The sequence below is a fragment of the Sciurus carolinensis genome, chromosome X (assembly GCF_902686445.1).
Source record: "Sciurus carolinensis chromosome X, mSciCar1.2, whole genome shotgun sequence".
Classification (NCBI taxonomy): Eukaryota; Metazoa; Chordata; class Mammalia; order Rodentia; family Sciuridae; genus Sciurus; species Sciurus carolinensis.
This window is the reverse complement of record NC_062232.1, coordinates 5,238,469-5,815,184: the sequence shown is the minus strand read 5'-3', so window position 1 is coordinate 5,815,184 and position 576,716 is coordinate 5,238,469. Positions and strand designations below refer to the sequence as shown.

The following is a 576,716-nucleotide window of genomic DNA, read 5'->3' as shown; positions in this document are numbered from 1 at the left end:
AAATGTCATTTAGGACATCATCTCAGGGTGGGAACTTTCACAAAACGAGCAGCTCAACTTACAAATCTGCTGACTTAAAATATATATTTAAAAACTTTAAAAAAAGATTCTCTGGAGATTATGGTATAAAACTGAACTATAAGAAACTGCACTCTCTGTACCCTAAAGTGACCATCTTTTACAGTCAGATGGCCCTCAGATGGGACCTAAGATGTGGCCAGTTTGAGCAGTATATGAAATAATAACAGGAAAAACTAATGTAGGGTATCTGACAAGTCAGTTAGACCAGGTCCTGGACCTCTTAAGTAAGGACTCTTGGGAGGTCAACATTTTGCCTTGGAACAATACCGACTAGGCCCCAAGCAGTAGGCATTAATGTTATAATTTTCTATAATTGCCTAATAAGAGAGCCTGAAGGGCCCAGGAATATCAGGGATACACTAATTCCTTTTGTTTTATTTGGACTCAGGAAGCTATCTTAAAGCCTTCAGGATTCTGACTTAAACTTTAAGTTTCCTCAAAACAAAAACTCCCTGCCTTTCCTTCGAGAATGATACCAACGATGAGGAGGGAGGAGAATCTGAGCCAGCTTCAGTGACTGGTAAACGGACTCCTCTTACTGTCCTATTTACTGTGATGGTTTAACACTGCCATTCTTTACTCCTTTCCTTTGTCACAGTCTTAGCCTTAGTTCTCACTGTAGGCTTAACAACAACTACTCCAGCAGGTTGGTGTTAGATTGAAAAACTTCATTAGCAGTCTTAACTCCTTTTGACAGGATGTTAATTACTATTGGTTGTGTTTAATCTAGCTCCTGTTTATGGACTTACTCTTCTCACCTTGTGACCCTTATTGTCTTATGACTCAATCAGGCCAGGGTATTACCACAACCCTATTTTGTCATGCCCAGTTCTCCTACCAGGGAACTAGCTCAGAAACCTACAGGTTGGATGAAAAGGTCACCTACATCCCAGTCCAGACCTGAAAAGGGTGGAACCCCAGGAGATTATTTTGAAGATTAATTTGAAGTTTTGGGGAAATTCCAAAGTCTTATAAGTATTGTTGCTTTGCAGACGGGGTTGTGCCTTCCTGCCTTGCCTCTTATCCCTGGTTATAAAATTTATTTCTAGTTTTATAGGTGCTCTGGTTAAAAGGAAAATCACCTCTCATGTCATGAGCTTATAGAAATATATAAACCATGAACTTATAGAAATATATAAAACCAGAATAATGCTCTTTGACACTAAAAGGGTCAAAGCATTTTTGTAGTGAATTATTTTTATTAATTTATAAATATTGAATCAATCTCTGAAATAAATCCATTTTGATTGTGGTGTATGATCTCTTCTTACTGTGTTTTTTTAAAGTTCTTTGCTAATATTTTATTATTTTATTAAGGATCATTTTGTCTATGTTATCATGGTATTGCTCTGTAGTTTTCTTTCCTTGATGTGTCTTTTTCTGGTTTTGATATGAAGGTTATACTGACTTTATACACATTTTTAAAAGTGTTTCATCCCTATTTCATAGAGTAATTTGAGAGGATTGACATTTTTTCTTCTTTAAAAAGTCTGGTAGAATTAGTGGAGAATCCATCTGGTATGGGCTTTTCTTTGTTGAAAGGATTTTTTTTTTTTTTTTTTTTTTTTTTTTTTTTTTGGTGGTGGTGCTGGAGATTGAACCCACCAGGGCCTTGTGCACATAAGGCAACCACTTTACCAACTGAGCTATATCCCCAGTCCCAGGATTTTTTATTACTGCTCCAATTTTGTTCCTTTATATTGTTCTGTTTACATTTTCTTTGTCCTTTTGTTTCAAATTGGGTAGGTCAATATGTATCAGGAAATTTATGAATATTTTTTAGATTTTCCAATTTATTGCAATACAAGATTTCAAAATAGTTCGTAATAATCTTCTGGATTTTAGAAAAGCCTGTGATGATTTTTTTTAATATCTACTTTTATTTATTTGGATCTTTACTACTTTTGGTAAGTTTGGCTAAGGACTTGTCAATTTTGTTTATATTTTCAAAGAATCAACTCTTACATTGATTTTTTTTTATATTTTTAAAAAATCATCTATTCATAATTTCAACTCTGATCTTTTTTGTTGTTGTTCTAATTGGTTATGCATGACTACAGAATGCATTTTGACTCATTGTACACAAATGGAGTACAACTTTTCATTTCTCTGGTTGTACACAATGCAGTCATACTAATCATGCAATCATAGATGTACATAGGGTAATAATGTCATCTCATCTACCATCTTTTCCACCCTCATACCTCCTCCCCTCACTCCCTTTTACCCAATCCAAAGTTCTTCCATTCTTCCCTTATCTCCCTACCCCGCTTATGGATCAGTGTTCACTTCTCAGAGAAAACATTTGGCTTTTGGTTTTTTGGGGACTGCCTTACTTCACTTATTCTCCAACTCCATTCATTTACCTGCAAATACCATAAAATTTCATTCTTCTTTAAGGTTTAGTAATACTCCATTGTGTATACATACTACAGTTTCTATGTTTTTTGTTTTTCCATTCATCTATTGAAGGGTGTCTAGATTGATCCCACTGTTTAGCTATTGTGAATTGAGCTGCTGAAAACATTGATGTGGATGCCAATGTAGTGTGCTGATTTTTAAGCCCTTTGGGTATAGACCAAGGAGTGGGTTAGTTGAGTCAAATGGTGGTTCTGTTCCAAGTTTTCTGAGTAATCTCCATACTGCTTTCCAGAGTGGTTGCACCAATTTGCATTTCCACTAGCGATGAATGAGTGACCTTTTTCCCTACATCCTCACCAACACTTATTATTGCTTGTATTCTTGATAATTGCCATTCTAATTGAAGTGAGATGGAAGTTTAGAGTGGTTTTGATTTGCATTTCTCTAATTGCTAGAGATGATGTACATTTTTTTCACATATTTGTTGATTGTGAAGTGTCTGTTCAGTTCCTTTCAACTCTGATCTTAATTTCTGACTTTTTCTGGTTTGGAAATTAGTTTGTTCCTTCTTTTCTAGGAATTTGAGATGTAATATCAGAATGTTTATTTGGGATCTTTCTTTTTTTTTTTTTTAATATAGGCACTGAATGCTGTGAACTTTCCTCTTAATACCATCATTATAATGTCCCAGAGATTTTGGTATGTTTTATCACTATTTTTCTTTAATTCTATGCTTTTTTTTTTTTAACTAGGGATTGAACTCAGAGGAACTGGACCACTGAGCCGCATGCCCAGTCTTATTTTGTATTTTACTTAGAGACAGGGTTTCACTGAGTTGCTTAGCATCTCACTTTTGCTGAGGCTGGCTTTGAACTTAAGATCCTTCCAAGCTGCTGGGATTACGAGCGTAATTACATGCACAGTTGATTCTATAAAATTTAAAATTTCTCATGCAATTTCTTTTATGATTCACTTCTCACTTAGAAGTGGTTTGTATAACTTTTCTTGCTGTGATTTAGAATATTCCATTATTCTCTGATAAAATACATGGGATTATATCAATTTTCTAAATATTTGCTAAGACTTGCTTTGTGACCTAAATATTTTTAAATCTTTAAATCTGCTTCTTAGACAGTTCTATGAGCTGCTGAGAAGAAAGTGTCATTTATTTATTTATTATTATTATTATTATTTTTTTTTTTTTTTGGTAATGGGGATTGAACCCAGGGGTGCTTAACCACAGAACCACATCCCAGCCTTTTCATAAAATTATTTTGTTTAGACACAGGGTCTCCCTGAATTGCTTAATATTTCCTCTAAGTTGCTGAGGCAAGCTTTGAACTTGTAATCCTCCTGCCTTAGCCTTCCAAGTAATTGAAATTACAGGGGTGAATCCCAAGTTTCAGCCTATTTATAGTATTTTTAGGTCAAAAGTATTAGGCCAGATGTTAGGGGCAGTTTGGGAAATATTAGTTGGTTTCTTTGGGAGTGAGCGAAGACGCAGAAGAGCAAGAGGCAGGAGTTTAACCCAGTCGAGGTAAAGTTCTAAAGAAAGCTTGGTTAAAACATTTTTAAGAGTTCGGTTTGCTCTTTCTAATTTGCCTGATGATTTTGGGTGAAAAGGAATGTGGAAATGCCAAGGGACCCCGGGAGACTTGGCAAGTTGTTGGGTGACTTGGGAAATGAATTCAGGTCCATTATCTGACTGGAAGGAAGTAGGTACTCCAAAGCGAGGGATGATTTCATGAAGGATGAAGGTAGAGACAGTTATTGCCCTTTTGTTGGAGGTGGGGATGGCTTCAATCCATCCTGAGAAGGTGTCTATCATAACCAATAAGTATTTGGACTTTCTTACTGTGGGCATGTGAGTGAAGTCAAGCTGCCAGTCTACCCCTGGAATGGTGCCACGGGCTTGGTGAGTCGGAAAAATGGGGGGCCTGACAGCTGTAGGATTTGTTCGCAGGCAGACTTCACATGAGGAAGAGAGTCCCTTTAGAAATGAGATATCAGAGGAGGACAGTTGCAGATGAGTTTTAGCAAATTGTAAGAGTGAAGAAAGGTTGGGGTGAAACAGACGATGGAGATAGGACAGTATTTCCCTGTTGGGGGGTGGTGAAGGCAAAGGATTATGAGGAGCCATAATAGGGGCTGGCCTGGACGAGAGGGCAGCCCTTTTAGCCTCCTCATCTGCCTTGTTATTACCTGAAGAGATGAATGATTGATGTGTTTGATGGACTCTGCAATGTACAAGGCCTATAGTTGCTGGGAGGTGAACAGCCTCAAGGAGGTTTAGAATGTAACTAGAGTTGGTGATGGAGTTTCCTCTTGTAGTAAGAAGGCCTCTCTCTTTCCAGATAGCAGCATGAGAGAGGATAATGTGAAAAGCATATTTGGAGTCGGAGTAGACTGTGAGGGATTGTCCCTTTGCGAGGGTGGATGCGCAGGTAAGGGCAATTAGTTCCGCCTGTTGATTGGTAGTGTTGTTGAGTAGTGGTCCTGACTCTCTTACCTTTTTAAGAGAGACAATGGCATATCCAGCTTGACGGATTCCTTTATGGAGAAATGAGCTTCCATCAGTGAACCATATGAAAGTAGGGTTGCGTAGAGCTCCTTCCTGGACGTTAGAAGGGTAGGGAAGTAACTCTTCCAGGGTCTCAAGGCAACTGTGGGTTGCAGAAGCATGTATATTGGAAGGTAGGGGTAAGAGGGTGGCTGGATTTAAAGGAGAGCAGGTCTTGAAGGAAATGGAAGAGTCCTCAATAAGAGCGGTTTGTAAGGTTAACACCCGACAGGGTGGTAGCATTTGCAGACCTTTATAAGTAAGAATCTTAGACAGATGATGAGGTGAGAGTACTTCCATGGGAGCCCCAAAAGAGAGTTTTTTTGATTCCTGAATTAAGACAAATGCTACTGCTAATACTCTAAGACATGGCGCCCAGCCCCTTATAGTGGGGTCTAACCTCTGACAGGTATGCTATTGGTCCAAAGGTGGGACCAAACATATGTCCTAAGACCCCCAGGGCGAATCCACTTTTCTCAGAGACAAACAGGTAGAATAGTTTGGTTAAGTCAGGGAGATGTAGGGCTGGGGCTTGAAGAAGGGCTTTCCTTAAGGTCTGGAAAGGGGCTTTCACTGTGTTGAGGAGAGGGTTCAGTGGAAGTACCCTTTGAAGCCTCATATAGGGGAGCTGCCAGGATGGAAAAATTGGGGATCCAGGATTGTAAATATCCTGCTAATCCCAAAAAGGAAAGGATTTCTTCTTTGGTGGATGGAGTGGGCATGTCCTGTATTAATGCTTTTCTCTCTACAGCGATGGCTTTAAATCCAGGTGAGAGGCTGACACCTAAGTAAACAACTTGAGGCTGGGAAAGTTGCACTTTTGCTGGAGAAACTCTATAACCCCTGTCAGCCAGAAAGTTTAAAAGCTTAATTGTGTCCCTTTGGGAGTCCTCAAGAGAGGGGCTACATAGAAGAAGATCACCAACATACTGTAAGAGAAAAGAGGAAATTAATATGAGAGACGCAAGATCCTGAGATAGTGTTTGGCCAAAGAGATGAGGACTGTCTTGGAAACCCTGTGGGAGAACTGTCCAGGTCAACTGAGAAGAAACTCGAGTGAAAGAGTCAGTCCAAGTAAAAGCAAAGAGATCCTGTGAATCAGGGTGAAGTGGGACAGTAAAAAATGCATCCTTTAAATCTAGCACTGAAAAGTATGTGGTGGAAGAAGGGATAGAAGAAAGTAGGATGTAAGGATTGGATACAATGGGAAAGATGGGGACCACTGCTGAGTTAATGATGTGGAGGTCTTGCACTGGACGGTAAGATCCATTAGATTTCTTAACAACCAGGATGGGAGTGTTATAAGGCGAGTTGGCAGGGCACAGGAAGCCTTTCTGCCTTAAATCCTGGATGATTGGCTGAAGTCCTATAAGGCTTCTTTTGGGAAGGGGATATTGGGCCTGGGCTGGGTAGGATGTTGGGTCCTTTAGATGAATGAGTACAGGTGAGCATTTAGCTACAGAGGGTGTATGAGTGTCCCAGACCTTGGGGTCAACCAGGGCGGGAGGAAGGGGATCTGAGGACTCTGTTTGAGCTGTATATTCCTGTAGAGTCATAAGGAGAGGAATAGCAGAGGAGTCTTGGCTAAGGCACATAGTAGGTGAGAAGGAAATAGAGGCACCCGATTTGGTTAGGATGTCCCTTCCCAGAAGGGGAATGGGACATGAAGGAATTATTAAAAAGGAATGAGTAAAGCCAATTTGCCCTATATGGCAGCTTATTGGAGGGGTTTGCAGGGGTTTATATGGTTTTCCCTCTACCCTGACAATAGAGGATTTGGCAGGGGAAGTGGGTCCCCAAAACTCCTGCAGCACTGAGAAGGTGGCTCCAGTGTCTATTAGGAAAGGGATCTGCCTGCCTGCCACCGTAAGGGTCACCCAGGGCTCCTGAGCAGTGATGGTTGTTGGGTGCAGAAGTCCCGGGCCCCTTCAGTCATCCATTGCCAATCCCAGCAAGTCACCAGAGGGAGGGGCCAAGGTTGACCTGGCACTTCTCTGAGCACCAGGGCAATCCATTGCCCAATGTCCTAGTTGGTGGCATTTTGGACAAGGACCTGGGGGCTGCCGGGGTTGGGTCAGGCTTGTGCCCAGTGCTCTCTTGCCTGCCCTTGAGGCGTGAGCTTGGAGGTCTCTGGGAGCTTGGGCGCCCCTAGCAGTGGACAGTTGGGCAGGTCTAGCTGGCTGAAAGGCTTTGGCCAGCATTTGGTATTTTAATTTTTTTTTTTCCTTCCCTTCCATTATAAACCTTGAATGCCACTGCTAGAACTTCTGGCTGTGGGGTAAGGGGCCCCCTATCCAACTGCCTCAATTTCATCTTTATGTCAGGGTAACTTTGGGAAAAATAATAAGTCATAAGTAGCTGCCGTCCCTCTGGGGTTTCAGGATCCTGGTTAGTGTACCTGAGCATGGCCTCTGTAAGGTGGCTTAGAAATGCTGATGGGTTTTCATCTTTGTCCTGTATTACTTCCTGAAGTTTGTCATAGTTAATGGGTTTAATAGTAGCTTTTCGTAGACCTACAAGATGCAAGTTTGAAACCTATCTCGCTGTAGACACCCAGCCTCAGTATTATAGTCCCATAGGGACTCTCTATTTGGTATGGCTTCAGCCCCAATGGGATGGGTTGGAGTCGATTGATGAATGTCATCTGCATAATTGCCCGCCTGTTCCCAGACTCTTCTGTGTTCCTCAGGGGTTAGGGTGTTGGACATGATCATGTAAATGGCATGCCAGGGTAAGGTTATAAGACTGGGTAAGGTACTGAAATTCCTTAATGAAGGTTGCAGGGTTGGAGGTGAAGGAACCTAGTCGCTTCTCTATTTGAGACAGATCAGACAGTGAAAAGGGGACATGGACTCTGATTACTCCCTCCACGCCAGCCACCTCCCGTAAAGGGGCTAAGATATGTGCACGGGACCGTGTGGTGAGGGGACTTGGTGGGCTGAATGGAGGAGCGGAAGGAGAAACAGAATGAGGCAAAGAAGAATGGGTAAAGGCTTCTGCAGTAGAAGGCTTGTAAGGAGATGACTCATCGGTTGGATCGAACTCAGAAGGGAAAGAAGGGTTAAAAGGTGGGGGAGAAGCCAAGAAAAGAGGTTCAGGTTTTTGGGGAGAGCAGAGATTAGGTTTAGCCTGAAAGAAAGAAAAAACACAAAGGGGAAAAGTTCCTTTCCATTCACCAGGTTGCCCACATATGTATTTAATTATAACTAATACAATTAGGCATACAATTATACCTAGTACAAAGCTAGAATTTAGGGTGTCATAAATAGACCATTCTGACTTACTATCTAAAGGACAATTTAGCTCTGATTCAGGGAATAGGTGAAGGGGTTTGAGATGATTTAATAAGCATCTCAGGGGCCAGTTTGCTGGGCTGGATGTCCCGAATCCCATGGTAAGCTGAGACCCACCTGGCTAGTGGATTTGGCGTCCCAAGAACCACAATGCCAGGCAACGAGAGGTTAGAACAAAGGTTTGGTCGTCACCTGAAACCAATGTTTAACTGGGCAAATAGCCGAGAGAATTTGAAGACCTGGCCAGGATTTTGAGCGAGATGCAGCGGGAAATAAGAGAGCAAGCTTCAAACCCTGAGAAAGAATCTCAGCACCATAAAATTCAGGCATCCACCCAAAAACTAAGACCAACTATGGAGGCCAAGGAGGTACCCCCACACCTCGGCAGTTGAGCGGTGGGAGCCTCGAGGGGGAAGCCGTGGGGCGGCGAGAGGGAGTCATGAGGCGAGCAGCGGAAGGCCGTGAGAGGGAAGCGCGGGCGAGCGGCGAGAGCTGCAAGCCAGTGGAGGGAACCGTGGGGATGGCCGCTTCTCAAATAAGGGGGGGGGGCTGCGGTGGGAGCTGCAGGTGGCCGAGATGTGTTTAAGTGGTCAGGGGCCTGCCTAAGGGGAACTCACCAATTTTGGAGTCCAGTGTTGTATGCAGAAAACTGGGCATCCAGGTAAATGGAAGGTGAGCCTGAATCTGCGGGCGCAGGAGCCATCGGATTGGATTCCGCTTGCTTAGTCAGTGGAAAAAAAACCCATCCCGGGTCTTTTGGCACCAGATGTTAGGGGCAGTTTTGGTTCGTGGATAACTCCCAGGAAAACGCTCTGCAGACACAGGTCCCACACAAGGAACTTTATTTTATGCGGACAAATTGCGCCCGCTCGGGGAAAAGGGGAAAGGAAAAGAAGAAGATGGCGCAGGGTTTCTCCTCAGTTATCAGAATTTCGCGGGCTGGGAGGAACCAATCGCGGAGGAGAATTATTACAAACTGACTGATGGACCAATGACATATTAGAATGTAATGTGGGAGGCAGGAAGATTACGGTGACATAAGCCGGAAATTCCTGTAACGGGAGAGGCGGGTGTAGGAGGCCGGGTTCCTGTAACGGGAGAGGCGGGCGTAAGGCAGATTGACATGTGGTTCCTGTAGCGGGAGAGAAAGGTGGCTTTATACCTTACAAAAAGTACCTTTATTAATTTTTATGTTTAAATGAACTTTATTGGTGAGAAGGACATGTTGAAATCACCCAAGAATGTAAAAACGCTTAGCCAAACTTAGAAAAAGAGAATCAAAATTATATTTCAGGTCCTGAGTGGCTTTTCAAATATGCATACCCTTGATAGCCTTAAAGGAAAACCAGGGCTGGTCTTAAAGTGAATATGAAGATTTGAACTTTCTGATTTGCATGATTTTGAGGTTTTTCTAGGTCAAGAGAATAGCATATGATTTTCACAGATCATCTTAGGCTGCTTAAAGGAAGATGAAGCTGATTTCCTAAATCTTTAATAACTTTTTCATCAAAGCTCATTAGGGATATTACTTTATAGCTTTTTCCTTGGTGTGTTCTTAGAACTCAGTTGAGAATCTGGCCCCAGGCATTTTTTTGTTGGATTTTTTTTTTTCACTACTTTTAACTCATTACTTGGTATTGGTCTGTTTAAGGTTTCTATACCCTTTAGTTTCAAATTGGATACATTATTTGTGCCTAGAACTGTATTCATTTCACAAGATTTTACAATTGACCAGAATAAAAGTTTTCAAAATAGTCCCAATTGAGTCTCTGGATTTCTGTATTGCCTATGGTAATTTCTCCTTTTTCACCTTTAATTTTTATTAACATCTCTTTTCTTCTTTTAGTTAGTTTGGCTAAAGTTTTATCAATCTTTTTATTTTTTTCAAAGAACTACTACTTCATTTCATTTATGCCTTCTGTTCTGTGTTCATTCGGAGAATTGATTTGCTCTTGTTTCTATAGGCTCTTGAGATGCTTCATTAGCTTGTTTATCTGGGATTTTTCCTTCATAGCTCTAAATTTTCCGCTTAGAAGTGCTTTCATCGTGTCCCAAGGATTCTGGTAGTTGTTATCTCTATTCTCTTTTGGTTCTAAGAGTTTTAAATTTTTTCCCCTGATTTCTTCTATCTCTTATTCTTAATTCAAAGGTGTATATTTTAGTCTCCATGTTTTTACATATTTTCTGTAGTATTGGTTTGTGATGTGGTTGTTGATTTCTAATTTCATTCCATTATGAATTGCATCAGAAAAGATGCAAGGAATTGCTTTGTGGTCTACAATATGGCCTAATAAGATTCCATGAGCAACTGAGAAAAAAAAAAAAGTGCATTCAACTCTGTTTGATGAACTAGTCCATAAATATCTGGTAAATCTACTTGATTTATTATTTTTTTATGTCTGAGAATTCTTTTTTTTTTTTTTTGCGATACTGGAGATCGAACTCAGGGCCTTGTGTTTGCAAGGCAAGCACTCTATCAACTGAGCTATCTCCCCAGCCCTGAGAATTCTTTACTGAGTTTTTGTCTGGATGATCTATCTGTTGGTGAGAAAGATATGTTGAAATCACCCAACATTATTGTACTGGATATTATCTGAGTTTTTAAGGAATGTTCATTTTATGTAATTAGGTACACTGACATTTGGAGGATAAATATTTACCATCATATCTTATTGTTTTATTGTTCCCTTTACCTGTATGAAGTGACCTTTTTTGTCTCTTTGGATTGATTTTGACTTTGTCAGATATTCAAGGAATAACTCCCTCTTGTTTTCAGTCTCCATTGGTATAGTATGTTAGTTTCCATAACATATGGAAAGAAGATATATTTGGGTCTTGTTTCTTAATTCATTCTGCCAGTCTTTGTATTGTAACTGAAGAGTGGAGATCATTTATTTTATTATACAACAATTTTTATTAATTCCTGTCATTTTGATTTTTGCTAATGTCCATATTCTCATTTTCTTAGCAACTTTTCAAATGAGATTTGTCCATTTAATGCAGTTTGCTTTTCATTCTGTATGTAGAATTTATTTTAAAGTACTTTCTGTAGTGCTGTCTTAATAGTCATGAATTTTTTTTAGTTTCTGTTTATATTGGTAAGTTTATACTTTACTTTTGATTCTGAAGGATAATTTGACTAGATAGAGCAACCTTTTTTTTTTTTTTTTTTTTCAGAATTTAGGACACATCATTCCAAGAGTTCAGAATTATAGAGTTTGTGCTGAGTAATCAGAAGACTTTTATTTATTTATTTTTATGTGGTGCTCAGGATCAAACCTTGGGCCTCACACATGCTAGGTGAGTTCTCTACCACTGAACCACAACCCCAGCCCTCTCTTGAGGTTTTTAAAGTTATATCCTTGCATGCACAAGGCCCTGGGTTCAATCCCCAGCACCACACACACACACACACACACACACACACACACACACACAAAATAGATAAAAAAAATAAAATAAAAATTTATGATTGATCTGTATGTTAGACATTTTAAATGTAATGTGTCATGAAGAGGTTCTTTTATTATCTTGTCTATTTGGAGACCCCTGATCTTGTTAACTGCTCTCCCAGTCCTCCCAATCCTCCATTACTGCCCTCAACACTCATGTCCTGAGATTTTTTTGTGAGACTGAATTCAAAGGGGATATACTAATTCATCTGGGGGAGGAAATTTCAAGGTAGTGTACAGTATTTGGGCTGTGGTATGGATATTGCTGGAAGATTTTAGTTAATTTTTTTTGTGATAATCAGGAGTAGAAAGCAAAAAAAAAAAGATTTGAAAATTTTGCAGTTTGACCAGAAATACGCAAATAAAACTGGGCTAAAGAAGTTGTGGTAATTAAAGAGATTATAGTCAATAAAGAAATGGTAAATACTTCACCCTGAAACAATAGGCAAGGTGACTTGAAGGCACTTTAGGAATTTGTTAAAATACACCCTTCTTGGGTTTAAGGGAATAAAAGTAAAAATTCCTTCAGAAGAGACCCCGGAAGTACTCTGCTTATAGGGGTATCTAAGAAGTTTTTTCATTATGTTCAGCTGCCCAAACACTCAGATTCCTGCAGCCAGGGTCCCAAGAGGTTTGGCTGATACTAGAGATGGTGGCAGACCTTGGTATTAACCATGTGGTGCTGTTTCTGTAGAAATGCATAAAGTTGGAGTTAGGGTATTATGGAGGCTTCCACTGAGATTTCAGAGGAAGCCCTGGAGGCTGGGCAAAGTATAGTAGAATCAGAGTCCCTGCTGAAAGCACCTAACAAGAGCAATAGGTAGGGATGTGAGAACGAAGCTGAAGCCACAATGGAGAGCCCTACAATTAAGAGATGCCAGTAATTTGTAATGTAGGACATCTACTAAGGAAATCTGCAGGAATTGAACAGACACAACCTAAGAGGCCATGTGAGTTGCAACCAGCAACACCTTAGGGGTGAAGTTACTAAACCCTTTTGGAAAGAACATAAAGTCATTTACACCAAATTCTGGAATGTTGTTTATACAACTTATTTGCCAAGTTGAACTTTGGTATAGCTTTGTTCCTGTACCTCTTTTCTGTGTCTCTGTTTCTATGTTTGTTTCCATCTTTGTGGGATGGAAATGTTTACTTGGTTCCATTATGTATTGGATGTATGTACACATTATATGTATGTACACATTATATATTGGATGTGCACATACATCAAATGCTCTGAGACTTGCTTTGAGTCTCAAAGGTGGCTCATGCTCTGAGTTTGCCTTGAGTCGCAAAGGAGACTTTGGACTTGGATTTTTTGTTCAGGTCTTGCTGCCAGTCATGGCTCCTCCTCCTTCTCCATCTTCTTTTTCTTTTTTTTAAATATTTTTTTAGTTGTCAATGGACATTTATTTTTATTTATTTATATGTGGAGCTGAGAATTGAACCCAGTGCCTCACATGTTAGGGAAGCGCTCTACTACTGAGTCACAAACCCAGTGTCATGGCTCATTGTTGCCTTCCAAGTGACTGCCTGAAAATTTCCAGAATATAATTCTTAATCAGAGGTCAAAACAGTCAAAACCAACAGGGGCAAAGTTAAATAATACAAATTTGGGTTAGCATTTATTAGGATCTGAGTTCAATTCACAGTAAAATACATGTGCATGCAAGCACACCCCCACACACACACACACATGCAAACAAAACAAAAAAACAAAACACATAAAACTGAAATTAGTACCCATCTTGAAATAGTAGGGCCTGTTCTTGCTGGGAGTGGAGTTCCAGTTGTAGGCAATTTAAGGCTAATTAATAAGCTGGGAAAGATATGTTTGGTAGTCAATCATATCTCTCAGGAATTCAGATGGATAAAGACCATGATCCAACAAATTAAAGTGAACATTAATGTTGGAAAAAAGAAACATAATGATTCATCATGAAGCTTTTGATTCCCTCTTTACCCAAGTTGGGGGCCTCTGTATAGTTTTGAAAGGAAGTTAATTCTGAACTTATCTTTCTCATGATTTTGATGTTACAGAAAAAAATGTGGTTGGTAGCTGTCATTTTTCTGTACATAGCTACCAGAAGCAACGAGGAAACTATCCAAGGGCAAAAAAAAAAAAAAAAAAAGATGGTTTTGTGGGAACAGGTAGCAACTAGTTTGCAGACATCCTGAATAGGGGATATCAAATTTATCTATTCCAAAATTTTCTAAAACTTAATTTTTTTTTGGTTTTCCAAATCACTATGACTTATGTCACATGACTGCAAATTAAATACTATTTTGCAGGATACTATGGTCCTTGATTGCTAAATATTCTACAAACAAGGTATATGATAAATAGGACTTAAATACTGGTTAACTATTCTTAATGACTCAACTTTGAAATGTTTAATTTTAATTTGTTTGATTCACGATGACTGCTGTTAAAAGTGTATTTCATTGTCCTGGTACTATGTTATACTTACTTAAAAGTTCTAGATATTTTATACAATAATCCTTTGTACTTAAAATTGAATGAAATTTGAATAAAAAATGTGAAACATAAGCCATCTAATCAAACAAATTCATTGTGATGGTGGCAGAAGAAGATGGCATTACCCATGCCTATGGTCCTGGTCAAGCTTTCTTAGGTGAGGGTATGACCCAAAAGGATAGTGTTGTTAAATTCAATTAGTTTTGGCCTAAATCTGTGTTTGGAACTGTGGCTGAGAGTGGTCTCTTATCTGGGGAACTATAAATTAACTTGATGTGGAAATGAATTGAACCTGTTACAATAAGTACAAAAAGATAAAAGATAACAAGTGTTGAGAAGGATGTTCAAAAAAGAGACTCCTTGTACAATGTTGCTTGAAATTTAAATTTGTAGTGCAACCAGGCACAGTAGTGTAGAACTATAATTCTGGTGAATGAGGAGGCTAACCTCAGCAATTTAGCAAGGCCCTGTTGGAAAGTAAAATTTAAAAAAATGAAAAGGAGTTGTAGTGCAGGGGTAAAGTACCCCTGAGCTCAATTCACAATACTTAAACAAACAAAAAGTGTAATACATATCCCAATAGAATCAGTCTGTTTAAAAAAAGTGAAAATTTTCTTTCATTGCATTAACATAAATATAATTGAAGAACATTATGTTATGGAAATAAGCAAAGAAAGACAATGCTGTATGCTCTAATTTGAATGTGGATTTTTAAAAAGTTGAACTCATAAAAGCAGGGATTTAGATGATAATCACTAGAAACTGGACGGGTAGGTGATAGTGTAAAGGGAGATTCTGGTCAAAAAGTACAAAGTTTTAGTTAGACTTTAGACAGAAGGGATATGTTTTGCAATTTTGTACAGTCTAATGACTATAATTATAATAGTGTGTATTTCAAAGTTGATAAAAAGTAAATTTTTTTGTTCTTACCACATGGAACATGAAATTATCTGTATTCATGAAAACTAATATACAACCAGATTACATGCCTGGATATCTACCTATGTCTATCTCCAAAGCAAAATATATTCTAGGTTTATACAATTTATTTTCTCATTATTTTCTCTTTTGACCTACAGTAAGATGTGCTGGTTAAATTTTTTTTTTTTTTTTTTTTTTTTTTTTTTTTGTGGTGCTGGGAAAATGAACCCATGACCTTCTGCTTGCAAGGCAAGCACTTTACTGACTGAGCTATCTCCCCAGCCCCTGTGATGGTTAATTTTATATGTTACTGTGGTTGGATCTCAGTGATCAGATATGTGGTCAAACATTCTGGGTATTTCTGTGTGATTGTCAGTGTGAATAAAGAAGATTGCCCACCAAACATATACAACTAAAATATTCTTTTTAATATTTTGGTGGTTGTCAATGGACCTTTATTTTATTTATTTATATGTGGTGCTGAGAATCGAACCCAGTGCCTCACACATGCTAGGCAAGTACTCTACCACTGAGTCACAACCCCCACCTCCCTAGACTGTTCAATTCTCCTGTCTCAGGCTCCCTAGTAACTGATTACAGGCATGTGCCACCATGCTTGATTTAAGGATGAATTTGTTTTTTTGTCTGTTTGGTACAGAGAATTGAACCTAGAGGCACTAAACCTTGAACCACATCCCAACCCTTTTTATGTATTTTATTTTGAGACAGGACTCACTGAATTGCTTAGAGCCTTGCTAAATTGCTGAAGTGGACTTTAAACTTGCAATCCTTCTGCCTCAGCCTCCTGAGTCACTGGGATTACAGGTATGTGCCACAGTGCCCAGTTTAAGGATGAATTTTAAATACTGGTTCTGAGTTTATGAAATTGAGTATCTTAATTAAAAGCACTGTGATTCTTTTCATAGTAAAGAAAACATCAATAGTTGGGTTGGGGTTGGGGCTCTGGTAAAGCACTTTTCGGGCATATGTGAGACACTGGATTCGATCCTCAGCATCACAAAAAATAAATAAAAAAGGTATCATGTTGATCTACAACTAAAAAATATCAAAAAGAAAAAAGAAAACACCATTAGGGCTGGAGTTGTGGCTCCATGGTAAAGCACTTTCTTAGCATGTGTGAGGCCCTGGGTTCAATCCTCAGCACCACAAAAAAATAAAAATAAAATAAATGTATTGTGTCCACCTACAGCTAAAATAAAAAAATAAAAAAGAAGAAAACACCAATAATACCTAACGGTGTGGCAATAGAGATATTTAATTATGACTATTGGATGCTTCAACAAATACTTACAAGAAGTAAGACTTTAGCTAGCTAGCCATGGCCATCCAAACTCAGGAGGCTGAGGCAGGAAGATTCAAAGCTAGCCTCAGCAACTTTGCAAGCCACTAAGCAACTTAGAGAGAACCTGTCTCAAAATAGAATGTCTCTCAGTAGTGGTGTGTCCCTGGGTTCAATCCCCAGTTACCACCCCCCATGCAAAAAACAAACAAAACAAAACAAAACAAAAACAAAAAACAAAAAACCCAAATAACAAAACAACAACAACAACAAAAACAACATGGAAGACAGAAAAGAAACAAGGATCTGGGTAATTGGGTATGCTACAAATTCTAACATTTTTGTCAAACGAATGTAACAAGATTGATTGCTTGTTTCTATGTCATTGGACAAATCTAATTTCCAGTTCAGCTTCTATGTCTGCCCTCAAGGGCCTTTATGTTCACAGAACTGGGTTTGCTAAAAATCCCCAAAAGGGATTTAAAAGGCTCAAACAGCAATACAAAACCACATGGATCATGAAGGATCAGGCAAAAACAATATCACCAATGAAAAATAATAAATCTCCAGTATCTAACCCTAAAGAAATGACATTTTTGACAAATAATTCAAAATGATAGTTTTATATAAGCTTAATTGACTCTAAGGATATACAGGCATACAATTAGCAAAGTAAAAACATAAATGTGTAAAATTCACCGATAATGGTAAGTTTATAGTCATATTTTGGTGCATAAATCATTTTTAACTTCAGCATAAAAGGCAAAAAATATAAAAAATAAACAATAATTTGTTCATAGATATTTTGTGATTACCAGTAGCATAAAATGTGGAGAGAAGAAGAAAAATTAAAATTTTATTTGTAAAGTTAAATTGTTAGGAACTTTAAAAATGTTGTAACTATCATGGATTCAAGATTTATGATAAAAATATGGTACATATGCAAAGAAAAGAGAAACTAATCAAAATAAATCACTACAAGAAAAAAAAATTACAAAGGAAACCAGCAAACAAGAAAGAAAAGACAAAAGAACTACATAAGACAATTATCAAAGCAGAAACAAAAATATTCAACATCTTTTGCAACTAGGAAATACTAATCAAAATTATACTGAGAGCCTGGTGTCGTGTAATTTACTGGAAATACCGGGGAGACTAAGGCAGGAAGATCAAAAGTTGCCAGCCTCAGCAACTTAGCAAGACCCTGCCCAAAAATAAAAATAGAAAAAGGGATGGGAATGTGCCTCAATGGTAAAGTGCTCCTGGATTCAATCCCAGGAACAATAAAGCAAAAAACACTGAGAATTTATTTCACTTCTATTGACTCCATTTACCTCATTATTTCCCTTTTTATTTTCCCCCTGCCCCTCCCCCTTTTCTTAAAATGGCATCCAACAGGCTTCTCTTCCTGAAAGTCTGCTTCCTGCCAGCACATTTAGTCACCCAATTAGGTATCAACACCCCCACCCTGGGCCCTATCCGAACTATAGGCAAATGCCTCACTGGCAATATGCAGATAGCATAGTTAGTTCCCTTCTGAGACTGTATATAAGGCAACAAACTTTTCTAATAAAGAATCCCCCCCACCTCCTGGCAGCAAGTCTCCGGTAGTTCTTTCTTTGGTGCCGAAACCAGGGACAGGGTCCCCTTCTACATTGAAGGCCCCTGTTCCCTTTTGCTGTCCGGAGACCCCCTGCCCCGTTGGCCCTTTCAGATGCTGGCTCCCACACTCACCACCGGCCATCACCTAGGTAAGCCCCCATGCAAGCATCAACCTCATTGGAGCTATTGTGGGACTCTTGACCGTGATCATCTGGCAAAGTCCTGACGCTCCTCTGGGGCGGGGGACCGCACCCCACCACAATCTCTATGGTCTCAGTGGTGGACCCTCCGACGACTTGCTATTCTCATCTGCCTTGGGGTGTGAGGAGTCTATGATAGGTGAAGACTTTCATTTTTTTCCCGTTCTTTCCTTTCACTCTGCCCTTCCCTTCTCCTCCTAACCAGAAAATCCTAGTACTAGGTTCCCTGTGGCCCCCGGCACTTCGCCTCTGGCTCTCAGCCAAAAGGATCTAGTGTACGGGTGACGACCCATACCCACTGCTTTTTCCTGACTCCCTACTAGGAGTCACACAGTCTCGGGGATCTTTGGAGGACGCTCCTTAGATTTCCCCTGATTGTTTCCAGTCCGGGATTTTTCTCCTCCTCGTCTGTCCTCCTCCTCACTCTCCCCTTTCCCTCCTCTCAACATGGGAGCTTCTTCATCTCTTCCGGACACCTCACCCCTCAAATGCCTCCTCCAGAACCTCGCTTTACTCTCCCTCACACCAGACATTATTAAGCCCAAACTTTTGATCAAATTTTCCACTCAAGATTGGCTTACCTATCCCTTAGATAATGGAAGCCATTGGACCCCAGAGGGCTCCTTGGACCCAAATTTAATTTGGGACCTTTTCAACTATTGCCAGTGACTGAAAAAGTAGAGAGAGATTCCCTATGTCAAGGCTTTTAGATTTTTTTTTGTCAAGGTGCTTAGACAACACCCCAGTCGCTGCTTCTCCTGCCCCACTGCTCAGGTTCTCCTTGCCTGCAAAGCACCCCCTGCCACCACCCCTCTCCCCACTCCCTGCCCCTCTGACTCTTCTGCCTCTTTTGATCCGGCCCACGAACCGCCCTTCAGACTTCCCCCTTCTTCGGCTCCTGCTCCCCTTCCCTCCCCCTTCTGCCCCGCAGCCACAGCCCTCCCCTCAGGGACTCCCCCTCCTTCTGATTCTTTCAGTCCCTCCATTACTTGATCTAGGGGCCCTCCTCCTACCCTCCTTATGGTGGCGCCCCTCCACGAAGTGACTGGAGCTGAAGGTGTGGTTAGGGTTCATGTGCCCTTTTCCGATCTAACCCAATTAGAAAAAAGACTAGGCTCCTTCACCACCAATCCTACTACCTACATTAAGGAATTCCAGTGGGTGCTCCAAGCATATAGCCTAACACACCCTGATATCTTCATGCTCCTAGCCAACACACTTCTCCCCGAGGAACGCCACAGGGTCTGGGACGCTGCCCAAACCCATGCCAATGATACCCACCCTATAGATCCCAACCACCCACCTGGCCCACATGCAGTCCCTGAACAAGACCCAAATTGGGATTACAATACAGCTCAAGGAATCCAGGCCCTAGACCACTTTGCCTCTTGTCTGGTAGTTGGCCTTAAAAAGGCTGCTGGCAAAGTTGTTAATTTTCAAAGGATTCAGGAAATAATTCAGAGGGGGCTGGGGAGATAGCTCAGCTGGTAGAGTGCTTGCCTCACAAGTACAAGGCCCTGAGTTCAATCCCCAGTGCCGCAAAAAAAAAAAAAATAATAATAATAATTCAGAGGACCCAAGCCCTCCTGCAGTATACCAATTTAGACCCCACCTCAGATGATGGCCGGAATGTCCTTATGACATATTTTTTGGCCCAATCCTACCCTGACATTAAAGCCAAATTAAGGAAGCTGGAGCAAGGCTCCGCCACCCCACAAACTGAGATTTTATCAGTGGCTTTCAAAGTCATCCATAACCGTGAGGAGGAAAAGGAACCCAGAAACAGAGGGCTGATCAAACCAACTTTCAAATGTTGGCCCAGATCATGAAACCCTCCCCTGGGCATTCTCCTATTTCATCTAACCCCAAACCTCCACCGGGGGCCTGCTTCAAATGTGGCAAGGAAGGACATTGGTCAAAGTCTTGCACCTCTCCTAGGCAACCCACCACGCCATGTCCGAAATGCCAAAAGAGGGGACATTGGGGCTCTGATTGCCCACTCACCCGAAGGAGTGGATGGTCAAACAACCCTCAGACACCCAAAACAGGGCAACCATCTGTGGTGGGACTGGCTGAAGAGGATTGACGGGGGCCTGGGTCCTTCCCAACCATGCCTATAACTAATCAGGAACCCAGGGTAACCATAACTGTGGACAGTCACCCCATTTCCTTCCTCCTGGACACTGGAGCCACTTTTTCAGTCTTGAGGGAGTTTGGGGCCCCACCAAACCCAGCACCTGTCCTATAGTCGGGGTAGGAGGAAAACAAATCTTTCTCCAAAGGACTCCCCCCTTAACTTCTTATATCCAAGATGCCCACCTCCCTTTGTCCCACTCCTTTTTAGTCATGCTCCAATGTCCTATTCTGTTATTAGGGAGAGATATCCTCTCCCTATTGAATGTTTCTATCACCATGCCCCCCTCCCTGTCACCCACGACCTCCTTTCTTCTGGCTCTTATTTCGGCAGATCACAATTCTACGGGTCACAATTCTATACCAGAGACCTCCTTTCCCATTTTAACACACCCTGTTAATGACGCAGTATGGGACATCACCAGCCCTTCCGCTGCCCATTGCCCACCAATATCCATAAGGCTGAAGGATCTCTCTAAATTTGTACATCAGGCCCAATATCCCCTGACTACCACCGCCCTCCTCGGGCTTCAACCTATCATTGAGGACCTTTACCAAAAGGGATATCTCCGCCATACACACTCACCCTTCAACACCCCCATCCTAGCAGTCAAAAAGGCAAATGGAACGTATCGCCTAGTTCAAGACCTTCGCATGATCAATTCTGCTGTTGTTCCCATTCATCCCTTAGTCCCCAACCCCTATACTTTGTTATCCCAGGTCCCAGCTTCCTCTACGCACTTTTTGGTCTTAGATCTGAAGGATGCCTTTTTTCCATCCCTCTTGACCCTTCTTTCCAGGACATTTTTGCTTTCACTTGGACTGACCCCCACACGCGACACTCTGAGGAGCTTACTTGGACTGTCCTCCCTCAGGGGTTCCGTGATAGCCCCCACATTTTTGGACAAACCCTAGCCCAGGACCTTAAGGTCTTCCATACATCGCACCCCAAATCTATTCTCCTGCAATATGTAGATGACCTTTTACTTTGCAGCCCCTCCTGGGAACAATCCCAAACAGATACCGCCTCACTCCTCAATTTCCTGGCTGACAGGGGGTATCACGAATCCCCTTCCAAAGCTCAAATCTCCCTCATAACCGTGACATATTTAGGCTTTCAATTATCTCCACAGAGGAAGGCAATAACCTTAGACAGGAAACACCTCCTACTTTCCCTGCCTGGATTCCAAACTTTTCTTTGCTAGCTCGACTCCTCTATGAATTGACTAGGGGAGAACCCGGAAAGCCTCTATCCTCCTCACCCTGTCGCCCCTTCCTCAGGCTCTGACAGACCCTAGTCGAAGCTCCAGCACTTCACCTCCCTGACCTCACCAGACGCTTTTCTCTCTATGTCCATGAAAATGGTGGACAAGCTTTAGAGGTCTTAAGACAAACCTATGGCCCCTCTTTCATCCCTGTGACAAACTTATCCAAACAGCTAGATCCCACTGTACAGGGATGGGCCCCCTGCTTGAGAGCCCTATTAGCTGGACACTTATTGCAGAAGGAAGCCTATAAACTAACGTTTGGGGTACCACTCACCATCCTTTCACCCCATCACCTTAAGGACCTACTCACTATAAAGCCCTTCAATCCCTGCCACCATCTAGAATCTTAGCTTTTCTATCTTCTTTCCTAGAAAATCCTACTATTTCCTTTCTCCTTTGTCCACCCTTAAACCCCACCACTCTACAACCAATACCGTATTCTCCCAACACACCACTTCACCACTGCCTGGAAGCCCTCCAAAACTTCATACCCTGTCACTCTTCCATTTCTGAAGGCCCCCTTCCACATGCCAACCTCACCTGGTTTACAGACAGATCCTCTTTCTGGGAGGACTGAACACACTATGCAGGTTATGCAGTGATCTCCCTCAAATCAATCATAGAAGCCCAACCATTACCGGAGGGAACCACCAACCAGCAGGCTGAACTCATAGCTGCTAGCTGGGCCTGTACCCTCACTGAAGGGAAAATTCTTAACCTATACACAGACTCTAAATATGTTTTCCATATCCTCCTGTCCCATGCGGCCATATGGAAAGAACAAGGGTTACTCAATACAAAAGGAAATAATGTAACAAATTCAGCATCAATTACCAAACTGCTGGAGGCTTCTCAGTTGCCTCAATGGTTAGGGGTCACCCACTGCAAAGCCCATCAGAAAGATAATTCCCAATAACCCAGGGTAACCACAAGGCGAATCTTGCCACATGAGCAGCAGCTGTTGCAACGGGCCCCCTGAACCCTGGGCCCACCTGTGACTCTCTTCTTCCCGTCCTAACACCCGAATTGGAGACCTCCCAAAACACCCCACAAGCAGGCTCTCACTCCCCTCTTCCCGATGATAAATGCCCCCTTTTTCACCTTCTTCATGACTTGTTCCACTCAAACCCCCACTCTCCCACTTCTTGCAAACCTTTTTTCCACTAACCCCATCAGACAAAGCCCTATTACAAAACCTTTCCCTTACTTGCACCATTTGCCAGTGCACCAATCCCAACACCCGCCTCAAACCAAACCCTATCCTTCTCATCAGGCTAGGGGAATTACCCCTGCAGCTGATTGGCAAATTGACTTCACTAACATGCCTCCTGTTGGGCGTTTTAAGTATCTCCTAGTCTTTGTTGATACTTTCTCGGGTTGGGTGGAGGAGTTCCCAACATCTAACAAAAAGGCCTCCACTGTGGCCTCCACCCTCCTTTCCCAGATCATCCCGAGGTTTGGGATGCCCACATCCATCCAGTCAGATAATGGTACAGAATTCACTGCTCAAATAATACAGAGGGTATCTCAATCACTCTCCCTCTCCTGGCACCTACATTGTCCCTATCGGCCACAGGCATCAGGAAAGGTGGAGAGAGCCAATAGAACTTTAAAGAACATTTTAACTAAACTATCTCTGGAATTACACCTTGATTGGACCCGTCTCCTGCCCCTTGCTCTGCTTAGGGTCAGGGCCCTTCCAAAGAAACCCACCAACCTTTCCCTGTTCGAAATCTTGTTCAGTAGTCCTCTCCTACCTCCTGGTATTACGGCTACCCAGGGACCTATACCATCTACTATAGCTTTATCTTTACTCTCTCACCTCCATGCTGAATTATGGAGATACCAGGACTGGCTACTTCCAGACCCATCTGTCTTACAGAACAATCTATCGCTGCACCTGGGCCAATTGGTGTTCTATAATCCTCCTGAACCCAGGACTTCTCTGACTCCAAAATGGGAAGGACCATATCCTGTAATTTTGTGTACCCCAACTGCTACAAAACTCTCAATGTCTGATAATCGCCTTACCCCTTGGATTCATATTTCCAGGTTGAAACCAGCGGAACTTGCTGACACCGCCTCTGCCTCCACCCCAGAGTCCTCTACCCCTTCATATACCTGCATCCCTTCACCTTCTAACCCCTTACACCTCCGCATCTTGCGTACACCATTACTCTCTCCTACTACTGAACATGATTCCTCCACGCCATAAACCCTTTCCACCTCTCAAACCCCTTCCACCTATCATTCTGTCACTACTTCCCCTGAGCCTTGTAACTTATAACCCTAAACCTTCTCCGGCTACCATGTACAAATTCACGGTTCAGGAAAAGTACACCACAGCCTTTGGGGTCTCAAGCGTTCGCATGGTTACTGAGAGCTCCTGCTTTATCCACAACTGCTCCACCATCTCCCTTGATATCTCCTGTCTCCATTGCAAACTTCTTAATCCTGCCAATGCTGCAAACCCTTTCATCTGCTTTCCCAAAGACCAAAAGGCTGACTACTGCCATCGCTGGGAAGATATTTATGGGGGATGCCCCTACTGGACTTGTAACATTTACTACTCGAATGGGAAGCAGGGACAAAATAAGTTCCCCACTTTTAGACTTAAATTTCATAGATGTGTCCAGCCCAGCACGTCCGCAACTTCCACAAATACGTGGGGCGGATACCCCGCAGGGTGCTATGTTTATACCATTCACATTAACAATCCCAGAGATTCCTTTTGGAATGATCTCATCGATATTGCGGTCTATGCACAAGATTATGCTTCCAAACCCATGGAATTTATGTCCCTCACTCGCTCCCTGGTGAGCCCTCCCAAAGCCAAAACCAAGGTAATTGAGTATGTCCAGAAATTGGAGATGCAACTTAACAAACTCATTGATGAAGCTGGTACGAATAAAGCTGCCCCTCTTATCTGACTCAGCCTGCTAAATCAGACTTTACACCTCCAAAATCTTTTGAACTCAACCACCATCTCCATCCCCACCTCTCAATGCTTTCTTTGTGCATCCCTAGCTCGTCCCCTCCTTGCAGCGGTGCCACTCATGGTGGACAACTCCACTCCCTCCACTTACAACTGTCCCTCCTCTGGTCAACCCGTGTTCATCCCTCATCTCCCTCTCCAAGAGACTTTCCTCTCAAATGACACCTCCTTCCCCTCATCTGCCTGTCCCTGTCCGGCACCTCTTCCCCCTCCCTCTGCGCCACTACCTACCCTATACCAACAACACCCACATTTTTTCAACGAGGGCACTTCCTCTGGTGCAATGGCTCTCTGTTCTCCTCCACTGCCAGTGTTACTGGTACTTGCTTCCTAGTCACAGTAATCCCTCAGCTCTCCTTATACTCCTCTGAACTTCAACAGCTCCTTCCTCACCCTCGCATCTGTCAGGCTATTTTCCTGCAGGTTCTTATTGGCTTCACCCTCATGACTTCAGTAGTGGGAATGGGTCTCTCAGGAAAGCATTGGGTCACTCCCTTTGGGCATCCAAAGACCTCCAAGAGAAACTGCATTCGGCTCTGGACACCACGGCAGAGTCCTTAAGTTCACTCCAGCAGCAAGTAACCTCCATTGCTCAGGTAAAAACAGACGGGCTATCGACCTCCTCACCGCAGAAAAGGGAGGAACTTACCTCTTCCTGAAGGAAGAATGTTGCTACTACATTAATGAATCTGGCCTTATCGAGCAGAATGTTGTTAAACTACAGGATCTTTCTGCTAAACTAACAAAGTCACCTGCTGCTAGTCCTTTATCAGACTTCTTCTCATCACCCTTCCTCATCTATGTCCTCCCATTTTTAGGGCCCTTCCTCAGACTTCTCCTCTTTTGCTCCTTCCTGCCCTGTATCATAAGGTTCCTTCAAGACCAGCTCCAAAAAATCACTAATCAAACTTTCAACCAGTTTCTCTTAAAGGAATATCACCCCCTCCCTTCTGAAGATGTCTCCAGCTCTAGATTCAACCCTCTCCATCTATAATCAGTGGAAGTACTTCCTGACAGAGCTCCATGCGGACGCCTGGCTCATACCTCCTGTACGCTCCCACCTAGACTGGTCCGAGGCAATACAAATGCTACTCCTGCAAGGGATGTTCCCTAATCTGACGCCCGACACCCTCGCATGCTTTGCAGCCCTTTTCTGGGAAATATGCAGTCAACTCTTCCTCCCTACCCCCACGTCACCCCCACTCAGCAGGAAGCAGCCAGAGAGACCGGCGGCCCCCCTCATAAAAAAACAAAAAGGGAGGAATATTGACTCCATTTACCTCATTATTTCCCTTTCTATTTTTCCCCCACCCCTCCCCCTTTTCTTAAAATGGCATCCAACAGGCTTCTCTTCCTGAAAGTCTGCTTCCTGCCAGCGCATTTAGCCACCCAATTAGGTATCAACACCCCCACCCTGGGCCCTATCCGAACTATAGGCAAATGCCTCACTGGCAATAGGCAGATAGCATAGTTAGTTCCCTTCTATGTATATATAAGGCAACACATTTTTCTAATAAAGAATCCCCCTCCCTCTCCTGGTAGCAACTTCAGTTGAATGGCAGCCATCAAGAATACAAATAATAGGTCTGGAATTGTGGTTCAGGGGTAGAGCACTTGGTGTGAGGCACTGGGTTTGATTCTCAGCACTACATATAAATAAAGATCCACTGTCAATTAAAAAATATATTAAAAAATAATACAAATAAATGTGTCAAGGATGTGGGGGAAAAGGAATACTGTTGGTCGGAATGAAAATTACTATAATTACTGTGCAGGTTCCTCACAAGACTAGGAATGAAACCACCATATGACCCTGCTACATTAGTCCTTGGTTTTTATCCAAAAGAATTAAAGTGAGCACATCTGGTCATGGTAGCCTGTAATTGGTAGCTTGTGAGGCTGAGGCAGGAGGATCACAAGTTCAAAGTCAGGTTCAGTAACTTAGTTAGGCTCTACAAAACTTAGAAAGGCTTTGTGTCAATATTTTAAAGCGCTGGGGATGTGCTCAGTGGTTAAGCACACCTGGATTCAATTCCCAGTACCAGCCCCTTCCAAAAGAAAAGAAAAAAAGCATACTACAGCAGATTGTGCACAATGTACAATAACTAAACTGTGGGGTGAGTCTAAGTGTCTGTCAATGGATGAATGAATACATAAAACATGGTATGTATACACAACAGAGTCTTATTCAGTCATAAAGATGAATGAAATTGGGCTGGGGTTGTGGCTCAATAGTAGAGCACTTGCCTGGCATATGTGAGGCCTTGTGTTCCATCCTCAGCACCACATAAAAATAAAGGTATTGTGTCCACCTACAACTAAAACAAAATATAAAAAAATATATAATTGAAATCATATCCTTGGCAGGAAAATAGATGGAACTTGAGAGCATTGTGTTAAGTGAAATAAGTCAAATTCAGAAAGTCAATGGTTATGTTCCTTTCCTACGTAGAAGTTAGAGAGGAAAAAGGATAAGATGGGAGTGGAGGAGGATGAAATGGGATAGCAAGTTTGTGGTCAGTCTCAGCAACTAGCTGAGATCCTGTCACAAACAAACAAATACTATGGGGATGTAATTCAATGGTTAAGTACCCCTGGGTTCAATACACAGTAAACCCCCCACCCCTCAAAATGTATACCTTTAATCCATAAAATCTATTTGTCAATTTTTGATAAAGGTCAGTAAAACTAAGAAAAAATTATGAAAAAAAAGAAAGAATGTTTCAATTTGGGGACATGATAATGATTCCTTTGAATTAGAAAAGTTAAGTAACTCACCTTTTAAAGAAGAAGGATCTAAATTATTTGGTACCTAAAATGTTTAAGCTGGCTCAGTAGCACATGGCTATAATCCTGGAGACAAGAGATCACAAATTGGAGACCAACCTGGTTAACTTAGTGAGACCCTGTCTCAAATATAAAGGACTGGGCTGGGGAGATAGCTCAGCTGGTAGAGGGCTTGCCTTGCAAGCACAAGGCCCTGAGTTTGATCCCCAGTACCCACCCCCCCCAAAAAAAAAAAGAAAAAAAAATATATATGTAAAGCACTGGAGCTCTAGGTAAATGATCTAGTGTCCTAGGTTCAATCTCCAGTACTGAAAAAAAAAAAAAAAAAAAGAACCCACAGATTTTTTAAAACATGAAAAATAATTAGCATTTTGTAAAGTTAAAAAAAGGTAAGGATTGAGTACAATTAAATAAGAATTTAATGTTATTTTTTTAACTTTTATAGATCGATACACTGGAAGAAAATTCTTCAAGTTTGTATCTTGTTTAGATATGATTTGTTTTATGGTAATTGATTTTAATTAATTTTATCACTTTCATGGCATATATATTTCATATCTTACATAATAAACTAATTTGTGGTATTATATAAAAGTATAAGGAGGATGGATTCAAACTAAAAAGCTTTCTCTCAGCATTACTATCAGTAATGTGAAGAAAGAGCCTACAGAGTGGGAGGATATCTTTGCCACTAATACTTCAGATAGAGCACTAATTTTCAGAATATATAAAGAATTCAAAAAACTCTACACCAAGAATACAAATAATCCAATCAACAAATGGGCTAAGGAAATGAACAGACACTTCACAGAAGAAGATCTACAAGCAATAAACAGATATATGAAAAAATGTTCAACATCTCTAGTAATAAGAGAAATGCAAATCAAAACTACCCTAAGATTCCATCTCACCCCAATTAGAATGGCAATTATCAAGAACACAAGCAAAGATAGGTGTTGGTGAGGATGTGGGGAAAAAGGTACACTCATACATTGCTGGTGGGGTTGCAAATTAGTGCAGCCACTCTGGAAAGCAGTGTGGAGACTCCTTAGAAAACTTGGAATGGAACCACCATTTAACCCAGCTATCCCACTCCTTGGCCTATACCCAACGGACTTAAAATCAGCATACTACAGAGATACAACCACATCAATGTTCATAGCTGCTCAGTTCACAATAGCCAGATTGTGGAACCAACCTAGATGTCCTTCAACTGATGAATGGATAACGAATCTGTGGTATATATATATACAATGGAATATTACTCTGCCATAAAGGATAATAAAATTATGGCATTTGCAGGCAAATGGATGAAACTGGAGAATATCATGCTAAGTGAGATAAGCCAATCTCAAAAAAACGAAAGGACGAATGATCTCGCTGATAAGCAGATGATGACACATATTGGGGGATGGGAGGGGTTAGTGTTAGGTTTAGGGTTAGGTTTAGGGTTAGGGTTAGGGAGGGGGGCAAGAATGGAGGAAGGAAGGACTGCATAGAGGGAAAAGGAGTGGGAGGGGTGGGGGGAAGGGAAAAAAATAACAGAATGAATCAAACAACATTACCTTATGTAAATTTACGATTACACAAATGGTATGCCTTACTCCATGTATAGAGAAACAACATGTATCCCATTTGTTTACAATAAAAAAAAAATTATAAGGAATATTAGCAAAATGTCCCTACCCAAAAACAAAATAGGCATTGTCTTCAAGTTTTAGGGATCCAATATTGCTTTTCTTTCTTTTTAAACATTTTTTGCTATTGAGGATTGAACCCAGGGGTGCTCTGCTACTGAACTACATTCCTAACCCTTTTTATTTTTTATTTTGAGACAGGAACTTGCTAAATTTCTGAGGCTGGTCTTGAACTTGTGATTTTCCTGCCTCACTCTTGAATTGCTGAGATTACAAGTGCACCACTTCTTTATACTTTTTTAAACTTTTGGGGATCTAATATAAATATAAAGGCTACAAATAATTTAAAGGATAAAATATGTGCAAAATGTCGAGGTTTAATGAGTACGTATTCAAACACTGATGTTAAATTCCTTGGTTTGAAGTCCTAATTCTATTTCATGATTGCAGGAAACTTTTTTTTTTTTTTTTTTTTTTTTTTTGCAGTGCTGGGAATTGAACCCAAGGCCTTGTGCTTGCAAGGCAAGCACTCTACCAACTGAGCTATATCCCCAGCCCAGGAAACTTTTTTATAGTGAATTTCATAGGAATATACTGTTTATTTTATGAAATTTCTTCTTTTATTACTAATTTATAATTGATATGTTTTGATAGTTATGCTTATAGAATCTTAATTTTAGTCTATTATTGTCCAATTTCAGAGTGAATACTACCTCTTAATTTTATAAAATTAAAAATTTGTACCTGTTGAAATTCATTTCTAGTTCACAATCATACTGAATATTTTTAGCTTTGTGTTATTTCATATATATTTAATGATCAACCTGTGCAAGTTCCATGACAACTTCTATTTTGACTAAAAGTAAAATGAATTAAGCAGAATGGCTATGTGTAGTGGTTCACCTAAAATAGTTCTAATTTATCCTGTTGTTTTAAAATTATTTCTAAAAATGGTCCTTTTCAGTCTTTTGAGGCTTTTGTTTGTTGTTGTTTGTTTTTGTTTTGGTACCTGGGATTAAATCCTGCGATGCTTAACTACTGAGCCACATCCACAGTCCTCTTGCTGAGTTCCTTAGGGCTTCTTTAAGTTGCTGAGGCTGGCTTCAAATGTGCAATACTCCTACTTCAATCTCCCAAACCTCTGGGATTATAGGGGTGTACCACCACACCTGCCTCTTTTTGGTCTTAAAATATTTTTACATTTTATTGATCTTAAAATATTTTAACATCTTTATCTTCTTTTTCTCTAGGAGAAATGTATACCTTCGTTGCTTTCATTTTTACATTATTTCTATAGAGTTTTATATTTTATCCCCAAATATATTTCCTACCTTTTGTTCTATTAATTTTTAGATATCTTGCCATTATTTTGCACTGAAAATAATTGTTTTTAAGTATTTTCTAATTGTCCTTTGTAAATAATAGACAATAGACTTTTTAAATACTCAGTTTTTATATTCAGAAGTCTTTTAATTCATTAGTCTCAAAAGTTTCTCTGAGGGGTTGGGGAGATAGCCCAGCTGGTACAGTGCTTGCCTTGCAAGCACAAGGCCCTGGGTTCGATCCCCAGCACCCTGAAAAAAAAAAAAAGTTTCTCTGAAATATGTTTGAATTTTTAGGTACATCATAGATGATCATATTGCCTGACACTAATTTTTTTTTAACTTTTTAAATTTCTTCCTTGTCTTTCTGATAGACCCAAGACCTCTATTATAACTGACTGAAATGATGAATTAACATGTTATTTATTTCCTTCTTTTTTATTACTATGACTTGAGGTACTGAAGATTGAACCCAGTAGTGCTCTACCACCAAACTACATCCCAGCCCTTTTTTAGTTTTTATTTTGACACAAGGGTAACATTTAATCACAAGTGACAAGGTTGACCTTAAACTTGTGATCCTCCTGTCTCAGCTTCCTTAGTATCTAAATTATAGGCACTGGGATTAAAGCATGTGGCACTGGGAGGACCGCTTTTGTCTCATTTTTAAAGGCAAAATTTTTTTTGTATTAAATAAGATTTTTGTGGGTTTAAACTCTTCCCTCATGAAGTATTTTTTGGGGGGCAGGCACTAGGGGGCCCTGAACCACTGAGCCACATCCCTAGCCCCTTTTTTTTTTTTTTTTTTTTTTTTTTTTTTTTTTTTTGGGTGCTGGGGATCAAACCCAGAGCCTTGTGCTTACAAGGCAAGCACTCTACTGACTGAGCTATCTCCCCAGGCCCCCTTTTTTATATTTTATTTAGAGACCAGGTCTTGCTGAGTTGCTAAGTGCTTCACTAATCTGCTGAGGCAGTCTTTGAACTCATGATCCTTTGCCACCACACCCAGCTCATTACATATTTTCCTAGCGGGCAAATAATTTTGGTTAGTGTTCAATTTTCTTAGTCTTTGAAATATCTTTTTTTTTTTTTTTTTTTAATTCTCTCTTGAGAGGGATAGTTTAGCTATGTTAGCAATCTTTATATTCCCCCCTATTTTCTGTAGACATTTTTTCTCCTTCCACATTTCTTAGTGGCACATTAAAGTTGTTCATGTTGATGGGATTTTGTTGTTAAATATTCCTATGCACAATATAACAATATAATTTGTCCAACATCACTTCCCAATTTCTTATCCCTTAGTTCCTTTTCTCTACTGATCTCCTTTTGATTTTCATGAGAACTTGTCCACTTCCTTTTCCTTCTTCCTCTTTAGTTTCACATTTCTTAGTATTTTAGAATTGTCACCTGAGGTTGTGTTTGTCCTTGCTATGAAGTTGCTATTTCCCCTATTTTGGTATTTAGGCCTTGAAATGAAATCACACATTGCAGCTCATAAAATATGCTCTACTTCCTTGAGAAGAGTATTTAAATAAATTTACATAAATTTTTCTGCATAGAAGATTTATGTATTCTTTAATCTTTCATTTGTTTATACTTACATGAAACCATGCATATTTATTTTATGCCTTAAATTGTTTGAACTTTGGGTGTTCCTATCCCTCCTCCTCCTCCTTCTTTTTGCACTTCCTTATTTTTTCTACTATTAATGAGCTCAAAGCTCATCTCATCATCTTGGATATTTTCTGTCACAGTCTTGGACTCATACTTCACCAAAGAGATTTATTTATTTATTTTTTTAATTAGAAAATGGTGTCAGAGACCTAAATTTGGTAGTTGTTGTGATTGTTGTTAATATAGGGTGGTGGTGTCTCTGATCCCTCTCAGTTGATAGAGGCAGGAGAATATATGTACAGCTTAACTAAAGAACAAATACATATATGTGAAAATAAAGTCATTTATACACATGTCAATAAGTTCTTAGATCCTCACTAAATTGCTGAGACTGGTCTCGAACTCCTGTCTCAGTCTCCCAAGTGCCTGGGATTATAGGCATGAACTACCATTCCAGCCTATTAGATTCCTTTGTTAAAATATGACTTCTGGGGCTGGGGACATAGCTCAGTCGGTAGAGTGCTTGCCTTGTAAGCACAAGGTCCTGAGTTCGATCCCCAGCACCCAAAAAAAAAAAAAAAAAAAAAAGAAACCAAAATATGACTTCTGTGCAGTCTTTTCTGGTCCTCTGTGTGTCTGTGGTACAATACAGACAGTTTCTGTTGGACAAATGCATACAGAATCATATACCTCTTAAAAATTTCCCCATGGTTTTCCTATTTAACTTTGATCCAAATTCTGGGGCCATTGATAACAAAGTTTTGGCATACCCAAAAAGTCCTGTCATATAACACACAATCATACATGTTGCCTTTTCATTCTGAATTACTTAACAATGTAAAATTAAATTAAGATTTAACCAAGTCCACATGGCTGGATAACTATCCATTCTATTGCTGAATAATGTAAACCCTGAATGGATGTACCAGTGTTTATTCATTCATTATGCACAGGACATGTTGTTTGACTTTTTTTTTTTTTTTTTTTTGGTTCTGGGGATTGAACCCAGGACCTTGTGCTTGCAAGGCAAGCACTCTACCAACTGAGCTAAATACCAACTGAGCTAAATCCCCAACCCTGATTTTTGTTTTTATAAATAAGTAATTATAAGTAAGACTACGGTAAACATTCACATGTGAGTTATTGCATCAACTGGTTTGGTGCTTACAGACAAGATTGCCAGATTTCATGATATGAAGCCATGCTTAGCTTTTGCATTCTATCAGCAATGAATGAAATTTCCGACTGCTCTGCAACCTCACCAACAATTGGCTATCAGTTTTAAAATTTTCAACTATTTCAATAGTTGTGAGTGGTGTTTTTAATTTCCTTTATTTACTAAATAAAATTACGTTTTATTTACTATCTTCGTATCTTCTTTGTGTCTTTTCAGATTATTTCTGCCCATTTTTGAAAATGAATTATTTTATTACTGTTTTTTTTGGGGGTAGCATGTATTAAATCCAGGGGCCACTGAGTCACATTCACAGCCCTTTTTATTTTTTGGAGACAGGGTCTCATTACTTAGTTTACGGGCTTACTGAATTGCTGAGGCTGGCTTTAAACTTGCCATCCTCCTTTCTCAACCTTCTGAGTCACTGCGCTATTGAGTTTTGAGAATATATACTTTAGGCACAAATTCTTTATCTGATACACACTTGCAAACATTTTTACCCCCAGTTGTGGCTTCTTTTTTCATTTTCTTGATAGTATCTTTCTCAGAGCATAATTTTTTTTGGGGAGTGGGGCATCGGGGATCGAACTCAAGGGCACTCAACCACTGAGCCACATCCCAAGCCCTATTCTATATTTTATTTAGAGACAGGGTCTCACTGAGTTGCTTAGTGCCAGCTGTTGCTGAGGTTGACTTTGAACTAGCGATCCTCCAGCCTCCCAAACCTTTGGGATTTTAGGCCGCACCACCGTGCCCCGGCTCCAGCCTCTTCTGGGACCCGGTCTTGCTAAATTGCCTAGGCTGGTATCAAATTCCGATCATCCTGCCTCCAGATTCCTGGGATTACTTGCGTGTACCACGCCAAACCCAGTATTTGTATTTTGCTTGTGTAACTGATAATGTACGAAAACCTCTTCAGTCTTGTAGTTCACCATTTATTATAATTAGTATGCTTACGTCAATGTAGCTATTGAAAATAATCAGATCTCTGTACACATTTAAAGTGGAGTGAGTAAAATCAGACCTGTTTCAGATAAAATAATGAACTACAGTACATAAAATTAGCACTAAAATTTGACATTAAAGAAGAATCAAGAGGCTCAGCACAGTGACGCAAGTGCGACACCAGAGACTGAGGTCAGCTTCAGTAATAAAAAGAAAAAAGACTGTGAATGTAGCTAGGTGGTAAAACGCCCTTGAGTTTGTTTAAACCCTAGGACTCCCTCGCTTCCCCTCGCCAAAACAACAAACAGAACAGAACAAAACAAAACCCCGTCAGAATTTTGGATATATGGATTTAAGGGCAGCGAACTAGCATCTACGGGAAACGAGCAGTTAAGGAACAGGACTTTCAAGCGTTGTTACCAGGCAGATGAGTGAAAAGGTAGGGAGCCCAAGTCAGCATGCAGAGGTGACAAGTTATAGGAACCTGCAGTCACTTAGCAGGAAGACCCTTATATCCTGTAAAATTTGTCTTGTGGACCTTAGGGTCTGACTTGTTTCCCGCAACGTGATCCTCTTAAGATCTGAGGCGACCCTACATCCAAGAGGCATGGAACGGCTTCGGATCTCTGGGATCTCCCAGGTGGACTCATGCAGGTAAAAAAGTCCTCGAGCCACATTCCAGTTCAACGCAGATGTTTTATGTCGCACCTTCCACCGTCCCCTTTTTCCTCGCGAGACCTCCGCGGCTACCAAAATACACCACCCGGAACTTCCATTCTCTGTAAATTTAACTCGCACAACCTAAACATTATTACACATTCCGATGACTACACTTTTAACTACAGATGTGACCATCAACCACCTATCCCAACAGAGTTAGTGTGTGTCCTGTTCCCTAGATCTTACTATTCCTGAACGACTGAGTTCGGCAACTAGCAAGTTTAGTGGCGCCATCGCTGACGTAAATCAACAAAAGTCATGTGACACAAACCAATTAGCTCTATTGGTGAGCCTGGCTGGTTGCGGGGAGAGGTCACGACAGTTGCGTGGGATTTACCCTGTGACACTATTAAAACAACTTTGTGTTGGTACTGGCTAAGTTTGTAATGCTAAGAATTTCTCCCGGGCTGTGCAACATCGTGAGCTCAGTCTTTTGCCGGGTACCACCTGCCTCGTGACGTGATCTGGTAGCCGAGCCTTGTAGCCTCTGCATCCACAGCTTTCAGTCTTGCTTTGGAGTTTTCAGTCGCCACCGCCTGCGGCCACGATAAAGTTGCTGTCCTAATATCGAGCTGTGTTTGAGAACATCATTTGAAGCTCTAGACTGGGGGTGGGGTGTTAGTGGGCGTCGACGTGGGAGTTGTAATTTGCAGTGTTTCCATGAAAGCCTGTAGATTGTCTCTCGCTACTGCCGCGGCAGCATTCAGTGATGAGGAGAAGAAAATGGCGGCGGAAAAAGCGAGCTGCGAAAGCGAAGAGGGGTCCCTCGCCTTGACAGTGGAGGAAAGGGAGACGCTTGGTGGATTGGACAGGTACGGACTGTCGTCACCAGCAGGTTGATTACTGATCTGTTGGTGCCACTCCAAAAGAGCCCAAATGCAGCTTGTCGCTGGTGGCGACGGGCGGTCGCCTTGGCTTGGCGTTCACCAAGCCCTTGCTGCTGCCGGGGCCTAGGTTTCGGGAAGGGTTGGGTCAGTGGTTTTCCGCGAGCCTTAACAAGACACGTGTGTTTCTTCCTACAGTCGCCTCTTTGGGTTCCTGAATATTCGCGAAGATGGCGCCAGGATGAAGACCCTACTGGGCAAGGTAGGGCAGCTACGCGAACAGAACTGTTTACACGATCTTTTTGGCTTGCGCCTTGCTGGTTCTGGTAATTGCGTCCCGCGCTGTCTTTCATTGTAGACAACAGCAATGGCCAAGGAGCATTTGAGAAACTTCCTCACTTTTGCTATCCTCTTGCCCCGACATAATATTGCTCTCATGCTGGCCAAAATCTTTGCAGCCTGTGACTACGCTTTGGGGCCCTGGGTTAATAGACTCGTTAGTATTGCCGGCTGTTTTTAGCTTTTTGGTTAAACCAATAATTCCTGAATTTTAGCATCATAGTTCGTCAGTATTTACAGAGTTTTAGAATTTAAGACTTACCTACCGCCTCTTCTTTTTGTTTTTTTAAATCCCCTTTTGATTGCTAGTTTTTTATGTCTAATTTAACCAGGCGCTTTAGACTTTCTTGTATTACTTGTCTCTTAAGGATTAAATTCACATAATTTTTTGCGTTTAAGAGTTTGCATTAGGTATTAAACCTATCCTGATTGGCATATTTGACTGCAAGTTAAATGATTTGTTTACTTTTTTTAGAATTTAGCCAGCACAGAAGTAGTGCTGAGATAGTTATCTGTGTGTGTGTGTGTGTGTGTGTGAGAGTGTGTGTGTGTGTGTGTGTGTGTGTGTGTGTGTTTTGGCCTAGGAGTCTTGATGCTTGAGTGTTAGAGACAGAGAATGTGTTTCCTTATTTGTGTGAAAAGTTGGCACTGTCATTTAGTTAATGGCTGCTCCTATCAGCCAAGATGGCGGGAAATAGTGGGAGGGGAAATGAAGAGGGGATTGTTTTCGTGGAGAGGAAAGAAGAGAGGAGATAGAAAAAGAAAAATCTTTGGGAGAAGATCTTTTAAATCCCCTGACACAGCTCCGTTATTTGAAAGGGGAATTATCGTGTTTACTCAAAGTGACATTCTTAACTACTATATGTTTATCATTTGTAGCACATTTAGTTACTTGGTAAACTGTTGCTTAAAGGCTCTGGAACCTTACTTTTCAAGCCATTTTATGACCTGATCAAACTTTTATTTAAAATTATATTTTTATCTTGTCACTTGATGGGATGAAAGGACTTTGCAATAACTGCTGCATCCATTGCATTTTTCTCTTTAGTAGAAATCAGTAACTGAACTTGACAGCTTGTTGCTGCAAATGAAATACTAGTTCCTTGTTTTTTTTTTTTTTGGGGGGGGGGTGCTGGCTTGCTAGGGGATGTTGAACCTAGAACCTTATGCTATATTTATTCTTAAAGTAAGGATTTTTTTTTTTTTTTTTTTTTTTTTAAATGAGGATTGAACCCAGTGGTGCTTAACCACAGAACTACAACCCAGCCCTTTTTTGTATTTTGTTTAGAGACAGTGTCTCACTAAGTTGCTTAGGGCCTTGCTAAATTGTGGAGACTGGCTTTGAACTCAGGGCCCACCTGTCTCAGCCTCCAGAGTAGCTGGGATTATTGAGTATGTCACAGTTTCCAGCTTAATACAAGTTTTTTTTTTTTTTTTTTTTTTTTTTAAAGATTTGTAAGCACTGGTAAATACTCTAAAGTTGTACATATTAGGGGTACCATGTAATATTTAACACATGTATTCATTCATTGGTTAATTTTTAAGTCAAGTTAACATATCTGTATCCTCAAAAATTTATCATTTCTTAATGGTGAAACTTTCAAAGTTCTGACTTTTTGAAATGTAAAGTAATTACCTTTTTCTGTAATCATAATACCTTGTAATTGTGTGTGGAGCTTCTTGCTCCTAGGTGACTGTAACAGTAATCAATCTTTCCCCATACCTTTTGGGGCCTTTCTGTCCCAGGTCTCTAGTAACTCAGTTTACTTTCAACTTTGTTGGATTCCACATAAGTGAGTCATGTCCATATATTTCTGGGTCTGATTTATTTCACTAAGTGTAATGATCTGTATACTGCTGCAAATCATTTCTTCCTTGTTTATGGTTGAGTAGTATCCCATTTGTACCACCATTTTTTAAAATGATGTTTTAACATCCATGGTCTTTAATAATATCATTAGGTTTATCACAGTCTTCAAGTTCTTTTATCTATAATCTGTTTTTAAATTTTTGTTTTGATTGCAAATAATGACCAGAAATAAGTGATTTAATACATTTTCCCGGGCTGGGGAGATCGCTCAGTTGGTAGAGTGCTTGCCTTGCAAGCACAAGGCCCTGGGTTCAATCCCCAGTACTGCAAAAAAAAAAAACAAAAACTTTTTCCCTATAAATCCATTCCAGTTAATTGTTGAATATGATTATTAAATATTATGTAAGTGAAAACTGCTCCATGAAAATTGTGAACAGCTTTTTTTTTATATATGATACAGATGATAAAGTATTTTGGAGGGGAGAGTGAAATCTTTATTTTTTATTCGGTGCTGAGGATTGAACCCAGTGCCTCACATGTGCAAGGCAAGTGCTCTGCCACTGAACTATAGCCCCAGCCCTGTGACCAGCTTTAATATTCTTTAAGCTACAGTGATTTTTTTTTTTTTTTTTTTTAGGTCTCTTGCCTTTATTGAAAAGAAAAAAAAATTATTCTGGAAACTGGGGGGTTGAGGCAAGAGGACCACAAGTTTGAGGCTAGCCTGGGCAATTTACTGAGATTATCTCAAAAGACAGTAAAAAGGTCTGGGTCTGGGGTTGTAGCCCAGTAATAGAGTCATTGCCTAACATGTGTGAGGCCCTGGGTTTGCTGTTTAGTACTGCAAAAAAAGAGTAAGGGTGTTTCTTCATATAGTTACTTTACCTCTTTTGATTCCTAAGGCTTCACAAAGATGACTGCTTCTAATTTAATTTGGAGTGTATTTTGGGGTCATTATTTCTAATTTAACTTGGAGTTTATGAAGTAGCTTGCATTGATAGTGTTTGAAAAAGATGGGAGAAAAATGTCTTAACATACATATTAATGAACCGTACTTCAAAATAAACACTAGTTATGAATGTTTCCATGTGATTAATATTTACTTTATAACATTAGGAGTTTTAAATTATATGTTAGTAATATGTAATGATTTTTTAATTTTTTTCTTTCTAGTACTGGAGATTGAACCCAGGCCCTCTAAACCACTGAGTCACATCTCCAGCCCCTTTTTGTATTTTATTTAGAGACAGGGTCTCACTGAGTTGCTTAGTTCCTCACTAATTTACCTCACGAAAATCATCTCCCAAGCTGCTAGGATATTACAGGCATTTGCCTCTATGCCTGGCCATTTGTAATGATTTTTAAAGATTTAAAAAATAAGATAAGTGGACAGAGATTGCTTAATCAGATATTTAAAATTGCATATGATCTTAAATACTTGGAAATTTATGCTTTATGTAGCTTTTTCTTATTTATGTTCGAGCAGTTAAGTGAAAAATTTTGAGAGCAGTGTTCTTTTTTTAAAACATTGAATTGAATTTCTTTTAGGAGCCAAATGTTAGTTTTTCATATTGATTCTGTATCTTATGTAAATCTCTCTTCTTTGTAATAATAATGAGTTGCTGAAGTTGTTGAGATAACATACAGATATAATGAAAATCAGTATGAAATTTACTCAGAAGACTCAGAATGGGAAATATCATATAACCTGGTTACACTTCTCCTTGGCATATATCCAAAAGAACCAAAATCAGCATACTCTGGTGATATGTGTGTACCTATAATATAACAATACAATTTATAATTGCCAGTTTATGGAACTAGCCTAATTCATCTATTGATTGTCAATAGATGAATGGATAGAGAAAATGTGGTATATGTATTCTGTTCAGCCGTAAAGAAAAATGAAATTGTGTCACTTACAGGAAAATAGATGGAATTTGAGAACATTTTGTCAAGTGAGGTAAGCCAAACTCAAGAAAGTCACTGGTTGTATCTTTTCTTTCCTTTGTGGAAGCTAGAGAGGAGAAAGGAAAAGAAAGGTAGGGGTGGGGAAATCTTATTAAAATCAAAGCAGGGATATCAATAGAGTAGAGGTTAGAGGTCAGGGACCAAGGTAAGGCAGTGTGAAGGGAAAGGGAAATAATGGGGAACAGTGCTGACCAAATTATATTGTTACATCCTGTGCATGTATTAGTATGTAATAATGAATCTCACTATTACATGTAATTATAATATACTAATCAAACATGGGAAAAATTAATTAAAAATAAAATTATGATTTTGTGCAGGGGGAAATGAAGGAGAATATAAATCATGGTAGGTATGCCATTTGATGACTCCTTGGTAGTTTTTATCCATTCATGTTGTTTGTTCTTTTTTTTGCGGGGGAGGTACCGGAGGATCAAACCCAGGGCCATGTGCTTGCAAGGCAAGTACTCTATCAACTGAGCTATCTACCCATCCCATGTTGTTTGTTCTTGATAGTCATAGAGATCCTGGTCCTGTGATACACCTGGTCTCTGTAGCTGATAAGATTGTTTAAGGTGGGTGGGTAAGACTCAAGCCTCAGAAAGTATGAATTAAGGTGGGAGAGCAGAGAGGAGAAAAAAGCAAGCCACTGTAATTTACTGGCTGTCGGGCTATGGGTTGAGACTCAGGAATGCATTTGTTCTTTGTCCCTTTGGATTGTCTTTGTTTTGGTAATATAATTATTGGTAGAAAGGTAAATAGAGAAATTATAGTTGTTTACTATTCAACAGCATAACAGGGCATGCATTTTTTTTTTTTTTTTTTGGGTGCTGGGGATCAAACTCAGGGTCTTGTGCTTACAAGGCAAGCACTCTACCGACTGAGCTATCTCCCCAGCCCCTGCATGTATTTTTTAGAGTGTAAAAACTTTGGGGTAATAGAACTTTAAATTTATTAAAACATGAATTTTTCAGGCATTGCTCATGTAAATGATAGGAGAAAACAAAATGATTTCAAAAGTGTTTTATTTTTGTTCTGAAATATATAGATGGTGATTTTTTTTTAAATTATATTTCTTTTTATTTTTTACAGACTGCATTTTGATTCATTGTACACAAATGGGGTACAACTTTTCATTTCTATGGTTGTACACAATATAGATTCACACAGTTGTGAATGATGATATTTAAGGTGATTTACATTGTATCTGTTTTCTAATTGTCAGTCTTTACCAGATATATTCATTTTCAGTTCTAAGAATATTTTTTTTTTTTTTGCGGTGCTGGGGATTGAACCCAGGGCTTTGTGCTTGTGAGGCAAGCACTCTACCAACTGAGCTATCTCCCCAGCCCTCATTTTCAGTTCTAAAGGAGATGGATATTTGTATTAAAGAAGCAACCATTGAAAGAGTGTCATCTGTTGTTACTTAGAAATTAGGGAACTTTTATTTGATACATTAAAAATAATATTTTCTGGGCAAGAAGCTGTCTTTAACAATTATGTATGTATGATACCAAAAAAGTGTTTAAAAATTTATTTATATATGTGTGTGTGTGTGTATATATATATATATATATATATATATACATATATATATATATAAAACCGTATATATATGTGTGTGTGTGTGTGTATTTATTAGTTGTCAATGGATCTTTTATTTAATTTATTTTTATGTGGTACCGACTATTGAACCCAGGGCCTCCCACATGCCAGGCAAGTGCTTGCTTTACCACTGAGCCACAACTCCAGCCCCTCAAAAAGTCTTAAATGGGCATTAATTAGAAGTATTACTTTAAAATTTTGCCACATTGGTTATATAAATCTGAAGACAGGCAGTATTCAAAACTGCATTTAGACAGGCAGTTTTCTAGTTGGGGTACTTTTTCATAAGCTCTCAGCTCTTTTTGCAGTTAAATGGACTGCCATTATTCAAAACTAGTAAAATTGTTTTGTCTGAAATGACTTTGTAACTCAGGTGATAAAACTTATTTGTAGGACTCACAAGGAATACCAAAATGAAGTTTGCAGGTTTTTTTTTTTTTTTTTTTTTTTTTAATATCAGTTCATTGTAATGCTTTGGTTCTTTGAGACTGATATTAACGAATGACACTGGTTTGTGCGTGTGTGCCTGTGTGTGTTTCATGCACAATAGGGATTAAACTCAGGGATGCTCTTCTATTGAGCTACATCCCTAGTACTTTTTTAATTTTTTTTTTTTTTTTTTTTTGGTACTGGGGATTGAACTCAGGGCCTTGTGTTTGCGAGGCAAGCACTCTACCAGCTGAGCTATCTCCCCAGCCCTTAAATTTTTTTTTAATAAAAATTTTTTGCTTGAGTATTCCAAGGCAATATTATGCAATTTGTTGACTTTCTAAACAAAAGTTTCTGTGTTCAGCTAATTAATAAACATCATAAAACAAGATTTATATCAACCTAATTTGGCTCTATGTTTGTAACTCTATGCGTTAAACAGAAGGTAAAGTAATTGATTATTCAGTGACGTGTGATAGTTTTTCCTGTCTTCAATTTCTATTTCATTTTGATTTCTTTGGGGTATATTTTTTATATTTCAGAGAGGGTCTCGCTAAGTTGCTGAGCCTGATACCAAATTTGTAGCCCTCGTATGTCAGCCTCCTGAGTAGCTAGGATTATAGACTTGTGAAACTATGATAGACTAACAATTCCAATTAAAAAAAAAAATCTCTATGATTTTGGTTACTCTTAGTACTTTAAGTGGAATTGTAGGATTTGTCTTCTTTATTACTGGTTTATTTCACTTAGTATCAGGTCCTCGATGTTCAATTATATTGTAGCATAAGTCAGATTTCCCCTTTTGATAGTGAATCATACTTTATTGTATATAATTACCACATTTTGTTTGTTTATTCCTTTGTAAATGATACTTGATTGCTCCTGGGTATTTGAGGTTGTGACTATTGCTGTGATGAACATGGATGTATAAATACATCTTCCAGTCCATGCTTTCAATTTTGGGGGTGTACAACCAGAAGTGTAGTTGCTAATGAAAAGACAATTCTATTTTTCTAATGTTAAAAAATGTTTTTTTATGTAGGATTGAAACCAGGGTCTCTTTTTTCTATAGAAGTGTTCTAACACTGAGCTCCATTTATTGTTCTTTTCAGGGTTTTGCTGCATTGCCCAGGCTACCTTGAAATTTTGATACCTCACCTTACCCTGTAGTTTGGATGACAGGCTTGTACCACCAGGATTGGCTACTCTTTCTAAATTTTTTTTAAATTTATTTTTTGTTTTTTAGTTGTTGGTGGACACAACACTTCTATTTTACTTATTTTTTTACTGTGGTGCCTGGGATCGAACCCAGGACCTCATGTGTGCTAGGCAAGTGTGCTACCATTGAGCCACAACCCCAAACCCCTTTATAAATTTTTGAGGAACTGCCATACTATTTTCCTTGGAAAATATGTTATTTTATACCCCCATAAAAAATGCATAAGAATTCCAGTTTACCTCCAATAATACTGTTTTTTTCTTTGATACAAGCTATTGTAATGGGTGCGAGTGTTATCTTGTAGTCTTCATTTGATGTTGTAGAGTTTTGATATGTATTTCCTTAATAACTAGTGATACTGAATAGTTTTTATGTGTCCATTTGTATGTCATCTTTGAGAAATGTTTAAGTACTTTTGGTGTTTTTGAGTTGTAGAAGTTTCTTCTATTTTCTAGATACTGGTTCCTTAATTTATATCTGGTTTACAATTAATTTCTCCAGTATTTTAGATTGTGTGTTCACTCAGTTGAATTTTTTTGAAGTCTAGATGTTTTTAAGGTTTTTTTTTTTTTTTTTTTTTTTTTTTTTTTTTAATAATACTGGGACTTGAACCAAGTGATGTTTTATCAATGAGCTGCATCCCCAGTCCTTCTTATTTTATTTTGTATGGGATAGGGTCTTACAATGTTGTTGAGGTTCTCTTTTAAGTTTTTCGGTCTGACCTTGAATTTGTGATCCTTGCTTCATCCTGTTGAGTACTGGGAGGAGAGGGTTGTACCACCATGCTTGGTGAAGCCATAAATTTAATGTAGTCCTGTTTATTTGTTTACTTATTTCTTAAGTTTTAAAGGATAGGACTTATTCAGGTGAAGGGGAAAAAAAAGAGAGAGAATTTCCACAGAAAGGGGACCTGATAGGGATTGCCTCCATTTGTCTATTTTTTTATTTTGTTGCTGATATGCATCTGCTTTCATATCAGTAAATCATTATCAAATCCAGTATCTCCTGTGCTTTCTTGTTGGATTTTATTAGATCTTGGTCTTATAGTTAGGTTTTTAATTCATTTTGAGTAAATTTAAAAAAAAAAAGTTTGTTTGTTTATATACAACACTCTGCTGCTGAGCTACAATCCCAGTGCTCCAGTAATTTTTTGTGTTTGTAATTAAGACTTCAACTTCTTTCTTTGGTATTTATTTACTTAATTAAAAATATTTTTATTAGTTGTTGATGAATCTGTGTTTATTTGTATGTGGTGCTGAGAATCAAACTCAGTGCCTCACACACGCTAGGCAAGTAAGTACTCTACCGTTGAGCCACAATCCTAGCCCCCTTTCTTTGGCATTTAGATAGCCAAATTTTTTTCCAATATGAGTTGTTGAAGATTCTCTTCATTTTCCATTATGTACTGTTAGTACCCTTGTTGAAAATAATTTGGCCACACATGCAAGATTCATTTCTATGTTTTGTTGTAGTTGTCTTTTTCCCAGTACCATATTATTATTATTATTGTTATGATTATTATTATGAATTTATTTTTGGGGGGTGGTACCAGGGATTGAACTCAGGAGCATTCAAACTCTAGTCACTTCCCCAACCCTGTTTTGTATTTTAGAGACAGGCTCTCACTGAGTTGCCTAGCGCTTTGTAGTGGCTGAGGCTGGCTTTGAACTCCTGATACTACCACTTCAGCCTCCAGAGCTTCTGGGGTTACAGGTGTGTGCCCCTGAGCCCAGCTCATATTATTATTAATCATTGTTGTTAGGTAGTATATTTCAAAATGATGGCATAGTAGTCCTCTAACTTTATTCTTATTTTTCAAGATTCTTTGGTTTTTGAGTTCCTTAAGATTGTATACTATTTCTTCTAAAGTGCTACTGTAATATATATAGGGATTTCATTGAAATCTATAGATCACTGTGGATTTTATGAACATTTTAGCAAAACAGAAGCACAGACTGTCTTTCCGTTCATTGATGTCTTTTTTGATCTCTTTTAGTATAGTAGTATTTTGTGGTTTTCAGTATACAAGCCCCCCACACCTTGGTTACGTTTGTTCTCAAGTATTTCATCTTTTTGGCTATAATAAATAGAATTTTTCTTTCTTTCTTCGTGTGTGTGTGTGTGTGTGAGAGAGAGAGAGAGAGAGAGAGAGAGAGAGAGAGAGAGAGGGAGAGAGAGAGAGAAAGAATTACTAGGGACTGAACCCAGGGCCAGTGATCTGTCGCTGTACCACTGAGCTACTTCCCTAGCCCCTGGATTTATTTTCTTACCTTCTATTTTAGATTGGTCATCGATAGTGTCTAGTAACATGTGATTATCTGCTGAGAATTTTGCTAAATTAATTCTAATAGACTTTTTTTGGGTGGATTTTGGACTTTAGTACATATAAGAGTATGTCATCTGTGAACAGATAATTTCACTTCTATTATTTGAGTGCCTTTTATTTCTTTTTCTTAACTAATTACTCTAGGTAGGATTTAAAATACTACAGTTGACATTGAACATCCTTGATTCTTAGCGAGGAAAAATTTTCAGTTCTTCATTGATTATTGGATTAACTATGGGATATTGAATTTTGTCAAATGCTTCTTCTGCATTAGTTTAAATGATAATATGGAATTTGTCATTTTTTAAAGTAGTATAATAATTGGTAGATGTTCATATTTTAAACTGTTCTCACATTAAAGGATAAATCTGTTATGTGATCTCATTGATATGCTGTTGATTTTAGTTTGCTATTATTTTGCCAAGAATTTTTTTAATTAATATAAATCAGGGATATTGAATGTATATAGTTTTAATTTTTTTTCTTTTTGGACTTGGTTTTGGTAAAAATCTAATGCTTGCTTCCATAGAATGGGTTTGGAAATATGTCTTCTTTTTCAATCCCTTGAAAGAATTTGAGGATTGTGGTTATTACGGTTTATTTTCTGAGCTTTAGGAATTTAACTGAGGAAGTCTGTGCCTGCTCTTTTATGTTAGAGTGTTGATCCTATAGTTTCTGCTGTCAGTTGCAAAGTTTTTGTTCTAGTTCCTAGGTCTAAAAGTGATGGGTTATATTTTATTTTATTTTATTTATTTATTTTGTGGGTTTAGTCCTTTTTTTTTTTGAGAGTTAGACATTTTAGATAGATACTTCAGCAACTTTGCAGGGATGACATTAGCTGCCTGAACTTAAAAACTGTAAAATTTTGCCTTAAGATTGTTAGCTCAGTATTGAAAACAAAAATTCTTGGATTTTTCACATGTAACTTTCATGAATGATCTCATGATTTGAATAAAAATTTTGTTTAGATTCTGAAAACCCATGAGGTGTTTTTTCTTTGTCAGCAGGTCTAATGTGTGGTTTTTGGATACTTATTAAAACCCATAGATTAGGACTGGGAATGAAACTCAGTTGTTAGAGTGCTTACTTTACAAGGGCAAGTCCCTGGGTTCAATCCCCAGCACTGCAAAAAAAAAAACACGAAACAAACAAACAAAACCCCCCCCAAAAAACCCCATAGATTTCAGTTCGTGTTCTTTGCTTAGATTAGATTGTCTAGCCATTTGTTATATGTGCATTTTGCTAATACTGTTTGGTATTGAAGGATAAATCCGAATGCCCCAAAGTGTGTTAGAAGTAGCCAAATAATCCCTATGTTAGTTTTTAGGAAGAACTATCTTCCTCTGTTAATATACATCTTGGAGTTTGGGGTAGGCCTGAATTTAGTCACTGAAGTGCTAAAGTGGAGGAGGAAGGTTGAGGGGAAGGGCTCTTTGCTAGTGCTTCCCTATCTAGAAGACAGTTTTAGATGATAAATCCATATGTGCAGTTTTGGTAAAGCACTTGTGTTTATTGTGCACAAAGTTCATTTTTTATGTCATAACTTCTGAGCTTTATAGATGACCTGAGGTGACAGTGTATCATGAAAAGTAGAGATAGTGAATTATAAATAAATTTCTTATTATTTTATAAATATCTTATATAACTTATAAATATCTTACTTATATAACTTATAAATATCTTACTATTGTTGTTATGACATCTTGTACATGAAATGTGTTATGCCTATGGGCAACTATTAGCAGAGGGACAGAAGGAAGCACACAGGGAAAGATGGATCAAGTGCTTAAGGATTTAAGTTTTGATGTGAGCCATTGATGTGTGTGCATCTTCTGGTTGTACTATAGTAATACTACTGGGAACATGCTTTCTTGCTAAAACTTTAGTAGTAGAAATCTGATAATCCTTTTAGAAATGTTATTGTTGGTATACTCTGTTGCTTTATGTCTCATTTTAAATTGGCCATAAGGAGTATGTTATTTTATTTATTTATTTAAAACAATTTTTTAGTTGGATATGGACACACTATCTTTATTTATTTATTTTTTATGTGATGCTGAGGATTGAACCCAGTGCCTTACATGTGGTAGGTACTCTACTACTGAGCTACCTTACTCCAGCTGGGAGTATGTTATTTTAGTTGTAACTGTGATAACATGTCTGTCTAGAAGCTATTGCCATTTCTGTTGTCAGTGAAATTTTTGTCCTCAAGAAAGGCAGGATTAACTGTTTTTTCTAACAGGTCAAATTGGTGTTGTATATTCTTGATTATCAAAATACTCCCATAGATTTGTGAGATTGAATTGGTTCTTATTAATGATATGTGGGAAAGATGATATGCACTGCATTTTTTTTTTTTTTTTTTTGGAGGGGTGCTGGGGATCGAACCCAGGGCCTTGTGCTTATAAGGCAAGCACTCTACCGACTGAGCCATCTCCTCAGCCCCTGCACCACTACATTCTTATTCACACAAAATGGAATGCTGTGTAGGTGTATGCAGGACATAGATAGATTATGTCCAATTGAGTAGCTTATGACTTGGTGACTTTGTTGTTTGCTTGTGTTTTTCTGTTTCCACAATGCTTGTATTCACTTTTAAAAAACAAAAACCATTTCAACAACCTGAGAAAAACAAAACAAAACAGAACAAAACAAAACCAAAAAACTGAAAAAACCCTCCACACTTCTTAACCATATTTCTTGTTTTCCTTCTTTTTACTATGTTGCTTTTGTACATGCACAGTTTCTCAGCCAGGTAAGGAAGGGAGTGAATAGTTTACCTTGACCTTATTTTTCTTATTTCCATGAACTCTAACATATCTGATTAGTTTATTAGTTTGCTCAGCCCACATTGGGCCTGCAAATCAGGCTAGTAAAGCTAAGGACTTTACGTTCCCAAAAAATTTGTCACATTTTCTGTGTACAATTAGATGTTTTTTACCAGTCTCCCGAATCTCATCAATTTCTCTGGCAGCAAAGCTGCTGATTTCTGACATTCTCCAAATTCTGCTATTGGAGCTGTAGAGAGAGAGAAAGAGGAATCTACTTTCTGTGAATTGACTATCCTTACATGTACTGAGATTTTGTGGGATTTTTCTATTTTTTATTTAAGTGGTACTTATCACTTACTTTTACTGGGTAGAGTACTTGGTAAGTGTGAATTTTTTTTTTTTTTTTTTTTTTTTTTTTTTTACTGTTTGTATGAATTTTATAAAGTAGATTGTCTTTTAAGTCTTTCACAATCTTTTCTTTTTAAAAATTTCTTTCTGTCAATCATTGAGAAAGGGGCCATATAATTGTTAGTTCTTTTCATCTCCCCATCTGTCACCTTTTGTTTCATGTATTTGGATAGTTAAGGTTTTTATTTATTTATTTAAAATTTTGATCTTTTTAGCATTACTAAATTATTGTCATCCTGGTTGTTATTTTTTTGGAATTAACTTTAATATTAAAATAGATAATCCTCAATACTTTGCTTTTACTTTTTTTCCCTTGTTTTAGTGATTGGGATTGAACCCTAAAAGAACAAATATCATTTTTGTAGTGTTACATCTTAGCTTTTGAGATACATCTTTAATGCTATATGAATTTTGCCATTTTGCTAACACTGGTATGCTTCTTGCATCCACCATTCTGCTGGAATTATTTATTCCATTCATATTAATTTTTGTTACAAATCTAACTGATAGAGGAGCTTCTGGGTATTTAGGTCCACATTCTACTTTCAGGCTATATATTCTGTTTTCATAATAATCTTCCTCATCTTCAAGTCCCCAGCTAATAACCATGTCATCACTTACTCCTTTTTGTCCTTCTTCAGGTTCTTCCAACAAGAGAAAATTATGAGGAACTTTTAACTCTGTGGAGATCGCCATCCTCTCTAATTACGTGTTTATTAAAAAATTGGATAGTTTGTGCTTTACTATAGTGCCTTTTTTTTTTTGTACTGAGAATTTAACCCAGGGTTGCTTAGGCTAGCCTGGCACTTGTGTTTCTTCTGCCTCACTATCCTGAGCTGATGGTATCACAGGAGTCACCACTGTAGCCTGCTAATAGTTACATTTGATGTGATTATTGACACAGTGATCTTTTAGTTGCCTTACTGTTTATTTTATACTTGTTCTCTTTCCCCCTTTTTCTTTTTCTGCTTTCTTATGGATTTTGTATTTTTATGTTTTAAATTTGTTTCTTTCCTGGTCTGGTTAGCTTTTTGTTATTTTGTTAGTGTTTGATTTTTTTTTTTTTTTTTTTGAATTTCCACAATCCAACAGTGCCGGGGACTCGAACCTGGGTCTCGAGCTTGAGAGGCAAGCACTCTACGTGATGGGCTATATCGCCAGCACTGTTAGTGTTTGATTTATAGATATAATTTTATATTACATACTCAGATACAGTGCTTGAGCAGTAGTTGATCTTTTTTTTTTAAATTTTTTTAGTTGTTAATGAACCTTTATTTATTTATATGTGATGCTGAGAATCAAACCCAGTGTCTCACACTTGCTAGGCAAGTACTCTACCCTGAGTGAGAGCCCCAGCCCAGTAGTTGAACTTTAGGAGGATCTTTCTTTCTTTCTTTCTTTTTTTTTTTTTTTTTTTTTTTGTGCTGGGAATTGAACCCAGGGCCTTCAAGCACTCTACCTACTGAGCTATCTCCCCAGCCCAGGAGGATTTTTCATTTGATAGGTAGTCTTTTGTCACTTTATGTTAGTATAAGACTCTTTCATTAGCGTATTTCCATATCTTTCTGTCTTTTGATTATTGATCTTATGCATTTTATATTTGTCATAAATGTTTTAATGTTTTTATTTGTTTTAAAAAACCTTTTACCATTTTTGTTTGTTTTGTTTTTGTTTTTGTTTTGGTGCTAGGGATTGAATCCAGGGCCTATCCTATGTGTGCTAAGTGTGCGCTTCATCACTGAACCTCAGCTCCAGCCTTTTTTTTTTTTTTTTTTTAGGAAATTTAGATAATAAGAACAATATTTACATTTACAGAGTTACTCGTTTTTGGGGGGTAGCTACTAGGGATTGAATTCAGGGACACTCAATCCCTGAGCCACATTCCCAGTCCTATTTTGTATTTTATATAGAGATAGGGTCTCACTGAGCTGCTTAGTGCCTCACTTTTGCTGAGGCTGGTTTTCAATTCTCAGTCCCCCTGTCTCAGCCTCCTAAGTATTTGTGATTACAAGTGCGCCACGGTGCCCAGCCAGAGTTACTCTTTCCAGTGTGTTTCATTCCTTGTTCAGGGTTGGATTTTTTTTTAAATTTTTTTATTTTTGTAGTACTGGGAATTGAATTGGGTCCAGATCACCTGGTCTCTCCTTCAATGTGTATGCGGGTAGAGGAGGACTCCTCAATATATGTTTCAGGGCGTGTTTGTTTGTAATGCATCCTTCAACATTTGTTTGACTGAAAAGTTTTTTTCTGGGTATAGGATATGGATGGAACCCAGGGATATTTTACCATTGAGCTACATTCCCAGAGAGCATGCCAAATAAAAATAAAAAGGCGCTATCTACCAAAACCCTGTCCAAAATTAAAAAAACAAAACAAAACAAAACAAAAAAACTGTCATTTTATTTTGGACAAGATCTTGGTTGATTAGAGAAACTGTCCTTGAACTGGTGAGTCCCTGCCTCAGCCTCCTGATTTCCTGAGGATTATAAGCATGCCACATGGTCCCTGGATAATCTTTGTTGTTTTGTTTCATTTTGTTTTTTTTGGTACCAGGGATGGAACTCGGGTGCTTAACCACCAAACCACATCCCCGGCTGTTTTTTTTTTTTTTTTTTTTGTATTTTATTTAGAGACAGGGTCTTGCTGAGTTGCTCAGAGTCTCAATAAATTGCTGAGGCTGATTTTGAACTTATGATTATTGTGCATCAGCGTCCTGAGCTGCTGGGATTATAGGTTTGTGTACCACTGTGCCTGGTTAGACTGTTTTAAAAATTTTTTTTGCTTTTAAAGTGTTTATTTTTCTGTTAGGTTTTATTCATTTGGTTTTTAAAATTTTACATTGTGAAATTTGGGGAAACAAAAGCAAATGAATACTTTGTGACTCTCAAAAATTGCATCACATTTAAAACTTCATTTTTGCTAGGTGGAATGGTGCATGCCTCTAATCTCAACAATTTGGGAGGCTGAGGTAGGAGGGAATTGCAAGTTTGCGGTTAGCCTCAACAACTCTGTGAGACCCTCAGCTACTTAGTGAGATGCTGTCTCCAAGTTAAAAAAAAAATAGCTAGGCACAGTGGTGCCTGCCTATAATCCCAGTTAGCTTTTTTTTTTTTTTTTTTAAATTTAAAAAATTTGTTCTAATTTGTTTTATGCCTTTTTAAAATTTATTTTTTATTAAAAATATTTTTTAGTTGTAGATGGACATAACCTGTATTTTATTAATTTTATTTATTTATGTGGTGATCAAACCCAATACCCCATGAATCTGAGGAAAGTGCTCTATCACTGAGCCACAACCCCAACGTTGACACGTTTGTTTTTAAAAGAGATTTTCTTTTTTTGGGGGGTGCTGGGGATTGAACCCAGGGCCTTGTGCTTACAAGGCAAGCGCTCTACCGACTGAGCTATCTCCCCAGCCTCAAAAAGAGATTTTTAAAAGTTTAAAACTAGTATGAAATCATATTCACTTTCCTATTTTATTAGTGTCTTTGAGAACCTTCTATTATTACATGGAGAGGTGTTCCTTTTTCTTCTTAAAGGTTATATAGTATTCTTTTTAAATTCAGTTTAAATAGTATTCAGTTTAAATAGTCTTTGAGAAACCTTACAGTTTTTATTTTTCTCTTTAAAGAATTTTCTTAAACAGAATTTGATACATGAAAATCATTAGGAGTGCAGTAATGAAACCAAGAGATATATGCATTGCCTTGCTTTATTTCACACTTTGTATCAGTTTGTATCCTTGTAGTGAGACCCCCACCTCCAAGGAAGATTTTTAATTTAACTTCTCCAGGCACCCTCAGCATAATTGTTCTTAATAACAGAATATGAGCAAAAAATTCTGCAAAGAACACATTGTGAGGACTAAGTTACACTGTCTTGCATAAACTAAATTTGTCCCCTAACTTAATGGTGTACGTCTGCTTTCTGTGGTAAAGAGTGGTGAAACCTTTGTGTAGTCTAAAAAATTGGAACAAAAGCACTTTTTATGTAAACCTTCAAACCCCTCCTCCCATTGTGGGTATAAAGTTCAAAGAATTTCCAGGCTCAGGGTCCAGAAATTTTTAGACTATAGCTGCTTGGATTGCTGCAGCTAATAAATCTGTTTCCTGCCAATTCCTCAGGTGTCCAACCTCATCTGTCCTATATCATCCTCAGTAAGAATAGATGAGAGTAATCATAGTTACCTCTTATTTGTGTTAGTTTTGTTATTAGAAACAGGCCATTTTTTGCCTCTTAGAATTTGCTTTTCTCGTATGAATGCAGTTGAACTTTTTTTTTTTAAGGCATAGAAGAGCCTTGTGTCCTTTTACTCTGTATTATTACATCTTTCTCCCCTGTTTTTTTTTTTTTTTTTTTGCATAACTTTGTTTTGTTTTGTTTATTGTGTTGCTGTGGATCAACTCCCAAAACCACTGAGCTATATCCCCAGACACTTTTTTTTTTTTTTTTTAACTCAGGGGCAGTTTATCACTGAGCTGTATCCACAACCTTTTTTTTTAGCTTTTACTTTGTGACGTGGTCTCTCCAAGTTGTTTAGGGTCTTGCCAAGTTGCTGAGGCTGCCTTCCAAGTGGTGAACCTTGGCTCAGCTTCCTGAGTTGCAGGGATTATAGGATTGTGCTACTATACCTATCTTGCATAGTTTTTTAACTAATCCCTTAACTGTTCTTTCTTTATCCTACCAAGAAAAGACTTGCATTAATTTTAGTCTTTGTTATGTTGTGGGGCGCAACTTAAGAACAGACTCATGACCCCTGAACAGTCCAAATTTGAGAGTCTTTATTAGCCAGTCAGCTGTCTGTCTCACACAACCCCCAAAATGGCTCTTGGGAAGATAGCCCCCAGCGTAGGATTGCAGGAGTTTTTACATCATTAGTAAAGCATGTTGGTATGTTAATCATAAGTGGCTCTTGCTATGATTTAAAACTACAGTTTAACATCGTTAGATCTAAAATCATAAACAGAAGGGGAAATGGGTCAAAACATCCTTAGTCGGGTACAAGTTAAAAAATGGTTAACTAACATCTAGACAGTCATTCACTTGACAGGGTACATTGTCCAGGAAAAGTAGGAACCAAAAAGAGAACAATTTTACATTATATAAGAATTGCCATTTTTGTTACCAAAAGTGTTGATGGGTACAGAAGTGGGTGTTCCCACGGGAGAAGCATTTCGTACATGACATGGAGTTTCAGGGTAACTCACCCATAATAGTTATTTGTTATTACTTTGTCTTCTAGAGTTTTGGGCAAAAAAAGGCATTGAACTTAATATTTATTAATAACCCAAGACTGATAAGAAAAATTTGAGATTACTTGAAAGAAGTTTATGTAAAACAGTGGTTTTCATTTTTATTTCTGATATATCCAAGGAATTTGTCATGATATTGTTAGTAAATATGTATTATTGTGATAATTTGGGAAAAGAAAAGGTTGCTTGAAGTGTGTGAATTTCAGACTGTCACTCATTTATTTCTGAGGCCTTCCCCTACAACTGCATAGGAACAGAGAGGATTACTAGTCTTGAGGATGTGTTCATTTGTTAGAACAACCATAGTAGATTTTATATGTCTAAATTATTTAAAAGTAAATTCAACCTCTTAACTATTTTCAGTGATTGTGATTTGGTACTAAATATGCTTTGGTACTAAATATAAGTAGATAGATAAGAGGTAAAAAGGGATTGAAAACAGTCTTAATGGAATTTATATTTTTGTGATGGGGTACTCTCTAATGTTGTGCAAGCTGTCTTTAAACTTGACTCAAGTGATCCTTCTACCGTAGCTTCCTGATTATCTGACCTGCAGACCCCATATCACCATACTTTTTAAAAACAATTTTTACTTAATTTTATTCTTTTAGTTGTACCTTTATTTATTTGTTTGTTTTTATGTAGTGTTGAGGACAGTGCTAGGCAAGCACTCTACCACTGAGCTACAACCCCAGCCTAGCTCAGTTTCTTTTTAAATTTAAATTTTACTACAAGGATAGTTGAGTCTTCCAGGACACAGAGGGTCTTTAAACTTATTGAGTAATTATTTATGTGTATTAGTTACTTATATTTTTGCTTTTTATTTAAAATGTCTTTTTTATTCAAAGGAGGAAAACGTGAAGGCATTTTATATGGGAGCTCTACCCAACAACCTATTTTCTTATCTCAGTAGACTCTTCTGAGGAAACTGAAGTATTTGGATAGTAATGGGATATTATCTTAATTCCTTTTGGGATAATTTTTCTTAGATGCTTTTTCAGAGGCACCATAGCTGGGCGTGTTTCTTAGAGTATGCTCAGATTTAAGAAATCATGTATTTTCCATATTAGTAATCCCTTTAAAGATAAATTTGTTTGTTTTGTGAAAGTTACTTGGAAATTTGGGGAAAATCTTCAAGAAATTAAGAGTTTTTTTTTTTTTTTTTTTTTTTTTTGCTATTGGGATATACCTACCTTTTCTGATTAGAAATTGTTTTGTATCACTTGAGTGTTAAGGGAGGTTGGGAGAGGTTAAACTTTTAAAGGTTTGTGTCTGTATCTGCACACTTTTCCTGTATGTTAGTGTGATCTTCATTTCATTGAATGTTTTCAAATATAACCACCAAAATATTTCATCAAAATCATTTCTTGATTTACTGAAAATTAATGATGTTTATCTGAATATTAAATATTTACCCATTTTATCATCTTACTGTTATTTTGGTTAACTTTTTAAAAAATAACTTACAAGGGACTGGGATTGTGGCTCAGTGGTAGAGCACTCATCTAGCACATGTGAGGCCCTGGGTTGGATCTGCAGCATCACACAAGAATAAAATAAAGGTATTGTGTCCACCTACAACAACAACAACAACATCAACAATAAGAAAAAAAAAAAGGAAAAAGAAAAAGTAATATAAATATTAAAAAACTGACAAAAATTTTATAAAATACTTTTTTTTTCCTTTTTGCAAACTCTTGAATTTATTTATTTATTTATTTTTTGCAGTGCTGGGGATTGAACCTAGGGCCTTGTGCTTGCGAGGCAAGCACTCTACCAACTGAGCTATATCCCCAACCCAAACTCTTGAATTTAAACAGAGAACATGTGGTTTTTTAAATGTTACTTTTCTCTGTTAAAGTTTAAGAGAATGTATACCTTTGTGTGTTGGAGTTTGAAATAAATGAAAAGAAAAAGGTATTAAAATAGAAATAAAGTTGTTACTCTAGGAGGTGATAAAGTTTCTACCAAATTATAGTTGATGAATACAAATGGTAGTTGTTATTACTCTTCAACAACTCTGAGAATAGGACATTGAAAATCACAAATGTGAGTTATATTTGCAATTTAAAATTTTATAAATATTTTAATATGATTAGCAAAATTATTGAGTCTTTTTTGTTTGAAATCTTTGGAATATTTGTATAAAGTTTTACTTATAGTTCATTTCAATTTGTATTCACCACATTTCAAATATTTGAAATCTTACATATTGCTAGTGGCTACTGAATTTTTAGTAAAGTTATCTCGTCCTCTGAATGTAGTTTTGCTATATGAAGAAGGACTTAAGTAACAATTTAAATTTGCAACTTTTATATAAAGGTATTTAGGTGTCAAATTATTTTATTGGACAACTTTGTTAGATTGGAAGGTACTTATTACATTGTGACTTCTAGCTTCATTAATACTGGAAAAGCTATTTCTTGTCAGGAGTACTCTGTACATTGAATCCAATGTTTTTGGAAGAAAATGACATGGAAGTTTATTGATTGTGTTGATTTCTTTAGTAGTTGTAATATATATACTTTCTTTTAGGAAGGAAATACTTTCTAGGGTTTTATTGTTTTAAAATGTTTATATTTTTCATTTCTAGGCTGTTCACTGCTACGAATCTTTAATATTAAAAGCTGAAGGAAAAGTGGAATCTGATTTCTTTTGTCAGTTAGGTCACTTCAACCTCTTATTGGAAGATTATTCAAAAGGTAATGTTATTTTTTTCTCTTTCATTTTCTGTTTGATTTATACTTGCATTGTGTAATTGTAATGGTTTTGTTGTTTTAACCAAGGCCACTTCCTACTGTCTTTTTACTTTGTTCTAAGCAGCTCATAACTTAAGCAATGAGAAAGAAAACGTAGACGGAAATGTGAAAACTTTGTGTAACTCAAGGTAATTTAAATAAATCTGATGATTCAGCAAAACTCAATATCATATGCTTCATGTCTTTTTGTTTGCCTGCATGAAAATTTATGTTTTTTTATCACAGTAGGAAGAAACAAAATCCTCAGCTCTTTTTTTTTTTTTTTTTTTTTTCAATTTTAAGGTAGGGTCTCTCTATGTTGCCCAAACTGACTTGTGATCCTCCTTTTTCAGCCTTCTGAGTAACTAGGATTCAAATGTGTATCATGGGTGCCTGACCAGTTGTTCATTTAGGAAGTTAAAACCACTTCAGACATTTTCTCTTTCTTACCAATATCCCTTGTAAACAAACAAACAAACGTAGAAAACTATCTTATAAGCAGAGATGTTTTATAAATTTTTTTGTTTTTTTTGGTACCAAGGATTGAACCTAGGGGTGCTCAACCACTGAGATATACTCAGCCCTATTTTGCATTTTATTTAGGTACATGGCCATAGCTTGCTTAGAGCCTCATTAAGTTGCTGAGGCTGCCTTTGAACTTGTGATCCTACTGCCTCTGCCCGCTCCCCCCCACCTCGATGCTGGGATTACAGGCATGCACCACTGTGCCTAGCTTAATATTTTATAACTTTTTGATGGAAATAAACATCTTTTTGGTAATGTTAGGACTTTAGCAAATGTGATTTGTGGGAAGAGAAATTGACTATTATAGGATTAGAGTTGTGGCTAGGGATGTAGCTCTGTAGTAGCATGCTTACCTAGCATGCTCAAGCTCCTGGATTCCATTACTAGTACCACATAAGGAAAAAACAAAAACTTAATATTTCCATCACAGTTCTATGGTACAACCAAAAAAGAAACAAGAAATGGTAAACAAAATGAAACAAAACCCAAAGAGGGGGGCTGGGGAGTTAGCTCAGCTGGTCGAGTACTTGCTTCGCAAGCACGAGGCCCTGAGTTCCATCCCCAGTACCGCCAAAAAAAAAAAAAAAAAAAAAAAAAAAAAAAAGAACTTCTCCCAAAACCCAAAGAGGGTGTGCCTTATGGAGAAAATTACTTGTAATATTAAATTTCTTAAGTTATAGTTCTATGACCATGAGAGTTCAGTGATAATGAATCAACATTATATATGTATGCATATATAATTTACATTAGTAAGAATTTAAAACCAGAAACACATAAAACAAGATTATATATTAATCTGGTAATAAAATCATTGTAGCAGAGACTAACAGGAATTTAATCCTGTATTTCTTTTGAGGAGTAATGGTTGTAGTGTTTGCTATAATATAGTAATAACATGAAAATGAAGAATTATGAAGGTGAAGGATGCTAGTTTGTTTGAACTTGTGCTATATTGTTCTTTTTTTCAACCTTGCTAAATAGTATTTTCTAATTAAAATTTTCCTTTAGAAAGCTTATACTATGTTAAGGTCATTATTCTTCTTAATTCTATCTTGACCCTGTCTACTTTCTCAAGGAATTTCTCTAGAATTCTGTTTTCAAATTTCTTGTAATGAATAATTTTTTCAGTCTTCAATCACTTTTTACTAAAATCTTACTAAAAGTGGGTCACAGTGATGTGCACCTGTAATCTCAGATAACTAGGGAGGCTGAGACAGAATAATTGAGAGTTTGATCCCAGGCTGGGCAACAGAGTGAGATCTTATTTAAAAAGACAAAACAAAACAACAGAAAACTTACTTTTAATTTTGGTTGGAACTTGTGAGGAAGAATTAGGAACTTTATGACATAGTCAATATAGTGAGGCCAGATTTAGACTCTGAATTAATCTGACTTCACAATCACTTCATTTCTATTGTTTTTTGTTCCCTCATTCACATTATTGATCTTACATTTTTCAATCTAAAACACCTTTATTTTAACATAACACAAATATGTTTATTGCTTAAAAGAAATCAAAATATGGAGTAAAAAAATTAAATAGTCTGAGAGGTCTTGCTGTATGTTTTGGTAACATCTATATTTCCCTGTATTGAGCTTTGTGACTGTTTTTTTTTTTTTTTTTTTTTTTTTAAATATATTTTTTAGTTGTAGGTGAACACAATTCCTTATTTATTTTATTTTTATGTGATGCTAAGGACTGAGCCCAGGGTCTCAAACATCATAGGTGAGCAAGCATTTTGATAAAAATCCTACAAGACTATTCTGCAGTATAAAATTTTTCTGCAATAAAAATTGGAGTTTACTTTGTTTCTACTGGTGTTTTATAAGTTCTTTTTAAAAGATTCATTGGAGAGGCTGGGTTCTTGGCTTCTTGGTAGAGTGCATGCTTAGCTTGTATGAGGCCCTGGGTTTGATCCTCAGCATCACATATAAATAAATTAAATAAAGGTTCATCAACAACTAAAAAAAAAAAAAAAGACTCATTGGAGCATTTTTTTTTTTTTTTTTTTTTAAATTTTTTAGTTGTAGGTGAACACAATATATTTATTTATGTGGTGCTGGGGATCGAACTCAGTGCGCCTCTACCACTGAGCTCCAGACCCAGCCTGGAGCATAATCTATATATATATATATATATATTTTTTTTTTTTTTTGGTGCTGGGGATTGAACCCAGGGCCTTGTGCTTACAAGACAAGCACTCTTATCGACTGAGCTATCTCTCCAGCCCCACATAATAATCTTTTTATGTTAAAATGCTTCATATTTAGAGTCTACATTTATAATTCCTATATATTATTCTATTATTTATGCAAAGCATTAATTGAGCATTTTGATTATTTTTTCTGTGTATGCTGTTAAGATCACAATATTGACATACCTAGCTAAGTTTTTCCTCATATGCATAATTATTTTCATATCTTCAAGTGCTACTGGCATTGTATCTAGTATTTGTATCAGCTTTTTAATACATAATGTGGAACTGTTCTCTGGAAAGATTTTGGTTACATATATGTTGTGAAATTGTTAAATCAAACTAATTAACATTTATATCAACTACATATCTAACAGTTTTTTTATGTGGTGAGTTTGAGAACCCTTGAAGTCTACTCTCTTATCAGTTTCCAAGAAAGTAATATGTTTGTAATTATCATATTAGTCACTATGTTGTATAGATTTCTTGAATTTATTCCCATATCCCTGAAATTTTATATTGTTTGGCCAAAATATTCCCAGTTTTCCTTATTTGAAAAAGACATGGTAAGATTTTGAGGTTAAAGAACAAATAACTCTATGTATAGTGCCTTCCTCAATTTCTTTTTAATTGTTTTCTTTTATTACTTCTACTTTTAAAAGATCAAAATACAATGAGGGAATAGAACCTTTAGACTATTTTAGTAATACTTGTATTTAACTTGATTTTGATGATTTTCTTTTGAATTTATTTTTTCAGAATTGCTCATTATAAATACATTGCTTATTTTTACAATAATTTTAATATTTAAGAAGTATTATGTTTATTTAATCTGTTTCTAGCACACAAGTTTAATGTGTGGTTTTATAGAAAGTTAATTTTAGGTACATTGGGATATTTCCCCCCCATTGTGATACTTTTAATGAAAATAGGGATGTAAGCTTATACAAACCAAAATAGAAGTAAAAGAGAAGTATTTTTAAAAAGCAGAAAAGTTGGAACTGGGGTTGTGGCTCAGTGGTAGAGTGCTTGCCTAGCATGTGTGAGGCACTGGGTTCCATTCTCAGCACCACATATAAATAATAAAATAAAGGTCCATCAACATCTAAAAATATATTTAAAAAAAAAAGCAGAAAGTTGTTTAAAACTCAAAATTGGTTTCAAGGATTAATAAAACTGAAGCTTTGAGTGTTCATCATTATTATAATACTGGCTAGGTTATTTAGGAGACATAAAATATGTTGAGATTTTTCTGAAAAGGTGCCAGGACTGATGGAGTAGCACATTGTATTCTTGAGATTTTGTGTAATTGAATTAAAAGATAATAGATAAGCTTAAGTTTATGACATGATGCCTTAGGTGTTAAAAAGCTTGAAATCTTTTGATAAATTGTGAGTTATGAATTTTTAACTGTTGATTGAGAATAGAGTCTTACCACAGTAACCTCTTAGTGACTTTATCTAGGAGCATCTTTTAATTAATCAGTATCATAATACTTTTACTTCATGTATGTATGGTTAAATGTACACTGATTTTATTTTATCAGGTTTTTTAGTTTTTATAAAGTAGATACTCATTTTCCCTTATTAGCATCTTAACATTAGAATTCACTCCCAGTATTATGAAACTATTGATATATTATTAACTAAAGCCTCTTCATATTTTCCTTTATTTTTACATATTGTTCTTTTTCTACTCCAGAATCCCATCCAGGATAACTAATTACATTTCATTGTCATGTTTATTTATGTTCTTCTTGGCTGTTGACATTCTCTTAAAGTTCCCTTACTTTTGATGATGTTCATAATTTTGAGCAATGCTGATTAGGTATTTTGTGGAGTGTCTCTTGTTTGAGATCATCTGATGGTTTTTTCATGATTGATCTGGGGTTAGGAGTTTTTAGGGGGAAAATCGTACAGGTAAATTGTAATTTCATCACTTCATGTTAGAGCTGTGTGCTGTCAGTATGATTTACCAGTGTTTGTGTTAATCTTAATCACTGGCTGAGTTGGAGTTTGTCACGTTTTTCAATTGTAAAATTATTCATTTTTGCTTTTTTCCTTACTGTGTTCTTGAGGAATAATACAACCGCAAGGGAGCTAATGCTCTGCCTCTTTGAAGGCAGAATATCTGCATACATTATTTGGAATTATTCTGCATCAGAAATGGGCCTTTTCTCCTCCAATTATTATTCTTTAGTCAGTGGGAATTTATGGATAATCATTTGGAGTTATAATCCTTCTATATTATAGGATTTTCTTGATGAAATTGTTCTATCTTTGACCACGAAAAGTTGTTTCAGTTGTCTTCTGTCCTTTTGTAATCACTGAGGGGTTTTGAGCCTTTTTTTGGGGTGTGTACTCCAAAATGCTTCTATGACTTGTTGGGTAATTCCTGCCCAAAATTAGAATCAGCCATTTCTTCAAGGAACTGCAGTTCTTTTTTTTGAGAAAATTTTATAAAAAACCATAATCTGAATCCTAGGTATTCTTGTTAGTATTTGTTTTTTCCTAGACTTTCTGACAGAAAAAGGAAATACTTGTGTATGTATCAACCCACATGTTGTATACATTCTTAAAAATGTTGACATTTACATATATACCTTGTAATATTTTTATGGGTAACCATCTCTTATTGGGGTAAATATGAGTTTTTTTTGTTTTGTTTTGTTTGGTGTGCAGGTTTGAACCCAAAGATACTTATCTTTTTATATTTTTATTTAGAGACAGAGTCTCATTGAGTTATGTAGGGCCTGGCTAAATTACCAAGTCTTGCTGTGAACCTCGGGTTCTCCTGCCTCAACCTCCGAAGCTGCTGGGATTACAAGTGTGAGCCACCACACCGGGTTACAATTTCTTAATAAAAATTTTATTCTTCTCAATTGCTTATTTCTAACCTCTTACTTCAGTACTAAGAAAACTGGCTCCCACCACTGCTGTTCATGTATTTAATTTTGTTAAATTTCTACCCATATAATGTATAGCATTATATGAATTGTTAACATATATTTCTGTGGGAAGCAGCTTTATCACAGTTTCTTTCTTACTACAGACCCTTTGATTTTTAGTCTTAAAAACTGCATTAATTTTGTTATTCAGGTAAGTACTTTTTCTCCAACCATTTAAAATAATTTTTTTTTGGTAGTATTGGAATTTAGCCTAGTGGTGCTCTACCACTGAGGTATATTCCCAGCCATATGTATTTTTTCTTTTGTGATGGAGTCTCACTAAATTGCCCAGGCTGCCCTCTAACTGGCATTTCTCCTACATAGCCTCCTAAGTAGTTGTCATTACAAGTATAGACCACCACATTCAGCTCAGTGAACTTGTATTATACATTTATAATACAATGAAATTCTTTTGCCTTCTGTAAATTTTAACTAACTCAGTTATATCTTTAAAAAATTAGCATAAATTAAGTTCTGCTTTTCTGACAAAGTTCTAAGGGTTTCTGTAAATGTACACTGCTGTGTCTCTCACTATACTATCAGAATAATTTCACCACCCTAATGATCCTTGTATATCACCCATTACCTATCTTCCCTTCCTTTGAACTTTTGGCAAACATCCATCTCCTTGCAATCTGTATGGCTTTGTCTCATCGAGAATGCCATATATATGGAATTTATTTATTTTTCAGACAGGCTTGTTTAGTTAACAGCTTTTATGTGATTTGTTAATTCATTTCTATCAACTGATATAGTATTTCATTATATGGATGTTTGCACATTGTTTATTATGTTATTATGTAAGTACTAAACATGTACTATTAAATTTAAGACCCAGTTATATCCTTTTGTACTTTTTTATTTTTTTTTAAATTTATTTTATTTTCATGTGATGCTGAGGATTGAACCCAGTGCCTTACGAGTGCCAGGTGAGCACTCTACCACTGAGCCACAACCCCTGCCCCCTTTTGTACTTATTCGTGGAAAAAATGATAAGGCATTTAAGCAAAAAATACTACCTAAAAAGTAACAATTAAAAGAAGCCTACTGGGCTCTGGCACACGCCTATAATCCAGTGGCTCAGGAGGCTGAGGCAGGAGGATAGAGTTGAAAGTCAGCCTCAGTAACAGCCAGGTGCTAAGAAACCCAGTGAGACCCGATTTCTAAATAAAATACAGAATAGGGCTGGGTGTGTGGCTCAGTAGTTGAGTGCTCCTGTATTCATGAGTTCAATCCTTAGTACCTCCATCCCCTGCTCCCTCCCTCCCCAAAAAGAAGAAGAAATGTAGCAAATGAATTATGTATGCATTTAGGGGGAAAAATACCACAAAGTTTACGTATCCATAAAAGCTACAGAGAAATGACTTTTTGCATTACACTTTAGAGGTGAAGTAGGATTTTCACAACCACAAATACAAAATTAATATAATTTTATTATATTAATTATTGAAAAATTATTGAATATTTTGGGGGAAGTTTAGTTATGATCTCAGCTATATTTTGAAGAACTAAATTAGGCAATGGTGTATTAGTTGAGTAATTAGCTGTGAAAGTAATAGTCTGAAAGAAGGGTAATTATGAATTTCAACAAGTTATGAATTTCAACAAGGGAGGCAAAAAAAATACCAAGGATGGAATTTGTATGAGCATATCTATGATATGTTACTATGATGTAATGAGGAATCTGAAATGACTGTGTATAATATGATGATTCTAACAGTGAGTCAGAAAATACTTTGGTGAATGGAGGGAAGAATGGATTATTAAACATTTTGCTCTCCATATTCAGAATGACTGGTTTTCCTTTTATTGTGAATATATTTCATGTATTATCTTAACTTCTAGTTGTCTCAGGACCTAAGTTTCTTTGTGCAGTACTTTCACAGAATTCTATGAGAGAGCTCTTTGTGAATTGAATTGCTGCTTATTTACCAAGTAGAAATAGCCAATTGGAACTTTGACTTTTTAAAAAAAAAAATTTATTTTAGTTGATGATTCATTTACTTATATGTGGTGCTGAGGATGAAACCTAGTGCCTTGCACATATTAGGCAAATGTTCTACCAGTGAGCCATAACCCCAGCCTCTGGAGCCTTAGATTAAAAAAATAATTAAAAAAATATATATTTTTACTATTTTTCTTATTTGTCTTATTTGTCTATTTTTGTTTCCTATAGACTTATTCTTTAGCATGTGGATTATTTAGATGTGTTTTGTTTCATTTTAAAATGGTTAGAAGTTTCCTTAAAATTTACATATTTCTGGTTTGATTTCATGATGGTCAGAGATCATGTTTGTATGATTTAAGTTCTTTTAAATTTATAGAGATTTTATTATTGTCCAGAATTTGGCTTATTTTGCAAATATACCACAGCCTTTTAGAAAAAAATGTTATGAAATTGATGATGCTTATTCCAGAAAAAAAATGGTCCTAGCATATGAGAACTGGCTACAAGATGCTGTGAGACTAAAGAAAGGCAGATAGATTTAGATTTGCATAGACTTCAGTTTATTAGGGAATTAGGGATAGAAGCATTGTCCTTGGTAGCAGCAATATCAATGGATCCTGGCAGTTTGGGTCAGAAGAAGGGAACTTAAATAATGGTCAGAACAAAAGCTATTTCATCAAAGCTGGAGTGCACTTGGTGTATACACATCTTGATCTGAAACCAGGTAGTAAAGCTCCACATACCATTTAAATAGTTTTGTGTATTTCTGGTATACTGTGAAACTATGCAGAGAAAACCATCTGGGGTACTTACATAATCATGTCAGTGAAGATCAAGATGGTTGGCTGCTAGTTTTGTTGTTTTTCCCACAGTGTTTTTTGGTCTAAAAACTAATGTCAATTATGTTGCCTTGTTAACTAGCTTTTAGACATTTAAGTATGATGAATCTCATGTGGACTTTGTTAGTATGTTCTCTTTAGGTTTAGTCAACTGTTTTTATTTTTTGGTTTTTGACTTCCCTGCAACCCCAAGTGGGCTCTGTTTGTATTGTTCAGGCTGGCCTTGAACTCCTGGGCTTATGCCTCAGCCTTCTGACTGGGTAACTGGTATATACCTGAATCAACGTTCAAAACTAAGTTTGTATTTTTTATTTTAACTAAATATGAGACTTTCCTCCATTGAATTCTTGTTTCTTCACTGAATTGTCTTTTCACCTTTTGAATATCAGTTAACCATAAAAATGTGTTCTCTGTTTCTATATTATCCTTTTGTTATTTGATCCATACGTCTATACTGTTGGATCCTGTCTTGATTAGTGTAATCTCCAAAATCAGTCTTCCAACTTTTGTTCTGGTTTTGTAGAAGAAAAAGAAGACTTTAATTTAGTATCTTTCCATTTTCATTAAGGTTTATAGAATTAACTTGTGTGTATAAAACTCCAACTAAAAGGTTTACTGGGTGCTGAGTTCATGAAACAACTCTGGAAAAAGTTTTACAATTTTAATTGGCACATAATAATTTTACCAAGTTACAGGATGCAATATATTTTCATACTTGTGTGTATTGTGTGTTTTCTACTTCTCTGAGATCAATTTTTTTTACTACATTATTTTGGGGGACTAGGGTTTGAACTGAGGGATACTCATCCACGAAGTCCCCAGCCCTATTTTGTACTTTATTTAGAGACAGGGTCTCATAGAGTTGTTTAGAACCTGGCTTTTGCTGAGACTGGCTTTTAACTCTTGTACCTTAGCCTTCTGCCTTAGCCTCCCGAGTTGCTGGGATTACAGGAGTGCATCACTCTACCCGACTATATTACATATACGGAGTGGGTTCATGCAGTATTTTATGTGCATGCTGTATCTTTTATGATACTCTTCCATGCTCTTTCTTCTTGTCACATTGACATGATTTCCTTCTTTGTTGTGGCTGAATAGTATTCTCTTGTGTACGTATTTCACATTTTTTTTACTATATATGTTGATAGGTCTATTCTAAATCTTGACTTTTGTGACTTGTGCTGAATGAATATGAGTGTCTTTTCAACGAACTGATTTTTTCCTTTGTGTATATACCTACTGGTGATTGCCATATGATACAGTAGTTCTATTTTTAATATTTTCAAGAACCTCCATATCATTTACCTTAATGGCTATTTTAATTTACATTCTCACCAACAGTATCTTCACTTGTTGTCTTTTGTCTGTTGATAAACATATATTCTAACAGGAGTGAGGTGATATCTCATTGTGAATTTCATTTGCATTTCCCCGATGATTAGTAATGTTAAGCTTTGTTTTCATATACTTGTTGAATGTTTACGTGTCTTTTTTTGAGAAATGTCTATTGAGGACTTTTACCCATTTAAAAAAATTTTATCTACATTTTTATTTGTTGATGGATGTTTATTTTATTTATTTATATGTGGTGCTGAGAATTGAACCCAGTGCCCCACACATGCTAGGCAATTGCTCTACCATTGAGTCACAACACCATTTTAAAATTGATTTTTAATTTTTGCTGTGGAGTTGAGTTCCGTATGAATATTAAACCCTTATTTGAGGTACAGTTTGCAGATTTTTTTTTTCCATTGTGTAGGTTGTCTCTTCAAGTTGTTTGTTTCCTTTGTGTAAAGAATTTTTAGTGTGATGTATTCTCATTTGTTCATTTTGCTTTTGTTGCTTTGCTTTTCAGTTTAAATAAAAAACCCATGCCTTATCTAATGACCTTAAGTATTCCTTTGGTTTTCTTTCAGTAGTTTCATAATTTTAGGTCTTACATTTAAGACCGTAATCCAAAGTATGTGATTTTTAATTTTGCTTGTGCAGTATGGTCAGTAGAACTAAGAGGACTTAGGCAAGCATTTTAGGTTTTTTTTTTTTTTTTTTTCCTGGTGTTGTGTAGGGAGAATTTTTTTTAATCTTAGTCATATTAAATCTTCAGTCCATATATTAAGGAGCTATTTCTAATATTCCCAGTAAAACTCTGGATTCTTCTGAAACAAAAGAAAAAGGATTTATTCTGACTGGGGCTGGGGAAGCAGAGAGCAAACAGTTCTGCAGTCTCCAACATCTGCATGGGGGATTGAATGTCACTTAAAAACTGGAAAACCACAAAGAAAGGGGGTAAGGGAGGTGGTGTTTACAACCCTAAGTTTCTCAGAAGTCATCAGTTACAAGGGCTGGGGTTGCAACTCAGTGGTAGAGCTAGTGATATTTGCCTAGCAAGTGTGAGTAACTGAGTTCAATTCTTAACACCACATATAAATGAATAAAATAAATCCAGGTTCATCAATAGTGAAAAAAGAAAAAGAAATCATCAGTTCATGTTCAGAAGGGCAAGCTTACTCTGGAAGTCAAGGATATAGTGGTCAGGTTGCAAGTGGGGGAGCCTGGAGGTGTTAGCTTCTATGCAAGTGGGCTCATGAAGAAAAGGGGGACTGATTTTACACAGGATTAGGTGTCGAAACTTATGGGGGTTAACATAGCTTAATTTTCAAAGCAGCCCATAGCACACTCTCCATTTTATTTTGGTCTTTTCTAGTATCTTTGTCTTTTTAGCATGATATTTTGTGCACATATTTTATTAGATGTGTCTTATAGTAGACCTAAGTATTTCAGTTTTTGGTGAATATTTTTATTTCTTTTTGTGTTTGTTCATTTGTAGTATTGTTAGCACCAGTTGAGTTTTCTAATTTGACCTTGTATCATGAGATCTTACTAAACTCACATTAGTTTTAGGAGCTCTTTTTATAATTCTTTGGGAATTTTTTTCCCTGTTGTCACTTATGAATGACTGGATATTGTTTTTGTTTAAAAAACTGAATAGTCAACACAAAATTGACTTTTAGAAGGAAATTTTTAAGCAGGAAAAGTAAACAAGAATCTGGGGCTAGAGCTGGCTGAGTTAAGTTCCATGACTGTTTACATGAACTTTTACTGAAGAAGTATTTTGGATAAATTTTTAGTGAATTCCAGGTAACACACTAAGTAGAATTAAAGTTTCAGGCTAATTCTAATGTTTTTGAGATGCCAGACATTTAGCTGAAAATATGACCTTGAGATCATTCAGTTTGTACTGTGTGGAGAATAGAAACTTTACTAAAAGGCTGTTTGTTAATTTATATATATGTGTTTATGGTACTGGGGATTGAACACAGGTGTGCTTTACCAGTGAGCTATATCCTTAGACCTTTATTTTATTTTTTTATTTTGAAACAGGGTCTTGCTTAGTTGCTGACGCCCTGCTAAATTGCTGAGGCTGACCTTGAATTTGAATACTTGTGCCTTAGCCTTCATAGTTGTTAGAATTACAGGCACGTGCCACCATACTTTCTATATATTCTATTTTATTTTGTTTTTTAATTTGTGTGTTTGTGTGTGGTACTGGGGGTGTGTGGTACTGGGGATTGAACCCAGTGGTACTGTACCACTGAGCTACATCCTCAGTTCTTTTTTGTTTTGAATATGTTTATTTTGGTTATTTATTTTTCAGGTGTACCTGAGGACTGAACCCAGTACCTCACATGTGCTAGGCAAGTGCTCTATACTGAGCCACAACCCCAGCCCCCTTTTTTTTGTTGTTGTTATTTTTTGAGACAGGGTCTCATTAAGTTGTTAAGGATCTCACTAAATTGCTAAGACTGCCCTCAAATTGTGATCCTCTTGCCTCAACCTCTTGATTTACTGGGATTATAGACCTGTATCACTATAACTGGCTATTTTTATTTTTAAATTTTATTTATTTATTTTTTTGTGATGCTGGGGATTGAGCCCAGGGTCTTGTCCTTACAAGGCAAACTACCAGCTGTGCTATAACGCCAGCCCCTATTTTTGTTTTTTAAAGGGGGTGCACAGGTAAAATTCTAAGCCAGGCTTCCTTGGATATTGGATAGTCTGTTTTAATTTAAGAAGTTCAAGTGGCGAGCAGATGTTCTTAGACTTCACTATGTCAAAATAATCTTATATAGTCATATTTCTTAATTTTTTCTGGGGTGTTTTACCTTTTGGGAATTTGTTTTCATGATGTTGACTTTTTTGCTTCCTATGCCATAAATACATATAATAAGCATGTATAAGTACATATATGCCCCTCTTTTACTTCTTGAACTAAATTGACAGTCTGAATATTTAAATCTAGGTTGGAAATGTTTTCTTGAGATTTTGAAACTAACTCTCCATTATCTTATTTCTGGAATTATTGTTGGGAAATATGAGGCTACTTGATTAAAAAATAATTTTTTTTTCATTTGTCTTGCTTTTTTGCTTTACCTGTGTTGTGCTCCTTTATTGTAAGAGAGGGAATTTTTTTTTTTTTTTTTTTGGTGGGAATCAGTAAGTTTAGATTGCTCTAACATGGTTGTGAAAATTGTTCTAGGAGACTGGTCAAGAATGTTTCTAATAACTTTTTTTTTTCTTGTAGTACTAGGGATTGAATCCAGGGATGCTCTGCAACTGAACTACATTCCCAGGCCTTTTTATCTTTTATTTTGCAATATGGTCTTAAGAGTTGCCAACCAAGATCGGCCTCAAATTGGCCGTTCTCCTGCTTCAGTCTCCTGAATAATTGGGATTACAGGTGTTCCTGTCCATGCCCAGCTTTTAATAATGTCTTTTTCAAAGCCAAGAATTTTACTTTTTTCCCCTCTGTATTGATGCATTATAGTTGTACATATTGGTAGGATATTTTGTTACATATTTGTACATGCCCATAATGTAACAATATACTTTGGCCATTATCATTCCTCATTATTTTCTTTTTCATTCTCCTGGCCTCTGTGCTCTACTGACCTTCCTTTCTTTTTCATAAGATCTGCCCCCCACACTTTTCTTTTCCTTTTTCTTCTTTAGCTGCCACATATGAGAGAGACTATATGCAACCCTTGATCATCTGAGTTTGACTTATTTCAGTTAACATAATGACCTCAAGTTGCATCCAGTTTCCTGCAAATGACTTAACTTCAAATTTATTTACAGATGAATAGAACTCCATTGTGTGTACACCACATTTTCTTTGTCCTTTGGTGGGTCACCTATGTTGATTCCATAGTTTGGTTATTGTGAATTGTGCTGCTGTGACACACATGTATGACATGCTTGTATCTCTATTGTATGATGACTATAATTCTTAAGAGTAAATACTGACAGGTAGTATAGCTGGATCATATATTTCCTATCTGGTGTTTGAGTAGCCTCCTTACTGATTTCCATAGTGTTTGTACTAATTTACCATCCCACCAATAGTGTAAAAGTGTTCCCTTTTTCTCTGTATCCTCTTCTGAATATATTATTATTTGTGTTCTTGATGACTGGCATTCTGACTAGAGTGAGATGCACTCTCAACGTAGTTTTGATTTGCATTTCCCCAGTTGTAATGATGCAGTACTTTTTTTTTTTTTTTTTTTTTTCATTTATTTGTTGGCCATTTGTGTTTCTTTTGACAATTGTCTGTTTAATCATTTGTGCATTTGGTACTTGGTTTTTCTTTAAATTTCTGGTGTTTTTGGAGTGCTTAATATATTCTAAATACTAATCCTCTGTCAGAAGAATAGCTAGCAAATATTTCTTTCATTCTGTAGATTCCTTTCCTTACTGTCTTGTTTCTTTTGCTGTGTGCAGAATCTTGGTGTCATACTGTTTTTTAACTCTTGGCATTATTTCCTGAGCTTCATTTATTCCTATTGAGAAAGTTGTTTCCTGTGCCTATATGCTGGAGTGTTGACCATATGTTTTCTTCTAGGAGTTGCATAGTTTCTGGTTTAATTCTTAGGTCTTTGATCCATTTTAAACTGATTTTTGTGCAAGTTGAGAGGTAAGAGTCTGGTTTCTTCTTCTACACATGAATATCCAGTCTTACCAGTAACCAGTTATTAAAAAAGTTGTCTTTCCTTTCTCAGGAATCAGGTGACTGTAGATGTGTGAGTTCGTCTCTGGGGCTTCTGTTCTGTACCAGTGATCTATGTGTCTGTTTTTATGTCAGTTTCATGCAGTTTTGTTGTATAACACTGTAGTGTAATTGTGATTTTCCAGTATTGATTTTTGGCTTGGAATGCTTTGACTATTTGGGATCTTCTATTCTTCCCAATGAATTTTAGAACTTCTTTTCTTTTTAAAATTTTTTTGAAAAATGTCATTGATATTTTGATGGGATTTCATTGAATCTGTATATTGCTTTTGATAGTATGGTCATTTTAACAATATCAGTTCTGTCTAGTGTTGAACCTGGGAGTCTCTCCATCTTATGAGGTCTTCAATTTCTTTTCTTCAGTATTCTATAATTTTCATTGTAGAGGTCCTTCAGTTCCATGGTCATATTTATTCCTAGGTTTTTAATTTACTCTTTTTTGAAGCTATTGTGAATTCATTATGTTCCTGAATTCTTTGTCAACAGGTTTATCATTAGTGTATAGAAAAGCTATTGAGTTTGTGTGTTGATTTTTCAACCTGATTCTTTGCTATAGCAGTCTTTTGGTGGAACTTTTTGTGTTATTTCAGTACAAAATCATATTATCTACAAACAGTGATAATTTGCTTCCTTTTCTATTGAATATTATTATTTCCTTCTCTTGTTTGTTTGCTCTGGCTAGAATTTCTAGTAATGTATTAAATAGGAGTGGTAACGGTAGACATCCTTGTCTTGTTCCAGATTTTAGAGGCTGTCCTTTTGATTTTTGCCCGTTCAGTATGATGTTGGCTTTGAGTTTGAGTTTGTTGGCCTTTCTGACGTTAAGGTCAGTTTCTTCTGACTCTTATTTCTTAAATGTTTTTATCAGGAGTGGGAGCTAAAGGCTTTGTCTGTATCGGTTGAGATGACTAAGTGATTTTTGTCCTTAACTATTAATGGGTTAAATTACATATGTTAAATTGCGTATGCTTTTCTAGTATCCCATTACGCCTGGGATAAAACTAAATTGGTCATGAAGCACAATCTTGTTAATATATTATTGAATATGATTTGCTAATATTTTAATAAGAATTTTTGCCTCTTAAGTTCATCAGGGATGTTTATCAGTGGTTTTTTTTTCCTTGATGTATCCTTATCCAGTTTTGGTATGAGTGTTGATACTGGCTTCATAGAATGAATTTGGAAGTGTTTCTCCCTTTCTATTTTATGGAATAATTTGAGGAACACTGACCTTAATTTTTCTTTAAAGAACTGGTAGAGGGGGATTTCAAGATGATGGAATAGAACAGGCCACTTTCCTGGGTGTTCTGTGATGTGAAACTCTAAGAAAGCAGAAAGGCATCTTCTTAGCAAGGTGGGTGAATGAAATTTACTGGAATTTAATATTGGGCACTGAAAGCAGATTGGGAACTCAGCAGGTCAGATATCATAAAATAAGGAAGAAATCTCCAGCACTCTAATTGGTGCTGTGGCTGGAGGAACCAGCCAGAGTGATCCCTCCAGGAGCACAGTGGAGGGATAGGGGAAGTAAAGAAACCTGAATTTTTAGGAGGACTGAGATGTGTCTGGGTACAGAGAGTTTAGAGGTCAAAGACATTGCCCAACTAAACTGAAAGGTGTGCTGTACAATACCCTTGTATGGGAAAGAAACTGCCATCTCTTAGTGGTACATGAAGGAACTGCTTTGCAGCTGTAGTGCAGGGACTGGCAGTTGAGGAAGCTAAGTCCTGGGAAACCTGAGTCTAGCCCTGGCAACTGCACTGCATGACATAGAGTGATCAGGAGAAAATTAAATGTGGAGAGAAGTTTTCACAGGGGACAACTGTGGAAACCCACCTGGCTCTCCCACTTCCCCTGTAATTTGACTGCTTGCCAGACTGACTGGGTCCTGGAGGTGTGCTGATTTAGAATCTCTAGACTAATGGCCATCTAGCAAAGAGCCTGAAGGCTACCTAAGCCTAAATACCCTTCCAGGAGTTCTGCCTGCAATTTACCTCTCACCCTATCAACCCCACCCTGAGAGTGGAGAAAGCATCATATTCCAGACCACCCCACTTAACTGCTGAGAAGGGGAACTGAGAATCTTTTGAACACTGATGGAAAGGAATTATTCTTTAACTTTTCAAGATTAAAAAAAAAAAAAAAATATATATATATATATATATGGATTTTTGTCAATTATCTTTTTATAAAAATATTTTTAATTGTACTTGTCTATCTTTATTTAATTAATTAATTTTTAATGCTGTGCTGAGAATCAAACCAACTGCCTTGCACATGCTAGGCAAGCACTCTACCACTGATCCACAATTCCAGCCCCATCAAGTATCTTTTAATGTAAAATTTTATGTTTTACTTAATTGGTAAATCAGATTTGCAAATGCTAAGCAATCATTCCCATGATTTGCTAGATTTGTGGTCAGTTTTTCATTATCTTTTTTAAAAAATATTTAATATCAGTGGACCCTTTAATTATTTGTATGTGGTGCTGAGAATTGAACCTAGTGCCTCACACATGCTAGGCAAGTGCTCTACTATTGAGCCACAACCACAGCCCTAACTTTTCAAGATTTAAAAAAAATTTTCTTACTTTATACATTTTTTCTTTCACTTATCTGTTTCCTTGAATGTTTATCTTTTCTGCTAATAGTCAATCTCTATTGTTCTTTCACTCTTTCAATATTTTACTTCTGTCATCTCTCTTCTTTCCTCATAATCATCACATCCTGTATCACTTCTGTTCTCTCCCTGTCCATCATTGGAAATTGTAAACCATTTTATAAACTTAATGTTTTTATATTCTTGGCAATAACTGATCATATAATTTGTTCATTACTATAAATTATTGCTAGAATTTTGTAGACAACATAGCAGGAACTTTTTTTTTAAGTTGTCTATGGACCTTTATTTTACTTATTTATACGTGGTGCTGAGATGTGAACTCAGTGCCTCATACATGCTAGGCAAGTGCTTTACCACTGCACTACAACCCCAGCCCAGGAATTTTTTTTATTTAATGCTGGATATTGTTTGCATTGGTTGTTGTTATTATTCATCTTCTACAAACAGTGAGTTACTGGAAACGTACAGGGACACTATTAAGTCTACAGGGTAGAAATTCAACTGCCTCACATCTATGCTGTTAGAAGGGTAGACTCACAAACAACATGAAAAAACGAACACATTGTCAAAACAAACCAGGATACATCAATAACATAATCCTTTGTCACCACAGTGGAAGACCTTTCAGAGAAGGAGTTTAGAATATGCATGGTTAAATTAATCTGCAAGGTGAAAGGATGATGTAACGAGTGATATGCCGAGAAAAGATACAGGAAAGGTAAGGTAAACCAAATTAAAAATTCAAATGGAAAGTATCATCAACAGTCTAGACCATTTGGAAGAAGGATTTTCAGGCAGTGAAGACATAATATATAATCTTGGAAATAAAGTTGACCATGGAGAAAAGATAGAGACCATACTAGAACTTCCAAGAAATATGGGATGAACTAAAAAGACCAGATTTAAGATTTGATGGGATCAGAAATACAAACCAAAGGAATGCACAATTTTTTCAATGATATAATATTCGAAAATTTCCCAGATCTAAAGAATGAAATGGAAAATTAGAGGAACAGACCCACACCAAGGCGCATTATGAAGAAAAAAATCTAACAAATAATAAGGATAGACTTTTACAGACTGCCAGAGAAAAACCAAAAAGTCACATTTAGAGAGAAAGTATTCTAGATTGCTACTTTCTCAATTCAGACCCTAAAAGCTCTGACCAGTATATATCAAACTGTGAAAGAAAATGGATGCTAATTGAGAATATTAAAACTCAGAAAATTAAGCTTCAGAATTGATGATTAATTTATACCTTTCTTGATAAACATAAGTTGAAAGAATTCATGACTATAAAACCTATTCAGCAAAACATACTCAATAAAATATTCCATGAGGAAGAAATGAAAAATAAAAGTGAAAACTAACAAAGGGAGGAACTACACTACAAGAATGCTCAATCCAAAGAAAAAGTAATTAATATTAAAAACCAGAAATAAAATAATAGGGAATAAAATATTATATCTCAGTAATAACATTTAATGTAAATGGCCTGAACTAATCAATCAATATAGACTGGCAGATAGATTAAAAAACAAGATCCAACAATATGGTGTCTCCAAGAGACAGTCTGTGGAAGAAACATCCATAGACCGAAGAGAAAGAATGGGAAAAACATATGATTCTCATGGATCTTGTAAAGAAGCAGGGGTTTCTAGTCTCAAATTGTACATCAAGCTGGAGTTCATCAGATGAAATAAAGGACATTCCATACTGCTTAAGGGAATTATTATTAATATTATTATTATTATTATTATTATTATTTTGGTCCTAGGGGATTTGAACCCAGGACCTCATGCATGCCAGGCAAGCACTTTACCACTGAGCCACATTCCCAGCCCCAAGGAATTATGTATCAACAAGACATAACAATCATGAATGTTTATGCCCCAAACAATGGAGCATCTACATCCATCCAACAAACCCTTCTGAACGTCAAGAATCAAATAGACCACAACAGAGTAATACTGGTGACTTTAACACACTTCTGTAACTACTCGATAGATCCTTCAGTCAAAAACTAAAGAAGCTACAGAACTAAATACAATTAATAATTCAGACTTAACAGACATGTATGGAATATTTCATCCATCTTCGAGTGAATACACTTTGCTTAGCAGCACATGGATCCTTCTCTAAAATAGACCATATCTTAGGACACAAAGCAACTCTTAGCAAATGAAAAGAAAAAAAAAAAAACCCCAAAAACTAAAACAGATAATACGTTGCATTCCATCAGATCATAATTGAATGAAATTAGAAATCAATGATAAAATAAAAAGTAGAAGGTACTCTAAAACTTGGAGACTAAATAATATAATGAATGACCAATGGATAGGAGGAGAAATCAGTGAGGAAATTAAAAAATACTTACAAGTAAATGAGAATAGGGAATACAACATATCAAAGTCTCTGGGGCACTGTGAAGGCAGTGCTAAGAGGAAAGTTCATTGCATTCAACTCATTCATTGGTAGAATAGAAAGCTACCTAATAAATATCTTAGCATTACATCTCAAAGCCCTAGAAAAAGACAAACAAATCAACACCAAGAGTAGAAGATAGGAAATAATTAAAATCAGAGCTGAAATCAATGAAAGTGAAACAAAAGAAACAATTCAAAAATATGGTTCTTTGAGAAAAATAAATAAAATTGATAAACTCTCAGCCAAAATAATGAAGAGAGAGAGAAAACTGAAATTACTAAAATTTGTAGGTGAAAAAGGAAATATTGCAGTGGACACCACTTAAATACAGATAACGAGAAACTGTTTTGAAAATTTATATCCAAAGAAAATAGAAAATCTTGACTTATTTCATTTAGCATGATATTCTCTGGTTTCATCTATTTACCTGCAAATCTCATAATTTCATTCTTTCATTGTGTATTTGTACCACATTTTCTTTATCCATTCATCTTTTGAAGGTTCAGTATTTTAACTACTGTGAATTGAGCTGCTATGAATATGGATATGGTTTCGTCATTGCAGTATGCTGATTTTAAATCCTTTGAGTGTGAACTAAGGAGTGGAATAACTGAGTCAAATGGTGTTTCCATTCTAAGTTTTCTGAGGATTCTCCACACTGCTTTCCATAGTGGTTGCACCAATCTGCAGTTCCACCAGCAGTGTATGAGTGTACCTTTCACTACATGTCCTCATCAACCTTTGACGGTGCTTGTATTCTTGATAATTGCCATTCTGACTAGAGTGAGATGAAATCTTAAGTTTTGTTTTGCATTTCTTTAATTGCTAGAGACATTTTTTCATATGTTTGTTAATTGATTGTATTTTTTCTTCTGTGAAGTGTGTCTGTCCTTAGTTCATTTATTGATTGGGTTATTTAGTTTTTTTGCTTGTGGCTTAGTGGTAGAGTGCTTGCCTGGCATGTGTGAGGCCCTGGGTTTGATACCCAGCACCACATATAAAAAATAAGTAAAATAAAAGATCCATTGACAACTTAAAATATTAAAAAAAAAAAAAAAAAAAAAAAAGAAAAAGCTTTTTGAGTTCTTTATATATATCCTGGAAATTAGTGCTCTGAGGTGTGTGTGGTACTCCCAATCCGTAGGCTCTCTCTTAATGTTATTGATTTGTTTCTTGTGCTGAGAAAAAGCTTTTTAGTTTGAATCCATCCCATTTATTCTTTTATAATTTATTTATTTTTTTATTTTTACAGATTGCATTTTGATTTATTGTACACAAATGGGGTACAATTTTTTGTTTCTGTGGTTTTGCATGATGTAGATTCACACCATTTGTATAATCAAATGCGTACATAGGGTAATGATGTCTGTCTCATTCCACTGTCTTTCATACCCCCACCCCCTCCTTCCTCTCATTTCCCTCTGTTGCCGCCCACAGCAACAATCCTGCAGGAATTTATCAGAGGTGGGCTGGGAATGAACTACTTTTATTATCCTTATCTGGACTACTTCCTTGCTTGCTTGCTTATTCGCTAGTTTATAGAGGAAGAGAGGCTTTAAGAGGAAGAGAGGCTTTGCTTAGAGAAGAGAGGTGAGGGCTTTGCTTAATTTTAGAGGTGCTATGCTTTCAGAGAGGCTACACTTCTCAAAGGTCTACTGCTTCTTAAAGGTGGGTCTCTTCTTGGGGGTGCGGGGTGCGGCGTAAGGCATATAGCCTGCAGCCTGCAGCTTGCAGCCTGCTTCCTGCAACCTGCAACCCCTGCCCAGGTGAAGAGAATGTCTTATATACCTAAGGCAGCCAGTCAGCTTAAGATTAGCACAATTGAAGCATGCCCCAGGGTACCAATCAAGAAAGAATGAGGAACATCTGTTGACCACTAGCACAAAGGAGACATTAGCTAATTAGGTAAAAGGTCATAAGAAATCTCACCGTATTAACACTAATTATGCGCCACCTCTTGGCTTGACACCAGCCACCATTTTAGAGCTGCTTAAACATGTCTCTGCATCCCTCTCCATAATCTAAAGTCTCTCACCCAAATGTTACTTGCATAATGTATAATCATCCACTTATCAGGGAAAACATTTAGCCTTTGGTTTTTTGGGCTTGGCTTATTCACTTAGCATGAAATTCTCCATTTCCATCCATTTATCTGCAAATGCCATAATGTTATTATCCTTTATGGCTGTTAATATTCCATTGTGTATATATACACCATGGTTTCTTTATCCATTCATCTGTTAAAGGGCATCTAGGTTGGTTCCACAGTCTAGCTTTTGTGAATGGAGCTGCTATAAATATTGAAGTGACTGTGTTGGTAGTATGCTAATTTTATGTCCTTTGGGTATAAACTGAGGAATGTGATAACTGGGTCAAATAGTGGGTCCATTCTAGGTTTTTTTTTTTTTTTTCCTTTGCTTGGTACTGGGGGATTGAACCCAGGGCCTTGTGCATGTGAAGTAAGCACTCTACCAACTGAGCTATCTCCCCAGGCCCCGTTGCAGATTTTTGGAGGAATCTCCATTCTGCTTTCCAGAGTGGCTGCACTTTGCAACTCTACCAGCAATGTTTGAATATGCCTTTTCCCCCACATCCATGCCAACAACTTTTATTGTTTATGGTTTTGATAATGACCATTCTAATTGCAGTAAGATGAAATTTTTGAGTTGTTTTAATTTGAATTTCTTGAGTTATTAGAGATTTTGAATACTTTTTCATGTATTTATTAATCACCTGTATATTTTCTTCTGAAAAGTGTCCAGTTCCTTGGACCATTTGTCAGTTGGGTTCTTTGTATTTTTAAAGTTGCATAAATTCTTTGTGAATTTTGGAGATGAGTGCTCTATCTGAAGTGCATATGGAAAAAATTTTCTCCCACTTGTAGGCTCTCTTTTCACATTATTGATTGTATGTTTTGCTGAGCAAAAGCTTTTTAGTTTGGGTCCATTTCTTTTATTGATTCTTATTTTGATTTCTTGTGCTTTTGAAGTCTTGTTAAGGAAGTCTGGTCCTAAGCCAACTTGATGAAGATTCAGGCCTACTTTTTCTTCTATTTGGTGCAGGGTCTGTGGTCTAATTTCTAAGTCCTTGATCCATTTTGAGTTGAGTATTGTGCAGGGTGAGAGATGGAGGCTTAATTTAATTTTACTGCATATGGATTTCCAATTTCCTGACACTGTTTGTTGAAGAGGCTATCTTTTCTCCATTTAAGTTTTTGCTCTTTTGTCTAGGATGAGGTTATTGTGTTTATGTGGATTTGTCTCTGTGTCTTCTGTACCATTGGCCTACCTGTCTATTTTGATGCCAATACCATGCTGTTTTTGTTACTATTGCTCTATAGTATAGTTTAAGGTCTGGTATTTTAATACCTCCTTGCTTCTCTCTCTCTGCTCGGTTTGCTTTGGCTATTTGAGGTCTCTTATTCTTCCAGATGAATTTCATGATTGCTTTCTCTGTTTCTATGTGGAATGTCATTGGGATTTTACCTGGAATTACATTGAATCTGTATAGCGCCTTTGGTAGAATGACCGTTTTGACAATATTAATTCTGCCTGTCCAAGAACATGGGAGATCTTTCCATCTTTGAAGGTTTTCTTCAACTTCTTTCTTTAATGTTCTGTAGTTTTCATTGTAGAGATCTTTCACCTCTTTTTTTAGATTAATTCCCAAGTTTTTTTTTTTTTTTTTTTTTGAGGCTATTGTGAATATAGTGGTTTTCCTAATTTCTCTTTCTGAGGATTATTAATCACTTAGGAATAGAAATGCATTAAATTTATGCATATTGATTTTTATATACTACTTTGGGGATTCATTTGAGTTCTTAAAGTTTTATGGTGGAATTTTTGAATGTTTTAAATATAGAATCATATTGGCAAATAGGGATAGTTTGATTCTCCTTTTCCTGTTCATAGCCGTTTAATTTCTTTCTTCTGTTTGATTGCTGTGGCTAAAGTTTCAATGAAAAGTTGAATAGAAGTGGTAAAAGAGGGCATCCTTGTCTTTTTCCAGTTTTTAGAGGGAATACTTTCAGTTTTTCTGTATTAAGAATGATTTTGGCCATGGGCTTAGCATAGATAGCCTTTACAGTGTTGTTATGTTCCTACTGTTCCTATTTTTTCTAGTGTTTTGAGCATGAAGGGGTGCTCTGTTTTATCAAATGCTTTTTCTGCATCTATTGAAATAATCATATGAAGAGATTATAATGGAATGAATGCAATTAGAAATCAATTATAAAATATAAAACCAAAAACAATTCAAACACTTGGAGACTAAATAATATGCTATTGAATGATACAATGATAACAGAAGACATCAGGGAGGAAATAAAAAATTCTTAAAGGAGAACAACGATTCAACATTTCAAAATTTCTGGGACTCTCTGAAAGCAGTACTATAAGGAAAGTTCATTGCATTGAGCTCATACATTGAAAGAATGGAGGCAACAACTAAATGACCTCACATTATATCTCAAAGCCTGACAAAAGAAGAACAGATCAACACCAAAAGTAGTAGAAGATAGAAAATAAAGTCAGAACTGAAATCAAGAGAAACTATTGAAACAAGAGAAACAATTCAAAAATTGTAAAAACAAAAAGTTGGCTCTTTAAAAAAGTAAACAAAATTGATAAGCCCTTAACCACACTAATGAAGAAGAGAGGGAAAATTCAATTTAGTAGTATTCATTATGAAAAGGGAAAGATCATGACAGACAACATTGAAACACATAACATGATTAGAAGCTACTTTGAAAATCTATACTCCAACAAAATTGAAAATATCTAAGACATTGACAAATTTTTAGAGACACATGATCATCCCAAACTGAAAATGGAGGACATACACAATTTAAGCAGATCAATTTCAAGCAAATAGAATTTCAACCAAATAGAAGAAATCATCACAAGCCTACCAACCAAGAAAAGCCCAGGACTAGTCGGATTCTCAGCTGAATTCTACAGTTCTTTTAAAGAAGATCTAATATCAATACTCCTCAAAGTATTCCAGGAAATAGAAAAAGAGGGCCCTTCCAGTCTTATTCTACAAAGTTAGTATACCAAAAACAAACGAAGACACATCAACGAAAGAAAACTTTAGACCAATATCCCCAGTGAACGTGGATACAAAAATCCTTAACAAAATTCTGGAAAATTCCATACAAAAATACAAAAGTGCATCATGATCAAGTTGTGTTTATCTATGGATGTAAGTTTGATTCAACATCTGGAAATCAATAAACGTTGTGAATTTTTTTGTTGAAAATTACCTATTTTAGATATGTTTTGTACCACTTTTGATTGATTACCCTGGAGTTTCTTCGCATTGGTTTGTTCAATGAAAGAACTATTTCAGTCCTATACTATATATCATTTTATGTTACTTATTAATTAGAATCTTCCTGGGTTTATAGGGGATCTCTTATCTGTCTTTTTCACTGATGTCTTTGTTAAGTTTCTAGCCAATCTGTATTGAATGTCACTCATTCATTAATATCACCATTTGCTGCTGGCCTATGGTTTTATTTTTATTTTTGATGATAGCTTTGTGTATAAATTGCCTTAGTTTCCTAAAATTAAATTCAGATCCTCTTGTGTATGAGACTGGTTAAACCTGTTTGAATCCCAGAGAATTCTCTGAAGGATCTCTCTGTTTCTCTTTCTCGTTTATTCTTCTAGTCAGTGTACAGTTTTGATACTTGCTAGAACAGAGCTCCCTAATTAATTAATTTATTGTTTAAAAAAAAAAAAAGAAACTCCATATTTTCAGTGACACTCTTTGGCCTGAAAATGTACAGGTTCTTTTCACACAAATTCAAGTGACTTTATATTAGCCACTTTCCACTTTCCACCAGTGTAGAACTTCTGCTTTTTGAGGACTGGAGCCCAGAATATTAACTGTTTTTTTTTTTTTTTTTTTTGGGAGGGGGGGATAATCCTCTCCTCTGCTTTAGGAGTATAGTCTTGGTCTTCTCTGTTTGCTTCCCCCAGTGTGGAATCTCCCTCTCTGAGTTATGTGGATTAAGAGTGGATATGTTTTTGCTCTGCTACAACTTAGTTTAGTTTTAACTATGTAAATGTGAGTGTATAGATCAAAGCAATACCATTGTCATTTGCTCTTGCTTGGGATATAGTTTCTGCAGTACAGAACCATGTAGGGAAGATAAATATTGATTGCCTCTTGGAGTTTAGGCTCAAAGGCACTTGAACAAGTAGAACTCTATTTTATTTTATTTTATTTTTTTTTTTAGTTATAGATGGACACAATATAAGTATGTGTTTCCTTTGGTTATTTTTCTTTTTTTTCTTTTTTTTTTTTTTTTTCTCGGTGCTGGGGATTGAACCCAGGGCCTTGTGCTTGCGAGTCAGGCACTCTACCAACTGAACCATATCCCTTGCCCCTGGTTATTGTTCTTAAGACAATTACCAGAGACTTTGATAGTTTAGAAATAATTTTTACCAGTTGTTTGCTTTGCTTGGGGAAGGGTCTATGGATTTCTTCTGGCTATCTTTTCAAAGTCATTTCCTTCTATGTTTTTGTTTTTAGTCATAAAATTCTCAGACTTGAAAGGTAATCTAAATCATGGATGACTCTTCCATATAGTGCTCTCTCTTGAACATGGAAACTAACAAAAAAGTATTTTTCATTAGACTTTTGAAAAAAATACAACGCTTTTGTCATTAAATTTTGAAAGGATTTCAGATAATATTTACAGTTCTGTTATAAAGAGATCTGAAGTTCATCAGAATGTTTGTGGAAGATATACAAATCCACAGCATACTACAATACGTCCACTCTACTGTTCCCTTAGTGTCTGCTGTATTTATTTATTTATTTATTTATTTATTTATTTATTTATTTAACTTTAAGGTTATTTTCAGCTTAAAGTTAACCTCCAGTTTTCCCAGCATCATTTCTTTAAGAGGTTTATCTTTTCTCCATTGTATGTTTTGGTACCTTTGTCTAGTATGAGATAACTGTATTTATGTGGTTATGTCTTTTTGTCTTCTGTCCTGTATCATTGGTGTAACTGTCTATTTTGGTGCCAATACCATGCTGTTTTGTTGCTATTGCTCTATAGTATAGTTTAAGGTCTGGTATTGTGTTACCTGCTGCATTACTCTTCTGTCCACAATCCCCACTTTTTTTTTTTTACTGATTCCATAAGTGTGGTAGGTTTTTTCGCATCCTTTCACCTTTAGTCTGTGGATGTCCTTTTCTATTAGATTAGTCTCTTCAAGGCAGCATATTGTTGGTCTTTCTTTTCAATTAAGTCTGCCAGTCTATGTCTTTTGATTGATGAGTTTAGGCCATTAACATTCAGGGTTATTCTTGAAATATGAGTTGTATTCCTATGCAGTTTGGGCTTATTTTTGGTTTTTAACTTGACTTTGATTGGTATTTCCTTTAAGGTAGTTCCTCCCTTTGCTGACCTACATTGCTGTTTTTTATTTCCTCCTCATGAAATATTTTGCTGAAAATATTCTGTAGCAGGCTTTCTATTTGTAAATTCTTTTAACTTTTGTTTATCATGGAAAGATTTTATTTCATTGTCAAATCTGAAGGTTAATTTTGCTGGATATGGGATTCTTGGTTGGCAACCATGTTCTTTCAGAGCTCAAAATATGTTGTTCCAGGCCCTTTTAACTTTTAATGTCTGGGCTGAGAAATCTGATGATATCCATATTGGTTTCCCCTTATATGTAGTCTGATGCTTTTCTCTTGCAGCCTTCAAAATCTATCTTTATTTTGTATGTTAGGCATTTTCATTATAATGTGCCTTGGTGTGGATCTCTTGTGATTTTGTGCATTTGGTTTTCTGTAAGACTGTTGTACTTGATTTTCCATTTCATTCTTTAGGTTCGGGAAATTTTTTTATATTATTTCATTGAATAGGTTGTTCATTCCTTTGGTTTGTATCTCTGTGCCTTCCTCAATCCTGATAATACTTAAATTTGGTCATTTCATAATGTCCCATCGTTCTTGGAGATTTTGTTCAGATTTCTTACCATCGTCTCTGTTTGGTCAACTTTATTTTTAAGATTAAATATTTTGTCTTCATTTTCTGAGGTTGTGTCTTCCAAGTGGTCTAGTCTCTTGGTGATGCTTTCCATTGAGTTTTTATTTGTCTTATTGTTTCCTTCATTTCAAGGATCATTTGCTTCCTACTGTTACTCTTTAGCTACTTATTGGTGTGATCATTCATTGCCTGCATTTGCTCTCTTATCTCATCCTTTTGCTTCACTAATCATTTTAATTATGTATATTCTGAACTCTTTTTCTACATTTCTTCTACCATGCTGTCACTGTTTGGAACATTTTCTTCCCTTGTTTTTTCATGTTGTTCACATATCTTCCCCTCCCGCAGTGCATATCTGGGTTATTGCAGTTTCCCCCCTATAGTCTTATAGTGACCCTACAGGTTTTCAAAACCTCTTTTTTAAGGGGGAGATCAATATTAGCAGCACCCGGTACAATTTGTAGCCCTAAACCAAATAGCTCCTATGAAGATGCTAATGACAGTGTCATAATAAACAGAGGACAAATTTCAATTATTATCTACAGTATAACAAATAGATTTGTAATAAAGTCTGCGGTTTCTAATGGAGGACAAAGAGGATGGGGAGGGGTGCAGGATGTAACTGTTACTGAGATAAGAAAAGAGTATATAGAAGTTCTTGATGCTAAAAAGAGTGAAAGTGTAATCAAAAAGTTGGTTGTTAGCATTGGAAAAGGTAAACAGAAGAAGGAAAATAGAGCAAGAAAAATAAAGAAATAAAAACAAAAATCTTCAAAAAGGAGAGAAAAAAATCTACACTATGACAGTCATATAGTATTCAATCCTCTTTAGTCTTCATTTGCCTGAGAGGTACCTGACAGTGAACTTCTAGTCTCCAACAGGCATCTTAGGATGTGATTTGCCCCACCTAAATGGGGACTTCCAATTCCAGGATAATCTACCTTGACTGCAGTGGCTTCCAAACCTGTTGGTAAATGGGGAGCTGCAGCTTGGGGCATGGGTGTGGTCAGGCCAGGGGTCCTGGAGGCAGGGTGTGTTTGGTCTGGTTGGAGGATTTGTAGGTGGAGCACTCAGTTGGGTGGAGATCTAACATGTCCTGGCTGTTGTCTCAAAATGGCGGCAGCCATGTGTAACCAAACCTGTGTGTATTGTTCAGTGGATTTCCAGGTAACAGTGGGTAAAAGACGATCCGCTGGTGATCTTCAGGTGGTCAGTCTGCAGGCTACCGGTGGATGATCTGCAGGTGGACCTTGGGTGGTTGGTGATGAAAGATGGGTAGGTGAAAAGTAGGCGATGGGTAGGCAAGAGGCAAACAAATGGAAAAATGGAGAATCATAGGCGGCAGTCAGTGAGCAGTCTGCACTCAAATAGTAGTCCATATGCTGGCAGACTGCAGGTGATCGCAGTGAACAAATGGGGTAAACAGCAGGGGATTGATAAGCAACCAAAATTGCCTCACAGAGAAACAGATTTTCTCTCAAATGCCTAGATTTTATGTGTTTTCAAGGGCATTAGTGGGATTTTGACATGTTTCTATATCCTGAATCAGTTGTTGGGCCATAAGATTTGTATTATTTGGTATTTGTGTCAGTTTGGTGAGAGATGAGCAATCTTACCTGCTTCTGTTAAAGTATTTCTTAATAGCTAATTGTAGATTTTCAAATGTGACATAATTTGATTAATTATTATTTTTTTTTTTTTTCAGCATTATCTGCATATCAGAAATACTACAGTTTACAGGCTGACTACTGGAAGGTTGGTACAAATTTGAATTCCAATTTTGCTTTCCATTTAGGGACAAATTATTAGTATAAAATATCTCATACCCCTCTCCCCTCCTCCTTTCCCACTTCTACGTCTACTATACTGATCTTTCTTTGACTCTTTATTTATTTTTCATTGGTACTTTCTACATATATGTAAAAGTAAAATTTCCTGTGGTACATTTGCATATGCATATAATATGATTTTGGTAAATTTATTTCTTATTTCCTTTTCTGTCCTTCTCTTTTCTTCTTGATGTTCTTCTACTCCTCTGATCTTCCCTATATATTTATGATATTCAAACTCCCTTTTTCTTTCCCCTATTTTGCTCCATCTTTCACATATGAGAGAAAATATTTGACTTTTGATTTTCTGAACCTTACTTATTTCATTTAGCTTGATATTCTCTCATTTCTGTTGGTTCACTGGCAAATGCCATACATTCTCTTATTTATAGCTGAATAAATCTCAGTGTGTGTGTATATACCACATTTTATTGATCCAAGTTTACTGACAAGTTTTGGACTGGCTTTTGAGAATTGTGCTGCTGTAGTATGCTGATTTGATTTCTTTTACCAAGAAGTTATAGTTGGATCATATGGTATTTCCAATCCTAGTCTTTTAGAAAACTCTGTACTACTTTCCAGATTGGTTGCACTAATTTTCTGTCTCACCAACAATGTATGAGCATATCTTTTTCTCAATATCCTTGCCAGCATTTATTATTGTGTATCTTCTTGATAATTGCCATTCTTACTGGAGTGATATGAAATCTTAGTATAGTTTTGGTTAGCATTTTCCTGCTGTTAAAGATGTTGAACATATTTATAAATTAAAGCTCTATAGTTATACATAGTACTAGTAGTTGGGCTCATCCCAACAAACTCATACATGCATGGAAATTGATTTCAGTTCATGATTTCTGCTTTTTTCTCTTCCATTATCCTATCTATTCTCCCTCCCCTCTCCCATTCTCCTTTCTCTACTCAACTAGACTTCCTTTTGCTCATCTATTAATTTATATTTGAGTGACTTTTTTAGAAAATGTTTTTCTATTCCCTCCCTCTTTTCTTTATTTTACTCCCAACTTCCAAACATAGAGAAACATTTAAGTTTTAAATTTTGGTTTTTGTATTTCATTTAGCATGGTATTCTCCATTTCCATCTATTAATGGACACATGCCAAAATTTCATTCTTTTTTGTTACGGCTAGTAGCACTCCATTGTGTGTGTGTATAAATTTTCCTCTTCAAAGTGCTTTCATACTGTCCCATATATTTTAATATATTGTATCTCTGTTCTCATTTGTTTCTAAGAATTTATTGATTTCTTCTGTAATCCATTCTATATTTAGAAGAGTAAATATAATAAAAATAAATGTAGTTGAATCTCCTTGTGTTTGTTTTCCAGTATGTTTCTTACTGCTGATTTCTAATTTTGTTCCTTTATGATCTGATAGGATACTTGGAATGATATCAATATTTTGTTTTTGTTAAGACTTACATTATGTCCTAGAATGTTGTCTGTTTTTGAAAACGTTCCATTAGCTGCTGAAAAAAACGTAAATTCAACTTTTTATGGTAAATATTCTCTAGAGGTCTATTAGGTCCAGTCGATTTGTATTATTATTTAAGTAATAATCTTTATTGATTTTATGTTTGAATGACCTATTGATGATACAGGTGGGTTGAAATCATCCAGTATTATTTTATCGAGGTCTTTCTGGAATTTCATGTCAAGAATGAGTCTTCAAAAATGTTTTTTAGAGTAGTTTGGTTTGTAGCTCAGTGGTGGAGTGCTTGCCTAGCACATGTGAGGCACTGGGTTCAATTCTTAGTACCACATAAAAATCAATAGTAAATAAAACAAACAAATAAATAAGTAAATAAATAGTAAATAAAATTATATTTATTTGGGGGACTTTCAGGGTTGTTTTTATAATCCACTTTGCAACATACATTTAAGTATTAGTGCTGATTTGGTGATCATGAATTCTTTATTTTTGTCATGAAAAGCTCTTGTTTTCTTACTGCATTTTAAAAGAGAACTTTTACTGGATATAGCATTCTTGACTGCCTATTTTTTATTAGAGCTTTGAATATCTCATTCCAGCCCTCCTTTATTTTAAAGTCTGAGAAGTCAGAGATGAGCCTTATTTGTTTGCCTCTTAATGTGAACCTGACATATTTTCTTTCAACTTTTAATATTCTTTACTTGTTCTTGTCTATTTGGGGTCCTGTATGCTTCCTGTAGGTTGATTTCTACCTCATCTCTGATATGGGGAAGTTTTCTATTACTATCTCATTGAAAGTGTTCTTTTCAGTCTAAGTGACTCTGAGGCTCTCTTGATGCTATCCCAGAGTTTTTGGCTACTCTGATCATGTTTTTTTGTTTTGTTTTTATTGCATACTGAGTATTCAGGTTTGTATCTTCTGTCTTCAAGTCCTATCCAATCTAATCTGTTGATAATACTTTCAGGTAAACTTCAAATTTTAATCCTTATGTCTTTCATTTCTAGGAATTCCTTTTAGTTTCTTTCCAGTTTCTTTGTTTCTTTATTGAAATGATCTTTCATCTGCTGTATTTGCTCTCTTAATTCATTCTGTAGATCTTATTTTACTTCATTGAACATTTTAATAATTTTAAAATAATCTTTCTTTGGAATTTCATGTACTTCCAAAACCTGTGGAATTTGGGTGATTGTGAATTTTAAAGTGAGTTTTGTTTGCATGATTCCTGATATTTTCAGAGGGTTTAGACATGCTCATGAATTGATGTGAATTCTCCTTCCTTTTTTATATGTACATCCTTTGTTCGTAACTCTCTTTTTTTGTTCTGGGACTTCTCTCTGTTTTTGATACATGAGTAAATGTCCAAGGATGCAACCTGAGGATCCTTCCTCCTGGTTGTTCCTTCTTAGGACCTGGTTGTTGGTGTCTGGGTTTCTATTTTCCCAGTTTTGTATGTTGAAGTAATGTTGAGGTTCAGGTGGAATTAGATTGTATATGAAGTGACTTATATGACTGAGTTGTGGATATTGCTTTCCAATGGGATCTCTAATCTGTGAACTTCAAGTGTCCCAATCATTTTCTAGCTCCTCTTTGGGAAAGGGGGAGCCAGAAATAGCACTAATATTAGCAACAGATGTACAGTCTTAAGATAAATGTCTGTTGTCTGTTTTGACATCTATAACACTAGTTGCCACCTATCTGGGATTGGTGTGGTAGCATTTAACAGCTGACCAACAGTAAAAAACAGAACCATGGGGCATTAGGTAGCAGGTGTCTACTACATCATTCACTGTACTGATAAAGCACAATAGCATGAATGGGGTAGAAATTCTATAAACTATCTAATTCTATTACTTAGTGGAATCTCAGTTTCTTATTTGAAGAAATAGAGTAGGAGGACAAGAGAAAGTTTGAATTAGTTTTAAAAATGAGTATATGGGAAGGCATAAAATTGGTAGGAAATAACTATAAAGAAAGAGGATCAAAAAGTTAACAAAAATAATTAAAAAAAAAAAAGAGTGAGGGAACAGGAAAATCTGGCCATTAGTAAGGAAGAGATTGCATAAGAGTCATTAAGCTTAAGGGACAAAATCCAAGGTACATACAGGGACTCAAACGTTCATATGCATATATAATTTATACTCCACCAATGTCAGACCAAGACTGAATAATAATATGCTTGGAGGAAAGCAATTAAAGTGAAAGTAAAATTTTATAAATCTGTATTTTCGAACCTTATCTACACTGTAAGAATAACACCCCCCACCCATATACATACCCACAAAATTTTGCAGAATGGAAGTAAGTAGCAAAATAGTATAATACAATGAAATAATGTTTGAAAAATTTTAAAAGGTTAAAATTTTAAAATAGAGAAGTAAGGACTGGATTTGTGTCAGTGGTAGAGTGCTTCCAAGCACATATGAAGCACTGGGTTTGATCCTCAGCACCACATTTAACAATAAATAAATAAATAAAAGAATAAATAAATTAAATAAAGGTATTATGTCCATCTACAGCTAAAAATATTTGTTTAAAAAGAGTAAACCAGGCATGGTGGTGCAGTACTTGTTATTCCAGCAGTTTGGGAGGCTGAGGCAAGGAGGATCGAGAGTTCAAAGCCAGCCTCAACAACAGCAGGTGCTAAGCAACTCAGTGAGACACTGTCTCTAAATAAAACAATAGGGCTGGGGATGTATCTCAGTGGTTACATACCCCTGAGTTCAATCCCAGGTACAAAAAAAAAAAAAAAAAAAAAAAGTAAAAAATAAAAAACAATAAAAATGATAAACAGAGGGAAAAAAGAGGGAAAAAGATCTTAAAAGAAGAAAGAGAAAACAATCTTAATGAGAAATAAATGATTTGTTTCCACTGAGATCATAACTGTTGACAGAGTAGATTTGCATTCTTTATATATAATTTTTGACTTTGAAACTTTTGAGTCAAGGTCTGGAGGTTGTTAATCCATTGCCTTTGTGTCCTTCCTTAACTTAGCTGCCAGCTGTTGTAGTAGATGGCTGTAATAAATCTAAACTTCCAGTCTCCCAGTATAATAAAGTAGGGTAGTCCTGGGAGGCAGGTTGCCAACAAACTGTGTATTTCTGTAGTGGCGGTGCAGCAGAATTCTGAATTGGAAGTTCCAATAGTTGGAGTTTAGTCTTGATTGACCTTTGGAGTTCTGTCAGTAGGTAGGTATTTGAGTTTTGATCCATAAGCCCTAATACTGGGGAGATGCCAATTTCTGGAGGATGTCTGAATCTCTCGGACCTTCAGTAAAATCCACTTGTAGGGCTTAGGGACTAAATCTCCTCAGGTTTCACCTTCATCTCTCTGTGTGCAAATACCAATATGAATATGAAAACCAAGTATCTACCCCATTGTGCAGATGCTCTGGTGTGGTTGGTATAGGTATCTTTCCAATACATCTTATGAGATACCATCTACAAAGGAAGTTTCTCCCTTGATAGAGCCTATAAAATTTGTACCTACTCCTGTCTCTGCTCAAAGCTGCACAGTGCTTATAAATGATTCCTATACCACAAGGTGGAGGTGGGAGGACCAGTTTCTTCCTCCCCTGTGGAGTATTTTTCATGCCCTTGAAACGTGCATCAGTTATCTCCACTTCTGGTGAAACTACCCACCTCTGGGGTAAACATCTTAGGTGAGCAATTTTGGGGTTTGCTTTCACTGAACTGCTTCCTTTACCAACTCTATGCCCATTAAATCAGTCTTTTTCTTGAATCCACAGTCTCTTCAAGCTTTTTTTTTTTTTTTTTTTTTTTTTTTTTTTTTTCATTTTAACAAATTTCTTTATCCCCTGGTCAGGCTGTCATCTTTGTCTCTCTGCATTCTCCCTATCCTTAGTTGCCCCTACTGTTGCTGGCACTTTTCCAATGTGTTATTTCTTGTATTATCTTCAAATTCATGAGTTTCTCTGACTTTGTGGTTTCTTTTACAGGCCAGCAGTTAAGTTTCAATGAATGCCCTAAATCATCCACCTCACTGAGGGGCAGTATTCTTGCTTTGTAAATTTGTTGCCAAGAAATCCTGAGAAGTGTATCTTCTTCTAACCTGCCATCTTCTCTTCCCCTTTCATTATTTTTTATAGCCAAGTGAATTTCCATGCATTGGGTATTCATGTATTTTCAACATTCTAGTTAAATATACATTCAGATTGCTTTTTTCTATCATCCATTTGTAGACTCTTGTTGCTTGTGTCTATCTATTGAATGTTAGGAAAAATGCTGAAGTGAAAAATCTTTTTGTTGTTGTTCAAACATATGTTTTTATGTTCCTGGGAATGGAATTGTTTGGCAAGATGGAAACGTAACTTTTAGAGGACTATTGTTTCCAAAGTAGATGCACTTGAAAAAGTGCATTCTCCTCCACAATGTTTGAAGATCTCATTATGTCTTCAGAATTTCTTTTCAGTGTAGTAACCTCTGCTTTTGACTGTGCTTTTTGCCTGAAATTCACTATCTTCTTTTGCAAATGCAGTCAGTGTTCTAGGTGCTTCTGGAATTGTCTCATTTTGGACTATTTCTTACTGCAAAATCTCCAAACCCTTGTTTTTGTTTGGGAATGCAAAGGCAGGCTTTGTTTTGTTTTTTTGTTTTCTTGGTAAACAGGGATTGAGGTTCTAGTATTTGAAAAATTTAATTAATAATTATTTGAATTATTCTTGTGCTTATGTCCATGACACAAAAGACTTCTCTGCATCATCCACTTGGAGTTCCACCTCTGCAGTTCGTAGTTATTTTACCTATTCTTGTAAGGTAACATAGCCTTTAATTGGAAAACTGAGCAAAGGAAGCCTGCCCTCTTTTGAAATGAAGTTTCTATCATAATAAGCTGAGAGGCTGGAGGGAGTCTAGGTGTTCAGATATCTAAGCTACTTTTAGTATATTTTCTTCAACATGTGTTCTACATTGTTATGTAATCTGGGAACCACTTCCAGATATTTTATATGCTATTTTTAAAAAATATTCACTATATTTTCTGAAAGTAGGTCCATGGTACAGAGCTTCTCACTTTGTTATGCTAGAAATCAAATTATCATATGATTTTCAATCAGTCTTTTTATATTTACCAATTTTTTTTGGTATTAACAAGGATTTATACCTTTGTAAATATTACAGTTGTAGTTAACTGTGCTGGGCTTTTAAATGAATGACTGTTAGGTTTATTTGGTTATTAGTTGGTCAAAACTTTTGTTGTTTTACTTGGGATTGAATCCATGGTGTTCTCACTGAGCTACATCTTTAGTTGTTTTTTTTTTAATGGTGCTGGGGATTGAACCTAGGGCCTTGTGCTTGCAAGGCAAGCACTCTGCCAGCTGAGCTGTATCCCCAGCCCCATCCTCAATTCTTTAAAAAAATATTTTGAGACAGGTTTTCATCAGGTTGCCTAGAAGGGCCTTGAATTTGCAATCTCCCTTCCTCAGCCTCTAATTAATTGGGATTACAGGTGTGTGCCACTAAGCCTGGCTAGTCAGATTTTATATATCTTTATTTTCTTTTTAAACTTTAGTTAGGTCAGTTGGGAAGAAAAGGGTGCTGAAAATCACCAAATGTATTTGCATATGTGTCTGTAGAATGCTTCAGTTTGTATTTTCTCACATTCTAAAGCTCCAAATAAAGATATATGTGTTTTACTAATGAATTAATTTCTGTCATTGGAAAGATCTTTTTTCATCTGCTTAATGTTAAGTCTACTAAATATTAGTCTTTGTTATGCTTAATATTTACACACAGCAGATTTTTTATCCTTTTATTATAATTTTTTCTTATTTAAACTTTTCTGTTTTCAGTATAAAATTGGGCATTTTTAAAAAAATTCTAATTTATGGTTATTGATTAAAATGCTGATTTACTTTTCTTTTTTTAAAAATTTTTTTTTTTATTATTGTACACAAATGGGATACGTGTTGTTTCTCTATGTGTACATGGTGTAAAGGCATACCATTTGTGTAATCATAAATTTACATAGGGTAATGTTTGATTCATTCTGTTATTTTTTTCCCTTCCCCCCACCCCTCCCACCCCTCTTTTCCCTCTATACAGTCCTTCCTTCCTCCATTCTTGCCCCCCTCCCTAAATCTAACTCTAATCCTAACACTAACTCTTCCCACCCCCCATTATGTGTCCTCATCCACTTATTAGCGATATCATTCTTCCTTTTGTTTTTTGAGATTGGCTTATCTCACTTAGCATGATATTCTCCAGTTTCATCCATTTGCCTGCAAATGCCATAATTTTATCATTCTTTGTGGCAGAGTAATATTCCATTGTATATATATACCACAGTTTCTTTATCCATTCATCAGTTGAAGGCATCTAGGTTGGTTCCACAATCTGGCTATTGTGAACTGAGCAGCTATGAACATTGATGTGGCTGTATCTCTGTAATATGCTGATTTTAAGTCCTTTGGGTATAGGCCAAGGAGTGGGATAGCTGGGTCAAATGGTGGTTCCATTCCAAGTTTTCTAAGGAGTCTCCATACTGCATTCCAGAGTGGCTGCACTAATTTGCAGCCCCACCAGCAATGTATGAGTGTACCTTTCACCCCACATCCTGGCCAACACCTGTTGTTGCTTGTATTCTTGATAATCGCCATTCTAATTGGGGTGAGATGGAATCTTAGGGTGGTTTTGATTTGCATTTCTCTTATTACTAGAGAACATAGTATGAACATATGAACATTTTTCCATATGTTTGTTGATTCCTTGTAGATCTTCTTCTGTGAAGTGTCTGTTCATTTCCTTAGCCCATTTATTGATTGGGTTATTTGTATTCTTGGTGTAGAGTTTTTTGAGTTCTTTATAGATTCTGGAGATTAGTGCTCTATCTGAAGTATGATTGGCAAAGATTTTCTCCCACTCTGTAGGCTCTTTCTTTGCACTGCTGATAGTTTCCTTTGCTGAGAGAAAGCTTTTTAGTTAGAATCTATCCCAGTTATTAATTCTTGCTTTTATTTCTTGTGCTATTGGAGTCCTGTTGAGGAAGTCTGGTCCTAAGCCGACATGTTGAAGCTCTGGACCTACTTTTTCTTCTATAAGATGCAAGGTCTCTGGTCTGATTCCGAGATCCTTAATCCATTTTGAGTTTAGTTTCGTGCATGGTGAGAGATATGGGTTTAGTTTCATTCTGTTGCATATGGATTTCCAATTCTCCCAGCACCATTTGTTGAAGAGGCTATCTTTTCTCCATTGCATATTTTTGGCCCCTTTGTCTAGTATGAGAAAATTGTATTTATTTGGGTTTGTGTCCGTGTCCTCTATTCTGTACCATTGATCCACCTTTCTATTTTGGTACCAATACCATGCTGTTTTTGTTACTATTGCTTTGTAGTAGAGTTGAAGATCTGGTATTGCGATACCCCCTGCTTCACTCTTTCTGCCAAGGATTGCTTTAGCTATTCTGGGTTTTTTATTTTTCCAGATGAATTTCATAATTGCTTGCTCTATTTCTGTAAGGCACATCATAGGGATTTTAATTGGGATTGTATTGAATCTGTATAGCACTTTTAGTAGTATGGCCATTTTGACAATATTAATTCTTCCTATCCAAGAACATGGGAGATCTTTCCATCTTCTGAGGTTTTCTTTAATTTCTTTCTTTAGTGTTCTGTAGTTTTCTTTGTAGAGGTCTTTCACCTCTTTTGTGAGATTGATTCCCAAGTATTTTATTTTTTTCGAAGCTATTGTGAATGGGGTAGTTTTCCTAATTTCTCTTTCTGAAGATTCATCGCTCATGTATAGAAATGCCTTAGATTTATGTGCATTGATCTTATATCCCGCTACTTTACTGAATTCACTTATGAGATCTAACAGTTTTCTGGTGGAATTTCCTAGTTCCTCTAAGTATACAATCATATCATCAGCAAATAGGGATAGTTTGAGTTCTTCTTTGCCTATTCGTATCCCTTTAATTTCTTTGGTCTGTCTAATTGCTCTGGCTAGAGTTTCAAGGACGATATTGAATAGAAGTGGTGAAAGAGGGCATCCCTGCCTTGTTCCAGTTTTTAGAGGGAATGCTTTCAGTTTTTCACCATTTAGAATAATATTAGCCATGGGCTTAGCGTAGATGGCCTTTACAATGTTAAGGAATGTTCCCACTATGCCTCTTTTTTCTAGTGTTTTGAGCATGAAGGGATGCTGTATTGTATCAAATGCTTTTTCTGCATCTATCGAAATAATCATGTGATTCTTGACTTTAAGTCTATTGATATGGTGAATTACATTTGTTGATTTCCTGATGTTGAACCAACCTTGCATCCCTGGGATGAAACCCACTTGATCGTGGTGCACTATCTTTTTAATAAGTTTTTGTATGCGATTTGCTAAAATTTTGTTGAGAATTTTTGCGTTGATGTTCATTAAGGATATTGGTCTGAAATTTTCTTTCCTCAATGTGTCTCTATCTGGTTTAGGTATCAGGGTAATATTGGCTTCATAGAATGAGTTTGGGAGGGTTCCTCCTCTTCTATTTTATGGAATACTTTGAGAAGTATTGGAATGAGCTCTTCTTTAAAAGTTTTGTAGAACTCGGCTGAGAACCCATCTGGTCCTGGACTTTTCTTTGTTGGTAGGCTTTTGATGACTTCTTCTATTTCATTACTTGAAATTGGTCTCTTTAAATTGTGTATGTCCTCCTCGTTCAGTTTAGGCAATTCATATGTCTCTAGAAACCTGTTGATGTCTTTGAAATTTTCTATTTTGTTGGAGTATAGATTTTCAAAATAGCTTTTCTAATTATGTTTTGTATTTCAGTCGTGTCTGTTGTGATATTTCCTTGTTCATTCCGAATTTTAGTGATTTGGGTTTTCTCTCGTCTTCTCTTTGTTAGTGTGGCTAAAGGTTTATCAATTTTGTTTATTTTTTCGAAGAACCAACTATTTATTTTGTCAATTTTTTGTATTGTTTCTTTTGTTTCAATTTCGTTGATTTCAGCTCTGAGTTTGACTATTTCCTGTCTTCTACTACTTTTGGTGTTGGTTTGTTCTTCTTTTTCTAGGGCTTTGAGCTGTAGTGTCAGGTTGTTTATTTTTTGAGTTTTACTTCTTTTATTAAATGCGCTCCATGAAATAAATCTTCCTCTAAGTACTGCTTTCATAGTGTCCCAGAGATTTTGATATGATGTTTCTTTGTTCTCGTTTACCTCTAAGAATTTTTAATTTCCTTCCTAATATCTTTTGTTATCCATTCATCATATAATAGCATATTGTTTAATCTCCAGGTGTTGGAGTAGTTTCTGTTTTTTACTCTTTCATTTATTTCTAACTTCAATCCATTATGATCTGATAGAATACAAGGTAGTGTCTCTATCTTCTTGTATTTGTTCACAGTAGCTTTGTGGCATAATATATGGTCTATTTTAGAGAAGGATCCATGTGCTGCTGAGAAGAAAGTGTATTCGCTCTTGGTTGTATGGTAAATTCTATAAATGTCTGTTAAGTCTAAATTATTGATTGTGTTATTGAGATCTATGGATTCTTTGTTCAATTTTTGTTTGATCTGTCCAGTGGTGAGAGAGGCATGTTAAAATCACCTAGTATTATTGTGTTATGGTCTATTTGGTTTCTAAAATTGAGACGGATTTGTTTAACATACATGGATGAGCCACTGTTTGGGGCATAGATGTTTATTATTGTTATATCTTGCTGATTTATGCTTCCCTTAAGCAGTATGAAATGTCCTTCCTTATCCCTTCTGACTAACATTGGCTTGAAGTCCACATTATCTGAAATGAGGATGGATACTCCAGCTTTTTTGCTGAGTCCATGTGCATGGTATGTTTTTCCCCATCCTTTCACCTTTAGTCTATGGGTATCTCTTTCTATGAGGTGAGTCTCTTGCAAGCAACATATTGTTGGATCTTTCTTTTTAATCCAATCCGCCAGTCTATGTCTTTTGATTGATGAATTCAGGCCATTAACATTCAGGGTTATTATTGAGATATGATTTGTATTCCCGGTCATTTGGTTCATTTTTAAAATTTTATTTATTTATTTCTTTTTTGACACATCTTGGTTCCTCCTTTATTTGACAGTTCCTTTAGGATAATTCCTCCCTTTGCTGATTTGCTTCTTTGTTTTTTATCTCTTCCTCATGAAATATTTTGCTGAGAATGTTCTGTAATGCTGGCTTTCTTTTTGTAAATTCTTTTAGCTTTTGTTTATCATGGAAAGATTTTATTTCATCGTCAAATTTGAAGATAAGCTTTGCTGGGTATAAGATTCTTGGTTGGCATCCATTTTCTTTCAGAGCTTGAAAAATGTTGTTCCAGGCCCTTCTAGCTTTTAGGGTCTGGATTGAAAAATCTGCTGATATCCGTATTGGTTTCCCCCTGAATGTAATTTGGTTCTTTTCTCTCACAGCCTTTAAAATTCTGTCTTTATTTTGTATGTTAGGTATTTTCGTTATAATGTGCCTTGGTGTGGGTCTGTTGTAATTTTGTGTATTTGGAGTCCTATAAGCCTCTTGAACTTGATTTTCCATTTCATTCTTCAGAGTTGGGAAATTTTCTGATATTATTTCATTGAATAGATTAGTCATTCCTTTGGTTTGTTTCTCTAAGCCTTCCTCAATCCCAATAATTCTCAAATTTGGCCTTTTCATGATATCCCATAGTTCTTGCAGATTCTGTTCATGATTTCTTACCATCTTCTCTGTTCAACTTTGTTTTTGAGGTTAAATATTTTGTCTTCAATATCTGAAGTTCTGTCTTTCAGGTGTTCTATCCTAATGGTTATGCTTTCTATGGAGTTCTTAATTTGGTTTATTGTTTCCTTCATTTCAAGGATTTCTGTTTGTTTTTTTTTTCAATATCTCTAACTCTTTATTGAAATGATCTTTTGCTTCCTGAATTTGCTCTGTTAACTGTCGATTGGTGCGATCATTCAGTGCCTGCATTTGCTCTTTCATCTCATCATTCAATGCCTGCATTTGCTCTTTCATCTCATCGTTTGCTTCCCTGATCATTTTAATTATGTACATTCTGAACTCCCTTTCTGTCATTTCTTCAGCCATGCTGTTGGATTTTATTGATGTAACATTTAGATTTGTTTGGGGCATTTTCTTCCCTTGTTTTCTCATATTGTTCAGAAATCAGCAGGTCATTAAGATATTGCAGATTTCCTCTATCGACTTATAATGTCCCTGAAGATTCCTAGTATATCCCCTCTTATCCTTCAGTAGCCTGAAGTCTTGGAGGAAGTTGATAATGCGGAGCTCCACGAAGAAGCTGCCTCTCTAGGGTGGTGACCCTCAGGTGGGGTATATTCCCTGCTAGTGGTCAGAGGTGTGTCTCCACTTGTTGACCAATGGTCATCCAACGGGGAACTAGGCTGCGGGCTGAGGCAAGTCCTGTTTGTGCCTGTGTCTCTGGTTTTACCGTCCCTGTGGGAAAACCTCTCCCGGTAGGGAAGACTCACTCGTTGGGAACGTCTCGCTGGTCAGTTCCCCTCCTAGAGGTTCCCCTCAATCTACAACTACCGCCTGTGCTGGGCTGTCTTCCTCTGCAACGTTCCCAGGGGCCCTGACCTACGTCCTGGGCCTGGGAGCCTCACCCTCCGCAGGTGAGTCTCCTTAGGCTGCATCTCCTCAGAGAATCTGCCCACAGTCCTGGAAACTTCGCTCCGCCCCTAGGCGTGTCTCTGTGCGGCTCTTCCAGCAAGAAGCCACCTAGCTCCTGGGACCCTGCTCTGCACCTAATCGCCTGGCTATGCGGCCCCTCCTCTGAGCCACCACCCGGAGCCCCGTACAATAGCTCCGATACCCAGAGACCCGCCACACACCTCCTCCACTGGACGGCAGCCCGGTTTCCGACGCAGTCACTAGGAGTCCAAGCAACTCACTTCGTGTCTCCTCCACCTGCCAACCTCCCGTAGCCCTAGGTAGTCACTCCAAGCCCAAGTGACCAGCCCTGTTCCTCCTCCTCCTCCTCGGGATAGCCCCCCGGTGTTCAGGGGCGGTGGCTCCGAGACCAAGTGACCCACCGTGCTCCTCCTCCAGGCAGGCCACCGGTGTTCAGGAGCGGTCGCTTTTAGTCCAATCAACTCACCACTCGCCTCCTCCTCTGGCAACCGCCTGTGGCTCTGATGCAGTCACTCCTAGACCAAGCGACCCGCCGCGCTCCTCCTCTTCCTCCGGGCAACCCCCCGGTGTTCAGAAGCGGTCGTTCTGGGTCTAAACAGCTCGCCACGCAGCTCCTCCTCAGGCAGTCGCCCGGAGCCCCAGTGGTTGCTCCGAGTCCAAGCGCTCTATGATGATCCCAGTTGTCTGTGTTTACCGGTCCAGCGGGGGGAGGGGCGTCTTGCCGAGCAACTCCACTTCACAAATTCCCTGCGTTCCGGGGCTACCGCCCCATCTGGGACGCCTCCCCAACGGGAGAGACTCTCACCCGGTGGCTTTGAGTTGGTCCCAAGTCTCTCACTATCTCCTCTTTTGAATCCTGCATCCTGGAGCAACGTGAAATGCAGCCGCCCTCTAGGCCGCCATCTTGAAACTCCGGCCTGATTTACTTTTCATTTCATATAATTATTGATATAGTGTGCTTGAAATTCTTAAATCATTTATTCTATTTGTGCTTGTTATTTTGCTTTTCTTTTCCTGCCTTCTGTGTGTATCTGAAAGTTTTTATTGTTCTGCTGTGTTCTCAGCTCTTGTTCCTGGTTTGTTTTGTTTGTCATGTAAATTAAAATTTTCAATCTTGGCACTGTTAACACTTGGGGAGATAATTTCTGTTAGATATTTAGCAGCATCCCTGGCTTCAACCTACTAAATGCTGGGATTGCTACCCATTTACTGATGTGACAGAAATGTCTGTAGCTGGGCACAGTGCTTATAATACCATTTTGAAACTGAGGCAAGAGGATCACAAATTTGAAGACAAACTGGGCAACTCATTTATTTTCTCGAAATGAAAAATATTCCTAATAGTGTTAAAAAAAAGAGGGGGGGGAGAACAAGAGAGACATGGAGGGAGGGAAGGATGAAGAGGAAGGGAATGAGCAATATAAAAATATCTCTTAATGTCCCTTAGAAATACTGCTATGATTGAGACTCATTGCTTTACATTTTTTCACTATGCATATTTGCGATATGCTGAATATTAAAAATTACTTCTTAATTTTCTCTGTAAAACCTTTTAAACATGAACTGGTATTGTGGCTCAGTGGTAGAGTGCTTGCGTAGCATGTGTGAGGCACCAGATTCAATTCTCAGCATACTAATAAATGAATAAAATAAAGGTCTATCAACATTTTTTAAAAAAAATTTAAAATATTAAAGGAAATTTTTAAACAATATGACTTAATTTCATTTCATTATTCATATTTCTTTTGAATTTCATTTTATTTGAATTTCAGTTAATTTCCTTTTTTTTTTTTTTTTGGGTGCTGTGGTTTGAACCCAGGGCCTTGTGCTTGCAAGGAAAGCACTCTACCGACTGAGCTATCTCCCCAGCCCCCTCAGTTCATTTCCTATTTCCTCAGTCCTGGCCAGTCTGGGATTGTAGGCAGATTGCCTTTTGGCAAATGAAAGCATGTGGGGAAATAGTAGAGTAAGCTTGTTTTATAGAATTATTCTCTGTACCTTGTGTTCCCACCATCCTCATCTGTTTGTCCCTTAACAGTAGCAGGTCGGGGTTTGGGGAGGTGGTACACAGTTGGAGTGCACAGTAGATCAAAGCTGCTCCACTCAACCTGGAGGTAGAAAAAGAGCTGAAAAGGAAGACACCAGGACCCCACAATCTGTCTTGGGGCTATATCCCAATAACACCAAGGTGGAAACTAAGCCTTAAACACATTGTCCTTTAGGGGACATTGCATATATAAATTACAATAGTTAGCAGTATGTTTACTGAAACTCTGCTATTAAGACTGATGTTACTCAAGGAACAATGGGCCTGGCTTATGAGTTTCTTGGTAGTGGTGACTGGATTAATGCTATTTCAGACTGTAGTGAAGTCTACAGGGTGTCAAAACTGTAGAAGAGTCGCTGGGTGGTTTGCTACTTGAGCAGGGTGTTTTTTCTCAAAACAGCATTCTAAGATTTTGGATTTCCTTGGGGATTTTGAAATCTCCCTAAATTCCAGAGTTCCCACAAAAGCACTTTTTTGTTGAGTGGTTCCCAAGTTATTGTTGCTTCAGGATTGTTTGTCTTCTTATACTATCAAAATTATTTTGGGTCTGCATTTCTCCTGTAGGTAACAGGTAGTTTGCTGAAGAATGTGACATATCCTGTCCATTTAAGCAAGGCAGGCTGCAGGTAAATTTCTTCTTGGAAAACAAAGCTGTGTGATCAGCACAGTGGGCCCAGATTATAGTTCATAGTTCATATCTTTTAACCTTATTTTCCACCATCCTCATCTGTTTGTCCCCTAACGTTATCCCCCTTATTTTCTACCCTCTCCTCCATCCCTCTAGTCGTTTATTCTTAGACTGCTTTCAGTTTTCATAAAAAAGCAAACTCCTGCCAACCCCACCATAGATCCATTTTTTTTTTCCTCCTCCTTTTTCTTTAAATTCCAACTACAAGAGAAAACACATTTGACTTTCAGAGTTTGATGCCTACTGCTTTCAAATTCCCAGCCATTGTATGGTTATTGATTGTACTTTTCCTTCTTGAGATATCTTTGTTTTTAGTATAAAATTGTAATACTTAATAGATTGAATTGGGGAATGTTCTTTTTGGGGAAAAGAGTTTGTAAAAGAGTTGTACTCATACTTCAAATGATTTCTTGTAACATATATTAATGAAGCCATTTGTGCTAGAATTTTCTTTGGCGGGAGAAATAAGTAGAGAGAGAAGTGAGTCTTTTCAGTTGTTACAGATTTATTCAGATTGTTGATTTCTATTTATGTTACTTTTGGTAGTTTGTGTCTTCCTGGGGATTAATTAATTTCACCTTAGATTTTTTTATTGACATATAGTTGTTAATTTTAATACTTTACAGTCCTTTTTATTTTGGGGTGGACATTAGCATTATCCTGTCTTTTGAAATTTTGTTTTAATTTATTTTTCTCTATTTTCTAGATGATGGCATGAGTTTTTGCTTCCCTACATAATCCTTTTTTTCCTTGCTTTGGGCTTAGTTTCCTTTTTTAATTTAAAATTTATTTCTGCCAGTGTTTTAATGTGGTTAATCAGGATAATAATGTATTTCTTCTTTGTAAACACTGATATTTCTAGCTGTAAGTTGTCTTTGTAGTATTGTAGTTGCTTCCATCAATTTTGGTAGGCCGCATTTTTGTTTTCATTATCAAAGTACTTTCTAATTTCTCTTTGTTCTTTAATCTGTTGGAGATTTGTAATATATGCATATTTTTCACATATTTATTTTTCACTTCTTAGATTACAAATGTGTTCCATTGTGGTTATAAGAGATAGATGTTCTGAATTTAATAGTGTAAAAACTGTCTTTTGTTTTGTAGCCTATCACATGGTCTACTGTCCCCAAAAATGTTGAGAAGAATGTGTATTCTGTTGCTGAGTGGAGTGTGTAGATTTTTGTTAGGTTTGTTTGGCTTACAGTATTTTTCAATCTTCTGTGTTCATAATGCTTTTCTACTTAGTTGTTCTGTTCATGAAAGTGGGATAACATTTGGGAAGAGTTTGTGTGATTAGTAGTAGTAGAATTCTTAATTTTTAAAAATAATTCAGTGAAGTTATGTGGAAGCATTTTATTATTGTTGGTTTGTCCAATTCACACTGTAGTTTTATAAGTTCTATCATTTTGGAGATATTTAAGTGATAAAACCTTATTTGTCAGTGTATATTTAGCCTCTTCATTTTTGTGTTTGTTCAGATTTCCGTTTTGCATTATTTTCACATAATTGTGAATTTCTTATATTTGATGTGCAATATTTAAGTTACTATACTCTTTTTTACATGGGTCTTTGGGGCCTTTGGATAGAGGTAACAGACTTTTTCTCTCTACTTCTCTTACAACTCTCCATCTTCCCATGGCCTGACTTGAAATTGTTGTGAGGGCCCTTCCTAAAAGGCAATAAGGGAAGTTAGGGAACTCTCCTGAGTGACTTGCCTTGAGTTTCAGGGTCCCTGGATATTTCCACTTTAAATGGTGCCTTTTGAATTATCAGGAAATTCGTGAATGATGTTCAGTCCTAGTAGTGTTAATTATTCTGTACTACTTTGGTGAAATCTTGAATTTATTGTTCTTTGAGATTAGTCATGGATCTTTTGTTGTTTGGATATTGCTATCATAGTTATTGCTGTGTCCAATGGTCCTCAGTTTTGGTTCTCTTTTTTTAATTTTTCTTGTGTCACAGTTTAGAAACGTTCAAGGTGTCAGGATGATCATAGAGCTTGTTTCTACCACTTAGTGATTGTTCTACAACTACTATTGCATGACTTAATTAATCTATTTTTTAAATTTTTTATTTCTTACCCCCTTTGTTTTTGTTTGGAAGATCTATCTAGTGGTGACAGCGGTGCATTAAAGTCACCCAGAATTATTGTGTTGTGGTCTATGTGATTCCTGAAATTGAGAAGGATTTGTTTGATGTACAGGGATGCACCATTGTTTGGGGCATAAATATTTACTATTGTTATGTCTTCCTGATTTATGGTTTCCTTAAGCAGTATGAAATGTCCTTCCTTATCCCTTCTGACTAACTTTTGCTTGAAGTCCACTTTATCTGATAGAAGGATGAAAACCCCCGCTTTTTTACTGAGTCCATGTGTGTGGTAGGTTTTTTCCCATCCTTTCACCTTTAGTCTGTGGATGTCTTTTTCTATGAGATGAGTCTCTTGCAGGCAGCATATTGTTGGGTCTTTCTTTTTAATCCATTCTGCCAGTCTATGTCTTTTGATTGATGAGTTTAGGCCATTAATGTTCAGGGTTATTATTGAGATATGATTTTTATTCCCAGTCATTTGGCTTATTTTTGGTTTTCAAGTTGGCTTGGTTTCTACTTTGAGTAGTTTTTCTCTAAGGTTGTTCCTCCCTTTGCTGACCTCCATTGTTGTTTTTCATTTCCTCCTCATGGAATATTTTGTTGAGAACATTCTGTAGCGCAGGCTTTCTATTTGTAAGTTCTTTTAACTTTTGTTTATCGTGGAAGGATTTTATTTCATCTTCAAATCTGAAGGTTAGTTTTGCTGGGTATAGGATTCTGGGTGTAGGAACATGGCAACCATGTTCTTTCAGAGCTTGAAATACGTTGTTCCAGGCCCTTCTAGCTTTTAGAGTCTGGGTTGAGAAGTCGGCTGCTATCCGTATTGGTCTCCCCCTATGTGTAATCTGATTCTTTTCTCTCGCAGCCTTCAAAATCCTATCTTTATTTTGAATGTTAGGCATTTTCATTATAATGTGCCTTGGTGTGGATCTGTTGTGATTTTGTGCATTTGGTGTTCTGTAAGCTTCTTGTATTTGATTTTCCATTTCATTCTTCAGGCTTGGGAAATTTTCTGATATTATTTCTTTGAATAGGTTGTTCATTCCTTTGGTTTGTATCTGTGTGCCTTCCTCATTCCCAATAATTCTTAAATTTGGTCATTTCATGATGTCCCATAGTTCTTGGAGGTTCTGTTCATGATTTCTTACCATCTTCTCTGTTTGGGCAACTTTATTTTCAAGATTAAATATTTGTCTTTTTTTAAATTTCTATAAGTTTATTCAGTTCCTTCTTTTTTTAAATTTATTTTTACTGTAAACAAATGGGATACATGTCATTTCTGTTTGTACATGGGGTAACAACATATCCTTTGCATATTCATACATTTACATAGAGTAATGATGTTTGATTCATTCCGTTATTTTTTTCCTTTCCCCCCACCCCAAATATTTTGTCTTCATTGTCTGAGGTTCTGTCTTCCAGGTGATCTAGTCTTTTGGTGTTGCTTTCCATTGAGTTTTTTATCTGGTTTATTGTTTCCTTCATTTCAAGGATTTCCGTTTGGTTTTTTTTTTTGAGAATCTGTATCTCTTTGTTGAAATGATCTTTTGCTTCCTGCAGTTGCTCTTTCAGCTTATTGGTGTGATCATTCATTTCCTGCATTTGCTCTCTTATCTCATCCTTTGCTTCGCGAATCATCTTAATCATGTACCATCCGAAGTCCTTTTCTGACATTTCTTCTAACATACTGTCATTGGATCCTATTAATACAGAATCTAGATTTGTTTGGATCATTTTCTTCCCTTGTTTTTTCATGTTGTTCATGTATCTTCCCCTCTAGCAGTGCAGATCTGGGGTATTACAGATTTCCCCCTGTCATAATAAACAGATTGGGTTCAAAGATTATCTTCAGTAAAACAAACAGATTTGCAATAAGGTGTGCAGTTTCTAATGGAGGACAAAGAGGATGCAGAGGGATGTAGTAAGAAAGAGTTGAGAGGATGGAAGGTTGGGAGCCTCTGAATTGGTGTCGTTTGTTTGTTTGTTATTTCTGTAATCTTAAGAGTGCTGGGTACTCGAGCATGCGAGGCAGGCACTGTGCATATGGGCTATATCGCCAGCATACCCCTTTTGTTTTTAACATGTTAATTTATTTTTGGTGATTGAATGTATGGTGCTCTGCCAGTGAATGTCATTATTAAAACTTAAGAAAAAAAAAAAAATTTGAGATCCTGTCTTGCTTAGTTTCCCAGGTGTCTTGAATTTATGCTTCTCCTGCACCCAGCCTCCTGAGTATCTGAAGTTTCAGGCACTTCTCTTGTACTTGACTTTACTTTAGGTCTTAAACTCATACCTAGAGAAACAAAGTTAGATTTTAGTATTTTCAATTTCCTTCTACTATATCAATGATCACTATCTTTCTGTTTACCACATGAGATAATGGTTTTCTGTAAGACATTAAGATAATTGGTTTTAGAAAAATGTCTTTAATTATTATAAATATTAACATACAAATTAATTGACTTAATAAAAATATTAAGCAAATTATAATAATCTGAATTTTGGATACTTTAAAATGTGTGTTTTTAAAATATGTAGTTGAATATTAAGTTTGGAAGATGGAATTAGGAAGAGATAGAAAACATTTTAGGCAAAACTATTTTAGTAAGCAGAGACCTAATTTATTTATTTTAAAAATTTGTTCTAATGGGTTATACATCACAGTAGAATGCATTTTGACACCTTGTACACAAATGGAGTATAAATAACATCTCATTCCTCTGGCTGTACATGATGCTGAGTCACACCATAAGTGTGGTCATACATGTATATAGGTAATAATGTCTGTCTTATTCTATTGTCCTTCCCATCCACACTGCCCTACCCCTTTCTTCTTTCCCCTGTATATAATCCAAAGTTCCTTCATTCTTCCCTCTCCATCCCCCTTGTGGATCAGCATATGCTTATCAGAGCAAGCATTGGTCCTTTGGTTCTTTGGAATTGACTTCTTTCACTTAGCATGCTATTCTCCAGCTCCATCCATTACAAATGCCATAATTTCATTCTTCTTTAAAGCAGAACAATATTCCATTGAGTAAATATACCACGTTTTCTCTATCCATTCAATTTTTGAAAGTCATCTGAGTTCACCATTGTTTACTAAGTGGAATAATTAGATGTATTTTTATATTTTAAAATTAAAAAATTTTTATTTTTATTTTATTTTTTAAAAATGTAGTAAATACTATTGGTGCTTTGCCCATATCTCCCCCCGCCCCCCCCCTTTTTTTTTCCAGTTCTGGACTTTGTGAGCATTGAGCATCTGAGAACTGTCTTTGAAAGCAGCAAGTACAGGGTAATTACCGTCACCTCCTCTTCCCTTAAGGAGGATCAAAAGATGGTTGTCACTTCTGGGATGAATAGTCTCTAGCTTCCTAGATATAGGGTTACTACATTAGGGTTTCTGAGTAGTATTTCATATTGTTACATAAGGTCCCCAGAAAATAGAGCAGTACAGCTCAATAGTGAACTCCGTTGGGCTCAATTCCTTCAATGTCTGATGACAGTATAAAAAAAATACTATCCTGATCTACTGTAAAAAATTTTAAAATCTTCTAAGTAGAAATCAAGGCTTAAAAAATTATCATAGTAGGAACTAAATAAATTTTTTTATTTAATGTTCTCAGTGAATGATTTGACCATGTTTGGAATTGTGGTGTTTTTCTCTTATTTGGTCTTTTTTTTTTTTTTTTTCCTGACCTGTAACTCTCAAACCTGCTTGCAGCATTCCCATGAAGTCAGTTGGGCAGGAGGACATATTCTCACTATTGAGTCTTTTTAGGAGCTAGAGATTCAAGGATAAAACTCCTGGTTCCTTATTCTCTCAACCACTCCCTTGAGTCTGAGCTGTCAAGAGTCTGACAACTTCCTTACTCTTGTGTTTCTTTTTCTTCGTTTCCTGGAAGAATTCATCATGGGATCAGGTTTCTCAAATTCTGTTGACTTTGTCCCTTCTTTCTCCTCTTCTTCCTCAGGTATCAGAATATTTGCACCTGTCTGATTGCATGAAGCAATCTTTTGCAAAGTGACTTTTATAGCCACACTTTTTGCAGGCCTCAAGGGTGTTCATCTGTCCAGTGTAATCCTGGAAGAATTGCCTCTGCCTCTCTTCTTGCTCACTGATAACCTTATTGGGATCAATGTCTTTCCCTGTCCTTTGGCTCACAACTTGCATGGAGAGGGATACTTTTATCCTATCATTTTTCATCTCTCAGCCAATCAGTTCACCCACACTTTGTCTCTGACGTCTGTTTCAGAATTCTTGTCCACCCAGCAGGAGGACATTTGAGTTTGATGGAGCAGACCTTGCTTTTCACAGCCTGGGATTTTGATAAAGCGTCCGTAGTCTGTCACTACGGCAGCCTTTCTTTGGAAGATAGCGTAGAGAACAGGCAGGCTTTTCATGATCTCAGATCTTCCTGAATTATCCTTAATGTTCTATGGCTCTCCATTTCTCTTCTGCTAACGCTAACACAAGTGTCTTAGCATCAGCTCCTGGTCTTCCACCTGCTGTACTACCTGAAATGCCAGACCCTCATATTTGGTCTGAAACCAAATATATGGTGACTGACTGCATAGTCTGTTCTAATAGTAGTCCAGGAAAGGTGCTTGTAGATACCTACATTGTGCCATTTGTAGGATACTTACTTTATTCTGATGGATAGCCTTTTACATGGTGTTTGACTCATAACCAGTTGACCTTGTAACAGAAAAATTATTTATAATGGTGATGTACTTCTGACTTTTGTCTGATCTGTGTCTAGTTTATTTCTACCAAGTTAGTTGTTCTCTAAGAGATCCTTTACCAGGAGAGTTAGGCTTCAACTTACATGTCAGGTGAGAGACAGGAGGCCACATGAAAGAACAGAAGCAGCTTATTACTTACTGATTCCAGAGAAAAGAAGGCAGAATATTTGTCAGGGCAAACAGGAAGAAGGGAGCCATCTGAGACACATGTACTCAACCAGCAAGGTGAAGAGTAAGTGAGAGCCATCAAGAGTGAAGGAACCAGGGCCAAAGCCTGTTGGGGATCAGACCTTGCCCAAGTAGGTTTCCTGAGGAGAAGTCTAATTAATAGGTTACAGAAAAAAGGCAAGAGTTCTGAAAGGTCATTCTATAAAAAGATTTTCATATGTCACATGTAAGATTATGTGGAGTTTAAGGAAAGTTTGGGTGAATCAACTCAGTTCTATCTAGCACTCCCTTAGGGAAGTGATCACCAGGAGGTTATTTAAGGCAGATCATTCACCTTCAAAACCTGTGAGGAGGTGGAAAACTGGAAACTATCAGGGGTGGCTAAACCCTACTTTTGGCATGAGAAAGTTTAATGTATTAAAAGTGGATAGTAGTGAAATACAGTAATTTAGTGCAGTAAATCTATATGTGGACCATTTAATACTGTGAAAAGAATTAGCGATTTTTGAAAAACCTCCTATGTGACTTTTGGGACTTAAATATTTTGTTTTTAATTCTAAAGTTTTTGTAAAGTAACTGTGTATCTTTTATATTCTAACCTCTTTTTTTATAACATTGAACAGAAAATTGATTTCGATTTAAAAAGTATAGATACTCAGAGAAAGGTGGAGAGACAGTAGGGAAGTATAATCTGAAAATTTTCTTACTCCTAATTTTTTATTTTATTAACTTCAGAGATAATTTTTGTTATTGTTTTTTAATTTGAAAATGTGCTGTTAGAAAAGAAACCTAAATACTTTTTCCAGTTGCTTTACTTCATTGTCATCTCTTTGATTCAATGTTACTTTTTAAGCATATTGTAGTATATGATAGACTATTCAGAATTTAAATCATCCAGTGTTCTTGAGTTTTTAATATGTGGTAGACACAAAAATTTTTAATAAAAAGTTCCTTTTTCTTAACAGAATGCTGCCTTTTTGTATGGTCTTGGTTTGGTCTACTTCTACTACAATGCATTTCACTGGTAAGTTGATTTATTCCAGGTTTTCCAAATAAATTTTGGTATGTGTAATGATACAAAATATTTTAATATCCATAAGAATAGTTTCAGAAGAATCACTTTTACCTTTCTGGCCTTCTAATGAAGTTTGATCTCCCTTCCTTGTACCTGCTTATATAGGTAGATATGTTAGACAAGAACTGGTAAGTAAATTATAAATTCTTACTGGCAACCTAATTATAAACTTTCAAAATCCTACTGGTAGTAACAATTCAGTATTAAGAATTAGCTGTTATCATAATTATGTAAGATGTTAGAAAGTATATGCTTTCCCAAACTTCTGCTTCTTAGAGCTGTTCAAAGGAAAATAAAGATTTCAAAGGAAAATAAAATAGTATATGGCCAAGAATTGCAAACAAGTTGTGTAGGTAACCCTGTATTATTTGTAACATAGTTCTTAAATATGTATTAACAACTGTTTGATAAAACCTACAAAAGGTAAATATTTAATTTAGGTAGTTTCTATTTATTTGTCGTCTTCCCCTATTTTTGGGTGATTTTATTATTTAATTGTGTCAGCTCTTTAGAGATACTTTAGAGATACTTAGGTATTGAATTACTTGTTAAAAAATTTGTGGATTATAGCTACTTCTGATTTTTTTCCCATGAATTAACATTGCTTTAAGTGATGGTAAACTTAAACTATCTACTTCTTATGTAGTTAGCCATATTTAAAACCAAGAGTAGTTGGGACTAATTTCAGGTTTCTGTTGATTCTTTTTTTTTTTTTTTTTTGCGGTGCTGGGGATCAAACCCAGGGCCTTGTGCTTACAAGGCAAGCACTCTACCAACTGAGCCATCTCCTTAGCCCTCTGTTGATTCTTAAAGATCTTATTCATAGAATTCACAATTCTGAACATTTAGAACAACATGAGATCTTAGTTCTATTACTTAGTTTTGGAATGGGGAAAATGGGTGTTAGTTTTTACTTAGTGTTATTTAGACAATTATTTGGTAGCTCATACAGGTCTTGGGTTTAGATTACAATGTGAACATGAGTCTTTGATTCATGACAAAGTTGATACATTATTTTGTTGTAACACTAGGCAGGAAACCTGTCTTGGGTGACTGAGTCAGTCAACCCTTTTCTATATCATACCTACTTAAAATACCCTCTAAGTGGATTAAAAATGAAAATGTGAAAAGCCTTCCTCTCCCCAAAAATCTTAGAAAAGTATAATTACATGGAACAAATAGAACCAATGTTAACATCCTCACTGTCTCACCTTTTCAAGTTTTTCAATGCCTCTTTCTGTTACACTGAAATTTTTACTGGAACATTTAAAGTATTGTCAAATAATTGGGATATTGAACTTCTCATTTTCTAAATTTTTTATAGTATTCATTCATAATTGTTTTTATAAAATTGGTATGTCCATTAAAATTAGGCAGCCCTAAGGAACTGAGCAGACTTCACAGAAGATATACAATTGATCAACAGATATATAAAAGAAATGTTCAACATCTCTAGTAATTAGAGAAATGAAAATCAAGACTACTTTAGGATATCATCTCACTCCAATTAGAATGGCAGTTGTCAAGAATACAAGTAACAATAAGTGTTGGGAGAAAAGGCACACTCATACATTGCTGCTGGGACTGCAGATTAGAAAACTTGGAATGGAACCTCCTTTGACCCAGCTATCCATCCCACTCTTTGGCTTATACCTAAAAGACTTAAAATCTTCATGCTGCAGTGATGCAGCCACATCAATGTTTATAGCAACTCAATTCACAATAGCTAAGCTTTGGAATCAACCTGGATGCCCTTCAATAGATGAATGAATCTAGAAACTGTGGCATATATACACAATGGAATACTACTCAGCCTTAAAGGAGAATAAATTTGCAGGTAAATGGATGTGACTGGAGAATATCATGTTAAGTGAAATAAGCCAGTCCCCCAAAACCAAAGGCCAAATGTTTTCTCTTATAGGTGAATGCTCTTCGATAATGGGAGTAGGGAGATGAATGGAGGAACTTTGGATTGGGAGGGGAGAGAAAGGGACAGAGGGTGGGAAAGATGGTAGAGTGAGACTGACAACATTAACCTAAGTCCTTTTATGTTTGCCTGAATGGCATGAACTCTACTTTATATACAGCCAGAGAAATGAATAGTTGTGTTCTATTCATGTACAGTGATTCAGTGAATTCTGCTGTCATATATAACTAATTAGAACAAATAAAAATTAAAAAAAATATATAAAATATTCTAATAAAAAATTAGGTAGCCATCATCTTTACTATACATACTAAAAACTCAATTTCTTGTATCTGTATATTTTTCAGGGCAATTAAAGCATTTCAGGATGTGCTTTATGTAGACCCTAGCTTTTGTCGGGCTAAGGAAATTCATTTACGACTTGGACTTATGTTCAAAGTGAACACAGATTATGAATCTAGTTTAAAGGTAGGTGATGTGAGATTTTCCTCAAATAAATTTTTTTTTTTTATGACTGTGTGTAGAAAACGTTGAAATTTATGATAGCACTATAAAAAACTTGAAAATATAACATGTGAACTAAAAGATAAGAAAGTTTGGGTTTTGGGATACAAAATAATTGCTGAGACTTGCAAGATAATTTGTATGTTAAGATTCTTAAATCTAACAATTTTTGTTTTCACTTTTTAAATGTTTGAGTCAGGAGATGGTTGCAGGTATTGATTTCATTTCAATAGAAAACATGATTTTCTTGTAAATAATTACCACCATTGAGAAGAAAATGAATTTATTAGTGATTCTGCATTAATCATTGACTTCTGTTTTGTGTGAGGCTCATTAGGAAGCTACCTTTCTTTAATAGTGGCACAAATGTCATAGCAAATTTATATAACAGATTTTTCTCTGTGAGGTCTTTGGACTGTCAGCTAATGAGTATGAAGTCATTGGAAAAATAGTACATTATTGTCCAAATGTGTTAATTCTAACACAAGTTTGGTTTTTCAAAAAAAAATTATTTTCTTGGCTTACGCAGTGTTTTTGTCTTAAGGCTTTTTGTGAAACTACAGCTTACCTGAAAATAAATTTATTGCTTTTGGAAAGATTTAGAGCACCTGGAGGAAAGCGTGTTTTGTGAATGTGTAACTATTAAGAATGTTTGCCCTTTTCCGGATGTAGATCTTTTGTTGATTATCTAGATTTTAAAGGTAGGGTGTGTGTGTGTATTTTTATAGTAAGATTTGCTTTGTATTCAGTAACATGAAAATGCTTAATAAATGCTTTTTTTAGGTATTCCAATAAAATTTATTTAAAAATATTTTTATTAAATATATATTAATTTTACATATTAAGGGGGGTTCAGTGTACTTCCATACATGCATGTAGTGTACACTGATGAAGTTCACCCAATATCTTTCCACCATACTTGCACTGTTTCCCAATCTCTAGTATCACTGTTCTACGTCAAGGTTGATTTTTTTTTTTTTTTTTTTTAAAGTTGCTATATTTGTGCAAGAGCATGAGTACTTGTTTTTGGTTTAATTTTACTTGGCATAGTGTCTTGTGGTTCCAATATTTTGCTGCAAATGACAATATTTCATTCTTTATGGTTGATAAATATTTTATTGTTTATAATACCACATTTTCTTTTTATCCATTCATCTGTTGATGGACATGTAGGCTAATTCCATATTATACCTTATAAATGCCTAAATAAATGCTTTTAAGAAACTGTCATGGTTGTATACTCTGAAGGATTTTCAAGTTCAGTGATTTGTTAGAAAGATTCAGATAAGTCAGGTTATAGTTTTTATAGTTTTCTATTAGAGCTTTATGGTTATACATAGTAGTGGGGTTCATCCCAACAAATCCATATGTGCATGAATTTGATTTCAGTTCATGATCCCCTTTTTTTTCCTCTTTTTCCCTCTTGTCCTCCCTCCCCTCTCCTATTCTCCTTCCTCTGTTCTAGTAGGTTTCTTTTTGCTTCTCTACTTATTTATATATATATATATATATATATATATATAATTTTTAAAATTTATTTTTATTGTAAACAAATGGGATACATGTTATTTCTGATTGTACATGGAGTAACAGCATACCATTTGCATAATCATACATTTACATAGGGTAATGATGTTTGATTCATTCTGTTATTTTTTCCTTCCCCCCACCCTTCCCACACCTCTTTTCCCTCTTTACAGTCCCTCCTTCCTCCATTCTTGCCCCCTCCCATCCCCCATTATGTGTCATCATCTGCTTATCAGCGAGATCATTCCTCCTTTCGTTTTTTGAGATTGGCTTATCTCAGATGATATTCTCCAATTTCATCCATTTGCTTACAAATGCCATAATTTTATTATTCTTTATAGCTGAGTAATATTCTATTGTATATATATACCACAGTTTCTTTATCCATTCATCAATTGAAGGACATCTAGATTGGTTCCACAGTCTGGCTATTATGAATTGAGAAGCTATGAACATTGATGTGGCTGTATCTCTGTAGTATGCTGATTTTAGTATGCTGTATCCTTTGGGTATAGGCCAAGGACTGGGATAGCTGGGTCATGGTGGTTCCAATCCAAGTTTTCTAAGGAATCTTCATATTGCTATCCAGAGTGACTGCACTAATTTGCAACCCCACCAGCAATGTATGAGTGTACCTTTTCCCCCACATCGTCTCCAACACCTATTGTTGCTTGTATTCTTGATAATCACCATTCTAATTGGGGTGAGATGGAATCTTAGGGTAGTTTTGATTTGCATTTCTCTTATTACTAAAGATGGTGAACATTTTTTCATATTTTTGTTGATTGCTTGTAGATCTTCTCTGAAGTGTCTGTTATTATCCTTAGTCCATTTGTTGATTGGGTTATTTGTATTCTTCATGTTGAGTTTTTTGAGATCTTTATATATTCTGGAAATTAGTGCTCTATCTGAAGTATGAGTGGCAAAGATATTCTCCGACTCTGTAGGCTCTCTCTTCACATTACTGATAGTTTCCTTTGCTGAGAGAAAGCTATTTAGTTTGAATCTATCCCAGTCGTTGATTCTTGCTTTTTTTTCTGTGCTGTGAGAGTCCTGTTAAGGAAGTCTGATCCTAAGACAACAAGGTGAAGATTTGGACCTACTTTTTCTTCTATAAGATGCAAGGTTTCTGGTCTGATTCTGAGGTCCTTTGATCCATTTTGAGTTGATTTCTTTGCAGGGTGAGAGATAGGGGTTTAGTTTCATTCTGCTGCATATGGATTTCCAGTTTTCCCAGCACCATTTGTTGAAGAGGCTATCTTTTCTCCATTGCATATTTTTGGCACCTTTGTCTAGTATTAGAAAATTGTATTTATTTGGGTATGTGTCTGTGTCCTCTATTCTGCATCATTGATCTACCTGTCTATTTTGGTGACAATACCATGCTGTTTTTGTTACTATTGCTTTGGAGTATGGTTGAAGTTCTGGTATTGCGATACCCCCTGCTTCATTCTTCCTGCTAAGGATTGTTTTAGCTATTCTGGGTTTCTTATTCTTCCAGATGAATTTCATGATTGCTTGCTCTATTTCTGTAAGGTACATAATTGGGATTTTAATTGGGATTGCATTGAATCTGTATAGCACTTTTGGTAGTATGGTCATTCTGACAATATTAATTTTGCCTATCCAAGAACATGGGAGATCTTTCCATCTTCTAAGGTCTTCCTCAGTTTCTTTCTTCAATGTTTTGTAGTTTTCACTGTAGAGATCTTTTACCTCTTTGGTTAGATTGATGCCCAAGTATTTAATTTTTTTGAGGCTATTGCAAATGGAGTTGTTTTCCTCATTTCCCTTTCACCTGTTTTGTCGCTTGCGTATAAAAATGCTTTAGATTTATGTGTGTTGATTTTATAGCCTGCTATTTTGCTGAATTCATTGATGAGGTCTAGAAGTTTTCTGGAGAAGTTATTTGGATCCTCTAAATATAGAATCATGTCATCAGCAAACAGTGACAGCTTAAGTTCCTCTTTTCCTATTTGTATCCCTTTAATTTCTTTAGTCTGCTTAATTACTCTGGCTAGAGTTTCAAGGACAATGTTGAATAGAACTGGAGAAAGAGGACATCCCTTTCTTGTTCTCGTTTTTAAAGGGAATGGTTTCAGTTTTTCTCCATTAAGAATGATGTTGGCCATGGGCTTAGCATAAATAGCCTTTGCAATGTTCAGGTATGTTACTACTATCCCTATTTTTTTCTAGGTTTTCAGCATGAAGGGATGTTGTATTTTGTCAAATGCTTTTTCTGCGTCAATTGATATAACCATATGATTCTTATCCTTAAGTCTATTGACATGATGGATTACGTTTATTGATTTACGGATGTTAAACCATCCTTGCATTCCAGGGATGAACCCTACTTGATCGTGGTGCACAATTTTCTTAATATGCTTTTGGATACGGTTTGCCAATATTTTGTTAAGGATCTTTGCATCATATTCATCAAGAATATTGGTCTAAAATTTTCTTTCCTTGATGTGTCTTTTCCTGGTTTGGTATGAGGGTGATATTAGCTTCATAAAATGAGATCGGTAGGGTACCCTCCTTTTCTATTTCCTGGAATACTTTGAGAAGTATTGGAATGAGTTCTTCTTTGAAGGTCTTGTAGAACTCGGCTGAGAATCCATCTGGTCCTGGGCTTTTCTTGGATGGTAGATTTTTAATGACTTCTTCTGTTTCATTGCTTGATATTGATCTGTTTAAATTGTGTTTGTCCTCCTGTTTCAGTTTGGGAGGAGCATATGTCTCTAGAAATTTGTCAATGTCTTCAGTAGTTTCTATTTTGTTGGAATACAGATTTTCAAAGTAGCTTCTCATTATGTTCTGTATCTCAGTGGTGTCTGTCGTGATATTTCCTTTTGCATCATGTATTTTAGTTATTTGAGTCTTCTCTCTCCTCTTTGTTAGTGTGGCTAAGGGTTTGTGTATTTTGTTTACTTTCTGAAAGAATCAAATTTTGTCAATTTTTTGGATTGTTTTTTTTTTCAATTTCATTGATTTCAGTTCTGATTTTAATTATTTCCTGTCTTCTACTACTTTTGCTGTTATTCTCTTCTTCTTTTTCTAGGGCTTTCAGCTGTAATGTTAGGTCATTAGTTGTTGACTTTTCATTCTTTTCTCGAATGCGCTCCATGCAATGAATTTTCCTCTTAGTACTGCTTTCATAGTGTCCCAGAGATTTTGATATGCTGTATTGTCGTTCTCATTGACCTCTAAGAATTTTTTAATCTCCTCCCTGATGTTTTTGTTATCCATGTTTCATTCAGTAGCATATTATTTAGTCTCCAGGTGTTGGAGTAATTTCTCTTTTTTATTTTGTCATTGATTTCTACTCTTAATCCATTATGATCTGATAGAACACAAGGCAGTATCTCTATTTTTTGCATTTCCTAAGGGCTACTTTGTGGCATAACATATGGTCTATTTTGGAGAAGGTTCCATGTGCTGCTGAGAAGAAAGTGAATCGGCTCATTGATGGATGGAATATTCTTCATATGTCTATTAAGTCTAGGTTATTGATTGTGTTATTGAGTTCTATGGTTTCTTTGGTTGGATTTTGTTTGGAAGATCTATCTAGTGGTGACAGCAGTGCATTAAAGTCACCCAGAATTATTGTGTTGTGGTCTGTGTAATTCCTGAAATTGAGAAGGATTTGTTTGATGTACAGGGATGCACCATTGTTTGGGGCATAAATATTTACTATCATTATGTCTTCCTGATTTATGGTTCCCTTAAGCAGTATGAAATGTCCTTCTTTATCCCTTCTGACTAAGTTTGGCTTGAAGTCCACTTTATCTGATAGAAGGATGGAAACCCCCACTTTTTTACTGAGTCCATGTGCGTGGTAGGTTTTTTCCCATTCTTTCACCTTTAGTCTGTGGATGTCTTTTTCTATGAGGATGAGTCTCTTGCAGGCAGCATATTGTTGGGTCTTTCTTTTTAATCCATTCTGCCAGTCTATGTCTTTTGATTGATGAGTTTAGGCCATTAATGTTCAGGGTTATTATTGAGATATGATTTTTATTCCCAGTCATTTGGCTTATTTTTGGTTTTCAAGTTGGCTTGGTTTCTACTTTGAGTAGTTTTTCTCTAAGGTTGTTCCTCCCTTTGCTGACCTCCATTGTTGTTTTTCATTTCCTCCTCATGGAATATTTTGTTGAGAACATTCTGTAGCGCAGGCTTTCTATTTGTAAGTTCTTTTAACTTTTGTTTATCGTGGAAGGATTTTATTTCATCTTCAAATCTGAAGGTTAGTTTTGCTGGGTATAGGATTCTGGGTGTAGGAACATGGCAACTATCGCGCTCCCCGCCCGCAGAGAGACACGAAACCGGATCGGAGTAAGTTCTTTATTTTCTGCTATCTGTAACTTCTGGCTGGCCGCGGCGGCGGGCCGCTCTTGCAAGGGCCTTACATTACATACAACAACCAATCAGCTTATAGATCACGAGGGGAAAGCATGGACAGTAATGGAGCATAATAGTGTGCATATAGCAAGCATGCAGTGTCCACGAGGACCCATGGCCAATCACATTAACTTCCTCAAATAACGCCACTTGTTGCATAGAGAATTAGTCTGCTGGAGGTACCTGGTTTTGTTCTCAGCACTTCCTTGGCACCTTGCCAGGCACCATCTTGGCCACACCATAGGACTGGGGTCCGCGGTACCCCAACAGGCAACCATGTTCTTTCAGAGCTTGAAATACGTTGTTCCAGGCCCTTCTAGCTTTTAGAGTCTGGGTTGAGAAGTCGGCTGCTATCCGTATTGGTCTCCCCCTATGTGTAATCTGATTCTTTTCTCTCGCAGCCTTCAAAATCCTATCTTTATTTTGAATGTTAGGCATTTTCATTATAATGTGCCTTGGTGTGGATCTGTTGTGATTTTGTGCATTTGGTGTTCTGTAAGCTTCTTGTATTTGATTTTCCATTTCATTCTTCAGGCTTGGGAAATTTTCTGATATTATTTCTTTGAATAGGTTGTTCATTCCTTTGGTTTGTATCTGTGTGCCTTCCTCATTCCCAATAATTCTTAAATTTGGTCATTTCATGATGTCCCATAGTTCTTGGAGATTCTGTTCATGATTTCTTACCATCTTCTCTGTTTGGGCAACTTTATTTTCAAGATTAAATATTTGTCTTTTTTTAAATTTCTATAAGTTTATTCAGTTCCTTCTTTTTTTAAATTTATTTTTACTGTAAACAAATGGGATACATGTCATTTCTGTTTGTACATGGGGTAACAACATATCCTTTGCATATTCATACATTTACATAGAGTAATGATGTTTGATTCATTCCGTTATTTTTTTCCTTTCCCCCCACCCCAAATATTTTGTCTTCATTGTCTGAGGTTCTGTCTTCCAGGTGATCTAGTCTTTTGGTGTTGCTTTCCATTGAGTTTTTTATCTGGTTTATTGTTTCCTTCATTTCAAGGATTTCCGTTTGGTTTTTTTTTTGAGAATCTCTATCTCTTTGTTGAAATGATCTTTTGCTTCCTGCAGTTGCTCTTTCAGCTTATTGGTGTGATCATTCATTTCCTGCATTTGCTCTCTTATCTCATCCTTTGCTTCGCGAATCATCTTAATCATGTACCATCCGAAGTCCTTTTCTGACATTTCTTCTAACACACTGTCATTGGATCCTATTAATACAGAATCTAGATTTGTTTGGATCATTTTCTTCCCTTGTTTTTTCATGTTGTTCATGTATCTTCCCCTCTAGCAGTGCAGATCTGGGGTATTACAGATTTCACCTATAGGCTTATTGTGGCTCTATAGGTTTCCAAAACCCTTTCTTTAAGGGGATATCAATATTAGCAGTGCCCAATTCACACACTATGCAGTCTAGACCAAATAGCCCCTATGAGGACAATAACAAAACTGTCATAATAAACAGATTGGGTTCAAAGATTATCTTCAGTAAAACAAACAGATTTGCAATAACGTGTGCAGTTTCTAATGGAGGACAAAGAGGATGCAGAGGGATGTAGAATGTGGCTGTTAATGGAATAAGAAAAGAAAATACAGAAGTCCTAGCTAATAGAAAGTTGAGAGTGTATTCAAAAGAAATTGGATGTTAGCATGTAAAAAAGGGAGAAAGAGACTCTGAGGGTAAAAGGAAAAGAGATCAAGAAAAGTAAAGAAGTAAAAACTTAAATGTTTTCTATAAGGAGAAAAAAGAAAATCTACAGTATAACAGTCATATAGTAATGAAACCTCCCAGAGTTCAGTACACAATGAGCTTCAAGCCTCCAGCAGGCATCTCAGGATGGAATTTGCTCCACCTAAAGATGGGAGCTATGGCTTCCAGTATTATCCACGATGGCCGCTCTGGCTTCTAAATGTGTTGGCAAATGGGGAGCTGCAGCTCAGGGTGTTGACGTGGTCAGGTGGAGGTTTTGGAGGCAGGATGGGGTTGGTCAGGCAGGGGTCATGGAGGGCAGATGTGTTTGGTGGTGTTGTCGGATCCTGGAGGCTGGGCGCAGTCAGTTGGTCTGGGGGTCCTGGCGGCAGGGAGCAGTCAGTTGATGTGAAGACCCCAGAGGCAGGGAGTGATCGGTCAGACTGAGGGATCCTGGAGACGGGGCTCAGTCAGTCTGGCCTGGGGTCTTACAGGGCCTGGCTGTTGTCTCAAAATGGTGGTAGTCACATGTAATCAAACCTGCAGTTACTGTATCAGTGAACTTCCAGGCATCAGCAGGCAGCTGGTGCTCAACTGGTGGTCGGCCATCAGTTTGCTGACTGTTGTCTGACAGTCGGGAGGTGAACCTCGTGTGTTGGGTGATGAATAAGTGTAAGGCAGGCATGGACAGGCGAAAGGCAGGCAAATGGCGGATGATAGGCACCTGACAGTGAGCAATCAACCTTTAGCTTCTCATCCTGGGGGAAGGGCATGTTGGTAGCATCCTGGAAGCATGTTGGTAGCAGTGAGCACTGTCCGGGAGTCCTCCAGCACCAGGCAGAGCAGGACGTGGGGGACAGGGTGGACCCGCAGCACCTTGGCGTGAAGCTCCGTTCAAGGGTCTACTGGGCTGCACAGCACAGTCACCCACCTCTCTACTTATTTATATTTGATTGGTTCTTTCTACCTATGCATAAGGGTGAAATACCCTGCATTTTATTTATATATGCACATAACATGATTTTTTAAAGAATGCATTCTGTATTGATCCCCCTTGCCCATCTGTCCACTCTGTCTCTCCATCTCCTTAGATAAGCCTTTCTGTGTTATTGATCTTTCTTTATGTTGTCCTATCCTTCCTTCTCCTTTCCTTTATTTTACTACAGCTTCCACATTTGAGAGAAAATATATGACCTTTGAATTTCTGGGTTTGGCTTATCTCACTTAGTATGATATTCTCCATTTCCATTCATTTCCTGGCAAATGCTGTAGAACAACATTGTGTGATTTATAGCACATCCATCTGTATATCATATAATAGACGAATGAATAAGTAAGTGATCGTGATATACATGTAAATATGTATTGCACATATGTGTATATCTCAATTTCTTATTTCATCCGTCTTGGGTTGATTCCATAATTTAGTTATTGTGAATTGTGTTGCTATAAATATCAAGGTGACTATATTACTGTAGTGTTCCAATTTTACATCTTATGGGAAAATAAGATGAGAGTGGGAGAGCTAGATCATATGGTGGTTCCAAACTGTTTTTTGAGGTATCGTCATTGCTTTCCAGAGTGATTGTACTACAGTCCCACCAACAGTGTTTAGTTTTACCATTTCCCTCCCAACCTCACCAGTATGTATTGTTGTTTGTATTCTTGATCATTGCCATTCTGACTGAAGTAAGATGTAGTTTTGATTTGCATTTTCTTGATTGCTAGATATGTTGGCTACATATTTGTTAAAGATTGTGTATGTCTAAAAAACAGAAAAGGTTTATTGCCCAGATCTTCACAAGTGTTATACTTAAAGACACTATGAATCAACTCTCTTCTTTGGACTTAAAGTATCTTTCTTTCCGGTCATTGACATAATAATTTTGTTTCATATGAGAGTAATTTCACCTTGATCTCATATGAGAACAATTTCACTCTTTTGTCAGGTAAGAAACTCCTTGCCCTCTACTGCATTTCTTTTCTTTGCTATTTTCTTCCTCCACTGTATTTCATATTTTCATCTAGTATTTTTGGGTAGGAAATTATCATCTTAAATACTTTCACTTAGTCACTGGAAGAGGGTCCTGAGGAGGTCATGGAAATGTGTTGGGACTTGACTTGGCAAGATTTTTAGCATGCATCAGTAGGCAGAGGCAGAGACATTTATTTAGGGAAGCCAAGAATTCAAAGAAAATTCAGGGCATCTCAAGAGTGAGAGCAGAAACCCCTTAGTTTGGGATGTTAATATTTATAGAGGGACAATAGCTAAGGACTGGACTAGAGGTGGAGTCAGGGAAGAATTACATGATTTCTTGCCAGTTTTACTGATGCTTGATCTTTGCTCTTATCATTTGTGCCTATGACTTAGGTAGGTTCAGTTTCTAATAGAAAGGTTCAGGCTGGGTTACTCAGTATTTGATTCTTTTGCGTTTTGAAAGTTCAAATGTTTATAGGCATATCCTGCATTCCAAGGTTAATGTGTGCTTGTCTTTTGAGTCTTTTGAGCTTTTCTTTCTTTTTCTGTGTTCCCAAATGCTATCTCATTTTACACTAATTAGATGTTCTGTAGTATCAATTAAAATTTTTTTGAAGTTTGTTATGTGTGTGATATTTATATAGATCTATATCTTAAGTTTATATGCACATATGTGCGTGTGTACCTGGGCTTCCTTTTAATTACAATAGAAATTTATAAAAAAATAGAATGTTTAGAAAAGCAAAATTAAAAAGTAGGAATAGCATCACCTAATTTTTATTATAATATATGTTTGATATAAAATTCAATTTTAATTGCTAGATACATCTGATACGAACATAAATCTGATAATCTGATACTTAGCACATTATAGATAAAAAGAGAATTGAAAAGTTTATAAATTATACCTTGAAGATCTATGCTTAGCCAATCATTGTTTCTTTAAAAATTTTTTTTTCATTTTAATTTAAATGAACATAATTATTTTATTGTTTTGTTTTATTTTATTTTTATTATTTAATTTAATTTAATTTATTCTTATGTGGTACTGTGGATTGAACCCAGTGCCTTAGTTGTGATAGGCAAGCACTCTACCACCGAGCCACAACCCGAGTCTCTAAAATGATAGTTTCTATACAGATACTTTTTCTGTAATTATAATTCCTAGTGCTGATCACACAAGGCAGTTTTATCAAAAGTCTTATAGTTCATTACAAAATTATAGAGAAAGCAATTGCGTGCATGCACACACACACACAAATAGTCTAATGGGAATGAAGAAGAGATTGTGAAACATTTAATATTATTCTAAGATACAGCAAGTGGTACTATCATTCCAAATGAAGTTTTTATTTACCAGTTCCAAACATTTTTTCTATATAGTAATAATTAAACTACCTTAGAATGAAGAAATGAATTCAGGATCTCTTTTGATCCACTATTATGAATATTCTCTTATTGGGAATAGAATTTAAAACTATATCAATTTTGTCTGGTGTTAAATGAAAACTTTTACATTTATGAAATATCGCTATCATCTAGTTTGCTTTTACATTGTAGAATCAAAACAGACTGACATCAGAGAAAAAAATAGCTCTGATAATCTGTTTTGAAGAACTATGAGGAAGTGTTTCCTATTCATAAAACAGTTCATTTTTGTGGATAAAATGGTATTACTAGAACATTCCTTTGACTCATATAATAGCAAATTTCTGATGCTATTTATAGTATAGTCATTCCTAAACATAGGGACCCTCTGAACATACCATGTTTTTTTTTTGTTTTTTGTTTTTTGTTTTTGTTTTTTAATTTTTTTGTGTGATACTGGGGATCGAACTCAGGGCCTTATGCTTGTGAGGCAAGCACTCTATCAGCTGAGCTATCTTCCCAGCCCAATACCGTGGAATTTTTATAACCTCGTTAAAGTTTGAATATGAGGTGTCCCCCTAAAACTCTTATGTTAATACAAGAATGTTTGAAAGTAAAGTGATTGAATTGTAAGAGCCATAAAATGATCAGTCCATCCTTGTTTGGATGACTAACTTGAATGAACACTGTGGGTAGAGGCATTGCTATTACTAACTTGACAATGTGGTTTAGAAGCATTTGGAGCTCGATTGTGGGAGGAATTTGGAAAAATTTAAAGATGCAGACTCAAAAATCTTTACATGTTGCAAGCAGACCTTAATGAATGATACTAGGGAGAGCTCAGATGACAAGAATACTGATGGGAATGCTTACTGCACTCATGAGATTTTAGAGGGAGAAGAGTACACTCTTGGGAATTGAACTAGGGATCTCACATATTATATTCTAGCAAAGAACTTGTGTGCATTTTGCCCATGTCCTAAGACTTGGTTGTGAGGCTGAACTTAAATGTGAGGGACTTGAGCAAATTTCAAGATAGGACAGCATTCAGTAAGTGGCATATGCCAGCTTTTTAGCCAGGTGTACTATGAGAATCAGAAGATAACAGAGTTGAAGGATTTTAAAAACTTGCAGTTTGGCCAGGAAAGTGCATGTAAAACTGAGAAATGGAAGATGTTGTTTTTAAAGAGATGTTAGCCCCTGTAAGAGATTCTAAGTACTTTTCAGAGGAACAGTAAGAAAGATGACTTAAAGACTATCAGGAATTTGCAAAATGAACATCCATTGCAGATTTAGGGATATAAAAGGGAAAATTCCTTTCAGACAAGACTGTTAAGGTGTTCTGTATGCATACCAGGGACCAGGAAGTGTTTCACTGGGCTCAACTACCCAGGCCCAAAAGTCTGCTGCAGTAGTCATTCCAGTGGGCTCAGCTACTGCTTGAGCTGGCAGAAGACCTTGGCATCATCTATTTGGTGCTGTTGCTGCAGAAATGCAGGATGGTAGTTAAGATGTATTAGAGGCTTCCTCTGAAATTTTACAGGAAGACTTGAGAGGATAGGCAAAGTATAACTGAGTTGGAGTCCCTGTGGGTTGTCCCTGAAGGGGAGATGCCTGAAGTGGTGAAGGTTAAGCTGAAACTGGAATAGAGACTCCAGGAATTAAAGGAGATCAGTAACATGGATTGTCTGCCAAGAAAAGCTTCTGACTGTGGAGAGAGCCAGGTGAAAAGAGAGGGTGTACACAAATGCAACAACAAGGCCAAAATGGGTGGGGAAATTCATTTGGGAATAAAATCTTGTAGCCATGTGTACTGGATGGCTCTATGAGGAATTATGGATGGAATACCAGTCAGTACCTGTTTACTTGACTGGGGTGGGGGTGTTTTGGTGTTTCTTTGTTTCATACTTTTTTTTGCTCTATTCTTCCCCTTGGAATGGGAGTGTTTATGCTACTATATATATGTAACTTGCTTTTGATTTTTACAGGGGCTTCACCTAAGAGTTTGCCTTGAGTGTCAGATGAGATTTTGGAATTGGACTTTTGGGCAGTGCTGAAATTTAAGACTATGGGACTTTTGCAGATGGACCAAATGCATTTTATATTATGAGATGGATTTGAGATCAGGGGCTTACAGATGTTCCCCACGAGCTCATGTGTTAATGTTGGAATGTTTTGAGGTAAAGTGATTTGATTTAGATCTATAACCTCTTCCATCCTAGTTTGAGTGAATTGATTAGATGATAATGTAGGCAAATAGGGCAAGTCTGAACCAGGTGAGTAATGGTGTTGTGCTCTAGAAGGGTGCATCTGCCCTGTGATCCTTCTCTGCCTGTCTTTGTGCTCCCTGACACTTGCCATGAGTTCAGCAGCTTTCCACCATTAGGCCCTTCCCCCACAATGTGTCTGGTATTTTGTTTACAGTGTTGTAAAAGTTGACTAAAACCTTCAAACATTTTTTCTTATATTTTAAATTATTTTTAATTCACTTTTAGTACTTTATGCAGTGAACAGCAGATCCCAAATATTTGGGGTGAAAATAATATCTGTACTGAATACATACAGATTTATTTGTGTCCCACTTATCAGATTTTGATACATGAGTTCTGGAAGCAATTCTGCCTGCATACAATGTACAGTGTAAGTGCAGTGTAAATAGTTGTGTTGAATTGTTCATGGAACAATTACAGAAAAAAGGTGTGTATATGTTCAATTCAGATGGTTTGTTGTTTCAGAGTATTTTTTGGTTTTCAGTTGTTTAAATCTGAATTTTTTTAGAGGAATGTGACTGCATTTCATAATAGGATAATAATCTAAAATTTAGCACATTAACAGTTTTGTAGTTCATCAGTAATAACATTTGTTTATGTGCTTGTTGATGGGTTTTTAAACTTTTTTTTTTGTAGTAAGGTTTTTTTGATAGAGAAAGTTTGTATTGATTTATATTCTGAAGCAAGGTCATTCAGAAGGCAGTAGGATCACAAGTTTGAGACAGTTTAATGAAACTGTATCTCAAAAAAAAAGATAAAAGGAGATATCTCAATACTAGAGCATCCCTGGGTTCAATCCTCAGTTTCCCATCCCCTTAAAAAAATTGCTTGATCTTCTGTATTTTGGAATTCCTCTTATGGTCTTATGTCATTGTAAGCGCAAAAGGACCAATGCAGACCTCAATGAATTCAGAGAAGCCTTTTAATTCATTGGCAGACTGGGGCACCATCGGATGCAAAAATTATCATCAGTTACAGAGGGGATTTTGGTTTTAAAGGATAAAATGAGGATGGTTTAATCATTGGCAACCTTGCACTTGCAGTTTGGGCAATTAGGGGCTGGTTGTACAGGTTAAAACGTTAACTTAGGAGGGCAGCTGTGAAAAGGTTGAAACTCGTTGTGTGGGGAGACAGAAGTCCAGATCCTGAGGTATGAGTACTCAGATCTTGCCCATTGTTTTACTTTCTCTGGGACCCATTGTTTTCCAGAGTTTCAGTATTTTCTGTGCCTCCATTTAGGACTAAGTTGTCATGGAGGAAGGTCAAAGTCCAGTGCCCAGCATTCAGTATTTGTCCATTGATATTAGGAAAAGTTTTGCTGGGAGGTTAATCCTTGGCTAGTTTCCCCTTCTGCCTCCCAAGCTGCTCCTCTCTTCTTTTATCTTTGGGGGCTATCTTGCAGGAATATTATTTTCCATAACCCTTCAATCATTATTTAGTTTGTTCTTTGACTTTTCTTAAAGTTAATTTATGAACAAAAAAATCCTGAAAATTGTGTTATGCTGTCATTGGTTTTGGATAAAAAATAAATTTCACTTTCCTAATATAATTGATATGGTAAACTAAAAAACAGGATCTAATAAAATTAAATGATTATAAAATAAATATATCAGTAATTAAGCTTTTTTAATATTTGTATTTTTGTAGTACAGCTTATAAAATTAACATTAAGAATATCGTTAAGTTATAATGTGGATCTATTGTGTACATAGACAGTCTTTATATACTTACATATTTATATGTATACTTTTTTATTATAATATAGACTTGTGTCAGTTATTTTGCACAATAGTAAGCTACTGAGCATGTTTAAGGTAGACTTGGTTAAGGTGTGATGATGTAAGTTTGTAGGGGTTGTAATTTTATGGTATGGTATATATAGAGTTTCTGTATCTAGTGATCTAGATGCTCATGACACATTTGGATCATAATGTGGTTTAATAACAGTACCTGTCTGCTATGTAATTTGTTCATTGAGACATGGTCATGTGCCATATAGTTGGACCTTACTGCAGTGTCAAATGAATTAAAAAATTCTTAACTCTTTCTTCTCTTCATCATGGATTCGTGCCCCCAACAAGCATGTGTTAGAAAGTTAATCTTCAGAGCAATAGTGTTGGGTGGTAAGACCCATGGAAGCTGGTTAGGAGTACTGCTGATTTATAAAGCTTGACGCTGCAAACTCTTACTGTGTGATATAATACCTTCTACCACTTTAAGCCAAAGAAGGACTTTACTAGGGCAGTCCTTCAGTGTATGTCCCATTCTTCAGAATTATGAACCAAGTAAATTTCTCTTCATTACAAATTACACAGTATGTAATAGTTTGAAGATAATAGTAAGTATATAGTAAATTCACCATGATCCTCACTCTGTGCTTTTATAACTGAAAACTTGGTCCTTGTCCCCGATGCCAATTCATTAACAAGGACACAATTGTGAGAAAAAGGAAAAAGAAACTTTATTGCTTTGCTAGCAAAGGAGAAGCACAGGGAACTCCTGTTCCAGAGACTCTGATTTTGCCCATCAGGAGGAACAGGGAGGTTTTAAAGAAGCTAAAGGCCAGGTTTCAGGTGTGCCCTGACAGGAGGTCCCAGTGTACCCTGTTGGTGTATTAAGATTCACTTGTTAATTTGGGAAATATTCATTTCCTAGATCCTTTGGCAGATATATTCTTCCAGTTGAGCACAGATAAATCAGATTAATCGTGTTCCCTGCTCCCAGGTTAGTCTTTATTTTTTGTGTGTAGCATTTTGAGAAAAGCTCATAGGTGGGTTTTTAATACTGTTACACTTATAGTATGACAAGAATTTAAATGAAATAATTTCACATATAAGTGGTAAAGCACAGTGGAAGTTACTACATTAATTCTTAAGTATTTGAAAACCATTGCATAATAATGATATACAAAATTCCCAGTTTTTAAGTGTTGATAGATTAGAAGCACTTTGATATATGAATCCATATGTTTTTGTGGTCTACTTCACTTTTTGAATATAGCCTTGAGGCTTATTTTTTTAAAGGGACTTGTTTTCCTTTTCCTCTTCTCCCTTCTCCCCCTCCCTAATCTGAAGGTGAGGAACAAGTTATTTGTGAGGCCACAGAGGATCCAAAAAGTGAGTATCTCCCAAAAAACAAGTGAATGCTAACACACCTTCATATGCCCTGGGACAGCCTGTCAGGGCACACTTGGAATGTAGCCTTTGAATAACTCCTTTAAAATCCAGGTTCCTCCTGAAGGGCAGAATCACAACCATAGTGACCTGAGTCCCCTGTGTTTTTTCGTTGCCAACAAAGCAATAAAACTTTTTTCCTTTTTCTCAAAACCGTGTCCTCATTAGTAAGTTGGCATTAATTGACATTGGGGACAAAGACTGAGCTTTTGGTTACATTTGGAGTATTTAGTCTTGGGTCTTTATCATTCATTATCCCTTTGTGTTAGGCATATATCCCTTTCTTTTGTGTTCTAATTAAAATGTGATGAAATCTGTTATCCAGTCACATATCAGTGAACATGATGTAAGAGAGGTATATATGGATCTTTCCAAGAGACTGGCATTTTAATCTGTTTTTCTCACTTTGAGGAGTCAGTATCTCTTAAAATCTATTTGAGTCATAAGATAATTAGCATTAATAAAAAAGTGATTGCCTTTTCATTATAATCTTAGTTACTTGGTACAAATATGTTAAGTCCTAAAAGTGTTGCAGAGAAGTTTTAATTACCATATTTTATGGAGATATTTGAATTAATTCATTTTTATAATTATATCAGCAGGGTGATTGCTATTGAAGTTTTAGTCATCCCAATTTTCTCAACATCAATTTTGGATTGTCATTAACTTATTTTGTAACTCAAAGCTGAGCATTTTTGTTTACTTCACATTTTGATTATCTGAATTTTTAGTAACATTAGTGTTGGTGGACTTCTGCTAAATAGGTATGAAGTCATGTTATAGAATACTGGAGATGTTGAAGATACAGTTTGTGTTTTGTAGAGATATTAAGTCATATAGCTGGACATAATAGGTAAATAAATAGACATAAATTTATAAGGACAATAGTGGCCCAGGCTTGACTGGTGGTGAGGCAAATAGAATAGTTAATTTTAATGAATTGGTAATTTTTTTTTTTTTAATCTTTCCACTCCCTTTTTAGGGGAACTATAATAATTTCTTCTGTGTGTGCACATGCTTATGCACTTTGCTAGGTACTGAATCCTGGGCCTTACATATGTTAGGCAAATTCTGTTTCACTGTGTCACATTCCTGGTGCTGTTATTAGAAATTTTGAATGATCAATTTTCTTGGTGTGACTTCAATACCAAATTTCTATTTTAAATTAATATTGACATCTTTTTTGCTGTCCTGAGAAGGAAGTTAATTTGATTAACTAACTGATTGAACTTTATGAATCTCCAGATAGTGCCTGTACCTTGAGGGATAGGAACCCAGGATTCTTTATAAAATCTTGAGTGGTGTAAAACATGAAGCATGAAGGGAACTTTGCAATTCATAATGACTGATCTGTACCTTTCAACATTTCCATTGACCTTTCCTCCCACCCTCCTTCCCTCTCTTCCTTCCTATTGAACCCAGGGGCTTAACCATCAAACCACATTCCCAGCCCTTTTTATTTTTTACTTTAATATTCCTAAATTGCTTAGGGTCTTATTGTTTAGCCAAGAGTGATCTGGAACTTGGAATTGCCCTGCCTCAGCTTCCTGAGTTACTAGGATTACAGGCTGCACCACCACCTGTTTTGTTCAAGTTTCCTAACTCACATTTCAGTAAATATTTTGGCAAAACTTCAATCCATTTTCTTTGTAGTATTCACAGCAAATTAGTTGAGATAAACTAGATTATATAGGCAAACCTTGGAGATATTCCAAGTTTTGAATAACCATAAGTGAATGTCTCAATTAAGTGAAACACTATTTTTTTGTTTCCCAGTATATATGAAAATTATGTTTATACTGTACTATAGTTTTAAGTTTGCAATGACATTATGTCAAAATTATATGTATAGGGGCTGGGGAGATAGCTCAATTGGTAAAGTGCTTTCTTTGCATGCATAAGGCCCTGGGTTTGATCCCCCGCCCTACAAAAAAAAAAAAATTATATGTATACTTTAAAATAGAAATACTTCATTGCTCATAAAGGTTGATAGTATATGAGATTTCACCAAGTTGTAATCTCTTTCCTTGTGAAAGGTTTTACCTTGATTTTGAATGTTGTGACTGACAAGAGTGATAGTTGGAGTGGCTGTGGAAATTTCTTAGAAAAGACAACTGTGTAACTTGCCATATCAATAAACTTTTCCCAGGTTGAGATTGTATAGTTCAGTGGTAGAGCACATATGAGAACTTGGGTTTGATTCCTAGCACCATGTGTACATACTAAAAATGAACTCTTGCTGGAAGATTTTTCTGAAGCATGCAGTGCTGTTAGATAGGACTATACTCAGAGTAGACCTTCTTTCAGAATTGGAGTCTTTCCTAATTCTGTGACTGTTTTATCAATTAAGTTTATGTGTCCTAAATCCTTTGTTATTTCAACAGTGTTCATAGCATTGCATCTCAAGGAATCATACTCATTCCCACCAAATTTTTGTTGTTATTATTGGTTATTGAACCTAGGGGCACTTTATCACTGAGCTACAACCCGTCTTATATTTTTTTAAATTTTATTTTGAAAGAGGGTTTCACTAAAGTGCTGAGTCTGGCACTTTAACGTAAAACTTCTGCCTCAGCTGAAGACTACTTTCTTTGCTCATCTGTAGGAGGCATCTCCTCACCTGTTTAGTTTGTACCATGAAATTGGAGCATTTCAGTTATATTTTTAAGCATCACTTCTTGTTTTAGTTCTTTTATTTCTACAACATGTTCATTCACTTTCTCCACAGAAATGCTGAATCTCTGAATCTAAACTGAGGTTTAGAATCAGCTTCTTCCAAACTCCTGTTAGGGATCAGGAATGTTCTTAATAGCATAATATGTTCTGGAATGTTTTCAGTTTACTTTGCCCAGATCCATTAAAGGAATCACTGTCTGTGACAACTAAAACCTTAGGAGGCTTTTTTTGAAACACATTTGAGAGTAAGAGTTTCTTCTTGATCTACAGAATGAATATTAACAGGCAATAAACAAAATTAATTTTCTTATACATCTCCATCATAGCTTTGTGTTATCAGTAAGCAAATATATTTTGAAAGTTTTCTTCCTTCTCAGAAACAGATCTGAAGAGCAAACTTAAAATATTTAGTAAGTCATGTTGTAAATAGAAGAGTTGTTATTTTCTAGTCATTTTTGTTCAATTTATAAAGCAAAGGCAGAGTAGATTTAATATAATTATTTAGGGATCTAGGGTTCTGGAATGAATACAGGCCTTACCTAAATTGATCCCTAAAAAGAGTGTCATTGTCACTCTCTTCATGGAAAGTTTAAGCTAGACATTGACTTCTCTTTTCACTGGCTTTCAAAGTCTTAGATGGTATCTTCCAATGTAAGGCTGTTTTGTCAACACTGAAAATCTATATTTAATGTAGTCACTTTTTTCATTAATCATAGTTAGATTTGCAGATATCTTTTTGCATCAGCAACTGCTTTTTCTTTTATTTTTATGTTTCTGGAGATAGTTTTTTTCCTTAATTCTCATGAACTGTTTGCATGAGGACTTGGCTGCTTCCCCTAATTTTTTTACCTTTATTTTATTTTTATGTGGTGCTGAGGTTCGAACCCAGGGCCTCACCCATGCTGGGTGAGCTCTTTACCACTGAGCCACAACTTCAGCCCCTTCACCTAATAACTCCATCCATCATTTACCACAAATGCCAGAATTTTATTCTTCTTTAAAGCTGAGTAATATTTCATCATGTATCTACACCACATTTTCTTTACTCATTCATCAGTTTAAGGGCACCTAGGTTGGTTCCATAGTTTAGCTATTGTGAGATGAGCTGCTATCAACATGGATGTGACTATGTCACTGTAGTGTGCTGATTTTAAGTCCTTTGGGTATAAACCAAGGAGTGGAATATCTGGGTTGAGTGGTGGTTCCATTCCAAGTTTTCTGAGGAATCACCATACTTCTTTCTATAATGGTTACACCATTTTGCATTCCTACCAGCAATGTAAGAGTGTACCTTCCCCCCACATCCTTGCCAGCATTTATTGTTGCTTGTGTTCTTGATAATTGCCATCCTGATTGGATTGAGATGAAATCTTAGAGTAGTTTTGATTTGCATTTCTCTAATTACTAGAGATATTAAACATTTTCATATATTCGTTGATTGATTATATATCTTTGGTCAAGTGTCTGTTCAGTTCCACAGCCCATTTGTTGATTGGATTAGTGTGTGTGTGTGTGTGTGTGTGTGTGTGTGTGTGTGTGTGTGTGTTAAGTATTTTGGGTTCTTTATATATCTTAGAGATTAATGATTTATCTCAGGTGCATGTGGTAAAGATTTTCTCTTAATCTGTAGGCTCTCTATTCACATTACTGATTGTTTCTTTTTGTGAAAAGAAGCTTCTTAATTTGAGTCTATCCTGTTTATTGATTCTTGATTTAACTTCTTGCACTTTAGGTGTCTTGTTAAGGAAATCAGGTCCTAGGCCAATATGGTGAAGATTTGGGCCTACTTTTTCTTCTAGTAGTTGCAGGTTCTCTGTTGTAGTGCCTGCATGTTTGATCCACAGTGAGTTGAGTTTCATGCAGGGTGAGAGATGAGGGTTTAATTTTAATCGTTACATGTGACTTTCCATTTTCTCCAGCACAAGTTTTTGAATAGGCTATCTTTTCTCCTGTGAATGATTTTGGCACCTTTGTCTATTATGAGATAACTGTATTTATGTGGATTTGTCTCTGTGTCTTCTATTCTGTACCATTGGTCTACATGTCTGTTTTGATGCTGATACCAAGCTGTTTTTATTACTATAGTTCTCTAGTATAGTTTGAGGTTTGGTATTGTGATGCCTCCTGCTTCACTTTTCTTGCTGAAAATTGATTGCTTTGTCTATTCTGGGTCTCTTAATTTTTCCAAATGAATTTCATTATTGCTTTTTCTAGTTCTATGAAAAATGTTACTGGGATTTTAATAGGAATTGCATTAAATTCGTTTAACATTTTTGGTAGTATGTCTGTTTTGACAATATTAATTTCGCCTATCCAGGAGCTTGGGTGGTCTTTCCATCTTCCAAGGTCATCTTCAATTTCTTTCTTTAGTGTTCTGTAGTTTTCATTGTAGAGGTCTTTCTTGTCTTTTGTTAGATTGATTCCCAAGTTTTTTCTTTTCTTTCTTTTTCTTTTTTTTTTTTTTTTTTTTTTTTGAGATGATTGTGAATGGGGTAGTGTTCTTTTTGTCTCTTTCAGTGAATTCATTACTGATACAAAGAATGCATTTGATTTATGGGTATTGATTTATATTCTACTACTTTGTTGTATTCATTTATTAGTTCCAGTAGATTTTTCATGGAATTTTTTGGATCTTCTAAGTTTTGAATCATGTCATCAGCAAATAGTGATAGTTGAGTTCTGCTTCACCTATTGGTATACCTTAATTTCTTTCTTCTGTCTGATTGCTCTGGCTAGAGCTTCAAGGACAGTGTTGAATAAAAGTGGTGAAAGAGGGCATCCTTGTTTTTTTGCTTTTTTCAGAGGGAATGCTTTAAATTTTTCTCCATTTAGAATTATGTTGGGGGCTGGGTATATTGCTAAATTGATTTTAGAGAGAGTATAGCTCGTTGCATGCACTTGGTCCTGGGTACAATCCCTAGCACCATAAAAAAACAAACAAACAAAAAACTGGCTAAGTTTGAAATTCATGCCTAAATCAAAATTGTTTGGGCAACCGGGCAAATGACAGCAATTAAGATGCAAAATATAAAAATAAACCTTGATCATTAGAATTATGTTGACCTTGGGTTTAGCATATCTGGCTTTTATGATGTTGAGGTATATTCCTGCTACCCTAGTTTTTCTAGTGTTTTAAACATGAAATGGTGCTACACTTTGTTACATGCTTTTTCTGCATCATTGAGATGATTGTATGATTCTTGTTTTTAAGTCTGATGATATGATGGATTATGTTTATTGATTTCCAGATGTTGAACCAACTCCAGTATTATTGTGTTGTGGTCTGTTTGATTCTTGAAATTGAGAAGGATTTGTTTGACGTACATAGATGCTCCATTGTTTGTAGTTTAAATACTTAAAATCATTATGTCTTACTGCTGTATAAATCCCTTCAGTAGAATGAATTGACCTTCTTTGTCCCTCCTGATTACCTTTGGCTTAAAGTCCACTCCAACTGCCCCCCCGCCCCCCCATGATAGAACCCAGGGCCCTGCACTTGCAAGGCAAGCACTTTACCAAATGCAAGGCAAGCACTTTACCAACTGAGCTATCTCCCTAGCCCTTAAAGTCTACTTTATCTGACACGAGGATGGAAATCTCTGCTTGTTTTCGTGCAGTCCAAATGAGTAATACGTTTTTTCCCGTTCTTTCAATTTAATCTCCGAATGTCTTTGCCCATAAGGTGAGTCTTCTGGAAATAGCATATTGTTGGGTCTTGTTTTTAATCCAATCTGCAAATCTATGGGTTTTGATTGATGAGTTATTCCATTAATATTAAAGGTTATTGCTGAGTTATGACTTGTATTCCTGGTCATTTTGGTTTATTTCTGGCTTTTAATTTGATTTAGTTTCTCTTTTGAATAGTTCTTTAGTGTAGTTCTTCCCTTTGCTGGTTTTCACTTTTTTTCCCTCACTTCATTCTCATGGAATATTTTGTTGAGGATGCTCTGTAGTTCAGGCTTTCTAGTTATGAATTCTTTTAATTTGTTTACACTGGAAATTTTTTGTTTCATCTTCAAATCTGAAACTTAATTCTGTTGGATATAGGATTCTTGGTTGGCATCCATTTTCTTTCAAAGCTTGAAATATGTTGTTCCATGATCTCCTAGCTTTGAGTGTCTGGGTTGAGAAATCAGTTGAGATATGCATTAGTTTTCCCCTATACGTACTTTGCCTTTTTTCTCTCATGACCTTTAAGATTTTTTTCCTTATTTTTTGTTTTAGCCATTTTCTTTATAAGGTGTCCTGGTGTGGGTCTGCTGTAGTTTTGTATATTTAAGGTCCTGTAAGCCTCCTGTATTTGATTTTCCATTTCATTCTTTAGGTTTGGGAAATTTTCTGATATTTTGCCATTGTAAAGATTGTGCATTCCTTTGGTTTGTATCTGTGCTTCTTGTTCTATCCTGATAAGTCTTAAATTTGATCTTTTCATACTTCTTGTAAGTTCTGTTCATGGATTCTTACTATCTTCTCTGCATAGTTAACTTTATTTTCAGTATTAAATATTTTGTCTTCATTGTCTGAGGTTCTGTCTTTTAAATGGTCTAATCTGTTGGTGATGCTTTCCATTGAATTTATAATTTGATTTATTGATTCCTTTGTTTTTAGGATTTCTACTTGTTTTTTTCTCACAATCTCTTTTTTGATGTGATCTTTCACTTCCTGTATTTGCTTTTTGATTTCTCTTTATACTTCCTTTACTTTGCAGGTCAGATTAACTATGTGCATTCTAAACTCCTTCTCGAACATTTCTACTACTGTGTTACCAGTGGCTTATCTTCTTGGGGCATCTTGGTTTTTTTGGGGTGCTTTGTTCCCTTGTTTTTTCTTGTTGTTTGTCTGTTCTCCCATTTAGTTATATGGATATGAGGCAATACAGATTCTACCCTGTAGATTTATGTTGCCTCTGAAGATTTTCAGTATCTCATCTTGTTGTGGGGCGCAACTTAAGAATAGACCGATCACCACTGAGAAGTCCAAATTTGAGAGTCTTTATTAAGATGGCCGACTGACTGTCTCACACAATGCCCCCAAAAATGGTTATTGGGAGAACAGCCCCGGCCACAGGGTTGCAGGGTTCTTATACCAAAAATTACATTAATCATAAGTGTCTGTTGCTATGATTTGAAATTACACATTAACATCATGAGATCATCGACAGAGGGGGAAGTGGGTCAAAATGACCCTTACCTAGGTACAAACTAAAGAATGGTTACTAACATCCACACAATCACTGTTCACATGGTACATTGATTAGTAGCAATAGGAATCAAAAGAGAGCAATTCTTCACTACATAGGAGTTGCCATTGTATATTATTAAACATGTCACACCAAGTAACTGATGATGGGCACAGAGGCGGGGTGTTCCCATGGGAGAAGCTTATTTCCTACATAACAAGGAGTCTCAGAGCAAAATGGAGTCTGTATAGTCAATTCCCTTAGAGTCTGGCCTATAACATTCTCGTGGAGTCATATCTGTCAGCCCATCACAATCTTCAAAAGGGAGACCACTGTCAACATCACCAGTGCAAACAACATACAGCCTCAAATCTAATAGCTCCCAGGAAGGTGTCCAGTGCCCTCTTGCTATAAATAGCAATGATGGGTTCAATCACTGTTCACAGTAAAAACAGAAAATTTACTAAAAGGGTGTACAGTTTCAAATAGTGGGCAAAGAAAGAATAGAAACAGTGCAGGACATGGTGTTCATGAAGGAGAAAGTGAGAAACCAGAAACAGAAGTTCACAGGAAGAGTTGAAGAGGAACCAACACAGATTGGCTGTTAGGTGGAGAAAAGTTATAAAGGGAGTCTAGGAAGACAGACAAGTGAGAGGAAGAACACATACAAAGAAAAAAAGAATTAAAAATAATATATAGCAGAACTGCAAAACACCATGAATATATCACCATTTTCAGCTAGCTTATGCACCAAAAAAACAAACAAAAAAACCCCACCCTGTTCCCAATATGATGACGATTACAGAGAAGAAAAAAAATAAAATAAATCTCTGTGGAAAATTGAACAACTGTCTCTGCCACCAGGAAAAGCTTCTCAGCCTTGTCTCTTACTTCCCACCAAATATTGTTGCCCAGACAAGCCCTGGCAGACCCAGTCACTGTCTTACCAATCTGGGCTCAGATGTCCTGGGTTTGGTCACATTGCAATCCCAAGATCTTAATGCCACTGGAATTTGCGGAGAGACCAACAGGCATGAGCAATCCTGAGAGACAGTAACTAGATGGCAGCAACCTGCACTCCCAGGAGGAAGAACCCGGGTGCAACCAGACATTTAGGCACCACTACACTGAACCTCCAGGTACTGGCTGGTGTTCCCAGTTTGGGGCAGCTGCACCACAAGATGGCAGCAACAGCAAACCCACCGGTACCCCAAACAAACTCCAGGCTCTGGCTGGCATCTCGAAATGGATGTGGCTGCGTACAACCAAACCTGGAGTCTCCCTGGCAGTGGACTACTATGCAGTGGCGGAAGTGGCAGAATTGCTGGCAGAGGCATGGTGTCACCAGCAGTTGCAGACTTTGGTGGCATTGGCAGCTGGTGGAGGGACTGCAGCAGCAGAAGCAGAGGCAACTGTGGCAGTTGTGGCTGCAGGGTCAGCAACTCCCAGAGAGAAGACCTCTAGGTGACCTCTAGGGGAGCAGCAGTGGCTTTGGCAGCAGCAGTGGTGTTGGTAGTATTAGCAATGGCAGCAAGAGTGTAGGTGGCAGCCTAGCATCAAAGGCAGCTTTGAGGGCAGCAGACCTCTAGGAGGCAACAGCGACTCTAACAGCATCAACAGCAGCAACAACCCTTGGAGAAAAGACCTCCAGGCACCTGCAACAGCAGCTTCAGGGGCAGCTATGTCCCAAGAGAAAACCTCTGGGTGATAGCAGCAGTGACTGCAGCAGTAGTGCTCATGGAAAAGATCTCCATTGCTCTATAGTGGTGTGAGCAGCAGTGGACCCAGATAATACACCTCCGGGCATCTGGGGCATTGGTCTCAGGGGTAGCTGTGCCCCACTCTCTAGCAAAGACCTCTGGGCAGTGGTGGCCTCTCTGGTGGTGTGGGCAACTGAGGCACCTGGGGAGAAAACACTTGGGGCACATGGGTTCTTTGTGTTTTGAGCACACTCTATACTGATTTTGAAATTAATTTATATTCCCACCCATAGTGTATAAGGATTCCTTTCCTCCTGCATCCTCATCATAGTTTTTTGTTTTCTTGATGATACTGAGATATAACAAGCGCAGTGGTCCATTTTCAGAATACAGTATTTAGTCTTCAGTGTAAAATTGAATGTAAGAAAGGCTTCCCAGAGGGTCAATAGAACAGAAGGGAAAGTTATACAACAAGCATCATAGCCCATGGATGTGTCAGATTCAAAGTCCATGCACCTGAACAGTTCCTTGTCAAAGGAGGTGGGGCAAGGTGTCAGCCCATTTAACAAAGACAGAAATTTCTCTGTTAAGAAATAGTAATTTAAGGGGCCAGGGTTGTAGGTCACTGGTAGAGTGCTTGTCTAGCATGTATGAGGCACTGGGTTGGATTCTCAGCACCACATAATTAAATAAAGGCATTGTGTCCATCTATAAATTATTAAAAAAAAAAAGAAATAGTAATTTAAAGGACTGGGGTTGTAAATCAGGTGGTAGAGTGCTTGCATAGCATGTGAGAAGCCCTGGGTTTGATTCTCAGCACCATATATAAATAAAGACCCATGAACAATCTAAAAAATATTTTAAAGGAAAGACATAAGAGTTGCATATGCATCAGAATGCATGTACCCCTCAGATAACTTTCCTGTCTCAAGAGAAAAGGGACGTGGGGATCACTAAAGGTATATTTTTAAAAATAACCTACTATGAGACACTAAAACCTAGGCAACGTTTAGGAAGATTTTGTATTTATAGTACTTAACCATTGAAGATCTGGGAAAGAACCTGTGCACCAGAGGAGAAATGCTGATTGTACTTACTCTGGGAGTTCTTGACCACAAACATTTGATCTTGCAAGACTGTCATTAAAGTCTTTTACTTTAAAAAAAAAAAAAAAAAAAAAATTTTTTTGCTGTGTCTTCTATTTCCTAGCCCATTCTTTGGGTTTGGATAGGTGAATGTGTTACACATCACTTTGTTTCTCAAAATTCTCACAGTACCCATTTTGATGGGTATGAGATGGAATCTCAGTGTAGTTTCAATTTGCATTTCTCTGATGGCCAGAGATATTAGACATTTAAAATATATATATATTGGCCATTTGTATCTCCTCTTGGAAAAGTCTGTTGAGATCATTTGTCTTTAATTGATTTGATTCCTTGTTCTTTTGGCCTTGAGATTTTTTTGAGTACTTAATATAGCCTAGTTATTAATCCTCTGTCCTATGAACATCTGGCAATTATTTTCTCCCACCCTGTAAACTGTTTCTTCACTCTGCTGATTGTTTCCTTCATTGTACTGAAGCTTTTTAATTTGAGATAATCCCAGTTTGTCAATTCTTTATTTCCTGAGCTATTGGAGTTCTCTTGAGGAAATTGTTGCCTATACCAATATCTTGAAACATTTCTATAATTTTTTCCTATAGTACTTAGGTCTTACTAAGGTTTTTGATCCATTTTGTGTTGATTTTTGTACAGGGTGAGAGGGATCCTTGGTCCATTTTGCAATAAAGCTTTTGTTTTGCAGAAACTGGTGCCATGATATTGATCAGGATCTCAGCTCAAATCTGTGCCTATTTATAGCAGAGAATTTGTAGGAAGGAAGGAGAGGGGAGAATTTGCTTGTTGACTGGATGGTAAGAGATGAAAGTTTTAGCCTTTTTTTTTTTTTTAACTGGTAGGAGTGGTTATCTTACCTCTTGAAAGGTCACCTTTTTTTTCTTTGGGGAATTACCATGTTTTGCACAGAGGAGTTTGGCCTGTGATGTCAAAAATTTATCAACCAGACGAGGTAGCTTCATTTGTGCTTGTCCATTCTGGAAAGGTTTTCAAACTGTTCTTAAGTGAATTGTAAAGACTTTTCCCGAAACACAACTTAAAATACTTTGTGATTTATAGAATATATGTTTGTGCCTGTCTAGTCCTTAAGCAGTTTGAGATATGTGATCTGCAAATATTTTCTCACAATCTTGTAGGTTTGCTGGTAAGTCTCTTAACAGTATCCTTTCATGCACAGAAGCTTGACTTTTTTTTTTTTTGCGCGGTACTGGGGATCGAACCCAGGGCCTTGTGCTTGCAAGGCAAGCACTCTACTGACTGAGCTATCTCCCCAGCCCAGAAACTTATTTTTACGAAGACTATTCAGTTTTTTTCTGTGGTTGCCTGTCCAAATCATTGCCAAATCCAGAGTCTCAAAGATTTAGGTTTAAGGGTTTTATAGTTTTAGCCCTTAAGATAATGTTTCTGAAACATTTTGAGTTAACTTTTGCATAAAATATAATTCTTTTTTCATATGGATATTTGTTTTTCTAATCACTACTTACTGAAAATAATTAAATATTATGAATGCATGTAACAGTTCTTTTTATAGCACTTATAATCTTAATACCAATTGTGTTGTTACTGGAATTGGTCAAAGTCTGGCTCTGGGGTTTCAACTGACCAGGACCTGCCTCCTAAATCAAAGGGCACTGAGATGAATGGTGGGGAAGGAAGGATTTTCTTTTCTTTTTTTTTTTTTAATATTTTTTTAGTTGTTGATGGACTTTTATTTTATTTATTTATACGTGGTGCCGAGAATTGAACCCAGTGCCTCACAGAAGCTTGGCAGGCACCCTTCCACTGAGCTACAACCCCAGCTGAGGAGTTCCTTCTCAATGTGGGTACCCACACTGAGGTTCTAACACAAGTCATGGGGTTATGTGGGAAAGGAGCAAAGGCAAGGATTGGGGGCCTGCAGATTGCTAGCAGTCCTGGTCAGGCCAGGAGCTGGTTGAACATTATCTCAGAATCTGTCAAGTGAAGACTTGGTGGTGATAAGAAAGTGGCTGCTGCCTGGAAGTATTTTAGCTATAGTCATCAGAGATTTATCCACCAGACATGTTTCCCCTGGGATCCAAGATGACTACAGGAAGGAATGACTTCTAAAAACAATGAGGCAGAAAATCAAGATAGAATTAGGTCGGTGGTGATTATGATGATGAGGAGGAGGAGGATGATGATGATGATGATGATGATGATTTTTGCTGTCCTGGGGTTTGAACCCAGGGCTCCCTGTTTGTGAGGCAAGCACTTTACCAACTGAGCTATATCCCCATCCCCAGTTTGGTGACTGAGTATCCTTTATCCTTCAGGTTTAGGGCAATGAGCAGAAACTTAGAAGCCACTCCCAGTGGCCAGGATCAGGATGTTTGTAAGAACTAGCAGCTGACCATATGTAAATTATGAAAATATCTTAGTTACTCCCATCTGACGTCTTCCAGCATTGAAGGAGGAGAATAGAAATTAAATTTAGTGCTGATAGGAACACTCCTGGCGTGATGAACATGTCTATGTACAGAGCCCAGCAGAAACCTGGCCCAAAGTTTAAAGTAGCAAAAGAAGACAGAGCTGTATGAAAAGAGATGGCAGGTATAATCCTGTTTTGAGTTACCCATTACACCTATGCAGGTCCAGTGAAGAGCTGGTGCTTGTAGTAAAAACAGCCTCAAAATCCCTCTTATAATGCTTATTTGTAACCATTCTTGGTTGTGATGTTGAGCAGCAGACATTAGTTTTTGAGAATTCCAGTTGTTGTTTTTGTTATGGGGCGCAACTTAAGAACAGACCGATCACCACTGAGAAGTCCAAATTTGAGAGTCTTTATTAAGCTGGCCAGCTGACTGTCTCACACAATGACCCAAAAAATGGTTATTGGGAGAAGAGTCCCAGCCACATGGTTGTAGGGGTTCTTATATCAAAAATCACATTAATCATAAGTGTCTGTTGCTATGAGTCAAAATTACACATTAACATCATGAGATCATTGACAGGGGGAAGTGGGTCAAAATGACCCTTACCTAGGTACAAACTAAAGAATGGTTACTAACATCCACACAATCACTGTTCACATGGTACATTGATTAGTAGCAATAGGAATCAAAAGAGAGCAATTCTTCACTACATAGGAGTTGCCATTGTATATTATTAAACATGTCACACCAAGTAACTGATGATGGGCACAGAGGCGGGGTGTTCCCATGGGAGAAGCTTATTTCCTACATAACAAGGAGTCTCAGAGCAAAATGGAGTCTGTATAGTCAATTCCCTTAGAGTCTGGCCTATAACATTCTCGTGGAGTCAGATCTGTCAGCCCATCAGAATTATTTTTGTGTTCTCAATGATTCTACATTGACTTTCTTTTGCAACTTAATTCTTAAACTTTTTAGCAAGCAACCTAGCATTGGGAATATGTTTATTACCCATCGTTTAAAATAATGGATGTCAAATGTTTTGCAAAATTAAGAATATTTGCATTCTAGATAGTTCTTTTTGTGGTTTCATTTAAAATAGATTGTCCTTTTTTAATGGCATCCTAGTTTACTATTTTAATTATAAAAATTAATGGGGACTTTGATTTGTGGGAATAGTTTGAAGAACATTTCAGAGAGACTTAATTGGTATTTAAATTAAAAGAATGCTAATGCAATTTTTTTCTGAACAGTTTATAAATACAGATGTACCAAATGTTACGCTGTTTTTAGTCATAACTTAGGTTTTTAATGTTTCAGTGTCTTAATGTTTCCCTTTGTTTTTAGAAGTTATTTGTAGACAGAGTTTTCAGTGGTATACATTTGGACTTTATTAATAATTCTACATATTTTTACTCACATAATTTACAAATATTGTGAAAAATAAGTATTTCATATATGAATTTGAACATGGATTATTTGATACATACATAGGGTTACAGGTTTGAAGTGTCTTAGAGTTTAGTGACATTGAAGAATCAGTACAAGCAGACATGTTTTATTTATGTAAATTTCTCATAGTATTATTATCTAATTTATAATGGTTACATCTTATTTTAACATAAGTTTTGATGTTCTAGGAAATACTATACCTCTAAACTTTCAAAAATGAATTGGTGCCTATGCCCATTTAAACATTTTATAATTTAATATTGTATTTACTTGAAATTCATGTTTTTTATGTACTAAAACCTATGTTTTCCTTTTTGTCTTCACTTGTTACTATCTCATGAAAATAACTGACGGCAGTTCAGATTTAAGCAATAAATTTTGAATGATAGCGGTTTTATTTGAGTCCTACATTTTAACTGTGTAGCCATTATGTTGTTATAGACCTTAGAAGACTAAAAGAGAAAAAAATATATTTTTTCTAAACCCTAACTTTAAGCATTAATCTTTTCACTTTCCTCTTGCAGCATTTTCAGTTAGCTTTGATTGACTGTAATCCCTGTACTTTATCCAGTGCAGAAAGTAAGTATTTTTTAAGTATGATACCTGTTTTTGTCTTTTGAGCAAGAGCATTTCAAATTCATGACCCTAAGTACATATTTATATTTACTATATCTCTGGTTTTGTTGGTAATTGAGAGGATGAGTGAGAGGACATGTGCCTGATTCAAAGACTCTTAAGACTTTTTCAGTTCACTTGGGTAGTACTTTTCTTTCTTTTATTTTTTTAACTTAAGAAAAATTAATGTGATCATTTGGTAACTATAGGAAGGTCTGAGTTCTCACAGATCACTAATAGAGAATGATTGCCAGCTTGTTAACCAGATATTATCAGATATATTAGATATTTCCTTTTGTATCCCTTTTAAAATAAAAACATAAGTTCTTCCTTTTATTGTCTTAGGACTGGCACATTCCTTGTGTTTTGGCTGTCTTTGTAACTGCACAAATCACAAATTTTCAAAAAATAAATTGATGTGAAACTTAATATTATAGTATTATTGGGATAAAAATCATTATTCTAGAATTCTAAACTAACTATTTTGTATTAAAGTTTAATTTTAAGACCTATTTTAATGTATTTGCGCATTTTGGTATATAATCAAAAATTGGAGTTGTCAACATTTTCCTAGTTGTACAACTTGTGCTTCTCTTTTAAAATGTATTTAAGAGGTGGGCCCCATGGCACATGCCTCTAATCCCAGTGGTTTGGGAGACCAAGGAGCCTTGAGAATTCAAAGCCAACCTTAGAAATTTAACAACGCAAACTTAGCGACTTGATAAGACCTTGCCTCAAATAAAAATTAAAAATAAGAGTCTGGGGATATAGCTCAGTGGTTAAGTGTCCCTCGGTTCATTTCCTGGTTAAAAAAATTATGTGTGTGTGTGTGTGTGTGTGTGTGTAAATGAAAGCATTAAAACTGGAGATTTTTACCTTATAAAAAATGACACTGTCTTATGGGATGGTGAGGCCAGAGTAGTGAGCCCTGAGACTAATTCTAGATTGGTTTCTGATGGTATAAAGATGCCAATTATTATTGTTCTTTCCTTCCTTATAACCCTCAACAGATGGTAAAAGTACAGGGGAAATGGGGCCCTAACTTTTTATTTTTCCTTTTTCTTAACATATATTCTATTGTCCTCCAATAATAAAATAAGGTGAAATTTTTATTAACTGGACTTACTTGTTGGAAAAATAATTGATGAGGAGGAAAATCTCAAACTTTGTGGGTAAAAGGGTATTAAACATACATATAGAATTCTTGTGTGTGTGTATGGTATATTATTTTGTGATATTTTTTCTCTAATAAATAGTATTTATTTTATGTGGCAGCTATTTAACTGTGGTATTTACCTGTAAAGCCATAATGTTGTCCTACAAGGTTGGTTGAATTTGGAGAGATAATTATAAAAGTATTTTCTCTTGTATGGAAAGAAATCTGTAATTATCTAATACAGAGTTCTCCAGTATGCCAGTAGGAAACTTTTACTAGCAAGTTGAAGAGGAATTCTTCAGACCTTTACAAAGTTTCACTTATTCAGAATCTCTTAAGCTCAGTGTTTAGTGATTGGTTTTATTGAGCTTCCTTTGAATTTCATCTTTACAACACTGAAGGGGAATGTGAGTAAGGAGTAAAGAAGGAGAATACAGAAGAGGGGAGAAAAAAGGCTGTTTTGAGAATTCAATAATTTTGTGTGACTTCTCTTTAAAAAGAGTTGTCCACCTGCTGAGGTTGTGGCTCGTGATCAAGTGCTCACCTAACATGTGAGGTACTGGGTTGAATCCTTAGCACCACATAAAAAAGTAAGTAAATAAATAAATATATCGTGTCCATAAGTATTCTGCATATAATTTTGTAAGATTCTCCTAAGTAGATTTCTAAAATAAACTAAGAGTTTTATCATTGATAGGTAAACCAATAAGTCAGACATCTAGACTTTAGTTGTAACTATCCATTAGAATTTAGTTATGTTGATCATTAATGTTGTTGAACCATTCATGCTTGTTATAATTCTGCTCTTTAGGTTGTTAACACCTCCTTTGTTTTTTAATCTTTAAATAACATGTCTTTTGAAGAGTCAAAAGAAAATTCTTTTCCTGTGTTACTAGTATTCTGGTCTGTGACTTTTTTTTTTTAAATGGGGGGCAAGGAGGCAGGTGATGTAACAGGTATTGAATCAGGGACACTTGATCACTGAGCCACATCCCCAGCCCAATTTTGTATTTTATGTAGAGACAGGGTCTCACTGAGTTGTGTAGTGCCTTGCTTTTCCTGAGGCTTACTTTGAACTCCCTGTCCTCATACCTCAGTCTCCTAGGCTGCTGGGATTACAAGCATGCACCACCACACCTGGAAGATCTGATTTTTTAAGGAAGATTATTTAATATAAAAGGAAGACATATGCCTTGAATAGCATGTCTTTATTCTATAGTAACATTACTAAACCGTAGAAGTTTTTCAGCACCACACATAAACTTAAAGAAATTGTATTGCTAGTGTTTTTCATGTGAACCTTTTATTAAGTATACTTGCTATTGCTATAGATTTTTCAGGGCTGTACCTTATTACCTTAAATGTGACTGTATTGAAATTGATCTTTTTCCATGATCCATTACAGTTCAGTTTCATATTGCCCACTTGTATGAAACCCAGGTAAGTGTTTTAATTTACCTTTCTTAAAAACAGTACTAACATAAATCAGAATCCTCACCTGTGCTTTCAGAGTAAAATATACAAGAAAAATCTCATGCTTTAAACAAAATGAATGTATCAGATGATTTTATATTTATATTTAGTGCTTTATCCTTTTATTTTGAAATTTTGTTTAGTGATGAAATTATTTAAGACAAAAGAATTTGAGACTTACTCAATATATGTGTAATATTTGTGGTAACTGTCTTAAACACAAACTCTTAATTCATTTCCAAAATATAAAAGTTGGTATATAGTTAGTATTGTTATCTAACATGATTTGCACCTATCGCTACGCCATAAAAAGCTGTCTCCAATTTTTATGTGTGATGTTTAGTTTTCTTTTTAAGATACCTATGAATGGTTACAATTAAGGATTACTGTAGATGTTTCTTTTCTCTTAAGACTTTTTTTCTCTTAAGACTGTGAAGTTTCTTTCATCTTACCATTTGAAATGTCCAATAGTGTTACACTGCTTTTAGATTGTTTTATTTTTAGAAAATTTCAGTTAGGTAGGTTTTTTTTTTTTAAACCATGGAAAATATAAAATTATAGTCTGTAGTGGGAACTAGGAAAGAAATTGGTAGATTCTAAAGCAATAGTGTGTGTTGTTAATATGAGTATCTAAACATTTTAAGTTCAAATTATGATATATATCTAATACTTGATAAGAGCATGTCAGGAAGAAACATTTTATGTATGTGAATAATTTATGAGAGTTATCCCTTTCCTCCTCCCAAGTATAAAATGAAGTGATAAAAGTAGATGTGATGTAAGATTATTCCACATCAGGAAAGATGCTCGTATCTCCCAATATTCATATCACTAGGAGACCCAGTAAGATACAGATCATTTAAGTGGTGATGTAAGAGCTGTTATAGGTTTTTTTGTTTTGTTTGTTTGTTTGTTTTTAAGTCATAATCTGGTTTTTCTACTTTATCTCTTCATACTTTTCCTAATACCTACACACATGTGTGCACACACACATATACACTAAACCATTGACCCAGATTCACTAAGATTTGATATGCCCTCAGGGATAATTTGCTAATTAGAGACTACATAAAATAAAATGCATTTTGGGATTTAATACCCCTCTTACTTGAATGTCATAGACAATAATTTTTAACCTGCTAATCATAATTTTGAGGTATCTAAAGTATATAAAATATATTTTCTGTTTAGAAAATATTTTAAGCCTTGGGTGTGTAAGGAAAGCAATTTAAAATGCATTTTTAAAATCCATTTTGATGATTTGTGCCTGTTAGGATTCTATAATTATCTAAATTTATGTGAAAAATTTAAAGCAAGAAAAATGAATATTATACTTGAGTAGCCACTGCAGAATATTCCTCTTTCAATCTTTAGAAATGAGAGCATATCTGTGTTCTAAATGCCAGAATAATAGAATGGTAGACTGAAGTCTAAATTTCTACGGTGTTTTTTTAAAATTAGAAATGTGGGTATTTTATTTTCATATGATAAATCCAGCCTAGGGAATATTTTCATTGCATTTCTTTATCTTGGTGTATATATCTTTTGCATGTTTATCCAGGAATTTCCTTTTAATTAAAGAAAAAAAAATGTAGTAGGTATACAAGTCCTCTTATAATAAGTAGACTAAAACATTAAAAGTAATTTTCTAGGGATAGATATGCAGGTATTTTTAAATTATTTTCCATTTTATTTTGCTTTTAAACTAAAGTTCTTAACACAAAAATTTTTTTTTCCATTTCTTGACAGAGTCATTGTCTTACCTCTGGATAATTACATTTTTAGCTTTGATAGGATTTTAAAAATCATGAATAGTAAACAAAATAGCACCTGTAACTCTTTTAGTGAATATAGTGTTACACATTCTGTTATTGAAATGGATTACATTGGTTCTTAAAATAAACGTATAAACCCAACAAAATATCAGTAAAAGTAACACAGGCAATAGAAATAAACATGAGAGGAAGAGGGAAGGAGGAGGAAGCAATCTAAATTCAGTAATACAAAAAAGAATCACCATGCTCAAGTGGGATATATGCCTGGGAAATTATGGAAAAAAAAAGGTTCATCAACAACTGAAAAAAATACTTAAAACACAGATATACACTAATCAATAAGTGTGGTACATTATGTTAGCAGCTTGGGCAAAATTATATGATAATCTGAATAAATGGAGAAAAAGCATTGGATAAAAAATGCAGTATATTTTCATGTAAAAATTCTCAAAAAATCGGGTAAAGAATGAATGTATCTCAGTACAATTAAAGCTGTAAATCAAAAGCCCACAACTGACAATATACTCAACTGAGAAAAGTTGAAAGCTCTTCCTCTAATATCAGGGAAAAAAGTATATTGCCCACTCTGATCAGATCCATTCAGCTGAGTACTTTAAGTCTTAAAACATTAAGCAAAGCAAAGGAATAAGACATCCTACCTAGCATGGTAGCTTCTGCCTGTAATGTCAGCTCATGAGTAGGTGAGGTAGGAGAATAGCAAGCTCGAGGTTGGCATGGGCAACTTAATGAAATCCTTTCTTAAAAAATAAAATGAAAAAGGAGTGGGGATGTAGCTCAGTGGTAGGTGGCTCCTGGATTCAGTTCCTAGTAACACAAAAGAAAAAAACAAAATCCCACAGTCAACTGCCATTTCACCTCTGTTAATATGTGTTATCAAAAAGTTAAAGAAACTGTTACTGAGGATGTAGGGAAAATAGAAACTTTATGTACTACTAGTGGGTATGTAACTTGGTTCAATCATGGATTGAGATACCTTAAAAATAGAACTGCCACATGATTTAACTATTCTACTTCTTGATATATATCCAGAGAAAGTATGATTAACATCTTAAAGAGGTATCTGTACTATCATGTTCATTGCAGAACTATTGATAATAGTCAAGATGTGGAAACTAATGATTTGTCCTTTGACATGATTTTAAAAAGAATGTATGAGTGTGTACAATTATACACAATGGGATATTATTTAGCCTTTAGTGCGTGTAGCAAAGTGTTTAAGGACAATGTGTAAAAGATATTCTTAAACATGTTCCTGGCATGTAACACAAGCAGTAGAATGTTTAAATAAACATTGTTTTCTGTTGGGCATTATAATGATTGACAACCATTCCTTTTACATGATTTTACTTAATGAGATAACTGGGGTATTTAACCATTTCATATTACCTTTTTTTTTTGTTACTTAGATTTGGTGTCAATTACATAGTCCTTAATATAAAAAAGTACATCTTATTTGAGTCCTATTATATTTTTCTTAATGTGTTAATCTTAATGAAATGAGTAATTTTTTGTTTTGTTTTTTCTTTTAGTAATAATCTTAATAAACTAAAAGTTGAATGTTTGAAAACAACCAAATGAATATGTTTAAAATGATAAAGTGTTTAGTTATGTTAGAGAAAATTGATAACCAAAAAGAGCTTAATGAAAGATATTTAAGAACTATTCAATGAAATTATAAAGAACTTTGAAAATGTAGAAGAAATATTTCCTAGCAGAATTTAAAGGATGAAATTTATCTCACTCGTTAGTGAGAACTGATGGCAGCACTTCCAGGACTCTACATTGACAGGCAGGGAATTGAGATTCTTCTATAATGGAAGTAATTCCAAGGCTCATGAGTTTTATTTAGAGAGGCAGGTAACAGGTTCTGTGATGGCAGTACTTGTAGTGTTGCTGACTGTAGATGGGGAATGAGAGAATTAGGGTTCTTTTGATGGCTTAGCTGGGCTGGGCTGCTGAATTTTATGTGGGCTATATTTGGAGAGCCAGAGATTTGGGATTATATTGGTAACAGGACTCACACAGCTGCTGAGGTCATTGTGGAAAGTCAGGCAACTGAAGTTATGTTGATGGGAGGATTTGTAAGCCTTCTGGGCTCTTGGTGGAGAGTGGAGGAACAGTGTTTCTATGACAACAAGGTATGCATTACTGCAGGGCTCTATGTGAATAAATGAGGAATTGTTCCTCTTATTAATGCATATCAAAACATATAAAATTTTAAAAAGAAAAAGACATTGTTGTCTTAACTATTCTTTCAAGTTTAGAGAGAAATGATGTTTTTCCAGCTGACTGGTACTTAAATGGTACTTACTGGTACTTAAATGGTACTTACTGGTACTTAAATGGATTAAACAAATTGAAAGGGCATCAGGAGTTATATATTTTCTTCCTTTACTTTTTCTGCAGCTATACTTTTCCTCCAAAGTAGCTTCAGTGTCAGTAGTTCTTTGAGTATTCTTCATAAAAACTCCTTCACTGTGCAGAAAAATTCACACTAGTTGAGTATTCTTCAAAAAACTCACTGTGCAGAAAAATTCATATATTATTTGCATGCTGTAAAAAATATTTTAAAAATTCAAATTGTAGTCCATTGTGCACATTCTCTTTTGATCCTTTTTTTATTTTGTTTAGATTTGTGTCTTTTAAATCACTCTATATCAGTATAAATAGAACTGTTGTTCTACTCTTTTGTTAATGCCAACTACCTACTTTGACAGTTTCATAATTAGGAATAATTAGTAATAGTGTTGCTATAAATAATCCATTAAAGCTATTTAAAAAATGACTTCATTTCTTAAATTTTTCAGTCAACATAGGATTAAAATTTCTAATATAAAAAATTGACAGATTTCAGTCATATAGACTGGTATAGAAATTCCAAGTTAAAAGTAAGTTAAAGTAAGCCAACTCCAGTTTTTAGGGCAAAGATGATAATATCATGAGTAAATATTTTTATTCTATGAATTTAAGGACAAATAAACATAAAGATATTATAGGAAAAGTTTTCAAGATGGCTCTTAAATAAAATAAAAAGTAACAATGTAGAAATTTTGAAAAAAGTACTCTTTTAACAGTATTTTTTCCTGAGTGAAAAGTAGACATAGTTTTGATATAATTTCATTAAGAAAGAAAGAGAAGCAGCATACATATAAAAATAAGAACTGACATAGGGTAAAATAATCATTAGATTTAAAGTCATGAAAATTTTTTACATGAAAATCGTGTACTCTGGGAAAAAAGGTAGATATCTTAAAAAATGGTGCTGTCACATCTGACTGGTCATTTGGAAAAAATAAAATTGATCCCATATTTCACAACATACTCAAGAATATATTGCCAATGTATTAAAAATTACTTTGTAAAAAATGAAATCATCTAAATCTCATTTGAAAATGATTGTAAATTCTTCTGTAGTAAATATCTAATAAGTAATTATGACTAAAATTCTACAGGTAATAAAAAAACAGGTTAAGTTTAGTATATATAGATTTTAAAAATGTGTAGTGCAAGACAGATCATGTGATAATACAAATGACAACCTGAAAATAACAAGTGACAAATAAAAAGTGCTACTTTTCTATTATGTTAAAAATAGTTGTTAAGAATTGGTGGTTAAAAACTAGGACCTTAGGCTAATGAGAAAAAGAGCAGAAAGCATCGTCACCTAATTTATTTATATAATTCTCCATCAAGGGTGATCCTCTCTTTAAGTGTGAGCTGTGAATAGTTGATGTCCTTCCAGTGATTATATTGGAAAGAGATAGCTGATGATGTTAGTGGAAACATCTGATAAACAGCATGTCAGCTAAGTCAACAAGGTTACTATCACCACTACTAGGTCATATTGATTTTATATGAGAAGAATATCTAGCCTCTGGTTTTCTTTCTCAGAACTCATGTTTTTAGTCCATAGGTGAGAAAACCATTATACAGCTCCAGCTGAATGACTTCCCCAGTAAGCTGATAAAAATCAATGTCTTAAAAACTGTCATTCTTGAGATGAACCCGAGGAGATAAGAAAACAAAATGTAGTATAACATCCTTCATGGGATCCTGGAACAGTAAAATGAACTTTAGATAAAACTTGGGAACATTGAATCAGTCAAATACTGACTTTAGTAATGGTGATGACGATAATAATAATAATAATAATAATAATAATAATAATAGTGTACATGAGCCAGAAAAGGAAAAAAAATGAAGTAAAATTTTTAACCCATAAATAATAAAAATATGCACATCTTAACTGTCTTCAAAATAGTAGTAATAATATTTTGAGGATGCAGAAAAATAAAATGATATAACAAAGTTAGAAATAATTTTTTAGAAGGTATTGGTGTATTAGAAGTATTGCAGTATTCTTTGAAGATGGACTTAGATTTGTTAAGAATGTATGTTGTAAATTTCATGGTTTTCATTTAAAAAGTGTAAGGAGAACTATAATTGACATTTCAGTGCATGAAATAAGATGGGATCATACAAGGCTCAATTAAAATGAAGGCAAGGATACCCCCACACCCCTATAAAATTGAAAAGTAAAAAGGAGAAGGAAAAAGAGGAGGAGCAGAAGGAGGTTTCAGAGACTAGTTTACTAGTCATGCAGATTTGAGTTCAACCTTGTTACTGATTATACACAAACTAAATTGTATACATGGTTGTTGAAAATGAACTGTTCAAAAAAATATAATAAACATCATTACCCTATGTAAACGTAAAAAAAAATAAATAAATAAAAAAAAAAAAAAAAGAAAATGAACTGTTCACAAGCTATCCACTTAAAATACAGAGACACAACTTTACATGTATTTACCTAATAGCTGAACCTCAAAATTCATCAGACAAAACTGACATTCCTGATAAAAGAAATAGATGGATCCATTATCATTAGTGAAGTTTTCCCTCACCCAATAATTAAGTAATTAAAGCAAAATAAAATAAGTAAAGATAGTAAAGATAGTATGATTAGTAAGGATAAAGATAATTTAAATATATATCAGTCAACTAGTCAACCTAAATAACAGTACTATCAATCAAATTGTGAATTCAGTTGACCCATATACAGCACACTACCAGAGCAGATCAAATAGTTCTTACTTGCACATTGTTATTGTAAACACTTTCAGACCCGTTGAAAACAAACACTTGAAAGTTTTAAAAGTACACAAAATGTACAAGTTTGTTGTCAGACCATAGTGTAATTATAAGACAATAATGGTAAGATAACTAGAAATATAAATAAGTAAAATTTTGGAAATTGAACAGTGCAGATCTACAGCATGAGACTAAAAGGAGTCATGACAAATATTAAATTTTTTTGGAATTGAAAGCTAAGATATAAACTCAATTTCTGGGAGAGAATTGCTTACTGAGAAATGTTTGGTGTAAGTAAATGGTTTCATGCAAAGAAGAGTGCATAAAAATGTATGTGTGTGTATGTGTGTATGAATGTAGAGTGTGTGTGGATCCTAGTGATGGTCTTTATAGAAATGAAAAAATATATAATTCCAATAATCTTACCTTTAACCTTGGGGGAAATGGAGACCTTAGAAAACCTAACATAGACAAATGGAAGGAAATTAGTAAAGTCATGAATAGTAATCAGTGACATTGAAAAGAAAAAACAATAAAATTTAATACTGCTTCTGTGAAAAACCAGCAGTGTTGGCAAACCTTGGTCCTAACTAATCAAGACAAAATTACTGTTACCAAGAGTGGAAAACCGTTTGTTGTTTCTTGCTCTACATTTTACTAATACACTGAGGAAATAACTACACTGAGGTGTGATATATCACACCTACCATAGTACCCTGAGGAAATTATATCACAACTACCTGAAGTTTTTTGCTAACTTAGATGAAAGAGACTGATTCATGAAAGACATAAAAGTCACTAAAGGAGCATAAGTCAACCCAACGAACTCTTGTCATCTGTTCATGCAACGAATTAATACATGAAAATACTTGAGAAAAGTAAGTATCAAACTTAGGTTATTTCACAGGTGAAATTTTCCTCAGAATATTTCGGGAGAAACGATACCACTTCTAAACAAGGTCTTTTGGAAAAAGAGCAGAGGAAGGAATATTTTTTACCTCAGTAGGGTAGTGATAGATACTGTAATGTCTAGACAAGTCAAAACAGAAGAAATGAACAAAAGTATGTAACAAAATATTACATAAAAAGTGCAGTTAATCATGACCAAGTGAAATTTATTTCAGGAATGTGAAATTGGTGTAACATTTGCATAATAATTAATAAAATTCATATATTCATAATTCTAGAAAATTTATGTGATCTTATGAATAAATGCAAAACAAGTTTTTTTTTACAGTTTACATTGATTTTTTAAAAAAATTAATCTCAAAAACAACGCTTTTATAAAAGGAAACTTCCTTAGCTTAGAAAAGGGTATCTGTTAAAATCTTTAGTGAATGTCCTACTTAATCATGGAAGCCCTCTTTAAGATTGAGATCAATGAAAGGAAGTCTCATCTTTCCTAGAAATATTAAGTTCATATATTACAAAAAATCTAAAACCCTAGGAAGTAATGTAAGATAAGTGAATTAAAAAGTATATGAGTAATGGAAAAAGTATTTTCAGTCAGCATAATTGTCTGTGTAACAATGTTCTAGAATCTACAAGTGAAAAGGAACAAATCCTAAATTTAGCAGTAAATCCTGAAATTAGCAGTAAAGTTAGTTAGTAGAAAGTCAAAGGATATATCAGTAGGCTAACAAGTCAAATCCTTTTCTCTATATGATCTGTACATACTTAGAAGTGCTTGAGTAAAGGAAGACATTGATTTTTGTACATAACGTTTTGTAAATAACACTTAGAATTTGAAATTTGAAATAAAATTTATCCCAACAACCCTGAAAAGCAAGTATCTATTTATGAACATAAAAAAATGCACAGGATTTTTATATGGAAAACTCCAAACACTGATGAAAACTATTCTCAAAGATCTCTGTAAATGGAGATGGAAAACATTTGTTGGACTGGAAGACAATAGAATTAAGATATCACTTTTTATCAGTTTATCCATAGCATCTACAAGATCCCAGTCACAATACCACCTTTTTTTGTGTTTGTTTTTAGGTGTTGACAAGGCAAACACAGCAGTTCTAGGAAGAGGCACATGGATATTCAGTTATGAGTCATTGAAAAGACTACTTTTTTCCCCCCATGAACAGCTTTGGTACTTGTCTGAAACAATGTCAGAGGACACATGAGTTGGCAAAAGATATATACTTGTATTTATGAAGACTCTTCACTTTTGTTCCTTTTTTTTAAATGTGTCTATTTTTTGTCCAGGTATAACTGTTTGAATTAGTAAAACTTCATCGGTAGTTCTGAAATTGGGAATTTCATCTTCATTCTTCATTTTTGAAGACTGTTTTTGGTATTCCAGACCCCAAGAAGATCCATATGAATTTAAAAATTTTATTTCTGCAGGAAATGACAGTTAGGTTGCTTGTGTTTGTGGATCACTTTGGGTAGTATGGTCCTCTCAAAAATATTAACTCCTCCAGTCTATAAGATAGTATGTTTTTCCAATTCTTTAGGTATTTTACTTCCTTTTCTTGGTGTATAATTTTAAATCTGTTATTTTATCAGATATTTCATTCTTCTGGATATTATCATAAATGATTTATTTTTGGCAGCCTTGTTGAGAATCAGCTGCCCTGAATATGCACAAATTTCTTTCTGGTTCCTCTATTCTGTCTCATAGGTCTGCAAGTCTGCTTATATGCCAACATCTTTCTGCCTTTGTTACTATTGATCTGTATATATGTTGAAATCAGATATTGCTCTTTTGCTTAGAATTGTTTTGGCTACTTGGGGTCTTTCGTATTTCTATATGAATTGTTTTTTAATTTTAAAACTTGCTGTAATTACTTACACATGACAGTAGAATGCATTTATTATGCATTTTCATAAATCATGCATAAATGGAGTAAAATTTCTCCTTTTTCTGATCGTACGTATCATAGAATGACATCAACCATGCAGTCATAAGTGTACATGAGGTAATGATTTCTGTTTCATTATACTGTCCTTCCTGTCCCCATACCTAATCCTCTCCCTTCACTCCTTCATACCTAATCTAGAGTAACTGTTCTTTAGAGACTCCCCTTCTTATTGTGAATTAGCATCCACATATCAGAGAAAACATTCAGTCTTTGTTTTTTTGGGTTTGGCTTATTTTACTTAGCATGGTTTTCTAGGATTTTTTTTCTAGTTCAGTGAAAGATGTTATTCATATTTTGATAAGGATTCCATTGAAACTGTTGGTTACTTCCAGTAGTATAGTGAAAAATATTTTCTGCCCAGTCCATAAACATTGGCAGTCTATCCCCTTTCTAGGATTTTCTTCCATTTCTTTCTTTAATTTTTGTGTAATTTTCTTTGTAGAGGTCTTCCACATTCTTGGATTTATTCTTAGATATCTTATTTACACACTCACTTATTCGTTTATTCTGCCACCCCTTTCTATGTATGTGCTTGTTAGTTCTCTTTTCTGATTGCATTGGCTAGTTTTCTTGAAAAAATTCTTAAATTTATTCTACTTAGTTATATGACAGTAGAATGCACTTTGACACATCTTACATAATTGGGGTATAACTTTTCATTCTTCTAACTGTACATGATGTACCATGTTGCACAGGTTGTATAGGATAATAATGTCTGAATCATTCTACTATCATTCCTATTCCTAGATTCCCCTCTAGGCTTCTTTCACTCCCCTGTGACTAATCCAAAGTACTATATTTTTCCCTAACGCCGTCTTTATTATGCATTAACATCTGCATATCAGAGAAAACATTCAGCCTTTGATTTTTTGGGATTGGCTTATTTTACTTAGCATGATAGTGTACAGATCTATCCATTTACTAGCAAATGCCATAATTTTACTCTTCTTTAAGACTGTGTGAAAGGAAAGTGAAACACACACAAGCAGCACAGAAACCAGGAAGGAAGAGAGATCCATAGTTAAGTTTTATTTGTCAGTCGGGGTCTAACAGAGGCCATCACTCAGAAGAAAGTGAGTGAGGCAGGCAGGACTTAACTTTGGGGTATTTTATAGGGCAGGTTTGGGTGGCTTGTGGAAGGTGGTATGACCTGCTTGCATAGAAACTTGTGGTTGGATTGTGGTGGGCCATTTCTACAAACTGCCTGTGTAAAGCTTTGTGGTGGGCTCTTAGAGTAACAGAGAGAAATTTTAGTTAAGTTGGTTAACAGGTGGTGAGGGGGACGGGCAACTATCTGCTAACTTTTGTTTTCTTTGTAAGTACGTCTCTGGGACAGAAAAGTGACTTATTTTAAGCTTTGGACCTAATACTGAGTAATATTCTACTGTGTATATACACCACATTTTCTTATCTGTTCATCTGTTGAAGTGCACCTAGGTTGGTTCCATAGTTTGGCTATTGTGAGTTGAGCTGCTATACACATTGATGTGGCTGTGTCACTGTAATATGCTCATTTTAAGTTCTTTGGGTATAAATTGAGGAGTGGGGATAGCTGGATCAAATGGTGGTTCTATTCGAAGTTTTCTGAGCAGTGTCCATATTGCTTTCAATAATGGTTGCACCAGTTTGCATTCCCACCATCAGTGTATGAGTGTACCTTAAATCCAGCATCCTTGCCAACATTTATTGTTGTTTGTATTTTTTTTTTTTCAGTATTTTTTAGTTGTAGGTGGACACAATACCTTTATTTTATTTTTATGTGGTGCTGAGGACTGAATCTGGTGCCTCACATGTGCTAGGCAGGTGCTCTACCATTAAGCTATAACCCCAGCCCATTGTTGTTTATGTTCTTGGTAATTGCCATTCTGATTGGAGTGAGATGAAATCTTAGAGTAGTTTTGATTTGCATTTCTGTATTTGCTAGAGACGTTGAATATTTTTTCACATATTTCTTGATCAATTGTATTTCTTCTGTGAAGTGTCTGTTCAGATCATTAGCTCATTTTTTAATTGGGTTATTTGTTTTTTGGTGTTAAGGTTTTTGAGTTCTTCATATATCCTGGAGATTAATGCTGTATCTGAGGTGCATGTGGTAAAGATTTTCTCCCATTCTGTAGGCTCTTTCTTCATGTTATTGTATTTTTTGCTGTGAAACAGCTTTTTAGTTTGATTCCATCCCATTTATTGATTTTTGATTTTACTTCTTGCACTGTTGGTTCCTAAGCCAACATGATGAAGCAACACCCATTTGTTGAAGAGTCTGTCTTTTCTCCAGATGTTTGTTTTGGGTGACTTTGTCAATCATGAGATAACGGTATTTATGTGGTTTGTCTCTGTGTCTTTTATTTTGTACCAATGATCTCTGGTCCAGAATTTTGCTGGTGTGACTAAATGACCCAACCAGCACAACTGTAAAGGATGGAAGGTCTATTTGAGGGCTCATGGTTTCAGAGATCCTAGTCCATACAAGGCAGCTTCATTCCTCAGGGGTCAAGGTGAGGCTGAACATCATAGTGGATGAGTGTGTTAGAGGGAAGCAGCTCACATCATCAGGAAGCAGAGAGAGAGACAGTGACTGAGACTTCACTCTCTAGACACAAAATATATATCCCATAACCACACCCCCAATGAACCACTCCCTCCAACCACACCCAACCTGCCTCCAATTACCACTGGTTAATCCCATCAGGGATCAGTTCACTGATTAGGTTAATACTCTCAAAATCCAGTCATTTCTCCTCCGAATCTTCTTGCATTGTCTCGCATATGAACTTTTGTGGGTACGTATCATATCCAAACCATAACATTCTCCATATCTGTTTTGGTGCAGTACCATGCTGTTTTGTTACTATGACTCTGTAGTATAATTTGAATTCTGGTATTGTAATGTCTCACGCTTCACACTTCTTGCTAAGGATTTTTTTGGCTATATTGGGTCTTGTACTTTTCAAAATGAATTTCATTATTGCTTATTCTAATTCTATGAGGAATGTGTTTGGAATTTTAAATGGAATTGTATTAAATCTGTATAGTGCTTTGGTAGTCTGGCCATATGGTAGTGTTCATTCTTCCTATCCAAGAGCATGAGAGATCTTTCCATTTTCTAAGGTCTTCTTTAAATTTCTTTCTGTAGTTTTCATTGTAGAGATCTTTCACCACTTTTGTTAGATTTATTCCCCCACCCCACCTCCTTCTTTTAGGCTATTGTGAATGGAATAGTTTTCCTAATTTCTCTTACAGTGGATACATCACTTATTTATAGGAACACATTTAATTTATGGGAGTTAATTTTATATCCTGTTTGCTGAATTCATTTTCGAATTCTAGAAGTTTTATGGTGTAATTTTTGAAGCTTCTAAATATAGAATCATGTCATTGACAAATAATGACTGTTTGAGTTCTTTTCTTTTCGTATCCCTTTAATTCCTTTAATTTCTTTCTTTTGTCTAATTGCTCTGGCTAGTTTCCAGGACTGTTGAATAAAAGTGGTGATAGAGGGCTGGGGTTGTGGCTCAGTGGTAGAGTGCTTGCCTAGCATGTGTGAGGCACTGGGTTCAATTCTCAGCACCATATATCAATAAATGAATAAAATAAAGTTCTGTCAACATCTTAAAAAATACTGTAAAAACCAAAAGTGGTGATAGAGGGCATCCTTGTCTTGCTGCAGTTCTAAGAGGCAATGCTTTCCAGTTTTTCTCCATTTAGTATGATGTTGGCCTTGGGCTTAGCATTGATAACTTTTATAATATTGAGGTATGTTCCTACTGTCCCTAGTTTTCTAGTGTTTTGAACATGAAGTGGTGCTGTACTTTGTCAAATGCTTATTCTGCATCTGTTGAGATGACTATATGATTCACAGCATTATGGCTATTGATTGATGCCTGGAATGAACCCCAGTTGATTGTGGTACACTATCTTTTTAATATGTTTTTGAGTGCAATTTGCCAGTGTTTTGTTACATTTTTTGCATCTATGTTCATCAGGGATATTCATCTGAAGTTTTCTTTCCTTGATTTGTCTTTGTTACGTTTTGATATGAGGGTTAGTTTTATAGGATGTTTGAAAGAGTTCTCACCTTTTCTATTTCATGGAATAATTTGAGAAGAATTGGTGTTAATTCTTCCTTGAAGGTCTTGTAGAATTCTGCAGTGAATCCATCTGGTCCTGGACTTTTCTTAGTTGGCAGACTTTTGATGGCATCTTCCAGTTCATTGATTGTAATTGATCTCTTTCAGTTTGTATGTCCTTCGGATTCAGTTTGGGCAGGTCATATGTCTCCAGTAATTTGTTGATGACTTCAAGATTTTAAAGAACCATCTTTTTGTTTTGTTGACTTTTTGAATTGTTTCTTTTGTTTCTGTTTTCTTTGACTTCAGCTCTGATTTTAATTATTTCCTGTCTTCAGCTCTTGATGTTGATTTGTTCTTCTTTTTCCAGGGCTTTGCAATACACTATTAGGTCATTTGCTAGTTTACTTTGTCTTCCTTTAATGATTGAGCCCAATGCAGTGAACTTTTCCTCTTAGCACTGCCTTCATGGTGTCCCAGAGATTTTGATATGTTGTATTGGTATTCTTACTTACCTCTAAGTCTTTTTAAAATTTCCTTCCTGATTTCTTCTGCTATCCATTGTTCATTCAGTAGCATATTATTTAGTCTCCAGCTGTTAGAGTAGCTTCTATTTTTTATTTTGTTGTTGATTTATAATTTTATTCCATTATGATCTGATAAAATGCAAGGTATTATCTGTCTTTTGTATTTACTAAGAATTGCTTTGTGATATAAGATATGGTCTGTTTTAGAGAATGATCTGTGTGCTGCTGAGATTAAAGTTTATTCATTCATTGATGGATGAAATATTCTGTATATGTCCATTAAGTCTAAACCATTGATCATATTATTTAGTTCTTTAGTTTCTTTGTTAAGTTTTTGTTTGGAAGTTCTATCCGTAGTGAAAGAGGTGTGTTAATGTCACCCAGTATTGTTGGATTATGCTCTATTTGATTCCTGAAATTCAGAAGGGATTTTAATGTACATAGATGCTCTATAATTGGGGGCATCAATATTATGATTTTTATGACCTGCTGTTGTATAACTACCTTTTTTGTCCCTTCTGCTTAACTTTGGCTTAAAGTCCACTTTATCTGATACGAGGATGGGAAACCCTTGCTTGTTTATGCAGTCCTTGGGAGTGATATGCTTTTTAAGTCAACTTCAGTCTGTGAGCATCTTTCCCTTGAGGTGAGTCTCTTGGAGACAGGATATTATTCTCTTGCATTTCTCTCACACTTTCAAAATTCTAGCCTTATTTTGTATGCTAGGCATTTTCATTATAATATGCCTTGATATGGGTCTCTTGAAATTTGGAAAATTTGGTGTCCTGTAAGTCTGGTTTTTTAATCTAATGTGCTAGTCTACAGTGTATGTCTTTTTATTGATGAATTTAGGCTATTAACATTCAAGGTTTTATTGACATATAATTTGTATTCCCACTTATTCTTACTTCTAGTTTTTAATTTGAATTAGTTTCTCATTTGATTGACTATTCCTTTAGTGTAGTTCCTTTGTTTGCTGCACCCCCTCCCCCTGTTTTCTTCCCATTTCAGCTTCATGAAATATTTTGTTGAGAATATTCTGAAGGGCAGGCTTTCTGGTTGTGAATTCTTTTAACTTTCATTTTTCATGGAAGTTTTTTATTTCATCTTCAAATCTGAAGCTTAATTTTGCTGGATATAGGATTCTTGGTTGACATCCATTTTTTTTTTCAGAGCTTTCTGTATGTTATGCCAGGACCTCCTAGCATTGGATTGAGAAATTAGCTTAGATCTGTATTGGTTTCTTCCTATGCATAATCTGATATTTTCTCTCACACTTTCAAAATTCTAGCCTTATTTTGTATGCTCGGCATTTTCATTATAATATGCCTTGATGTGGGTCTCTTGTAATTTTGCACATTTGGTGTCCTGTAAGTCTCTTGTATTTGATTTTCCATCTATCCTGATAAATCTTAAATTTGGTCTTTTTGTGTTATCTCATAATCCTTAGAAGTTCTGTTCATGGTTTCTTACCAACTTCTCTCTCTATTCAATTCTATTTTCTTTCTTTTTTTTTTTTTTTTTTTTTGCGGTACTGGGGATTTGAACCCAGGGCCTTATGCTTGCAAGGCAAGCACTCTACCAACTGAGCTATATCCCCAGTCCTCAACTCTATTTTCAAGATTATATATTTTGTCTTTATTACCGGAAGTTCAGTCTTCAGTTTTGGTCTAGTCTGTTGATGATGCTTTCCATTGAATTTATAATTTGGTTTTTGTTTCCTTCATTTCGAGGACTTCTGCTCCTCCCCTTCCCCCAGTATCTCTGTCTCTTTATTGAACCAATCTTTTGCTTCCTGTGTTTTGTCTTTGGTTTCATTCCTTATACCATCCTTTACTTCACAGATCAGTTTAACTATGTACATTCTAAACTCTTTCTCTGCCATTTATTCCACTGTAGTGTATATAGATTGAGTTATTAGAGTGTCTTGGTTTGCTTGGTGATTTATTCTCTTTCTTTTTCATATTGTTTGTGTGCCTACCTACCAAGTGGTATGGATATGAGACAGTAGAGTTTCTACCCTGTGGACTTACGGTGTCCCTGAAGGTTTCCATTACCTTACTGTTTAGCAATGTAAATGGGAGACAAATAACAATGATAACCAAAGCTAGCAATATACAGCATTAAAGATATAGTCCTACTATGATGTCTAAAATGTTAATTATCACAATAAACAGAAGTGATATGATTATTTATTGCCTATAATAAAAACAGCAAGTTTGCAAAAGGGTTTACAATTTCAAATGGTGAACAGGAGAGAACAGAAGTGATACAGGATCTGATGAATATGAGGGAGTAAAGAGAGAAGTAAAAGGTTAAAGGAAAATGAAAGAACAATAGAGATTGGCTATTATAAAAAGAAAAGAAAATCAAGGTAACAGGTAGAAGAAGAAATGTAAGTATACATATGCACATATATATTTAAAGTAAAATATTTAAAAATTAAAAAATAAAAATAAAAGAATACAAAACAAAACTAAAGTATATTAATGAAACATCCCAGTTCACAAAAAACTAATCCATGAGAATAACTGGCTTCAGAAATGCTAGAATTGAGGACTTGGTTTATGGCTCAGTGATAAAGTGCTTGGCACTTGTGAGGCACTGGGTTCAATTCTCAGCTCCACGTGAAAGTAAATAAGTAGAAAGAAAATATTGTGTCCATCTACAACTAAAAAAATTTTTTTTTAGGTCTGGGGATACAGCTCAGCTGGTAGAGTGCTTGCCTCACGAGCACAAGGCCCTGGGTTAATCACCAGAACTGCCAAAAAAAATTTTAATCCTAGAAATGAGAAAAAAAAATTAAAATGTACTAAATGTTCAGGTACCATCAAGGTCACAATTAAACAGTGAAAAAGAATTTAGAAAAGGAATAAAAATCTTGGTGAAATATTAAAGATTTCTGTTTTTTTGGAGTTCAAAGTATTGTAAACTTTGCATCTGAGCAGTTTTAGATAGGGTCATCTGGAACATGATGCTCTACCCTCTACCCTCTGAATGACTGGAGTGAGAGGTAATCTTATAGATGGAATTCCTAGATGCAGGGTTTAGGCTTAGGTAGGCGCCAGGCTTTTTCCTGAATGCCAGTTGGTCTGGAGATTTGAAATCAGAGCTCCTCCAGCACCTAATACTTGCTGGTTCATGCTGGATTTCACCAGGGATAATGGTGTGGTTGGGGGCCAAATTCTTAAGCTCCTTCCCTTCCTATTTCCCAGCCAAATGAGTCTCTCCCAGCAAGTTTTTGCAAGCATTTGAATTGGAGGGGTACAGCTGGGTGGGTTTATGCAAAAAGTTGTCCCCTGTGTTAACCTCTGTCCACATTTGATTTTTCTCCTGGTCACTTAAGCACACTGTGTCATGCAATGTATGTTTACGGGGCCTGTATTTTGGGCCAAACTCAGGTTTGCAGGAATCAGCTTACTTAGCTGGCAGTCCCTGCACTATGGCTGCAAAATATTTCCTTCCTTTGTCCTTCATATGCCACCTGGAGAGTTAGTGTCTTCTTTCCCTGCACACGGATATTAATGCAGCGATTCTTTCAGGTTTGTTGAGCAATGCCCTTGGTCTCTAAACGCTCCGTACCCAGACTTGCCTTGGGCCTCCCAAAAATGTGGACTTCTTTAATTCCATTATCCCTCCACTGTGCTCATGGAGGGACAACTCTGGCTGGTGCTTTCCCTTTTCTCCCCATAAGTAGGATACTGATGATGGGTTTGTCCCTGTATAGTCTTTATTATGCTGAGGTATGATCTATCTGTACATAATCTGTACAGGACTTTAGAATGAAGGTGTGTTAAATTTTTAAAAAATATTTTTTAGTTGTCATTGGACCTTTGTTTTACTTATTTATATGTGGTGCTGAGAATCGCACATGCTAGGCCCGCACTCTACCACTGAGCCACAACCATCTGAGATGTTAAATTTTATCAGATCCTTTTTCTGCATTTGTTGAGATGGTCATGTAATTTTTATCCCTGGCTGTATTTATTTGCTATATTACATTTATCGTTTTGTATGTCTTTGACCATTCCTTGCATCCTTGGAATAAAACCAATTTGATCATGATGTATGGTTTTTTAAAATGTGCTACTGAATTCAATTTGCAAATATTTTGTGAAAGTTTTTTTCATCTGTGTTCATTGGTAATCTTGGTTTATAGATTTGTTTGTTGTTTTTCTTTTTTTCTTTTCCTTTCTTCTTTTATTTGTTGTTGTGTCCTTATCAGGCTTTGGCAGGAAGGTAAAACTGGCTTTATAGAATGAGTTTTCTATGTTATTTGGTGGGATAGTTTGAGAAGCATTGTTATTAGTTCTTGAAAAGTGTGGTAAAATTCAAAAGTGAATCCATGTGGTCCTGGCTTTTTTCTTTTATTGTTGAGAAACTTTATTGCTGCTTCAATTTCATTCCTTTTTATTTTTATTTTTTAAATCTTTACAGGTTTTTTTTTTTTTTTTTTAATATCCTTTTGGTTCCATTTTTGGTAGCTCATATGCATCTAAAAATTTGTCCATTTTGGGTTTAGATCTTCCAATGGATTGAAATACTACTTTTCAAAATATTCTCTAGGATTATGTGGATTTCTGTTGCATTTGTTCTAATTGTCCCTTAGAATTTTTTTTTTTCATTTTAGAAGGACACAATATCTTTATTCTATTGATTTAACTTATTTATTTATTATGTGGTGGTGCTGAGGATCAAACCCAGTGCCTCACACATTCGAGGCAAGCACTTTACCACCAAGCTTCAGTCTGAGCCCCTAATTGTCCCTTTTTACTTCTAAATTTATTATTAGGTCTATTCTCTCTTTGGGTTAATTTGGCTGGAGATTTGTCAGTCTTGTGTTACTGATTTTTTTGAAAATAATATCTTTAATGATAAAAATTCTTAACAAACTAGGTATTGAAGGAATACATCTCAACACAATAAAGACTATGTGTACTAAATCTGCAGCTACCATCATACTGAATAATGAAAAACTGAGTTCTTTTTGAATAATCAGAAACATGACAAGAATGCAGACTATATTCTAGTTACCGAGAAGAATAAGGGAAGAAAAAAAAAAATACAGCTATCTAATTTAGAAAGGAAGAAAGAAAAAATTGTTTGCAGGTGACATGATTTTTTTTTTTTCTTTACAGACTGATTTTGATTCTTTGTACACAAATGGGGTACAACTTTTCCTTTCTATAGTTGTACATGATGTAGAGTCTCACACTACTTATATAATTATACATGTGCATAGGGTAATGCTGTCTCATTCCACCATCTTTCATAACTCCACCCCATACCCCCTCTCATTTCCCTCTACATAATCCAGAGTTCCTCCATTCTTTTCTTACCCTCCCCCATTATTTATCATCATCCACTTATCAGGGAAAACATTTGACTTTGGTTTTTTGTGATTGACTTATTTCACTTAGCATGATTCTCCAATTCCATCCATTCACCTGCAGATGCCATAGTTTTATTCTTCTTTATGACTGAGTAATATTCCATTGTGCATATATACCACAGTTTCTTTATCCAGTAGTCATTAAAGAGCATCTAGGTTGGTTCCACAATGTAGCTATTGTGAATTGAGCTGCTTGTAAACATTGATGTGGCTGCTTTACTGTTGTATGCTGATTTTAAGTCCTCAAAGAGCTTATTATTTCATTAATTCTTTGAATCTTCACTTTGTTCCTATCCTTCAGTGGAACTTAGTAATACTGTGTGCTTTGTGGTCATCCTTCCAGACAACCTCTTTTATTGTGGGTTTGCTGATACTTTGCTGTTTCATGGTGGGTTCATTTTGATATTTGTGTTTCTCTTACAAATATTTTGATGTCACAGTGTATCATAGTATTGTATCATAGTGTCCTCATAATGCTTTTCAGTTTTGTGAGGTCAGTCCTTATATCTCTCACTTTAATTTGTGATCATTTCCTTTTCCTTTTCTTTTTTTCTTTTGGTCATTCGCCTTAGATTTGTAAACTTTACTGATCAAATTTAGTTTCAAAGTCTCAAGTTTAGTTTCCTTGATACTGTTATTTTCTGACTGTTTCAATTTTCTCTATTGTAATATTTGCTGCTTCTGGCTTTGTATTTAGTGTTTTCCAAATTTTTTTTTTTGTTTTGTTTTTTATTTTTATCTTTGGCAATGTAAAGTTAAGGCATTTGAGTCTTCTGTTCATTCTTATTTATGTTGTATTTTTTATTTCATTTATCTGTTTTCTAATTTGGCTTTTGCTTTGAGTTATTACTCATTAAGTGTGAATTGTTTAATTTGCACTTATTTGTAATTTTCTTACAGTTCTCTATTACTGACTTCATTGTGGGTGGCAAAGATAATCTGTATTATTTTAATGTTTTAAAATTCATTGGATGAACTGTATTCTAGGGACTATTTCATGTGTAGTTGGAGGGAAATGTATCCTACTTTTGTAACCATTGGTGTAGTTGTGTTTATATTTTTCAAGTTCTGAAATACTCATTATTGAAAATGGGATTTGATGTCTTCACCTATGATTATAAGACATTTTCTCCTTTTGTTTTGTCATGTTGTCATCTATCTTGGGATTTTTGTTTGATATGTGTATGTTTATGATATGTAATTTTTTAAACATTCATGAATTGACTCGTTTAAAATTAGTCTTATGATGTCCTTTTTTACCTTTTTTTTAACTTAAAGTTAATTTTCTTTTATACTGATGATGTTGTTACTCTTTTTGTTCCTTTTAATGTGGAGTGTTTTTTCCCCTTTCCCTTTGTATTTTCTCTCTATTCGTGTCTTTACACTTGAACTGTCTTTTGTAGACAGCATAAAATTAGAACTTGTTTTTATCCTTCCTTCTAACTGTCTTTGAGTGGATAATTTAGTCCTCTTACCTTTAAAATAATAAGAAAGGGGCATCCTTCTATTTTGCTGTTTGTTTTCTTATCTCTTCATACTTTTTTTGGTCTCTTATTTCTCTTCAGTTTTTGTTTTTGTGTTTGATATTTTGTAGTGTTTATTTTGATTCCACCCTGTCCTTTTCTTTTTTTGTTGTATTGGGATGGCTTTAGCATGATCCTGAGGTTTTTTTTTTTTTAACAACAGTTTGAATTGGTACAAACTTAAGAGGCATAGATAATTTTTCTTTGTAGATTTATTCTTCTTTATGTCATTATTATCTTTAAATATTTGTTAGCATGTTTATAATTATTGTTTTGCATATTTCTCTTCAATTATATAGGGAGGAAAAAAGAGTCACAAACCAAAAATAGCTAATACTGGCATTTTAATTTTCTGTTTAGCTGCTTTCTTTAGATTACATTCTTTGTTCACAGAACTTTGAGTTCCTCTGTAGTGTCCTTTCATTCAGTCTGAAGGATTTGTTATACCTTTGCTCATAGACCACATCTACTTTATCTTGATAGTTCTAAATGTCTCCCTTACGTTTTTTTTTTGTTTTTTTTTTTTTTGGCACCAGAAATCATCCTAATTCTTGAAGGATAGTTTTGCCACTTGTAGAATTCTTGTCTTACTGTGTTTATTTTTTATTTGCACCATTTAAAATATGACATTACATTGTTTTCTATACTTCATAGTTTCTAATGAGCAGCATAGTTATGCTGCCTTTAATATTCTTTTTGTTCTTCATTATTAAGATACCTTATGTGTCTTAAAATATTATCTTGTTGCTTGTCCTTCTTTGGATGGAACTTTTAAAATATAGAGATTGCATCTCATCACATTTTTAAATTTGCCTTTTTAAAAACATGTCCTTATTAAATGCAGTATCATCTTACATAGGGAAATTCATTTTGATATAATTGTACAAGCGTGTAATATAATTTGATCCATGTCAATCCCAAGTGCTTCCTCTTTTCCTTTTCTCTTTCCTTCCTCTGTTTTGCTTCTTTACTCTACTGGTCTTCCTTCTATTCATTTTGTTTTTTTCTTATTTGATATTTTATAAATATACATCAATGTGGAATTCACTGTAGTATATTCATGTTTTCAGCCTGATTAGTTACCATTTTTTTATTCTCATGTTTTCAGTCTGTTGTTAAATTTGAAATGAGTTGTTTATAAATGGTATTTGATGGGGGTCATGTGTTATTGTATTTTCATTCTCTTTTTCTTTCTTCTTCTTTTTTTTTTTTTTTTTTTGTGGGAAGCGGGGGTAATCACTGGGTCACATCCCAACCCTCTTTTATATTTTATTTAGAGACAGGGTCTTGCTAAGTTGCTTAGAGCCTTGCTGAATAGCTGAGGCTAGCTTTGAACTTATAGTCCTCCTGCCTCAGCCTCCATAGCTGCTGGGATTATAGGTATGGGCCACCTTGTTCGACTTCATTCTGTTTTCTTTTTACATTTGACATGTTTATTGATTGGCGTATTGGGTTTGTGTTTGACTTTTTTTTTTAAACCCTGTCATCATTTTGTGTTCTTGCCTGCCTTAGCTAATTTAGCATTTTAAAAATTGTATATTAATGCATTAATTGTAAAATTAGATTTTTTTACAGCTTTGCAATTTCCTTTGTTCTTCAGTGGCCTTAGGTACCTTATTTGAAATTTTCTTTCATAAGTTTTATGATTAATTAAATTTTTATTTGCACATTAATTTTACAAAATTTAAGACTTTTTCCTTTCACCTTTACTGTTGATTTTAGGGTGTGTGAGTATGCGTGTAGTTGAGATGTATTCATCACCATGTAAGTGGAAGTTGTGAATGTTGAAGATTGTGTCTTTGTTTAGATTGTGGCATGCTTGGGTGACTTTGTGAGAGACATAAAAACAGTTTTATGTACTGCTCTACTTCTTTACTTGTCAGGTGTTATTTAGTCTTTTTACTCAATGGCCTAGTACAATTTATACAGCATTGATTTAATCAAATTGTTCAACCATTTAAAACAATCATGAGTTGACCTTGAAATGATACTTTCTTCCCATTATTGTCCTTTAAAAAAATGTCTAAGCTGCTTAGGTAAATAAAGCCATCATAAGACATTGTTAAGTTTATTTTAAAGATAATACTTCATTTTTCTTAGCTTCTGATGAGAACAAAAATGATTTTCGTTTTATTAGTAGTTTTTGAGGAAGATGAATGACAAAGGGATTCACTTTGAAATTTTCTAAAACCTTAAACATTATAAACATTGTTATATTCTATCAGTGGCTTTAAAGTAACTCATTCATAAACATTTTGGAAGAATATTCCCTAGAACTGTATAGTTTAAAATTGAATTCAGATTCTGCTACTTTTGTTCTCCTCCAAGACTTTGTAAAGGATAGTGACATTTGCTTTATTGCTTAATAAATTAATTATCCTTGTCTTTGAAAGTGTTTCTAGGGTAATTAAGGCATTTTCAGGTACTGTAATCTAGAAATAATATAAAGTATATGAGAGGATATGCATCAGCTATATGCATACTACACCATTTTATGTAAAGAGACTTGAGCATCTCCCAGTTTTTGTATCCATGGATATCCTAGATCCAGTTCTTTGTGGGATACCACGGGATGATTTTATATTGCTTTAGTTTTCATTCTGCTTAATTGCTTAAAAAGTTAGCAAAGTTATTGTTGTTTGTGCATTGTTTAAAATCAAGAATATTTCACTTAAAGACTTTGTCATTCTGATTTTTTCTAAATATTCCTTTTCTCTCTTACTCTTCAGAGGAAGTATCACTCTGCAAAAGAAGCCTATGAACAACTCTTGAAGACAGAAAACCTTCCTGCACAAGTTAAAGCAACTGTATTGCAACAGTTAGGTACATAAAAACTTATTTTTTATTACCCTTTACGTTAATTTAAAGATGTTCTTTTGCCTTAGGGAGGAGTTTTTATCCTTCTGCTTAGAAGTTCATTCACTAAAATCTTATATTTTAGGATTAAATGTGTCATGTATTATGTTGTGATGAATTTAATGAGTACCTTAATTATTTCTTTTATAAATGTGTTGTTGTTTTTTCTTCTTTTTTCCAGTATTATTATGTTTTTACCTGCATTACATCCAAATGTAATGCAGCTGGTTCTTTTATTTCTCCATATTATCTTTTAATATTGGACCAGGGAAGGTTGAGGTTTAAGTACCTCTGTATGCTTGGCTTTTATGAAGCTATTTTAATTAAGACAATTTATACAGCTTAGTAAGTACTGAACTCCCTTTAATAATTTCGTTGATAATAGAATTGATAGGAACATTTCATCTATGTATTAGAGAATATCTCATTCTGTATTTCCTTGAAGAGAGTTCTTTTTTTTTTTTTTGAAGAGAGTTCTTACATTCTTATAATTAAAATGAAGACATCAAGTGTTTGAAAGTAATATGAAATAAAATATTGTAAGTTTAAAAATAATGAGGATTCTCTCCAGTAGTTATTTAAATAAGGCTCATCTGTATTGTCTGTGACATTTGATATTTGGTTTGTGGTTTGTTTGGTTTTATTTTCACTGTTTATATTTGGTCTGAACAAATTTCTGTTTTAATAAAGCTTGGAGTAATATGAATGCTTTTGTATGTTACTATTTTTTATATAATTTCAGTATCAAAAAGGATAATTTTGCTTAGATAATATATTTGCAAAGAAAATTTTGTACACTTCAGTTGAGACAAAACTGAAACACTTCTGTTTATTATATATTGTCCCATGATGTAATCTTTCAATTGTCTGTGTAGCTATGGTTTTAAATCCAGTTACTAAGTTAGCATTTGTGGTACATACTCTGTACCATTCTCACCGCTCTTTCAACTTACTTTTCACTGTGCTTTTCCATACAGTCTTGAAGTTTGTTGTTGTTTTGTTTAGTTGTTCCATCAAATACTGTCATGGTTAGAATGTTCTTGTAAGTAATCAATGTTAGTAAGGTGCTGGGCCTTTTGTAAGGTTTCAGAAGTTGAAATTAAAGAATTTATCTTTCATTATATAACCTTGCATTTATTCTTTGGTAATAAAGATAGGATGAATAGATCATTCTTAAAATTCTTTTGGTATATTGTGACTTTCAAAGGAAAAGTAAATGTATCATCTTTAACTGCATCATCTCTGAATTTTTTTCAAAACTAAATTTAGAGAAGGAGAATTTCTGACAAATAAACTCTTGCAAACCTAGTGCCCCACATCACTTATTTATTTTCTGTGTATGATACAGATTATCTTACACCTATATTCAGTGGTTTCCAGTTTGGGTAAAGATTATTTTAATTTGTTTCCTATGCGGTATTTTTAATGCTAAAATAGTAGTTGAATGATGGGTAAATACTTGTAACTTTTTTGTTCTTGTTATAGGTTGGATGCATCATACTATGGATCTAGCAGGAGACAAAACCACAAAGGAAAGCTATGCTATTCAATATCTCCAAAAATCACTGGAGGCAGATCCTAATTCTGGCCAATCTTGGTATTTCCTTGGAAGGTGAGACTGGACACTTAGACTGCCTGGAGTTAATACACTGTTTTAGTTTATGTGATGTAGTCTGGTAAGAGACATTTTTTGTCTTTAATATAATAAAGATTCCTGGGAGGTGAAGCTGGAAACTATGAATTTGATTACTCTAATTGAGTTATTCTTATTTTGCTTATTAAATTTTGTTTTTATATTATCTTAATTGGAATTAAATTTTTAGTTCTTAAACAATCTTAGTTTTTATCAAATAGCAGTCACCAGTAGTTTTTAATTCAGTGTGAAAGTTTTGCCTCTAATTTCTCACATTTTTTTCATGTTTATTTAACATAACAGAAAATTCTTTTACTTTTAAGCAGACTTTTTTTACCATATGAGTTTTACATTTAAGAACTATTTTTTCTACCTAGATTTCTGTTCAATCAAGAATGAGATTTGTAGCATATTATATCAAAGCACTGTGGGTGTTTGTAGTGCCAGAGGTTCATGTTATTGTAGTTACTGTTGTAAAGACATAGACTGAAACATACTCTTGAAAGTACAAGTTTTGCACAAGTGTGGTACTTTTCCATCTCTGAGTGAGGATAGCCATATTAACAGAGGTTTTCCTTAGTGAATCAGGATTTAAAGCATGGAAGTGCTTTTTATATTTTAACCTTTTAGGGATAAAATTTTCCAAATGAACAGAACACTTTCTTGACTTCTCACATAGAAGATGTTAACCTGTTTTAGGTTCAGGATTATTGTTTTAGGTATTAATTAGCTTTAATTTATTTAAAAAAATTTTTTAAATTTTACTTTTCCTACCTTCTTCCATATATTCTTTCTAATCTGCTTTGTTGCTTGGGGGGAAACAAACAAGTTTGTGAAAATTGTATTTTAAAACTTTTAAAAGTTCTGCATGAAGACCTTTGGTGTTACTAAAAGATTGTAATTTGATGACAGTAATTCTTCTGAGATATTTGTACATTATCTCTGTGTTTAGTACTGTGTTGAAAATTGAGCTCACTGGGATATATACATAGGAGTGAAAAGGGGTTGGGTAATACATTTATACTACCATTAGCTCCTGACTGTAATAATGGCTTCCCAGAATTGTATAATGTTAGATTTGGGTTGGAGCAGGGAGCAACTTAGTTTATTGTCTCATTTTGAGGCAGGAATGTAGATTTCTCATAGGCAGATAGGATCAGGGCATTTGGAGAACAAGAGTGGGGTGGGTCATCATGCTAACCTGAAAAGAGACAGTGAGTCTGAAAGACATCCTGTGAGTTGATGCTCCCTGCCAGGGTTAACAACAGTGAACTCAGACAGAATACTTGTTTCTGTTGCTTACAGCTTCAACCATAGCAGCCCTTCTTTAGTTGCCCTTGCTTTTTCCTCTAGTGACAGACTAACACAAGCAGACTCCTACCTGAAATGCTTCCTCTTTTCTGCAGATATATCAAACCACAGTGTTGGACATATCTTCTTAATTCTGTAAGAAGGGATTAAAATTATACACTCCTGATTATCTTCATAAGTCCAAATCAGTGGATTTGATTGATTCATACCAGCATTCTCATTAGCATCATCCCTCTTTAATGCCCTCTGCAGAAGTCGTATATAAATCCTTAAAAACTCCATGCAAAGAACATCTAACAGTACTCCCCCTAGTAGTCCCTGCCATTCTCTAAGAGTCTCCTCTTTTCTGCTTGAAATAAAACTTATTACTCTCTGCTTGTCTGTGGATTTCATTCCTTAAATTCATGAGGCCAAGTACCCAACTACCTAGATCCACTGTTACAATTTCATAGTTGTGGGAAAACAATCTAGAGGAATAATTGTTTTCCCTAAAGTTACATAGTAATTGGTTTCAGAGAAGGAGCATAGGTTCAACCTTGTTTTTGTTGTTGTTTTAATTACTCAAAAGACTACCTTAATGGAATCTAGACAAGCTGTATTACAGGAAAAATGGTTTGTCAGTAGACTCAGACATCTGTGCTTGGGCTTGTCAGTTTCAAATAAAGCCCAAATACAGAAGCTTTTGTTCAGGCATGAAAAATAGAATTGGTGCCAGACACAGTGGCACATCCTTGTGAACCCAGACAGTTGGGAGCCTGAGGCAGAAGGATGACAAGTTCAAAGCCATCCTCAGCAAATTTGTGAGACCCCAAATAACTCAAATAAAAGAGGCTGGTGATGTGACTCAGTGGGCAATTGCCTTTGGTATAACCCCGCCTCAAAAATAAAAAAAGGAGGGCTAGGGATGTAGAGTACTTGCCTCACAAGCACAAGGCCCTGGGTTCAAATCCCCAGCACCACAAAAAAATAATAAATAAATAAATAAAGGAATAGAATTGCAGTGTAGGATACACATGCACAGACTCGGGTAGCAGTATGTACGGAGAACAAAGGAAAGGCTGGAGTTTTATTGAGAGAAAGAAATATATACAAGGAATTGTGAAAAGAAAATTTATTGTCACTTTCAGCATTTGAGGGAACTGACAAGTTCTGATTACCAAGTGTCAGAAATAACTGTATAAAACTAGTCTTAAGGTCAGAATTCTACCATGGCTTGCAGAGTGTTACTGCTTTAAACATAGGGTAATTTGTTTTGTTCTGTGAGATGATTCCTGGAGGAACCTTCTGTAACTCGTTTTCCTTTCTCTTGGCCCATCAACTCCATGTTAGTGGAGTGTAATAGGTATGATTCCATTTGCATAAATAAATTTTCACAGGTATACTGCTTCAATTTTCTCTTTTTAGGAATGGACTGTGAAATTTTGCTTATTTCTTATGGTATTTATGAAGAGTTGTCTGATAATCTGAAGTTCAGTTCATTTTAAGAAAAAAATATGTCTTATTCTTTCTTAACATTCACATTCTTTCTGGTTTCTGATTGTTTACATTGTTGCTTTCTTCTGAAATTTTCCCATTCTCCATGTCCTTCTACACAGGTTGTAAGTACTCTCTGAAATGCCTTCTTTTGCTCATTTTCTGGCACCACTTATGTTTTCCAACTCCTACAGATTAGCCATTTTTAAGGCTTTTTTATATCCCTCTTTTGTATACATCCTATGTTCTTTAGTCTTATGTGAGTGAATTCCAAATTAAGGTCTCTAAATTTAAAGATCTCTTAAACTTCAATACTACATCTCACTCTTTTTAGTACACATATCCAAAGTCTGTACTTTGACATGTTTTAAAACTTTTTCATAATGTTCTTTCTCAAACTAATTATTTGTGTTTTTTTAAAATTGTGTTTTTAGTTTTAGATGGACACAATACCTTATTTAGATATTAATTTTATTTATACGTGGTGCTGAGGATCAAACCCAGTGCCTCACATGTGCTAGGCAAGTCCTTTACCATTGAGCTATAGCCCCAGCCACTAGTTACTGGATTTTATCACAGAAATTCTGCTGATTTTTAGGGGCTGGGGAGATAACTCAGTCAGTAGAGTGCTTGCCTTGTAAGCACAAGGCCCTGGGTTCAATCCCCAGCACCCCCCCCCCCCAAAAAAAAAAAAAAAAAAAAAAGAAATTCTGCTGATTTTTAGCTAAACTATGTTTAAAAAGAGATTTATTATCCTACTTGAATCATTGTTTTTAAAAACCAATGATTAGGGTTATTCTTTTCCCACTTTTTCTTATTTGCCCCTTCATTAATTTGCCTATACTCTGGGACAGTGTATATTCACCTTCTGTCATTTCAAATTTATGTCCGTAGAGACTGTTGAGTCTACACATTGTGAGTATATTAATTTTTCTTTACTTTTCTCATGCTACTTGCCTGTAAAGAAAAATCACAGAATAGGTTAAAATTTTCCATTTTAGTCTAATTTTTGCACATGTGAGATGCCTTCTATATGAAATGTCTTTAAACTAATATGAAATTGTCTGCTTATATTTTCCTCTTTAATTTGTGCTTCCCAGGCATTTGGCATATGCAAATTAGAAAGATTTCAATGAGTAAGTACAGCAGTCAACATAGGGTGCTTGTTTCATTAAAGATAATAAAACACGTGTTGTTTTATATCTTCATTGTCATCATAAGTGAAATCATACAGATAGTTTCTTGAAGAACACCCATGTGTGCAGACACCTTTATACATACTTGCACACAGGCATGCATATATGCACACATGATGAGGTTGTGGGTGAGGGGAAATATTCCTACACTGTAAAAATATAGAGTTATAGAGTCATGTGTTGAAAATGTACATTAATTTTCCTTTCCTAACGAATAATTCAAAATGACAAGGAATGATTGCTCTATTATCAGTTGGGGAAGGAAAATTAAATTCAGCATAGAAATCATTACCAACAGATTGTGGGTTTTTTCTTTGTTTTTCACTCTCTACTCTTTGATGCAAGAAACCTGAATTTAAACTATGTAATTTGGTTCTGTGTGTTTAACACTCAGTATCAAAGCATTGAAGAAATTTAGAGACTAATAGTTTTAGTAGAGCTAGTTCATTAATATAACATGCACTAGTATTTATTAAGCAGTTCCTAGTATTACAAAACATTATAATATAATGGAGATTAAAATTATGTATGTCTATATACCTGTAATCTCTTTCTTTCTCATACACACATGCACACACACACACATTCCTTGTTTACTCCTTCTTCCTTCTTAAATATACAGTCTCCCATTTTATGTTATCTGTTAATGGACTTTTGTTTATTCATGGGTATATTTTCTCCTTTTAGGTGTTATTCAAGTATTGGGAAAGTCCAGGATGCCTTTATATCCTATAGGCAATCTATTGATAAATCAGAAGCAAGTGCAGATACCTGGTGTTCAATAGGGTAAGACTGTATAAAATAATTTTTGTGTATTTGTATTTTATTATTCATATTCATATTAAACATTCATGTTTGTTATTTATCATTATATGTAAAAATAATAGTATCTTAATCAATGCCCAACATCCTTGAAAGATGTATAGTTATATTATAAAACTAATCAGTTTTGAAAACTCATTATTTCTGTTTCCAGTGTGCTCTATCAACAGCAAAACCAGCCTATGGATGCTTTGCAGGCCTATATTTGTGCTGTACAATTGGACCATGGGCATGCAGCTGCTTGGATGGACCTAGGCACTCTCTATGAATCCTGCAACCAGCCTCAGGATGCCATTAAATGCTACTTAAATGCAACTAGAAGCAAAACTTGTAGTAGTACTTCTACACTTGCAGCACGAATTAAGTTTTTACAGGTAAAAATTTAAAATAACGTATTTTAAAAGACACACATCCCCCCTTATGATAAGTAGCAGGAAATTTTGTCTGTGTTTTTATGCCAACTTGTTTCCATACTTACAGTATTTCGTTAGGTTACTTCCCTTGTCATTTGAAGCACAATATGTGGTATTCAAAATATATGCTTTTGCACATGTTCTTTGTTGATGCATATTAATTTATGTGCTCTGCATTAATATGCATGAACATTTTCAGTGTGCTATCTTCATTTTTAAGTTGTCATAGCATTTTAGAGAAAAGAACACAGACATTATTTTTCACATTTGAAATTTTCTAAGAAGTACCTGTGAGAACTCTGAAAATTAGAGCATAGCTTTGCTCTGATCCTCCCAAGTATATCCTAGTTGCCCTCTTTATACTTAACATCTATCTACAATCCCAAATTGAGACTATATTTCTATAAAAAGTAACTACTTATAGCACTGAGGAAGATTTAGTGGACTTGCTCTTACTCAAATAGGCTTGTGTTAAATTTGCTTTTTACATAATTTTTCCTAGGCTCAGTTGTGTAACCTTCCACAAGGTAGTCTACAGAATAAAACTAAATTACTTCCTAGTATTGAGGAGGCATGGAGCCTACCAATCCCCGCAGAGCTTACCTCCAGGCAGGGTGCCATGAACTCAGCACAGCAGGTGAGAAGTTGGGTTATCTTCTGTAGGTGCCCAGCTTTAAGGGTTCTTTCCAATCTATAGTAATCAAACCTTTTTTAATGAATGTAGGATTGACTTTTTAAATGTAAAAAATCCCTTTAACTATAAAAAGTCCTTTTTAATTTAATTTCAAAGGGATTTTAGGTCAAAAATAAAACTCCCTCTGATGGGAAGGAACTTGGGGTATCAGTTAAAAATCTTTTTATGTTCTCATGACTTGAAAGGGATTTCTTAAGTAACTATGCTACATTGGATTATTGAATTAAAATCTTTTTTTCCAAAAGCTGAGTCCATTGAACACTTGATTTTGATTTTCAGTATTTAAATTAGTGATGTCCACATAACTTTTAAAAGTACACAGCTTATAATATTTATAATTTGAAGGAATGAATTAAGAATGTGCAGACCTTATTTTTGTCTTACTTCTGTGAACCTTATAAAGCTTGTGGTCCAAATACTGAACCTCTTTAGACCTCAGTCAAACACTATTTCACAGCAATCCTTGTCAGTACACTTGATTATTTCTAGTCAAGTAGAAGGCCTGCCCAATCCTGCCAAGAGAAAAAGAACACTTAGTCCAGCGAAGCTATAGCAAGCACATAGTTATGTATTGGGTCTCTTCATATATATGTCTCCAGAAAAAAGTGGTCAAACTGTTTCAGTTCATCCAGTACAGCAACAAGTTCATTCATGGTGTTTGACACTACAGAAACTACAGGTATGAAATATTCTTTTAACATTTTTTTTCTATGTATGTATATACATACACAGATACAACACATATTTATGAGATAAAGAAAAATCTCAATAAAAAATGAAGCCCCAGCTCTTCTGAAATTGTACCTGTCATATATTTTTAAACTTGTGGACATCAGGGATTAAAGTATTTCTATCCCATAATCTCTACATCATATTGTATGCAGAAAGAAGGGATAAGTTTATGTTCATCAGTCATTTCATTCATTTCATTGCTTTTATCATTTTAACAGTTTTTTACCATGCCTCTGTTCTGATATTGAAATAAATTGAAATGTGGTTATAGTGGACAGTCTTTCTAGCTCTTTGAGAAATGATTTAGGTGTTAGCCTTTCACCTAAATCTGTACGTTTACAAAGTGGTGCCTTTTAGACTATTTAAAACCTAATTTCTATATGTATATGAATGAATATTTCAATTCTTAGTCATTTGTGTCTCACTAGTCATAGCTATTACTATAGGAATTTAACCAAATATTCCTAAAATCAATTTTTCTCAGAATGGTTCTGATAACTGGAATAGTGGCCAAACTATTTCACTTCATCCAGTACAGCAACAAACTCATTCATGGGGTTTGACACCACAGAAATTACAGGTATGAAATATTTTTTTCTGTTTTAAAGTAGAAGTAATTTAGGATTCAGTCAATTTTAAGTTATTATTTACATTTTTCAAAGTTATAGAAATCATAATCAGTTTTGGTGGTTGGGGCAAAAGAGTAGAAATATTAGATAGTGTGAAAGCTCTTTTGTTCTCTCTATCCTTCAGCCACCAAGTTTTCTTTTCTCACAGACAGGTAATTTTTTTTTTTTTTTTTTTTTTTTTTTAGATAAAATTTGCAAGTACATATATGTCTATCTCATACATTTCCCTTTTTGCATTTTTAAAATAGAAATGCAGAGCTTTACATACACAGATGTTTATCTCTCTCTCTCTCTCTCTCTCTCTCTCTCTTTTTTTTTTTTTTTTTTGGTGCTGGGATTTGAACCCAGGGCCTTGTGCACATGAGGCAAACACTGTACCAGCTGAGCTATATACCCAACCCCTCTTTATTTTTTAAAAAATATACATGGGGGATTTTCCCATGTCTTTATACTGTTTATTTTTTTATGGTGATATAATGTTCCAGTTGAGGCTTCCTGAGGTTTACATTTCATTTAACCAAATCCCTATTATTGTTTTTTTAGGTCATTTCCTGCTATTTTAAGGACACAAAAGTGTTAAAATAGTTTTCTCTCTGAAATTTCATTTACCTTAATATATTTCATTCAAAACTCACAAAATAACTTTCTTCAGATGAATCTTTAGATCTATGCCTTTCTTACACATCTTAAAATTTTCATTTTGGGATTGGTTACTATTGGTTAGAGATTACTGTGTTCTCTTACACACTGTTGGTGAATTTACAGACTTTCCATTGATAAATTGCTATGTAGTATTTTTAGATTAAACTTTGTATTCTTCTAGTTTTTAAATTAAACTTAGATGATATTCTCTTTCCTTTTAGCACTTGGAACAGCTGCGTGCAAATAAAGATAATTTAAATCCAGCTCAGAGACTGATGCTGGAACAGCTGGAAAGTCAGTTTGTCTTAATGGAGCAACGAGTATGTACATTTTTATCATTTCTAAAATATATTAGCACGTGGAATTTTTTTAAATTGAGTGTCATTTTAGAGGATATTAGTGGTCACTGTTAGTTTCTATGTGTATTCAGCGGAATTTAATATCACCTTTAAATACTCAGAAGGAACAGATTTTTGAAGGAAAAAATAGCTTCAAATTAATTTACAACAAACACTTGATAGTTTATTTTATATATATATATATATTTATATATATATATATATATAATGTTTTGCTTGTGTCCTAAGTGCTTATTTTTAATATTAATAATTAACAAACTGAGGTGGTGATGTTTTAATGGTTGTTTGACTTGAAGGATTTGATATAAATGAATTGGAAACTTGAAATCCTCTTTTGTGATGGAAAAAAAGGTCTATTAATTTCTGATTCATAGTCCATAAATTTCAGCTGCTTTTTTTGTCTGTACAAGGAAACTTAAAATTTTTTAATAGTAATTACCTATAAAATCAAGCATAGTTTCTCACTTTTTAAAGTATATGTAGAAAGATGAAATGCTGTGATAAAGTTACAGATGTGTCAATTACACATTTTCAGAATCACACAAGCAGGTTTTCTTTTTTGTTTTTGAAGATGAGACAAACAGGAGTTGCTCAGGTACAAACTACTGGAATTCCTAATGGGCCAATATCTGACTCATCACTGCGTACAAACTCTATCTCTAGCCAGCAACCACATGCAGCTCTGACCAGAGCACCTAGCATCTCTCAGCCTGGAGTTCGCCCTGCTTGTCTTGAAAAGCCTTTGTCCAACGGACCTTTTTCTGCAGGCTATGTTCCGTTCGGCACATCAGAAACTCTAGGGAATACAGACACTATTTTGGTAGGCAATAATTCTATAACAGGAAGTGGAAGTAATGGAAATGTGCCTTACCTGCAGCAAAACACATTCACTCTACCTCATAACTGCACAAACCTGACCAGCATCACAGGAGAGCCATGGAGAAAACAACTGTCTAACTCTGCTCAGGTAAAAGAAAGACTAGCTGTTTTGTCAGCTCTTGTACAATAGTTTATCTTTATTTGGCTTGTGTATACATTTTGAGAAGAAGAAATTTAAATTTAAGGAATGGTTTTATCTTTAAGAACTAACTTTAAATAATTCATAATCATATAAGAATTTTTAGTACAGGATTATTATTAAATTTTGACTCAGTCTGTGCACATAAATGTGTTTACTTATCAGTGTATGACTAGCGTACATATATTTATGTTAACTAGTATGGGAAGCAAAGTTGCTAATTAAATCATCAAAACCACATTTTTAAATACAGATAGTATCTGACATCTGATAGTTCATCCCTCAGCTTTCAACTTTGTGGAGGGGGATGAATCGTATGCATTCAAAAGAAACTCTACTTTGCATTTTGAATTGTGATCATTTATGGGTTAGGGATATGTTGTACTGTCTCTTAAGATACTGGATAGAGGCAAAACTTACAGCCAGCTCTTAGACAGCCATGTGATCCTGAGGGTAAAGATCTGTTATTGTACAGTATCCTTCATTATCAGAATTTTAAAAATACATTTTGTGTTTTTGCATCCCATGGTACCTACAAAATCCATGTGTGCATCCTATATTTATGCAGCATTCTTTTTCACTCTTGTTACAACATTCAATAAATTGTGTAAGTTATTCAACATTTTATTTTAATACTGACTTTATGTTAGATAATTTTTCCCTTATGGTAGGCTCAAATAGATGAAGGTGTTATGAGCAGGTTTATAAAGGTTAAGCTAGGCAAAACTATGATGTTTAAAATATAAAGAAAGCGCATCTTATTGGTTCTTACAACACACACAAACGGATTGTGACAATGCATTTGATTCACATTTCTTAGGCAGTGTCTTCTGCAGAGCAAAAGTGTTTGATTTGAATGAAGTGCAGCCTGTCAGATCTTTTGTGTATCATGTTTTTGTTATTCTACTAAAAACAAATCCGTGTTATACAGATTTTCTCCTGTTTTATATTTCAGGAATTTTTTTTTTTTTTTTTAGTTTCGTGTTAGAGCCATGATCCATTTTCATTTGCTTTTTTGAGAAGAATGGAAGTTCTATCTAAAGATTCTTTTTTGTCTGCCTCCTTTGGTTGCTTTATTGAATTTTGTTTGTTTTTCTGTCTTTTTCTCGTTTTTGTACCTCAGCATCTAGTTTTTCCAGCATTATTGCAAAAAAAAGATTTTCTTTCATTGAATTCTCTTTTGCTTTTTTGCCCAAGATCTGTTGATTCTATATATGGGTCTTTTTCTGAACTAGCATATTTGTCTGTTCTTTTCATCAACATCACTTTGTCTTGTTTACAGTTACCTTATAAAGAACACCAGGAAATCAGCTGGTGTCAGTCCTCTGTCCCTATTCTCTTTTAAAATAGTGTTGACTGTTCTGATTCTTTTGTCTTTGCATGTTTTATATGGGATTTTTGCATCTAATATTCATGAGAGATATTTGCTTGTGACTTTCCTTTCTTGCCCTGTCTTTGGTTTTGGTATTGGGGCATACATTGAGTAAATGCTCATTATTTTCTATTTGAACAGGATATTATTGATTTCTATAATTAATATTTTTACTAGAATATAATTTGATTCAGATTGTGTCATTTTCATTATGTGAATTTTGTCAGGTTATACATGTAAGTTATTGCATCTGCTTTCAGCTAATTCGTCAGTCTTGAGTATAGAGTTGCTCATAATATTTCTCTATGATCCTTTAAATGTTCATAGATTAATAGTGATGGACCTGCTTCCAGTTCTGATATTAGTGGTTTGTCTTCTTCCTGTTTTGTTTTTTGCATGACGATAGACCAGCAGATTTTACTAATCTTTTCAAAGAACTAATTTTTGGTTTCACTGATTTTTCCTTACCATTTTCCCATATTTTTAAAATTGATTTCCATTGCAGTTATTATTACTTATTTACTTACTTTGGATATAATTAGTTCATCTTCAGTTAGTAGGCTAAGGTCAATATTTTGACTACTGATTTTTATTTCAATGTTTAGTTATTTCAAAAGTATTTTTTTAAAATATTGGCATATATAAAATAAATTAATGTGCTTTTATTATTAAATGTTTGAATCAAATGAATTGTCACAGTTTGTGTGTTGTAAGAACCAATTAAGATGCACTTTATTATTTTAAAAGGTACTGTGTACCTTTTTTAGTAATGACATGTTTATCTTGCTATAGGTTAGATCTTCTGAAATTTCTTCCTCCCATATAACTGTAACTGTATATCCCTCACAGATATTTCCCCAATCCTACATTCCTCTTAAACACCATTCTACTCTGTGTTTCTAGCCTCTGGTAGCTGTCATTCCACTTATACTTCAATAAGAACAACTCTCTAAGATTTCACATATGATTAAAATCATGTGGTATTTACCTTTTGACTTATTTATCATTAATATTCTCAGGTTCATCCATATAATGGAAAATGCAGGGTTTAATCCTGATTTATGGTTGGATAAATAAGTGTACCAATTGGTATGTACATAGCAGATTTTTCTTTAACCATTTATCTGTTGAGGGGCACTTAGATTAATTCCATATCTGGCTTCTTTGAATAGTGCTACAGTGAACATGAGGATACAAATAACTTCATTTCCTTTGGCTGTACCTAGTCTTGGTATATGGTAGGTCTAGTTTTAACTTATTGGGAATTCTCCTGTTTTTGATAATGCCTGTTGTAATTTTCTTTCCCTCCAATTATGTTAAAGGGTTCCCTTTTTTTTGACATCCTCGCCAACACATCTTATATTGCCTTTTTGATAGTTGCCATTTTAACTGGAATGAAGTGATAGCTCCCTGAGACTGATTGGCATTTTACTGATGACTAGAAATATTGAACATTTTTACTTGCCCTTATTGCCCACTTGTGTGTTGTCCTTCAAGAAATAGCTGTACATTTGTTTGCCTTTGTTTTTGAGCAAATGGTTTTTTTCTTACTATTGAGTTATTTGTGTTATTTGTGTATTTTCACTGTTAATACTTCGGTAAATGTATAGTTTGCAAATAATACTGTTCTCTCATTGTTTTGGAAAAGTTGACTCAGAGAATGAGAAGTGTCCACTAAAGGGAGAAAGTGACATGAGACCAAATGCAGAGGCAGGTAGATCTAGGATTGCAAAAGTGCAATGTATTTGGACAGTTGTGTACAGAAGTGTGACTTGGAAAGGAAGAAGATGGATAAATCCTCATTCCCGAAAGAATATGCTAAATTAGACAAAGATGGCCATTGCCAACCAGAATGTACCTGGCTCTTCTCAAAAAGTATCAAGATGTTTTAAATGTCAGTTAAGAAACATGTGAGCGCAAGTGACCAGCACAACGTGCTCAACTATCTTGCAATTCTGTTCATCCTGTAGGGCTTGGGATATGTGCCATGGTCACCTGGTGTGCTTGAAGTCAGCTATGACCAACATGTCGATAGTCATGTCTAGTCAGATCACCACACTCCACTGCTTGAAACTGGTTCTTACAAACTCTTATGCCCCCACTTCTGAAATCTTCCCTGAATCTATTGGTGCTTTTAACATTGTGTCATCAGTGCCCTGAGAGACAATAACCAGAATCCACAGCAGCCATAGAGGTACATGCATGAAAAGAGATGAATAATTTTGTAAATGACAATAGCTACTGCTTTCCTCCAAGAACTCTCTAAGACTCAAACCACAAATTTAGCATCTCTCCCATATATGGAATGGAGTTGGAGAGATAATCATTTTGGGTCTTCATGTATAACATGAGGTATATTCACATCATTTTTCTTGAGGATGCACCCACAACATTCTGTCTTGATAATAACACCTCTCCTCCCCAAGACGCTGTCCTAAGAGAAAAATGTTAGTTTCAAAAGCTGACCCTGTAAGGGAAAACACCAAAATATAGCAAAATACTGCAGCTGTGAAGAGAAAAATAAATGTTTAGCATGACTTACAATGGGAAATCTGCGCCATCCACAAGACAATTAAGGTGCCATAATGTCTATGGCAAGAGCAGCAAGTCAGGGCAGATACCAGCATGACTTGGGTCCATAAGTATTTCCTACTTGCAGAAGCTGAATTTGGAGCCCAATTATCTCCCCACTCAAGGGAATCAGACAGAAGAGGGTAGAACATCTGTGGCTACATTTTCTGGACTTTGGTCTTACTGCATGAGCAGTTAGAACTTCTGTAGAGGGCTTTAGATCTTATCATAGAACAAACAGTATGGCATTTGGTTCTTTATCTTTCTCAGGAAATAACAGTGCTAAGAAAATCGTGCCACATTTATTTTCTAGTTCTCTATCCACCTCATTCAGTCTCTCCCAGATCACTTGTAGCTTCCCCAGCTTCTATATCCTATCAGCTGGGCTAAAGAGAGAGAGAGAAGGAGACCATACTATTATTGGGGGAGCAAGGAAATATTTTGCAGCAAAGCATTTTTTTTGTCAGTGGTATGAAAGATGGGGAGGGACACCTTATCAGGCCCTTCAAAAATGTAGACACTAGTAGCTTGTGTCCATAACACTGTGCACATTTACTGCCCTGGAAAATCCCCTGTATTTTGACCATACCTCCCTCATTGCCATTATGATCTAGTACATAAAGGAACAAGTTCCCTATGCTTGGTGTAATTATAAATGAGCCTAGATGCCAGGTGAGTTGTAAAATTGCTCAATTTTTTTCCCATTTCATTTCAAGTAAAAGCAATGCCATCTTCTCCCATATCTCCAGAGTTTGAACATTTTTGCAGTCTAGCAGTTCTTTTGATGTTTATTCAGGGATTAATAAGGTTTCTTGCATTAGGGGTATGGCTAAAAGAGAGATTAATATGTGCTGCAGCCTTAGCCAGCTGCTACATTTTCTGGACTTTGGTCTTACTGCATGAGCAGTTAGGTAGAAAAGCATAGTTCACAAACTATAGAATCCTCTCCCTCTTCTCTGATTATTTTCATATCTTTCTTTTCTTCACTTTTCTCCTCCCTTGGATTCCAGAGTTTTTGCATATCACTCAGATTATAAAACAGTAACCCTCATTTGTTTTTTCTTGATTTTTTTTTTTCTTCCAACTCTGACAAACTGATACTAAGTATCTTCATGTTAGACACCTTTCTATCACTGTGATAAGATTCCTGACATATATCAACTTAAAGGAGGAATTTTATTTTAGTTCACAGTTTCAAAGGTTCCTGTTATAGTCACCTGGTTCTTGTTTTTGTGCTGTGGTGAAGCAGAACATCATAGTGGAAGTGTGTGACAGAGCAAAGTTTCTCACCTCCTAGTATCTGGGAAACAAGAAAAAGGGAAGAGCACAGAATACCAGTATGCCTACCCTTCCAGGTAATGCCCCAACACGCTCCTTTCTCCAGCTAGACCCACAGGCAGATGACCAAGCCTTTATTTAGCATATGACCTTTGGGAAATATTTCAGATCCACACCAGAATGGTATTATACTTAAAATCTCATTCCTCCACTTTCCCTGTTGAACTGGAAGTTGGAGGAAGGTGAAAAGTCTTAAATCTACTTTTGCTTCTGTGACAGTTTTACCTTGGTACTAACATAAAGAACCCACACACTAGCCTGCCCATCGTGGTGGTATCATGCCACTCTTTTTGATCACAGTGGTCAAGTTCACAAACAAGGAATATCTTCCTGCTTGTTCATATCTTTGTTTCTTTCTTCAGTGCATTACAATTTTTGATGTGCTGTGTTTACTCTTGGATAAATTCATTCTGTGCATTTTGTTATTTTATTTAGAAACTTAGTGGGGTTTTACAGTTTTCTTTCAAGTAGTCACATTAGTGTACAGAAATGGTACTGATCATTTTTGTTGTATATCCCACAAATTCACCAAATTTTTTTTGGTTTCAGCTTTTGGATTTTTAGTGTATAAGAACATGCCATCAACAGGGATGATGTGACTTCGTCCTTTTAATTTAGATGCATTTTATTTCTTTCTCTTGCAAGGAGTTTGTTATATATTTGTGTTTCTATGGTATCAGTTATAACGTATTGTTTTTCTCTCTGCTTTTAGGTAATTGAGGGTTCTGTGTTTCTTGGACTCATCAAGGATTGTTGATTTTGTTCATCTTTTCAAAATGAACTCTTCACTTTTTTGATCTATGTAATTTTTTGTAATCTCTCTTTTTTAAGCTGTATCTTTTTGTTTCCTTCCACTAGTTATGAGTTATGTTTATGCTTTTCATCAAGGACAATTTTAGATTATTTATTTCTTTGTTGGTACATGTGTTTATTGCTAGCACAATCCTAATTTTGCAGAGCTTTTGCTGCTTTCCATAGGTTTCAGTATGTCATATTCCCACTTCCATTGGAAATGGAATTAAGAATCAAGAAAGATTCTTAATTTTCCTTTATAATTTCTTCATTGCTTGTTGGTTTTCCAGGACCTTAAGTTCCATGTTTTCTTAAAGTTTCAGAAGGTCCTCCTGTTACTAATTAGTTTTTATTAGACTGGTCTAAAAAGGTTCTTTTTATTATTACTATAATTATTTTTTTAAAAAAACTTTATTTTGAAATAATTTTATATTCATGAAGAGGTTACAGAGGGAACATACAGGGAGTTCCATGCATCCTTCCCCCATCTCTTGCTTTCAGTATTTTCTGCTTGTTTTGGGAGACAAGTTCTCACATGTAGCCCAGGTTCGCCTCAAACTCCTAGGTTCAAGTGATTCTCCTGCCTTGGCTCCCAAGTATTGAGTACCTGGGACTACAGGCATGTGCCACACCAAACAACCTCTTGCATCTTATATAATTTAGTATCTTTTGATAATATATTGGAAGTAAAAAGGAAACTATATGCTAGTTACATAAAAATTTCTCAGGAAAACAGATTTTCAAAGTTTATATTTTTGTGGAAAGGGGGAAAATGTGACTTAAGGATCTTTTTGAGCTTAGGTCACATAAAAAAGGAGGATTTAAAAATATGAAAATTAAACTAGAAAAATTCTGATGGTTGGTCCCATAAGAAAATTTGGTCTTTGCCTTCTGTATTATGCCTAAGGGACATACTCCTTTATAAGGAACAGAAAAACTTTTCTTGAATGAAAAATATAAAGATTTGACTCCATAATAAAACTCACAGTTATCCTATAAGTATCTTATAAATATTCTGTGAATGCATTTAACAAAGAAAACAGGCAACATCTACCCCCTCCACTACTCTTTTAGCAAGTTTTTCCTTTCCAACTGTATAATTAACACACGAGTTTGTAATTGCCTTATAGACACATACCAGATCCACAAACGCATAGATATATCTCATATTGTATACTAGACTATTTACATATTAATATATTTATATAAATAAATTAGGACTGTGGAGGTTAATATTTCTAGGGAGCAAAGAATTTTTTATTATTACCCAAATGCTTATCACTCATTAAATTTGGATATGTATCTATCAGATACTTCATGTTAAAAGAGAAAAAAAGTCTACGGACTAGGCAGTATTAATTCAGCAGTAAAATGCTGCTTGCCTAGAATGCACAGGCCCTGTGTCAGTCCTAGCACTGCAAAACCAAACACAGCAAAAAAGAAACAAAGACTAGTACTTTAGACTTTCAGCCCTGAGCCTCTCAATTCTTGCTTCTGGGTTTCCCTTCCTTCACAGTATCCATATATGAGCAGAATGAGTGACAGTCAATTGTCCTAAGAGTGCCTTGTTTGGGAATGTATTCATTTACCAAAACGAAAACAAAAAGCAACTTATATGTAGTCCAGACAGAGAATCTATTTAATTTATTTTTCTGGAATTAAACTGTGAGATTTATAATGGTTTTTAAAACCATATAATAATCATGCAGTTAAATGCATTGTGTAGTAGATTAGAAGAATACTATAAGCATCTGAGGGTCTTTCACAGTGGCAGAACCAGGAGTGGTAAAAACAAAATGCCTCTAGACCATTAGAAATGCCAGCAAAAGGAGGAACAATAAGTCTATTTTCTTGCACTCTGTGACAATTTCTGGAGTCTCTGAGCCTACAGCCATTTCCATGTACGATTTTTCTGTTGTATCAATCCCCAGGTGGGATCACTATACTCATGAGTTTCACCTCTGGTAAATTCATACTATGGAGTCCTGTGCGTTGGTATGCAGAACACTCGGGCATGCCAGCCACAGTGCTCATTGCAAACATCTGAGTGCATCCACAAACCCATGCAATGTCTGGGAAATTTGAGGTCCAAGGAAGAACAAATGTCTTCACAAAACCCCTGCTGTTCAGAATAGACCTGTGATTTTCACACACCAGACATCTAAATCCCATTATTTGCTCAACGCCCAAAGAGTCTCTCTACACCTCCATGATCAGAAAAATCCCCAACAGCATCCACTGTGGACACAGGACCTGACTCCACATACCCACTCCTTAACCTCTTTGCCAGGAGCCAAAGAGTAGGAGAGGGGCCACACAGGCAGTCAGCAGGAATACAGAAGCGAGGTCAAGCCTGCTCCATGTATCTATACCCACTCTGTTGCCACTCTGAACTCAAGCACTGTCTCCAACTCCGCCCTCTGCGCCCACTCAGTGTCACTGCTTCTTGCCCTGGGAAAATGGTAGCAGTGGCCGCAGTACAAAAAGGTTCTTGATACAATTTCATTCTATCAAATTCGATAAGACTTGTTTTGTGGTTTACCAGGTAATCTACCCTGAGAGTGTTCTATATGCAGTTGAGAAGATTGTGTATTTTATATCTATTGAATAGGATTTTCAGTAAATACCTCTTTTATTCATTTAGTGTAGAGTCTGGTTTAAATCTGATGTTTCTTTGTTGATTTTCTCTCTGGAAGATCTTCCCATTGATGAAAATGCTCGAAGTCCCCTAAAATTACTTATTGCCGTATACCTGCCCCTCAATCTGTCAACATTTGTTTTATATATTTAGATACTCTGATGCAGTGGCATATTTACAGTTGCTTTGTTGTTGCAGAATTTTTTCCATTTATCACAATATAATAATCTTTGTCTCTTTTAACAGGTTGTCTGAGTTAAATGTTGTTTTCCCTGATTCTGGGTCTTCCATTTTCATGGACTATCATTTTCCATTCCTTCACTTTCACTGAACATGCGCCCATATAGTTGAAGAGAGTCTCTCTTAGGCAGCATGGAGAGATGGTGTTGTTTTTTGATCCATTCACATGGTGTGTTTTAATTAGAGAATTTAAGTTTTTTATATTGAAGGTAAATATTGATAGGTAAGAATTGCCATTTTGTTAATTGTGCAGTGCTTGTTTTGTAGGTCTTATTTCTATGGTTTTTCTTTGTAAGTAATTTTAAATTTACCAATTACAGATTTTGTTTTATGGTAACCTGTGGCTTACAGAAACCCAAGTTTTTGATAAAAAGAAGTTACAGTAAGCTGATAGCAGCTTGCCTTTGATTGCAAAAATTGAAATTCTACATTTTAGTAAAATCTCCCCATTTAAAATTTTTCATCTCACACTTTACATCATTTCATATTATATATTCTTTACAAATTGTTGTTGTTATCTCTTATATTAAACTAGTTTTGTCCTTTTCGTCTTCATTCTAAGGACATAAGTAGTTAATGCATCATCATTATGTTATTCATGAATGCTCAATTTGATCATACTCTTGCTTTTTTTAACCAGTGAGGTATAAACTTCATATGTCTTTGTGTTTCTCATTATTATCCTCTTCTTTTAGAACTCCCTGAAGCAATTTGTATAGGACCCATCTTTCTTATAAAACTTAAATGAACTTCCTTAGCTTTTGATTTTCTGGAAAAGTTTTTTTATCCTTTATTTCTGAAGGACTTTTGGATGAGATCGGTATTCTTAGATACCTTGGTTTTTGTTTATTACAGGCTTAAAATTTTTTTCCAGTAATAATACTAACTTGTATATTAATGAGATTATGAGGTTTCAGTACATAAATATAATGTGTAATGATTGAAATCAGAATCATTACTGTTTTTATCTACTCAGTATTAATCATTCTGTTGGGAACATTCACAATCTTTTCTTCTTGCTAGACTGAAGCATATTGTAAAAAAATTTTTTTAAAGCAATAATCATTCTCCTGTGTTAGATTACTAGAACTAATTCCTTCTGTCTTAATTGAACATTGGTAATCGTAATCCATTTGCTCTTCTACCCTTCAGTCCTGTCGTGACCTCTGTTATTCCCTACTTCTGTGAGATCACCTTTCTTAGATTTCATGAGTAAGACCATGTGGTGTTTATGTTTCAGTGGCAGACTTAGTTCACTGAATGTAGTGTCTTCCTTGTATATCCATATTGCCAGAAATAAAAGGATTTATTTATTTTTATGTCTGCATAACATTCCATTGTTTTCGTATATCACATTTTAAAAATCTATTATCTGCTTATAGTTTCTTAGGTTGATTCCATGTCTTGGCTGTTGTGAATAGTACTGCTGTAAACATTGGAACTGGGGAGATAGAACTGTCTCTTTAGTATATTTATATTCTTTCTTTTGGTATTTTCAGTATTTAGTGGTATTTGTGGATCACTCCTTGGCTGTGTTTTTATTTTTTATTGGTTACTCTTTTCTATCATGGCTGTACTAATTTACATCTGATCCATAGCATATGAGAGTTCTTTTTCTTTCCATTCTCACCAGCATTTGTTTTTAAAATTTTTTTTGTTAATAGCCTTTCTATGTTAGTTGACATTATATTTCCTTGTGGTTTTAATTTATATTTTCATCATGATTAGATATGTTGAACACTTTTTCATCTGCTTCTTAGCCATTCTCTTTGTCAATAAATGTCTTTTCATGTCATACAACCAAAAATGGATTATTTGATTTTTATGTCTCAGTAATTTGAATTCTGCATATGCTGGATATGTTTTAATAACTTACATTTTTTCCTTCCATTTTGCTGGTTGACTTATCAGTTGCCAAAGTTTTATTGTTGTTTGCTTTTTTGGTTGTTTTCATTTGTTGTTGTTGCTTTTAAACTTTCATGTGCTATTACAAAATACCCTTTTGTTTAGTTTTGTTCTTTTTTGGGGGGTGTTTAGGGGTTTGTCACATGATTTCTTTGCTCATACTAATGTCATAGACATGGTTTCTTAAAATTTAATTTTTTTTAAGTTATACATTGACAGTAGGACACATTTGATATACATACATAGAGTGTAACTTCATAGAGTGTGATGTGGAGTTATACTGTTCATATATTCATATGTGAGCATAGAAAGTTATGTCCAATTCATTCTACTCTTTCCCATTCTTCCACTCTTCCCTGTCCTGCCCAGTGAATCTCCATTCTATACTCTGCGCCCCATCGTGAGTCAGCATCCAAATATCACAGAGAACAGTCTCTGATTTTTTAGGATTGGCTTATTTCATTAGCATGATATTCTCTAGTTCCATCCATTTACCATAAACTGCCATAATTTCATTCTTCATTAAGGCTGAGCAATATTCCTTTGTGTGTATATATACCACATTTTCTTTACCCATTCATCTGTTGAAGAACACCTAGGTTAGTTCCATAGTTTGGCTTTGTGAGTTGAGCTGCTATAAATATTGATATGGCTGTGTTACAGTAATACGCAGATTTTAAGTCCTTTGGGTATAAACCAAGGAGTGGGCTAGCTGGGCCAAATGGTGGTTCCATTCCAGGTTTTCTGAGGAATCTCCATATTGCTTTCCAGAGTGGTTGCACCAGTCTGCAGTCTCACCAGCAATACGTGAGTGTACCTTTTCCCCACATCTTCGCCAACTTATTGTTGCTAATAGTCTTCATAATTGCGATTCTGACTAGAGTGAGATGAAATCTCAGTGTAATTCTAATTTGCATTTCTCTAATTGCTAGTGATGTTGAACATTTTTTCATGTATTTGTTGACCAGTCTGTTTCTTCTGTGACGTTCAGTTCCTTTACTCATTTATTGATTGAACTTTTGAGAGTTTTTTTTGTTGTTAGTTTTTCGAGTTCTTTATATATCCTGGAGATAAATTCTCTGAGGTGCTGGAAAGATTTTCTCCCATTTTGTAGACTTTCTCTTCATGTTCTTGTTTGTTTCCTTTGCTGTAAAGAATTTTTTAGTTTGAGTCCATCTCCTTTGTTGATTGTAGATTTTACTTATTGCACTTTAGGAGTCTTGCCCTCAACATTTTTCCACTTCTTGAATAGTTTCATGTCCTTAATCTAATTCTGTTGATATTTGTATATGATGAGTAATGAAGGTTTCATTATTCTGTGTATGGATATTCAGAATACACATTTATTTAATTAGCATGTTCGGCTAACCACAGGTTAGACCTCAAAGCAATCTGAATAAATTTAGAAAAAATTTTTGATTTAATTTTACTGATTTTTGTAGACTACAGTTGTATAAAACTAGAAACTAAACAAGTGAAACTTTGGAAATAGTACAAATACATGGAAATTAAAGAATATGCTCCAGAAAGATCTATGATTCAAAGAAAAAAGTAAGAGACATTTTAATAATTTCTGAAAAAAAAGAAAGTAGAAGTAGAATCTACCTTTGTATCATCAAAAGCAGTATACTAAGAAGGAATTTTATGCCCATAAAATACTTACTTAAAAAATGGGGAAAGACTGCATATAGTTCAAAGGTGCATCTCAAGAAACTTGAATATCAAGAACAAAACAAACTGAATCAATAGCAAAAAAAGAAGTAATAAAAAATTGGGCAGGGAATAATGAAGTTTTGATAAAGAAAAATACAAAAAACAATCAAAACAAGAAATTGATCCAAAAGATAGTAAAATTCAACAACATTTAAATCAGCTTAATAAGAAAACCAGATAGACAAACTTAAGTAAATAAAATCCTTAGTGAATTAGGGGAAAATAGCAAATGATATGCAGAATTAGGATCATGAAAGTTTATGGTAAATAATTATACACCCAAAAAAACGGGAAAATCTAGAAGAAATATATAAATACTAGACACATCAGTCTAACCAGTTCAACTTCAGTTGAACCTTAAAGTAATCAGAATCTGGTAGGAACAATAGTGAGTAATAAAATTCAATTAGTGATGAGTCTTCCAGTGGTGAAAATACCAGGCCTAGATGAGTTCCTTGTTCAGTTCTCCAAGCTTTCTAAAGAAGACCACCCGTTCTTCCTGTGATATCTGCAACAAAAAAAGGATGCCCAACTGTAGTTACAGTACTAATATTTAATATAACACTGGGAAGCCTTAGCCTAAGCAATTAGACAAGAGAAAAAATTGAAGGGCATCCAAATTAGGAAGAAGTCGAACCTCAGTCTTATATATACAGAAACCTCAGGATTCCAGTGAACAGTTATAATTGAGCAAAACTGCAGGACAGAATATTAATTTAAAAAGCTAATGGCATCACTCTGCACTAGTGATCAGTTAATTGTAAACAAAATCAAGAAAGCTATTCCTTTAACAGTGGCTCCCATAGATAAATAAATGAAAAATATATATATCTAGAGGTCAGACTAACCAGGGATATTAAAGATCTAGCAGTTGAAAATTGTAAAATTCCAAAGAAAAAAACTGAAAAAGAAATAAATAAAAAGCCACAATGTGCTCATTGGTTAAAAATACTGATGTTGTAAAATGTTCATGATTCTCAAAATCTACAGACCAGTGCACTCCTATCAGAATACCAAGAACATTCTTCATAGTTATTCCAGAGAGAATCACAAAATTCACATGGTACTATAAAGGACCCTGGATGCCAACTCATCACTGAAGAGAACAAACAATGGTGGGGATACATGAGATTTCAAAATATAGTATTGAGCACACTCTGAGTACAAAGTGGTATTTGACCTAAAAGCAGAGAACTTATTATGGAAAAGAGTGGAAAACTCCTACATAAACCAACTTATTTTCAATAAGAGCATTGTTGAAATGACAGTCTCTTTATTGAAGTGTTGAGTGTTGAGTATTGAACAGTGTTGAGTTGTTGTTTTTGCCTCATAATTTTGAAAATTCCATCCTACTTTAAATTCCATCCTGCCCTATAAAGCTTCTGGTGAGAAATCTGCTTCTGGGCATATTGGAATTCTCATATGTTTCTTTTCTTTTTCTGCTTCTGTGACATCCTCTTTGTCTTTGAACTTTACAGTCTGACCATACATTTGTGACTGTCTTTTTTGCCTTGAATTTAATTGACGACATTTGTTCTTCCTCTACTTGGTATTTATAGCATTCTCTAGGTTTGAAATGTTTTCTGCTTTTTTAAAATAGTGTGAACTTACTGCCTGTTGTCTTTCCCTTCTCCTTTTTGGGGGCCTGAACGTGAACTTTTATTTCTTATTTCTTCTTTTATGGTATACTATCAAGTAGCCTATCTTCTAGTTCACGGGCTCTTTTTAAAGCTCAGTCAAATCTTTTATGAATGTTCTTTGTTGCATTTTTTGCTTTCTTGGTTTCTTTTCAACTGCAGGGAATTTATATATGTAAATTATTATTTTATCTCTTAAATGTTTTTCTGATAAATTTCTGAGTTTTTCTGTATTTTTGGTAGTTCTCTGGGCTTCCTTAAAACAGATATTTTGAGTTTTCAGGCAGAACATACATTTCCATCGTTTTAGTCAATCACTAGCATGTTATTTTCTTCATTTGATGATGTCACATTTCCCCAAATCTTCTTGATCCCGTGGTTCATGCATCAACTGCACATTGAAGAAGTGAATATTTATTCTAGCACTTATTAGAGGCCCTTGATATGTACAGCCATCTGGGTGTTCTTTGAATCGAGCCCACAGTAATATCCATAGGTCACTTGCAGTTGGCCTTGTAATGAAGGAATAAATATGGGCAGTTCCCATTTATCTCAGAGAGGTTTAGCAGCCTTGTCCAGAAATTCTGAGCAGACTGTATGTTATGTTATGGCTGTTGGCAGCAGTGTAGTTCTTGAGAGCACCGTGAGTCCAGGATTACCATGTCCAGTTGGAACCAAGTTGGGAATCCTATTGCCTCTATGGCTGGCAGTATTCAAGGCCTGACCATATTCAGCCTGGGAAATATAGCCCCCCATACTCAGTGGGGATGCTGGTTAGGGATTTGTACCTTGAAGACCCAGGGTCTGTTTCTACAGCTGGCCAGAGCCTTCAAAGTAGCACCTTGATTGATTCCAGTGATCCTTCGTAGTCTTGCACAGTCATTATTTGCAGTGCTTCCTCTGGGATGAGACAGGATTGAGCCTCCAGTAAGCATCCCAGAATGGTAGGGAAGATGAATGTTTGCTTCTAGTCCAGCAGAATCTTGCAGTGAAAGAGAATTCTTCCCTTTACTGCTTGGTAGTTGTTTTTCTCAGCCCAATAGGCTAACAGGATCACAAATGCCATTCAAAAGTTCTTGAATGTTGGGTTTGGTAATCTTGCCTTTGAGTAATTGCTGCTTTGATTTGATAATGGTAGTGAAGGAGTGGGTGGGTGGGGCAGTGAAGCCAGAGAACTCTTACGTTGTCATTTTGTCAGATTTTAAATCTTTTTTTAATGTTTGAATTCAGTGGCACAAATATCAGTTTCTTTGATGTGTCCCTTAATATTTAGTAAATCATCATCATTTTCATTTGATTTTGTGTCTCATATCTTAGAAAACTGAGAAGACTTCTCTGATCCATGTATTTTTTCAGAATTCACTGTTAACTCTTCAACTATTTTGTGGTTTCTGTTATTGATTTTCAGTTTTATTTTGTACTTTGCATGATTTATGTTCCTTATCATTTGTTAAAGCTGTTAAAACAATCTAAATTCTGTTCATCTGACAATAACATGGTTAGTTTTTGAGAACTCTTTATCAATGTTTATTTTATAATTATCATTGATATAGCTGGATTTTTTTTTTTACTGCTTTGAATTAGATGTGCCTGTTCTTTTTTCCAGTTTTTATTTTCTTCCACTGTTTTTGTGGTTTGCCTTTTTTTGATCATTTCTTCTTCTTTTTTTTTCTTTTTTTCTTTTTTTTTTTTTTTTTTACTGCTTTGAATTAGCTGTGCTTGTTCTTTTTTCCAGTTCTTATTTTGTCCATTGTTTTTGTGTTTTGCCTTTTTTTGTTTGATAATTTTGCATGATTCCATTTTTTTTCTCCTTTCTTAGCATAACATTTATACCTTAGATTCTTACCCCAGGGTAGTTTCTCTGGAATTTACAATAGACATTTACCATTAATTCAAGTCTATTTTCAGATAACACCATATAACTTCTTGAGTATTGGGAGTACCTTACAACAAGGTATTCATAATTACACTCTTTTCCTTTTTTGTATCATTACTGCTATTCATTCACTGAGGCAAGATATACTGTTGAATGCATGGTAACTATCACTTTGATCCTTTTGAGTTTGAAGTTTCTCTTAAGAACTTTTTTGAACATGTTTTTCAAAGTATACCTTCCAGTGCAAAGTCATTCAATTTTTGTCTGAGAAAGACCTCCCTTCCTCCTTTATTTTCGAAGGATACTTTTTCTGGAATTATAGAATGTTGGTTTTTTCTTCTTATACTACAAAGAATTTCACTTTTCTTTCTTATTGTCTGAATGGCATCTTATCTTACTTTATTGAGACTGTTAAAACACAACATCTTAGAGTAGGTAGTTTGCAAAAAAGAACCTTATTTTTTCATATTTGTGGAATCTGAAATGTCAGATTTGGTGTCTCATGGGGACTTGATTTCCTGTTTCTGAATTGGTACCATTTTCTCTGTTCTCATATAGTGAAATGAATGATAGACTTCTCTTGAGCTTCTTTTGTAAAATACATTAATTTCTTTAAGAAGAACTCTGTCCTCATAATCTAATCACCACCCTATGGTCCCACCTAAAACTGTCACCTTAGTGATTATATTTTATTAAAGAAATTTATGGGGGTGAAGCATAGCACAGATATATTCAGGGTACAGTATTTAAGTTCTCAAGACAAGTCTGTTGTAATTCTTATTTGTATATGTTTCTCTATGTGCGACCTGGGCTTTTTTCCTTTACTTTTCTCAGGATATGTGTGGGTTTTTGTTTGCTTGTTTTGTAGCTTTTTGGTTTTTGTTTGTTTATTTTTGTCTTTAGATTTTCTGCATTTTGCTTTTATTCTTTTGGGATTGAACTCAGGGACACTTAACCACTGAGCCACATCCCCAGCCCTTTTGTATATTTTATTAGAGGCAGGGTCTCACTGAGTTGCTTAGGACCTCGCTGAGTTGCTGAGGCTGGGTTTGAACTCTTGATCCTTCTGCCTCAGCCTGCTAAGCCACTGGGATTACAAGAGTGTACCATCATGCTTGGCAGATTTTCTGCATTTTGAATATAATATTGTAACATGTATTATAGTTGGTAGGGTTCTTTGTCTTCCAAAGAATTAAATCCATGGACACAGGGTGAGAGCAAAGTAACAGGATTTATTAGAGTAATGGGAGGAATGCAAAGCTCTGGAAGAGGAAGGGTGCCAATGAGTGTCTGTTTTCTAGGATTCTTATGGTCTTGATCTGTCCCTAAAGGTGATTGATGGATGAAATTTAGAAAAGGACCAATTACCACTCTCTTTTGTCTTCAAAAAATATGGGGAGAATACTTTTCAAGCCTTTATTAACATCAGCATGGGGTGAGGGTTCCTTAATATAAGAGGAAGTACTTGTTAGAAGATTTTGCTGATTGGCTGTTGCTAGGGTTGGGGTCAGGTAACTAAGGAAGAACTCTTATAGTCAAAACTGTCAGGGTTGTGAGAGGATTTTTTCCAAGCCCAGTGTTTTATAATGGCATGGTCTAATTCCCTTCTTCTCTTCTCCTCTGAAACCCTTTTCCTGACTGACTGTGAGTGGTCTTTCTGTTTCAGTTTGTTTTATGTAAAATTTTGGGTATATAAATCATTGATATTTTTTGATTTTCTGGGATATGTGGTTTGGTGCTATATATATTATATATATTATATATATATATATATATATATATATATATATTTTTTTTTTTTTTTTTTTTTTTTTTTAATTCTCACTAATTACTTCTTCCAAAACATCTGCCTTTTTTCTAATTGTCCTTTTTGGCATTTTGTTACATGTATGCTATTTTCCTCTAATTCTTCTACATTCTGTTTTTCCCCCATCCCATTGCCTTTGTGTTTTAGTTTTGATATTACAAACTTAATGATTGTTTTCTTGGCTCTCATCTGCTGATAATTCCATCAAAGGCAGACTTCATTTTTGTTTCAGTAGTATTTGATTTTTTCTTATAGTTGACATGTTTCTTGGAAAATTATCCATTGTAATTTTGCCTACTTTCTCCATTAACTAATAATAATGATATCCAATTCGCTAACTAATGGATAATAACCATTTTAAATTCCTTTGAAATTGACGAGAATTCTCACATTTCTTATGATGATTACTCTCCTTTCAGTTTTAAAATAACATGTCATAATTTTCCTCTCAAAAAAGTCTTGGAGATTAAGTAGACTTTTAGTTGAAGGTGTTCTCTTCATTTAAACATAGTTGGTCTGGTTACTGCATACCACAGTTGTTAATGTCATAGCTAAATTTTGTTTTTATTTCCCTTTTCACATTTGTTTCCCTAGAGATGGCTTCTTAAATAAGTTCTGAATCAAGTAGTTCTTTTCCTTTTATTTCTGTGATATAGTATAGGGTTTGGTATAGATGAGATTGTAGAGGGAATGTTTTCTAGTTCTCTTATCATGTCTTGGTGTTTTAGTGATCTTGGGTTTTTCCTTCAGAAGTGTTGCTCTCACTGCTCATTGTGCTCTCCCACTCCCAGTTATATGAGGCTAGAAGACAGTAGATGCCTGGAGTTGAGTATTTCTTTTCTGTCGTGTAAATTCTATTAGTTGGCTAAGCGCTAATAAAAAAGATTAATAGTAAAATCCTGTTTTTACTTCTCTTGAAGCTTAACTTCTTTTAAAAAAATATTTTGTAGTTGTAGACAGCATGATTTTATTTTGTTTGGACAGCATGTCTTTATTTTATTTGCTTATTTTTTTAAGTGGTGCTGAGGATTGAATTCAGAACCTCACATACACTAGGCAATCACTCGGCCACTGAGCTCCAGCTCCAGCCTGAAGCATAGCTTTGTAAGACCAGAATGTGTTGGGGGTATTTCCACATCGTCACTTTACCTAATCTCCTACTGGAAACAATAGAAGATTATTTTATATTATTTAAGATCCTATTAGGGCTTTCTGGAAGGGAAATTCACAAAATTCAAGGAGTTTGTAAGCTTGGTTCCCTGAAGTCCATCAGGCCAAGTATGGCTATTTACTCCAGAAATTAAATGTGAAAAGTAGTGAAATAGAAAAGGAATTTATTCAGTAGAGGTATATTGGAAAACATCATTGGTGTCCTGGCATCCTCTGCTGTTTCCAGTGAGTTAACAAGAGGATTTAGGTTAAATACTGGAAGGAACAAATTAAACTCAGAGCTTGAGTTGTGTATCGTCAAGTAGTTTTGGTCAAATATGGTATGGGTGATCATTATCAGTGATAATGGTTGTTTTATTGATCACACATCAGTTTTTTCTGTAATATTTCTTGACTAAAAAAGAGAAATAGAGAAAAGAACAAGTTAGAGAAAGGCAAGATTAGAGTTGGTTTCTTCCACTTTAGAGTAGTGATTGAGTACTTCATCATACACTCCAGTGGTCTTTAGTAGGAAATTGTCTTTCCACAATTCCTTCATATAGAATTAACATTCCCATTCCAAAAGGGAGGAATAGAGACATAGAAAGAAAGAACAAAAACAAGAACAAAACTTGGAAGGGCACATATTAAATTACTGTGTTCTGTGTCCAGAATCTAGGACATACAGGTGTGATATGAGCACCAAAGATATTGAACAGCCCCATTCCTTGTAGCCCACATACTCTTTGACTGGTCTCCTGGCTTGCCTGTAGCTTCCCTTGGCAGATGTTCCACATTTTGTGGCTTCTACCTTTCTGAGATCTGCAGTGTGGCTTTGACCAACTCTTGAAACCTCAGAGGTATGCATCGCCTACCAAAGAGGAACTCTAACACTACCACACAGTGCTTTTCTTTTGGAATTTTAGTAGACATTTACATGACTTAATAACTCTTGCTTTCTCTGTGCCATTATCATGTTGATAGCATCAGTTTCTACCACTCACATGACCTATATTTGAGCCTGCTTGGAACCACTTTCATTTTTTGTTTTTCTTTAAAAGTTTTATTCAGGTACAGATTTAGTTATAGTTAAATTAATGTATATAATTTAATGTTTTTATAAATGTATATTCCTATGTTTTTAACATCTGAGTTCTGTTTTACTGTACTTATATACCCCCCAGCCCCAGTTTCTTTATGGTCATTTGTTACCCACCTTCTACCCTGAGGTTTAGACACCCTAATCACTTTCTGTCTTTATTACAACTTTACTTTTATAAATATTTAATATCAAAAGATATTATTATTATAAGTATTTTTATATTTGACTTTATTCACTTCATATATTTTTTTGAGATTTAAATTTGTGGTTCTATTGTATACATTTTAAATTTTTTATTGCTGAGAATTGTTTCAGTATATAAGTATTATCTTAATTGATTTATAATCAGATTTTTTCCTAGTTGGGTTATTATAAACTTTATAGGTAGTGATGCTATGACTATTAGTTTAAAACTGTTTCTGGGAATATTTGGTTTCATCTCTCTATCAAGAAGTGTAAATTACTCTGTTTTGTGGTAAAGATTTGTTTTAATTAACTTTTTAGTCTTACTCTAAGGTGCTGAACCATTTTTATGTTCCTCTTAGCAGCTTATGAAGTTGTATTACCTTTCCCTCTCTTTCTCTCTCTCTCTCTCTCTCTCTCTATCCCCCCCTCCCTCTCTCCCCCGCTCCTCCCCCTCCCACTTTTTTTTTGGTACCAGGGATTGAACCCATGTCACTTACCTTCTGAACTACATCCCCAAGCTCTTTTTCTTATATTTTATTTAGAGGCAGGGTCGTGCTGAGTTGCTTAAGGCCTTGCTAAATTGCTGGGTTAGCTCTGAACTTGAAATCCTCTTGCCTCAGCCTCCCAAGCTGCTGGGATTACAGGTGTATACCTGCACCACCACACGCAACTCTCTTTCTCTTTTTTTTTTTAAACTGGCTTTCCCTGTTTGATTTTTCTGTTTCTTCTGATCAGTGTTATTGCTTTCCTTGTAATTATTTTGGTTTGATATCTCCTTCCTGTCTTCTTAAGATGATAACTTACTTTGGTGGTATTAGACCTTTCTTTCACAACTCGAATGTTAAAAGCTATAAATAACCTTTAAATATTACTTTAAGTGTAAATTATTACTTTAAGTGTAAATTTTGATATGACCTTTTTTTTAATCTTTCAAGTTATTTTCTAATTTTTTAAAAAATCGTTAATTTGACTCATGTAATTGTTAGAGACCTATAATTTATTTTGTAAATACTTGGTTATTTATTAGATTTTTATGTCAGTTATTTAATGTAAACCCATTTTGTTTAGGACTATCCTTTGAATAATCTGATTTCTCTGATGCTTTTGAGACTCCTATTCTAACCAATGTGAATGATGCCATTTCATGGGAATTTCTAAAGAATTTAGATTTTGCCAGTGTCACATGGAGTGTTTTATATACAACAGGTTAAAATAGTTGATACTATTGCTGAAGTCTTTTATTTGTGTTTCTTGACTGTCTGCTTTACCAACAACTGACAATAAACTATTGAAGTTTCCAGCTATTAATATTGAATTATGTAATTGTCTTTCACATTTGTTAGGGTTCTCTTCATATACTTTGAGGTCTGTTATTTAGTACTTTTTTTTGAAATTACATGATGCTGACTTTTACCATTGTGAAGTTTTACTCTTTTTCATTAGTTGATTTTTTATTTAATGTGTTCTTTATACTAGTATCTCCTTTCCAACTTCTTCCATTACTGTTTGCATTATGATCATTCATCATTTCTTTGCTTTAAACTTTTCTACATCTTTGAAGGAAAAGGATATATTATGTACAGCATGTTGAGTCATACACTGCATAATATTTCAGTCATATGAGATGCATAGAAGATGTTAATCATATATTGTCTAGTGATATAGCCATTACAGCTTGTGCAAACGCACTTCGTTGATATTCACCCACAAAATTGTCTGTGAACTAATTTCTCAGACATATCCCCATTGTTATGCAACTCATGATTATTGTGGTTGGTTTTGGTCTTTTTATCCAGCCTAACAATCTCTGCCCTTTGAGAAAAATACAGTCTGTTTGTATTTAATATAAGATGGTTTAATTTCCACTGCTGCTTCACCCTTTTCTTTTTTTCTTTTTTTGTTTTTGTTTTTGTTCTTTCTTCCCTACTGTGTGTGCATGTGTATTAAGTGTTTTTTGCATAAAATATGAATTTGATAAGAGTATCGTAATTGCTTTATATATTCTTGTCTTAAAAACAAGACGTGCATATATTGAAATTTTTTTTCTATTTCTAGCATTTAAAATATTTGCATTGCTATTCATTCCTTCTTGTAGACTAACTTATTATCTGATCTACATGATTTTTGTTAGTATTTTCTTAGTGTACATCTATACTCCTAAGTACTTTTTTAGGAATGTCTTTGTTTCAGGTTTGTTTTTGAGGTACTATTTACTTGACATAGAATTCTTACCAGTTTGTTTATTTGGCATTTTTGACTATGTCATTCTTCCTAAATTGAAGTTTGTTTAATGAATCATTTCACTTTTCTCTCTAAAGTAATAAGTCATTTTCCTGTTTTGGATTGTCTGTATTGTAGTGTTAGCAATTTGATTGTGATGACTGTGTCGTAGTTTTTTTATATTTATTCCATTGGAGGTTTAACAAACTTCCTTTTGTGATAAGGTTTTTTATCAAATGAAAATTGTTGTTCCTGAATTTCTTTAAATATATATATTTTTGAGACTCTCTTTGCATATTTGGCAAATTTGAAGGGAAGTTAGGCATTTAAATATAGTATATCCTTTTTATACTTTTGGAACTGTTTTCATTCTGTTTAAATGACTTAACTTGCATTATTTCCTGAAGTGATATAGACTCTGTCTTTTGCTTTTATTCTTCATACTAATTTTTAGCTTAGTAACTTAGGATTCTTCTTTTTTCACAAAATTCAGAGGTCAGCTAATTATTAGGGCCAAATTCATGTCCATAGATCGTAGGTTTCTGTCATGTGACTATTGATCTTTGGGTGAGTTAAGGAACACTTTCAAACTTGTAATCAGGTTCTCCAGTTTCCCTTTGCTTTCATCACACAGTGAACTACAGCTATAAGAATTTACAATTCAGAAAGCTTTGATCTGCAGCAGAAGTAATAAAATTGTTTTTCACCTATTTTCTGATAGTTTATGAGTAAATTTTGATAATTAGTAAATTTTTGAATTATTAAAAGTACTTAAGAATTTTATCTAAATTATTGCTTAGATTATTCTTTTGCTTCCTTAAACATTTGACATTTTGTGTCATTTTTCATGAGTCCAAAATTTAAAATAATGTATATATGTATTTGTATATTTCCATTGTGTGTGTGTGTGTGTATGTGTATGTATGTGTGTGTATATATATATATATATACATATATATATAACATTTCTGATTAGAAACATTCTGTTATTTCAGGGTCTTTACAGTTTTACAACTTGATTTCAGAGTCATACCAGCAAACTTTAGAGGCTTGAAAGTCACTTCAGTGTATAAGTAAACTTGTGACTTTAATTTTTTTAAATTAGAGCTTGTTTCTGACAAATTTCATTTCACATTGAACAAAAATACTTTTACCTTGCTACTAAATAAATCCCAAAGCAGAAAGCAATCATTTAAATATGTTCTCTGGCCTTCCTAAGGCTCCACGAAAATATTGGTATTGAAAGTTAAATAATATGTAATTATGATTTTATCCCAGAAAAGGTAATAGTTTTATATATCAATAGTAGGTTATTTTCAGAAATTATTAAACTATTGTTTTAGTATTTCCTTAATTATAAGTGTACCTGAGAAATTAATTTATTAATTATTTTGTTGTTAAGTCATTTAAATGAGAGTCATTATAAAGCAATTTGCAACATCAGGCAAACTTCAGTCCATGAAATAACTTTTCATCTGAAACTTAATATTATTATCTATGATAGGTTGCACTTTTACTTTCTTTTTTTTTTTGCGGTACTGGGGATTGAACCCAAGGGCCTTGTGCTTGCAAGGCAAGCACTCTACCAACTGAGCTATCACCCCAGCCCAGATTGCACTTTTTAAATTACTGAACAATTTTAATATATTCTCCTACTTTGTGAATTTGGGAAAAGGATTATTATCAGATCTTCATCTGGGGACATTGCCATTTAAAATGTCTTTGCCTTTGTGGGTGATTTGAAGGTAGAAATTCAAGTAAGTTATTACTAAAATATTCTTAGAGTTAGTATTTTTGCTTTTGAGAATTATTGCTGTACGTGCATTACAACTTTACTGATAATTTTTAAAGTTCAATAAATACTTTCAAATAAACCTACTATAAATCAGTGGATTGATTTATTTTTTATGTTCATGGCTTGGTGCATGGCCATATGTAACTGTCTTTTAAATATAAATTGAGGCATATTTTTCTTGAGATGAAAATACATATGTCAAGATGGAACCATTTAAAGTTGTCAAGTTTTCTGTGAGAAAAATTTCTAATAAATTAAATTAAGCAGCCCGATTAGATCATTTACTATAAAATACTAATCACTTAAAGTTGTTGATTATGGATCAAATTATTGATTGAGGATTTGGTTTTAAATTTGTTCCACATTTAGTTATTTTTGGTGACTCTGTTTTTACTTAAATTTTAATCTTCAGTGTTGTTCTTTATATGTATTTTGAGCTTGTATAATATAACATTTAAACCAATTTTACTTCTTTCCTTTTTTTTTTTTTTTTTTTTTTTTTTTTTTTTTTTTTTTTTAGGGGCTTCATAAAGGTCAGAGTTCACATTTGGCAGGACCTAATGATGAACAACCTCTCTTTCCCACTGGGTCTACTCAGTATCTCCAGGCAGCTTGTACTAGTAGTCAGAATCAAAATGGACATCATACTCTGCCTAGAAATTCAGTACCACAGGGGGATGCTCTCAATCACCTCTCCTCTTATATTGCTACCTCAGGTGGACAAAAAGGTATTACCTTTACCAAAGAGAGCAAGCCTTCAAGAAATAGATCCTTGGGGTCTGAATCAAGCAGGCATTCTGGAAATACATCTAATAGCTGTGCTGGTATCAAGGAACTTCCTAATCATGTCCATCAGGTGACGACAGTTGCTATTTCCAGTCTTAACCATGGAGAGTCTGTGTCACCAAATTTAATAATTGCGGACAATCCTCAGCTTTCTGCCTTGTTAATTGGAAAAGCCAATGACAATGTGGACACTGGAACCTGTGGAAAAGTCAATAATACTCATCCAGTTATTCATACAAAGACTGATAATTCTGTTGCTTCTTCACCTTCTTCAGTCATTTCCACAGCTACACCGTCTCCAAAGTCTACTGAGCCGACAAGCACACACAGTGTTGCCAGCCTTAATAGTCCTCACAGTGGGTTACACACAATTAATGGAGAAGGGCTAGAGAACTCACAGAGCTCTACAAAAGTAGATCTGCCTGTAGTTAACCACAAATCTAGTCCTCAGATCATACCATCAATGTCTGTATCCATATACTCCAGTTCAACAGAAGTTCTAAAGGCATGCAGGTTAGTGTGGGAAAGTTTATCAAAAAGTGGAAATGGGTGACTGTTGGCCAGCTCAAAAGTCTTGAAACTTGAAATGGTGATTTTTAACTTAAAAAAAAAAAAGAAGATAGAATTTTGTTCTTTAAAAGTACAGCAAAAGACCATAGTTACATATCTAAAATAATTTCATAAGGAGTGTCGTTATGTTTGAAAGTTACTTTACCAGGTGTAAGAAGCATTTTTTTTTATAAAATATTACCTGAGAGATTAAGTCTTTGTTTAGTATTACTGACTTTTATTATTATTAAAGTTGTCAGTTTCAGTGTGATTGACCTTTTTCTGAGGATTAAAGTAATAACTTTTAAAAGGGGATAGGGAAGAGGGAAAGTTCAATTCTGAAAACTGGGGATAAAATTATTCTGAGACCTAGAAACGAGATTGTAAATGACACTTATTTGATGAGTTTATCTAGATAGTATCTTTCATTCTATACTAAACAACAAGGAAATGTGAAAGAAAATTGAAGTAAACTACTTTAAAACAAACATTTAAAAAGCATTTTTACATATTTATAGATTTCTGCAATAAGCAAATTACTGAGTCCAGAAGCTATTCGAATAAAGTAAACTTGGTCTTTCTCATACCTACTTTTTCTGCTGCTTCATTGTTCCTCCATAATGGACTTGTGTAGTAAGGTTTAATTATCTCTCTTGAACAATATGGGGACATACACATTCCGAAGGTAATCGTTTTTGTTGTCTGCAAGTCTATTAACTTGCATTAGACTTGAATAACATATGTTTTAAGAGGAAATAAACCTTGCATTTCTACCTTTTTCTACCTTGTATATTTAATTACATAAATTCCTTCTTTGTGATTTGCCCTAATAGGAATTATTAGATGTGATTTTTTTGCACCATTTATGCAGAGAATCCTTTTATTTGTATATTTCCAGTCAGTTTTCTTTTGTAATGGGGTCTGCTTTATGGTGTCAAAGGTGGTTTCAAACTCCTGAGTTCAAGTAATCTCTCAACCTCAGTATTCTTAGTTGGGTGAGACTGTTGGTGCATGCTGCAATTTTTATTTTTAATCATTTATTTTAAATCTGTTGTTTAATATATCTTGGTAACAGTAGAGAAGTGTATTTCTTTTAAGATTTAAAATTGTAATTTTAACATTCAACTGATAGAATCAGTTTATAGGTTCCTTGTTCCTGTTATCTTTTTCTTTTCTTTTGAAACAGTCTCTACATTTTCCCATTCCTTTGCTTTCCCGTAAAAGTAAATTCATTTCTAAAATTCTGTTATTGAACTGTAGAAACAGAGTTCTAAAGTCTTATTTCCTAAGCTCGATGTTCATATTGAGGATGTGAAATAACTTTTAGTTCAACAATAAATTAGCTTGAGCTGAAGTTGTGGCACAGTGGTAGATCACTTGCCTAGCATGTGTGATACCCTGGATTTGATCCTCAGTACCACATATAAATAATAAAGGTTCATCAATAACAACAAAAAAATTTTAAAATAAATAAATTAGCTCAAGAAACTTTTCTAGTACAATTAAATACTTAACTCATATCTTGAGATAGCTTAAAATAATATTTATTAGTCAAGTGTCAAACAGTTATTGGGTGACGGTTGTAGAAACATTAGAGGTGGATGTACACAGACTAAGATGGCCATGACTTCACTGGGAAGTATAATTCAGTATGTAGTTTATTGACTGAAATGCATGATTTTATAAATAACTTTTCCTTCTTGCTAATGAGGTTATATAATGATATTTTGTTTAAAATGTAAAGAGTAACTGATATATAATTCAGCATTGAAGGCAATTAAACTGTCCTAGTGAGGATACTTGAATTGTCTGGTAAGCCATATATTTCCTGTTTATTAAAAGTTATTGGAATGTGTAAATTAAGATCAATCTTTATTTTTTTTAAAGCTTAAAATATGTCAGATCTAATAACTCTTAATATAAGATTTTAATGCTCTGTGGAGAATTACTGAAAACTCCAGATATAAAATTTATCTCTAAAAATGTTGGCTTAGTGCATCTCTGCACTTTTTTAGAGAAGTCAATTTTAAACCTAATTCATAACTTTAAATCCATCATAAATTCTTTGTTGTGTTAAGAAATGTATATATTATGGACTATTTAATATATTTCAAAAGTCTGAATATATTGCATTTCAAGTTCTACTTTTCATAAGCCCAATTTCATTGGGCTTATAAGAATTTTCCTGTGCAGAAGAATATAGCAGGGATAAATTTTTTTCAGATTTTTATTGTTCTATAAACTGAAATTACTTTGGAAGCAAATGTAGTTAGTGATTCATTTTTTACTTTCCAAAATAAAGATTTATTCTTTTCTGAAATCATAATATTCTAAAGTTCTTTTTCCTTTGGTATTTAACCATGTTGATTCTTCTAAAATTTTAATTAGGTAAGACAGCTTGAATCATTTGAAAGACTTGTTTTCTGAATTTACTAAAATGTTAAGGATTTAGGGACTGTGGTTTGTAGCTCAGTACTAGAGCACTTGCCTAGCATGTGTAAGACAGTGGGTTCAATCCTTAGCACCACATTAAAAACTAAAATAAAATAAATACATAAATAAGTAAAATAAAGGTATTGTGCCCATCTACAACTAAAAATCAAATTTAAAAAAATGTTAAGGATTTTGAAATATTATCCTAACTCCTTTTTACCTTAAAAAGAATTTGAGTTTGATAGTAAATCTTACCACATTTTATGAATTTGTTGTATTATAAGTGTGATACTTTTCAATAGTGGAAAAAATTACTCAGATGCTATTAAGTAATAACCAGATATAATATGAAAATAAGTAGCATATTTTAAAATCTTATTAAAATTTGTGAATTTTGGAATCTTGCTGAACATATTAGCCAACTAATACATAGAAAATAAGTTTTGAAAAGAAAGAGCTAATGAATTGCTGAGTTTGGAAGTTGTCACAAAGATATTTTGGAAATAATTAGTAAGGTGTGATTTTAAAAATTGTGTTATTTTTACTGATATCTAAACCTTCTTTTGGTCAAGTATTTTAATATTTAATGGAGAAAATTTAAGGGTACAGTGTTTTAGAAAATTAGAGTTCGTATCTATTCTTAAGGTAATAAAATAAATTAGAAATTATGTACAATAAAAGATTTTGTCAGTGAGTCTTGTCATGTATATAGTACATTTTAATTAAAAATGACACAAGGACTAAAAGTGGATATTTTGTTTAGTTTAATGATATAAGGAATCAAAGTGAATATCTACTGAAATTGACACCATTCTATTTTTAGTTGAATCAACCTGCCTCAGAATGCTTGTGTTTTTATAAATGCCTTATACCTAACAATGCAGGTTTTTTCTATTTTCAAAATAAGAATATTACTGATTTGTTTCTTCTGCCTTTTTTTTTTTTTTTTTTTTTTTAAGGAACCTAGGTAAAAATGGCTTGTCTAATAGTCACATTTTGTTGGATAAATGTCCACCTCCACGACCACCAGCTTCACCATACCCTCCCTTACCAAAAGAGAAGTTGAATCCACCCACACCTAGTATTTATGTGAGTCTCAGTTGATTAATTAGAAATAAATCAAGTGTGTGAACTAACTTGTCTGCCTTTAGAAGATGATATATTTTAAAATCAATTCAGATGTCCATTAGGAAATATTAAATTTACTCTCACAGATTGAATATTTCAAAAATATATTTATTTTCCAAGGGATGATAAATAAGTGTTCTTCATCTACGTATGGCCTACCTCTTTTTTTTTTCCTTGCTAAATAAAGTTTTATTGGAACACCCTCCTTGATGTGTTTACATTCTGTTCTTAAGTGTTAAATAGTCCATAAAGTAAAAAAATATTTATTTTTTATTCTCTGGAAAAGAAGTTTGTGATCAATTATTATTATCAGTATTTTGTGAAGAAGAGTTTTTTTAATCTATTTCCAGATGTTATCTGGGATTTTGAGAACAGTCAAAGATAGTTGTTCCAGTTTTAGCATTTAGTAAACAAGTTTTTAATTCTTCATTTCACATCTTGCTTAAAAATTCATTGTTTATTCCTTTTTAATCAAAGAATTTTTTCTACTTCCAAAAAAGATAGTTGAGAATAAAAATAAGTATATGTTATTAAAAAGTTTACAATGAAAATAAATAGGTATTTTAAATTTTGAATTTGAAACTCTGTACCATTTTTATATTTCATCAATGTAGATATTTGATACAGAAGGTTGAAATAAGTGGAATTCAGATATTTGTGTTTTCTCCTGAAGAATTTGTGCCTTTCGTTGTTTTCACTGCCCTTCCTAGTCAGAAAAGAAAAAATTCTAAGCTAAGAAGAAAAGATCTACATTATAAGACGATTTTGGAGATTTGACTTTTTCTCTACTACACGTTATCTTAATTCCTTACCCAGTTAAAATTTGATGACTTTTTAAGGATTGAAAGAGAGATGAAACAGTGTTTCAATTAAATTTGAAGAAATGAATACAAAATTAAGATTCGCTTTTTGTGGGTATTTTTATTCCTTTTAAATTTTCAGAGTAATGTAAGATACTGATTTTCTACTTTAATTTCCTCTTCTCCCATCTCTTTCATTCAAGAAGAATGAAATCTTCTTAAATCTTTATGTATCTTTGATGAAAGAGATGAGGGACACTTAAATATTTAAATGTATTTCTTTAAAAGAGAAATATACATAAATGTTTCCATCAAAGATCATAAAATGACATTTAAATATTTTAACTATTCAAGTATTCCCAAGTATACTTTCCAAATGTGCTTCCATTTCTTCTTGAATATCTGAATTTCACTGATTTTTAAGCTGCTGAATTGGTTGAAAAATGATATGAATTTGCAGAAAAATGTTTACTTGTTTTCCTGAGATCTAACAATATATTTTAATTTTATAGTTGGAAAATAAGCGTGACGCTTTCTTTCCTCCATTACATCAATTTTGTACAAACCCAAAAAACCCTGTAACAGTAATACGAGGCCTAGCTGGAGCTCTTAAGTTAGGTAAGCATTGAAAAAAAATTTTTTTGAACAATTTCTTTTTTATCACATTTTAACTAAGAACATCAGTAGAAAGAACACTGATAGAAACTTGCCGATTTATTTTTATCATTTTGAATTTTTATCGTAATTCTGTCTTCATTTATCTGTTTCTCTCTCTTCCCATCTCTTTGTCTTTCCTGCCCTATTAAAATTTGATAGTTTTTTACTAATTAGATTTGTTTTAAGACAATCTATGTGGAATTTTAATGTTTTTAACATATACTGATATTGGTTACTGGCAACTTCTGTGGTGAAGTTTAAATTACCAGTTATGAAACACAAAAGATTTAGGTTATATAAGTTTTTATGTGAAATATACAGAATATTTAATTCTGCTTACAAACAATTCATTTGTTAGAATTTGTTGGTAAATCCAGGGTCTGGTGTGCAAATCTTGTACCCAGTGACTTCTCTTAAGGAAAACTGATGGAATTCCATAAAGATAAAATTTTTTAAAGACTCTAAATTTTTATTGTACTGAATGTAATTTTATTTACTAACAAAACTTATTTATTTATGAAGATCTTGGACTTTTCTCTACCAAAACTTTGGTAGAAGCTAATAATGAACATGTGGTAGAAGTGAGGACACAGTTGTTGCAACCAGCCGATGAAAACTGGGATCCCACTGGTACAAAGAAAATCTGGCGTTATGAAAGTAATAGATCACATACCACAATTGCTAAATATGCACAGTACCAAGCCTCTTCCTTCCAGGAGTCATTGAGAGTAAGTTGTTTACTTTTATCCCTCTCAGTTTATTTGGTTTTACTCCCCCAGTTTTAATAGAGCACATTATTTTCAATACTTGGTGTTTATTCTTATGTGTTTTATAAGTACTTTAACTTAAACCTTATTAAACCTAAAAATTAAGCAAGGTTATAGTTAATAAAACGTGTATTTATTATCTTACATCAGTTTTGATTTTGGAATATATTTATTTAAAATGATAAAACTAAGCCTATGTTATAGATGGAGAATGGTAATAATGCGAAGAAAATTTGGGGAGCAGCTCAAATGTTCACTCAGCCAATGAAGAAATGGTTTATTTATCTGAAAGATACTCCTTTAAGGGTGCATTAGAGATCTTTTTGTATTAATTTTTAATTCCCATTAGCAATGTGTAGAGATTGTAATTTTCTTATATCCTCTCAACAATTTCTTTGAGCATTTCGTTTTGTTAAATATTAGACATTATTTCATTCTTTGAAGTACATTTTTTTCATGATTTGTGGTATTGAGGTCTTTCATGTGTATTAGCTATTGGATATCATCTTTGGAGAAGTTTACATATTCATTTTCAGCCTGATTATCTGTTATTTCAGTTTTTTTAATTTTTTCTTTATTTTTTACAGACTGCATTTTGATTCATTTCATTTCTGTGGTTGTGCACATAGAAATTTGTGTTATCATACATGTACACAGAGTAATGATGTCGTCTCGTTCCATAATTTTTCACCCCCCACCCCCCCCATTTCCTGCTACATAATCCAAAGTTCCTCCATTCTTCTCTCACTCCCCACCCAGACACCCCCATTATATATCATCATCCACTTATCAGGGAAAACATTCAGGCATTGATTTTTTTGGGGTTGGCTTATTTCACTTAGCATAATATTCTCCAATTCCATCCATTTATTTACAAATGCCATAATATGATTATTCCTTAGGACTGAATAATATTCCATCATGTATATATACCACAGTTTCTTTATCCATTCATCAATTGAAGGGCGTCTAGGTTGGTTCCACAATCTAGCTATTGTGAATTGAGCTGCTATAAACATTGATGTGGCTGCGTTACTGTAGTATGCTAATTTTAAGTCCTTTGGGTATAAACTGAGGAGTGGAATAACTGGGTCAAAGGTGGGTCCATTCCAAATTTTCTGAGGATTCTTCACACTGCTTTCCAGAGTGGCTGCACCAATTTGCAACCCCACCAGTAATGTAAAAGTGTGCCTTTTCCCCACATCCACACCAACATCTGTTATTGTTTGTGTTCTTGATAATAGCCCTTTTATTTGGAATAAGATGAAATCTTAGAGTTGTTTTAATTTGCATTTCTCTAATTACTAGAGATGTTGAACATTTTCATATATTTATTAATTGCCTGTATGTCTTCTATAAAGTGTCTGTCCAGTTCCTTGACCCAATTATTGGTTGAGTTCTTTGTATTTTTGGTGTAAAGTTTTGTAAGTTCTTTATAAATTTTGGAGATAAGTGCTCTATCTGAAGTGCATGTGGAAGAGATTTTCTCCCACTCTGTAGGCTCTCTCTTCACATGCTTTGTTGTATCCTTTGCTGAGAAAAAGCTTTTTAGTTTGAGTCCATTCCATTTATTGATTCTTACTTTGATTTCTTGTGCTTTGGGAGGCTTGTTGAGGAAATCTGATCCTAAGCCAATATGATGAAGATTGAGGCCTACTTTGTCTTCTATTAGGTACAGAGTCTCTGGTCTAATTCCAAGTCTTTGATCCATTTGAATTGAGTTTTGTGCTGGGTGAGAGATAGAGGCTTAATTTCATTTTACTGCATATGGATTTCCAGTTTTGCCAGCACCATTTGTTGAACAGGCTATCTTTTCTCCATTGTATGTTTCTGGCTCCTTTGTCTAGTATGAGGTGAATGTATTTATGTGGGTTCATCTCTATGTCTTTTATTCTGTACCATTGTTCTACCTGTATTTTGGTGCCAATGCCATGCCATTTTTGTCGCTATCACTGTGTAGTATACTTTGATGTCTGGTATTGTGATACCTCCTGCTTCACTTTTCCTGCTTAGAATAGTTCTGGCTATTTGAGGTCTCTTATTCTTCCAGATGAAGCTCATGATTGCTTTCTCTCTTTCTATGAGGAATGTCATTGGGATTTTAATTGGAATTGCATTGAATCTGTATAGCACCTTTGATAGAATGACCATTTTGACAATATTAATTCTGCCTGTCCAAGCACATGGAAGATCTTTTCATCTTTGAAGGTTTTTTTCAACTTCTTTCTTTAATGTTCTATAGTTTTCATTGTAGAGGTCTTTCACCTCTTTTGTTAGATTAATTCCCAAGTTTTTTTTTTTTTTTTTTTGAGGCTATTGTGAATACAGTGGTTTTCCTAATTTCTCTTTCTGAGGATTCATCACTTATGAATAGAAATGCATTGTATTTATGCATATTGATTTTATATCCTGCTACTTTGCTGAATTCATTTATTAGGCCTAGAAGTTTTCTACTGAAATTTTTTGGATCCTCTAAATAAAGAAGCATGTCATCGGCAAATAGTGACAGCTTGAGTTCTTTTCCTATTTGTATACCTTTAATTTTTTTGGTCTAATTGCTCTGACAAGTGTTTCGAGGATGATGTTGAATAGAAGTGGTGAAAGTGGACATCCCTTTCTTGTTCCAGTTTTTAGAGGAAATACTTTGTTTTTCTCCATTAAAATGATGTTGGCCGTGGGCTTAGCATAGATAAACTTTACAATGTTGAGGTATGTTCCTACTATTCCTATTTTTTCTGCAGTTCTAAGCAAGAAGGGGTACTATATTTTATCAAATGCTTTCTCAGCATCTATTGAACTAATCATATGAATCTTAACTTTAAGTCTATTGATGTGATGAATTACATTGATTGATTCTGGTTGTTGAATTAACCTTGCATTCTTGGGATAGACCCCACTTGATTATGGTGCACTATCTTTTTAATATACTTTTATATGCTATTTGCCAGTATTTTGTTAAGGATTGTTGCATCTGTGTGCATCAAGGATATTGTTCTAAAGTTTTCTTTCCTTGATGAGTCTTTGTCTGATTTTGAGTATCAGAGTGACACTAACCTCATAGAATGAGTATGGAAGGTTTCCCTCCTTTTCTGTCTCCTGGAATACCTTGAGGAGTAATGGTATTAGTTCTTCTCTAAAGGTCTTGTAGAATTCAGCTGAGAATCCACCTGGTATTGGGCTTTTCTTGGTTAGTAGGCTTTTGACGACTTCTTCTATTTCGATGCTTGAAATTGATCTGTTCAAATTATGTACCTCTTCCCAATTCATTTTGGGAGGTTCATATGTCTCTAAAAATTTGTCAATGTCTTTGATATTTTCTATTTTGCTGGAATATGGATTTTCTATTTTATTGTTGAGTTTAGGAGTTTTTATGGATAATGAATATTATTCTATATTAGATATGATTTGCAATTATTTTCTTCCATTTTGTTGGTGGCCATTTCACTCTTTCGGTAGTGCTCTTTGATACACACATTTTAAATTTCAATGGTGATTATTGACTTTTTTTTTTGTCTGTGCTTTGATGTCTAAGCATCAGTGCCAAATTACATATCACAAAGCTTTTCCACTATTTTCTTCTTACAATTTTGTAGGTTCAACTTATATTTGGGTCTGATCTATTTTGAGTTAATTATTCTATGTGGTCTGAGGTAAGGGCTGTGCTTCATTCTTCTGCATGTGGATATCCAGCGTTGTCTTCTATCAGTTAATAGGCCTCAGTTACATTTTCTTTGTAACTATTTTCAAATACTGTTCTTAATACTTTTATACAGGTATTAATGTGGAAATCTACTTTTATTGCTTGTGGTAGTTATATAGTAGAATAGTTAGGTTACGTGGTAACCCTGTATTTATCACTTTAAGGAACTGCTAGTTTACTTTTAAAAGTGACTGCATAATTTCCAGCCTTAATTTGTAAGTGTTCATTTCTCCATTCTTTCTGTTACATGTATATTAACTTTTTATTTTAGACACTGAAGTGTTTATGAAGTAATAACTTGGTACAATTTTGATTTGTATTTGCAAATTGGAAATAAATGCTTTTTATTAAGAATTTTTTTCATGGACATATTGTTCATGTATCATTTTTGTTGAAATATATGTCCAGTTTCTTTGTTCATTTTTTAATTGGACTGTCTTTTTTGCCATTGAGTTGTTAATGGTCTTTTGGTGTTTTATTACAAATTCATTGGCAAGTATTTAAAGGGCAATATTTTCCATTACAAATTACAGTTTCATTTTTTTATGATGGTCTTTGAAGTACAAGTTTTAATTTTGTTACAGTCCAATTCATTTGACTTTCTGGGGTTGCTGTTCTTTCATTGCCATTACTAAAAGTATATTGTATAATACATAGTCAAACAGATTTAGCCATGTTTTCTTTGAGAGTTTCTTGTTATACCTCTTATATTTAGGTTATTGATCTATTTTGAGTTCATTTTACCACATGAAATTAGGTTGAAGTTCAGCTCATTCATTTTCATGTGAATTTCATCTGTCACTTCGTTTCATAATCTTGTCATCGTTCTAAAAATTATTACACATTTTTCCATTCAGCATTTTTCTTACTGGTGCTATGGAAGTATGTCATTATTCATAACATTGTATCAAAAACATTCAGAGGGCTGGGAATGTAGCTCAACTGGTAGAGTGCTTGCCTAGCTAGCATAGGCCCTAGTTCAATCCCCAGTACTGTAAAAAAAAAAAAAAAAAAAAAAAAAAAAACCAGAAGCTCTCAAAAGAACATCTTCCCTAGCCCTTATTTTTGTTAGTGTGATTTATTCAAGAAAGGGCAGAGTGACTAAATAAAATAATAATCAGAAATAGAGCATCTTCACTTTTTTCATTCTGTATACTTCAGTAGATACGTGGGTGCAGACATACTCCTGCTACTTTGAAATGTGAATCATTACTTTACCATTTGGTTTTTTAAATTAATGTTGACAATTCTAACCCTTCTTGATCTTATTTTAATTTCTTCTCATATTTGGGACAGGTATAAGGATCTTATAAAATAAGATTTCCATCTTACAGAATAAGGCCAATAGGGAAAGACAAAACAAGGCTTTTTAAAATAGACATACACATATTCATAGATGCACATATATGTATCAGTTAGTTCATACACATATTAGAAACAGTGTAATCCCAGTAGCATTAGCTAGTACTCATACTTGATTTTTTTTAATAGTTCTTTTTAGTTATACATAACATCAGGATTCATTTTGACATAATTATAAAAGAACATAACTTGCTCTAATTCAGTCCCAGTATTTTTCCTTTACCTCCCCGTTTTTCTTCCTGTTCCCTTTCCTTTAGTGATGAGTTTCACTGTGCTATTTATATTCATACATGTATATAGGAAAGTTTGGTCATATTCATTCCAATCTTCTTCCTTTATCCTGTCACTTCTGTTCTTCCTCAGTCTCCTTCAACTACTCTACTGATCTTTCTTTGTTTTAATGGAATTTCTTTCTCTTATTTTAATCCTCCTTTTATTTTCTGTTCTTTCTGTTTTTTCTTTATTTTGATTTAGCTTCTGCATATCAGAGAAAAATTCACCCTTTGACTTTCTCTGTGTGGCATATTTCACGATGGTCTCAGGTTTCATCCATTTGTGCCATAATTTCACTTTTTATGACTGATTAATACTTCATTGTGTATGTGTGTGTGTGTATATATATAAGAACATATATATATATATACATATACATATATATACATAAAACAGATTCTTTATCCATTCATCCATTGAAGGACACCTACATTGGCTCTTGGTAATTGTGTTGCTATAAACATTGATTTGGCTACGTCATTGTAGTATGGTGATTTTAAGTCCTTTGTATATAAACTGAGATGTAGGATAACTGGATCACATAGTGATTCCCTTCCTAATTTTTTGAAGAGTCTTCATGCTGATTTCCAGAGAATTAAACTCATTTTCAGTCCTCACCAACTTTTATTATTGTTTATATTCTTGATGATTGTCATTCTAATTGGAGCAAGGTGAAATTTTACTGTTGTTTGAATTTCCTTTTCTCTGATTGCTAGAGATGTTGAACATTTTTCATATATTTATTGGTTATTTGTATTTCCTCTTTTGGTAAGTGTCTGTTTCTTTTGCCATATATTGATTGGGTTGTTTTTGGTGTGAAGTTTTTTTGAGTTTTATTTTGGACATTAACCCTCTACTGAGGAGCAGGTGGCAAAGATCTTCTGCTGGCTCTCTTTATATATCCTTGTTTCTTTTGCTGTGCAGAAGCTTTTTACTTTTATTTCATTCCATGTATTGATTTTTTGGTTTTATTTCTTCCACTTAAGAAGTCTCATTAAGGAGGTTGATGCCTGTGCATATGTTGGAGTGCGGTGCCTACTTTTTTTTTTTTAGCAGTTGCAGAATTTCTAGTCTAATTCCTAGGTCATCAATTCACTATGAGTTGGTTTTTGTGCAGAGTGAAAGAGGTCAAGTGTTACTCTTTTACATTTGAGTTTCCAGTTTTCTCAGCACCATGACTACAGCATCACTTATCTTGCTCAGGATAGCTTTGGCTATCCTATCTCTTACTTTTTCCAAATGAATTTTAGAACTATTTTTTCTATTTCTGTGAAGAATGTCATTGGTATTTTGATGGGGATTACATCAAATCTGTATAATGCTTTTAGTAGAATGACCATTTTGACACTAATAATAATGCCTGTCCATGAACATCTCGGCGAGTCTTTCTTGCTTCTATATTTTTCTTCAAATTTTTTTTCAGTATTCTGTAATTTTCATTGTAAGATTAATTCCCAATTTTTTTTTTTTTTTCCTTTTGAGGTTACTGTATGTAGTTATTTTCAGCAGATTCATTAGTGGAGTATAGGAAAGTGATTGCTTTATGTATACTGATCTTGTGTCCTGACACTTTACTAAAATTGTTTATGTGTTCTATAAGTCTTTTGGTGGAGTTTTTTGGATCTTCTAAACATAGGATCATGTCATAAGCAAACAGAGATCATTTGACTTCACACTCTCCCAAAGATGTTGATATATTTTTATCACTATTCTTATTTGTTTCTAAGAATTTTTTTTTCTCCTTTGATTTTTTTTCTGCTGTCCATCATTCAAAGGTTATTATTTTATCTCCGGGTGTTAGAATGCTTGCTGTATTTATCTTGTTAATTTCTAGTTTCATTCCTTTATCATCTGATAGGATGCAAGGAATTGTTTTTTTGTTTTTGCAAAGATTTGCTTTTTGACCTAAAATATTATCTTTTTCATAAGGGTTTGTTTTATGTACATAGATGTACTGTTGTTTGGGACATAAGTAGTTAAAATTATTATATCTTCTTGTTGGATGATTTTATTAACCAGTCTCTTGGATTCTTTTGTCTGTTTGTCTCTTCTGATTAAATTTTTTAGAATGTTTTTATTAGTTGTTGGTAAACCTTTATGTGTTTATTATATGTGGTGCTGAGAATCAAACCCAGGCATGCACTATATCACTGAGCTACAGGTCCAGCCCTCTTCTGATTAATTTTGACTTGTAATCTACTTTGTCTGAATTGAGAAAAGTAACTTTGCTGACCATTGACATGGTGTATTTTTTCCTGTCTTTTTACTTTCAGTCTGTGTGTGTCTTTTTCCTGTGAGGTGAGTCTCTTACAGACAATATACTGTTGGATGTTGTTTTTCAATCCAGTTTACCAACCTGTCTTTTGTTTGAAGAGTTTAAACTATTTATGTTCAGTATCATTATAGAGAGATGATTTTTGTTTCCTGACATTTTGATTTTTTTCTAATGCTTAATTTAGATTTGAGTATTCTTTAATTTTTTTCCAGTGCGTATCATTAAAATGGTTTTTCTTTTCTTCTACATGAACTATTTCATTATGTTTTGTAGTACAGACTTAGTAGTTATAAATTGTTTCAGTTTCTGTGCATTAAGAAAGATTTTATTTCGGCTTCAATAAGTAAAGAATAATTTTACTGAATATAGTGATCTTGTTGGCACCCATGTTCTTTCAGAGTTGGGTATATATCATTCCAAGCCCTCTTGGATTTTAGGACCTGGATTCAGAAGTCAGTTGAAATTTGAATTAGTTTACCTCTAAATATGTTCTGCCATTTTTCTTTTATAGATTTAAAAATTTGATCCTAACTCTATAAATTAGGCATTTTCATTTTAATGTGTCTTAGTACCTATTTTGGTCGTACCTATCAGGAGTAATTTATTGTCTTGTATTTGAATTTTCATCTCATTCCTAAGATTTTTAAGATTTTCTAGTATTATTTCATCAAATGACTCATGCGTTACTTGTGTTTGTATTTTGAGACCTTCATCTATCCCAGTGATTCTTAAATTTGATATTTTGAATATTCTGGTCATGATCTCTTAACATCTTTTGTTTATGGTGAAAGATTTTTAAGGTTTCCTTTTTAAGATTTACTTTCCTCTGTCAAGAATCACACACATCACCTCCACTTCTGCCCAGGCTTCAGTAAAGCCTATGTGAAGTGCTGGGTTGCCAACACTGCCTGGGAGAGTTCCGCTCTACACATTTCTCTGTTCCCAGTTAGGAGGAAGTGAGTTTCAGAAACTTTCAACTTTGGGCTAGAGGTGCTCCCGCTTGCAAGTTCTTTCTAGGTGAATTCTTGAAAGATCCCATTGCACACATTCTCTATCTGGTTTATTGTGTTGCTATTTGAGGGAAGAAAATGCCATTTTGATTTAAAGGATGTCTGATCTTTTGTGAACTCCACAAAATGGCTGCCATGCCCTGCCTGGCTTGCTGTCCACAATTTGTTTTTCACCTGCTTGATCTCCTTCAGTGGTCCCACTGCTCTTGTCACATGTTAATTCTGCTTTTATTTTTAGCACTAGTTAAGGAAATGAACTTGTGTGCTTATGTGCTTTTCCTCTTTTTCTCTCTTTTTCCCATCATGGTTGATTTTGGAGTTGGGGAATTATGTCCTTATTTTGTATTCCAATAACTGAACTTCAAGTTTCTTCAGGTCTCAGACTATTCATTTTGACTCTTAAAGCATTTTTTCTGTCATCTATCTCTCCCAAGTCAGATTTCCGTCATTCCCTCTTTTCCGGGCTATGGAGAGATCAGGGATCTCTGCCAAATTCCTCTCTTCTCTCTTCCCTGATCCCTAAAACAAACCCCCAAATAACATAATATTCTATTATGTTATAATAGAATATTGGGTCATCTTATCTGGTATTTTCTTTTCAGCTTTTTCCTAATAGTTTGCCAGTTTTTGCCTATAAAATATTGTTTTAGTTCTCTCTTTACTTCCCATACATTCCCTTTGTCACTTAGAAATTTTGTTAGGACCGAGGAAAATTAGAAGAGTTTTGTACTTTTCTTATATATTAGTATAGTACCAGAATGTCATAATACTAATTTGTGTCAGTACAAAGGTCAAGTACCAGGGCAGTGCACTTTAACATTTCCTGGGTCTCTATTTAATTTGAAAATATTTGAAGATAATTGAAAACATTTTCTACAAAATGTGCATGTATATACTCCTATTTTTAAAATATGGACATTAGTAGTTATGTGAGTACTTTATTCAGTTGCATTATGGTAATGATCTTATAGGATATTAAGGGTAAATCTCCTTAATTACAGGAAGAAAATGAAAGAAAAACACAAATTAAAGACTATTCAGATAATGAATCCACATCTTCAGAAAAGTAAGTAATTTTTAGCATCCACTCTTTTTCTGTCTAAAAGACATGGATTTAATACTTTCTTTTTTTTTAAGTTCTGGAAGGAGAAGGAAAGGACCTTTTAAAACCATAAAATTTGGGACCAACATTGACCTCTCTGATAACAAAAAGTAAGTTCATTAACTGAAGCAAAGGGATTACAGAATGAGAATTACCTACCTTCCTATTCTTTTCCATCCCTAGCCATTGTTGTGTTGACATCTACATTTTGGATAAAACCTTTAATACTCTGATATCTTATGGAATAAGATTTTAAATTAGAATTTTTTCTTCTGAAAAAACATGCTAATTTATAAATTTGAAAATAGTATATATTTTATTTCACTTCCTAAGTTATTACAAATTTGTGTGAGATTTTATTTACTGATCTCTATTTTAGAACTTTTCTCTATGGAAAAAATTAAAAAGCACTTTACTATTGCTATTAAGGTAAAATATCTGTATATGTAACATTTTATGATTGGATCATAAGAATTTTGAGTACATGATTAATTCTCACTAGTGTTTGCAAAGGGTTTCACTTTCAATCTGTTACTTCATTGCAGGTGGAAGTTGCAATTACATGAGCTGACTAAACTTCCTGCTTTTGTGCGTGTTGTATCAGCAGGAAATCTTCTAAGCCATGTTGGTCATACCATTGTGGGCATGAATACAGTTCAACTATATATGAAAGTTCCAGGGAGTAGAACACCAGGTGACTTTTATGAACTAATAAATCTTATATAGTTGAAAAACTAAAGCTTAAAAAAAATGCACAGAATCAGTTTCTTTCTGTTTATTTTTTCTTTCTTTTTTAAAAAATATTTTGTAGTTGTAGATGGACACAATACCTTTGTTTTATTTATTTTCATTTACATGGTGCTGAGGATCGAACCCAGTGCCTCACACATGCTAGGCAATAGCTCTTCTCAAACACACCCAGCCCCATTCTCTTTTTTTTTTTTTTTAATTTGTTCAGATTAGTTATATATGACAGTAGAATGCACATCATAAATAAATGGAGTATAACTCTTCATTCTTTGGTTGTTCATTATGTAGAGTTATACAGATCTTTTAATCACATGTGCACATAGGTAATAATGTCCGATTCATTCTACTATCATTCCTATCCCCAGAACCCCTCCCCTCCTTTCACTTACCTCTGTCTAATTGAAAGTATTTCTATTCTTCCCCAACCCCTCCTGCCCTTATTGTGAATTAGCATCTGCATATCAGAAAAAACTTTCGGCCTTTGGTTCTCTGGGATTGGCTTATTCTGCTTAGCTTAATACTCTCTGACTCCATCCATTTACCAACAAATGCCATAATTTTCATTCTTCTTTATGGCTGAGTAATATTCTATTGTGTATATATTTCACATTTTCTTTATCCATTCATCAATTGAAGGACATCTAGGTTGGTTCTACAATCTGGCTATTGTGAATTGAGCAGATATGAACATTGATGTGGCTACATCACTGTAGTATGCTGATTTTAAGTTCTTTGGTATAAAACAAGGAGTGGAATAGCTGGATCAAATGGTAGTTCCATTCCAGGTTTTATAAGGAATCACCATACTGCTTTCCACAGTGATTTCACCAATTTGCAGTACCACCAGCAATGTATGAATGTACCTTTTCACCTACATCCTCACCAGCACTTATCATTGCTTGTATTCTTGATAATTACCATTCTGACTAGAGTGAAATGAAATCTTGGTGTAGGTTTAATTTGCATTTCTCTAATTGGTAGAGATGTTGAACATTTTTTCATATATTTGTTGATCGATTTTATTTCTTCTGTGAAGTATCCAGGTCTGTAGCCCATTTATTGACTGGTTTATATCCATTTATAATTAATAAAGCTAAGTTTTTTTCTGTGGAATAAATGTTTGTAATTATAACTAATCTCAGTATTCTTTTAACTTTTATGTTAGAAAGTAAAGTAATCAGAAAAATTTAAACTGGGAAAGAGGCATTAAGTCACTTAAATGAATGAAGTCCATAAATTGGTTATCCCATTGACTGAAAACTGTCAAGTTTTTCTAAGTTTTTTCACCACAGTTATTGTGAGAAAGAACCATATTTTATCATGAGCTACTTTATTTGATTCATATATAATAAAAATTCTGACGATACTTAAAATACAGTGTATTGCCGTTTACTCTTCTGTTCCATGTTTTTCGTATTTTTAAAAAAGTCTTTCAACATATGACTCCTGCTGTAAGTTAGGAGTCAACAAACTCTAAAGGGCTAGAGTAATCAAAGTTTTTACTTGATATTTTTCATTTGGTCTTTGTAGCATTGCAGTTTGATCCTTTGTAATACAAAGATAGTTGTATCTTCATTTGGAAAGCTGTACACTTTTATAAGTAGCTTTTTTGCATTTTCTTTGCAATTGGAAAATGCTGTAGTTTGAACACAAAAATTATATGTTGCAAATATATATGAGAATGGATATCTAGCATGTTCTGTTATTTTACAGAAATTGAAATTTATGAAGAAATGAAACATTTATAATTTACATTAATTCTGATTTGAGAAATTGCTTTTGTCTTTAAAATAAGGTTGTTTTAGTATAAATTTCTCATGTAGTCCTGTCTGAACTGTTTTATTTGGGATTTTAATAAATTAGGAAAAATTTTGAAGGCTGCAACAAATTTCCATGGCCAACAGTATTCAAATAATAGTAACTGATGATGGTTTTTCTTGAGTTAGTTCAGAAAAATTTCCATCTCATAGCTGAACTCTAAAGAATAAAACTTCATAATTACAGTGTTATTTGAAAACAACATAACATAACTATTGCTGTTTGGTAGAATGAGTGAGAATATTCAGCTTTTATTAATTCTTGGTACTGATATTCAGTAGGTGATCATGGCACAAGATAAGAATATTTTTGCATATCTGCCAATGAACAATACAATCAGTAACCATAAGTTTTGAAAACCTTGTGTTTTCACAAGAGGTGAAAATGAAATAAATTATATGAAATGAAAAACGTATTCTTTTTATTAAAATTTAGTGAGGGGAATTAAAGGCTATAATATCTTTTTGTCAGTATATCTAAAATGTTTAGGGTTTTAATTAATTAAGATAGTGTTAGGGCTGGGCTGAGGCTCAAGCAATGGCATGTTCACCTCGAACAAGTGAGGGACTGGGTTCAATCCTGACCACCACAAAAAAAAATAAATTTAAAAAATAGAGGTATTGTTTCCATCTATATTTTTTAAAAAAGATAGTATATATTTCAACTTGGGTTCCTGTGGAACATTAAGGAATTTCTTAGAAGCAATCTGGTATGTTTTGTTTGCTAAATATAATTTAAAGAAGTATTATTTTGTGTTGCTATTTTATGTGAGTTTTGTTTATATTGTTACAGAAATACAAATGGTACTTATTGTAAGAGTTAACAATCTAAATGCTCTTGTATGTTCAAAAAAATTCAGATTGGGGCTGGGGAGATAGCTCAGCTGGTAGAGTGCTTGCCTTGCAAGCACCAGGCCCTGAGTTCGATCCCCAGTACCGCAAAAAAAAAAAAAAAAAAAAAAAATTCAGATTGCTTATAGACCTTAAACCAAGATCATACATGTAGATAGATAGATAGATAGATAGATAGATAGATAGATAGATAGATAGATATAGTACTTATAGCTCTTCCATTATGGGTAAGTGAATGTAATTTCCCATGGTGTTCCAACTACTCTCGTTTTAATTTATGCTTATTTTTTGGTACAAGGGATTGAACCCAGATGTTCTTGTCCACTGAATTATATATCCAGCACTTTTTATTTTTTGGTATCATTAAATTGCCTAAGCTGGCTTTAGATTTGTGATCCTCTTATCTCAGCCTCTAGAGTTCCTGGGATTACAGGTGTGCACAATCACTAATTTTATTTTATTTTATTTTTTTGTGGAGTGGGAGAGGTGGGTACTGGGAATTTCACTCAGGGGCACTCAATCACAGTCCTAGTTTGTATTTTATTTAGAGACAGGGTCTCAGTGAGTTACTTAGTACCTTACTTTTGCTGAAGCTTGCTTTGAACTCCTCCTGCCTCAACCTCCTGAGTCACTAGGATTATAGGTGGGCACTGCTGCACCCAGCTTAACTTTAGTTTTTAAAGCCTCAAACCATGAGCATAATTATCCTCTTACCCATAGTAAAAAAGTCAATGAATTACCATACATCAAGTTGTAACATCACATTGGGATATGATAGTAGCTATTAGACGACTGAAAAGTTCATTTACATTTTGAAAATTGTCTTTTTTTTTTATTCTTTAATTTTTGATATTATTTGTTAGAATCAGAAGTGTTTATAGGGAAGAAGAAGTTCTAATTAAAAGACATATGTTGCATTTAATGTGATTTTCTCTATTCTAATTGTCTCTTTTTCACTCAGTCTTCAAAATTTTCCAGTGAGTTAAAGGCAATTTTCCCCACTAAATTTTTAATATGATAATGACTTTAATTTTCTTTTGCTTTTTAGGTCACCAGGAAAATAACAATTTCTGTTCTGTTAACATAAACATTGGCCCAGGTGATTGTGAATGGTTTGTTGTACCTGAAGATTACTGGGGTGTTCTGAATGAATTCTGTGAAAAGTAAGTTTCAGAAATTAAAGTTTCTTTTAATACATAATTGTAAAAAAAATGTTTGTTGAACAGGACAAAACACAAAGCTGAGTTTCTTCATACAACTACTGGATTTTACTTATTACCAGAAATTTTATTTTAAGTGACTTGATTTCAAATCTTTTGTGTTACGTGGAACACTTAATGAGAAGGTATTTAAAAACCAGCCTTAATGCTAGTATCATAAAACCAGTCTCTATAGAAGTAATAGAAACGGAAAGTAGTAAGTAAACTTTTTTGTTAGTGTTAAGAAATAGATGTAGGGGCTGGGGAGATAGTTCAGTCCGTAGGGTGCTTGCCTTGTAAGCACAGGCCCTGGGTTCGATCCCCAGCACCAAAAAAAAAAGAAATAGTTGTAAAGATGTTTTTGACAGATGTGCTTTAAAGGAAAAATTGACTTTATTATAATTGTTTTTAAAATGACAAAAATTATAGAATAAATTGTTCATAGCTTGTTAATAACTAGGTTTTGTGTATTTTTATCAGTCATCCTAAATTATCAGTGTCTTATAACAAGGAAATCACTTTAGTTTTTCAAAGTTGGCAGTGGTATTGGGAGAAATACTTGTATTATATATTTAAAACATTTTGATAAAATGGGATGAAAACCTCATAATCTTTCACGTGAGATTTATTTTAAAGTCAATTCAGATGTCTATCACACAATTTTTGGTTTTGTTTTGTTTTTCAGTGGTAGGGATCAATCCAAAGCCTCACACATGCTAGGCAATGACTCTACTACTGAGATAGTCCCCAAACTCAGTAATTTTTTTAAATTAAAATTTTTAAAATTTTATTTTTAATTGACAAAAAAAAGTACTATGGGTACCATATGATGTTTTAATACGTGTATATATTGTATAATGTTCAGATAAGGTTAAATATAGCTGTCTCAACATTATTTCTTTTGGCTGAAAATATTCATATTTCTTTCTTTTAGAGTTTCTTGGAAAATGTAGTATATTTTCATTGTAGGTTCACAAAAGTAACTTGTATTTTAAACTTCACGTATGACCTAAATAATAAACGTGTCAAAAGCTCATCATATTTTTTTTAAAAAGATAATTTACCCAAAAATTTTACCTTTTATTTATTTATTTCTGTATGTTTTTCTCAGTGTAACAAAATCTAAAGTTTTTCAGAGTTTAGAAATTAACAGCATACATTTTAATCTGAACTATTTGAAGGAGGAAACTGATAACCTAAGAGAGAAAAAAATGTCATATGGGTAATGGTCAATGTGCTAAAGAAAGAATTAGTGTATGTATTATTGTATTTATTACCCTTAAGTCTTGATTTGATTCATTATTTCTGAGTTGAAACTGTTATCAAAGTTTTGTTTTCTTCCTATTTGTTTAGAGAGGAGTCCCTCCTTCATAGATAACTGAAAACCACAAGTGATATCCAAAAAGTTTTGGAATAAAAATATCAAGTAAAAATGACTCCTCTTATCTTAACTGTCACAAGTTAAAATAACTAATTTACCTTAACTTGTAGAAATGTTAGATGCCTTCTTTACAGTGTGGCTCTGACTTTATTTTTCATGTGGGTCAATGCTTCTGAAATTCATAATTTATGTAGTTTGTGGATCTGCACATAAAATCAGTGTTTTGATGTTTAATATTCAATCTGTCTTTAGTTTTCTTCCCCCTTCTCCCTCCCTCTTCCTTCTTTCTTGACTAAAAAAATATTTTTTTCTCTAGTTTTCTTTGGTTTTATATTTGTGGTATATTGGTAAATTAGGGCTAAGGTTTATTTGGTACTTACAGCTATTTTATTTTAGTTTATTTACTTCATTTTTATTTTTTAAAAACTGCATTTTTATTAATTATATACATGAAAAGTCTTTGCATGTGTATAGAAAACATGATTTTTTTAATTGATTTGTCAAGGTCTTCTAGGCTTAGTCTATTTTAATTTTTTTAATTATCTAAAAAATTATTTTTATTTGTAGATGGACACAATACTTTTATTTGTTCAGTTTATGTGGTGGTAATGATCCAGTGCTTCACGTGTGAGCAAAGCGCTCTACCACTGAGTCACCATCCCAGCCTGAAGATTTATATTATTTTTTAAAATGAAAACAGTAAGATTCCATGTCAGCAAAGCATCTTTATCATTTTAACAAATGCTGTTTCTTATATCTTAAGAAACATTTCTACTCTATTTCTTCTTGAGAAAACCTAGTTTAAAAATTTTAACTACAAAAAATAGACTTCAGAATTAAGCCTTGGCTACACATAGTGGCAATGATTGTAATCCCAGTGACACTCTAGAGAACTGCAAGTTCAAGGCCAACCTCAGCAACTTAATGAGACCCTTTCTCAAAATTTTAAAAGACTATACATAAATAGAAGAAACAACTATAGAAGAGAGGGAAAGAAATGGGGATGAAGAAAGAAACAGGAGGGAAGGGAAAGGGAAAAATACTAGGGTCAATTAGAACAAATGATATTCTATGCTTTTCTAATGATGTCAGAATGAATCATATATTATGTATAACTAAATAGAACCAGAATAACAAACTAATAGCTTAGGGATATATATAGTTCACTAATAAAGTGCCCTTGGGTTCAGTCACTAAAAGAAAAAAACATCCCTGGGTTCAATCTCCAGGATATGTTAACCTAATAAGTGCATATATGTGTTTCTTTTGATAGTTTTTCTCAGCAACTTTAGTTTAGTCAGCTAATTGCTAAGAAACACCCTTTTCGGCTTATACTTCAGAACATTTAGAGGAAAACTCTGACTTCCATTTTGGCTCAGGAATTAAGGGAGAACCTAGTTCTTTTAGCTGTCACCATGATTCTAGTTAAGAGTTTAAGTGACTTGATGGTAATCTTCACCTTCTGTATTAGAGATATCTAGATATTAAAAGTTTCTGCAGTTGAAATAGGAAGTTGTCCTATTTTAAATGTAACTTTAATTTTAAATTTTTGAATAGTTTAGGTTATAGTAATTTAAGTAAGTTTAAGTTTAAGTAAGTTTAAATATAGTAAGTTTAAGGTTATAGTAATTGATGTTTGTCCAAGCCAACCAATATCACATGCAATTAATCTTGCCAAAAATTGATCCTTTCACATTAAAGTATTCACTTTTATAAAATGGAGTTCTTTTTACAGTGCTTTTGCAGTTCAACACTTTAATGAAATAAATGCAAGTATTTTTTTTTTACATTTTCAAAATTCTCTTCCCATCTTTAATGAAATATTATAAAATGATTCTTTGTGTTATTTATCCCACCTCCCCCAGAAATAATTTGAACTTTCTAATGAGTTCTTGGTGGCCCAACCTTGAAGATCTTTATGAAGCAAATGTTCCTGTGTATAGGTTTATTCAGCGACCTGGAGATTTGGTCTGGATAAATGCAGGCACTGTGCATTGGGTGCAGGCTATTGGATGGTGTAACAACATTGCCTGGAATGTTGGACCACTTACAGGTATTGTGTGTTATACACTAACAAAATTTAACATTTTAAGGGATTGTTTCCATTACATATTTTTCTATTAAAAAGCAGCTCATGGGCTAGGGTTGTAACTCGGTGGTAGAGTGCTTGCCTAACATGTGAGGCACTGGGTTTGATTCTCAGCATGAAATATAAATAAAGAGAATAAAGGTTCATTGACAACTAAAAAAATATATTAAAAAAAGTAATCTGTTAAAAATAGAAAGTTCAAAGCCAGCCTCAGCAACAGTGAGGTGCTAAGCAACTCAGTGAGACCCTATCTCTAAATAAAACACATAAAAAGGGCTGGGGATGTGGCTCAGTAGTTGAGTGTTTCTGAGTTCAATCCCCAGTTCCCACCAAAAAAGGTAGAAAGTCAGCAGGTATGGTGGTGGCTCACACTTACAATATGAGCATCTTGGAGACTAAGGCAGGAGGTTCAGAAGTTCAAGGTCACCTTTAGCAATTTGGTACCCTAGGCAATTTAGCAAAACTCTGTTGCAAAATGAAGTCAGGGGATGTAACTTAGTGGTAAAGTGCCTCTGGGTTTAATCCCTAGTATCAACCCAAAAAAGTAGAAAAAGTCTTAATTGTTTGTAGTGAGATTAAATTCAAATTTAAAATGTCAGTTCAATAATAGATTTCAACAAATAATAACATATTTCTCTTTAGACATGGGAGATATATTTTAATATCTTATAATATCATGTTTTATATTTATAAGGGGAGTTTTTTATGGCATAGTAAAGCATAGTATTTGTTCTTAAGAATTTTTATTTTATGTGATTCATAGGCAGTGTTAATTGTGTCAAAGTTTAGAAAATGCAGTTCTTGCTGCAATCTTTTGTAGTCAACACTTTGAAATAAATATATTATTTTTCAAGTTTTGGAATTAGCCACAGCTTTGATGAAACATTAAAAAACTTAATATAAGCTTTTATGTAAGATAAATAGTCTGGCCTTTGAAGCCAGAAAGATCCGAATTTTACCTGACTGTACATCTTTAACTTCCTTACTTAGGTAAGTTTTTCCAAAAAAAATCCTCAGGGGCCTCAGTTTTATCATCTACAAAATGTGGATTGGAAAATCTAGATGACTAGGCAAAGATGAAATAATATAAGGTGTAAAAACAATAATGCTGCATGTATTATTTTGTTTCTTACATGACAATATACTTTTAATCATCATAAAACACATTCCTGCATGTTTTAAGATTTTTAGAATTTGTAAGGAAGTTATACCTGAGATGTAATAATAATTATCTTCATATTATTTGTTACTTTGGATTACTTTTTGACAATTGCCTTTTTCCCCCTTAGCCTGCCAGTATAAATTGGCAGTGGAACGCTACGAATGGAACAAGTTGAAAAATGTGAAGTCAGTTGTGCCCATGGTTCATCTTTCCTGGAATATGGCACGAAACATTAAAGTCTCAGATCCAAAGCTTTTTGAAATGATGAAGTGAGTATTTTCTAACTGCTCTAATTTATTTTGGGGGTTTAGGGGTCTTAATTATTTTCCCCCCATCAAAGAATTCTGACTTTAAATGATAAAATGATCTAGAAAACTTATCAAAATAATTCTTTTGTCATATAATCTGGATTCTTATAGTACAAGGATCAATAAAAACAGCTTATTTTCAGTAAATTCACAAATTCAGTTTGAACTCTGAAAAAATGTCTTTCCCAGAACAATTCAAGTTGTTTTATTATTTTAAAATTATTATCGTGCCATTTTTTTCTGTTTTCCAGCTATTGAGATCTACATTGGCAAATAAAAATTGTACATATTTAAGATACAACTTGAGGATATGTTGTGCAATAAAATGATACACTATTATTGTAATACTGTCAAATTCTCCTTTCAGATCTATCAGTATTTGTTTTTTACATTTAGGTGTTCTGATGTTGTATACTTATATATTACATGTATTACAATTGCTATGCCTCCTAGTAGAATAGACCCTTTTGTTACTACTTAATGACCTTCACTTTCTCTAGAGAAGTTTTAGATCTGAAAGTGTTTTTCCAAGTATAATTGTTCTGCTTTATTTTGGTTATATTTTCATGGAATATTTTTTTCCATTCCTTCACTTTATATCTTTCTGTCACTTTTAAACCACCTGAAATGGGTATCTTGTAGACAGCGTATTGCTGGATCTTGTTTTGTAACCAAGATAACCAAGAAAAAATACAGATGAAAGAAATCACATGAAACTAAAGTTTTTACACCGTAAAAGAAACAATCAGCAAAGTGAAGAGAATGAGAGGTTATATCTGCAAGCTATACACCTCAAAAGGGGTTGTGCTTTCATTTGATAAATTTAATCCATTTTTATTTAGGGTAATTAATGATAAGTGATAACTAATTGGTTTGGGTCTATTTTCATTTTTATGTCATTGTTATCAATGCTTACTCTTCACTGTGGGAGAGTACAACAGAACTTGCACCTGTGTGTTACTTAGTATCCATTAATCAGCATTTCCCCACTCCTGCCCCCATTTGCCTTGGCTTTGGACAATCATCATTCTACTCTCAACTTACAGGAGAGCAATTTGTTTTAGATTCCACGTGAGTGAGATCATGCAGTACTTACTTGCCTTCTGTGCCTCACTTCACTTAACATAATGATCTCTAATTCTGTCTGTGCTATTGCAGATGGCAAAATTTCATCCTTTTATGATTGAATAGTATTCCATTTTGTGTGTGTGTGTGTGTGTTTTTTATCTGTCCTCACATGATGGACATAGGTTGTTTCCATTTCCTGAGTATTGTGAATAATGCTTCAGTTTACCCTGAACAGTACAGATGCCTCCTTGACATACTGATTTCATTTCCTTTGGCTATATACCTGTTAGTGGGATAGCTGGATCACATGGCAGTTCTATTTTTAATATTATCTATTTTTAACCTACATAATGTTTTTCATACTGCCTGTTCTAATTTTCACATCTACAGTGTGGAAGAGTAAAAGTGTTTTCTTTCCTTGATATCCTTACCAGGATTTGTCTTTAGTCTTTTTGATGTAGCCATTCTTACTGTGAGGAGATTCTATCTCATTGTAGTTTCATGCCCTTTTCCTGGGATGATAATGATATTGAACTTTTTTTTTTTTTTTTTCACATACATATATTCTGTTTGTGTCTTTTGAGAAGTTCAAAAATTCGAGTAGTTTTTCATTCTTTTGGTTTTTTTTTTTTTAATTGCTTATTAATTCTGGATATCAACCCCTTTTGAGGTGTATAGCTTGCAGACATAACCTCTCATTCTCTTCACTTTGCTGATTGTTTCTTTTACTATGTAAAAACTTTAGTTTCATGTGATTTCTTTCATCTGTATTTTTTCCATTTGTAATGTTGCCAAAAAAATAAATAAATAAAAATTTAAAAATCCTTGCTCATTTTGGTGTCACGAACCATTACCCCTATGTTTTCTTCTAGTAATTTCATATGTTCAAATCTTACATTTAAGTCTTCCAGTCCAGTTTGAGTTGATTTTTGTAATGGGTGATTTTGTTTCTTATTCATGTGGATATCCAGTTTTGCACATTTAAAAAGAACAATTTGGAAAAGAACCATTAATTAATTCTTTTTCAAAAAAATGTTCCATTGTCAAGTTATTTATTCATATTCCACATTGTTTACCAGTTTTATTTAACTGTGTTTCTGTATTCTCTTTAGTCTCATTGACTGTTGAAAAAAATCACAGTTTTGAATTGTCAGGTTATTTATCCACTCGCGTAACTTTAGAATATTTTACTAGAGACTTTACTAGGAACTTTCAGGCTTACCTTCTTACTTGTTTTATTGTAATTTTTTATGTCCTATATGAAGATTCATGCATGTGATGAAATAGGTATCTACCACATTTATGGGAAGGCTGTCTCAATAAGCACATTTGAGGAGTCATTTTATTGTTATTAAATGTCAAATTTATTCTACCTGGATGTCAAAGCATAATCTCCCTATAGCTGCTTTGCTGTGGTTAGTAAGTTTGGGTACAGTGTGTGCTATATCAGAGGTGAGGAAATTCTCTGTGGGTCATGCAGGAGAGGGAATACTTAAGCAGGTTTGTGTAGGTTGTTGTATTCTGTGTGGTTACTCCTGTGGTGAGAGAGGTGACTTCTTTTGGATTATGGGGGTTCTTTTGGGGACTGCTGGTGTTGGCTGTGTGATCTGAAAGAGTCTCTTACTGGCTGTTCCACTAGTGTTTAGGGACCTAAAGCACTTGTTCTTTGATTAGATGTTGGATCAGTAATGACAGTATCCCTTTCTGTGGCATTCAGATTCAGTTTTGTCAACTGTCAGGTGCAGGGCAACTGATGTATGGGACCTGCCTAGGGACAAAAGCAAAAAAAAATGGGTGTTTTTCCTGTTGCTACTATGATTGTATCTACTCAGGAGGAGGTCTTCTGTCTCCCATCCCCCTGTACCCAACCATACATTATAGGTAGGGGGGAATGGCCTGGGTGACTTTTCTCCCTCAGATTCTTTCAGTTGAAGTCCCCCACCACTACCACCACCACTAAGGATCAAGTGACTAGAACTGAAAATATTTTTCTCAGTTGAGAGCAAGAACAGAATATGGTAAACATTAGGTGTAGTCTTTATAGGGTATACATACCTGAGGGTGGGGTGACTTTGCTCCAGAGACTTTGCTTCTCATACTCTTGTTTGCAGTGCCTACCAGGGGTTGAGTTGGAATGGTTATGGCCAGAGTCAGGTAAAATTCCTCTCAGTTAAGGTGATTTGTACAGGACAAGTGTGGGAGAGCAGAACACTATCATTGCTAAGCCTGCTCTGATATTATTATATCCTTTCTTTTACTAATTTTAGGTTTGGCTTATAAGATTAGTGTTTATCTTGTTTAATTGAGACCTTTTTACTTTTTTTAAAGTGATAATTGATTGCTATAAACTTTCCTCATAGTACTGCTATCACTGTATCTCTCTCATTACACTTGCTGCATCTCATATCTGTGAATATGTTTTGTCTATAGTTTTGCTTATTTTAAGAAGTTTTAAAATCTCCTTTTTGATTTCTTCCTTGTCACTTGGTTGTTCAGAAGTAAGTTGCTTAATTTAATGTGTTTGTATAGTTTTCAAAGTTTTTCTTTTTAGTGACTTACTTTATTTCATTGTAGTCTAAGAAGATACTCGATATGATTCCAGTTTTTAAAAATTTCTTGAGGCTTGTGACCTTTCATACAATTCGTCTGGTTAATAATTCATGTGCTTATGGGGAAAAAAAGTATATTCAGCAACTGTTGAATAGAATGTTCTGGATTTGCCTATGAGGTCCTTCTTGGTCCAGGGTGCTCGTTAACTTTGCTGTTTTTTTGATGATTTTTCTCTCTGGATGAGCAGTCGGTTGCTGAAAGTGAGATCTTAACCTCAGTGGTACAAATCTATAATCCCAGTGACTTGGGAGGCTGAGGAAGTTAGTTCACTGGTTCAAGACCAGTCTCAGCAACCTAAACCTAAAGCAGTTTAACCTGTCTCAAAATAAAAACAGAGTGGGGCTATAACTCAGTAATAAAGTAGCCATGGTTTAATCCCCAGTATCCAAAAAAAAAAGATGTTAAAATCCTTAATTATAATTTTAACCCTCTCTTCATTTGGCTCTATTAATATTTGCTTTGCATATTTGAGTACATCAGTATTGGGTGTACATACATTTAGAATTGTTATTTTTCCTTGTTGGATCGACTTCTTTATCATTATATATTGACCTTCCTTATCTCTTTTTACTGTTTTGGATTTAAAGTTTATTTTATCTGATAGCTATATGGTTTAATTACTTTCTTTTAAATTCCATTTGCATGTAGTTTTTTTTTACCCCATTCCTTCAGTTTCAGTTTATGCAAATCCTGAGAAGTGAAATGAGTTTCTGATAAGCAACATATAATTAAATCTTATTTTCTTGTACATTCAGTCACATTTATGGCAATTACTGATTATTAAGGCTTAAGCCATCATTTAACTTTTCGAATATTCTTGAAGTTCCTTTCTCCCTCTCTTGTAGTCTTTCTTTGTAACTAAATGAATTGCTCTAGTATTGTGGTTTTCACACATTATATTGTTTTTCATTTAGTTACTTTTTGCTTTGTGGTAACCATGAGGCTAATAAAAACATCTTTTGATTATAACAGCTATTTGAAATTATAGCAATTTAATGATTGTGAAGGTAAGAACAGAAACAACAAAAGAGAAAAAAATGTAATAAGAAAACTATCCACTTCCATTCCATTTCTTTCCACATTTTCAATTTTTTATATTTTGATTTTTTTTATATTTAAAAAAAAATACTAACTTTTAACACACTATAGTATTTATTACAGTTTCTAATCATTTTGTTTTTTTTTAGTCCTCATACATTGGAAATAGTGTACCATACTTACTCTGAATTTGTTTATATAGTTACTCTTCTTTTCTCATTAACATTTCTTTTTCACTTTGAAGTATTTCTTGTATCATAGGTCTTGCTTTATCTGAAAAAGTCTTTATCAGTTCTTCATTTCTAAAGGATAACTTTGTTGGGTACCATACTCTTGACTAGTAGATTTTTTTTCCCTCAGTACTGTGAAAATTTGATGCCACTTTTTCCTGGCCTACTATTTCAGCTGAGATGTTTACATTCAGTCAGTAGGGATAACCCAGTATGTTGTTTGCTTCTTCTCTTGCCACATTGAGAATCTTTTCTTATGCTTTGGAATTTGGGTATGTCTTGGGGTAGACTTGACTGAGTTAAATCTGGTGATCTTTGATCTTCCTATTTATCTGTATCCTTTTCTAAGTTTGGTATACACTTGCTATCTCTTTGGCATTCTCAGGTCCTTCTTGAGCCCCTCAAACCCAAACATTTGACCTTTTAATATTGTTCCTAATTTCCCAGTTTTCTTCATTTCTCCTCTTTTCTTCCAACAGCATATTTTCATTCATTATTGATGTGTGGGAAAGATATTGATTTTGTATGTTGATTTTGTAACCTGCTACTTTGCTGAATTTATTAGCTCTGGCATACCTTTGCTTCCCATTTCATACAACTCACAGGATTTTTTTGTCCCCAGACACGCCCTCTCATAGCTAAACTAGCTATAAAGGCTAATGTCTGCTGAATGAGTACACTGCTTTTTCCCAAAGAAAATGTAGGAACTAAACACTAAGTTCAGTCAAGAATTTCTCAAGATGGCTTTCTTGTGTGGCCCTCAATTATATATTGGGAGAGTATTTCCCTAGTGTCAGTGTGCTGTGTAGGTGCCAGGTGCTTAAACAGGCCACACTTGGTATTTATTTTCTGGATCTGTCCCTCTAGCTTTATTTTCCAGATCTATCTTTCTTTTTTCATCTGTACATTTGCCTTTGCTGTGCTAGTATGTGTTTAGCACTGGAGGCCCTCTTTCCCCCCTCTATTCTTTTTCCAGTGTTTTTTTTTTTTTAATTCAAAGTTCAACTTTTTATTATTTTTAGTACCTATTAATTATGTAAAATGGGTTTCATTGTCTAATTTATAATGCTTTGATGGAATCAGTGATGATTTTTTTTACCTCCTTTTCTTCTTCCTATCTTCTCTTCCCCTTTCCTATTATTTTCAGGTAATCTTTTTTCTTCCCAGATTCAACATGTGAGAGGGAAACATGTCTTTATGAGTTTAACTTATTTTACTTAGCATGTTAATCTCCAGTGCCACTTCATTTTCCTGCAAATGACATGATTTCATTCTTTACAGCTGAAAAATGCTCCATTGTGTATCTGTTACCTCATTATCTTTATTCATTGAGGCTCTTTCTATAACTTGGCTATTGTGAATATTGCCCCAGTTAACATGGGTTTGAAGGTGTTTCTGTAGTGTGCTTTGATTCCTTTGGGTATATTCTAAGAAGTAGTTTAGATAGATCATAGATAGTCCTCTAGTTTTTGAGAAACTTCTGTAGTATTTTCCATGGTGCCATACTAATTACTAATTATTTTATTTTATTCTTATTGTATTGTATTTTATTTATTTTATTATTTTAGTGCTGGGGGATTTGAACCCAGGACTTCATGCACACCAGGGCAAACACTTTATCCCTGAACCATATTCTCAGCCCACCCATTCTTATTAGGGTAAGAAGGAATTTCAGTGTAGTTTTGATTTGCATTTCTCCGGTGTCTAAAACTGTTAAGCTCTTTTTTTTTTCTCCCCATATGTTCTTTTACTTGTTGGTGCATCTTCCTTTGAGAGTGTCTGTTCAGATCATTTGTCCATTCATTTATTGGATTACATGTTCTTTTGGTGTAAGTTATTTTTATGTTTAGACAAGCATCTTATACATATGTATAGCAGGCAAAATTTTTCTCCCAATTTAGAAGCTCTCTTATTAAACTCTGTTCATTGTTTCCTTCACCATGAAGACAATTTTTAATTTGACATAATCCCATTTGTCAATTCTTGCTATTATTCCTGGGTTGCTGGACTCCTATTCAGGAAATTATTTCCTAGACCTCTATCTTGAAGTGTTTCTCCGGGTTTCTTCTAGTAATTTCAAAGTTTCAGGTCTTATATACGCCTTTGATCAATTTTGAGTTATTGAGTTGGGAAATAAGGATCTAATTTGTCTTCTGTTGGTACATCTCTTAACACCATTTATTAAAGAGATTATCCAGCATGTTTTTGGCACCTACGTCTAGAATCAGATGGCAGTCAGTGTATGGTTTTATTCCTGGATTTTCATTCTGTTCCATCAGTCTGTAGGTCTACTTTTATGCCAGTACAGTGCAATTTTTTTATAATGGTTCTATAGTATATTTTTGAATTCAGGTACTATGATGCCTGCCTATGGGTGTCTTATTTTACTATTGTCTTCAACCAGCTCTTTGTTTTATTGATGCTTTGGATTGTTCTTTTGTTTGTATTTCATTTATTTCTGCTCCAATTTTTATCATTTGTTTCCTTTCACTGATTGGGTTTTGTTTGTTCCTTTTCTGAGGCCTTGAGTTGCAACATTATATTATTTATTTGATATTTTTGTAATATAAGTAATCATAGTTGTAAAGGCCCTCCTTAGTACTACTTTTGTTGTATCCCACATAATCTGGTAGGTTGTTTCCATTTTCATTAGATTCTAGGAATTTTTTAATCCTTTCCTTGATACTCCGATTTCTTCAGGGACTGTTTGTTCAAAAGTGTACTGTTCAATTCATCTGCAAGTGGAAAAGAATGTGACAATAATGATCCTGCACATGTTTTTGTTTGTTTTAATTTTTTTTTCAGTTGTAAATGGACCCAATAACAATTTATTTTTATGTGCTGCTGAGGATTTAACCCAGTGCCTCACATATGCTAAGTGAACGTTCCACCACTGAGCCACAACCTCAGCCCCCTAGACATGTTTTAATACAAGTTTTATAACTACTGAATAAAAAATTATTCTTTTAGTTAAAACAATCAGTGTGCTGAGAATACCCGCATTGTTAGTGCATACATTACACTCGTTCATTTTTTTTTTCATTTTTGATATGTAGAATGCAAATTGAATTTTCCATTTTGATATGTGTTCTACTGTTTTTTTTTAACTTAAATTTAAGGTTCTTTTGTATTTTTTTAAGTGAGATTAGTCATCTGTGAAGTGATAATTTTTCATCCCTTTCTAATTTGGATGCTTTTAATTTCTTTCTCTTGGTTCCTTGCTCTGATTAGTCCTAACTCCATGAATGATAAAAGTGCCATCCTCAATTTACTCCTTATCTTACAGCTAAAAGTTTCAATATGACGTTAACTGGATTTTCATAAATGCCTTTTTTTTTTTAAGGATCTTCCTTTTGCATCACTTGAGAAAGCATTTGTCAGATTTTTACTCAACATTATTTGAGATGATATATCGTTTATTTTTCCTTCCTTCCATTACCATAATTATATTGATTTGCTTTCACATTTTGAACTCTTAGGACAAGAATTCAGGATGTATATCCTTCTAATATGTTGTAGAAGTCACATTCCAAGAATTTTTTGAGATCTTTGCATATTGGCCTGCAGTTTCCTTTACTTGCTTTCATGTGATAATTTCACCTTCACAGATTGAGTTTGAAAATGGTCTTTCTTCTTTTTTTTTTAAAGAGTGTTAGAAGAAATTTTGAAAATTTGATTGGATGCATTAGTGAAGTCATTTATTTCTGGAGTTTTGGAAGTTAATTAACCTGTCTCTTGCATATATTCATGTACTGTCTTTCATAACATTGTTAAAAGTCTTCAGCTTTTTTATTGATGTTGATTGTAGGTAGGTGCATGATTACTTATGCAATATTTTATTTGACATGCTATGTTTTTGAAATACATTTATTCTTAACTAAGTTTTGATTTTCTAATCTAATTTTTTCTAAGTTTATATATTTCTAGGAATTTGCTTTATCTAGATTATCTGATTAGTAGGTATATTATTGTTCTTAACATTCTGTTGTAATCCTTTTTATTTCTACAGTTGTATAACAATGTTTCTACTTTGATTTCCAATTTTATTAATTTAAGACTCCCACTTTGTTAATTATTCTAACAAAAACTATCATTTTTTTGTTTTTGATTTCCCTCAATCTTCTATTCAATCTTTGTTTCTTTCTTTCCTTATCCCAGATTTATTTTTAATTTGCTATTTCTTTATTTTCTTGGGTGTAGAATTAGGTTATTGTTTTGTAAACTTTAAAAAAATTTTTTTTAAATAGTTGTAGATGAACACAATACCTTTATTTATTTTTATGTGGTGCTGAGGATCAAACCCAGTGTTTCACATGTGCTAGGCAAGCACTCTACCACTCAGCCACAACCCCAGCCCTCTAAGCTGTTTCTTAATATAAGTATTTATAGCCCCTATTTGTTTGTTGTTATGCTCTCATAGTTTCCTCTACTATTGAAGGAATAGTCAAGTTTCTTGACTCTTATTTAAGAAATTTCTGTTTCTTCCATTAGTTAACTTCTGTATATACTTAGTATTTCTGTTGTGAAGTACCATATGATCATATTTGTTATGTATTATTGATTATATTTGACACTTCATTTTGAGTCAAGTTGTCAAGGCAACAATACCCAGGTAATTTGGTTAAGCACTACTCTAGTTGCTTCTCTATTATTTTTAAAAAGAATTAACATTTAAATTGGAAGAATTTGAACAAAAAAAGATTATTCTCATAATACATTTCAGTTTTCCTATTGCTTAAGTGTGTTGTGAAGTTTATGTGTTGGAAACTTAATTCCCCATGCAACAGGATTGCAAAGTAGGACCTTTAAGAGGTGAATGTGGGAGTGTTTTCTCAGGAATTGTTGTATTAGTTAGTCATCTGTTACTTTGACAAAACACCTGACATATATCAACTTAAAGAGTGGGAATAGTTTATTTTGGCTCATGGTTTCAGTGATTTCAGTTCATGGTGGCTTAACTCCATAATACTGAACATCATGGCAGAGAATGTGTGGTAGAGCAACAGATCCAGTTTTCTAAGTGAGTTTGGCCCTCTCTTAACCTCCCATGGATTCACATTCCTACTTTTGGCATGGACTTTTCAAGGATCCTCTTATGAGATGTTGTCTTCTCAATCATGGACTTCTTAGTCTGTAGATTGTTTAGTTTATTGACTGAAATGTAGTAAAGTGTCCCCCACAGAAAGTAATCTGAAATTCCAGACTTATCATGGTGTACTTTAGAGGAAAAGATTTAAATATTTTAGGAGAGTAGAATTTTAGCATGGGTAATAATAATATTGAGAGATGATTCCCAACATCATGGAGAAGTTCAGTGTTTATTTCTCTCTTTGGATCCTGAATTGTGAAACTAAACAGAATGGGGTAATTAGGATGCTGTGGTAATGGGTCAAATGGAGGCACTTAATCAACAAATTAAAGAGAACATAGGATTATTATAAATACACAAAACCTGTGGAATTTACTAGCTGATCATGGTGTTTCTGGAAATGAAATAAATAGGACTCCTGCCATATCTTTTTTCTGCATAAGAGGAAGAGTTCTATTTCTATTGAACAAAACTCTTGACTCAAAAATAGAATTGTTGGTATAATTTTTTTACTTGTACCAGTGCTGGATTAACTTAAGGAAGTACTCTCACTGTATTGCCAATTATTTATACTCTTGATTTTTCTCCCAGTCTGTACCATCAAGGCCTACAGACTCTTAGCAGTACACTAGGGAAAAAGAAATATTCATACCTTGGGGATTATTAGGCACCATCTCTGAGTCACAGTAATTCCAGGAGACCAAAAAGAATCGTACGGTTTGCTAGTCAATGTGGTCTTAGCTCAAGTCCACGTCAGGGTGTACCTGGTGGGTCACTAAACTTACCCTGGATATACAAGTGGAATAGACTACTCATCAACTGTACATTTGTTCTTTACTTATACTGGGAGGATGATTTAGGTTGGGAATGAAAAATGCAATTGCCTAGAACTCTCTCTACCTATGAAAAAAGAAAGAATAAAGCAGCACTACATTCCTTGAGGGTTTGCAGTGATGCCAGCATCTAGGGCTTGAAGGATTCAGGGTGGGAGGTAATTGTACACTCTGCAAAAAACGTGTGTGTCCTGGAAGATGGCTGTGATTTGTTGTAAATTTGACCAAATGGTGACTTCAGTTGTAGTTGCCAGTACCAGATGCTTGAGAAAAATTATCCTTTTGTACTTAATATGCAGACAGTGATTTAGAAATTGTTTTTTCACCATACTTTCACTTTAGCAGAAAAGCAAACAATATATCTTTACTGATCTGTTCTGAGGTACATAATCAAGCTCTATCCCCTTGAATTCTCAGGACTCTTATAGCCTTTCCCACAAGATAACACACTTGTTTGTTAAATGTTAATCATGATTGAGTCTGATTAAGAAGTAGCAACTGTTCCTGACTTTTTTTTTTAGCATTTTTTAAAAATTAAATTTACTCTCAGTGAGTAAATTTTGAACATATCAGAAGAGTACTGTTGCTGAATCAATACATACACTCCATGATTAAATCAGATTAAACAGACCTTTATTTGTGGTGAAAACTTTGAAAATCCTTTCTTCTAGTGTTTTTGTAAATAAAGAACAGTATTGTTATCTGTGGTCCCCAATTGTGACACACCAGAACTTTTTGTTCCTAAGTATAACTTGGTCTGCATTAAAATGTCTTTTCCTTTCCTGCCTCCTTTTTACTCTGCCTAACCTCTTATAACCACTGTTTTACACTACATGTCTATGAAATTGGCTTTTTTTTTTTTTTTTTTTTTGTACTGGGGATCGAACTCAGGGCCTTGCGCTTGTGAGACAAGCGCCCTACCAGCTGAGCTATCTCCCCAGCCCATTTTTTTGGGGGGGTGCTGGGGATTGAACCCAGGGCCTTGTGCTTACAAGGCAAGCACTCTACCGACTGAGCTATCTCCCCAGCCCGAGATCAGCTTTTTAAGATTCACCACAAGTGAGATCATGTGGTCCTTTTCTTTGTGTATCTGGCAAATCTCACTTAACAGAAGACTGTATGGTTCAGTCCTTGTAGCCATGATGACAGGATTTTATTCTTTCTTTGTTACTGCATAGTAATATTCCATTATGTGTAAATTAACCACATTTTTCTTATAGAGTCAAGTAGACCCGTTATTTCCATTTCTTGACTTTTGTGAGCAGTGCCACACTATACCTTAGAGTACAGATGTCTCCTCAAAAGATATTTTCATTTCCTTTTGATTTACACCCAGTGGCGGATTGCTGGGTCCCATGCTAGTTTTGTTTTTAATTTTCAGTTAATTTTTAGAGAAACTACCATATTGTTTTTCTTAACGGCTGTAGTCACTTTCCCACCAACAGTGTGTAAGGGTTCTCTTTTCTCCACATTCTCACCCAAATTTTTCTTTTTTTAAATAGCCACAAGACAAGATTGTTCTTTCAGTATGGGTGAATCGAGTGCCCCAAAATAACTCCAACTTATAGCCAAATAATTTTCAGCAAAGGTTCTAAGAATATCCATCAGTAAAAAGACTGTCTTTTCAATAAATGTTGCTGAGAAAATTGGATATCCACATGGAAAAGAACGACACTGGACCCCTATCTCTGACCAGTTAACAAAAATCAACTCAGAATGGATTAAAGGCTCAAATCTCAAATCTGAAACTGGGTGCTATCGTACTACTAGTAGAAAACACAGGGAAATATTTTAAGACATTAGAATGGGTGAGAATTTGGGGGACAGGACTCTAAAAACATTCCAAGGCAAAATCAAATAACCTCATTGAAAAATGGACCATAGATTTAAATTCACATTTCTCAAAAGAAGACATACAGATGACCAATATCTGAAATAAATATATGAGAGAAATGGTCTGAATGTCACTAAACTGCAATGAAATAATTATCTCATTTTATTTTGAGATACTACTCCCATAATAAAGAATAAAAATAAAAATGTTTGGAAGTATAACTTAGTGAATAAAGTGTATGCTTAAGCATAAATGCAGCCGTTTTCAGTCACCAGCTTCAGAAAAACAAATACCAGAAAAAAAAAATTTCTTTTTTTCAACCTTCCTCAGTCCTGTGGTTGATATAAATAAAACTGTTAATAAAAAATTATTGTTACTCCAAGTGAACACAATTCTGGGTTAACAGGTTATCAGAAAGCTTATTGTTCACACAGTTATTACTATAAATCAGGGTTACCTTTTCCACATGAGGAAGGCAGGGCATCTCTTGCTTCTTTACTTTGCTTATCATCCATTAAGATTATGGTGACAGGGGCTGGGGAGATATAGCTCAGTTGGTAGAGTGCTTGTCCTTGTAAGCACAAGGCTGTGGTTTCAGTCCCCAGCACCAAAAAAAAAAAAAAAAAGGTCATGGTGAGAGACACTTTTTTTAGAAGACCTGCACAGTAAAAATTCAGCCCAAGTTATATCCAACCCAGTGTCTATTTCTGTCCTGACATTTGAATACTAATTTGGGGAATATAGGTTGTTCATATTGAATCCTTCTCAAACTAAAGTACACAAAATTAAAATTTTGGGGAGAAATCACAATACAATTCTTTAGCATTTTTTTAGTCATTTGATACATTCAAAAATTCTTTTCAACCAGGCGCAGTGGTGCTCGCCTTTAATCCCAAAGGTTTGGGAGACTGAGGCAGGATCTGAAGTTCAAAACCAGCCTCTGCAACTTAGGGAGGCCCTAAGCCACTCATTGAGACCCTGTTTCTAAATAAAATACAAAAATAGGGCTGGGGGTGTGACTCAGTGTTGAGTGCCCTGGACCATCTACCTAAAGATTAGCCAAAGTGTTAAGTCTAATACATAACTTTTAATCTTTAATATACCCAAAATCTCTCCTTTTAATCATTCTTCATTGCCCTTTAATTGAATTATTCTTATTTGTTTAATAAGACTTATTTTAATTGGTATATTAATTTATATAATTTAATTGGCATGCTACTTTTTGTTATAGTATTTAGTTGCCACAATTTTTCTCCATGTTAGGTATTGTCTTCTGAAAATTCTAAAGCAATGTCAGACATTGAGAGAAGCTCTTGTTGCAGCAGGAAAAGAGGTTTTATGGCATGGGCGGACAAAAAACGAACCAGCTCATTACTGTAGTGTCTGTGAGGTAAGTAAATGTTCTTACCTCTTGGTTCTTGTTTTTTGGTTTTTGTTCTTGTTTTTGTTTTGTTTTATTTTTGCTTCTCCAAGTTCTGTTGTTTGTTTTTCCTTTCCCCTTCCATCTACTCCCTTCTTCTCACTCTTCCTTTCTCTTAGTTGCAAATTTGCCTATACCTTCATATAATGATTTTTGACTGGAAATAGCTATTATGGCTATTATGTTAAATTCTCATCTGAAAGTAAAATATTTTACTAATACGTTTATTAACCTAGAAGTATTTCCTACAGAGACATTCGTGTAATAAATGCTTAGCAGATGATAATCATCTCAGATTTTAAAGTAGGAAGAATCCATAATAAGAATATAGATGCCAACAAGCCACATTTAGTCCTGGAAGATCAGTATTAAGTCCTTTCTAATTCATTTCATAAAATATTAGGTGAGTATCCCTAATCCAGAATCTAAAATGCTCCAAATTTGAGATCTTTTGAATAGTAATATGCTGTCACATGGAAAATTCCACACCTGACCTTAAGGGCTTTAGTAAAAACAAGGACACAGTAAAAATAGTGTATAAAATTGCTTTTATTATATATGTATAGTAAGTATCTGAGACATAAATGAATTTTGTGTTTGGACTTGGGTCTCATACCCAAGATCTCTTTTATATATATGCAAATATTTTAAAATCTAAAACACTTCTATTATCTGTGAGGGATACTTAATTTGTTAAATTTATTGATTTTTTTTATTGTGACTCAGATTTGCAAGAGGTACAGAAATAAATGTGTGATACATACTTTGAAGGAACTTACATTATACTTGATGACAGATTATAACAATTGTATAATAATTATGTACAAATTTAATGAATATGAAATCTTGAACATACAAATTATTAAACACTGAGGAAAATCATCTTCTAATTTTGGCATCTTATGACCATTCACATTTATTAAAAATTGAATCTCTTTGAGGATTGTGCTAACTTTCAACTGTCCAAAATGGCTAAAGTTGGATATTTATAGAAGGTCCATTATACTTTGGAAACAAACACTCTGGAAATGGGAAAAGTATAGGGTTTTCAGTGAAGTTGAGCAGTCAGTCCACTGTACCTGAAAAGTAGACTATAAATTCTTAAAAGTCCTTCAAGGGCAGGCTGAGTGTATCTTACAGATCATTATGATTCATTGAAAAGCATTTGCAATTTATTCTAAATAATTAAAACTCACCGTAGGCTTTTGAACAGAAGACCAAGATACATGTTTTAGAGAGAAGTTATTGCTAATTGGAGAGTGTTTAGATAGAAAGCAAAATGATCCATTGGAAGTTGTTGGAATATTCTGAAGAGGTGTTGAAGAATCTAGACTAGAAGGTGACCCTAAAAATGCAAAAAAAGGAGTAGTTGCAAAGAATGTAACAAGTACAAACAGCAATACAGTTAATAAAATGGAGAACAGTGACAAACTGGAGATCCCAAATTTTTCACTCAGGCCCCTAGACTATTATTACAGCTTATAGATTGTAATGGAAAACCTTATAAATTCCAAAATTTAACAGAATTGCTTAAGTAAGACTTGAAGTAATAAGTTATTGAAGAAATTAACCAGAAGTCAGAGTACCACTTGACTGAGAAATTAAAGATCCATTCTTAAAACTTGAATATCTGTAATTTTGAAATAAATTATTTAAATCCAATGGTTACTTTTATATAGAGTCTTATTATGAGACCAGGTAGATTCTGGTTAATGCTATACTTCAGAAAAGTGAATATTTCCAATATTTGAAAACAAACAACTTTTATATACTGTAATACCATCTATTATCCTGGCTGATTCTTTGTAATTCATCAGTCTTTCTGTAAAGATGAATTATTATCTTCATATGTTAATGCTCATGAATGCACATATTTTGTACTTACTTGCATATTAAGGCAAAGAGTTGACTATAATTTGTTACTCATCTATCAGTTTCCTATTCTTGAAAAACATCAGATTGTATGTATTCAAACTTTTGTTCTTTTGTCTCTTATGAAAGATTAACACTGTGAAATGTTCCAAAGATCAAAATATGAATAAAATACAGTAACTTTTTTATAGAGTTCAGGCTTTGAGGGAATACAAACATTCAAGCATAGTACATTATCATAGAAATACTAAAAGACAAATAATGATCATTTTTATTTAATTGCACTCTAATAATTTGGGATAAAATAAAAATAAATTGATCTTTATCAAATGTAGATTTAATTCTCTTAGTCTCTAGATATGTAGCATTATTCTTACCCTTGGGTGTTGAACAAAAAATAGTGTCTCACACATCAAGTATAATTTTTAAGCACTTGAATATAACCTAAACCACTGCCCACAATTTCATGTAAGATACAATCCTGTAGTGATAGTAAAATGTAAATAATTTATGCTAAAATTCAACTGTCTCTATTAATTGCTTTTTTTCTCCTGTATAAAAATAGGTGGAGGTTTTTAATCTGCTTTTTGTCACTAATGAAAGCAATTCTCAAAAGACCTACATAGTACATTGCCAAGATTGTGCACGAAAAACAAGTGGAAATTTGGAAAATTTTGTGGTGCTAGAACAGTACAAAATGGAGGACCTGATGCAAGTCTATGACCAGTTTACGTTAGTAAGTGAATTCAACATAGTTAGCTGAGTTGTGAATTAGTAGTGTTTGTGCTGCTTAATAAATAGAAGTTAGTATATTATAAATTTTCCTTTGATTTAACACATGGTATGTAAGGAAAAATATTCTTCTCCTTCATACTTCAAAATAATTTATGAATTTGAAATTGACATGTTTTACTCTTTTTTCCTCCTTAATAAGAATGTCCTAGTCACAATAATTATTTTAAAATCTTTGTGTGCTGTTTGGATATTATCAGTCTTTATATTATTTGACCTAAATGATAAAACTTTTGATGATAGGTTTCTTAGTTCTTCTATAGTAATCATTATATTTCTATTACTGTATTCTAGATAGTATATTATATATAGTAATAGAAATAGTGATTGTATATGTGTTTTCAAATACACTTGTTTCCAAGCTAATTAAATTTATTTAAAATGTGATCCTTCCTGTAAGCATTGACTTCATGTTAATATTTGATTAACCTTGATAATGATACAGTATATAATACCCATGTAATAATATTCATAGTCAATTGTGCAGTTTTTAATTTCAGAGACAAAGTTTGGGATAATCCATTTACTTCTGACTTTTGATGACTTTTTATAAACAGAAACAAAATAATTCATGAATTGTTAGTACGGTCATGTGGCCTTGTGTTCTAAATTTGAAATTTAGTTCCTAATAGTTCTTATTTAATGATCTTTTTATTTGAGGAAGAAAAAACTTACATGGAATATGTAATATATGTAAAGTAGCTGAGCATAATCATAAGTTGATTATTAGAAGAATTTTAAGAAATTTTTTAGTTATTTTGAAATCAACTTTTCTTGTAGTAAAGACTGGACTTTTAAGTGTTTTAAAAAATATGTCAATTTAATATTCTTAAAGTTTTGACTTAAGAGATGAAGTACAAAAATTGGTGGAGGTAATGGTGTAGGAGTTATGGGAAAGAGGGAAAGATTCTGGTATAGACAGGAATAATATCTTACTTAGCAGATGATTGAGATTTGCTGTTTTTTTTCTAAACTCACTTTATGAACAGGTTGTATGTTGTTTGTAGGCACAAGCTATAGACTTTCTTAATGATTTATATAACAAAACAATTTTATAACCTTGTTTTTCTTTTCAGGCTCCTTCATTAACATCTTCCTCATCTTAATACTGTTCCATAAACATGAGACCTTTCTGCTCTTCATGAAATACCTGTATCACTGGTTTATAGCTGTTGCATAAAATTGCTGACTCAGAGTTTTGTCTATGCAATGTTCCAAGAATAGAGGGTCAGTCAACTAGACAGGAAGAGTGCTGCCTTTACTCCAAGACTCAGAAAGCTGACCCAGATGTTTTTCAAAAAATTATCATCATCGTCATCATATGTTTGTGTATATCTGACAAAACTGTCAGTGTTACACAGAACTAACTTGAAAAATAACCTTTTTTCTGTGTCTGCATTTCTAGGCCTATGGATAAATTTTCATCTGCATTTTACTTTTTCAGGATTTTCCTGGGGTTAAAAATTATGTCTTGACTGGTCATTTCTTTGTAATATGGCTAACAAGTTTTTAAAAATATTTTTTGGATCAACTTTTTATTTTAATGTAAAAATTTGGATGAGAAAGATTTTTTGTTTCAATGTAAGTTTAGAGACCATTATGATTATCCTTTGGTTTCAGAACAAAACAAAAAATTAATTTGCCAAGATACAAAAGTAATGGATTACATGTAGACTAAAGAATAAACTTCAGATTGTGATTTTATTTCTAATCTTGATACAGATTTAAATTATTTATATAAATACATATTTATTGCTTGACAATATTTGTGGATGAAATGTTGTTATTTTTTTCAGATTTACTTGCCATTAAGGAGTTTTGTAATTTTAAACATTACTCCTATTACATTTTCTACATGTAAATAAAACTGCTTAGCATTGTACAGAAACTTTTATTAAAATTGTTTAATGTTTAAAGGGTTTCCACCATTATGAGTTTTAAAAAGTCTGTAAAAACCCAATTTGTGCTCATATCGAATCAAATGAATACATGTATTTTATGTATGTGTGCATATGCACACATATGTATAATGTATACAGAAATACCAATATATAATTGTATAAGCAATTTTTAAATTTTTTACATCTCTGATAGTTTTTGAGGTGCCTACTATAAAGTATTGCTTACCAAAAAAAAGTATGTTTATTTTTAAAGTTATGTCTTTCAGTCTCATTTATTAAGTAGCTGTTATTGCAATGATGTCAAGAAATAATTGCTAGCAAAATGTATTTTAATAATGGTAGGAAAAAATAGTACAGATATTAAAGGGAACATTATAAATTAGATAAATCTTATTTTTCATTTAAAGATTTTTTTTAAATGGAAAAAAATCCAGAATGATGATTTATTTTAGAGAATAAATATATTAACTGTTTATTTTTTAAAGTTAAATAACAAAATGATAGAGGGAAAACACAAAGGATGGGGGCATTAAAATTTTTTTTATCACTACAAAGTTTTAATAAGTTCATATGAACACCTTACTTTTTGTTTAATATTATAATCTCATTTTATAATACCTGGCTTTTCTGCCTATACTTTCTGAAGCATTTCAACCTGTTTTTTTTGTTGTTGTTGTTGTTTTTGTTTTTGTACCATGGATTATTGAATTCAGGGGCACTGGACCACTGAGCCAAATCCCCAGCCCTATTTTGTATTTTATTTAGAGACGGGGTCTCACTGGGTTGCTTAGCACTTCACTTTTGCTGAGACCGACTTTTAACTCTTGATCCTCCTGCCTTAGCCTCCTGAGCCTTTGGGATTATGGGCATGTGCCACCACTTCTGGTGAAAAGCTTTAATCTTGTGTGACACAATACCTGGATGATGACATTAATGAAACATGTTTTTTAGACAATTTTTAAATATTTTGACATTTTTAAAAAAATTTAAAGACTAAAGACATGGAGACATTTTATTGTTGGGTAGTTTATAAGTATTGAAAACCATGAACTGCAATCACCTATGTATTACTTCAGAAGAAAACAATTGCAATTTTCAGTAAATGAAGAGAAGTACTAAATGACTCCAGATGTTTTAAATACTGATATTCTTGTGCTTTTCTTGTAAATCCTCTTGTTCAGAAATCATTGTCAACACAAACTTTTTTCAAACAAAAATTAAAAATCAACCCAGAGAGATCAAAGATTATAGAATACTAAAGCCACACCTGAAATTTTCTTAAGCATTTCTGCTTTTCATTACTCTACACTATTGTTATGTCTCAACTTTTTGAGATGAGTTTGTTACTACAATCAATATAAATTGAATGTACTGATTTAAAATCACTTAATTTTCCTTTACTGCATTTGGATTTATTAAGAGTAATACTTCTACTTTTCAGAGGTTAGTATAAGTCTAATGGATAGAATCAGGAAATAAGAAACCTTTAATCAGTATCACTTAGGTTTATGTAGATAATTGAGGTCCTCTGTTACCTAGTTTCTCTCTCTCTCTTTTTTTTTTTTGACTGTGCTGGGTATTGAACCCAGGGACTTGTGCTTGTAAGGCAGTCACTCTACCAACTGAGCTATATCCCCAACCCCTAGTTTCTATTTATAACTTTATCATCCTTTCTAAGGGTGTTTAGGTTTTAAAAGATATACATTCCTACTTTGTTTTGTTTGATTTGTTCTTTTCTAAGTGATAAAGTAGATGCTACCCAAATGCTTTTCACTTAAGCAAATGTTTATCACAGTAAGTATTAGGAAAGAGCCATAATCCAAAAAGTTTCTAAAGCAGCAGTTCTTTTTGTTAAAATAGGAACAAAGTGGGAAACTCGGCAATATTCTTTTTTCTTTCTCAACTATTAAATACAAACTTTTATTGAAGATTAGCTTCTATTTCTGACATGATTATGTCTTCGAACTTGCTTGTGCTAGTGTTAAAAATTTTTTTGCTTCTTTGTTTTAATATTAAACATCATTTTTTCAAAGGAAGAAAATTATAAAATAAGGCCCTGAAAATACTGGTGTTTGATCAACTGAGGTTTATAATCAGATAAAATGATTTCTGCATAAATGAAGATTTTTGTTCTTTGGAAATATGTGAGCCCTTTGTTTAGTCTTATGTATTTTCATTCATTCAGACATTTTCTTAGTTTTAATAGGATACAAACATAGATGTGATGTGAGATTGCCTCCCCACCCCTCAGTACCCACAAACATTTTGCCATCCAATATGGGAGATTCATAGAAATACATCAGATAACAAGAATATTACTGTTGAGCTTTGCATTCAAGGATGGGTTAAGTAATCTGCTATTCACACCTTGAGGCATCTGAATAGTTGGCATAAATAAGGAATGAGAGAATTAACAGAAAATTAGTAAAGGGAGCTGATGGCTTCAACCCCCTTTAAGTTAGACTTTCAAATTATCCTTACAGGTAGTAATAGAGCTGTTAATTTTTTTTAAAAAAGAAGTATATCTTGAAAATTTCAAAATCTTCCTGTGTAGCACACTCCATTTGTTCTACATATAGAAGTTTAAAAAATGGCTTGGGCTTTCAGATATTTATATCATAGACTAGAGAAGTATAAACACAGATTTGGGAAACATTTTAAGGAATAACATCCACAGATTTCATTAGTTCTCTTTCTAGTGGACAGGAGTGCTAATAAAACAATAACAGTCAAAAGACTCAAAGCAGATGATTAGAGTTTACCTGGAGAATATACAGGAAATTTTAATTTATTTAGAAGAAAATGGTAAATATGTGGCTATGGGATTTAGGTGTAGATATTAATGTGTTGGAGTACATCTAAGAAGTGAAGAGGGATGAAGCAAGTATACCTGGTAACAGCACATAGATCAAAGGAAATAGAAAAAAGTCAAAAGAGTAGGAAGAAACGTTTTTTAAAACCATTCCTACATCATATTGAATAGAAACTTGAAGAGATTATTTTGAATCACAAGGTTTCTGTGATGTTAGATTGAGCAGTTTCTGTGAGATTGTGGTATAAAACCTGATTACCATAATTGAGAAAAGGTTTTCAATTGGGTGGGTCTTTGTGGAAATACTGGAACTTGAGATATCTTTAGGTTTATCAGATTACCAACTTAAAGCAAAATTTTGTAGTATTTATCTAATGTATTTTGGGGGCGGGGGGGCAGGGAAGGGAGGGAATACCAGCATTGAACTTGGGCACTAGACCACTGAACCACATCCCCAGTCCTATTTTGTATTTTATTTAGAGACAAGGTGGTTTTGAACTCACAGTCCTGACTCAGCCTTCCAAGTGTACAGTCCATACTGATATTCGTGTTTCTATATTTGAAACGATCCAAATGATGTTTTTGCTTTGAAAGAATATATTCTGACTTAACAGTACCTACCATTTACTGTGTACTTGGAAAATATCTTACTAAGTTCTTTCCACATATTTTCCTGTTTAACCCTAACAGTGATCCTCAGAGGAAGATATAGCAGTTATATTTTTATTTTGTCAGTAAAGAACTAAAAAGTGGAGAGGTCACTAAAGGTTCAGACTTGATCAGACCAACATCAGTTGTGACCTGTGTCTCACAATAGGAAATTGGAATTCCTAAATACTTGCAAGACAGTTTTTGAAGAAATTTTTTCATTTGGTGATTTTGAGTTGGGGGACCTATAAATAAGCATATATGTTTTGATGTAATTTTTATTTTCACATAATTGAATATATAGTCATAAATCTGAAGATCATATGTACTTTTTACTCATTTTCATCCAGTGGTAGCATCTTGCAAAACTAAAATGTCTCAGTGCTGACATCAAAAAACATTCAGAATTGCATTAGGACTGTAGTGTTGTTCAGGTTGACCTAATATAATAGTTCAAACCATCTCCATCTCCTGCCCCTCACTGTTACCTGTCACCTCTAGTTACATATTGATATAGTCTCTATTTTATTTGCCATATCAAGAATGTTTTATAAAAAGTCAAAAAAAATTTGTAACCAGTGGGGATGGTCCTGTTTTCATAAACTAGAGTTCCCTGGAGATATAGCTTCAGTTCCTTTTATGTAGTTTTTTTTCTTCTTTATATCCCTTGTATAGATATACTACCTTTCATGTAGACATTACTATAAACTGCCTCTCACCCCAAATTCTTGTGTTGAAATTCTGTCCTGTGATTGATGGCACAGAAGTTGTTCCCATTGGGAAGTAAAGCAGTCATGTGGGATTAACACCCTTCATGAATAGGATTACACTCATAAAAATGAGAATCAACTTGCCCTTCTAGTCATGTAAGGACAGCAAGAAGATATCCTGTTAAAGAAATGAGTCCAGATCTAGTGTAACTAGTTCCCCAAATTGTGAGGAATATTTGTTTTAAAGTGGCACAATTGTTAATGCTGCTGTTTGCTTTTGAAACTAGAAGACCAAAAGGCCTAAGATATTTACCCATTGAAGGATATATGTATTGTTTCCTGTTTGGGGACTATTCTGAATAAAGATTGTATGTTTGTGTACAGATTTTTATGCATTCACATTTTAATTTCACTGGGATAAATGCCCAAGAGAAAATTCACTGAGTCATTTATAAAATGCATATTTTAGTTAAAAAATAAACTTCCAGGAAGAGAATATGGTAGAAGGGAGGTAGGTGAACTCCACAGCTCTAGAAAGGAGACAGTGGAGGAACAGTTGACCAGAGTTGGGCAGTAAACAGTTCCTTAACACTGAACCCAGAACAGAGTGGACAAAGTGGGGAGGGACAACAGAAAAGAGGAAAGGCATGTAAGCTCATTTTCTTCCTAACTGAAAAGAAATGCATACCAAATTAAAACATGATAGGAGCAATGCAGTCAGTAAAGGAAATCAAGCAATTTAACCCTAATTGTGCTCAGAAAGCCATGCCAGTCGTGGCAGCCATTTTGTGGAGTTCACAGCTGACCAGTCTTCTGAACATAAATAAATCACCATGGCATCTTGTTGTGTTCAGATCACAACAAACAGAACCAGAGAGATGTCTCGGTATTTCATTAAGAAAGAACTTGATCACTACTAACTGAAAGTTACTAAAATTGCCCACCTAACTAGGGAAGTGGGATGAAACAGCACCAAGAGTAGCAATTCCCTGGAAGACTGGCCTAACCCAGTACTCCATGCACCTAGTACAGTCATTTTCTGAGTAGGATTGTTTTCCTAATGTATTTCTTAGCAGATTAATTTTTGGTATATATAAAATATCTTGATTTTGTGGTGGTGGTTTTTCTTGTTTTGGTTTTTGTTTGTTTGTTTGTTTTTGTATCCTGATAGTTTTCTGAATTTGTTTATTAGCTGTAGCAGTCTTCCAGTGAAGTTTTTTGTATCTTCTTAGTATGGGATCCTATCATTATGAAACTGATAATTTTACTTCTTCCTTTCCTATTTTTATCCTTTTTCCTTCTTTTATCTAATTGTTCTGACCAGAATTTCTAGTAGTATACTAAATAAAAGTGATGAGTGGGTATCTTTGACTTGTTCTAAATCCTAAAGGAAATGCTTTCAGTTTTTGCCAATTTACTATGATTTTGGCATTGGTTTTACGTAATAATAGGTACTAAATTTTGTTGAAGATTTTCTCTGCATTTATTGAAATGACTAAAAATCAATTTTTTAAATTTATTTTTATTGTAAACAAATGGGGTACATGTTGTTTCTGTTTGTACATGGAGTAACAGCATACCATTTGCATATTCATACGTTTACATAGAGTAATGATGTTTGATTCATTCCGTTATTTTTTTCCTCCCCCCACCCACCCCTTTTGTCCTTAATTCTTTTTTTTTGGGGGGGGGGGTGGGAGGTATTCTTTTTTTTTTTAGTTATGTATACAATAATATTAGGATACATTTTGACATAATTATAAAAACATGGAATATAATTGACTCTAACTTAGTCCCGCTACTGTTCTTTTTCCTCCTTTCCTTCTTCCCCTTGTCCTCTTCTCTCTACTGATCTTTCTGCTCTTTACAGTTTTGTTTTGTTTTTAATTAGTGTCTGGTAGATGTACATGATGTTGAGATTCACTCTGATATGTTCATGTATTTTTCACTAAGATCTGATCTTTTCCATTAAATTCGGCCTTCCTCCATAAATCCAAGGCTTTCAGCTTTTCAGTTTTTCTTTACTTTTTAATTAATTTCTTTATCCATAGGTCATCTGTTTATTTGTCCATGCTCTGCTCTGATGGTGGCAGGAGCTGGTGCATCTCTTAAGGTATTATTTCTTATGCTCAAATTACTGATTTTCTTTAGCACTATGATTTTTTAAATGTATTTCAGTATTACTTTTCAGTGAAGTTCCTTTGTTGTTCATCTTGCCAAGAAGAAGCCTTCCTGTTTTATGTCTTGTCTAAGGCACTGCTGGTATGTTCTTCTTTTCTGTACTTTGCCATCTTTCCTCCCCAGAGTTTTGAATTAGATTTCTCTGGCAGTAGAAGTAATGTGGGCTTAAGGTTTGTAAAATACCTGAATCCTTTAATATCTTAGTAGGATCAATCATTTTTACTTTTTCTGTAGCCAAACTAGCATTTCTACTGTAAGACAACTAAATTTACAGAACTCTCAGGCAAAACATGATTTCCAGGTTAGAGTTTTTCCTTTTAGCACCTTTTGACTTAATGTTTTTCTCCCGCAGAAAAACAGTCTTGATGTTATTGGCAAATTCTTTCCCAGGAGAATCACAATTTTTTTTTTTTTTTTCCAGTGCTGGGGATTGAACCCAGGGCCTTGTGCTTGTAAGGCAAGCGCTCTACCAACTGAGCTGTATCCCCAGCCTGAATCACAGATTCTTACATGTGGAATACCATAGTCCAGATAATAGGATGAATAGAAATCACCTTTTGCATCTTAATTTGGGTGTCCATTCTCTGAGTAGCCATCACCCAGGAAATGGAACTGAATACAGTGGTGGTCAAATGTTGGTACATAGTTCAAGTGATGGACACACAGATCCACAGCATACAGCAAGTAAGCAGCTGATGTGTGTTTAACTCGTAAACCATACACAGCTCTAGCTGTTGTGGCTGCTATCTCCAAATACAATCCATTTTCAATGAATGAACAGAAATGCAGCCACTCCAACTTCAATGCCACCTCAACAGCCATCTTCCTTGAAAATGGGAATGAATCCATTGGCTATACAAACACCTTCACTACCACCACCTCCTATATACATCCATGTACCTGGTTATGGTACAAATCCAATTACTGTTACAGTTTTGAAAGAAACCTTTCTTCTGGTTAGACAGTTCAAAGAGGTTTGCAGATTCTTCCCAAATTCCAAGTGCTTTCTATGTATCTCCTCCTACTTATGTTAGACAGACACCTCAGGGTTCATCAGGAAGATCATCTGCACAAAGTATATAATGGTAATCCTCACCAAAGAGCCCAGTGCCTCATTATGACCAACTGCCTTTATCTGTTTTTCCACACTCAAAGAACAGTCAACCTCAGAAACAAATTTCTCAGTCAGCTTACAATTCACCACTTTCTCAATATCCTTCACTTGACTCTAGCTCATCACAGCATCAAATGCAGTTTTCTCAGCAGGGCATCTTGAGCTCTTAATGTGTTTATGCCATCTTCAAATAATCTTCAAATAACCATCTCATATCCACGAGGACCTCCTAGCTATCAGAACCAGAGATACCATTCGGTTTCCTATTTCCCATATACAGCAAATAACACACTGACAGGATCCATGAAGAAAATAGAAATTACAGTTAAACCTTCACAAGGTAGTGCAACTGCTATTGGTAGTGGTTCTTCACCCATTAGTTACCTGCCTTTCCATGGTATCAAACTCACTGTATACAATCACTGTTATCTTCAAGTTCTTCAAGAGGAGGATATTATCAATCAAAATCACTTAGTGTTAATCCTGTGCATATTAGCATATTACATATATGTAACCAACTTGTCCTTCATGTGCTCTAGCATAATCTTGGATAATTCCAAATCTACATACAGTTTTTTAAATTGCTGTAGGCACTGTGTCCATCTATAACTAAATTTTTTTTTTTTTTTTTTTTTTTTTTAAGAAAGAGTGGAGTTGCAAGGATGTATTCATATCATACTGGTCCATTGCAGATTGGAAATAGGTTCTTGTTCCCCATGTTGAAGATTAAACAACCAAAATATGCCAAGGCAAATGTAGCAAGCAAATTTTATGTAAGAAAGTTAAAGACGACAGACTCCTCCAGACAGGAGGGGGCATTGGCACCAAAAGCCCATGGGAGTGGGCAATACAACTTGCTTTCTTATACTACCCCAAAGCCTCTTTAGTCTGTTTTCTTTCTTCACCAGATTGATAACTGGAGCAGAGATACAAAGGTAAATCACTAGCAACTCAATGTTCTCTCTGATTACCAGTCATCATTGACTCAACTCCCATCATTCATTGCCTGTGCTGTCAGATCTTTCCCCTGCCATATTTTACTGAGGAATGTGACATTCTGTCCACTTAGGCCAGGCAGGACTGCAGGCAAATTGCTTTTTGGCAAAGAAAGCATGGGAAGGTCAGCACGGTGGACCCATTTTATAGAATTATTCTCAACTTCATATTCCCACCATTCTCATTTCTCCCCTAACACCTCCCCCTCAAGGACTTTGGGATCCTAATTCTTTTAGGGTATTAAGACATTAACTCATTTTGGATACTTCCTGCTAAAAGGTAAAGTTGGAGGAGGTAACTGGAGGCTGTGACTAAGAGTGGGGGTCCCTGATTGCTTCATGGCTATGTTGCACCTGCTGCTTGGGAATGTTTCCTGCAAAGGTACAGGATGCCCTGTTGCTATGGTGATGCCCCACCCAGAGTGTCTCTGTGAAAAAGTCTTAACCAGTTTGACCTTGAGCACATAGCTCCCTGGGAGAGGAATTCTGAGCATAAGACAACTACAGTGTTTTCACCAGCACTGGTACTTCTAAACCTTCCCAGCTAACAGTAACTTTAGATAAAGAACTTTCTGAGTGCTACAGGAAGTTCCACCAAAGTTTGCAACAGTGAAATAGCTACAAGAATGTTTCTAGCCCTGTAACTAACTCCCTTTCTTCCTCACTCCCACAGTCCCTTCTTCCTACCTTCTTTCCTTTACAAAAATGGGGTACAACTTTTCATTCCTATGTCTGTGCACGATATAGATTCCTGCCATTTGTGTAATCATACATCTACATGGGGTAATGAGGTCTGTCTCAGTCTACCATCTTACATAACCCACCCCCTATCCCCTCTCATTTCCCTCTACATAATCTAAGTTTCCTTCATTCTTCTCTACCCGCCACCCCTGTTATGTATCATCATCCACTTATCAGGGAAAACATTTAGCCTTTGGGTTTTTAGGCTTGGCTTATTTCATTTAGCATGATAGTCTCCGGTTCCATCCATTGATCTGCAAATGCCATAATAATATTATTATTTAAGCCTCTGCAGTCCTTTACTTTTTTTTTTTTTTTTTCATGTTTTGTAGATATGTATGGATAACATGACTTTACTTGTTTACTTTTATGCAGTGCTAAGGATCCAACCCAGGTCTTCAAATATGATAGAAAAGTAAGTGCTCTGCCACTGAGCTGCACAGCCCCAGCACAGTCCTTTCTTCTTGATTATGAGATCCTATATAAATAAACTTTTTGGGCCAACTCTTCAATCACTGTTTCTCCATCTGAAACCAGTGCTCCACCTGATCCCAGCCTGTCGGGGTTTCGGCCGGACCCCTGGCCCTAGGTGGAGCCTGGCCAAGATGGCGCCTGGCAAGCTGCCAGTGAGGTTGAAAAACTGCTATTCTGCACGTATACAACTAACTTCACCTTGAGGAAGTCTCAGTAATTGGTCAGGGCCTCTGCATGATTCTTGCGTGATTCTTAGGTGCTTCAAGTTATACCCATATACGTCTATCTTCTCCCCACATATCATGAATATTCTAATTAGTTGATATAACCTATATAAGTGACAATAACTTCCCTAAAAAAGGAAGAAATAAAAAGAAGAATCAGCTGTTAATAAAGAAGTTTGCCACCCATCACGTCTCCGGGTCGTTCTTGCTGGCGAGAGCGACACCAGCCTTTTTATCTTAATGTGTGTGTGTGTCTTTCTTAATCCCCTTTACCCCTTGCAGATTTCTCAGGTTCAGCAAGTGACCAAATCCTTTTCTCCATCCCGTGGGGCATAGAGAGTTAAGGGTATTTGGCATCAGAGCAGTCCAGATGTCCATGGTGGCAGTTGGTGGGTTACTAGATATGATGTACACATAGCAGATATCATGCTAAGACAATAAATAAGACAGTAAAGCATTGTTTTTTGCAGTTAGCACACGCACACACAAAAAATCACTTCTTGACTGATGTCTGAAAACCATAGATAGGAACTCAAAAGTTGTAGATGGAATCCACATGCCACTGATTTGTCAGTGGAGGCCAATAAGGCTTTAGAAATATTAACAGTTTTTAGAAATATGCAAAACATTTAGTTTTTATGTCACAGGTGTCCTCATGAGCTGTAGTTAATATATGTAATGCCTTCTAAGTTTGGTATAATACCTTTCTACTGACATTATCTCTGTGTTCAGTAGAAATTCCTTTATCTTTGTTACTTTGGATCTTTTTGGTAAAGTTAGTTAAGACTTTTCTGTGCTGTATACACCTTTTGGACCAAAATGAGAGAGAAATACTGGGGTTAGATAATTATAGTAGCAAACGTATATCAAGCCTGCCTACATAGGATTTTAAGATGATTCACAGGTATCAAATTGACTCAAAAAATGACTTGACAGTTTCTTCTGATAGTTATCAGGGACTCCTCTCTCTTCCTTTATACCTTCCAGCTTTACTTAACTTTTGGCAGAGCTTACACAATCGTACATCTTAAATTACATTTAAAGAACTATTCTGTCCTTTTAAATGCTCAGGTATAGCTGTGCTTTGGTTATTAAACTAGTGCCAGGTGTTTAAAACCAAGTTGGTCAAAATTGTCCTTGTTTTTATTATTGTTAAGAGTCACCTGAGATTCCTCAGGGTGTCACTCTTGGGAACTTGGAAGAAGCCTCCTAGTTTCTCTAGTGCCATCAACCAGGATAGGTTGAGGTCTTGCTGACCATATATGGCTTCCCTTGGAAGCATCAGGGACATTTCCTTCTCTGATGACCCTCTTCTTTGCAGCATGTACTTTGTTTGACTTCCTGTTGTCTAAGGTCCCTTTGATCCCCCTCATATGCAGATTGTGTGGCCCAGAATTGCAAAGCTGACCTAAGAGCACAAGAGTCAAATATTAGGCTATTTTCTTTCTGAGCCCTTTTCTTGACTAGTTTCCAAATTTTGGTTTAAAGCATCCAGCAGTTTCACCAGTCTTGAAGTAGGATTACTGGGTTTTAACTTTAATGTCTATAATTTTATAGTTGTTTACCCCTTCCATTTAATTAGAGTCAGTATTGGTACTGGAAGTCAGCTTTATATCCTGTTTGTCCTATAGGTAATGGCCTATTATCTCAAACTAACTCAGGCTATTATATTAGAACTGGTGCTTCTGGGGCTGGGGTTGTGCTCAGAGGTAGAGTGCTTGCCTGATATCTGGGGCACTGGGTTTGATCCTCAGCACCATATAAAAATAAAATCAAGGTATTTTATCCAGCTACTACTGAAAAAAATATTCTTTAAAAAAAGAAAAAGTTGGGCTGGGGAGATAGCTCAGCTAGTAGAGTGCTTGCCCCTGAGTTCGATTCCCAGTGCCGCAAAAAAAAAAAAAAAGAAAAAGAAAAAGTTATACTTCTGTATTCAGACAACCATTATAAAGTTTGACAAGGAAAATTCAAAATGGAATGAACAAGAGCAAAAACATTGTATAATAACTATGAATCAAGAAACAATTGCTATAATCCCAAACCTCTACATGATTATATCCCCCGTTTATTTTTTTATTTTTATCTTTTTTTATTTATTTAATTTTTTGGCGGGGCTGGGGATCGAACCCAGGGCCTTGTGCTTGCAAGGCAAGCACTCTACCGACTGAGCTATCTCCCCAGCCCCCCGTTTATTTTGAGATCACAATAATCTTTACAAGAAAAATCTATCGTTTGAACTTTTGAAATGAACTTAAGTCTAGCCTGCTTTGAAATCATGCTAGAATAGAATAAGGCAAAAGGCAGAGTCTTAATTCTGGGGAGGTGTCTTTGTGATTAAATCTTAGGGTAAAGTGTTTTATTTTCTGAAGCTGAGTTTTGTCTCTTCAATATTATAAAGTTCTCTCTCTTTTTTTTTTTTTTTTTTTTTTTTTTTGCGGTGCTGGGGATTGAACTCAGGGCTTATGCTTACGAGGCAAGCACTCTACCAACTGAGCTATATCCCCAACCCTTCTCATATTATTTTTTGAGTCTATATAAATATTAGTTAACACAATTCAACATTACATCTGAATCATGAATCAAACAAGCTAAGAGAACTCCTAAACCTTTTTTGAGGGAAAGTCTTCATATTCCACATTTTCAACCTTTAAATAAACTGGGCTCTTATTACCTTCCAAAAATATATTTAAGTTCCCATCCCAGTGTAAAAAGTAACCAAAATGTTATATAACATATTGATGCCAGGTTATTTTTATCCAATTACAAAAATTAAATGACATAAGTAATTAAAGCTCAAAGTTTGGGAGCCACAAAAAGTCTTGAGGCCTTTCACTTGATACTTAAGGTTGGCAGCCATGCTTAATCACATTTAAGTGACTGATGGGTAACCACAATTGTCTTCCAGAAGGAAAGAGACAGAAAGACACAAGGTGCAAAAGAGCTAAGCTTGGTGGTGATCCTGGGCAGAAGTCCTCAACTGATTCTGGTCTGTTGGAGGTTACGAATGGGATCATGTTTCCTGGTGTTGAAGATTAAACACCTGAGAGACACTGAGACAAAGTGCAGAAGTAAAAGCAAACATACATATGAATGCTTATATATATGAATACATATCATATACAATCACAAGAATAGGAAGTTACACCCTTTGTAATATAATAACATTTTAACTTGAAAATTTGCACTTTAAGTTAACCAGATGTCTTCTTAACACATTTGTGAAGATTAATCTAGTTTACGTTTTGTTTTGTTTTTTTTCCGTGTGTGTGTGTGTTTTGCTAGAGACTGAACCCAGGGCCTTTTGCGTGCTAGACAGGCATTCTACCAACTGAACTATATCCCCAGCCCTAATTTACTTATTTCTACCTGTACAAACCCAAGATATCAGACAAATGTATTAAATAGAATTAGTCATCTCTTCCTTGTTGGAGAAAAATCCTAGAAACAGTGGATTTGAACATCAATGTTTCATTAGTTGTTTGACCACCTAGAAAGACTTGTAAGTTAGTAATTTTAAAGACATCTCTACTCTTATTTGCTAACCTAATTTAAATCAAACTTTTTAAATCACAAGAATGGAAGGTATTTTGATCCATTTTTTATTTAAATTTCAAGTTTTGAGCACTCACCTATATGCCAATTTTGATATACCATGTAAACAAATAGCAGCAATATGGTTGATTTTATGGCTCAAATGAACAAATAGCAGCATATGGTTGATTTTGTGGCTCAAATGAGTTCAGATATTGAAAGAATGAGAGAAAGAAATAGAGAAAAAACGAGACAGCAATAGTGTCAGCCCTGAGATCATTTTTCCTCCCTGTGCAGCTGATTAAGGTCTCCCAAGTTGCTGAGATTTAAAAGACACTTTTTCTTTATTTTTCCCCCCTGGCTCTCAAACTGGTCCCCTGCTGAGCCTGCAGGCTTCTTCCATTTACATTTCAATATTAACCTTGGCCAAGATCTGGCAGGAGCTGAGGAAAATTGCTGTTTTGAGCAAAAAAACTCATGCTTAGGGCATTTTAACCGTTTTTTAAATTTCCTCAATTGGTAATCAGACCAGGTATGGATGCAAAAAATTATAAACATCGTTTTCCATTACTTTTGAGAATGACGCTGTCACAGGAAGACCATGAGCTGAAACTTCCGTTCTTGTATTCTAATGAAAGAAAATTAAGTCAGACACCAAAAGTAATGCAAAAGAACTTTATCAGAAGTGAAAGTGAGGTGAAAATAAAGTAAAAGTGAAGCTTATTCAAAAAGCAGTCTTGAGAGAGGGGCCATCTCCAAGCAAAGAATGTCAAGAGACAATACTGTCCTCAATTTTTTTTACTATTTGATGTTTACCAGAAAAACTGGGGACCACCACTTGTACTCTGCCAATCAGGTGTTAAATTCCTTCACATTGGGCAGTGGAGTTTTTTCCCTTGGTTGGTCATGGTAGCCATCCCAATTAGAGGGTCTTCATCTTCAAGTCAATCCCATGTTAATGTGGGCAGCAGAGTCCAAAGCAGGTGAGAAGTTACCTTGAAGCATCTGTGCTACTAAAGGAATCTACCCAGACAACTGGAGACACTTATTGCAATACACTTATATTTAGACACAGCCTAGGCTTTATGTCAGTGTCCATGAACCCTGTCAAGAGTAAATCTGTAATGGTTAATTTAAATTGTCAACTTGATTAAGAAATAATGTAGATGATTAAGAGGCTTCTGGGTATGTCAGTGAGGGCATGTGTAGGACTGATTGGCATATGGGATAGTGAACTGAAATGGAGACCCTCCCTCAGCATGGGTGGCACCACTCAATAGGATGGAATAAAAAACTGGAACAACAAGGAAGCAAATATAGAAACAAGGAAGCAAATATAGATGCAGATCCAAGTTCAGCTCTTCTTGAATGGTTTGTTTTTTTTTTTTTTTTTTTTTTGCGGTGCTGGGGAATCAAACCCAGAGCCTTGTGCTTGCAAGGAAAGCACTCTACCAACTGAGCTATCTCCCCAGTCCCTTGAACAGGTTCTGAATCACTGCTTTCATCCTCTGAGTATATCAGACTCGCTTCTTCACTCTTCCAAAGCAAACTCTGACAGTGATTCTTCAGGTAGTTTCCAGAAGCCTTCGTCTTAGACTAGGGTAGCACTGTTGATCCTTCTTGTTCTGGAGCTTCTGCATCTTGGACTGCATAGCTACTGGTTCTTCCAGTTCTCTAGCTGCAGACGGCCATTGTGGACTATCCAGCTTCTAGTTGTGTAAGTCAATCTAATAAATCCCCTTTTTATAATCATACTTTCTATTGATTCTTTTCCTCTCGAAAACACTAATACATAATCCCATTATCCTTTTAACATATTTCTTTCCCAGTTATCTCCTTTTGCTAAATAAGTTTATTTTTTTACAAATTAACTGCTTTCTCCTCTACTGTGGAAATAGTTTAAAGAAGGACCCTAAAGTAATTTAAAGAACATTTGTGGAGCTGGGCATGTAGCTCAGTTGGTAGAGTGCTTGCTTGCAAGGACAAGGCCCTGAGTTCAATCCCCAGCACCAAAAAAAAAAAAAAAAAAAAAAAGGAAGAAAAGAAAACTTGTGACCTTACCTGCGTTTCACTGTTCATTACTAGCTACTACCTAACATGACTACTATGTCAAACACCTTATTAAGGTAAGTCATTTGCTAATGAGCTGGGCTGTTCTTTTGGGTGGCTATTTCTGGGGCTATTTCTCCCCCTTCATGACAGTTTAAATTTTATTCCATAGGTAAACTGAGTGAAGGGGCATAAATTAAGCCCCCCCCTTTAATATCTTAAAGGCTTTAATATGTTCTGGTTCCCATATCAGGATAGTTATTAGTGTTAGTGTCAAAGGACCTAGCCAGATGCACGCTTCACAGCCCAGCTTTTATTCTGGAATGAAGTAATGCCTCTTATGGACTCACTTTTCTGATGGAAAATGAGCCCTCTGCTAAAAGTGGGATTTAGGCTTATTCACTGAGAGGTGACTCAATTCATGAACATGTTGGTTTGGGCTGTTTTTACTGGTCCAGATGCAGAATGTGGGGTTAGTGGGTGTGGGGGTCAGTTTAGGGTGGGATAACTGTTTTGGCTTCTTTTCAGAAACTGTCATTTCAGACTTGATGGAAATTTCATTCTGGGGCCTATCTTGTCACTGGGAAAGACAGTGATTACCTCATTTCTCCCTGGGTCACATTATTTTGGAGTTTATCTTTTTCCATATCCAACAGTGGGAAAAGAAAAAAATAACATAGTAATAGTTTAAATAACCTACTATTACATTTGAGGATGAGGCTCTCCTTTTAATAAATAGAAACATGGGTGCCCTGTGTGCAAAAAACTTTTTCTTTGACTAGGGTGCAGCTCCCCAATCCCAGAGCCTTTTGGGGTCAGCAGTTTCTTCCTTTTCTCCCATGACCTTTGGTTGGGATCTCACTCAGAATGGAGAATACTAATTATTAGATATGGAAAATTTAAATTAAACACACACACACACACACACACACACACACACACACAAATCAGTGAGGCCTGAGAAAAGGGAGTGAAAAAGGAAGCCATACATGGATAGCTTTCTCAGTGCATTCCTTCCCAATTATAGAACAGTCCCTAGAAAGGAAACCAAAGCATTGTTCCTTCCCCAAATAAATTATTTCCCAGTGACAGTACAATGGGACCCTGAAGGGAAAGAGATAAACACTGATACTAATCCCAGACCCTCCATTTTTCTCCAAGAATATTGCCCAGTAAAAACAAATTTTGAAATTCTCACAAACCTATTTCCTGAATGCCCAAAGTGATATGCTCACTAGCCCATCCCTCAGAAATAACCTATAGAAACCCAGTTCCTTTCTTTGTTCAGTGGCTCATTTTCCACCAGGAAAGTGGGTTCACTGACTCCATTTCATTCCTGCATGTCTGGTTCTTATGTAAAACTTCATTTCTGAATAAACAGCTGAGTTGACTTGTGAAGTGTGTGTTTACCCTGGTCTTTTTGTGCTAATACTAACTAAACTTCGATTATTATTTTAATTTAAAGGAGGACATTTGCCAGATAACCATGCCCTTAAAATTTCTTACATGTTACCCACGGAAGCAAGATTTCATATTATGCTCCTCAATTTGAATAGGGAAGCAAGCCTGTTAGTGCTCTGGGTGATGTCTCTGCTACAGAAAATAAATAATTTGGATTCCTGAACTAGGACATGAGGGACAATTAGTGATATTCTAATTAACTGAGTCAGAATTGTTGGTCTTTTTCGTGCCAGATGAGGATCTTATCACAAAAGATTCCTCTTACAGGGAAACTTGGTTCCTCTTATCAATATTATTTTGGGTCTACATTTCTTCTGTAGTTAACAGATACTTTGCTAAGAAATGTAACATAACCTGCCTTCAGAGGTCAATCAGAACTGTAGGTAATTGCTTCTTGGAAAAGAAAGCATTTGTAGGTGTCAGTATTTCTCCTCTGCCGCTAGCCTGAGAAAAGGTGGGCTAAAAGTGGAGTGATTCAAGGCAGGAAGGAAGTTGCCCAGGGATACTGGAAGGAGGGGAGTGGCCCATTGGACATTCATTCATTAATAATTCCTTTTAGGGATGAACAATTCCCTGAAGGCAGTTTACCTTGGTAACAGGTGGAGAAGGGGCACAAGTATTCTGAAAATTAACATTTTACTTCCTCCTAAATTAGCCCCCATCTTTCTGCCCCAATCATTTATTACCTACCTTAATGGGACAACAATCACGCTGGCTGCTTTGAGCTGAAAGTGGACGATGCTGGGCCATTTAAGGAAAGTTTAAGAATGTTTGGAGTCAATTGAGGAGTTCATGGCAAAGGTCTGGTTCAGAAATAATGGGTTGTAGACATTTGGGGGGTGGGTACTTCTATGAGAGAAACAAAAATATATGAGTACTGGAATGCGATTAATATAAAATACATTGCCATAGTTATCAAGAATGTGGATCAGATTCAAAACAGACCAGCATGGGGGCATGGCTCTGGCCAGCTGCCTTTAGTTGTCTTAAACCTTCCTATGTCCCATGCACCAAATTTCTCCTACAGAAAAGAAACTGAAGCAAGTTAGAAGAATCCAGTCTACCTCTTTTGACTGGTAATGGCAGATGACATTGTGGTGACCTGAGTCACCACCAGGGCACACATCCCTGTGGGCATGGCCCCGTGTGTGCACTTTCTCCCTTGGTGCGAGCTGGATGGGCATGGTTGGTAGTGATATCAGAACAGAGTGGGCCACCTGGTAGTGCCAGGGGCTTTTGCAGTGGGTGATCCAGTAAGCAGGGCTGGCCTGTGTGGGCATGCTGCTGCCTGCAACCTATAGGCAAAAGCTGGTCTGGCACACTACTATTTTGGGGGTAGTAATCGAAGAAGAGGGCTGGGGTTCAGGACCTGATTTATGGAGTGGATTGTTAAGTAAGAATAAATTGTAGAGTAGAGCAAGGTTGGCATAATGAGGGTTTTGAGCAGAGATTAAAAAAAAAAAGTCTTAGAGGTAAAGCACCTCAGACCATTTGCCATTTCTTTGGAAGAAATTATCCAAATCTTGAAGAAGATATTTTGTGTATGTGTGGTGCTAGGGATTGAACTCAGGGCCTTATGCATGCAAAGCACACACTCTACCAACTGAGCTACATTCCCATCCCATTAGAGAATTTTTTGATCAAAGGTTCTGAACTTGGTCCTTAATTTTTTTTTTTTTTTTTTAATGTAGCAACCTAAGGGGTAGTCCTGTGGAATGAACTGGGTACCTCCCATGTTGGAGAGGTTTGACTCATGTTGTGCTCATGATCAAGGCATCCCTGATATTGTCCATCACTGGACTGTTCATTGGAGAATGAAAGAATGTCTTCTCTCTAATCTCAGTGGTCGGGCCCCCCCCCCCCCTACTACTTCTGTATGCACTGAATTTGAGACACCAAATGACTGTATTTGATGAGCTAAAACTCTTTATAAAAGCTTCCATGCTAATAACTCTGGCAAGAAAGTTCACATTAGCAAGTGGCCAACCACTTGGAATCCTCAGTGTGATAACTGATTCCAACAGGGAATCTAGAGCTGAAATCATTAGGGTTAGGTAGAGTTTGACTAGGGAGTTGACAAGAGGGATCAGCCTTTCCCCTCATGAAGTCACTGATCAATCTTTTTTCTTTTTTGGTCCTGGGGACTGAGCCCAGATGCACTTTACCACCTAGCCACATCCCTAGCCACTTTTTATATAGATACATGTTCTATGTAGAGACAGGGTCTCTCTGAGCTGCTTAGCCTCACTAAGATGCTGAGGCTGGGTTTGAACTTGAGATCCTCCTGCCCCAGTTTGCATTTTACTATGTAAATAACTCCTTTCTCAGGGCCAATACTTGGAAAGAAAATAGCCCTCCACACAAACACTGGAATTGCCAGGGGCCTCCAAACACACCACCCTCAAAGCCAGTGTCTGCAAAAAGAATTAAATAAAAGAGAAGACATTTTAAGAGCAAAGGTGACACACCATTTACCCAACAAAGTGATTCACAACTGGGTTAACATTTGGTAATGTCTGGGGATATATCTGGTAGTCACACCTGGGACAGGCACCAATGGTATCCAGCAAGTAGAGGCCAGGGAAGCTGCGGAAAGGTCCCCACAACAGAGAATGATTCAGCACAGAACGTCAACAGTGCCAAGGTTGAAAAATTGTCACCTAACGAATGTCACCATAATATTTATTCAACATGACATTGCCAAGAAATTCCAGATGCAGCAAGTAGATAGCACTGATTGGAGGGGAAGGAGGAATGAAGATTCAGGATCCTTCCCAGTACTCCCCAGGTTTGTGGCCTCAGGGTGCACCATTTAACCTCTCTTGGCAACAGCTGTTTCAACTATTAAAATGGGCTAATGAATCTCCTGCATCTGAAGATCAGTACTGAACCAGCCTGTTCTTAACATTCCTTCCAGTCTCTTGCTCTCCATGCTGCTGGGGATCAAACCCAGGACCTTGCACATACTCGGCAAGAGTCTAACCCCAGCTCCTTCCAGTTCTAGAATGTGCACTCCTATGAAACTTTTGAATGACACCCCCATAATCATAAAAAGAATGTGTCCTCCTGCTGTTGGATCAAACTAATCTCAATTCAGAGTTGGCTAAATAGAAAATAATTGTGCAATATCCCAGGGCTGTAATATGTAACCATTTAATTACAAAGTATCTTTTTTAAGTGCAGAAGAACTACTTGAAAAATTATTCTTTAATGATTCCTGATGACTTTTTCAGTAGTCACTGGGAAGATTCAAAGTTTGGATTACTTTAAATTCTGGTGGTAGAATAACCTTCCCCAGTCTCCAACACAACAGTCTGTTCCCACTGTTTAAGTGGGCATAAATGGACCCATTTTCCTTCACCCTTTTAAATGTGACAGTTAATTACCAGCTGTCAGGCTATGCACAAGCATCACCAATGATCTTAATCCAGGAGAAAAGACAGATATGTGAAATATTGCTGATGCTATGCAACAGAATGTGTGGTTAATGTACATGCATGCACATGAGCTGGGGTGCAACAGTACGTGTGTGCATGTCTATTTGCATATAAACGTATGGAAATAAGGGACAAATGCCCCCAGCTTTTCTGAATCCCCTCCATTCTAAGTAACAAAAACCACAATTTTCCAGTCACATTGGAGCATGTGTAAAAGTAAAGTGGAGCTGGGAATGTAGTTCATTGGTAGAGTGTTTAGCATTGCTGGGCTTGACCAGCATAATCTTTCAACTTCCGGAAATAGGAAAAACCAGGAGGCTACTAAGAATGCAGAATTTTTAGAAATTGGAGTACATGATATCCCTCTCTCCAACTGCTGATGAAACAGTGAATTTTAGAGTTAAAGTAACCTTCTTCTTACACTGTGCAGGGACAAAACACAAGACTTCATATCAAATAGTTTTTTACAACTTATTCCATCTGCTATAAAGACAGAATTTTTAATTTTTTTAAAATTAGATTTTTTTTTAAAGAAATACATGAAATACTAAAGGTCTGCGTTATTTACTTGACATCTTTTCAACTGCTGCCATCAGAAGTGACTTCTAAAACTTTATTTTAAAGGCACAGGCTAATGTGCTTTAAGAAATATTCAGAAGCATACCCTGGCTGGGCAGGGTATACACTCTGACTGCCCACTGATTTTTCAAATAATTCAATTTGATAAAGGGTTTACAAGCTTATTAAATTTATAATAATGACAACCTCTTTCCTGGATTCAACATAAATTCAGTGCACAGCTAAGCAAGTGTCCCCTTCAAGTCTCCAGTTTTGTAATTATGAGAGGACCTGGGGGTGTAGCTCAGTGGTTGAACACTTGCCTAGTCTGAGGAAGACCCACAGGTTCAACGCCCCCAGTCCTGGGAGAGACAGGGACAGAGAAAGTACAGAAAAAAGAAGTTGGGCATCTCATTTGTTGTTCGGACAACAAAGCCATCCCACTTCCCTAATTCATTACCAGGCGGGTGGGTTAGGAGTCACTTAATTTCTTCCTGCTGTGGTGAGGGAGGAAAGCAGAGAAAACCACTTAGTCACCTTCAAAAGCTTCTAGTAGCCAGGAATATTTACATTTTAAAGGGAACTTTGTCCCTAAGAATGGCTGGGCTCATCCCGTCTCAAAGAAACTGACCACTAGGCACTTTCAACTAGAAGAAAACAGAGAGACTGGTTTGCCGTTTGTTTTTACAGGTTTATCCAGATTTGGATGGTAAGTTTCAGTATGAATGTTGTTTTGAGACAAGAGAATTCCAGTCCTAAAGCAACCCTCCCCCAACACATGCATATTCCAGCTGACACACATTAGTAATTTCTTCAAGTCCTACTTTCATAAGCACGAAGAAAAGTTTCTGTAAGTTTCTGCAGGTATCCAGTGCGCAAGGCTGTAGGTCTGGAAGCTGAAAGTCAATAAATATTGATGTGCTAATGGAAATCGAGAAGCTGGGCTGGCGGTAGCTGCCAGCCTGGGTTTCATAGTGATAACGGATGCAGGTCCGAGAGGTGCAGAACCAGCAACCCTAGAGAAGCAAACAGGTGGGGACGATTCTGTCCACCCCCTGGCTCCTAGGAATGTTCCTCCCCTCACCTCCGGGCAGCCCCGCAGGTAGAGGTCGCCCTCTGGAGAGACCGGGAGTCACAGGGGACTCTACCAGGCCCTTTCCCGGAGGGGGAGGGGAAGGGGATCCGGAACCGGAGCCATTTAAACTCTCAGCGGCGCCTGAAGCCTCCGCAAAGCGGCGGAGGAGAAGCCGGAACCACACACCTATGTCAGCCCCGGTGCCCAAATCTCTGCAGGTGACTCGAGTAATCGCACGCTTCGGAACCGAGGACCGCCCCCTCCGGTACCTGTACCCCCACCCCCGACACTCCCTAAGCGTCGCGGCCACCTCAGGACTGTCACCGCGCGGGCCCCGCGGCCGCCTTACCTTGGTGATGACCAGCGGCTCGCCGTGCTCACGGCCGCCCTTCAGGGTGAAGCCCCACGGCGCGCCGCCGCTAAGCTGCACCTCCACCAGGCGCCCGCCGTCGGCCGCCCGCGCCTCGGCCTCCGCCAGGCGCTCGGGCCGCGTACGGGGCTCGGCGCTCTCCATGGCGCTGGGCGCGGGGTGCTCAGCCCCCCGGGCCAGCTCGGTCCGCACCCATGCACTCTGGGGAGCCCCAACCGGCCAGGGACAAGAGAGGCTCCGGGCGCCCTCGCCGCAGCCCGCCACTAGCTAACTTGCACTGCAACTTGGGAGGAAAGTGCCGGCCGGCCCTGGAGGGAGCAGGGAGGGCGGGCGCGCGGCGCGCGGGGGAGGGGTGGGCGGGGAGGGGGCGGGAGGGGCGGGGCAGGCGCTCTCGGGAGCTCGCGCCGCTCGGCCGGGCCGGGGGCGGGGCGCGCGCGCTCGGGGGCTCCAGCCCGGGGCCTCGGGGGTAGGAGGGGGCGGGATCCGGGGCGCGCTCGGGGCCGGGGAGGGCGAGGCGCACGGGTTAGGGGCGCGCGCGCAAGGACTTTGCACCCTCCCGCTTAGGATCCCGTTGGAAAGGGCACTCTCAGGGAATCGGCCGAGCAAGAGCGAGGAGCTCACGCTCCAGGTCAGAGCGGCGAGCAAGGACCCGGGAGGCTAGAGTGGCTGCCCTGCCTCCCGCGCGAGTGCCTGGCAGCGCTTGGAGGCTCAGGGCGAGTCAGCCCGCCGCTCTGGATGTCCGGCCGCAGCAGGTGAGGCGACGGAAGCGCCCGCGTGCCGCCGGGCGGAGCGCGGCGGTGGCCAGAGTCCCGGTCCTTCCTTCTTAGAGCACGCAGCCCTCCGGGCACCCCCGCCTTTGTTGCGACTGGTCCCAGGAGGCCGCACAGGTGAGGGCGGAAGCATGGCAGGAGGCCCTCCTGCGTACCCGCACTGTTCCGGTGCGGCCATAGCTTGGCCCCAACCGCGGGACATTAGGACGGCCTGTCCTTCCAGCTCTCTGTGCGTACGACCGCTCTCCTACCTCGGGCCGTAACACCCGAGAGACTCGAGGGGGCGACCCCGCACTCTGGGCAGAGCGCGGGTCTCGCCACAAAGCTCTGACCCTATGGGAGGTGTCCCGAAAGCCCCAACTGGAGAAGGATTCTCGACCTGTTCCGGTGAGGGCCTTCCCAACCTCCCACAAGTTCCCTCGTGTGGCGCCAGCCCACATAATGAATGGCTTCATATTGGCTCTTTCTATTGTCCATAGTTCAGGAAGTTTTTCCATTCAAGCCTTGCTTTTATCTTTCATAGAATTGTGCCCCGAGTTCTTAATGTCTACAAAGGGGCAGTGGTGGTCTGGATTTAATGGAAGTTTGTAGATAGCTCTGCTCCTTTTCAGTTTCCATGAAATTGCAACCCACATTAAAAATATCTGCACTGATAGGTATTTGCATGCTTTGCAAAAAGGTTTTTTTTTTTTCCCCATTGCTATTTGTATGTGTAGCCGGACGCTGGTGAACACCTGTTTTCCTCAAAGCGGCTCCATCAGGCACTGTTAGCAGGTGAAGATGCTGGGAGCTGATGGAAAAGACAAGCTGGGAATCCACTGGACCAAGAGTCAGGAATCCCTGGGTCTTAAGTCTCTGCCACTGAAACCGGACTGAGGAATTTCACCTCTGGTCTGAGTTTCTTCAGAGGTCATAGGAGGGATTTACACTCCGTGGTCTGCATTCTATGATCATTTCATGTCTCATTCAGACAATTGAATTAAAGAGTCCATATTCCATCAGTGGTGCCTCTCATGGCTTTTGGCACGTGATTACTGTGCCATAAATAACTTCTACACTGCTGCCTCCAGAATGCCTGTAGTTAGAATAATGAGGTGATTTTTTTCTTTTAAATGTAGACTTGTAGAACTAATCCCAAGTGTTATTGGGTTTTATTTATTTTTATTGCAGGTGTGTGCACGTGCTGCAAATTGAACTCAGGTACTCACAGCATGCTAGGCAAGCTCTCTATCACTGAACCCAAACCCCCAAGCATATCTTGGCTGTGATATGATTACATGAATTTACACAAAACTAAATACATGAAGGAGTGCATGTGAAAATGGGAAATCTAAATAAACTTGGTGGATTGTGTTAATGTCAATATCCAAATTATAATGTTGTGCCATAGTTTTATAAGACGTTACCATTGGGAGAGGCAGGTGAAGAGCACATAGGATCTTCTTGTGTCATTTTTTCAAATTACATGTGAATTGACCTGTCAGAATGGCAGTCAACAAGAATACAAACAAGTGCTGGAGAGGATGTGGAGAAAAAAAGAACACTTCACATTTGTTTATGGGACTATAAATTAGTATAGTCAGCATGGAAATCAGTATGGAGGTTCCTCAAAAGACTAGGCATGGAACCATCATATGACTCAGCTATACCACGCCTAGGTGTCTATCCTAAAGAATTAAGCCAGTGTGTGGCACATGCCTGTAATCCCAGTGGCTTAGGAGGCAGGAAGATCAAGAGTTCAAAGCCAGCCTCAGCAACTTAATGAGACCCTGTCTCTAAATAAAATATTAAAAAGGGTTGGGGCTGGGCTCAGTGGTTCAGCAACCCCGGGTTCAATCCCTAGTACCAATCAACCGATGAAATAAAAAATTAAAGCCATCATAACAGCAGTACATGCACAACCATGTTTATAGCAGCACAATTCACAATAGCCAAACTATGGAACCAGCCTAGGTATCCATCAGCAGATGAATGAATAAAGAAAATGTGGTCTACATATATAATGGACTCTTATTCAGTCATAAAGCAAATGAAATCATGTCATTTGCAGGAAAATAGATGGAACTTGAGACCATTACAGTAAGTGAAATAAGCCAAAGTCAGAAGGTCAAGGGTTCTATGTTTTCTGTCATATGTGGAAGCCAGAGAAGAATAAGGAAAAGAAAGTGGGAGGCGGCAGGGGATGATCACATGAAAAGCAAAGGGAAATCGGTAGACTAGAGGAAGGGGGTCACGAGTGGGAGGTGGGGAGGGAGGGGGGAGTGCTGGAGAGGGATATCATCCAAATTACATCATTGCATTGTATGCATGTACTCATATGAACAAATCCAACCATTATGTACAACTATGATACAACAATAAAAAAGGGGGAAAAGAGCAGAAAAAATTACATGTGGATCTACAATTATCTCAAAGAGTTTAAGAAGTGGATAGATGGATATGACAAAAAGATAAAAGACAATGTTAACGTGCCTAGTGTGCTCTTTGGAGTTTGCACGAGGCCTCTTGTCCCCAAAGGGCTTGCTCTCCTTTCCCCATCCCTACCCCCAAAGCCAGTTTTGACTTAAATCTCAACTCTTACCTGCCACTGAAATCCAGATCGTAGATACACTACAAAGCAGAAACAGTGATTTTGTTGTTGCCTTAAATCCATCATTATTGTATGCAGCCCCAAAATCCTTTTTAACATTTATGTTCACTATGTAATTCTCAGGTTACCAACTGGCACTTGAAAGGGTCATACTCTCTTCAATTTGTTTCTTAAAACAGGTGCAAGTTTATAGTCACTTCATTAAACATCATTTTGCTGAAGTCTTTTTTAATCCTCACATTAGGTATCCCTCCAGTTTAGCATTATTTGTATATTTATAAGGTTGCTATCTGTATTTACATTAATATGCTAAAGAGACTGAACCAAGACTTGTATGACTTGATGTGAGACAGATGCCCTCTCAGAATCATAAATTCTTTCTTCGATATCCTTGAGGTTACATAGTTGAGCACATCTGTCCCTACTGTCATCACATCCAGATTCTGTATCCTATTTCTTACATCATCACCAACCACTGTCAAACATCTTGTGACTGAAAGGCCTTACCACAGTTTATCAGCCTTGCATCCCCTTGGGAAGAATTCAGTATGACATTAAACTAGTGTGGATCACTGAGAACTCACAACTTGGCTGGAATTTGCAAAGGTAGAATATGTTTTTCAGAATCTGTCTTGACTCCTTTTGGAAAGCTGGAGGCGTACTTCATCTCTCTGTTACTTCTCCTTGAACTTTCAGCCTCATTGCTCAGGAAACATTAGAACAATCAGAGAGTGTTGTGGACCTGAAGAGAGCACAAGCCCAGAGAACCTACATCGAGGGATGTGGAGAAGAGAGGGAAGAGAAGTGAAACAAAAGGTAATTCTGCTTTGACTTTGTCAACAGTGAATGAGTCAATGAATAAAAAGGCCATTCACTTCCAGAGAATCAATAGCTAATCTGTATGAAATGGAGCTCAAATTATTTATGTTTTGTTCTAAGAAGAAAAGAGACTTACACTCTTTACAAAATGTGTTAGAGGATGGAATTCCAAATTTTTACTTTTACCTTTCAGATTAGTGGGTAAATCAATTGGTAGGTTCAGACTTTCCATAAATCCTTTTAATGTGGTAACTTTTTAAAGGTAAGGGAATGACAGCAATTCACAATAGCCAACTTACAGAACCAGCCTAGGTGCCTGTCAACAGACAGATGAATAAGGAAAATGTGGTATGCATATACAATGGAGTTTTACTCAATCACAGAGAAGAATGAAATTATGTCATTTGCTGGTCAGTGGATGAAAGTGGAGATTATCATGCTAAGTGAAATAAGCCAGACTCAGAAAGTCAAAACTTGAATACTGAATGAAGTTGGAGGGGATGGGGTTGGGGGAGTGTGGGAAGCTGTTCTTATTTAGCAGAATCAAACTAGATTGAGCCATGGGATGCAGAGGCCTGGCTTCTAGGAACTGCTGGGAAGCATGTGGTACTGCGTGGGAGTGGTTCCCTGTCTCCTGGAATTTTCCTCCTAAGAGAATGGCTTCCCTAACTCCACCCTACCCTGTCTGTCACAGAAGAAGCTCCTGCCAGTCCTGGCCCCATTACCTGTATGTTATAAATAAAAAAGAGTTGGGTGAGTTGTTGTAAGAGGCCAGAGCTGGTATGGCCAGACCTGTCATGCCCCCCATCTCATTTTGAAATGAGTATTGGCTCTTGTATGTTTATGAGTAGATAAATTTTGGGGTTATAGAAAAAACCACTAACCTCCTCCTCCAGCAGTTAAACTTTTCTCCTCCACATAGGATATGGCAGAGAGGACCTCCACAGAGGACCTTTCGTGAAAATAAAAGGGAGACCAATAGAGTAGAGACAGGGTTAAGGAGAAGAGGGCATGGGGAAGTACTGGGGTATGGAATTACATAATTATGTCATTTACATATATGAACATGAGTCCCATTTGTATATATGATTCTAATGCACTAACTAAAATCATAACAACAGCCAAGCACAGTGGTGCAGGCCTGTAAGCCTGCAATCCCAGCAGCTAGGGAGGCCAAGACAGGAGGATCACAAGTTCAAAGCCAGCTTCAGCAAATTGAGGTGCTAAGCAACTCAGTGAGACCCTGTCTGTAAATAAAAGACAAAATAGGACTGGGGAGGCGGCACCATGGTTGAGTGCCCCTGAGTTCAATCCCAAGTACCCCCCACAAAAAATAATAACAAGAGAGATCAATAGAGTGCAGCAAACTGATCAGGGGGAAGGAAGGGGGGAAGAGAAGCTGCTGGGGAATGAGATTGGTCAAATTATGTGCATGTACAAATATGACAATGAATCTCACTACTATGCATAAGTGTAAAGCACCAATCAAAATATTAAAAAAAAAAAAAAAAAAAAAAGCAACAGGGGTGTAGCTCAAAGGAGGTAAAGTGAATGCTTAGCATGAGGCTCCCGGTTTGCTAAAAATGGTAACTATCATTCAAAGAATGCCTACTATGTACCAGGTGAGAGATATGAATGGATTTAGGTCCTTTCAGCAAACATGCCTGCTGTATTTATTACACCATTTTACACAGGTTATCCCAAGGAGTCGGATAACTTGCCTGAGGTCATTGAGTCCAGGTCTCCATTGAAAGAAAATTCTACTCATGGGGAAAAGCACCTATGGCAGAGAGAGGTTTGCACTGAGTGGGTATGTATGATACATGAATTATATGTCAATAATGCTGGGGTTGGTTTTCATACTGGGGATTGAACCCACTGAGCTACATACCCAGACTTTTTATTTTCAGAGAGGGTCTCACTAAGTTGGCCAGGCAGGCCTCAAACTTGGCTTTCCTCCTGCCCAGCCTCACAAATCGCTGGGATTACAGGTGTGCCCATGGAACCCAATAATAAAGCCATTTGAAAGAAGAAAACCGGGTGTGGTGGTGTATGCCTGTAATCCCAGCACCTGGAAAGCTGAAGCAAGAGGATCTCAAGTTCAAAGCCAGCCTCAGCAACTTAGCAAGACCCAGTTTCCAATTTAAAAGATAAATAAAAGTAAGGGGAGGGCTGAGGGTGTAGCTTAGTGTTATTGGGTTAAATTCCCAGTACCAGCAAAAAAATAAAAAAAGGTTTTACAATAATTCAAACTGGCCAGGTTTTCTTTCTGGCAACTAGGAATAAATAAATAGTGAATGATATAATGAACATATATAGATACATATCAATACATTTTTAAAATCAAGAGTAACTAAAAAGGTGTAGTATTTGCCTGGAGTCATGGTTAAAAAAAAAGGAAAAAAATTTATATTTTAAGATACAGTTTTAGAAAGAATTCATTGACTTGGGCAGCTCATGGTGGAGTAAATGTTTAGCATGTACAAGGCCCTCGTTCTGGGAAAGAAATAACAAGGCCAGTGAGTTAGATTTCCTAAGCACTTCTTACTTGCCCAGTAAGGGGGAAAGGGTTCCAAGGAATGTAAAAGGTTCAGGAAATATGAAAATTAGCTCTAGTTGTGAGGGGAAAAAATTAATGAAATTCCCATGAAAAATTACAGCACAATTAAGTGCTAAAGAGCTTCTAACTACAAATGTTAGAGAAATGAAAGTGAAGAGAAGAAAAAAGTAATAATAGCCAGGTGCGGTGACTCACACTTGTAATTTCAGCAGCTCAGGAGGTTGAGACAGGAGGATCTCAAGTTCAAAGCCAGCCTCAGCAATATTGAGATGCTAAGCAACTCAGTGAGACCCGGTCTCTAAATAAAATGCAAAATAGGACTGGAGATGTTGCTCAGTGGTCAAGTGCCCCTGAGTTCAATCCCCAGTACATGCGCCCCCGCCCCCAAATAATAATATAAAGTCATCAGTGACATCTTTCTCTTTTTTTTTTTCATCTTGCATTGTGGAAAATATAAATGGAGACAAAAGTAGAACTCTTGTTTCACGCATCAACCACTTTCCCCCCTGAAATGTCTCAAAGCACATTTAAGCCATAATGACCAAATGGAGACTGAGAGGAGTCGAGTAAGAGTTCAGCAGGTTGGGACCCAGCAGTGAAGACTGCATGTTGACAGGCAAGTCCTTCATGGGAATGTTGAAAAGCTCAGGAATGGAAAGCAGAAGTCTTTGTGGGGATAGAAGGTCCCTGACAATGTTGAAGTCAGGTTGTGAAAGACTGTCCTCTAATTGTAGTCCCCAACCCCCATTATCTGAAGGATGGACCTTGAGATTGTGGAGGGATGATAACCACTGCTGGTAAGGACAGGGAGGAAGGCATGACTCACTGTGGTGGCCAAAGTCAGGGAGGACAAGATGACTGGTAGAGGAACTGAAGGACCACAGAAAGAGGAATCATCTTTGACATTGGAATAGTCGAGATTTATCATGAACTGGAACAAGGTAGTGAATGCCTGTCCTCCAGCTACTTGGGAGTCTGAGGCAGGAGGATGGGAAGTTTGAGGACAGTCTGGGAACTTAGTGAGACCCTGTCTCAAAATAAGAATGGCTAGAGGTGTAGCTCAGAGGTAGAGCATCCCTGAGTTCTATCCCCAGTACCACCAAAGAAATTATCACCAGATGGCACTAACTGCTGCAGGGAATGAAGGGGAGCGACTTGGCTGTCTTCCGTGAAGGCATGAGCCCAGAACATAGCAGTTTCAAGGCACAGGTTTTTAGAAGGAGGGGAAGAGTTGGTCTGGAAGGGCTGGTGGGAACCTGGAGGTTGTCTTCCCTACCATCTATGGTAGCCTGGCAGGATGGAAGGAGAAATGAACCTGCACCCAGGACTGAGGCACAAGAAGAGCCCTGGGCAGGGCCAGGCCTCCATCAGAGCCAGCTGGATCAGGGAACATTTGGAGAGGAGGTTGCAGACTGAGGGTTTTGCTGATGCTTAAGGGTTTCAGAGTGGAGGAGGGGAGGGAGATGGGGATCTGCAGAAACTATGTGAGGGGACCAGGGAAACATCTGGGAGATTTGGCCATCTGGGTTGATTGGCACGAGCAGAGTGGAAGGGCTGGGGCGTATCTCAGTGGTAGAGCATTTGCCTAGTAGCATGCACCAGTCCCTGGGCTCCACCTCCAGTGCTGCATATAGAAAAATTGCTTTTAGAAGGCAGATGCTGTCCAGGGAGATAGTGGATGGCAGAGACCTGGAGGGGAGGACTTGGAGACAGATCCACAAGGAAGTCGGGGAGGTATTAAAAAACAACTCCTGGGGCTCCACCTAAGTAACCAAGCTGAGCTTGATGGATAAATAGAAGTGGAAGGGCAGGCAAGGGGAAGCAATGGGTTTTGTTAGGGCAGGTTGCATCTGAGATACCCTGTTAGTTTATTAGGGTCATTAAAATACTATAAATTTGGTGGCTTAGAACAAGACATTTTCTCTCTCTCTCACACAGTTCTAGAGGCCAGAAATCTGAAATTCAGAAGTGGCTGGGATGTGCCCACTCTGGAATCGCTGGGAAGACTATTTCTTGGCCCTTCCAGTTTCTGCTGGTGACTGACATTCCTTGATTTGTGGTCACATCACTTCAGTCTCTGTCTGTTCATACAGATTTCTTTCTTTTGGATTTCTCACATCCATAACTATAAGAGAATAAAGTGTCTTTTTTGTTTTTGTTTTTGTTTTATGTCATCCAGTTTTCTTCAGAACCCTAGGAAACTAATTCAAACAGGTTTGGATTTGTAAGGACATTGAGTTGGCAGCCCAGAGTTCCCATGGCCCCCACACCTACCTTCCCCAGATTACATATCATTTGTTGCAGTTAATAACCAACATGGGGGGCTGGGGAGATAGCTCAGCTGGTAGAGTGCTTGCCTTACAAGCACAAGGCCCTGAGTTCGATCCCCAGTACCGCAAAAAAAAAATAAAAATAAAAAAATAAAAAATAACCAACATGGGTGCATTGTTATGAACAGACATACCTACTTTATTTAGATTCCTTTAGTTTTCCCTAATGTTCTTCTTTTGGCCCTGGGATCCCATCCAGGATACCCCATTGCATTTAGCCATCTTGTCTTTTTGAGTACCCTGAAGAGTGTGTTAATTTACTCAAACATGTCTTTCCACAGAGCATGTGTACAAGGGCTGAGCCCTCATCGGGTCTGAGGATACCCTTCACGGAGCTCAGGCTCTTTCTTTGTTGACACTGAGGCCCTGACTTTGAATCTGGTAAGGCAATGTAAGTTGACCTTTATGAATCCCCTCCAGGAGCCTTCCTGTCCTTCACCAGGGTGTCCAGGCCTCTCTTGGGCCTGTAAGCCACTGGACATATCAAGGTATGTCTTGGCCACTATGGAGACCCATCCCTCCCTGTGCCCCAGCCCACTATACAACCACAAATACACATAGGTCATCTTCACATCTTTAGCACTGGAATAATTTGGGTACTGTGTTGGGAGGGAGAGGGGCCTAGACACTAAATCATGGCTTCTTCAGTTTTAGAGGACTGCTTAAGTGGGATTTGGGAAATTCTTTCACTGGCTGCTGGCCAAAATACTTGCTTCAATTAAATCTATGTCGCTAAACTATTTGAACAGCAATGAAAATAACAGGAAGTAAGTAATGGAGGCCAACTGTTCAGAAAGGTGGTAGAGTTTTTCCTCATACAGATAGATTGCTTCCAAGCCACTGTAGAAAGATTCTAAAAATTTAATTAATCTTGATAATTCTTTTTTGTTTGTTTTTCCTGCAATACTAAGGATTGAACCCAGGGCCTTGCACATGCTGGGCAAGTACTTTACCACTGAGTTACATCCCAATTTGTGGTAATTCTTTATGTTTGCATAATTATATATGTGGAAGCCCCATGGGAAATATTATATGATTTACATTTTATTAAAAGTAAATTTGGCCTAGGCATGGTGGCCCATACCTATAATCCCAACAGCTTGGGAAGCTGAGGCAGGAAGATTGTAAATTGAAAGCTAGCCTCAACAACTTAGGCCCTAAGCAACTTAGTGAGACCCTGTCTCAAAAATAAAAATAAAAATAAAAGGGCTGGGGATGTGGCTCAGAGGTTAAGCACCGGTGGACTCAATCCCTGGTAACAACAACAAAAGTAAATTTGGAGCTGGGCATGGTGGAACATACCTGTAATCCCAGTGACTTGGGAGGCTAAGACAGGAAGATCACAAGTTTGAGACCAGCCTCAGCAATTTAGAAAGACACTTAGCAACTTAATGAGGCTCCAAGCCATTTAGGAAGATCCTGCCTCAAAAGAAAAAATAAAAAGGGCTGGGAATGTGGCTCAGTGGTTAATTGCCCCTGGGTTAAATCTGTGGTACCAAAAAAAAAAATGAGGGATGTGAGGCCCTGGCTTCTATCCCCAATATAAAAATTAAAAAGGTAAAATTTTATTTATCAAAGATAGTACAAAAATCTTTCTCTACTGTCTTTGACTTAGTTTCCCTGAATGTTAACAACAGTATTTTTATAACTGCCTTTCATTATTAATGTGCTTTTTTCCAAACTAGACATAAACATCTCTCCATTACTATTAAATAACTCTTGACTTTACTTGCTTTCCAGAGTTTGCCCATACCATCCTTTTTCTATCGGAAAGAGGAGGTTCCCACCCAGAAGCCCACATTCCATTTAGCCATTGAGTCTCTGCTCCTCGACAGTTTCTCTTTTGCTGTTGCTTTTTGCTTGGAAGAACCCAGGGCCTTGTACTTGCCAGGCAAACACCCTATCACTGAGTTACACCCCCCCAATACCTCCTAGCTTTTCTTGACCCTGAAAGACTGATGGATTGGTCAGGTATTTGTAGAATGTCCATCACTTGTGTTTGCCTGATATTGCTCTCATAATCAGACTGGGGTGGCAGGATTTCGGGAAGAGGGTCGATTGCATCTCATCATGTCAGGGCTATCCACATGACTTACCACTGGTGATAGTGGCCTTGAGGGTGTGGGGAAGGTAGTGACCTTCAGGTTTCTCCATTGGAAAGAAGAAATCCGCATCCTGTCCTGCAGACTGTACAGTTAGTAGGACCCCAATTGAGGATGAGGAAGGGGGACCAACAAGAGGAAGGTGCCTGGAGTCAACACTACCACTGAATTGGAAGCACCTGGGCAAGTGTGCCAGGTTAGCACTGGCGCTCACTACTCAGCCTGCCAAACCCCCATGGGTTTTAGATACATTATCAGGCAGAGGACAAGAGTGGCCAGAACAACTGTCACTTCTGGTAGCCAATTTAGGAAAAATATTTGAAAACCTCCTTGGTTCTCCCATCCCTCGATATCACTGTATACTTCTATTCAACTTATGCATCTAACATGTCTCTCAGCTGCTTGCTTCTTTACATAGCTTCTCTTATCTTCTAAAGCACCAATTCTCTAATAATCCAGCAAATACATTGCAAAGGTCTATGCAAAACTCCTTATTTCACTGTTGTTTTGTTTCACTTAGTTTGATACAATGAGGGGTGTGTGGCAATTATGGACTGAGGACTGGTCACCTGTTCTTGTAAATAATGGATTATTGGCACACCACCATGTCCATTCATTTACCTACTACATATGGCTTCTCTGTCTCTAACAGTTCAGTAATTACAGATTATTTGACCCACAAAAGCTAAAACACTCTTCAAGGAAATTTTCTGGCCTCTTACAATACACTAAAGAAATGTCACCAAGTTGGGGATGGTAGTGCATACCTGTGCAATTCCAACTACTCAGGAGGCCCAGACAGGAGGATTGCAAGTTTGAGGCCAACTTGGGCAATTTAGCCAGACCCTGTCTCAAAATAAAAAGGGCTATGGGTGTATCAGAGCAATAGAGCAATTGCCTAGTATATGCAAGGGCCTAGGTTCCATACCCACACATGAAAGGAAGAAAAGGAAAAAAGAAAAAAAGAAATGTCACAAGCAAGAGAGCCTTACATTCTATACCTGGTGACTATGTGTTTAATCAAAGGCAAAACAGAAAGACACACACACACACACACCCCAACCAAAATAAGCAAGCAAGCAAGAAAAGTCCATTACATTTAAACCATCAGGTCCCACTCAGAAGAATTAACTTAGGCACATTTTCAACATTTGTGTCTTTCAGAGATCCTGATGCCGAGAGGTGTGCTATAGAATGAACCTCAGAGAATGTTTCTGAAGGGGTGAGGCGAGGCGATGCTGGTCGCCCACATACTAGCTCTAACTGCAGGCCAAGTCCCTGAGGTTAATGTGGATTTCCTATTCCCTGTTCCTGGCCACTTGAGTGACGGTGAGGCAGTCATTACACAATTAGCTAAAGTCAGGCTGCGGGTGTAACCCAGTAACAGAGCGTGCTTAGCATTTGTGAGTCCTTAGGTTCAATCCCTAGCACCAAAAATGTATAGATAAACCCATAAACTAGCCAAAGTCTGTGGTCAATGAGTGCATTTAGTCCTTTTTTGTTAGCTATCTGAGATTTGACAGTCTTGAATGAATGAGGACTACAGGGCATATAGTCATCCCAGAAATAAGTCATTTCATTTTACTCTATTAGTACAATGTGTTGTAGAAAGAAACATGAGGTTAAAAACTGAACAAAGTTTTGAAATATAACATGTATACATGAGGGTTCATCCCAATCATCCCGTCTAACACACATATGCACACACACATTTCCTTGAAAACACAGTTTGGTTCAACAAGGCCCAGGATTCAGCCATCAGTGACCCCCGCCACTTCTCCAAAGTGGATTCCATGCTGCTTCAAGATGCTGGGGTCAGCAGGGTGTGCCGGTGTAAGCTTATAATTCCAGCTACTTGGGAGGCTGAAGCAGGAGGATTTAGAGTTCAAAGCCAGTTTGGGCAACTTAGTAAGTCCCTGTTACAAACTTAAAAAGGGCTGAGGGTTGTAGCTCAGTGATAAAGCACAACTTAGATTCAATCCCCACTGCCTACAAAAATAAATAAGAAAAGGAACAAAAGATGGTGGGTGAGAGCATTCCTTTCCTTGGTCTGGTGTTTTTAGACACTCCTGGTGACTAGGAAATGAATCTCTACTTCCCCTCCTGAGGAAGTGTTCCTGGAGCAACCTCTCTGGCTTTGATTTTCAACTCCACCCCTCAGTGGCCTGGGACATGTTGCCTCACCTCCTCTGATACCTCATACATGATATAGGGATAAAAGAGATGAGCCACAAGGGGGAGGAGGTGAGAGTAAGGCAAGATGAGGTACATTAAGTACCTAATGTTGCTGACTGGCGGAAGGCAGTCAGATCTCCTTGTCATGTCATACAGAAAGGGCATGTCCTGAGATTCTTATGCTTCATCAAATGAGGTCAGTACCCAATAACAACCAAAAATCAGGCTCTAAGCCCTCATTTAAAAGTCCATTCCTTGTGTGGGATATTGGCGGAGCTGCTCAGGAAGGGTTTTCTGCCAAGGTACAAGCCACTACTGCATGCTTTAAAGCCCCCAGTCAACCCCCAGAAGTTTGGTCCATTCCACTTCACAGGGTCAGACTCTGCAGATTTAATCCAAGCTGGGGAGGGGAGTAGAAGCAGCTTGCAGCCATCCACAGAGCCCTTGCATTCCATTAACACCATTCTCCTCTGCAGTAGTCGTCCTTCATTCCTGTGTGGGAGGATGCTAGAGAGTGGAACCCACTCTGAGGATACTCTCATTGATTTGCCTAGGGGTCCAGCTATGCCGGAAGTGGAAGTGTGGACCCACCACCACCACAGCAAGGGGCAGCCCACAGTGGCTGACTGATAAGAGTGGGGCACGAACCCTCCAGCCCCCTGTACCATCAGATAGCTCTGAGGGTAATGGTGATGGACATGCTTCACTGCAGATTCTGGCTGGCCGTGATGCATCAAGCTGCCGTGTTTTGAGCTGCCCCTTGGGAGGCCAGAATACTGAGGAACCGAGAGGCCTCTGGCCAACAAAGAATTGTATCCTGCCAATAAGTAGGCTGGGAAGTGGATCCTTCCCTGGTGATGGTATTGATATCTTTTAACTTAAGTAGAGATGCAATATTTAAGAACCTCTACACACTCAGGACATCATTTCAAATTGAAAACAAACATCATTTCAAATTGAAATGGACTTACTCGCTTTTCCCCCTTGTACTGGAGACTGCACTCGGGGCCTTATGCATGTTAGGTGAGCATTCCACCACTGAGCTACATGCCTGACTCTGTGAGTGTGTATATGTGTGTGTGGGGGGGGGCATGGTGTGCAGGGAATAAATCCAGGGTCTTGTGCATGCTATATAAGAGCTCGACTACAGAGCTATACTCCTAGCCTGACTTATTGAATGTTGATTGAACAAATCATTAACATCATTCATGATTTTAGAAGCACAAAACTTTTTCTTTTTTTTTTTTTTTTTTTTTTTTTTGTGGTGCTGGGGATCGAACCCAGGGCCTTGTGCTTGCAAGGCAAGCACTCTACCGACTGAGCTATCTCCCCAGCCCACAAAACTTTTTCTAAGTTCAGCTCAGCTGTCAATCAAGTGTGTAACTTTTTCTATAATTTTATGAAGTTAATTCTTTTGTGTGTGTCCAAAAAGTATGTGTGTGTATACTTTCAAAACTACATCAGAGACACAACTGAACTCAAATACATAGTTGAGCCTCAGGTCTCAAACTCATTACCTTACTTTTTGGGTATTAAATATTTTCTTTGAAAACAAAACTCTTTTTTTTTTTTTTTTTTTTTTTTTTTTCCTTCGGAACTAAAGAGTCCAAATATCAGCATCTAGAATAAGGTCAACTGCACTGAAATCCTGACATTCCTTGTTATGAAGAATGATAGAGATTTATCTTCAAATCTGCATATTTGAGCACAATGGTTTCTTACCATGAAGAAATATATAATTATCTACGCTTTCAAGCATATCCAAAAAAGAAAAAAATTTGGATTTCCGTGCAAAATACCTTACTTGACATTAACTTAACATTGAACTGTCCCCGATAGTTCTTGCCTAGTTGTGGCTCTTTCTCTGAGTCATTAAAAATTTAAACGAGTAGTATTTGCTGCTCACATAACAATGAGCTTTTAAAACATTTCTGGTCTCCTATTCTTTTTACTTGGTATTTATTCCATCACAAATGCCAGTTTCAACTTTTGATCTAGACTAAAACTGTTACTGTTGGTACATTGACATCATCAGACAGTCATCAATGGTTCTTTCTTTCTAGAATGGATGTGGGCCAGCAAATTGAGTTGTGAATTGAAAATCAAATTGCTGTGAGGCAAATCCTGTTTCGCCTTCCATCAGAGCTTTATTCTCACAGTTAACAACTGGCTAGTTGACTTCCGCCTAGAAGGCACATAAGATGGTGTGTGAAGAAAATCATTAAAAATGCTTTAAGATGGTGTAGAATATGGTAGGATTGTTAGCAATGGGATAAGATCCATTTGAGGGCAGTGAACTGCCCACCTGGGCAAAGAGCTTCTTTCAGGAGTTTACCACAATGCTGGTCTCCACTTTTATCTAGACTGGGGCAAAAAATCCTTAAGTTTCAAGCTAAGGAGATGGCCAGAGCATTTTCTGTTTCTCAACACAAGGTCACTTTAGTTTGTCCTAGTCCTTATCTGTCATCTCCCCCTTCCATTTGTTCTCTTTTCCTCCCAGCATCCTACTTCTGTAGGATGTTAGTATCAAACATTTGTCACTGATTGGGGCTTTCAGAATCTGGAAGAAAGGATGTTGTTCACCATTCCTAGACCAATACTTCCACTCTTGACTCATCCTTGGATTTAGAATGCTCCTTGGTGCCAGGCACACCTGTGATCCCTAACTTGGGTGGCTGAGGCAGGAGGATCACAAGTTTGAGACCAGCCTCAGCAACTTAGAAAGGCCCTAAACACTTTAGTGAGACCTTGTCTCAACTTTTTTTTTTAAGGGCTGGGAATGTAACTCAGTGGGAAAGCACCCGAGGGTTCAATCCCCAGTACAAAAAAAAAGAAAAAGAAAAAAAGAAAGGAAAAAAGAAAGTTCCTTGACTTATCTGCATGCTAATCAATTATTCTACATCTATTCTGAATCAAGATCTCCCCATTTCAAATATGGCCCAGGAGTTCCTTTTGTTTTTCAGGGGGTAGACAGAAGCTCTAGAGCCTTATTATTTGGTGCAAGAGCCATAGGCCAGTAGCATTCACGTCTCTAGGGAGCTTGTTAGAAATACAGAGCTTTGGGCTCCACCCCAGACATCCTGAATTAGAATCTGTCTTTTGATAAGAACCACAACTGAGTACACATTGAAGTCTGACAAGTACAGTACTGTCCTCAGGCCTGATGTCATCTCAAATGACTCCCTATTAAAATAAAAGTACCATTTATTTATTCAAGATGGGGTCTCGGTATGTTGCTCAGCTTGTCTCAAACTCCTAGGTTCAAGTGTTTTTCCTCCTCAACATCCTGGGTAGCTAGGACTACAGGTGTGTGTGGTAACTAAGGAATGAACCCAGAGGTGTTCTACCTCTGACCTACATCTCTGGTCCTTTTTATTTTATTATTTTGTAATATTATCATTATGATGATGTTATTTGTACTGGGGATTGACACTCCAACCTCCCCCCTCCCCCACCACCTTTTGGAGACAGGATCTTGCTAAGTTGCTGAGGCTGGTCTTAAACTTGTGATATTCCTGCCTCAGCCTCCTAAGTTGCTATGATCATAGACAGGCACCACTGCACCTGCTACAATTTTTTTTGGCAGGGGTGGGGGACACGGGTACCAGAGATTGAACTCGGGGCACTCAACCATTGAGCCACATCCCCAGCCCTATTTTGTCTTTTATTTAGAGACAGGGTCTCACAGGTTTGCTTAGCACCTCACTTTTGCTGATGCTGGCTTTGAACTCAATATCTTCCTGCCTCAGCATCCCGAGCTGCTGTGATTACAGGCATGCACCACCATGCCCAGTTACGATGTAATTTTAAACCACACTCAATCCCTATCTCTTTCCATTCCACTTCGTATTTCTCACCTTTATGGTTGGTTAGTTTATTTGGTGCTAGCAATGTTTTCCTTCTTCATGTGTTCTTCTTATTAAGGTCTGGTAACATTCCCTTATTTATTGCACACAGATTGTCTCTTTGCTCAATTTGCATATAGTACCTTGGTAAATTTCTCTTGCACTAAATTGAAAAGCAAGGACACTACTGGTCTGCAGTGGATCTGAAAGGGGGCTGTGGTTGGCACTTCCAGGAGTGGAAGGTCAGACTGACCAATATAGTGAGACCCCCAACTCAAAGAGAGGAGCCAGTGAGAGACAGAGAAAATAATTGGGGGGTCTGAGAAATGGGACCTCTAGTGTCCTGTTGATGTAACTGTAGATTGATAAAGCCATCGCGGAGAAAGAGTATGGAAATTCCTAGAGAAATTAAAAGGAGCTACTGTGTGACTCAGCACAAGGTATACACCTGGGTATATACTGAAGGAGGTAAAATTACTTCACTTATATCTACCTACCTGTCTATCTATAAAGTGAAATAATATTCAGCATTAGAAAGAAGATCCTGCCATTCACAACAGCATCAATGAACTGGGAGGATATTATGCTAAGTGAAACAACCAGACTCAGAAAGAAAATGACCATGTGATCTCACAGATAAGAGGAGTTTTAAAAAAGGAAAAAGCTCAAGCACACAAAGACAGAGAATGAAAGAGTGTTGCCAAGTTCAGGGTCAGGGAAGGCAGGAAGCGGGCGGCATATCAAAGGAGACAAAAGAGCAGAATGAAAGAGTTCAGAGACCCTAACATCCAACATGACGACTAAACTTAATAAAATTGCATCAGAGATCTTTGTTAAAGAAGTGGGTTTTAGACCAGAACAGTGGTGTACTCCTGTAATCTCAGAGGAACAGGAGGCTGAGGCAGGAGGATGGCAAGTTCGAGAGCAGCCTCAGCAACTTGCAAGACTCTGTCTCAAAAAAATAAAAGGGCTGTAGCTGTAGCTCAGTGGTTAAACTCCTCTAAGTTTAATTCCCAGTACCAAAAATAAATAAGATTTTATTGGAACATAGTCCTGCTCACACACTTATGTATTCTTTACATAGGTTTGGGTATCAGTAAGACCTACCTGAAAGGCTCATTCTTCATATTAAATGACATGATGAATATGCATACTCTGCCCACACTCCATCCATTATTTATTTAAGTGTAATTTATAATTTAAATTCACATAACTGCAGACAGTTCCTCATCATCTGCGCCAACTCCTTCCTCCTCTGAACTCTGAGGGACACCGGAGCTTCTCATCATGAACACAATCCTTCTGGTTGAGACATTTGGCTGGCAGGGGGCTTTCTGTGAAAAATAAGTTGCCTGGGAGAAAAACCCACTGAATCTTTGCGAGCAGTTGGTGCATCTGATCTTGTGAGGTTGGCAGGTCAACTGCAAGTGGGTGTGGAAGGGAAAGAGAAGATGACAGTTTCCAGGGGACAAAGGTCCCTGGGAAGCTCAGACCATGACAATGAAGAGTGAATTCAGATGCGAAGTCAGGAGAAAGGCCAAAGAGAAAGGGGTAAAGATGCAAAAATGAATGTGCTTTCAAGTCCTCCGAGGTCCTGATTATTACTGCCCAGGTTTCTCTACAGCCTTGTTTAGCAGTACCATCTCTGTATGCCTCCCATCTGTACTCCTTCCAGATGTTCCGCCTCCCAAGTGTGTGCATGCACATAGTGTACACATATTTGCTTCATTTCATGTATTTTTTTCATATTTGTAGTTGAACTGTTCCATGAAAACTTTCTGTCATATTTTATTTTTCACACTCATTTCAAGTTCTCCACTTCGATGGTAGAATTTTTAACTTACATTTATTTATTTATATTTGTAAGTTTCCTGGTGCCAGGGATGGAACCCAGGGCCTTGTATATACTAGGCAAGTACTTTGCACTAGGCTACACCCCCAGCTGTATCCAAGCTTTTATATCAAAGCTCAGCACTTTGCTGTGAGGCCAGTCTTTAGCGGTCATCTGCACCATCTGGGCCGAAGAATATGCATTCACAACAATTTCCTCCCCGAGAAAATTCTGACCCAAGACCTCTTGAACCCTTGGCACCAGTCAGCAGAAGTTCCTTGTGGAGTACCTGTCCCCAGGTCTGCACATGGGAAGCACAGGAGTGGGCCCTGTGCAGCAGGAACACAGAACAAATTGAAATGCATGGACAGGTTTGCACAGCTGGGCCACATAAGCCTATGCAGCCACTCCTTTCCCACTTTGACCTCTGAAAGCACACACACCGACCCCCAGAAGCAACCTCTGCTTACCAGGAGAGAAGGAAAGAGGAGCTCCACTGTGCAAATTAGATATGAAGATTTATGCTTTCCCAGACCAATGTCTGGGGAGTCTTTCTATGGTGTTTTCTACTGTTTTTATGACTAGTGTGTAATTCAGAAGAGCTGTTAAGGTTTTTGAAAACGTCAGTCTGCTCTGACTTCCATCTAGCAGGGCAGCTGCAGCACGAACACGCTGTGTTTATAGACGTGCCAGGTCTCGATTCTTTTGAAGTGGTGGCGTTTGCAGCCCATTGTTAAATAAGGCTCTGCTTCCCATCTGGCAGAGTGAGCCTCCTGTCTATCTTCCTTGGGGACCGAACAGGAAACCCAGGCCTGTAGTCCCCAGAGGAAGGAGGCCTAGGAGCTGAACTTCACCTGCACAAAGCAGATGAGCCATTGAGATGGGAAGGAAAATAAGTGTTCTCATTTAAATGTTTATTAAGAGAAGAGCCCCTGTAGACAAAGAGGACACCTTAGATTGATTAAAAAGAATTGGAACAGGGTGCCATCTCACTGGCTTGTTATCCCAGTTACCTGGGAAGCTGAGACAGGAGGATCATCATAAACTTGAGATCAGCCTGGGCAACTGAGACCCTGTCTCAAAATAAAATAAACACACAAGGGCAGAGGAAGTGGCTGTTTTTGTCAGCTTTTTTGCTGCTGCGACTAAAAGACCTGGCCAGAACTATAGAGAAGGAAAGGGGCTCACAGTTTCAGAGGTCTCAGTTTATAAGTGGCTGGCTCCATTCCTCGGGCTCAAGGTGAGTCAGGACATCATAGTGGAAGAGTGTGGCAAAGGGAAGCAGCTCACATGATGATTGAAAAGCAGAGAAACTCCACTTTCCAGATACAAACTATATGCCCCATAACCATGCCCTCAGTGAGCCACTTCTCCAGACACACCCCACCTGCCTTCAATTACCACTCAGTTACTCCCATCAGGGATCAATTCACGGATTAGGTTAAAGCTATAACCCAATCATTTTTCCTCCAAACTTTCTTGCATTGTCTTACATGTGAACTTTCTGGGGGACACCATATCTAAACCATAATAGTGGCTAAGTGGTATGTGACAGAGCAGAGCTGGTGTCTTTTTATTTTCTTTCTTACATTCTTTCTTTTCTTTCCTTTTTTTTTTCTTTCTCAGTGGTGGGGATGAAACACTCAGGGCCCCAAAAGTGCTAGGCAAGAGTTTTACTGACCCCCCTTTTTTTAAAAATAAAAACCACGATCTAGAGGGGACTCTTTCATACTTAACCTTAAATAATTTAAGAGGAAAAACAACTTTATTCTGTATACTTGTTGCTATCATTAGTATGCTATAATTTTAAAAATAATTTCCCCTTATTTTTTATTCAAAATTATTTTAACTGGTACATAAAATATAAACATCGTACATATTAATGGGATACCATGTAATATTTTGATACATGTGTAGGCATTGTATAATGTTTAAATCCAGTTAACCATGTCTATTGCCTCAAACATGTATAATTTCTTTAGAGTTAGAACTTTCAAAATCCTTTCTTCTTGCTTTTGAAATGTACAAGTCATTAGTGTAACATATGGTTACCCTACTGTGCAAACGCACATCAGAACTTCTTGCTCCTATCTTCACTATAACTTAGGACTCATTGGTCAGTCTCTCCCCATCCCTCTGACACTTATTCTTCCTGGTCTCTGATAATCATTATGCATTTCCCCTTTTTAAAATAATTTTCTTAATGAAATTCATTCTCTCCCAACCCTCCAACACACACACACACACACACACACACACACACACTGGGAACCAAGCCCAGTGGTACTCTATCACTGAACTGCATCTCCAGCCCTTTTTATTTTGACAAGGTCTTGTTCAGTTGCTGAGGCTAGCCTCAAATGGGATCTTCCTGCCTCAGCCTCCCAAGTTGCTGAAATTATAGGAGTGCAACTCTGCGTTTTCTGAATTTTAAATGAAAATCCTACCTCTGTGGGGTTGCTCCCATGGATAGGACTATTTACCACATGGTTACTTGGGAGAGAAGCATTTATTGATAGGAGCCACAGTTGATGCACACATGCACAGGGCCTCAAAGGCATCAATATCAGGATCTCATTCAAACAGGGATGGTCTGCCTCCTGAGGTGAGGCAGATTTGAGGCTGTAAGTTCTGGAGAAAGAAACCACGGGAAAGGGTTGGGGAAGCGGGGAAGCAGACCTCCCCGACCTCTGGTGCTTCTCCGCTGCCCCTCCTCCTCCAGATCAAGCCTCACCCTCGTGAGGCCTCGTGGCTTTGGCAAGAGCGCACAGCCCCCACCGAGCCTGGCGCCTTCTGCAAGCACCGGGGGTTAGGTGGGGGAGAAGCCCAGGGCACATGATGTCCCCCTCCCTCAGCCCGGCCGGCATATGACCCAGGCCGGCCAGCGGGGTCCTGGCATACCCGAGCCGCGTCCCGGAGCAGGCCCATGGCCTCCCCGCGCCTGGGGACCTTCTGTTGCCCCACTCGGGACGCGGCCACGCAACTCGTGCTGAGTTTCCAGCCGCGAGCATTCCACGCGCTGTGCCTGGGCAGCGGCGCGCTCCGCCTGGTGCTGGGTCTCCTGCAGATGCTGCCCCGGCGCCGACCCGCCGGTCCTGGCGCCCCCTCCACCTCCCCGCCTGCCTCGGCCCGCATCCTGCGGGCCGCCACTGCCTGCGACGTGCTCGGCTGCCTGGGTAAGGGCGCGCGGCCCGGGGCTGGGACGTGCTCAGTGCCGGGTGGAGGGAGCGCGGCGGCCCGGAAACTGGGATCTGCTCGGCGCCAAGCCGGTGCCAGGGCTCGCGGCCCGCTGCGCTGGGCAGCGCGTCTGAGCGCTCGCAGCACCAAGCCGGGAGCTGGAGGCCTTTACCTACCAGGAGCTAGTCTGGACCAGGGAATTCTGCAAAGCAAGGGGGCAAAATTCGGGTCTAAGGGACCTCGCTTGTATTTTTAAAAGCGTTTATTGTGTTTGTTATTGCTAACTTTGTTAGGGAAACCTCGGACAACGTCGTTAAGCAAAGTCTAGAAAATAAGACGGGTGCATCCACCAAAGAGAGACTACCGGTTCTCACGTGTGTGTGTACGTGCGCCTTGCTATTTTGTACCATATCTTCTTTTGCACCTTTTTATCTTTTTAACCTGAACCCTTCCTTTTGCAGTGCTGGGGATGAACCCCGGACCTCGGGCATGCCCTACCACTGCGCAGCACCCTTGGGCATTAGGTTTGAATTTTACTCACATGTGCCAAATGTAGGCTGCAGACCAAATCCCTTCGGCTGCGCGTTTTCTTTACCTCTCCCCCACCAAGAACGGTTTTACATTAAAAAACAAACAAACAAAAAAAAAAAAAAACAATTTTTTAAAAATCAAAGCAGATTTGCTGGCATGTGAATATTACATAAATTTAAGTGTTAGTGTCCATAAATAAAGTGTCACAGGCACACGGCTATGTCCTGCATTTGCACCTCATCCAGAACCTCTTCTGCTCTACCAGGGCAGGATGGAATGTTGGGCAGAGAAAGTATCACCACAAAGCCAAAGATGTTTACTATCAGCCCTAAATAAAACAATTTTACCAATTTCTGTTTTAAACTATAGCATGACACATTTTATAGAACTCTGAATTAGAGTTTGACATTTCGTTTAACTTTTTATTGCATAGTTCCCAGCATACATCAGGGGAGTATATGAAATACAAGCAAGCATCATCCCCAGTCACTCCCCCTCCATTGTTTAAAACTGGTATAAGAAATATAGAGTAATTCTACTGGCAATTCCTTTATGGACTTATTTAGTAATTTTTTTCTTAGTTTTTACTTGAAAAGCTTTTGTTTTTTTCTCTCTGTCCTTTGGTTACAGAAGGATCCCTTTATTTCTGGGAGGTAATTTTGGGTCCCAGCATTGCCAGCATTGTTCCCTCTTATCCACTGTCAAAGGAGGGCTACCAGAGTGTGGGTTTCAGTACAGCCCTGATTAGATGAAAAACAGTGAGAGTAAAAATGCTGCAAGGGCTGGGCATGGTGACCCCTGCCTATAATCCCAGCAACTGGGGAGGTTGAAGCAGAGAGACCACAAATGTGAGACCAGCCTGAGCAATTTAGTGAGATCTTGTCTCAAAATCAAAAGGGCTGGGGATGTAGCTCAGTGGCAGATTGCCCCTAAATTTAAAATCAGTTTGCATGCCTGTAATCTCAGTGCCTCAGAGATTGAAGCAGGAAACTTGGAAATTTGAGGCCAGTCTGAACAACTTAGCAAGCCCTTTCTCAAACAAATAAACAAAATTCAACCCTTTTAAAAATTTTTATTGGATACAGTCTTGCTAAGTTACCCAGGCTGATCTCAAATTTGTAATCCTCCTACCTCAAACTCCCAAGTCACTGAGATTACAGGTGTGCACCACTGGGCCCAGCAGAACCTAAGAATTTTAAGCATATTTAACCATGGTGTCATTATAAGTTTAAAATAATTAAAAGCAATTCTTTAATATCACCAGTGTATGTTCAGTTGTCCCATAAATGTTATAGTGGGCTTGTTCAAATAAAGACTCAAATTCTGTCCACACTTTGCAAATACTTGATGGTGTTGACCATGTTGGAACCTTTTTTTTTTTTGGGGGGGGGGCAAGGGAGGGGGGGGATAATGTTTATTTCGATGCAAAGTCTATTAAGCCTGTATTAACTGCCTTGTGTACCTTACTTTGAGCTGGCACCTGGACACAGATGCTATGTGTCCTATTTCTGTTTTGTCCTTTTACCCAGAGTGAAAAAAAAAAACATGATTGAAGACCTTCCAGACCTTGACTCCAGATAAATATTAATGTAACCTCAAGTCATTATCTCAGTTGAAGAATAAGACAGGAAAGGAATATTTCCCTCCTATTAGAGATAAAAATCATTTTGGTGCAGGATAATTCAATGAAATGTTGGTTTTTTTCCTGATTCCATCAAGTCATTTTTAGGAAGAGATCTTAATAATAACTTATTTCTGTTACTTGAATATCTGGAAATAAAGATATAACCAAATGTCTTTTCAGAGTTAGTGGAGGAATACTGTATCCTTTAAAGAGGGAGGTGGAAGATGTTGTGGGAAAAAGAGCAGAAGGCCAAGTGACTATGCTCCCTTTCTGAAAAATGAACCTCATAGGGCTTACACTGAGCTCAAAGGAGTACTAGATGGTGACAATTATAAAGCACTATACAGAAACGTGGTATCTTTGTTAGCAGTGGCTAGATAGTGGGCAGTGTATCTTAAGCTTTTTAGTGTTCACAGATCTCCTTTAGTAGCATAATAAATAGTACACATATGCTTAGTGTGTTATGAAGTACCTATGTATTTAGTGGTGTATTACATAGTATTAGTCAGCTTTTCATTGCTGTGACCAGAAGACCTGACAGGAACAGCTTAAGAGGAGAAAAAGTTTATTTTGGGGCTTATGCTTTCAGAGGTCTTGGTCCACAGATGGTCGACTCCATTCTTTGCTGCCTGAAATAAGGCAGTACATCATGGTGGAAGAGTGTGGCAGAGGAAAGTGACTCAGGACTTGGTAAAAGAAAGAGGAGAGAGAGAGAAAGAGAGAAAAGACACCCGTCACCACAGACAAAATATATAGACCCCAAAGGCATGCCCCCCAATCACCCACCTCCTCCAGCCATACCCTACCTGCCTATAGTTACCACCCAGGTAATCCATATCAGGGGATTAATACATTGATTAGGCTAATATTCTTATAATCCAATCATTTCATCTTTAAGCTTTCTTATACTCTCTTACACATGAGCTCTTGTGGGATACCTCACACCTAAACCATAACAGCATACATTTAAACAAAGGACATCACATTACTTTGCAAAGGGCTGTAATGTATACCAAATATGTGTGTGTGCTAATTGAAGAGTGTGCTAATTAAATATTTGGGCCCGTTAGCAAGGGAAACTCACAGATAATAAATGTCCCGAAGGATTGAGAACTAATTTTTGAAAATCTGATATATTTTTTTCAAAAGAATGAAGGAACTGTACATTTAAGCTTCAGAATTGTGCTTTTTAAATAATTCTCTATGTAAGGAATAATTGACATGAACATTAAGAATGCAGCTAAGAAATACAAATTGCTAATTACATAAATACTTTGTAATGCCAAACCAAGAAGTAAACAAAAAATTGGGGACAAGATTGTGGCTGATGTTGCTTTAGATTGAAATGGAAGTATCTGGGATCACTTTGCCAATATAAGACAGGTTTTCTGAATAACAGTTGTTCTTCCTCTTCCTCCTCCTCCTCCTTTTTCTTCTGATCACACCGACATTTTTCCTGCTCTCCCTCCATGTCTCCTTCTTTTCTTTCTCCCTTCCCTCCCTCCCTCCTTCCCACCCTTTCCTTCCCTCTTTCTTTCTTCCCCATCCCTTCCTTCCTTCTTTCCTTCTTTAATTCTCCCTTGCTTTCTTCCCGTTTCTCTCATATGTATTACTAGCGATCATTTTTATAAAGTAAAAAGTCAGCTTTAGATTTGAATTAGCCTCAGATACCTTATAGTCATCTAATTCTCTATTAGGGATTATCATTCGCTCTACGGTGTGGCTGGGATTCCCAGATTTCGTTGAAAACATCAATGATGGGAATGGAACAGACATTTGGCCTGCTGCTTTCTGCGTGGGGAGCGCGGTAAGTGACCCCTCTCCGCTTGCTCCCTCCCGGTCACTTCTGGCCGTTGCTCTGTGGTCCTCAAAGTGAGCAGCAGCAGCCCCTGCGAGCCTGTGAGGAATGCAGATTCTCAGGCTCTGCCCCAAACTACAGATGAGGAAGCCTGGGCTGGAGCCTGGCCACCGGCTGTGTTGTCACAAACTCTCCAGGACTTATATCCATAAATCATTAAATAAATAAATAGATTACACAGGCGCAAAGCACACCACGCCCCGTGCACCTCATTGGTGCTCTCGAGACCCGGTAAACTGCGCGGATGTAGATACTGAATCCCTGGGTCTGGAGCAGAATGCTCAATTTCTTTTTTTCTTTCTTCCCTGCCCTTGGGGCTTCCTAACTGCACCTTCTTGAGGCGTCCTTCCCGCAGGGATCTTCTACTGCCCTAGTACCACAGCGCCTTCTCTTCCAAGGGACTTTCGGAGTGCCCCTTGGCCACAAAGAGCTTCAACTTCAAAACCCCATGCCTACAAGCATACCAAATGCGGGGTAGGGGTGCGGTTCCTAGGTCCCTGCTGCGCAGAGGACAGAGGCACAAGTCCTTCTCAGGCCACAGCCCACCGGGTCCCGGAGACCATCCACGTGTGTCCCTGAGCACACGGGTGCTACTCCCTGACATCAGAAACCCAGATCTGCCATCTCATTTCCCGGATGGACTAATGGCCTCATGTGTTTCCAGAATCTTTGATGCTGGGTTCTTGCTGGTTACAGATGTGGATCCAGTTGTTGTACAGTGCCTGTTTCTGGTGGCTCTTCTGCTACGCGGTTGACGCCTATCTGGTGATAAGGAGATCGGCAGGACTGAGGTATTCACTGAGTGTGGATGTCTTCCCGGGTTGTATTTTATGAGTAATGTAGAAAGATGCCATTGAGCATTCAAAGGTATGTTGCAGAATGGCAGACTCTGTCTGTCAGTCTGTCAGCTGGCTCCCCCACCCAGAAACATCTGTGGTGGGTCATTCTTAGGCCAGAAGCAGATTCAAAACATTGAGGTTTTCTGGGCTAGGAACATGGCTCAGTGGTAGAGCGCTTACCTAACATGCACGGGGCTGGTGGTTCAGCCCCAACAATGTGAAAAACAAACAAAAAATCCAAAATACTGAGGTTTTTTTTTTAAATCTTGACAATAAGTACCTCAAGAAATTAAATATTTGACAGCTGGTGCCGGGGCAGCTCCATGGCAGATCACACTCTTGTGCAAGGCCCTGGGTTCAATCCCCAGCACCAAAAGAAAACAAAAACAAAAAAGAAATTAAATATTTGGAACTGGAAACATTAAAAAAGAAAGAAAGAATTGGTGTGACTATAAACAATTTGTGTGGGGGGAGGTACTGGAGATTGAACCAGGAGCTTTCTACTGAGCTATGCCCTCAGTCCTTTTATTTTGAGATAGGGTTTTTCTAAGTTTCCTAAAATACCCAGGCTAGCCTTGAACTTTCCTTCCTCCTGCCTTAGCCTCCCAAGAGGCAAGGATTACAGATGTGTGTCACTGTGCCCTGATGAATTTAGACAAATTTTTTAAAATTTTATTTTAATTTTGTTTTGGTACTGGGAATTAAACTCAGGAGCACTTTACCATTGAGTTTATCCCCAGCCACTTTTATTTTTTATTTTGAGACAGAGTCTTGCTAAGTTACTCAGGTCCTCGCTAAGTTGCTTAGGGCCTCACTAAATTACTGAAGCTGGCCTTGAACTTGGAATCCTTATGCCTCAGCCTCCCAAGGTGCTGGAACTACAGGAGTGTGCCACCGTGCCTGTCTATGACAATTTTTCACTGTACATCAAAGACTAAAGAACCCACTTCGACATATATTGACATCTTATGTTAAATGTGGAACAGATGAAGGTTGGGGCTGGGGCTGGAGGTGTTTGCCTGGCAGGGATTCACAGAGAGGTTGGTGCCTTGGGCACAGGTAGGTTTGAGCTCCTGCTCAGGCACTCACCGTGTAATTGATACCCACTGCAAAAGGTCACTGGTAGAGTAAATATCAATAAATATCAGTAAATGGTTAAGAATAATGGCACATAGTGGACACTCAATGGATCTGAGCTGTTGCTGTTGTTGGGATGTTGACCATACAGCAACACACAGAACCTAAGAAACCAAGATTGGCCAGGCAGGGCAAGTGTCCAGGGCTCCTGGTTCTTAAGTCCAGGAGATGTGTATCCCCTCCCCCACCCAGTTCCTGGTCAGCTTGCTTGCTTTTACTTTTTGCCTTTTAAAAATGGTTTTATAAAGTTCATACATTTTAGCAGTGTAAAATCAAGTGGTTTTCAGTATGTTGGAAGTTTTTTTTGGGGGGGGGCGGGGGGGGCAGTACTGGGGATTGAACCCAGGGGTGCTCTACCACTTAGCTATATACCCCAGTCCTTTTATGTTATTTCGAGGTAGTCTCTCACCAAGTTGCCCCGGCTAGCCTTGAACTTGTGATCCCCCTGCCCCAGCTTCTAGAATACCTGGGATTACAGTTGTGTACCACTGGGCACCATTGACACCATCAAATTTACAACTTTGTAATCATCCCTCCCAAATCCCTGTATCAGTTATTAGTCATTCCCCATTCTCTCCTCACCTTCCCCCACCCTGGCCACCAAAACTTTTAAGACTCTGTGGATTTGCCTGTTCTGGCCATTGCAGATCAGTGAAATCATGCAATATATGACCTTTTCTATTTGACCTTTTATGTTGGGCATAATATTTTGAAGATTTATCCATGTTGCAGTATGCATTAGTACTTCATTCCTGTTGTAGTCTGGATGTTTGTGTCCCCCCTCCACATGTTTCTATTTGGAAATTCTCAACCCCAGATGATGGTGTTAGGAATTGGGCCTCTGGGAGCCAATGAGGTCATGAAGGTGGAGCCTCATCAATGGGCTGAGTGTCCTTATAAAAGAGATCCCAGAAAGCTCCCTGCCTCTTCCATCCTGTGAGGACCTGGTGAGAAGGCACCATTTATGAGCCAGGAAGCAACCTGCCACTCCTTGACCTTGGACATACAGCCTCCAGTACTATGAGCATTCAGTGGCTGTTTGATTTTTTTTTTCTTCATTTTTTATTGTAGATGGACACAATAACTTTATTTTATTTATTTTTATGTGGTGCTGAGGCTCGAACCCAGAGCCTCACACCTGCTAGGCAAGCACTCTACCACTGAGCCATAATCGCAGCCCATCAATGTCTGTTCTTTATAAGTCACCAGCCTATGGTATTCTGTCATAATAGCCAGAAGGGACTAAGACAATTCCTTTTCATAACTGAATAATATTCCAGTGTATATCTATACTACATTTTGTTGATGTCAATAGGCATTTAGTGTGTTTTCATTACTTTTTTTTCTTTTTTTTTTTTTTTTTTTTTTTTTGCGGTGCTGGGGATTGAACCCAGGGCCTTGTGCTTGCAAGGCAAGCACTCTACCAACTGAGCTATCTCCCCAGCCCTCTTTTTCTTATTTATTCATTCGCAGTGCTGGAGATTGAACCCAATCAAGTATATCAGGGAACATAAGGGGCCTGTTTTCTCCAGAAACAGTCCCTGGGAGTTTCACACATTGTCACTTGTATAGTATTAGCCAGAACTTAGTTTCCTGGCTGTGCTTAACTGCTAGAGGACATAGTAAATAGGACATAGGACATAGTCTGTTAGCCTGTGTGTTGCTCTCTCTGAAACCTCCAGGTTATGTTACTAAAGAAAAGAGGGAGAATGGGTACTAGGTAACTAGCAGCAGGCGAAGGCCTAGACTCTAATGTTGGTGCAATTGCTTTGTCCCTGACAGTCCCCTCCCTTGGTTTTGGTGGGTCAGAGCTATGACACAACTGAAGGTCTCATTGCCGGCCAATAACAGAGGTCAGAGGAACCTGGGAGTTCTGGAAGGAAGCTGGGTGAGGAGCATACCCCCAGTCCTTAGAGGGTGCAGTACTTCGCCCCCACCCATGGTAGGGCAGGTGGAGGGCTCAGGACGGAGCGGGAGGGAGCAGTGTGCGAACTGTCTGGACTCAGAGGACAGGCAATCAAGAAGCCCTCCTCGGCACAGGCATTGTGTTTGGAAATTCATCTTGGAACTCAGTGTTCAGGAAGGCAGGACTCTGGATGCTGGGCAGAGTGTGGCTTCCAAGGACCCGTCCTCATGCGGAAGGTGAACATCCCAGAACATGAAACACCCATGCCTTTCAAGGGCAAGAACAAGGGCAGGTTTCCAGTACTAAGATGACTGATGGTTGGGAGTGAAGTGAGCTCCCTCATCAGACAGGAACAGGGCACACAGCAGAGAAATAAGACAGGTGCTTCACAGCCACGGACACAAACCCTCAAATACTGCCTGGTGCGAGATGTCCCGGGGCTCTGCTGAATGGATTTCACCAGGGATGCGGGTTTGTGTTCCAAAGCTTCAGTAGCTCCATTTTAAGAGCCAGCTCAATTTCTAGGGTGGTGGATGGAGTTGGTTCTGCAGATGGCTATTAAGAGACTGCAGCTGGTCAGGACGGGGGTGTCCTGCTGAATTCCAGGGCAGGGGCAGGTATGGCACTTTGCCTTGGCGATCCTGTCTTACATAGGATCTCCAATCTCATGAGAGATTCAGCTAGGATCCTGTTTTTTTTTGTTTGTTTGTTTGTGGTTTTTTTTTTTTTTTTTTTTTTTTTTTGGTGACTGGAGAGTTCTTTTTAATTCTAACCCTAAGAAACATTGTTAAGACAGATTTCAAGTCAAAATTTAAATGGTTAACTCTGGCCACAGGTATGGAACATACCAGTTTTAAACAATAACAGACAGTGCAGTGCTTGGGATTTTGGAAATGGTCATGAACTGAACTCTCTACTTGCTCTAAGAAAATAAAAGAGTGAGATGAAGGAATGACCAAGGAGGATCTACACTTGCCTGGACCTGGAACAATCTAGTGGTTGGATAAAAGAGTGAGGAGCTTCAGCTGTGAGCCAGCTGCTCCTGGGCTGCCCCTGGGTTGCCCCTGGGTTGGGCACTCACACCTGGGGTGGTTTTCAATGGCATCAGTCATTAATGTGGGGGCACCTGCACCTGCTGGCCCAATTCTGACTGCTGTCTTGCAGAACGGGCAAGAATCATTGGCCAGGCTTCCATGTCCTCTGCCCTTGGACTTCCTTGGCCTCACCCCTAGCCCACTCCCACCTCTGAGATATCACCAGTGCTGTCCAGCCAAGAAGAGGGTCTGGAATGAAGATTCTGCACTCCACTAATCCAGCCCTTGCAGAGAGCTGCTCTCTCTGTGGGCTAGCTGAATCTCCCATGAGCCGGAGACAAGACCTGTACTGCTGAGACAAACTCCCACCCACTCCCAACCCCAGTGAGGCCAGGAGAGGGCTGCTGCAGGAACTGGTTACGATGTGGGAGGCAAACTATGCTGGAATCATTTCCTTATGGCCTCCCAGACAGCTGGCTACGAAATGTTTCCTCTGCTCCTGAAGTTCATTCCCTTTGTGAGCTGGCTCTGTTTCTCTTCCCCCTTGTCTCTTTGTAGAAGGGCATTATTCCCCATTCTAATCTCTGACCACCACTTCCTTCATCTACACAGCTGATCTTCAGAATTAAAATTCCATCAGTCGAGCTGGGAATATAGCTCAGTTGGTAGAGTGCTTGCCTTGCAAGCACAAGGCCCTGGGTTCAATCCCTAGCACTGAAAAAAAAAAAAAAAAAAATTCCATCAGTCAAAATGGGAGATGCTATTTGCCAGGCATCTGATAGAGATAAGAGTGACTGCCAGAGTATCGGACTGATGGGACCCTGCCCTCCCATCCCCAGAGAGAAGGTACAAATGAAAGAATTCCCCACTGCATCTGGAAGGCCGTAGCCTCAAATCCTCTGGGGGGACAGGGCAGGGTGTGTGGAAGCACAAAGATGAATGATAGAGATTGTCCAAGAATGCTAACCATGCAGGGAATGGGGGTGGGACGGCAAGAAAGGGAGCCCCTGTGCTTGTGGAATACCAGACACCACCAATTGCTGGACACACACCCTTCCTGGTCTGGACTGAGCATCAGCCTATCTCCTTGAATGTTAGGAATTCCCTCAGGAAGGATGGGGAGAGGAGCCCCTTGTTTTTCGGGTAAGGCATTGGGTCTCAGTGGAGATGAGAGGGCCCACCCAGCTGAGTGGGAGCCAATGTATTCATGTCCATCATCTGGGGAATCACAGATTTAGTCAGGGTTCTCCAGACCCAGCTGGACTCTCACAAGTCTGAGGCTCAGTAAAGAGAAACCAGACACAAGCAAGAATAGTCCCTTGACCTCACTTTCTGCATCTCCCCAGAAACTTTGGAGTCATAGCAATTGAATGATTTCTTCCCAAAGCTACCCTCCATTCTTTGTAGAGTCTTGTTTTGTTTTCCATATTCAACTTTTCTTTTTGGCAGTGGTGGGAATGAGATCTAGTCTCATGCTTGCTAGGCAAGAGTGACATCCTAGCTCTAAAATTCCACTTTTAAAATTTTATCTTGTTGCAATACATATATTTTTAGAAAAAAATGAGAAGAATCTTCTGGTGGATTCTTGTCATACTTAGAATAAAACTGACACTGTCCTGTGGATACCCACTGTCCAGTGTCTCATTAACTGTTCCAGTCATAGAGTTCCCAGATTCTACAGAAATTCCTGCACTTCCTTAACCTGTGGCTACTTCTGCCATCTTCAAAGCCAGTAATGGTGGGTAAGATTTAAACTCACATCTCTCTAGTTCTTCACAGCTGGTAAAGATTCTCTGCTTTTTTTTTTTTCTTCCTGTGTTCCGAGGGGTGGAACTTGGGGCCTCACATGCTAGCATGCAAGCACTGCACTGTTGAGCTGCACCCCCAGCCCAAAGATTCTCCATGTGGTTACATATCCAGGACACCCATATCCAGGATGATCATCCCATCTCCAAAGTCCTTCACACAATCACATCTGCAAAGTGTCTTGCTATATATAGCAACATAATCATAGATGCTGGTGATAGGACATAGACATCTTTGGGGACCCCCATCCCAGCTAGTATAAGTGCTTGGCAACTTAACTTATAAACATAGTCTTGTCTCTTGGGTAAATCCCAGGTCTGTCCTTCATTTTATGTAAACTCTTGTCCATCCCGCCTCTGTGCCTAGCTTCCGAGTCAGGGCTTTGGAGGGATGTTGTTTCGTTCATAGTACTTTCTGTGCCTGGACGGGCACAACCTTGGCTCAGGGAACACTTAGCCAGTGAATGCTGAGTGAGACATCATCCTGATGCAACTCCATGATGCTCTTTTAATTGACATATAATTTGCATAGCATAATATCCATCCTTTAAAAGTGCTCAGGCCAGTGGCTTTTAAGGCGTTCACAAAATTGTACGTCAATTAGTACAATTACTAATTCCAGAACATTTCTACCACCCCCACAAGAAACTGTACCATCGTTCCCCATATAAATGGGATCAGGCACCTATGGCCTTTTTGTGTCTGGCTTATTTCACTTGGTATAATGTCTGTGGAGTTCATCCATGTAGCAGATACCAGCACCTCATTCCTTTTATTTATTTATTTGCAGTGCTGGGATTGAACCCAAGGCCTCGTGCTTTCGAGGCAAGCACTCTACCAACTGAGCTATATCCCCAACCTACCTCATATCTTTTAAGTGGACCTTCCTTTGGTACATAGCTGATGTTCACTGTACAGCTTAAGGGTATAAAGTTTTTCCTGGCCTCTCCTGTCTCCAAAGAATGTTACAACCAGAAGGCTGAGGCAGGATTGCAAGTTTGAGGCCAGCCTCAGCAATTTAGCAAGATCCTGTCTCAAAATAAAACTAGGGCCTGGGATGCAGCTCAGTGGTTTAGTACCCCTGGGTTCAATTCCTGGTACAAAAAAAAAAGAAGTCAAATGAAGACTCAAGAGTGGCCATATTGATAGTTCAGCATGTTTCTTAAGTTTCCCTGTTAACAGGATGCTGGCCAATTTCTGGGGTCTCCTTACTACTGTTAAACTTACTGTGCCCCTTGTAGTGCCTCAGGACAGGTGGGCATGCAGGGCAAGGCCAGTCTGATGGGAAAAGTCAGTAGAGGACCAGGGATGGCCAGCCTGCCTTGGGCAATAGTGTAAGTAGCAGAACAACACGACCTGATGTCCACCTGGCCTTTACCATAGTGGCATGGGCAGGCCACAGAGGGCTTTATTGTTCACATGACAAGAGAAAAGTAGCCCAAGGCTCTGAGTAGTGGGTTTGGCTAAAGTGATGCTACTAGTAGTCACCTGGGTGTTTGGATTCAGGGTTGGGACCCATACTGCCTCAGGCCTAGGAGAGGTGGTTGGGTATGGAAGGTTGGGAGGAGCAAGGCATGTGTACCATGTCCCTGAGATGGTGGATGCTATAGCTTGGATCTTAATTGTCACCTAAAGGCCCAGGTGTCACAAGGCTTGGCCCACAGCTTGGCACTATTGGGAGATGGAATCTTTAAGAGGTGGGGTCTACTGGGAGGTTTTTAGATCAATTGGACATGTCCTTGAAGGAGACTGTGGAATCCTGTCACCTTCCTCTTTCTCTCTTTTGCTTCCTGGCCAAGAGTTGAGTGGCTTTACTCTGCTGCGCTCCCACCATGATATGCCCAAAGCAACAAGCCCAACTGATTGCGGGCTGAAACCTCTAGAACTGTGAGCCAAAATAAAACCTCTCTCTCTCTCTTTGGTCCAATATTGGGCATTGAACCCAGAGGTCCTCCACCACTGAGCCACATTCCCAGGCCTTTTTATTGTTTTTACTTAAACAAGGTCTGGCTAAGTTGCCCAGGCTGGTCTCAAAATTGAGATTTTCCTGCCTTGACCTCCTGAATATCTGGGATGCCACCATGCCCTGTGATCTTTATTCTTTATAAGTGGATTACCTCAGATATTTGTTAAGTGATAGAAGGATGGGCAATACAATGCCTCAGTCTATCTGGGATGCTATAACAAAATGCCATAAACTGAATGGCTTATAAACAATAGAAATGCATTTCAAGCCGGGTGTGGTGGTGCAGATCTGTAACTCCAAGTGACTTAGGAGACTGAGGCAGGAGGATCATAAGTTCAAAGCCAGCTTTGGCATCTTAATAAGACCCTGTTTCAAAAATAAAAAGGTCTATGGATGTAGCTCAGAGGTAGAGTGCCCCTGGGTTAAATCTACCCCCACATTCATACACATACACAATATATATAAATATATAAATGTATATATATATATTTCTTAGAGTTCTGGAGACTGGAAGTCCAAGGTCAAGGTGTGGCAGGTCCAATGTCTGGGAAGATTGCTTTCTGGTTCATAGATAACCATTTCTTACTGTCCTCACATGGTGGAGGGGACAGGGAGCCTCCTGGGCCTCCTTTTTAAAAGGCTATAATCTCATCCATAAAGTCTCTGCTCTTGTGACTTCATTAGTTCCCCAAAGACCCCAGCTTTTAATGCCACATCTTTGGGGTTAGAGTTTCAACACAGGAATTTGGGGGGGATCCAAATATTCAGACCAGAGTTGATGAGAACTGAAGAGTGCTGTCCGTGGAATTAACCTGTTGTATGGTTTTATGGAGAGTGGGGCCTTCTTAATCAAGTCTCAACAATAGCAGCCATTCCAAGGAGAATGGTAATAACCAAAATTGAAGCCAGGCAAGGTGGTGTACACCTGAAGTTCAGCTACTCAGGAGTCCTAGGCAGGAGAATTGCTCGAGTCCAGGAGTTTGAGGCCAGCAGCCAGATTCATAAAAGCAAAGCAGATTGGCGGCTGTCAGTGACTGAGGGCCAGAGGGAATGAGGAGTGATGGGTACGAGCTGACATTATGTTATGTAAATATCACCTCGACTCAAAGAAATCAGTGCCCTTGGCAGCACTATAACTCTGTGGAGGGTGGTTTTACTCCCACCTTCCCTGGTTCAGAAGCTGGTCTGGTGGCTAGAAGGGTAGTTTCTTTGCCAGGCCCCTTTGTCCTCCTCTAAGCAGGGCCGCCCTGTTCTGCTTCTCTCCTAGCACCATCGTGCTGTACCACATCATGGCCTGGGGCTTGGCCGTCCTGCTCTGCGCGGAGGGAGCCATCATGCTGTACTACCCCTCTGTGTCCAGGTGAGCCGCAGGTGGCCCAGCCCTTATAGAAAAAGAACGGGTCTGACTCACGACGGGTCCTTGGCCCTCAGCCCATCCTCTTGGGCCAGGGAGGCCATGCTCACGGGCCCATCCAGCTGAGACAGCGTGCTCGCTGCAGCCTTGCTCCCCGGATCTTTTCCCTGTGTCTTTCTCCTCTGGGTGGGGGTGGGTGCCTGAGCGCACAGCGTGCATGCGCAGATTTATAGTTATAAGATGCACGGACAGCCCCTTCCACCTCCACGTAGCTTTCTCACACCCTCTCTTTAATATTTGTTCTCCAAGCTTCCACTGAAAGATTAGGCAAGCTTAACATTCTGAGAATGAGTTATGATATGGCCAAGGCAAAGGGAAGCTCCTGGAAACTGATCCTATGCCTCTCCCATCCTTTGCTCTCGGCTACCCTGAACAGAGACGCAGAGATGTGGTTCTGGAATTGTCTCAGGCATTTCTTCAAGTTTAAAATCCCACCAGTGCCACCACTGGCAAGGCCTCAAAGCCCAACCAAGGATGTAGACTCTAACTTCCATTGGAAAATGTGTGGACAGTGTCTTTTTGTGATTTTAGGGTTCTAGAGATCACACACAGTTCAGTGAAGTATAGCCTTTAGGACGAATCTGGCCCTCAACCTGGTTTTTTTTTTTTTTTTTTTTTTTTTCCATTTTATTTTATCATATTTCTATTTTGGGGTACTGGGGATTGAATCCAGGAATGCTTTGTCACTGAGCTACATTCCCAGCCCCCCTTTTTTTGAGACAGTCTCAATTGCTGAGGCTGACCTCAAATTTGCCATCCTCCTGTGTGTCTCCTGGTTCACTGGGATTACAGGTCTGTGCAATCACATCTGGCTGTTTTTTTTGTTTTGTTTTGTTTTGTTTTATGCGGTTCTGGGGATCGAACCCAGGGCCTTGTGCTTGCAAGGCAAGCACTCTACTGACTGAGCTATCTCCCCAGCCCTGTTTTTGTTTTTTTTTTTTAATGAAATTTTATTGGGACACAGCCACACCCATTTATTTATGCTCCATCTGTGACTGCTTTTGTGCTGTAATCAGAATTGAGTAGTTGCAAGAGACCATGGTGTGCCCTATGAAACTGAAGTGGGGTACTCTACCACTGAGCTACATCCCCAGCCCTTTTTATTTCAAGTCGGGGTCTTGCCAGGTTGCCGAGTGTGGCCTCAAACCTGCCAGCCTCAGCCTCCCGAGTAGCTGGGATTACAGGCATACATCACACATTCGTCCTTTAGGACGAATTTATGTAAATGTCTTTACATAAGACATTTGTTGACCCACGGTGTGGATCATTTCTCCCCAGTTTTTCTGACTTCCTACAGCTACTCAGACATCTCAACTTGGTGTAGCCTTGCCACTTGCTCTCCGTAGATCCAGCTCCATGGTTACTTTTCATGGGGGAACTTCAAAAGGTCCCACAGGGCTGCAGCTGTTCTCACAGAAGGATCTTAATTGGAAAGGAAAGGGAATTTCTTTTACTTGCCCTCACCTGTGGGGCCCTGGTGACTCCTAGAAAAATTGCCTTGGAGCCCCAGGGAATAACTGCTGCAGGGCTGGCTCACAGGGAGCCCCAAGGTGCTCCTGGGGGCTCCAGGAGGCCACCTGATCTAAGTGTCTCAGTCTGTGATTGGCTGCCTCTTTTTTGGGTGGGTACTGGGGATAGAACCCAGGAGTACTTTATCCCCACTGGGCTATATCCCAGTCCTTTTCATTTTTTTAAATTTGGAGGCAAGGTCTTGCTAAGTTGCTGAGTCTAGTCGTGAACTTGCCATCCTCCTGCCTCAGCCTCCCAGGTGGCTTGGGATCACAGGTGCGCGACCCCACATCCTGCCATCATCATCTCAATCCTCATGTCCTGTGGTCCAGACCTCTTGGCATTCTTGTAGCCACATCCTCACTCTCATTGGCCACTGGACTGCCACCTTTTGCAATGGAACCTGTCACTCCCACCCCTCCTGCTTCCTGTACTCCCCTAGAGTCTGTCCAGACCATGTGGAAGCCTGGTAAGGTGTTTGACCACTCCACAAATATCAAGAGCATTTCCATTTCTATAATGGTGCCTTCTGTGACCATAGGGACTCTTCTGCCTCTCTCTGTTGGGCCTCAGCCATCCTTGGAACCCTTGGTCTTTTGCTTGTCAACATTCTGTGTACTTTAGCTGATGGTTCGTTCCTATTAGTGACATATATGTGTGGTTTTCACCAACCTTGTCCTACAGTGACTCATGATGCCTGTGATTCATCATTAGAAATCCTAGTCTTTTTCCCTGAAAAGAACCACTGAAGAGTTTGTTGTTACCCATAACATGAGAACAAATTTCCTTTGACATACGAAGGTCATTCATTTTGAATAGATCAGGGACAGGACTGTATGTTTTTCATGTTATTGGCTGAGGCTATGTAGCAAGTACTCAAAACCTAACAAGTTAATTAATGCCTTTGTCTCTACTTAAATTGTGTGTTTTTCCTTTGAAGAGACCAAGTGCAAAGAATCATCTACCATCCCAGAATTTCTTTTCCTTTCTTACCTCTTCCCAGTAGGAATTTTTTTTTTTTTTTTTTTTTTTTTTTTTTTGGTACTGAGTATTGAACCCAGGGGCACCTAACCACTGAACCACATCCCCACCCCTTTTATATTTCATTTTGAGACAGGGTCTCCTTTAGGGTCTCGCAAAGTTGTTGGGATTATAGGTGTGCATCACCATGCCTGGGCCTGATAATGATCTTTAAAAGCTGCCCCCACTGTAACGCTCACCCATTTATAGGACAGAAACATGACCAATCTCCCTTAATCTCCTGCCATTTATTATTGCTTGTTCTTGGACATGAGAAATGAGTCTGATTTCCTTTGCCCTGATTTCTGGGCAAATTTATGCCTTTCCCTTTTTGTTCTCATCCTCTTATCTTGGCCTGCAGATAAGTGGGCATATTTTAGCCAAAGCTTTTCTTTCAAGAAGAATGATTTGCCGTTCCTCCCTCAGGTGTGAGAGGGGCCTTGACCATGCCATCCCCCACTACATCACCACGTACTTGCCACTACTGCTTGTCCTGATGGCTAACCCTGTCCTGTTCCAAAAGACAGTGACTGCAGGTAAGTAGCAAGGAAGTTGTCTGGGTCCAAGGCCCTGGCTATAGCTTCATGCCTTGGGCTTGGATGATAACATGTTGTCCTTCTGGAATGATCCAGGACAATTGACCTCACTCATCATCCTCCAGAGACTTAAGAAGAAAATAGTTGGAGGCAGCAAAAAGGTTTAGTAAGTAAAAATGAGCCAAAAGCATATTTAGTTGTGCACTGCACGTTTGCTGTTTGTTAGCTTGAGGCCAGGACTAGCTGATTTTTCACTTTTGTGAGAGGCTCACCGTGGGTCTGCCCTTGGCATGCTTTGAGGCCCTGAAAGTGACCTTGGAAAACTGCAGCGGTGAGACAGGAGCAGAAGGAGAGTGAAGTGGATCGGGGGATCGGGGAAGGGCTTGGGCATGGGTTGAGGGGTCCAGACACTCCCACAATGCATGTGGCCTGTGCCATTTCTCAGATGGGCAGGAAGTGAAGCACAGGAAGTGAGTCAACTGCAATGTTAAAAACTAGATAAGCCGAATGTAGTGAATCAACAGAGACCTCTGGGCCAGGACTGGGAACCTGCATTCCAGCCCTGTCATCTGGGCTGGGTGGAGAGACTCCCCACCTGCTCAGGCTGCTTTGGATCTCTCAGGGCAGTGTGGGAGTAAGAAGTCCACCTTAACAGAAAGGGGGAAGCTCTTGATCATGGAACTTTTTAAAAACATCATATAAAGTATTCTTTGGAAGAGTCTTTTCCTATGTACATTTAAGTATAGAGTGCATTAAGAGAATTCCTTTTTACAAAATTGTATAATGACTTGGCTATAGTGAACACTCAAAAATGACTTAAAAAAACATTGAAAAGAAATACCCTATGGGGGTTAGGGTTGTAGCCCAGTGGCAGAGTGCTTACCTAGGATGCATGAGACCCTGGGTTCAACCCTCAGTTCTACAAAACAAGGACAAAAAGGAAATATACTACAGTGTTAGCAGTGATTGTCTCTGTGGGAGGGATCATGGGTCATTAACCCTTTTTTTCTCTTTTTCTTTCTGTGGTGCTAGACTGAACCCAGGGCCTTGCACAGGCTAGGCAAGCACTCTACCACTGAGCTAAACCTCCAGTTATATATATATGTACAAATATATATAATTTTTTTTTGCATTAGGGATTGAACCCAGAGGCATTTAGCCACTGAACTATATCCCCAGGCCTTTTTATTTTTATTTTTTTGAGGCAGAGCCTCACTAAGTTGCTGAGGCTAACCTTGAACTTGCAATCCTCCTGCCTCAGCTACTTGAGTCTCTTGGATTACAGGTGTGCGCCACTGCACCCAGCTCTATTAAATCTGCTCAAAACTTTTTAAGGTGTTCTAACCTGGCTATAAGAAGAAATGCTAATTTTTCCAACATTTAAAAATAACAAGTGCATTATTTTATAATAGAGAAAAAAAGTCTTTAAAAACATTTAAACCCAATAAAATTGGAAATTCAGTTCCTAATGTATCAGTGTTATTTTCTTAGTTGTGACAAACATCCTGTGGTTGTGTCTGATGTTAACATCAGGGGAAGCTGGGTAAAGGGTACAGGCATACGGTAAATCTCAAGTTATGTAAAAATACATATTCCTTGGATCTTATGAGGACTTCAAACGGGAAGCTGGGAGGGATGGCTGTCAGTAACTTGCTTTGCTTTAGCTCTTCTGGCCTTGCTTATGGGCTCACACTGCTTTGTTATGAAATAAAAATGAATGACAAACTCAGTATGTCATTCCCCTGTGCTCTTCACAGTGGCCTCTTTACTGAAAGGAAGACAAGGCATTTACACAGAGAACGAGAGACGAATGGGAGCTGTGATCAAGATTCGCTTTTTCAAAATAATGCTGGTTTTAATCTCTTGGTAACCTTCGATTTTTTTTTTTTTTAATTGCCAGTGGGATGGGATTTGCAAACCACTTACCATTTTGCTTTTCCATGTGTGATCTATGAGCTCTAAAGGGAAGTATCTGGAAGGGACATCTCTGAGCAAGTTTGGAATTCTGAATTTATAGGAAAAAATATGAAAATACTTACATGAATTATATATAAAGCCCAAGAATAAATGTTCTGAGTTTAGTTTTGAGGGCTGGGGAGATAACTCAGTCGGTAGAGTGCTTGCCTTGCAAGTACAAGGCCCTGGGTTTGATCCCCAGCAAAGAAGTTTTGAGTTTAGTTTTGAAACATCTCAACCATGCACAACCTCTTGCTGGGATTAACTGAAATGAGGGAGGTGGTCATGCTTTTTAAATGCACCCACTGACCTTGTTTTTGACACCAGAATTCCTGTGTGCAACAGAGGGGTGAGGATACATCTCCAGTATAAAGACTCAGCTCCGTCAAAGGAGGGCAAAAAGGCTTAGCAAATTTCCTGTGCTGAGATTGTCCATGTCTGGTATCCTGCCCAAATGTTTCAGATGGATGCTTTGAAAATAGAATTATAACCAATGGAAAAAAAAAATTGGAAGGGAAGCACCCTGTAATGTGATGAATCAATACTTTCTCAGGACAGGGCAAGCCTTGTAGTGTTAGTAATTCACCTGATATGAGGGGATTTGTTTGGACATGCTCCTAGGAGAGGCAGAAATTACCTTCCACTAAAAATACACTCAGATCACCATTTCAAACTTCACTGACACTCAAGAGTAACATTTAAAAATTCCAACATGAAATGTCAAAATAAGTTCTTCATCTTCAAATCTTCAGGTTACTCCTCAACCAAAGACTAAATTCTGGGTCATTTGAAACAGAGCTGGAACCTTACACGTTGATGTGGTGTTGAGTGTTCACATGGGAAGGATTTGCGGATCTCTTTGTTACACTGAGAGAAGGAATTAACATTTCCTAAAACAAATTCTTGGTGTGCTGGTTCAGGTGCTTGCTGTGGAAGTGATCAGCTCTCCACGAAGAATTGGCACTTGCACACTGTGGTAAAGATCAGTCCCTTAGCATTTAAAATGAATTTTGAATGTTCTCTTCACCTGTGGGCCATTGCCTTTTAACAGTTGGCTGTCCAATATCATCAATGAAAGCCTTTTATTCTACCTTGAAATGCAACCAGACATTGATGCAGGCTCTTTGAAACGTGTCAGAGATGCAGCCAAGACCACATGGTTTATTATGGTAAGCTCATCTAGATTTAAATGTTTCTTCTTGAAAAATAAAATCAGAAGGGAAAAAGAACATTCAGAAGTATGATGTTTAGTTATATAAATATATAATGAGGCAAGCAGGTTCTTGGACTACCTACATTTGGCTTAGTGAACTACTGAGCAAGTTTCATTCATCGTGGTGATATTATTAAAAAGATAGACAGCCAGGGGTGTAGCTCAGTGGTAGAATACTTGATTCCCTAGCATGGAGGAGGCCCTGAGTTTCATCCCCAGCACTGTGAAAAGAAACCAGAACAATAGAACAATTCTGGTAACTGATGGGGCACAGTGTATCAGACCTTTCAGGAAGACTCAGAATCTCAGCATCTATCTTGTAGGACTACTTTAGACCATGAAAAAAACCACAGGAATGAATATATTCTTGGTAGCATTATACATAATCTTCTTTTTTTTTTTTTTTTGGTGGTAATCCTGGTGATCAATTACAGAATGCATGCTAGGCAAGCATTGTACCCCTGAGTCACATCCACAGCTCTTTTTAAAAAATTTTATTTTGGCAGCATGCTTAGGGCCTCATTGGAAGTGTGCCCAGGCTGATCTCAAACTTGCGATCCTCCTGCCTCAGCCCCCCCAGTTGCTGGGATACAGGTGTGTGTCATCATGCCTGGCTCAGCATCTCAGCATTATATATAATTCTTAAAGCATTATTGGAAACCCAAATGTCAAAAAAAAAAAAAAAAAAAAAGGAATGGTTAAGTAAATTGTGGTCTTTCATCTTTTTTTAAAAATTTTTTAAATTTGGGGTGCCAAGGATTAAACCCAGGGCCTGGTACATGCTAAGTACACCCTCTACCACCAAGCTACATCCCAGCCCTTGGGCTTTCATCTTGTTGGAATGTGACCCAGAAGTTAAAAATGATGATTATGAAGTCTCTGTTATTAAGTGGAAAATGTAGCATATAAAAATAGATTAATTACTGCTACATAAAAACACGTATGAAAATACTGCCCCCACCCCACCCAGTATTTGATTACATTTTATGGATATCAGGAGTTATTGTGAAGAGGCATGCTCTGAGCCAGGCAAAATTGTTATTTATGTTGTTCTGAATTTGGGAAAAATGTGACTTGAGATGTCCTATAAATAAGCCCAGCACGAGCCCTCTTGGTCTGTGTGCCTTGGTTGGGAGCTTCACACGGCTCTGTGGAGTACTGTTAGCCCCAAGCACCTTGAGAGAATCAGATTCTGACCTGGTAGTGCCAGGTGGAAAGCCACAGGGAGCAGAGGTGGGAAGATGGCTGGTTCTATCAACTTCCTTGCTGGCATTTCCTCTCCCCTACTTTTCTTCCCTGCCCTCTCCTTTCCCCCTGGTCCTCTTCATCCTCCTTTTCTCCTCCTCTGACCTTTTCTTTCCTTCCCCCACCTCTCCCTTCCCTCTTATCCCTTCTCTTCTCTCCCTTGCACTCTCCCCACTTCCTGTTTTCAGGCAGCCCTTGGAGATACAGAATCTACTATGGCCAATCTTTATTTTGCCCCAAACCAACCCACCCACCTCTTCTGAGTGAGGGCAGTCCACTGGGTGTCCTGAGTGGAACTTGGCACTAGGTGACAACCGAAAGCTCTGCTGCCTGCTGTGCTTCACTGACCACCATTGTCTTTTTGCCCTCCCTCCCAGGGGATACTGAATCCAGCCCAGGGGTTCCTCTTGTCTCTGGCCTTCTATGGCTGGACAGGATGCTGCGTGGGTTTCCAGCCTCCTAAGATGGTGATCCAGTGGGAATCCATGACGACTTCGGCTGCCGAGGTGGTGGGCTCCTGTGTGCCCCGTGAAAACCTCACTTGCAGGAAGGTGGCTCCTGTTGGGGGCCACACTTCTGATGAGGCCCTGAGCATGCTGTCAGAAGGTAACACCCGCGGGCCAGGGCAGGAGTAATGTGGTGCACCAGGACTCCCTGGTAAATCCTTTATCAAACACCCAGGTGCGGAGGGGAAGTTACAGTGACCCATGATGACTCTTATATTTCATCATCTACCTCTTCTTTCAATATTTGAATGGTGCCTTTCCTTTAATTATTAAGCACTGTAGCCTGTGTTAATTATAACTGGTTCCCAATTGGGCTGAATGGCATTTTTGAATATGTGATAAATTGTCACTTTAAACCCTTTGATACATTTGCTATGAGGTGACGAATGTTATGACATGACCTCTTCAGGTCACTTTAATCTGTTCAGATCACTTGGGGCATGTAAGGCCAAAAGTCGATGAACCAGCACTGGCTTTTCCAATTTATCCTGTTGATGTGGCACTATGGTTGTAAAACTATACTCTGTGGAACTCTGATATGGTGCTTCAGGCATCTTGAAAATGATTCAAATTCCACCCCAAAATCCATAGAAAAAGCCATGATTAAATTGTGCATACTTCAAATGTGGTGACTACCAGATACTAACCTACCCACATATTGATGTGAGTTAACCCAATAATTGAGCTGATTTGAATGTGGACCTCAGAATAACTTTCTCCTGCCATCTTTAAGGGATCACTGTCCAGAGATAGCAGAAGAGAATTACCTTAAGCCCACTGCATGTTCAGCTCTATGCACTGAAAATTAGATGTTCTTGTTATGACACCATCAAGTCAAAGCAAAGGAAATGTTAATTGTTCAAGTTGGTATATGATTGTAACTTTCACCTCAGATTTTGGTTTTAAAGTTTTGAGTTTACTGAAATGTTCTTATAGTTCTAATTGATTACAACATTTTTTTTTTCACAAAATTCAAATTGTGACTAATGAAGTAAGTTTTTGCTAAGACACACCTCTGTCTTAGGGTTCCTTGTAAGGTTTTGTTTTAGTGGGGAAAAAATATTTGTGTTAAGGAAAAAAGTTTGAAACCCATGGAATTTAAACTAATGACTTGTAATGTCCAAGTAAAATTAGGCTTTTTTAAAAATATAATTTTTTATAACTTTTTATTTTTTATGTGGTGTTGAGGATGGAACCCAGGTTCTCACACGTGCTAGGCAAGCCCTCTCTACCACTGAACCACAACCCCAGCCCCAAAATTAGACTTTCTGAAAGCATGAATCCAAAACTTTTCTTTACCCAAAATGAATCAATACATGCACACAAACATACCAGCACACACACAGGCACACACAGGAGACCAAACAATATGCTGTCCAATCTACTTTGGTTTATACCAAAGGATAATGTTGAATTCTGGAGCTGGAAAACTCCAGCAGGAAAGATGTCTGGAAATGGCTACAAGAGCTCTGTTTTCTTTTTCATTCTTACTATTCAAATATTTTGAAGGAAGTTTCATTTTCAGGTGACAAAATTGGCTTAAAAAACATGGTGATGAATTGATGGATTGATTCCATGAGACAGAATTGTCTGGTCATAATTGGGAGCCTTGAAGGGAAACAGAAATACTTCTGGCTATAGTTATGACAGACGTACTGTGTGTTTATAGACCTTTTCTTTGTTTGTGGAGCTGGGCATGGAACCCAGGGCCATGAAGATGCTAGACAAGCCTCTACCCTAGAGCCACTGCCCCAACTTCCAGATTTTCTGTCTAATACAAATAGTACATCAAGGACAACAGACCCACCAGTTGGAATTGCGGTTAATATGCTGTTACTGATACCACCTGGGTTATGAACCCAAAATTGTCATCTGGAATTACTTGGCTTTGTTAGTTTACCCTTCCTGGTGGATTAAGGTGGCTGAGTCCATCTTTTGACAGTCAAATAAAACACTAGAAAGAAATAACAATAAAAACCATATCCCAGTCTGCCCCCAACACCCCAGTCACCATGGGCAAACAATGTCAATCATATTCGTTTTTTTGAGAAAGCTGTTGCCTACTTATGGGCTCACAGTTTGGAAATTTTCACATGGAGGTTTTAAAAAAAGCAAATAAAGAGCCAACAGAAAAATCAACAGGACAGTGATTCATGGTGGCTATTCTTTTGAGGATCTCCTTACCTCCGTCTTTCCATTTATTTTTTAAAAAAATATTCTATTTTCCTCCAGTGCGGGGGATGGAAGCCAGGGCCTCATGCCTGCCTGCGAGGCAAGCCCAGCCCTTCCACCCCTTGTTGAAAGCACTTTGGCAGTGGCTGACATCATGTCATCATTCAGTCATATTGGCATGCAAAAAGAGGAGCTTGCCTTTGAAATATGAACTCTATTTGTTTTGTCAGCTTATATTTGGGAAAATAAATAGAAGAAGGAAACATCTAAAAAAATCTTTGAGTTTGCATAGTGCTCCAACTGGTCACGTTGGACACTTCACAATGGTATCTTCCTTCTATGTGGAAAGTGAGAGATCTCTGATCTTTCATCTGTAAAGAAAGAATGGCTGATTTCCCCCTCTTCCTTTGCTTTTTAGGAGAACTGAGATGAGGGTGCGGGGTGCAGCTCAGTGGGAGAGAGCTTGCCTAGCATGTCAGAAGACCTGGGTTCAAGTCCAGCAGGATGCACAAAGTTGAGATATAACCTACAAATCATAAAATTCACTCTTTTAAAGTACACACTTCATTGGTTTCTGATATATTTCAATGATGTGTAACCAGTGCCACTATCTAAATCTGAATTATTTTTTATAACCCCGAAAAGAAACATTGAGGCCCTTAATAATTAGTTCCATTCCCTTTCCCCAGCCCTGCCAACCATTAATCTTCTTTCTTTCTCTATGGATTTTCCTCTTCTGGACATTTCATATAGATGGCACTGTGCAGGATCTGTCCTTTGTGTCTGACTTCTAATTAGCCAAATTTTCAAGGTTCATCCATGTGGCACACATGTATCAGTATATTCTTTTTCTGGCTGAATAATATTCCATCCTATGGATCTACCCAGTCTCCGTGTTTTAAACAACTTTGACTGACTTCCAAGGACTCCATCAAGTTCTAGATTAGCTGTAGGTGCCACAGGTTGTAGACTTTGCCCTTAAGGATCTCCATCTACTGGGTAAATTAAAAAAGCTTTTAAAAATAATAATCCTATTCTAACAATAGAATAATCTAATATGTAAATACTCATTTGAGAAAAAATCTGAGAGGAAGAAAGCAAGCCTTTTGAAAAAGACAAAACACAATCAGTATTTTTAATTTTGGAAAGAATTTCTCCTAAAATTGCAACTCTCGGGTCAGGGATGTAGCTCAGTAGTAAAGTACTTGTCTATTACTACTCGTGAGGCCTGGGTTCCATCCCCAGTACTACCCCCCACCAAAAAAAAGGGCAGCTGTCAATTTAGATACCCCAGTGATGTATTATTAGACAATGTCAGTTTAGCCTGGTTTTTGTAACATAGAAGTATGCAGCGGAGGTGCTATGAAGGTACAGTAAGGATCTTAAGAGTGCATTTAGTCACCCTTGAAATATTAAAATTGTCCCTAAGAAAACAGATTTGATATTTAAAAGAAAACTGTCCCTAAGATACAGTCATCACCATTTTATATGATAACCCTGTGGAAAATTTGCATATGTTGCTCAAAGAAAAAAAAAAAAAAAGGAGAGGAATTTTTTTCCCCAAGAAATGAAGTTGTTTTAGTGTATTAATTTTTAGGACACTAAAGCACATTGGAGATGATTTGTGTCTGACTTTGGGTAGTCATCAGACCACTGGGGACAATTTTAAGATTCCTTCTAACTCTTCCCTGGTCAGTGGGTCTCTGGTAACCACTAGTCTGTCATCTGAGAATGTGCTTTACTTTTCTGTTGGTGGAGGAACTTCCAATGTCATTCAAATACACTTTCCATGGGACTATTTGGCGTTTGCATCCATCCTGGCTTGTGAAAGTTCTGTCTTCCCAAACCTCATATCTCCCACAATTCAGTGTTGCCCCCACATTCACCATCTTTCCCACAATCCCCTGTCCTGTCCCACAATACCTTTTTTCTCCTACAACCTGTCTTTCCCACAATCTTCAGTTCTGTCCCACAATTCCTTGCTTCTCCATAAGCCTGTTATCTCCCACCATTCTTTGCTTCTTTCATAACCCTGTTATACCCAAAATGCCCATTTTCCCACAATCCTTCACTCTGTTCCACAATTTTTTTGTTTCTATCACAATCCTCTGACTCCTAATTTCTCCCACAAGTCTCTGTTCTGGTCCACAATCATCTGTTCTCCCAGAAACCTCAGTTCTGGCCCACAATTCCTTGCTACTTTACAATCTTCCATTCTGGCCCACATTTCCTTGCTTCTCCAATAATCATGTTCTCACCTCCTTTCTCCCAGAACCCTCTGCTATGGCCCACAATTCCTTTCTTTTCTCACAATCCTGCCCCCACTCCCCCAGCACAATCCTTTGCTTCTCCCCAAATCCTGTTCTCACATCCAGTTCTCCCAGAATCCTATGTTCTGTCCAGCAATCCCTTGCTTATCCCACAATCCTACTCTCAAGTCCTTGTCCCAGAATTCTCTGTTCTCTTGTTTCTCACACAAACCCTTGCTTCTCCTACAATTCTGTTCGTACCTTCCTTCTCCCACAATTCTGTTCACAACCTCCTTCTCCCAGATTCCTCTGCTCTGGCCCACAATTCCTTGCTTCTCTCACAATGCCCTTTTCTATTTTTTTCCCCAAGTCCCTTGCTTATCCCACAAACTCATTCACACATTCTCTCTCTTAGAATTCTGTACTCGGGCCCACAATTCTTTGCTTTTCCTACAACCCTGTTCACACCTTTCTCCCAGAATCCTCTACTATGGCCCACAAACCCTTACTTATGCCACAATTCTCTCCTCTTTCTCCTATAATTCCCTGCTTCTCCCACAATACTGTTCTCCCCTACTTTCTCCCAGAATCCTCTGCTCTGGCCTGCAATTCCTTCCTTCTCCTACAGTCTTCTATTCCCTTGTTCCTCCAACAACCCCTTGCTTCTCCCAGAATCCTCTGGTCTCTTGATTCTCCCACAAGTGCCTTGCTTCCCCCAAAGTCCTGTTCTCACCTTCCTCCCAGAATCCTCTACTCTGATACTGAGTCCTTCCTTCTCCCACAATCCTCTGGTCACTTTATCTTCTTGCAACTGCTTGCTCCTCCCAAAATCCTCTGGTCTATTGACTTGCCCACAACTTCTTGTTTGTCCCACAATCCAGTTTGCACCTTCCTCACAGAATCCTCTGCTCTGACCTGCAATTCCTTCCTTCTCCCACAATCCTCCCGCTCAATTGTTCCTTGTGCATCTCCTAGAATCCTGTTCTATTTTTTTCACCAATACCTTACTTTTCCCACAATCCTCTTCTCACCTTCCTCCCTGAATCCTCTGCTCTGACAGTCTTATTTCCCCTAAAACTGCTCACATTTTCTTTCCACAATCCCTTGCTTTTCTCAGATACTTTGTAGTCTTTTATTTTTCCCACAGCACTTTGTTTCTCCCACAATCCGGTTGAATTGCCCAGAATCCTCTGCTTTGACCTGCAATTCCTTCCTTCTCCCACAATCCCCTGCCTCTCCAATACCATCTCCCACATTCCTGTTCTCAGCTTCCTCCAAGAATCCTGTGCTGACCCAGTCCTTCCTTCTCCCAGAATCCTCTGCACACCTGTTTCTCCCACAACCCCTTGCTTCTCCCACCATTCTCTGCTTACTTCTTCCCACAAACCCTTGCTTTTCCCACAATCCGTTTGTCACCTTCTTCCCAGGATACTCTGCTCTGACCACAAGACTTACCTTCTCCCACAATCCTCTGCTCACAGTTTTGCCCCCCACGACCTCTTGCATCTCCCATAAACTGCTGTTGTCTTATTTTTCCTATAAACACTTGCCTCTCCTACAATCACTTTCTCACCTTCCTCCCAGAATCCTCTGCTCTGACCACAAGACCTTCCTTATCCCACAATCGTTGGGGATTTTTCCACAGTTTTTTCCACGCCTTGTATCTCCCAAAATCCTCTGTTGGCTTATTTTTCCAATAAGCACTTGCTTCTCCCACAATCCCTTTCTCACCTTCCTCCCAGAATCCTCTGCTCTGACCACAAGCCCTTCCTTCTCCCACCATTCTCTGCAATGTGTTCCTCCCACAACCCCTTGCTTCTCCCACCATTGGATGATCATTTGATCTTCCCACAAGCCCTTGTTTTCCCACAATTCCACTCGCCTTCTTCCCAGGATACTCTGCTCTGACCACAAGACCTTCCTTCTCCCACAATCCTCTGCTCAGTTCCCCCCCCCCCACAACCCATTGCATCTCCCAAAATCCTCTGTTGGCTTATTTTCCCCATAAGCACTTGCTTCTCCCCCAAACCCTCTCTCACCTTCCTCCCAGAATCCTCTGCTCTGACTACAAGACCTTCCTTCTCCCAGAATTCTCTGCACACTTGTTCCTCCCATGAACCCTTGCTTCTCCCATCATTCTCTGCTCATTTGTTCTTCCCACAAGCCCTTGCTGTTCCCACAATCCCTTTCTCACCTTCTTCCCAGGATACTCTGCTCTGACCACAAGACCTTCCTTCTCCCACCATCCTCTGCTCAGTTTTTCCCACAATGCATTGCATCTCCCATAATCCTCTGTTGTCTTATTTTTCCCATAAGCACTTGGTTCTCCCACAATCCCTTTCTCACCTTCTTCCCAGGATACTCTGCTCTGACCACAAGACCTTCCTTCTCCCACAATCCTCTGCTTACAATTTTTCCCACAATGCATTGCATCTCCCATAATCCTCTGTTGTCTTATTATTCCCATAAGCACTTGGTTCTCCCACAATCCCTTTCTCACCTTCCTCCCAGAATCCTCTGCTCTGACAAGACCTTCCTTCTCCCACAATACTCTGCTCAGTTTCTCCCACAATCCCGTGCATCTCCCATAATCCCCTGTTGTCTTATTTTTCCCATAAGCACTTGCTTATCCCCCAATCCCTTTCTCACTTTCCTCCCAGAATCCTCTGCTCTGACCACAAGACCTTCCTTCTCCCACAATCCTGGGCTCACAGTTTTTTCAACAACCCCTTGTATCTCCCATAATCCTCTGTTGTCTTATTTTTCCCATAAGCACTTGCTTCTCCCACAGTCCCTTTGTCACCTTCCTCCCAGAATGCTCTGCTCAGACAAGACCTTTCTTCTCTCACAATACTCTGCTCAGTTTCTCCCACAACCCCGTGCATCTCCCACAATCCTCTGTTGTTATTGTCCCCATAACACCTTACTTCTCCCACAATTCTGTTCAGTTTTTATTGGTTCTAGTTAATTGTACATGACAGTAGAATGCAATTATACATTTTGATAGGTCAAACATAAATAGAGTGAAACAGACATTATTACCTCATGTACATATATGACTCCATGACTGATGTGATCCTACAACATACAATCAGAAAAATGAGATTTCACTCCACTTCCAGTATTTCATTGCCACACAACCTCTTGCTTCTTCCACGCTCTTGTGCTCATTTGTTCCTCCCACACCCCTTTTCCCACAATTCTGTTCTCTTCCTTCTCCAACCCCTTTTTTTCTCTCACAATTGTCTGCTCAATTTTTTCTCACAATCCCGTCTTCTCCCAAAACCCTCTTCTCTTGATTCTCTCCAACACCATGCTCATCCCACAACACTGTTTTCACTTTCCTCCCAGAATCCTCTGCTCTGACCCATTCCTTCCTTCTCCCACAATCCTCTGCTTGCTCTTTCTTTGTACACCGTGCTTCTCCCACAATTCCCTTCTCACCTTCCTCCCAGAATCCTCTGCTCTGACCACAAGACCTTCCTTTTCCCACAATCCTCTGCACACCTGTTCTTTCCACAACCCCTGCTTCTCCAAGCATTCTCTGCTCACTTGTTCTTCCCACAAGACCTTGCTTTTCTCAAAATTCCTTTCTCATCTTCTTCCCAGGATACTCTGCTCTGACCACAAGACCTTCCTCCTCCCACAATCCTCTGCCCATTTTTCCCACAACCCCTTGCAACTCCCATAATACTCTGTTGGCTTACTTTTCCCACAAGCACTTGCTTCTCCCCAAATCCGTCTCTCACCTTCCTCCCAGAATCCTCTGCTCTGACCACAAGCCCTTCCTTCTCCCAACATCCTCTGCATACCTGTTCCTCCCACAACTCCTTGCTTCTCCCACCATTCTCTGCTCACTTGTTCTTCCCACAAGCCCTTGCTTTTCCCACAATTCCACTCACCTTCTGCCCAGGATACTCTGCTCTGACCACAAGACCTTCCTTCTCCCATAATCCTCTGCTCACAGTTTTTCCCACAACCCATTGCATCTCCCATAATCCTCTGTTGTCTATTTTTCCCATAAGCACTTGCTTCTCCCACAATCCCTTTCTCACCTTCCTCCCAGAATCCTCTGCTATGACAAGTACTTCCTTCTCCCACAATCCACTGCTGATTCTTTCTTCCGCAACTCCTTGCATCTCCCATAATCCTCTGTTGTTATTGTCCCCATAATCCCTTCCTTTTCCCACAATTCTGTTCAGTTTTTATTGGTTCTAATTAATTGTACATGACAGTAGAATGCAATTATACATTTGATAGGTCAAACATAAATGGAGTGAAATCTCATTTTTCTGATTGTATGTTGTAGGAACATCAGTCATGGAGTCATAGATGTACATGAGGTAATAATGTCTGTTTCACTCTACTTCCAGTACTTCATTGCCACACAACCTCTTGCTTCTTCCACACTCTTGTGCTCATTTGTTCCTCCCACACCCCTTTTCCCACAATTCTGTTTTCTTCCTTCTCCACCCCTTGTTTTCTCTCATAATTGTCTGCTCAATTTTTTCTCACAACCCCGTCTTCTCCCAAAACCCTGTTCTCTTGATTCTCTCCAACACCGTGCTCATCCCACAACAGTGTTTTCACTTTCCTCCCAGAATCCTCTGCTCTGACCCATTCCTTCCTTCTCCCACAATCCTCTGCTTGCTCTTTCTTCCTACACTTTGCTTCTCCCACAATAATCTTTTCACCTTCCTCCTAGAATTCTCTGCTCTGACCAAAAGACCTTCCTTTTCCCACAATCCTCTGCACACTTATTCCTCCCACATCCCTTGCTTCTCCAACCATTCTCTGCTCAATTGTTCTTCCCAAAAGACCTTGCTTTTACCACAATCCCTTTCTCATCTCCCAGGATACTCTACTCTGACCAAAAGACCTTCCTTCTCCCACAACACTCTGCTCAATTTTCCCCACAACCCCTTGCATCTCCTATAATCCTCTGTTGTCTTATTTTTCCCATAAGCACTTGCTTCTCCCACAATCCCTTTCTCACCTTCCTCCCAGACTCCTCTGCTCTGACAAGACCTTGCTTCTCCCACAATCCACTGCTGACATTTTCTCCCACAACCCCTTGCATCTCCAATAATCCTCTTTTGTCTTACTTTTCCCACAAGCACTTGCTTCTCCCCCAATCCATCTCTCACCTTCCTCCCAGAATCCTCTGCTCTGACCAAAAGCCCTTCCTTCTCCAAATATCCTCTGCACATGTGTTCCTCCAACAACCCTTTGCTTCTCCCACCATTCTCTGCCCACATGTTCTTCCCACAAGCCCTTGCATTTCCCTCAATTCTACTCACCTTCTTCCCAGGATACTCTGCTCTGACCACAAGACCTTCCTTCTCCCACCATCCTCTGCTCACAGTTTTTCCCACAACCCATTGCATCTCCCATAATCCTGTTATTTTTCCCATAAGCACTTGCTTCTCCCACAATCCCTTTCTCACCTTCCTCCCAGAATCCTCTGCTGTGATGCAACCTTTCTCCCACAATCCTCTGCTTCCTCTTTCTTTCTACATCTTGCTCCTCCTAGAATACTGTTTTCACCTTCCTCCCAGAACCCTCTGCTCCTACCACAAGACCTTCTTTCTCCCACAATCTTGTGCGCACGTTCCTCCAACAATCCCTTGCTTCTCCCACCATTCTCTGCTCACTTGTTCTTTCCACAGTCCTTGCTTTTCCCACAATTCCTTTGTCACCTTCTTCCCAGGATACTCTGCTCTGACCACAAGTTGTTCCTTCTCCCACAATCCTCTGCTCACAGTTTTTCCCACAACCCCTTGCATCTCCCATAATCTTGTTATTTTTCCCATAAGCACTTGCTTCTCCCCCAATCCCTTTCTCACTTTCCTCCCAGAATCCTCTGCTCTGACCACAAGACCTTCCTTCTCCCACAATCCTGGGCTCACAGTTTTTTCAACAACCCCTTGTATCTCCCATAATCCTCTATTGTCTTATTTTTCCCATAAGCACTTGCTTCTCCCACAATCCCTTTGTCACCTTCCTCCCAGAATGCTCTGCTCAGACAAGACCTTTCTTCTCTCACAATACTCTGCTCAGTTTCTCCCACAACCCCTTGCTTCTCCCACAATTCTGTTCAGTTTTTATTGGTTCTAATTAGTTGTACATGACAGAATGCAATTATACATTTTGATAGGTCAAACATAAATGGAGTAAATCTCATTTTTCTGATTGTATTTTGTAGGATCACATCAGTCATGGAGTCATATATGTACATGAGGTAATAATGTCTGTTTCACTCTACTTCCAGTACTTCATTGCAACACAACCTCTTGCTTCTTCCACTCTCTTGTGCTCATTTGTTCCTCCCACATCCCTTTTCCCACAATTCTGTTCTCTTCCTTCTCCACCCCTTGTTTTCTCTCTTAGTTGTCTGCTCAATTTTTTCTCACAACCCCGTCTTCTCCCAAAACCCTCTTCTCTTGAGTCTCTCCAACACCATGCTCATCCCACAACACTGTTTTCACTTTCCTCCCAGAATTCTCTGCTCTGACTCATTCCTTCCTTCTCCCACAATCGTCCACTTGCTCTTTCTTCCTACACTTTGCTTCTCCCACAATTCCCTTCTCACCTTCCTCCCAGAATCCTCTGCTCTGACCAAAAGACCTTACTTTTCCCACAATCGTCTGCACACCTGTTTCTACCACAACCCCTTGCTTCTCCAACCATTCTCTGCTCACTTGTTCTAACCACAAGACCTTGCTTTTACCACAATCCCTTTCTCATCTTCCCAGGATACTATACTATGACCAAAAGACCTTCCTTCTCCCACAATACTCTGCTCAGTTTTTCCCACAACCCCTTGCATCTCCCATAATCCTCTGTTGTCTTATTTTTCCCATAAGCACTTGCTTCTCCCACAATACCTTTCTCACCTCCCTCCCAGAATCCTCTACTGTGACAAGTACTTCTCCCACAATCCACTGCTGACTATTTCTCCCACAACCCCTTGCATCTCCCATAATCCTCTTGTCTTATTTTTCCCATAAGCACTTGCTTCTCCCCCAATCCATCTCACCTTCCTCCCAGAATCCTCTGCTCTGACCAAAAGCCCTTCCTTCTCCCACCATCCTCTGCACATGTGTTCCTTCCACAACCCTTGCTTCTCCCACCATTCTCTGTTCACATGTTCTTCCCACAAGCCTTTGCATGTCCCTCAATTCCACTCACCTACTTCCCACGATACTCTGCTCTGACCCCAAGACCTTCTTTCTACCACAATCCTGTGCTTACAGTTTTTCCCACAACCCATTACATCTCCCATAATCCTGTTATTTTTCCCATAAGCACTTGCATCTCCCACAATCCCTTTCTCAACTTCCTCCCAGAATCCTCTGCTGTGATGCAACCTCTCTCCCACAATCCTCTGCTTCCTCGTTCTTTCTATATCTTGCTCCTCCCAGAATACTGTTTTCACCTTCCTCCCAGAACCCTCTGCTCTTACCACAAGACCCTCTTTCTCCCACAATCCTGTGCACACGTTCCTCCAACAACCCCTTGCTTCTCCCACCATTCTCTGCTCACTTGTTCTTCCCACAAGTCCTTGCTTTTCCCACAATCCCTTTCTCACCTTCCTCCCAGAATCCTCTGCTCTGACAAGACCTTCCTTCTCCCACAATCCACTGATTTTTTCCCACAACCACTTGTATCTCCCATAATCTTGTCTTATTTTTCCCATAAGCACTTGCTTCTCCCACAATTCCCTTCTCACCTTCCTCCCAGAATCCTCTGCTTTGACCAAAAGACCTTCCTTTTCCCACAATCCTCTGCACATCTGTTCCTCCCACAAACCCTTGCACCTCCAACCATTCTCTGCTCACTTGTTCTAACCACAAGACCTTGTTTTTCCTACAATTCCTTTCTCACCTTCTTCCCTGGATACTCTGCTCTGACGACAAGACCTTCCTTCTCCCACAATCCTCTGCTTGCTCTTTCTTCCTACAACACCTTGCTTCTCCCACAATTCCCTTCTCACCTTCCGCCCACAATCCTCTGCTCTGACCACAAGACCTTCCTTCTCCCACAATCCTCTGCTTACAATTTTTCCCACAACCCATTGCATCTCCCATATTCCTCTGTTGTCTTATTGTTCCCATAAGCACTTGCTTCTCCCACAATCCTTCTCACTTTCCTCCCAGAATCCTCTGCTCCGACCACAAGACCTTCCTTCTCCCACAATCCTCTGCTCAATGTTTTCCACAACCCCTTGTATCTCCCATAATCCTCTGTTGTCTTATTTTTCCCTTAAGCATTTGCTTCTCCCACAATCCCTTTCTCACCTTCCTCCCAGAATCCTCTGCTGTGACAAGACCTTCCTTTGCCCACAATCCTCTGTTCAGTTTTTCCCCCACAACCCTTTGCATCTCCCATAATCCTCTGTTCTTATTTTTCCCATAAGCACTTGCTTCTCCCACAATCCCTTTCTCACCTTCCTCCCAGAATCCTCTGCTGTGATGCAACCTTTCTCCCACAATCCTCTGCTTCCTCTTTCTACATCTTGCTCCTCCTAGAATACTGTTTTCACCTTCCTCCCAGAACCCTCTGCTCCTACCACAAGACCTTCTTTCTCCCACAATCTTGTGCGCACGTTCCTCCAACAATCCCTTGCTTCTCCCACCATTCTCTGCTCACTTGTTCTTTCCACAGTCCTTGCTTTTCCCACAATTCCTTTGTCACCTTCTTCCCAGGATACTCTGCTCTGACCACAAGTTGTTCCTTCTCCCACAATCCTCTGCTCACAGTTTTTCCCACAACCCCTTGCATCTCCCATAATCTTCTGTTATTTTTCCCATAAGCACTTGCTTCTCCCACAGTCCTTCTCACCTTCCTCCCAGAATCCTCTGTTCTGACAAGACCTTCCTTCTCCCACAATCCACTGTTGATTTTTTTCCCACAACCCCTTGTATCTCCCATAATCCTGTTGTCTTATTTTTCCCATAAGCACTTGCTTCTCCCACAATTCCCTTCTCACCTTCCTCCCAGAATCCTCTGCTTTGACCAAAAGACCTTCCTTTTCCACAATCCTCTGCACACCTGTTCCTCCCACAACCCCTTGCGTCTCCAACCATTCTCTGCTCACTTGTTCTAACCACAAGCCCTTGCTTTTCCCACAATGCCTTTCTCACTTTCCTCCGAGAATCCTATACTCTGACCCATTCCTTCCTTCTCCCACAATCCTCTGCTTGCTCTTTCTTCAGACAACACCTTGCTTCTCCCACAATTCCCTTCTCACCTTCCTCCCAGAATTCTCTGCTCTGACCACAAAACCTTCCTTCTCCCAGAATTCTCGGCACACTTATTCCTCCCATGAACTCTTGCTTCTCCCATCATTCTCTGCTCATTTGTTCTTCCCACAAGCCCTTGCTGTTCCCACAATCCTTTTCTCACCTTCCTCCCAGAATCCTCTGCTGAGAAGTACTTCCTTCTCCCACAATCCACTGCTGACTTTTTCTCCCACAACCCCTTGCATCTCCCATAATCCTGTTTTCTTTTTGTCCCCATAACCCGTTGCTTCTCCCACAATTCTGTTCAGTTCTTATTGGTTCTAATTAGTTGTACATGACAGTAGAAAGCAATTATACATTTTGATAAGATAGAAACTGTATGTTGTAGAATCACATTAGTCATGGAGTCATATCTGTACATGAGGTAATGTCTGTTTCCCTCTACTTCCAGTACTTCATTGCCACACAGCCCCTTGCTTCTTCCACACTCTTGTGCTCATTTGTTCCTCCCACACCCCTTTTCCCACAATTCTGTTCTCTTCCTTCTCCACCCCTTGTTTTCTCTCACAATTGTCTGCTCACTTCTTTTTCTCACAACCCGTCTTCTCCCAACACCTTGTTCCTCCCCCAACACTGTTTTCACCTTCCTCCCAGAATCCTCTGCTCTGACCCATTCCTTCCTTCTCCCACAATCCTCTGCTTGCTCTTTCTTCCTACACCTTGCTTCTTCCACAATTCCCTTCTCTCCTTCCTCCCAGAATCCTCTGCTCTGATCACAACTTTCCTTCTCCCACAATCCTCTGCACATCTGTTCCTCCCATAACCCCTTGCTTTTCCCACCATTCTCTGCTCACTTGTTCTTCCCACAATTCTACTCCCCTTTCTCCCAGAATCCTCTGCTGTGACCACAAGCCCTTCCTTCACCACCATCCTCTGCACACGTGTTCCTCCCACAACCCCTTGCTTCTCCCACCATTCTCTGCTCACTTATCTTCCCACAAGCCCTTGCTTTTCCCACAATTCCACTCACCTTTTTCCCAGGATACTCTGCTCTGACTACAAGACCTTCCTTCTCCCATAATCCTTTGCTCACAGTTCCCCCCCACAAATCCTTGAATCTCCCGTGATCCTTTTGTCTTATTTTTCCCATAAGACTTGCTTCTCCCACAATCCCCTTCTCACCTTCCTCCCAGAATCCTCTTCTCTGACAAGACCTTCCTTCTCCCACAATCCTCCTCTGTATTTTGTCTTCCACAACACCTTGCATCTCCCATAATCCTGTTGTCTTATTTTTCCCATAAGAACTTGCTTCTCCCACAATTCCTTTCTCACCTTCCTCCCAGAATCCTCTGCTATGACAAGTACTTCCTTCTCCCACAATCCACTGCTGACTTTTTCTCCCTCAACCCCTTGCATCTCCCACAATCCTGTGTTGTCTTATTGTCCCCATAACCCCTTGCTTCTCCCACAATTCTGTTCAGTTTTTATTGGTTCTAATTAGTTGTACATGACAGTAGAATGCAATTATACATTTTGATAGATCAAACATAAATGGAGTGAAATCTCACTTTTCTGATTGTATGTTGTAGGATCACATCAGTCATTGGTCATATACGTACATGAGGTAATAACGTCTGTTTCACTCTACTTCCAGTACTTCATTGCCACACAACCCCTTGCTTCTTCCACACTCTTGTGCTCATTTGTTCCTCTCACACCTCTTTTCCCACAATTGTGTTCTCTTCTTTCTCCAACCCCTTGTTTTCTCTCACAATTGTCTTCTCACTTCTTTTTCTCACAAGCCCATTTTCTCACAAAACCCTGTTCTCTTGATTTTCTCCAACACCTTGCTCCTCCTATAAGACTGTTTTCACTTTCCTCTCAGAATCCTCTGCTCTGACCCATTCCTTCCTTCTCCCACAATCCTCTGCTTGCTCTTTCTTCTTACAACACCTTGCTTCTCCCACAATTCCCTTCTCATCTTTCTCCCAGAATTCTCTCTGACCACAAGATCTTCCTTCTCCCACAATCCTCTGTGCACCTGTTCCTCCCACAACCCCTTGCTTCTCCTATCATTCTCTGCTCACCTGTTCTTCCCACAAACCCTTGCTTTTCTCACAATCCCACTCTCACCTTCTTCCCAGAATCCTCTGCTCTGACCACAAGCCCTTCCTTCTCCCACAATTCTCTGTGCACTATTTTTCTCCCAGAACCCTTTGCTTCTCTCACAATTCTGTTATATTTGTCCCACAATCCTTTGGTCCTCCCACAATTCTATCTCACCTTCATCCCAGATTCCTGGGGTGTCCCAGTCCTTCCTTCTCCCAGAATCCTCTGCACACTTGTTACTCCCACAACACCTTTCTTCTCCCAGAATCCCATTCCCACTCTGCTCCCAGAATCCTGTGCTGCTCCAGTTTATCCTCCTCCAAGCCCCTGCTTCTCCCACAATACTTATTTCTCCCACAATTCCATGCTTTTCCCACAGTGTTGTTTCACCTTCCTCCCAGAATCCTCTGCTGACAGTCCTTCATTCTCCCACAATCCTCTGCTCCCTTGTTCCTCCCACAAACCCTTGCTTCTCCCACAATCCTGCTTTATTTTCCCCACAATCCCCTCTCAATCTTGCTCTCATCTTCTTCCCATAATCCTCTGCTCTGACTACAAATCGTTCCTTCTCCCAAAATCCTCTGTGCATTTTTCTCCCACAACCCCTTGCTTCTTCCATAATCCTTTGTTGTCTTATTTTTCCCATATGCACTTGCTTCCCCCACAATCCTGTGCTCACTTGTTCCTCCTACAACCTCTCGCTTCTCCCGCAATCGCTTGCTTCTTCCACAATCCTTTTCTCACCTTCTTCCCTGTGCTCTAGCCCACAGTACCTTGCTTCTCCCACAATCCCACTGTCCTACAAGTTCTTGTTTCTTCGTTTTTTCTCACAGTACATTGGGCCTTCCACTATTGTTTCTCCCAATTCCTATATCCCTAAGAATTCCATTTTCTCAAGTCTCTTTTTTCCTTCTAAATCTTCATTTTCTTCTACAGTTCCCTGTACACTACCACATTCTGCTTCTCCTACAATTCCATTTCTACAGTTCTCCAATATAATTCTTCTGTATTCTCCTTTCCCACGATTCCCATCCTTTTCATCATGTTTCCTCCCAGTTTTTTCCCCAACTACCTTGTGCCTTCCACAATTCTTCCTTCCTCTTTATGGTGTTTTATTCCTCTCAGGTCTGTTTTCCCAAATGACTTCTCTCCTATAACTCTTGCATTTGTCTACAATCCCTGTTTTCCCCATAATGATGTGTTAAGTTCATCTTTCTTTTTTTCTCCATGATCTCTATCTTTTCTCTGGTTCATCCTCTTGCCCTATGCTCATTTGATGCTCCTACAATTCTTTGTGTCTCCCACAATTCCCACCTTTCCCACAATTCTTTCTTACATAATTCATTACTTTGTCCCCAATTCCACTTCTTTTCCACAATTTTCATTTTGTACCATATTTAATTCCCCATGGTTCTTCATTATGTGCTCTTCTCATAAATCCCATTCTCTCATTTCATCTTTTGCCCATGATTTTTCATTATTTCTCACATTTCCTTTTGTCCTCAAATTTCCTCTGCCTCACAATTCCTCATTCTCAACAGAATTCCCACTTCCCCTACTGTTATATGTTTTCTTCACATATCCCTTATTTCTAATTCCACATTCTTCCTGGAATTCCCATTATTCATCAATCCTGTTCTCTTCCACATCCTGTCCCTCCCATAATTCCTTGTCTTTTCCATAATTCTGTCTCCCACTTTGTCTTTTCTTCCATGATTCTCGTGTTTCAAACTTATTCTTCCCCCAATTCCTTATTCTCACCTTCATTTTCCCATGTGTTCATAAGCTTTTCCATTTTCCTCCATCATTCTCCATCTCCATACATTTATATCCTTTCTCTCCTACGATTCTTCCTTCTTTACCACATTCCCTCCCACAAATTCCCCCGTTCTCCTCCAACTCCCTTTCTGTCTTGTAATTCCATAGTTGCCCCAGAAATCACATTTTCCCACTCTTTCCTGTTCTGTCCCACTATTCCATTTCTCATAATTCCTATACTTTTCCACATTGACCCATAGTTACACAATTCCTCCCACAATCCTCCATTTTCTCCCATTTCCCCAAATTCTTTCTCTGCCACAATTTCTATTTCCATGAAATTCTTATTCTTTCCCACAAGTCTCCATTCTCCCTCATCCTCTTTTCTCTCCTGCACCATTTCCCTGTTTTCCCTCAGCTTATCCCTCTCCATTTTCTCCCACAATTATTTTCTACTTCGTTTTGAGAAAACAAAGCTGAAAGCCCCAGTGGATGTCCTTTAGCCTTTCATGTGGGTATACTTGGATTTTAAATAATGCACTGCAACTGAGACCTGCTGGAAGATGGAATTTTAAGAAAAAAAGCTTCCAAAACTAAGTGAATATTCTCAGGCTACTACTTTCAAGAGACCAAACACAAAAAGCCCTCTCCCCTCCCTCTTCCACCCCTTTTACCTTCTCTCACACTTTAAGAGGAGCCTGTTGATTCATTCGAATGATGACAGCAGTAAGTGAGGGACTGGGGTGCTTTCAGACCAGTTGAGGCTTGTTTCTGGGAATCCAGAGAGCTGTAGTGGCAAAGGTTGAGCACCTCGAGGATAGTGGGAAAGGCAGGAAGATCTTTGACCCCTTTCTAAAATAAGGTGGGTGAAGCTCCCAACAGAAGACTTTGTAGAACTCAGAGGTTGCCTTCAAGGCCCTTCCTTTCACTGCTTCTGAAAAACCATCACGTCCGCACGGATATTTCCCTTTTTATTCTGCCACCTGCAAAATTTATTTTCTCTGAAGCCATTGTGGGCCAACTATCTCCCACCTGCAGGCACCTTGCCAGCATCATGCACATGCAGTTTTCCAGCTGCCTGTCCTCCAAGGAGTGCTACTTCTCAATGCAACCAGGACAAGCTTTCCCTGCACAGCAATTGCTCACTTCACTTCACCCTGAAAGTAACATGTGGCGGCCCCTGGGTCGTGATTGGTAGGAGCGTGAAGAGAACACACCCCAGAGCGTTGGACTGTCTTGGGCAGGTGAGGTCTAGTCTAACACCTTGAAGCATCTGAGTGTAGGTTTATGTTTTCCAAGGCTCATCCACAGTGTCCAGGGCTTTGGTGCTTCCAAGGAATTCAAGAAATGAAGACACTTGAGACATCCAATATACATCCAAATCTGTCTATATGATGCTGGGAGGTTCCCAAGAAACTTTCTGGACTTGTAAGGCTCATTAAAAGGGGGCACTTGAAGGGTGTTGGCCCTTTGGCATCTTGAAGACATTGTCACCTGCATTTCCTACAGAGACTTGAGATATTCAGACTTTGCACTGATAGAAAATTCATCAACATCCCCCAACAGCCTTGTTGAACTAACTTCTCAGAACATTCTCTCTGTGAAGATCTTTAAGACTAGAAGAGAAAACTCATGGAAATCCATATCGACTTCAAAACCTCAGCTGCAAGCACCCATCTAACTCAGGACAGACAGGGCTGGGCTTGGGTGGCTCTGTGCTAGCAATGTTTGCTTCAATAAAGTCGTCACACAAAAGTATTCTTCCTCCACAGAGCCCCAGGGGAGGGATGAAGACCAGGAAGACCTCAAAGCCAGAACCCACACCATGTCCTGAAGTGTGAGGTCAGGAGGGCTTATCCTTAGCCCAGACCTTGATCACAAGTCACCATGTGACACACAGCTGAGTCTTCTGAAAAGGACCACAGCAATCCCACACAAGTTCTCATGAGCCCAGGATATCCTCATAAACAGTGGGTGACCCTGGTTAGAACTGAGTCTTTGTGAAGTGCCACTAGCCCCTTCAGCAGGAATGCTCTTCTGGTATGGAATATGTCCTCCAGAAGTCTTCCCAGCTGGTGCCGGGTGACTCATTTCAACAGAAAGAAGGTCTATTCCCATCATCTTTGTGGGCAACCCAAACTCTCCTTACGATCTGCCTGTAGGTCCAGCACCATAATGTCTCTACTTTCACCCACCCTCTCAATTCCTTTGCCTGGAGATCATGCTTGGCTTGACTTCCTCACATTTCCGTTCTGCTGAACTCATCTTCATCGAACCCCTGGAGGAATATCTGAGTGTTGATTCCCTCACAGTCCATAGTAGGTTTAGGTGTGTGTTGGAGGAACACTATCCCACTCGCCTTCTTTTAAAACTTCTTGATCCTATCTTCTTAGAGAAGTCTTAACAAGTACTCCAACACAAGTGCTGTACCCAAGTAATGCTGAGGCACTTACCCGACTGTATTTATCCACTTGACATGCTTATTGAGCACATTCTATATGCCAAGTGTTGTTTAAGGCATTAGTGATATTATAATAACTGAAATTTCCTGTCCACTGAGATACTCCATTCTAAGTGGCAAAGACAGAGAGTGAAAAACACAAATAATTATATAATATTCCATCCAGGTAATGAGAAGTTCTATGAAGAGAGACCTATCAGGAGAGGGGTGGGACAGTGGTTTTAGTTAGGAGGACCCAGAAGTTTCTCTGAGGAAGAGGTCACATTTGAGCTGAGATTCGAATTTAGTGTAAGCCAGAGCTTTGCAGGCAGAAAAAAAAAAAAGATGTGCAAAGGCCCTGGGGCAGGATCAAGCTCAGAAATGGGGAAGGGCAGTGAGATGAATGAATATGAGAATGAATGAATGAATGAATGAACGAACTGTGCCTGAAGGTTGTGGTAGAGAGGGACCCAAAAGGAGACTGCAGAGGTTAGCAAGGCCCATTGATGGAGTGGTATGGAGGCTTTTGTGAAGGGCAGTCTCTTGCCTCATGGATTTGAGGAGGCCACACATTGCATCTTCCAAATCAGTATACCCCATGCACAGCCTCAACCTGGCATGGAGCAGGCACTTCTGGGTATGTCTGGGATGAAATAATTGTGCCATTTGTGGCAAAGGGTCTCACCACTGCTAAGGAAGATGTTAGTGGAATGATGAAACAGACCTCCAGGATTACTCTCTCATGAGAATGACGTTTCATCTTGCTGACTGTTGCCTCCACCCACCCTGTACTGTGTTGTATTTGCTGGACCAAAGGAGAAAGCGGATGAAATCCAGACAGAAGTAGCCCCACGGGGTCACTTACAAAGGGCAACTTCCTTTGGCTCTGAGCTTCCTAGATGGAAGTAAAGAGAAAAATGGGATCAGTTACACAATCCTTCATTGTTCCCAAGAAAGCACACTTGTAAGTACAGATTCTCTAGAAGCACAGGTCTGAGCAATGTCTCCTGTGGCTTCTCATGAACGGAATGCTGAATGACACGGTGTATATGGACATGTGCATTCCGCTAACAAAAATACACATCACTCATCACTTAATCAGCACATCTAGGGTCCCAGGTTATGAGAACAAACAGCTTGACTTGCAAAGTCTGATCAGGCATGGGCTGTTGTACACTGGGTCCTGACAGGTATTGTAGTTCCCACCACTGAAAGAAAGGAGGTTCCCCATGGATGGAGGGAGATGCTGATGGAGGAGAGCTGCTTGCTGAATCCACATGATCCCCCAAAACAATCTGAAGACATCTGGGGCCTTGCAGAGCATGTTGGGTCTCCCTCCCTTGTGCATCTCCTGGAGTTGCGGACAGGTGGCAGTCAGCTGTGGTGTCCCTGCACGCTCTCCTGCACCCTTGTATCAGATGCCATGTGGCCCAGAGCTCTAGAACTTTCTTAAGGTTGACTGTGTGCAGTTTCCTACAGCTCCTAGGTAGCAATTAATTGTCAGCTGCATTAGATGATTGGGCAGGATTTGATCCATCCTTTGAATGACTTGATGAAATGGAGATGAAGTGTAATATAGCTTTTTGTTGTTGTCGTTTTCCCAGACCACACAAACACTAAGGCTTTGAAAATTTCATTTATGCACGTGGTGTGTTGCTGAGTCCTGAGAGCATTTTTTGCAGCTGCAGGAAAAACCTTCAAGGACGCAGGTGCCATCAGAATCTTTTCGCTTTTCCTCTCCAGGTTCTGATGCCAGCACCATTGAAATCCACACCACAAGTGAGTCCCACAAGGAAAATGAAGTTGACTTGGCTCGTCAAACTCAAGGACACCTGTGAAGAGATGTGACCTGGCTCTGGACCCCATAGTCCTCACACTCTACACATTCCTTGTTCTTTAGAATTGGGTCCTTGCTCTCCCCTCACTGCGTGGTTGAAGTGTAGCATCTCCCAAGTCCCACTCTCAGTACTGTGCTAGAGTTTCCTCCTGAGGACCCTCTTTGTGCCAGGAGACGCCATCCACATGCACGTGCTTGGGAATGGAGGAATTCCTTCTAGACCACTCCTCTCGACTCTTAGCTGGCATTAGTTTTTCTGAGGCTGGCTGTAATGTGAAGTGCAAGATTCATGTCTTCAGGGGAAGTAGTTACCTAAAATAAAGTAATTGCCACCGATTTCCCAGCCTGACTTGGATTCAATACAAAAAATATGTCCAACAGATGCTCTTCCTTAAAGCATGGAGGACACCAAAGAGCAGCAGAGTACAAGACCATTGAGCCACACAGCACGGCTTTGATTCCAAAATTAGCCTTTGGTTCCCATGTCATGTTGAGAACAGATTGTGTGAGGAATCCATGGAGCCTGACCTATACTTAGAGCATCGTGTATCTCTACCTTTCCATTAGTCAAAATTTCATCCATCAATGCTTTTATCTAGAAAGAAACCACTATTTTCTGAAGATACTGCAGATAGCTGTCCCTTGTGACAGCACCCTTTCTATCTAGATTAGAACTCCCTTTCATTCTAGAAAAGCTGTCCAGACCTTGGAGTCACAAAGCTTCAGGTGGATTCAGAGCACACTGTGACCTCAGGGCTCTCAGGGTGATTGCTGCTGTACCTCCCTAAGGGAAGAGGGACTGAACTCACCTTCACCAAAGGTCTGGAGGGGCAGAGGTGTAAAGGAGGTTTAGATCTCATGGGGGCAAATGTGTAGTTATCTCATTTGGTGTGTTTTATCTTGCTGCCCTGGTATGAGAAGCCTCTCCTCTGGGAGGACTACCTCCCACCTCATTCTAGAGCAAAGAGGTCAGCTTCTTGCTTTTCCAGGCTCCCTTGCAGCTAGAACAAAGTATGTGACTTGCCAGAGCCAATCACAAGCATCTCCTGAGTCTGAGTTAGCAAGTGCTCAGGGGAATGGGTGGGGCAGTCAGGTATGCTTTGGGGGGCAGCACTGGGTCTCCTCTTGGGCACTGGACACCTACTGCTGTCATCTCCATGGCACTGGCCCCACAGGCTGATTTTGGTTGCTTCTCTGTGCAGCCTCCAACCTGGTTCATCAGAGATTCTCAGAGCTGCCAAGCCTCCTTGTCATTCATTCTTTTTGGCTCCCATCAGCACATCAGGTTCTGCAGCTTGCAAGTAAGAATGCTGACTGGCCTGCTCATCCAGTTCTGACTCCCTCCTCCCAGCTGGGGCATCAGCATCCAGTTGACATTCCCGGCATGGTAGTTTTGACTGGGATGAGCTCAGAGGGTATGCGAGGGCAAGTGGAGACCTCCTCACAGGTGCTCAAAGATGGAATAACACCAGAGATGTGATTCCAGGCAGTGCAGGAAATAAGGAGATAATAACGGGGCAGATGAATCAACAACACAGACAGCCTTGGTGTTGAGCCCTTTTCCCGTGAGGCTGGAGGGATGTCCATTTGCTGTTCCATTACTATTTTCAAGATGGCAGGTGCTGGAATAGTGGAGGCTAGTGGGAATGATTCAGTGGAGACACCATGATGGTGAGGGTGGGAGAGAAGGGATACTTCCAGGAGGGAAGTTCTTGAGGTGAGGGGGAACTGGGACCTGCAGCCAGGGGGCTGGGCTGGTCTGTGTGGAGACCATGACAGGGGCAGAGCTGGGAGTAGAGTTGGGTGGGAAGATGAGACAGGGCCCCTCAAACAGCTTCCACTGGATTTTAAATGACTGGCTAGTTTATTAGCCCATTTATTTACTATAATGAAAAATTCTAGTAGTTAGGTTGAGTGCAGTGCTGTACGCCTGTAATTCCCGAGGCAGGAGGATCAGAAATTCCAGACTGGCCTTGGCAACTTTGTAAGACCCTGTCTCAAAAATGAAGGTAGAAGGTGCAGCTCAGTGGTTTAGTGCCCCTGGGTTCAATCCCCAGTACCTCAGAAACAAACATGTAAAACATATTAGTTGTTGATGCCTTGCCCTCATTTCACAGAACTTATCATCATCAATATCAACAGCTACAGTCATGTAGTTACAACAGAATGTCCATACCCCGCCACTTTCCTGTGCAGCATCTAAATAAAACTGAGGACAACTGTCTTCCTGACCAACCACCCTCCCTACAGTCTAGTCTCCACTGGCCTCTCCTCCTGTGGACATTATTCTCCAGGTATTCTGGTGTGGCTTACCCAAACTGGATGAGATGCTTCACAGACAGAGCGCCCAGACTGGAAAAAACAAAGTTCAGTCAAATCTGCAGTCTTACACATAAGGGCATAAATCTATCCTCACTCCTTCTTCCCCCTCCTCCCACACTCCACAGAGTGATGTCCAGGTTCCCATCCACAGTCATCAAGATCCGGCATGCATAGGTGCATGGAACGCTATCTGTGACCATGAAGGACGTTCATGAATATCTTAGCAATGGTACTGACGTGCGGGATTCTGGCCCACAGGCATGCCCCCGCCTCCTTCTAACCCAGGTCACAGGGATCCCTGTGGTCTCGCTGCCACCCAGGATCCCGCTTCTGTAGGCCAGTCCCCAGTAAGCTGCTCTGTACAAGTCCTGCTCCCTTGGCCTGTTTCTTGGATCCACGGCAGCTCAGGGCCAGTCCTCAGACACCAGGGCTGGACTGTTCCGGAGCGCCGCCGCATCCTGGCCTTCAGACTTTCTCCCCCTCATCAAGGAGCAATCACTAAGTTATTTTTGTGAGAAAAGACAGCATTCTGTACCCACTGATCAGTGTCGGTGTGGGAGTTACCGGGAGAGACGAGAAACCACAGGCACCCAGATCTCTAATATCAAAATAGAGCAATTTATTCAAGACACTGAATATGATCTGTCGATTCTCTCTTGAAACAAATGAGCTATGACACACAAGGTGATTTTTTTTTCTTTCCCAAGAGCGTGAGGGGTGAGTGGCTGGGGGTAGAGAAAATGGGGGCAGCTGTGGTGTAACAGAATCTGGGGAATGCTGACAGAACCACATCTGGCTGTACGTCTGACACAGACAATAAAAACCGCAGAAGCCAGAATTCAAAACTTCAGCGAGTGGCGGGAGAAACGTTTCTGCGTTTGACAAGAAACACAATGACGAAGAAAAAAGAGGTGAAATGAGAGGTTAAAAAAGGAGAAAAAGAACAAGGGAAAAAAGCAGATCTTCACGTTTGACAAAGTGCACTTCACTTGGCTCCATGATCTATTTTTTAGAAACAACAAAAAGTCGAGTCCTACGGTGTCGAGCGGAGTCAGAACATTGAACCCTGCAACGTCCATCTGGCCCTTCCAGGCCCCTGTGGGGCAGCTCCCCCTTCCCAGGCATGTGCTGGACGTGGCTCTTGGTCACTTCGAACCCCACCGAAGATTCCAGAGAGATAACTGCATTATGTCTGCTTTCAAGGTTAAATTTGGTCACTAAGACTTAAGCATTCCTCACAATGATGAAGAGCTGTAAACAACGTGGAACAGTAATTGCATGATACACGGCCCCCTCGACTACAAAGATGGATCTAGTGGCACTCTGGCAGCAGGGTGAACAATGGTCTGCGGACATGGAGGCTCCACAAATTGCTGTCAACCGTGGGATTCTGCGGAGTGGGGATGGCCTTCGGGGCACGAGCTGCTTGCCCCTGCTTGGTCCCCTGGTGGCCCACGCTCACTCCACTCCAGTGGCTAGCTGTGAAGCAGAAAGGTGGGCAGGCTGCTTTGTCCTTCTTGGGCTCCCTCCTGGGCAGGAACTAGTCATGAGCCTGCAGCCCTCAGCTCCAATCTAACAATTCTGATGAGGCTTAGATTCACCGAGGGGCTAATGAGACATCAGTGAGACCCTGACATCCATGTGCAGATTGTCTAGTGACTCCCTGATACAGCCCATGGCAGTACGGGGCTCAGCCAAGGAGCCACATCCCAGCAATGGGCTGACTTTGGACAGCTGGTATTCTGTAGAGAGGAACATATTTTTACTTGGAGAGTGGTAAAGATGGTGTTTATCTGGAGCCCCCACAACCTGCACACCAAACACAATGCATCCTCAGCGCAGGAAATTATCAACTTATCTGGTGACACCTGCTCTGTTCAGTGATGACACTGGTGACCCCACAGAACTTTGGCTTTCTTTGCTGAGTATTCAAGTACCACAGCTGGAACACAGCACTCAACTCAATAACACAGCACCTCTTGGTCTTTCTGGGCTTGAAAAATTCACGTACCAAAGTGGAGGCAAGTTCATGGTCTGAGAAGGATCAGTGCACTCTGGCATCTACAGATGGCCTCTGAGCATGCTCAGTTGGGTAAGAAGTCCCTGGTCTTCCATGTGGTGGACTTTCAGCTCCATGGACAGATGCTTCCCACTGGGTTACACCCTGCTTCAGCTACAGGAACACACAGCTGATTGAACACACACCCTGGCCAATGTTTCCTGCCCTTCCCTCTGCCCAGAAGAAAATCCACGAGAGAAGAGGCCCTCGCTCTCCATCTGTTCCTCCATTGCTAACTTAAAGTCAGTGTTAAATTATGACCAGGGTACCATAGTCACCTGATCCCACGAAAGCAAACTTTGCTAGGAACACAAAGCCTTGTTTAATTTTTTAAAAATAGTAAAGATTCATTATTTTAAAACAAAAACAACAAAAAGCCCTCACCCTTTTTTCTAGTCTCCTGTGAAAGAAACGATAAAGCGGGTAGAAGTGGTTAGTAACATTCTACCTACGCAAGAATTCTCCTTTGGGAACGACAATCTTCCTTCCGTGCTCATTTTCTGTCATCTCTAGACTGAGGGACGCTCTGGGGAGCCTTCAGGTCTATTTTGCAAGGACTTTCCCAGCATGCTCTTGGTGAAGTGACCACTGGAAGCTGCGCCTCTGGGAAAAGGCATAGGTGACAGGTGCGGCGGAGCCTGGCTGTCGGTTTGGAGGCCTCCCTCTCTTCTTTTGCACCAGCTGCTGGTGCGCAGGACCATCTTCCACCCAGGGTCTTCCCAAACGCCTTCCATACAGCCGATGGGAGAGTGGTGAGCTACCTCAGGTTGCCTGTGACATCTTTTTTTTTTTTTCTTTCCCTTTTAAGTATGAATCACACAAAGCTCTCTATGTCTGATGGCCATTTTAGGATTTTAAAATTGTTTAAACATAAAAATATTTTTTTTTTCCAAAAATACTCCAGGTTCTTTCTCTTATAAGACAATTTTTTTTTTCTCCTGTAAAAAGTCCCCCTCCCTGCCTTCTTACATAAAGCACTTATTTATGCGCCGAAAGTGCCCTTGAGACCTAAGGTGTGGAGCAGCTATGTGTGATCGAAGGGGAGCGGGGAGGGCGGGGTGGGGAGAGCTGTCCATGAAAGCTTTGCTCTTGACATCATCCTGTCCATGTGGCCGTGTCTATCCAGGGGGGGCATGAGAAGAGAGACAAGACCCAAGGGGCATGGCACCAGGGCAAGGATATGACCAAGGAGGCAGAAGCAAAGGAACCCCAAACAGTTTCCATCTCACACGGAAGGCCCCAGACCACAGAATTCCAGCGGACAGAAAAACCACTGCACAAAGAAGGTTCTAGAAAAAAGTGTTGGGATTACAAAGTCGCACGCTTCCTCAGTACAAAGGGTCTTTGAGCATCCTTTGCGAGAGCAACAGTGGTGTCCAAACTGATAGAGGAAAAAAAAAAAAACCCCAGACCCTCAGGAGGCGGTGCCCCCTCTTGGCTGATCACAGCATTTCTGTTTGCTTTTTTGGCACAGCTTCTTTCTACCCCACCAGAGCCCATCCCAGATGGAGACCAAACCCTGTAGTGTCAGCCGACGGCTTCTTCCTTCCCTGGCTTAGATGTCCTAGGCGGAAGCCTTTCCCCCAATATGACTCTCTATATGCTTTTGAATTTGTTTTTTCAACTTCTGGATGACAATTACAAAAAAATTGAGACTCCTGTGGCCAGGGACGCGTTGATTTCAAAGTACACTCTAACGCCAGTTGAGCCCGTCCGGGTTTGGAGCTGATGGATTTGAAGACAGCGGTGACCCCACACATTCACTGCTGGTCCATAAGCATTCTTTTTTTTTTTTTTTTCCTCTCTCTACAACATTTTGTGTTTACTTCCGCAGATCTAAAACACACACCTGGAAGGAAGGATAGAGTACCTGTTACCTGACAGACAGCGCAAAGATGCCCTCAGAACACAAGTCTGTGTGAGGTTCTGGAAAACACTACCTGGCCACTGTTTTTTGTTTTGTTTTGTTTTGTTTTTAATAAATACAGTTTTGCTATGGTGACACATGCCTGTGATCCCAGCAGCTCAGGAGGCTGAGGCGGGAGGATCACAAGTTGGAGGCCAGCCTGAACAACTTAGTGACACCCCAAGCAACTTAGTGAGACCATCTAAAAATAAAAAATAAAAAGGGCTGGGAATGTGGTTCAGTGACTAAGCACCCCTGGTCCAAACCCTGGTACCAATAAAAATAAAAATAATACTTTCTTAGAACACAACTATGAAGAGGGAGAGAATCTGTAGTAACAGGCTAATTTCTGAGCGTCTCACCAACCAAACTCAAGTGAACAGCACTGAGAGGGAAGTTCGCCAGGAGAAGGACGCTAGGAACCCACAGAGCAGCCCGTCTTCGGCAGGCACCACAGACCAGACCACCCCATCCTTGGAGAACATCTGGGGGGCACGCTGACACTCAGCGAATCAGGCAGACACTACCCTTGCCTTAAGAGGTTGAGGCGGCCTCGAGTTCTGGGGTGGATCAAAATCTGAACATGCCACAGGAGTAGAACAGGGACCCTGGGGACCCAGGAGACCTGCAGAATGGAAACCTGTGTCTCGCCACCAGCAGGGGTCCAGGCTGAGGCAGGAACTAAGCTAAGTCGCTTGGCCCTCAGCCCTGGCACTGGGGACATCTGGGTCAGAACCTTCACTGCTGTGGGGGAAGCGTCTGGGCATTGTAGGAGGTCTAACTGCATCTTGGGCTCCAGTTACAGGATGCCAGTAGCACCTCTGCACCAGAAGAGCCACCACTCCAAAGGCTCCGTCGACTGACTACCATCGCCCTCGGGGCAAGAGACGCGAGTGTGCAGGGTCACCCCGTTTGGGAACCACCGACTCAATCGAGAAGATACTGACTACACAGACATTCCAGAAGGAACCAAGAGAAGGTCGGTCCCAGATGTGGTACCCGCCCCAGTGGAAGATCCCTTCATGCACCAGCATGGGTTGAGCGCCTGCTGTGGGCCAAAGTTCCAGGACGAGGAGACTGGAAGCCCCCGGGTGTCCCCTGCTGTGCACCCCCAGCCCTGCCGCCCCCCAGCAAACCGAGGCACCACTCACAGAGCCGTCGGATGCGCTGGCGCCCACTTTGTCTCCTCGAGCGTTCCAGCACACCTCGAAGATGCCGCCCGTGCCTCGGTAGCTGTGGACGAGACTCCCACTCTGCAAAGCAAAGCAACCGTCACTTGCCAGGGAGGGAGCCCTGCCAGCTGGCGGGGTAGACAGGCACTCCTCCCTGCCCGCCCTCATGCTCCACCACGACAACGTCCCAGCACATAGCACTGAAGAGGGTCTCCAGGCAACAGCCACGCTGTGCACATGTGACTCTTGGACCGCTGACTCTGAAGGATGGAACCCACCCACTGCCACCCAAGCTCTGGCACCATGTTTCGGCCAAGGCCACAGCTGTTCTCGGCCAAAGACTGGGGGAGCGGGGTGCCTAGGTCTACCAGGGCTGTGGGACACACTCACATGGCTCTTGGACTGGCTCTTTATAAGACTATTTCAGATACTTTTCTTAATGGCACTGGGGATGGAACCAGGGCCTCCCTCCCACATGCCTGGCCAGTGCTCTACCACTGGGCGATGTCCTCAGCCCTTTCCTCGCTGACTTTCTTTGACCTGCATGGCCATTGGAGACGCTAGCAACCAAACCTTCCTTCCTGGGGATCACACCAACCTCAGGGTCCAAGTTCTCCCTGCCCCCTACAGCTTTTTCCTCCCCAATTCCCACAAGTGTGTCCCCCACATTCCTGTTCATCTAATCTTGTCCAGGTGCCTGAGTCTCTGAAGACCTGGATGCACACAACTGCTACCCCTTATCTAGCAACCAAACAGGCTCTCATGACTATCAGTAGGTGTCTTACCATGTCATGAAGTTACTCACTGGACACCTACTTTGAAAGAACCAGGGCATGGTACATTGGTACCAGAGTGCTAGCTAAGGCCACAGGCTCTTGGCTCCCGGTGGCAATAAGACAGTGTTAACATGAGGTGTCAAGAAGGTGTTGGAGAGGCTCAAATAAACCCTCCCTCACTACTGGACTGGTTACAGTGGGAGATGTCCAAAGACTGGGACCAATGGCCTGTCCTCAGCCAGAGTCTCTAAACGGTGGCATTGAGAAATCACTACCCCAGTGACCTCCAGTATCTTTATTTCTTACTCATATTGGTTTGGTATACACACGTTCACTTATTCATAAATATACATGTGTACAGCATCATCAATCTTATGATTATTTTTGCAGTGCTGGGGACTGAAACCAGGGCCTCATGCATGCCAGGTAAGTGCTATACCACTGAGCCACACCCCAGCCCTGATCCAGATTAAACAGCAACAAAATGTAATGAAAATCACACTTGGGGGAAGACTCGCTGCTTGGGTATTCCCAATGACGTCTATCGTCCATAGAATGGGAATTAAAGACTGGGGGCAGCTCAGGGCACAGGGTTTGCCTGCCACGTCTGAAGCCCTGCCTGAGATCCCCAGCACCCAAAACAGGAAATAAAACAAGCGAAGAAGAGCGGGAATCACGAGCTCTCCTGTTCCTTGCAGTCCCTTGTGAAAGGACAACCCCATATTGACCGTATGTTACCCCAGGGGCATTACAGCAGGCACACATCCTCTGTGGCCACTGCTCTGCTCCTTGGAGGACAGGCAGATGCTGGCCTGGTCCCAGTTGGCTGGGCCCCCTGGGCAGCTCAGACGGAGGCCTCCCACCACCCTCTACGAAGGGGGCTGCCTTTCCAGCTTTCCCAGAGCGCTTAAGATGGCGGCTCCTTCTGGAAGGTCTTCCAAGACGACAACAGCTCAGAGCTGGCTCTGAATCAATGACCAAGAGCTCTGGGGACACCTCCTGGAGAAAGGGACCTGCTCGAGCCTCCATGGAGGGAAGTCCCTGATCCTTGGGAGCACACGGCAGATAGCATTTGGCCTGGGTCTGCCTGAGGAGGTGGCCTTGGTCACTGAAAACGTGGCTCTCGGGGCAGATCTTGGGAAGGACTGGGCCGCAGGGTCAAGAGATTACCTGAGTATTCCAGATATGGACACACTTGTCAAAGGAGCCACTGGCCAAATACTTCCCATCAGGACTGAACGCTACACTGTAGACAGGTTCCTGATGTTTGGTTAGTGTGTGGATACAAACGCCTCGCTCCACATCCCACAGTCGGACCGTAGAATCAAACGAAGCACTGGGGAGACGGCAGAGAAAGCAGAGGCCCGTCAACACGCCAGCTTTTCAGATTTCTCTACGACGCCTACCGGACTGCACAGAGGCCCTCATCTCCAGCCTCTGCGTTGCGAGAGAATAAACCAGGGAGCCCTTTCTCTTCTGGAGTATAACTCAGACACGGAAAAGAAAGTGAGAGAGAACATAGAGAGAGCTTTTCTTTGGTGCTGTTGTAAGGGAAACAAATTGATACTCATATTTGCCTCCTTTTTTTTTTGCTTTGCTGGGGGTCAAATCCAGTTGCCCAGGCTGGCCTCTAACTTGCAATCCTCCTGTCTTAGCCTCCCAAGTTGCTGGGATTACAGGCATGGCCACAATAGTGTTCTTCAAAATGTTACCATCATTACCAAGAGTGGGGCCAGGTGTGTCGCTCAGTGGCATGCAAAGGCCCTGGGTTCCATACCCAGCACTGCAAGAAAACACACCAAGAGCAAATGCCACATCCTTGGGATCTAGTGTGCTTCAGGATGCCAATGGTCCTGTGGCCTGAAGTTCAAAGCCCTGCAGTTTGGGGAGGCCACCTTTGTCTCTGATGACCATTCTGGCATCTTATGCTCACTGTATTGGTGGGTCTTAGAAAATTCACTCTTAAAAGGTTGGGGCAGATCTGGCTGGAGCTGGGGAATCCTTAATCTCCACTCAAAATTCCTGCCACCAGCAGCTCTGAGTTTTGCCAGCAGCAAACCCAGGTCTAAGCTGAACGCTTTCAGTGTCCTTTCTTGGTTTTAATAAGAATTATTGCTAAAGTCAAACTCCTGAGGCCTGGATAGAGGCAAGATTCCGCCTCCTGGTCTCACAGCTAAAACAATCCTTGCTTTGAGTCAGGCCTCATCTGACTCAGCTGGCCCTCCACAACTGTCAGGTGGTACAACTGCCGATTCAACCAACCACAGATCAGAAATAACTAGGAAGAAGCCTGTGCCGGCATCGGGAGGTCACGATGCTGTAAAAGTGCAACTATTTATGCCTCTGGATGTTATCAAGTATCAAGTGATCTAGACGTGATGGGAAGTTCTAGGCGATGTGCTTCGGTCATATGCAAATACAAGGCCATTTTACACCACACCTGGGGATTTTGGTATCCACAGGTCCTCCAGGAACCAACCCCTGTGGATACCCAGAGACATCCAGAGATATCATCATGTTGCTGGCACCTTCGAAACACGGTGGCACTCTGTTTAGCGGGAAGGGCTTCGGCATGCGGGAGACCCATGCTAGCAAAACGCTCTGCTCTTCTTTGCTCAAGAGTAAATGAAGGCTGCAGTAGAGCGTGGACGTGGATTCCCTTACCTTGCTAACATGATGTTGGAGTTTGGGTTGCTGGTGGCTGGTCCCGTGGGACTCCACTTGATGGTGTAGATCTCTTTGCTGTGAGCCTGAAGATCATGGACGCACGAGTCTTGCTTCATGCTCCAGATCTGGAGAGGACACGGGCAACGATGTGAGCCAACACTGTCCCCGACACAGGGTGGGTCAGCATCCTGGGGATGCTCCTTTGGTTGCTGGCCCATGGGATGCCAGCAGGGTGGGGGAATCGACAAGGACACAGAGAGACCCTCAGCAGGACACTTGGTTGATAAACGGTGTTCTCTGGATGGGAGTTATTGCCTTGGCAAGGGGGAGCTTACAGAGGAAGGAGGGGTCCCCACAGACACAAACCAGAGGGGCAGGGAATGAGAGGCTCTGGGAACACGGGGGCTTGTCCAGGATTGGACGGTCCATCCCCGTGAGATGCTGGCCTTACCTTTAATGTCATGTCATCAGAGCACGATGCTAGCAGCATTCCCGAAGGGTCCCACTTGATGGCGTTGACCTCATTCTGCAAGAGAGGAAAGGATTTTAGAAACGGAAGCCTGTGCGTGCTAAGGGAAGTACAGCAGCCCTCCACCAGGGGGCAGCGGTGCTCTGCCAGCCTCGCACACAGCCTGGGGTTTGCCCTGCAGACACCATTTTCCCCCCTTTATTTTTTCATTTACATAAAAGAACAACCATATGCCACACATAATCAGTCACCCTGATGTGTACTTCTTTAAGAAAAAAACCCTCTCTACTGAAAAAAAAAAAACCTCTCTACTAGGAAGAAAACCAAATGAAGAATTCACACATAGCAAGTGGGGCAAATAAAGTCAATAAAACCACAGCTATTTCTGAAACTGGACTTTGAACGCCACTTTCCTATGTACTCCAAATATAACTGCCACTCCCTACATCTACATCCCGTACAGGAGGGTTGTCTGAGCCGGGCACGGTGGTGTGTACCGGTAATCACAGGAGGCTGAGGGAGGAGGAGGGCAAGTTCAAGGCCAGTCTCAGCAACTTAACGAGACTGTCTTAAGAAAAAAAAATAAGAAGGGCTGGGATGTAGCTCAGTGGTAGAGGGCCCCTGGCTCAATCCCCAGCACTCTAAAAACTAAAACCAACACAAGATAGGTGTCTTTTGGTGGACAGGGAAGTCAAGATGGAACGTGGGCTTGCCTGGCAATGCAGCCCAAAGGCACAGGTCCACACACAGGCAACACGGGAGTGGAAGGGAACCTGTACCCAAGCTGTCACCGACAGGAAACACACTCAGGAGGAACAAAATCCTTCCTGGAACAGTCTGGGCTTCTCTACTGCAGCTGCGGAGAGAACCCACAGGCAGATCTCTTAGGGCTGGTGACTGTGGAGCCGGCCACTGCAGATGTCCACCCCCGGCTGGACCCACCTTCAGTCCTCCAGGGAGAAATGAATTCCTTCCCAGGAGCGCAGTTTCCTCTCCCTCCCTCTGCCACCCAAGTGGCCATCCCTGGGAAGCACCCAGAACCAGCTCAGGAAGGAGCAGGCTCCATCCCCATCAGGTGGGGCTCTGTTTAGAAGAATCGGCAACCATTAAGACCCACTTATAGAGCCCAGTGGCCACAGGTAAGGCCCCTAGAAATCAGACTCCACGCAGGCCCCTCCACAGCTGAGAACAGAGCCAGAAAAATGAAGCTGTGGGTGCACAGCCCCAGGGAGACATGAGCAGGACCACTGGCGCTCAGCTCTAAAAGCCCCTTCTTTGGGACCCACTGGGCCACAAGTTGGGAGAGACGGTACTGTGGAGGGAGGCGAGCGGGCACTGGGGAGAGTGGAACTGAAGTCAAGTTACGGCAGTGGCATGATGGCTCTGACCCTCCTCCTCTGCCCTCTAGGGATCCTCCAGTGCTGAATGCCATTCTGGGCATTGGTGACGAAAATTGAGAAGCCCTGGCCCTGCCCTGGCCTCTGCATGTTGTTCTGCAGGAGGTGGACACAGAAACAAGCAACGCCAGCCACCCGAGGCCAGGAGTGAGGCGGTGCCCTGTGAGCCATGACACTCCTGGAAGAGTCCAGGATTTCTGAATGGCGTCTTGGGAGATGGGAAGGGCTATGGGAAACGGAGGATCGCTCTGTGGTGCTTGATCACATGGGTTTCCCAGAAGGACTCGGGCATGGCAGTTTGTAGAAAACCTAAAGGCACCGCGGACAGAGCCGTAAGAGCCCATACACCACGCTACGGAATCTGGCAAGTCGGCTGTTCATCAGGGATAGTTATTCTCTGACCATGGGTTTCCCCCAACCATTGGTTGCCTCATGATTTTCTCTATCACTAATTTTGGCATCTGAGGAGCCATAGGCCCAAGGGTGGAGGCGTGGGCCTCTTTATGCTGGTTCTGCTTGGGGTTTGCCGAGACTCATGCATTGAGTATTGATGTTTTCCATCACAGGAGAACTTGGTGGTAATGGCTTCAAATAAATCTCCTGTTCTGCTGTCTTTTTTTCTTTCCCTGTTACACACATATTTAGAGGACTTGCTACAAACCCACAGATCAAGACTCATTTTTTCAATCTTCTACCTGTTCTTTGAATTGGCCAGTTCTATAATGTCCTTTCTGACTTACTAACTTGTATAACATCCAATCTGCCATTAAACCCATCTACCAAGATTTCCATTTCAAGACAGTAACATTTCCTCAGTTCTCAACTTTATTCATGCATTCATTCATCTCATCTTTTTGCTGTCCTGGAGACTGTACCCAGGGGTGCTCTACCACTGAGCTACATCCCCAGTCCTTTTTATTTTGTGAGACAGAGTCTACGTTGCAAAGGCGGCCTCAAACTTGCAATCCTCCTGCCTCAGTCTCCCAAGTTGCTGGGATTAAGTGTGTACCACTGTGCCTGGTTTTCATTTGTTTTAAAAACACAGTTCTCCATTCTCAGTGAACATTTCCCATCTACTCACTTATTATGAGCATCTTTTTCTTTATGTCCTTGTCATAGCTACTTTGAGGCCTTTGCTGCAAAACCCAACATCAGGTCGCGTGGGGGAGTTTTTGTCATTCCCTACCCATAAGACGGGGTTAATCCAACCACACAGCTCCAGCAGCAAAGGACCATGGAACAACTGGTCTGCTGTTACAAAGTCCTTTCCTTCTAGGCATGAAATGGGTCCCACATCACGTTCTGGTGAGCTGGACTCTGACCATCGGAACCCCCGCTTACCGTGTGCCCTTGGAAGGTTTTGACTGGGCGGTCACAGCCGAGCCTGCACACGTGGATACACATGTCCGTGCTACAGGAGGCAAAGGTCGTGTTGTTCTGCCAGTCCACGTCAAGAGCCGGGGCTGCAGGCAGGGAAGAGATGGGGATGCAGGCATTTATTAACTGTGCACGGAGCTTGGGAGGTTTAGAAAAGTCGAGGGCATAGTAGCAACTTCACAAAAACATTCCCAGTGTGAACAGGGTCTTGCCTGCAGAGACCTTAAAGACGTTCTCAATGTGCAGGGACAAGGTGCCTTTGGAGAGTCCCATGGTGCGTGCTGTGGCCAGGGCAGGCAGCATCTTTGCTCCCAGGGCATGAGAGGAAGGGCTTGTGCTGAGCAAGCGGCAGCTCCCGCTCCCCCACCTTGCCACTTCCAGCAGGGTCACTGTCTCAGGCTACGTCGATTTGGTTTAGACAGGGAGGAGAAAAAAGGACAGGAAAGTCTTCCGTCCTGTCCTTGTTCAGTATACTTCAATTAGAAAAATGTGCAATGCATTAATAAAAGCCGCTGAACGGTGCTGGGTTTTTTTTTTTTGGTGGGGGAGACAGGTACTGGGGATCAAACCCAGAGGCCCTTCACCACTGAGCCACATCCCCAGCGCTTTTTATTTTTTATTTCAAGACAGGGTCTTGCTAAGTCGTTTAGGGCCTCATCAAACTGCTGAGGCTGGCCTTGAGCCTGGGATCCTCCTGCCTCAGCCTCTTGAGTGACCATGATTAGAGGCGTGAGCCCCTGCCCCCTGCTTGAGTGGCATTTAACTGGAGCCAGCAGGAATCCCTTCGGACATGGGTCAGGACTTGTAAAGAGCACCCTTCTCCACTCTTGGGTCCTTCTCATGTGCAGGTGGCTCCAAGAGCAGCTCTGCTCTGCTAAGGGCTTTGAGGAGGTGACGATGCCCTGGTCTTCATGGCTCTTCCCCTAGCCTCCCGGAACCAGCGCCCTGTGGGCTTTCTTCTGCCCCCTCGTCCTGAAAATTTTCCTAATGCTCCCCGTCATTGCAGGAAGGTCTGAAGCAGCGGCGAGCAACCATACGCAGCTTGGTCGATCTTTCTAACGCACCAAAGAGGCTCATGTTAAGAACAGGTTAACCTGAAGAATCAGACTGTGGCTCTGTCCCCAGACAGGCCCACTCTGCAGGTCTGGACCACTCGGAGGGAGAGGCACGGGAAGACGCGTAGGAGCCAGGCTGCCCGTATCCATCGGGGTCTGTGTCCAGGTTCTGCCCTGACCGAGGGGCAAGCCCCCTGGGTCTCCGAAGCAAGCGTGCACATTTACATTGGCCTCAGACCAGCGTGAGCGATGGGAGGCATCTGGGGCGACTGCCGAGCGCTGGGCACTTGGAAAGAGAGAGACGCCGACGTTGGAACGACTGTCGGCACCATCCTCTGTTTCTGGGAAGTGCGGCTTCGATTCTTGCCTCAGATCCTCAGAGGGAGCAGGTCTGAGTCTGTGCACGGCTCTTTCCACCTCTTGGGTACCCACGGCTCAAGGGTCACTCATCACTCCAGGGGCTGCAGGCTCCTCGCTACGTTCCTGTCTGGGGGGCGGGGAGTACCAGCCCAGGGGGCATCTCTAGAGTCCCTCGCACACCAGGGCAGACAGGGATGCAGAGGGGCAGACGGTTGGGGGCCAGGGTAGCTCCTCGGGATCGTCACAGCTACTCAAGAGTCTTAGCAGTGCCAGGGTTTTTGTGTGGGGTGGTGCTGGGGATGGAACCCAGGGTCCTGCACAGGCTAGGCGAGCACTCGGCCACTCGGCCACACCCCAGTCCCACTTTTACCTTCTAGTGGGACCATGAGGCCTTAGTAAGAGCTCTGGAACCTGTGTTCACAGCACCTTCTTAAAGGAAGACTTCAGGGAAGTGAACTGTGCCTGTTCCACACTAAACGGAGACCAGGGTCTCATGCTAATTTGGTAATCCCTATGGGGACAGAGGGCTTAGTTCTTCCAGGTGGTCACTAGTATCTGGTCCCCTCCCCACTTTTTAAAGCAACACCTGGGATTGAACCCAGGGTGGCTCTCCCACTGAGTTACCACCCCAGCCCTTTTTGAGACAGGGATCTTGCTAAGTTGCTGAGGCTGGTCTCAAACTTGCGATCCTCCTGCTTCAGCCTCCTGAACTGCTGGGATTACAGGCATGGGCCGCAGCACCTGCCTTTACTTTTCATTTCCTTATAGCAGAGTTCCAGGGCTGTACTATGTTGGGCTTCAATTTGGGAGTGGGGGGGAGAGAAAGAAAAAGGTGCTTTTTCCCCCCTTGTTTCTTTTCTTTTCTTTTTTTTTTTTTTTAAACTTCAGAGCCAGGAGGATTGTGAGTTCAAAGCCAGCCTCAGCAACAGCAAGGGGCTAAGCAATTCAGTGAGATTGTCTGCAAATAAAATACAAAGTAGGACTGTGGATGTGGCTCAGTGGTTGAGTGCCCCTGAGTTCAATCCCTGGTAACAAAAAAAGAAAAAAAAAAAAAAAAAAGGACTTCAGATTAGCTTAGCTTCACTTAGGGACTAATGTGAACTTTGGTGAGGCTTTGAAAGCTAACTTATGGAATATAAGCAATCACGTGAAAAGATGAGACGATTTCTGTGGTCTGGATAAGGTGCCTACGAGACAGTCTCTACCCCGAGAACCCGGCCTGCGTAAGGGCAGCAGAGTAACTGCCATTTTGGAAAGAACTGCTCGCGCTGCTTATTTCAAGCCAGGACAGTCCCGTCCCCTCCTCTGTGGGGGATGGCTAACCGGTAGGGTGAAGAAAGCCCACCTCCACTGGGGGGCGGGCGGGCAGGGACGTGGCAGGTGTGCTCAGTGGTCTGCAGGGCCCACCACAGAGCCCTGGGGCCCCAGGATGCCCCAGCAGAGGAGGCGGGGCTAAAGACACCCTGCTTCCCCAAGACTAAAGTGGATTCTCGTCATTCCCAGAAGACACGTTCTACATAGTAGAGGCCCAACCAGAAGCAGATCATCTGAAGGAAACCAGGGGGCGGAGTCTGCTCGGAGCGTGGATGCCACATTCTCACCAGCTGATCCGGACAGAACCTCCTCTTAGGTGCACTTCCCACAGGCCAGTCGGCTCTGCCTCTGGCTAAGCTACCTGCTGCCGCACACCTTCCTGCTCTGGCTGACAACATCACCAACTCCCGGGGCAGCCCGCATCCCCCCAGCGACCAACAAGAGCAAACCCACCTGAATGAAAAGGAAACTGCTGCTTGGCCTCTCCCGTGTGGGCGTCCCAGATTATAGTTGTCTGTGCTCCGCAAACAGAGAAAAAAGTTAGTGACTCGTCTCCTCGCAACAACTTCTCTAGAAAAAGGGATGGGAGGAGGAAAGATGACCTGCCCGCGTCGTCTGGAAACCAGCAGTGTCCAAGAGAGAACGGGAGTCATGCGGCGATTTCAATTTTCAGTAACATTACAAAACGAAATGAGTGAAATTCATTTTAATAAAATAATCTTTGTTTTGCAAACCCAGCCAAACTATTATTTTTCAATATGTGATCAGTAAAAAGAAATCCCTAACGAGATATTTGGCATTCCTTTTTTTCCGATACCATGGGTATTTTAACACCCAGGATCCAGCAGGCCACTTGGAAGAAGCTCAGCCACTCCATGTGTGTCATGGTTACCCTGAGGGACAGCCGGCTTTAACCCATACTTGGGTAATCTATCACAACTGTTAGGGATTCCCTTTCATCCCAAAGCTTAGAAAACCACTGAAAAGAACACTAACAAATCTTATCTATAGGTCTTTTGGGCATTTTTTCCAAAGAGCTACAGAAATGAGTATTTCTGAAAATTCTGCCATTAATACATGTTTTGAAGCGCCACAATCCAAAAATTCAAAATCTAGACCTTTTGGACAATCAAGATAATGCTCAAAGAGTTTTGGATTTTGGAACATTTATTATTTTGTGGTGCTGGGATCGGAACCCAAGGCCTCGGGCATGAACTCTACCTCTGAGCTACCTCCTGCTCTGGTATAAATTCTGATTCCAGATTTTCAAGTTAGGGATGCTCAACCAGTATAAAGTGTGTGCAAATCTACCCTCAACTCTGAAAAACTCTTAAATCTTAAATACTTTTGGTCCCAAGTGCTTCAAATAAGCAGTGCTAAACCTGTACTAGATAGAGCAGAACTCCTGGACTGCACTGGGGTTGGGCGCCAAGAAGGGGAAAAGATGATCTTTAGGAAGCCAAGGAAACCAGGAATACTAACTTCCTAACACCAGGAAGAAAGATACCTAGGGAATGATCCAAAGGCAGGTCAGCCAATCCCACTGGAATTACATCTTTGTTAAATGGAATTTTCAACTTAATTTGAAACTTTCAAACCTTTCTGTCAATGACAATAAAAATTTAGTTTTAAGAAGTAGTTGCATTTTGTGTGCATTGCAGATGGAACTCTCAGAACAGGAAGTTTCTTTAAAACGTGGTACTCCTTGATTTGGGGTCAATTATATATATATATAAAACTTTTTTGTACTGAGGATTGATTGAACCGAGGGGCACTTAACTACTGAGCCATACACCTGACCCTATTTTATCTTTTTATCTTGAGACAGGGTCTTGCTAAGTTGCTGAGGCTGGCTTTGAACTTGCAATCCTGCCTTGGCCTGCCACGCTGCTGAGATTAGGGGCGTGCCCCCTGTACCTGGCTACACCAACTAGTATTTTTGTGTGTGTTTGCTAGGGTATAGCTTCTCTTGATTTAGCCATGTACAAACAAACCTGGCACTGCACAGAACATAGAAACTCTTTCATAGTTCTTGAATACAATTTCACTTATGATACCAGTAATTGGATCGTTTTGTTGACATGTATGTTTAATATGTACCAGACAAAAGTAAACATTACTTATACAAGGTTTTGAAAGGTCATAATTTAAAAAAAAATAAATAAACTTTTGAAAATCTCTGCAATATAATTTAACCACTTTCTGTTAAGCACAAATTGAAGATCAATACCAGTATCGCCTCCCTGCCAAATTACATTTTCTCCACAGTTTTTATTGTCAAGAGCATTCATATTATTATTCCTGCCCTGGTTAATCAGGTAATCATGACAGATTATGGACCCAAGACTAATATAATTCCAAATATGCATTTCCAGTGACTGTATATTCATCACCAGGTTCTGGAGTTCTAAGAAAGTCAAAGGGCAGTACTGGTGACCCAGGGCCTGGGTTCCCATGCCCCCTCGACCACAGAGCAGCGGTGCATGCCTAGGATAATTCATGAACCTCTCTGGCCAGTTCCTGCTCTGTAAAACAGGGTGGACGGCACTGGCGTCTGCCTTCTACCTTGCAGCCCTGTGTGGGCTGACATGTACTAGTCACGCATCAGGTAATGGTTATCATTTCCGTGGGAGCCTTTACTAATCTGGCCAGCAATTCCCAATGGCCAACTGCAGGTACGACCCAGTGTTCTGTGTGCGCATTACTTGACCATTTTCAACAAACGGATGTGGTTGTGTACCAATAAAACTTTATTCATAAAGCAGCCCCAGGAGCCGATTGGGGTGTTGGCTGCGGTTTGCCCAGTTCAACTACGATGTCTCCAGGAACTTGGTGACATGTGGAGGTCGTGTCTGGTATTTTATATGCAGTTTTATAGAACTTGAACACAAAGCAGTAACGCACCAAAGTTTCAAATTAACCTGCCTGTGGGAGATGGAATAGCTTAGAGAATTCAGGCCAGGTTTCTACTTGTAGAACATCAGTGGATAGATAGTGGATAGTCTTCCTTTTTTTCCAGTTCTTGATAGTATTTCTTTTCCAAAGTTATGACTTATACAATTTCTGCTGGGTTTTAGGCATGACATAACTATCCATCTGAGGTTCCTTGAAGGTCATGACACCAGCTAGCCCTGTCACCTGATGACTGAGGAACTGGGACCCAAAGAAGATGAGATAACCAGGTGCATCAGACTCTGACAGCTGTGAAGCCTGTGTCCTATGCTCTGTCACTCAAAGACAGCTTCTACGGGCACCGGGATCTAATGCTGTCACTTCTCCCTCACTGTGCTGCCCAGGGACACAGGGAGCAAACTCCAAACTGGCATCATGAGCCCTTGGGGGAGTCCACCCCACACGCTCCTGCTGGGTCTCATCCACACTCGACTGACGAATGCCGTTTGGAGATTTCCCTCTTTCGATCACTGGATGGCCGCAGAGGGAACAGCTCTTAGAGTCCTCTGGAGCAGATGGGCTAGAATCTAACAGTCGGATCAAAACCATGAAAACAGACTGCGCCTACAAGTCCTTTGATAAGCCTAAGAACTCGAAAGCAACAAGATTAAAACTAGGTGGACATCTCTAGGTCACAGGGAGGAGGGCTCGGGTTGAGACTCACTTTGTCTACACCAGCACTCAAGATGTAATTCCCCTTTTTGTTCCACTTCAAGGCAAAGATGGGGCCTTTGTGCTGCCCTAAGGTGCTGGCCAGGTTACCTGTGGGGTTGAAAGACAAACACGATGACCTGAAGTCACAGTCTGTTCACTCATGGTCACACCAGGAAGCACCTCCCACCTGACCCTGCTGTGAGGGACGAAGGACTTACCATCTTCCGTCCATATTCTTGCAAAACCATCGTAGGAACCTGTAGCCAAGAGTGTCCCATCGCTCTGGAGGCCAGAAAGAGACACAAACCCACAAGAACACTTGGTATCTCCCTGGGGACGTCCCTGGGCCCGGGGTCTGCTTTCCCACCACAAGGCTCCTTGGCAGTGCCACCTGGGCTATCTCCCGAGGGGAGGCGAGGTGCCCAGCAGCCCCCAGCTCTGCCCAGCCCAACGTGGCCTCTTTGCCAGCTTTGGGAAAGGAGGACCCTAGGCCAACACCCTGGGGCACCCAGGAGACCACCCTCCTGCTTGCTGGGCTCCACCCCGGCGGCTGGAAGATGCTCACGTTCCAGTCCAGCGAGGTCACGTCCTTGTTGCTCGGGACGTCGTGACCGCCTTCGCGGATGCAGTGCCTTAGCACCAGCTGCGTGGAGCCCCCATTGCTGTTCTCGTTAAGGTTCCATATCCTGGCCGTGGAGTCTCCGGACCTGCAGAAAACAACACAGATGAAAACACAGGAGCGTGGGGTCTGGGGCTGGCGGGGTCCCGCTCTCTGGCCGGGTTGGCCACACAGGGCAGGTGGTCGTCTGCACCCCTCTCACCCAGCTTCCCTCCTGACCGTCTTTGTGCTGACTGGTTTTGGATGTCTTTGCATTGCTTCCCACCCCACGGGTAAAAAGGGCTTAGAACCATAGCTACTCCACAGTGCCAGACCCACAGGGGGGCAGAGCACAGAGCGTCCCACTGCTTGGTCTGCACACACACAGCAGGAAGATGCTTCCACCCTAAGGCAATACTCAGTGGACGAGCAACAAGCCCTGTCCCTGGAGCACCCCCGTCCTGAAAGCCTTACCCAGAAGCTAGGAGATCGCTGACTGGATTCCAGGCACAAATGAACACCTCGGACTCATGGCCCCGAAGGACTGTGGCTTTGTTGGGTGGAATTTCAACGTCCCCGTCTATTTCCATTGGTTTCGAATGGTTATCTGTCAGGAAGCACATCAAGACGCATGGCTTAGCGAGACCCCCAGAAGCGGTGCCTCCTTGGGTACTTCCGTCTTAGCAACACTTTGCTTTTACACATTAAAGCAGTACCACCTCTGAGGACTATCACGAAATCATGGATTTTATGTAATGTAGTCAACATTTCATGTTTCTTTCTTGTTTGATGGTGCCGTGGCTCATGAGCTAGAAATCTGGTGCCCAGGTGTGAAGATGGTAAGTGGTGGAGGAACCGCTAAGACAGAGGACCTTCCCACTCTGTTCTCGGTGTGTGATCTATCCTTTCATGTGCTCCTACCTCACCATCCATCAGGATGTGATAAAGCCAGGGGGGCCCTCATTAGACTTGGCACCATGCTGTTTGGACATTTAGCTTCTAATACTATGAGCTAAATAAATGTCTTTTCTTTATATAGCACTCAGCCTCAGGTATTTTGTTATAGTAACAGAAAAATTTTCAAATTTGATTGAGGGTAAAGATAACTGCCTTTACTCTTTCTAACTGGAGCCTGCCAACCATGGCCCATGGGCCAAATCTAGCCCCTGCCACCAATTTTTATACACAAAGTGTGACCAGAACAGTTGTATTCATGTTTGTGCACTGCCTACGGCTACTTTTCAGACTGAACTATGTCCACTAAGAATTTACACGTGTGAGCCCTAACCTACAGTGTCTTACGAGGTGGTTATATTTATACACAGGGAATTCCCAAGTTGACCAACAGTTGCTTTTGCACTCCAGGGGCAAAGTCAAATAGTTGTGACAGAGATGATGTGACCCTCAAAAATCTGACAAAAATCTGTCAAAATCTGACAGTATTTGTTTGTCCCTTCCCAGGGGAAGTGGGCCAGCCTGCTTCACACAAACAAGGAAGCAAGGGTGTAGTCTGATCATCAACCAGCAGTAGTTAATAGTGGACAGCGTGGTCAAGAAATGAGCACACTTTATTACATCTTTTTAAAAAGGTGTTTGGAAAACCCCGAGAGAAGAGGAGTCACTTCCTATTCAGCAGCAGGTTGACCTAATATTGCACCGCTTCTATTTCAACATGTGAAAAACAGGAGAATGCCCGGCAGTCCTGCCCAGACTGGGACCCTCAGACCAAGTACTCAAGCCCGGGGTCACAGCAGGACTGTGAAGCGTTAGCACTTCTTTTACGCTCCCAAAGACCTCGTGAGGCTGGCAGAACGTGCATCAGCAGAGGAGAAAAGTGATTTTCCACATTTGGAAAGCACTTTTCCATTCTCTGCTCTTGAAGGCAACAGGAGAGCCGGTGTCCTAGGCAGCCATGCAGTGCGGGGGGGCCTTGTACCTCCCAGGAGGCATGGAGGCCATGATTTACGCTTAGGAAAACGTGACCTTGGAAAGCCACCACCTCAAGAGTCTGGACTGTGGATCCTGTATGAGGTGTGGGGTCTGAGAAGTGGGTCACGGTTGCAGTATTTTGGAATTTCAATCTGGACGATGATCCAGACCCAAGAGTGGCCAGCCAGGGTCAGCATGTGCAGACCTGGTCTGTGCAGAGCGCAGAGTGCCTGCTTCTGGGCCCAGGGTGGTAAGCCAGCCTCCAGGGGTACAGGCCAGGGAGGGAGACCCAACCGGAAGGAGCCCACCTTGGACCAGGTGGTCAGCAGAACACCTCAGGTTCCAGTTGGACACTCATGTCTCAACATAGCAGTCCCTCACCATGGATCTCAGGACAGAGGCCTCCTTCCTCTCTGGCCTAGTTTTAAGTAACTTCAGACATGGCAGGTGCTCATCCTGATGGTGGAGACAAGTCATGCTAAATACTGCTGCTGAAGTTCAGAAGTTGAAAGTCCCTCAAAGGCCCAACTGTTAAGGGCTTGTGGCATGATTGGAGGTGGTGGAGCCTTTAAGAGGAGGGGACTTGTGGGAGCAAGTCAGGTCATTGGAAATGTCACCCTGAAATCAATGGTGGGACTCCCATCTGTCAGTGTTCCTCTGCTTCCTGGCTGGTGATATAAGTGGTTTGCTCTGTCATGTGCTCCTGCCCTGGCCAGAGGCCTGAAGCAATGGGGCTGCCTGATCTTGAACTGGAATCTCCAGAACTGTGAGCTAAAATAAACCTTTCCACTTTATAAGCTACTCACCTCAGGCATTTCATTACAGTAACACAAAGCTGTCTAACACAGAGTCCCTCAAGAGAGCCATACTGGAAAGCAGCTGTTTCTCTCCCAAATGGCAGGACAGAGATTTTTGCAGGTCAGAATGAAGTCTAACTTCAGGTGTAGTCACAGTGTCCACTGCAGTGGCAGAGTGGAGAAGCTGCCTTACAGCAAGAGAGGAGCTGCCTGAGGATGCCAGGGAGGGCATGGGATTCAGGGTACAGAGTGGAAAACATGCCCTGCAGGGAGGTGTGCTGCACAGGGGCAGAGGCAGGGGTATGTTCCCTGGTGCCACCTCTCTGAGTATGAAAAATAAGCCGATCTGCAGGCCCTAATGGAACAAAAGCTATTTTTCTGCAAGCTGCTAGGGTAGTTTAAGATATGCATTCATCTCTATGCCGTCCAGGCTCAGGGCTAACATGGATGCCACTTTATAGTTTCTTCTATTTCGTGCACAAACATAGAAACAATGATGTACCCCATTTGTGTACAATGAATCAAAATGCAGTCTGTAAAAATAAAATAAAATAAATTAAAAGAGAAAAAAAAGACCTAAAAGAAACTGGTGCAGTTTAAACATTTGCAAAATTTCTTCTTTGGATTCGGCTTGCTATTCGATACCAGATCTGGTTCTTGGGTCAGAGAGAGACTTCAAGAATTCACATGCCAGGGCCTGAGGATGGTAAAGGCCCACAGGGCATGGCCATATATGCATATATACCCACACAGACATGCAGGCTTTGAACTCATACCCCAAAACAGAGGCTCTGGAGTTTATAAGGATGTCTGGTTTATCTGCTAAGTATCCTTGGGCAATTACCTAACAGGACTATACTATCCTCAAGGAGACGTGCAAAGACCAAGTAAGATGACTCCCACACCTGGGCGGTGCCCTTGAAGTCGCCATGAGCTCAAGGGTTACCCCACAGCTGGGCTGAAAACCTGCACCAGGCTAGGCTGGCTGCTGGACCCACGGCCTCCGGGAAGGAGCAACCTTGTTGGTGTTCCCGGGACTCATACTGGACTTGGCCTGGATAGGCCGGGCTACTCAGAAAAGCAAGATCTCAGGAGGAAACTGACGAGAAAGGTGGCCTGTGGACCTCTCCGTCAAACCCCGGCCGCGCGTCTTGCACTGTGGCCCGAGGTGCCGGACACAGATGCCCCGGGAGCTCCACACTTACTTATGGCGTGCGCGCCGTTCTCCTCCCCGTTCACCGTGGCCTCTCCGTTCTTTGGTGGATTTTGCTGGGAAACGGCTGCTGGGGTTGGGGTGGCGGCCGTGGCCGTGGCCGCGGCAGCGGCTGCTGCGGCTGCTGCTGCTGCGGCGGCGGCGTTGGCCTGCTGCTGCTGCGCGAGCTTCTCCCGGAACGCCTGCTGCCGCGTCTGCACCACGTCGGGCATCACAGCGTCGATCAGGGACAGGGACTCTATGGGGCGGCCGTCGAACACCGTGCCATCCTGCGAGAGGAAGCCGGTAAGCTCCCGGGGAGGGGGCTCCCAGCTCGGGGTGCAGGGGACACCCACAGGAGCGAGCGTGCGGGGACTCCAAATGGACACCTGCAGGAGCGCAGCGGGCGGGGACTCCACAGACAGGGGCGGAGGAGGGCGGTCATGGAGAACCAGCTGTGGTGCGCATCCTGAGCGGAAGCACCGACCTCTGTTAGGCATTGAGCCAAATTTGGGCATTAAGAACATAGGCACAGAACCAATTTATCCCATGACAAAAATGGTTCTCCCACGCATAATTCTCATGGGGCTGAGTTTGCATCCTGGGGGCATTTCTCCATGTCTGGAGCCATTGGGTTGTGAAGGCGGCCGTGTGGCGGGGTGGTGAGGTGTGGCCCTGCCATCTGGTGGGTGGAGGCCAGGAATGCAGCTCAACACCCTCCAGCACACCCAGGGGTCCTTCCCAGACACTCCCAGCCCCAAATGCAGAGTCCTGAGGCTGGGAATCCGTGGGAATTGCCAAGGCAAGTGTGCAAAGTCTCTGTGAGTAACCAGCCCCTTGTGTGGGAGGGGTAGCTCTGTGGTAGCACTAAGCACAATTTAGAGATGATTCAGCATTTGATCAATACTGGTACATCTGTCCACTGGATTTAATAAAATAAGCACTTGTGGCTATTTGGGATGTCTCCCTGGGTTCAAAGGGTAGCTTTAATAAAGCCATGATATAACCAACAACAAAAATCACTTGGTCCTGGGTCACATTGTTTCAAACACTGTTTGAGTCTCTGGTTTCCATCAACCATGAAAAATTTCCACACACACTTCAAAATACAGGAGGAAGTTCTTTCAGATATTTGAGTTGCATGAAACTCAATACTGCCTTCGGGTTGTGCCTGCTGAATGTGCAAACACACGTTTTCCTCAGTGCTGAACTTGAATTTCTTCAGAAAGGAGGAAAAATGGAAAGCCCTCACCCCACCTGATTTCTGATGATGATACAATATTTGAAATCACAAAAACTATGGTAAAACAATATACACTGTCTCCTCAGCCAGTCTGCCCACTGGACTGGAGCTGTGGAAGCAATGGCCAAGGCTGACCAGTCACAATGCTCCCAGGTCACCTTCCTCCTCATCCAGTCCCACCCCAAATGGCTGGCCAAGCTGCAGGATAATGACTGCCCAAAGTAATAAAAACACCTCCTCCTCATCTAAATTCTACAAGCACACTGCTGCATTTTCTTAAATGACTGGAATCTTCTGGCAAATCAGATGATCTTCACTGACCTCTAGACACTCTGGAGTTTGGACTGCTGAGACATCATGAAGCTATCTCGGCAGATGAAAGCAACAGAAATTGGCAAGCAGAAGAAAATCAAATCACAGCATCCTACAATCGGAGAGCTCATAGGGGACCTGGGGTCACATGCTAATACCCCCACAATTGTTGGTTTTATAGACAGAGACCAGGTGGGGCCTGCAACAGTCAGGGAGATGACCCCCAGGTATCCAATGTTCAGGAAAGGAAAGAGGAGGGGGCCTCTGCCAAGGAAGGAAGGAAGGAAGGAAGGAAGGAAGGAGCATGAGGCCGACGGACTGGGATGTGGGCTTGTGGAAAATGCGGACAGACCCATGAGACAAGACAGAGGATACATCATTTTTGAAATACAGTTGCATACAATGCTCTGAATAAGAAAGGTATGTAAGGGTCAGACAAGTTTCAGGGAAGATGGGAGCCAGGGTGGGCTGGTCCAGGTCTGAGACAGAACTGCAAGCCCAGGTCACGGGAGGAGAAACTGAGGCAGAGGAAGGAAGGGGCATGGGAAGTGTGGAACTCAGTAACGGGGATCCAGGTGAAGGTGGCCAGAGATTCTGCTGATGTCAGGAAGCTACAGAGGTCATCTCTGGAGAATCCTCAGTACAGAGGCAGGTGGGAGAGCCCCTTGGAAACAGAATAACCAATTCTCAAATTTGGTATAAAATCGGCAAAAACACTCACCATGCCTCATTCTAAAAGGCACGAGTGGACACAAGCGAATTGATAGGATTTAGTTCACTGCTGTATCCTCAGCCCCTATGAGTACAATCATAAAAACAATCCCTTAACAGCCTCTCACACAAGGATCAGCCTCTCTCCATTCCCGACTCTCCCTCTTGCGATGCCTGTGATCCTGCATGTTCCCATGGAAAACGCGGATCCCTGTAAGAAGGGCAAGGAAGGCAGCGCTACTGATGCCTGTCACCCCTGCCTGAATGAAGTACTAAGTGAAAAACAAACAACCCAGGAACCCCAGTCCACCCTGGATGCCGCGCACGGAAAGGCTGCCAGACTCCCACCTGCATTCTGCTCAAACGCATTTTGCGGGGCTGTGCTGGCCCGAGGCGGGCGCACCCACCTCGTTGATGCTGATCTCGGCTTCCACATACTGCAGTCCCTTCTGCAGGATGGAGATGAGGGCAGCCGGCGGCACTAGTGTCCCATTGATGTTGGACTGGCTGATGTGGCTCTCGATCCCGAATGTGAAGGCCGAGTGGGAAAAACCTGCAGAGGGAGGAAGCCAAGGGGGCGGGTGAGGAGAGGAAGGAGAGGTGCAGCCTGAGTCGTGCAGACCTCCCTGCCTAGTGATGCGGCTGTAGGGTGCAGGACGTCTGACCCGGGGCCAGGTGTGCGGAGAGAGGAAACGCAGGCCAAGACGCCCGTGCTGGTGCCTGGTGGGAACGCCTTTGGAGGCAGAGACTTCCCGGCTGTGCATCTGTGCCTCCGCTAACGGTGGGTGATGCCCCCATAAGCCCTAGGAAGCTGGAAATGCACTGAGCCCCGCTGACCTGCCGGCGCCACGGCTCTGCCTGGCCAACCTGCAGTGTGCGCAGCACACTTCCGTTAGCCGACGGCTGGCCAAAGCCTACTCCACGAGGAAGGCTCAAGCGTCTCATCTCGCGGACACACACAGATGGCGTCACGGTCAGATCTGGGGTGTCCTCTGAGGCCCCTATGTTGAAGGCTTTGTCCTAGCCTATGGCGCTACCAGGCGGTGGCGGAACCTTTCAGAGGTGGGGCCTGGTGAGAGGAAGTTAGCTCACCAGGGGGCACGGCCTTGTAGGGGATATCGGGACCCCAGCCCTTTCCTGTCTGTCTCCTGGCTGCCATGAGGTAAGTGATTCCCTCCTCCATGTACTCCCACTATGATGTCCTGCCTCACCACAGCCCCAACGGCAATGGGGCCAAGCAACCACGGACTGAAACCTCTGAAATCATCAGTCAAAGTAGACTTTTCCTCCGTAACAGAAAGCTGAGTAACTCTGATGGGCATTTTGTAGACTTTATGGCATGCACAGACACAAAACAACACAGTATCCAAAAAATGCTGCCAACACAGCACACTGTACAGAATGGGCTATTTCATCTCATGACCACAGGGCTGACAGGTGCCCAGTTTCAGGGGTGGGTATATGCCTATAGCTTGGCTGGGGAAAGAGCCAAATTCAAAATCTGAAGTAAGGTTTCCACTGAATTCCTATCACTTTTGCACCACTGTGAAGTTGAAAAATCGTAAGTTGAAAGCATCTACATTAAGCAGCAGAACACAGCACAGTTTGCCTGAGTGCCCTGGCTGGATGTTTCTGTTACAGAAATTCAACCTCAGGCTTCCACCAACTCCCAGGTCAAATTGCTCTTTGCAGATGCTCAGTGCTGAAGTCTGTGTGCCCAGCTGCAACGCACAAGGAGGAGCTACCCCTCAGGCCAAGAGAACAGGGCAGCCAGTGCCTGGCTAGGAGCGCTCACAGGCAGGTGAGGACAACCACGCAACCAAATGCCCAAGGGAAAGAGGCTGCTCAGGGCCAATGGGTGTGGCACTCAGCAGTTTGCTCAGGACACTGGGAGTTCTCCCCTTTTCTACTTCTGTTTTACTGGTGCATTATGATGATGCATAACACCAGGATGCATGCATGAGCTTAACGGTCTGATCCATCTCATTCCCCAGCACCTCACGCAAGCCCGGCAAGTGCTCTACCTCTGAGCTACACCAATCCTTTGCCAATTTCCCCCCCTTTTCTCCCAATGCCAGCTCCAAAAAAACAAAATGCTGGAAAATTTCCAGACATTTTCAGATAAGCTTTGGATGATGGTGCTTGAAAGAAGGTGTTAGAAAACACCACAAAGAAAAAGGCACTGTGGGGGGGATGTGCGTGGGGGACTGAGGGCATCAGGAACCTTCCATGACCCCTTCTCAGGGACAGAAAGCTGGCATCCTACTGCCAGATGCTCTTGGCTGTGGCAAGTGTTATCACTCCTGTTTTCTTTAGAAAGGAACCTCCCTCAGGTATTTCATTATAGTTATACAAGACAGACTATTAGGAGCAAGCACTCCTAAGTCCTGGGTTAGGAAGTCCTGCTCACTCTGACATCATGGCTGGTCTGCAGGCCATAAAACTCCCTATGTCTTTCAGTCTTGCTTGGCCTAGGCCTCTTTCAGTCAACCAACGAGGACAGCCATGGTCTCCACGCCAGACTGCATCCTGGGCCCTTCTGCCTCTTGCTATCCAGACACAGGCTACTGTTGCAATAACCCATCTGCCCACTAGGTGGGACTGTTCCTTCACGCAGGGAGACTCCGGAGGGATGAGGGAGATTCCTCCTTTCATAGTCATTCTTTCCTCTTTCCCACCCTCTCTCTTCCTCAAGCCACCCACCGCTCCCCCACATCACCTAGTTATGGTGGAACACATCAGATCTGGAGCTTGTATTTATTTCATAAAGTACTATGGTGGTTGCTCTTCATTTTACAATCAGTTGCACAGGGCCTTGCCTATCTCTTTACAAAACTACTCTGGCCTAATCAGGTTGCTATTAGGAATCTCTCCAACTGTGCTGTTCAGAGCCTGGGACTCTGGGAGGCAATAAGGACTAATAAGGTCATGCGGTGGATCCTCCATGACTGAATCCAAGAAGAGAGTGAGTGAGTGAGAGAGAGAGAGAGAGAGAGAGAGGGAGGGAGAGTGTGTGAGAGTCAGAAGACAGCGGTATGTGCTGCCTGTCTCCTGCCAAGTAATACCCTGTGCCCACTAGAAGGCCACTGCCAGAAGCGGCCCCTCAACCTCAGACCTCCACAACCATTAGTTAAAATGAAAACTCTCGGGCCTAGCTTGCGTGAGGCCCTGGGTTCAATCACCCAGCACTGCTAAACATAAATACATAAATACTACTCTTTTCTTTATAAAGTAACCTCCCTCGGGTATTTCATTATAGCAATACAAAACAAGACTAGTACATCAGAGGACATAAAGGCCCTTATGGGTGAGTTTATCTTTTCCTTCTGACTTATCTTTGATCTTTCTTTCTTTCCACCTTCATTTCCTATGACCCTTCCCCGACTCCTCGCATAACCAATGACTGTATTTTCCTAAGTTTTTTATCATCAGGTTTCTGGCAAGGTGGAGACTAGAAAAGCACCAGTGAATACATGGAGTGGGGTCTCAGTGGATTCTCCACTTGATGCCCTACTGCATGCTCTGGTCAAGTGGCTGCTCTCTCCTAAGACTTCACAATGCTTGTGGCTGACAGGAGCCACCCCCTGGCTATCTTCTGTTTGTGTCCTGACTAAGCATTGGAGGTCACAGGCCATTTCTTGTCCTCCTGGTTTCCTGAGAGGGGCTGACTCTCACACAGACACTGCTGCAAAGACCCTCAGGCAGTGGAACAAGGGACAGACCCATGTCACTCAGCTTGTAGGGGTGGGTCCGAGACAACACCCAGCCACCATGGAACCTCTGCCTGCACCAGAGACCAGCATGAGCGGTTGTTCAGCTGGTGCAGTAACTCAAGGGCAAACACTGAAGATGAGAGGACTTGCTTCCGGTTGAATCCGCACCTACATGTGGAGGCCTAGCTAGAATGTTCACCGTGTGACTTCGGTATTGAATATCTTCTTTCCAAGACCCACCAGCACAGGAAGCACAGCTAACTTTCAGCTCCAATGTACACTGTACCTGTATGGCCTGCCTGTTGGTGTACTGCCCTCACCCTCAAGTCACAAGCCGGACACAGAATCAAGGTGACGGCACCTCCAGATGCCTCTCTTCCGGCCAGCCTGCCCTCTACCACTGCCAGCACCACCCCCTCCCTCCCCCCAGTGGACTCCAGTGCTGGTTAATTAACACATTCAATTTGCCCGAGTGGAGAGACTTCTCCGTCTGTGCCCATCAGCTCTCCCTTGGCATTTGACAACGTCTTTTCTGTCCACACAGAGACCAAGATCAGAATGTAAGGGACAGATGGCACACTAGCCTCAGCCACAGTGGCAGGTACTAAAGTCGTCACAAGGGAGGGAAATGAGAGCTTGGCAGCATCTTGATGGAAGGCCGTGTGAGGGTCATGGGTCAGTGTTCCTGGCGCCAACTGCTGGGCCAGCCTGGAGCCATCACTGAAGTCCCGCAGCCTGCTCCTTACTTACAAAGAGTATCCCTGTGCCACCAACGGCAGGGCTTCCAACACAGCATGACTGCCATTTGGGCTGAGCCACTCTTGGCTGTAGCGGAGGCTCTGTTCTGTGCACCGAAGGCTGCTGAGCAGTACCCCTGCCCTCTCCCCAATAGATGCCAGTAGCATCCTTCCTCGCAGTGTGCCAACCAAAAATGTCTCCAACATGGTCCACCTGACCCCACCATGGTTGAGAACCAGTGAGCTGCAGGAACTGATGCCCTCAAAAGTGCCCTCACTACCCACAGCTCTACTCAACCCCATTCTTGCTTGATTCTGGACAGCTGCCTGTGAGCCATCGCCAGAGACTCCAGAAAACTCACAGTGCTGCTAGACAGCAGCTGGGCAAGGTAGAAATACTGCCCAGCAGAAAACAGAGGTGCAGTCAAGATGGTCCGAGAAAGGCTCAAAACAAGTCTGCGTTTTCCAAAGGATGCTCAAGTCTCGTATGTCTCGCATGAAAGGTACCCTCGTCTCCCGAGAGAGGAAAACTGTGAATCTGTCTCACCTACCAGGGCAACAAAAGTGGACTGAACATAAACCAAGAACATGCTCTGTGTTCCCTGCAATCACTATACTGCTAGAACAAACACGTTTCACAATGGCTTCACAAACTGCTGGGAGTTACGGTGGGCAGTGCCGGCCCTCGGAAACCCTCGGAAACGGTGCTTGTTCAGCAGAGCAGTCGCTTAATACTCAGGCAGCTGCGGGTGGGCTTTGCATCTTGAGCTGTAACAAACGCCCAGGGCACCAATCTGCGGCATTAAGAACAGAGATTTTATTAAGCATTCGGCAGATTTACATATTTAGAATACTCACAGACTCGAAGCCAGTGGGCACAGTAGGCTTATTTCTAAATTGTCTGGGTTAAGGGTTGGCAAGCTGAGGCCCACTGCCTGTGTTTTTAAATAAAGTTTTATTAGAACAAAGCCAAAGTCATGCTCATGAGTTCCTAAACTGTCCCTAGCTGCTTTGAATCTCCAGTGGCAGAGTGCAGTGGCTGCAAAAGAAACCACGTGGCCCACCTAGCTCTGGGGCTGCTGCTGACCATCCTACAAGGTACCCAGCAGGTCCCCACCCCATGACGAAGATGGTTCTGGCCCCAGTTTCAACAGTGCAAAGGTTGAGAAACCTGTTCTCAGATTCCCTCTTCCACCCCTGCCTGCACCTTGTCAGGTGGTCCTTCCTGATGACAGACTTTCTTGTCCCTTCAACAGAGAGGGGTCGCGCTCTTCCCCAAGCTACCTCAGCCCGCACCCCTCGCCGGTCGTGGTCGCGTGTGGCGCTCCGCCCATTCCCGAGCATCTCTGAGGGCAGGAAGCCCACCTGCGTTTGCTGTCTGGTGGGCACAGTCCCCCCTCCCAGCTGCAGCCGCTGGTGCTCAAGGTGAACGGCTGAACTTGATGGATGGCTGAGAGAAGCCAGAGCCTGCTGCCAATGGAGGGTGGAAAGAGAGCGAATCACCGCGTCCTCACGATTTCCAAACAGAGGACTTTGAAGGAGAAGGACAAGAATGAAAGATGTAGACACAACGAAAAGAAAAGTGAATTTTGACACCAAAGATGCCTGTCATATACACAGGAGTCTCCAAACAGTGGAGAGGACCCTTGGTCACAGGTACATTCCTGAACACCAACTGTTCACGTTACTTGATAACGACCACAACATCTCACCATGTCCTGGGTGTCCGGGTTTCTCCTGGAAAGCCACCAGCCCCTGCCAGAGCTGAGCTGAGGTGGGGCGGTGGGAGGGTGCCCATAAACGCGAGAGCAGAGAGAGGCCAAGGCTGACCAAGTGGGGCGGCGCAGACCCATCCAGGAGCGCTCTGGCTCCTGGACTTAGCAACAGTCCACAGAAGAAGTAAGAGAGCTGGAGTCGAGTCCTGCGCTCCGGGAGCTCGCTTGCTCTTGGGTCGCCTCCCTGTCAACAGTGGGGGATGAGCTTCCCCAGAGAATGGCATTTTCTGCCGACAAGCCATTCTGAACCTATGTAAACTTGTTTGATCTGTGGCGAGAAGCTCAAAAAGACTCCGAGAAATCTTTTCAATTTTGCCGTCTAAATCACGGCCTGCGTTCACATCATCTTTACAATTATGACGTGAACATTACAAAACAAAACAAAACAAAAAAAACCCCGCAAGACCGAGTCCTTGACTCCCCTCCTAATTCTCAGGAAACAGCGGCAGGGAGAAATGCTCTTGGGGGCTGCAGATGGGTCCGAGATGACCTGCCTGCCATGACATGGAACTTGGCGTAAAATGGAACTGCCCTGGATGGTGTCCAAAAGAAATACCAGAAGGCTCTCATTAAAATCGGGTTTTGCTTGTAACACCTGGCCCAGACCCCAAGGCTGGCGGTTAAGTGCAGCATGGGCTCAGACGCCTGCAGACCACGCGCCAAGACTGTTTCCATATCCTCTCGCCGTGGGAAAGATCAGGACCAGGAGGCACGGCTTGGGTATGAACCAAGGGTGGCCACTGCCTCCCAAGCCAGCAGTGTGCTCCGGGAGGAGACGCCGCCCACCTGGGTGGTGTGGAGGGGCTTTCCTGTCAAGGGACACAGAGCGCAGCGGCAGCAGTGGGCACAACCTCACCTCCCCACTCCTGTCAGGTGCAGGGGACAGCGAGGCTCAGGCAAGCCCATTCGCAAGGGAGAGCACCATTCAAAGTCTCAATAGAAAGTTGAAGATGGGAGAAAGAACTCGCCTGATCATACGACCAGCACAAGCCCTGTCCTCACACGGGGAACTTTAGTCTCTTCTGTCTGTGTGGGCTAATTTCATCTATATGGGCCTTGTGGTCAGAGAACATCGCATCTCTGGATGCTTTTTGTTTGTTTTTAACCTGACACGATATGTACGTTTTTGTTTGCAGCTGACTGATCTTGGGAGCCACCACAGAGAAGACCCATGACTGACTCCATCTCCAGATTTGGTTTTCAAAACGGAACTAATGGCTCTAAGAGGAGAGGTTCCAAGGTTTCAGCTGGTTATCATCTCTGCTGCCCATGTGATTTTCCAGAATCTGCTCCACTCCATCACGTTTTCTTTCCTTTCATTTCCCTCCCTCCCTCTCACCCGCCTTCCCTGTAGGACTGGGTGAACACAGGGGTGCTTTGCCACTGAGCTAGACCCCCAGCCCTTTCTATTTTGAGAGGGGATCTTGCTAAATTGCTTAGGTCTCACTAAGTTGCTGAAATTGGCCTCCAACTTGCAGTCCTCCTGCTTCAGCCTCCTAAGCTGCTGGGATTACAGGCATGTGCCTCTGCGCCCAGCTGGTACACACTTTTAATATCACAGTTATCTGCCTCTGGGACAGTCAACTCTTCAAATATTTGTGATCGTAGCATTGAGGGCAGCGCCACTACTCAACGGGCGGCCTACCAAGAGACATCTGTGCAACTGGAAATTGTTCCAAGGGCTACATCCCTGAACATCAAGAACTCTGAGTCGGGCACAGTGGGATGCTCCTATAATCCTGCTGCTGGGGAGGCCGAGGCAGGAGGATATCAAGTTCGAGCTAACCTTGAAAACTGAGTGAGACCCTGGGTGAAAATAAAAATAAAAAGGGCCAAGAATATATAGCTCACTGACAGAGACTGTGTAGCATGCACCACCACAAAACTCAAACTCTCAGGTGATACTCAAAATAATTTTAAATAGCACAGGACAAATGTTTAAAATTTTAATAGGTCTCTTAACGTGTGCTATGCCAACAGACTAGAACTAGACAGAATGAATACACAGGCTCTCTTAGCATACTTAAGAAAGAGGAATGGCTCAATTTAAGGAAAAAATACTAGAGAATATTAATAAACTCTGGAAACATGGCCAACGTGCAGATGAGCAGTAAAGAGCAGAGCAGAGAGGTTTGGAAATTCACGTTTAGACTGTCAGAAGGACAGAGAGGTTTTCCAAGCAGGGAGGAAGTCAGAATGTGAGCACACACACACTGGTGCAGGGGAGGGTGAAGAAGCTCCTGGATTCTAAGAGTCTGGGGCAGAAATTGCTCAACTACAGCGCGCAGGACAAATCTGGCCCATGGCCTGTTTTTGTAAATAAAGTTTTATTGGGACACAGTTCTTGTCACGTGCTTCCATGATTTCAATAGCTGTTCTTGCACCATGAAGACAGAAACGGACAGTTTTGACACAAGCTAAAATATATCATCTGGCTCTTTAAAGGAAGTTTCCGAAGCCCTGGCCTCAGGGAGACCTGTCTCGACAAAGGGTCAAGCAGTCCTGTGATCACTTGCAGAAATTCCAACTTGTTTTATGAGGCAGGATGATCCTAATTCCCAACCTGGACGAGGATACTCAAAAAGGAACATCACAGCCGTTTTTCTCAGTAAGTTAAACGTGAATACACCAGATAAGGTGCTGACAAACCAAATTCAGTCACATACTCAAAAAGGACAAAATGTCCCAGCCAGGCAGAGTTTATTCCAAGAATGCAGGGTTTAATATCAGAAAACACATCGATGACTTGGTCGCATTAAAAATAGAAATCAAGAAAAAAGAAAGTGCTCCACATTACTAGGCATCAGGGGAATGCAAAAAAATCATACTGCAAATTAGGCTCTTATCAGAAAGCCTCAAGACGGCAGGAGTGGTTAAGGTGAGGAAAGGAAACCTTCACAGACAGCTGGAAGGAGCGCCGATTGGCATGGCATTACAGAAACCAGTACCCAAGCCAGGCGTGGTGGCACCTATCTGTAACCCCAGCGGCTCAGGAGGCAGGAGGATCTCAAGTTCAAAGCACAGTCTCAGCAAAAGCGAGGCTCTAAGCATCTCAGTGAGACCTTGTCTCTAAATAAAACGCAAAATAGGGCTGGGGAGGTGGCTCAGTGGTCGAGTGCACCTGGATTCAATCACCAATACCAAAAACAACAAAGACAACAACAACAACAAAAAAAAAAACAGTAAGCACCGTCCTTTGCAATTTAAAAACAGGACTACTGCAATCCTACTGCAGGCGACATATCCAAAGATGGGGGCCCAGTATGTGGACGAGGCCTGGGCACTCTGAGCTCACTGTATTACTACCATTACAGCCAAGATACGGAGTCGGCCTCCGCGTCCATCGAGGGATGGAAGGATAAAGAGAAGGTGAGGTGTGCATACAAGGCAACCCTGGTCCACCTCCGATAGAAGGGAACCCGCAGGACACGGCGTTAACAGAAACAAGCCAGGCGAGGGAGCCAAGGACCCCACAGCCTCACTTACATGTGAAACCGAGAACAACCCAGGCAGAAGGTGGGTGCCAGGGGCTGGGTGAGGGCAGGGGAGATGTGGGTCAAAGGGTGCAAAGTTCCAATTAGACAAGAGAAATAATCTCAGGAGACTCAGGGGACACACGGTGACTAGTTAAGAACAACAGTGTGTTTCGAAAATTGCAACTCACATGATCCAAGAATGCTAAGCACATGAGGCAACCCTAGCTGGTGAGCTGCAAAGAGCCATTCCCGCTGTATCACGCTTCCAAAGGCGGCAGGACACTACAATGCACGTTGAGTCTCGGCTGCGGGAGAAATGAGGAAGCCTACAGATCCGACTGCCTGCTCTGCCGCTCAGCCCTCAGCACCCTGGACCTCCCCTGGATGATGGACGCAGCTGCCTCTTCTCTCTCGGGGCTGACAGCTCCATCTGCCATGCCTGCCTCATACAGCAAGGGCTCAATGAGTGTGTGTCACTGTAACAACAGGGACAGAGGCAGCCCTGCAGGGGTTGTGGAGATGTGGGGGTGAGGGACCTGAAGATGAGGGGCAGCAGGGAGGCCTCTATGGAGGAGAAGGGCGTGAACACTTTGGCTTCTCCACGTGAGCAGTGCGACAGGCTGCGTCCTGGTGCCCACCCTTCTTTCCAAACTCATATGCTGAGACCCCAGCCTTGAAGGGGAGGGTGTTAAACAGCACAGCCCCTGAGAGGCAACGAGGCCAAGAGGGCAGGTCCCTCAGGGCAGAATCAGGGCACTTACGGGAGGCTGCAGGAGCTCCCGTGCCTCTTGGGCTGATAACAAGGAAAGCCTGAAAGTGTCATCCAAAGTATCAGCATGGTAGTCACTGGAGAGACTGGGGACAGGCACCCAGACTTGGTGGTCAGTGGAGAGACTGGGGATGGGCACCCAGACTTGGTGGTCGGTGAAGAGACTGGGGATGGGCACCCTGACTTGAGGGTCAGTGGAGAGACTGGGGACGGGCACCCTGACTTGGTGGTCGGTGAAGAGACTGGGGATGGGCACCCTGACTTGAGGGTCAGTGGAGAGACTGGGGACGGGCACCCAGACTTGAGGGTCAGTGGAGAGATCGGGGATGGACATGTAGACTTGGAGGTCAGGAGAGAGACTGGGGATGGGCTCCCAGACTGGGAAGGTCAGGAGAAAGACTGGGGATGCATCCCTGGACTTGTGGGGAAGGGAGCAGCACACTGACCACAGACAGATGTGGGGGAAGAAAAGGAGCGCCCTTAGGGGCAGGCGTTTATAAGAAACATGTCTGCGCAGGCATCAGCAGAGGCTTCGGAGAAAAGGACAAAGTTAGTGCAGGTGACGTGTTTGCTATTTGGTCTGAAAAGAGGAAAGAAGGGAATTTGGCAGGAAATAAAATATATATCAGTGCGGGACCGTCTGAAGGTCGCATTAGCATTCCAGAGCAGGCAGGTCTTCAGTGCAACATGAACTCTGAAGGAGGCATGGTGCGTGGTAAGAGCTCTTCATCCTATCTACGACAGGAAACCTGAGCCAGGCAGACCTTCCCAGCTCACCACCAACCTCTAAAGCAGGAAGGGACTAGTCCAGTCTTCCACGCGTCTTCACCAGGGCTGGCCTTCTTTTGTGTGTGTGTGTGTGTGTGTGTGTGTGTGTGTGTGTGTTAACGCCAATGGAAAAAAACTGGCCACGTGTTAAAACAACTATAATTCATAAAGCACTGCACTGGTCTTCATTCTATTTGTTTTCCTGCCCTCTCACTAAATAACAAGCACAGGAAACACAAGTCTCAATTTGCAAAATTTAGCTAGTTTTACTTGAAAAAAATATTTTTGATGAACTTCGTGCCAATGGGGCTTTCTCTATCCTGACACTCATGAAAGAATCCCTTAAGATAGATGAGGAGGGAGAAAAGACAGGCACCAATTAGAACGGTTCACCGAGAAAAGACCAGAATGGCATCAGAACCAGGGAGTCCAAGGGTCGTGAACATCTGGAATCTATGAAGTAGCAACTTTGCACAATTTTGCTTCTGAAAGTGGTTCTAATCAAACCAAAGGACCGTTTGAGGAAAACGGTCGTTGCAAATGAAGAGGAGTTTGTTTGTAAGTAGCAACGATGCCGGTGGGTTTACCACGGAGCAACTGACGTTCAGCACAGGTTCCTGCCTGAGCTCTGTGCCTGGGCAGCTGTGTGCGCTGGCGCTCTGGGATCTGGTGCCAACCACACTCTGCTGAGGCGGAAGGAGGCAGCTGCTGCTGGGGTGCGAGAATTACTGATGCCACCAGCGAGCTGGGTGATGCCACCAGCGAGCTGGGGTGATGCTCTATGCTTTTCTAAATGGAAGGCACGGGTATCACATTCTCGTTATTAACCTGCGTTACAGTTTTTAAGGTCATTTAAAAAAAAAATCAACACAGAAAGTACACGTTGTGCAAATGACACGCACGACCACAACCTAGATTTAAATGTGGACTGGGCTGGCACATCCTGGATAGTTCCACATTATCCCCTCCTCCCTTCTGACTGCCTTGGTGGGTGCCCCATGCCCAGGACCAGCCCTCAGTAAGAAGACTGCACGCAGAGACTCGGGTGAGTGCTGGTGATGGGACGCACTTCATGTGTGCTGTCCTGCACAGGTGCTGGGGAGGGACACCTGCTGTGGACTTCACACCTTGCACTTTTCCATTCCCTAAATCTGCAGCCTTCTGCTGCACTAAAGTCTGAGTGCACCAACTCCTGAGTCCTGTGAGTCCTTCCAGCGATTTACTGAGCCTAAGTGTGCATTGGGCTCCCCCAAGACCCCACCCAAGGCAATGCTTACATCCCCCGGGGTCAGCAGAAGACAGGAGACCTGACTGCTCTCCACAAAGTTCAAGCCACCTTCGTCCTGCAGTACTATGGCCCTTTTATTCCCGTCTTCCTCATTATTTGGTGAAATGCAAGTTTTCCTTTATTACTTATGTCTAAAGCGAAGGCTACCAGGACTCCAAGAAAGGCATGACCTTCACAGTGTCCCAAGGATCCTTTTATGAAGACAGGGACACACATTAGCAATGGAAATGAGCCACTGCAGTCAAAAAATATTTTTAGAGCCTCAGCTGAACAATAAGTCCTGAACTTGTGTTTGGAGGAGGAGGGCTGAGCCATTAAAACGACTTCCTGGGTCCATGGGAACCTGTCCCCCGTAGGAGGCATTCCCGGGCCTAGGAAGCACCGGAGCCTGCGAGGTAATTTGTCAGCTCCTGGGATTACGATGGGCAAAGCCACTTAATCACTTCTGGAGACGCAATTATTCAAATATCGAGAGACACCCTCTTCCTGGTTTCCTCACCGACTCACCAGGAGCCCAGGAAAAAAAAAATCAGATTGAAAGTCTGAGACTTGCAATTATTTTATTACCTGCCAGAGAAGCTGTTGGCAGGCTCTCCCCCTCCTCACAGGGAAAAATACTCTGGAAAATTAATAAAGGCAGGCACTGCACTTTTCTCGTCATGAAAGTCTATCTGGGGGGTGGGTCTGAAGGAAGCCAAGGCAGCCCAGGAGAAGATGAGATGAGAGGTGGAGAAATGAGAATTCCATCAATGCCCCCAGCCAACAACCAGGAGCGGAGGGGACAAGGTGTGCTCCTGGTACTCAGCGGGCCAAGGCCCAGGATGTGGCTCCACAGTCCACACAGACCCCCAAGGCAGGGAACAATCTGCCACAAGGTCAGTCGTGTTGTGGCGGAGCCACCCTGATGGTGACAAGTGGACTGAAAGCCTAGTAGGAGCTTCAGCTGGGGCCCCTCACGGCACCCCCGGAGCCAAGACCCTCACACCCACCTGTTTCTCTCAGGCTCCTCGCACACCGGGGACACTGCAAAAACATTCCGAGAGTCACTGGAAGGGCGTCGGGGAAGAAGCCACAGGTAGACCCTCCCAGTCCCAGTAAAGATGCAGCCTGCTGGGTGGCTTTGGTCCCAACCCCGTGCACAAGTGTCCCATGAAAATCACAGGCCAGGCACACAGGCCCACCGAGTCCGCCGACTGCCCACGGATGCAAATATTCCAGCGAGCCCCACCCAACCACTGGGGCTCCCCTCCAGGAGGGTCTCCTTCAATCCTCTGCGTGCAAAGCCCCGTCCACTCCTACACTGATAAACTCCACCAAGCACAAGGACACCCATCCAAACCCAAGGTGTGATCACCTGCCTCTGCGGCACACCACTACCCTCTTGCTCTCATACACACAGCACTCTGGAGCCAAGGGAAGAGTAGAAGTGTGTTTCAGTTTTAAATTTAACAATGTGGAGAGTATTACAGACTCGGAGGAAGTCGTGGAGATAAGAAGGGCTTGTGGACCCTTGACCCTGCTCATCTGATGGTGGCCAGTTCCTGGCTCTAGTCCAGTATGGAAGCCGTCAAGTCGGCACTGTATGTGTCCACGTATGACCTGTGAGATTTTATCCCACCCGTCAAGCTTGGGCACAGCCACAGAACCCCATCAACACACAAGAACAGCCCCATACCACACCCCTCCCTGCTCCCGACCCTGGCAGACACCGATGTGCCATCCCTACAATCCTGAGACACTTGAGAAATGTTCTGTAAATGAAATCATGCACTGTGGGATCTCCTGGCACCCAGTACAGTACTCGGCACAGAACTCGGGGGACTCACCCGTCTTTGCCTGTACCAATAGCTCATCCCTTTTGATGACCGAGTGGTATTCCACAGCGTGGATATGCCACAGTTGGGTTTATCAATCGCCCACCAAAGGGCACAGCAACATGTGTAGTACATGCTGTGACAAGTGATGCGACTTTCTATTCCATGTTTAAAATACTCATATTATCAGACACCGATCTAGCTTACAAAGGACACCTGTGTGCCAAACACTGGAGTTCCTTGACACACCCTGTAAGCCCTTAATGTCACTGTGGCACTCAGGTGGCGCCTTCTCCTCCTTTCTAGACAAGTGTTCCAAACTCAATCTACACATAAACCTTCTTGCTATAATACTGTGATTTTTTCCCAAACTATGTTAAAATACACAGTAGCATAAAATAAACCATTTTACCCATTTTTAAGTGGCTTGGAACACATTCATCCTGTTGTTCAACCATCCCCATCATCCATATGTGTTCATTCTGCAAAACTGAAAACCTGTCCCCAGCCACGGGCAACCCCGTTCTGTGTCTCTGCAGGTGGATTCGTCTCCCCTATATACATACCTCTTATAAGCGAGCCAGTCTGCATTTGCCCTTTGTGACTGGCTGTCTTCTCTGTTCTCAAGACTCACCCATGTTGTTAGGAAACGTGGGTCAGAATCTCCTTCCTTTGGAGGTTGACTACAGTTCAGCTTATGGACTGAGCACCCCTCCACTGATGGATGTCTGGGTTGCTTCCATGGAGAATCTTTTTAAAAGAGCATTTTACTGCCCCCCCGCCCCCGTGTGAAGTTGATCTCTGAAGGTGTGTGTGTGGGGGGGTCTTCTCCATTTGTGTCTGTGGAGAGGGAAGGCTACCGAGGCTCATTCTTCCACTTCCTCTCATGCTAACTCGACTAAGGCACAGCATCGTTAGCGAGAAGCACCTCAGAGCACGTGCATTGCCTGGAGGAGAAATCCTTCTTATTCATGGTTTCCTTGGCTCACAAGCTCCACAAAATGAAAGTCAAAAGTCTAGTTAAGTTTCGAAACCTGGAAAGTCTAGGCACTTGTACAAAATTTTCCCTATTATCTTTGTCCATTCAGGCATCAGTAACAAAAAAAATACAATGTGTGGCCTACAGACGGCAGGCTGCAGCCCAGGTCCAGGCGGGGCAGACTCGGGGCTGCTGAGGCTGCTTCCTGCTCACAGATGGCGCTGCTCCTGGTCCTCACAGGGTGGAAGGGCAGGGAGCTCTCTGGTCTCTGTATAAGGACCCTTGTCCCATTCGTGGGCTGTACCCTGGTGACTTCAGCCCCTTCCACAACCCCACCTCCAACACCAGCACCATGGGGTGAGGATTTTAACATGAATTTGGGGCGGGACACACACATTTGGATCACAGCAACTACCTTCACAGGAACAAGGATAGTATGTGACAGAGACTCACACACACATTACATAAATAAAAACAAACACGACTCATTCCACGTAGCTTGTCTCGAGTTTGGATATTAGCTCTTGAGGAAAATGGCATGCATCTGGGGTGTAGACGTTTGCTCTTAAAAATGAGCAACATCCTGGTTCTGAATAATGTGAAGATGGTGATGTTAATGCAGGCAATAAAGATATATAATGAACCAGCCTCTCTTGGCTGCAAATCACAACCACCTGAAAATAAGTCCTAGCCTGGGAGTTCTCAGTCACACCCGAGGGTCTTCAAATCATCAGGTTGAAGACAGTGGTCCAGCCTCCGGGCACTTAACATGTATGTAAGAATTGAATTTTTCCACTGATCGTCATGACAAACTCTTTCAGTATCCAGAATGTTTAAATGATACCTGTCGGGGACGTATAACAGGGTAACATCCCTGCAATGGGCAAAACTTCAGTGAAGCTCCTTTTCTCCATTTCTTTTTACTGGCATTGTTACCAGCACCTTCGGGGGTTCATTACTGTGAGCGTTCCTAGTAGTGTGTTGGAAGCCTGCCTGATACTTCTGCTGATCCAAAGAGCTGAGCAAGCTGCAACTTTCTATTGGCATTATTGCAGTTTAGGGTATTGAAACCCAGGCCTTGCATGTGCTAGGCAAGTCCTCTACCACTGAGCCACACTTCCAACCCTTTTTATTTTATTGTGAGACAGGGTCTCACTAGGTTGCAGAGGCCGGCCTCCAAATTGTGGTCCTCCTGTCTCAGCTTCCTGAGCAGCTGGGATTGCAGGTGTGTGCCCTCATGCCTGGCCGGTTTTTAATTCTACACAGAGTTCAACTGGTCACTGCTATGGAAGCTAGGACCCTGATTCAGAACCCAAAGAGAAAGCAACAGACTTAATCAATATCCTGCAAATACATGTGCTTGGTGGAAGTCCTCTCACCTACTTTTCAGGGCACCTCTCTAACCCCTGATGTTTAGAAAGCGCCTTATGGCTGCCCTAGGTGAAAACCACCAGTGGCTTCTCATAAGTTAAGGCTACGCCTACCACAGGACCCAGCAATCTCACTCCCAGGCATTGTCTCAAGGTAAATAAAAACCTGCGTCCACACAAAAACCCTGCAGGCAAATATTTCTAGTAGCTTCATGCTGCAATCACCAAACCTGGAAACAACCCACATGTTCCTCAACAGAAGAGGGGCAAGCAGACTGCCCTAAAGCCTTTAAAAGGGAACATTACTGAGCAATGAAGAGCCCATGGTCGATGCACGCAGCCGCACGCACAAAGCTCAAGGGCTCTGCACCAAAGGAAGCAGACTCTAGTGACTATACACCCTAGGACTCCACGCCCAAGACTCAACAGCAAAAAGCACACAGTGGTTGCCAGGGCCTGGCATGAATTACTAAGGAACATGGGAGAATTTGGGAGAATGACAGAACCTCTCTTTGTCTCAGTTGGTCACGTGACCTGCCTACATTTTGCAAAAGCTGCAGATCTGTACTCCAAAAAGGGTACATTTACTACATGCCAATCATGGCGTAGTTGTTCAAAAAAAGATGAAGCAAACGAGGGAAGGAAAGAGAAAAAGTCGTTACGATCACCAAGGAGAGGTCAGGTCTGTCTTCTCCGAGTCTTAACCAAGAGCAACCAGTCGGTTCAATCCGCTACTGTAAAAATCTGGCTCCAAATCTGGCTTTTCTCTTTTGCAGAATAGATCGTGACACTGCCCCATATCCCTAAGACATCACAGAGTTGGCCCCGCGTGTGGAACAGAAGAGAAACCCTGGCTTTTCTTTCCATGAGAATCAGCAAACCCATTCGTTCAGCCTGTGCCCAGAGCCTTGGCAAACCTCTTGCTTATGTGAAGACCTGCCTTGGCATCAACTGAGCTGAGGAGGCATGACGTTCTTCCCACCCCTGTCATCCGCTGTCGCAATCCTCCCTCGGCTCCAGGGAGCTTCCACTTTCCTCCTCGAAGGAATCCCCTCAGACCTGCCTCCCTCACCCCCAAATCTAGGTCACCGGCTTGCCCTGCAACAACGCCTTCCCAGCTCAGTGAGTACCTTTGTGGCTCGGTCCCACTCTTGCTCAGATCACCTTTCCTGTGGGTGCAATTATCCGAATGACGTTAAAATGTGGGTCTGGGAGAACATGTTTCCTTTAGACTGGGATTCTGGGATGAAGCCCCAGAGCTAACACTTCACACCTCCACAGGGCTCCCTGGCTGAAATGTCCCTCTTTTCCTACCAAGTTGGAAATGGACTTCCACTTCAGAAATAAGCCAGAGAAGAAAACACACGAGTCCCCAGGATCTGGACGGGCTGGTGGCACCAGGTCACGCACACGGGCACTCGCTCACTCATTCTTGCTCACTCAGTCTTGCTCCCTGGCTTCTCTCTTCGCAGGATGGTCCAGTGAGCTTATGGCAAAGACACACTGCCACCCTGGGCTTCGCAAACAGTGCCCGACAGAGACAAAGGCCCTCACCCTGCAAACAGAATGCCATCACTCAAGCAAAACCGAACAGTCCCTCTGGTGCCACAGCTGCTAATTCAAATGCTGCTATTTCATGTCAAGGGCTTGCTTCTTAACCCTGTCTCTCCTTCAGACTGCCGTGAATCTGCTGCTGTGCGGTGTTGCAAATCGGAACGTGTACTCAGAGATTTGAGGGGTAGGGCTCTTCGGAAAAATAGCAGTCTTCGATACCCTGTGTCCCTATGGGGAAGTGTGTGCTCCACAACATGGAATCCTCTCTTACTTGCAGCCTAAATCATCCCAAATGACACCATGGATATTTGGGGGATGGGAAGGAAAGAGACAAGATGATGGAGGAGAAGGGCAGGTGGATAGGAATGGCACCTGGCTCATTGGGTCCAGAGCCGAGAAGCAGGACCTGACCCCAAGTTCAGTGGCTCTGGAGGAGCGGAGGACCATTTACTAGGAGGTCGGACCTATTTTTACTGTGTTCGGTGGTACTGAAGGAGAGAGAGCACAGGTGTCTGATGGAGGCAGGATCAAGGACATGATTTTCTTCTCATAGGCGGGGGAGAAGGCGCTCTTGAAGTTGGTGGAGGATCAATAACTGTGGGTCTAACCAAAACTTAGAATTTGAGGTACACAGAAAGTAACCCAAGAATGTACACTTAAACATCAGCCACTGCTGTTCTCCCTTCTTCCTTGTGGAGCATCCAAAAAAGTTCCAGAATATACACAAGGACTCCAACAAAGCTCGACAATCTCTCCTTCAACAGCAGTCACACCTACTGGAAAGTCACTTCAGTACAGTGGTGATAAATTAGGAAAAGAATTCAACAGACATTATACGGAAATGACATTGGTGAAGTCCTGCGCACACGGCTCAGTCTCAGTCCCCCTTCCCTAGCTGCCTGGTCACAGAGGCTTTATAGAATAAACAGGAGCAAGTGTAGACCAGTGTGGGCCAGGAGGCCGACCTCCTGGGGGAGGCATGGAGAGTCCCGTGTTTATTCAAAGACAACAGTGAAGCTCTCAGGCCTGGGTCGTGGGCCAGCCGCCAGCAAGGCTGCCGTCTCCAGGTAGCGGAGTTTTCTCTCTCCAGCCTCACTTTCCCAAATGCAGGAAGGCCATCTTGGCTTGTCCTCTGTTTACACCTTCCCCACCTCTGCCATCAACACAGCCCCGCACAGAGATATTTCTACATGGAAAAGGTCTCAAAGTCCACGCTAAAGCCAACAGGACGCAGGACTCCGTACGTGGGTTTTTCCACCTGCAGGCAACTCAGGGGATTCTCTGAGTCGTGACAGGAGAACACCTGTCCTCCAGGGGACAACTCCTGAAAGTTCAAAGGTCAAGGCCCTAGAGGAGCTCCCCGCCCCCACGGTGAGGCAGGACACTTCGTTTCTCATCACTTTCTTACACCGTGCTCTGGCAACAGACAAGCCGAACGCCCAAATACGTACAAAGAACGCACATTACCGTGTACAATGCTAGCTGGGGTTCAAATAAGACGACCCAGGCTTGGAAGGGAGAGGGCTTTTATTTCTAACGTGCTACATGCCCAACCCACTTTATCACTTTTGCCTGGGAGAACCACCGTTGTAGGGGAAACCGAGGCTCTGATAAGGCTAAACCACATCTACCACAGGACCCAGCAATCCCACTCCAAGTAGCTTGCTCAGGGTTTGACCCACTTTCTTTGCTCCGATGGCTGCCCATGCCCCTCATTCAGACTAATTCTGAAAAAGCCTGGGTCCCAGTGCCGATCAGCTGGTTCCTCCTCAAACCCAGCAAATGGTCCTCGGCTGACAATGGTTCAACTGATAATCCTGGCACTTTACAAAGGTGCAAAAGCCTCACACTCTCAGTAGGAACTGTAATCCAAGTTTTGCACTGGGATCTTTGGTTGAGTTAGTGCTACACGTGTCTCTCCCGAGATGCTGCACCTCCAGGCAACCCCAAAATCGGCAGGTAAACAAGCAATCTCTACAGCGTGCTGTGCGGCTGAGCTAGGATGCTTGCAGGTCAGCTACAGTCGATGTGTTTCAGCTCAGTCTATTTTTCAACTTTTGATGAATTTATCAGGCTGTGACCGCCATAACGCAAACAGACTAAAGCATTAAGATGGGCGGCACAGAGCTGTGCTGTCCAATAGGTTAGGTGATCTGTATTAAGTGCATCTTCAACCAGGGGCGGATTTAAGGGAGGGAGTCACACTGTCAAGCAGAGGATCATGCTACCATTCACATCTATGGTGTCCCCAAAGGCCCACGTACCAGAGAACTGGTAGCTAACCTGTGGGGCTGCTGTAAGTGGTGGAACTTGCAGCCTGGAGGGAGGAAGCTGGGTGTTTGGAGGTGTGTCCCTGAAGGAACTGTGGGGCCCTGGGCCCGTCCTCTTTCTCTCCTTTGCTCCATAAATCTCTGGCGTCAAATCTACGAGGTTCAAGTCCACACCCCAGTGGGCCAATGCCATCACCACGTGGGAGGCCAGGAGCACCTGAGTTAACTGCTCTGGCCCTTTCCACGTTTATCACGACCTCTCCCGATGCTCGCTTGATCCGATCTCATCGGAACAGAGATGTCATCGCATTCCAGCCTGGGAATGCCTTGGCCCCAGAACTTCTCTTCTCCCGACTAACACTCTCACAAAGAGCATGCTTAGCCCTCCAGTTCTGCAGCCTGGTTTTCCATCAATGGCCGACCAGCCTGCCCTGGCGCAATGAAGGCGAATTTCCTACTGACAGAGAACCCAACCTCTTACCTGATTCCTGGAGATACCGATACACCAGAAAGTTCACCTCGTCACTGGTTATGCTCATCTTAGCCTCACCTCGCGGCGATGAGGTCTTTACGAAGCGGGAGCCACCCTCTGCGAGGAAAAATAAAAAATACACTCAGAAAGAGGCAACACTCTCAAAACATTGCTTGTGTTTTGTGTCTGCATTCTTTTTTTTTGGTACCAGGGACTGAACTCAGGGGCACTCAGCTACTGAGCCACACCCCAGTCCTATTTTGTATTTTATTTAGAAACAGGGTCTCACTGTTGCTGGGGCTGGCTTTGAACTCGTGATCCTCCTGTCTCAGCCTCCCCAGTCACTGGGATTACAGGTGGGCACCACAAGCCTGGCTGTCTGCATTCTTTTTGAGAGGATTAAAGAAAACAATACCCGCGCTCTCACAGACACGAGAGCAGTTTATGTCTGATGTCACACTTTATAATAATGTGATCATATAAAAACTGCATTGTAGCTCAGTGGTAGAGCACTTGCCTAGCATGCAGGAGACCCCCAAAACCAAGCAAGCACACCAACCAAAACCAAACAAAAAAATGCTTATCTTCTAACAGGTGCTGGTAAGAAGGTGGAGAAAAGGGAACCCAAGCCTACTGGCTGGGGGCACGTAAACTGGTACAGTCATTGCAGAAACCAGTATAGAGGTGCCTCCAAACATTAAAAATATAATTAGCATTAGACATACACCACTACTGAAAATGAAATCGATGCCTGAAAGACACACCCACTCACTCCTATGTTCAGTGAAGCACTACTTGCAACTGCCAAGAAGTTGAACAGCTTAAATGTCCTTCCAGTGGTGAATGGATTAAAAAAAGGTGGGATAATGGAGTACTATTCAGCCATAAAAAATGGAACCCTACCATTTGCCACAACATGGATGGAACCAGAGAGCATCAGGCTGAATGGAAATAAGCCAGACACAGAGAGACAAGCACCACCTGATCTTGCTCATAGGTACAGTCTAAAAGTTTATCTCACAGGAGTCGAGAATACAGCGGTGGTGACCCAAGGCCTAGGGACAGCAGCAGTGGGAAGGGCTGATAAATGGGTGTAAGTTACACTTAGAAGTTCTGAGGTGCCCACACACAGCAGCATGACTCCAGGTAACATGTAATGTACTATATGTTTAAAAAAGCTACAAGAAACAGGGTGAAAGTTTTCACCATAAAGAATGATAAGTATTCGAGGAGATACAGGTTTAACCTGGTTAAAGCATTATGCAATAAACGCATGTATCAAAACATCCATGGGACCCCATTAACAGGTGCCATTTTTATGTTTTTGCTATCAGTTACAAAATAAATAAAAAGTGCTTTTTGCCTTTGGCTTCATTTGGTGACATTTCTGTACTGTGTACATGGTGTGAAGTAAACCGTCAATGAAAATACAAATGTGTCCCAACGTCTCTGCTTGCTGTCTGGGGAGTTCACTCCCAAGACATCGCCTTAGGAAGCCAAGTCAGATACTCAAAGGGAAGCTGTGACATCTGAGTATACCCTGATGAAAAAGTAAAATATTATTTAAGGGGAAGAAATTAAAGAACAAAAAACCTGATCTCTGACAGCATCAGCGCTCCGTGCAGACTTTGGCAAGAGCGTCTGGGTGCTGAGGAGTCAGTTCTGGTGCAAACCTCGTCCTCCAGGTTCTTGCCTGGAGCCCCTGGAGCCCTCTGGGTGGTGGGGGTGAGGGAACAAGCCTCTCACAGGCTTAGGAGGGCTCAGGGATGAACTTGAGAAACTGGCAATGGCACACCCCACTCGAAGGCATCACACAGACTGGTGTCTCCGTCACTCTCTGGGTTGCTGTGCATTTATCAGGGACGGCAAACGAGGAATTTGGAGAAGCAATTTGAAGAGTGTATTATTAAAATATAGGAAGTAATTGTGGGTGACTATCAGTTGACCTCTGCACCCCCGGCCCCCACAGCACACGACTCATTACGGCGCAGACAAAAGCGTAATTCTCACAAATTGAACCTCTAGCTAGGGGATCTTAGTCCTCTCCCCACCAAAACAACAACAAACAAACAACAACAAAAGAAACAAAAATCCATAGCACCAACTGAAGCTCAGCAGTTACTTTCTCCACAACTGAAGCTTTTGTGGTTTACGACTGTTTAACAGGGGGCAATGGCGGCAGGAGTAGGATTCTGCACTTTCAGCTTCTCTCTGCCCTGAGAACTTCTGGATCGGGTAGACACAGGACAGCGGGTTGCAGTGGAACTGCCCCTCAAAATGCAGTCAGCCCAGAGAAGGGAACGGAGTCAGGAAAGACAAATGGACACCATGCAGGGGAGGGCAAACATCACCCTGCCTGCAAGGGTCAGAGCGGCTGGAATACCAATCTTGGACAGCACCTGGTCTCCCCTGTGCATGCTGCTAACAAGGAAACGGAGGCACAGACAGGACACTACATCTGCCAGGACCTCACAGCAGGCAAGCAAACTCCGCATCCAGAGCGAACTCCCCATGCCTTGCCCTGCATTCGCCAGTGCCACCGACATACCAAGTCCTACTGTGTGCCCGTTCCAGTATTACCAGTACTGCATATCATGTCCGACAAACACCCTTTAAAAACATAATCTCTGTGCAGAGAGAAGAGAAGGCTTTGTGAACCAGCCCTTCTCATCCCACAAGCACACATGGAGTCTCCTACTTACTCAAACTTGATGACAGAAAAAAAAAAAAACAAAAAGTAAAAGGTAAACTCTGCCCCACTTCTTCCGTGGCTAAGGAAATGAGGTCCAAGGAGATGACAGAAAAAATTGCTGTGCACTGACTTTATTCAAGGCATGGGTTGGCAACACTAAGCAAATAAAAATGATGATGATGATGATGATGCCGCCACCACCCAAGATTCTGTCTCTGACATACAGCTCATTAAGCTTAATGGGATGCCTGTGCAAGTCGTGTAAAGTTCCCCACTTGTCCTCCAAAGTACCAAGAGCAAGTGGCAGTCTTCCAAGAAAGGAAAGTTCATAGAAGAGCTAAATTCTTGACTAATGGGGACAAGACCTCTGAATTTGGAAGAAGCAAAGTTAGAGGGAAAAAGCGCAGGAGATTTTTGTGTGTGCATGAGGGAAGCCTGCTTTATAAAAATCTATTTAAACTTTTAGGGGGTGGTACTAAGGATAGAACCTGGGGCCTCACACGTGCTAGGCAAGTGCTTCATCACTAAACTACACCGCCAGTCCTTTTAAAATTTATTTTGAGACAGGGTCTCACTAAGTCGCCCAGGCCGACCTTAAACCATGGTCCTGACTCAGTCTCCTGAGTTGTGGGATTAGGCGCCTGCCACCACACCTAGCTGATCTTTGACTTTTAATGAGATGCCTGATGCCCCTTGACCTGAGACGTGAGGACCAGCCTCTCTGATGGCATTCAGGGTGAAGGATCAAGCAAGTCTGTATTTGCAGAGAGAAGGCCACCTCTGTCTTCTCAGCCAAAGATGATCTTCTGTGGGCAAGTGACATGGAGCCAGAAATGGTGCCAGTTGCGCGATAAGGGGTGATCAGAGGCCGAGGTTCCTACCTGTATTGAACTCCCTGGGTCTGTCGGGGTATTGGCTAGAGAGCACGCAGACAACGCCCTGTAGCCACAGAAGAGTCCGCGATGTGGGACTCAGGGACCCCGTGACCAGGGGGCAGACAGCCTGCCTTTAACTGCAGCCCAGCATGTTCCGTCTGGATCGCTGGCTGAGTGGTGGCTCAGTTTCTGCCCCAGCGGGAGGCGGAAGGGTTCGAGGCTTTTACGTACATTTCCAGAGCAGGGCCCGATGCCCAGTGAAAGCCCAGCTAGGATCCTCGTTCAGCCACCTCTGAAAACTGCCCCAGAGCCACCTGAAGGGGCCTGGGGGGACCAGGGAGCACACACTGGGTGGACAGGGATCCGCTCCACAGGTCCCTCAACCCAACAGTTGGCGGGGCCTGTCGGCCAGGCAAGGCCTGCTTACTCGGCCCGTCGGAGAAACAGGCCTGCGGTGGGGGGTGCTTCCCCATAGTGCAGCTGAGTGCCCGAGTCTCCTCCTAACTCTCCAGCAGTTTCCAGGAAGCCATCGTTTCCAGCCCCGCCATGCTGAGAACTCAGGTGGATGTTTTCCAACCTCTTTCAAAGTCCAAAATAAAAGAGAGCTTTTGCAGCATTCAGATGCTCCTCACCCCAGGGAGGCGGAAGGTCAGGGAGCTCTTAATTAGAGCGACTGTGTTTATTTTCTCGCCTGACCCAGATTTTGATGAGAGACACCTTCAATTACGTGGATTTGAGGTCTTTGGAACTGTGATTACGCAAAAAGGGCGGGAGGGACACCCTTCCACTTGCAGTTAAAGCCACAACACTCTGTGCGGGTTCCACAACAAAAAGAAGAAAACAAAGCCCAGTGCAGGCTCATGGGCTTTGTGGAGACTCTGCTCTCAAGAGAAGTCACAGACTGGGTGAGCGCCCTCTGGAAACTGAGGGGAATGTTCCTGATAGTATTTCTTCTCTTTAAAATGCGACTTCAAGGTGGCAAAAGCTCCTATTCCGTCTCAGCTCCCTTTACAAAAAACAGTTCAGAACTCAGTCCCAAGGGAACTATTGACCGTTTTATTTTATTTAGTGTGAACTTGCAATATTTAATAGGCCATCATCCCTAGGAAGTGAGAGGCTTACCCCAAAACAACAAAACCCTTAATTGCTATTAAATTATCTTACAAGATAGAGTCCCAAGATAGTCCCTTGAGTGCTTGTGCTGGGATTAAGGACAGAGGGAACACATTTTTTGTTTTGTTTTTTGCAGGGGAAGGGGTCAGGTTTTTTCTGAGCTGGTGTAATGGAGCACACATGGATTAAAGGAGTTCCTCTGACATCATTTAAAGGCAAAAGCTGCCTTTTGTTGTTACTGTTTGTTTCTTTAAATTATTTGCCTCGTGGCAAGAAAAGAACTTTTAAAATTGTCTAAAGCAGTCCACTGTTTCAGAAGGGACATTGAGAAGTGTGTGTCCTTCTTGTTGCTAGCCTGCTGGCATTCATGCTGGAAGAATCCATTACCAAAGGTTATTGTTTGGACTGGGTTCGGGTTTTTGGACCCAGAGCCAAGCAGCTGGAATATGGGCTCAACATGACTTGCTCATCAAGGGGCCCTTCCCTGCGCTTCTTCGTGGAAATGCACAGGTTCTCTGCTGGCTTGGTCACAGCGACCCCTTGGTTGCTTTCTCTATAACACCCTTCTCTAAGCTGAATTTCTTTCCAGGCTACCATCAGTAGCTGGTCTAACATGAAATTCCTCACGTACATATGGACAGAGACATAGAAATCCCAGTGCACCTCCTCTCAAGACTTGCAGGGCCAACCCTGTTCCAAGTCGCTGCACATCTTTTCTCCTGCATGATGAGGCCAGTGTGTAGTTCTTTATCCAAAGACAACATGGTTAAATAAACTGTTGTAAACACACATAGGGAATATCATGTTGCCATTAAAATGGTTTTAAGAAGCACCACATCACATCTACTGTATGCTTCCTAGGTATGAGGTGTTGAGTGCCACAGGCTTGATCTGTCACAACTGACATATGCGGCCGTTACTCCTACCTTTGCCATTTTGCAACTTGGCAAATGAAGGCTGTGAGTGGTCCATGCACAGTGCTGACTTTTGTATCCACACATCCACACAAAAGGAAAATATGCTTCAAAACATGCTTATGGTTATCTCTAGGGGTGGAATCATGTTGGACCTTGTGTGTGTGTGTGTTTTTATTTTCCAGTATAAACCTAAATTGTTTTCATATGTATTAAAAGATAAGTGAAACCTGTCTGTAGCTTTATGTGGGAGAAAGTAAGTGGAACATTAAACTCCAGGGTTGGGAAAGCACCCAAGGAATCTGGTGCTGGGGAAAGAACTCCGCTCTCTGGGGAATAAAAATATGTCCCCAATGAGGCATTCGGCAAGGGTCTTCTCTAGGACTGGTTGCCATCTGGGGTTAATGAATGGCTGGCTGAGACTTTCATGCGACCCCCTTGTGCACACCCACAGTAAATGTTTACGTGACAGAAAAGGGCTCAGAAGGCCAGCCCAGAAGCATGCCTTCTTAAAAATGCTCCAACTAGTAACAGCAAATCTGTTAAGAAAGCACACCACAGGAGCCAGGCGAAGTATATGACAAACAGCATACATCCCCCTTAATACTCTCCTCTCTACACAGTTAGCTGCAAGTTCACGTATTCAAGATTTCAGGTTCATGTCTCCCAAGCAGACTGGCTCAGGAGACACTGACTGAAAACTACTGCTTCCACATAGGAGAAGATTATCCTGTTTTCCTAATGACTTTGATCTTTAAGATAACACTTCCAACATCTAGATCATTACAGCTGATTTTTCTAGCTGGAAATTAAATCACAGAGAGATGGAACACTGACTCCAGACCCTCAAAGCTCAGGAACGTACCCAGGCTGGTTATGAAGCCTCTAAGAACACTGATTTTCCACCTGAATACATAGGATTAATCTGGACCACAGAAAGTCTCTTGGCATTAGTTACAATCGTAAGTGGGGTCATCAACCTAGATCATCTGGCCTGCAGGGGCTTAGTGGAAGGTCACAAGACCAATCCCTTCCTTCTGTTTCCTGTCTTGTCCTATGATGATCCCTCCCGTGTGAACTCCCACCAGAGTGATGTCATGAGGTCACAGCTAAGGAGCCCTTGCCAGGGATGGCTCTGCATTGCCTGGACTTTCGGCCTATAAAATTGTGAGCTAAATAAACCTCTTTTCTTTCTAAGTATGCAGTCTCAGGTATTTTCTTAGATTAACACCAACAACAACCAAATTAAAAAAAAAAAAAAAAAGAAACTAATAAAACTGACATCTGCTTTTAGTCTTTCCTGCATTTTTCCATGTCTGCATCAGAGAGCAATTATCTTGTCATTTCTGGTTTGAAATCCATCTTGACTGAACAGTAACACTCCTAAATGTGGACCTTCTTCAAGAGCATATGAACCACTTTAAAACTGACATCCAAGGAAATACTATCACTATAGTCTGCTCCAGACTCTGAAAGACAGGCATGCATTGAAAGCATGCAGCCAGAAGCCCTCACTTACTAATGTGTGCTATTTGTAGATCCCTCCCAGGCTTCCTGAAGATCCACAGCTTCTGTAGTTCCCACTCAACGGGACAACACAGTCGTATTTCTGAGGATGATCTATACATATAAGCTGCACACGGAGCTATAGCAGAGTACAAAAAATTCAAAGTCGCTTACAAATACCTTACAGTAGGAATCTGATCAATGCATACTCAACTCATTAGAACTACATTAATACACAATCAAAATAGCAATAAGAAACAGCACCTTTCCCTGGTACCCAAAGGTATCAAGATAACAAGGTTACAGAACTTCTGCCAGGTGTCAGTTTTGATTTTGTGTGAGGACTTTTGACACCTGTACACATATAACTGTTTGCTCTGCTACTCTGGAAAGCTTGGCATGTCACCAGATTTATACACAGTATCCTACATGATTTTCTAATAAGTTTCAAGGTTAACCAGCAAGTCAATTTGCAGATAGACACAAATCATATTAAGAAACTAATAAAGCATAGAATTAAGGTACAGGAGCCAAGTAAAATCTATACTCAAGTGCCCAATTATAATTAATGCTTCAGCTTAATTATAATTCATAACGTTGACAACAGAGATTGATTTTCGATGGCGTCACCCTCTAATGGCAAGACTCAGGATAGTTTATTATAGCCAGTCCAAAATTCTTGGAAGGCAACATAGGGCTAATTCCTCATGCAGAATTCATCACATAGCTCATAAGCCTTTAATGATGTTCTTACTACCTTCAATTTCTGCAGAGAAAAGACTTGCAAGTTCTTTTGGTGGGGGGGGGGGTAGTAGGAGTTCAGTTTTGGCGAAATGCAATTCTGCTTCTCAAATGGATCCTGGGCAGCAGGACTGTTATACAGGGCACATGGGCTCCTTACCGTTACGGTGACGTCATGTGGAGACCTCTGGACCAGTGGGCAGCCCGGCATGCGATCATAGACACCGTAGAGTGTCTGCAGGCACCAGCCTGGGGAGAAACAGATTCGAAAAGTAGACTTAGGATCTCTGGGGGGGTGTTGGCTTCTCACCCCACCCCTTCAGGTCTGCTTGCATCCTAACTAAACGCTCTGTCTTATTCCCTAGCACAGATGAAAGGGTTCTGTATGCAAAGTGAAAAAACAAAACAAACAAACCAAAAGAGAAATTAAAATAGCCAGTGAGGCGGGTAGAAATGCTGGCAAGAAAAGAGTCTCAAATTTGATAAAACTCCTCTTAGCTCAGATACGCTACTGCCAGTTATTTTGCAGTAAATGACTGTTCCATGGAAACATCTTTGTTTTTGGACAATACCTTACTGCTAATGATCAACTGTGCACAACTGTTTTTATTTTTCAGTCCCTACAAACACAGATGGGCCACTTCCCCCTTGTCCTTGAGAAATTTCTTGTCTTGGGTTGTGAATGAACCTAGTCTCTTAGAGATTTGGAATGATCCAGAATCATCTAAAGACTCAAGAACCAAGAAAATTAAATGCCCGTTATAGTCTTAACAGTCTTCAGTGAGAATAAAAAGGTACTAGGTTTAATATGATTCAAATCCACAAATGAAGCTACAGTCTGAAGCTGTTCCTTATTAGTGAATTTATATGGAACCTTGTAAATTGTTTTCAGAAAAGTTCAAGCAAATTACTCCCACTGAGTCATGTTTATAGTTATACTGTTTAAAGGAAGGAAATTGAAGAGATTCTACAGGCGTGTTCACAGGCTCATAGGTTTCATTACAGTGCATAAAAAAAAAGGAGAAGAAGAAAGAAATTTAAGAATATACAAGATAAAAGTAATACCAGGCAAGAAAAACAATGAGACTTATACAGAATTCACCCACATCTCTTTAAGTAGAAATTAAAGGGGCTTGGGAATGAAGCAACAACAAAGGAATATTGATTTTGCTTATAAAAATTTTAAGTAACCCATTGATTTATGGAAAGAAAATCCTTCAGTGGAGAAAACAGGACCATGCTTGTTAGAGAAAGCTGACGCAGAAAGCAAACTACTGTTTTCAGGATTGAGGTGTAAATTACTGGGGGCGGGGGTGGGGAGAGAGTGAGCCTTATGATGAAATTACTAAATGTCATCAAGTATCAAAATACGAGCAGATTTCACTACAATAAGCTCCAAATTGCCTGTAAATTAAAACATTATGACCCATAATAATTCAATAAGTAATTAATATACAGACAGCTCTTATTACAAGCTGTTCAGGAAAAAAAAAAAGCTTTAGAAATCAAATTCCTATTTTCTTTGGTCTACAACAGATGGTAACTCACAAATTAGAGTCTTGAAATTGAAGATCATTTTTTATATATGTTGCAAAACTCTGTAAGTGTAATTAACTTATCTCCTACGTGTGATCAACACACAAAGAAATTGGGAATGAGGACTCTGGTTTGTAACATTCTGGGGTTACACAACATGTCAAAACTAATTAGCTCATTGCTAGAAACGATACATGAAAATGAGAAATCCGACCTTCTGATATCTGGTCATGACTGACTTTCCTGTTTTCAGTGCCCAAAATAGAATCATTTTCAGGAAACTGTGCCTGCAAGAATGTTGATGTAAGTGAAAAATTTGTACAACACAAATGATGTTAATAACTGCAATATGTTCTTTATTCTAAATGGCCAAGACTTGATAGATATAAAAGGAGTCTCAGTCTGCAGTCGCCTCAGCTCCGGGTGCGGGATCTCCGGGCTCAGGGATCAGCAAGCAGTGCTACAACCAACCTTTTGAAGAGGGTGGACCAGCAGATATGGGAAGAGAGGTGTAGGGGAGAGGTATTGGCCAAATGATATTGTTATATTGTGTGCACGTATGAATACGTAACAATATTCCACCGTTACATGTAACTATAATGCACCAATTAAAAAATGTGCAAAAGCCAGGCACAGTGGCACATGCCTGTAATCCCAGCGACTCAGGAGGCTGAGGCAGGAGGATCACAAGTTCAAAGCCAGCCTCATAAAAAGCAAGGTACTAAGCAACTCAGCAAGACCCTGTCTCTAAATAAAATACAAAATAGGGCTGGGGATGTGGCTCAATGGCCAAGTGCCCCTGAGTTCAATCCTCAGTATCCACCCCCCCCAAAAAAAAAAGTGCAAAGAAAAAACCCACTGGCTATGAGTTATTTCTCTAGTGAAGACTGGACACATAGTATGTACTCAAGGATTGCGAGCTGAAGAAAAGAATGAATGATGTACCACAGATATATATTATTTGTATTGGCACCTTTGAGGATATCTTTTGGGGAAAGCAAAGAAATATCAAGGTATATTTTAAACAAATGGATCTATAAAGCTCTGCTACTTTCCCCCCATTTTTAAAAATCTTTATTTCCCAAGTGTGAACACCACCAGTTATCACTTTGTGTAGTTTTATGTATTTATTTTGTCACTTAGGACTGATCCCAGTGGTGCTCTACCTTTGAGTTATAACCCAGGACTTTCTTTATTTTTGAGACAGGGTCTCACTAAGTTGCTGAGGCTGGCCTCAAAACTCGTGATCCTCCTGGCTCAGCCTCCCAAGTAGTTGGGATCACCGACATGGGCCAGTGTGCCTGGCTTGGTACCAGGGTTAATAAGCAGGCATTCCTTCTACTTCCTTGAGCCGACATCACCCACGTCTTTAGTTAACTTGCCAGCATTTAGTTCTTCATGCACTTATTTTTTCACAGGGCTGAGAGGTTACCAGGGTCTGGCCAAATGCTGTCCACCCTCAGCTACGTTTCTTGTTCCCCTTTAATTCTGAATCTCACGCATCTCTTTTCAACAGTGCTTTGGGACAGCTCTTGAACTCTTGGTTTTTAAACTGAACATAAGAAATCGTGACTGAAAACAGTAATGTGATTCTTCTTTTTAACACTATGCTTTCAAATCTCAAAAGTTTTGTCCCCTGAAAGCAGTCGTTCTGGGAAGTTCTACTCTTTACCTCCGAGGAAGGCGTTAGCAACTTAGAGTCCCCCTTGAAGGGCTATGTCAAGTCTCAAAACATTTCCATCACTCTGAAAGGGAAAGCCTGCCTCCGGGACTCATTCAGCTAAACGAGAACATCCCGCACCTGGCTCAACCAGCTAGACAGCCCCTGCATCCTCATGGCTGGGTTTTGCTTCTTTGTTTACAGTTGAGATTAAAAAAAAAAAAAAAAAAAAAAAAAAACCACTTAATATAAAGCTAGTCCTTTTTAAAGTGCACAGCCCAGTGGCACTTGTACATGGTATGTAACCAGAACCTAGACCCACGCCCCAAACATTCTCACCATGCCAGAAGGAAACCCTCCACCTGGGTAAGCAGGCAGTCCTCACTCCCTCCTCTGAGTTATGGCAATTACCAGATTCCTGACTCCTTGGACTGGCCTCTGCAGGACACATCACATCAATACAAGTCACAGCATGCTCTGTGACCTTCTGTGTCTGCCTTCTTTCACTGAGCATGTGCCCCGGCTTCCACAGTTGTAGCAGACAACATTCCTTTTTAAGGCTGCATACTAGTCCACTATGTCCACAGATTGCACTTGGTCAAGCAGGTGATGGGGCGTCTGGCACCTGTGAACAGCACTGCACGTTTGAGCATCTCCTTCCACTCCCCGGAGTACCTACCAAACAGTGCAACTCCAGATTGGGTCACTGCTTCCCAAGAACCTAAGAGAGGCGCGCGGGGGGAGGGGGCTAAGCTGGTGTGAACTGGGACGGGGTAGTGAGCAGAGGGCGTGGCTACAGAAGCCTAGCAGCCAACAAAGGCAGTGACTCCACAAGAAGGAGCAGGGTCTGCCAGCCTAAGAGCCACCGCCAGCAAAGGACGCCAGAGCCCTGTCGGCAAGCACTGTTTACCCAGCAAGCTCCACTGTGTTCAGTTTTGCACAGATGCCCCCACGACCAAGTGATTCTTGGTGCCAACCAGGTCCTAAGCAGCACTTGCCCCATGATCAAGAATAAGGTTCTATTTTTCTTTTGGGAGGAAACAAAATGACTTTCCCATTCAGACACGCATGCTACAAGGTGCATAAGTAATTCCAAATAAAAGCACGTTTCCATGTTTTAATAGGGTGGCTGCTGACCAGTGGTGATGCGGCCCTGCCCCCAGGGATCCCAGGCGAATCTGAACTTGTTTCTCCATAACACAAGTTCAGGTGGAGGGGCCACCACAGGGAATGCGCGGGACAACCTACCTCCAACCAGGATTAATCCAGGCCCAAGAGTCAAGCGCTGAGAAGCTCTCTTACAAGGAATCACGGAAGCACTAAGTTCATCTCCTTGTGAGTGCTGCCTGGATGATGATGATTACTTTATTTTGCAAGGGGTTTAAAAATATTAGAAGGTAAAAATAACACTTTCATACAGGCCTTAGATTCAGGAAGGAGTGTCTAAGGTATACTTCCATAGGTTGTCATGATGCTTCTTCCTGGGTGGTCCAAAGTTACAAAATAAATAGCCCACATGGAGGGCGAAAGACCGGGTTCTTACTGGTCGTAAATCAAAATCTTTAACAATGTAACTACTGATTCTATTTCTCCATAAAATACAATTGAATCTGTAAGAGGAAATTCCTTTAGTTGCCGGAGGAGAAGCCAGTATGGAAGAGAACTGGGGCCTCCTGACAACAGCCCGCAGCCACTTCCCAGCCAGGGAACGGAACCACCAGGGAGGTGGATCCTCCAGTGCCCCAGGGAGACTTCAGGTGACACCTTGCCTACAACACCTCAGGATACCCCAAAGCAGTAGCCACCCAGGCCTGTCACATCAGCGTTCCTGACCTTCAGAATTGAACGCATTGTCAAAAATGTGGGGAAAATTCCTGGGGCAGGGGGCCTTCTCAGCAAGAGCCTCATAAAATGGGGATAATGGTTTGCAAGACTGTTGTCCAGAAAACCTACAACCAAATGAACTCAGAAGTCAATCGACTGGAGATTTTTAAATAAGTAGAGTGTGTGTACCAAAGTGCGTTCCTCAGAATGACTTGTTTGGGGGTGGGGTACAGTACTAGGGATTGCACCCAGGGCCTTGTGCATGCTAGCAAGCACTGTACCACCGAGCGACATCCCAGCCCTTAGTTTTTTTACATTTTGAGACAGAGTCTTGCCAAGTTGCCCAGCTGGCCTCAAACCTGTGACCCTCCTGCCTCAGCCTCCCAAGTATCTGGGGTTATAGATGTGCACCTATGCACTGGGCATAGAATAATGGTCTCCACGTTACTTAGTGTGCATTTGTTAACACATCACCTGAAAAGTGCCCCCGCACCACCAAGCCAAAAGGACCGGCAGCGCTGGGTCAAACAAAGACATGGAGAGTAACAGCCAGCACAGACACTGCACCATGTCTGCCTGGCTTGCTCCTAAGTGCTTTGAACTTACTTAATCCTGCAGTGCTCAGAAGCTCTCTATTCATGACACGCATCGTGTCTTGCAGAAGCAGCAGTTAGCAACCCCACAGAGCTATTACCTGCTCATTTTTAACAGAAGAGGAAATGGCAGCCCTGATGCAGACCGCCCACCCCAGGCCCACAGCTAGGGAGTGGCACGGCTGGAGCGCGTGCCTGCAGAACGGTGAGGTGATACCCAATTTTTATATCTGCATAAGGGGCTGCCCAAAGGTTCCGACAAGCTATTATATATCCTGAAATGCAGAGATGGGGAGAAAGAACTGAAGGTTTACCCTGACTGGTCCCTGGCGATTTCACCATGTTGTCACTGCTGGATCCCAGGGACTTCCACAGGGGCTCTTGGAGCTGCTCAGGCACCTGGACGAGACATTGTCAATCTGTGCCTTGATTTCCTCACAGCTCTGAGCCACAGGCAGCACATACTCTGTGGACCGCCTCTCCCGGGCTCTGCGTGCACCTCAACAACCGCACAGACGATTCTCCAAGGTCCACAGTCCACGTCAAATATCTCCACGGGAGACTTTTCCACGTTCTGAACTTGTAAAGGCAGTTATCTGGCGGACGATGAATACGGCCCTCTCACTAAACACTGCGATCCAGGGAGATCTTTCTGCTAAAAGTTTACTCAGTGTTCTCCAAGAGAAGTACAAGAGCAATGTGGACTTTGAAAACAGAGCACAGAAGCCCAAAATCTAAGAATGACAGTATTTGACCTGAATGAATGTAAGTGTACCAGATGGCAGTGACTTCCAAAAGAAAATGCTACTTCTAATATAATAATGGTGTCAAGAAGCAGGGCAGTTCTACGACAGCCCTCACCCACTGGGAATTAAAACCAGGCCACCAGCCTCCACCTCTTCACCTGCAAACTGAAAATAGGCACGGCCGCCGAGGTGAAAGGTCCCAACACATCAATCATTTCCTCGCATCTCATTTCATCGTTTCTAAGTCACCCCTGGAAGACTCTGTCGAGATGGGCCATTTTTGGCCACTGTAGTCAATGTCTGCCTATCTCTATCCAGAAAAGGGGAAGACACTCCTCTCCCTTCAAAGTCACATTTATGGCATAGAAAAAGCGTTCTGTAGACATTGCTCAGGGACAAACTATTCTAATTTTGTATGTAAGTTCCAAGGGCCAAACCTTTAGCCCATTAAGTCCCAAATTTTCAATTCTGTGAACGTGTCAATGAAACTGACACAGGTGCATTAAAATAGAGTTTATAATAACCTAGAGTTACATATTTATAAATAGTTTATATGTTCCTCATCTATTCAGTTATTGGGGGGTACTGGGGATTGAACTCAGGGGTACTCGGCCACTGAGCCACCTCCCCAGCCCTATTTTGTATTTTATTTAGAGACAGGGTCTCATTGAGTTGCTCAGCGCCTCGCTGTTGCTGAGGTTGGCTTTGAACTTGCAATCCTCCTGTCTCAGCCTCTGGAGCCACTGGGATAACAGGTGTGCATCACCACGCTCGGTTCTTTATATACTTGTATCGGTAGTTTATGTATTCTTTATACACACACTTGAAAACGTTTATTTCCAAATGCTCTCATTATTCACCTATTACTTTTCTCAAAAGAACTGAACACTAGAAACATAATATTTATTTTGAAATGACCATAAGTGGTGTATTATTGTTCAATGTTTTTAGTATTTCTTTTTTGGAGCAGTGTCCTATATTTGGAACAAAGGTACACTATAGGTTAATGTTCTTTAAAAATAAGTCTATTTGTCATAAACACATTAAGAAGTTATAAATTAAAACCAAGATACATCTGAAAAAATATTCCTTTTTAAAAGTGTGTGGGCTGGGCACACACCTGTAATCCCAGCAACTCAGGAGGCTGAGGCAGGAGGATCCCGAGTTTGGAGCCAGCCTCAGCAACTTAAAGAGGCACTTAGCAACTCAACTAGGCACTTAGCAACTCAGTGAGACCTTGTCTCTAAATAAAATATAAAAAGGGCTGGAGATGTGCTCAGTGGTTCAACCCCCAAAGTCTGTGCAGGTAAATGATAAAAACTGCTGTCCTGTGTCCACAGAAAAGAGGTTGTGGCTTGGCCCCTGTCTGTCGATCAGGACTACATCTCCAGCTAACTCCCACTGGAAACCTTCGTCTTAAAGAGTCTGTTTCTTAAGGAAGTTTCTTAAAACCAGGCCCCAGTGGCTGCACACGGGTGCCAAGTTCTATCAAATACCCCTATCATGAATGCTGCTCACATTTCTCTTAATCAAAGAAAGTGATGGAGCTTTGCATCTTTCATGAGAAAATTCCCCAGCCAAGCATTTTTATAACTACATGCTGGTTCACATTACCAGCCTCTGACGTGCAGAGAAGCACACCGAACTCCCCAACAGACTTAATGAAGATGAAATGCCTGAGGTGATCTCTACCGTAATATCCGTTAGGCTTGTGTCGGTCAGCTTTCTGTCACGATGACAAAATACACGAAAGAAATCAACTTAGAAGGAAGAAAGGTGTATTTTGGCTCATGGTTTCAAGTCCATGGTCACTTGAACGACTGCCTTTGGGCCTGTGGTGAGGCAGCACATCATGGTGCGTGTCCCTGGTGGAGCAAAGCTGGTTACGCCACAGTAGCCAGAACACAGAGAGAGAGAGAGAGAGAGAGAAAAGAAGGGGTCAGGGTCCCAGAGCCCCTTCAAGTGCTCCCAACAGGGCCCAGCTCCTCAAGGTTCCAACCCCTCCCACCGTGCCACAGGCCAGGGACCAAGCTTAGACACACATTTCAGACTGCTCTGTTTTCTGTCCTCCCCTTCATGACAGTGAGTCAGTAGGAGGGGACACACCCAGACAGGGCAGGGCGAGAGGGCACAGCTGCAGAACCACAGAGTCAGCGGGAGCACGTGTCTTGTTCAAAGGCCAAGTGGCAAGTAACCCGGACGAGGAGCGAGACTGTCTCTACAGCCACCACTTGACTCACCTGAGCCCCTGGTTGGGTGTGGGTGTCCCCCCAGAACAGGCTGCGTCTGGCTGGACACTGGGCAGGCGTCTGTGAACCTCTGCTTGGAGCAGTGTCACATCAGACCGACAGCTGGGGGCTCCAAGCACATGAAGGCCCCAGGAAGTTGGGACACACAACCTGCCACTGCCAGTGGCCCTGGACGGGAGTGTGCCACATCCTGAACCTTCTCCAGGGAGAAGCAGGCCTGTGCTCTGTCCCTGAGGACGGTCCCCGTGGAGGGGGCAGCAGGAGTGTGGGGTGGACCTCCACAGAGGCTTCAGGTCCTGGGACACTCACCAGGGCCACTCGGGGACTCCACTGAGCATCCTTATCTGCTAAGGTGGTGCCAGCCTGCAAAACGCCTCCCGGCAGCTCCCGACTTCAGGACACAGATCTTTTCTGATTCCTACAATAAACGTCTGCAGCCACTCTAAGACCCCCGTTTCCTCAAACCCTTTCTGACCACCTGACCACCTGATGTTGCTAAATAGACAGGCTTCCTGTGCAGACATCATCAGATCCGCAGAAATGCAGGGCCCAAAAGGACACGTGGGTCATCTCCCTTGGACATGAGGGCTATGCAGTCTGGTTTTCTTCTATCTTCCTTTCGTATGTGTGAACAGCAAGGACACTGACTTATTCACACATGTACCAAAAAGCAATTTATAGTGTATAAGATCACTAGGATTTTGGGGGGTGGGGAGGGGGATAGTACTGGGAAATTGAACTCAGGGGTGCTGTACCACTGAGCTCCAGATCCTTTATTATTTCTTTTGAAACAGGATCTCTCTAAATTGCTGAGGCTGGCCTCAAATCTGTGATCCTCCTGCCTTAGCCTCAAGATCATTGGGAAAAGTAATATTTTGAATATCTCAATCAAAGCAAGAAATCTATCATTTAATTTGAAACTACTTTTATAGGGGCTGAGGAGATAGCTCAGTTGGTAGAGTGCTTGCCTTGTAAGCACAAGGCCCTGGGTTCGATCCCCAGCACCCAAAAAAAAAAAAAAAAAAAAAAAAGAAACTACTTTTACCACAGAGAAGGACTTGGACATAAGCCATGTGAGAGACACGGCAAGTATTTAAGAGCGCTATCAATTAACCACATAGGTCACATTAAGAAAATGTGTCTTATAAAAGTAACAGCTAGCATAGGGTTGAGCATTGCATCTGTCAAAAAGACTCGGGTTTCCTATCCAGTTTTCAATGAAAATTGCAACAGGAAAAAAATCTTAAAAAAATATTCCATGAATCAAATATCTTTGCCAGTGGGAAATCAAAATTTCCAGAACACTCAGGGATTCTGACAATCTCCTTTGACTTAGTAGTTGGGCATGGGATGCTAAAGTCAAACCAAATACAGTGAACAACATTTTGCTGGATGTCAAAGGACTGCTTTGACTCAGGAGGCAGGCACGCAGCTGTGGTCCCAACTACCAGGGAGGCTGAGACAGGAGGGTCATCTGAGCCCAGGAGTCTCAAGTGAGCCTGGGAAGTGCAGCCAAGAAAAAGAAAGGTGTGGTGGGCGGCGGGGGGCTTACGACTTAACCTAGCCACACAAACCAAATGGAAGTGAATGAAAATTTTATATCTGTGGCTTTCTTAAATGGCAAGTAGACCATTGTTCTCAACTGAACTTTACAAATGAGCAAGTGTATTTAAGAAAGAAAAAAGGAATCAGATGAGAAAAGAAATCAGACTTCTGTTTAGCAAAAACATTAAAATATTTCAGTGCTTCCCCAATTTAATTAGCACTGGTCTTGCTGTCTCTGATTACGCCAATACCACGCTGAACATGATCTTCACGCTACATTCCCCAAATGATTTTATCTGCCACCTTTCTTTCTTACTGTTCTCTTTTTACCAACCTAATAAAGAATAAACCTCTTCATGCAAATATAATTTCAAACACAATTGCAGAAAGAGAAAACACACATGCCCCACTTCCTACGAAGCTAAGAAAGAGATTTTAAATGTGCTTCCCACTTTAAGCTTACCTGACTTACTTCAAGACTACTCTAATTTCTCTCAGGCCCTAATATCATTGCTTAAGTAAAACACCATGCCAAGGGTAAATTATGTGGGTACCTGCAGGACAGCTGGGGTATGTGTACAGGAAGCTCTGGGGGTGATACTCCTAACAACAAATTAAACACTTGAACAAAGTTTGGCCCCCAAAAGTTATTTTGAAGCTGTCATTTAAATGAAATAAGTTCACAGAGGAAACAGTTGCTGTTTTATATTCTGAATGCAGGAAGTTAACTTTCTACAAGCCACACTTGACTCCCAGTGTCGAGAACAGCTCCTTGAAAAAAAAAAAAAAAAACAAACAAAAAAGTCATACTATGGTCCCAAATGTGGAATTTACATAGTTTTATATAAATATCAGAGATTAAAAAGTGGAGGTACATGGCTCTCAGTTAGCTACAAACCTCAGCCTCAAAAGCATATCAATGGGCTGGGCACGGTGGCGCGGGCCTATAATCCCAGGAGCTCGGGAGGCTGAGACAGGAGGATGGCAAGGTCAGAGTCAGCCTCAGCAAAAGCGAGGCCATAAGCAACTCAGTGAGAACCTGTCTCTAAATAAAATACAAAATAGGGCTAGGTTATGGCTCAGTGGTAGAGCGCTTGCCTAGCACAGTGAGGTACAGGGTTCGATCCTCAGCACCATGTAAAAATAAATAAAATAAAGGTATTCAGTCCATCTACAACTAAAAATATTGGGGGGGGGGGGAGTGCCTGAACAGCCGGATAGGATGGGGCATGCCTGTAATCCCAGAGACTCGGGAGGCTAAGGCAGGAGGATCCCAAATTCAAGGGCAGCGGACATAGCTAGCTCAGTGGCAGAGTGGCCCTGGGTTCGATTTCCAGCACTGGGGGAAAAAAGCATATGAACAAACTAAATGAATTTTTGAGATGTGCACCTCACTTTGGTTCCTTTATAAAACAGAGAGATTCCTCCTGATCAGTGAGAACAGTCAGTTCCTTAAGAGACAGGATAGGGGACCGGGAGGTGTTTCAGTGGTTAAGTGCCCCTGGGTTCAATGTCAGCACCAAAAAAAAAAAAAAAAGACACAAAAGGAAGTCAAGTTTCGGAGCTATAGCACAAAACGAAAGGCAGCAGAAATGAGCATGCCCAAAGACTTGGGTGTGGTTTTACACCCTACGGAGGGAATCCCCCACCCAGAGGTGTGCTGGGACCTCACACAGACAGGACGGATGTTCACCTGTGAAGAGGTGACAGAAATCACGTTTGCACCTGTGTGGTGGGTTGGGTGGACGGCCTGATGGGTCCACTCTCAGAAAAGCCAAAGCAGACGGGCGGGTCTGTCAGCGGATGGCCACACACACACATCCGACTCAGGTCAGCTGGCTCTTCAAGGGCCACCACAGAGCACTCTGGGGCCCCGCCACCGGTTCCTACCACTCCATCCCAACACTGCTGATCACAGAATCGCCACAGGCAATCTATCAACAGGCATAGCTACAGCCAGTGAGGCGTCAATGATGAACAGCAGAATCTGAATGTCACAGATTTGAATGTATCAGGAGGCATTACTCTCCTCAATGTTTTCCAACTATTTAAAAAATGCGAAAAAACAGCCAGGCTGGTGGCACAAGCCTATAATCCCTGTGGCTCAGGTGAAGAGGCAGGTGGATAGAAAGTTCGAAGCCAGCCTCAGCAACTTAGTGAGACTCTGTCTCAAAATAAAAATTAAATATGGCTGCTGAGGTGGCTCAGTGGTTAAGCAACCCTGGATTCAAACCCTGGCACACAACCCCCACCAAAAAAAAAAAAAAAAAAAAAAAGGAAAGGAGGAAAAAAAAAAAAAACACTCTTAGTTTGTTAACTGCACAAAAGAAGGTACAGACTGAATTTGACCTATAGGCCTTAATTTGCTAACCCCCTGGGACAACACAGGTCACGGTTAGATTCCTCTTCCTCTGCTACCATAACTCACAACACTTGAAAAAATGAACCTCAGGAACACTGTATGATGAGTTCCTCCAAAAATTACACAGAATTCCCACACGATCCAGCATGTCCATCTGTAGGGGAACGCCAAAAAATAATCAAAAGCAAGGATCCCAACATAGCTACACCTCCAGGTACACACCAGCACATGCACACTAGCCAGGAGATGGAAAAACCCACATTTATCAACAGATATACGGTAAACAGAATGCTGTACACAGAAACAATGGCCTACTATCCAGCCTTTGAAAGGGACGGAATCCTGATAGGTGCCACGGCATGAATGAACCTTGACGAAGTTATGCTGAGTGAAATAAGCTAGATGCAAAAGGGAAAATGCTGTATGATTCCACTGACATGTGGACAGTAGGGCAGCCAGAGACAGAGACAGGAGCTGTGGGCGGAAAGAAACAGTTATTGTGTACTGGGTACGGAGTTCCGATGCAGGAGATGAAGGGGTCCTGAGACGGACGAGGAAAGTACTTAACACCACCCATCTGTACATTTAACAGTGGTAAATTCTGCCTCATGCATATTTTACCACATTTTTAAAAACCTGCAATGCAGCATAGAAGCAAAATGTATTTCTTCCAGAGACCCTTCTGTTGTTAAAGAAAAATATTAGAAAGATTGTAATGATTGTGCAAAGAAAAATGGAATCACTGGCCAGTTTGTTTTCAAACTAACAAGTCAAGAATATACAAGTGTCTACTTTCTTTTCACAAGCCAGATACAAACCCTTAACGGAAACAAAAAATGCAGTCAGTTATTTTCAAATTCGCAGGCGACGTTTTGACATGGTTCCCAGTGGAAGAGAGGCATGTCCTAGAAATAGCCTCGCAATCTTGAAGGTTTCGGAAAGACCTGAATGTTTGTCAAACTGAGAAATTCTTAGGCTAGCTTCTGTCCTTGGAGAATTTGCTACGCGGTAGCAGAATGGCACATTTTTGTCAATTAAATTCAGACTCATCCGTTCCATTGGGAAATGAGGATGGATGTTCTTGGTAAATCAGGGTTAATCATAAGTCATTCAAAAAAATAACCCATTATGCTGTTACAGAACATTCAGGACTATACTTGTAGCAGATAGCGGGGAAAAAAAATCCTAGAAGTCTAAGAAAAACAACAAGATATTTAGATCTAATTTAGTCCCAACCATTTCTCTCTACCTCACCTAACAGCTGCAAAATCTGGGGGAAGAAAAGAGGTGGGAGAATTTAAGTAAAATTCTTAGTCTAAGCCGTCTACCTTGTTTAAAAAAAAAAGGAGTTAACAACAATGCAGTAAAGTCATTTACATGAAAATAAATTTCCAATCTTGTCATCTTCAGGCAGTGCCATGAGGTGAGTGTGGGCAAGATGACCCTGCAGACCGAGGGAAGGGCCTACGTTTAGAGAGCCTGAGGTTTCTAGGACACAGCCTAGTTGAACACCTTGTTCAGCTTTCTGGGACTGTGACAATTACATGAGAGCAGCAATTTATAAGGGAAAAAGTATATTTTGGCCCTGAGTTTCAGAAGTTTCAGTCCATGGTCACTTGTCCCATGGCTTTGGAGCCTGTGGCCAAGCAGCCCAACATGGCAGGAGCAGGTGGTGGCAGAGGCTGCTCTCCAGGAAGGAGAGAGAAACAGGAAGGAGTCAGGGTCCCTATTTCCCCTTGAAGGCCACACCCCCAATGACCTAACTTCCTCCTGATAGGCTCTAGGCCTATCTCCTAACAGTGCCACCAGCTGGGGACCAAGCCTTCCACAGGGGCTGCTGGCAGACATTCGTGACCCTAACTACAGCATTGAGTGAAACATGATCCAGAAACAGGCTGCTATCGTCATTATCAAGCACATGAGCTGTACGCAGTGGTACAGGTCAGTCTTGGACGAGACTGCAGCATGGTCAGTCTGTTCACAGCAGCATCTGTACAAACTGTCACCTTGCAGTGCGATGTTAAACATTGCTAGGCAACAGGCATCCTTCAGTTCCATGGAACCTTCCAGACCACGGCGGTGGAAGCGCTCCCCAGGGGAGGCAGCTTCCTGAGGGGTGCAGCCTTTTAGGCAGAGGATGGCGCAGTCGCATGCTTTTGGTTAAAGTGAACCAAAGAAAAATGAGATCCGTACATTTGTTTTTAAAGTAATTTCCGGGCAGCTTTTGCTGACTTTTCAATTAACCCACCAAAGCTCGGGACAGATTTCTCCTGGGGTTGGAGGGGAGGCTCCCACAGTCCTTATATACAAACTGCCTATGTTTGTATAATGCACATCTGCTTAGAAATGCATACATTAAAAAATCAGTTTTGTTTATGCCGTGAGGTTCTAAACACCATAGCTGAAAGTGGGTTTCACATCTCTCAGAGTCCTGAGAAAGCCCACGGTTTAATGGCTATCATTTCAAAGTGCCAAAGGAAGGCATTAAAGTCACTACAGAAGGCCAGACACCCCATCCTCTGAACCCCTCTACCAAATGCAAGCATCTGAACTCCACACTTACCACCTACTGATAGTTAGCTTAAGAGTATTTTCACTATAACCAGTCTCTTCAACTAGAAAGGGATAGAAAACGAAATTCTGGAAATCACACTGCACCCCACTGACTATATTAGCCAGCTTAGAATAATTAGGTCTGAGAAGTATCTGTGATCTTCTGCTTTAGTTCCTTGCCTTCGAGGACCAGTCTGAAGTGTATCTCCTCCAGATCCTGAAGTCGAGCCTTCTAGATTCCAGCAGGAACGGCTGGATGCTTGTCTCCCTGGCTATCAGGAATGTGATGCTGTAGAAGGCCTGACCTACCTCACTGTGCTTCGATGCTGTCTTTTCAAGTTTCTGATGCCATCTCCAATGCAAAACCCTTAGTAATATTCCCGTGTGGCCGCCTATCTATTCCAGCGGTTCTCAACAGGGGGCGATACCGCCCCTCAGGAGACCTGGGGCAATACAGGGAGACACTTCTGCTAGTCCCAACTCAGGGAAAGAAGGTGCAGCTGACATCTAAGTGCAGGGCCAAACATCTCACGGAGCACAGACAGCCCCCACCTCCAAAGATTATCCAAGGTCCAAGAGACATTGAGAAAACACATTCTACTCCACGATTACCAAGCGGAGCTCTCTTCTGCAAGTCAGTTTCACACTCCGTGCACAGGGAACCTGTTTTCTTGCTCCTGTGTTGTCACAAGATGCCCGCGCTGCCTGGTAGGAGCACGGAGCTGCTCTATTTTTCCAACATCCTAGCAGTGTTATTTAGGATCTCAGTTATTTATGGTCCTGCTGGAAGTGTGGCCTCACAGGCTGGCTATGTAGAGCTTTAATGTTTCCATCTTCTGAAGCTTCCCACTGAAAGTAATGGCATCTGTGTCTCCACAAAGGGTCTTCACAGACCGATTTTCATGGAGAAACAAGGATACCCCGCCAAATTTTAATAGAATAAATGACAGCAGCCATACCATTTTAATAGATGGCAGCTACGCCATTTCGTTACAATCAACAGGTAAGAGAATGCAGCTATCAACACATGATACCTACGGCAAAAGACGCACACAGGAGCAGCCTCCTCGTCGTGGTAAGACGGCCTGCCTCTCACAGATCCTCATGAACCTGACTTTGCAACCTACGCAGGGACCTTTCCAGGGGGGCCTGCAGAGCCCTGCTCCCTGTCGGGGCACGTGCCATGGAAAGTTGGAGGTGAAGGTGAGAAATAAAGACCAGAATGATCAGATCCGCGCCGAGGGGCTCAGGATTGATGAGGCTTCAATTCAAGCTGAACCCCCGCCCTCACCCCAGCACTGGGATTGAACCCAGGGCCTCACACATGCGAGGCAAGTGCTCTACCACTGAGCCACATCTCCAGCCCGGGCTGGGCCAGCCCTTTGCACACCTTCATCTCAACACAGCCACATCAAACAGTACCTACCTACTGGATGCCAGAGCAGACTAGCCAACCCAGCCAAAACCCAATCACCCAAATTAAAGACATGGTGACCATGGCTGTCCATCCCATCTCCCCGAGGGCACCACTCCTACTGGATTTTAGCCACTCAGTGAGTTAAAACGTTGTCACAGAGACAAATCACACTCAAGTCCTTAATATGTGCAAATACTGAGCAAGGAAACAGGGCTAGAAGAGGAGGGTCTTCCCTATGCAAAAAGCTAGCGATATAAACAACACACTCTCATGCACAAAGACAACTCCCAGTTCCCTACTAGAGAGGGCAGGGTCTACCAGCCTGTCATGACCCATTTTTTCCCTTTCTGAGCAGGACACTTGAATTTTACATGGGTATGGGACCACACACTCTCCCCACAAGAAGATATCCAAGTAACCCCGTTCTTGTCAATAGCTATAAGTAGGTCTAAAGTGCATCTTTGCAACACTTCCCTTAAAAGCAATTAAGTCTCCTTCCTACTCCTCAAGGACTGGATGGTGATGTGAGGCAGGAGCTGGAACAGCTGCCTCAGACCCAAGACAAGACATAATGTTGGGGCCCTCATTATGATGGAACCTGAGGTCCCTTCTCCCCACCACCAAGTACAAAATTACACTTTAGGCCATCAGCACCCTGTTGAATTCCTGACCTTTGACTTTCCATCTACCTTCTAAGAAAGATTTAAAGCCACTAACTGACATCATGTACCTCAGATCCATCAATGGGGAAAAGGAAACAAAGCATTAAATCTATGGTGATGAATGGTTTCCTGGTCAGAAATCTAACCCTTCCTAGGGTGCTTAGAAATTCCAGGGTCTAGATGAACAAATATCACCTGCTGTACCTTTTTAAATAAAAATTTATTTATTTTTTGTTTCGAGGATTGAAGCCAGGGGTGCTTAACCACTGAGCCACATCCCCAGCTCTTGTTTATTTTGAGACAGGGTCTTGCTGAGTTGCTTAGGGTCTTGCTAAATTGATGAGACTGGCCTCGAACCTACAAACCTCCCGCCTTAGCTTCCCAAGTCCCTGGGATTTTTTTTTTTTAAAGGGCAAGAAGAAAACCTGGGTTCGGGCTGGTTTTTAACATTATCTGAAGTGTAACTCCAAGTTCTACTTCCTTCACTTCTTACCTGAGAACTATGGTTGGGATCTGCACTGTCCAAAAGCAACACAAAGCCAGGCTTAGCACTAATCTCAAATTTGCTAAGGAGCCATATTAAAAATGTGGAAAGTTAACTTTAACAATATATTTTAATAAAATCTCATGTATCTAAAATAGTTACCATTTTCAACTTGTATTCCATATGAAAAAATTACAGAGATTTTTTTACATTTTTTCCCCCAGTTTCCCAAAATGACAAAAGTGTATTTTACAATTTTAGTGCATCTCAATTTGGATGATGGATTTTCACTGGAAACACTGAGTGGTATTATAGAATAGTTCTTAAGATGTACACTTGACAATGTGGATTCACATGCCTGCGGTTCCCAGCATCCTTAAAAAAGCTTTTCAGAAACTGAAGGAATCATCGAGGAGCTACAGAGGTAGCTCAGTGGTGGAAGGCCTGCCTAGCATGCACGAGGCCCTGGATTCCATCCTCAGCACTGAAATTTTTAATTTAAATTTATTTGAAGGTAGTCTGTTCCTCAGTGACACCAGGCACCTTTAGACCACTCAGGAGCTCCTAGGGACACAGAGAAATCTGCAGAAACCAAAATTCCTTGTGGTCTGCAGAAAGGAGGGATAGGGGACATTTTAGGCCACGTGGTTCTCTTTAATTGGTCTACTGCACATATTTTTTGGGGGGCGGCAGTACTAGGGACTGAACCCAGGGGTGCTCTGCCACTGAGCTACACCCTAGTTCCTTTTCACTTTATTTTGAGACAGGGTCTAAGTTGCCCAGGAGAGACTTGAACTTGGGATCCTTCTGCCTCTTCCTCCCAAGTCACTGGAATTATAGATATATGTCCGTGACCAACACAAATATTTAAATATACATCTACATCGTTTTCCCCCTGAATCAATTCCAAATACATTAGTCAAAACAAGAACTGTTCTAGTTTTAACACTATCACTTCTAAAAATAGGAGTACTTTCTGCTTGAAAAATATTTTCCATATTGTGAGTTAATTTTCCTGGTTTCATGCAGACACTAGAACTTGGGCAGTTCCAGACTGTACCAAATAAATCATCTTGTATTTTGCAGAGATCACATCAAAATCTTATGTCAATAAAATAAACACTGCATGAATAATTTTTAGAGGGATCATTTGTGGAACTGATCCTGTTTTGGACATGCTAGGTTAACTAACAAATTGTGGCATTACTATATATTAGGATAGGAATTATAACATCAATTTAATATATTCAAGTATACACTGCAATATAATTTTTACCCTGTTTCTTCTGACCCCTTTGATATCTTGCATTTTTGGCTCTTGTTCTATTGCTGCTGGTGGAGGAAACCTAATGGCTTCTGTGATGATGGCAGGCTCAAATTTGTTGAAAGTCGTTGGCAAGATGAAGAGGCAGATGGAGGTTTTTTGTTTTGTTTTTATCTTCAGAATTCCATTTTTTTAAAATCATGCCTACCTGAAATTTGTTAACGCTATGCCCATAAGAACAGATTAATAATACACTGTTCTAGCTGAAGACAAAGCTTCTCTAGAATGCTCTCTGCTTGAAGTTATTTTTAATAGAGTGACTTATATTATAAGTTCTGGTTCGACCCCTGATCTAAGTCCAGGAAAAAGCTGTGGATCGCATAGCGATCAAGCAAAAGGCAGACGGGGAGATGGGAGCCCTACCTTGCAGCTGAGCCCCGGTGCAGCCCGTGGAGAGCCGTAAATTCTCACAGGGCAAGGCCCGCCTGGGTGAGATTCCCGACCTACCGCGGAAGATGTCCAAGGCAACACTTTTAATACAATTCACACCTTCCTCACAGGTGCCACACGAGGACAGGACAATGACACTAGCTAGCAATCAGTGCTGCCAATGGGTCCACACTCAAAGGCCCAGCTCAGAATCCAGTGTGGGGCTATGAAATCTGGGTGGTCCCCAAAACATCCTTTAGCCAGAATTTCTGTTCGTCACTATGTTATTATTATTGTTACATTAAATCCTCTTTTAGACATGATACCCTGCCCCTGAAATTTTCAGCAGTCACTTAAAGTCGAGTTCAGTCCTGGCCCTTGTAAGCATCAGGGAATTGATGCCTAGGGATGGGTATGTCCACTGGTTCTCCAAGGACAGATCAACTCTCCACAGCCCTTGTGTTAGCCGGAGGAATATCACTGCCACATGAAGTTCTGCTCAGAATTATTTAAAAGCCACCCATAGGATGGTAGTCATCAAGAACACAGGGTTCATTCTGCACCATGGAGATTTTGGAGCGTGAGGAGAGAGATTTCTGCCTCTGTGCTTGTGTTTGCGGAGAGGTGGGCTGCCTCTTCCTGGCTGAAACCGGCCCGTGCGTGGGTGCAGACAGGACCTAGGCAACTGGGCTCCACGTCACTGTCAGCCACCCAGAGCCACCTTCTGAGAAGAATGTGGGAGACAGAGCGACAGCCTCTCTGTCCCCAGTTTTGTGCCTCTTGTACGTTTGTCCTGCCAAGAACAGCCCTAGCTCGAGGGGTAAACTATTGAGAGAAAGCAGAATCTCAAGCCGCTCCTCCATGGATTAGCTCCATCCATTCCGTCTGGCAGGAAATGATTCATTGGAAGCCTGGCTTACGTATTCCATGCACTTTGGAACAAAAACATACAAACATCATCAAGAATCTAAATCTGTTATGTTGCAAAACACAGGCTCTCTACCCCCAAATTATCTGGAGCACTTGCTTTTTAGCTCTCCAGCAATCATTTCTGAGTCATCATTCACCTCGTCTCTCATCTGTTTCATTTCAAAGTTTGAGAAGCTTTCTTGGGAGGAAAAAAAATTAGACTTTTTGCTTAGAACAGACCCCATCAAGGCAGGAACAGGAGATGATATTTGGTAAGTTTTCTAATGCTGTGATGTCACAGGATAGCAAGAGGAGACCCTGGTGATAGGATATGCAGAGAAACATGAAAAAGTGATGTCCAAGAAATACAGAAAACACATGAGAGACCACAAGACAGCTCCAAGCTCCAAAGACAGCACAGATACCCCATGAGTCCATCTGCACGGTAAAGCATATGTCTGTCTGTCTCTCTCTCACACATACACACACATTCCTGGCAAACACTGAACCCTGGCTAATGACAAGGAGGAAGCAGCTGGCAAGCTTGCCAATGTACAATGCCACTTATAAAATGATCTTTTATTGACTAACGGAAGAATGTGCACTCCCCACCCCCATCACTCTGCGGAAACACTGTCATTTGGTAAGCACGATAGGGAGCAGAACTTGTGGGCACCCACACACCGCAGCTCCCTGAGCAAGCAGTGCTCACCGTAGGACACCATACCTTGAAGGGAAGGGGGCTACAGGGGCCTATTACAGTGCGTCTAAGCCCATTCATTTTCTCATGTGTCCTCTGGCTCGAGCTCTTCACCTGTGGGTGCACAGTTTGGCTCCGGTGCAGAGACTGAACATGCCAGCAAACATCAGAGGATGCTCTGGGCAGGGGAGTAGCTCAGAGGTAGAGCTCTTGCCTACCAGTGCGTGAGGGCCTGGGTTCTATGCCCAGCACTGCACAAAAGGAAAAACAGAAAGAAAAGAAGTGCTGCATTTAGCTGAACAGTGACGCTACAATCCTGCACATCCCAGGACAAGGAAAACCAGAAAGTTTAACGTGCAAAAGAACCTGTGATACACCTTCTAGAAGTGGCTCCCCTGCAACCCAGGGGACAGGAAATGCCAGGGGCTGCCCAGTATAAAGAAAAGACTCCACCTCATTAGGACCCAGGGAATGCAGGGGCAGGGGGCGCCAAGCAAGGGATGCCAGGCATTCCTGGTTCCACGGTCATGTGAGCGCTGGCAACTGTGCCGCCGCCCCCTCCACCCAGCTGTCCCTCCTCCCTGCTGGACAACTGCTATGACCTTTCAGGAAAGCCATTTGGTCATCAGTCTCAAGAGCCCTACAGTTCTATCTGCAGCAATCTACCCTAAAGCAAAAACCGGAAGCAATCTAAATCTCCAAACACATGTGTTAAATAAAGTATAGACCACACCCCTGGGTGGACGAGATGCATACAAATATTCCCATGACGGCGGCAGGAGGGCCGGAGCTCCCGGTAAGGCCACGTAGGAGTGCACACTGCCCAGCCAAGCAGAGTGGGCTGCACGCACTCGTGTGTGAATTTGGAAGAAAACACAGACGTGCTGGCGGGGACCATCTGTGGGTGGGTTTAGTGTTTCATTTTATGCTCATGTTTACCTTTCCAATGCAGGCAACACCTGCCTTTTTTACTATTATTTAACTTTTTTACAGTGCTGGCAAGTGAAGAACGATCACTAGCCCTCCCTCCGGTGGGTCTTCCTTAGAGGAAGTGACAGCGTTTGCCGACTGCTTCTCTTCTTTTCTAGGAGTGCTCTGGCCAGCTTTCCCATACAGTGCCGCCTGACTGGCTCCCTTGGGCACCTTCCTGAACTTTCATGATGCTCAAGTCTTATAAACACGACATCAAATATTTATGGTTGATATTTGCTGTTTCTAAAAATACTTAGAGGAGAAAGGAACTCTCTTAACGAGGCCGGCACTTAACCTCCTCACTGAATTAACCGAGGCTCCCTCTTTGGAGACAGCTGCCCACAGCGTGGGAGGCTGGGACCCTTCCCTTCCAAAGCCCAGCCCTTCCACCTGAGCTGGCTGCCTGGGACCAACTTAAAGCCCCAACTGTGAACTGACTCTACAAGTAAGTAAATATTACATAAATGGATGAACTGGCAATAGGAGGATCCCCCTCCTACAAAACCACTTTGAACGCTTTTACCAAGACAGATCTCTAAACCGAAATACACTGTCAAACAGGCTGCAGGGTGGAAATGATCATGAGATCTGGGAAACAAGAGTGGCCTCCAGTCGGACTCTACGCTGAAATGCTCTCACGAGTCTCCGAATCCTCCCCCGTCACGCAGAGGCCAACATGGTGGAGTACTCCAAGAAAACCCCCACCCTTCTGCGGAGAGACAGCACAGAGGTATTTTCACGTAAAACAGTGATGTCAAGTGAGGTTGACGTGTTCCTCCAACCCAAAGGTGAACTTAGGAATCAACATTGCCTTCCTCATGGAGAAACCCAGCACCCATGACCTTAGTTAGCCAAGTGGTCAAGGTCAACATCAACAGTACCTCCTCATGTTGACAGCACACGCCCTTGACAAGAGATCCTGAGAAGAGGGGCGCAGCACCCCCAGGATCCTCCCCAACCCATAACCCCAGTCCCACCATGTGCGAAACATGGGCCAACCCAATCAAAGGCCGTTGTGCACCATGCCTGAGGTGTCCTTTGGACACCGTCAAGGTCGGCAAGCACAAGGAAAACCTGGGGCTGGAGGTATAGTTGCGGGGGGCAGAGTGCTTGCCCAGCACGCCCGAGGCCCTGGTGTGACCTGGTCAGGCATGGCGCTGTCACTGTGTGGTGAGAAGTCAGTGCAGACACTGTGGTGATGGCCTGGGGACCACCAGATCCAACCAGCCCAATCTGTGTCCCCGGCTGTCACCAAGGCTCAGCAGCTCCCTAGTTCACAGTCGGGAGCTTTCCTCCCTGCAAATATCCAGGACATTAGAGATCATCAGTGCGGGCAGCCGGAGCACACCCAAACTCTGCTCTCCGTCACTCGCCAACCGTCAACCGTCATCAACAGGCAGCCATGCCTCCAAAATGACACCTCCTTCGTGTTCCATGTCTGCTTTCGCATCATCATCATTATTATTATTTTTTGTGGTGCTAGGGATTTGAACCCAGGGCCTTGTGCTTGCAATGCAAGCACTCTACCAACTGAACTATCTCCCCAGCCCAACATTATTATTTTTGGTTGTTTTCTGCCCTGGGAAATTTTGGTTACCCACCTGGGTAGACTTGCAAAAGGAGGGAAAGTGAGAATTCTTCAAGGAAAAATGGACAGTCATCTGAGTGTCTCACACCCCTCAATTATTGTTAAAAAATTGCCCTCGGGACCCTACTCCTTCCACAGATACCCCTCCGGCCTCCGAGGCATCCACAGGGAACTGCTGAAGGAATGGTTCTGCACTGCAAGAGCCACTGTAAGAAAAGGCAGTCGCCTCTAAAACCATGACTGAGAGACAAAATTCTGGAAACTGTGAACACTCGGAAAGAAGTCTCCTCGTCAGTATTTAGTCAATGATTCTTGTTAACTATAAATGGTTTTCAATAGTTTCATTATTTTGCACAAGAAAGGTCAATATTTCCTAAACATCTCAGGACAGAAGGAGTATGTGGAAAGGTAAGGGCGATTCTGAAACTAACTGGAATTCAGAGAAGCAGCAGGAAGCTCAGGAGCCCATGCACTAGGGGGTTCAATAACCATTCCCATTTGATTGCAGGAAAAGCCGTTTTTCCTTTTCAAGAGTCGAACTGAAAAGAGCCCTAACCAGGCGCACAATGCTCGCCAATTAGCTGACTGTTGTGCAGGCCAGGGAGAGTGTTTACATGAGCTCTCTCAGCTCCGCAGGTTAGGTCGTGCACATGGTTAAAGAAGCAAATGCAGCAGTCATCCTCTTTTCTAAATTACCAGTACCTAAGGTCAACCGTGCTTCCAAAACAACAGGAACTTCCAGAAATAATTAAGTTTTACATTTCATGCTCTTCTGAAGAGTGTGATAAAATCTTACGCAGGCTGATTCCATCCTGCCCTGGATTGGAACATCCTTTGTCCAGAGTATCCACGCTGTATACACTACCCACCTGTTAGTACTTAGCAGCCACCTCAGGTATCAGATCAACTGTTGCCATAATCCCAGTGCTTGTGTTTAAATACCCCTTATTTTACTTAATAATGGCCCCAAAGAGCAGGAGGAGTGGAGTTGGTAACTTGGATATAACAAAGAGCCTTTGAGTGTTTTCTTTTAACAAATACAAAAGCTTATCACAGGTTATACAGGTACGGAGGAAAATAGTACACATAGGATTTGGCACTATCCATTGTTTCAAGCATCTGCCGGGGGTCTTGAAAAGGATCCACTGTGGATAAAGAGGGAGGACTAATTTTCCCACCGTTTTCTGATCATGATGAAAGACTCACAGGAGTTATTCTTTAACCACAATGCCAATTTATGGGTGCAAAAAATAAAGAGAGCTATTGTAGCAGCCTCTTGGATGGCACCCAACGAGCTCTGCCCCCTGACATTTAAATTCTGGCATAGCCCACCCACATTTACCACACTGTTGGTCTGAAATACAGCAGGAACTTTTGTGCATGACTTCTGCAACTGAGCTGGAAAAGCAGGGCCACGGCCACATGTGGAATGAGGTGCAAAAGATCCTAAAACCCCAACGGGTTTCCAAGGTCACCCCAGGCTGACACCTTGCCTATGACTTCCCCGGGGACCAGAGTCACGGCCAGCCAGCTGAGGTGCCCTGGGTGCCTTAGGTGACCCTTAGGACTCAGGTGAGACCATCAATCCCCTGCTGAGTTTTAGGTCATCTGCTACACAGCAAAGACAATGGGACTGAGGCTGGAGTGCCATTAGGAGAAAGGAGGAAACGCCGCAGACACGGACCCCATCTGTCTGCTCCTGTGTCCTCAAAGGATGCAAAAGAATCCACAGCACACCTGCCAGGCGGGACGGGTCTACCTTGCCACATCCACAAGCGCATTTTTGGTAAACTCCTGTGTCTAGTAGGTGGGTCCTTTAACTCCCAGATTTGGAGAAATCAGACTGATGAACCCTTCCCCCCACTCTGCACCCCCAACCCCCGGGAATAACATGCTCCCCCTCAGTGAAACATTTCCACATCCACGCGTGGATGGCATTTAAAATGAGAGTAGAAGAAAAGTCCCTGCTTCAAGTTCTTGATGTACTCCGAGGTCGATTCTAAACTCATGTGATTTCTTTTACCAAAGTCTTGATCTAAGGACACGAGACGCTTTCATCACCTTGCATCAGTGCCGCGGGGGAGACTCCCCTGGAAGAAAGCATCCCTTTGTGGTTTAAAACAGCTTATGTTATCTCATGGAACAGGGCTGAGACTTTCCCCTCCAAAGCACAATTCCCGGCTCTGTTTGCTCAGCCTGTTTAGCAGTCCCACATTATCTTCAAAAAAGCGTAAAGGTTGGAGGCACACATGCTCATTACCTGGGGCTCAAATTACGAAGCTGGGTCTTGTTTGAGGGCTCTCATTAGATGAAAGTAGCACTGCTCCTGGAAGCTGATCCTCCAGGGCCCTGTCTGTCTCCAAGGGCTGAACTCTGCGACCTGACACCAGGTTACCTCCTGTTTACATGTGAAGCCACCCCTGCCAAGAGAGGAAATTCCAAGGTCAAGGTCTCACTTGCCCACCTCTGGGACTTCCAAACACAGAACATTTCCCACTGGACGTTCTGTTTGTTTAACACGGTTCCCTGGAAAGAGCCAAGAGTCTTGACAATGCCCAACAGTACCCAAGTCTCATGCACAGGATAATTTCTTTAGGAAATGATCACAAAACCACAAGGCAAACCTGCTTCTCCTGCCGTGAGCCTATCACTGCAACACAGTGAGGGCTAAGCTCAACGTGGCCAGACTTGGTGCCTCTCTGGTGTCTATGGGTCTGGCAGAGCTGGGTGCCCCATGGCTGAACTGCAGAGTGTCCCAGAGGAGGGAGGCACAGAGTCTGCATTCATCAAATTCCTCCGGTTCAGCCACGTGGAAAAGCCAGCTCCGGCCGAGGTGTGACCAAGAGCAGGCTCCCGGACCAAAATCCACCTGTGCACACCACTGTGAAACCTGCAGACCAGACGTCTCCCTACAGCTCTGAACCAGAACACACAAGAAATCACCTCCCGGGGGGAAGGCAATCAATGACAAGACGCACTCCTCTGTGCTTCATTTACTCAAAAATTGCCCTTCGGTCAGGAGGATCATTTCCAACTGGATTTGGCGTGGGGCCTCACTACCGGAAAAGGCCCCTGTATAGAGAACAGCAGTCATGCTGACCTTGGACGGAACACCGCACTTGGAGCTTTGTTCTATTTATGCGTAAATTTTATCAAAGACAAAGAATGTATTGTTTGGATTTCTTTGGTTACTTTGCAAAAAAGTCTCTAATAGCCCTGCAGCATGGAATCTGCAAGAAGCGGGCGAGGACTGGGACCCAGTCGCTGTTAGGGTCACCCTAATCTGCAGTCCCTCCAAACATGACCTAATTCTGAAAAAAGAACCAAGGTAGATGTAAACAGTTAAACTAAGGGGGTCAAGTTAGATTAGGGTGGGCCCCTCATTTAACATGACTGATATGCTCTTAAAGTATCTGTCAATCATAGGGTTGGGGATGTAGCTCAGTGGCAGAGCACTTGCCTAGCACATGTGAGGCCCTGGGTTCAATTCCCAGCACTGAAAAAACAAAAAGCTATAGAAAGAGATACCTAGCAGGGTATCTGTGACAACAGGCAAAGACTAGAGGGTGTGCCTACAAGGTAAAGAATACCAAGCACTGCCAGAGCCACCAGAAGCTAGAAGATGCAAGGAAAGATCCTCCACTAAAGGCTCTGGAGGGAGCATGACCTGATGCCATCTTGGTTTTGAACCTTGGCCCCCAGAAACAGGAGACCATACATGTTCTAAGCTACCCAGTTGGTACTGCTTTGTTGCAGCAGGCCAAGGAATCTAAAAACCCACTCACGCACTAAGCTTCAGCATCACTGTGGCAGAGAATTCACAGGCAGGAAAAGGACCCTCTGGTGGGCTTTGGTCCTACATCTGGACCTCAGCTGTAATACCCAGCTGTGGTCAAGTACATGCCTCCAGAGCCTGCCTCTCTGTGTTGAGGGGGAGCGCATACAGGATGCACAAACCAAAATTATGCATTAACACTTTAGAGATTACACAGGTTGTCCAGAAATGCATACACACATAAGATGGAGGTGTAGCTCACGGCACAGCATTTGCCTAGGAGGTACAAGGACCCGGGTTCCATCCCCAGCACTGCAAAAGAGTAGTAATAACAATAATAAATCTGAAATAACTTCTCTTAAGGGACAAAGGTGTATTCATAGAGAAGGGCAAGAAGCAACTGAAATCCACCTGCCTTTATGCCCACCTCTCAGGATGATGGAAAAGTAAACCAATTTTTCCTTTACTCCAGAAGTAAGTTGTTCAAGGATTTATATGCTAGGGCTTCTCATTCACAACAATTGGTCCAAGAATTTCAGTTCCATGTGGATTAAGACAAACATTTCACTTATAAATAACAACTGAATCCTGAGTTTGCTTTTTAGAACTTCTGGATTCTACAGTACCATGTCTAAGTCCACCAGGACCAATTATTAGAAAACATAAGGTACTAAAAAAAAATCATTCAAATTTTCCTGACATTTCCAAAAGGGAGAAAAACCATTCCATCATCACTTATTAAATAACATATGTTATGGTTTGAATTTTAAATGTCTCCCAAAGGTCATGTGTTCCAAGGCTTGGTTGCCAGCTGGTGGTGCTACTGGGAGGTGGTGGATGGGACCTTTAAGAGGTGGTGCCAGTGGAAGGAGGTGAGGCCACTGGGGGTGTGGCCTGGGGAGCTCTTGGGACCCAGCTCCTACCTTTCTGTCTTTGCTTCGCTGATGCCCCAAGGTGAGTAGTTCTGTTCCACCATATGCCCCTATGATGCCACCATGATGGTCTCCTGCACCAAAGGTCCAAAGCAATGGGGCCAGCAGACCTGGACTGTAACCTCTGAAACCATGAGCCAAAGGGAGTCTTCCTCCTTCTAAGCTGATTTAGTAAGAAATTTTACAAACACACACGTCATCAGAACTGAAATTCAGTGAGTTTGTCTATGGTTAGAAGATGGAGAAGAATCTTAAGACAGCTCTAATCCTAATTCATATCCTAACTGATAACTCCCACAACAAGGCCTTCTGAGCTAGATGTCTCAGAACTTTGACAGGAAGACTGAGGCAGCCTACCCAGCCCCACGCGGGAGAAGCAGCACAGCTGGAGCATTACTGCACTTACGGCCATGCCAATCGATGAGACAGCATGTGCAGGACACGTAAGGAAAAGAAGGGAAACCACGTCCCTCAGGTTGGACTGGCACCCTTGAACTCCCAGAGACATGGTCAATACTCTACCTAAAACACACAGGGGCGGGCCAGGACTGCACTTCAGGGTCTCGCTGACCGGGATGGCCTCCAGTCCTCCTGGTTGGCCGTCACCTGAGTGGTCAGGGGGATGCAGAGACCCCAGAGCAGTGCTACAGAGGATGGGGCCCAGAAATCAGTCCCAAGTCAAGTTTCTAGGGACAGTGCATGGTACAGCTGACCCTGGAACAATGCAGCAACCGAGACACCAATTCATGTATCAATTCTTGACCCAGAAATAGCAATAGGAAGTGCTATGAGGTTTTTACAGTAGTTCCGTGTTACCACAGCTCATTCTCTGCAGTTACAATTTAATTCTGTGTCTTACATTGGCTTGCGTTTCTTTCAACTGAGCACCGCGCCACGGAGGATCTATGTGTGTGCACACTTCTTGATAAATTTAGCTTTTTCTCCCCTTGGCAGTGCTGGGGATGGAACCAAGGACTGCGTGCATGCTAGGAAAGAGCTCTACCACTGAGCTGCACCCCAGCCCTTGAACTTGCTGTAATAGATTTGTTTATATTGTACTGTACTAAGTTAAAGAGACCGTCATCTACATTTATTTCATGCCATCATGACATGCCTAACTTTCTTGTCACTCTTTCAACACTACATGGCTCATTTTGAGTTTTTTCCAAATCATTGCCTATCTCTAGAAGAAAAACCTGGCTTCGTGAGGACCCCGGCAGTTGGAACCCACGTTGTCCTTCAAGGGTCAGCTGTACACATCCTGCCCTTGGGGAACCCGTCCAGAGCTGAACACCCACCAGCATCCCTTTGCAACAAAAATCTAAGCCCAGGGGGCCTGCTTCCCCAGGAGAACCCAACCCTCCCGCAGCCATTCCCTGAAGACCTCCCAGGAGACCAAATGCCAGACACTCCCTCCTTCTATGACCCACATGCTCCAGCTGGTTCCACACAAGGCCAGAGATCAGCTCCTGACGGACGATGGTGGTGGCTGGGTGCCCCTCTCCCCGCCGCCACAGATCTCTGCTCTACTGTGAGCTCTGATTGGCTCCCCCGAGACTCGCTGGGACCTCACGGCTACCCCGAGGAATCTCCTGAAACCACTGACTTATTTCATCATTCTCCACTCAGCAAACTCAGCAGTCCCCAGCGCGATGTCATGGAGGGTGCACGCCCCCGCCTGTTCTGTTTTCTGCTCCGAGAAGTTCCTTTGACTTTTCCTCAAAGGCCAAGCTGTAACACCGACCCGTCCTCAGGCATCTTCGGGCTGCAGGGCCTGTCTGTGCTCAGGCTGGTTCTACGGATCCAGGCTATTAAAAGCCCAAGTCTCACTTACCACAAACGGTGCCTCCCCTGCTCCTACAAGACCACTCTGCGGCACTGGCTGCAGCGACTTGAACTCCGAAGCAGCGTTAGGCTGATCCCACACAAACAAGGCATGGCTTTCCACGGGTCAGGACGTGAGGCAGGCGGGCGGGCGGTCTTGGTCTTGTTTGATTTTAGGTTTGCTGACCCATATATCCTTCGAATCAACTGGGGTCAAAAGGGGTCAACGACACGCCCTAGGTTGAGAGGTTAGCATTCTTCTCTGTCATAAAGGTAAAATACCATTCCCTGTGGGACTGCTTCCAAGCTGTGATGTTCACACCACACACCCTCCCAAGTGTCTATGTTGAAACCTAACTCCCAGGGTGACGGTGCTAGGATGTGAGGCCTATGGGAGGTGGCTAGACCCAGGATGGCGGGGTCCTTACAACGGGGCTCAGTGCCCTCATGAAAGGTTTCCCAGAGAGCTCCCTCGGCCCTCTCTCCGTGAGGGCGCAGCGGGAAGGGGCCATCTATGAGAAAATAGGTCTTCGCTTGACACTGAATCTGTCAGTGACTTGATCTGGGACTTCCAACCTCCAGAACCACAAATGGTAAGTTTCTGTTGCTTATAAGCTACTGGTTTATTTTGTTATAGCAGCCCAAGCAAACTCGGTCATCTTGCTAAGCTATAATGCTTGGGAAAGATCAGGTAGATTCAATGCATTTTTCACTTACAATATTTCAAGCTTACACCAGACTTATTGGGATGTAATCCCATCGTAAGTCAGAGAACATCTTCAAAGAAATACAAGTGGTCAACAAATATATGAAAAAAATGTTCAACATCTCTAGCAATTAGAGAAATGCAAATTAAAACTACACTGAGATTCCATCTCACTCCAGTTAGAAGGCAATTAACAAGAATACAAGTAATAATAAATGTTGGTGAGGCTGTAGGGGCAAAGGTACACACATACATTGCTGGTGAGACTGCAAACTGGTGCAACCATTCTGGAAAGCAGAATGGAGATTCCTCAGAAACTTGGAATGGACCAACATTTGACCCAGCTATATACTACAGTAAGGCAGCCACATCAATGTTTACAGCAGTTCAATTCACAATGGCTAAACTATGGAACCAAACTAGGTGTACTTCAACAGATGAATGGATAAAGAAAACGTGATATATACATACACATACATATACATATATGTGTGTGTGTGTGTGTGTGTGCGCGTGTGTGTGTTATGGAATATTACTCAGCCTTAAAGAAGAAGTGATGGCATTTGCAGGTAAATGGATGAAACTGGAGAATATCATGCTAAGTGAAATAAGCCAATCTCAAAAAACCAAAAGCCAAATGTTTTCTCTGATATGTGGATACTACCATGCAATAAGGGGGTGGGAAGAACAGAAGTTCATTTGATTAGACAAAGGGGAATGAAGGCAATGGAGCAGGGTGGGAATAGGAAAGACAGTGGAATGAACTGGACCTCACCTTCCTGTGTTCGCATATGAATACACAACCAGGGAAACTCCACAACGTGAACAACCACAAGAATGGGATCCTAATTAGACCAAGATGTATTTCATGTGTGTATAAGGTCAAAAATACTCTACTGTCATGTATGACTAAGAACAAATAAAAAGCATTAAAAAGAAGAAGAAGAAGATCTTCAGTGAATGACCTGAGCGACAGGCCCAGGGCTGCCCTGGATTCCCTTCTTGGCCTTGCTCTACGGTGGAGCGTTGGCGCAGGGCTGCTCTGGAGCTCCATGTTGAGGGATCCCTTTGGCTCAGCTGCGCTGCGTGATCTAGACATTTTCCATACACTCAGGACATTTCACGCATTTCTCTCCCTGAAAAGGCATTCTCTCCGCATCTGTGACTCTTGGCATTTGGCGTGCATTCTGGAGGTGGGAAGCTGGGTACATGTGTGGGATGGAACACGGGGAGAGCTGGAACTCACTGCTGCTCCAAATCAATATCTCAGGGAAGAAAACACAGAATCTCATCAAGGAAGGGAAAGGCCATTCTGCAGGGTCACCAAGAACTTCAGCCCTGGAAGCACCCTGCCAACCTTGATTCTAAACAAAGGAGAGGGGCTGGGAGTGGAGCTCAGCAGTGGTTTTGCTCTGGGAAATAAACAAAATAAATTAGAAAAAAGCATCTTGGGCTGGAGACACACAGCAGCTCCTTCCATGTCCCAAAACTCCTTATCGCTCAAGGCGTTCCTTCCTCCGCATCTGGTCCCTCCCTGACTTTTTAAAACTTAACTCAGTATGTTTAGAGCCTGATCTTTTAAAAGCCAGTCTCTCCTTTTTCTGTGGGCGTGAAATCTTTCTTCTAATGTGTTTTCTCTGAGTCTTCCTTACTGATTAGTCTCATTTACAGCTTTTTCCTTCTGTCTCTGTGAGGAGCAAAGCCAAGCGTTTGCAGACTCAGTGCCATTATTTAGAACCAGCTCCTCCAGACACAGCTAGCGTCACAGGAATCTAGGGGCACAGGGCTTCAGAGCCTTCCAGCTCAGCCTAGGTCTTTACATGAAGGACAGGTGGGGTTACATGCAAACACTGAACATTTCTGTCTGTTCCCTCTACTTGGTTTAGACACATACACCTCATCTTAAGAGAGAGAAACATATAACTACAGGACAGCTGGGGACACATTACCAAAAATGTTCAGGGGAAATGTCACCAAATCTAAGCAGAGGACCACATTTACAGTTACTATGTGTTTGATTTCTAGGTCTCCTGCCCCTGAGACTGCCTTCGAGAGACAGTTAAAACGAAACCAAAAAACCTACAGCGAACATTCAAAGGCGTCAGGAGTGACGGCTTCGACACTTACTGCATGATGGCATGGGACTTTAAATATATCACAATCTGATGGTCAATTTTATTCTGCCCATTCCGAATGTACGATATTGTTGCCAAAACCTCAGCTGTAGATACCGGGCCCTCTTTTAAATTGTTTTGCTGCCGACGAATACTTGGGTCCACTTAAAAAGAAAACCAACTCCAACGAAAACCTGTGCTAGTTGCGCAGAGGGTTATTTGTTAAAAGCTCAGCCAAGAATCCCCTTTTGTCTCCATTTTTCTACAAAAATGAAAAGGATCATTTATTAGGTGAACCTTCTAAGTTGAAGGACTGAAACAATATTTAGGCAAAGAGGTATTTATATTTCACACACACAATAATTAGTTCCCTCCTAACAGCAGGGTAGTAGTCACCAAATGCAATCAGTGTGTGACCCACTGATTCAACCAGATTACTGGGTAGCAAACCTTCCCTGGCCCACGTCTCAGCTCTGGACGGCCTTGGGCAAGCCACTAGGCAGTCTCGCATATGCATTTCTGACAGCGTCTTCTCCCTCTAGACAGGGCTTAGAATTATGAAGTGCCAGCAGGCGGAGGGCAAAGCCAGCCTGCAGCCTTCTGGAGACCCTTTGCCAAGGGCAGCCCCGCGCTCCTTAGGAAGATCAGAAGCCCCCACCCCATTTCTCCAAGTGGCACGGGCCACACTAGCTCTGCCAGAGGAGCTCTAGAATGAGATTTCTCTAACAGGAAAGAACGGGCGTGTCAATGCCGGGCGGAAAGGGACGATGTGGCAGTTGCGAGACGGCGATGGGTTTCCTTTCTGTGCACATGTCTTCAAGTCACAGAACCCGGGGGCCTGAGTCTCGTCTGCAGCATCTGACTTGATTTTCCTGTAACTTCACTGTACAGACCTTTGAGACCCTGCTGCCTCCACACTGGTGACCGAGAGAGTGGGAGAATGACATGGAAGTTTCAAAACCTCACAGGTCGCTACCTGCAGGGCGAGGCGATGAGGTAGATTATAGTTGTGCCTCTCTATCTGTTCCCCAGCCGCTACGGAAACCAACCAAGATTGACAATATCTGGGATATAACTATCTCTGGAACACGTACAGACTTCTGTCCATATCCTCTAAACGATACACAATAACAAACAGCCCCACAGAATTCACATTGTATTAAGTGCACCACAACATAATCACAATGTATCACACCTAATGCAACATAATACACCTAATTAGTCCAAAGATTTAAACTGTACAGGAGGATTGCTGGGGTTACATGTAAAGACTATGCCATTTTATACAAGGGGACTTAAGCATTTGAGGGGTTTGATATCAGAGGGAGTCCTGAAACCCACCCCCTGCGAACATCAAGAGAGGACTTAAATGCAAATTGTGTCACTTGCATACAGAGAGAGGGATGGTGGAGAAATCAAAAAGGATTTGGATATATGGTAATAATTACAGGAAAGATAAAATAAGAGCTTGGGGTGTAGCTCAGGGGTAGGGTGCCAGCTCAGCACGCATCCCTGGATTCCAACTCAATTGGGGCAAAAATAAAGAAACCCATTCGAGGTACTACAACCTGTGGATTCCAAGGAGAGGGAGCTCTTTTCTGAATGGGGTCAAGTAGAGATGAAAGTTGTTTAAAACCACATTTGCACTTCTGAGGCCCCTGTCTTCCCCAAATCGTATCTGAATCCAGAATTTCTCCCCAAACCACAAGAGCCTTTTATCTCACAGAAGACAAGGCAAGACTCCCTAGTGGCTAAAACCTGTATCTTGTGGGTTATTTAAGAAATTGCTTTAGAAAATTATTCTCACCCTATCTGACTAGGAAGCCAGCAACAGAGATGGCTAGGGGTTAAGTTCCTATAAATCATATTTTTATAACACAACAACATAAAACCAGGAATGGAGGAAGAAACATCAATTTGGGATGTTTTTCATAAAGAATTTTCTCCAAGATCAACTACTATGCCTACCACTCCTAGCAAATGATGCCTGTTTATCCTCTCAGCAATTCCTGAGAATGAAAACATCATTCTCTGCCTAAAATGTGTCTACGTACAATGATTTCCCTTTTAAAATAAAGATACCCAGAATTGAGACAGTTATTACAATAGTATGCACTGACGTAAAAATGGTTGAAAGTGTTTCCTTGGGAATCTCCAGCAAGTCAATTCACAGGGCAAGGCTTGCGGGGTGCAGAGTTAGTGGGGAGGCAGTAGTGCCCCAGAAAGACAAGAAGGTTTCCCTCTCGTCTGTCCATAGTTGAGCCTTCATTTGCTAGATCCTATTTCCTATCTATTCTCCAAGGAAACATGCCAGGTGCCCGACGTCTGAGAACACAGATGTGAGACCTCCTGACCTCAAGCTGCAGACAGCCTGGCTGCCCAGCGATGCACTGCACAGTGGGGTGCCCACAGACCCCCAGGACTCGAGATGCCCACCTGCCTCCCACAACACAGGCACTTATTTTTTTTTCAGTCGGGGAGAGAGGCTCTGCACTGATTTCACTGCAATCATCCAAAGGGAAAGCAGAGGACCAGAAAAACCCTGCTGAGGGCCCGGTACAGAGGGTGGCAAGGAACACTCTTTTCCATTGTCTCGGCTATTCTCCTTTCAAACACAAAATAGGAAACATGGGTCTCAAGAGGCACTTGGTAAGTTATACAGAGGCAAAGATAAAGCATCTCCTGAAAATGAATCTAAACACCCCACACACCCACATCAAGATACCAATGCCTGTGCAGGTCCTTTCCGTTACCTAGCTCATCCACAGTGCTGACCACACACCCACATCAAGATATCAATGCCTGTGCGGGTCCTTTCCGTTACCTAGCTCATCCACAGTGCTGACCACACACCCACATCAAGATATCAATGCCTGTGCGGGTCCTTTCCGTTACCTAGCTCATTCACGCTGCTGACCACACACCCACATCAAGATACCAAGGCCTGTGCGGGTCCTTTCCATTACCTAGCTCATCCGCACTGCTGACCAGGGTACTGGACCCATGACATAGGCTCCGTCAATGTCGGCTACAAGGACAGATGGATGGGTGGATGGATAAGTAGACAAATGGACAGATGGATGGACGAACAGATGGATAAGTGGGTGAACTGGTGCAAGAGGATGGACACGGTGTGTTGTCCCTCCGAGATTCAAGCACTGGAAGCTTGGTCCCCAGTGTGGCAGAGGGAGGTGGTGGTACTCTGAAGAGGTGTGGCTGGTGGGAGGCAATCAGGTCAGCTGGCACCACTCTCAGAAGGAATGAGTGCAGGGTTAGCTTGTTCTGAGAGGGCAAGTTACTACAAATGAGCCAGTTTGGACCCTGGATCTCTCTTGTTTCTTATTTTGCCATGTGATCTCTGTCTTACCTATGCTCCTTCCACCACAGGCCCTCAGTAGAGCTGAGCTGAGCTAGCACCAGGCTCTTGAACCTCCAGAACAACCTCCCAACTTTATAAAGTACCCAGCCTTGGGAAATTTGTCATAGCAACAGAAAATAGATGAACAGACTTGGTCTGACATAGCCAGATGGGAGCAACTCCATTAGCACAGCATCAAAGCACCAAGTACCAAATCCTCTGGCACTACAAAAGCTGGATATGAAAACAAGCAATGTCCAGGAAACTCACAGAGGAAACATCTTTTTCACGAGGCACATGGTACGATGTGTAAGATGGACAGATCCATGGTGGACTCTCCTTCCTCAGTTTGGGCAACAGAAATACCACCATCCTGAAAGAATATGTGACCACACAATGGAATATTATTCAGCTACGAAACAGGAAGGAAATTGAATATATGCTACAAAAGGGATAAACCTTGAAAACACTATGCTCAGATTTCCCTCATGTTCAACACCAAGGTAGGTGGGAAGGATGGAAAGCTCAGGCAGTAAACAGAGTGACCAAGTGGAGACAGTGGCTCAACCCCACCTCCCTGGCCATGGTGGACCCCACCACCCCCACAGCAAGGCTGAGACTCTGTTCTCCTGGCAGGCACTCCAGGGATGTCTGCAGATGATGAGGGGCTCTGTCTGCCTGCCTGCCTGTCTCTCCTACACACACACACACACACACACACACACACACACACACACACACAGCAGTCACAAGCCCGCCTTACATGACTAGACGTATTTCAGGCACAAGGAATGTAGCAGCAACTGGAATTCACAGCCCGGGTAAGCCAAGAGGTCGGCGGCCGGCCGGCAGGAATCCCAACGTCTCTCAAGCTTCATAAGATGATGGGAGATAATGCAATCAGGGTGCGTGATGTCTGCAGAAGGGACCGGCGTCTGCGAGTGCTTTCCATGAGGCACGGGGCCTCGAGCTCCCAGGAAGGGAAGGCGGAGCACCCGAGGAGGCTGCAGACCCGAGGCGAGGTGTGGCCTGGCACCTGAGACCCCGGGTTCCTGAAACTCAGTGCGGAGCTTCTACTCAAGGTGGGGGGCGTGCAGGGAACTGCTCCTGAAGCCTCCTGGCTCATCCCCAGGAGGCCGATGCTTGGCCACCCCTTCTCCACCTCTTTTCTCCCCCACCCCTCCTAACAGAGGCACCTCATCACGATTTGGGGGCAGCCCTAGTGTCAGGAAGTCGCAGCCCCGTGCAGCATGAGGTCCCCGCACTGTGGGATAGGGCAACCGAGACTCATGCTTCTCGTGGGTTCTTTTCCAGATTTCTGGAGAATGGGAGGGCAAAGGGGGCACCTCCCAGTGAGACCCAGGGAAGTCTAAATATCAGATGGAATGGTACTCAGCACTGATTTAGAAATTAAATTCAGAACATCCTTGAATAGCCCAACTCATAAAAAACAAGAAACACTGAAAAACTCCGAAGCATTACTGATCGATTGACTGACTGACTTGCAGTGCTGAGGATCGAATCCAGGCCAGGCCAGCTCTACACCGCAGAATGACCTCTCTAGGCCTCAAGTACACTGACGACATTGAACACAGGGTGGACCCTCAGTATCTGTGGGAATCTGTGCCAGGTCTCCCACGGATACCACGTTCCAGAGACTCTTGGAAGTCACTGACTTTCATAAATCAGCCTAGCATTTGCATGTAAGCTACATGCTCCACCTGTACACTTTCAATTGTCTCTAGGTTACTTATGATACACCGTAAATGCTATGTAAATAGAGCTTATATTGCATTTTGGGGGGGAAATAATGACAAGGAAAAAAAGAACGCTTGTACACATTCAGTGCAGAGGCAACTTTTCTCCTGTGAAAATTTTAGATCTGCAATTAGTTGACTCCACCAATGTGGAACCCACAGGCTTTCTTAAGGAGAGGATGAACGAAATATACTTCCTAAAAGCCTCTAAAATGTTCAGAATTCAAATGCCAAGCCAGTCCTTCCTCCATGATATTTTATCAAGTGAAATAAGTCAATAGTTTAGCCTGAAGATTCGTTCTTAATTCTTTACAAAGAAAGAGAGCGGCAGAAAATCATGGTGTTGCCAACCAAAAAAGTTGGGTGCGCATACAAAAGCACATAAATTACCCAAAGCAAGCCTTTCATATTTGCTTTGTAATAATTTTCAGGCTTGCAAAAAGTCGCAGAACTAGCACAGGGTTCTGTCAAACTGGCGCCTGGGGTCCGGTTTTGTGAACCTTCTCCATAAACACAGCAATTAGCAAATCCAAGAAATCAATACTGGGACAGGGCAACTCAGCAAATCACAGACCATATTCAAAGGTCGCCGGTTTAGATCCAAGTCATACCCTTCAGCAGGAACTGCACAAAGACACAGAGTATCATCCCAGGAGGCTGACAAGCCTTCCATCTCATGATCTGACCTTTGACCTCCTGGCCCTCGTGGGCGCTGCTGGATTTCTTCACCATAAATCATGACTTCCGTTCCTTTTGTAATAAATGCGCATCAGAAAGGGATACTCCAAGCCTAAGCTAATATTACATAACCATTCTGAAATGTCACAGATACAAATGTGACCATATGTGCCACAGTGTATTATTTCCATGATGAGCGCTGTCCTCCAATCCTGTTCCCAAGAAGAAATCTTTTAAAATGCTACTTAAAAAAAAAAAAAAAAAAACTCCTGGGTTTCATCATGGATGCAGAGTTAAATACAAACAAGCACAATACTTAAAATTTGTCAAGGGATTTGTGTGCGAGAAGCATCCAGGAAGCTCATTAGCAAAAGAACCAATTCCAATAAGAAGCCTTGGTTTGGGCAGTGACTCACCCAGAATCCAAAGGATGTTCCTAATCAACACTGAATTCTGTGATTTTTATCTTGACTATAAGCAAAAGTTCTCTAGGAACATCTACTTCAAAGTGATATGGCACATATAAATTGATGGTGAGGTTCTCTTCACAGAAGAACGTTTAGGAGAAATGGTTTCTATAAACCCCAAACTACTCTAAAATAATAAACCTCATTAACATCTTCATGAGTTAAAATGAGCATTGTTAAAATAAAAACTGATGAGAATTAATGAACACATACGCTAAAACCACCAGAAAACAGGTTCATGTATCTCCCAGAGTCAGCATCCAACTGGGGGGAAAACAGGGCTGACCTGACAGAAGGCCCCTTGGGATGCTCTCAGTGGGTGCTGCATTCACGACAAGGACGGCCTAGGTTAGCACACGGAGACAAACTGCCAGAAGACGTGGCAGTTTCAACAATAGAGCCTAAAAATAGGGCCAACACCCTAATAGTCATAGTGTATTTTTTAAATGTCAACTATTTTCTTCAATAAGCACATAGATGGACAGACTTAAGGATTCCCAAAGAGCCCCAGCATACAGTCGGTGCTCCCAAAGCACAGGCAAATAAACACCCCTGGAACCCCAGTTGCAAGGCACAGCCTGCCTCCTGGGCTCTGACGGGGGCAGATGTGGGTCCATTCCCAGCCTGGACACTCACAAGCTCCATGACCCTGAGCAGCCTGGGCCCCCACGGATGGGTTAAAGCACTTCTCAGCAAACAGCAATCATCTGTGCAATGAAACAACCACATTGCAGCAACAGCAAAGGTATTTCTGGACACCCGTAAGTTACCGACTAACGGCGTAGCTGGCTCAGGACCATAAGATCATGGCACCTGCCTGGGTTGCACGGTGCTCCCCGGAAACCCACGTTCAACTCTTGACCCCCAGCAGCTGTGAATGTGCCCATGTTTGGAAACAGCGTCTACACAGATGTAATGAAGTCATACTGGAGTAGGGTAGACCCTAGATCCAATGACTGATGGCTTTGTCACCGAGAGGAGATCCCGACACACACAAATAAGGCAGAAGGACACAGGAGGTCACAGGCAGAGGCTGGAGTGAGGCAGCCATAAGCCAAGGGACATCCAGAGCCACCAGAAGATGGAAGGGGGCAAGGGTCCTCTGGTGGAGCCTGCAGAAGCAGCCAGCCCCGACCACACCTTAACTCTGGCTTCCAGAGCCCTAAGAGAACACCTTTCTTTCTGGTGTTTATGGGAATTTGTTACAGCAGACTTGTTCAAGGAAACGCATGCTATATGAAGTCTGGTCACAGCACTGGTGACAGGCGTGGCTGCCACACCACTGGTAAGAGTGCCAAGTGGTGACTCTGCACAGCCAGGCCTGCACATCGAGACCGCCACGTCCAAATCTCACTCCTCACGTCCTCAGGCACAGTGCAGATGTCACTCACCTCAGGGGCAAAATCAACAGGGAAGCCAGAAAACTCAGCCATCAAAGCAAGGACATCATAATTTAACATTTGAAAACATCAAAATGAATGCCAAAGGCACACGAGGAGCAAGGTATCAAAATGTCAGCGAGGGGATACTGGGTCCTGAGGCAAAGGTCCAGAAACACTAGTCCCCCTTTCACCTGAAATTGACACTGTGTTCCTCAAGGAACTTCCTGCAGACATTTCACTGCCTTGGCATTACACTGAAATATCACATAGTTAGCCAAAGACAGATGGCAACAATCCGGATGTGCACTAGATGGATGAATGGATAGAGAAATAAATACGGTGGAATCCTACACAGCAATGAAAAGGGATGTCTCTGACACACGGTAGGACAGGAAGTGACCCCAAGAGCAGGCCCAGTGACAGATGGGCAGACTCTGTGAACGCACCAAATACCAGCAGGCACTGCGCTTTGCATGTCTTGCGTGGGATGTGAATTAGGTCTTAACCGAGCTGCTCGAATGTACACAGGTAATTTCTCCTGGTGTCCGAGGTTTGCTACCACCCCCCGTCAGTTCTCACTCCCTTCACTGTGGGCTGGTCACACTCCCATGATGTCACGCAGCACCTTGTGGTCACTGGGTGGCAACTCCTCACTCCCAACCAAGGCAGGACTGGAGTGAGGATGGGCATCACACGGGTCCTCCAAGCTGCCCTGCTCTTTCCAAGGACAGAAAGTGCCCAGCCAGGCACCTGGCATCCTGCCCTCCGAAACTGCATATGCTGACTTTACTGCAGGGCAAATCTAATTTTAACCAGTCAGTATTCTGCTCTCAGGGAGCAAGAATACACCTCCATGTCTGCCTGACTTCCTGTGTTTGGTGATTCCTGTGGGTCGGGACGCAGGGACGACCAACTCCAAAGCAGAAGCACCCCATTCGCAGTAATGTAGCCAAAATAAGAAAAAACCCTACAGGCAGCCACACATCGTAAAGCTGAAAAGTAAAATTCACAAAACACACACCTTAAAACCAGTGAAGACCAAACCTGTGTGCTCCTGATAACAGCTAACACATTCATATTTAATGGAGAGCCCTTTAATGCCACACCCACCCTATTTCCCTTTCAGGGGCCCCCTGGGGCTGCAGGTCAAGGACACGGCCACTACCTCAGCAGGAAGTCGGGAAGGAGAGACCTCCTACTCGACTTCAGCACCCACTCTTCCCTTCCCTTCCCGCCTACTTCATGACAGCCCTGCAAGGCAGGTGTGATCTCATTAAACATGCACAGCCAGGGACGCAAGTCTGCTAAGGGAAGAAATGAAAAGTGAGGGTGGCTGGTTCCAGGACTGCTCCCAACTCCAGTTCAGAGTTCTCTGAGGACTCACGAGAGTGAGCCTGTGCTTCCATTCAGTAAAACGGACTCAGCTGAGGGACGCAAAAGCCATCAGTCAGCTCTCCGTTCCTGAAACAAATGCCTGAGATAATCACCTTACAAAGAGAAAAGGTCTGTTTTGGCTCATGGCTTTGGAAGTTTCTGTCCATGACTAACTGGCCCCATAACTTTTGGGCCAGCAGTGAGGCAGCACATCATGGCGGGCAGCTGTAGGGGAACAAAGCCACTCACCTCACAGCCAGGGTGACAGAAAGAAATAGGACAGGTGCGACTCCAATGTCCCCATCAAGGGCCTGCCCCCAATGGCTGGAAGGCCTCCCAAGGCCTCACCTCCTCCCATGTGCACCACCTCCCTGAAGGGCCACACTGGGCAACAACCCCTTAACCCAGAGCTCTTTGGGGACACTTAAGATCCACACTAGAGCAAAAGCTAAATCAGTCAAGTCTTTTTTCTTTAAAAAAGGAAACTATTGGTCAATTTGACCACACTCTGAAGAAATTCTGCCTGAAGAAAGCAGTATAAGCCAAGTAAAAGACCACCCACGAGGAACCAATGTATTGTAACTCAAATCGCAGACAGACCAAGGGCTTATCTCCTCAATGAACAATGAACATGAACCCTAGGGACTCAGAGCCCAGGGATTATACTGGGCGCTGGTGATGAGACACTGCCCAGGACCGATCCAGACTCCTGACCGGCAGAAGGAAAGCAGGTACTTACTCAGTGTAAACCAGTTTGAGCAAAGTGGGTTATTCTAATCTTTTAAAGAAGGAGGGGAACCATCTCCAAATCCCAGTGCCCAGCTGCCAGCCAACCCCTGAAGCAGCCCTCTCTCAGCAGAGCAGGGTCAGCCCTGCCTGCTTCTCTCTGCTGCACCCAGGCCAAACTTGCCGAACCCCCAAACCCACGTTTTCTCCCTCCATTTGACTTCCTCTGTTTAATAACACTCAATTTCATCGTAACTGCAAAGGCGGTCACAGAGGTAGAGACATTCTCAAAAGGACAGAAGAAAGCCAGGCTCGGTGGCGCACCTGTGATCCCAGTGCCTCGGGAAGCTGAGGCAGCAGGATGGCCAAGTTCAAGGTCAGCAGGGCAACTTGGTGAGACTCTGTCTCAAAATAAAAAATGAAAAAGGAGGAGGATGTAGCTCAATGGGAAAGCACTCCTGGCTTCAATCCTCACTACCAGAGAGAGAGAGACAGACAGAGAAGAAAAAGCCAACCAAGGGGGCCAGGAGAGAAGCTCCCAGCCAAGCAGACTATGAATCAATCACACCTTGGCCCTAATTGTACCAGATAACCCTCTTAACAGCACCTCTAAAATTTGGAAGAAAACATTGAGCCTGATTGGAGCAATTGGAGCTAATTAGATGTCTTCTTTGAGAGGATAAATTCTAAGCTAAGGATCTGAAGAAAGAAAAGACCCATGGGGAAGAACTTAAAGAGACAAATGGTAGGTGCCGTGGTGGAATCAGGACAGAGGATCATAAGAAACGATAAGGGAAAAGGCCTACTTTGCAGTACAAAGAGCAAGAGAAAACGTATGCTCTCATTTAGAGTTCAGAGCACTAATCAGATCCATTAGATCAGGGTGAGCAAAGTGCGCTCCTGGGGCGAAATCTGTCCGCACGGGTCTCTGCACGGATCAAGCCCAGGAGGAACAAAGCCTTGCCATTCTTTTATCTGGTGTTTATGGCTGCCTTCACCCTGAAACCACAGAGCTGAGCCGCTGTGACAGAGACCTTCAGGTTACAACCCCAACCAAACAGGGCCCAGCCTTCTACAGAAAAAGTCTGCTGCCTGTGTGCCAGACATCTTCATCACAAGATTGAGAGAAAAAAAGAAAACCTAGAGATTTCACTAGTTAGAAAAGGAGGAAGAGAAGGAGAGAGAGAGGGAGGGAGGGACAGAATGAGAATGAGAAACACACCTGCAGAGGAGAAAATGCAAGCATACACTGAAAAGCCTCTCTCCCACGCTGCCCACCTCCGCCTAAAAGGACTAGGGAGGTCCGAATCTTAGGATTTCCTTCCAGTCATGCCCTACTCACATCAATCCGCACCATATGCTTCCTCCCGATTTCATACGCAACTGTGATAACGTATCCCCTGGGGATACACTATGAGACTCCCACTGGGGCAAGAAACCACAGAGAACACTGAGCCCTACACTGACTGTGCTTTTTCCTATACATACGCATCCACAATAAAGTTTCATGTTTTCAGTTAAAAGAAGCACATGCCACTTCTCTTTGTCATATTCAAATTCATATCCATTTTCTCTTTGACATATTCGCTACTTTTGGACTTGGGGCCATTATGAAGTAGACTATGGGTCACTTGACATAAGCATTTTGATACCATATAATGGATCTGATAAATAAGATTGTACTAAGTGACTAATGGAAGGGTAGCATATACAGAGTAGACACATTGGAGAGAGGGACGATTCATGTCTCAGAAGGGACAAAGCAGGATGGTGCAAGATTTCATCAAAATCTTCAGAATAACAAGCATTTTAAAGCTTATGAATTGTTTAATTCTGTATTTTCAGACTGTGGTTGACCATGTGTAACTGAAACTACAGACACAAAACCACAGCTAATGGGGAACTACTGTATGAGGCAACTTGTTTTTATCCATGCAAGCATGTCATGGGTGCTCATTCCATATATTAATGAATTATTCATTTTTTCCCTATTGTTTGCTAGATTTCATGCTTGCATGTGTCCTAATTTAGCAAATTCAGGATGCACACTTGGTTTCATTCTTCTGCTTTCACAACGTTTTTGATGCACATTAAGGGAGGACTTCTTTACATACATTGAAAATATCTCCACAAAACAGATCCAAAAAAGCAACAATTCTAGGTCAAAGGGTACACAGGTCTCAGATTTCAAGATATTTTGCCAATCTGCTTTCCAGAGAGGTTGTACTCAGTTTCTCCTGCAGTGTCACTGAGCCAACAGAACACAGAGACAGATAAGCTTTCTGATTTCTCTTTAATGGGTTAAGGTGGAATGGTTATCTTCATCTTTTCATTTGCAGTTCCCACATAGCAAGTGGAATCTTTACACAGATCTTAGAGCTATTTGCTTCTTTTCTTTAAACTATTCATATCGTTAGTGCATTTTTCAGTCTGTTATGGTCTAAATAGGAGTTATCCCCCCCAGAAGCTCCTGGTAATATAGGAATAGTTGGAAGGGAAATATTTGGAATTTGTAGGAATATTTGCAGTCTAACCCACCCCCCAAAAGTATAGGTAAACCAGGGGCCAAGGAAGTTGTACTTGTTGGGAGGATTATAGCCCCAAAAGAGATGCTAAGTACTTTGCACATAGAAAATAGGGAAAATGGATTGAGGATAACACAGGAATTTGCAACATCGTACCTACTACAGGTTCAAAGGGGGAATCCCTTCGAGAAGAGATCTTGGGAGCACCCTGCTCACACAGGTGGGCCTAGGAAGTTGTTTCTTCATGCTGGGCCATGCAGGCATTAAGAGGCCACTGTACACATGACTCCAGGGGGGCCAAGAACTGTGGTAGCTAGCAGCAGACCTTGGTATCATCCATGTGGTTCTGGTTCTGAAGGAGTGCAGGATGACTGAATTAAGGGGTCATGGAGGCTTCCACCAAGATTTTAAAGGAAGGCCTGAGAGGCCTGGCAAAATGTAGCAGGGTCAGGGTCCCTGTGGGCTGTTCCTGAGAGAGTGACGTGTGAAACTGTGAAGGTGAAGCCAAGGCTAGACTAAAGAGTCCAGGAAACAAGAAATCCCAGTAATGTGGACTCTCTACCCCCAAAAAAGGCAGCTGGCTGCAGAGATAGCCAGGCTAAAAGAGAGCCCATGTGCACTGCAACCGGCAAGGGCAAGGGGGCAGGGTTGCCCAAGGCCCCTGGAGAACGTCAGGGCCACGGGCCCTAGAGGCTGCATGTGGAGTTACAGATGGAGTCAAGGGCACCTGTCTGCTCCTCTGGGTTTCAGTCCTGCTTTGGCGCCATTCCTTCTTTCTATGCGCCATCCTCCCATGTGGAATGGGACTGTTTAATCTTTGTCACTATATATAGGATATATGTCACCTGTTTTTGACTTTATAAGAGCTCCTGGGCAAGAGTTTGCCTTGAGTCTCAGAGGAGACTCTGGACTTGGACTGGCTTTTGGGCAATGATGGAACTCTCAAGACTATGGGACGGACTCTTGGGAGATGAACTAAATGCATTTTGCACCGTGAGGTGAACATGAGCTTTTGGCAGCTTTTGGAATGTTGTCGTTTGGATATGGGGTGTCCCCCAGTGACTCCTGACAATGCAGGAATATTCAGAGGTAAAATGCATTAGGAGAGCTGAAACCTAAGCAGAACATCCTGGTTTGAAAGAACAAGCTGGGAGGTGACTGCAGGCAGGTGGGACATGGCTGGAGAAGCCAGGTCCGTGGGGGCATGCCAAGGAAGGGTGTCTCTGACCTGCAGCCCTTCCCCGTCTGTCCATTTCCTGAAGAAAGCTAAGCAGCCGTTCTCACTGGACCCTTCCCACCACGAAGTGCTGCCTAACGTTGGGCCCAGAGCAATGCAGCTGGCCATCTATGAACTGAGACTCTGAAACTATGAGCGCCCCAAAAACTTCCTCCTCCAAGTTGTTCTTTTTGAGTGTTTTGGTCACAGTGACAAAAAAGTCAACTAAAACAGAGTCCACTATTACAGGAATCAGGTGTTGGCATGATGTGCTTACGGGTATCATTTTCTTGGTCTGATATTTACGACTGCCTCTGAACCTCCAGATGAACAAGACACAGCATATACTAAAGCTTCACACTTACACTCTGGTTCATACAGTGCTCTGATCTTTGATCACCAGGCAATGCCTTGAGAGCCCATGAAGAGACTTGAGGGTCACACGTCATTTTAGTCTAAGAGCTCCTACAAGCACTGTTTTTCCTGTTAGACTCACACTCATTTTTCTCACATTTATCATAATACTTTCCTTTATATGCCATCAACCGTCTTCCTCAATAAATCATTAGCATCTTCAGAAAACCCCATGACCAAGAAATCATAATCTGTTTTCCCTTACACATGCCCACGAGCCCCAGAGAAACAGAGAGGAAGGACGAGAGCCACAGTCATTGATCCCCAGAAGCAGTGACTATGGCCTCCTATGGTGACAGAATGTGCCCCCCCTGGGGAAGAGGGGCACTGAAGATGTGATTAGGGACACAAGGACACCGTCCTGGATTATGGCCTCGGTGGGTGCTTAAACCCAAGAGCCGGGTCTTCCCAAGACACAGGTGGGAGACCTCGTGGAGGGCACATGAAGACAGAGGCAGACGATGGAGGAAGTGGCCCCAAGCCACGGGACACCTGAGTGCCCGGAGCCAGAGAGAGGCATGGAACAGACTGGCCCTGCTGAGCCTCCGGGCCAGGCCTGCAGGCAGCCAGATTCACAACGGCTGACCCCTGACAGTGAGAACATCCATTTCTGCTGTTTCAAGCCAACCCGTCTGTGGTGATTTGTTATCACCATAGGAAACTACAGCAGGATAACAGCTTCCATGGATATCTTTAAAAAATCCTTCAGTATGGTGCCTGTCTGTAACCCCAGCAGCTCGCGAGGCTGAGGCAGGAGGATCGCGAGTTCAAAGCTAAAGCCAGTCTCAGCAAGTTAGTGAGGCCCCAAGCAACTCGGCAAGACCCTGTCTCTAAAGGAAATACAAAAAAGGGATGAGGACGTGGCTCAGTGGCTCAGTGCCCCTGAGTTCAAAAGCCAGTACCCCCACCTCCAAAAAAAAAAATCCTTTTATATCAGAGATAGCACCAGAAAAATTGTGGGTGAAATGATGTGATCTTCGTGACTCTCTTTAAAATTATTCTATTCTAGAGGAAAAAAACAAAACAAAACAGCACTGAGGGCAGAGATGAACAGAAGACTGTGGTGTGGACACAGTGGGTGAGGAAGCTGGGTGAGGACGACGTGGGGATGGAGAGATACTCTGTGGACTTCTCAACACCTCCCACTACTGACATGAACACAAGGGGCGTGTGTCAGAGACCAGTAAACAGCCCTCTTAAACAATGCAACCAACTTGACCATCTAATTCTGGGGAACCGGCCACCACCTGAACCTGCAAGGAAGAAAATCCCAAGCACTGCCAACAGGTGCCCTCCCGCCCCTGCCGTCTGCAAATCGGTTCGCCTCCTCCTTGCAGAGGTTGACGCGTCTTCATTGATTCTTTAGCAAAAGGCTGGGCCTGATTCTCCTAATGCCTCCTTGGGGACCAGGCTGCTCCTGTGTCACCTAGATTGCTCCAGAAAGAAATCAAGTCAGTGGGGCATTCTTCAGGAGAAGCCAGGCATGACCGGGCTGAGCTGGGCCAGGCTGGGAGGCAGGACCCCGGCAGCTCTCGGGAATCTGTCATTTGTCCCAAATGCACAGGCTTCCTCTGACCTGACCCTCACTTTTCCAGGGTGCTTTCAGGACGTGGGTGGCTGCATGTCAGGTCAGGCAGGATCTTGGCAAGCCGAAGGGTGACCTGTGTTGGCACTTGTGACAAGTGCATCCCGTCACGGTGCTGGGTGCCTGTCCTGCCGCCTCCCAGACACTCCACCCACTGGACACCCGAAGCAGTCCCCAGCTGTGACGATCAAATGCACCTCTAGACATTGCCAAGTTTGCCCTGGGGGAGGGGATCCCCACGCTGGGAGCATCAGAGTCTAGAAAATTCCTCCCCATGAGCCCAGACTTTGCTATGTTCTAACCTATCTGGAACACAGTGTGAACTTGGCCCTTTTTTGATTCAAGGCTGTAAAGCATGTAATCCACACAGAGACCCCAGAGGAAGAGAAAGAGTGTACGTGCACAGCCTGCGGGTTTAATCGGACTCCCTCAGAGGGCCTCTGGGGAACGTAAAGTAAGTGAATAATTATGGCATCGGGTCACCTGTGAAAGGGGTCTTTGAAGTTGTAGCTCAGTCGTGTGCCATTTCTAGAAACAAGCAATGGAGGCTGCCATGGCTTTTTCACGGTCTCTGATTCTCCAGCCGCAGTGATGAGCAACACTAACAGTGACTGAGGCTTACGGACCGACAGCGTGGCTCACACACATCAAAGCCAGGAGTGGCACGCTCACAAACACGTAAAGCACCTCCAGCTAGGCCTGTGTTCAACGGTGGTGTTCCCAGACTGTGACAGAGGCTGGAGAATATTCCAGACCGACCCGGCTTTTGTGCTCCATGTTGACATGAAAACACCGGCGTCCGAGCGTATGCAGAGTTGGAAAGCAGCAAGGACCGCCAAACCGTCCTCTCTCTCCCTTCGACACTGAGAGCTGACACTGCCGCCTTGAACCAGGATCCTCCCTCAGAGTGGACGCCTGGGGCGCCCCACGGAACCTGCAGAACAGGAATCCCCCGGTGCGGACGGTCCCCCTGGGCTCCACGGAAATCCTCGAAAGAGGAAAACGGCCAGCCCTGGATCCCTCGTGCCTCCCAGGAGGGATGTGGACAGCCCACCTCACCGTGTGGAGCCGATGCCCAACCCCATCGGCCATGCAGCAGTGCAAGAAATGGGAGGGCCAGCCCAAGAGCAGGAAGACGGTGGTCCCGGGAGCCGCGTCCCTGCTCTGCCAGGCACTGACCCAAAGCTCCGGGTCGTCAACCAAACTTAAATTCGGGGCTTGGAATGACACCTTGAGAGGGGCCCCTGCAGAGGCGACGAGGACGCGTGCTGCTCAGTCACACCTCCCTAACGAAGCTGCTGTGGAGTAGATCTGTCACAAGCCGTTTCATTTCTCTTCTAAACAGGGATCTGCCTGACACCTCCCTCCCGTCTCCATGGAGGGCTCCCTGAGATCCACACAGTCGCCAACACTTTGGGGGAAAACCCAAGCAACTCCCTGCCACCACCAGCAACGTAATGATGCCCACCAGGTTTGTGCTTCAAGGAATTCTGCAGCCAACAAGATCCAAATCCCCTGGGGCCGCAGGTTTGCGGAGAGCTTAGTTTTTGTGAACTACTTCAATTTAACTCCTGAATAACTGTCTTACTCCCTTGCTGACAAGTCGATCCCCCTTCAGTTCACGCTGTGTACAAATCCGGGTAAGGACAACAGCTCTGGAAGAGAGGCGCCGTGGGCTTCTTAGACCCTCATAGGATCACCCGTCTGGCAAGCCGTCTCAGCTTCCTTAAGATAATCAAGGCCACGACAACTTGCCAGACCCTGAGCAGCGGCCCAACTTTCCAGATGTCTTCCAAATATCCAGGAGCATTAAATGAACAATGATCCTTCTCTGAAAGAGAGAAGGATCCAGTCATGCGCAGCTGACCCCTGGACCCCGCTGAGCTTCCTTAGCTGGGCCTACGGCAGTGCCAGGAGAAACCTTTAGAGCCAAGAGTCAGGGCGCAGCAGGCTGTCCTGGTCCTTCCTCTTAATCATGCTGACTCCAAATCAACATGAGGTGGGCGGCTTGTTCCAACATGCACTCCCTGTCACGAGGTGCTTCCTCACATCGGGCCCAAATGCAACAGGACCAAGCAGCCATGGAATGAAAACATGAGCCAAAGTCAACCTTTTCTCTTTGTAAGTTGATTGTCTCAGGCATTTTGTTACAGGAACAGAAACTTGACTAATACACACTTCGGCCATCATGACCATCCCAAACATCTCCAGACATTGTCCTATGCTCTCCTGGGGTGTGAGAGGGATGAAAAAAAAAAAAAAAAATACCACTTTGAGAACCACTCTCCTAAAGGGATTAGATGTCACCTCCAGCACCCACAAAAAGAAAGCCCCAGGTAAATCCAGCTCTTGTATCAACTCAATGTGGCACTCACTGTGCCTGTCCTTCAGACTGCAGATCTGTCTACTCTATCCCACTGGTCACATCGGAAATTAAAATGTGAAATCACCTCCTCCATCACACTAGCCACATTTCAAGTGGACCAGAATCACCTACAGCCTCTGTATGGCGTAGGCACAGAACAGCTCCATGGTCACACCTCTCTAAGACCTCAGGAAAAGACTGCTGGTGGGCAAATTTAAATTAACACTGTGAAGACCTAAAGAAAATACGCACAGGGGTTTCTATCGCTGTTGCTGGTGGTGGTTTTTTTGTGGGGGGTACCAGGGATTGAACTCGGGGCACTCAACCACTGAGCCACATCCCAGCTATATTTTGTATTTTATTTAGAGATAGGGCCTCGCTTTTGCTGAGGCTGGCTTTGAACTCCTGATCCTCCTGCCTCAGCCTCCCAAGCCTCTGGGATGACAGGCATGCACCACCACACCCAGCAATACAGTTTTGTTTTTTGATTTTTTTTTTATGTGTGTTTTCCAAATACTGAAAGAACTATTTTTTGCAAATGCACTCTTAAATTGTAGACAAGTATATAATTTTAAAAGCCATAACTTAAAAAGAAAAAAAAAAGTTGAGAGAAGGCATTTGCCCCCAATTTCTATGCAATTAATGAAAAAGTATTAACCTGGAAAATACTGAGATCTGTCTACAGTATCCACCCAAGCAGAGTATATGGACCTGTGTGAATGAACTGCTTCATCTCATCATGTAATTCCAAGTCTCCCAATGGATATGATTCCACGAGCTCTCCTGGGGTCCCCACGTCCATCCACCAAGTCCTTCTGTCCCTAGGTGTTGCTGCACTTGCAAAGCTTTAGGCCGGAATAGGGAGACACGAGACACAGCCTGATTCCTCAATGGCACAGGCCAGAATCACGTGCTGTTCTTCATTCCAACCCACTTAATGACCTCCAAAGGCAAAGCACCTTCCAAACCCAACCCAGGACCTTCTAGACACTGAGCAGCTCCAATGTGCTATGTTTATGGGTACACAGGGGGGAGGGGAAAGACTGAAACATGCTGAGAAGTGTCACTATCTCTATGTGTCAGTCAACGTTCCATCCTTGTAATCAAAAGACTGAACAAGAACAGAGGAGGAAAAGTTTAGTCTAGTTCACGGTTTCAGAGGTTCAGTCCATGGTGGGCCGACTCTACTGCTCTGGCCTGAGGTGAGGCAGAACAAAATGGCGGAAGGGCCTGGAGGAGGAGAGCAGCTCAGGACATGGCACCAGGAAGCACAGAGAGCTCTGCTCACCAGGGACAAGATATAAACCCCAAAGGCACAGCCCAGTGACCCAGCTCCTCCAGCCACACCCCACCTGCCTGCAGCCACCACCCAGTTCAGCCACATCGGGGGATTAATGCACTGACTAGGTTACAACTTGCATAACCCAATCATTTCACCTCTGCATTTTCTTGCAATGTCTCACACATGAGTTTTGGAGGGACACTTAATATCTAAATCACAACACCAACACGTCACTGGGTCATGCTCATCGATAGGTGTTAATTTACCCACATCAGCTTCTACACTGTTCTTCAGTAGTGCATTATAATCATACGTAATATTGGGATTCATCATACCATGTTCACATATGCGTTGTAATCATATACATTCATTGTGGCTATATCAATCTTTCTGAAAGAGTATCCTGGTCCCCAGTTAAAGCAAAATAGTTTCACACTGACGACAGACTTTTTCTCAGATTGCCTCTCCCGCAAAATACAAAATTCATAGTCATCTTCTAAAAAAAAATGATAGCTTATGGGTTTCCAAATAGCATTAGGATATGTATGTGAATGTAACCTAGACTTCGCCTTGCCATGCCCAACTCAAACAGTATGCAGGCAATCTGTTCCGAACAAAACAGTATTTCTGTGATGGAAGTCAGTCAAAAAGCACAAAAAGTGCCCCTCAAAAAATAACGTTAAGCTGGGAGACGGTGGCCCAAGCCTGGACTCTCAGCTCCTCAGGATCACTTGAGCCCAGCTGGAGTCCAGCCTGAGCAACATGGCGCCACCCCTGGCCTCACCCCAGCCCCACCATACACTAACACCCAAACTTGGACTTCAATGTTCACAGTGGCATTATTCACAACAGCCGCAGAGTGGAAACGACCCAAACACCCATCAACTGATGAAGGGCTCTTCATCAGATAAACCATGGTCTCCGCACACGGTGGAATAGTATTTACCCGTGAAAAGGAATGACGCATGCAACCACATGGACGGATCCTGACACCATCATCCTGAAAGTGGTCAGTCCCAGAAGATCCTCAGTGTATGGCTCTATGGACAGGAAGCATCCAGAACAGGCAAACTGATTAGCAGAAGTAAGGAGACTGGCAGTTAGGTGGGGCAAGGACGTGGACGGAGGGAGGAGGACTGTGCCAGTCAGGATGGGGCTTCCTTCTGGGGCACTGAAGAAGTCCTAAAGTGAGACTGTGGGGTGGTGCACTCCTCTGTGGACACACTACTCCCATGATCACTCTCCCTGTGGGTGGAGCTGAGGATGGGTGAATGCTGTGCAATAAAGCCGTTTCTCAACAACGCTCTGCCTGCTCTGGCTAAAGCCGGGGGCCCTGGTACCAACTGCAGTGAAGGAGTGCTCGTTACTGCTGTGGCATCCAGCCAATGAGGTCACCCAGGGAAGAGAAGCGGGCGGAGGGGGATGGTGCCGGTGCCCTCCCAGGCGCCCTGGAAGCTCAGAGAAGGCCACGCTGCACACGCTGCACACAGCACTCCTTTCTTGCTGGCCAACTCTGGGCATGGGGCACCAAGAGACCCCACGCTCACCTGCAGTGCTGTCTGACATCAAGTCTCTCCCAGCCAAGGCCCGGGAGGCGACCACCCAACACGCACTGGGAAGATGCTGGGGTCCCCTCGGGCAACCCGAGTCGGAAAATCCAGGCGGGTCTTCTTTAGGGGCTTCAAGTGCGTCCATCTACCCATGCCCACCACCCCCTGCTACCTTCTCTACATGCAACCCATTCCTTCCCGGGAAGCCGTGGTGCCCATGTTGACAGCCATGGGCTGAGTCTACTAAGACGCACGGTGGGGGGCACCCCTCTCTCCCAGGTCACCCTTGTCCCCTCTGGCCACCTGGCTGCCACCAGGGTGGGAGGCTGGGGAAAAACTAGGCTCGACCTGCAGAGATCAAACAGAGCCGAGAACTCGCCTCGGGACACCGAAGACCCTGGCCCATTCACACGGATTCCTCTGATGCTCACGAGGGGCAAGGGCTCCCCTTTCCTCCCGGGGAGGCTGGAGGGACTCTGCACAAGCACACCAGAGCAAACACACGGCCAGAAACCGCCTTGACACGCGGATGGACTTTGTGGCCAATAAGGTCACACCAGCCCTCGCCGGCAAGGCCCGGAATTCCTTTATCCGTGGTCCAACAACCTACCGCCCACCGTGCAGGGCCGAGAAGCTTCCAGAGCCCTGATCCACCTGCGCCCTGCTCACTGAACGGCACGCAGGGTTAACGGTGCACCAGCGCTCGCTGGCACAGCCAGCCAGCCTGGAGCACGGGCCACCAGGGTCCATGTGAGCAGACACAGTGCAAAGGAGCCAGGCGCGGGGACGGGCAGCGCGCGCCAACGTGGTGATGGGCGGGGGGCGGGGAATGAGGATTTTATAAACCAAAGACTGTGCGGTCACGGTGAAGGCAAAGACCAAGACACTTTCAAGAGGACGTAAAGAATCTTCAAGTTCAGTAAACACCGGGCGGGCCCTTCCACCCTGTCAGAAGCAGAGCTTCCAACAGGGACGTCTTTAAGGAAAAAAGAAAAAAACATGAAAGCGGCCCATAATGCAATTAATTTTAAAAGCAGCTCTACATTCGAGTGTGAGTCCTACTTCAGGCTGATCGAATGGGCAATGAAGATGAACGGCAGCCCAGTGTGCAAGCCAGAAAGGATGTCCTCCCAGGGAAGACTGCCTCCTGGCTCCCCCGAGAGGTGACCAGCGGCCAGATAACGTGGCTTCTGCAACGGTTTTTAATGATCCCAGTCAGCTCCACGCTTGGGCCCTACACGTTTTCCAGCCCCGACCCAGAACCAAATCCAATCTGCGCGAGGTCAGCCCTAGCCGAGGATCCAGCCCAGAAGGCAGGTATTAGCTGTCGAGCAAGCGAACAGATGACCCGAGATTAATTCTGCTGTCCTACTTCGCACCAAAATAGCAAGGAAATCCATGTTGATTATCCCTTGTAAATAAAGTTATAAACCAATCCGAGTCGAAAGGTACCCTCGGCCGGTCAGCAGCAGCTCCCCTGGCAGGAAGGATGGCGCTAACACGCTGGGAACCGCCCGGAGCCAAATATAGAGCCGTGATTTCTGCAGACGACGTTTCAGGGACAGACACCACGTTTCAGAATCATCAAGAACCCTTTCATAGAAAGATGAGACTTCATCACGCTGATTACAGAGCATCTCCCAAGTTTATACACACCGAGGGAAAGTTTAGACTTTTGCAGGAAAGTGAAGTGACCAGGGATGGAAAGAAGCAAGTCCATTCCAGGACGAAGGGGAGCCAGGTGGGGGACTGATATGCATCCTCATCCTAGAGGTCCCGGCTGAGAGCTCGGAGGGCCAAGGGGTGGGACGGCCAGGGCCTGTGGTCGGAAGTGGGCTGGCATCTGGGATCTGTCTTGGGGTTTCCACTACAGCTCTGACCATCTCCTTAACTGCTCTTTTCTTTGGAAACTTAGGACCTATCTCAAGAGAACACTTTCTACTCCAGAGAAAGTACATGAAAAACTGTCTGAGGAAAGGCTCTGGAACCTTCTGTGTGGCTCCATGATCCTACTGCACACCACCTGGAAACACTTTCTACGTCCACAGGGTAGTCACACAGCACACGTCATGGACCGACTTTGAAAACACCTGACTCAAAAAATGGGCAATAAGTCTAAATAGACATTCTCCAAAGACGACAGAAAAAGAGCCAACAAGCACATGAGAAAATGCTCAATCCCACCTGTTCATCAGGGGAAATGCAAATCAAAGCCTCACCTAGTAAGAATGCCTGCTATCAACAAGATTAAAGGTGACAGGTGCTGGCGAGGGGTGGAGATAAAGGGGAACCTTTGCATACTGCTGGTGGAAATGTACAGCAACACAGCCCACATGGTAACCAGGATGGAGGTTCCTCCAACAACAAAAATAAAGCTACCGGACGATCCAGCAACCTCACCGCAGAGTGTAAAGGCAAAGGGATTAAAGGAGCACATGGAAAGCCACACGTGTTCACCGCAGCGCTATTCACGATGGGTGAGAATGGAAACAGCTTCAGTGCCCATCAATGAGGCATGGGTAAAAGAAGATGGCCCCTGCATACAATGCAATACTATTCCCCCTAAAAAGGAATGAAATTCCGTCCTCTGTGGAGAGTGTTATGTTAAAAGGAAATAAGCCAGACTCAGAAAGACAAGGGCTGCATGATCTCACTCATGTGGAACCACAACCCCTTGATCTCAGGGAAGTCGAGAGGGAACGTTGTGACTGAGGCTGGGCTGTCAGGGGAGGCGGGGTGCAGAGCTCACCAGTGGGTGGAAGTTACCGTCAACAGGAGCAAGAAGGCTGGAGGCTACTGCGCAGCCAAGTGACCAGGGATAAAAGCAACACTCTGCATCTCTCGAAGATGGAAGAATGGGCTTTCCAAGTTCTTACCATAAAGAAATGATAAATGTGGGAGAAAATAAACACGCCTTGCCTGACTTAAGTACCATGCACTGTACACATATACTTAAGTACTACATGGTGCCCCATCAATATGCTTAGTGGGTGTAAATTTTATGTTTCTGTGTATCAGTTAAGAACATTAAATTTTAAAATCCTTGGTAAACAACTTAAGAACCCATCGATGGATACAGGGATGAAGAAAATGTGCTCTGTATACATAATCAAATACTTTTCAGTCTTTAAAAAAGAGAAGAAAATTCACTGGCGCAGTGACACGCACCCGTAACTACAGCAGCTCGGGAGGCTGAGGCAGGAGGATAACAAGTTAGAGGCCCGCCTCAGCAACTTAGCAAAACCCCGTCTCAAAATAAAGAATAAAAAGAGCTGGGGTTGTGGCTCAGTCGTTAAGTGCCCCTGGGTTCAATCCCCAGGATCAAAAAAAATGAGGCCTGGGTTCAATCCCCAGCATGGCAAAAGAAAGAAAGACAAGTTCTGCGGATGGATGGTGGTACTGGTTACAGAATTGTGTTTATAATAATGAACTTAATGAACTGTACCTTTGAAACGAGGTAGATGGTAAATATTATGCTAGGTGTATTTTATAACAATACAAAATAATCATTCCTTGCACATTGATTCAAATAAAGGCTACAATCTTTCAGTTACAGTCTCTTCTCAGGAAACTATTTTCACATTGGGAGTTCCATTAAAAAATCGTTCACACTGCGTGTGGATGTGTTAAGGTGGGATATTAGGAGGATTCCATAATTATTCAAAGCCATTACATTCAGAACTAATACTGAGGATGAAAAAGATTAAATTATGCAGGTTATTTCTCTTTTGCACGGACTATAAATATAGTGGAGTTAAATTATGTTGATGCCTTTATATATGATCATATTAACAAAAACATCTTAGACTGGCTCAATAGTGCATGCCTGTAATCCCCACTACTCAGGAGGCTGAGGCAGGAGGATCATGAGTTCAAAGCCAGCCTCAACAACTCAGTGAGGCTGTAAGCAACTCAGCAAGATCCTGTCTCTAAATAAAAAATAAAAAAGAGCTGGGGATATGGCTCAGAGGTTAAGTGTCCCTGGGTTCAATCCCCAGTATGAATGAATGAATGAATGAATGAATGAATGAATGAATAATCAATCCTAAGTTCTGGGAACATAGCTCCGTGGTAAGAGCGCTTTCCTATCGTGCATGAGACCCAGGGTTCAATTTACAGTTTACATGAAACAAAAATCCCACCCTTTTTATTTTTTGAAGTCTCAATCAGCAGTTGTTTTAATTTTACTAATGAAAGAGCACAAACCTACAAACTTTCTGTGAATAAATTTCAGTCAACAGCCCACAGGACAGAGCAGATCGGGTCAGGAGAGAGGGTACGGTACGCGGTGGCCAGTGCCTGGAAAATATCTCCGACTGATTAGAGAAGTGACCGTAAGGTTGGTGAAGGAGGGTTGGGAACTTCAGGCAGACCTTTTTGTTTGTTTTTCCTTTTCTTGGTACTAGGAATTGAACTCAGGTATGCTTCACCACAAAACCACCATAATTTTTAGTACAAAGAAAAACAATTTAGATATACAAAACCAGGGCTGTATCTCTTATGGAATCAGTTACTTCCCCGCAAAATTCACGAGTTAAAGCCCTAAGCCCCGCTGGGACTGAATTTGGACACAGGAAACTCAGAGAAGCAGTAAAGGTCAGATGAGGTCACGACAGTGGTGCCCCGACCTGCTGGGACTGGTGGTCTTATACCAAGAGTGTCCAAATCAATTCCCCTGCCCCGACCCACCCCTCCACACACAGGCACAAAGCGAAGGCCACGTGAGGACACAGCAAGCCAGGAAGAAAGGGCTGGCCAGAAATGGAATTTTCTGGAACTTTTAGACTTCTTGGCTACAGAAATAGGAGAAAATTAATTTCTACTATTTAAACCACCCATCCCCGTGGCACTTTATTACCAGTCTGCGCAGACTAATACAATATCCTTATTGTTTTCCAAATTTATAGTTTTACTGAACCTAAGGGTCACTTTAGGGGGACTGAAATTGTCTAATTTCCTACCAGGATGCTTTGCTAAACTACCAGGTAGAAGACAGGGTTTGCCTATGCCGTGCCCTAAACCAGCCAACCTCAACACTACTGCCACTGCGGCTATCAAGTCTGTGGTGGGGACAGTTTGGTGAGTATAGGATGTTGGAGAGCATCCCTGGCCTCCACCCTCTCCACGCCAGGGTCAAACACTCCAGTGTCACACCCTAGCTCTGACATCAAAAATATCTCTGAACGCTCCCTAAGGGAAAGGAATCTCCCCCATTGAGAACCACCATCCTGTGCTTAAAAAGAGCTGCGCCTGTAATCCCGGCAGCTCGGGAGGCTGAGGCAGGAGGATCACAAGTTGGAGGCCAGCCTCGGCAACGTAGCAAAGCTCTAAGCAACTTGGTGAGACCCTGTCTCAAAAATAGACAAATACATAAAAGTGCTGGGGATGCAGCTCAGTGGTAAAGTGCCTCTGGGTTAAATTCCCAGTACACCCCCACCCACCACCACCAAAAAAAGAAAGAGCTAGTGGGAACCATTCGTGTTTACAGAGAAAACTGAAACACAAAGAAAACAACATCCCTGGATTTGGGATAAGAGCCAGAACTAGCGGCAAGGGTCAGGCACGGAAGCGTCCAAGGTCACGTTCTGGCCCCTTCAAGGCCAGCGTACGATCAGAACCCAGGGCCCTTTTCGAGAATTCCATCCCGACCACGAGCTTATTCACGTTGAGTTGATGCAAATTCTAGCATGAAGAAACCCACTGGGAAGCGGGCACACCCCCCCTTCCTGGTCCCCTGAGTTTGAAAGGGAAGTGAAGGCTTTTTTGGAGAAAGTGGGTCTCCAGGAAAGGCAACCCACCTGCAACCAATGGAGTTTGAAGAAGAATACTGAGTGCATCTGAACCACAGCTTGGATGGACAGGAAAGAAGGAAGGTCTTTGTCAAAGAGCATTTTATCAGCTGGGGGACCACGGAGGGCCATTGTTCACTGGCTTATCGTGGAATTCCCACCTTCAAATCCAAAGGGTGCCTGGGAAGCTTTACAGGCGACAACCCCATCCCAGGGACAGGGGCCCCTGCACTTGCTAAATAACCCTTTCCCAACCTGGTATGCAAACCCGCTGCCCAGGATGGGTGACTAGGGGATCCACAGGAGACCCTGTGCTGTCCTCCCCACGGTTTCCAGCTCTCGGGGCTCCAGGGAAACACTTCTCTAGAGTTAGGGCCCTGGTAAAGACAAGGCGATCGTCTGCGCCCTCCGTGGATGTTATGAATAGAAAGGAGCTGGTGAGATCCGCCCACCCACTTGTTACTGCTCACAGGGTTCCAGTTTGCATCTGGAATGTCCCCCAGAGGCTCAAGCGTGGAAGGCTCGGTCCCCAGTTTGGCATTGCTCAGAGCAGGAGCGTCTGGGACGTGCGTGGATCAGAGGGGCTCTGGTCTCATGAGTGGATTAATCACAACTTGATGGCATCACATCACTGGGACGTGGTGGGACTGTGGGAGGTGGGTCCTGGTTAAATGGAATGGATACTTGGGGACGTACCCTCGGGGACGACCTCGTTCCTCTCCCCCTCTCGCCACTTCCTGGCTGCCATGAGCTAGCTGAGCAGCCTTCCTGTCTGTCTCTCCCTTCCGCCATGATGTTCTGCCTCACCTCAGGCCCAAAGCAATGGAGTCAGTGAACCATGGACTGAAACTTCTGAAACCGTGGGCTGAAGTAAATCCTGCATCTTAACTGGTTATTGTGAGGTACTTATCACAGCAACACACATGCACCATGCCACACAAACACAGCCCAAAGCAACATGGGGTTCTCAAGAGACCCTAGTGAACTCTTCCCGTCACTTGCAGGCGTTCACAGGGAAAGGGAGGGAAACAGAGCACACAGGCACGCAGCGTCCCCAGGGCACGCCCACGTTCAGTGGGCCGGACTCGCTTGAGGTGGGGCTCCACCACCCTCTTGTACAGACATTCCACCAACTTCCCAGAAGTTCCAGAGGGCGAAGCTGAACAAAGCAGCTGTGAACTGACAGCTGGTGTCTCCAAGCTGCTCTGGTTTCTGCTGGAGGGTCCCCTCCAAGTCCACCTCCACCGTCTATCGCAACAGAGGAACTTCAAGCTTCCACTGCTTCCTCAGCACCGAAACCCCCAGTGGAAAAACTGGGTCCTCTACCAGCAGTTCCTGGACACAGCGTGGAGGACAGCTGGCCCCTAGTGAGGGCAGCCAGAAGGCTGTCACAGCCAGGAAAGTGACAGCTACCGACAAATCCCTGGGCTTGACTCCCATTGCGTGGCATCATGAAGACCTCGTGGCTTGCAGTGCCCCAGGACGCAGGTGTCTCTAAGCTCCTCCTTAATGTGATTGCCCTCTCTCCATCCAAGGAGGAAGCAGGCTCAAGGGATAACCTGAACAGCCGGAGCTGGGAAACCCTTCAGCAAGTGAGGCGAGAGAAGAGCTGGCTCATCCACACCCCAGGACTCCACTGTGCACTGGGGAAGAGCTGGCTCATCCACACCCCAGGACTCCACTCTGCACTGGGGAAGAATGAACTCTGGAAAGGCAGGAAGGCAGGGAGGATCCCCGGGGCTTCAGGCTGCGCACAGTCTCCAAAAGCTGCACACTGCAGGACTCCATTCAGATGGCACGTGAAATGAAGAAGCTACAGAGACAGAGGCCACTGTGGCCGCAGAGAGGCAGAGGCAGGGCATGGAAGAGTCCCGTGCCCGGACCACGGTGGTGCCCGCACGCCTCGACACTTGGGATCCCATTTCATACAACCATACGTGCAGAGCTCACGACACCAGACCCGGCGTGCGTCCACACCAAGAGCCGATGCCAGCTTCCTACTCGGGAAAACCCGGCACTGAGCTGTTAACAGATGCGGTCACTGCAGGGAAGCACTGGAGGGACGCTGGAACTTGCCGTGCTCTCCAATTTCTTGCGAGTCTACCATGGTTTCAAAGCGGAAGCCTTCAAGTTGGCAGGTGGCCCGCACCTGGAATCCCAGCTAGTCAGGCTGAGGCGAGGGGACCCAAGTTCAAGGCCAGCTTGGACAACATAGGCAGACCCAGTTTCAAAATAAAAACTTAAAAAGGTAAAACTTAAGGGAGACTGAGATGGGAAGATTGCAAGTCCAAGCCCAGCCTCAGCAACTTAGGTAGGCCCTAAGCCACTTCATGAGGCCCAGTCTCAAAATAAGAAATAAAAGGGGGTGGGGATGTGGCTCAGTGGTTCATCGCCCCTGGTTCAATTCCTAGTACCACCTCCCTGCAAAAAACCCCGCACAGCTCAGAGGTAGTGTCTGAGGCTCAACCCCCAGCACCATGGGCCAAGAAATCAGAGAAGGCTCTAAAAATACCACTGCCTGATGGACGAGTGAGTAAAGGAAATGGGATCTAGGCACACAGCGCTGGGCTGTTCGCAGGACGAAGCACGGACACGCGATACCAAGACGCTACGTGGAAGATGGCAGACACAGAAGGCCACTTGCGTGTGAGCCATCATGTAAGATACCCAGGACAGGCCGATGCACGCGGAAGAAAGCAGATTCCACCTCAGTGAGCCTCCCAGGGCGCTGCATACACTAAGCCAGTCACGCACTGCGTCCACCCACTTTATCAGCACCGCAGCTTGGCACAGAGGGCCGCAGAAGACCGACCGCTGATCCCGTGACCCAGGGCTCCCTGGGCTGCATACTGCTTGCAGTGAGGGTGGTAAGGTCCTCAGTGTGCTCTCACTCCGTGACGTCGAAAGGTTGCTGGGCACACCACTTTGGAGCTGGGGACTGTAGGTATGTGGATTTCTGTCATGATTTTCTCTTTCTTCCCCTCAGGAGGCTCTGAGAAGCAACTCTGGTGCTCTTTCAAAGACACGACCAAGGGCAGTGCATCCCGTAGGTGTGCCCAGGGACACCAGACATGGCAGCTCCGACGCTAAGAGAATCCAGGATGCTTTGTCCCAAAACGCCAAACACCACATGCATTCCTGCATTTTCCACAACAGCAAAGAAGTAACAGGTTTAGAGAAAGGGCGTCCACAACAGTCAGAGTGCCCGCAAAGGGTGGTCTGGACTTCAGGGCCCCAAAGGCCTCATTCTACACGAGTCAGGGCCTGTCCTCGCTGACAAACCAGACCCCAGACCAAGGGAACGGGCCTCGCAGGGGTCCACACGCCAGCCACGCCAGCTCAGGACGTGGCCCAAGCAAGGTTTCTGTGGAAATTGTGGCCTGTCCACATGGAGTTTTGTGGCTGTCCATCATCTCCAAACACACTGAGAGGGACACATAAGACCAAGGAGCTTCCATCAGATAAAAGCCAAACGCCTTGTCAATTTGTCTGTATAAACCCTGCTCGTGGGGAAAGATCGGAAGCTATGCGTCACTCAGAGGCACCCGCGCTTTGATGGCCCTCTCCACTTTTCTTTTCTGAACTTCATATAAACCTGACTTCCAGAAGCTAAATGTTTTTTAAAAAAGAGTTTGCAGGGCTGGGGATGCATGCAGCTCAGAGGCAGGGTGCTTGTCTGGCATGCCTACGGCCCTGAGTTCTATGCCCAGCACTGAAAAAAACAAACAAACAAAACAAAAAAAGGAGTTGTTATGAGGTGCTGACAGAGCGCCTGGGCATCCTTCCCCCAGCAAAATCACCTAGTGCAAAGCATCTCGAGAAATGGCCATTTCCAGTACATAAAGCCAACGCAATCATGTTTGCCTTTTAAGCACAGAAAATACAGAGAGGTTGCCGGGTTATTCGTTCCTTCCCAGAAGATGACTTTCACAGTTCCACTTACTCAGAAGCAAAGGCAGGCCAATCCTCCTTCCCGGGCTTACTTTGAGGTCTCTCTTCTATCTTCAATTACCTGTTAATGAATAAGACCCAAAGTTAGTCCAAACATCAACACACACATCCTGAGACAGGGTCTCACGGTTCCCTCAGGGGGCAGACATTGACTTAGCACCTTGTCTCCCACCAGTCAATGGTGGACCCCATGTGAGACAGGGTCCCATGAGATCCTGTGATGGTCTTAGTTTCTCAAATACATTCCATGATGCTCCCATAACACAGCCATGGCCGCGTTCCCCAGCACAGATCCCCATGTAACTGACACTAACTGCAGAAGTACAGCACTGTGAGCTTTATCAATAATAACTGCATTAGGTGGTGAATTGAAGGCCCCAGCTCCGTCTGAAGCATACAGTGAGTCAGTTCATACCAACTGCCTCAAATTCATCATGATGCTCGGGACATCGCCAGGGAATCTCAGCAACTGAAAACCCCACTCGACTCTTGACAACTAAACGACACCGTCTTCTCCGCCGCACTAAAGCTCGCTCAGCGAAAATACAGGTACTTCAAGAAGTCAAGGCAACTCAGAAAACTTTCACCACATGCTGAGCCCTGAGAAAACGGAAAGGTCGTAGAAGTTGGTGAGAAAGGAACAGAGACCGTTAGCCATGAACAAAGCAAGAGACGATTTCAGATGAGAGAAATAATGAGCATTAATCTGGGATGCGGAGCAGACCCTGTGCAGCAGGACAGGGACTTTGTCTCTGAGAAGGGAGCCTTTAAACAAGGGCAGTTTGCAGGAGCAGTGCAAATGTCCTGTGGTAAGAACGAACTTGGCACGAGGACTCAGGAAAAGCAGTGGGGAGCCCTTTCTATAGGACTTGCCCTAACATCTTCCTTCACCCCACCCAGTCTGGGCCATCAGGAACAGAGGCACGGGAGCCCCTCATGGAAACACCCAACCCCACTTCCTGCTCTTGCTGGTGTTTGCTCCGAGCTGGTGCCAGGGTGGCGTGCTCTTGGCAGAGGACGCCCCAACACTTAGCTGTGTGCAGACCTAACAAGCCCACTCGCCTGAGCTTCACTGCCCAGGAAACCACCCATGCCTCACTCTGCACGGCTGACATTTTGAAAAAGAAAGGAAAAAGTGGGAAAGGGAGAGAAGAGAGACGTGGCCGACCCTCCCTCCCCCACTTCCTTTTTTGTGGTGCTGGGGAATCGAGCCCCTCCCCTCTGGCTTGTAATTAATGATAAGGAACTCTGGACTGGAGTTTTCCTCAGCTGTGAAATAAGGGCATTAAAATATTTATGAGGTTTCCGCCACATCAAAAAATCAGAGGGACCATTTTCCCGTTGACTTCCTTTGCCATTTCCAGGGGAAAACACTCACAAAGAACTTATCTCAGAACTTATGGAAGAACTGACAGTGGAGGGAGTGAGGGTGTGGATCTGTCTGACAGTCGACCGAGCACCAGAATACACCCGAAGGGTGCAGCACCATACCAGGCTTGCCAAAACGATCAGCGTTTCAACTCCAGAGAAATTCCAGGTGTACCAACACGAAAACAATGTGAAAAATCTAAAACATGTTTTCAGGAGCCCTCAGCACGACAGGGAAGCTGCCATTTCCTCCCGATTCCTCTTCTCATTTTAGTGAGCCCTGAACGAACTGGGCCTGAAGCCAGATGCCAAGACAGGGGCTGGCAGGAGCAGCGGGGTGCTGGGGTGCCAGAGGATTCTGGCTAGGGGGTTCAAGTTCTACGTAATGAAGCTCCTGCTTCCTGACTTACCAACCCCAGACAGCATTTTTATGTATTGAGATGGTTCATTCAAGAACAGATTCTTAAATCCTTTAATCGGTAGTCCTCAAGCAGCAGAGATTTTGCCCCCAGGAGCATTGGGCAATGTCTGAAGATCAGTTGTCAGGACAAAGAGCAGAATGCTACTAGCACCTAGTGGGTGGTGGGTGGCCAAGGATGCTGCTAAACACCCTCCAACTCACACAGCAGGCCCCGTGCACAAAGAGAACAGACTCCACTGTCGATACCACACAGCTTCAGAATCCCTATGTCATGTTAAAATCGCTATAATTTTGCAGAAGGTAATACCCAAACCATTTTTATTCTTTTCAAAGTAATACATGTCTTCAGCTTTTAAAAGTAAAAGCCAGGAGAGTCAAAAGACTCCTTTTTCAAAATTGCAAGCCTTTCAGCACCACTGATCCACAATTTCATTTCCAAAAGCAACCACTTTCAAACCCTGGGACTACTTTTGTTATTGTTGGTGTTCCTTGGTATTGACTTCCATGTTTCTAAATCATCTGCTTACAACACTCCTTCACTAAACCAAATTTCAATGTAACTTACTGATCTTCTCCTATAAATGCAGATTTGTTTTTTTAAATCCCAACCACCAACCCTGTGCTTACTCTTTCATGTTTTCCCCATCATTTTTCATAACTTTTTTCTGTGAAATCTATGCTCTGCACATATTATTTTGATAATGGAATGGGTACTGCTGAGCAAGCAATATAGCATCATTAAGATTCATTTTTTTATTCAACTTTCTCATTTTTCTGGAGTTCCTAATTCCCTTTGTTTTCATTTCCTTTGTTTTCTTTGTTCCCTTTGACAAAATTCTTCCAAGACCTGGCAACATTTTTTTCCATTCAGTGGAAGAACTCTCAGATCAGAACTCGGGTCATCTCTCCGTTCTGTTACACTTCGGAAACACACAAACCTGACTTTCCTCTTCAAATTTCCTGTCTTCTGTTGCAGTCTGTGCTACTTAGTCAATGCTAGGCCTGCCGCATACCTGCTCCCCTGAAAACACACCAGTCTTGAGAATTCCTTCTACCTCCTTTTGTTTTCTATCTGAGACTTCCAGGGTCCCGCATCTTCCCCTTCCTTGTTTACTCTATTACCTTGTCCACTGGCTTCCAGAGAAGTGGGTGTCAACGTCAAATTTGGCTGACACACTGGATGTGTACAAACACCTTTGTCCATCCTCAATAATTAGTAGAGGAAAAATTGAAAATTCTGAGTGCAAATTAGTTTTCAAACAATTCTGTTTTCTAACTTCCAATGTTGCTGCTAAGAAATCAGATGTCATTCTGATTTCACAAATCTTCTGTTTTTTTTTTTTAAATCCAAGAAAAGTGCTTAGATACCACCTTCATCCCTACAGTTTTAATAGCTTTTGATGCTTAGCTTTACTGTGGTAATGTTTGTGTTTTTTTAATTGCTGTTGTTGTTTAGTTCTCTGCAGTACTGAGGACGGAACCCAGGACCCTGCACATGACAGGCAAGTGCTCCACCACTGAGCTACACCTCCAACCCTTTTTATTTATTTTTTATTTCAAGACAGGGCCACACTCCATTGCTCAGGCTGTCCCGCAATCCTCCTGCCTCAATCTCCAAGGTAAATGAGATGACAGGTGAACGCTACATATGCAGTTAGTGCTGGTGAGGAGCACGTGTTTGATTCAACATAATTTCAATAAAGTTGAAACTGTCACATGTGGCTGCTGGCTACCCTATTACAACAGTACCAATTTAAAGACTGACAAAAAGGGAAAAAAGACAGGGAAAAGCAAGGCCTTTAGCACCAATTCTAAGATACGTTCAGCTTAAATTAAGAAGAAAAAGTTGAGTATGGCTTCAAAACCCCAAGCTTAGTATGAAGTTCCATGATCTAATTCCCAATGGCTTCCTTCCCGTAGAAATTCGAGAACCTGAATGGACATTCCAAAAGCAGAAACATCCTTTAGTGTGTAAAGATGTGTCTTAATACCCTCGAAGTATAAGTAGGGGAAGGGAGAGGCCATGGTGCCTCCTTTCCTTGAGGAGAGTTACCAGAGTGCCTTGCAAAGCAGTAACATATATCCTGATAGAAGGAAATGTTAGAAGGAAAAAAAGAACAACGAGGAAAAACTGGCAACTTCTCTGTGTATCAGGCAGAGGACTGCACACATCTTTCTGCATGTTTGGGTTAAGAAATACCACTTGTGCATATGGAATGTTTCAGGAGACAAACCAAAAAGGCAGACTGGGGCATTTTCCACGCATGTAAGCATCTTTTCCTTCATTTGATAAATATCCAAGTAAAACAAACTGTTGCTCCAGCATCCAAATGGTCTAGACAGAAAAGAACAAAACCAAACCACAGCTGTGCATAGGAGCTATAATCCCAGCAAAGCAGGTGAATGGCAAGCTCAAAGCCAGCCTCAGCAACTTAGCGAGGTGCTGTCTCAAAATAAAAGATAAAAAAGGCCAAGGATGTGGCTCAGTGGTAAAGCACCCCTGGGTTTAATCCCCAGTGCAAAAAACAAAACAGAAGCCAAACCACAGAAGTTCTGAATATCCCCTAGGAGTCCAGGAATCCCTGTGCCATCTAAGTTACTAGGAATTCCTTTTCATTAATGCCTTATGCCCAATATACAGAAGGCATGTAATAGTTGTGTGGCTGCTTTAGATTAGGTAGAAGGAAGTGAAGGAAGGGAAGGGGTGTGGGGCAGGAAGGATAGTAGAGTGAACAGACATGATGACTCATGTGCATGTGTGACTGCATGACCATGTGATCCTGCAACATGTACAGTCAGAAAAATGAGAGAGGACACTGCATTTAGGTCTGATCTATCAAAATGCATCAATGCCTTCTACTGTCACATACAACTAACTAGAACAAATTTTAAAAACTAAAAAAAGAACTCATACAGAGCAGGATCAGAACTTTAAGGTACTGCTTAGTGAACTCTGAAGCAAAACAGACACAGGAGCACTGTATGTTTGAGGAAATACATATCCAGGGGTATTTTCCCCACTCTCAAGATACATCATTTAGGGGCTGGGGAGATAGCTCAGTCGGTAGAGTGCTTGCCTTGTAAGCACAAGGCCCTGGGTTCGATCCCCAGCACCCAAAAAAAAAAAAAAAAAAAAAAAAAAAAAAGATACATCATTTAATACCCATTAGTTCCTGGAAAAATGTAAGTTTTTATTACTTGTAGGTTTTACAAGTTCAGTGTGAAAGTATAAACCATTCAAGTAAGGAAAACAAGAGACACTAAACACATATATAAACTTGATTTCCTCTGTTATGTCTTATGAGGCTTAGTAACGAATATTTCATGCTTGTCGAAGTGGCAAAATCAATACCTCTACACAGCAAACAAGCATACAGGAAATTATAATAAGCTTCAGCGGCACAATATTTGTGTCTAGGCATTTATTTAAATTACAGTGACAGATTAAATTTTATTTAGTGGCATGAAACTAATCTGGAGCAAAAGAAAAAGAATCAGGTTTAAAGATGATACATTAAAGTATTAGCATAATACAATCTTTTGTATTGTGTAAACTGTCAATCAACAGCAATTGGAATCTCTCCCTCAGATATAATGCCAAACTTTATAAAGATAATCCGCATGTGACACTAATCAGTTTTTTGTTTAGAGATGAACTAGTGCATCACGAGGTAGAAAAGAATCCCAACGAATCTCTTCCTCGCGTCCCAAAGCACTGTCTCCAGTTTGCAACAAGCATGAAGCATAATTTTAAATGTGACTGTCAAGCACAGTGTTTATCCACTGAATTTATGATAAAAGTTTCTGAACACCATATGGTCCTACTGCTCATATTTCAGTCAATATCATTTGCAAACCACGCCTGACTCCCGCTTTACCTGCAGGTCAATTATGCCGGCTTTGATTCATACCAGTGCAGCAAGCAAATACCTTTTGGAAAACAAATATCCTCAAAAAGTTCCCTCTGTCAATCACCATCTTCAACTATTCACTTACATAAATACCACAGGGTTGGGGCGATAGCTCAGTCGGTAGAGTGCTTGCCTTGTAAGCACAAGGCTGTGGGTTTGATCCCCAGCATCAAAAAAAAAAAAAAAAAGAAAGAAAAAACATAAATACCACAAAACCTAGGGTGCGGAAACTAGAAAGAATGCAACATCACCGGCCACCTAGAGAACTGGGTATGGAAGCAAGAGCATGCACACACACATACCTGCGTGTGCTTCTAGTCACAAAGCACACTTGTTCTTCACCCGCCATGGTAAGGTCACCAAAAGAGCCTATGTTGACCTGTTGTACGTACAAATTTTGCAGGGATTCACTTTCACCTCCGAGAACTGGTTTCCTGCGCTCCTCATTAGTGCTCCAAGAAAATTCCCTTTGCAAGCAGAGGCCAACCGGAAGGGTGTCCCATCCCCACCCTGTTCAAGATGATGCATGGGAACCTTCTGCTGCTCAGCACAAGGGGCTTCTCTGGCTCTGGTGTTCCCATCCTCCCCCAGGGCCCTTCCCAACAACTTGGTCCTGTGGGACACTTTCCCACTTCTCTCCTTCCTCCTGACTTCCCCTCACCACCTTAAAAAAAAAAAAAAAAATTCCAACACTCCCAGAAATGTACTGGACTTGTGTTTCACTGAAGGACTGAACCTGAATTATGCATCACTCTGAGTTTTTACCCTTTTGGAAACGGATCCTTTCAAACTGACCTTCAATCTCCTTTGCACAAATGGAAAATAAAATTGAGGAGATGGAGGGTGACCATTGTAGTAGCAATGGGTGACTGGAAATTGGTTCCAGGGTGTACCCAAGGGCAGCCCTATCCCCCAGCTTTAGGTAGAAATTCTCAACTGGGGTGACTTTGCCCCAACAGGAGATATATGGCCATGTGTGGAAACACCTTGGGTCGCACTCACTGAGGAGGGGGCGTTCTTGACACTGACTGGAGACACCACGGGGCCTGTCATGTGTCCTACCCACAACAGCTACTTCAACAAGAATGACATATGACAGCTCCCCTTTATCAGAGGCTTTGCTTGTCAAGGTTACGGTTTCCTGTGGTTTGAAAATATTCAGTGAGAAATTCCAAAACTAAACCATTCCTAAGTTTGAAGTTGCACGTTTCTGAGTGTCATGATGAATTCTTGCCCTGTCTAGCTCTGCCCTACCCAGGACATGAACCATCCACTGGTCCTGCATACCCACACTGTGTAGACTACCCTCCCACTAGTCACTAAGTGGCACACTAGCCACTACTGTGAGTGATCACAGTATGTTGTTGGGGTCAGGCATGTGATGGGGGCTGCAAAACCTATGCCCCTTGGATAAGGTGGTGGCCGTAATTGCACGGGAGTCACATGCCACTCGCTGTAGGCAGTGGAAGGAGCTGAGGGGAGCTGAGGACCCAGACGCCCAGTGCCATCTGAGGACCACAGGAGGGAGATGAAGCAGGCCAGGTTTTACATCACAACAAGTTTCACAGCTGGCTCCAGAATACCTCTGCGACCGGCTCCACCAGCTTCCTGAACACCAGAGCCTGTCCAGACCTCCTCCTGGCTTTGCCCAGCTATGAGCAAAGTCTGCTGGTTCACATTCCCCAGCCCCGCACCCTCGGAGAGATCCCACGTGTCCAGCCCCGGGAACTGCAGGGCTGTGACCCACTCTCCCTCCAGAGCCATGCCCGTCCCTGCCAGCTCCCATGTGGAGCCCGAGCCAGCCTTCCCAGAGTTGCAGTACACCCTACAGAGCCCGTCACCACAGCAAGGGCTCTCGGAGAGCCCGGCCTCAGTCTTTCCTGGTCGCAAAGGGCACAGACTGTTGTTTTGTCTGGGAATTTGCAGCACAGACCTGGAGTCAGGAGAGGAGGGAGAGGAACCTTCAGGGTCCTGGGCGGGCATCCTCAGGGCGTGCCTTTCCTCACCTGGACATCTTTCTGACACCTGAGAACGTGGCGCAAGCAGGAAACATTATAGGAGTACACCTGAACACTGCCTTTGGCCTTGAACTCCATGCCATAAGGAAACGCTGTTGTCAGCTACAGTTTTAAAAGAACCACTAGTAAAGACGCAGGAATGATTCCCAACTTTTCTGCTCGCACATCTGGGAACAAAGAGCAGCATTTTTTTGCTCGAATCCTTTACATTTGTTTCGCAGGAGACATTTAGGAACTTTTCCTTCCTGTACCTCCTCTTCATTTCCTGCCTCTCAGCCAATACTGACATGATCAAGGCCCAGATTTCAACAGCATCTACAAGAAATAGCTCCAGAACAGATAAAAGCGGTAGAGAAGAACTTCCGCTCCATCCCGCGTACATGCACACCCACAAATTAACTTGTTTTCAAATCCCGGTAAAATTCAATGATTCTGGACCTCTGTTAATCACAAGGCCTCTGTTATCAACTGATTTTAAAGACCTTTCATGTTCAGGCCTGATTGACGGGGAACGCGTTGCCTCGTGTCTGCTGGGTCTGGCCGGGATACGGTACTCGCTAAATTTAGAAATGCCCTCTGTCCTGAGGTACTTCCACAGGAAGTGGTTAGATGGAAGTAAGATGCTGCTCACACATCAGAACTCAAAAGCTGTGTGACCTGTGACTGCCTCCATCTGACTGCCTGAAAAGACCTGGGATTCCCCACCCAGGATTTGAAAGCAAAGGAGAGGGGACAGACGACTTAGGGTGGTTTTCAAAAGCACATATAAAACAGCAAAAATAATCAAGAGGGGTAATGCGGGCACACAGAAGGTAAAGGAGGGAAACTGACATGCAGCTAATACAGGAAGGCACTATCCAGAGTTTGCCATGGAATATGACTTTAGGTCAGTGGGAAGAGACCCATTAATCTAAGTTTCCTAGACAGTTACTCAAAAAAAGAAATGTGAACCAGGCGTGGTGGCACGAGCCTGTAATCCCAGCAGTTCAGGAGGCTGAGGCAAGAGGATCAAGAGTTTGAGGCCTACCTCAGCAATTTAGTGAGAAAGCCTGTCTCAAAATAAAAAATAAAAAGGGTTGGTAATGTGGCTCAGTAGTTAAGCACCCGAGTTCAATCCCTGCTACCAAAAAAAAAAAAGCAACAAGTGGGGGGAAGAAATGAACAATGAGATGCTCGTTCCAAGTCGTTTAAAAAATAAATAAGACAGAGGCGCAGAAAACACAGCCTGGAGACTCTCGAGACATGTGTCAAGTTTCTCCCGCAGGTCGCAGAAAGAGAAAACTGGGGACGACATGCAAAACTATTCTCAATAAACACATGGGAAGTTTCAACGAGACACTTCTTTAAATAACCCTGGATGCTGGATAACTGCGATTTCCAGCTACAGAGAAGCAAATCAAATTCACGAGCAGATACACAGTACGGACAAAACACGCACGCCTCCCGGCAGCCTGGTTCACTGACATTTTAGAAGCACTTCCGAGTCCCACCTGGGCTGCGGGTCTCCTGGGCTGCAGACACACGCTGCACCATCTCGTAAACACATTTTGGTGCCAATAAATACACCAGCTCTACACTATTATTTTTAACAGTTGCCTAGGAACCCAGCACATGCCTATGTCACATTCTACCAACCAATCTCTCTCTGTCGCCTTCCACTCTGCTACCGTGACCAGTACTACAATCAACACCAGGAACCATTTTTTAAGTGTCAAAAATTTGCAGGGATCACCTACATGAAAAAAAGAAAGCTGCATTTTTACTATGTAGTATTTCAGAACAAAATACCCAAAGTCAAGCATACATGCCAACAGTAAATTCAAGAATACCTTTTAAATAATTTGCATATCCATCACACAGAGGTCCACAGGAATTTGCAAAACCAGGAATACACATGGGTCATATGGGACTAAAACCACGAACAATGCCTGGTGCGTATGAACAAACTGCCAGGTTTCCTGAGAAGTGATCACAAACACGTTGCGTTAAAACTTTCTCACAAATAAGGACTGTGAATTTCAGGAAAAAAAAAAATCTATGAGCTAACTATGACTTGTATTTCAGTAAAACCTAAGAACCAGAGGTACTGAGCTTCTACCAAGTTCCAATTAAGAGCCCATCTGTCCTGTCTCAGCATCCACTGTTCCTCGGCCTGACTTCTCCTGTCTCCTCCAAGTTCCTCTTTAACGCCTGGTTACACAAGGCCTGAATTTAACATCTTCCACCTCGGGGAGATTTCCTCAACTGCTGCAGGATCCAGCAGTTCTCCCTTTACCTAGTCTACCCCCTGATGTAGCGTGCCGACTTGTAAAGTGGCCTCCCATGAACATGCCTCCTGGTATTCGGGAGTTAATGATCCCCACCCCTTGGATGTGAACCTAGTGACTTTCTTAATCCCCACCTCTTGGATGTGAACCTAGTTATTTGCTCTTCTCAGAATACGGCAAAGGTGGTGTGTTATGTACCTTGCCTGAAAATTTACTCTCCACTGCTTTCTTGGCTTAGCCCATTTTGATAAAGTCAATAACTTCCATGCTGGAACAGAGGTAGTCTCCAATCCACAACCAGCAGAGAACTGAGGAACTCAGTCCAGTAACCTGAGAGCAACCACTTCCTATAAACCACCACACAAGTGGACATGAGGCCTCTCATCCCCCAGCAGAGCTTCAAATGAGAGCACAGACCCACTGCCTTGTGAGAGAGATGGAATGAAGAACCCAGCAAAGTTGGGATTCTTGATCCACAAGAGCCTTAACACAGATTCAAGATGGCACCCTGGAGGAAGGCTGCATTCCTAGTTGCTCCACGGCTCAAGGTCAAGCAGTGGGGATACTGTTTGACAGCAAGCATGATCCCTGTCCTAGGTACACCTCATGCAGTCCCCACCAACTGCCACCAGGGACTCTGGACGGCCCTGACGTGTGAGATGCCCAGAGTCCATTAACCTCCAGGTGGTCAGGGAGACCACCATGACAGTGCCACCTGACCTCCACAGGGCCCATTAGACAGGCCCAATTGCCACAGCCAATGCACCTCGTCAGCCTGAAGGAGCCAGAATGGCACTTGCCCCTCATCCCTAATGGCAGTTAGGGTAACTTTGGGGTGGGGGTGACAGCAGGAGATGTATTAGGTGACCAGGTTAATGCAAATTTCTTCTGCATTCCTGCCAAGGACCTCAAAATGGAGTAGACAACTCACGACCAGTAATTCCACTGGAGGCCGAAGGTATGTGCCTGAACCCCGAGCCAGTCCCTGAGGTGAAATGGCCCTTGACAGGAGACACATGAACACTAGATGCCCTGATGTGACTGGACTCTAAGACCTCCTACTCTTAAATCTCTAGCCTATGGTCTCTGAGGTCACCTTGAACCTTACCACATAAACCCTTAGACGACAGACACCAAGAGGCAACCGTCCTTGGAACCTCTCCCCTGCAGGAGCTCTGCCTTCTTTCTATCATTTTAATAAATCCTGTTACTTAGCCCTAAAAAGCAAATCACCTTAACATAATAAACGTGCTGTTCTAAGCTGGTACATTTATAACGGAGCAAGAGATAACTAACGCACATATTTCCCCATGGTTCCACTTTATGGAATTAAATTTAGTTAACTTATTTCTTTTTTGGCTTAGAACAATACGCATTTATTCTCTTATAGTTCTGGAAGTAGACATCCAAAGTCAGTTCCTAACTAATTTAAAATTAGACTGTATTTACTGTCATTCTTTTTCTGTAAGCGATGGCATCCGTGATAGTCGGCAAGGGTGTGTTTGGTCTCCATAGTCCCTCAAGTGCCTGGCACGCAGATGGCCATCGACCAGCATGTGTGCATGTGTCTGAAATCCCAGCAAGCAAGTCTGGCTTAGAAAGCACGCTCACTTAGCACTCTACAGGCTTAGAGAATGGACGCTCTGAAAGCTGGAAGTCCTCTTCCCTTCACTCTGGTGGGAATTTAGCCTCCATAACCCCCAAACCAGTCAGCTCCTGAAACACTGAAAAATAATGTCTTACTGAACTGGAGAGAGACGTCCAAAGCAGGAGGCATGAAGGCACTGGTAAGGTCGTCACCAATGTCTCCTGGCTCCAGAGGATGCTGACTGATCCCCATCAACCAGGGATCACTGTCAATCATGCCACCTTTCTGTCTGGAGGTGTCCTCACGTGGGTGATAAAAATCGCCACCACCTTAGTGAAGTTTCACTGCAAGGCAATAAGCAAACTAGGACAGCCAGGGTCCAAGGGTGGTTTCCTAGATCAAGAGGCCAGGAGGACTCAAACGCCAGGTTCCTAACATGGCCAAGTAGAGGAGGATGGCCCTGGATTAGGACCAGGTGAATCACCAAAGGAAGCTTCCCAACCACTGTCCTGAACCAGTAACCTGAACCAAGTCCGCAAAAGCCACAGCTGTTCCTCACCCTTCTTGCTTCTCAGAGCCAGCTGGCCCCAGAACCATCCTCCCTCCATTGCTGGCTGACAGAACAGTCACACTCACCACGGTGAAGGGACCTGGGGCCATGGAGTGGGGCTCCCAACTCCACCACTGTTCTGGAACTCATTTCTTCCTGCCCTCCACCCCACCCCCCATGTTCCTTGAATGATATCTCAAGTCCTAAAGGTGTAACCCACCACACCCCTAAGGTCTCATCTCTAGACCAGGCCACGCCACTCCCCTACTTGGCCTCTGCAGGATGACAGACTCTTCCTCTCCATGATTATTTCCCTTGCAAATCCACAAGCCCACATGAATCTTTCAAAAGCAGAGATCTGAACCTGTGTGATCATTCCAACGTATGCGATGGATCCATCACTGTTCTGGAAAATCAGGCCACGCAGGCTAGACTGCCTGCCTGGACACGTGGTCCTCCATAACCAGAAGAGTAGGGGCTGGGGTGAGTGACATGTCCAGGAATTACACATAGTTCTTGGACCAGATGCCATCTGTGGTAGGCAGAAGTGTCCCTCCCCACCCAAGCTGTCCACAGCCCAATCCCTTGAGACCAGGCATGTGTCAGGTTATGTCACAAGGGGGAATTCAGGCTGCAGGTGGAATTCAGGAATCCAGCCCACATGAAAAAACAGAGAAACTGCCCTGGCTACAGAAGTGGCCACGGTCACCTAGAGTCCCTTAGACACAGAAGAGGAGGCGGGAGCGCCTGTGCTGGCTCAAATCTTGCTCCAAGTCCCCTGTGGCAAACACACCTCCGCATTCTGTCTTCCACTCAGGGTCATCCTGTTCCCTCCATCCTGAAAACCTGCCCTTCACTCCTAAAGCCTCAGACCCCAGCCTGCGCCTTCAAGATCGAAGTGAGTCTCACGGTCAGGGCTTTGGAAGCGCAGCATGAACAGCAACGTCCTGAGAAAGAAAGAACTTTCCTTGGCCCAGGAAACGATGTGCCAACGAACTCGGGCAGCGCTGGGGCACGAAAGCCCTGCTTCAGCCCGGCAGGTCCTCGGGTGCTTGGGCGCATAGCATCCCTCTCTCTGCTGGGGACCACCATTCGTTCCTCTGTCCTTCCACCCTGCACACCAACCTGCATGCAATGCTCGTTATGCCTCATGGCACAGGAGACTGGTGTCCCTTCCCCAGTCCCCGCAGCAGTCATGGGAGTCCCTAGTTCTATCCTCTACAAGGAACCCTCGGGACCCCAGAGCGCCTCTGGGTGTCAGCAGAAACACAACATTGTCATCTGACCCAGCAATTCCACTCCAAGGAACAAAAGCAGACGTGGGTGCAAAACTATAGCAAAAGAGGAAAGGAGAAAATGTTCATCAGCTGAGCAGTGGCTGAACATAGCAAGGGGCTACCGCCCAAGGAGCAGAGGAGGAGCCACTGCGTGAACTGACCTCCAACCCTGATGTCCCCTGAAAGAAAATGCATGGCGAGTCCACTCCGTGAAAGCTCCTGAGCACAGGTCCAGGACCCACGGAACAGGTTATGGCTGCCAGGGTGTGGGGGAGGGAGTTCCTGCAGCCAGTTTTCAAGACCATCTCCGGGGAGACAAAAAACCACAGTACATCAATGCCAGGCCAAGTCTACAAACTGACTAAAATCACTGAACGGTGCATCTATAAAAGGTGAATTCTGTATGATGTAAATTAAAACTCGATAAGGTTGTTTAAAAACAAAACCTTTGAGCTCTTTGAAGCCAAGATCGTGGGTGTACAAATGTTCAAAAGAACATATAGTACGTTGTTCTTACACAATCAAAACACTAGGGACTACTTCCAAGTTCTCAAAAAATGAAAGCTCTTCATCCGCTGCGGGATGTAAGGGGTTTCTAAATATGTGCATTTCCTCTACTGTCAAAAGCACAAAAGCATAATTTAAGTTGGTAAGAACCACACGGAATGGCTTTCTAATTCAAATTACACCAACGATAAATTTTATTGAATCAAGTCCTATTGGTACATAACAGGGTTTTCAGCTGATGAAAACTGAAATGCATAAAATGTGTTTTATTAGAGTCACAACAGGATCCAGAAGATGAAACCACTAGAATATCTGCTTATAAGCAGCTAAGAATTCTAATACTCAAAGACCTAGTTTCCTAAGTGCATTTCGAATGCAATTTGAAGTGGATTAAGAAATTCAACTTCCTGTCAACACATGACAAACCATGAAGAACAATGGCAAAACCGTTTTTAAATGTACAGACATACATACACACTACCTTACATTGCCCAGTGGTACCACTGTTTCCACATCAGGACTGGCACTACTGAAAAAAAAGTCTATAAACTCGTGCACCTTAATTTCAACTAATTTCTATGAATAAATTCTTCTATTTTGGACTGAACTATCATTAAAAACTTGGAAGAACATGATCAAATGTGGTTGATTACTCCTGCAGCATAAAACACAACTGATAGAATCAGATGACTGAAAATGACAACCCTGGAGTGATAAATCTCATTGTGAGGCAGCCGTTCCCCATGGCAAGAGGAAGGAGCAGGGAGCTAGAGAAGAAGCCAGCAGAAGTCCAGGGCTCTGACCCTCTGCCAGGTACCAGCTCCACCTCTTCTCCCACAGCATCTGACCTGGTGTCCACACTGTATTAGTCTCCTACTGCGGCTATAACAAATGACCTCAAATTTAGATGCCTCGCATCCATTCTCTTACAGTTCTTATATTCTGGGTTTGGAGGGGCTTAGGAAAGTTTGTACTATGAACTCACTCTCCTCTCAAACTTCACATCCAAGGCAAAATGTGCAGACAAATCCTTTCTGCAAATACTTGGGAACACAAATATTCCCAAAACAATATTCCCTAGGTCAAAGCAATTCTCTCTCCATACTTAGAGGGGGCCCTCGGTCTGCTTAAGAGCCCCCTATCTTTACCCATCTTTGCTTCTGTATCAGGAAGCTTCAGAAGCAACCTTGCCACATAGGTGATTTGTGTGTGCAAAAGAACATTTAGTAGAAATGATGCCGTACTAAAAATAGGACACTATAAAACAGCACTTTGACATATAAACTCTGAGCTAAGGTGGAGCTTTGGAGAGTGTTTGCCTGTATGCACAAGGCTCTGGGTTCAATCCCTGGACCCTGACCAGGGCAGTACCATTTCCCCAACACACCCGCAAAGAGCCTGTAATAATTACCATCCACCCATGCTGGCCCAGGGCATGCAACAGCACACAGAGAACTCTGATCTCCTGGGTGAATGTTGAGACTCGTTTTATACCCAGGCACCAGGGGACAGGTGCGCTGCATACTTCATGTGTGCAGGGAACAGTCATCTATGTGGATGTGTGAGTGTACACATGGGTATGTGCCCCTCCACACATATTATTTTAAATTAAAAACTCCACAAAGTGAGCCTCTACTGGAGTTTGGATCTGAAATGTTCCTCACAGGCCCACCTGTTGAAGGCTTGGTCCCCAGGGTACTGCGGTTTGAAGCTGCTAAGAACGAAGCCTAGTGGGAGGAAGTCAGGTCACGGAGGGGTGAGTCCTTGAAGGGGGATTGGGACCCAGGCCCTTCCTTGTCTCCTCCTGCCTCCGGGATGCCATGAGGGGAGTAGTTGCCTCAACCACAGGTTCCCACCATGAGGTACTGCCTTGCCACAGGCCCAAAAGCAACAGAGTCAATGGACCATGGATGGAAGTCTCTGGAACTGCAAGTCAAATCAACCTTTCTTTCTTCTTTTTAAGTTGATTGTGTCAGGTATTTTTGTCCAAGTGATGGAAAGTTGACTGACACTAGCTCCAAGTCATCCTGTGACCCAGAATATCTGGCACCCTAACCCCTGGGGCTAAATCATTCTTTGTCACCAGGCTGTCCTGTGCACTGAAAGGCATCCAGCAGCAGCCTGCACCTTTATCCATTAGACAGGGTGAGCACCTGCATTCTGACCAGTGAAAATATCTCCTAACACTGTCCCCTGATGGACACAATTAATTGCCCCTGGTTGAGAACCTGGGCGGACTGCCCAAGGCGACTGAAAACGTGGAAGTCTGAGAGTAGTCTCAGTCCATTTCAATCACAGCCCACCCTGACGCTGGCAGGGTCCACCTTCCCAGGGCCGGATGAACCCCAATTACAATTATCTTCCTTGGGAGGGTCTTAAAGATGCAGTAATCTCCTGTCGTATCTGTGTGTGTCTCCTACATTTGTACTCAAATGACCAAAATGTAACCCCCTCACGAGGAAAATCTACTTAAGTCAATTTTTCATGGGAAGGAAGGAAGGGAGGAAGGGAGAAAGGGAGGAAGGAAAGAAGGAAGGAAGACACTCTCTTTTACCAACAGGATCTGAAGAGTCTAACAGACAAGGAAATCGCTTTCTGTCATGAGCTTTTGCACCAAAGTCAGCCATCAGGGAGAGAAAGGGGAGATGATCCTGCCTATCTCTTCCTCCTGAATGGCCGTTTATTTTCTTTCAACTTGTGGACGGAGAATCAGACGGATTGCTGGAAATAGGGTCCACATCAAAGCTCTTGTTTTATCCTGTTAACTGCAATTCCAAGAGGGATTTTCACCCTTTCACGGACTCCTCCCAACCCCCACCCACCCCCGATGGGGGCACAGAGCCTGCTGCAGAAACACAAAGGCTATTTTTGGGATCCCAGGCCCAAGGCAGCTTTTGAAAACTGCTCAGTTCAGAAATGCAGGTGCTCTCAGAAATCAAACCGGGCACAGAGTGAGACCCCTGCACGCCTTCCTCTGCGGCCCTGATGTCTCAGACACCCTTTGATCTGGGCCACCCTCCCCCAGCCTTCTCTCCCTGGCTCAAGGGTGACTACTGTGGAAGCAGGTCCCGCAGGCTGCCTTGAGGATCTGCGCAGAGCCGGGCCCAATAGTCAACGCTGTTTGTTCCCCACGGTCCTAAAGTGAATGAACCAGTCCAGCTGTGAATGGTTCAAGCCATGCGGGATCCCCCCCGACCCCACTGTGTGTCAAGTGGAGGCATCAGAAAAATCCCAGACAGCAAGAACAGGTAAAAGGGAAGCCCTTCTGCAAGGAGGCCCGCTTGGTCCGGAAGGCAGTCCGTCCTTCGACAGGAAAGAACTTCCCCAGATTTCTACTGACCACACTCAAATCTTCCCAACACTCAAGCCGAACTGCCTACCATTTTCACCTATCACGGCACAGTCTTCTTTTAATCCCTCCATCATTAAAAAGTACCCTTACCTTGAAGACCACATAAAACGGGCAGCAGACCCAGTTTGGCTGGGCCACTGCTGATGGCAGATCCCAGCACAGGCAGACCCACCCCTGGAAGCAGAACTGAGACAGGACAGGGTCCAGGCAGCAACAAAGACAGCCAGGAAAGGAGAAATCCAGACCCGGACGTGGGAGCAAAGCGGCCTGGTTCACCAAGTGCACTTTCTTGGGAGGTTGCTTTGCTCAGAGCCTGAAGTCAGGGACAGCGAGCGTCTTCCTGCATGAGCAAGACTGTCATATGGAAAGGGCGCCGCTTAGCACTTCAAACTTAGTCCTTACTGTAACTCCTCGGTCTGCAGGCACAGGAGCCAAGACTGGCATTCCGGTCACTGTGACAATCACTGTGTTACACCCGACATAAAGGCGAATGTCAAGTGATCAAAAGGTTCTAGCTCTATCTCTTTCCACCATGCTCCTGGATAAACTCTGCCAACGGAACAAAGACCCAATCAGGCACACTTAATAAATGTTAAACCTGGAAGCACCCATGTGTGTTATTGAGGTTAATGAGATGGGGCATGATTATGAGCAGACATCTGACAGGTTTAAGTGTATTTCGTGGGCAGTGCTCATGATTTCTGGTCAGTTCTCCTGATCAGTGATCTGCACGTTCAATGTCCCTATGCTTCCATTAAAACCACCATCATGAAAACTCCCCAGACGGTCTCAACCCACTTTCACTATTTTTGTACTTCAATAGTAATCATTGCCAGGGTGGTTATGTATGGTTTTTATCTGTAATGTCCCCCAAAGTCTCATGTGTCCTCAAGAGTGGCTTTGGGAAGTGACTGTATCAAGGCCTCATCAGTAGATTAATCCATTGATGGGTGAATGGACTACTGAGAGGTGGGACCCAGTTGAGGAAGCAGGTAGGTCACCAGGGGCACAACCTTCTCCGAGGCCACACCCTCCCTTTTCTCTGCTTCCTGCTGTCATGAGCTGAATAGCTTTTCACCACCAAGCCCTCCCGCCATGATGTTCTGCCTCACCTCAGGCCCAGAGCCACAGAGCCAGCCGACCATGAACTGAACACACTGTAAGCCAAAATACCTCTTTCCTCCTCTGAGTTGTTTTTCTCAGGTATGTAGGTCACAGTCACAAAAAGTTCACCCAGGTCACAAAAGCCTACTTAGTAAAGTGACTTTTTTGCTGATACACACATAAGAATTATCAACAGACCTTTGAGAAACCTTTAAAAAAAAACAACACTAAAACAATGCCAAAAGAAACACAGAAAAGAGAAAATCAAAAAGAAATGAAAAAGGAGCTGAAGAAATGAACACCAACAGGGTTGGAGTGGCCATGTCCCTACACCCATTAGCAGAGTTTCGGGACCCTGGGATCACAGGAATGTTTTATGTATTCCAAACTGCACCTAATTCAGGAAAGATAAATGACATATATCCTAAAATTCATATGAAAACGATTTCATCTACATGTCTATCAACTGATAGCACAGCCCTCAGAACAGAAACAAAAGCCAGTACTTTCTGGACATCATTTGCTTACCTGCACCACTGTAGTCATTTCCAAGACAAAATATGTTGTATGAATTACAGGAGAAATCAAACGTGTCACCATGCTGTTGTGTAAGAAGTTGCTACTGCTGAACAGAGATGCTGGATGGAAAGAGGAAGGTACCTGAAGACTCTGGAGCTACTGGACATGAAATCACACAACTAAACAACTTCCATCTGCCAGGTCTCTCCTCTCCACGAGCCTGGAGACAATGCCGCCCCAACGGCAATGAGCGCACCAGGTTCCAGTTCTTGGCTTCTAAACATTACCCAGCCTCTAGGGCTCTTCAGACAGAGTTGATTCCAGGTGAAATCCATGGAATTCACACTGGAAACCTGGAACATCCTCCTGCCCCAGAGAGAAAGCACATACTAAAGGACCTCAGAGGAACATGAGAAAGGGACCCAGGACCCAACCTGAGAGGACTCCCACTGGACAAATTCAGAGCAATGTGTTCACGTAAAACAAAAGGCTTGGGGAACACACCTGAATCCCAACGACTCAGTAGGCTGAAGCAGGAGGATTGAAAATTTGAGGCCAGCCTCAGCAACTTCGCAAGGCCTTGTCTCAAAAATTTTAAAAATACAATGCAAAGAGCTGGGGATGCAGCTCATTGGCAAAGCACCACTAGGTTCCAACCCCAGCACCAATAAAAAGAAGAATGACACTGATAGATCGCAACACTTCTTTAAAAAAAGAACAAATGGGTTTTCCAAAGAGGAAGAACAGAAAGCTCTCCTTTAAGAATCACCCACTAATAAACACAGAATGGGAAGAAGAATTAGAAACACATCACTGCGTGACCAGAACTATTCTGGTTCAGGAGTCAGCTGGCTGGTTAAGTATTTTTGGTTTCACGGGCCATCTGGTCTCTGTTAAAACGTCTTGACTGCCACTGGGGTGTGACAGCAGCCCTGGGCGGACAGACTTGGTGAGCGGCCTAAGGGGTGCCATCGTTTGTCAGAGCTGTGCTGGCTTTCAAGGCCAAGATCATCGACAGATGCCAAAGCCACTGAACGAAAAGACTGTGGGCAACCAGCGTTCACACAGCTCAAGGTGTCCTGCACAGACGGGCCACCGACCAGGGAGAGCAGCACTTCCCCAAGGAAGCAATCTGGCAGACTCGCCCTCACCAAGGGATCGATGACCTATCTGAGCATCCGAGGGGTCCACCCCAGGCTGGAAGCAGACATTAGCATGCCAGGGAAGAGAGGTCCAGGACTTCCCAGAGCACAGGAGACTAGGAAGACATCAACCCAAACACAGCACGAGATCTAAGAGGAGAGCCCAGATCCAACTGGAGAAATTTACATAAAATCAACAGGTGAGCCAGCAGCAACCAGCTTGGTAATCTCCCTGCCATTACACCTGGACGGTCACCCACACGCTGGAACACGCGAGACCACGCTGCACGGTGGCTTTTCCTCCAGCCCTCGCTCCGTACAGCCTCGGTACATCTCCAGATGTACTCACCACATAGGTCAAGTGGGTAATAAAGCCCGCCCTGCTGGGTCAAGACAGGGATGCTCGGGATGAAGGCCTTGGCAGACATTCGGCGTGACAGTGGCTGCCGCGGCCTCCCGCCTGCGGTTCCTTCCCTCCTGCAGTGGCCGGGACTGAGCAGCCGGGCTTCCTCTGCACCGGGGGAGAAACTGCCTGCAAAAAGCGGCGGCTTCCCAGGACTCCCCCTGGTGAAGCCCTGGCGACTCAGGGTTCTTGTAAGCAACAGAAATTGTGGTCGGGGACAATTCCAGCGCAGCTGCAGCACAGGCAACGCAGCCTCGCCTCGCCCGCCCCAGGGCCATCTCCCGAACTGCACCCAGATCCTCAGGCAGATTGCCTTTGCCCTCTCCGCCTCGCCGAGAGCTGAGGACAGAGCAGTCACCCTGTGCACCCTCTCTTGCTCTGGTCTCTCCAAGGCTTCAGGAAGGGCTAAGCAAAGCACTCACAGGCTCTTGATGACGGCGGGCAGTGTCGAGGACAAGGACAAGCTGGGCCCAGCCAGCAGTGAGGACCCCATCTCCTGCAGCCCGAGTCCCCCGCTCTGAGAGGAGAGGTTCCGTCTGGGTTAGGAGGATATATCTATGTGGTCCCAGGTGCCCCCCCTGCAGTCATGCTCCTGGTGGCTGCGCTGGTGCAGGAATTGCTTCCAGGAGCACTTTACGTGAGGCTAAGTGACCCGAGTCGGGCCTGGGGTGAGAGGTGCCAGACAGAGGAGAGCACAGGGTTGGACGACACACCAGGGCAGAGAGGGGACACCAGAAGCCAGTCCCAACAAAACGCCTCCGTGGCATTCTGACCAAGTGACTTACCAACTGTTAACCCTAACCACATAAAAGTAGGAGTTTCCAAAATGTAACAAGCAAACATTCGCACGCCACTACCAGGAACAAATCAGGAACCACCAGCGTACCGAGGGCAAAAGCAGGCTGGCAGGGGCCCTGCGTTACCATTTCCCGCACTGACAACGATGCTGCAAAGCCCTCATAAGGATCATCGTGACTGTCACTGGAAGACACTATCAAAGAACATACAGAGACCAAGTTGCTAAGGCTGGCCTCAAACTCGTAATCCTCCCGTCTCAGTCTCCTGAGTAGCTGGAACTCCAGGGGTGCACTCCTGCCTGCAGCTCAGGTTTTTAATTTTTTTTTCAAAAAGGGAAGGAAAGATAGGAGCGTGTCAGGCAATAAGTTCATAAATATTACTTTCCCAGCCCATGATGCTCGTACTAGCTGTTAACTTCTTTAAAAAAAACAAACAAACCATAACTCATTGCTTGTGGTACATCCAGACCTAAAAAGGGTAATTTCTAGTGGAAATACCATCCAGTGAAGGGTGACCAAGTCCCTGCTTAGCTCGTCCCTTGGTCCTGCCTGCAGATGGACACGTGCACCACAGCTCAACCAACTAGCTACTGTGGCTGTGTGTAGGCACACGTGCACACATAAGCCTTGGATCTTGAGGTACCTGCCCTAGGAGAGAATGTGCTTCGAGTCCCTTTCACAGATGTGACGGTATCTCCACCAGCACCCAAGGGCTTCCACCATTCTAGTTTCAGTTAGCTGGAAACCATTTCTGTTGCTTAGCACCAAGAAGCTGAAGGATATGCGCCTGATTCACCCGGGGACGAGAATCATCTGGTCCCTTCAGAAATAACACACCACACTGACAGTTCACGTGAAACTTCCGGGAAAGCACACAGGAAAGAATCAATAGCCCTTAACTCTGGAACCCGCGATTAAGAGGAAAAAGAAGCTTCTCCTTCTTACTATACTCTTTGGTGGGTTTTTAAATGTTAATTAAATAAACCTCATTACTATAATACAAATGAATGCATACAAACCTACAAGGAGGACCCAATTCAAGGAATCAACTCGCCCACAAGAAATACTTCACCTCCACTTGAATCTGCTCCCTGTCTCCTTCGACACTCCTCAGGTTCAGGCCCACGCCCACCTGTGAGTTAAATTCACTCCACCCACTCAGCGTTCCCACAAGCAAGGCAGACACCACTTCCCTTCGCTGGAGGGACAGAACTGAACGGGCCCAGGGTAGCCCTGGTAGCGAGCTCTGTCCTCACTTTCCCACCTAAGCTTCTCAACATGTAACGAATTACAAAACCTGCCAACAAACGCATCATCCCACATGGCTTCTTGATCATTTGTTTCTACAGTATTGAATTAGTAGAGTTAATTATAATTAGATTCCACCAAACAGCATTGGTACTTTTCTATTTTGTTTGGTTATGTTTCTGTCTTCTTTGTTTCTCAGACTCCTCCTTTCCCCTGGTGACCGAAATTCTCCCTTTAATTGTTTATTACTTAACATTCCTGTACAAAAGTACATTCTGCCTTTGTTTTCCAATTAGAAAGGAGAGACAGAGTTAGAAACCAGAGAGAAATTAACGCTGCATTCTTACTTGATTACACGGACAGAAAAAGCATTTTTACACCCTTTAAAAGACAATAAGAGAGGGATTCATAAACAATGCAGGATGTCAGAACAACTCATAATAAGATTCCCTGGGGTTTGTTGCTAAATTAGAGGGTTTTCCAAAGAACACCCAAAGCAATAGTGAGTACATAAGTATCTTATTTAAAAATAAGGGAGAATATTCTGACTAAACCACTGAATTTAGACTTGTCTGTGATGAAAGACTTAAGCCTTTTGTCAACTGTGAATATAAAACATTTGCTATCCCCAAACTGGCACGCATTTGAAGGGAAGATCAACCACTGCCTGGGGCATCTCTCCCTCTGCTGTTACAGTTTTCCTCGAAGCCCAGAGTTTTCCATTTACCGTCCCTTTGTGAAATGGCTGACTTTACAAAGAGGAAAGAAAGCATGATGGGAAGACTCCATCTCCAACCAAGGAGGCTCTGCGAGAGGCAGGCCCTTCTAGGACAGTTTCTCCTGGGATCACCTGCAGCAATCTCGGTCTTTCTAGGACAAGGACAAATTCCATCACAATCTACAGCATGGGAAAGCCCCAGCTGCCTGTCTGGCTCTGACTATAATGACCCGGGCTCCTGCATGCCTCTTTCCCAGTGCTGGTTGACACCTAGCATATAATTTCTGTGAACTTGAGCACCACGCTGCTGCTTTGTCTTGGTAATGCAGTCAGTACACTAGACCCTTAGGACATGGATCGTGGTTGGAACACAGTAAGTGCTCACTAAGTGTTACCGATGGGAAAGAGGTACTGAAGATTAGTTACTTCTATCTCTGTCCAAAGGGTGGAAAGGTCCCCTACATTCTGGATATCATCTGGATAGCCCTCTCCAGAGCCAACTATGTCCTCTGGCATATTTCTGAGCCCAATGGGTCGGTCTGACTCCAAGCCTCAGCCTATGATCTACGAGGACAGTCTGCATTTGATGAGGCATATCCTTCCTGTGATTTGATAGTCGAGAGGGTTGGGTGGGAAAATTTGATAACCTGGTCTTCCCTTGTTCAACTGAATGTGACATCTGAGCCAAGTTTTAGAAAATAAGTAGAAAGGATGAGTAGGGACCATCAGAGGACACTCCAAACTTGTAATGCATACTAATCTTTACCAAGTGCCATGTGCCAAGATCTCCAAGATTGCCACCTCTCTGAGACCACATAACAAACATATCAAGTACACACTGTCAACTCCATTCTGCTGATTCCAAATTCAAGGTATAAAGAGAGGAACCTGCCCAACTGCCACACCTATTCAACAGTGGAGTCACAATCCACCCTGACCCTCGCCACTCCCAGATCAATGCAATTTCTATTGTGCCCAGGACCTTCACAGAACTGCAAAATTGAGTTGAGGTCATAAGAAAGTCTCTCTGTACATAACCAAGCAGATTATGTGCCTGGAGTTCCCTGTCACCACCATGCACAATCTATCACGTTCCTCGTCTCGACCACCAGAAGATTTGCACAGAAGAAAGAACTCCAATTTGTCCTCCCTTCTTCTCAGCGTCTCCCCTCACTTAAACCTCAATCTGCCACTTCTCAGCCCTCTCTCACTGAGTACCCTGCTGGGCAGCCTCTGCTGGCGGGAATAACTAAGCCCTCCATCTGTTCCTTATCTCCTGTCCGGAGGTGGGCCAGCTTCTCCCCAGCAGGTGGCATGCCCTTTGGCCACCTTCACCTACCAAAGGCCAAGCACACAGACTTCAGCCTCTGGCGCAAGGAAGACACATGGGGCTCTGAACACACCCTACAAACAACGAAAAATAAGAGCAAACGTCACCCAGGAAACTGAAACAGCTGGAGCCCCTGCACCCTCCCTGTCTCACTCTAAGAAAAAGCAGCAAGCGGGAGCCAGCTTTCCAGGGAGGAACAAGAAAGGGGCCAGTCAGCTCGCAGACACCCCCAGAGGCGAGGTTCCTGAAGCACACACCATCCAGCCTTCAGCAAAGAAAGGAGGTCAGGCAGCCCTGGTGTTTCCAAGAAGGTGCATGGTGCTGCGTGCATCCTAGCTCAAGGGTAGCAGACATACGCACTTCACGTAACCAGATTCACCTGTGGTACGCTGATGTCCCAAGTCAGCACGGGGAGGAATCCGGTTACTCTCTGGTAACTGCCAGAAGGGGTCATGGGTAAGCACAGGCAGTGCCGCCCAGGCAAATGCAACTTGACCCATGTTTCCTGAAGTTAGCAACAGAAACCAGGCTGAAATCATTAGGATGGAGAGTACTGTCACTTCTAGGAAGACCTGGCAGGGGAGGGGCAGGCAAAGCTCTCCACCAGCACACACTACGGAGGACCCTCGAGGACAGGTGTTAAAGGCAACAGGCTGTCACAAAAGGACGAATGCTGTCAGATTCCACTCGGATGAAGTCCCCAGAACAGTCTAAATCACAGACAGAAAGGAGAATGGCCGATGCCAGGGGCTAAGGATGGCGGACAGGAGCACTGTCGGTTCGGGACTGCTGAGACAGACAGTGGCAATGGATGCGACCTTATGAATGTCGCTCAACACCACTGAGTGATAGGGTCATAGGGTCGGAAACATCGGGTGAGGACTGGGGTGTGGCTCAGTGGCGGAGCTGGAGCCCAGCAGGTACGAAGCCCCAGGCAAGAGGAGGAGGAAGTGGTAAACATGACAATTTCATGTTTCCCTGTTGTGCCGCAATGGGACAAAAACAAAAGCCTAACTGTCACAGCAAAGGCTTCCATATGCCTGAACAGGAGTACCAAGGCACTGTCCTCCCTAACCTAACATGCAGACTGTTTAAGATTTGCAGTCTCAAAGGTAAGGAGGGACCAAGACCCCTTTAGACTCCCCACAGCGTGCCCCACACCCCACACTCCCTGTGCTTTGCTCAAAGTAAGCGCTCAAGAAGCACCAGCTACAAGGGCATCATGTTGCAAATGACTTCATGCAAGGTCTTCTGCGGTCTGCGTGCAATTTGGGGACTGACCTTCCGGTAATTGCTTCAAGACTGAAAAAGAAAGATCGGTAACTTGCAACCTCAAAACCCTTCTAGGAACAGTCAAAACGAGAGAAACCCTTTGGTCGACAGACTTTATACTTGCATTTCTTGTCCTGCCACCAGAAGAGAAATTAAAGTCGCTGCCTAGATCCCATAAAGGAAAATGTCATCCCACTATCCTGAAAATTCAATTAGCAGTCTTTGACCTCCCGGTAATTTCCCTCCAGCAGCGCTGGTCCCTTTCGGGTCGGCTTAGACGTATGACAGTGGCCAGGGGCGGCCCTTTGGAAGGTGTCCTGCATCTCAGCCTTATCAGAATTAGCTCTGCCTTGATTTCACAGCTGGAGAGGCTGCTGGTGTGGCAATTACTACCTGTGCACCAAACAGAACTTACTTAACTTCACACCTTCACACCCAGGCTGCCTGATAAAAGGGACCAATTCCAATGCTTGGCCAAACTAGAATTATCCAATACACTTAAATTCGCTAGCTTTACGTAATAGCCCTATAGCAATTACTGAAATAGGGTGGGTAGTTCTTAAGGCACTTAAAAAGCACATGAAGGTTATGTACTAAGTCATCACAGGATAGACTACCTGTTACCGCTCACCCCAAGAGGTCGTACTATGTTAAAAAACAGCAACTATGTAATCTTGGTAGGAGCCACCTGCTAAAGCCAATGTGAGCTGGTTGGTTGGTTGGGCTGAGCGATTTCAAATCATTCTGATATAAAGAGTGAATTACTAGAAAATGGCCAGGGAATTTATCACATGCCTTTAAAAACAGATCCCCACCACAGTCCTGGATTCACCAGGACTCATCATCACAACTCTCTTGCTCATTTCTTAACTGGGGCTCCTACTATGGCACCTGTATCCAGGTTAAGTACCTGTATCCAGGTAAGCCCCATTCATTCCATGGGGCGGAGCGGGGGGATTCCCTCTGCAATCTTTCCACAGCCATCAGCTTTAAATACCAAGCTTTAAACACCAGGATGTTTATATGCAAACAATCCAGTACAGAGTTCCTCCCCTTTAAGAAGGATTCTGACAAGCAATCAAAGCCAGGTCCTAGCCTTTAGGCATAACTGGAGAATGCAGGGTTATTTTCACAAAACCAGAAATAGTTCCCAGGTAGAAGTGATCATCACGTCTCTGTGGGTTTGTGTGGCCTCCCACACTGGGAGTCTGTTTCTTCACATGGCAGAAGGCCCTAATGATCAGGTGTGCAGGGTCACAGCAGGAGGTGGGATCAAGACATCTTTCCAGTTAGAATTTCTGCAGGCAACGATGCCGAGTTCCTCGGCACGGCACGTTTCTCCACTAGCTGCAAGTTACACACCCCTTCGCCTTCGCTTCCTTCCCTCTGGAAGCAGAGCGAGCCAGCTACATCTGAGCTTCCTTTCCCTAGGGAGGCCTGGAAGGTTCCTTTCCCTCTTCTGAAATAGCACGGCTCACAGAACACAGCCATTGGCATCTGTTAGCCCCCCTCTGCTCCTTCAGGACAAGGACCCCCACTCCTTCAGGACAAGGAGGGGTCTGCTTTCCTCTGGAGGAAGAGGAAGAAGGTCAGAATTGAAGTGGGATGGTTTCTGGAAGCCTGGGTTCACAGAAAGACCAAACTCTGAGAAGACAGAGCTCACGTGTCTAGCCTTTAAAAAGGGAGCAGCGACGATACCTGGCACTGCCAGCGATGCTGTCGCAGGACCAGGTCCTGTGGCAGGTGCTTTACCAGCTTTTGAAGGGATCCCGCTGGCAGGAGGCAGAGGTGGCAGGAGGGAGGTGGCCAGGGGCTGGGGGAGGAGGAAACAGGGTGGGTTGCTCAGTGGACACAGTTTCAGTCCCGCAGGATGAGAACATCCCAGAGATCTGCTGGACGTCAATGCACACACAGTTCACCGCGCTGGACACGTGGACACCTGTGCAGACGGCAGCCTGTGTCAGGTGTTCTTTAACACGGTTTTTGAAAGAATGCTTTCCCAGAAAGTGCTGCTAAGACAACGTGCAAGGGATTCCAAAAACGGCCACCTCTGCCCCAGTGCTGTATCTATCGGAGGGAAGATGAAGACAGGGAGGGAAAGGAAACCGCACCTGGGCCCATCTTCTAAAATATCAGGATGGGACTGGAGGCACGCAGGCTCGAGGCCCTGGGTTCACTCCCGAGCACCGCTCCAGGTCAGGATACTTAAACCAACCGAAAGATACACTTGAGATGAAGGCCCGGTATGCGCCTCTCGTCTACAGTTGTCCTTACAAAATAGAAAGTCCAGAAGAGCCATGAATGAGTTCATCCTACATGTAAGTCACACGGAACATGATCTGGCTCTGAAACAAACCTCACTCCATACACAGAAAGTACAGAGAGAGGACTCCACAGCCGTGACTCACAAGTGCATGTTGATAAGCAAAATAAATAAACGATAAGAACTTCAGCTTTCAGGAACTTCATCGAGCCGAATTTCCGTGCGGTTTGTTCTCGTAATTCTCATTTCTACCCATTAGGATGCCTTCGCTGACTCTGCAGTCACGGTGAGAGACAAAAAGGGACATCTATCCTGACCACCCCCATGTCTCTCTGAGAGCCTCCAGAGTCCACAGCACCCCTTCCTCGCCCGCCTGTCTCTGGGCTGGCGAGACACCCCTCTTCTGGTGTCCCCCAAGGAAGCCCAAGGGCACTTGAAAAGAAAAGTGCATTTTCTTGGCACCTGAAAAAGAGACGTGGGCCTTCCGCTGTGGGTTTTCACCCAGAGGGCAACCAGAGCTTCCCCAAGGAGGAAGTTTTCCAAGCACCTCCCTGTTGTGCATTCCTGCTCAGCAGAATTGGATCAGGACACAGTTAAGGGCAGGCAGGAATGTTCTGCAGAACTGACTGTGCGGGGTCGGAGAGGAAGCCACTCGCTCCCTCCCTCCCTGCATCCACACGTGGCCTGGCCTGGTGGCTCTCCCCGAGGGAAGCATCCGATCAGTACATTACCAACCTGCATACCCAACTCCCTCCCTCCTCCTACCTGGTTCCCTAGATCTTATTGTAACAGCAGCCTGTGATGTTTATTGATGCCTGTAACAGCTTTATTTAACCTGCCGTTAACTTCGCCTTTTCACACCATTCAGTGGTGGGTTTCGGGGGTTTGATTTGTTTTGTTTTGCTGTTTGGGTATATTCTCACAGTTATGGGACCACTAAGTCCAAAATATTTTCAAAAAATCCCGGTGGCCCTGGGAGTCACTCGACCCTCCCCACCCCGCCCCTGGCAACTGCTCATCCACTGTCTCCTGGGAGTTGCCGCTGGGGACCTCTCCTTTGTTACTACTTCAGCTGCCTCCCTGCCAAACCCACGTGCTGAAGTGCAAAGCCTCAGGACCTCAGGAGGCAGCTGTGTATAGAGATAGGTCTTTTTTTTTAATAGACCTATTTTTTACTTGTATGTGGACATAATATCTTTGTTTATTTAAATTTATGTGGCACTGAGGATCGAACCCAGTGCCTCACAAGTGCTAGGCAAGTGCTCTACCACTGAGCTACATCCCCAGTCCCTGGAGATAGGTCTTTACAAAGGTGACTGAGGTGCAGTCCCCAGGTCCCCAGGGTGGTCCTGACCCCAGGACCTTGGGACATGCCTGTGTATGGGGACAGGTCTGTACAGAGGTGACTGAGGTGCGGTGAGGTCCCCAGGGTCGGACTGACCCAACAGGACTGAGGTTCTTGTAAGAGGAGGATATGAGAACACAGACGCACACAGAGGGACGACCCTGTAAGAATGACCCTAAAAGCCCAGGAGAGAGGCCTCAGGAGGAGTCCTTTGCACCCATGCCTGGACCTTGGACCTCCAGCCTCCAGGACGGGGAGAGTAAATCTGTGGTTTAAGCCCCCTCAGCTTTGGTGCTCTGTTATAGCAGCCGTGGTGAAACTCATACCTGCTCTGTCCCTCTTGCTGCTGGGGGCGGGGGGCGGGGCAAGACAATGACACAGGAGGTGCAGAGAAATGTTTCTCTAATTCCCAGACTCAAAAGACAGAAAGGCAGAGGTTCCAGACCCTTTGGCCCTTACAGAATTTAAAAGCAAAAGTGGGGGCTGGGTTCGTAGCTCAGCTGCAGAGCTCATGCTTAGCATGCATGAGCATGAGGTCCTGGGTTCAGTTTCCAGACTCCCAAAATGTGCATTTGTATATCATTTCTCTCCAGCTTGATTCTTCATGCACAAGCCGCAGAATTACAATTTTGCTCCCCTCCTCCCAATGAAAATCAGTTAAGCCTCAAATGCCCAGGATGGAGGAAAAATGAGTTGACAAATATAAGAACAAAAACAATCCAAGCTTCCTGGGGAAGGGGTTCCCATTTTGGGCTTGGACAGAGGTTCAAATGCAAAGCTAATGTGCACAAGGGGCTCCTGAAACCAAGAGCAACAGGTGCTCCCAGAGGGTCCTCAGCCTGAACACACTCTGAGCTGCAAGTGTCTCAGAAGGCCCCTCCTCTGTAGGGCAGGCCAGACGCCTCTTCTTAACAATGAGGATGCCAACAGCGCCTGCTTCCCAAGCACGGGCAACAGCTCTGCTGGCAGCCACTGAGGGGTTTATAAGCACAGTACGAACCAACCAAGATTTACCACCTCTCAGGCAAAAAACACCAACACACACACACACACACACACACACAGTGCTGGAAAGTAGCTCAGTGACGCTCTGGTTTCACCTCCAGCACTGGGGAAATAAGGCCAAAGTACCCAGACACGGGAAATGTGACCCACTGGCCATCCAGGACCCTGAGCGCAGTGGGCTCTGCCCGCTCCCCGCCCCCTCGCGCTCTCCTCTGGGGACAAAGCACTCCAGTCTCCGCCAACTCCATCTCCCCGTCCCTTCACAAGAGGCCCACCTCTGCCCACGGCCACCTCAGGCCAACTAACTACCCCTCCAGGCAGCCTCCCGGGACCTCCCACTCTCCCACTGCAGCCAGAGAACCGTGGACTCGAGGCAGCGGCCACCAGGGCAGGTGCCTCCTTCCAGTCAGCCCAGCGGTTCACGAACTCTAGAATTATTTGCACAGCTTTAAAAAATCCTGATGGAAAAGCACTCAGACCTTCCTCACCAGAGCTCTGCAGGTGACCTGGGGGCAGGGAAGGCAGGAAGCCAAGAAGCCCCTCCTCTCCAGGTGCACCCCTCCTCCTCCCTTCCTGGCCCATCAACAGGAGGGCTGCTAATAGGATTACTCCCAGTGACCCAGCAAAGCTCGCTGCAAGCACTTGATTAACACCACAGTTTCTAAGACTGGGGGACCCCAGATGCAGGCAGCACCCCAAAGCCATGAAACCAGGTTCTCCATAAGCAGGAATCAAGCATCAGAAAAATCTGTCAAGCTCCAGGGAGACCGCGGGTCAGCAAGGGTGTGGTCCCAGGGCAGGATTAGGATTAGGATTAAAGTGCTGCTGCAGCGCTAGGCTTGGAGCTAAAGGGCAGGTGACCTGTTGCTCCGCGGGGGAGGTCCCCCACCACTAAGGCCCTTCTTGCAGGGCACGGGAGAGGACAAAAGGGTGATCCTGCAGATGCAGTGAGTCTAACAGGAGCCCCAGAGGAGAAATCCAGGGACAGATGTAGACAGGGCTCACACCTCCAGCAGAGAGACTAAGATTCTGGCACTGTCACATCAAACCCGGGGGAGGTTTGAAAGAGGTGAACACCTGCCTGCCATGGGCATCCAGGAAGGGTTTCTGAGGGAGGGAATGGGAGATTCTGCAGGATAAGGCATCAGGGGAAGACCAGGCAAAAGGAGCTCCATGCTCCCTCACTGGGATCTGCAGTACTCTGTAGCTCCCCAGTTCATGACCACACACTCTGCTGTCCTCTAGCTGTTTGCCTCCTCCAAAACTTATGTTGAAACTCATCTCCAAGGTCACATGCTGATGGGATCTGGAGTTGGGGCCTTTGGGAGGTAATCAGGATCAGACAAGGTCATGAGTGCAGGTCCTCATGATGACATCAGTGGCTTTATAAGAAGAGGAAGAGAGACCCAAGACAACGTGCTTGCTTTGGCTCACCCCAGGATGCACTGTACCACCTCAGCCTGCCACCAAGAGAGAAGGTGCCAGTGCCACGCTCTAAGACTGAGAATAAACCTCTATTCCTGATGAGTTACCCCGTCTATGGTATTCAGCTACAGCAACAGAAAATAGATCGTGATGCCCGCAAAGACACACATCCCTCTTCCATAGTACCTGCTGCCGGTCTGGGAGAGCTGTACCAAGAGCATTGATAAGGCAACACTGGGGTGTTACCTCTTTCCGTGTGCTACTGGTTCCAAACTCCTGGGCGAGGGGTGCTGGGGACTGAACCCAGGGCCTTTGCACAGGATAAGCATGGGCTCTACCACTGAGCTATACCCCCCAAGTCTGTTATTTCGTATTTGGCGGTGGGGGGGCTACCTCTAGAATACATTTAAGAGTGCAACGGGGTGGGGGGAAGTAGGGATTAAGGTCAAATGGTAGAAAGTGCCAGTTAAAAATACACGAAGAGCCGGGCATGGTGCACACCTGCAAAGGCAGCTACTGAAGAGGCCCAGGCAGGAGGATGGATGGCTTAAGCCCAGGCAACACGGCGAAACCCCATCTCCAAAAATATGTATTTCAGGGGAAAGAATCCAGAACATCTTCACCCTGTTCCTTTTGTTAAGATTTCACAGATTGACACCAACTCAGATAAATAAACAATCGCAACGGAGAGACAAATATAATCCCTTAAAACATGACGAGCCAAGGAGTTTTTCTCACCTTGTTTGAAAGAAAAATGTAAATATTTTTTGAGGAAAAATGTGGGGGGAAACCGATGCAGAACATTCTTTAAAGAGCACCCTTCTACAGCTTTAAAGTCACCAATCATGTAAGCACATAAAATCGTGTGAGACGACCTGTTCATTAAAGTGCAAGTGTTGGGATAAATTGAATCCTAAACTATCACTTACCCAGACAATAATTTCAAATTTAATGACTGAATTTGCTCTAATTGCTTTTCGACAGTGCCGGCAAAATTTAAGGAGGCTCTTCATTCCTGCCAATTTACAAGAAGCAGGCACATGGGATCCAGAAGGGAAAAAACTCACTGCACTGAAAGTTTCCTGGATGCAGGGTCCTCCCCAAGGTCACGCAGACCCAGCAGTCCTGCCGTATCAAAAGCAAAAGAAGACGACAGAGACAAGACCCCCGGTGACACAAAAATAAGAGCTGGCTCGGAAATGCATGCTCGTTTTTGAAAATGTCAACTGTAAAAAGGATTCTGCAGCTCAGGTTTTATGTGGACGTCGTGAGTCTTGGGGGGCCCGAGGAATCCCCAAGTTCTTTCCCCCAGCACGAGGTTCCTGTGCTTTCAAGGGTTCTGCTCTCTGCCCTACCCGGCCTCCCTCCAGACAGCCACTCCTCTCTCCATGTCCTGCAGAGAGAGCACCCAGAGGAGCACCCAAGCTTCCCAGAAGGTCCCCGCCTGAGCCTCGTCCCTAAATGCCACCCACAGGAAACAAGCCGTCCAGTCAGCTCAGCCCTGGTTGCGCTGGCCAGTCCTGCAGGACTTCAGACCACCTTCCCACGCCCTGTGCCTAAGGGGATCAGAGGTCCACCCTGCCAGGAGCCCTCCATCAACAAGGGCACTCCACAGACCCAAGGCGGCAAACTAGCCATGAAGGTCCTTGAGGTCAGCTTCATGGTCCACACGGCCACGCGATCTGCCCTACAACTATCCATGGCATCCCCAGGCAGCCACAGGCCATGTGGAGATGCCAGGCTGTGTCCCCCAGAACCCTTGATTCTGAAAGACGGTCATGGATGTTCCTCACCAGCTGACAGAGCGGTGACACAGAGCGTCACAAAACCTGGCTCTAGGCGCTTCTCTGTGATTTAATTTTAACAAGTCACGGGCTAATTTTGAAATCATTTTCCAAGAGAAACAGATCAACGGAACAATCAGCTAGCCTTTCCACCGAGTATTTTCCAGTGTTGGTTTCCAGAAAGAGCCAGCACTGTGCGGAACTGGATTCGCTGCAGGGCATGCTGCAGCCTGGATCCCCTCCGGGTCTCTTCCCCCCACGGGTGGCAGGCACTGCCCGGGTCAAGGCATGCCCCCTTGAATGGTCCACAGGCTCCAGGGGCTTCAAAGGCTGGGTCCCTTGCCTGGCCTTGACTTGGGAAGGTCAAGCCGTCCTTGAAGCACCTTGGGGGCAGCTAACCCTGAGATGTCCTCACAGCTCAGCTCCCCAAATGCCCAGCCTGCCTCCTCCACCCCACCAGCCGCCTCCCCAGCTCAGGACCCAGGGAGCCTCCCCCAGGAACTGCCCGAGCTCTCATCTCCATCTCTGCCCGCAGACGGAGACACCTCCCCAGGCCCAGACGGGCCACCTGGACCCCGAGGAGAAGCAGGAATTGGCAAAGGCAGCCCTGGGCACCAGGCTCACTCTCGTCTCCATCTGACAGTGGCTCCCGCTCCAGAGATGCTCCCTGAATTCAAGATGCCACCACACCACGCACAGTGTTCCAGGGTCCCCAAAGAACACCTGGTTCTTCAGCTAGGAAATGAAGTCGGGCCTGTTCCCGAGGCTTTCTTCTGAGAGGACAATTCCCGGGGAAACTCTGAGAGCCAAAAATGACCCTCAATAAAACCAAAGAACATACTTGGTGGTTTATCCAAAAGGTGGGATCTGAGTAAAGGAAACCAAGATTCTGACACAGGCTGAGCTTCGACAACATCAGGCTAGTGGAATAACCCTGGCACCACAGGGCGACACTGCGACCCTACTTCTGTGCAGCCCCTGGAACAGTCGGTGCACACAGAGGCTGCCCAGGGCTGGGGCACAGGCAAAGGGGAGTTACCCCCTAAGGGACCAGGGCTTCCGTTTGCAGAATGAAAAACTCTTGGAGGTTCAAAAGGCGGTGCTGGCTGCAAAGCCAAATGTGACATGGGAGCACCTGGGTGCCCTGCAACTTTGCTGGCACACGACCACATCTGTGATTTCCACACTGCTCATTGCAGCGGCTTTGGCCACACGGCCTCCAGCAATCACATGGCCCTAAAGACCCCAAATTCTTATCATCTGATCATTTTCCCAGAAGACCTGCTGACCCCAGACAAAAACATGAAGCCGAACTGCCCAAAAGCCTTTGCAAAACACATTCGATTTCGGTAACTAAGTATGACCTGAAGACAGTATGGTCAATCATCTGAGAAAAGAGAAAAAGTCACACTACCATTAAAGCAATAGAGACGAGATCAGAACCGCGACGTTCCTCGAAGGACTCTCTGCACAGTACACAGAACTGCCGTCTTCTTTCCCAGATAATCCCTCTCACCCACCACAACCAAGTGCTGTGGGCTGCGGGGACATAGCAGCACAGGGCTGCTGAGGACTGGCCCCTTCACCTGGAGGACTCTCGTCCACGTCTCCATCCTGACTCCAGAGCAAACGCCAACACCGAGTGGCGGCTTTCCAGTCTCTGGCCCTCTCAAGATAAGGCTTTTCCAGTTTCGAGGACAGGGTGAGCGGCTGGGTCCCTGTCACAATTCCCGTTGAACATGACCTCCCTTTGGTACCAAGGAGTGATCCTGCCTGCTTTTCAGTCTCTGCCTCTGCCATCAGTCCATCAACTCCAGGAGGAAGCTGAAGGTCCCTTATCCAAAATGCCTTAGACCAGAGGTGTTTGATTTCTGATTTATGCTTCTCTCACACACACACACTTTACACACAGAGCCTGGAGGTCATTTTCTACAGTATTTGCAGGGTGTCTGTGGTACCAGGACTTGAACCCAGGCTCACTTACCTCTGAGTTACATCCCCAGCCCTTCTGTATTTTATTTTGAGCCAGAGTCTCTAAATGAACCAGGCTGGCCTCGACCCTACAATCCTCCTGCCTCAGACTCAAAAGTCACTAGGATTATGAAAGCACAGCACAGCTTTCGGGAGCATGTGCTTTGAACTGCGATCTGGGGCATGAGGGTTAGGGTGGGACTGTCTATTTCTAATATTACGGCAGCACTCGAAAAGTTTTAGATTTTAGAGTACCTTGGATTTCAGGTTAGGGATGCTCAAACACAATTTCCTTTCAATAAATTCAGCACTTTTGAGCAAGGACAGTGAGCCCAATGCACATCAACTCTGGAGAATGCACAAGTGTACACACAACACGATACAGATCACAGGTGAGCAGATATGGCTGTGGTCACAGTCCCCACTCCCAGCTTCGCACATATAGCTCAGGACTGAAAAATGATTTTAGGATTTTTTAAGAGATTGGTGGGCGAAAAGACCATCAAAGGAGAAATAATCTTCCACAAGACCCGAAAAATTATTTGAAGTTCGAATTTCAGTGCCCACAAGTAGAACTTCATGGGGACCCAGCCACACTCAGGCAGCTCTATCAGTCTTATTTCTGAAGCAAAATTAAGACAGGGAAACTCCCCGACATACAAACATCACTAGATCAGCCTTCTAGGCAAAGTCCACATACAGCAGTATAGGGGATTGCAACAAGAAGTCTCTGAGAAAAGATCTCCTCTGTGCAGACATGTACGCAAGTTTTGAAGACCAGATCTGTGTAACAAGTCCATCTCTGGCCTGCTGGTACCGTTTTCGTGTGTCCCATGGACTGGACCCCCACACACATTTCACGCACGGTTAACGGGGCCGTTTTCTACCGCTCACAGAAGTTCCTCCACAATGCAAGAACCAAAGGCAAAACACCACTCAGGAGACTGAAACGACTTCTTCCACTCACGCCTGGGGAATTCCTTTTTACAAAGCAAACCTCTGCCACGTAAATCCCAGAACACACATCACCCTATTCAGCAACAGGGACCATCTGGATTCTCCAGGAAAGGCCCAGGACGGGCTCATCAGGGGCTTAGGGCACACCCCACGACATCTGTGGCTGCAAGTCAGTGCAACATGACACACCAGGTCTAAGCAGGGGAGAGAACGTGCATCAGTTCAGACACTCAGTCTCTAAGCACCACTCTCTGCAGCCCGGGCCAGACTCTGGTCCACCTAACCCTCCCTCCAGAATATTCCCCCAGGCTCCGATGGCCAACTCACTTTCCCTGTTGAATCCCTCCAACTCACTCTCCAGCAAGCATCTCAAGGAACGCATCTGAACCTCCCTGCCCCGCCCTCCTCAGCACTAGAAGGTAGAAGCTAACTTTTTTTTTTACTTCTTAACATCGCCCAGGGTCATGGGAACAGGACCCTGCCAATCTCTCCCCAGCTTTGCTCTTCCACTCAGGCCCTCTGCACAAGCCAAACACTGGCCAGGCCTCCTCGCCCTTCATCCCTCAGATCCCTTCTGTTAGGGTTTGGATGTGAGGTGTCCCCCAAAGCTCATGTGTGAGACAATGCAAGAATGTTTGGACAAGACTGGGCTATAGTCTTAACCTAATCAGTGAATTATTCCCGGTGGGACTGAGTGGTAACTGGAGGCAGGTGGGGTGCGGCTAGAAGAGGCGGTTCACTGGGGGCGTGGCTTTGAGGTATATGGTTTGTACCTGGAGGTGGAGTCTCTCTCTCTCTCTCTCCTTTATCACCATGTGGGTGCTTCCCTCCACCACAGTGTTCAGCCTCACCTTGAGTCTCGAGGACCTCGAGCCTCGAGGAATGAAGCCAGCTGCCTATGGACAAAGATCACTGAAACCATGAGCCCTCAAATAAAGTTTTCCTCCTCTACAGTTATTCTGGTTGGGTCCTTTTAGTCACAGCAGCGAAAAAGCAGACTAAAACACCTTCCTCGGTGGCTAATGAGGATGTCCATCTCTGGGTCTCACAGCACCTGGATTTCTAGACGACCCTCATCACTGAGGTGACCCAATACGTCTGTGGCACTCACGTGCATCTCCTTCCCTCTCGCAATGAGCAGCACAGAGCAGAACACCACAAACCTCCTGTCTGGCTCGCTACCGTCTACTTATACCTAGGCAGAGGCTCTGGAGGAGACCTCGCCAATTTAATGTCTGCTCAGCGAAGGGGTGAAGGGGTTGGGTGGGTAAGAAGCCAGGACGTTCAGGGACAGGGGGGACTCGGGGTGAAGGTAACAGATGGACAACAGAATCAGTCCTCCCTTCTGGCTGGAACATGCCCCAGTCATGGGGTCCCCAAACATGGACGGTGCGGGGAGCAGCCTGATTTTCACTAACCCTTCACGCGACTCCGAGGCTGATGCAGGCAGGCAGTCAACCTCTGGAATTTGCAAACCCCAGACATTTTCAACCCTAGGAAGGGCAGACAGCCTCCCATCACTTTCCGGGTATTTCGGCCACAAAATATTGCCGACATTCATCACTACTTCAAAATTGCAGTAGGTAGAGGTGAAAGCTAGTGCTCTTTAAAATGGTTACAGAGCACACAGGAGAACTGAAAGCAGGATCCGGAAGAGGAATGTGAGCACCCAAGTTCACAGCCGCCTTATTCACCAGAGCCGAAGGCTGGAAGCAGCCCAGGTCTGCCAGCAGATAAGTGGATGCCCACAAGGCCATCTGTCCATTCCACGGACTGTTACTCAGCCTTAAAAAGAAATCCTGGCACCTGCCACGACGTGGGCAAGCCCCAGGACATTCTGCCACGTGAAGTAAGCCAGTCGCAAGAATCAATCAATACTCTATTTTTAAGAGGTCCCTACAGTGGTCAAACCCAGAGACAGAAAGGAGAAGGGGGCTGCCAGGCGTTGGGGGAGCAGGAACAGCTCTAAGCAACTCAGCAAGACCCTGTCTCCAAATAAAACATAAAAAAAGGGCTGGGGAGGCGACTCAATCTTTAAGCACCCCTGGGTTCAATCCCTAGTACCAAAAAACACACCGATTCTGGGACTCTGAGGCTTTGCTAGGCTGCTACGAGGAGACCATGCACAAAACAAAGCACAGCAACCAGGAGGTGAAGGACCCGGTATAAGAAAAGGAGATGATAAAGAGCCAGCCCGAGATTGTTCAGTCGTGGGCACAAAGACTGCACTTATGGTCACGGTGCGGGAACCAGCTTCCGTCCTCAAGCCTAGGGCTACTCTGCCATCGGTGTTCTGGGAGAGAATCCTGGGCAGCAGGCTGAGTCCCAGTGGAGACCAGATGCTGCCCAAGGGCAGAGCCGTCCCAGGCCACCCCTTCCCACCCAGCTGGAGCAGAGGCAGGGGCAGGACCTGGAAGCAGGGGGACCACAATCGAAAGTTCCCAGAAGAACTGGCACAGGACTTCTTTTAAGAAGGCTCAGACTCCCAGGTGACACCCCAGGGCTCAGGGCAAGAGGGTAAAAGCAAAAAGCAGAGGAACCTTTCTTTGAAGAAGGAGAAAGAAACAGGGCCACAAGCTACTCGATCCAGAACAAGGTCTGGTTTTGCTTTTTTATTTTTTTATTTGTTCTAATGAGTCGTCCATGACAGTAGAAGGCATTGATGCATTTTGACAGATCAGACATAAATGGAGTGGATCTCTCATTTTTCTGATTTACATGTTGCAGGATCACATGGTCATGCAGTCACACATGCACATGAGTCATCATGTCTGTTCACTCTTCCTGCCCCACACCCTTCCCTCCCTTCACTCCCCTCTACCTGATCTAAAGTACCTCTTCTCTTTCCTAGCCCCCCACCACTGTGAATTAGCATCCACATATCAGAGAGAACATTCCACTTTGGTTTCTTGGATCCCACTTTAAATACTGCCTGGAGCTTCAAGAGTGAAGAACAGAAGCCAGGAAGTGCGAGTCTGTCTTCCCCTATGAAGCCTACCCTTTCTACTAAATCCCAAACCACACGACCTTGCTGAGCTCACCAAACTCAACCTGGGTTTCCAACTCGCCACAGGTGGACACTTTATGAAGGTCTTTTCCTTTCAAGGCGAGGTGTCGACAGCCCCATCAGGAGCTCGATAAGAGCAGGTCTGCGGAGCGGGGAGCCCAGGAAGTGGATGGAGGGAGGAGGAGACGGGGGCCCTGGGGTGCAGCAGTCGGGGCACTGCTCCCCAAGCCCAGGAGCTCAAACCGGCTTCTCCCACAGTGGGCAGCAGGCAGAGTCCTAGAGGACAGACCACTCAGGGCAGGCTGCCTGCACCAGGTCCCTAGGAATTACCCTGCGGTTGCCAGTCCAGAGACTCCGCCCAGCTGGGCACAGGAGCAGGAGGAGAGACCCAGCCGCCACCCCTGCCGCTTACCACGATGAGCAGAGGCCCAGCTCTGCTTGGAGACAAGCACCAGCCCTTCTCGGCCACATATGTCCCCTGGCCTGGCCTGGCCTCCAACACAGCGTGGTCTCACCTGCCATGGCATCCTGACCTGAGTCACTGCCAAGTCTTCTGCTCAGACCACCTACCAGCCCCCATCTCTCCCTGCACCATGTGCCCCAACTCCCTCCCCGCCCATTGGTCTGCCCATCCCACACACTGGCCACCTGCCAGCCACAGGGAGCCATTGACATATACAGTAACACTGAACGGAACTCAAAATCCACTCCGTTGGCGGTGCCAGCCGCATTCCGAGGGCCACATACCGCACTGGACGTCACAAAAGGAGCCCATCCCTTGTCCTCATTAGCCTGCCCTGCTTCACACTCCAGCGCCAGCTTCTCAAAGGTTTTGGCCGGTCTGGGTTGTTCTTTCTTCCTCCTTGTTAGTTCAAACTAGTTCAGCTGAGCTCTCCAACAGACCTTACCCAGAGCAACTTACTACCCCTAGTACAGCCTGAAAGCCCAGCTCCCCTCCAGAGCAGAGGGTCCCCCCACCTCCCTGACTCCCTGGAGCAGAACCCCAGTATCCCTTAGGAAAAGCCAAGACCTTCACGCTAGATCACCTCCCGGCGGGGCGTTTCAGGAGCCCGAACGTCCCACCGCCACCCACCTCCTGTCTCTCAGAGGCAACCCTCTGCCCTCTCCTTTGCCCAGGCTAACCCAGCCCTGCAAGATCCTCCATCTGCAAGAAACGCAGCCCCACACACCGCCCTCCACGGAAGGGTGTGCCACCAACTCCACCTGCTCACCCGCCGCTCCCTTCAGTCCACCTTCAGCCCACTGCAGATGCCTCGCTCCTACCTGGAAAACCAACATGGATTCTCCAAGTCACCCGCAGCCTCTGTCGGCTAAATCCCGCCGCTGCCGCTGGACGCTGCGGGGCTCAACCTCTGCCCATTGCTCTGGACACTTTTTAGGACCTTTCAAAGACACACTCTGCTCCAGCTTTCTCCCTGGGAGGGCTCCTCTCCCAGGGCATCTCACAGACATTTCAAACTCCCAAGCCCAGAGCTCCCTGCCCCTTCCAAGCCCACGGTGAATGAAATCGACTCTGCCCCTGTGTCCTGCAGCCGAGAGACCACAGTCTCTGGGGGAGAATTCTGGTTCTATTCATTCTAACACTGGGGGCCCTCAAGAAACAGCTGCCAAATCCAGTCCAGCGGTTCTTGGTCTTCAAGTGTGATCTGACTGCTTGGGGTTGTCCGTGCATGCGTTCCAGTTTGTGGCTACATAAAAGGAGGGTGTGGGGCGAGGATACTTGGAGCAGGCGGCAATGGAAACCAGGGACAGACGAAACAGTTCTTGGGTGAAGGCAGATCACAGGCCCAGCCCTGCGCTTCCACTTCAGCAGCCAGGGCCCTCATTAAGAACACGGCGTTCCCATAAACTCCGCTCCTACCGAGAAACATTCCAGGCCCCGGAGATCCAACCGCCGTGTGCCCATCTGCACTGAAGTATTTTTAGCTCTTGTCCCAGTAGGGCAGGAGAAACAAGAGACTTCTCACTCTACGACTCTCCTGGCAGCATTTAAAATAGGTTAGCATGAAAAATTACCTAGGCTGTCACGGATGCTCTTGATTTTTAATTTTTATTCCCTCTCCATCGCACTTCCACGCCGCACCCCCACCAGGAGCGGTCTACATTGGCCTCCAGCTCAATGCTCCCAGAACTCAGGAAGAACAGCGGGAGAAGGCAGGCAGCTGTCACGGACATCGCGGTCACTGTGGAAACCTGTCTCTCTGTACGCACATCAGAAAAGAGGTGGCTTCCAGGAGGACCCAGACAGGACTCCAAGTCACCACCTGCTCTGCACTCAGGAATGACCTTTCTCCCAGAAGCAGCGTTAGGAAAATGTGCTCAAGTTCCCAGCAAGGCTGCCAAGACCTTTCAGAGCCCATGGCATAACGGAATTGTCAATCGGCCACGAAAAAGAGGCAGGTGGTAGACCCTGCGGGGGCAGGTGCGCATGGTGGCTGCATACGAGTGTGTCAACCATGGATGATGCTTCTGCAGGCAGATGTGTTCCGCACACCAGGGACAAGGTGGCAACTGAGGGGCAGCACTCCCCTGCTCTGCAGGAGAGCTCCCACCCAGAGGAATGAACTCAAGATCAAGGGGTGGGCTTCCTCCTCGGTATGCTAAGGGGCACTGCCCCAGAAGCGCCTTCAAGAGGACCTAACAAGGATGTCCCCTCAAACCCCAGCTTTGCCTCCTCCCAGCTACGGGCCCTGCCTACACCTCCACACTGACAGGTCTCTGCCACCGCCGGGGGGGGGGGGGGGGGGCTCTGGGAATGGGGAAGAAATGAGCTGCGAGTGAGAGGTCCTGCTGACTATGCGGATGAAGTCTGCGGAGACCCACACTGGTTCTGCAGAGGACCAGAGGGGAAACCGCACAGGTCTCCCTGGGCAGTGAGACTCTGCTGTGAGGGTCCCAATGCGCTTCGCAACGAGGAAGCAGCCACACAGGATAGGTGAATACTGAGTGAGGCTCTGCTCCAACAAAACTCTGCGTGAGCTGCTCTTGGAATTCCACATCACTTTCAGCTGTCCCCAAGTATTCTTTTTTACCACCATTTAAGCATATAAAGCCACTCCTAGGTGGCCAGCTGTACAAACCCAGGTGAGGGGCCGAATCAGGTCCCTGTCTTAAGCAGGTCAGTCTCCAGCTCTGGCTGCAAGATGGTTTTGAAATTGGATGCTAATGTCCTTTTTTCAAGGGTCCCAAGGGACGCTTACCTTTACACTGCTGACCCTTGAATTCCCTCAGGCTCTGTGGAATTCTAAGAATGCATCGAGGCACAAATTAGCGTGAAAAAACTTTCTGGAGTTTGGAGAAGTGCCTCAACACCCTAAAAAGCACACGTAGGCTTTGAAATCACGTGGGCCCACCCACGGCCACTCCGCTGGCAGCTGCACCGGTCAGAGGTGCAGGAGCCCATCCTGGTCACTGCCCTGGTCTGTTTGCCCACTTACAAAGCAGGAGGCATCTCTCCAGTGACACTCAGTGTCCAGTCAGCTCAAAAGCTCCTAGCCTACTACTGCTCCGCAGCAGAGAAAAAACAGGCTCTCAAAGAGGGTCCTGGTGACAAGTCAATCCTGATTACTGCTGTCCTCTGCCCTCTTCCAGGTGGGGTTCTACACCCCCGAAGTACAGTGTCAGATGTCAGCCTAGGGACCTGACGGTGGCAGAGGGCGGCGCAGGTTCAAAGAGCAGAGAGAGTCACCAGCAGGGCAGGATGCTCAGGTTTCCCCTGCTGGCAGGTGGACTAGGAAGGGGACCGGTTCCACCAGGGCTGCCCCTCCTCCAGCTTTCCTGAGCCTCTGACTGTCTCCACTCTGTTGTCACCCATGTTGCGGGAGGCTCCTTGGGAGCATGTTTCTTCTCTCCCTTGTGCTGGTGACCATGCAGCACTTACAGCTCCCAACAAAGATGCCTTCTGATCAAGCGGAAACAGCAGCAGAAGATGGCTGTCCCTCTAACACTTCTCTGGAGATCTCGGCTGGCCAGGTTTCGCACCTGACGTGCAAGTTCAGGTGTTCCTTATTTCAACCAAGGACCGGGCCAATCCCCCCAAACTCGTGGCAAAACTGCTGAGTACTAGCAATGACCAAATGACCACCTGAACGTCCTCAGCTCTTAGAAAATCACTTTGACCAGACACGTGCTTTTGGGTTACAAAGCCACACTTCCTGAAACAGAAAGCCGTGCCTGTTGCTCAAAACCATGTGCTCTGCAAGCAGGGGGCACTGACCCCGAGAAAACGCCCCTTGCAGGCTCCCTCACCGCTCTGCGCGGACCCCCTGGGTGTGTCCCCTCATCACAGGGGGTAAAGGATGAGCTGATGGGAGACAGACAGGGGCTTCGTGCCTGCGCCCGCCGAGTGGCCACCTTTACCTCTGCTGGTCCCCGAGAGGCTGTGCCCTGCCTAGTGTTCCTGCGTGTGCACACGCTATCTTCTAACCCTGGAACATGCTCAGCCGGCCACTTCTTCCTCTGGCTCCGTTTTGCTCTGCTGGGGGAAGGAAGGAGTCTGACCCTGGGGAGCGGAGACGCTGCCCACACTTCCTCCGACGCCAGCCTCGGTTTCACTGTCCCCGTGGACGCCTGGTTCCTGACTGTGCGGACGCAAGATAACAGGCAAGAACACTCTCCCTGGAACCCATCCATCTGAAACTGTCAACTCCACAAGATAAGTCACCCGGCAACAGCCCGGCTCTGTCACATGTGGCGTTTTCAGAGGGGTGCAAAGCGAGGTTCCACCTTTGTTAGACAGTTTACTTGGGGCTCTGAATCGCAGTGCGTACCACTCAGTTGGTGCCTGGAGCCCCGGACACAATGTCTTTGGTACCACTAATAAACAGCTGGGCAACCGACAAGAGCACCACCCATTTCAAAACCTGTCCATCGATGCTCACTGGCTGTTCCCCTTCGCAGTCCCGCCCATCCCCGCCCCAAACCCCCAGCTAGGCCACCACCAATCTGCTTCCTGTCTCCACAGACAGAGCCAACCCTGCTTTGACGCTCCGTCCCAATGCCTCCTCTGTAAATGTGTGACAGGCTCCCCGGCACCCACGACCTTCACAAGCCACTTCCAGGTCTGGTCCTATCTCCCTTGCACAAGCCAGTCAGCGACTCTGGCTTTGGTTTCAGAAGTCACGCTGGCTTCTAGATGCTTCTTCACTCACTGGCACTTCTCAGCCCCCCCACCCCCACCCCGGGCAAAGCAACTGTACTCACTGCTCAGCCAGCGTGGGTCCGAAATCCTGGCTGGCAGGTGCTGGATGACGTGGCTGCAGGACGGAGATGGAGAAGAGCCACCACTGCCCCACACCGGGAGTTACAGTCCTTAACCATCTCCAATCTCATCACGGTGACAGCGAGAGGTGTGGAAGAACCTCACCCTGCCACGCTTCCTGTGGATGTGGAAGCGAGTCTGTCCTGAGAGGCGTTTCCCACTCCAATCTCCTGGAGGCAGGTGGTGAGCAGGGCCACAGACCCCAAAGGGAGGTCTCCGCGGAGCTAATTAATACCAAACACAGAACGGCGATCACTGAAGGGGCAGGAAAAACACTTCATCCATTAGCAAAATAAATAACATATGGACACATTTAAGGACGTGAATCCAGGGCAAGCGATGTCAGGTCGCAACAAGCTGGGTCATGTGAGTGTTCATTTTACAATTTTATTGTTGTTCTTTCTTTCCTGGTCATCGGTATGCCTAAAACTAATTTCAGTGTTGGAGACGAAGGGAGCATGCCCCGCACACAGCGTGAGTAGCCAGGCAGCTGGCTTTAAGGGTGGGTAACAACTTTCCTGTGCTGCTCTCACAGCCACCTGGGGCTCAAAGAAAGTCACAAACGAATCCATGCAAGAACAGGTGAGGAGCCAGAGAGAGTGGCGCATGCCAGTCGTCCCAGCAACTCAGGAGGCTGAGGCAGGAGGATTGCAGGTTTGAGGCCAGCCTGGGCACTCAAGGAGCCCTTGGCTCAAAATTTAAAAAGATCTTAGGATGTAGCTCAGTGGTAACACAGGTGAAATCTAAGGAAAGTCTGCAGATTAGTTTACAGCTTGGCACCAGGAATGAGTTCCTGGTCTTTATTCTCTTCTCTTCCAGGGACTTCAGTCTTTTTCTTATGGCCTTCCACTGATTGTTTGAGGCCCACCCACATAATAGAGGATCAGGTGCTTTACTGAAGGTCTACTGATTTCATCGTCAATTACAACAACTCCTGGTGTTTCACCAAATCTAAGTACCATAACCCAGCCAAGTTGACACACAAAATTCATAATAATTACAGCAGCCACAGACAATTCATAAATAAGTGGGCGTGGCCCTGTGCCAAAGAACGTTGCAAAAACTGGCCGAGGACAGAATCTGGACGTGGCCCCACAGGCCGCAGCTGGCCGACTCTGCTGTAATGCGCCCTCCCCTGCGATGCCAGCTTCAACTTTCTAAAGCCCTGCAGGATTCCACCCGCCTGCTCAAAGGCTCTTAATGGCTCCCAGGGCTCAGAGAAAGGGTCCTGTTTCCCAGCCCCACTTCTCAGCTTAGCTGGTCCCTGGGACAGCCTACCAGCAGGCTGGCTCCCAGTTGCCACCAGGAGCCCACTGTGATTTCTCCACTCCAGCCCAGCCCATCTGCCCTCCAGTCCAGGGCCTGTCCCCTGTGGCCCCAGGGCTCACAGCAGGCAGCCTACAGGGCCTGTGCTGCGCAAGGCAGGCTGTGTGTCCTGCATCCTGCGTCCTGGTCTCTTTCCACTCAAGGCACCGGCACCTTCCTTCCAGTTGTGACAACCCCAGCTCCAGCCGGTCACTGCCAAAGCACAGGAGGAGAATTTCAGGGCATGCACATTACATCTGAATGGAGGTGAGGAAACAATGCGCTCAGCTGCGGCTCTGCCTCAGAAGCGCGGACCCAGCTCTGCAAGACACGGCTTCCACACAACTGACCTCACGCGGGCGGCGGCAAGAACAAGTTCCTTCTTGCTCCCCACAAACACAAGGACAGTACCATCCACGCAGCCCGCAGGTCTGGGGGCAGCTACGATATGAAATGAGCTCGACAATGACCACGGGAGAGGAAAAACCAGTCAAGATAGGACACCATCCACCCAGAGTCCGTCTCAACTTTATCCCAAGATTCTTCTAAGCAATCCTCCAGTAATCTTGATTCTTTTCAAAAAGCTTTCGGAAGGCCTTGACCAGCAGAGACTGAAGGAAAATAGATGGTCCCCGATGCTCCAGGGGTTTTCTACCCATCTATACTCGTGGAGCAATTCGAGGGCGCGGGCAGCGTTAGGCACAGCAGTGGGAGCAAGACGCGGCCGGCGGGAGCTTCTGCTTGACTCTCCACTGGCTGCGGTGTGCCCGGGTTTCTGGACGACAGGTCCACGTGAACTGGAAAAAGCGGGAGGGGGAACGGCCTGCGCCCAAGACATAAAGTCCACCAGGCAGGGGGAGGGCAGGTGGCAGTAACCGTAACCAACCTGGACACACACTGAGTGACGTCACAGGAAGGGCCAGATGTCAACCCCACGGCTAGCCACCTGTGCACCATGGCTACCATCCTGGACACCACACAGTTACAGGAAACAACGTTCTCCAGGCGGCTCCCAGAGGAGGCTGTGGCCACGGAAGGAGAAGTAAGGGCAGGAGGAAGAACCTCGCATGCAAGAATGTCCACCAAGGCAAGGGCAGGGCAGTCAAGTCTGCTGTCCTTCCACAGTGACCCGATGCTCTGCAGGACACATGACAGAAACTTTCCTTCCACCCTAAGGACACCTAGGGACAGCGGTAAAACAGCAGCACACCTGGCACCTGGCGGTGTATAACATCAGCTTCATGACCTTACCTTCCTGTGCGGAGGCCAAGGCATGCTGAGGCTGAAGGGACTCGCCTGGGGAATTCCAGAGCCCAGGGTCCTTTCCTCAAGGCCAGGGGCAGTCCAGAGAGGAACCCCTCGCCATGGTCCTCAGCGTCTGCTCCCTGCCCTGTAATAGCAGAGAGAGCAGCCCCGGGTGCACACAGGTGACCAACAGCTGCAGGAGAACCGGGGCCCTCCCACCTTGCTCGGTGCACGTCTGCGGTCCAAGCCAGCAGGCGCCACTCTGCTAACTGCTCCATGTTCGTGGGATCGGCTTTCACTACTAGTACCCAGGCTGGCGACACCTCTCGCAATGCTCACTGCAAGGTGACACAGGAACAGAGGAGCTGCTGGCCTCGGCACACTCGCACGGTCCATCAAGGACAGACAGCACAATGCCCGCTCTGTAATGAGGAAGCAGGGACTGGGAGGCTTCGGATGTTGCTCAGGCACACGACTGGGATGGAGGGGGCAGAGAGGAATCCCAGGGGCTGCCTGCAAAACCTGTGGACCACCCCTCACTCTGTGGGTCTCCGCTGATAACACGCTGATGTCAAAGGACACACACTGTTTCGAGATGACCGTGCGTGCCAATGTCTGAGAGTCTGCGTGATCATCTTGGCCAACTCGTGGCCGACACAGGAAGCAAAAACTTCTCTAACTTACGGCCACTTCCAATGGCAATAGTGATAGTGCCTTTCCTTCCCCAGAGTCACAAATGTGACTCTTCCACGTCTCTTTCCTCCTCTTCCTCAGATCTACCCCTAAGGAGCTGACCACTGCCTGAACCAACAGTTATCTGGTCACTAGATTATCTAGACACTCTTCACCTCAATATAAGGTCACAGTCCAATAAACCATCCACACTGAAAATATCCTAAACAGAAAATGCATTTACAACCCCAGAGCTGCTAATGAGCCTGGCTCAGCAACACAGCCCACTAAGGTGTCCAGCACTGTGATTAAAATTCAAACTCCGAAGTTAAGTTTCTACCACACGCATATCACTTTCGCACTAATGCAGAGTCGAAAGCTCGCACTGGAAACATCACCAAGAGGGGAACCACGTGCTTCGCGTTCTGCCCGGGAGAGGTGCAACGAGAAGCACAGGAATCGTGAGCCTTTAGGAGGGGAGGCTGGTCATCTCCAGCCAGCCCACAAGGCCCCTGACCACTGAAGAGGGCTGGGGAACCAGCGAGAACCTCGGAAGGCTTTGCCACACCACATCAGCTTCAGGGGCCACGGCTGGCCATCGGTGAAGCTCAGCCTCAGCCTGTGAAGCGTGGGCCTCGGAGAAGCCACGCGCTCCACCGGCGTGCTCCCGCAAAGGACCACGGAGCAGCCCCACGCAGGCCCACAGGGGTCCGGGTGGCCCGAGGGCACCTACCTCTGCGTAGGCTGTAGATCTGCCGCCCATCCTTCCCCAGGAGCGTCCCTTGGAGCCAGCAGCGAGCCCAGGAAGTCTAAGGTGGGAAGAGGCCAAGATGGGAAGCAGCAGTCTGTGCGGGAGCACCGTGGCTTCTAGATCCCTCCTCTCAAGGGCGAAGCAGATTCCTGCTCCAGCTAGAACTCCATCCACACCACCTCACACTCAGCCACCCAGTGCACTTACTCCACATGCACCTCGAAACGTAGCCCCGTCCCATCTCCTTCTCTCCTCCTCAGCAGATGAAGGACTTACGGAACACCCTGGCCCGGCTCCCTGGTGGCTGCCCACCATTTACCAAACCATCTGCAGGTGTACGTGTTGCTGAATGACCGACCTAGAGAGAAGAAACCAAACCATTGCTCCAATAAAAGACTAAAAACAAAAACTCAATCTAACAAGTTTTGAAATCACGTTAGCTGCAGACACTAGATGGAAAGCAGGATGCAGACACCCAGGAAGAGTCCTGGATTTAGGATCAGGCCTGGTCTTTCTACAGGCATTGTTTCCTTCCTGGGGACACTGGCTGTGGCACCTCTGATGTCACTTCACCTGTCCAGATGCCTGTCTTTTCAACAGTAGGACAGAGAGTACCCTATTTCTAAGAGTGACGGACGGATAGATCCAAGTGCAACAGAGCACAGAGGATTTCTAAAGTGAAACTAGGATCCATACACATCTGTCCAAACCCAAGAACACAACACCAATGTGAACCCCAATTTTAATGATGTCAGTGTATGGAGAGTCCCTGATTGTAACAAAATCCCGCTCTGGTGGGGGCTGCTGTGCATATGGATGGACAGGTATCTGTAGGAAATCTCTATACCTTTTGTGCATACTGCTGGCTTGACCAGCAGGTGCAAGACCTGGAACCACAAAGTAAGAAAAAATCTATTTAAAAGCTTTGAGAGGATTGTGTTCTATGTATAAGCAATGAACAATAGAAAATAAAATTAATAAGACACCATTCATGAGAATTAAAAATAATACATATACAATGGAATATTACTCAGCTTTAAAGAAGAATGAAATTATGGCATTTGTTGGAAAATGGATGAAGTCAGAGAATATCATGCTAAGTGAAATAAGCTAAACCGAAAAGACTAAAGGCCGAATGGAATGTTTTCTCTGATATGCAAATGCTAATTCACAATAAGTGGGGGGTTAGGGAAGAATAGAGTTACTTTATATTAGGTAGAGGGGAGTGAAGGGAGGGAAGGGGTACGGGGTAGGAAGGACAGAGTGAAACAGACATTATGACCTCATTTACATGTATGACTGCATGACCCATTTGATCCTGCAACATGTACAATCAGAAAAATGAAAGATGACACTCCACTTATGTATGATCTATCAAAATGTATAAATGCATTCTACTGTCATGTAGTTAATTAGAACAAATTAAGTTTTTTTTTTTTTTTTAAATACATCTGATATTTTAAAATAAGAATCACAGCTGGGCATAGAGGTGCAGGCCTGTAATGCCAACAATTCAGGAGGCTAAGGCAGGAGGATCTCAAGTTTGAGGCCAGCCTCAGCAACTTAGCGAGGCACTGTCTCTGAAAATAAAAAGGGCTGGGGGTGTGGCTCAGTGGTAGAGCACCCCTGGGTTCAATCCCCAGTACCCCCACGTAAAATAAAACAAAAGTCACAAAGAAGTGCTATCATTACAACTTAAGTTCCACCTCACATGATGTTCCAAAATCCTAAACCACGACCTGTCTCCCTTATCAATAAGGGTGTGTAGAAAACAAGGTGAGCTTCCATTTATGAAGAGAGATGACATCAGGGCCCATCAGCTGTTACAAAGTGGAACTTTAAAAGTGAGTGTCAGTCAGCTCTTCATTGCTGTGACAAAATACCTGAAAAAACCAACTTAAGGAGTTTATTTTGGCACATAGTTTCCCAGGTTTCAACCCAAGATCAGCTGGCTCCATTGCTGAGCCTGTGGTGAGAAAGAACATCATGGCGGAAGGGCACGCGGCCAAGGAAAGCATCAGCTCATGGCAGCCAGGAGCAGAGAGAAAGAGAAAGGGGCTGGGAACAAGACACACTCTGTGAGAGCACAGCCCAGTAAGCCGCCTCCTCCGCCAGGCCCCACCTTCCAACGGCACCACAGGCTGGGTGGGGACCAAGCTTTTAGCAGGTGGCCTTTGAGAGACATCTGTGATCCAAATGACAACACATCCTTTGGACAGGATTCTTTTACTTGCATGTTCTGATACAGTCATAGCCACTCAATCAACCACCCGTCTGTCTGTCATTCAAAAATACATGAAGGGCTGGGGGTGGGGTTTGGCCGCAGAGTGCTTGCATCACAGGCATGAAGCTGGGTCCAGTCCCCAGGGCCAAAAAAGTGCATCCGTGACAGCAGGAGGGAGGACAGAAAGCAGACGGCAGGTGTGGACCCTGCAAGCCAGGAGCCCCATGGCGTTCATACTGGGCTCTGCCGTCTCCACGGAACGTGAACAGCCTTCAGCCCTCCCCAAATCACTGCACCTGAGGGCTTCCCCTTTCACCTAAGGTATTTGCACAAACCAGACTGCTTCTGGAATTGACCTACATGAACCCTAGATAAGAAGAGGGAAGTTTCTTTTGGGTTCTTAAAAATGGACCCCACTTGGGCAGGGTTGTAGCTCAGTGGTGGAGCGCTTGCCTAGCACATGTGATCCTCAGCACCAAATAAAAATAAACAAATAAAATAAAGGTATTGTGTTCATCTACAACTAAAAATAAATTTTAAAAAAATGGACCCCACCACACGAGACACCACCCACCATTTATCAGTTGCCTGATTCCAAGGACAAGCAGTCCCATATTAGAGGGCAGCCATATGTTTCTCATCCATCCTCCAGCAACCGGTCCTGCAACCCAGAAATTTTAAATGCAGGACTTCAGTTTTCAGCACTCCGACCAAAAAGTGCAGAAGTCATGAAGTTCATTCTCATGACTAAAATCCCACCTCACGCACACCACTGACGCCACCTCATGAACTCAGCAATCTGTTTAAATACCTCGGTTCCTTCCCGTCCCCGCCAGCATCCTAACAACCACCCGGCAAGCATCCTGATGCCAGTGACTGGCTCCCATCAAGGGTCAAGTTATATTTCGGATGAGGGGCAGTGGACTTTTTTCTCAGGAAGCACAGAAGATGCAGCCTGTCAATCTCGTTTCCAACTGTCCTGGGTGGAGACCTACCAAGCTGATAGGATGCAGCAACTTTTGATCAAAAAACAACAGCTTTTGCAGATGTGAAACATATTTAAAACTGAAATGCACAGGGAGAACACAAAACTCCCCTCCCTTTTCAAGAAAGAGTGCAAATCCGGCAGGGCTAACTCCCCTGGGCGCTTCCTGAGCCTCCCGCTTTCTCTCTCACTAATGGGCAATCTCTGCCCCAGCCTCAGGGGCCAGGCACTTCATCATCCATGCCTCCCTGGTGGTCCTGGGGCTGCCTTATTCAGTCCTGCTCTGCTTTTATCATCCACAGGCCATCTCCCCCTTAAGACACCTGCGCACCAGCTCCCCCCATCCCCTCAACGTGTGATTTCCAGACACAACAATGACAGACACCCTTATGTTAATGTTGACTGCTTTCAGATCCGCAGGGTCTCTCTCAAAATGCAAACGTGCACGTGTGTTTACACATATGAACTGTGCCGCGGTATTCAGATCTCCTAGTTGCAAATTTACCGATTTGCTAAAAGTTATTTGTAGCTCCAAAATCAATACCCTGGCACTTTCGTTCAAGGACTTTCACAGAGAGGCCAAAAGCATGACGCAAGGCAAGTGGTCCCAGCAGAGGTCAAAACGAGGTTCGTACTCTGCAAAGCAGTGTCCCTGGCACAAAGCCCCAGGTCCAATTCCCAGCACGGGGGGTAAGAGGTGGCATCCTTTGGGCACACTATGCATTGCCATGTTTGTTTTAATTTTTGTTCTTTCTGTACATGATTTTGCTGTACAAAATGAGCTCCAAGCAGGGCACTGTAATGCTACCTAGTGTCTAAGCACAAGAAAGTTGCAGAAAATCTGTTTGCTAGATGAGGTCTCCTGTGTGTGCCTCCCGAGCAGGTCAGCCAATCCATCAACGGAAGCACACATACAAACAGGCGCCCAGAGAGCAAGGTCGCAGACCAAGTGACACAAACACATTGTGACCAGAGGTTGAAGGAGCCTGATCCGTGTTCTCCCCACAGGCAAGGCTTCCTATGAAGTCACACACACAGAACGTAACTGCCCTACAGCAATGTGACATGGAGACTCAGTCGAGGTAATCATTGCCACGCAACCTTAAAAGACCTGAACCCTCCTGCTGTGTTCGTATTCTAGAGACATCCTTGGAGGACGGCCGCCATCAATCAGCTCTCTTTCCTCACCTTCGTCCCTGGCTGTATTCCTTTCATCCTTACCTCCTAAATTATGGCTAAACAGTCCGATGGACTGGCCACCCTGCTCTCTGCCCGCGGCTCTGTCTTACAGGTCAAATTTGGTCAAAAAAACATCAGGAGTAGCCCCAAATGGAAAAAGCTGGAGCCAGAGAGAAAGAGACTGTAGACCAAGGATGGCAGAGATAACTCCTTTCCCTCCGCTGGCTGATGTCTCTGGAGCCCATCGGCCACACCAGGTGTCCCCAGATTTCAGGACAAGCTTTAGTACTTGTCTCCCATCTTCTAAGAGGGAAATGGATGGAAAAAATGTAGAACGCAGGGCTAGCAGCAAGCGCTGGTTACGAAAGCCGCCCACCTGCTAACGCCTTCTTCCTGTTTTACAACTCCTGAGACCAGATGTGGAAACATTTCCAAGAAAGCGAACAAGCAACAGGAAGACTGGAGGTAGGCCTTTCTCCTGTGATGTGGGGGATCCTAACAGCAAACCAAATAGCTGAACGCGGCTTCTCCCGGGGAGAATTCGTGGTCCTAGCCCAGATTCTCAAAAGAACAGGAATACCAAGCAGGAAGGAATCTCTGTAAAGGACACCAGTACCTACTTGTATGAATTCACAAGAGACCGCCAATTTCCAATGAGAATTCTCAAGTCAAACCTACCTACCTTTCTAACTTTCGGTGGTGCTGGGGATTGAACCCAAGGACTTCAATGACCACACATTTAGGAATGCCAGCTCTGAAGTACAGCAGCTGGAAAGTGTAGCTCAGTGGCAGAGGACACTGGCCCAGCATGCATAAGGTTTGGGGTCAATCCCTAGCACTGCTACTTGCAGTGGTAAAATTGCATATGGTGCAACCCAGTGGCTAAAGAGTTGTCTGTCAGCACTTTGCAGGGAACACTGTGGATATGTGCTGGCTTTGGGCTGGGGGCGGATCTCAGTGGTAGAGCTCTTGCCTAGCATGTGTGAGGCCCTGGATTTGATTCCCAGCAAGACGGGAATGGGGCAGAGTGGTCACCAGAGTAAAGTGGACAGAAAAATAACCTCTCCACCAAGCATAGAAATTTCTAGAAAGTATTTGGGAAAGTGGGGCTGAGACCTATGGTACTGAAGAGGTAAGAGTCCAGTGCATCTCTCTCAATTCATTGCACAAACCTGCCGTGATGACTTCATCCCTGGGCGACACACAGCCCAATGCCCCAATCTGTACCGGCTGTCCTTGAATGGATGCCTCTTAACACACTCTCCGAGCTTCAAACGGCTTCATCCTTTTATGACTTCTTCCCCATCTCTCTTTCTCCCCCCTTCTCTTACTTACACACACACACACACACACACACACACTTGCGCAAGCTACTCTCTCTCTCATGAACCTTCTAATCCTGTGACATGAATTAATGATCAAAACATCTTTATACAGCCAGGCAAGAAAAAGTTCCATTTCTTTCCAAATCGCTCCCAGCTCAAGTCATTATGCACAAGGAACATTCCAGGCCCTGTCAAGTGACAAAGGTCACGCTGGTTGAGGTGGGTATTCCTTTTCCAAAAACCGTGTTGTTTTCCAACTGCTAAATTTTGGCTTTAAAAGAGGCTGGTTCATTTCCACGTAGACTTTCTTCCCCACAAAACGCATCTGGAGATGACCAAGACCCGTAACATAATGACATCTGACACTGCTAGTCCCGTCCTTGGAAAGGTGGCAGCTAAAGTGTTCACAATCTGGCTTGCTCATATTTTTTTTTTTTAATGAAGCCAAGTCCTCCTCCTAATTTAGTTCACATACTTCTATTTTAATCTCCTCTTTTACTATGTGTGAATTTCTAGGTCATCTGCTTGTCAGACACCCCAGCTTGGTATTCTAATGGCCAGGAAGAGGAAGGCAAGTTAGCAGGTTGTGAAAGACTAGCGGAAGGCTGGAGCCTGTCCCTCTTCCTGCACCTCCCAAACCAGGAAAAGCAAGTCTTGCTCTCACTACCAGGACAAGGAATAGCCCTACCATCGCCATCACAATGTGTTGCAATTAGTCGCTACTCACCATGGAGATTAAGTTTTTTACAACTAAGCTATTTCTATCACCTGCTGGTGGCACCAGGGCCGACCTAGTAATTGCTTCCCTGACGGGCTTCCTAAAAGGAATGCTGTATTTCTTTGCTGTATGCAACCAAGGTGGGAAGGGAGGAGAAGAGCTCACTCACTGCAGGACCCGCAGGACGGGCCCACAGTTGGAGGGGGTGGGGGGTGGAGCACCTGCCCTGCATGCGAGGCCCTGGGGTTGATCCCCAGCACCTTACCTACATACATATTTTTTTCCACTACATTATGATCCTGTGCTTCCATTTCCCTATCGGCAAGCAATTCCCTGATTCATGTTTTCATACTCAAACACTTCAATCATCAAAATAAAACAACTTGAGTATAGGAGCAGGCTGTGCATTCGTCAATGGACAAAGCTTTCTTTTAGCCACAAATCCCACTGGGCATCAAACACACCAATCATTAGTTTCTCAAGACAGAAACTGGATGTAAAGCACAATATAAAAAGTCAGTCCACACGTACCTGACAAATAAAATCTAACCAGAGCGCAGCATGCACTGCCACTGACACCACCAGCCACTAGCTGGCAATCACCAGGTGTGTCTACTGCACAGAGGCACAAGTGACATCAAAAGCACAATCATCAAGAAAGAGAATTTTCTATCCTAAAGCCTGTGATCCCACATACTCAGGAGGCTAAGACAGGAGGACCACAAGTCTGAGGCCAGACTCAGCACCTTAGGGGAGACATTATCTCAAAGTAAAGAAATACAATGACTGGGGTGGTCACTCAGTGGTAGGGCACTCTTGAGCTCAAGTCCTAGTAATGCCAAAAAAAAAAAGGGGGGGAGAGAGAAAAAGAATTTACAATCTTGGGGGAAAAAAAAACAGTTAAGAATTTACAATCCAGGAAAATGCAAGCGCAAAAGACTAACTTGGCAAGAGGCCTCTTGGAGAGGAAATAAAAAATGTTCAGCTCCTAATGAAATCTCTTATTAAAACACAAGTTTTTTGCACACCAAATAAAAGTTTCCTTTATTAAACTAAGCAATCGTTTTAAAAAATTAATAAAACCTAAAGAAGTAATATAGTGCACAGCAAAGATGAAAAGTCACCCAAGTGCAGGTGAGGTGCCACACGCCTGCAATCCAGCAACTCCCGGCGACTCAAGGGGCTGAGGCAGGAGGATCCTAAGTTAGAGGGCAGTGTGTGTGACAACTCAGGGAGACCCTGTCTCAGAAAATAAAAAGGACTGGGGGTGTAGCTCAGCGGCAGAGCGCTTGCCCAGCATGAATGAGGCCCCGGGTTCCATCCCCAGCACTGCAAGAGGAAAATCAGCCTCCACGTTCCACAACCCAACCCGCAGCAGAAACTGGTCACAGACAAGAGCTCAGTCAGTCAGGGCTGGGGCTGCAGGAGACCCTTGCCCGGACCACACATGTGCTGCTGGAGAGTCCCACCCCTCAGACCTGAAAGGAAGGTCCCACAACCCCTGGGGAAAGTGGGGGGGGGGGGGGGCGTGGCAGCCGGCGGCAGACAGGGGGCAGAGTCAGGCCCAGAGGGCAGGTGCCATCGGAGGGGAAGACGGGGAGGGCATTATGGCAACATGGGCACCCTGACCCACCAACCCGAGTCATTCACAGTTATCAGTCTGTGGCCACCGGGAAGCCAAACTCAGAAGCCCCAAAGAAAGACCCACTCAACCACACCCACAAAAATGGGACACTGGGTCACTCAAGCCAAGGCAACAGACTAAGACCAGGAGCAGTCTGGAGGAGAAAAGTTTGCAGCTGGGGAGCTATCAGAAAGGCAGACTCGGGTCAGCACCCCAGACTTGTTCAATCAGAGATTTGGGGCATGGGACCTGGCCCTCTGTCTTAACAAACTCTCTGGATGGTTCTTGATATGTGAGAAAGTTTGAGCCAAATAAAGATAGACAGCAGCATTATCCATATTAAAAAAAAAAAAGTGAAAGCAACCCAAATATCCAACAACTAGCAAATGGTTATCCAAATTTCACTGCCTCCAGACAACAGAATCCCACTCAGCAGTGCAGCATCAAATAAATGAATGGCACACAAGCCACTGGGAGCTCCCAAATCACCATGCTGAGTGAAAGAAGCCAGGCAAGACAGTGAACACAAAGCAGGAGGCTTCAGCAGACCAGAACTCCAGGAAAGGACAGCAACCTAGAGGGACAGAAAGCCCATGGCTGGCTGCCTGGGGGCATGGATGTAGGGAGGCAGAGAGATTTTCCAAAACAGCAAGGAAACTTCGGGAAGCGATGGAATATTTGTGAACTCGATTGTGGTGCCTGCACGTGTGCTTAGGCATATGTGAGAAGTTAAACTGCACTCTGTGCCTACTTTACTGTATTTCAATTTCACCTCAATAAAGATAAAAATAAGGCAAGCCGAGGGAGATTAACAAGTACAATGTGATTCCACATCGATAAAAACACAAGACTGCGCATTTGATAGTGGACAGGCAAAAGGCTAGCAATGATCTACACTGCTGCACTCCTCAACTGGGTATCCTGATTTCTCAGCCAGAGTGGGAAGAAGGGATTCACTGGGCTTTGCTGGATTTTTTGAAATTAGCATATAATCAGGTATTCCCGCAGGGAAAAAAGCGTCAGTGTAGGGACTGGCAAAAGAAAGCAGACCAGAGGGCAGATCTGTATTTTGGAGGGAAAGGCAGAAGCAGGCAAGTCCAGGAGGCCCATCCAGGAGGCTGGTAAGGAAGAAAGGCCATAGGAAGAGGTCAGCTATGGCTGGAGGCCAAAGGGAAGGAGGAGGCAGGTGCAGGGACCCAGACGTCCAGGAAGAGACACACAGGCTCCCCAGACAAAAGCCCATGAGGAGTGCTTCTAAAAGGTTCCAAAGTCACTCTTCCCCCTCAAGAGTGAGTGAGCTCCAAAGTCTTGTTTATCCTTTGCCTTAGAAAAATAGCCCACTTCCCCGGCATGCCTGCAGATGGAAAGTGCTAGTACTTCTTTTGTGAGCCTGATGGGATTTTTAGTCCTTCCGCTTCAAAAAGCCTTTACAGAGGCTCCAAGGGCCTCTCTTGAAACTACCTGGCAATTTCAAGTTACCAAGGCAGGGTTTCCCCCTGGCACTAGCGACCTTTAGGGACTGGATAACTCTGGATTAGGGGCAGGGGACCATCCCTGCACTGAAGGACAGACACCCTCCCTGGCCTCTACCCACCAGATTCCAGAAACACCCTTTCCTCCTTGGTAACAACCACAAACATTCTCCGGGAGCAAAGTGCTCCCAGCAGAGCTCAGGTGAGCTGCCCTCCTCCTGGGCCAAGCCCCGCTTCCCACGCAGGCTCAGGCCGAGCCCTGAAAGGCACAGAGGAACCGGGATGTTTGCCGTGGCCCTTCTCAGTTGTCCAGGCACAGTCCACCCTTCTCAAGCTAGCCCCGTCCCTCAGCAGGTCTCCCCCCCTGCCCGCTGGGGCCTGGGATGCACCATTTCCCGTCGCACACCTCAAAGTGGACAGTGAGCTCCATCCAGGTGCCACATGGCCCACCGCTAGGACCCGCAACAAACGCATCATTATCCTGACTCGTCAGATGAGGAGACAGGCTGGGGCCCACGGCACTGGCCCTCCGGCCACCCCTCCCACCTATCCCTCTCCTGGGCAGTGGAAAGGGGAGGCAAGACCAGTAAGTCCAGACTCACCAGCCAGAAAGCTCCACCACACAGATACTCCTCCTTGGAAACATGGCTCTAAAATACCAGGAAAAGGGAAATCCACAGAGACGGGAGATTAGGGGTTGCCTGTGGCTGAAGGTGGGGGCAGGGTGCAGATTGATGGGGAATTAAAATGATGTAGAACTGGGTTATGGTGGGTCTACACAATGTGTAATTGTACTACACACTAGCATTCACTTAAAATAGGTGGTACAATGGCACCTTATTTATACTCCGACAACACTGTAGGAGAGAAGTTCCACGTGTAGCTCAGTGGGCTCCAGGTGCTGGGTTCCATGCCCAGCACCAGAAAAGAAAAGAAAAAAGAGTTCTATGGAATAAAACATTCAGGGAGAGTCTCCCCACCTAGAAGGCAAAGCAAACATTCCCTTAACCCAGATGAAACAAAGTAACACACAACTGGCAAAGGAAACAGGCACAACCTCAATCCATAATGTATCCATTCAACTCCACAAGACAACCCTAACAAATGCCCAACCCCCTCCCCCAGCCAGGAGGCAGAAATTCCACTCTGATGAACATCGTGCCACCAGAAAACCATCCAGAAGACATTTGTTGTCCAAATATAGAAGGTGGAATGGAAAAGCCAACACAACACGAAATTAGAGAAGGTGAACACTGACTTTTAGAGAGCAAACCACGAACCGAGCCCAGTCTCCCCTTAAAGCAGGCGCCACCCTGGACACCAGACACATGCCCTTCATCTTGCCATGCAGAGAATGCAAAGAACCTAAAATTCAGGAAGGACAATCTATCCTGCCATTTGTACCTGCACCCAAATCAGGAAATAATTGAACAGTCTCTTATTTCAACTAACTTTCTTGAACACTTGTGAATGTTCAAAAAATTACAAAATGTAACTAGAAGGTAGCTAACTGGGCAGCAAGTGTTAGGCCCTGGGGTTCCACCACCAGCAACTGCAAAGAGAAACAAGAACTAGCTAACTCTGGGTGCCTATGAGCTTACTGACGGGGATAAAAATGAAATGTTTCCATGAGCTAATCTCATTCTATATTTAGTTTGAGTACACTAATGTAATTAACTAGGGTTATATAATTTTGCTAGCTTCAGATTTCCAATTATAAAGCTTCACATACAATTATTTGAACTAAAATTGATTTGATTTTTATTTCCGAGGAAAAATGAAGACAGCTCATTTTCTCAACCTCAGCCTCTAACTGGCCTCCTTGGTGTCGGGAATGGGGATGGTCCCCGACAACGATCCACGCCGATTTGTTTCTATATTCTCTAAGGTGGCTGTTCTCAGATTTCATGTCCCAGCGGCTTCTCCCATTTGGTCTGACTGTTCTCCTGTATTCCAGCTCCGCATGCCCAGCCTCAAACTCCCAGAAATCCTAGGGAGATACCCGCCCTGCGAAGTGCATCCCCAGAGCACTTAGGAAACTCAATTAGTTCAGGTGTGGCCCTCCAGGAAGTGTACACCGAGTAGTCTGGCTGGCAGATAAGTGCACAATGACCAGTGCTGTCCCTTAGCAAAGAAAAGAGGATCGGGTCTAGAGGTGAAGCCCTCAGTGCCACCGGCCACCCCCGCCTGCCAGGTGGACTGCAGCTCCAAGCTGCTGGCTGTTGCAAAGCACCCTGGGCAAGCTCTCTCTCCTCCTCCAGGGGTGGGCAGTAGGGCACAGGCAGTTCATTGCCAAATGTTCTCTGCACCTGCTCTACACTTGCTTATAACTGATCGTGTGAGAGGAGCTTAAACGATCTCTGGAGAGCTAAGACGGGGCACAGATCCAGGTAGTTAAAAAAAAAAAAAAAAAATCCCACTGTTTCTCCTCTCTCCTTGCACTGGATGCCTTCTGAATATTACTATAAAGAGAAGCCATGCTTTCTTAAGTAGAGATAAATATTTCCATTTACCAAAGGACAAATGTCTGCACAGATCAGGAGAGGCATTAGAGACGTCTGGCATGAGGAGTCCTCTCAGTAGGTAGAAACCTGCAAGCAAGCGCTCTTCCCTGCACTGCAAAGCTCCGCCAGCATCCTTTAGACACAAAGTTACACTGCAAATTCAATATCTGCAAAGGGCAAGACACACATACAGCAAAAACTAACCCGCTCCCGCACACAGACCGAGCTAAGCTCATATATCAATCCTTTCAAGTTAAATAAACAAGAAACCAGGCCTGGAAATCCCACAGCCTCCTGAGGTGGATATTCAGAGATTCATGAAAACGGAACCTGCAGCCTTTCTCCAACAGAGGAGAGCTCCCTCTCACCTCCACAGCCCATGTGGTGCATCTGAAAAGCCAAGTTCACCATGCTGCGTGCTCACTCTGCAACACCAGTCATGCAGCCTCAACTAAAATGAGATTACCCGAAACTCTGATGTAAAACACACACACAAAAAGCTGACAACAGAGACGGATGAAACACGTCTCTGGGGGGGGGAAAACAAAACAACAGATAAACAGTCAGATTTAAGGCACCCAAGGACTTCCATCGCCACCCAATTTGCCACCCAATTCCAGCACCGTCTCCAGCTGCTTCCTTTTAAAGTTTGATCCACTTCTTCCACAAAATGCCTAACTCTCCAGAGCCCTGGGGGCATCCGTCAAGAAAAGCGGCTGATTTATAAACACAATGAGGTCATTATGAAAACACTACAGAATCAGAAATGCTTCTAAAGCTCAGCCCCGCTGCAAGGTTTCCTCAGACACCTGCAACCAGACACCGGCATTGACTGCTCAAATATTTTTTCAGCTTTAAAAACAATAAAGCAAAACCCACTCGATCCAAAATGTGCAGGGTACACCCTGTCGTTGAATGTTCTCTTCCCCAAGTAATATCCCTACTCTTTATTCTTCCAGACCATGTCTAAACCTTAAACCGGGAGACCTCAAAGTCACTTGGCTTGTGTGCAAAACACACACACACACACCCCTTTGGCGCCCGAAGTCAGAGGGGATGGGGAGTACCACGGTGCGTCTCCCACCCACAAGCAGATCTCAGCTGTCCCATTGCCCCGGTGTCTGGGCCCTAAGTCAACATTCCGTAAACATTAGTTCAGTGCACACCCCTATCAGTTGAAGAAGCACTCCTCCTGTGCCCCCAATCGTAATGTGTTTATGAACTCCATCCAATACTTGCCTGGTCCAGTCCAAGCATTTTTCACAGACTAAAATTAGTAGACAAAGCATTAAACTTTTTTAATGGACCTTTTCATGGTTTCTTCCTGCACTCCAGTAAACCTTGCCGTGCATCTGCCAGAGGGCATGAAACTCGCCTGGGCGGCTCTGAAATCTAAAACCTGCACGGAGTCATTTCTATCCCCTCCTCCTTCCCCCAAAGAGGAGACCACTGCTTTAAAGCAAACGCAATGCCAGGCCCCCTGAAATTCATCAGTTCCCAATGCGTAGTGGGGGGGACTGACTCCCACAGGCTTCTCACCTGGTCCTCATCTGGGGTACAGTCATTTCTGTCCTGCATAGAACACGAGAGATGATTAGCTCCCATTTTCAAAAACTTCAGAGCTGAATACACCTCCAAGGTCACTGTTTCTGGCTAGAGTTTCTGGGATATTAGAATACAGATTGTGGGACACGGCTGAAAATTGGCATAGAATCAGTAGCATATCTTAGCAACAAAACCTAAGGTGGTAGTTTTTTCATAATCATATTAGGAATTAAATCTGAGCACAGTGGTACATGTCTGTAATCCCAGTTGCTTGGGAGGCTGAGGCAGGAGGATTCAAGTTGAAGGTCAGCTTCTATGACTTATGGAAATCCTGTCCCAAATTTTAAAAATACAAAAAGAGAAAAAAGAAAAAAAAGGTAGGCCTGGGCATGTAGCTTAGTGATACAGCACCCCTGATTTCAATGCTTAGTACTGCAAAGGAAAAAAAAAATTTTGAGTTACCAACATGAAATTGGCCTTACACCTGCCTGGGATTAAGGACACTGATAAGGGGCTTGAGGGTGTGATTCAGTGGTAGAGGGCCTGCCAAGCATGCCTGAGGCCCAGGGTTCAATTCCCCAACACTACCAAAAAACAAAAAAATGTCTGATAAGATTCTGGGAAAAAGAATTCATGGCGAAGACCCAAGTTTAATTCATTCCCCAAATAAACAAAAGGGTGGGAACATGAATTCTCTCCTTCTCTTGCAGCTTCCAGAAGTATAATCTGTAACTACAAAGCCACCTGGGCTTTTATGGATCCTGGGAATTCTGCTTGCATAGGGCAGTATAGATTTCCGCATCACATGGCTTTGGTGATAGACATCCCTCAACTTCATTTCCCATCTTCGAACGGAAGTCAAGATGTCACAGTTCACAGAAGGCACACAGCAGACCAGTTAGGACCCAGAATCACCCTAGAAGCACTGAAAACAAGCCACAGGCATGCGGAGCCCCCTCCAGTTCTTCAAGTGAGTTCGTGTGGTCTCGCCACGTTCAAGTATCTGTTATTAAGGATGTAAGGAAGTAAAACGGCACATGTACACACAATAAGCTCTTTCGGTCTAAATTTCCACCAGGAAATTTAAGCAGAAATATTTGCAGGATTGAAGAGCACCCACATCTGCAGATGCGCAAGCCCATGACCACAGGCGAACCCACAGCAGTCAAGAGAAAGGTTGTCTAAGGGGAACAGGGTCCTCCTACTCTTGCTCCAACAAAACTGATGGTGTTGGGAAGCTGGTTCTCAGCCTCCTGGAGAGCTGGGAAAGCAGGGTGGCTGGGGAGCAGGAGCTGGTGGCCTGGCGAGGGTTCCAGAGAGGGGACTGGTCAGTGTCGGCTATCTGGGGTCACAGGGCAGGTTCCTGGCTCAAAGGAAGCAAGTGAAGAAATGTTCGTGTTTTCTTCAGGCATTCCAGCTACATCCAGCATGACTGAAAAACGACCGGAACTCCAGGCAGACACCCGTCAACAAGCAACACCATGAATTTCACCCCCAGCTGGGTTTATTTTATAGTCTGGGCTTATTTTACAGTCTCCCAAGACTGGTAACACTGAGACCCTCACAAGAATTACTCAGAGGCATCCAAGAGCCTAAGGAGTCTACTTTTTTTTTTTTAACCACAATAAATAACTTACCAATGTTAACAAAATAATGCTCATTTTAACCATAGGGTTAGAGATCATCTAGGCACAGAACACAAATAACTGTCCATTACCTCAACATTTTGTTAACAGAAGAGCATCATCATTAAATCAGCTATTTTGCTGCTGCAACTGGAGTCCCAACCAGAACAATTTCAGAGGAGGAAAAGTTTATTTGGGGGCTCATGGTTTCAGAGGTCTCAGTCCATAGACAGCCGGCTCCATTCCTCAGGGCTCGAGGTGAGGCAGAACATCATGGCAGAAGACTGGCGGAGGGGAGCAGCTCACATGGTGACCAGGAAGCAGAGAGAGGTCTCCACTCTCCAGATACAAGATGTAGACCCCAATGCCCACCTCCTCCAGCCACACCCCACCTGCCTCCAGTTACACTCAGTTAATCTCCACCAGGTGATTAGTGCACCGATTAGGTTAAGGGTCTCATAACCCAATCATTTCTCCTCTGAACCTTCTCACATGTGAGCTTTTGGGGGACGCCTCACATCCAAACCATAACATTCATTTTTGGCCAGAATTTTTTAAAAAAAGGTGTGCCTAACATTTAAGTGATGTCCCTCACCCACGGTAAAATCGTCACACCTTAGGAAGACAGGGAACACCGGAGAAGAGCTCACCCAACCCTTCCTCTCTGCACGGGAAGATACGCACTGGTTACGTGACTTCATAAACCAGGCAGGCCACCGCAGCAAGACCTCAGTTCCCAAAATGTCAGGACAAGGATTCTTCCAGAAAACATGCCACCTCTCAAGAGATCAAGGAAAGTGAGATGAGGGTCCACATGCAGGTTCACGACTAGCACCAGGCACAGAGATTCATTTTATTTCTCTGACAAATGAACTCAAAACCAACTCGGTATCTTTGGTCTGGTTTATGTTCACAGTATTAACCTATTGGGAAGACTTCAAGCTTGTCACTGTTCCTGTGTCCTGTTTTCAAAAGCCATAACTCTGACCTTCTGATACACTGTATACATAAGAACTATCTCTGAAGACTTGAGTACCAGACTTGGAAACTGCATACAAAGATGTCCCCTCTCCATCAACCGCGGCAAGGATGAAGTCCAGGAAAAGAGGAGTCTGCATTCGGCAGCCCAGCTAAACACCTGCGCTTTCACCCGTTTCTCGCACACAGTGAGCGGTGGCCAGCTGTCGTCAGCTTGCTTTGGAGCACACCCAGGGCTCAAAGCTCTCCTTTCCGGGGAAAGCAGTTTGGCCACAGAGTGCTAAAGCAGAAAGTGAGTGTCCTCAAGAGAAGGGACGAGGAGACTTGGAAGAGTGGGGGATTCCCCATGGCCATTTCATAAAAGTGCAGGTGCCCTGCAGAACGGATGACCGGCAAGAAAGGATACACAGTCTTTGGGGGGTTGGAATGGTCCTCAAAACCTATGCCTACGTCAAAACTCAACAAAACGATCAGCCCAAAAGAAAAGTTGTCAATTTTACCAGACAGTAACTACTAAAGTTACATACACATACCATAATCACATAGCTGTGACCCGATACGCATGCTTACCTATACTTCTAAACAGGCCACTAGCCCCGGAATCTCCCAGGGGGAAGGAAAAAGAGAAAGCACCAGGCTCAGTGGTGCACCCGGCGGCTCAGGAGGCTGAGGCTGAGGCTGAGGCTGAGGCTGAGGCAGAGGCAGGAGGCTCATGAGCTCAAAGCCAGCCTCAGCAACTTAGGGAAGTCCTGTCTCTGAATCAAAAATATAAAAAGGGCTGGGGATGTGGCTCAGTGGTTAAGCACTCCTGGGTTCAATCTCCAGTACCAAACAAACAACAACAAAAAGAAGATACAGCAAATGGCTACAGACCATCCTAACTGATGAAGGTAAAATTCCAGACCCAACTCCTGAACTCAGGAATAGAGCCGAACATAAGCAGGTTGCGCTCCAAGCATTACAGGCTAATTCCATCTCCTCTAACACAAGAATCCTGAGGACTCTTTCTGCCCTTCCCCCTCCCCCGCTCCCTCTCAGTAAGAAAACCAGCCCTAGAGAAGAGTTCACAGGTTTGCCCACAGATGCCCTCAGCACATCTGGCTGCAAAGTGCTGACTGCAAACCACTTTCCCTCATGTCACCAGTCACCCGTCCAGCAGAAGGGCAGAATCCCTTGACCAGGCTTGGGGCTCACTTGGACGTGGGGACTGTCCCGGGATGACCGGGCCCATGGCAGAAGCCCACTCTGGACACACTTTCCTATGCAGACTCCCAAGAGAGCTTCATAAGTAAAATGGGTCCACTCCAGCTGCCCGAACAGCTGCTCACTCAACCACCCACCAGGCGTAGAAAAGAACACAGGCAGAAGCGACACCCAGAGTCCCGTAAGCAGCACAAACTTCAGACAACTGCTTACCTGCACCCTCTGAGGCTTCTCAGTCATCCTGTGCTGGGTGAGATTGCAGGGTGGCACTCGTTTTGCTGGGCACAGAGTGGGTCTGCATAAACATTAGAGGGGTGCTGGCTGGGGTTTTCCCTCATCAGTACCCAAAGTACCAAGCAGACCTTGCCAATCTAAGATGATGTCAGTCAAACAACCGTGCACTCGAATGCGGGGCTCTAATGTATTGTGCCAGAGGCACCAGCAGCCCCTCCCCCTACACCCACTGGCACTATTTCTAATGAAGTGTTCTTCAAAGCCCAGCTCTGACCTCTTCCCTTTCCTGACTCTTGCAAGCACCTGAAACTCTCATTGTATCAACACCTATTGTGACTTGTTTCCTAATACACACCCCCATACTTGAATACCTTGAGAATTGATAAACATATTTTCCCCTTTGGCATCCTCCTCCCCCACAGAACCTTGACCAAAACAGGTTTGTACAATTGATTATATAATTCGGGGTTTCTACTCCTTGGTACTCTTAACATTGAAGGTTGAATCATCCTCCTTACTGGGGGCTGTCCTGTGCCCACCACTGTAGGATTAATCCATTTTCTGTTGCTATAACAAAAGACCTGAGACTGGGTACTTTATAAAATACAAAGGTTTACTTAGCTCACAGTTCTGCAAGTTCCAGGGCATGCTGCCAGGCTTCTGCCTGGCCTTGTGGCTACGTCACAACACAATGGTGGATTGGGGCAGCAGGGTGGGAGGGTGTCCAAGAGAGAGAAATCACATGGCTACACAGGAAGTCAGAGAGATTCAGGGCTATGCTTGCTCTTTCAGAACAACTTGATCTCTCTCTAGAACTCACTCACTCCACCAGGCCAGCATGAATCCCTTCCAAAGGTGATGGATGCCCTCCAACCTAATTATCTTACACTAGGTCCCACCTGTTAAAGGTGCCACTTCTCAATACCATCACACTAGGGACCAAGTTTCCAGTCCATGAAACTCCATGGGACCGTAGCACAGGTATCCCCGCATCCACTACAGGCACGCCTTGCCCTCCCCACTGTGACAACACACAGTCTCTCCACACCGTGCCCCATGCAGCCTGGCGGTGGGGGCAAAGCTGCCTGCCTGAGAGGGCTCACTGAGTGCAAATTCCAGAGCTCAGGGCTGGACAACACCGTACCCCAACAGCCTCCTCTCCTCCTGCCCCTCCTTAAGATCTTCCCTCTTCCTTGCACACACACCCCACGTCCTGATCTCTCCCTGCTCACTGGCCAGGAACAAACTCAAGAACGCAAACGAAACGGTGCCCAACTTCCTGGGTTTAAAATACCATATTCTGTCCTGTTTTAACTTTGTTCCAATTCTGTTCCTTGACGGCTTCCCATCACTTCCAGCACGCGGGCTGCTCCGTGAACAGCTGAAGGCGCAGAGGCCACGCGGGAGGCTGCCAGCGCCAGGACCGCAGCCACCCTAAGAGGAGGCCGGGCCTGCTGGCCAAGCAGCAGCCTGGCCAGCGTTCCTTCAGGGCTGTCTCCCCGAGACTGTCCACTGCTGTTCTCAGACACAAGCTCCCGCTGACTCTGAACATGCTGACTTTCCAGTCCCTTCCCACATCCCGCTTTGACTCTGGTTCTGGAGACCCATCGGTGCTGATGTGGCCGGCCCGGTCCACGAGCGCAAGCCCCGCAGTGAAGGCGGAAAGGAGGGGAAGGGTGAAGGGGGCAAGACCGGAGGGGAAACTTCGCCTCCAGTCCCGGGTTAGGAGGCCAGTTATTTCCTTCATGCTAAAAATAGTTATGGAAAGAAAAAAAAAAAAAAAAGAAAAAATTTATCTTTCCAGTGTTTAAAAAAAATTGTGTTTACAAAATGACTTGAGACTTGCTTCCTGATTGGAACTATTTTTTAAACATAATTGCTGGTGAAAGATTAACAATTTACTGCATGTAGTGGATTTTTTTTAATAGAGGGAAATGAGCAAATGCGAGGTAGTCAGGAAACCACGGCAGGAGGGTCCTGCTTCACTCAGCAGAGACCTGTGGTCATCTAGGATCATCTAGGCCCGAGGGCCATGACAAGCCTGCTGTGGGATACTGACACCTGGGTGGGAAATGGGGAGGGGGAGCCCCAGGGTTTGGTTGAGGAGCTCTGCTACCCAACAGGTAATGGAGAGGGGATCTGAACAGGGACATTCAGGTCCCCCTGCAGGCGTTTCTTCTAAGCCTAGTCGCCCTCAAGAGGGACCTTTGTTACCTCCACCAGAAGAGAGCCGTGGACATCCCCGGTGTGGAAGTCCTGACACCAGAGACCCCATGAGAAGCAGGGGCACAGGCAGACGGAGGCAGGGCAGTATCCAGAGGGGACATCTCTGACAGACACCAAGTTAGGTTCCTTCCCCCATCTTCGTTTACAAATGAAATTGCTAACCCACAGCCATAAAAAATGCACAGACCTGCGCAAAGGACAGATCAGATGAGCAACCAAAACCAACACTGGTGCCAGGGCCCAGCATGCAGGAAAATGACCAACAGCTACGACTGAGTTTCTTCTTTTGGTTTGTTGCGTTGTGTCTTAAATAATTCTGACTCTTGCAAAGACTCACTTTGGTGGAAGGATTCCTTTACACCAGCCTTTTAGTAGGGAAGAGTTCAGCCTCAAGAGATTCAGCCTTACTCTGGGCTTCCTCCATCCCCTCCTTACTCTGAGTATCTAGGGGAGCCCCAGGATCCCAGAGCCAGCAAGAATCTGAAAATGTCAAATACACTTCAGCACCCAGTCACCCTGCACAGGGCCCTCACCAACCACAGCTGGACAAGAGCCTTCCAGCTACACCATGAGGCGTGTTCCCTGCCATCCACTCAGGCAGGATAGTGTGGGAACTGGCAGGGCCTTGTTTCAGATGGGGAACGCCAGGGCAGCGATACACCGTGCCCAAAGTTAAACTCACTGGGGGCTTTGAGTTTGAATTCTGGGTTTCCAACTGGAAGCTGATCCTATGCACCCCAATCTAAAACTAAAGCTATTAATTTCAGGTTAAGAAATGGGTTTCTTTTTTAAATTTAAATAAATATTTATTTAAACTAGAATGGCCTCTCCCCACCACCCAAGAAGTACACCCCCTCCACCTTTCTTTAAGGTTCACTGGCTGCATTAAGTCCAGGGCAGTACCTCCTACAGAGCATCTGCAGGGCTGCATTTGGTCAGTGGTCCTTGCCACATGCTACTGAGTACATGAAATACACTCAGTGCAAACCACGGACTTATTTTCAGTTAAGGTAAGTCTGAATACACGTGTGGCCTAGTGGCTAACATCCACTACGGCATGGCTGTAGAAGGAAGTAATCCTGGCCCCGCGACTGTGTGGAGATGTGTGTGAGTGTACACACAGATTTCCATCCACATGTTCAGTACAGATTCTCACACTCATCCGTGCATGTGTGTAATTCATAAATTTTTGTCTGCCACTATGAAAATCCACACTAGACAGGAAGGCAAAGTAACACCAAGTTTCAAAGTTGGGTTTGGGGAACCACCCAATCTTCCCTCCCCCTCAGCTATGTGTGAGCATGTTAATACTTAATGTCTGTAAGGGTTAGTGTCTTCAGCTGCAGAATGGAAACAATAATTGCTATCCACAGAGAGCCAAGTGCCTGTAAAATCCTCAGTTCAGGGCACTGGAGTTATGTAAGGACAATTGTTCCATTTACGCAAGAACAAAATTTGCAAGAGGCTTTATACTTTCAAAAACTTAGTACATGCATTCTCTTTGGGTCTTTGCATTACCCAGAGAGGACCACTCTGTTGTTAGTCCTTCACATTTTCACACTTAGAAAACGATGCTCCAGGAAGTTGCAGAAGTTCAAGGTCAAACAATCAGTCAGCATGGTGGGTCCTGTCAAGAGTTCAGGCCAAGTGGAAATAATCCACATGCTGACATTACCAGTCATGACAAGGACAAACTCAGGGCTTCTATTCAGCACTCTGTTAGCCCCAGGGCTGGTAGAACTTTCCTAACAGCGCAGGAAGGCAGATTCATGAGCCATCACACAGCCTTAGAACACCAAGTTTGCTAGATACAAGTAGAACTCAGTACAACTCCAGAGCCCCAGACCACCACACAGTATCCAGATTCAATCCATTGCAACACTTTCAGTAGCAGTATGAAGGTCTGCAGGTTTAGAAATCTGTGCATGAAACACAAAGGATGTTCGTGATTCTTGGACTCATGGAACCCTCAAAAAAAAGAACCAGAAGAGCCAGCACCTGAGGATCCTGGCAGCGCCCACCCACTCCCATTCCCAAGGGCCACAAATGGCAGCTCTCCCTGGGGCCTAGCAGAGTACCTAGCATCCAGCAGCAACTTCACACACTTTTGAATTAAACTTGTCCATCAACCTAAAAAGGGAAAGTTATGTTCTAAGATGATGTTGTGTACAATCAGTGGTACTGATATAATTGATAAAAACCTGCAGATTTTGAAACATTCACCTCTAAGCGGCAAACACAATAAAGTGATCATTTGGTCTCTGCAAACAGTACAGTCAAGTGTTCTCCTCTGAGCCCATCAAGCAAGCAAAACCTGGGTGGGGTGGAGAGATGACCTCACTACACCCAAAATTTCCCATTTCGGTCCCACAAGTGTGTGCTTCACTAAAGGCTGGAGTCGCCTCGGGGGTCATTGGAATGCGTGGATCAAGTAGTTGATAAGCTCCAACTTTCATCTTTGAATTAATTACCCAGCTGGAAGCTTCCCCCCAAAATGTGTAGCCCCTCTGCGACCGGAATACTCTTTAAAGTGTCATGTAACATCTTAATAGTTCCATACCCAACAGTCTCTTCTACTTCTTTTTAATTGTGTCTTTTCCAGGAACGAGTTGTAAACTTTTCCTAAAATCGTCAAGAGCCATTTCCTATCCCGAAGCCACCAGGGCCAGGGCCTTAGCAGGGCGCTCCCCTCCTCCCCCCTCCCTCCCCCTCCCAGAGTCCCGCCCCTCCTCTTCCAGGTTAAACCGGCGGCGAGTCAGGAAAGGAAAACATGCTGAAGTCAGGCTGAGCCACACATGACAAGGCAAAGCAGAACGCATGCACATGCAACGGGGGTGGGTGGGGTGTTCTAGGTCTTGCTCCACAACATCGCCAACTCAAAAAGAAACACGCCGGACTTCAACTTTGCGGATTTTCCAGTGCAGTTAGCTAAGAGAACGCCAGGCCGTGCAAAGAGCGAGCCCGGCACCCCCACCCCCAGCCTGACCGCGCACTAGCGACGCACGTGAAGTCCAGGCCCTATCCAGGCCCTATCCCAGCGCAGGCGGGCCTCGGGCGACCCAAAGTTGTCATAGACGCGGCGATCACCAACTCCCTAAGGTGTACCCACCCACACACTCCGAGCACCCGCCCCGGCCTTAAGATCGGTCCCCCTGGGGAGCTGGGAGGGCTTGCAAACCAGAGGACACCACCGGCTCCCCCAGCCCGGGAGCAACAGGTCTACACCCTTCCCAGGCCGCGCTCTGCGGACCCTTGCCCCCCCCAAGGACGCTCTCTTCCACTCCTGTTGCCGCCAGTCGGGTTCCCGTGTTTGGGCCGGGAGTGGAGGCGGGGAAGGGGGGGCTCCCGACTTGCTTGACAGTTTCTGCGCCTCCAAAACTGAGCAGACGCGGGGCCCGCGCCGCCTCGCCGGCCACTCACTCCTCTGCGCGCCGCCGCGCTCCCACCCGGTTCCGGGAGGGCCGGCAGCGCCCCCGGGATGAATGGGGCTCCCCTCCCCCACGGGGAATCCCGCCCCGGCCCCCGGTCCACGGCGGCACCCGGCTGCCCCGCCGGCCCCCGGAGCCGCAGACAAAGGGGGACCGGGGCAGAAACCCTTCGCTTCCCCAAACTTGCGGGCCGCCTCCCCCTCCCAAAACAAAGGCGCACCTCCGGCCTCCGCCCGCGCCCCGGGCGCCTGCACTTCGGGGGCGCCCCACCGGGCATTGTTCAGCCTCCCCGGAGCGCGCCCCCGCCCCGTGCCGGGGCGCAGTTGGGGACCTGCTCCCCGGGAGCCCGGGCGCAGGGGCAGCGTGCGGGCGCCCGAGTCGCGGGCCGAGCGCCGGCGGGGCGGTCGCCGCGCCCCTCGCCCGAGAAGTTTGTGCCCCCGCCCCGGCCCGCGCGGGCCACCGAGCCCCGCGCACTCACCTCGCCGCCCGCAGCGCAACTTGTGGCCGCGCCGCCGCGCCCGGCCGCGCTCTCCTCCCTCCGGCCGGCCGTCGCCGAGCCCGGGCCGTGCCGCGGCCGACCAGGGCCCGGCGCCCCGGAGCAGCCGCGCGCCGCCCCCGGGCCGCCCCCGCCCGCCGCCGCCGAGTCCCCGAGAGGCGCGGGCGCTGGAAAGTTTCGGTGCCGAATGGCGGCCGGAGGGCGCTGCGGCGGCGGCGGCGGCGGCGGGGCGGGGGCGCTGGCGGCTCCTCGCTCCCGAGCGCGGAGGGGGGGCTGGGGCGGGAGCGGCGGCGGCGGCGGGAGAGGGCGGGACGGCGGGAGGGACCGGCACGGGCAGTGACCTCGGGGGAGCGGCCGCGAGCGCGCCGACCCGGCCGGGAGCAATGTCGCGGGTCGCCTCCGCCCGACCCTCCCCCAGGCCTGGGGGGCGCACCCCAGCCCTTCCCCTCCCCCTCCGCTGGGGGAGGGGAACCGCGTCCGGGCCCGCCCCTCCCCTGCACCGGGTGGGGGGGCCGGGTCCCAAACCAGCAGCCCCTCCCCCACGGACGGTGGGGACTCCAGGCCTGCCCCTCCCCCACGGCTCCCCAGGAGGATCCGCGCCCCCACCGTGTCCCTCGGTGGGGTTTGGGGGGAACCTGCACCCCCCCACAGTTCCCCACTTGCCTCACCACCCCACGCCTAGGGTGGGGAAAGCCCCAGGCCTCTCCCTCCTTGCTCTCAGCCCTGTCCCTCACCCGTGGCCTCCAGCGGGACTGGGGGGAACCCGGGCCTAGACCCCACCCGGCCCGAACCCAGCCATTCCACTCTGTACTGAGGGACTGGGAACCGGGGCCACCCCGGCTGTTCCCAGTTTGGGAGAGGAGGACCTGGGCCACGTTAATGTTACCCTCCCCCACCTCAAAAAGAAGCCGCCCAGCTGCCCCAGCAGAATCCCCTGCGACCCGCCAGAGGGTCCATCTCCCTTAAAATTGTCTACTCTCCCACGCCAAAAAGTGGGAGCTCAGGAGGAGTCTGGACCTTTGCAAAACACCTCCCGGGGGAAAGCCAAAAATATGGCGGGCGGGGGGGACTCCAGACACACCGGGGTGGGCGCCAGAAGCTAGGGTGCCAGGGTGCGGGGAAGGGGAGATTGAGGGTACCGGGGCCCTGGGACCTCCACGCCCATGCCCCTACCCCCAGGCCTCAGACCTCAGGCATTTGCAAAGTGTTTAATGTTGCAATGGCTTATGTGGCCCAGCCCTGGTGCACCAGAGTCCCGGCGCTCTTTCCTGCACTCCACGTTGGGGCCGACTCCCCCTCAACTCCCGGCCTTAATTCAATTAAAGCAAATATCCGCTCCCCCTCCCCAGCACCTCTGGTGTCTGCCTCGGTGAATATTTTTTAAATAAGTTTGCCCCTCCCTTTGGTATATAATGAGCTTCGTGTTAAGAGCCCAGTACACTCAGCAATTTAAGCTATAACCTCACTTGCTCCTTCCTTGAACACTAGACCATTTGTTGTTCTGGTTGTTGGGGGGAGGGGGGACCCGAGATGAGTTTTTAAGGGGCCGGTCCTCCATCAAAAAGGCGGACCTAAAAAAAATCACCCTGCAAAAAACTGCTGTAAAGCGTCAATGATGTAAAACGACTGTTGCTACACCATTATTAGAGCACATCAATAAAAAACACACACTTACACAGTCTCCATAATTGTGAATCAGCAGAACAGATTGTGTCTTATTATGTATCAGTTGCCATTCAAGACCCCCCAAAAGGACTTGGTGGGGCCTTCCCTTGAGCCTGCCCTTCGTTGCTCCCGGGCTCCCTGGGCTTGTGCAGACTGAGGCTGAGCTATTACATGCAATCGAAAAACGAAGGGTGCAATAGACAAACCGGAGCGAGCTCATGATGCAACCCTGTCCCGGTTACACGTGCTTCCCTTCCCCCACCGCCTGCTGGTGGGAGCGCTTCGTTTTTTCCGCCTGTAGGGTCACATTGTGGTTGATTGATTCTCCTTTCGCCTTGCTCAGTCATTCAGATTTGGAAAGTAAATAACAAGTTGACATCATTACAGCTCTCGGCTCTACGGGGACTCGGCCCTCAGCTACCGCACACTCTGGAGTAGCCGCGCACCACCAAACTCGTCCTTGGCCTCCCGGACATGCGTGTCTGTACCTGCTTGGAGATGCCAGACCGAATTTGGTTAAAGAGCCTGTTTCTGTGACTTGGCAGATGCCAATCATTTAAAATTTGGGAAAGTGGTGGAAATCCTCACCTTCGAACTAGGGCCCAGTTGACCAGGTCTTACAGTCGGTGTTTTGTAACTTACACCCAGAGAGGGACCTTTCAGAATCCATCTTGCCTGTTTGATAATGTCCAATAAACCCAAAGGTTATTGGATATCAAAACCCAAGGGCAGGTTGGGGGGTGCGGCGCAGCGGTAGGGCATTTGTCTAGCACGACCAAGGCTCTGGGTTTGATCCCTGGCAACGGAAAATAACTAATAAAAAGTTGAGGACTTTTATCAAAGATTCATAGAGCCCCAAAGGGACTTTGGGAGTCCTAAAACAGGAAAAGAGAACCCCTTAAGTTCTTTACAAAATTACCAAAATTCCTTTTTTAAAAAAATACTATTTAGTTGTAGATGGACACAATACCTTTATTTTGTTTATGTGGTGCTGAGGATGGAACCCAGTGCCTCACATAAGCTAGGCAAGGCCTCTATCACTGAGCTACAACCCCTGCCAGCCAAATTCCTTTTTCTGAAATGCCAGATGGGTGCTCAGTTAGATTTGAGCAATGTCTTCAAGTGTGGGTACCTAGGGTGGAAAAAAGGAAATGAAGTAAATTGGGAAGGAGCAGGGTGCACATGTGGAGGAGTGAGAGAGTGAGTGAGTGTGTGTGTGTGTGTGTGTGTGTGTGTGTGTGTGTGTTCTGAACATTCTTTACAGTTACCATCCTTGGAGGAAGTCAGAATACAGGAATTTGCTTGCAAGAAATGCAACTAAAACACCATTGACATCCCCCACCCCAAACAGTACCCACAAAATTCAATTAAAAGGCAGTGGAATCTACAATAAATATATCCTAACCTCTTTGACAAAGGATCAAAGGTAACTTGTCCTTTTTAATAACTGATACTGGAACAACTGAACATCCACATGCAAAAGAAGGAACTAGAAAGGAAGGAGAGAGGGGGAGAGGGAGTCTAGACATAGACAATACAATTTCACAAAAGTTAACTCGAAGTTGACCACAGACCTAATGTAGAAGGCAAAACTGTAAAACTCCCAGAAGACAACATAGAAAAATTGAGATGATCTTGGATTGGCAATGACTTTTTAGATAAAACACCAAAGCTTGAAAGAAAATAATTAAAAAATAAGTTGAACTTCATGAAAATTTCAAAAGTCTGCTAAAGATATTGTAAAAAGAATGAAAAAACATAGACTGGGAGAAAGTATTTACAAAATCCATATCAGATAAGGGATTGTATTCAAAATATGCAAAAAACTCTTTAAAACTCCACAGTAAGAAAATAACCCAATTCAACAATGTGCTAAGCAGGAGGGGAATCACACAGCAGAGATGTCCATATGGCAAACAGGCACCTGAAAGATGCTGAAAACCATATCCCAAGAGGGACATGCAAATAAAATAGTGAGGTATCGCGCGCGCGCGCACACACACACACACACACACCTCTGTTCAAGTGGCTAAAATACAACCTAACAATTCCAAAAGCAGACAGCGGACAGAGAAAGAGGAAGTTGTATTATTGCAAACGGAAAGGCAAACTCGTACATCAACTTCAGAAAACAGTTTGGCAGTTGTGGCAAAGTTGAACAGTCAGGCTCCTTGCTATTTATCCAACTATTTATTCACACAAAACTTGCACAGGGATGTTTATATGGCAGCTTTACGCATGATTACCAAAGATTCCAAGCAGGTCACATTCCATCCAGCAAGTGAACGGATAAAGAAACTGGGTGTCTCCACACAATGGAATACTATTCTGTAATTTAAAAAAATAAAATAAAATAACTATCAAGCCATGAAAAGACATAGAGGAACCTTATCTGTGAACTGCTAAGTGAAAGGAGATAATCTCCGGCTGTATGATTCCAAACATAGTGTAGGACATTCTGTAAGCAGGCCTGTGGGTGGATCGCAGTGGTAGACAGCTTGCCTAGCATGTGAGACTGAGTTCCATCTCCGGTACTGCAAGATGCAAAAACCAGTGCCAGGTTTGGTAGTGCCCCCCATGTAATCCCAGCAGCTGGGGAGGCTGAAGCCGGAGGATCTCCAATTCAAGGCCAGCCTGGAACCCTGGTAGACCCCCACTCCCCCAAAAAGCAAAAACTACAGAAAGAAGAAGTTGAATGGCTGCCAGTATTTGATGGGGAGGGAGGGATGACTAGGTTGAACCAAAAATGCAGGGGGTTTTAGGACAATTAAATTATTTTGCATGATACCGTAATGGTGGATACCTGTCATTACGTATTTGTCAAAACTCAGAACTGCCAGGTGTGGTAACAGGTATCTGCAGTCCCAGCACTCGGGAGGCTGAAGCCAGAGAATCACTTGGTCCCACAAGTTCAAGGCCCACCAGGGCAACATATTAAGAACCCCACTGGGGGACACAAGAGAATAAACTTTAAAAACTTGTAGACTGTACAGCAGAGACTGAACCCTAAAATAAACTATGGACTGTAGTTAATAAGAAGGTGTCAACCTTGTTCAGTAATTATCACTATGCTGATTTTAAGTCCTTTGGGTATAAACAGAGGAGTGGGATAACTGGGTCAAATGGTGTTCCATTCTAAGTACTGTAGTGACTCAGTCACGTCAATGTTTATAGCAGCTCAAGTCACAATAGATAAACTATCGAACCGACTTGTGTGCCCTTCAACAGATGAGTGGATAAAGAAAATGTGATATATATACACACACACACACACACACACACACACACACACACAATGGAATATTACTCAGTTTTAAAGAAGAATAAAATTATGGCATTTGCAAGTAAATGGATGGAACTGGAGAATATCATGCTAAGCAAAATAAGCCAATCCCAAACAACCAAAGGCCAAAGGTTTTCTCTGATATGTGGATGCTGATCCATAATAAGGGGCAGGGCGACGAATGGAGGAAATTTGGATTGGGCAGAGGGGAGTGAGGGGAGGGTGAGGGGCAGGGGATTGGGGAAGATGGTGGAATAGATTGACATTATTACCTTAGGTACTTGTATAATCACATGGATGCTATGGACTCTGCATCATGCACAACCAGAGAAATGGATAGTTGTGCTCCGTTCATGTACAAAGAATCAAAATGCATTCTGCTGTCATGTATAACTAATTAGAACAAATAAAAATAAAAATTAGGGAAAAATAGCCAGGTACAGTGGTGAACACCTATAGTGCAGTTACTCAGGAGGCTGAGATAGGAAGATGACTTAAGCCCAGGAATAAAGTCAAGCTTAAGTGACACAGCAAGATCCTGTTTCAAAAAAAATTTTTTTAAGTTTTTGAAATGTAGTGTATTAAGTTGTTGTTGTTTTGTTTTGTTTTTGTTTTTGTTTTTGTTTCCCAAAAGAAAGAGGTAGTACTCTCATGAGGCTTAATGCCCTGTTTTGTTTTGTTTTTTTCTTTTTGTACTGGGGATTGAACCCAGGGGCACTTACCCACAGAGCCACATTCCCCAGCCCTTTTTATTTTTTATTTTGAGACAGAGCCTCACTAAGATGCTTAGGGCTTCGCTAAGTTGCTGAGGCTCAAACTTGCAATCCTCCTGCCTCAGCCTCCCAAGTTGCTGGGATTAGAGGCATGTGCCACCATGCCAGTCTTAATGCCCTATTTTTGTTGAACTTATGTCTAAATTCCTCCAAGTGCATCTGATTTTCAAAGACTCCTGACCTGTATGCCAATATTTCTAACCTGTTCAGAAAACCCTGATCTTCCAAGAACTGGCCCAAACTTCAGGAATCCACTTGCCTCTATTAAGTTACGATCTCAGGGCTTACCATTTTCCTTTTCTATTTTACCAACCAGACATAGTTTGGATGCGTGTCATCTTTAAAAAGAAGAGATAGAATCTTTCAGTAATGCATCCTGTGATCTACCTGTTATACCACTCCAAAGAAAGACCAGATAGTACAAACAGGTCCCCAGGTGCATACGGAAACATCAAAGCAAAGTCCAAATGATTTTAAAAAGGCAATGTTATTCACTACCTCTGAGTTTCAGGGAGTGCCAAAAGTGCAGTCATCAAGGTACATATTACTATAATTCCTTTGTAATTCTGAGGATGGTACCCAGGGAATCCAACATGCCAGTCCAACACTGTGTCACTGAGCTACACTCCCTGACCATATAATGCCATATTTAAATTTTTAAATTTTTTTTTTTTTAGTTGTAGATGGACACAGTATCTTTATTTATTTATTTTTGTGTGGTGCTGAGGATCGAACCCAGTGCCTCACACATGTGAGGCAAGCGCTCTGTCACTGAGCCACAACCCCAGCCCCCATATTTAAAAAATAAAGATGAAAGCAGAAAACTCCATTGTGAACAAAATATCAAATATATTAGACACCGATAGTGTCCGGTCCAGCTTTCTTTCCTCTCCCAGTTCCAGTTCCGTGGGGACATGTTCCAGGCTCTGTGAAGGAGTAGCTCACTAAGAAAGCGTGATTACCTGCCCTGGGGGAGCTTTTGTTTTAGGATAGAAGCCAGCAGACAGGGGCCCAAATCTGCTGAAAGCAATGCCCCATGACTACCACTGGGCGACTGTATTTACTGTCTGGTCTGATACGGAGAAAGTTTGCCACTGAGCACAGTGGCTTGTGCCTAGAACCCCAGCTGCTCAGGAGGCTGATGGAGGAGCATCTCAAGTCTGAGACCAGACGGGGCAACTTAGATAGACTCTGCCTCAAAATGATATGAAAAGAACTAGGGTGCAGACGGCCTCGCTTGCCTGAAGTGCTGGGCTCCCTCCAGTACCAAGGAAGAAAAAGAAAAAAAGAAAAAAGAAAAGAAAGAAAGAAAAAGTTTGCTGACCCTTGTTCTAGGAGACTGAATGATTTAACAACCCTCATGTAACTTGTTAACTTCTTCCTAGGAAAGTGTACGTGTGTGTGTGTGTGTGTGTGTGTGTGTGCACCTGCACATGTGTGCATGCATGTGTGTTTTAATTTCAATAAATTAAATTAAGGATTGGTCTTAAAAATACTTCATAAAATGGGGGAAGGAAATGATAGTGCCAAAGAAGATCCAGTGCAGAAGGACAGGGACAGAAAGCAGCTCTGGACCGCGGGACTGAGGGTAGCTGGGGAATGAGGCGTCACGGGGGCAGAGGGATGTTTTTGCTGACTGAGCCATTGGTGACTTCTGCTGTTGGGACAGCAGGGCTGGGGACCAAAGTGGGTGCCCCACACCCCTGGCCAAGCTCTGTCAATCGACCCCGACGGCCAAACTGCACTCTGGCCCCTGCGGGGTGTTTTGATGGTGGTACTGATTGCAAGGCCCTAAATGTTGGCTGAAATTCACGGACTGTGATTTAAAAAGAACTGCATGTCAATTAGACCTGCATGAACTTGACTGCGGAATAAGGAAGGGAGGAAGGAAAGGGGAGGGAGGAAGGAAGGAGTGAAGGGAGGGAGGAAAGGAGGAAGGGAGGAAGGGGGAATAGGGGAAGAAGAAGGGAGAAAAAACCGAGAAGGTTCCCGAAAGGAGCAATAAAACTACGTGCACTGAGGACAGGGGACTTTGTTCCAGTGCCTGCGTTAAGCAGGCTATATGTATTGCTTGCTATTATTTTCTCTAGATCACACCATTTGATAGGATCAGACACATGTCATGTTCAATTCTTAAAAAGCCCCTGGGTAGCAGAGGGAGAGGGGAGAGAAAGAACTTGTTAGTACACTTTGGAGATACTGATAAGAACGGGTCACATTTCCAAAAATAACTTTTTTTGTTGTTCTTGTTTGGCACTGGGGATTGAACCTGGGATGCTTAACCACTGATCCACATCCCCAGTCCTTTTCTGTATTTTATTTAGAACAGGTTTCACTGAGTTGCTTAGGGCCTTGCTAAATTGCTGAGGCTGGCCTCGAACTTGCAATTCTCCTGCCTCAGCCTCCTGAGCCACTGGGATTGCAGGCCTGCACCACTGCACCCATCCAGAAATAACAATTTAAAATAAAACCCACAAAGCCTTGTAGATGCACACAGTTGACTTCAGCAAACAGGGACCCCGGAGAGAACGTGCTCAGCAGGGGTCAGAGGAGTGGATAACACCTCCTGAAATAGAAAATAACCTGCTACAGAGAGTGGCATTCCTTCACGCACACCCCCTTGGAGAACCAAAATGCCTCCACCGTATGGTTAGATAATTCCAAACTGGCTTGAGTTTTTAATATTAAAATTCCTCCGAGAATGGCGAATATTTAAAACGGCAAGTTTTCTTGTGTCAGCTAAGAATATGAAACAGTGGTTGCATCTTCCCCAGTGTCTTGTGTTTTTATATAAAGGGGACAAATGTAAACATTAGCACTAAATATATGATTCTATTTTTAAGATAGATTAGTATTTGCTGGACATGAGTGACTCTCATCTGTGATCCCAGTGATTTGAGAGGCCAAGGCAGGAGGATTGCAAGTTGGAGGCCAGCCTCAGCAACTTAGCAAGACTTTACCTCAAAATAAAGTTTTAAAAAAGGGCTGGAGATGTAGCTCAGTGGTAAGGTATGCGCTTAGCATGCTCAAAGCCCTGGTTCTATCCTCAGCATGCAAAACCAACAAAAGAAGTTGAGTGCTTCATTTCCAATGCCCTGAAAGAGAATTATTTTAAAATAGAAATTATTTTTAGATACATATACATACACAATTTTCTTAAATTTGGGATTAAACCTAGGGCAGCAACACTGAGCTACATCCACAGACTTTTTTATTTTTTATTTTGAGATAGTGTCTTGTTAAGTTGCTGAGGCTGGCCTCCAATTTGCAATCCTCCTGCCTCAGCCTCCTGAGTCTCTGAGATTCCAGATATATAACACTGTTCCAGACTGTGATTGCTTTTTAAGAAATCAAAACAGCCGGGCGTAGTGGTGCAAGCCTGTAATCCCAGTGGCTGGGGAGGCTGAGGCAGGAGGATCTTGAGTTCAAAGCCTCAGCACAAGTGAGGTCCTAAGCAACTCAGTGAGACCCTGTCCCTAAATAAAATCCAAAATAGGACTGGAGATGTGACTCAGTGGTTGAGTGCCCCTGAGTTCAATCCCTGGTACCAAAAAAAATTATAAAAAGAAAAATAATCAAAGCAACTTGATAAAAGTAGTTTGGAGACAGAGAAGGAGGGTGGGTCTTAGGTCAGGATAAGGAAATTTTTGAATAAAAAAATCAAAGACTGTATGCATACCAACGTTTCCTTTAAGCGTAAAGACGAATTAAACTTAGCAGGTGGAGGGGGCCTTCTCCGTTCCGCTCCCTCTGCCCCTGCCTTTCTGCCCACCCCTTCCTCATCTGGCACCTGCAGTTTCCAAGGGCTTGAGCCTCCTCTTGCACCTCTGCTTCCCCGCGGGAACCTTCCTCCCCTAGTGCACTGAGGTCTCTGCTGGGTGGGCATCCCGCCCATCCTCACTCTGTCCCGGGCGGTGAGCGGGTTAGCCCTTTGGTTTTGATCATCTGTCCCCCGAGGGGAAGAGCAGCTCAGGAGGCAAGAGGGGCTGGGCTGGAGGGCAGGCAAGCTGGTGTGCGGTGAGGTGGCTCCCTGTGTGCCCTGGCCTGGCCCCAGCCCCCAGGGAACCGGCCAAACCAAGAGCCGCTCGCTGGCGGCTGAGACAACACACGTTAAGGCTCTCGAGGTTCTGAGGCCAGAAGTTCAAGACCAGGTGGGCCGGGTCTGCTTCCTCTGCGGGCTCCTTGCCTATCTCTCCTGCTCCTGGTGGAAGCAGCAGTCCTGGTGCTGGTTGGCTCACCGGAGTCCTCTGCAGTCATCCTCACATGGCCCCAGCGATCTGTCCGTCTGTCTGTCTGTCTGTCTCTGTCTATCTATCATCTATCATCTCAGTCTATCTGTCTCTATCTATCTATCATCCATCTATCTATATCTAGCTATCTATGTCTATCTACCTACCTACCTATCATCTCTATCTACCTACCTACCTACCTACCTATCTTATCATCCATCTATTATCTCTATCTATCTCTTTCATCTATCTATCTCTATCTGTCTGCCTATTTATCTGCCTATCTATCTATCTATATGTCTATCTAGCTATCTATCTCTATCATCTGTGTATCTATCTCTATCTAGCCATCTATCTTTATCTGTCTGCCTATTGATCTCTATCATATATCTATTATCTCAGTCTGTCTATCTCTATGTAGCTAGCTATATCTATCTATCTATCTATCTATCTATCTATCTATCTATCTATCTATCTATCTCTGTCTATCTATTTGTCTGTCTGTCTATCTAGCTAACCAGCTATCTGAACCTCCCCCTACTTTCTGTTGTAAGCTCACCGGTTACAGGATGCAGGGTCCACCCTGATCCAGGATGACTCCTGTTTAACTCGACCGCATCTGCCGAGCCCCTCTTTCCAAATCCAGTCCTGTTCACAGGCCCCAGGAGTTAGGACTTGCCCTGATCTTTTTTGGGATACATGGTTCAACCCACTGCCAACATGAATCTAGGTGTTGCTGTGAAGGTCTTTGCAGGTGTGACTGAGGTCCGTAATTGGTTGGCTGTGTATGATGATGCGACATCATCATCCTGCATAATCAGGTGAGATGCCTCCCCAGGAGGGCTGGGGTTTCCCTGGAGAAGTTCTTTCTGGGGACAGCTGGCATCCAAGAAAGTTCCAATCTGCCCTTCCCTCCCGTCTGCCCTGCAGATTTGATGCTTGCCCAGTTAGTGTCCTATCCAGTGCAAATCACCTTGAATTTAATACACACACACACACACACACACACACACAGGATCATAAAGAATTTCTTTTTAATATTTTAATTAGCTTGCTTAAAAACACTTACAATGTGCCTTGAATATAATCCAAAACACTGTGGATGAAAATACCAAGTCATGTATAAAGAGGAATTTAAACACACACGCACACACACACACACACTCAACATCTAAAAATGAAAAGCGTTTACAAATGCCATGATTTATATCGCTGAGCTGCTCTGTTTGGGTCACTGAATATCTCACATTTTAAAAGGCAAATTAGCGTCTTGGTCCTGACTCAGCATCATTATTCTAGGCTTTTCTAAAGCTGTCCCAGCATGGGAATGGCCATTGGGACGGGTTGGTAATAATGACCAGAAAACAGAGCTTTTCCAAAGAAAAGAGTTGATGAGACTTTGAGAGGCAGATTAAAATCCCGAAAATGAGGGACAGGATGGGAGTGTAGATGTCAAGCAGAGAAGGAAGACCCATTGCAAGAAGTCGCCCCCATGGGTTCCAGTAACACGGCCCACAAGCACCAAGTCTGTTTGTTGAGTGTCCTCCAAAAGTCCATGTGTTCAAGGTTCCGTCCCCATGGTGGTGCTGCTGGGAGGTGCTTTTAGGAGGAGGGGTCTTGTGGGCAGCCATAGGTCATTGGGGATGGACACCCAAAAGGAATTATGGGACCCCAGACTCTTCCTCTTTCTTTTTTGCTTCCTGGTCATAGATGAGCATCATGCTCTACCATGCACTCCCCACCATTGTGGTCCCTCACACCCACCAGAGGCCCAAAGCAATGGGTCCACCCAGTCTCAGACTGGAACCTCCAAAATGGTAAGCCAAAACAGACCTTTTCTCTGAATAAGTTACTTTTCTCAGGCGTTTTGTTATAGTGATGGAAACTGACTGACACAGTGAGGTTGGCAGGACTGCCCTAACTCCATAGATGGAGTGGCTTAGACAGAAGAAATTGATTCCTTCAAAATTCTAGAGGCTGGAAGTCCATGATCAGGGCATGGGCAGGACTGGTTTCTCCTAAGGCCTCTCTCCTTCGTCTTCTGAGCATCACTTGAATGCAGAGGCAGGTTAAGAACCTGGAGTCAGGTTGGATATCTGCGGTGCCTCTGGGGTCCTCGAGGGGAGGAAGGCTGCTCCTGAAGTCTCGGTGGTGCGCCACCCACTCCGTCTGCATCAGTCTAGCAATCCAGGGGCAGCCAGTCTCAGGCACCCTCAGGGTTCCTCTGACGCTGTGGAACTCCCCCACAGTCACATCAGAAGGAAGCTTTTGGATTTCTCCATTGCTTGAGTTTTCTATTTCTGAGTCACCACATTGTAGAGGCTTCAAATTATACCCATTTGTCATGTTATTGGGGATGGACACCCAAAAGGGACTAGGGGACCCCAGACTCTTCCTCTTTCTTTTTTTGGTGGGTCAGCAGTCTGGGCACAGTGTGGCTGGATTTTCACTCTGGGTACCCTGGGCTGTGGTGAAGGGTTGGCCAGGCTGTGTCCTCATCTGGCAGCTCAATTGGGAAAAATCTTCCTCCAGGATCTCGTGGGTTCTTGGCAGAACCTGATTCCTTCTGGTTGAGGAACTAACAGCACTTGCATGTTCAAAGCTATCGATCAGGACTGACTCTCGGGGAGAGCTCCAGCTCTCTTTGAAAGTCCTTCATCTGATCCAGCGAGGTCCACCAATGAACATCTCCCTTGGATCAACACAGAATCCACCCATTAGGGACTCTCGTGACTTCCCTCCACCATTACACGTGACACAAGCCAATCATGGAAGTGGCATCTATCACCACGTGCCGTCCATTGGTTACAAGCAAGTCCCCTGTCCCACCTTCCCACAAGGGCATGGGGGTCACTTAGGGGTGCGTTCATCACATTCACCTGAAGAATTTGATCCTCTGGCTTCTCAATCCTCTCTTCCTCCAGCAGACTCCTCGTGAAGTTGGTCAATACAGGAGGGAGGTGGAGACCACCCTTGTGAGCGGCCGCTCACTGGAACAGGTGACCAGGGCCACTGTGTTTCCTCCAGTCAGCTTCCCTTCTGTTTATTGCTAAATTTGACCATGAGCCTCGTGAACTGAGGCGACACTGATTCACAGGCATGCCTTCCTGGCAGCTATGTCCCTTCCAGCAGGATCAGGGCCCCTGGCTGAGGACAGAGTGTCTTCAACGTGAACCTGGACACAGCCTCTAGACAGGTATTCCAAAGCCCGTTGACACTGGTGCACTGTGAGTCAAACAGCGTGTTCGCAGAAATAAAGCGTCAGCTGTCTGAGGTTCCCAAAGGCTTCTCCTGTCCCTGGCGTGGCCAGGTGTTTGCTGTAAAGGCTCAGGTTCGGGGAGCATGGGGTACAGAACCTGGCAGGCATGTGGTTCATTTGGCTGAATTCAGCCGAGAGGGGTCTGGTTGGCACAGGCAGCCCCCCGAATGAGGGACAGGGAGAAACTCTGGAATCAAACGTTGACTGTTGGGCTGACTGCTCGCACATTCTCTCTCCTTGATGCAAAGAGGGGAATTCAGGAGGGTAGTCCTCTGAGGCCCCTGCCAGAGGGAGGGCCCGTCAGGAGGGGACGGGGCTCCACCACCCCAGGGCCAGATGGAAGGAGCCCAGAGCCCTGTCCCTCGCAGGCTGCCCCAGGCACGCTCATTGAAGCCCACCGGGAGAGCAGGTGAGCCCGGCTCCTGTGTGGCCATGCCTCGTGCTGTCCTCAGAGGGTGGATGGGGGGCAGAGCAGGCGGAGGGATGGGCAAGCTGTCTCTCCGTGTCCACCCCAATGTGTCCTCCACCTCTCCATCCAGGGTGGGTGGGCAGCTGGAAGATGCAGCCTGAGGACCCCAGTCCCTGCCCTGTATGCCTACCATAGTTCCCCACTGTACCTGAACGTAGCTGGCGGGGTGGTGGGGTGCCAGCCAAGCATGCATTTGACCCCTACCCCAGGTAAACATGAACAGAGGTCACTGGTTGAGAAGCAGAAGCTAAGAATTTTCCAGATTCTGAAAGATGAGAAGAACATTGCATGAAACACCTCAGGGTGAGGCCTCCCGTATGCCGCCTCTGGTCTGTCCAGGAGAGAAGAGAGGATGTGGGACAGAAAGACAAATCTGATAAATCCTCCACTGCTGTTCCAGGTCAAAAGTGTCAACTTCCCCGCAAGGCTGAAATTGGTTCTAACAAGACTAAGTCACCCACGAAGCCTGGTTGCTGGCAGGGCGTGGGAGTCTGGCTCTGGAGAACCGGAGCAAGATTTCTCTGCCCCCTGAGATTCCGGCTGGGTCTCACTGTGTGTGTTTCAAAGGCTGAATTTTATATTGAGTTGTCATGAAATCTTTTTTTGACTTAAGCACACCCAATAAAGGACTTGGAGACTCACTGAAGCTCCAAGTTCAGGGATTTTATTATTGCATCAGGAAGATCGGAGGCAGATACCTGGCTTCGTCCCTGGGTAGACGTGTGGATCATGCAATACCACCCTTCTGCAATCAAGAGTTTCTGTTTGGGCTGGGGAGATAGCTCAGCTGGTAGAGTGTTTGCCTCGCAAGCACAAGGCCCTGAGTTTGATCCCCAGTACCGCAAAAAAAAAAAAAAAAAAAAAAGAGTTTCTGTTTGAAACAGGGAAGGTGCCTTGGTGGCCTTGGTGTGGATAAATGTCCACTGGTGTCCCGAAGTCTTGGCCCCAGCTGGTGATGCTACGGGCCAGTGTTGGAACCGGGTCTGGAGGGAGGAAGTTAAGTCACAGGAGATCTTCCCTTGTCAGGGATATTAGGACCTGGCTGCTTCTCTTCCTCTCCCTTTTGCTTTCTAGGCTTCATGAAGTGAGAAACTGACTCTACCATGCACTCCCCACCATGATGAGCTGCATCACCTCAGGCCCAAAATCAGCGAGGCCAACTGTCCATGGATGGAAAATCTGAAACCCTCAACTAAAAGAAATCTTTCACCTTTTTAAGTTGATTACCTCAAGTATTTTGTTACAGTAACAGAAAGCTAACACACAAGGATAGCAATAATAATGCTTTGCCACTTTCATGACAACACTGCATTCAATGTTATATGTAAAATTAATTTAACTAAAATACATTCACATGATAACTTATGCATACATAGCCCCTCTACCTTATGTATTTGTGAAGGAAACTGAACATGAGGATAAGGACGAGATAAAGTTGATTTTTTTTTCCTCCAGGAAGTTCTTCTGCCACAACCTCAAAAACCATTCAGCCTTCAGATTTTTTTAGCCACCAATTTAGTGGACATGAAAAAACCCTTTCCAGAACCTATGTGCCCATTTCAGAAGTTACATCAATATGACAGGAACGGAGTGTCAAGCATAAGTTTGTATATTTTATTAGCACATAGAAAGCTTTAGAGAGGAAACACTATTGGATGGATTAATTAAAAATAGGCAGGAGGCTAGGGTGTTACTTGGTGGTAAGCAGCTGGGTTCCATCCCCAGCACCACACATACAAAGGTCAAATACAGAAATTTTGTGAGGGCGCACTTACTCATTGAGAACTGAAACACATAGGAAACACATGCCCCTATACTCTTTTCAAATCACATTTGAATATATATTTATGATTTCTTCAGGGACCTGATGGTTTTTAGTGCTTACTTCACCCGATGTTGGCTTCCCAGACGATGATTTAGTTATTCTTGGACTAGCAAGGCAGTGGATCCCCGAGCAAATAAACAAGCTCAAAGCAGAACGCTTTTAGTAATGTAAATTTAATTCTGTTCAAACATTTATTGAGTGCACTTCATGGACCTGTGGGGGGGGGGGTAGTAAAACAATAACACAGCCCTACCTTCTAGAAACATCTACTATCTTCAGAGACAGACTGTGAGCTCTGAGCTCTGATGAAAGCTGTCAGTGATAAATGATAAGAGGTAGGAATGATTGTGTGTGGGGGGCGGTTAACCGTCTCATAGAGATTAGTCTGTGTCTCTTAATTTGTATTTTGCCCAGCGGGCATTTTGAAATCTTGCTATTCTGTACGCCTACTTTCGGAAATTCCCCGATTTATAATTTCATTCGGTGATGTAGAGGACAAGGGCCCGTTTCCCAGTGTTGTCTGGAAAAAAATCAAAGTGGCCCAGATGTGTCATGTGACGTGGAATCTCTGTCTTAGTCTCTTCTGCTGTGTCCCAAGAGACCCCTGGAAGGCAGCACTCCTATCTTGGACCCTACTGCATGGCCGTAGGGGAACACCCCTAGATGCTGGTGGCCCTGCTAAGAAGCCCCGGAGGAGCTGATCACAAGAGGCAGTTGCATTTCCAGCATTTGGAGTGGTTCGGTTGGAGCGGTTGCTCCTTTCAGTCTGTTCACAGAAATAGGTGCTTTCGTGTGTGTTGGGGGGCATGCCTGTGGGTCCCCGGGAACCCCGAGGAGCTAAACCACAAAGGGCAGGTGCCTGCTTCCTGCACAGCAGCAAGTCTTGATGCCTCTGCACCTGGCGTTGGTCTTCTTTCCTGGAACCAAAGGATGTGACTCCGTCCCGAGCAACAGAGGCCCGTATCTGCCAGCTCCCCATAATTGCACCAGCTTGGAAACACTGTCCTCATTTCTGAATTCCAGTTCTTATCAGCTGACCTGCTCCTGGCGAACCAAGCTTTATCCTTCAAACCCGCTGGGACTCCTCCTCCCCAGGGCCTCCAACAATGAAGGCCCTGCTCCAGCTGCTTCTGCCTGGGCCGCCCACCCACCCCTGGCCAGCACTTGCTTCCCCAAGCAGGGAGTCCGTTTCCCATAGCTCGCCTCTTTCACCTCTCTCCATTCCCTCAGCCTCCCAGCACGATGGTGGCCCTCCTTTGTTCTTGGACAGCTGCAAGGATGCTCTTCCCCATCCCTCCCTTTGCAATGGCTCCCACTAGGTCCATCTCCTCGCAATCCCTGGTACACCATGCCCAGCCTTGCATGCCAGCTTCAATCTCCACCTACACCTCATTCTTTCTGGCCGAGTTGGAAGGTCCAGGTGGCTCCACAACCACATTCCATGTCCAAGCTGTGCATGGGAGGGGAGGGTATGTGTCCTTTGAAGAGTTCAAGAGTCAAGGCAAGAGTATGATATGCTTAGCAAGGGTAGTAAGGGGAGCCTCTCTGACAGCACATGCGTGGAAGAGAGAAGCCACCCAGAGCAAAGTATCTGCACAGGACCAACTGAGGGAACCGTCACGGGAAGAATGGCGGGGCCGGAAACTCCTTTGGAGTCTCAGGTAGAAGCCAGAGACCTTGGAGCTTGTAAAGATCATTCTGGACCAAGTGTTAGCACTAGATGCCCGTCAACAGATGAATGGATAAATAAAATGTGGTATATATGCACAACGGAGTATTACTCAGCCATAAAGAAGAATGAAATCACAGCATCTGCTTGTAAATAGACGGCACTGGAGAACACCATGCTAAGTGAAATAAGCCAGACTCAAAGGCCAAATGCTTTCTTGGATATGCAGAAACTAGAAAGAAATAAGAAATTAAACAGGGGTGAGGGTTCCCATAAAAATAGAAGGGAGAACAGTCGAGTAGAGAAAGGAGCTTGAGGGGGTGGGGGAAGGGAGTGGTTGGGGAGGAACTTCAGAATGACATTGACCAAGTTATGCAGTGTACATGTACAAATCCACCACAGTGACTTCCACTTTTACGTACATCTATAAAGCACCAATTAAAAAAAAATAAATAGATGGGAGACCAGTAGAGGAGAGGAAGCAGGGGGAGGGTGGGGATGGGGGGTGTTATGTCAGACACTGTGGCATGGGGGCGGGGCACAGGAGGGGCCCCACTGCACCTGTCCTACAGTGACCAGACCAGGCATTTCAGAGAGGACGTCAGCGTTTCCACCATGCTGCTGCAGTACAGTGCCTGGCGCACAGTAGGTGCGCATCACATAGTTGGACCGTGAAAATGCCCTTCAGTATTATTTCCACTTAAAAATAAGTTTAACGACCAGGTGCTGTTAAATTGCATGCCTGTAATCCCAGTGACTTGGGAGGCTGAGGCAGGAGGACTGCAAGTTTGAGTCCAGTCTCAGCAACTTAGCAAGTAAGTCCTTAAGCAACTTAGTGAGACCCTGTCTGAAAATAAAAACCCCAAAGGGCTGGGGTCGTATCTCAGTGGTTAGTGCCCCTGGTACCAATAAACAAATGGAATGACTTCCTGATTATGTGCTACAACATGGACGAACCTCACAAACGCTGAGCTCAGTGGGGGAAGGTCGCCTTGCATTCATGTTTACATTGCATTGTTGGTTCCATTTATATAAAATGTCCAGAGTAGGCCGATCCACAGATACAGAAAGCAGAGTGATAGTTTCCAGGGTCAGGAGGGAGAGCGATGGCGTGCGGGCTGATTTTAGAGGGTGCAGGGTTTCCCCGGGGCAGGTGGACATGCTTTGGGTCTAGACAGAGGCGAAGGCTGCTTCACATCAGAACCTGCTCAGTGCTTCTGAATTGTCCCCTTTAAACTGATTGCTTTGATGTCATGGGAACTTAAATGACCTTAAAGTTAGGACAACAGAAACTTTTTATGTTCAAAATAAAATCAGTTTAGTATTTGACAAGGGACCCAGAAACCAGGTCCCAAAGGGGCTGCAGAAGACAGCACAGCCTTCGCAGGGTGCTTGTGGGGGTTTCTTTTCAGAAGCAGGTGACACACTGCAGAGAACCCCTCGCAGGAATCCATGCTGACTGGGCTCAGACACCCACAGGCTGGCCAGACAGACACCGAGGCCACCTCCCTGGAAACCTGGACCCTGATCACTTGAGCTTCTCAGGGCAAAAAGTCGCCTGCTCTCTTCACAGAAGCGGTGAATGATAACCATTGAGCTAACAGAAGAAAGGACAGGCCATGGCTCGCTTTGTGACACACTGAAAGCTCCCTCCACCTGTGGGCTTCGCCATCTGCAGAGTTTCAGGTCAGTGGTCACTGGTGACAGGCACCTGGTGGACAAAACCAAGGTAGAGGGGCTGGAGTGTGGCTCAGTGGGCCACCGCTTGCTAGCATGTTCACGGCCCTGGGTTCGATTCCCAGCAAGCAAGCCAAAAACTAAACTAAAATAAAGAAATAGACATGGCAACCTTGCTAGAAGAATTCCTCTCCTTTCAGAACGGTTGGAGCCTCAGGCGAGGGAAGCCACCTCTGTTCCTTCTCAGCTGACACAGTGGATCTCTCTGGCCATTGACTAGCTTTGCCTGTTCCAGGTCTGATTTTAAAGAGGGCTTTTGGTTTCAGGTGAGTTACATCTTTTACATCTTTTTTATGTAAACCACTTGGAAAACGGAAGCTCAGTGGTGATAAAGAGACCTGAGTCCCCTCCTCTCCCACTCCCCCGCCAAAAGACCACTCCCCAAACACCCGCAGTCCCAAAGATAGAAGGTAGAAAAAAATAAACAGAACCTTCCAGCCGCCTCCCCTTTGCTGAATTCCCCCTCCCGCCCAGGTTCCGCTCAAGCAGCTCCAGATCAATGGGGAACAATCCATTTGATGTAGACCCGACGCTGGAAGTTTGTCTTCTCTCTTGCCAAAACATTATCTTGTTATATAAAAACATCAACCAGGAAAAGCATAATGCATTCATTTCCACCAAAAATAGTGCATTAGTTTATTAATGTTTGGGAACTTCAAGTAATGGAAAAAGTGAGCCACATAAAAAGAGATGTATGATAAGAAGCTCTGAATTTAGCATGGTTTATGGAAACCCCAGGACAACCCGTTGACGACATGGCCAGGCACTCTGACCTTGCCTAACTTTCTTCTGAAAGCTCAGATGGAAACAAAGAGTTCTCTGCACAGGTGGAAATATCTGCAAAAATTAATACCCTTCTTGCTACCGTTTAATGGGCTCTAATAGGACTTCAGAAGATACTGAATGCTTTGAACAGAGAGGTGGTTAAAAATAGCAAGCCCAAGTCCCTGGGGACTTTCCCCCCCTCCCGTTTATTTTGGTGCTGTGAATGGCAGGTGGAGGAAGATGTGCGAATGGTGCTTGGACCCAGTATTGCTCTTGATCTCTTTATCGAAAGCTGTTAGAAAACAGTCATTGCTCTGGATGTTGAGGGAAGGTCTGACCCTCTGCCTTTGAGATTTGGTGACTGAGCATTGGTCCCTCTCAGGGAAACTAGAGGAGTAAATATCAGCCTTCAAAACCTCTTCTCTTTATGCATTACCCAGCATCAGGCATTTTGTTATAGCAACACAATACAGACTAAGACAGTGGGACAGAGAAGATCTGCAGGGGTCTTCATGATTCCTGTCTCTTTGTGACACCATCTCCTCTGAGTGTGGCCAGGACCTATGACTTGCTCCAAAACAGAGACTATGGCAAAGGGATGGGCCAACACTCTAGTAAAAATCCACATTGAAAGGAACCAAGGGAAGCCTGTAGACAATCACCAGCCAGCAACCAGGACCCCAAGTCCTCAAATCACCAGGAAATGAATCCTTTCAACAACGGAGGGCTCTGGGGAGAGGCTTCTTCCCAAGTCAAGCCTCCATGTGAGGGTGGAGCCCTGTTGACACCATCAATGTTGCCCTGGGAAACCCTGAGCAGGGGACACAGATGGGCTGAGCTCAAACTCCTGACCCATGGAGACGGCAAAATCACGAGTGTGTGTCGTTTTAAACCACAAGTTTGTGACCAGCTGTTACTCATCCAGGGGTCTGCTCTGGGCACAACTCTGTCCTTGCCCACACATTATCACGTAGAAGGCCTAACCCCCAGCAGGGTTACGTGGCACCCGAGAGTGTTTGGTAGTGACCAGCTGCATACGTGAAGGTGTTCCCATAGCACGCCATCCACCAGGGACGTCGTGGCTGCCTCTGTTTATGTAAGCACCCTCCACAGTGACTACCTTTCTCAGAATGGATCACTGTTACCAACTGACATGTGACTGTACCTCAGGTGACTGTATTTGGAGACGGGTGTTTACAGAGTGATGGAGGTGCAGTGAGGTCCCCAGGGTGGCCCTGACCCAACAGGACTGGGATCCTTATAATAAGAGGAGACGAGGACAAGATGCACACAGAGGGACGACCCCGTGAGGACACAGGGAGAAGACGGCATCTGCAAGCCCAGGAGAGAGGCCTCGGGAAGAGCCAGCCCTGCCCACTTCTGGCCCTCAGACCCCCAGTCTCTGGGATTCTGAGAAAATACATTTCTGTTGGTTAAACCACCCTGTCTCTGGTAACTTATTATGGCAACTCTAGTCGGCCAATACACAACGGCTTCTATTTGATTTCACAGGACCTGTGCTTATGTCCACTACCTGATTTCATCTGTGGCTCTTCCTCTCCCACCCATCTGTGACCACTGGTCATCATCTATTCTGAAAATAAGGTGATAAAGATTTACAGCGCTACTGCTCTATTTTATCCTGAAAATACAAGTTAATAAGGTTAACAAGGATCGCCTCAAAAGACCACGTGGTGAGTCAGCGAAATGGTTCTTCCCCATGTTCGTCAGTGTTCTGTTACTGGAACAAAATGCAGGAGGCAATCAACTCAAAAAGGGAAGAGTTTATTTTGGCTCGCAGGGTTTTAAGCCCCCAAAGAAACCACGGTCACCGATTGGAGAGCCCCAGGGGAGGAAGAGAGATGTCGGCACTGGCCTCCTCCTTTCCCCTGCTTTTTGTGTGCTTAGGCACAGGGCAACAACTCTACCAGAGAGGACCAAGAGAGCCGGGAGGCAGAAGGAGGAACGGCAAGTGTTTGTGCCAGCCTTTGCTTAGGGATCCCCAAATATAATCATGGTGCCACACATGCCCATGTTGGAAAGATGGCGGCTGAGCACCTGGAACACTGTGGAGCCAGCAGGACCAACGAGGGGTCGGGGTGCAAGTCCCAGGGAAGGGGGACTAGTGGGGAAGGGTGACGTGCAGGCAGACCGTGGAAGCTGACCGCAGGGCCAGCAGGATGGAGCAGAACGGCGAGACCAGGTGGCTTTCACAGGGCGCCAGCTTGACGCGACCAGGAAAGTCTTGATGTGCCTTTGGCACGGTCCCCGCTGTTCCTTCAAGAGGCGTTGGTGTTCCCCAGCACAAAAAGGATACGCTCTGCAAATAAGCTTGCAGAACAAACCTCCCAGTGTTCAACAATGCAACAGGAAGGAAGCCGTTTGAGGCTCTTCCAGCCTTGACCGTGGCACTTGGCATCAGCTCCATCAAGCTGCTTTGGATTGTGAGCTGCTGCTGTTGAAAATTGGCGCTGTTGGAAGGCAGTGTCTACGATTCTGGGAATATTTGGTCTGAGGTTTCAAGCACCGATTTTAGAGAGAGACACCCTGACTTCTCTTTTTTTCCCCCACATTGGTCTCACTGTGTTGCCCAGGTTGGCCTTGAGCTCCTGAACTCCAGAGTTCCTCTTGCCTCAGCCTCCTGAGCTGCTGGGACTACATTTGTGCAGCACCACGCCTAACTCACCCTGGCTTTTTATCTTGTGTCCTGCGTGACCAGCTCTGGGAACAGGCACAAATTACTTAAAATTCTTCCTCTTAAAAGTGAGGCCAACATTGTCCCTTGTTTAGGGCAAATGGGAGGTAGGGTAATTCTGGGTTCAGCGCTTTGCTTAGTACATAGTACCTGCTCAACAAATTGAACTTATCATGATCCCACTGAACCGTGCATCACAATTACAACAACAAACAGGAACAGACGTAGTACTGATAAAAAGACTTTTCAGACTTCAGTGCAAAATACAAAATAAAACAACAACAAAAAAAATTGAGGACAAGAGACCTGGGAATGACTAAGAGGTTGATTGCCTCAAACTATAAAATGTTGAGCTAGTGCACTGATTCTTCCATGTGTTAGTCAGCTTTCTGATACTGTCACAAAACATCTGAGACAGTTCACTTTAAAAAGGAAGGAGGGTTCTGGCCCCTTTGCCTTTGGGCCTGTGGCAAGGCAGCACAACATGGCAGCAACATGTGCAGTCCCAATATCCCCTTCAAGTACATGCCCCCAAGTGGCCTCACTTCCCTCTTCTAGGCTCCACCTCTTAAAGGCTCCACCACCTTCCGATAGCACCACAAGTTGGTGGTCATGCCTTCAGCATGTGGGCCTTCGGGGGACATTTGAGATACAAACCAGAATATCAGCTTGAATAGACATCAGCGCCTCCAGGAGGATCGGAGGAACCTGGTTGGACCTGGAGCCCGAGTTTCTGATTCAGGAAGTCTGAGAGACACTCCAAAATGTGCATTTGCAACGCATTCCCAGCAGGTATGGATGCTGGTCTGAGGAACACACTATGAGAATCCTTGGGCCTTGTAAAATACGCATTTAACCAGCATTTGAGGACACACACTTTGTGCTCAGGAAAACTCAAAACAGAGAAGGCACAATTCCTGCCCTGGAAAAGCACAAAGCCTGAAGAAAGACAAGAGCCAGCCCTGCAGTGGACCTTCCCAGGGCGTGCAGGCAGGGCTGGGGAGTCCAGGGCAGGGCCTCTGCTCTTCCTGGAGAATGAGAAGCCACTGCCCTTCAGCCATTCAGAGAGTGGAGGGAACCTACCTGCTAGAAGTCTAGGGTTGGGATTCAGATAAGTGCTGAGCTTGAATGAAGTTGTCCCCTCTAAGAATAAAGCAGTCTTCCAATCGTGCTCCAAAGTGCCACTGAAGGCTTCCTCCAGGACAGTCTGCTTTCTCTGTGTCCAACCCTCTCTTCAATAGAAACCACAGAGGGAGTGCAACTCATTTCTTCCTGCCATCCTGCCCTTCCTTTTGTAGATGGGTGTCACCTTGTGGGGTCCTGGGGTACCCTTAAGTCAAGGCTGGGGTGGGCCTGTACACATGAGCCTCTGCAAGAAGGGGACCTGGTATCTCTCATGTGCTCACCTTCCTCATGGTTCTGGAATGTGCTTCCAGGGACAAGCCTGGCTGACCAATGCCAGCCTTAGCGTGGAGCCGTCTCTGCTGCGAGCTCCTCACTCTCCCCCTCAGTCACCTTCTGCCGATTGCCTTCCATGAAAATACATCTCCTATGCTTCTCCACCTCGCATCTCCATCTGTCCCCACATCTCAGCCCTTCCCTGCCCTGGGTGCGGTGGAGACTGGCGCTCGCTGGCGGGCTGCATCCTGAGAGGCAGCTGGTGCGCGCTGGCTCCTGCGGCAAACACTGGGTGTGGCTGCCATGCACGCCGCCAGTGGGCACCAGCGTTGGATTCCCTGAGTGCCACTGGCCTGGACTTGGCTCAGCTCCATGCACCCTTTCTACCTGAAGCCAGAGCCTCTCCGGCACCTGCTTGTCTCAAGGTCAAGTGCTCACCTACCTCACCCGTGCATTGGAAGCTTCTGCGAGCGTGTGACATTCGGAGTATCTGTTCTGCCAAAGCAAGTCACACAGCAAACCTCGAGATCAAGGAGGCAAAGAAGTCAGTGCCTTCTGCCTACAGGGCATGTGGCCCGGGCCAAGAGGAAGGGATGGCAGAGCCAGCGAAGCCATTCCACAGCCAGCTCCCTCGGTTTCTGGCTTCTCCTCGAGGTCCCTTAATGTCACCCACATTTCTCTGTAAACAGCTCCTGGGTTTCCTCTCTCCACTTGGTCCTTCTATGTAGGCCACCTGTTTCCTGCAGAGACCTTGGTCTGTGCTTCTGCAAAGAACTTTTGGGATCTACCTGCTCCCTTGGCACTTAATTCAAAGACTGTACTTATGCAGCCAGCCATTATTTTGGATAGACCTCCAATTCACTCTAATGAAGTAGATCCGTAATGAACACGAGTACACACAGGAATTAGTTCTTTCACCGCTGAGAGCTCTTGTCTACCCTGTAAGTACACTTAGATGGTTAGTGCTGCTGACGATCTCCAATTCCAGTTACAACCTTCATGAGGATTCCCAGTTTCTCGTGCAATTTGATAATTTAGTGAGTTACTGAAATACCAAAGAAGATAATGTGGGTGGATATTTATATTATTAAAGTCAGACCAATTTTGTATAAAGAATCCAAGGTCAAAGCTTGCTGAGCAAACTGAATAATAGTCCTGGAATACACATTGTAGTACAACTTATTGACTTAAATGAGTTCTACTGATATGTAATGCAGAATGCTCACAGTTAAGCTCATGTGACATGGGAGACTTTCCCCAGGATTCCGGACATGGGACACAATGAAGGAAGGAACCACCAGGGAGATCTATTTTGTAAAAAGGGTTTTCAAAAACAGGTTTGTTGAGATATCCACTGACATACAATCAATACCACAGGTGGGCAGTTACATTTTGGTAAGTCAGGGCATATGTACACACTTGTGAAATCACCACCACATTTGAAGGAATGGGTAGAGTGTATGAGTTCTCTGTGGCTGCTGTAACAAATGATCACAAACTCAGTGGTGGAAAACCATGGTTCTGTTGCCTCTGGTTCTGGAGGTCAGGAGTCTGGAATGGATCTCAGAGGGCTGAAGTCAAGGGCTCCGCTCCCTTCTGGAAGCTCTAGTGGGGATCTGTTTCCTTTCCTTTTCCAGTTCTGACAGGCCCCCTGCATTCCTTGGCTTTCAGCCCCTTCCTCCATCTGCAAAGCCAGCTGTGTTGGGTCTCTCTGACCATTCTCCCACTGGGTCATCTCTCTCTGACTCTGGGCTCCTGTGTCCCCCCTTCTATGCTGTCACATCGGCCCACCCAGAGACTGCTGTGGTTGGGATCGTAAATGTTCTCCAAAGGCTCATTTGCTTACGGCTTGGTCACCAGCTCATGGTGCTATTAGGAGGTAGCAGAAATTTTAGGAGGTGGAGCCTAGTACCAAGGAGTTATGTCACTGTAAGTGCAGCCTTAAGGGACTTGTGGGACTCTGTCCTCCTCCCATCTTTCTTCCTCTTTGCTTCCTGGCTGTTGTGAAATTAGTGTCTTCCTCTTCCTGATCCCCCTGCCATGATGTGTTGTGTTGCCACAGGTCCAAAGTCTCATGACCAAGTGACCACGGTTAAAACCTCTGAAACTGTGAATCAAAATGAATCTTTCCTCCTTTAAGTTGTTTCCCTCAGGTATTTTGTCACAGCAATGGAAAGTTGACTAACACAGTAACATATTACAGGTGTTGGGGATTAAGACATGGGCATTTGAGTGGGGGTATTCTGTCTACTACTATAGTCATCACCCCCCAAACTTTCCTTATGCCCCTGCAATTCTTCCCACCCATCCCACCCCATTATCTTATTCCCAAATACTCTCTGGATTGCTCCTATCTCATTTTCTTGAGCTAACGAAAATAAAGTCATATGGTCTGTATTTTCTGTAAACTTTGTTTTACACCACACTGTATCATATATCAATCATTCCTTTTTATTGCTGAGTCATGTTCCATTGTAGTTTGTACCACCATTTATTAATTAATCTATTGATGGTCCTTTGGGTGATTTATAGTTATATAGTGTTTGGCCATTGCAAATAAAGATGCTTTGTGCATTTGCTTACAAATTTTTATATGGGCCTATGTTTTCATTTCTTTTGATTAAATACCTAGAACTGGAATGGCTGGATCCTACTTACTGTAGGATTTGAATCTTAACAAACTCTGTGGAACAATAAAATAGCACAACAAAGTGTTGTACCCTTTTACACTCCCACCAACCGGCTTTGAACGTTCCCGTTCCTCCCTAACTAATCCTTGCTGCCTTTGAACGTTCCATTCCTCCCTAACCTCACTAATCCTTGCTATGTTTGCTATTTTAAATTTTAACCACACAGGACACCTTTTTAAAGGTCGTGCCCTGAAGTGCACCAACTGTGTGATTTGAGACGAGTCTGTGAGCCACTTAGAAATCTCTGATTACCTGTGAAAGGGAGATAATGAGATTTTCTTTTTCCTACAAGATGGAATTGACTGCCTGAGGATCAAAGAGCAAGTTAAAACAAACATTCTTCATTATCTACAAAGGATGAGTCCATTCCAGGTACTTCTATGGGGTGCTATTTATATTTCTCTTTATGTTAATGTCATCCTTACTGTCACGCTGCATATGATCCCTGATTGAAATATTCTTTTCTACAACATGGGACATTGTAGAGAACACGATCCCATTTCTAAGCCAAATCAGAGCTTCCTGTCCCCACTGTGAAACCCAACATCAGTTTAAGAGAGAGGGTATGATGGAGACACAGGAACCTGGATGGAATCCCATCCTGCAGAAGACAGGATGCACCCTGAAATTCCATGACACGGAACCCTAAGGGACCAGCGTTCTCCCAGCTGTAATCCAAGGGCAGGGTTAGGGTGTGAGGCTTGGAGACATTTTCTGTGACTGAGGTGCATTCTGTCTTTTGTTGTTGTTGTTGTTGGTTTGTTTTGGGTACCAGGGATTGAACCCAAGGTTGCTGGACCACTGAACCACATCCCAGGGTCTTACTAAATTGCTTAGGGCCTCACTAAGTTGCTGAGGCTAACCTCCAACATGCAAGCCTCCTGCCTCAGCCCCCAGAGCTGCTGGGATTACAGGCATATGCCACTGCACCTGGCCTGTCATTCAAGTTTTAAGACAGTGATGTGCCATGTAGAGTGTGAGATGCTGAAGGGACAAAGCCAAAGATCCAAAGGAAGAAGAGGCGTATCCTTCAAAGTCTAAGGGTTTAGAGCAACTTTCTTTACTTTTGGGGCTGGATCATTCTTTGCTGCGGGAGTTAAAGGGTGCATTAAGGGATGAATTGATTGAATTGTGATTGAATTGATTGAGTGCACATGGATTGAACTATTGGGTGGCATCTCTGGATACCACCTAGATACCACTTGCAACTCCTCAACTTGGGACAGCTAATCATGTGTGCAGACACCGCTCGATGTCTCTGGGGGGCAAAATCATCCTCTGGGCACTCCTAGGGAGTGACCTGAAGCAAGTAGCCGGAAGCAAGGTATATGTGTGACTTTCATGTTTCCCCACGAGCCTTCTTATGCATTTAGTAACCTATTCATGTACAGCAGCCTTGGGGTCAATCATAATGTGAAGACTCAGTAAGTGCCCGGCACACAGTGGGTGTTCTGGAAGATCCTGTTCCTAGAAAGTAATCTCCCTCTCCTCCTGCTAAACAGGAGCAATTTGTATTTCATTTTTTTTTTTTTTTTTTTGTATTTCATTTTTAAATGCAAGATTTTGCCTGATCACAAATGTGAATGATCTCCGGAAGGATGAAAGATTTTATCTGTCATTCAGTGATACCCTTGTGTGAAGGATTTCCCAGGTTGTTCTCAGAAAGAACATTGCGGGATTCAAGGTTGTACCTGGAGCTGGGCTGAGGCTCAGTGGTAGAGCACTTGCCTAGCAAGTGAGGTACTGGGTTCGATCCTCAGCACCACATCTAAATACATAAAATAAAGGTATCAAGTCTATCCAAACTAAAGATTTTTAAAAAGACAGAGGGCGGGGGAGATAGCTCAGTCGGTAGAGTGCTTGCCTTGCAAGCACAAGGCCCTGGGTTTGATCCCCAGCACCGCAAAAAATAAATAAATTAATTAATTAATCAAAAGACAAACAGGAGATAAATTTTAAGTGCACTAAATATCTCTGGGAGGACACACACACAACTAGAGTGTTGGGCACTTGGGTGGAAGACGGGAAGTCTGGGGGACTTGGGTGGGAGCTGGGATGATATGTCTTGCTGCATAATATCCCAGAACTGGGTGAGTTCTGTCTCACCCAGTTATATTTATATATGCAAAATTAAATCCTGTTGCTTTTCAAAAAAGCTTCTGTGCTATTAAGATCAACACCTCTGTTCATCAAGACACCATTAGCAGACCTAAATGGCTTCGTAGTGTGGGAGAGAGGTTTTCAATACACGTGGGCGGTAACAGATACTAACCAAGAATGCATGAGGCACTCTTATAAAATCGCTAAGAAAAAGCAAGTGACATACAAAGATGGGAAAGATGGGCAAATGAACGGGCACTTCACAGGCGGAGAGATCAGTGACCCGATGCACTTTGATTGGATTGGACTGGATTTCAGGTAGTGCTGGGGATAGAACCCAGGGCCTTGCACATGCCCGGCAAGTGCTCCACCACCAAGCCACAGACCAGCTCTCCTCATCGGCACCTTGAAAGGCACCTGGCCCGGAGGGTCATCAGGCAGGGCGGCATAAAACCCTAATGAGGTAATATTGCCCGCCAACCAGAACCGCTGACATGGCAAGAGGCAGCTGCATATCAGCCAGAAACATGCTTACTTTACCCCATAAGACACGTCACGCAACGCTCACAGCATCACCGTTAATGACGCCCCTCCACTGGAAAGGACCGGGTGCCCCTCACTGGTGCCATCTCCTGTGTCTATGTCGGGTGCTGGATTCATGAGCGCAGCAGTGAGAAAGGCTGAGCCTCATCCACCTGCAGCCACGGAATGAGCCCACAGACGCTGTGCGGCCTGCGGGAAGCCAGAGCCAGGAGTACACGGCCACCGCACGACTCTGTGTCTACCATGTTTTTAGACTCAGCCGTGCCCCTTTAGCCGTGAGAGGCCAGGGCAGTAGTGAGCAGAGGGAGGCCCTCAGGTCTAGTGACGTCCCTTTCTTGGTGTGGATGTGGGCTGCACAATGGTGTGCAGTTGAGTAGAATTCATTGAGTTGTAGCCTTGAGGGTTCTAGGCTTTTCTGTAAGTATTCTTCCATCTCAAGCAAAAAATAAATTATATACAGGTAGAGCGTTACGTTGCTTCCCACCACTAAGTGCCTGAGATACTCAACATATAAAGAGAAAAGATGGACTGGCGCAGTGTGTGCGTGCCTGTAATCCCAGTGACTTGGGAGGCTGAGGCAGGAGGATCACAAGTTGTAGGCCAGTCTCAGCAACTTAGTGAGGCCCTAAGCAACTCAGCAAGACCCTATCTCTAAATAAAATATAAAAAGGACTGTGGATGTGGCTCAGTGGTGGAGTGCCCCTGAGTCCAATCCTCTCAAATGACCTAGGGACCTCCCAGAAGAGACCACCTCTCAAAGGTTCTGCCACCTCCCAAAAGCTCTTCACAGCTGAGCCTGTGGCAGACATTCGAGCTCCAGGGTGCAGCACAGATGTGCATGTTGAAAGCACATGCGCAGTCTGTCAACTGTTCTTCGTACGCTGAGTTGGTTTCGTGGTCCCAAAAGGTAACTGTGATGATCCAGCAACCCCACGGCTGGATATGCAGCTGAAAGAATCAAAGGCAGCGGCTCTTACACTTTTGTCTTTGGTGCTGGGGATGGGACTGAGTGACTCACACAGGTAGGCAGGTGCTCTACCACGGAGCCACGCCCCAGTCCAGAAAGTCGGCTCTTGGAGAGGTGTCTGCACACTCACGTTTACAGCAGTGCCAGTCACAGCAGCCAAGAGGGGAACCCAGGGCCTTGGCACATGCTAGAGGTGGAAGCAAACCGAGCACCCACTGACTGAAGGACGGATAAAGAAATGTGGTCTATTTGTATGATAGAATATTAGGCAGTCTTGAGAATTAGAAAGTCCTGTCTGTGCAATGACACGGAGGACATTATGGCTAAATGCAATAAGCCAGTTACAAAAACACAAATTCTATACCATTCTACTTACGTGAGGTACGTAACGTAGTCAAATAGAAACAGGAGTTTACTAGGGGTTAAAGGGAGAGGAGAGGGGCAGTTGGAGATGTTTAATGGTTTTTGGTTGTTGTTTTATGGCACTGGGAATTGAACCTCAGGGTGCTCTATCACTGAGCTACATTCCCAGACCTTATTTTTTTTTTAATTTTGAGACAGGGCCTCACTAAGTTGCCAAGGCTGGCCTCCAACTTGTGATTCTCCTGCCTCAGCCTCCTGAGTCACTGGGATTGCAGGTGTGCAACACCCACTGAGCCCACAGTTTCAGTTCTGCATGAAGAAGTTCTGGAGTTCTGCCACAACTTCAACAGTGCTGTTGAACTGTGCAGTTAAAAATGCTTAGGATGGTGAACTTGATGTTTTTTATACCACACCAAGAAAGTCGAGATTCATGCTTCTTTGGTTAGTCTCTTCAACGTCAGCGTGTCTTATTGCCTTATCTGAAAGATGAGTCTGATAATACTCTGCAAATCAATTACAGACACTCCAAGCATCATCATGATTGAAATGTGAGCACCGAGTGACCTTTCTCAGTTCCTTCTTACTAGCCATCATGTCAGCTCCGATGCAGCCCCACTGAGAACTACCCTCAACCAACATTGCCCAGAAAGCACCTTCGCTTCTGTATTTCCAGAGAACCATACCATAGGAGGAGAGGGGTGAGAAGCAGCTTCTACGGGCAACAGGGTCAGAGCAGGGAGCGCTGGTGTCCTTGCGGCCAACCTTGCAGAGGCTTCTGCCTTGGGGGCTGAGCCGCTGTGGGGATACAGGCTGAGCAAGTGGCAGCCCAACCCCAGCGTCTCACCTTCAGGAAGGGAGATGGAGAGGGCCTGCTGCTGCGGCTGGCTGCCGGCCTCTCTCCAAGCTCCAGCTGGGCACCGGGTGCCAGAGGGCGGAAAGTCCTAGCTGTCCAGGTGGAGTGATGTCAGCAGCCAGGCATGAAGGTTTGCATCTCTTCCAGGAAGTCACCCACTCCCGGCCCTTGGTGGTTGCAGACAGGCGGGCTCCTGCTTGTCTAGACTCCTTTCCAAAGGATGGGTCCGGAAGGAAGGGTACCCGGGCACATGTCAGACTACCGGGAGGTTGCTGAGACTCATCAAAGTTCTGAGTTTAAAATAGTGTAAGACAATTATATTTTGTTATCACTCAATGCATATCATAACTTGGTTGTGGTTAATCAATGGTCGTCTCGAGGATGTCCTTTGAGAGCTTGCTTTAAAGAACACATGAGAATAATTCAAAATTAGGGTGGCACTTTTTTTTTGGTAGGGGAGGGAGTTTGGGAGAAAAACAGCCCTGTGAAATTAGGCATCAATTATAGTGCTAGAATTCAAGAGAATATCAGGAATATCCATTTCACATTTCTGGATGTGTGCTGAAAATACCAGCACCACCAAAAGGGGAGAACCCATTTTCTATTTATTTTTTAAAGCCATTTATTTATTTATTTAATTTATTTATTTTTGTGGGGCAGGGGATCAAACCCAGGGCCATGTGCTTTCAAGTGAGACAAGCACTCTACCAACTGAGCTATATCCCCAGCCCTCTAGTTATTGAATATCTATAAAATGCGTGAAAACCAACGGACTAGTTTTGCAAAAGGAAACTCAAGGACTTTGCTAATTAATTTATCAGAGTTACTTTTTAATAGGCCTTAGAAAACACTTGTCCTGAATTTGTTAATTATTTCTAGGTGGCTTTTGAAAAATTATTACACTGACCCTCCAAAGTCAGGTTCCCTTATTCATTCATTTCCAGACAATTAATTTCGAGGTGACTGTGGCGTCCCCGCGTGGGGAGGCCTCCTAGCTCACTTTTAGATGGCGATTTCCTATTCTTTTCATGGACTCGAATGTGCCTCTCTACTTCTGCCTCCTCTTTAGGAAATGAGAATTCGTGTCAAACGCCTTTGTCTCTTCCTTGGGAATATTTATTTATCCCGTCCAAGCCATCTTTAGGAAACTCACAGAAGGTTCTGCTCATTAATTCAGAAAAAGTTCCCTCTTTTTCAGCAGTTCCTCCACCTACAGCTGGTTGTTAGGAAAGGGACAGAACATTGTATCATTTTTTTGAAAAGCGAGATGCACCTGTTTACTCATTCCCAGGTTGATGTGGCCTGCAGGAGTCACTCTGGGGACACAATGGCAGGGCCAACACAAGTCCAGCGATCATGCGGACCACAGAAGGACACTCTTGCACCCCAGGATGGGCAGCTCAACTGAGACCTCCGAAAAGCAAAGCTCAGATACGGTGACTGCCTCTCATCAGGATGCAGAAAACGGCGCCAGTTGTTCGCACGGATGTCAACAGTCATCCCAGCTCCGTCGCCAGAAAAATGTATTTACCTAGGTCCCGGCAGTGTTTACACCATTTGCAAGATGAGCAAGCACTTTCTCTGCTCAGCCAAGTCTCAGGTTTGCCAGCTTCTGTCACAACCATCATGTCATGCAAATTGCTAGAGTCCAAATTCATTAGATCTTGTTAATTATGAGCTTGCTGGCTCCTAGCAAGAAACGTACATAGGGTTGGGAATTCGCGAGCATGCTGTCAACCCGAAAGCAGCACCGACTGGTGAAGGCAGACGGGGAAACGCAACGTGGTGGCTGTGGAAAGCCAGCAGGCACTGGGATGTCCTTGGAATGTCATGAAGTGCGGTTCCCTACTTGGAGGCGTTACTGGGTGGATAGATGTGCCCTCTGGTCTTTGGCCAGGTTTCCCTTGGGGTCCTGGCAGGGGCAGGTAAATGAGAACATGCAGGCCCAGGGTGATACCAGGAAGATGTGTTGTCTCCGCCTCAGGCTTCAGTTTCCGGTTAGGCTGGAAGCTGGAGGGACCATTTAGAACTCAGAACAGGAAAGCAAATTTGCTTTGCTCTGGATTCAAAACCACTCTGTGAAATTCAGTTCCGTGTTCCCTGGCTTTCTTTGCCTTCTCTTTTTCATGGTGCTGGGGATGGAAGCTAGGGCCTCGGGCATGCTTGGTGAGTGCTCTCCCACTGACCTACACCCCCCAGTGCTCTCAAGATGGTCTTTATTTGAGTAAATATTCCATGGCAAAACCCCCAGGCGATTTCCAGCCTGAAGTCTCTAAGCAGGAAGGAGACAGGTGGGTCCTCTCTCTCCCTCTTTTCTTCCCCTTGCCCCTCCCTGCCTGAGCCTATTTCCCCCCAAGGTCTTCCTGAATCCCCGTTTTCTTTTTGCATGTCACTCAGGAAGGACTGAAGAGTTGCCCCTTCCAGGAACTGTACGTTCTTTAATAGGAACAGTTGAAAACCTTTGAAATCCTCCAGGACTCTAAGAACACATTGCAACGATCAGGCCATGGAAGTCCTGGAGCATGAACACAGGCCCCGGTGTTACAGCCACCTACCAGGAAGGCTGCCAGCTGCTTGTCCTTAAACTCTCCTTGTCCACCCTATGCTCTGGTAGCTTGAGATGCAGCTCGGGCTGGAGGAATCTGAAAACCCAGGGCACTAGGGAGCCAGGGAAGGACCAGTAGGACCTGTGGTCCAGAGGATCCCTAGCCCTGTTGGCATGGGGTACATGATTCTGGAAGCATTCTGCAGAACACAGAGGATGAGCTCAGAGAATGGAATAAGGAGGTCAAGGAGGACTCTTGTGGGGCACCCCAGAACACAGGGGCTGGAGGGAGGCCTCTCAGAGACAGTCCTGTGGCCTTTGAGCTTGGGGCAGGCGGTGGCCCCAAGATCTCTCCCTTTTCTTGTTACCTTTTACATTGCGGCTGTTATCAGTCAAAGTGGACCTGTCACTGCTGGGCTGTAAGTTTCTAGGAGGGAAACAGGCTAAGAATGCAGTCAGCAGGCTCTGGGTTGGGGTGGGGCGGGTGGTAACAGTGCCTTTCTTCATGCTTTGAATGCAGGCCTTGCAGCTGGGCCACTGCGACTTATCTTTGCCTTCCTCTCTCCCTGCTCCTCCCTCGTCTCTTCGCCTCTCTAATCTTGGGGAAACAGGATCACCTTTCTTCCCATCCTAGGCAGAGTTATCTGGCCTTGAGCTCACCCACCACAGGCCATGGCACCGGAAGATCTCGGAAATGACTGTCCCCTGATCGAGCAAGGGAATTACGACTTAAGACAGAACAGGTGGACTGTAGCCCCTTGTCCCCCTGATGGGCAGAACCACAGCCTCTGGGACAGGAGTACCCTGGGCTTCTCCTTTGCTAGCAATAAGAGTTCTTTTTTCCTTTTTCTCAAAACCATGTCCTTGTTATTGGATTGGCATGGGGGCCGAGGACAGAGCTTTTGGTAACAGAGAGGACAGGACTGGAAAGGATGTGGCAGACTGTTAAAATTCCGAGGCAGTTGCCAGCAGACAGTGCTCACTCAGGTAGAACCCCGAGGGCGGAGGGAACAGGTATTGGACATGCCAGGACTAAAAATAGATCCCTCCCAGGCACAGCCGGCTTCGGGAAAGAAGGGACTTCAGCGATGCAAAGTAGTAAACCAAGAAGGAAGGCAGGAACCAGGAGACAAAAGCCCAGGCCTGCGGAGGTGGTGGGGTATTTCAGGCCCCCGTGGAGGTGGGTGGGGTATTTCAGGCCCCCCCCCCGCGTTGGCTGGTCGAACAATTGAATCAGTACATTCCAGAGCAGGAGGGGTGGGGGTGAGAGTCAGGTTACTTAGGAGTCCCAGGGCGAGCCTCTGGGGAAAGCATCTACACAAGTCCACCAGGCAGTGACGTGAGGCGTTACTAACTCCGGAAAACAGGCAGATGTGCACCAAACAGCAATCATGACCTGCCACTTGCACGGACAGAAAGCACATCAAGCCATAGTAATAAGACTCCACGAAAAATCACAGCATCTTATTTGAGCAAACGGGCTGGGGAAGGGCAGCTGGGGTGGTCTGGGGCAGAAGCAAATTTGCTCTCCCCACACAAAAAATGACTGAACAAAGACACTGAAAAAGAATCATGTGTGGACATTATTTGGAAATAGGGAGATGGCTTTAATTATGTGCATGCTTTGGGTTGATACCATACTTACCTATTTTTTAAGCACTTGGCGATTCCTCTCCAGTGAGCTTTCCTGTATTAAATGGCATTTTTCCAGAACTTGGGGCTTTATCAAATGTTCTTCCTCAAACAAGATAAAGATGCAAGTTTTAAAAATACGCCAACCCTGCAAATAAGACCCCTGGGCCAGGGGCTGGAGCGTCACCTGTCATCACCTGGGTGCCCCCCATCTGCCCTCTCTCTTGCGGGCTCCTGTGGTGGCCACTCCTTACCAGGAACCAGTCTGCTCCACTCACATCCTGCCCCAGACAATTTCCCCTCCTGCCAGCCCCCAGCTATTTAGGTCACCAAGACTTTAGACAGAGTGGATAAGACACGAATGGATGCTTGGGAAGAATTTGTTGAAGATGACATTTAGGCCTGCATATTTCAACAGGGATCCGTTAAATCTGCAGAGAAACGGAGTTAGGGAAGACGCACAAGGGGGCTTCTCTCCTTTCCCAGGATTTCATCAACTCAAGAAAACTTCTTTGCAAAGCAGCTGTTTCTCCACCGCATCATTTAAAAAATTTTTCCTGCAGCTATATTTTCACAGAGAGTTTGCCTATCTTGGATTTCACAACTGACAGCATTTACCATGAATTCTTCCTTGGGGGTGGGGGGTAGGGGAGAAAATCAAGTCTTGTCTATAGAGATGTGAGCACGTGTAAAAGCCCAATTCTGACAACCTCGTGATTTGAGAATTACCATTTTAATGACTGGAATTGAAGACTCCCTCCCTCCCCTCCCTTCCTCGCTCTCTGCCCACACCCTCCTCCTCTGCAAGCTCAGGCAACCTTGTACAACTTAGTCCTCACCCTGGAGATAGCCACAACAGAAGCGATTGCACAAGGATGATACCAGACACTGGAACACAGTGTCCAGATACACAAAAGGAATCCTGAGCGCCGTTTTGAACAAGTAGAGTGTTGGGTGGCTGTACCGTGGGAGGAGGAAGCAATTGTTTAATCAATCGAAAGGCCACGGAAATGAAGCCGAGCCTTGTCTGGCAGGAAGCACTGAGGGAACTCATGTGAAAATGTGCTAGGAGCTCGCCAAGCAAGCGATGGGCTGGGAACTGGTCACGTGGACAGAGCAGTGGTCACCTTTAAGGCAGATGTGCCTTTGTGACAGGGGACCTTCTGGTCCTGTCCCTCCTAGAATGATTTTGCTGATTATTCCTCTTTATCAAGAGTATTCTCGGATTTCATGCATGACTTTTATTCACATAGCTGTTTTCTGTCCATCAGAACAAGTTTGCCTTGCGTTCGGGGCACATAACCTTCTTCACATTCTAACACTGCAGCGTGGTGGGGCTCAGCTCACCCAGGGCTGCATGGGCCGGCTTGGCTTTTGTTTCCTGGCTTTTGTTATTCAGACACTGCTGTAATGAACGTCCCTACACCTGCACTATTGACACATTAGGAGTGCCGTCTGTCGGAAAATTCTGGAACAGGGATGGTTGGGTCAGAGCAGGGTCAGCCTTTAAACTTTGTCAGATATTATTGCCGAATGTGTTCCTTGGTTTGAATCCTTGACATCTGCCTTCCCTGTGGGGATTTTACCATAGTACAGTTGTCACCTTCTTCTGGCTGATAGCAGACGTGTGGACCGGTCCCTAAGCCCCATAGCATGGTTGAGATGGGGTTGGTGTTTGAAACCCGACTTTATTAAGGGAAACAGAGAAACTGCATCCCCCAACCCCCTTGCCACCCACTCCAGCCCCCTGCTTGCGTCTCTGTGGCGGGCACCTTCTCAATGCCCTCCATTTGGGACTTACCTCTGTTAATGTTTTTAGAAACACAGATCAGCAATTACTCTGGGGCAGACAATGTATCATTTTTGTGTTGATGATTTTTGTATGGTTTGGGATGATTTGGTGTGCAGCACAAAGTACCTGGGTTGGAAACGGAATCCCCAGATTCAGAGGTCGACAGTGCTTGGAGGTGGGACCTTGGAGGTGTTAGTTGTGTTAGATGAGATGATGAGGGTGGAATCTTCATGAGGGCTTTGTAAGAAGGGGAAAAGAGACCCAAGCTAGCACGCTTGCCAGACTTACCATGTGATGCCCTCTGCCATGTCGTGACGCAGCAAGAAGGTCCTGGCCACATGCTAGCATGCACTAGGAACTTCAGCCTCCAGAACTGTAAGTTAAATAAATGACCCAGCCTGTGGTATTCAGTTATAGCAACGGAAAACAGCCAAGACTCAGTTTAGGTAAGTATGGCTGCTCTATCCCTGGAGTCTCAGGGAAGATGCTTCCAGCTACTACCCAAAGTGCCAGTCAAGGGCCCAGGCTCTTTCCATCTCTCCCCTCTGCCCTCCTCCATGCCTTGGTCCTGTTTTTTAGGCTGGATCCCTGTATGGCACCAGATGTCTGAAGCTACTCTTGGTATCACATCCAGACATTGAGAAGTTCTGAGACAGAAGAGGGTCTGTTTTTGTTGATGTTGTTTATGTATTTGTTTATTTTGACCTGTTTCCTTCTTAAGAGATAGTGAAGCCAGAATTAAGGACAGGTAGTTAGTGTAGAAATAGGAAATCGGGTCAATTCGAGGAAATGAAGCCATGAAGCCATCTGCCTTTGGAAGTTGGAGGCTGCCCTGGAAGAATGGAATGTCAAGGATCTCTGGAGCCCATTGATTACCAAATTTACCTGCCTTTATCAAGGACTGCAAGCAAGGAGCTGCTAATTAATGCCCCCTGGGCCCTTGCCTGCCTGAATCACCTTGGCCCTCCCCCTGCCCATGGTTTCTCAGTAATGCAAAACCAGACCTAGTCACGTAGGCAGGAAGGAGGGAGATAAGGGGGGAGAGAACTGGAGAACAAAAGAGACTTTAACCTATAAAAGATGTAGGGTGCACTCACTTCTTGGGACTTTAGAACATCAGCCATGGCCCCCTTCTTCCTGCCGGGAGAAGTCTGTATTATTACCTTTAAATAAAACCTGCTTAATATGCTTGCCTTGACGTGCTTCTCTAGTGTTCAATCTTCAACATTAGAAGGAGCAGAACTCATCACCGGTAAACGGCGGTATCAACAGGAGAGGCCTAATAAGTTGCTTTCATCCTTCCAAATCCAGGAGGGAGCTGTATTTAGTTTCCCGTGGCTATAATAACCTATTATGACACACCAGAAATGTATTTTGTCACAGTTATGAAGGTTTAAAGCCCAAAATCAAAGTGTCGACAGGAGTGCGCTCTAGGGAAAGGTCCCTCCTTGCCTCTCCTATCTGCTAGTAGTTTGGGAAGTCTATGGCCTGTGATAGCAAAGTTCCAGTCTCTGTTTCCGTCTTCATGTGACGTCCTCCCTGCCTACGTGGAGATACGTCCAAATTTCCTTTTTATGAGGACATTGGCCGTAGGATTGGAGCCCACCCTAATCCAGTATGACATCATCTTGACTTGATCCCTTCTGAGAAGACCTTATGTGCACATCAAGCTCTATTCTCAGGAACGGGGTTTTAGGACTTGAACGTTTCTTTTTGGGTGGATGCAATTTAACCCAGTTCAGAAGTCCCAATTTTATCCCTGATGTGCCATTAGGAAGTTTCAGTGAGAGATCTTAAATAGACAGTAAGTGGTAGAGATGTCTTTGAGGCCAGCTCATTGGATTCCTGAGTTGTGTCCCCAGAACCACTGCACCGTACTGAGAGAGTACTAGCTGTGAAATTATTCCATTTGCGTAGCTGTCAATTGGCAGAGTGCAAATACCTACAATTTCACAGTGACTTTCCAGCCCGTAGGCTGCAGCGATGAACAACTATCATGGCTCTCTGTATTTGAGGAGAGAGCGAGATGGTGCCTGCTCAGCACAGGGCCCTTGTTACATGCCTGCCATTTGGAGAGGAAACGGAGGGGGTGGGGCGCCTGCTGCCACGCCCCATGCCTGAGGCATTACAGCAATCACATCCCCCGGGTTGGTCTCCTGACTACTTTCAGGAATTTGGGCCCAATCTTTCCGTCTGGTGGGAGGATCCTTTCCTGGTCAATACTGTTTTTCTCCTGGAGCATAAAACTTATTGCACAACTTTTACTGTGGGGAAACCAACAATGTGATCAAGATGGTATAAAATTAACCTTCCCTTCAACAGATGAATGGATCAATAACATGTCATGTTATGTGATGGAATAGTACTTAGCTTTAAAGAAGAGTGGACCGATGGCATTTTCAGGTAAATGGATGGAGCTGGAGAATATCATGCTAAGCGAAATAAGCCAAACCCCCCAAACCAAAGGCTGGATGTTTTCTCTGATATGTGGATGCTAATTCACAATAATGGGGGCATCTAGGGAAGAATAGAGGTACTTTAGATTAGGTAGAGGAGATTGAAGGGAGGGAAGGGGCCTGGGGTAGGAAGGACAGTAGAGTGAGCAGACATGATGACTCACATTCATGTGTGAGTGCATGACCATGTGATCCTGCAACATGGACAATCAGAAAAATGAGAGATGACACTCCATTTATGGATGATCTGTCAAAATGTATCAATGCCTTCTACTGTCATGGGCAACTCATTAGAACAAATGAAAATTAAAAAAATTAAAAAAAAAATTAACCTTGATGGGAGTACCTACATGTGTTACCTACTCATTGTAAAGGAAGAATTGGTGTCAAAACAACCTAAGTGACTGTGACTTGGGTGCACTTGGGGTGGTAGGAAGCAGGAAGTCTAGATCTTCGACTGGTCTTAACTGATGCTATGTCCCCAAGCCATGAGTCTCACGTCTGAGTCCAACGTGGAGAGATTGGAAAGGAAATCCTGCCGTCTGTTAATGTTGATGTTCCTCCGCGATGCCTAGTTCCAGCAAACACTGCCAAGGAATCCCAGGGGACCCCACCATACGTTCTCCGTGTCTGCCTAGGAAATTCTTGTTCACAAGCGATCTGCCAAATGAAAGCTTCCATTGTTTTCTAGACCCCTTTGGCTCTTGAGGAATGACTCAAAGAAGTTCTTGACTTTTCTTTTGCTTCCTTAGAGCTAGGTTTGGAAGCAACCACCTGTTATTTCTAGTCCAGAATTCTTGCAGAAAACAAATGAGCTGAATAGCACTCTATCCCTTAAGCCAGGGTGTTCCGTGACTTTTAAGGTGAATAACAGATCTCGTCAGGAATCCAAACAGTTGGTGTGCAAACACAATTTTCTTTGGAACTGGAATATGGAGACAACAATAAGACCATTACTGGATCTGGAAAAAAGCACTAGCCATGGGACCCAACAATCAAACCTGGACATTCATCAAGGAGAAATGAAGACTTAGGCACACATAAACTCCTGCCCATGAATACCCATAGAAGCTGAATTTGGAATGGCACTGACGTCCCTCAGTGGGTGAAGGGTGATACATGGACTGTGACCGGGCAATAGAAAGGGACACGCTACCTATTGGTACACGCACAGCTTGGCTGAATCTCCAGGGAATTATATCCAAGGTGAGGGCACAGATCCGACCTCGGAAAGCCATGTGTTTACATTTCACTTACAGAATGTCCCTGATATAAAATGATAGAAATGGAGAGTAGATCATTGGTTGCCTTGGGTTGTGGAAGGAGAAACAGTGACATGGGGGTTTGGGGATTGTTCTGTGGCTTGATAGTGGTGGGGTTACACAAATCTATGCATACATATTGGTTTGGATCTTAAAATGTCCCCCTCCACCCCGCCCATATGGTAAAGGTTTGGTCCCTACTCTGTCACCAATGTTTATAGCAGCTCAATTCACAATAGCCAAACTAGGGAACCAGCCTAGTTGTCCTTCAACAGATGAATGGATAAAGAAAATGTGGTACATAAACAGAATGGAATATTACTCAGCCTCAAAGAAGGATGAAGTTATGGCATTTGCTGGTAAATGGATGGAGTTAGAGACTATCATGCTAAGTGAAATAAGCCAAACCCCTCGAAAACAAAGGTCGAATGTTTTCTCTGATATGTAGAAGTTAATTCACAATAAGGGGGAGGGGACTAGGGAAGAATAGAAGTATTTTGCATTGGGGAGTGAAGGGAGGGGAGGGGAAATGGGGTAGGAAGGGTAGTAGAGTGAGACAACCATTATCACCCTCTGTGCATATAATGATTACACGACTGGGTGATTCTACATCATGTACAACCAGAAGAATGAGGAGTTAGACTCCATTTAGGTATGATGTGTCAAAGTGCATCCCACTGTCATATGTAACTAATTAGAACAAATAAAAACAAAGAAGTGTTGGAACCTTTAGGAGCTGTGGCCTCAAGGAAGGAAGTGGGGTCATTGGGGTGTGCCCTTGGAGGGGATATTGGGGCGCCGGCCCTTCCCGCTCTCTCTCTTTGCCACCACGAGGTGAGCAGCTCTCTCCACCACATGCTTCCCGCCACGATGCTGTGCCTCACCACAGGCCCCAAAGCAATGGAGCCAACTGCACGTGGAGAGCAGCCTCCGAAACCATGAGCCAAAACCACTTCACAGACCCATCCACACAGACACACCCATTCCACGTGTGCGTGGACAAGTGTGACATCTGCGAAGGTCTGGAGACTACTGACCCATGCTGCACCCAGGCCGACGGGCAGGTTCTGGTGTGCCCTGTGTAAGACACCACCCCTGGGAGACGTTGAGCGAGGGACACAAGAGCTTCTCTGTACTGTTTTTGCAACTTCCCATGCATCAATGATTGTTTATATATCCAGAATTTAAAATAAGTGGTGAAAATATTTTAACTCCTAAGGAAATCATTAAAGAGATGCATCGAATGAATTCGCTCACGTGCCCAGCAAAAAGTTCCCGGCCCGTTGCAGTTTCTTCTTACCAGGAAAAGGGTTAGCAGGCAATGGTAAGAGTAGCAAGCGCCTGAAGTCGGTTGTCTAAAAATCCCATTTTCTTTCCATTATCATGCAGTGAAGGGGGGCCCTGATCTTCCTCTGCTTGGCCAGGGGCATTACATTCGAAGAGAGGAAGAATTTTCCACCTACTCACTTTCTGTTGGGAGCACAGGGTCCCCTTCACAAGCCCCCATCTCCCAGCCTTTACCTCTGCTGGTCACCTCCTCTCCTGGGCCCTCAGCCTCCTGCTGCAGTGTCCCTGAATTCCAAGGCCCCACCTCGGTTGGCCCTGCTCTGTGACTGCCTGGCCAGAAAGGCTTCCTGTGAACTTTCATTGAATTATTCATTTTCTGTTTTAAATAATTTACTAGTCCTGGCCTGGATAATTGCTGGGGAGCAAAGAATTACTTTGGTCAGACGGATTTTCTTTCTTCTCCTCTGCCTGGAGGGAGGGCTGGGCTTTGTTGAGTAGAACAGAAGGAAAGAACCAAGCAGCCTCTCAGTGGGATGCTACCCAACCGGGGACATCGGGTGGCAATAGATTGCAATGGTCGTGGTCTTGCTGTGGGGGTAAAAGAGAAATTGAGGTCTCAGTTCTCTTCCACAACTTCTTCCCCTGCAGCCTGGATGATTTTTTGTAGTGAGGATCAGGCTGACCGTAGACCAAAATGTGATCCCAGATCCTTAGTTTACAACAGAAGCCAGCAGATACCTCACCATGGAGGAAAGCAGTCCACTTCCTGCCTTTTGTAAATAAAACTTTATTGGCACCCAGCTGGGCCTTCTTGTGCAACACACATAGAACTGCATAGAACTACTCACCTTAGGGAGGGGGTTGAGAGCAGACAGATAAGAGCAAAAAGCAAAAGCTCTGTCATCCCTGGCTGGGCTCTGGCCTCCGACTATGCAAGTCTTTAATGGGGTCTGGCCTGTCCCCTACCCAGTAGAGCCAGGAGGAGACAAATGTAAGCTTCACAGTCACCCCGGGGCGTTTATTGGCAGCAGGGTGCCTGGAACCCCTCCATTTCTTGTGCAGATAAAAGGCAATCTCTCTTCCTTCCCTGCTGGGTTCTTGGAGGGCTGCATGCGCTAACCGACATTCAGCTATCTTATTTTTTAATTTTTTGCAGCGCAGGGGTACTGAAACCCACAGCCTCAGCACATTCTGGGCAAGCGCTGTGCCTACACCCCAGCTGCGCGAGTGAATGTAAGGCACTTACCGAGGTGCCCAGCGCCTAGGGAAGGTAGGACACCTGGCTAGATTCTATCTAGACTGATTATTTCCCCAAGGTGACTTGTTTCTTTCAGCGATAGGATTGGCAGATAAACTGCAGCTTTCACCTTGTTTATAGTTTGAACCAGAAATTTGCAACCCAAATGTGGAGAAGCTCAGTTTGCATTCATGTGACCTTAGGAACACCCCAGGAAGGACCCAGCTTTTTGCAAAGGTTGATGCCTGCTTTTGCCTGGGGACTGAGCTCCTGTCTCCATCAGCAGAAAGCCAGAGTGCTTGGGGATAAATTGGAAATCTATACTACGGGATAGTGAGTCAGGCCCCGGCAGGTTAAGAGGGAGGAGAGACAGACAAACAGACAAATCGCTTCTGCAGGTTAATTACGCCCGAAGACCTTGGGGCTGCAAGCAGGACACTGCTTCCTGCAGGACACCTCTCTCTCTTCCTGGTCCTCACACACCCTGTCACCAAGCACGGCCTTCACTCCGAGGCGAAACTTCCATCTGTGAACTCCTGTCAACCATCGTTCTCCTGAATTAAACAATCTCATCTGCACAATCTGGTTCTAGTCTGGTTGGCTCCAACCCACACCGTGAAGGTGACCGTGGTCTGCCTAAGACTTGAATCCCATGCTGTCATGATCTCTTATCAGAAAATGATGTTAAAACACCCCTAATGTAAAATTGACTGTTAGGGCTAGTGGGTAGCTCAGGGATAGAGCCCTGCCTAGCATGCTCGAGGGCTGGGACTGCAAAACCCCACCAAAGCAGACAGCCCTGACTGTCGCCGACAGGGAATACCTTCAGGATGTTGTGTCTCCACCAGTTGTTGATTTTCAGGCTAGTTTCTTCACCCCGCAGGAACCCCCCAGCCCACTAAGCTGCTCTGCCTGTTCCCTTCAGTGTCGCCCAGCAACAGCAAATGCTGGTCTACTTTCTGCCTCTTTGGAGTTTTTCACTCTGAAGACTTTCTATAAATGGAATTGTTCAATGTTTTGTGCTTTGCTTCTTTTACGTAGCATAGGTTTGTTTGGTTTCTTTCTTTTTTTTGGTTTTGGGGATTGAACTCAGGGTCACTTAACCCCTGAGCCCTTTTTTATATTTTATTTACGGTCTCACTGAGTGGCTTAGTGCTTTGCTAAGTTGCTGAAGTTATCTAGAACCTCACTAAGTTGCTGAGACTGACTTTGAACTTGCAAGCCTCCTGCCTCAGCCTCCTGAGTCACGGGGATCATAGGTGCGTGCCGCTGTGCTGGGCAGCATAGCATTTTTTTTAATTTTTAAAATTTGTTCTAATGAGTTGTCCCTGATAGTAGAAGGCATTTATGCATTTTGACAGATCATACATAAATGAAGTATGATCTCTCATTTTTCTGATTGTACACGTTGCAGGATCACATGGGTCATGTAGTCATACATGTACATGAGGTCATCATGTCTGTTTCACTCTACTGTCCTTCCTTCCTCACACCCTTTCCTCCCTTCACTCCCTCTACCTAATCTAAAATAAGTCTATTCTTTCCTACTCCCCCACCATTGTGAATCAGCATTCACATATCAGAGAAAACATTCAGCCTTTGGTTTTGGGGGTTTGGCTTATTTCACTTAACATGATATTCTGTAACTCCATCCATTTACCAGCAAATGCCATACTTCCATTCTTCTTTAAAGCTGAGTAATATTCCATTGTGTGTGTGTGTGTGTGTGTGTGTGTGTGTGTGTGTGTGTGTATCACATTTTCTTTATCCATTCATCTGTTGAAGGACACCTAGGTTCGTTCCATAGTTTAGCTATTGTGAGTACAGCTGCTATAAACACTGAGGTGGCTGTGTCACTGTGGTATGCTGATAAAATCAGTATGGTATTTTTGAGATTCAACCACATTGTAACACATA

At 41.9% G+C, this 576,716-nt stretch overlaps 3 protein-coding genes, 3 non-coding genes and 1 pseudogene across 29 annotated transcripts; 2 read left to right on the top strand and 5 right to left on the bottom strand.

The window, feature by feature from the left end:
- The first annotated feature begins 35,164 nt into the window (after positions 1 to 35,164).
- Positions 35,165 to 255,556, top strand: LOC124972020 (lysine-specific demethylase 6A). Of its 9 annotated transcripts, none has more exons than XM_047536093.1 (29): positions 35,165 to 35,656; positions 35,867 to 35,930; positions 56,389 to 56,497; positions 85,820 to 85,869; positions 109,692 to 109,750; positions 112,076 to 112,196; positions 143,697 to 143,751; positions 146,349 to 146,383; positions 170,421 to 170,514; positions 172,033 to 172,159; positions 176,848 to 176,946; positions 177,137 to 177,356; positions 177,898 to 178,032; positions 179,306 to 179,401; positions 180,314 to 180,412; positions 181,023 to 181,418; positions 206,331 to 207,109; positions 210,538 to 210,667; positions 212,019 to 212,124; positions 212,686 to 212,891; positions 222,552 to 222,616; positions 222,688 to 222,762; positions 223,198 to 223,346; positions 227,120 to 227,234; positions 230,595 to 230,704; positions 232,030 to 232,171; positions 246,176 to 246,302; positions 248,770 to 248,940; positions 250,073 to 255,556. In XM_047536093.1, the coding sequence occupies exons 1-29, from the start codon at positions 35,505 to 35,507 to the stop codon at positions 250,100 to 250,102; spliced, it is 4,116 nt and encodes a 1,371-aa protein (XP_047392049.1). In that variant the 5' UTR covers positions 35,165 to 35,504; the 3' UTR covers positions 250,103 to 255,556. The 9 variants fall into 9 exon arrangements, with proteins under 9 accessions (XP_047392049.1, XP_047392052.1, XP_047392048.1 ...); XM_047536096.1 differs by having other exon boundaries at positions 181,329 to 181,418; positions 230,517 to 230,704; positions 250,073 to 255,555; XM_047536092.1 differs by having other exon boundaries at positions 230,517 to 230,704; positions 250,073 to 255,555.
- Trnai-uau (transfer RNA isoleucine (anticodon UAU)) lies at positions 47,731 to 47,804 on the bottom strand. The gene has a single exon. It is a non-coding gene; the product is annotated as a tRNA-Ile (tRNA).
- Trnat-ugu (transfer RNA threonine (anticodon UGU)) lies at positions 51,884 to 51,957 on the bottom strand. The gene has a single exon. It is a non-coding gene; the product is annotated as a tRNA-Thr (tRNA).
- Positions 107,662 to 108,805, bottom strand: LOC124971759 (nucleolar protein of 40 kDa-like; annotated as a pseudogene).
- Positions 255,557 to 262,902: 7,346 nt separating the features above from the next.
- Trnaa-ugc (transfer RNA alanine (anticodon UGC)) lies at positions 262,903 to 262,979 on the bottom strand. The gene has a single exon. It is a non-coding gene; the product is annotated as a tRNA-Ala (tRNA).
- A 10,042-nt stretch (positions 262,980 to 273,021) lies between these two features.
- On the top strand, positions 273,022 to 339,722 carry Gpr143 (G protein-coupled receptor 143). Of its 11 annotated transcripts, none has more exons than XM_047536128.1 (16): positions 273,022 to 273,172; positions 273,842 to 274,029; positions 274,764 to 274,821; positions 277,334 to 277,453; positions 279,151 to 279,266; positions 282,628 to 282,727; positions 285,613 to 285,670; positions 295,770 to 295,858; positions 299,329 to 299,438; positions 300,186 to 300,280; positions 309,444 to 309,536; positions 312,546 to 312,655; positions 314,413 to 314,521; positions 315,663 to 315,780; positions 317,447 to 317,675; positions 339,292 to 339,722. In XM_047536128.1, the coding sequence occupies exons 7-16, from the start codon at positions 285,657 to 285,659 to the stop codon at positions 339,384 to 339,386; spliced, it is 1,062 nt and encodes a 353-aa protein (XP_047392084.1). In that variant the 5' UTR covers positions 273,022 to 273,172; positions 273,842 to 274,029; positions 274,764 to 274,821; positions 277,334 to 277,453; positions 279,151 to 279,266; positions 282,628 to 282,727; positions 285,613 to 285,656; the 3' UTR covers positions 339,387 to 339,722. The 11 variants fall into 11 exon arrangements, with proteins under 11 accessions (XP_047392084.1, XP_047392090.1, XP_047392086.1 ...); XM_047536134.1 differs by lacking the exon at positions 295,770 to 295,858 and adding an exon at positions 281,955 to 282,051 and having other exon boundaries at positions 282,628 to 282,737; positions 285,613 to 285,777; XM_047536130.1 differs by lacking the exon at positions 273,842 to 274,029.
- Positions 339,723 to 342,304: 2,582 nt separating this feature from the next.
- On the bottom strand, positions 342,305 to 531,580 carry Tbl1x (transducin beta like 1 X-linked). 6 transcript variants are annotated; one of them, XM_047536123.1, is made up of 18 exons: positions 531,288 to 531,580; positions 458,729 to 458,797; positions 421,227 to 421,386; positions 395,634 to 395,722; positions 387,642 to 387,749; positions 367,055 to 367,200; positions 364,395 to 364,671; positions 360,938 to 361,070; positions 360,431 to 360,572; positions 360,084 to 360,147; positions 359,876 to 359,973; positions 356,713 to 356,773; positions 353,495 to 353,616; positions 350,739 to 350,813; positions 350,285 to 350,412; positions 348,791 to 348,956; positions 346,824 to 346,925; positions 342,305 to 345,615 (listed from the first exon to the last, which is right to left on the bottom strand). In XM_047536123.1, exons 5-18 carry the CDS (start codon positions 387,697 to 387,699, stop codon positions 345,589 to 345,591), a joined length of 1,599 nt encoding a protein of 532 aa, XP_047392079.1. In that variant the 5' UTR covers positions 387,700 to 387,749; positions 395,634 to 395,722; positions 421,227 to 421,386; positions 458,729 to 458,797; positions 531,288 to 531,580; the 3' UTR covers positions 342,305 to 345,588. The 6 variants fall into 6 exon arrangements, with proteins under 6 accessions (XP_047392079.1, XP_047392080.1, XP_047392077.1 ...); XM_047536124.1 differs by lacking the exon at positions 531,288 to 531,580 and adding an exon at positions 507,747 to 507,825; XM_047536121.1 differs by lacking the exon at positions 421,227 to 421,386.
- Between the last annotated feature and the right edge of the window lie 45,136 nt (positions 531,581 to 576,716).

Bases quoted from the DNA above. Each gene is read 5' to 3' on its own strand.
- LOC124972020 (XM_047536092.1), top strand. From the start codon at position 35,505: ATGAAAGCCTGTAGATTGTCTCTCGCTACTGCCGCGGCAGCATTCAGT. The intron at 176,947-177,136 runs GTAAGACTGTAT...TTCTGTTTCCAG, and splicing joins GATACCTGGTGTTCAATAGG to TGTGCTCTATCAACAGCAAA. The intron at 232,172-246,175 runs GTGAGTATTTTC...TCTCCATGTTAG, and splicing joins AAGCTTTTTGAAATGATGAA to GTATTGTCTTCTGAAAATTC.
- Gpr143 (XM_047536127.1), top strand. From the start codon at position 295,226: ATGGCCTCCCCGCGCCTGGGGACCTTCTGTTGCCCCACTCGGGACGCG. The intron at 299,439-300,185 runs GTAAGTGACCCC...TGCTGGTTACAG, and splicing joins CTTTCTGCGTGGGGAGCGCG to ATGTGGATCCAGTTGTTGTA. The intron at 312,656-314,412 runs GTAAGTAGCAAG...TGCTCTTCACAG, and splicing joins CCAAAAGACAGTGACTGCAG to TGGCCTCTTTACTGAAAGGA.
- Tbl1x (XM_047536123.1), bottom strand. From the start codon at position 387,699: ATGAGCATAACCAGTGACGAGGTGAACTTTCTGGTGTATCGGTATCTC. The intron at 360,148-360,430 runs GTGAGCATCTTC...TCTGGCCTCCAG, and splicing joins TGACCTCGCTGGACTGGAAC to AGCGATGGGACACTCTTGGC. The intron at 350,814-353,494 runs GTAAGCGGGGGT...CCTCTCTTGCAG, and splicing joins AAACCTTCCAAGGGCACACG to AATGAGGTCAACGCCATCAA.